General features: G+C 41.3%; 9 protein-coding genes and 2 long non-coding RNA genes across 27 annotated transcripts in view; 7 read left to right on the top strand and 4 right to left on the bottom strand.

Annotated features, from left to right (window-relative positions):
• The window catches only part of kcnh2b (potassium voltage-gated channel, subfamily H (eag-related), member 2b), a 221,154-nt gene extending 93,436 nt beyond the window's left edge, over window positions 1-127,718 (bottom strand). For 3 of the 6 annotated variants that reach the window (XM_040126771.1, XM_040126773.1, XM_040126772.1), the window contains exons 1-6: window positions 127,643-127,718; window positions 99,092-99,322; window positions 9,606-9,761; window positions 8,347-8,560; window positions 6,689-7,026; window positions 6,389-6,600 (exon numbers count right to left, since the gene is read on the bottom strand). In XM_040126771.1, the coding sequence (XP_039982705.1) occupies window positions 6,389-6,600; window positions 6,689-7,026; window positions 8,347-8,560; window positions 9,606-9,761; window positions 99,092-99,322; window positions 127,643-127,718 (1,227 nt within the window). The other 3 variants (XM_040126774.1, XM_040126775.1, XM_040126776.1) reach the window with 3 other exon arrangements.
• Window positions 127,719-131,710: 3,992 nt separating this feature from the next.
• Window positions 131,711-204,903, bottom strand: sspo (SCO-spondin). Its single transcript, XM_040127522.1, has 107 exons — window positions 204,879-204,903; window positions 204,422-204,674; window positions 204,182-204,323; window positions 203,942-204,077; window positions 202,658-202,830; window positions 201,880-202,045; window positions 200,811-201,069; window positions 198,810-199,065; window positions 197,585-197,679; window positions 197,249-197,505; window positions 196,991-197,125; window positions 196,580-196,782; window positions 196,285-196,412; window positions 195,332-195,441; window positions 195,039-195,188; window positions 194,647-194,740; window positions 194,305-194,514; window positions 193,527-193,732; window positions 193,065-193,179; window positions 192,535-192,656; window positions 192,212-192,385; window positions 191,899-192,132; window positions 191,630-191,752; window positions 191,222-191,319; window positions 190,661-190,892; window positions 190,381-190,533; window positions 189,879-190,016; window positions 189,577-189,759; window positions 189,289-189,439; window positions 188,426-188,585; window positions 188,113-188,161; window positions 187,432-187,536; window positions 187,191-187,318; window positions 186,144-186,264; window positions 185,867-185,994; window positions 185,624-185,765; window positions 185,365-185,535; window positions 185,014-185,194; window positions 184,736-184,811; window positions 184,300-184,321; window positions 183,999-184,119; window positions 183,605-183,818; window positions 183,285-183,426; window positions 182,926-183,102; window positions 182,548-182,742; window positions 182,213-182,323; window positions 181,948-182,103; window positions 181,057-181,215; window positions 180,798-180,962; window positions 180,501-180,692; window positions 180,181-180,303; window positions 179,542-179,671; window positions 179,090-179,215; window positions 178,800-178,891; window positions 177,905-178,102; window positions 177,590-177,760; window positions 177,124-177,379; window positions 176,973-177,019; window positions 176,645-176,815; window positions 176,309-176,443; window positions 175,667-175,803; window positions 175,485-175,579; window positions 175,348-175,397; window positions 174,785-174,955; window positions 174,139-174,309; window positions 173,921-174,000; window positions 173,625-173,794; window positions 173,452-173,498; window positions 172,989-173,189; window positions 172,372-172,542; window positions 171,449-171,649; window positions 171,194-171,293; window positions 170,842-171,062; window positions 170,273-170,425; window positions 169,956-170,122; window positions 169,641-169,786; window positions 169,087-169,307; window positions 168,764-168,799; window positions 168,325-168,489; window positions 166,877-167,089; window positions 165,896-166,063; window positions 165,515-165,649; window positions 163,743-163,980; window positions 163,411-163,563; window positions 163,233-163,279; window positions 162,872-163,042; window positions 162,437-162,613; window positions 159,384-159,539; window positions 158,835-158,959; window positions 157,541-157,680; window positions 157,143-157,189; window positions 156,810-157,049; window positions 154,580-154,741; window positions 154,165-154,281; window positions 153,900-154,038; window positions 153,442-153,638; window positions 153,061-153,231; window positions 152,600-152,727; window positions 152,254-152,408; window positions 148,726-148,772; window positions 146,778-146,942; window positions 145,104-145,315; window positions 143,920-144,015; window positions 137,666-137,726; window positions 136,665-136,795; window positions 133,787-133,937; window positions 131,711-132,230 (listed from the first exon to the last, which is right to left on the bottom strand). The coding sequence occupies exons 1-107, from the start codon at window positions 204,901-204,903 to the stop codon at window positions 132,208-132,210; spliced, it is 15,753 nt and encodes a 5,250-aa protein (XP_039983456.1). The 3' UTR covers window positions 131,711-132,207.
• A 14,724-nt stretch (window positions 204,904-219,627) lies between these two features.
• aoc1 (amine oxidase copper containing 1) lies at window positions 219,628-226,523 on the top strand. The gene is made up of 5 exons (XM_040126747.1): window positions 219,628-219,696; window positions 220,317-221,855; window positions 224,204-224,492; window positions 225,520-225,652; window positions 226,225-226,523. The coding sequence occupies exons 2-5, from the start codon at window positions 220,319-220,321 to the stop codon at window positions 226,492-226,494; spliced, it is 2,229 nt and encodes a 742-aa protein (XP_039982681.1). The 5' UTR covers window positions 219,628-219,696; window positions 220,317-220,318; the 3' UTR covers window positions 226,495-226,523.
• On the bottom strand, window positions 226,483-232,497 carry LOC120789769. Of its 2 annotated transcripts, XR_005707454.1 has the most exons (4): window positions 232,386-232,495; window positions 230,271-230,326; window positions 229,002-229,049; window positions 226,483-227,261 (listed from the first exon to the last, which is right to left on the bottom strand). It is a non-coding gene; the product is annotated as an uncharacterized LOC120789769 (long non-coding RNA). The 2 variants fall into 2 exon arrangements; XR_005707453.1 differs by lacking the exon at window positions 230,271-230,326 and having other exon boundaries at window positions 226,616-227,261; window positions 232,386-232,497.
• A 10-nt stretch (window positions 232,498-232,507) lies between these two features.
• LOC120789768 lies at window positions 232,508-236,942 on the top strand. The gene is made up of 2 exons (XR_005707452.1): window positions 232,508-232,619; window positions 234,766-236,942. It is a non-coding gene; the product is annotated as an uncharacterized LOC120789768 (long non-coding RNA).
• A 19,776-nt stretch (window positions 236,943-256,718) lies between these two features.
• Window positions 256,719-313,574, top strand: slc12a7b (solute carrier family 12 member 7b). 4 transcript variants are annotated; one of them, XM_040127298.1, is made up of 26 exons: window positions 256,719-257,158; window positions 291,231-291,325; window positions 292,178-292,309; window positions 294,865-295,011; window positions 298,096-298,150; window positions 298,598-298,728; window positions 299,118-299,359; window positions 299,636-299,847; window positions 300,910-301,077; window positions 301,230-301,328; window positions 301,606-301,663; window positions 302,487-302,661; window positions 302,769-302,887; window positions 303,066-303,164; window positions 303,660-303,779; window positions 304,241-304,345; window positions 305,113-305,281; window positions 305,988-306,183; window positions 306,444-306,613; window positions 306,901-307,032; window positions 307,331-307,438; window positions 307,861-307,977; window positions 310,554-310,729; window positions 311,587-311,601; window positions 313,115-313,248; window positions 313,460-313,574. In XM_040127298.1, exons 1-26 carry the CDS (start codon window positions 256,909-256,911, stop codon window positions 313,549-313,551), a joined length of 3,516 nt encoding a protein of 1,171 aa, XP_039983232.1. In that variant the 5' UTR covers window positions 256,719-256,908; the 3' UTR covers window positions 313,552-313,574. The 4 variants fall into 4 exon arrangements, with proteins under 4 accessions (XP_039983232.1, XP_039983228.1, XP_039983230.1 ...); XM_040127294.1 differs by lacking the exon at window positions 307,861-307,977; XM_040127297.1 differs by lacking the exons at window positions 256,719-257,158; window positions 307,861-307,977 and adding an exon at window positions 271,114-271,464.
• Window positions 313,575-322,277: 8,703 nt separating this feature from the next.
• Window positions 322,278-358,484, top strand: gfod1 (glucose-fructose oxidoreductase domain containing 1). Of its 2 annotated transcripts, none has more exons than XM_040127162.1 (3): window positions 322,278-322,530; window positions 351,295-351,488; window positions 351,714-358,484. In XM_040127162.1, exons 1-3 carry the CDS (start codon window positions 322,278-322,280, stop codon window positions 352,452-352,454), a joined length of 1,188 nt encoding a protein of 395 aa, XP_039983096.1. In that variant the 3' UTR covers window positions 352,455-358,484. The 2 variants fall into 2 exon arrangements, with proteins under 2 accessions (XP_039983096.1, XP_039983097.1); XM_040127163.1 differs by lacking the exon at window positions 322,278-322,530 and adding an exon at window positions 322,682-322,722 and having other exon boundaries at window positions 351,714-352,454.
• Window positions 358,485-364,313: 5,829 nt separating this feature from the next.
• Window positions 364,314-386,387, top strand: LOC120789847 (kinesin-1 heavy chain-like). Its single transcript, XM_040126915.1, has 25 exons — window positions 364,314-364,439; window positions 371,522-371,609; window positions 371,727-371,800; window positions 371,899-372,003; window positions 372,104-372,152; window positions 372,249-372,304; window positions 372,811-372,898; window positions 373,376-373,500; window positions 374,063-374,167; window positions 374,469-374,614; window positions 376,072-376,220; window positions 377,018-377,217; window positions 378,025-378,093; window positions 378,400-378,606; window positions 378,707-378,850; window positions 380,006-380,194; window positions 380,448-380,565; window positions 381,646-381,701; window positions 381,821-381,930; window positions 382,016-382,117; window positions 382,218-382,278; window positions 383,328-383,399; window positions 384,839-384,943; window positions 385,090-385,303; window positions 386,302-386,387. Exons 1-25 carry the CDS (start codon window positions 364,314-364,316, stop codon window positions 386,385-386,387), a joined length of 2,844 nt encoding a protein of 947 aa, XP_039982849.1.
• Window positions 386,388-388,935: 2,548 nt separating this feature from the next.
• Window positions 388,936-447,483, top strand: arhgap12b (Rho GTPase activating protein 12b). 4 transcript variants are annotated; one of them, XM_040126939.1, is made up of 18 exons: window positions 388,936-389,611; window positions 393,098-393,867; window positions 432,809-433,081; window positions 435,100-435,240; window positions 435,404-435,484; window positions 436,031-436,153; window positions 438,243-438,317; window positions 438,694-438,755; window positions 438,850-438,931; window positions 440,715-440,816; window positions 440,932-441,030; window positions 441,454-441,556; window positions 441,661-441,780; window positions 441,917-442,015; window positions 443,613-443,690; window positions 443,875-444,009; window positions 444,211-444,316; window positions 445,813-447,483. In XM_040126939.1, the coding sequence occupies exons 2-18, from the start codon at window positions 393,190-393,192 to the stop codon at window positions 445,985-445,987; spliced, it is 2,532 nt and encodes an 843-aa protein (XP_039982873.1). In that variant the 5' UTR covers window positions 388,936-389,611; window positions 393,098-393,189; the 3' UTR covers window positions 445,988-447,483. The 4 variants fall into 4 exon arrangements, with proteins under 4 accessions (XP_039982873.1, XP_039982870.1, XP_039982871.1 ...); XM_040126936.1 differs by having other exon boundaries at window positions 440,712-440,816; XM_040126937.1 differs by having other exon boundaries at window positions 388,936-389,615; window positions 440,712-440,816.
• Window positions 447,484-463,494: 16,011 nt separating this feature from the next.
• On the bottom strand, window positions 463,495-512,146 carry zeb1b (zinc finger E-box binding homeobox 1b). The gene is made up of 8 exons (XM_040126923.1): window positions 512,067-512,146; window positions 478,594-478,749; window positions 473,038-473,199; window positions 471,701-471,903; window positions 470,998-471,103; window positions 468,837-470,539; window positions 467,410-467,590; window positions 463,495-466,667 (listed from the first exon to the last, which is right to left on the bottom strand). The coding sequence occupies exons 1-8, from the start codon at window positions 512,122-512,124 to the stop codon at window positions 465,928-465,930; spliced, it is 3,309 nt and encodes a 1,102-aa protein (XP_039982857.1). The 5' UTR covers window positions 512,125-512,146; the 3' UTR covers window positions 463,495-465,927.
• Window positions 512,147-526,463: 14,317 nt separating this feature from the next.
• On the top strand, window positions 526,464-571,158 carry znf438 (zinc finger protein 438). 4 transcript variants are annotated; one of them, XM_040127281.1, is made up of 6 exons: window positions 526,506-526,614; window positions 551,129-551,208; window positions 553,815-553,910; window positions 561,825-562,003; window positions 566,239-568,023; window positions 568,221-571,158. In XM_040127281.1, the coding sequence occupies exons 5-6, from the start codon at window positions 566,267-566,269 to the stop codon at window positions 568,807-568,809; spliced, it is 2,346 nt and encodes a 781-aa protein (XP_039983215.1). In that variant the 5' UTR covers window positions 526,506-526,614; window positions 551,129-551,208; window positions 553,815-553,910; window positions 561,825-562,003; window positions 566,239-566,266; the 3' UTR covers window positions 568,810-571,158. The 4 variants fall into 4 exon arrangements, with proteins under 4 accessions (XP_039983213.1, XP_039983215.1, XP_039983212.1 ...); XM_040127278.1 differs by lacking the exon at window positions 561,825-562,003; XM_040127279.1 differs by lacking the exons at window positions 551,129-551,208; window positions 561,825-562,003 and having other exon boundaries at window positions 526,464-526,549.
• Window positions 571,159-576,716: the final 5,558 nt, after the last annotated feature.

Raw genomic sequence — 576,716 nt, 5'->3', positions numbered from 1 at the left:
ATCCTGTTTCTTTTGTCTTCTTGGTATTTTTTCTTTGGTGATGCATAAAGTTCATAACATCTATGCGAATGAACAGAAATAGAAGTTTAAAATATCCACTATTCTATGCATATACATAGAAGACTGTACAATTTGGAAGCAGTAACACAAAGAAGGGTAAGGAATCAAATAATTAACACCTGCAGATGTCTTTGAAACCATCCACAGCCTGAAACAGACTCACAGGGCTGGATAAAGCACTCTCCTCTAGGCAAAATGAGTAATACTTCATTTTGGAGATGATAAAACCACATTTCTATTAATTTCTGTTCTATTTAATGGACACTGTCCTGCTACGCGACAGTGCCAGAGGTACATCTTTCGTCATAACAACCACAGTGACACATTAGAGCCCCGCACCCTGGTACTTTCTCAGCAAAAACAAATATGTGGCACTTCTAAAAATACCTGCTTTTAAATCATTCTTGTCATATACTGTACTATTTAGAGAGCTCATGCATACTCATGACCCTATTGAAACATTAGACTTTGACTAGTAGGGAATTCAATCACTGTAATAACAGTAGCAACAGTCACTAACAAACATGAGTGAAGCAGTGGCATATGCAGGGATAATGAATTCTGATCAAAGTCTTATTTTTAATCCTCTAATAAAACATGGGTTTAAGTTTACTTTTTTTTCCCCCGATGCACGATTAAGGTTTTATTGTAAGATTGTTCTAGTTTTAACTGTACAAGCTTCCAACTCATTGAAGAATCTGAACTTAACTAAGTGGGTTGACACAAAGTTCAAGTGGCCATCACTTTACTGAAAATATTTATCCCCGCAACAGCAACCCCTACGTATGCACCCACATGAGACACGTAATGACGTGAGTACAACTTATTGGATGCAGTGCACATGGAAACTAGGCTCTCTGAACTGGCAGGTGGACATTAGAGGTAGGAACATAGGGAACAGTCATGTACCACGTACTGTGTGTACTATTTACAATGCCAGTTCTAATGAAGATACTATATTAAGAAATATATATCTGGTCATAGCTGTTGTCAAAATTGTCCAGCTGTCTTGAGCTCAAAACATATTGCTGTCTAATGCCACTGACGAGAAAAATCAGGCTTCTATTTGTGCCAAGAGAAAAGCAAATACGTTTACAAAACCAATATAACAAACAGGAAACAATTTCTGTATGTCAAAAAGGATAAAAAATATCCCTCTAAACTAGATAAAACATACAAAGATTACCATGAAATATGAGCAGTTTGCACTGGCACTAATTAAATTTATTAAAGTTTACATAAAGTTTTTATCTACACATAGCTGCTTGAGTCACTGTACAGCAGAGAGAAAGAAAAATGGGCAACCACTCTGAAAGGCACTAAGTTTTCGAGTATACACACACAAACTTATATATTATGCACTTTCACATCACAGAAGAGGATTCATACAGTACACACACACACACACACACACACACGTACAGTAAAGATGTGAGACAATCCTCCTGCGATCTCCACAGGGATCTGCTCCTCTCATTTCCTGTAAAGCCATCTTATTAAAGAAATATATACAACTTACATTTCATTTAACATTTAATGTAATGTAAGTCGATAATGATGTAACCAGTGTTCTTTCATAATTGGCTCATTTACCTTGTACGAATACCCTGTGTGCTCCATATTCACGAAGTAGCAGCAGTTTCAAATGGTGACAAATGGAACATATAACAGATTTTTTTTTTTAACTTTTTGATAATTTATGTGGATGTTTGCTTTGATGAAATATACTGAAGTAAAACAGTTTGCATCTAATTTGAAGTGTCTTAGCAGGGAGAGGAAAGGAATGGACTGGCTCAGAGAAACTTACCAAATAAATCATTGTAATTAAGACTGATTTTTCCATCCCATTTATAATTTCTCCACCAGCACACTCAGCTTTAAACTTGTGAGATTATCATCTAATTTTTCCATTTGTCATCTCAAACGTATTGTGTCAGTAAAACACATATTTTTGGACTTTTTATATGCTGCTTAGTTGTAGCTGAATCTTGTCAAAGTACCACAATGAATGTCTCTCCAGTAGGGCTCCTGTTCTGTTTCTAATTCGGAAAATGGACCTTGGTCTCGTCGCTCAGCCCCCAAAAGCAAATCGGATCAACAAGACTAAAGCATATAAAACTGTAATCGTTGTGGTGTCTGTGTTTAATGATTACCAAAAATTTGTAATATGCAGTATAATTCAGTGAATAACCCAGATTTGGTACTGTAACCTTATTTTTAGATTACTTAACCTGAAAAATAAAGGTAACGTGAAGAAGAAAATCAAATCATAGACAGTGTTTTGTATCCAATACAACCTACAGTAATAAGGATTAATTATTACTGGATCTCAAGATATGTAAAATAGTTGTATTTATAATTCCCCTACCAGCATCTAAAGTTGTTCACATGGTAAAGCTTTTAAGGCTTGAACACCTTCTAAGGTGATTTTGGTATGATTATTAGACAAACATAGTAAATATACTCTTGTAACACCCTTAGAATGTGCAATAGACATCTAAAAAATATCTCCAGCAATTGCTCCATTGCTCCATTGGATTTTACTGCGGGGTTGGATGCGACAGGCTGCTTGAGTGGAGAGGCAGCGTGTGGGTGTGCGACTAAGTATAAGAGAGCATCAGGGTGTTGTGAGCTTGCTTTACTGTGTGTGTATGTATGGGTGCTTATAGCAGCTGTTCACGTGGAATGCCAGGTATGGAGCTGGGTCTGTGTCAGGAATATTGTATGAGAACTATGACGAGTAGGTAAGTAGCTAATCAAGTGTCCCCTATAGGACATGACCATAGTCACAGAAGCTGTGAGTGTCACTAAAGTGTGTATGTGTATGTCCAAGTGTGCAGCGACGCATGATCCCAGTTTTTCTCTACACTGTTCAGTGGTCTACTCAGCCCTTCATGCCTTTCACTAAAGGCCTTCCTCTTTCTGGGCATCCTTTCAGCCTATCCTCACTTTCTATCCCTCTATCCAGGCTTCTGTATTAGACTGGGTAATGTGTAAATCAAAGGTCACCTGCTCTCGGGTCTACATAAAAGCTCACACAGAGGCAAAGACTGTTGCCATGTCAAAATTAGCAGATAATGCTAATCTAATGCTAACGTGGAAAAGACATTTACATTTAAAGGCAACCAGAACATGTACATTTCAGCCATTTATTTCTGCACAAAGCAACATGAGTTAACATTCAAGAGCCGGCGTGAATGGAATCAGCTCGGTCATGAAGCAGTGCAAGAAGCGAAAACCTACATGTTCAGAGCAGGAAAAGGGGACAGTGCCAGAGGTCATTCCGAATGAGTGAGAAAATCTGCATGTGTTCTTGTTCAGATATTTTATGGAACACTTCAATTATTCAGCCGTTTGCCTTTCAACATTTTCTTTTCTGCTCCTCTGAGGAATTGCTGAGGCCTGCCACCACACTACCTAATATGGTGCTGCCATCTTCAGGCCATAGCTGATAATACTGCTCTTCCAATAACATACTGTGATATCCACTGAGCAGTTGTTCTCGTGTATGTGCCACAAGGATCAAAGAGTATGAAGGCTTTAAGTTGAACCACAGAGCTCAGTTGGAGGTGCAACCGATTATTTCTTTCTCTGTAGTTCAAGGGGCAGTTATCAGTGAAATCAGCTGCTGTGGTCGACTGAAAACCAGCACACTCTTGAACTCCACAGGACAGGCAGAGGGCAGGTTGAAGCAGTTCTTTAGGGAACGTATGGGACTTAAAATCAGAAATGCTGCACTTTTTGTTCCCTCTGTCTTTCCCATTACTACCTACTGATTTCTACCTTAAAAAGAAAAAAGAAATGTATAGTATATTGTTTAAAAAGAGTGGTTACACATTAAATGAATGGGAGACATGTGCATTGAAAACACAGCTCATTTAGTAATTTTCCATTCTTCCAACAGCTCTCTAAAAATAGCAGTCCATAGCATGTGGAGACACAGCTGGTGCTGTTTCCTCCATCTGCACTATAGCCTAACTGCAGTAGGCAGTATGGGTTAAAGAACATACACACACACACACACACACACATACAGACTCACACTAACTGAGGGTTATGTTTTCACCTTGCCAGCTGCACCTCACATACGGTGTAGCCTGATTGCATTAAGTTTGTATTGTGATACATCATCAATTTTGGATTATTCTCTGGTGATGTACCTGTTCTTACTCAGAGAGAAAGGACAGCCTGGTGTCGCACTGAAGACAATATGAAAGAAAAGATCATTCATATTCCTCTGCAGTAACGCCATGTAGTCTACAGTCCTAAAAGAGCTTAATCCTAATCTTTTCTGCTCTTTGTTCATCTTTCACCAAATGCAAACAAAATAATTTTTTATTGCATGGCAGATGTTCCACTAAGAGACAAATTAATAAATAAAATTACATTCTATACAATCATTTGAAATTATTCATTGTTGTAACCTGGGTGTTGCGCCATGCAGAATTTTAAACATGTTTTTTTTCGTTAGGGTCAAAACACAAACTTAATAGCGTGTAACAAAGGTCACTTAAATAAATATACTGTAGATCCATGAGAGAGCTGAATTTGTAAGGACATTAGGTGGAACATTTTCACAATATCCTGTCTTTATATTGTGACATGCGTGCATACTATGTATTTTTTTGTTTAATACGAACCATCTGACAGCACACAGTGACATAAAAAAGGGACAATTAAACAACAGTTAAATAGGGGAAACAGACAAGACAGAAATTTCATATCCTCAGACTGTTAAAAAATAGTTTTTCCAAACTCTAATAAACCCTTAATAAGTAAAAGTACCTAGGTACTCAAAAATCAGAAACTCAAATTTTTTCCTTTAACAATATCAAGACCCTTTCTGATAATAAAGAGACATTTAAGAAAAAATATAAGAGAGAAGTTTAAGAATATCTAATCCTCATCAATTTTGAAATATGGCATCAAAGTTATATGTTGTCACTTTTTTCAGGATGTGAGCTGTCATCTCTGTCAGATGGCTGTAAGTTTTTAAGTTTATGTTTCTCATTATAACTGTTTCCCCTGCTAAGTCATATGAAACGCATAGGAGATTTGGGCTTTAATAAAAAACTGGTTAATATACATGGACCAGAGTGATGAGATGTCAAATTGGCACTCGATCTGAACACACAGACAGAAAAGGTAAAGTACTTAAGTAACTTCAGAAAGTAAGAGAGAGGAAATGTAAAAGTTTAGAGTGAACATGAGTGTCATTCACCTCTAACACAACATTTAACAAAATAAGAGCCTGCTTATACAGACTAAAGACATTTCTTTTTGCTCTGCTCATCAAATGAAGACTGCTCAAAAACTCTGATCACACTCTGAAACAAGGCAGAGTAATGCTTTGTGATGGAACATCCTAATTAACCTGCTGCTATGGAAGACGTCTTCCGTTGATTAAAAAAGGCTGGATACTCAGTTAAAGTTTCTGCAAAAGTACACAAGAAAATGTTCCTCATAAAACCACCTTGCTTGTGTGACCATTTCCCTCTATAAAGCTTTCCTCTGACAACAATGACATCCAAAATAGAATTTATAATCTGAGGTTTCTTCTTTACCTGACTGCTAAATGTGACTGCTTTTTGTGCAACAGAAAAAGCCCCTCGGTAAAACATTGAAGTCAAAGCAGACCTTCCTTCTCTCCAGAAATCCCATTGGTCGCCTATTCTGTGTCCCCTCAATTGAATTACTTTGACAAAAGCTTTTTTAGCAGATGTGGTGAAAAGACACAGGTGGTGGATACAGACAAGAATCATTTTTCAATGTGAAATTCCAGCCAGAGACAACGCACAGCTTATCTGTCTTCAAATGCATGGAATCATAGTTCATGTTTATCATTTTTGTCAATTAAAGATATCCAGTGTTCCCAAATCTTTTGCACCACTGTATATTTGATTTCACACAACCCAATAGCAAGCAGCTACAGGAAGTGGCAGTGTACATAGTGTACCTTGTAACCAGGAGTTGAATATACATTCACTACAGCTGGTACTACAAACATTATCTCCCTAGGAAGACTTGTCAGATTATAGCAAATGAAAGTATCTTGTAGGAGCAAAGTAAATCATGTTCACACATGAATATTCTTTGCATGCAAAAGTGTATACATGAGCACAAACACATTTCAAGTACTTAATCTGCCAAGTTCAGTATGGGCTAAAGTGCAGAAGGGGAGTAGAAAACGCACAAAGTCTGACCGAAAAATATATCAACAGCCCAGGTTGGTTCAGATAGGCCGAAATCCTCACAAATAACACAGGCGCAGCCTCTCTCCCTGCATTGTACACCACACACGCCACTCCACACATGAACTGTGCCCTACCTGCGTGACCTTCTCTGTCACATTGTGCGTCCGGTCAATGAGTTTGCAGGGAGCTATGATGTCCATCTCCCCGGTGGGCAGGGCGATGAGTGGGTCAGGTTTGAAATCCACAAAGTTGAGGGTGATCTGCGGGATTTTGGAGATGGTTCGGTACCGCATGAGGTCCGAGTCTGATGTAGAATTCAGTATGTTGGATTTACTGTTTACTGCACCTGCAAACATACACAAGGTAAAATGTAAGGTACAAATCAAAGCAGAGAATAGACAGGGTCCTCTGTTTTTCTGCATCCTCTTTCTCACCAGTGCTGCTGCTACCCGGCCGGATACTCGCTCTCCGGTTCTTTCTGTCCCAGTCAGGCCTCATGGCCTCAATCTCGTCTACAGAGGACGCTCGGCGCATGCTGTGAAAGCTTTCTCGTGAGCGGCTGTGTGATATGGAGCAGTTAGAGCCTGAGGCTTCCGGGTTGAGGCTGAGGCGGTGGTGGGGTGCTACACAAGGTGATGACTGGGTGAGTTGACCCACCAGGTGGGCTCCGTACAGAAGAGGCGGAGGTGGAGGAGGGGGAAGAGGAGGCCCAGAGACCAGTAAGGTGCACTGGTCCTGCTGCCGGTCTTCTGGCCAAGTCTGTAGAGCTGATCTAGGAACAGTAAAGAATGTAATGAGTATTAACAGGATGTCTTCCCAAACTAAAAAACAGAATACCGCTATTTTTAGCCAACAGTGACCTTTGACGTCGCTGTACGATGAAAAGGGACAAGAGGATTTACTTGCAGGGAACATTTAAGATTAATTTCCTACAAGGAGCTTTACATGTGATGAAGAAATTAAAACAAGATACAATAGAGTGAAAACAATCCACATGTTATAGTGGCAATCTCGTAGATTTTCATTTAAATAAATGTCTTTTCAGTCACTATCAATCGCCAAACGAAGCAACACAATGGTGACTGAGCTAGTGGCCCACTGGTGAAAGTATTACAATGCTTACATATTTGCAGTATTATGAAGTGGGTGTTTGTGGCAACATTCCCAGAAAAATGCTGTATTAAGTTGATGCTAATGCAAAACGATTATTTCCCAGTGCTGCAGCTTCACATTAAAAGCATTTAACTGGCAAAACACGAGTTGACTTTTATTATTACGTAATCAGAGGAAATGCTGTGTTTGTCGCACATGTTTGTAGACATATAAAAAATATGTCTACAAAACAAGACAACGTTCATTTTCAGCATTTTTGGACAGCGGATCAGTTTGTATATATCGCAGGGGGTAATGGAACAAGAATGAGCAGCCACGGTGAGCTGTTAGATGAAGAACTGCAGAGGCTGCACACCTCCACACCTCAATCAAGTAACCAGCTCCTTTCACTGTGCCCTGCAGTTTACAGACTCATGCCTTGTGTAGTATTAAATCAGATCACGGATGCTCACAGAATGATGGAAAAAGGCCAGTTATTGCCTGACTTCTTTATTAATACAAAAATAGTTTAGTTTGCTGCCCCAGAATTCTGTGACCTGTAGTATAAAACCGCATTTGCTGTTACCACCAGTAACTACAGGTGTCGCCAAATCAGCCAGGACTGAAATCCTCGAGATTGCCACTTTAAGTAATTACACTAAAATAAAAGCAGTGTGCGACGGTGTGGTGTAATCTTATTTTTATTTTTATTACTTTAGTACAATTCTCAAATTTGGAAGTTGAAAGTTTATGATCCTGGGAGAGTGTCTTAACAAAAAGATTCCACACCAATGCCAGACAAATATTAATTAGACTTGGAGTCAGCAGAACGGTTTTCAGTAAGGATCCCTACAGAAAATTGCTGTATCACTAAGCTCAAATGGCTGGATACACACTTTATAGGACTGATGAGAATCATTCAAGAGTGCAAGAAATGTTCCACATCAACAGTAACTGTAATGACCCATCTCCAAATGTACCAAACATGTCTCTGGCTTACCTGCTTCCACTGATTTGCTCTTGGTGGTCTGATGGTAAGGGGGGAAGGGGCACAAACTCCCCCAAGCCTAAGGACTCGTGACTATGGTGGTCTGGGTGCAGCGGCAGGGGTGTAGCAGTGGGGATGTGACCAGCCTCTGTGTCGTCGAGAGATGCTTTACTGTTGGACAGGGAGCGCAGCAGGGGAAGACGCAGCTTGAAGCCTCGTGGACGACCTGGTGTAGAGAAGCAGGACGGAAGATGGAGGGAAAAGACTCATTGCCTGCAGTCATAGGTGGAGTTCTAATATTAAAGTGTGGCAGGAATGAGAAGTGAAAGAAAAGTGTGAAAGAGAGAAACAAGAAGAGATACGATAGGAAAGGATATTCTAGGTAGTGGAAGTCATGCTAGGAGAGGGAGAACCGTATCATGCTGAGCCTAATAGACCTTCAAAATACAGATTCAAAAACAATCTACTGGAATCTGGGACAGTAACATTGATTAGAATTTGGTTTTAACCACAAAGGTAAAAAAAAGGCATTTTGGCTGAGAGAGAGACTTACAAATCATTGCCCTACTTCAGACACTGTTGCCCTGGTTTATCCCTCTGGAACATTAAGTGCACAGACAGTTCATGAAAAACAGCATTTTGTCGAACCTGATCCCACACAAATACCCAGGATTCACAGGAATAAAATTACTATATAGGAGCCACCTGGCCTTTCTGCAAATAAAATGAACAAATAAAGTAATGATTGTCACCTCTCACTGACTCAATAATAAAAAAAAAAAAACTCAATAATCAGTCCTCTTCAGTTAATGACAAAGAAATGTAACCGAGCAGAAAATCAAGTTGGACAAGGATTTTAAGCACTGAACAAGTCAAATGATTAATTTCCCAAAACACTGTCGATCAGCGGGGTGATGTTTAATTCTTTTATTTTTTTCTGTACAGACTATGCTCCTACTGTACTCATAACTACTTATTTATTAATAGTTACTGCTGTTTGTAGTCTTATTAATGATTTTCTGAGCTTTTCATTACAAAAAAATGTCAAAAAAAACAAAAACAACCTGAAAACATGCTTGAGTAAAATTATAAATGGTTCAATAGTGAGTGTTGGGCAACAGGGCTGAATGAGAATGTGGGAAAAAACCTCAAGTCTCAGGCAAAAAGTGTCAGCGAGTGTCTCTTCTATCTATACAAAGTTGCTCAAACCTTACTTGATAAGTGTAGAGCAGAAAGTAACAAACAAATAAACAAAGTTAGATAGTAGCTACCGGTGACAAGCCAGGTGGGCAGACGGTGGTTAAACTCCTGTTTGTGGTCTCGAAGTGCCTCCTCTGTCATGACCTCAAAGTTGAGGATGAACATGATCACCACACCATCCTCGTTCTTCACTGGCACCACATCCACCATACACAGGAAGCACTGACCTGCGTTGGCAGAGGGATAGATAAAGCTCAGTTAGACTGATTGTATTTGATGGGGGCTTTTATCCTGGGCCCTTATGGTGCTAAAGTGTATATGGTTTTAGGGTTGGGATTAGAACATCCAACCCTGGTTAGGTTATTGGAGGTAACAGCATAAGCATGGACAGCAGCAGAGTGGACTCTTTATATACAACACACAAGTTCAATCATTGCTTTAAAGTCTATGTGAAATTCTAGGTACTAAATATGTGCGCATAAACAGTCATGTGCATTATGAGTGGTCACAGATGCACCCAGGCATGTCACACTGTGACTGTAAACACAGTACGGATATGCACTAATTACACAGACCCACTTTCATGCACACCGTGCCATTCTCTCTCCTTATTTAATGTGCATCTGCACTAAATCAGCTCTCACACACTCTTCCATATGAGGCGGGGCACGTTCACTAATCTGCCACGAGAGCTAAAACAGCTAAGTAAGCGTGAAATTAGACTACATATGACAGTAAGTGGCTGGGAGCTTTCTACCAGGTCTACAGGCCTTAATACACTGTATTTACCAGCCCGCTGGAAGACAGAATGAGCTGCTATTCTGGTTTTGACAATAGGAATGTATTCTTTAGGATGATCAAAATCCATTCTTACACACACACACACACACACACACACACACACACACACACACACACACACACACACACACACACGAAAAATGAGAAACGACAAAGACATTGTTATCTTAATTTAAAATACTGGCTACACTGGGAAAATCCCACAGGAGTGGAAAAAAAATTGATGCTAGTATAGAGACACAATCTGAAAACAGCTCAACAAAGCCATGTATTTGCTACATTTTTTACATTCAACACAGATTATTTTGAAAACATACCAAAAGTGGGAAGTCTATGGCTTAAGAGTTTATATCCCTACTGTTTTGCATTATACAGCAGGAGATATAATGGATACCGACACCTCCAGCAAATGAATTCTCGTCCCTTTTTCAGGCAAGCCTGTCACCTGCATACTGTAAACACGTCAACAGCTACAATATATCCAGAAATTTGCAAAAGCAGTCTTAAAATAAGTACACTATCATTAATGGTAAACTGCCAACACTTGGGTTTCAACATACAGAGAGTCAACATGCAGATCCAGGTCATATTGATAGTAAACTAAACGGGATTTTGTTCCACGTGGAAAGTCCTATTTCTTTATGACATATTTAAATAGAGCTCCATCTATGTCACATAAAAATGAACAAACAGCAATAAAATGACTGTAATTGGACTTTCAATATAAGAAATGCATTTAAAATTATCTATTTATAATATTATATTAAGTGTCTGGCAGCCATATTGTCATGTTACACATCATTTCAATCCAATTTAATGCGTCCCTCTAGACCCTACGGCTCCTTGTCCACCTTGTCCTAAAACAACAACTTTATAAAACCAAGCTACAATAAAATACACCCAGTTTGCAATGTAATAAAAAGGCTCATGCTGTGCATCAGCTTTCTGAAAATTTAAGAAAGCTATTGAGTTAGCCATAGTAATCCTTGTGTTAATATTTGTTTCCTCTAAACATAGATGCGTTGGCCGCTGTTGAAAGTGGCTGTTGAACGTTAAATTGATCCTCTCGTATTTCCCAACGTACCTGGCTTTGGTCCGTCCTGTCTCTTACCTGGACAGTGATTGCCAGTGACCAGCTGGCCAACAAAAGGCAGCCAGAGCAGTTGTGGCAGTGTGGAGCGCTTACAGCCAGCATGGTATGTTGTACATGCAACGTACAGTATGTCTACTGCATGCCTGCCCTACTCAACCACCCACCCACCCGGCTGTCATTCATCTCACATCACCACTGGAGAGTGGGCTGAAATCCGATTGGACAACAGCATAATCCCAACACAGGAGGGGAAAAAATATGAAACACGGGGAAAACTAAAGGATTACACCATCTGGCCATATCGAGCAGCATGTGTGTGTATGCGTGTCTGTCTATGAGTATGTTCATGTGTACATTTGTAGATATAAGCCTAGTCTAATGCTCGTTCATAGGCTCTTGGGTCATGTCCATTCATGCCTGTTTTCATTAACAGCCATGACATTGCATTTGCAGTCTTTTTAACTGTTGAAGGTGTTGATGCATCATGTCTGAAAATCCTTAACAAAGCTCTGCAGCACATTTCCCAGGCAGGGAAAATTTGCAGACAATTTTTCATAAGTTTTTTGTTTGTTTGTATGCCAAGATTTAGTCACAAAGACAAGTGAGATGACGGAAGCTAAAATGACTTCAAAAACTATGAGGAAAAAAAAAAAATCTTCTAAAATACTGCAATTTATATTCAGCTAATGTGTGGGTTGATTTTTTTGGTTGATATTTTTGTCATCATCAACACAAACATGAAATCATATTAATGCGTAATGTAGAGCAGGTTTGTGCTCAAGGAAAAGTCAAACCACTGTGTTTTTGGAAATATATGTTTTGTCTTATCAACTTGTTCCATGTAAACAGGTAGATATTTTATGTGAAAAACTTGAAATAATAAAATACCTCATATTACTCTGTTAAATAGATTAACCTGGATTAATGGATTGCCTCACTGATTCTAATTACTGTCACATAACAGTTATCAGAGACAGATTTCAAGCACTAGCCCTCCCTCTAGACGGCTTTTTTTTTCGATCCCACGTTGCTACATGAAGCATATTCTCAGAAGTAGTGTACTGGTGTGCGTATTTCATAGGATACATAGCGACCAAACTGTAAAAGCAGAAGGCTGTGCGTCTTTGTGTTTCTGTTGAAGCCCGAAGCACAGTCGTGCATGGTTTTGGATGACAGATGTGATTCGTACAAATACACACGTGTGCATGCAGGCACACATGCGCGTGCATATACACACCCCACAATGTAAGATTAAATATCAACAAAAGAGGATCTAACTCTAGTTCATTGTTATTAATACATCACAATTATTTATTGTCAATTCTTCTTATGAGTCTGGAACATTTACTCTCTAATGTTTACCTGTGATTTTGTGTCTGTGTGTGAGCAAGTGAGATCTGAGTGCTTGAGTGTTTGTGTCCCGAATTAGGCGGAGTGCCGAAGATCAAGCATTAAGCCTACATATTTTAGGCACATCAGACATATTTGTTGTTGACCATCATACCGTCTCTGCCTACTGTAGAAGATTTCCTCAGAGAGCATCTGAAATTAACTGAGCTCTATGGTTCACAGGACAAATGCCATTTAATCTAAATGCTCTGCCTGGATGTATTCCAAATCAGCATGTACCAGTTGATAATCTGATTCATAGTTGCTGATTTACAAAGCTCCAGGAGATTATCACGATGCGCTAAAACGAGTCCAAAAAAAGCACAGAGTGCAAACTGCTCATGGCAGACCCGGGATGGTCCAGTGACAACAGTGTGTTCAACTACATTGCCAAACAGTCTACCAAATTTAAATTTAAATGACTATGACTTCAATTTACATGACTTCAGATTCTTTAAGAGTTTGATCACTAGTTAATACATGATGAAATATGCACCAAAAAAAATGGCTGCCTGGTGTGGATGCAGTTGGGGAAGTGAGAAACTAAGGCCTTGAATTGGTTGTCAGGCTGGATTATTTGGGGGAGTGGTATATTAAATGTACGAATTTGACAAAAATATTGGGCTGTCTCTAACAAATGATTCTCTGCCAGTAAGACTTTGTGGGTAACTTCTTATGTTAACACAGAATTGAGCCAAATCATCAAGGGTTTTGCTTTGACACAAGTTAGAAATGTATTTGTCATTTCTAAAGATGAATTATAATAGAACATTTTATTTTGTAATGTATATCCACTGTCAAGAAGGATTACAATGTTTTAGATCTATGGTATCACAAACCTGGTTTAATATTATCTTTGGCTTCCCAGAAAAAGATTAGGAGCCACCTTTAATCACAACAGCTATGGCCTAAAAACATTTGCTTTCACAATTCTCAAATTTAAAAAAATAACTAAATTATATAGCAAATGCCCCTAATAAGGTATGGGTCATTCTGGGTCAATTGAAAGAAACAGAAAGGAGGCAAGCAAGGAGTGATGGAAGTATGGAAAAAAGGTAAGGTTAGTAAAAAGTTGGGTTAGATGGAAGGATTAAGAAGAGCAGGATGGCAAAGAATGAAAGACTCAAAAAATAAGGGGGAGAAGGGAAGAGAGGATTTAAAGATAGAAGGTAGGAAAGAAAGATAACACAAAACAAAAACTTGGATGAAATGAGAAGTGGAAGCACTAAAGGAGGAAGGGAAGAGGAAAATGACTTCGGATGAAATGATCCAGTAGCTGGTTCAAACAGTGTGAAGGAAACTGACTGAAACCCACAGCAGGCTGTATAGAACATGATGCCTGGTGGGTGTAGAGGCCTGAGGTGGGAGGGATTAGCTGCTCAAGAATATTTTTCTTCCAGTTTAGCAGGAGATGAGAGAGGATTAGAGAACAGTAAACAGAGATTCGGCTGCCCCCAAGTTACCTGATGTCAGACTACTCTCAACTCTGAAGCTGAACACTTCTACCAATGTTAGAACTTCAAAAGAGGTCAAGGAGATTTTAGCATCTATCTTATCTTTTTAACCCTTTCAATCTGAGAAAGATGATCAAGTGAACCAACACCTCTCTTTCTAATGTCTTCCCTTTGCACCACAGGGCATCATGCACTGTGTTGGATTAGAAATTGGCATCATAATCTCCGCTAGGGAAAAAAATGGATTAAAGGAAAACAGATTAAGGTTGATCAACCAGGTCCTCATTTCTGTACTGAGGTGAAGTAATCAAAGGGGTGTGAGTTGTATATATGCACTACACAGGAATGTAGGAATTTCTGTTATGGCATTCATAGTTGTTATTAATGAATGTCTTTAGAAAAAACAAAATTATGTTTTAGATTTTCATAAATAACTATCATGATCTTCTGCACATTTTAAATTAGACTTTATTGTTGTGATCATCAAGGTATTTCTGTTTGTCTCTTTAATTATCTCCTTCTAAATTATATTAACTAGACAGCCAAAGGCGAAGGCGAAATGTTTCCATGGAGATCTGGAATCAGTCTAAAGAATGCACATTCGCGCTGAACCAAGTCACACTGGAAATAACAAATGTCCAAACAGCTTGACAGGAAGCAACAAACCAAATTATTTTCAGTTTGTTCACACACAGCATAGAGGCACTTGGTGAGTGACTGATGTCAGCTCAACGCTCAATTTTTCTTTGACATGAAATTTTTGGAAGTCAGAAGTATCATGGTCCATCATCACATCTAGACTTCTCTTGTACTATTGCTGAATGCCAATGGAAACAAAGGACTATTTTCAAAAGGTTTTACCTTGAGACATAAATTCAGCATAAGAACCAATATTCTATATCAATGCCATCTGGAGGATGGGGACTTCTCTGTAAAGCCATGCATCCACTCCTCCTAGTGGACATAAGCTGTCTTTAAACACTTGTAGATAGATCACTAGCAAGGTATTTATTGACAATGATGCAACAACACGAAAATCAAAATTGTTCATGATCACTGTAGTGATTGAATTATGTAGGATTAAAGGTTTAAATTCTGTAAGTATATATATTTTTTTAGAATCTCAACAATCTCACTGTTGTGTAAGAAGCTTTACAAAGAAAAAAAAATGTATATGCCAGAGAATATCATAGCAGCTACAATTTACTTTTTGTCAACAACTTCAAAAGCAGTTTATTTTTCAGTGATAATCACCAACTCATTTGTCTCCAGAAAAAAAATTACCTCACAGTTGAAAAAGGGAGCATGGCAAAAAAGGGAGCATGGCAACTTTTATTTTTACTTGTATTTCCAGTGGTTAGATCTCAAATTGTTGTCAGGGAGAGTGTCAGTTACATAACCCACAGCTGTTCCTAGTTGCGAACAATGTGGATGGATTTATTCATTTATTCTGAAAGTGTGCTGGTACAGTACACATAATTTCCCATCAGGACAGGGATATCATATCTGAAAACCATTAGCTCATGATTAGTGTCCATCACAGACAGAGAACATGTGTGAGAGAGAGCTACAGAGATGTAAGAGGATAAGGATGTGAGCTGTCTTTTCTCTCGGTTGTTCTGTTCTGTATCTCACACAGAGGGCCCCCCCACCACACACACACACACACACACACACACACACACACACACACACACACACACACACACACACACACACACACACACACACACACACACACACACACAGGGACAAAGTGACAGAGGCGTATGGAAGAGGCAGAGTGTCTCATTCATAGACACACTCATCCACTGCATCACTTTGGCATACTTTTTTTTTTTAAACTAAAAAAGGAAAAGGTTCATATCTTCATTTCCACAGATCCACTGAGAGGCCAGTTCTACAGGATGGCTGGCTGCAGGCCAGCTGACAGAGCTTGTTATGTTCCTGCCCATAATCGGAGGCAAGGAAATTTCAATCCAAAACACTCAGGTCAAGCTGACAACCACACTTGCATAATTGCCTGAAAGTGTCTTTCATCAAAAGGAAAATACAGTACATAGTTTAATTAATTACAAATGACAATGGACGAGGAACACAAGATCTTTACTACTTTATACCTGGTGTGACTTCCTCATATACAACAAATCTTAAAAATCAAGATTTTTAGAAAAGAGTTTAGAAAATATATGTATTTGTAAAAAAAAAAAAAACTGTGCATGTGTAGAAATGATTTCTATTTGTACAAAAAAAAAAGACTATGTGAATACAATCTGTGAACATATAGCGGTGACGTTACTCAAAGACACTGAACATCTGTGTACAAAGCAGAAAACCGTGTGTAAAATCCGGTGTTGAAAGTTCCCACAATGTGTGTAATGCTAAAGTTACAAGTACGAATTTTGACCCTCTCTTTACACCTGAATCTGATTGGAGAATGACAATCACAAAGCAGAGTCCAATCAAAGGGCAGGTGGCCCCTACGCCTTCATGTCCACCGCAGGTCCTGAAAGGTGTGGGACATTTTCAAGATGGACAACGGCGCGGGCTCATCTGCAACCAAGGTGGGTTTAATTATCTTTGATGATGCTGTAGAAAATAATGGTAAACATTTAATGTGCTGCACATGTAAGCAAACCCATTCAGCCACTAATTTGAGCTCATAGAAGGATCCTAAGGGTTTATGATCTTATCAAGCTTTTAATCTGCATGCTGCAATCTTCTTAAATCTCTTTGTAACAAGAACAGCATTGAAAACTAGTCCTGGTACACCACTAGATGGCAGGGTACTACAACATTTTCCTTGTTTTTCTTTTCAGGTACATACACTGACACGCTGTGAGTATTACCCTCAGAGACAGAGAAACATGGAATTAATCCAGGTATACTACACCACAGTACCAAGCCTCATACAAGTGTGTTCTGAGAGGCCTGGGCAGGTTTCTTGATGAAAATGAATTAAAAAATAAATTGGTGCATGTGTGCTTATGTACACGTGGTACTTGCCTCTGTGTTCGAATGTCATACAGACTGTTAATATTGGTGTTGCAACCCCCTCGTTGCTCTGATCTTGGCCACCAGCTATCATCTGATAAGTGATGTAACATTACTCCATCTTCAACACTGATAACACACACATGCACAAAGGCACGACAATGCCTTTTGATTGACCCCTGCACCTTTCTCTAGATTGTTTTGGGATGAGAAGCAGTGGAACGACAAACTGTTCCAGACAACAATTCATCAGCCTCCCTCACCTGTAATAAAGACAAATAGCCAATTGGTGAACCGTGTGCTGCGTGGCAAAGTGGTAGCTGGATTGTGATAGATTGTCCTGGTGTGTCTGTCTGTTTGTATGTGTATGCCTGTATGTTTTGAACATGTACATGATATATAGTGAATGTGTGCGTAGCTATGTGTGTGTATATTTCTGATCCGTAGGGGCACTGGGTGACTCATTCAGCCCCGTTGGCAGGAAATAAAAAAAAAATGGTGATGCAATCGAGCTGAGTTTATGATTTCTTCAGCCGGGCTGATGGGAATGGGGTGGCTGGGAAGTTGACAAAGCTCCAGAATGCACAAAGGATCCATTAAGCCAGCTGTCTGTCCCAGAGGGCACCGTTTGTTCTGTGGTGTCTGTCCAGGTCTGGAAACCTTTTAGGTGGAGGATTGGATTGGAAAAAAACTATGAATTTTGAGGTTGTTATGCCCATTAACCAGCATCAATTTTCCAGCCATTTAGCCATTTTTCCTGCCAGATAGGTTGTTGTGTTTGCAACCGAGAGAATGAAAATTAATGAGTGAGCAGGAATAGGAGACAGGTTTTTAAATATTTCAACTGCAATCTGATGAGGTGAGGTGCTGATTAAAGAAATGTCACTTTTGTGATGGGTAACTGCAATACTACCATTGACTGTCAATTAGTTTCTAGGAAATGCTGAGAAGCATACTAATATCATATAGCTCAATTGTTTTTCTATTAATTTTATGGCAAAAAGAATAAAGAAAATGGTTACATATAACATGAAAATGCCAGGATCCATCTAATGTAACTCTGTCTCTCTGGAACCCTCCCCTTCCTTCCATATCCCCTCCCTACCACTTACTATTGGTGAAAAGTTAATCAGAAAAGCATGTTTCCAATCAGGAGCCCTCGTTTCCGCAGCCTTCAGTAGATCTTCCCCTCTACAACTGCTTCTAATGAAGGGATAAGAGAATGAGGTAATGTAGGGATGGAAAGATCAAATGACTGATCACAGATTGAGGTCTTACATCAACACTCACACTTGCTTACCACATATCAATAAAAAGAGAAGATGTGTAATCAGGTGGTCGGAAGCTCACACAGCACTCTGTCCCCCACCCCCACACATACAGAAAATCTTACACATTAACATTGAGAACTGGCTTATTTCCTCCAAATGTGCTGTGTATATTGTAAAGACATATTACTGTTTGCATGTTTTACAGTGCTGTAAACTGTCCAAAATGGTAGCAGATGTTATTTGATTAACACCTGAGCTTGTTTTTTGGAGATATGTTATACAACACAAAATGTGATGCTACATGTGTCTTGTAAGGAAAGGGGCTCTGGGTACATGAGTTACAGCACCCAGCACCCAGCTACAGCACTTGGAACTGCTTTCAAGAACCCTCTTTTCAAATTAGGCCAAGACGGGACAGGTTCACAGAAACATTGATTAAGTAAACACAGAGGCTCATCTGTCATGTTACATTACATTCCACTGCAGTGTCTATGACCAGTGCCCCATAAAGTATCAAACTGCCTTTCACATCCTCTATCCATATTTTTGGATGGGGGCCAGCCCTATAAACGCAAATGTCCGTGACTAAGTGAGCGAGTGAGTGAGTGACTGAGTGAGTGATAAAGTTACACCACTGGTCAGCTGAACTCCTCATGAATGACTGCTGATGTTACAACATTGGTCAGCCAACCGCCGAGTGTTGGAATTTACCCATTGGCCGTTGCTCTTTCAAAATGATTTTGTGCGAAAAGTTTCTATTGCATCATCAGGGGGGTGTTTACAGGCAGTGCTGCCAATTTATCGCCTTGTTGCTAGATCTACAGACTTTTCACACCCCTTTAGCAAATTTTCCTCACAAAAGCAACTAGAAGCAAATCTATTGACTTTTTGGACAAAACTTAGCCACTTTCCAAAGAAGAGAGTCGCCAGTATTGCCCTGCAAGCACACGGTTGGACTTTCCTTCTGCAGGCACACCTTTCTATGTGTCTCATTAAATTGACTGCAGGGCATCTAACACAGACGTGAATGAGCCTCTAACATTCTCTCTGAGTGATCGTTTTACAAGTAAATATAGCTGAAATCAAAGCACAGCTGTTGTCTTTAACTTATGTGTATGGTGATTTTGTCAGACGAAATCATGGTTATAAAATCAGGATTTTAAAAATGCAGAGCTGCAGCTTGGAAATGGCTTGGAACTGACTGCTGGTTAACATGTCTTAATGAGCCGTCTTTCACTCATTATGTCGTAATTGTCATACTCTATTGTCTGACAGCAGAAACAGAAAAACGTAAATAAGAACAGCTTTAGAGCGAAGGGGTCAAACAGGGCCCTGGAGCCTCTCTTACTAGTGACATAACAACAACAACAGAGAGACACGAAATGCTGACAAAAACACAAATCGACCACAAAGTGACACAAAACAACCACAAGGAGACACAAAATGACCACACAGGGACAGAAAACAATCACTAAGAGAAACAAAATGACCAATAAAGGCCATGTCATTTGCAGTTGTTTTATGTCTCATTCAGTCTGGGTGTCTTGCTCCTAATCCTTTCATAATCCATCCAACAAATCCAACACACGACATACAACAACTGCAAATATTTCAGAGCTAGACGATATGTTAGATGGACAGGCTAAGATCCTATTCAAGGAAAAATGTTAAGTGGTTTCAGACTTTTGGACCCCAATGTATACTTATACATACATATATATACACTTACACATACGCATACACACACACGTGTATGTATACACACGTATATACACATACATGTATACACACGTACACATATATACATACACATATATACATACACGTATGCATACACACGTATACACATACATACATACACGTATGTATACACACGTACACATATACCCACATATACAGATACATACATACAGGTATATACACACATGTATATACATGTATACACGTATATACACGTATATACATGTATACATACATATATACACATGTATACACATATATACATGTATTGGTCAGGCTATAAGGTACATCGAGGCACATTAATCATGTTGATAAGTTTATAAACCAAACACAAAATATAAACATATAAAAGATGAGACTACAAACACTGACCCACATATATTGCACAAAAGTGTGTAACTGTGACCCCACAGGATGGTGTCTGAGTGCCTTCAGGTTCCTTTACTGCATGAGACAGAATGATAAGCCACCTGTAAAGGGTCAATGGCCAAGCTGTCTAAATTTCTCTACAAGTGACACTGTGTCGGACTGTGGTGTCAAACACACACAGCATAGTAGGCTGGATGTCTTGTTCACCCCACTCTGCTCATGTCACACACAGTGCTATTTACAAATTACATGTCACTACTGGAGCAAAGGCACACAAACCTCGTCAAATGGAGTCCCGCATGCCCGTTATGTGAAAAAGCACACGTGTCACTTCCTGATACCCACACATTTAGAGGTATGGCTCACACACCGCAAACATGTACACATGTACACAGGTAGACACAGAGGTTCATACAGATTACATGTCAGGAGGGTTTTCAAAGTACCAGCACTGCATACTATGAAGCCAAAAAAGGTCAGGAGAAATCGATATGCTAAGGTCCATCCAGGTAAGGCTCACAAGAATTCAATTACATTTACTTTCTGCCGGCAAGACACAAAATGCAAACAGAAGAGAAAATAAAATGAGAGGGCATTTTCAACACACTTCACTTCTAATTTTTATTTCATGCCACAGTTGGCTGATTTTAGTAAGTGTGATGAAATTCAAACCAAGTTGTTACATGTTTTGGAAGTGCTATGCCTGGTTTTCAGGTGTTCATCATTCGAGAAAGGAAATTTACATATCACAGGGTCTGCCTGGAGGTTTGAGGATTTCATTCTGTTATGTTCTTTATAATTACATCATTGAACATGGGAGCATCAATGTGACTCTTCTGAAACCACAATCATTTCACACACATGCACATTCTGAAGCCCATGAGATGTTTTAAACTGTTTACTGATACGAGGGTCAGCTTACCAATGGACACTAAGCCAAAGTAATCTAAGTACTGTCTTCATCCTCACGTAGAAACCTAGTGAAGCTTAACTTCCAGGAAAATGCAGAACACATAGAAATAAATCAATTATAAACATCTAGAAACGTTCCCTGGACAGGATTTACTTCGACATGTTGTCAGTGGGTTAGCTGAATCTCCATCCATCTCTATCAGCTTTGTAAATGTGGATTTGCTTGGGAAGCGCTCATTGGCAGAGAAATACTTGTTACTATTCTCTGGGTGAACCTCTTCAATTAAAGAGATTCTGGAAATGAAAAGGACCTATTTCACAATGGCTGCATGCAATTTTCCCTTTTCTTTTCTTTTTATAGTATTAGCAGCAGGGAGTGTTTGTGTATGTATGTTGTAATGTGTTTGCATACAATGAGCATTTTGAGGAGAAAAAGTAGCACAACATCTTTACAGCATAAATTATTTAACACATTGACCTGAAAGTAAAAATTTTAGACCCAAGATGTAGTTGGAGTCTCTTTCAAGTTAAGAGGCTGTCAGTAATAAACCACCCAACATTCACTTTAAGCTCCTATGTCTAGGATTTAAAAAATGTATCAAGAAACCACTGTAGTATTTCAATGCACACCACTAATAGTCAATGTTGAACAGCAAAAATGTTAGAAACAACAAAATTCACATTAAAGACACTAATTAACAACAATTTTATCTAGGACAGAATGATTTTTTTAAGTAAAATAAAGAATTAGACTGCACAAAATTGTTAATTTGTATATTAATAATGTGAATGGTAAGCAATTTGACTACCCTTTCTGCACAAGTAAATGCCCTGTCATTAACACACTTTCCTTTTTAAGGTTGTGCCAGAATGAACTAAAGGTGCCAAGAAAATATTTAAATATGTTTGATATAACAGATGTCAGTGCTTAATGGATTTAGAATGGCCAAGTTGGCCACAGAATTGCAAAGATGTACAATCAAGGACGGACCCAAACCCTTCAGTCATGAACATTACACATCACACGTTACCACAGCCAAGAATAAATTTACTTATATGGGTAACTACCATATTCAGTACAGTACTAAAACATACCATAATTCTGTGTGAAATCTGTTTGAAATTACACAAGACACAATACAAACTATGTTCACATTACACACCCCATGACCTGTCCTCAAATGCCACCCTCATGACAAACATGTCATATATGGCCATTCTCACCAACACTTTCATACTGTGGTTAAATGAACATTTTGACCTCCATGGCCTTCTTGTTTTTGATATGGGAATTTGTAGAGTGAGGCAGAAGGGGAAAAAAGTGTGAGAAGACAAATGTTTCATTTCCTGTCCAGGCTTGGTTATTTAACATGTTGATGATTCCCATCCTCCTCTGTCCCTGTCTGCCGTACATTCCTGCACTCTCATATTTTTTCAGACAGACGGGAATGCACACTTAAGCTGGACAGGTATGTACATTAAAAATTCCAGGGGATGAACCTCAAAGCGTCCAATAGAGATAAAGATGTCTTTCTGTGTATTTCTACTTGACCAAAACATTTCACCGCTCACAGTTGGAGTTGTTATTCAACATCGAATTTTCACAAATCAGAGGAACAAGGTAACAGAACTTACAGGGAAAAACAAAAATCCAGAGCAGAAAAAACCACACAGTAAAATCAAGATCATACAGACATGCTGTATACACAGGCAGAAGAGTGTGTGGAAGTGTGTGTGAGAGAGAACTTCAGCAGGGCCCTGGTGGTCAGAATAGTGCCCTTTGGAGATCAGTTGAGGTTACTTGAAGAAAGAGTGAAGAAGAGTTTACTTTAATGGAAAATTCTGTGGTTGCATGTCATTTTAATGGTCCTTGACAAAGGCCAGAACTCACAATGAGTCAAGGGATTTGCAGTAAATTAAGCAAACAATTGAATATATATTTACTGTATTGTATGGATTATCTACAGCTAACTATATGCTGTACAGTATTTAAGAATTAATATATAGATCAACCTCTCCATTTTCTTTGCTGTTATTTCTTTGTGTCCGCAGTGTTGCTCTCTCCATGTCTCTCCCACTCCATCCCAACCTCTCACTTTAATGTGGTTACGTTAGATCTCAAGACTTCTGAGTAGTATAGGCTGCTGGAGAGAGACAGGGACATGGGAGGAGCAGACACTTTCAGAGATATACTCTGATGTATGTTTCCACATTTCCAAACCTTTCCTCACCCTCAGCAGAGTAGGACAACTTTGTCACCCCTCCAACCACTTGCAAAAGCTGTGATAATTTCCAGAAGGAGGTCTTCAAAACACAATCTGTAATTGTCTCCTCTGTATAGAGCTAAGCCACTTTGAAACGCAGTTTGTAATTGTCGGGCTAATGCTCTGCTGTTTGCCTAAGCAGCAAGATAAGGGTTTTTGGCAAATGGGCAACAAAGCTTGTTAACTGTAATGAGCCAATCGTCCGCATTAGAGAGAGAGGAGAAAGAGGAAAGAGAAGAAGACAGTAACCTGAAGATAAAGTAAACCTGAAGGAGAGTGTGTGTAGAGAAAAGGGGCAGAATTTGGCAAAGGGTGATAAATCAGCTGTGCTAATAAGGTGAAGGTTTTAAAAAAGCTGGTGACAACAGAAAAGCAAGGCAGTGGCCATGACATCATCTTATCTTTATTTAATTTAGGATGATGGGGCAGTGGAACAAATACCGTCCACCACCTCATCCCTCATAATTTAAAGGGACAGCTTCATAAACTGTGGGAAATTGTTGCCTTGGTAACAAAGGCTGAAAGACTTTCTAAAAGATAGAGACAGTGAAACAGAAAAATTAGGGAATGGAGACTACTATCAAAGTTTGAGGAGTAAGGGAACGGTGGAACGTAGTGTAACAGTGCTGCTGACATGCAAGTGCAGTGTGTGTGTTTGTGTGTGTGTGATACTTTATTGCTGACTGTCATCAGCTGTCAGTTTATAAACTGTGGTAGAAACCAGAGTGTAAAAGAGAGCCTGTGACTCATCTGTTGCAGCTGTTACCTTCTGCAGGCGGACAGACTCTGTCCCAGTCAGACACAAATACACACATCACATCAACATTATTCCTCTCAGTCTTTGTATCTTTTTCATCTTATTCTTTCTCTTACTGTGGCTTCTCCATCTATTCTTCTTCTCCCCTTCCCTTCCCTTCCCTTCCCTTATCTCCTCCTCCTCCTCTGTCTGTCGCCAGAGGCCAAGGCTAGCATTAATGATTTGTAAACCGCCACATCTATCCAGCTCTGCTCACATTCACACGGACATAATCGCACATGCACAAAATAGTGATTTACAAGACCTGCTGTGTCTCCCAGTGTGGGGAACAGGGGAACTTTAATTTGGAGGACCTTGATCCAGTGTTGAGGCCATACATCAAAGCCAAGCCTGATGAAAGCCCAGCAACAAAGACTTGTCTTAGTTTATACAGTATGTAAAGTGTGCACACAAACACACACACACACAAACACCCACACACACACCCACACACACACACACACACACACACACACACACACACACACACACACACACACACGCACAAAGAACTGTGAAATACTGTATCTTACCTATATATATTTTAGAAAAATAAATAATATAATTTAATTTATATAGCAGTGCAAAGTACTTTATAGAGAAACAAACAAACAAAAAATTAGCCTGTATTAAATGATTTTTCGGCCAGTTAAGCGGCAACCTTGTGCATGTGTGTGATAATTGTCAGTGGGTTCAGCAATACGAACGATCTCTTTTCACATACTAGAGATGAAAAAAAAAGCAGGAAAATATACCGCTGATGCACGAGCACGAGAGTTGTTTTTGTTTTTTCTTTTTCTTTTTTTAAAAGGATCCGCATGATTCACGTGGGTCACATTTGCAGGTTGGAGAATCTAGATTTCCTGATTAATCCAGAAAAAAATTAAATTTCAAAAAAGACAGAAAACTGTGTAAAAAAGAATAAAAAGATTGGCAGATGGGCAGTAATTCAGAAATACTATCTAGGAACAGGCCATGAAGGATTTTTAAAGCACTGAATAAAATCTTAAAATCAATCCTGCAGTATTAACAAACCACGATTCTCTGTAAAGACATTCAAAGGGGAGTGTTATCTATATCTATATCTTTTTCCATTTCTGTTTTTAGCTTTCTCCTACCCTCCTTTGTGTCTGTGTCTTGTTGCTTTATGTGGACAAGAGAGTATGATCTTTCTCTTTCACATGCACATCTGTTTTCCTGCATCTGCGTATTAAGAAAATGTACCTGCACATGGTTTATGTATATGTGTAATGAACTAACTGATTCATAATTGGCCTCAGTCATTCACAAACCATATCCTCTGTGTGGCTTGTTAGTTTGATGAACATGGTCGTTATTCTAATCAATAACTAACCAGCTAATGAGCCAGCCAACCAAGCAAGGGAACACACAGACATGAACACATTAAGTACAATGCAAGAATACAGCTGGACCTTTGCTACACACAGCTATATAGAGTTATTTACGTCCTTTTGCTGCTCTGTAAAAACTAATCACGTAGTGCCTGTCTCAAGGTGAAAAGTTATTTTCATTTTAGTATACTTCACCCAGCCTTAGCAATAACCTTGGACTGTAAGTGATGCTACGACATGACAAACCATGACTCTACAGTAAAGCTTTAGAACTGCTAACAGAGAGAGAGATAATCCATATGAGTCAGGATGAGACCATACTGTCTTTAACAAGGGAGAAACTGCACAATCATAATATCAGATGATCTGAAAGTAGCAACAATCTAAAAAGTACAAAATGCTCTTGCATTTATGGAATAGAATTATCTGCAGGAAATCCTGCAGTGCCTCTACATACATATCTAGATATCTCACTAGCTTCCTCTTCAAATTCCCCAACAGGCTCAAGGTCTTAAAGCACAGAGTCTGTGTTTATGTTGTGGTTAATATCATCTTTCTATTCTCAGGGCCTCTAAAGCAGCCATCAGCTGAGGCAGATCACAGTTGAGCACATATGTTATTTAACTTGATTTTCTGCAAGCTCAACCAGCAGCCAGAAAAAGCCACAGACCTATGTTTGTGTACAGTAAGTGTGTGTCTGTGAGAGGAAGTGCTAATGAGGAAGAGACAGAGAGCTGGAGGAGAGCTTCTGAGTGAGTTTGGAGGTGAGTGGATGGGTGACTGAGTGTGTGAGTAACTGTGTGTGTATGTGTGACAGGGAGAGTGAATGGACTTGTCAGTGAACTAGCTATTTGATGTGTACGTGTGAGGGAGAGAGAGAGAAGAGGAGAGCCCGCTTTTGAGTGTTTGTGAGAGTGAGTGAGTGATTGGCTCAGTAGGTGAGTGAAAGATCGAGGCAGAGGACCAGAGAGGACCAGACAGGACCAGAAAAAGAGGGAGAAGCGAGTGTGTGTGTGTGTGTGTGTGTGTGTGTGTGTGTGTGTGTGTGTTTACATGTGTGTGTGTTTACATGTGTGTGTGTGTGTGTGTGTGTGTTTACATGTGTGTGTGCAGTCAAGGGTTCTATAAAACATTCATCTGTGTAGGTCATTCATCAGTCGACAGACAGGACACTGACTAACAACATGCTAGATAATGTGCTTTGTATAACGGCTACTAACAGTAAAGCACATCACTGCACGCCAGGCTGACACACAACCACACACACAGCAACACAATACAGCAAGGCTCACGTATTAAAGAGGAGCTCATGCTGGCCTGTTTGGACAGGGGGACTCAGTACGTGTGTGTATGTTGTATTTATGTGTTTTTTTGTGTGTGACACAAATGTTTCCACCCCAGGCCATGTGGAAAATTGCTTCCCCTCACTCCAGTTTCACACAAAAAAATTGTTCTCCTAGTTTGCTGTCGCCATCTCTGTCTACAGAATGGCGTGAAGCTTCAAAGTGCTGTACAAGAACAAATTACTGACTGGTTTAGGATGTGTGTGTATATGTGAAAATATGCCACAAACACAAGCTAATTTATCATCACTGGACATCCATTCAAGTTCAGAAAACTGCACCAGAAGATCCCATAATCAGTAGAGTAATTCAAACTTTAATATATTGACTACTAATGTAATATTACATCTCAAATGCAAATAACATCTGCCATGTTGAGCTAGTACGAGCCTGCCTGCTAGAGATGAACTTATGAATTATGACAGCGCATACTGAAGTGGATCACTACAATTAATATGCTATCCAGTCACGGGTTTGATGTGGTAATGCCAGCAGTGACATTTTCATGTACAAGATTACCTTCTGCGTGGAACTGTGACTAGCTTTTCATAACATTCTTCAAATCCTATTCCTGCTGATGTTAAAAGAGAGAAGCATTCAAAATCATATGCCCACAAATGAAAAGTGACATCCCACAATTAGAATTGCACTCTCCATCTAATCAAATGCTACAGCTGTGGTACAAGGGGTGATCCAGTATGTGTAGGAATAGAGTGAAGGACGAGCAAAGGGAGGAAAAATAGATTGGCACGGGATAGGTCATAGAGCAAGGGAGAGGGACTAGGGGAGGAAATAAGAGTTGGAGAGGGGACAGCTAGTTCATGATTTTGTAGAGGAGGGCAGAAGTGACCTTTCCTTACTGTTGCTAACTTTAGTCTCAAAATACTTCTTTCACACAATGACACAGGGGTAAGCAAAAACAAAAAATTTTACAAGGGTTTTTTGATTAGAGCAGGGGTTCTACATAAAAGAACAAGGGCTCAGATAGACATGTGATTGAAGGTCAATCAATTTGTGATATAGCTGATTTGGGACATTTTAAGGAGCTCTTTGTATACTAACAATGGACAGATCCTTTTTAGGAACGCAGAAGCTTTCTGAAATGCTTGTATAGAGCACCAATATAGCCCCTTCAGTGGAAAATCAGGAATTTCCTAGTAGTACATAGAAAATTTTGAATTGAGAATAGAGGCTTTAGAAAAAAACATGTTACAATATTAACACTATTACATTGACAAATATTACAAATATTTACACAACTGCTTATGCAAATGAGCTTTGGTCATCCATCATATCAAGAAAGGAGAGGTTACATTTATTTTGCTCCATCCACCGTCGGTTCAAGTTAATTTGCACATTTACACCACGACTGAGAAACCAGATAACGAATGTAGTTAGCAGCATCACTGTCCTGTATTTTCTTATATGTATAATTATTAATGAGTAACTCTAGTTAAACTAAGAAAGCAACTGCACTATTTTAAAAAGTCACTGTAGTCATACTGATGTACTTCAAAATGTAAGGCATTGTATGACTCAGCTGCTCACTAAAGTGACATGATATAACTCCCAGTTATATAACAAAGTTTTCCCAAAAAGTGCTGATGGCACTGAGGGGGATGATGAATAAAAGAGTTAAGCAGGGCGACTTGCAGTGGCTCGGTAGAAAAAATGATATAGTCCAGAAGAGAAGAGAAGATGCACAAATGCATTTTTTGTAAATGCATTCGTGTTATTTTTTCATTGTTTTCAGTGTTGCTCATGACTGATGTACAGTACTTCTGAGTTACTCAGCTCACTTTTGAACATGACATGTTTTGTGGTGCTTTCCTCTACTCCAAAATGAACATGAGTCGCTTGATAGCATGATGTCAAACAGAATGAATGCTGCAATAGGCTTTATTGAAGCAGCCCTCTTATACATTGATCTTAAATAGGAGGATCTACATACATTTCATCTTCACAGCAAGAACAGAGGAAATGTCTCTTATCCGTGTTTATTTTCATCACTGTTATCCCCCTCACTTCAGGTTAGCCTGCTAGCACTAATTACAGAGCTGGTAAGTTACTGTTAAAGTGTGTTTCAAAGCAACAAGAGTGACACTCGCTCTGCCCTTTGAGCATTTACTTTCTCTGTTGCAAGCACCACTCACAGTTAAGCTTTTTGATCAGGTGAAAAAAAGCTTTTGAACACATAATGACCTTGAAAAGTTTCAATACACCATCAGCTTCTGCTGGGCATGGGAGCTCTGTTATTTGTATTAAGCAGTTTTTCAAAGTTTACGGTAATAAATATGGGCTCTGTTTGCGAGCGGACTGGAGTGAGACATCACTGCACCGTGTGTGTGTGTGTACGTGATGAGAGCACTGTTGTGATTGAACCCACACAAGGAAACAAAACAAACACACACAGTATTTGGGATCCATCATCACATAGAAACTGCACTATCCGTACTAGTAGTACTGGTAGTAATGGAATACATTTTTTTTTCAAAAAAAGCTCTACTAAAATTTATAAAACATACACTTTTAGACTTTCCAGCAAATTCCAAAATGCCCACATTATGTGGGAATGCATATATAGATAAAGTACATATGCAGGATCAAAATTTATATGAGCATTTATGTCTGCACATATATGGATGTATGCAGAAGTTTGGGCAATCATGGGCAAATCCCATATCTTGTTGTGTATTAACATACATTTAAAGTGAGTTAATAAGTAGTTAATACAGCCCGTGGCAAACACACATCAAAAATGAACTTTTCTTCCCACGTTAAACCGCTTTACATTCACTTTTTATTTCATGAACTTGAAAAAAGAAAAGTAATTGTGGCATTGCCCCACTGGTAGATATCACAGCTTGAAATGCTTTTTGGAGCCCATGTTTGTTGAGCCTTACCACAAAGTTTGAAGAGTCAGAGAATTTATAAAGTTCTGGTATTGTCATCAGCTGACAGCTGCTAGTGGCCTTTCTTGACCTGCCCTAAAGGTCCTAACAAGTCAATGAGGGGCGAAGAAGTTAATGAAGGTCTGAGTTCTGGTCTGTTGAAAGCAAAAAGCTGCCCAGACTTCGGCACATGCCACAATTACTGTTCAAATAAGAATAAATAAATACATTCATGAAATAAAAAATAACTGTGCATGAACATTTGAAGAAAAGGTCATTTTAATGTCTGTTTGTAGCAGGGTTTGTATTTACAACTATAGTATATAAATATGTACATGACTAATGTACATGTATTGATGTTTGTATAAGATATGCCCACCAAACACAGGCAGAGATGCAAGAAAGTCCCAGAAGAAAAGTGACCTGCAAACACAGTGAAGGTACATGTAATGTTGCTCAGCAGTTTTAGCAGGGATAATTAATGATTCTGCCAGTTAATTCATATCTCTGAGGAGAACACAGTACAAACAGTGCACAGTGAAATACCCTGGGAGTACACACACACACCGCAACGTGGGCTCACACACACAAACACACACAGTCAGTCTAGGTAAGAAGGCTTTTGGATTATAATAATCTTCTGAATACTTATGAAAAGAAATCAAAGTAATGAAATAAAAGTCTGGCTGAAAAATTAATGATTTTAATCATTTATCACCTTAACATTCCCTTTTCAATTGTTTTGCAGTGTGATTGTTTTTTGACCAAAACAAAAAAAAAAAAAAAAATCACAGTATCATGAGTAGCATAATTTGCACATGAACTAGCAGGTGATTATGAACAAACAACAGGTGTTTGAAGTTCAACAGAAAGCAGCAGGCAGTGATACGTTTGTAGCACAATGCCATATTAGAGACAACATGATGAGAAGACTATGAATAAGCACTGTTCTCCATTTTTTCTTCCCCCCCCACCCATTCTGCTTCTTTCTCATCTAGTAAGAGTTATGGTGTCTCGTTAGCGCTAACGAGTCCATAGCTGGCTGCTTTCAGAAGCTTAATGAGGATAGGGGTGGAGATGGGTAACTTGACCCTCACCTCTCCAGGCTGTTCTCCATAGCTTCTCCATTCTACTGTGCCCAAATGTACCCAGCCAGGAATTATCCAGTACCACTTAATGTCCCCTTAAAGCATTTATTTTCAGTTATTTCTTTGCCAGTGGAGATGTTTAGTTCACTGGCCTGTAGTCAAAAAAAAACTTACTGCTACTACTGCGTGGTTTAAAATTTCAACCCAGGCCCTGAACCTTTTACAACACAGTGAGCCGTCAAAAAAGATATCAGTATTCTGATGTTTGACGGGGTCATGATTAAACTACTGGAGAGGAGGAGATGATGATGCCAGTGGGAGGGCATCTATATCATGCTGCTATGGGGAAGGGGTTTAAACCCAACAAAAGAAGAGGCCATTAGGAGGTGAACAACTTGACGTCTTCATGAAGCTCGGGCCCATAGCAATTATTACCAGTTATTACAGTGTAAATGATGTGCTACAGGCTATCACACTCACTGTCCCTAGATATATGCTGAGACAGCAATTTGATCTGAGCAATTAGAGGCTGATAGCAGTGCTAAGATGAAGTGAGCCTGAAATCCTGCTCCTCTTGTCCGATTTTTATTCTGCTCAGCCCCTCCCTCTCCAGGGCATTGCCATCAGTTTCACTTCTCTTCCTGTTTAGTATCGTATCTTTCTCTCTCACCCGAGTCTTGTCTATTTGTCTCTCTCTGTCTTTGTCTGTGATTCTCTCTCTCTGAAGTGTATTTGCTTGAGACACTTTTCAAGTGATATTACATCTGCTATGCCTCCAACAGTCTGATTTTCTCTCATTCAGTGCCTATCTTCTCCTCTGCACAGCTCTCCATTTCTCATTCACTCACTTTGACAAACTTGAGTAATGTGGCTGTTGTGTGCTTAGGGCCGGAGCAATCTTGTGGAGAACAGACAGTGCAAGAATTGTTTCAAGCATTAGGTGTGGACAAAATAATGGAGACACCTAAGATTATATATGACTGTAACCTGCTGAATAAGGCATGGGACTCATTTTTGTCCTCAAAACAATATTAGGACTACTTGGATTACAAACTAACTCATCATGCTTAAAACCTAATACAACTATACAAAAGACCCTGTAGAGTCATTTCTAGCTATTCCGTATGCAATGAACACAGGGGCATCAATGTTAGAACTTATTTTGATTATTGATCTGGAGATCAGTGGAAATGTGCAGATTTTCTTATCAATTAGCTATGGCAACAGGGTGAATCAAGATGGGCCTATGTTGCTTGTGTGATCCCAAAAGTGCCAGAAACCTACTAAGTCTTAAACAGTACACAACACCCTTTCTGACATGCCTCAAAAACCTCAAACCTGGCAATTTCTACAAATTTAAAAACCCATCCTATTTCTCTTCCCCACACTTATTCTGGTTTTTGAAATAAAACACACTGTGCATCCTTCAGAAAACCTTTATGGCAGAATAGAAAGCCTTGCATTAAAAACAGCAGTGAGGGTGGGGACAATGGTGGTAAAAGGCTCACTCACATAACTTGATGTGTTTCCAGCTCCAGTCCTTATGCTTGATGCTTTGCTCGACCTAGTCTGGTCCAGTCAGGACTACCCCTGACCTCTAAGGCCTCGGTTACTCAGATTAGAAAAGATGGAGCTCATCGGCCTGCTTGACTGGGCTGATCTCATTCTGTCAGGCGGCCTGTCTCTTACCAGGAACCTGATACATGGTGGGAGATAGAGTGACAAATGGGGGAGCTGCCATCCCCCCATCAATCCTTTCTTCTCTCTCTTTCCTCCTCCTACTATTCCTACTACTTCTTCCTTTTCTATTCCTTACCCATCAACTTCTTGTCTCTTCTTTATTGGAAGATTGTAATAGATTGTAATGATTGTAATAGTCATATTCTTGCCAAACTTCGATGCTTCTGCTGTAAAAGACCAGCTGAGAAGAAAACATTTTCATGACATCTGAACAAGATGTGATGACCTGGAATTTAAAAGATGTGAAATTTTCAATTGTTTCCCTGCATCCTATACCGTACCAGATGTTGTTTCAAAGGAGACAATAAAGAAATAGCCTCCTAATCCCAGTTTTCTGCTTCCTGAAAAGCTGCTTTACAATGTCAAACGCACCCTTTTCTTACAGGTTACTCAGGCTTGTTGAAAGCAAAGGGTCTTTTGAAAAAGCTCAAGTGCTGAGGTCCCAGTTACTGTCTAAGTCCTACAAGCTCTACAATACTTTATGTAAGATACTGAGACGTCAAGCACAATAAACCAGTCTGACATGTCGTCAGAAAAGAAGTTACCTTCCCACTTAATATAGACTACAAGAGATCTTAGTGAACATACAGACCCATTGTCACAACATTATAGATACTGTTGACGCAGTAACAAAACTGATTTTTCTGGGTAGATTTCTGTATGTGCAAGCAGCTGACTTGTGTTAGAATGTTGAAATAATACATTTAATACATTTTAAAGACTTCAAAAAATTTTAGTATTTTAGTGTTTTAAATTTTAAAGTACCGGTCCCTTTCATTTAAATGCTTAAAAATATATATATATATTTTAGCTTTTATTATGTCCTGTATATAAAACTTATATTTTATGGAATCACTTAGCTGCCAGTAGTGACTGGGAATCTCTATCCCCACCTTAATTCATTTTACAAGAGCCATGTTGTTATTTCCAGGGATAGGATACATCTGTAAAGGGGAAAGGCATGCACTAAAACCTTGGTGAGAATGTACTTGATATTTATTTTGCTAGAGGGTTTGTCCACTTTCCCTTCCTTATAACATCACTGAGTGCAACAAGAGAGAGGTTGTGATTTATCTAAATGTGCTATAGATGATCCTGCCAGTGAATGAAAACGAACTGTGGTCCTGTATGTGGGCCAGTAAAGATCATAGGTCAGGCCTGTCAGTGTGAAAATGGCACTGATAATGGTGACTCCAGTTTCAAAGCAGCGATTTGACCCTCTTGTCTATGCTTGATGAGTCAGGGAACTTTTAAGACTATCTCATCTCACGGCCTACGCTCCTCACTGAGTGACAGGCTCAGAAGGGTGTGCATGCATCATGTGTGTCAGCATTACCCGAGTGAGTGATCTCTGTGTCATCATCCTCCACAGCCATAAGCGAGCTGGCACGCTGACTTGGTGCCTGCTTGACGAAGGCCTCAGTTGGCACCTGTCAGTCAGTGGGCACCCTAGTGTGGCGCCCTCCATTAGCCTGGCTGACAGCCGTGAACCCAGGGCATCACTCATTCCCTCGCGTCATCAGCTTTACGCCACCCTGCCAGCACTTGCTCAAGGCCTTAAAGCAACACATGCACGAGCTTATTGATGCAAACACAACCACACAAATCCTTGCCGAGAGCCATTCACCTTGGACTTTGCCATGAAGCGGTGACCTGAAGTCATGGCTAGGGCAATGCAACACCATGACAACTTAGACTGACTCTGACATCTGCTCCCTACTGTCACTCCATCGTCCTCTTCGTCCTTCTTTCCTCTCTCTTCAGTCCTCCTTCTTTTTCTTCCAGGACATCTTTTTTCTCCACTGCTCCTCCACTTCCTCCATCTTGTCCCCTGAGGTCCATGGTTAATTCATGTAGTACTTGGCTTTGGGACTGGTAGCCAGCACCCAGTCATTTCACTGATTCAACTTGGCCAGGCTTCAAGGTTGAACAGGGCACACATTTATCTAAGACCTTCTGGATGCTCAAAGCTTGCCAAAGAGCCAACTGTTCCTTTTCAACCTCCATTAGTCCCCATCACCCGTTCCTAAAAGCATTTTTTGGAAAGACTGTCTTTATTGCTTTGGCTTATAAAGGATTAAAAATGAAAAGATCCTTGATCTTCAGTGAAAAATAATGTGGTGTCCCAATTAGGTCAAAACCAATGTGTCTGAACAGCAACAGAGCCTTGCCCCTGTATGCCTGATCTGTCCTTTATCTAGTCAGCTGCTCAGGGCTGAAGAGGTAGTTTGCCTGATCAATATTCACCTTATCAAAATTCACAGCGCCACTCAGCAGAGGGCAAATACCTTTGTTGTGCTGCCACAAGTCCAATCCCACCTCTCTCAGTGAATCGATGAATGTCATCAGCCAGTAAACACCTCTGACAAGCAGGATCTTACAACACACGCTGAGGCTCTCTGTGTGAATATATGACTTAAATGGCTATGTTTGTGTCAGAGCACTTAAACACTCTAGAGCAGTGTGACAATCCTGAGGGTTAATTTATGAGGAAAGGAGAGGTAGTGAGGTAACTCTGAAAAGATCGAACTCTAGGTATTTTGACAGCTGCTGTTTACACATGAGAGGAATAAATGAATAAAAGAAGCATACATAGCAAATGGGTTAATGGATCATGTCAAGGAGTTTCTAATATTTTCTCATTTCTAAGCATGTATTCATTGGAAACGTATCTTTAAAAATACCTGTTTTTGTAATATTACACTAACCTGTACTCCAGACTGCAGTGACAGGATAAACTCACTTAAAAATTATTAAAAAATATAGAGGCTGAAACAGAGGGACAAAACAAACCTTAGAACTTTGATCTTTTAAGTTCATGTTTTTCAGAGACTTACGATTCTTACTGTAGCGTCTTATGAAATCATATATAGCCTTATTTCAGCTATTTTCTGAGTAATTTTGGAATATACAATGACTTAATGACAGCAAAAGAACAGTGTGTATATATAAGTAATACAACAAAGACTTCTTCTCATAGAAACTAATAAGAGTACTTGAAGTGTGTATTTGTATGTGTATTTGAGAGAGAGAGAGAGAGCGCCCCATGTCCTTCTGTCTGATCAATGGGAACACGCGTTAATGAGTCTTTACTCCATAGCTGACTGAACCATCAGGGTCCAGTGCTAACCTCCTCTGTCTGCTACAGTTACTGATGCAATACATTCTGCTGGCCTGCCGCAGACACACACACACACACAGTAATAGAAAGAAATACCGTCTTTTTACATCCCATCAACCCACCGAAGACTGTAATGATAAGCTTTTTGTTTTTCATAGTGATTAAACATCTGATCTTAGAATCAGCTGATAAGACTACCAAGGACTCTCACTAGTGACAGACATACATACAATCTCACATACACAACCCAAACACATACAATGATTTTCATAGTTTGTACAAACTATTGTAGGTGGAACAATTTTTCATACCATGACTGAAGCAGAAAAACTCATTCAGGTGATCCAAGTAATTATGGCAAATAAAGCAAAAAATAACAGAGAAGGTGCATTAACTATAGGTTTTCACTATACTTTGTGTGTGTGTGTATACAAAAAATTTTAAGCACATCCCCCAAGTCACATAACACATACAGACACTTAGCTGTAATGGTGCTAAAGTACGATAAAATAAAAAATGATCTTTTTTTTTTTGTGCAAAAACACAAAATGTTAAGACGTCAGTATTTTATTTCAATTTATCTGTCTGTCCTGCAACCACCCCTGTGTGTGTGTAACCCTTAACCCCCTTTAGAATCATTCAACTCAGCTTTGGGTGTAGTCTCCTTTCAGTGTGTGTGTGTGTGTGTGTGTGTGTGTGTGTGTGCATTGACATTTCTCTGCAGTGTGCATGTATGTCCATTTTGATGCTGGTGATAGAGACAAGAAGAAGAAAGGAGAGGGATAACAAAGCAAAGTGTTACAGAAAACATGAGATGACTCATCAAAAAAACATCAGAGAAAAGTGTGTGTGTGATTTCTCCATGCAAATACAAGGATCTCTCAGCAAAAAAAAAAAAAAAAAAAATGTAAGTACAGATCTGTCAACTTAACCTGTGGGTTAAAGCAGAGCCAGGTACAATCCACATCTGTGTTTACTGTATCAAATAGACTGAAAAGTAACATATAGGTGTGGAATTACTAAAGATAGAGATAATGAAAGCTGGCTCTTTATATTTACCAGCTCTCTATCCAAAAGGTTATCGCTTGCCATTACCATTTAGCCCCGCTGAGGTCTGTCCATGGAAACCCAACAGCACATTGTAAATGTCAAAATATGGATGGCTGATTGGCTGTGCTGGCCATAAAAATAAGGAGCTGCTCAAACATTCCTGCTGGGGGTTACAACCATCTCCACAGGGTTTATAATAAACTCTGCTACAAAATAACCTACTTACAGGGAAATTGCAGTACAGTGTGATAGAATCACAGAGTTAAAAATACTGTTTAGTCCATCTCAGAATAAATATTCTGCGTTAAAGACGCACTGCCATACATTGTTCATGATCTGAATTTAAACAAAACTTCAATTATTTAGAATATTCAATATTTTCATTTAATATGAGGAAATAGATTAATTCTGGGTTCAAGGGCTGTAGGAGGAAATGACTAAAGAGCTGTAATTGTACATGCATCTTAACATGCTACAAATGCATCTATTAACCAGGAAAAACAGGGCATTGGCCTTCTAATCAAAGCAGAAGGCCCGGACTTTTAAAAGTACAGATTTCCCATGAGAGATAGCACTGGTCGAATCCAATTTCCCTCTAGATTAACCGACCGTTCATGCAAATTGTAATTCAAGGAGACAGTGATGTGATTAGAGCGAGTTTATCCTCTCTCATATAGCAGTTTAACCTAGACAATCAACAAGTAAGGACAGAAGTGCGGCATGTTGACAATTGTTTGTCGAGCTTTTAACTGTACATTTTTATTAGACCATGATACCTCCACTAGAGGGATGAGAACACTTAAGATATTCAACAGACACTAAAATACATACAGTATTAGTAATTAAAATGTGATCTGAATCTGAGCATCAAATGGAATAGCATATGTGACGTGTGAACCAACAGAACATGTATTGCAAGCAGAAAGGGACTGGCTCTGACAACTGAAAATATGGCCCATATAGTGTCTTTGTGAAGCCACAGGTAAGAAACTTAACAGATCATCATGCAGGTTTGGATTCTAGTATGATTTCATCGTATGTCATTTCTTCCCGGCATCAGAAGACGGATTGACCGTAACCGACTGCAAGCACTACTGAGGCAAAATCCTCCTGTCATGGTGTAAATTACAATCTGCCAAAGAGTCATAAAATATGTCGATGGATATAAAGGAAGAGGCAAAATAAACCAGTTGGAACAGCATCACATATACTATATATACTAGTATTTGGACAGTGACACAACTTTCAGCTTTAATTCAAACTGTTACCAAAAATATTGCATTAACTGTTTAGGGATTACAGCCATTTTTATACATAGTCCTTCATTTAGATAGACTCAAAAGCTATTGGACGTTTGACTGACAGTCACTTTCATGGCCAGGTGTGGCCTGTTCCTTCATTATTTCATGACAAATTAAGCAAATAAAATTCTGGAGTTGACCTCAAGTGTTGAATTTGTTTTTGCTAGCTGTTCATGGGAACTCTCAATATATCCAAAGAGGTGTCAATGCAAATGAAGGAGGCCATATTTAGGCTGAAAAAAATCTGACAGATCGCAGAAACTATAGGAGTGGCCAAATCGACAATTTGGTGCATTCTTGGAGAGAAGGAGTGCACTAGTGACCTCAGCAACACCAGAAGGCCTGGAAGACCACGGAAGAAAACTAAACTGGATGATCGCAGAATCCTCTTACACACACTCATGTCTCACAAGGATTTTACAAGTCCCTCTCCTCAACTTGTTTCTTTCTGCATCCCTCCCTCATCTTTATTTTTATTTGTCCTCCTGTTCAATGTGCTCATGAAGTTATGAAAATAAGTCACGCTCCTAATTACTATGCAATTTATTTACAACACAGCAAGATAGTGTGGAATACTGCAATTTGCATAATAATGACAAAGGGGGTCTCAGAAGAGTTTGTTGAGGGGAGAAGACACTGAATAAATTAATAAACAAGTCAGAGATGCTATATGACCACAGTGTGTCTACATGCTTTGATCAGCATAAACTGAAATTTGTTAAAACTACTGGGATGCTCTGCCCCTCTACCTCTTCTATTGTGTTGATCAAACTAGACTTCACTTATAGCGTGCATCTTCTGTGTCTGCTGCCATGGCAAGCCTTACTCTTGAAATTTGTCAAGCACCGTAAATGTACTATATACCAGGGAAATCTTCCCAATGAGTTGCAGCTCATTTTACACAAACTATTTCACTTACGTTATGTTTGTTTTCTGCATATACTCCCTGATCTTCTGTAATATATTTGAGCTTTTGGGTGTCAATGTTCCACTGAGGCATACTACGACATTTTGGGAAATTCAGTTTTAACGTGTGCAAGACTCTGGTATTCCAGCCATGCATGTGCAGGGTTCTAACTGAGGATTACCCATGGCTTGACTGGAGGTTCACTGATGCGTTTAGAGTACAAAACCTAAAACATGAAGAACATTGATTTAAGTATAAAACGAATAATAATAAAAATACTAATCAAAATAGCCTTCACATTTACACTAATCCCCAGTACAGATACAAGTCCAAAACAGTGAAGAAACAACAACAGTGTTTTGGCTGGAAATTGTAAGATGGTAACATATATATAGCACTTCTCAAGTCTTATCGACCACTGAAAGTGCTTTACACTACATGCTACATTCACCCATTCACACACATACTGATGGCACAGCCACCAGTGGCAATTTGGGGCTCATTATCTTGCCCAAGGACACCTCAACATACGGACTGGCTGAGCTGGGGATCGAATCACCGAGTTTCCAGTTAGTGGACTACCGGCTCTTCCTCCTGAGCCACAGCCCAGCCTCAGCCATAACCTAAATTATGCCAAAGTGAAAAACAAACTGCAATGACTAAAAGTTGTTTTGTTTTTGTTTAGATTGGTGACACAGACAGTTGTGTGTGTGGTGAGTGGGGATTACCTACCTTGTTGCAAATGATGGTTTTCTGGTCGTTGACTCTGAAAATTTGCAGGTTCTGCACCCTTCCATTGGTAAACTGAAGGTAGTCCCCAAGAAAGTTATAATTTTGAACCATGTAAGCGCTCATATCACAAATGAGGTAGGACGGTGTGTCCTAAAATATGGCAACCACTACCCAGATTGCAAATGCATTCTCTATACCGTGTAATTACGAACATTTGCTGAAGCACTTGTATTTAAGTTCAGTTTTCAGATACTTAAGTGTGAGTATTTCAAATTGATACTACTTTCTAATAATACTCCACTACATTTTTGAGGAAAATATTGCCCTTTCTACTCCACTTCATTTGTCAGGTATAGTTAGTAATTACTTTGCAGAAACTTTAAATTTAGCACTTCAACTTGTAATAGAGTGCAGTGCAGTATAGTTTTATTAATCATTTATGTAAAGTATCTGAATACTTCTTCATTTAAAGTTAGTTAAGTTTAGAGTGTTAAATGCGCAAACATGTCAACTTCACAGAATTTGGACAGAATTTCTGAGATGCTGTATTCAGTTACTGGTCCAGCTGTTACTGGTCAGTAAACACCTGCAGTCCCCGTTAAACAACAATATCATGAAAAGCAAACATGCTCCTAACATCTCAATCTTTCAGTATAGGTACACTGAAAGGAAACATATGATAAGTGTTTATGAGAATGTTTCATAACCCAACCTGACCTCTTCATGTGTTAACCTCTTCTCATTTTTAACACTGATATTTTAACTACTTTAAGTTCAAAGAGGTAAATAAGCCACACTTTGAAAAGTTTCCAAGGTGGAAGACAGAAGCTGGGTGGGCAACCTCTCAGTGGTTGTGATATGGAGAAAAATCTCAATTGGTGTCATGTTTGGGATAATTAGATCAGACCCGTGAGTGGTTTAGGGCCTGACTTTCTGTGAGCCAGCAGGACGTTTTGGTGAGCAATTAAGCAGCTACAAGGCACTCTGCAAGAAAAGACTTGTCACTATTCCCACCATTTCTTGTGTCTTTTTCAGCACTTACAGACATTTGGACAAAAAGATAAATAATGAGCTTTTTGAAAGAAGAGTATTCTCACATTTTCTCTGTCTCCGTTTCACTTGGTGATCCCCATTTTATATTTACCTTTAACATACAGTACTGGGCAAAGCTTTTATTCACTAAAAGTAAAGTGAGGATCCTTTCAAAATCTATTAACTTTGTACAAAGTGAGGTAAACAGAAAACATCAAAATCAAATATATTTGGTGTGGCGACCCTTTGCCTTTGAATAGCACCAATTCTGCAAATTTTTCAACGTACTTGAAAGCTAGGTTCTACCAAGCACCTTGGAAACCTTGCCACAGTTATACTGTGGATTTAGGATGTTGAGATCATGGCTATGTGGGGGCCACAGCATCTGTTTCAGGATTCTTTGTTCTTGTTTCATTGAAGACAGTTCTTTATGACTCCGGCTGTATGTTTAGGGTTGTTGTAATGTCTTAGAATTAGAATTTGCTACTGATTGGAAGCCTCCCTGATGATACTGCATGATCGATAAGAATCTAAACATTTAAAGTGCCTAACATGTTTGCACGGTACTGTATATACAAGTTTCCATTCTTGAATATATATTGCCACAGTGTTTATGTTAAGCTGTTTTTTTTTTTAGAAATTTCAAGGTGTCACCTTTTTATCTTTTATTGTAGCATGTTTTCAAGACACCAAATAAATCTTACTCTTATATGTCCCCTGTTCTACTAACCATTCTTCTTCATTTTTGCCTTCTAATTCTCTTTCACTTGTTATCCATCTCTCATTTCTCAGTTTACCTCCTTTCTAACCTCCTCTTTCCCTCACATCTCTTTTTTTGTCTGCATCTCGCTGTTTATTTCTCACACTCTCCCAATCAATCACTTCCTTTTTCAACTTAGCTGAAGTCAACAGATTTCATTGGTACAAAAGTCAAAGAGCAATATTGCCTAGGCAGGAACATCAGAGCTGTACATCTTTCTACAGCCTACCTCTCTCTCCATATTCCAGGTAAAGGAGTGGACTGTAGGGGGATGAGATGTGCTGAGCATGGTGGAAGCTGAAGGTTAAAACCAGTCATCCTGAACTCTCTACAGTTAAATCAGAGTGTGGCAGCATGAATGGGCTGCTCCCCTGGAGGGCACCAGATAAAGCAGAGTGGCCGCTGCACTGGGGAAAAGACTTAATGAGGAGGTCCTACTAAAACATAGAGAACAGAGAGACAGAGTGTGCTGTTGTCTGACAGGCCTGCCCTACCCACACCACACGGTTCCTCTGTACCTTTATCTGTCACACACACGCAGATTGCTCCCAAATATAATTCAACATAAGCATTAGCAGTCCATCAACAATATCAGTTTGTCTTTAAGTTTACTATTTCTGAATTGTTACTGAGAGACAAAACAGTCTAATCAGCTTTATGTTTAGATTTTTTCCATAGTTTATCAGAATAAAAGTTTAGTTACAAATTAATATACAGTATAACAGTAAAATTGATATTTGAGGCCAAACTAATTGAGCTGTTGTGTTTGTTCGTGCCAATGGCTGCTGCAAATGTAAATTATGACCTGTTCACAAATCTTTTATACAAAGAACCAGAGACATTTCTCCTCCGCAATCAATTACACAGCTAATGTTTATGGACTGAAGGTATTAATAGCTTATATTTTAAGTCTATGTAACTGCATTTGAAGTACTGCATATTTAAGACCACCATTGAAATCTACAGTATATTAACAAAGTGTGTGCTTATTGGTGTAGAATCTGGTGAAAATAAAACATTTGAATCAGGTCAGATTGAGAATACAAATTACAAGAGTGGTCTCATACGTATTATAAATGTAATCCAACAAACTTCCTATAACTTCAGACAACACATATATTTGGGGATGTTTTTTCATTTACTTTCACTCATCTTAGGCGTATTAGGTCTCTTATTTATTACTGCTTAATCACTCTCACTGTCTTATTCCCTTTCTCCCCTCATCTTTTTGTCATTCTTTCTCCTCTAACACTTCTCTCTCAGCCAGACCAAGCTTGAAGGAAACTAGTGTGGTCTCTCAGTATACAGAGTCAAATCCATCCAATTCAAATGGCTGTGAAACTGGATTGGAAATGAGCTTGCGTGCTGAATGAGGTGAAAAAAAAAATTGAGGAGGCGTTGAACAGCGGGCTTAACGATAGGCTGATCTTATGGAACCCAGCACTTTAGAGAGCGTTGCTTATAGTGTGTCTAATAACTGAAGAAAAAAAGGGGAAAGGGAAAGGCCATGCATTAATGCATATTCATCCTTAACATGAAAGTTTCCCCACTCTGCAATAGGTAACTAGTTCTACATTCATACAAGAAGTTATTGTGAAAGAGTCCCATTTTTTCAGATGGAAACTCATGTGTGGATTATGCTATGTGATCCGTGAAAGCCATTTGAAAAAAGTATGATTTATGACTCTTTGTTGTAAATTTATGAGGATCAGACTGACAGGCACATCATAAGTTTAAGCAACAATCTTAATCTGCATCTTCATTTTGTCCACTCTCTTCCTCTGTTTTTCAACAATTAAATGAATCTTTTAAAAAAATAATAAAAATAATAATAACCTTAAACCCTGTATTGTGCAGCCCTATCAGCCATCACTGTTTCCCCTTCTCAGTTGAATTGCTTTTAAGTTCCAATCATTCCCAGCATGCACTAGGTGGTTTCCATTACCCCATTAAGCCTTGTTCGAGAGATATGGCTGTGAGTGAGTTCTCCTGAGCTCCGTAACATACACACACACACACACACACACACACACACACACGTTACATGCTCTCCCCACAGAGCCCTTGCTGTTGTCAGGAAGAGCATAAACATACACATTTGGACTCCCCTGGCTGGTTCTGTCATTGTGTGTGTGTGTGTGTGTGTGTGTGTGTGTGTGTGTGTGTGTGTGTGTGTGTGTGTGTGTGTGTGTGTGTGTGTGTGTTTGTGTGTGTCTCTAAATACACTTATTAAAATACATTTTAATAACTAAAAACTAACAAAAAAAACCAAACTGTTATTGTAGGTTAAAGAGGAGTATGTTGGGAGGGTCTTTTCTTGAAAAAAAGATGGTAGCCAGTGAAACATCCTATCTCTGGGTTTCCACACCAAACTTAGATTTGGTGGTTGGCCAAGTAAATGGCCAAGTATATTAGCTGATAAAAATGCTATGGTGTGCTGTGGAAGTAGTGTGAAGGAGAAGGACACTAAGCGGTCAGACAGGTTGGTTAGGGGAGCAGGCTTGGTGGTTGGCATGGAGCCAGAGTCTCTGGTGTCAGTTGTAGAGAGAGTGGGACCCTAAACAAACTGCTGCCTATCATTGGCACACATTGGTCAGCCAGAGAAGCACATTGAGTGGCACGCTGCTCTAACGGATCTGCTCAACAAACAAACTAAGGAAATCCTTTATCCCAACTGGGGATCCTCTATCCACTCCTCCCAACAGGGTTGGAGAAGATTGAGCCTTCAGAACCTAGGCTGCTGTGCTGGACTTTCCTCAGTTTAAACCTGACGCTTTTATTTTTTGCACCTTATTGGCTACATCATCCCTACTTTAACCTTTACAAATGGTTACTACACATTTGCACTCCACCTCTATTTGCACAACCTCCACTTGAACATCCATATAAAGTTCCCATTTAAGTGTTACAATGGTTAGTTTATGGATTCATTCGATCAATCCCTCTCTCTATCTATCTACACTCATACCATTCCATTCACGTCCAACACTCTTTTCTGAAACTGGGAAATGATGCATAAATGTAGAGCCATTTTTTCTTACCAATGTTCTATGATATGCATGATATCAGCAGACTGGGAAAATGAGACAAAGATGGCTGTATGGAAAAATGGCATGGAGTTAAAATTTTAGATTGAGGGTTTAAACATTCACAAGTTAACTATGTTGTACATTCAAAATCTTTTTTGTTTAATATTGAGGCATTCATTATGTACAAATATGTTCAATAGATGTACAGTACAATGCAAAATTTTTAGGCACTTTAGATGTTTAGATTCTCATCCTTCACACAACACCATCAGGGAGGCATCTGATCTGCAGCATGACAATGACACCAAGCATACAACTCAGAGACTTGCAATAAATGTTATTGCCCCTACAGAACCATGATCTCAACATCATGGATACAGTCTGGGATTACATGAAGAGACAGAAGCAACTGAGACAGGCAACTGAGACAGGCCGACAACTGTGGCAAGTTCTCCAAGATGTTTTAAACAACCTACCTGCCAAGTACCTTGAAAAACTGTGCAAAGGTGTACATAAGAGAATTGGTTTTAAAGGTAAACAGTGGTCACACCAAATATTGATTTGATTAAGTTTTGTTCTGTTTACTGCACTTTGCATGAAGTAAACTGATATATTAAAAGAACATGGCATTTAAATTTTGAATGGATCCTCTACTTTTAGTACCCAAAACTTTTGCATAGTACTGTAAATGGATACTGAATCCATTTCTTATCCGTGTAATTTAATGAGCCTAATTAAACCTAGGGGGAAAACAAAGCAGGCGACTTATGCATATTGTTGGGATAATGCAGAATGCACAGAATTAGCTTTACAAAAGATTGCCCTCACTTATGTATCTTTGAGCAGAAGAGGACAGGCAATCAAGTTAGCATAAACAGTTAAATGAATTTAAATAAAATAAAATCACACAGCATGACAAATAAGTTTGTTGTGGGAGAGCAGGATGTGGCTGGTAGAAAGACACAGAACTTAACAGCATGACATTCCTTCAGATAATTTGCTTGTGTTTGTGTGTGTGTCAGTGTGTGTATGTTTGAGCTGGGTATGTTTGTGGCTGCCCATTGGTGACTCATGGGAATAAGTGGCAACGGGCAACTGAAGGGCCACTGAGAAATGGACAGTAAGATATGCTCATTGACGGGATGAGTCAAGGACACAGGGTGGTAATTGCCAGTGTGCTGAGGAAGATGGACATTAATAAGAAGAAGGCCTCGTCATTAAGGCTTTGAATGTGTGCTGGAGTTTAAGAAAAGGAGGGAGAAGGATAAACTGGCAAAACAGGATGGGGGGCTAGGAGAGGTTATAAAATGTGACAAAAACTCTCTATATATGAGTTTAAGTGTCAGAGAAAAACAATTTTCTCCCTGGTCATGATGATAAAAATTCACAGAGGACTGTTATTAAGGAGAAGAACATTGGAGAGAGAGTACTAGCCATGGGGAAATGAGGAGGGACTTGATAAGCACTGTTGGTGAGGGACCCAAAGGAGTCAATATATACAGCAATTCAGACAGTACCCAACTGATTCAATTATAGGGTACCATTACTCGGAGTAGTCAGGCCTGAGGTGAGCAACGTAAATTTCAGAGGAAGCCAAACCTCAAAGTGAGAGGCGATGGGACTGAAGGTGCCCTTAGGTTGGCAGCTAAGATTTATAGCAGGGTAGGTGAAGTTGAATTTAAAGGTAGGTGAGGAAATATAGCATCCTAACCAACACATTTCCTCTTCCTGTCTGCATTGTGTCCCTGTGTAAATCACTGAGAGGTGTACCATTGCTGTCAAGGTTGAGGACTGAAATCCAACTGGGACATCATATAGTAGATATATTTGATATAATTATATTTAAAACTTTTTATCAGTGCTCATGCATTTTAGATGCATCGCCAAATAGAAAAGCATTCAGGAAGTGTTTTTTCCCAAAACATGCACAATGAGTCCATGTCGAGGAAGAAGCCACTGACAGCAGCTTTCCAGGCTAAAATGCATAATGTCTGAAATGATATTTCAGCATGCTCACATCACACCACTCCTACATCCCTGGAAACTTTACAAAAAGACAAGGAGGCCTCTTAAGCAGGAAATGTTATAGCTGATCAGAAGGGCTGCGAAGAGTAGGTCTGGCTGGAGGAAATTTTGAAAAGTGAGCTGGCTTGTAGGTTCAGATCCCCAAATGGGTGTGTAAGATCAAGGCCATAAAGTTTGTTAGTAGTATTAAACTGAAACCCCAGTTGAACTGTTTCATTCAACAAGCGCCCCCTAGTGAGTATTATTCCAAGGTAAGGACTGTTTATACAACCCAGCTTCTCTCCTAGCAGATTTACTTTCAAGTAACTGTTGTAAATGGATGTGTCTAATTTTTCTAATGGTTAAAAAAAGGGCTAAAAATATACACTCTTAGATATATACACCCAAGATTCTCTTCAATCCATTGTACAGTTTAAGGAAATTACAAATGTTTAAAAATCATTCAAAAGAAAAAATGAGAAATTTAATATTGCTACATCATTTCTCTTCAGCATTTCCTTAAAAGTAAAAATGGTCAAAATGCCACCTGTCAGATATGATTGAACTGATTTTTCAGTAGGTTTCTATGATTGTGGTTGGCTAACCAGGGCAGAAGTGAGGCAACTGTGCTCGGTGACACTTTAACGGCACACTGATTAACTGGCGGATGACTGAGGAGATGGAGCTGACTGATACAGATGAGAGTTGTAATGGGTCTGACAAAGAGCCCAGGAAGCCAGCTACCAAAGAAAACACAAGCTCCTGGTGGCTGCTGTTCACAAGATTATGGTCGCAAACAGTTAATATCTCTCTTTTCTTTATTGTGCCACCACATACTTCAAGAAGCATGACCTGCTGACCAGTGAAACAGAAAAACACAACGTTTTAAAGCATTCAGGCTCCATTTTAAAGCAATCAGTTCCCCACCAGTCACAGATTCTCTTAAGAGTGGCAGCTAATGATGCACAGTCACTTCTATACTTTTCAGGAAGGGTCAATCTACCTATTTGAAGGGAAATGCAGTGTCAGATAGAAGCAGTTGTATGCAGACTCCATTAACTTAGAGAAACATGTAGCTAGAGTGGGATTTCAGTGGAAGCTGTTCACCTTGACCGTACAGTACTTTGTATTCCCAAAGGAGCTGGAATGCTGAATCCACAGACTAAAAATTTCTACCTCTGCCTTGTCTGCAAATATTACCTGTCATATATTCCCATATGCTCCTTACAGCTACAGATTTAATACAAGAGAGACAAGGTTAGGAGGTAAGTCAAATTTTAATTATGGTGTGCCTAAGCCATTCTCCACAGTTGCATTGGTAAGAAGAAAAAAGTCTGTTTCCTAAATTAACTGGGAGGAGGACAGCAGTACAACGTACAAACAATTTAACAATGCACAGTCAATCAAAATGAACCATAAAGGAAGACTCCACTGAAAATCTTTTTTTTAGATATTATATACTCACCCCCTTCAGGTCTGTTATGTGATTCTGAAAAGTTTGTAGCTTGCAAAGTTTTCATAACAGTTACAATGGATTCAATGACAAAAAAAATGTTCACATCCATAGAAACTTCTCCACAATCAAACCTCTCCACAATTAATCAATATGTTCAGAATGTTTCAAATAATCATCTTTTAACCAATAAATAAACGTGATACTTCCTGTCGAGCTCTGGGGGTATGAGGAGCTGCCATGAAACAGTAGAAGTGTATTTAGCTATAAGTGTTTGGAATATACTGAACATACTGATCAACAGCTAAGAAGTGGATTATGCTGGTTTGTATAAACATTTTGATACTTTTCTTCTTTCTTACTTCTGCAGTGACTTTTTCCCACTTACTAAAGCTGCTGTCCTTTGAATGACCAAGCTACAAACCATTGAGAGCCACCTTTCATGGTTATAGGTGGTGAGTCTTTGTTTATTTTGTTTGAGCATCCTCTAACATTAAGACAACGAGAGGTGGAGAGTGAAAGAAAAAGAGCAAGATAACATAAAGCCTATTTGAATGTTACTATTTACTTACACACTAAAGACTAATGTTACCTGAATATCTAGTTGTTTTGTTTTGCAAATTAATGAAGTGACAAATTTCAAAAATCTGACCTTGTTCTCTTCTCAGATAATCTCACTATTCTGTGCTTGTGTATTTACTGAACTGCAGAGGTTGGGGGGTAATTCATTAATTACACGATGTCCACACACTCCTAATCCCATGCGATTAAGACTAAAGACGCAGGATAAAGAACAAATTCAAAGTAAGGTTCTTTACATAATGAGTTGCAAATAGGAAAGCTTTCCTGTTGCCTCTAGACACCAACATACTCAAGCTATGGTTGATCTGTGCTGTTTGCAAAAATAAACCAAAGAGAATCAGATTTTTCATTAGTAGATGCAATACATCCAACACCTGAAGATGTGGGTGGTACATAATCAAACAAGAATCTCCAGACAATACACCTGATTTTGGCTGTAATGGCTGCCAGAAAGAAAAAGAAAAAATCACAACAGTAACAAGCAAGGCTGTCTGCTGTTGGAGCAGCAGTGGCCTTGAGAGGCATGAAGAGGAAAGTTGTGCAGGAGTATGGTATTACAGTGCTGTGTGAAATTTTGAACATAAGTACGTACTGTACATGCCTACAACTGTGCTTGTGTGAATTTGTGTGTGTGTGTGTGTGTGTGTGTGTGTGTGTGTGTGTGTGTGTGTGTGTGTGTGTGTGTGTGTAAGAGTGCAAGAGACCAAAAAAGAGCATTGATCCAACTCCAGATGAGAGACTGTGAGTGGTAGGTGGGAGAGCGTGAGCTATGGAGCATGGTGCTACACCACCAACCCCCCACCAGCTTTAACTGGCCTGACATCAAATCTGCACCACCACAGTGTATGTGTGAGAAAAACAGAACAGAACAGGGGAGTGTCATCTTTGTGAGTAACTGCACATAAAATTGACACTGCTTGGGACTCATTAATTTCAGGATCTGCAACAGTCAAGGTGTTTTATCAGCAATGGCTGGTTGTGTGGTTCAGCTTTGAGGCCTGTTACCCAGACGCTCCCTATGAAACACCGCTATAGTGGCCAATTGGAAAATGATGACATATTTTTGAAATAATTTCTGAAAGAACCAAACTAGACTGTTCACTGGAAGTCATGTGTGAACCAAACTAATGGACTGCACTTAGATAGCGCTTTTCTAGTCTTATCGACCACTCAAAGCACTTTACACTACATGCTCCATTCCACCAAGAACCTTCCGGTTAGTGGACAACCCGCTCTACCTCCTGAGCCACAGCGCCCCCCCCCCCCAAAAAGTGACTAGGGTGGAAATTTACAAAGTTGTATTTATGTCAGAGATGCTTTATGTAACTTCATGGATTTTTATGAAAGTTAAAGGAGCATTGTACCTTTGTCACAGTTGTCAAGGATGAAGGGGCGTCTTCCTCATGATCGACAGAGAAATAACTGACATAAATGAAGATATCCACAAATCCCCACAGTGTTCTTATATATGGGGAAAACCGGCTCCTGCCAGCAGATAATACCTTTGTGTCCTTGCAACTCTTGCAGTCTCCATATAAGAACTCTCTGTAGCTTCAAATTAAGTCTGATATAAACATATCACTGTGTGCATATAAGGCTCCCCTGGCATCAGAATAAACAACATATTCAATAGGTCAGTGGACTGGAGATCCCTTGATTTTTACTCATCAGTGACTCTCCAATAAAAAGACATATTTCTGTGCGGAGATACACTCCAGCAGAAAAATCTGCTTTTCCATTTATGGCACTTTTTTTCAATGTCTTATCCAGTCTTGGTTTAAATTATCTTAAAGCTATACATGTACAGTCTCCCATTGTCATATTAACCAGTGACAGCAGTCGGTTCACTTCGAATCAGTGTTATTTTTAAAACATTTTGTGAAATGTCATACAAACTACCCAACTCCGCTAAAACATTCACTGTAAAAACTGTTTCTTATAACTAACTAAGAAAATAGAAGCAACATTTACTGACTATTTTTCTAAGTTTAGTGAACTTCCTTGTATTTCGAGTTGAGAGAAACTCAATAGTGTAAAGCAGCTAACAATAAAACTGAGGTGAGTCTACATGAAAAAGCTAAGAAAATTAATTAAACCAACTTGATTAAGGTCAGTACATGAATTAAATGACACTCAGTACATGAATTACTGAGACTGAGGAAAAAACACTGAGTTGCAGAAATTTCAACAGTCAATTTTTAAAAATGTTTCAACTCTTCTTTTTGTGTATTGCATCAAATCTGCATTGAATAATTAGTTAGCATTAACACAATTCACATTTTAACAATAAAATGAAAGACTCTTCACTATCAGTTTCCAACATACTTGACCTTTACCAATACTTTTAGTTAGAGAATACAATACATTTAAAAACCTTCGCAGCTCTACATAACATCCTGGAACATTCATACCTAAGCTGTAAATACAGACACTAAATACAGTGTTTCCCATTAATTACCTAGACAGTGGCGGCCCGGTATAATTTGTCCCACCACAGTTGCATAATGAACTGAAAATATTTTTATGCGTCTCAGTTTTTCCCGTACATTGATTTATTTGTGGCATCCCGCAACAATATCGATTTTCTATTTCTTATGACTAATTCAAGTGGTAAAATGTTATTTCATTGCAGAGCCGTGCGCAGCGCTTCAATTCACTCAGCCCCATTCCCATGCTCTCTCTCCCCCTCTAAAACACACTGACAATGGACCCGTCTGTCCTAGTTAGACTGGCCATCACTGCGTGTGTGGACTGGGTTCACTGGCAAATCACAGTATGTAATCATCCCTCACCAATCCAATCTATTCGGGCTTTATTCGTTTGACACAATATTCAGTCACTTTAATCAACCAAAAGCTTATGTGCCAATTTATACAACACCAAACACACTACCAATACAGGGTAACATTGGCTGCTACCACACTGAGAGATATGCTAATGTGCTAGCATACTGAGAGATATGCTAATGTGCTAGCATAATAATATGCTAATCACGATTAGCACCACAACTTTTACAGAACTGCATCAAATTGGTACACGTTAAAAGTACACACATTCTGAAGACTGCAGACCCCTACCAATGAGTCCTCAACTATTCCATTGACTTAAGTTATAGACATACTTATTTAAACAGCAGTCAAAGAGATTAAATGTCTTTGTTCTGACAGGAAATCAATATCTCAAGGCCCATTTTGTAAGGAGGAGAAACCCAGCTGCAAAGAATGAACAGAAGCAGATACAGATATCATAGGCAGCTGCCTTAGAGAGTGAATTTTTTTTCCTTTAGTTTTCATCCTATCCAGCCTAGGTTTAAGACATTTAGAATTTAATAAATAGCCATGCTTCTACATGAGAAAACAAACTATTCAAGGAAGGTTTTGTGCCCCTCTAGCCTTTTCGTAGCTGCTGCTATTTAGCAGTGCCTGCAGACACAGTCACCTGAATATAAAAAAAGGCAACATGAGGAAAGATACAAATGAAAAGTAATAAAACCATCCAGGCTGCTGATCAAAATGCTACAAGTAAAAATAACTGCAAAGGACAACATACATTTGTTTTTTCTCTCTTAATTTCACCAAAGGTGGGTGATGCTGTGTATAAATGCTTTTTGCCACTTTTGTGCTTCACATTTACCAAAACAACTAAGCGCATTACACAATGAGAAGAAACAAGCCTTTCTTTGGCAATATAAGGATCATGGCCATAGACCACGGAGACAACCTCTTAAACTGGTTTCTTGTGATGCAACTTCATGTAAAATACTTAAATATAGGCTACAAATAAAACACACACATTACTTGAAAGAGACAAAGCTGAGATAACATAATTACAGTAAGGCATAAATTTCAGCATCGAGTGTTCTCTACATATTGTTTTTAAAATGCCTATTTACTGCTCCCAAGTCAGCCTCATCCTAATGCAGACTGTTTGGGCCAATTATGGAAGAGAATAACAAAAGGGTCATCTCTCTGGGCATTGGCATGGTGACTGTTGCCATGCCAGCAATGAGCTGCTCCCTTGCCAAGCTCAGCATTGCCTATGGTCCTTGCTTTGATGGTGTGGTGAGTATGTGTTTGTGTATGTGTGTGTCAGTCATCCCTATACACCAACATATGAGTTTTTTGGCGTGAAAGTCTGTGTCGGTTGTTATGTGGGTGTCTCAGTTTATTCATGCAAACTACAGTATACCATGCATCTAAAATAAGCGGTATTAGAATAGGTGTGTCCATGTGTATGTGCAGATGTCTTCCAGTTCAGAGTCCATTAGAAATGAGCTGAAAGGGCATGAAGAGTTCCCACTATTGCTGAATGTCACTGGGTTAAGGCAGCAAGTCTCCTCTTCCTCCTTTTCTTCCTCACTCATTCCTGTTAGCAGTGACTCCATCCAACCCTGTCTCCTAAAAATTATCTTTCTATATAATTAAACTGCGACAGCAAATACAATTTGTAGGAAATGTAATTGCTGGCTGGATTATGTTCAGAGGCAATGTATTTGTTGAATGAATGAAGCACTATATTTAACAGCAGCAAAGTCGCTAAGAGGTGGTTTGGATGGATGGCGGGCGTAAAAACGCGACTGTAACATAGAGTCCCGTCTGTGGTTAGATTTAGGCAGAAAAGGCACCTTGGTTAAGGTTAGGGAAGGATGATGTTTTTTTGTTTTTTTTATGTAAACAAAAACATGTCTGAAGTCACTGTGGCCTTTTTCTGTATTAAAGCAGACCACGATCTCTCCCTAACCTTAACCAAGTGTTATTGGTGCTTAAACATAACCATAAAAAAGCGTAAAAATGCTGTAGTCAGAACAAATGTATATTGTACTGCAAGATCAAATATTTGGCAGAAAACAAATACATGTGTGAATATTTTACTGATATGTTCAGTATGAAAGTATTTGTGACTTGCACAATATGTAAATTAACAAAACTAGTGCAGTGCCCGTTCAAAACGTGCTTGTTATCAGTTAAATGTTCTATTAAGTCATGTAATCATCATTTAATTTCAATGTCACTGCTGTGTTATGATATTAATAATGATAATAGATCCTATTTATCAGATACCAGATCTGAAAATACTGGACCACAAATTCAAAAGGATTGCTGTGACACATACACTCACACTTGCCAATTTATTAGGTACGCCTAGATAAAACTAATGCAGTATAATAGAAGAGGCCTGCAATAAATCCTCCCTTCATGAGGATTATAATGTTCATTTTTTTATCGAATCTGTTTGAAAGAAGTCATTGTGGTGCTGTTGAACCACAATGGTGCAAAGGCATACTGAGAGGTGTTCCTAATATTTTGTCCATCCCATTTATATGAATTAAGGTTGACGAAATATTAGAAACTTTTGGTGACCGGAGTAACCTGGGCTCCAGTTCCTTTCTTAATAACACCCTGGCTGTCACTGTGTTACTGAAGTAATTCATTTTCACAGTATCAATGTCATTCACAGTTTTGATCAATAGGCAATCACAAGTAGCTTCTGAAACCTCAAAGTTAATGAAACATTCATTTCCAGTGGGAAAAAAAAAAAACACTGCATGGTCCATTTGTATAAACAGTTTGTTAAATGACCCATAGTTGCAATAAAAAACAACAAAGTAATAGGGAGTAAGTTAGGGTGGATGGATGATGTTTGAATGGAATCCTATAGAAACCAACTATGAATGTGGTGTTACACGTCAAATAAAAATACAAGGGCTTCTTTTCAAGGGGAACAGTTGTGAGGCTAAGCAGAGCTACGACACAATTCCAGCCTAAACAATCAGCACCTTCTGTCCTCTTTATTTGCCGGGAGGGAAAGGGGGAAAAAAAAAAAAATCACAAAAACCAAGAACACCATCACCCTGCAGGAGGGAGGGAGGGCAATGATGGAGAAAGAGAGAAGACTGAGGGGGAGAGGAAGATGGGAGGGAGAAAATTAGATTAACAGAGAAAGGCTTGAGATGAAAGGAATAGAGAAAGGAGAGTGCTAGTGAGGGCCAATATGTGAAGGCTGGCCTTTACCCAATGGGTAGTGACAGCTATCCAAATGTGTCAGTGTGTGAGTGTGTGTGCGCGCAGACGAGAATGTATGAGTAGCGTATAACATGCCATTAAAAAGATTTGTTTTAGAACACATAGAAAGCCACATACTGCACTGTACTGCATCCACATTTAAGTGTTTGATTGCATTCTCATACAGATGGTGGGTGTCACATAGTATCATTCCTCCACTGTTATTCTGTTTTAATGTAGGATCCCCTGGGAGATAATTAAAAATAGTTTCAATTACCGAAAGAGTTTGAGGAGGCGCAGGCTTCACACTAGGTTACTCTCAAAATCAGATAAATAAACTGGACTTCACGCCTTTTTTTGGTCTCCACATGGTGTTTTTTTCTAAATCCTATTTCAGAGAATTCATTAGTATTGGATAAAGTGTGGAGGGTGAATGGCCCACGTCTGGATGTTGTTTGAGACACTTCTCCATCCCACAAAGAAAATGCAATACTCAATTCATACATTAGATGTTCACTCAGAGAACTGACTTCTTACCCGCTTTCTTCTGTGTTCACTGTAAAATGTTATGCTATTTGATGTTGTTTTGAGGGTAATCTTCGCTCTCAGCAACAGCTTCAACTCTGGCCCATTTGAACATTAGTCAGGAAATAGCTGTTCCAATTTGGATACTTTTGTAATGACATAGCACTTAGGTCCTTGTGGTAATTGTAAGGTAGTATTTTTCCATCTTTAGGAGACCAGCATGTGTTCAATGGGCTTAAAGGAAACACCAGATTTAGTTTTCCACACACACACACACACACACACACACACACACACACACACACACACACACACACACACACACACACACACACACACACACACACACACACACACACACACACACACACACACACACACGTTGACCTTGGTCACATCTGGGGACATTACATAGACTTGCAATAATTTCCTGGAGACATACAATAACTATAACCACTACTCACCTACCTGTGACCCCTGCCCTTAGTTTAACCTTACCCTAACATTAACCACAGACCCAAAAATAAGCTTTTTCCCAAGTGGGGACAAAGCTTTTTTCCCCCGATCGGATGAGGCATCCGCAATTTAGTCTGAAATTTATCTCCAAAATTAGCCTATGACAGAGACACCTACACACACACATACAACTCCAGGGTATGACTGGTGGATGGCTCTGGTAATTTGTGGTGCTTTTGAACTGTATTGGGTTATACTGAGAGGTGTTTCTAATATTTTGTCCATCCCATTTATATGAATTTATGTTGACAGGGAATGGGTTACTACCCATTCCTTGAACTGGAAAATATGTAATTTTACTGAAGAACTTGAAATAAAAGTGGGTATGATATGAATTTATTTCATCACTGGAGTTTAAGCCATTTACTCACTCATACATGGCCATTATAGGAAACAGAAAATATACAACGGCAGAATAACAACATCAGATGACACATGGTGTAACATTACGTTATCATAACAGTAGTTGTGCATAAATTACTTGTTAAGCATGTCAGTAATCTTAATATATCATGCTTGGGTGGGGATAAAAAGTAAACAAAACGTTGCTGTCTTAATGATGCTGTGTCTTAAACAAATACAGGATGCTTTCCCTTCAAGTGACCGTGCGTAGCAGTTGTACTGCTGTGATAAGTCATTTCCAATTTGCAGAGCTTGGGTCTCTATCTAAAATACTCCCACACTTTAGGTGATCCTACGTGAGGTTTTTCAGTTGCAGCTTGTTTTCCGGGGCACCCATGCTTTGACTGGGCGCAGCCATCTTTGCAACGAGCCATTTTCCTCATCGATACTGTTGCCTGAATGGATGCGTTGCCCGAGCTCTAACCAACTGTCATTTAATATTTCTCTTTTTATGTTTCTTGAGAACCACTCATCCAAAAACTTTCACAGTCCACACTGTCCCTTGGATCCTCAATAATGTACACGTGAACTTTGAAGTCAATCGGATGAGTGGTTTCAAGAAAATCAAAGGACAGACAGATAGACAGACATTTCTCCATTTATTAGTAGGATAACTCTTGATAAGAAGTGCAAGTCCTCATAAGATCTTTGCCAAGAACAGCTCCAGGGGTATTAGGGAATTTATTTATTTGATACCTAAGCATACACTGCCTGAACATTGTTTTCTTTCCCAAGGTTTTATTTATTTTGTTTTCTAATATAGAATAAATAAAAGGTATAGCATCTACCCAGGGCAGGGCCAATGATTAAGTAGATTACTATTTACCACAAGTTCATGTGCTTCCCAATTAAGTGTACTGCGTATAATGATTAATAGCTGCTTAACTCATATTTTAAAAGCTTAAACATGAATTTTTCTTGCTATTTTCACAGGGGAAACAGCTTTCTTTGTGGCATGATGTATAATTCAGAGAAACTCTGAAATCTGGTGACATGACAAATATGGGCATGGTCATTAAAAGACCCTAGCTAGCATAAAATTTTTGTGCAATGGTTTGTGCACTTCACTACAATTGACACATTTAAAAGTACCATTCCCACTGGGGTAAACTTATTCAGAAGCAACACTAAAAGGAGTTTTTTGTTTATAAAGTTTTCAACTAAATGGCATACTGTATGTTGTTCTCTCAAGAGAGAAGCTTATGTGACTGGCAGAGATTAACTCTGATGCTCTGATATGATCAACATGAAAGACGGCAGGATACCACAAGTCCTTGACTCAAAATTGATGTCACAAGAAATGGAATACACATCAGGTACAGCACACAGAGATTGTGGCAAAGCCAAATACAAAATTGGCTCTTTCAAAGAATAAGATGTATTCAACAGCACCCTGCCTCTCATGGGAACTGGTTGTATTTCTTTTAATAAACCTAACTAAAAATAACAAAAAAATAGTAGCAAGAAAAATGTGAATACAATTTTGCACAATAAGAATCTTTTATGAACTCTGAGCTCTAATGATAAATCACAGGACAGTATCATTTTTCTCCAGCTGCCTCCACGTCTCCTCATTGGCCACAGTCAGCTGTACTGAGCCAGCTGTTTACCTTCGACCTTCAGGACTCTCCTCTCTCCCACCACAGTCACTCCCAGAGCACTTTGATCATGTGCCAACCTGCCATTTGCCAAGCATACTGCCAGAGGCACACCATTACCATGTGCCCTTGGGTCATGGAGTGATGCAGAGACACAAGCCCCTGACGGGTGTCCTGTTACTGGAGTGAATTCATGAGGAAAGCTTGGAGGCTCAGTGGAGCTCTGGTCCATTAGGAAGGTCCCAGGCCAGGGATGCATCTGGGCCATCAGTATCATATAATCAGCACCTTTCTTCAAGGTCCTCAACACACACCAAAAAATGCACATCAAGACAAACTCACAAATTTGAAATAACACATCTGTCTCATTGTGAATAGACCTCGAATGTGACTGAGGTGAAAGGTGATCAGATGCAGAGGAGAGAACATTAATGATGACATGATATTATAATGACGGTGTAAATGAAGCTAGAAGGAAGACAGAGATTGTCAGTTGCTGACTTCCATCAAAGATCCAGGACAGATTATCTGACAGACTTTTGAGCATTCAGGGATGCATTTTAGTCTTTGGATCGTGATATTGTTTCTCTGCAATATTACCCCAAACTCTGCTGACTGGCTTAAACTGCAGAACATGTGTTGCCTAGCAACCTCTGCTTATTTAACACAGTGTGTTCCACTCAGGAGCACAAATAACAAGAAACAATATTAAGGCAGACAGCTGGCAGCTACGGCACTCTGGACCAATACTACATGCTGTTATTTGATGTTTTATCAGAACCCAAATTGCTTTTATCCACTTTTTAATTTCAACAGGCTATAGTGGGAATTTACCATGCTGTCATTAATGTGACTACGAAGGATTATGCTGAGCGAGCATCCCCATGTATTTTCTCATCATATATTTAATTATGAATATAGTTAGTTTTTCCAAACATATTAAAAAATGACTGTCGTGTTTTGGAAATATAAAAAATATTCTTTTGAAATGGCATTTCACAAGTAACCAAGAAATACCTGCATCATTTTAGACCAAAACATTTCCAAACTGTCCAAATTGCACTATGAACAAATCCAATTAACAAGCAAGATATATGTTCTATGCATTTTAACAACTCTAATATTCTGCATTCGGATTGGACATCACATATTTCACAGTTAAAGTCAACGGAAGAAAATTCAAGTCAAGTTGAACACTGAGTGTTAGAAGAAGGTAAACCTAGATTGGCTTCTCTCTTACTCTCCCCAAACCTGAATCTTCTAAGAATTCCATGACATTTTCAATTTGTTGAATTATTCTCTTCAAACATGGGTCACAACTTCTTGCATTCATCTTTGACCTTCTCTCTGAGAGTGTTGTTTGCTTAATTAGAATTCAACATTTTAACAATGGGTAATGAGTGAGCTTAAGCAGAGCAGTTAAAATTCAAACTGTGACCCAGTATGGAAATAACAGGCACACTGTGGGAGAGTTTGTTTGTCTTGCATGATTAGATCTTTCTGCTGCCAACATTAAAGATTTTTTACAAGTTGTTTTTACAGTAAACAGAGTAACGCAATTAGCATGCGTCTTCCTAGCACCTGTCTGATCACTGGAAAGATCCAACAGATGGAAACATTGCAGAGAACGTGTGAGTTTGCGATTATAGCTAACAAACAGTGAACACGTAGTGATAAACTGGTATCTTACAGATACATGGTAACACACGCACACACATGCAGTTTAGCTCAAAGTCCACAGCCAGGCAGAAGAAGCCAAATGCTGTCTTAATAAACCCTCATACTGTATAACACAGGCACTGTGGGGTTGAATACTGAGCAGCACTTGCTCTGCCTGTGGTGGAAGTTTTTTAAAAGGCTAAAAAAGACAGCAAAGGGAATAGGGAACGGGGCAGAAGCAAAATGACAGAGACAGACGGGAAGATGCAAAGAGAGGAGCCGTAGTAATACACATGACAGAGTCAAGGAGAGAGATGGGGCAAGATGAGGAGGGACGGGGCTGATAAAAATGAGGTAAATGTTACATCTGTTCCAGGGGAGACAAGGGCTAGGGGGGAGTGAAAGTCACACAGGCACAGACAGAAAGAGGTGGGGGGAATAGGTAAAGATGGGAGTATTCCATTAGGGGAAGCCAGATATGGAAGCGTAACAGCTTTTAAATTCATAATATTTGCTCTGCATAATTGTGCATTACCACTGCCTACAGCATACTCAACAGAGTGATGAAAGCCTCAGCCTGTCTCAGCCTGATCTGCTTAGCTGGGAAATGTATTCAACGTGACAATTTTGTCTGTTTCTGTGAGAGGATACATAAACACGTTACCATGAATGCAAAAAAAAATGTATCATTGTATTCTCATTAGAAAATCAATTTGAATAATCATAATGTTAAGGTTTTTAGTTTTTCCATAAAACAAATGATGATTTTTAAACTAATTTAAAAGAGATATTGGAGGTGGTTTAAAGTAGTACAGCACAACAAAAACAACTTTTACACTTTTTAAACAGATCTATTTCTCCAAATATTCAAGATGAAAAATGTTTGCTATAAACTTCTTTGTCATGACAAAATTGAAAATGAACATTGAATGAGCAACAGCTTGAAATGGGTCATTTGAAAGTGAACTAGCCTAGACCTTTGAAAACACAAGAATGGTCTTTCGTGTGTGAATTCAGCACCAAGGACAGAGGCTGAGGGAGAGAATGATGAACTGGATGCAATGATCCCTTCAGCCTGAAAAGAGAAAGTTTACACCAAATCACCACAAAGCCAGTGAGGCAAAAGCTAAATCTCAACTGACGGCATGTCCACAAAATAACACTTTACCTGGAAAGGGTCAATTCAATCACCAGTTCCACCACTTGTTGTAAAGACTGAGCTCTACTGCATACATTTGTATGCAAAAATTTGGGCACTGCTAGGCAATAAATATTTTGTAGATTCTTGAAGTTTCGTAAATAGAACCTTTACAGCAAATAGACATTAAAATGTATTTTTCAAATATGAATGTACTATTACTTTTTATTCAATGAGTTTTTAAAAAATTAAACAGTTAATCTGGCACAAAAACCCACAACAAGTTGAGAAGATAAAAGTGAGCAACTGGGAGGAGAGTCAGGCGGCCACATAGGACGATGAAACTGTGGCCAGGAGAGGTCACACACCGTCGGTCATTTGAAAATGGTTTGGATTTTCAAAAACTGGATGAATAGTGAAGTAATATCCATTTAAAAATAATTATACAAAAAAGCCAAAAACTGCGCTCCCAAACTGCCATCACTAGCACCCAAATACTCTTAGGGTAACGTAAGTTCAAGCCCAAGCAGCAGGGCTTTTTGAGCTATTTTGAAAAGAGCTCAAAAATAGCAGGTACATGGCAAGTACAATTTCATATTTTATAGTGAAATACATGATACCAATCCAAAACAGTGGAAAAATCAGGTTTTAAAAACTAAGGAAAGTGGTTGACGAAAACATTTTTACGCTCAGTAGAGCGCAGACCTCCACCAAGCCTAATACTAAGTAACTTCAGAGGTAAAAAAAACAATTCTTAGTAAATGATCCGAATCTGCCCCAAAATTTAATGGGTTCTTCCAATTAAAGAACCGATTAAATGAACCAATATACACCGAACTCAACCAAGTTCAGTGTATATTGGTTCAGTAGTTCAGTAACAGATATGGGTAATCACATAACCTCCTTGGTGGAGGTAATAAGCAAAAATGTTGTACCAAGTTGGCTGCAGAGAATATCAAATTGTTGATTAAAAAAATAAATTGTTTAAACCACAACAAACCTTGCTATTTATGTAGGATTCAATCTTAATGTGAATATGCCTCTTGAAATTCAAATTAAAAAGGTAAGGTGTTTTCTTGTAAACAAAGAATGTTTATATCCAGTTACTCACTATAACACATTGCATGTATCCTTGAGGTCTAACATACATGTTTAAAGTTTTTACTTCCTAATTAATGGTACTAAATGTATATATTGATTATCAATATCAATCAATATGAAAAAAATAGTGTGATAATATTTTTGGCCATATCGCACCCAGCTCTACCTTGAATGACTCATAGGACTTGTAAGACTCATTGAGAATTATCATTAGGAATAATCAGCTGATAACAATTCCAGAGCTAATACATTTTCTTTCTCTTCAACCTTTGCAGTAACACTCAACAATCATGGGCTTCTCTAAGCAAATGACTGAAGATCTGAAAATGAAGAAAATTTTGAGATAAAACTGCAGATCTGGGCAGGAAGGCGGAGCAAAACCCCCATTTGACTGCAAAGGACCTGCAGGAAGGTTTAGCTGACACAGGAGTGGTGGTTCACCCTTCCACTGTGCAGCGTTGATGTATAAACAGGGTAAACATGGAAGAGTCATTAGAAGGAAACCTTACCTGTGACCTCAACACAAGAGTATGAAGTCTGCAAATCAACAACTGGATAAGCCAGTAATTTTGGAAACAAGTGCTATGGACAGATGAAGTTAAAATTGAACTCTTTAGCCACAATCACCAAAGGTCTGTTTGGAGAAAAAATGGCGCAGCATTTATTGAGAAGATACCTTGCCAACTGTTAATAATTGGTGTGGAAAATTCGTCTTGTTTTTATCAGTCGAGCAGTATCTCTAAAATCTAAGTTTTTCTGTCTGCTTCTGAACTGGAGAAATTTTTTCGTGAACTGATGTCATTCCGTCTGGATTGCTGCAACTCTCTATATTCTGAACTAAACAAAAGAGCACAAAATGATCTGCAATTAATCCAAAATACTGCTGCTAGACTTTTAAACTGGAACTACGGGAAGAGACCACATTAGCCATATTCTGGATGCAAATGTCATGCAGTCAAGAAAGACAACACAAGGACTATGATCCAAAGCAGACCTCAAAATCCACAATGAACTTCATCAAGAAATGCAATCTGAAGCTGCTGGAATGGCCATCACAGTCCCCCAACTTGAACATCATTGGAAATTTGTAGGTAGATCTTAAACATGCTGTGTGTGTAAAACAAGCTAAAAATACTTCCGAACTTGAAGTCATCTGCAGGAAGAATGTATTAAAAATCCTAAATCAAGAATCAAAAGATAAGCTGTGATATCTACCAAAGTGGGTGTTACTAAGTACTGACTTAACAGGGCACCGAAACTTTTGCACATGCCCCACTTACAGTTTAATTTTGTCCTATTTTTTAAGTTCATGAAATAAAAAGCAGCAGTACATTAAAATTTGAAAAAAGGGCAAATTTTTAATGTGTCCTACAGGGTTATGGCATTTACTTCTTTTCACTTCCAAAATCAAGTCCTTGTGTTTTACACAACAAACCAATCACAGTAAAAGTAGGTTTGAGTTTAATTTTGGCATTTAATCACTTGAAGAATCAAAAGCATTTCCACAACCCATTGGAGTTATAAAGACTTCGCCGGACAGACAAGTCATGCAGTAATGGCATAGGATCCACAAGCATCAATAACTCAATGTTTCCCCTTACACTATGTAATAAATGATCACCCTGTCTCTGGATGGGAGCCATCTCAGCATATTGGTTGAGATACTAATATGAGCCCACAGTTCATTCAATTACCTGTCTCTGTCCAAACACACTCACCAGAGCTGCTATGTCAGCCGAGATTTATTTGCACAGATGCTATGTATTGAGCCAGATTCTATTACATGCACTCACAACAAATGGTGCTTAAGCAATGATGTCATATAGTCTCCAACAAAAACAGGGCTTAGGTTCACAGGCGCAGAAGTACCAGCAAAACATACGAGTCCATTTCATGTAAATACCTTCTGTTTGCCAAAGATCTTTGAACAAATCCACTGTATCATTTATTAAACTTGGATCTCAGAGGAATGATTTCCATGACAGTGGGTGGAGCAGGTATACTGATTTGGTTAAATATATTAATAATGTACAGTACACACATGACTGAATGGCTTATTCAGTAACAATAGATGGGTGGATATTGACACCATGATGCTTGCTGCATTTAGTGTTAATTAAACCATAGAACAAACACTCCATTATCACACCCTCTTTTTCCTTTTGCTATTTGTCATGAAAAACAGAAGACACCACCAACGCTGATCACCTAAAAACAGAAGTTTAAATTAGCTGGTGACTCAGTGAGCCTATACGATCGCTCTGTGGTTTTGGTGGCAGTCCTGTGTGGAGCTGCTGGCAATGACACACGTCTCATTATCAGGAAAATCACACCGGTACAGCCAATGTCACACCAGGCAATAAGACAGTCATGTCATCTATCAATGCAATTTAAACATCTACGACACAATTGGAAACAACAGTGGCACTTCAAAGATACCAAAAGGAGTAGAGCAAATTGGAGAGCAGGCTTTTCAAGTTTGTATCGAAAGCTCTGTAAAGTTTTAATGTGTCCATGGAGGAGAGGGAAGAGGCAATTCAGAAAAACACATCATAACACACATGCTGGCTACCTTCTTGTCTACATACTCATAATTCCCTCATGCAGACATAAAATCATGAAAATAAAAGCTGTATATACACACTGTACACATTTTTCTGTTCATTAAAATATTCCTTCTATTAACTAACTCAATCTTGGTAACACTTTTTGTTGGATTAAAGTGAGAGAATGGGTGGCAAAACAGCTTTTCAAATTCCCAGTTATTAAAACCAAAGAGCAAACTTTATCCCCATACTTAATGCCAATGGAAAACCTTCATCAAAGGATGCGGCCATCCTGCAAATAGAGCTCGCATCACCTAGTTTGCCAACCCAAAATTGTATCCTAACCAAGGTCAGAGCGACAAAAAACCAACAGGAGATTCACTAACGCCTGAAAGATTCATTAGCTGTTAAATTTTAAGGAGCTGTAAATCAGGGTTAGGACAGGGAAGAGTAGACCTGTAACCGAAACTGAGCTGACGAGCCCTCAGCTAATAAGAACAGAAGGAGAGAGAGGGGAGAGGAAAGAGGCTGTGATAGGGAGGGAGAATGTGGGGAGAGAGAGAGACTGGCTGACAGAAGGACAGACTATGAAGAGGAAGAGCAAGAGAGAAGAGGCTGACATTTAAGTCAAGAATAATGAGGTGGAGAAGAGAATAAGGAAAAGCACTGAGAAAGAAAAAATGTATAGAAATAAAGGTAAATTATGATGCACTAAAAAACTGAAGGTACTCATAGTTAGTTTAGGGTAAACACTGAAGTAAGAAGCTGAGCAGGAAGTATATCATACATCCATCCTCATTTTGTCATGGACATAGTGTATTTGAATGGCTTCTTGATATATGGAATGGATGGTTATGTGACAAGACAGCATGAGTTGCCTTAGCCATTACATGTACTGTATCACCACGCCTCGTTCCATTGTTGATCTCAATGTGATTTATTAATGAGAATAATATCTGTGAAGACTTTACAATAGGTTTTCTCATATACTGCTATGTGCACAGCATAAAGTGTTAATACCTGAATTAATTATTTTTGCAGCATCTCTGGTGTTTTCACGCCTGTCTTCTTACAGATCACATTTCAATGAAACATTCAAACTAACTTGCTCTGTCTATTATATCATCTGGAAAGAGCAAGCAGGAATAACAAAATAAATTCATTTGTAAGCTCTTAATTGCACTATAAAAGCTGGTAAAACTTTGAAACTGAGCCATTCCCCATTCCTGTTGCACTCTCCCTCCTACCCACCTTCCCTGCCTCCAGAGAGGTCAGAGCCACAGTTTTCATTTAAGAAGGCAGAAAGATCCTACAGGAGAGTCCACTTTGCACAGTGACAGTGTGCCAATAGCCAGATGCAGCCCATTGGCCCTGGAGCAATACCAATAAATCCACAACCAAAACCACAACCTCAATCAGATCCAGAGGAAACAGCCCGCTGGTCGGCCACTAATGGGGTGGGACATAAGAGCTACTGGACCAGAAAAGAGCTGGGAATTTAGCAGAGAGTACAGCTCATCTCTAGTGATTAGATCACTCACAAGATAATAGCTGAGAGCTGATGAGAAAAAGAAGAGAAGGCTCAAGCTGTCTTCAGCATTGAACACACCAGCTCATCAGGGCAGTTATAATGAGGCCCTTTACTGCTGTGACACATCACTTTCTATATCAACTCCATCAACAAACAATCAAAAACCCTGTCAATGCACCACACCCAGGGCCAGAGGTGCTCAAGGGCTTCAGAGCCATATTATAATCAATTACTCCTTGCCTGCTGCACTGGTGTACAGTTGAAGTTTCAGCCTGTTCAATTTGTTCATCCCATTTTGCTAGATCATTCTGTGTACAGAAAGTCCGGTCAGGTTGGAAGGATACTTGTCAGCAAAACTGTCTATCTGACTGTTTTTTAAACACTATTCAACAGGTTTTTTGGAATACATTTGGCCTGTTCATAAAAGATTGTCTCATTTTGGGGATTCGCATTTAATAAATTTTCTGTGGTGCAATATTCAAGATTTTGTCTTCAATTGGAAAAGCTGGGAGAACAGACTGTAGGCTGCATTTATTCCCGTTGCCGAAAGTTTACATTGAGATGTAAATTAACATGTTTATTGACTGTTTATTCACCTATTTGATACTGATGAAATAGTCATGACATGAAGAATAGATCACAACTGGACCCAGTTTTAATATGGAAAAACGTTTTCAACAACTATCAAATATGTGTCATTTCTAAGCTTTCCAACAAAGAATCAGTTCTGGATTGTGAGCTGTCTGGTACAATTCTGTGCAATTTTTGAGGACTTTATTTGTATTTAATAAATCTTAGTCAGATAAATAAAGGATTAATGTAGAAACAATAACTTAATGTCTTGGTCATCACTCTTACATATATTAAGCCGCTGACTAACATAAAATAGATCAAATGAAAGATTTGTTCTTTCTGTTGAGCAACTTTAAGACAGCTCCAACAACTCTGAATCACACTTTCCATCACTTTGACATTTTTATTTTCCACTCTTTGCTTAAAATAGACATAGATTAATGTCTGTTTCTCCTTCTTAAGATACACTGTTTGTGTTTCTGTGCCTGCAAGCCTATCTGCATTTGTCTGGGTCTGTTTAGTCTTTTAGCCATTATCAGTGTATCCGCAAAGCACAGAATTGTAAATAGTCCCAAGATGAATCTGAGCTAAGAAAACACCCATATATGGATAATGAACTGTATCATAAAGACTTTCAAAGCAATTGTTGTCTGACAATAAATGCAGCGGCAGCTACCTCTTCATGCATACCCCAAATCAGCACCAATATAATCTACAAACCAGCACATATTTCAGGAGAACTTCAACCAATATCAACTAAATCACAGATTGGACTCAATACGTGTGTGTGTGTGTGTGTGTGTGTGTGTGTGTGTGTGTGTGTGTGTGTGTGTGTGTGTGTGTGTGTGTGTGTGAGCCAAAGGGAAAGGGATAATGAAAGGTTTGATCACTAAAACGATAAGGGTAATACTGTAACTTTACACATTACACAAAAAGAACAATGGTAATGGCAAACACTAACAAACACACTTGTAAAAAATTTACACAACATTTCTTTTCTACAGACCATATTTTCTTCCTTTGTTTCAGTCATTGCTTTTGTTCCCTCTGGATCTTATTAAAGTTTTCACAAGTCCAGCAAAAACATCACAACAGCTGAAGAAGCCAACAGGGAGAATGGGTGGAGTGAAATCCAAAAAATGACTAAACAGTGTTACCACCTAAAGGAAAACAAAACTTTGCTGTTTGTGTTCACACTATTTGATTGAATAAACTGAGTTTCTGGAATTCAATAGGTTATCAACATTGCTGGAGTATTATCGTTTAAAGCACATCTTAATTAAAACTGACTAGTGGAAGAGATGAATAAAAATCAATCATTTCACCCAATATTGTCCTAACTTGTGCAGGGCAGTACAGTCTAGATTCTCCATCCTCTAAGCCAACAGTCAGCCTCCAAGATAGCAGTTAAATAACAAGCAGATAATGCACACATAATATATACCTATATAACTACGATGTCAGATCTTATTTATATAGACAAACAACACTTGCTACGTCGTATGTTTGTCTGCTGTCACCTGCTGCTGATTGATTCTGTATCCATGGATTAAAAAGGGCCAGATTTAGAGTTGGTCAAGGTATCAGTCTATGTTTATTACAAAGGTATTAACATCACAGCAGGCTGCTGGTGAGAGAAAGGTTGACAGACAGTTAGACTGAATGGCAGACTGGACGGCTGAGGCCTCTGTCATTCTGATCTATTAATTTGTGTGAGTATGAGCATCCAGTGCATACACTCACGACATGCTATCACACACAGAGTGCATGAGTGCGATAGCATGCAGTGAGTGTGAAGGACAGGCGGTTAGAAAGAGAATAATCTTGTATGTATTTAAAACATGAGGTGTGTTTGTGTGTGTGTGCATATTTGGGATACAAAATTCCCATGGTAGTGGGCCAGGAAGCATGAGAGATGGAGAGAGAGGAGTGAGGGGGAAAACAAAATAAATGGCACATTAAAACAAACAAGAGGGAGACGTGACAACTCGCTGCAACCGAATCAAACGTTATTCCTGTTGCCGAGTGAGGCTGTCCAGTGTCTTTGATGGATGACCTCTGGCACACAAACCCCTACCCTCTGGGCTGCACTATGGAACCATTGCACTGAGATGTATTGGAAAGCTGGCATGAAGAATGAATGAAATGGCTCTGCATCCTATGAATTAAGCAGGGTGTCTATTGAGCCCTGGTGAGAGCCATATTAAATGCAAGCCAATCAGAAAGTCAGTCTCATGTCTGTGTGTACATGTATACACACCAGTATACTAGCACAGTTACAAGATGAAACACACCAATCACACAAACACAAACTTCCTATCTGTCTTTCACTGACCTGAATCTAAACCTACACAGCCCAACCCAGTTCACAGCCGTGATGAGCCAAGCCACACTCAATTTAAAAAGATATTGTCCAGAGGAAGTTGTGTTTTTGTTATGCACTGCAGAAATAGAGACGATATAATGATTTATATTGTGTATAAATCTTTTTATGAATGGAGGACACAACAGTTGTACGTTAACCAGTGGTGCTCAACATGGGAGTTAGAACACTCTTGGATCCGTAAAATGATTTCTAGCATAGGTAAGAAAACATTTCCGCAGATAAACTTTTAATCGTGTTTTTTTAGCATGAAATACAGAGATTTTAGAAACCCATAGGCTTGCCCAAACAAAATTAACTAGCACTTACTGCGCACTTTTGGTGCACTTCTTTACCTGATCTCCTTGCACTTTGTCTTTTCAATAGATCTAGATCTCCTACTGTAGTGAAGCTTTAGTGTTGTCCCTCACTAAGTCGCTTTGGACAGCAGCGTCTGCCAAATGAGTAAATGTATATGTAGAAAATGTGACTGTAAAAAATCATTCATCTGGGGTTTCCACATAGCTATCACTTTCTTACAGGGGTTCCTAAAAAGTTTAAAAATGAAAAGATAAATTTACTAGCAGTTATGTTTTTAACTAGTAAACCAAGTGGCCTAATGTTGCTGTATTCTCTTTAAAAGAGATACAATGTACAGATCAAGTAGACAGCCGATAAGATAGTATTCTAAGCTGTTATGTAATCAGGTCTATATAGTACTAAGTGGCTAAGGAATCTGTGCTTGCCCTGGATAATCTCTGATCAAGGTCTGCAGATACAGCTTTTAACAATGTCCCACATGCAATGAACAAATCAGCTCGTCAGCACCAGGGAACCTATCCAGTATCCAGCACACATTATCTGGTTGTAACCATGTAAAACAAGGCTACGGTGTAAACACACAATTAGTCCAACCTATACCGTGTTAGAAATACAGCTGTGAGTCTGTTCAGGACCGATCCAAGCCAAACGGTGCCCCACAAGAGGCCTCTGAATAAAACAGTGAGATTAAACCTTTCCCATCTTGCCATCCACAATGCAATCTCATTTCTTCTGTTCCAACATACATCAGATAACATTATGAACATTCCTGTAACTGTGAATTAAAAATTGTCCTAATTAACACTGTACATATAGGGACTCTCAGTGCAGCAACCAGGCACTAAATTGGCACATCATCTAGTGTTTCTGTTGACACGACCTATTGTGTTGACCCTTCTGCCAGCAACTGCTTTGATTGAGGATTACCAGGCTTCAAAGGGGATACTTAGAAACGCCCATCAATTGTTTAAATCTAACCTCACTTGCTTTTGCTGGGGCAGCTTGGCAGGTTCAACCTGGTCATGTAGATGCAAGAAATGCAACTGGTAAGAGTCCTAAGCATAATGTTTTGTATGATTTGACATAATGTCAGACCCATAGTACAGGTACAACAACAAAAATGAAAAAAAAAGATCAACCTACTTGATTAGAGAAGCGGAAGTGGGAATTATCTTAAATGTATCATGCATTTTAGTTTTGGCAACATTTTAAACAGAGAGGCCTTCATAAACACTAAACAAATATTTGTGGTTATTTTGTGCAGTTTCTTTTGTTACTTTTCTTCTATTTTTATATGATTTAGTCTTAAAAAGGTGGACATGGAAAAGATAGCAACATAACCACTTAAGTAACGGGGAAAAAAGGAAGGCAGACAAAGATAATAATATAATAATTATTGATTTGGCCAGAATTAAAGTGGAGAAATATGAAATATGAAAGTTCAGAAGAAGAGGGAGACTGAGTGAAAGGGTAGATAGATAACCTACTGTCAGCAGCAGGAAGGTGCAATACAATTTAGCCTTTCAGCTGCTTGTTGCTTCATTTGCAACATAACAGCATCCATTATCATCAATTAAACTGGTGGCCTCGAGGCTCGCGCACACACACTGCATTGTTAAATAAATGAATCATTCCAGGCAAAACAATAAACTAAGTGGAACCAGTCAGGGGTTTACATTAGGAGATGGAAGTCAGAAGAAATGGAAGAGAACAAGAAAGGCTCTGAAAGAAAAAGTGGGAAAGAGAGAGTAAAAGAGAAACAGATGCAAATGAGAAAAAATATAAGCAAGACACACTGATAATCAGGGAGAGAGGAGGAGACCAATGAAGAAAGAACTGAGAAAAGAGTGGAAAAGAGGTAGGGCAGGCGGGTGTGACAGAAGGGATGGAGGAGAAAACAGCTTTCTATGAAGGACAGGAGGCAGAAACCAGGACTATAAAAAGGAGAGAAAGGATGTAGAAATCAAGGCAGAGTGAGAACAAGGTAGAAGGCTGTAGGAAAGTGGTAGAGTCAAGGAGAAGCAGAACCACAGGAACAGCAAATAAGACCTGCACAAAAGGTAAAGAGATAAAGAGTTAGGAAGGACAGCATGAAAAATTAGAAGGAGGATTTTACAATGTCCACCTCCCATCAAGCTCCTCAGTGAGGATGAGACACCCAAAGGCTCCCAATTAAATCCAAGAAAACCCAGAGCAGATGGAGTATTTCATTCATTTTAACCTTTGTTGATCCAGACAAGGGTGTCTTAACATGCCTGCTCCTTTCCAGCAGCAACCTGCTTCACATGCACACTATCACACATTCACATCTGCCTGTTGTGATGCACAAACACAGTATTCCATTGTTGGCCACTGAGCAGACACTGGAACAGTTGTGTGTTAAAAATGCAAACGAGAAAGAAAGCGAGCAAGAAAGATTAGGCTAGACTGCAACAGAGATACGGGGGGGGGGGTCACAGGAAGGAACATAAATTCAGATAGACTGAATAATGAAGGAGTGTTAATGGCCTTCCTAATTATAACCAGGCCTGCCGTTAGCAGATGCCGGCTGACGATCTGCCACAGTTGGATAAATGCAGGCTCTACAGGACCTGAGGGCTGACAGTGGCTTTACGAACACATGCACATGTACACAGATATATCAAACATACAGGAACATCTGGCTGCTATAATGTACACACACACACACACACACACACACACACACACACACACACACACACACACACACACACACACACACACACACACACACACACACACACACACACACACACACACACACACAGATACCTGATACCGCCTCTGCATGGGCTGCCATCAGCAATGTCTGTGATTAGGAGTGACACAAGGCACTCTCTCTCACGCCATCTCTTATGTTAGTTGCATGCACAAATGTGAATTCATGTCTCTGCAAGTGTGCATACTTTGATTACATTTCAACAAGATCCCCAGTGTGCATGGGGCCTCAGGTGCCCTGATCTTAACGTCATTACCACCATGTGAACATAGTGCCTCATCATTAAACTGCTTAACCAGACAACAGTAGGCCAACCTAAGGTCAATAGTCACATACACAATGTATGTGTGTGTCTTTTGATCCTCCTTTTTCTAATGGGACATCTCCCACAGGAGGAGCACTGATGGTCACATTAACCTCTTCCTCTGAGGAAGTTGAAGGTGTCCTGCTCCTTGGACTTTTCTGGTTTCACACTCTTTGTAGAGTAAAGCTTGGCAGACCGCCAGCCTTTATTTGAGAAGAGTAAAAGATTAGTGAGAAGGAAGAAAAAGGTGTTGGAGTGTTTAATTGTGGGTACTGGAGCACATGGAGGGGCATGACCATGAAACCAAAACACATGTCTTCAATACATTTAAAATTCTGATAAAAGTTGCATCCTTGACATGGGTTTCATTCACTGCTATTGTAATGAAACAGAAGATTTAAGTGCAGGAACAAAGGCTGCAGAAAGTTTTTATTAAGGGCTTGATTCATTGCTATTAGATGAACTGATCATATTAGATGGACCGCTTAAAGGAATGAGGGTGTAATGCAGTGTGTGTGTCCTCTGTCTAAGTTTGCATAGAAGTGGGCGCATGCTTGTGTGTGAATGTACATGGTATTCTTGCACTTTGGTATGCACTCAGTGTTCCTCAAGTGTATATTTGTGTTTATATGTGATTATTTATGCTCCAGGCACCTTGACATGTGACATGGCTGACCTCTCACGTGGTCTAGCAGGCAGAGGGATCGATCAAGTGTTTCCCCTCTGCTCCCCAAAGCCTGATACTATCTGAGCAAGAGCATGAGAGCCGGATTAGCACACTGCCAGACATTCTCCCGTCAGCTGCAAACTCAGGAGGGCAAGACTCACACACACTCACACACACATACACAGAAACAGCAGCTCCATGAAAATCTTGGGAGTCCATAAGAAGTCTGAGTGCCTCTCCTGCCATCTGTAGAACTCAAAATAAGTACATGAAGACCAGCCTTATGAATACATACTGAACATTATCTCAGGTCTTGAGGGACTCCGAAGCAGAAATGAACATCATAGGGAATTTTCATGAATAAGTTTGGCCATAAATGTGTATCTTTTATATTCACAATGCAGATAACGACTGCAGATAACAGCTAACGAGCGAGCAAGCACTGAGGTTACACCATTGGTAAGCCGGCCAAGTTTTGGAGTTTCCCCAATGGCCGTTGCTCCTTCAAAATGAATTGGCACAAAGAATTTCTATTGTGTCATCAAGGGGGGATATACATGCAGTGTTGCCATCTTAGCAACTTTGTTCCTAGATTTATTTACTTTTCACATCCCCTTTAGTGACTTTTCTTCACAAAAGCACCTAGCAACAAATCTAAAATCCGGGTTGAAATTATAGGCACCCCTGAATTTTAAGTAAAGAATTTGGAATATCTTCAGAAATAAATGCAAATTAACCTATTTTGTATGATTAAAATATTTTAATAAATTGTCCAAAGTTACTTAACAAAATAAAATAAAAAAACAACACTTGCATAATAGTGAAGATTTCAGCTCTCTCCAAAGGTTTTCAATGGGATTTAAATCAGTAGTCATTACTGGCCAGTTTAAAACACCCTCTGCACTCTTTTGTGCAGCTGGATGTTTTCTTTGGGATGCTGTCCTGCTGAAAGAACCAAGACCTTCAATTCAAACCTAGTTTTCTGACACTGGGTAACACATTTCACTCTAAAATGCTTTGGTAATCTTCTGATTTCATCATTCCTTTGATAAATACAATGCCTCCAGTACCAGAAGCAGCAAAGCAGCCCCACAGAATGATAGAACCTCCTCCATGTTTTACCATAGGTAGGCTTATCTTTTCCTTATAGGCTTCATTTCATTGAGTTGCTGCTAAGCACTGTGTCCTGGAAGCCTCTGAACAGTTTTGTGACTGTGAAACTTCTTGATAACATTACGAACTGATGATACAGGGATCTCAAGATCTTTGGCGACTGCATTGTAGCCTTTGGAATTGTTACGTTTTTTGATAATAGCATTTCTGATGCTCTCAGACAGCTCTGTGGTCATCACTATTGCAAAAAAAGAGACTGGAAACAATCAACCCCTTTTTATCCAGTAAAACCATCATTCATTGGTTAATTCAGGTCATGTGAACACTGAAAATTAAGCACAGGTGAGGATTTTTTTTTTTATTATGTTTGAGGAACTAATTTAAATTCATCAAAAGCGTGCCAATAATTGTGTCGAGCGTACAGTATATGACTTTATTTTTTATTTCACTATATGACAGCATTTTTTTTGGTGTTGTTGTTCAGTAACTTTGGACATTTTACTAAATATTCGCAAGCGCAAGGCTGGGCTTTACCTCCACAGGCACACCTCTCTATGTGTCTCATTCAATTGACCACATGGCAGTTGACATAGACTTGAATGATCTTCTAACTTTCTCTCTGATTGATAATTTTACAAGTAGATATATCCAAAATCACAGCACACCCGTTGTCCTTATTTTATGTGTGCTGTGATTTTGTAAGATGACATCACGGTTATAAAATCAGAATTTTAGCAGCGCAGAGAGAAGGAGAGAAGCAAACAGTTAAAGGGTGGTTCATCCATATACTAGGTTTTGACCTAGCTTTTTTGGGGTTTGGGGGTGAATAACATAAATTCTGAAGAGCACATTTTCTGAAAGAATCCTGTACTGGATTTCCTTCATTGCTGTTAACATTACGTTACTGTGTCTCCAGACTGTAAAACATATATTCAGGTAGTTACTTTCTTACTTAATCATCATTTTCTATTGCTAATGTGACCCATTATTCTGTGGTAAATTATATTAGTGCAGAATGTGTTTTTACCGTCAAACAGACTAATTGAACATACCAATTGAAGCTCATATATAGATTGATTTGACTTTTCTCTATGTAGCAGATTAGACAGCAACAAATGATTACATACAACTCTGCTACACTACTGCTCCAAAACAAATTCAGTTGTTTGGGAAAGCCAGGCTTAATGACTGCCATGGGACACAGTGGCCAGGGATGGAATTATCTGTCAAAGTGTGTTCATTCCAAATGAGGTGTGTGAGATGATGTGTGTGAGAGACAGAATAAACATCATCACTCTAGACTGGGGCTCAGTGACATGTAGCCAGTGTGTGTATAATTTCTCCTACTAGAGTGAGGAGCGTGTGTGTGAACGTGTGTGTACATGTGTATGTTAGGTTAAAGTCTGGTCCTAATCTAAAATAGTCGTAATCTAAAATAGATTAAGGAGTGGCCAGGGGACAGTGTGTGACAAACAGATGGAGAAAGTGCAAGCAGCCGGCAGTGTCTGTGTGTGTGTCCGTGTGTGTGTGTGTCTGTCTTTGTATCTATGTGTGTGTGTGCATATGTGAGTGAGACAAAAAGAGAGGGACAGAGCAAGACAGTTGATTCACCATCATCATTCAATTCATGTTTGAGTTATTGTTTTCCATTAAATAAGACACTTGTCTTTAGATGGAGGACAAAAAACATCTTAATAACATTACACTAGAGAAGCAGTTACAACATTTTTCCCTTAATAGAAAACATTTTTCCTTGATGGAAAGCACATGGCATTCACTGAAGATATTTTTTCATAATTATGACTTCTATACCTCATAATTAAGACCTAATATTCCACAATTATCTGTAAATTATATCATAATTAGTTGTTATAATTTTGAGATCTGTAACTTCCTACTGATTAATTTAATTGCATTTTCTTCAGTGAATGAAAAAAAAAGATATACAGAGAAAAGAGAAAGGAGACAGGAATTGGTGTAATCCAACAACAACAATTAAAAGAGAAACATCTTAAGAAATAGTACTTATAAAGGTTCTCTTAATTACAGGGTCTGAGAGCCACAGAAAGAGTGTGTCATGGAGCACTTCACAGAGAGACAGAGGGAGAGGGAGAGAGAGAGAGTGCGAGTGAGAAAGTGTTAACTAATTAACTAAAATTAAAGTTCCACCTTGCTACACAGCCCACCCCCCTAGCACACACACACACACGCACACTCCATTATTGTGACTGTTTATAGAAAAAACAGGTACTGTAGGTGTGATGGTGACAGAAAGCTGGAGAGAGAGTTAGAGAGAGAGAGAGAAGACAGAGAGACCAGTCAGTCATGTACTCAAGGAGGCAGCAGGAATAGCCAGTCAAGAAAGGAGTGAGCCAAGTTCATTAACGGGACTATATACACACACACACACACACACACACACACACACACACACACACACACACACACACACACACACACACTCACAATCACACTCACACTCACACACACAAAATGTAATACAGCAACCTATGACACCAGCTGTACTGTGCTGACAACCAGCATTAACTAAAATAATGTTAGCACCTACAAATGTGTAATAATGTACTTTTCTCGTTATTTACAGCAGGGAATCTAGGTGTGCATGTATACACTTTGTTTGCTTCAGTTTGCACAAAATGCACTGTATGTAGACGGATGTATGTGGACTGAATCTCATAAGTTAAACAAGCATCACAGTACTAAACATTTAATTTCCAAAGATAAAAAGATCTCTCACATGATATATTGACCTCAGAAGCTCTTTGGTGAAAAACTGTTTGTTTGGTGTGAATAATAAACCATGAGGCCTTTGCTTTTATATTACATCATGCAGAGAAATCGGTTTGCTTTCATCTTCTATCCAGCACACAGCTCTGTGCCAGCTGCTCCTGGCACCTTTTTCCCTGTATGGTTTATTTGACTGGCTCTATTCACGATGGATTAGATAGTCTGTCCAGGTCCATTCATCATCCGAGGGTTGTGACACAGCTCTCAGGTACATGGTAAGTAAGCATCAGTGCTAATGCTGTATTCAAAACTTTGTTGTGTATTATCAAATGTGAGATGCCAATCAATACTCTGTCAGTCCAACAGCACAAAATGCCAGCAGTCTATTTGTCATGTATTTAGCAGAGGAGAAATAAAAGAGGAGCAGATGTATAAATGTGACAATGACTACACCTCCGAATCTCACTTTCTGTTGTGTTATATGACAGTTAATGATCAGTTAAGCTCCATTATGTTTGTTACCATTCAAGAGAGAGAGTTAGAGATTGGCTAATTAGCACGAAACACAAAGTGCAGCTGAGGCTGATACGCATGCCATTAGCTTTGCAGATATAAATATTACTACTTTTCAAGGTATGTAACTTAAAACCAAAAATGTCAAAAAAAAACATTAAAAGGCAATAGGACATATCCTCTGGGGACCATGAATGTACAAATTTTTCATAATTCATCCAGTTGTTGTTCAGATATTTAAGTCTTAACAGAAGTGGTAGAGTGACTGACTAACTGACCAAAATCGCCACTAGTATGGCTAAAAATTTAAAATACTGCCATTTTAGCTCCAAAAGAGTCTTGGATTGGAATATTTCACGAATCATAATGATCATTAATACTTTTCATTATTTATCTATATGTATGTGGCACAATTTTAAGAGGCAAACTTTCATTTATCCTTCATGAAGGAATATCCTGGCTAAAAAGATTGCCCAAACTACTGCAGCGGCATTTCAATCATCTAATAAAAACTGACTGAAAATCAACTTTCTACACGGGTTAAGATTCCAATACTAAACTTGACACGTTTCCAATAATAAAACATGTCAAGCATGAAGTAGACAACAGAAAGATAAGTGTTTTTTCCTTTGCTTTTTTCCTGGTATTTTTTGTGAACTATCCCTTCAGTCAGGCATGGCCAATGTGAAGAACTATGGAGATGGGGACAAGGAGGGAAAACAGAGTAGGAGGAACAAAAAGGTGCGTGTGTGTGGAAAGATGAAGCAAAAAAAGAGAGGAGAGGTGAGAGGAGGAGTGCAGAGGCTGGGAAGGGAGGGAAGACAAGAGAAGAATAAAACGGGGGATCTGAGGATTATAAATGGATGGGGAAGGGCAGCCTTGTGTAACGGTGAGACACACTAAAGTGGGCAGGGGGGTTGGTTGGGGGGAATTAAGAGGAACCATAGCTCTCATCCTCATTAGACTAGTTGATGGGGGACGTTTAAGGGTGGAAGCAGAGAAACAAAGGAGGGAAGTCGGAATGACAGGAAAGGAGAAGTGCGGAGAGGCACAGGAGCTGAAGTGGAGTTTCACCCTGACCAGTGTCCCTACTGCTTACACTATCATATGGTTTCTGACTGTCGTAGGTCAGCTTTTATTTTTCCCTTCCTCTCCTTCTGTCATTACCACAGACTTGTCTCAGTTAACCTTATTTAACTAATTTCTTCTATCCTTATTCCTCATTTCCTGCTTTCCTCCCATCTCTACTAATCTGTGCTCTTCACTTCACCCTCTAACCCCTCCTTAATTGTCTCTGCTTTAAAAAAAATACAGTGGCTTCAGAAAGTATTCAGACTCCTTCCCTTTTTCCACACTTTTTTTGTGTTGTAGAATAATTTTTAGATGGACTAAATTGCCATTTTTGCCAATCAATTTACACTCAATAACCCATAATGAAAGTGAAGACGTGTTTTTAGAAACTTCTGCAAATTTATTAAAAATCAAAAACTAAAATCTCTCATTCTCAGAAGTATTAAGATCCTTCAAAGTGCACTAAAAAATTGGTGTCAGGTTCATCCTGTTTGTTTAAATTTTCCTTGAGATGTATCTAGAATTTGACTTGAGTCCACCTTTGGCAAACTGAATTGATTGGTCTTCATTTAGAAAGGCACACACTTGTGTATATAAGATCCCACTATTCTCAGCATGTCAGGACAAAAACCAAGCCATGAAATCCAAGGAACTCTCTGTAGATCTCCACAGTATAAATGTGGCAAGGCATAGATCAGTACAAGGTTATAAAACCATTTATAAAGCTTTGATTGATCACAAAAGCACAGTGGCGTCAATACTTCTGGAATGGAAGAAGCTTGGAACCACCAGGACTCTTTGTGGAGTTGGACATCCAGCCAAACTGAGTGACAGGGCAAGAATGCCCTTGGTCAGGGAGATGACCAAGGACCCAACAGTCACTCTAACAGGGTTTCAGAAGTCCTCTGCAAAGAGGGGGGAACTTAACAGAAGGAAGACCGTCTCAGCAACACTCCATCAATCAGGTCTTTATGGTAGAGTAGTTAGACAGAAGCCACCTTGAGTAAATGGCATATGACAGCCAACTTGGAGTTTGCCAAACAGCATTTCTCTGTTCTCATGAGACAAAATTAAACTGTATGGGCAGAGCTTCAAACACTATGTCTGGCCAACACTAATCACTGCTTATCACCTTGCTAATACATACCTATGGTAAAGCATGGAGGTGTTGGTTTTAAAATCCCTTTATTAAACCATTACCAGGAGAAACCAGATCATTGTCACATCGTCACCCAAAAGCATGGATGTAGTAGCATCATGCTATGGGGGTGGCTCTCAGCAGCAGGGAGACTGGTCAGAATTGAGGGAAGATAAATGCAGCCAAATACAGAGAGGTCCTTGAAGAAACCTGCTGTGAAAACTGTGAATAAAACCTGAGACTGGGATGACAGTTCACCTTTAGCACAACAATGACCTGAGGCATACAGCCAAGACAATACTGGAGCAGCTTCAGGACAAGTCTCTGATTGTCCTTGAGTGGCTCAGCCCAAGGCCAGACTTAAACCCCATTGAAACATCTGTGGAGAGACCTGAAGATGGCAGTTCACAGCCTTGAACAACTTTTAGCTTTTACTAATTTACTCTTTTCTCCTGTACTGGAAGACAGTTCTTGGTCTGCACCCATGTTGCATTACCTCCTGACGGTACAGGAATCCAATGGGGACTTAGAAGGAACCATAACACTGACTAGAAAAGACAGGGTTTCTGATTAAACCATGCAGAGGTTTTGCTCTAACCTATTTAGTTTTATAAGTACCTTCGCATATGGATGATTGTAACTGTTCATAAAATGTCCAAATATTTATTTTCTCACTGTGTCTAATAGGTTCAATACTTCAGTGGTCCCAATGGCAAACGGCTGTATTATATTCACAAATGAATTACACAAAAGTGACCTTGTTTCTAGTGTCAAACAACACGAGGAAAAAAACTACAAAGTGGGGCAGACTAAGTGTGAAGGAGGGGAAGGACAGTAAAGCAATTAAGGAGATAGGGTCATTTGAGACAAGCTGACGTACTTTTTACAGTATGCACACAAAAGGCAGGCATGGCCTAGCTTACAATAACAGAATAATACATGGGGCAGAGGTATCGAGGTATAACCTATAGCCAGCTTACGTAGACTCTGACACATGACTCAGCAGTGGTGGTAGTGTTTACTGTAACAGCACGACAGGAAAAATGGAAATGATACAATCAAACGCAGACATTCTCCAAAATTATCACACATGGTACCAATATAATGTCCTCTAATTCCTGTTCTATACTGCAGGTCTCCATTTCATTATAGTTTGAAACTAAAAACATTCTTGATTTACTGTAATTACACAAATCAGTCACAAATTTAAAACTGTTAACTGGTTTTAATGTTCTGGCTGATCGGTGTGAACCTCATTTAACTAGAATCAATCTTTTATTTCATTAACTGAAATAAAAGTAGATGAGGTCAGCTGAGGAAGGGTACACAAAAATCAAGTAATTCTTAAAATTCCTGACATTTCACAGATGGATAATATTAGTCTCTGAGTTTTTGAAGACTATTTTCCTTTAATATTTCTGCCTGCCAACCTTAGATCATATCCCCTGCGTTTGCTGCTCTGCAGTCCTCAAAGGCCTCCTTACGGTCTTAATAGAGAAGAAATATTTAGAAGACTTCAGTGTCTGCCCTCCAAACTGAAACCGGAGGGCAAAGATTGAGTGCCAGATCTTCCTCAGCCCCTGTGTAATATGAGACAGAAATTGCAGAGGCCATGGCTTAGCTACAAGTAGCTCTCTGGGGTGAATAATGCATGTGGATGGGGCCCAAGCCAAGCTGTGGTTCTCATGTGTGGTCACTGCACTGGGGCGAGAGGCTTAGTAGCACGCAGTGCTAGGATTTCATCTGGCTTGAGGGTTATCTGTTGATCTGAAGTCAATGGGTGAGCTGACTAGCACTAAGGTTTCACCTGGTGCCAGGGGGTTATCTCACTGACATGGAGTCAGATTCAAGCATGACGGTGTGGAGTGTCCCTGGATTTAGGATTAGTAGTTTTGAATGCAGGTGGAATCCCCTTAGGAAATCAATAGGGAAGCCCAGAATGAGAAAAGCAGGCGAGAAGAGGCTAATAAAGACGCCCACCATTTCTTTTTTGACCTCTCTGTCACACTGTGAATCCTGTTTGCAGTGATGCAGCTAAGGCTACTGGAGATGACAACTGAGAAACTTTGCTTAATAGTTATGGTGATGGTAATTGTGGTATTCATGGCAGCAGTAATAGCAATAGCAATAGTCCTGAAAATGGTAATAGAAATGATCATGGTGATGATAATATGAGTGATTAAAACATGTATAAATCTGAATACATGTATTCAGATCAACGGCCACATCAATGTTTCTCTTTTTGTTTGCTACCTAGATTGTAGGTTACTGTTTTAATAATTGCAAGGCATCTCTAGTCATGTGACCTGTCTGCCTCATTAGCCGCGCATCCATGTTGCATGTATAATTCTGTAGATAAGTCAGTAAAAAATAATGAATGATACCACATCAGCTGTATAACTAATACTTCACTTCAATTAATTTTTTACTTCCAAAGACAGATGGGTAAAATATAATTCAATGAGAAGCCTACTGGATATAATAATATATGTGTATTAGAGTAGATTAGAGTGGACATATTCAATGCCAGTGTTTTGCCAGGGTTTGACAGTTTTTTTCGGCCACAAACACAAAACTGTCAATATTTATGATATCTCAAAAACTAGAGCAAATTGTGTACAACAAAAATGTACTGTAGTTGTGTTTTTTTCTTTTTACCACTGCACAGAAGTCACACTTTCTCCTCCTTTCTAGTACCTTCTACACTGTCCATCAACTGCTCTTTCCATTCCTTCCCTCCTCGCTCTGAATAGCACTACATTAAGTCCTAATAGCCTTGGAAAAGACATACTACCCAATAACTTCGGTCTATGCAAGTGCCATTTATCCTTCCCCTGCCTTTTAAGTGCTCAAATAAATATCACTGCAACAACATTAAACGTGATTGGCTTGGTATTCACAGTCTAAGCAAGGGTGGAAGAAGCAGTCCGCATTTCATCATCGTTGACAGTTGTTTTTGTCATGGTTTTGTGCATTCAAAGTATCTTCCCAACCTAATATTTGACAGTGTTTTGCGGCAACCAATCTGAGTGAGTAATACTATCACTGTCAACTGATGAGCTTATGTATGCAAACATGGCCATTTCAGCAGATGACATTGAAAATGAGTTAGTAATGTATACACAGAAACACACAAATACACACCCATAAACACAAAAGTACTGATATGAAAAGGCAAAAAACTACTGACAGACTGTAAACACACATGCACCGACATATGCACACTCTGTCTCATGCACACACACAATCACATACAGAAAGACAAGTACAGACATACAGCTTAATGTTTCACACACTTGTGCACACACACATACACACAGGTACAGATTCATGCACACAAATACTCTACAACACATACAAAATTGAGGTTGCTGAAGCATGATAATACCATACGTGTTCAACATCATTAGTCGCGCTGGGTTATTAAACATCTCCCTAACAGACTTTCAAAACAATATGTCAACACCATCAATCAGCACTGCAAACAGTGGGGTTCAGAGCAACACCAGCCAACCAGCAGTTTAAGTTAATTGTTTCTACTTGTAGTCCCAAATGATCTGATGGACTGAAGGGAAAGAAAAAAATGTGTGTTTTTACCGGTACAGGTACTTTTATTGGTATAGTAGAAATGGTTGCAATAAACCATACACAGCACCACACATACATTGGAAGAAAAGATCAAATCATGAGAAGTAATATAGTGATCAGTCATTTCTTTAGGGAGTAGTTCAAGCAAGTGTTCTTGTAAATATGTGTACTGTAAGTATTATTTACTGAAGACTCTAAACCTGAAAAGCGTCTGCTAAGAAAACATGAAAGCTGTATCATCGGTGACAATTTAACCTCTCACTTACTTTATTTTTCTTTTAAATCAAAATTTGCCGTTCCAAGCCAAGTGAGTATCAAGTTTGTAGCCATAATATAATTGCAAAAAAAAGAATTAATCTATCTGAAGAAGTCTTTTTTTTTCCCTAAAGAGCTCCAGTATTTGTTGATAAGGTAAGGTAAAACTGATGATACAAAAGCAGGTACATCTAAAACTCTACACATCTCCTCAGAACTTCAGAGAGAACAGAGCTGGTGCTCCAGGGTCAGCATAAACTTTGAACTCGCCAAACCTGGATGTTCAAAGGCCCTTTTGAAAAGACACTTCTTTTTTTGATCTTTTTTTTTTTCAGATCAGTTTTTATTCTTATTCCGTGATATAAAAAATTGATCACCAATGCACCTCCTGCTTCACAAACACTCAGCTCAAAAACATCAACTTTAAGCTCCTTTAATTTAACATCCTGCAACATGATAAAATGTACTCACAGCAATTTGAGGAGCTTAAACTTCAAATGTATTCCTCTTTGAGGAGAATAGCGCCCTCGTAAGGAATTGACACAAGCGCGAGCCATATTTTCTGGAGAAACAGCTAACATAAACACTTATAGGACAACGCCATGTTTGACCCTCATTGGACTTAACAACAGAAAGCAAGCTAAAGAGTTAGAATTGAAGTCAGGATTGCTACAAATAACCATAATCATGTTGATGAAACTCATGTGATCCATAACAAAGAAAAACTGCAGGTAATTTTTAAACAACTACAGGTGCAAAAAAGAAAAGGTTTCCTTCTGATGACTCTTCCATGTAGATCCTGTTTGTTCATTGATGCTGCGCAGTGGAAGGTTGGACCACCAGCCCTGTGTCAGTTTGCGGAAGTAAAATCACTTTTAACAGCTACATTAAAAAATAATTCTGTCAGGGAGAACAGCTGAGGTGGCCTGGTGAGTAAGGCCGACTGATAATGATACACTGCTCAATGTGGAAGCCATGAACATACTGGTTTGAAAACTCTGCTTAAACAGTGCTGTAGTGACCTCTCTGCTTATCTGAAAGTTACAGGGAGCATTCACCGTCTGTCCTGTAGGTCTGTAGCAAGAGACAGGGTCATCTTAACTTGCTGCTATTTTTGCATTTTAATGTTTCTGAGGGCAGAAAGCTGGGTTGTTGCTGGATTTCAGACTTTTTTGGCCCACCTCACTAATTCCCCAGTGAGACAAAATGGAGAGAGTTAAAAACTGAGTTTTATCTAAGAGGATGCAAGCAAAAAGAGACCATAAAGGGATAGGAAAACAAGAAGGAACAGAAAGAAAGAGAGAGAACAAAGGATAAGGGAAATCGATAGGAAATAGACAAAAAATGGAGAAGAGATAGTGTAACACTGCAGCACAGCACACACCCCTGTGTACTGCTGCCCAAATGAGTGAATGCAAAAATATTTGAGCGAGCAAGCCTCCAAAAACACAAGAGAGCCAGTGAGAAAGCAAGTGAGAGTGAGAGTGAATGAGTGAATAATGAGGGGAAGGATAGCGAGGCGTGTTTCTGATCGGGCTGGTTAAAAAGAAAGAGGGAATTATTAACAGTGTCGAGTTAATGTTTCCGAATATTTCCCTGGACTGTGCCATGCCAGCAAATAAGCCAGGCCCACAATATTAATGGACATGTAGTGTATGAAGCAACAAACAACATTAGTGCTCTCCAGAAGAGAAACAGCAGAGAGAGAGAGTACAGTAAATGTTTAATGCATTAGCGTTCACTATGAAGACTAATGGCAAGCGAGAAATGAGAGCAGTGCATATGAATGATACTTTGATGAGTGTCTTCGATTTTACATTCAGAGTGAAGGCAATGGGGACAGTTGGGTTAGTCAAACCGATGCACTGCTGTGTTTCTCTGTGCATTACATACAATTGTGTTTGTGGTGTTTGGCACTGTCTAAGCAACAGAGACTCCTCCCATTGCTCGGAATTTACCCCTAAAAGAGGAAAAATAAGAGATAATGACAATTCATCATCTGGCAGACAAAAATATGAATATTTACAACACAATTAGTTCTTACATAATAAAAATATGCACAACATGTATCCCCCATATTTTAAGGATACTTAGCACAAGATCAGAACTGAATAAATATTTTATTTTAGAATTTAGATTATAGGCATTAGATAATAGAGCAGGTCTAGCTGTAGCCATGACATTCTACTCGACAACCTGATAATGCTTACTGTTTGAATGGGCGCTGTAGAATAAATGCTGAATCATATTTACAATATATTCTGTTTTTTGTTCATCTATGAGCAACTTTAGGAAACAAAGGTCAAGAAGAGCATTTCTGGTACACTAAACAGTAGAGATCTATAATAAAACCACTACTAAAATTACCTCCACCACCCTTCCTTTTACAACCTGGAAAAGTATAAAAAAATAAACATTCTGCATACAGTCCTTGTACTGAAAGGTCTCTCAGCTTATCTGGGACTAAAAAATACAGTCTTCAATAATCCAAATCAAAAGATAAGAGAAGTTAGTGCTGCTTTGATCTTTAAACAGTTTCAGAGAAATGCAAAACAGCATACTATGGTCAGAACAAGTCTGCATACACAGGAATGTACATGTACGTTTCCTCCTTTCTTTTCTGTGTATTTGTGAATGTTTCAATGAGAAAGAGACAGAGACCAGAAAAACAGAGGGAGACAGACAGAAGGGAATCCTTGGTCTGTGAATCAGGCCTCTGCTTTATATCAGCCAATGGCTTGTCATCCACACCACACACACAATCATCAAGGAGTTCTCAAATAAACAATGATGTAGGCATGCTGTCAAAATTGCAGGATGAGAATGTATTTAGCCACAAACACACACCAAGGAGCGAACAAGTCCTCACAGAAGCCATTTCTGCAGTCAGAAGGAGATCACATTATCGTCATGGTCAGTGAAAATTCTTGGCTATAGTGGAGTAGTGCAGGACTACATCTACTTTAAACACAAAATACTTTCAATATAGCTTTAGATGCACATAACACAGATACTGCATGCTGTACATAAGAAGAAAAACTTTTGTCTGTCTGTGCATAGGAACAGAAACAATGCACAAAAGGATAAATATTCTTTGAATTCACATAATACTCACATGGAAGCAAACACAACACATACATTATAATTTACATAGCCTATTCCAAATTGCATCTTTTTTTTAATATAACATATTCTATCTACTCTATCTACCATTCTTATTCTGCCTCAATGCCATTTCCTCTCTGCACTCAGCACTGTAAGAAGCAATAGCAAATGAGAAAGCAAGGCCATTTGAGCGTCTGCACCCTGAAGGAGAATGAAACACATCTGACAGATATTAGGGCTGGCACTCCATGTTGGGGGTTGATTGACAGGCCCTGATGGACTGATGCCACGCAGGCAAATGGAATAATAAAGCTCTAAGAATGGACCCGCTCTACCTAGTCACCCTATTACTAGTATAATATGGCTCTGTGTGTCTATCACTCTTGATGATCGTGTGTTAGGTGAGTCCACCTGGCACCATGGCAGGACCCATAAGTCTCCTCAGATTTTATAGAACAATTGCTAAAGCAAAGCCTAAAGCCATGTACTAGAGACAGGCTACTGTCTGCACTGTCCTGCCAGTACGTCATCATACAGAATGCATTTATCTAAACAAGGGCAAAGCTAATACTCACTTCTGTTGGATTCAATAACCCACTCCTGATGCGTTTGTCCTATAATTCCACCTGATCCAATAGATAACCAGTGGTGTTTCATGCCAGTCAATACTTACACTAGTGCTGAAGTGATTAGCTGAGATTAGTTAGATTATTTTAGTCAATACACAGAAAATTAAACAACTAAAGAAGGGTGACAAATTAAAGGAAAAACCTGAATAATGAGTGTAGAAACAGGATGATGAGGCCCCCATCCATAGGGCACAAGGGGTCACTGAAGGGTTTGATGAGTATGTAAATGACGTGACTCATATTACTATGGCCGTCACAGTCACCAGATCTCAACCCAACTGAACACCTATGGGAGATTTAAGACCAACATGGTACACATCGCTCTAGACCACCATCCCTCCAGTAGAGTTCTAGAGAGTTGTAGAATCGGTGTCAAGGCACATTGAAGCTGTTCTGGCAGCTCGAGGTGGCCCAACACCTTACTTAACACACTGTATGATGGTTTTTCCTTCATTTTTTCATCCCTCTGTATTTAACCTCAACTGGCTACAAGGAAATCAAAAATAAGTATTTTCCACGGCCATTATATAGCAGGGTTAGGTTGTACATCATCAAACGTTTCAGGGTGGGGTTAGGTGTTGTTACATTATACACCATTCAGCCACAACACTGAAACCGGTTTCAATGTTTGGCTGTTCGGTGTATTAGGTTATTGTGGTGTTGCAGTTTTGATGAGATATTGGGACACAGGATGTAGGTTTTCTTGTATCCAGGTGAGCAGGTAACAAATATGTACAGTATCACTGATAAATAAAGGATATCTGTAATCATTACATGTACACTAAGATAACATACATTACAGTTAAAGCTGATTTGACCAGTTTTATGACTTGTTGGATCCACTGGTTGTGTAACAGTCTTTCACTTTGGCACAGATATTTACCAGCAAGCAAGATGGAAGAGTGCTGTGTAGGCTAACAAGACCATAAGGGAAGGAGGCAGACACACTGCACCTATTTACACAGTATAACACCATCCATTTATCAATTTGTCATTTATGCTGTCTGGCATGCTATCAATCACAAATTGGACAAATTTCCTTTATGTATCTAGCTGTGTGACAAGGAGTCTCAGTGAATAATCTGATGTGTGACATCAAAAATTATTATTTTATGTCATTACCTATTCTATAAACCTTATTAGCATACCTGCACTGCAAACCACCTCTAGTACATCTAGCAATAATGTACTACTATATTACTATGTTGAATATTTACAATGATTTGGAGTTGTAATATTATTTTATGGCATGCATGATGTACTTTTTAAGAACTTATTACTATTAAGTATGACAAAAACACCAGTAAGGATGACATGACCTATAATTATTTATTATTATATCAAATTTTTTTCAGTACTTCCCATCAATATATAACAATAACTGCTGATATTATAATTAATTAAGATAAGTGGCAGAAAATGGATGGAAGGATTCTTAAATTTAAAAAAAAGTTAATTCATTCAGGTTAATTTAAGTTTTTAATAAAATCTTCTCGTGTCCATAATGAGCCAGTGAGCTTCCTAGCTGGCTGTTTCCTACATGTTTGATTATGCTGCCTGAAACCCCCCAAAAAAAAGGACTGAACTGTCTCCAGCAGCACAACCCTATGTCACAACAATCCCACTTTTATTTTATAGGTGTATAGCATCTCCAGTCCACAATAACATACAGAAACATTTTAGAACTACCATTACAGCCTACAGCAGCCAAAAGACAAGATTTAAAACTTTTGTTAATCAAATTTTAGACTTTCTAATACCTTTGACTGTGTTTTCTTGAGGAAATTAAATTAATTGTTCTTTAATACTTTTCAAGACTTGCAAATATCCACTTATTTAATTATTGGATCACTGTAAAGATGTATAGGCTGGTGAGGACAGGGTAAAACAATAAACCGTGAAAGCATGTCAACAAATAAAGGCAATGCCGCATTTAAAACTATGGACATCAAAGAAAAAATTATGGGATGGAAGACCAAAGAAAGATTACAGGAACTTGTTCAAGAGAAAAAAAAATTTACTTTCTATGGTGGATGGCATTTTGGTGACTATGTGTCAACCATCATATCTGTATTCTGCAGCTGTCAATTTGTTTGCATTTCTTCTCAATAAAACTCAGCTGATTGAACATTATCAGTCTGGCTGCTATAAAGGCAGAGAGGCAGAGAGACCTGTCCCGAAGCCACTTCAGCATTTTCCCGGCTGTATCCTTGGGGTCATTGTTGTGCTGAAAGGTGAACCATCTCAGTTCAGATGCACTCTGGCTCATATTTTCTTCAACAACCTCTCTGTATTTGGCTGCATTCATCCTTCCCTCAATTCTGACTAACTGTCCCTGCCACTGAGAAGCACCCGCATAGCATGATGCTGTCACCATGTCATGGTATTAGCCAAGTGATGAAGAGTGTTCTCTCTCTGTTAGAGTGACCACTGGGTTCTTGGTCACTTCCCTGACCAAGAACATTCTTTCCCGGTTACTCCATTTGGCCAGAAAGCCAACTCCAGGAAGAGTCCTGTCGGTTCCCAACTGCTTCCATTTCACAATTATTGAGGCTACCATGCTCCTGGGAACACTCAAATCTTTAGAAATGTTTTTATACCCTTGTTCTGATCTATGCCTAGCCACAATTTTATCACAGAGGTCTGCAGAGAATTCCTTTGACTTAATGGCTCGGACTTCATGGCATGCCAGGTTTTTGTCCTGACATGCAGTGTGAATTGTGAGACCTTATACTGTATAAACAGGAGTGTCCCTTTCTATGTCCAATTATTTCAGTTTGCCAAAGGTGGACTCCAATCAAGTTCTAGATGCATCGCAAAGATAATTAAAGCAAACAGGAGGCACCTGACCACAATTTGGAGTGCCAGAGCAAAGGATCTGAATATCTTTATACAGATTTAAGTATTAGATTTTTAATAAACTAATAAGCAAAAAATTCTAAAAACATGCTTTTAATTTGTAATAGATTGATGGGCGAAAATGGAAATTTTATCCATTTACAATTAAGTCTATAACACAGTAAAGTGTGCAAAAAGTGAAGGGGTCTGAACACTTTCAAAAGCTACTGTAAGTTTTGGGTCTATTTTTCATGATTAGGTAAATCTATTTAGGTAGAAGTTAGGATAAGGTTTTAGTCGTTTTTTTTGTGTAATAATTGATCCTGGTTCAGTCCACACCATCAATACATACAGTATCTAATATTAAGATTTATACTTCAAATACCCTACAAGCTCTTAAGAAAAGCCTGGTCTTATAGCATTTGATTTGAAATAAATGTGTCAGCTCGCAATATTAAAAAATGATATAGAACTGATGTTGGTTCTAATGCCAAACCTCAAAACATTGTTGCTGCAGTTGTAATATCAGGGGTAACATTAAAAACTCCAATTACAAATACATTGCTTTATTTTGAACTTGAGAAAACCAAACTGTACCCTTCAAATCTGGTACATGTACAGTTGTGTGTGTGTGCAGGTGTGCCTGTTCCCATGTGTGTTAGAGAGCATACTGAGGTATACACGTAAGTGGACAGGATACCACTATTTGTATTGCTGTTGTTTCCACATACATACTGTACAGTATACACACATTCCACTGAGACTTTTCCACAACAGTCCCCCTCTTCCTCTCTCGCTCTCCTACACACACACACACACACACACACACACACACACACACACACACACACAGTGAACTTAGAGAGGAAGAGACAGAGAGAAACATTTACATACTGTACCCATGCATATTCAGATTAGCCTGGAACAGCAAGAAATAGACTAAGAATAATAGAAGCGCAAGAAGAGCTGCTTTGAACCTCCATACTGATATTTCTCAGGAAAAAGCCATGACCCCAATTGGGAAAAAGCTGATTTTTGGGTCTGTGTTTAAGGTTAGGGTTAAGTTAAGGTTAGGGTCAGGGTCAGGCTAAGGTTTGGGTAAGGGTTAGGGTTAGGCAAGTACTGACACAACATATCCTGCATGCTTTATACTTGGGTAGATGGTGTGGAAGCGAGTTGAATTCCAAATTCAGTGATAATTTTTTCTCATTCGGTCCCTAGAAAGCATTTTCAGTCTAACATGATGCTCACATGTGAAGAGGGGCACTGCACTAAAGGTGTAATCTGCTCTTCAATTTCACACATGTACATTTCTCTTATTTATGGATACATAAAAATAAAATTTAAAAAATTTAAATATATAAGTGAATATACTTGTATGTCTCTCATCCAGCACAACAACAAGATTACTAAAACATTTTTTTAGTTTTACAATTGGTGATATTATGCACATGCACAGACACACACAAGCACGCACACGCACAAACAAGCGTCCACGCGCACATGCATGCACACACACACACACACACACACACACACACACACACACACACACACACACACACACACACACACACAGCAGCTTTGATGATACCTTTCCTGCAGTTGGAACCTGTCATTACTGAATGAAATGAGGGAAGCCATTGTACTGGAATGAATGAGGCTCGGCTTAAACAAGTCTCAGATGTGTCTGTGTATATACACTATATTGAACTTTTACATTCATGGTATATTTTTGTATATAATTGAAGACGATGGAAAAATAAGCTGTTTATTAGATAACTGATTTTAAATGAAATTTTAGGCCTGTTGTACAGCTGTGTTTATATCACTGATTATAGTCACTGTTAAACATAATCAGTAATAATAATTAGTAATATTAATAATCCAAATTAATGTATTTTTGATTATTGAAGACAAATCTTAAAAATTATTAGAAAAGAATATTATGTTGTATGATGATGTTAAAGGTCTGTTAGGGTAAACTAGTCTTTAGTCAGAGATTTTCCTCTTCACAGTTGTAAAAGATAACACATGTAATAATATCCTTGCTTCAGACAAATTGGAAGCAGGCATCAGTGTGTGTGTACATCTACGGTATGTGTCCATCAATATGTGCACGTATGTGTTGCTCCTATAATTAGAAAGTGTTGATCTTGATGGCATATTGAGTTGCCCAGAAGGGAGAGTGGATAGATACTGGAGCCCTCGTCACTGATGACCCAAGACCCCCAGGCTAAAAAACACACACACACACAGACACAGACACACACACACACACACTTTCTAATTATAGGAGCAACACATACATGCACATATTGATGGACACATACCCTAGATGTACACACACATACATGAAAACAAACACATACACACAGAGGCAAAGACAGACCAAGGCATACAGTGCACATAAATAAGTATACATAAATGCATGACTACAGGTGTTCAAGAGCTTCAAAACTGCGTACTACAACTTGGGATGGAAGAAAGAGAGACTTAAACCCAAGTGGACACAAAGATAATGGGTCCTGAATTGATCTGATGATGGAAAAATTGGCAACACTTGATTTCTGTTGCTCTGCTTCCAATTTGTCTTAAGCAAGGATATTTTTACATGTGTTATCTTTTACAACTGTGAAGCAGAAAATCTCTGATTAAAGACCAGCATATACTCTATTAGAGTTTGACATTTAACATCAAATCAGGTCACCTTAGCCGGATTTCTCACATAACAGCTCTGGTGAGAGTCAAACTCGAGTGTAAAACTAATCATGAAAACACAGTGTTTAGGAAGTCATTGCTGAGATTAACGACTAGTAGATTAGGCCACACCAAAACCAATTCACTCCATGATGTTCACACATATTGTGTAAGGGTTTGGGGAAGGCCCACGGAGTCACAGTGTGTATCCAAAGACCCAAAGTGGCGACCAGAACATTGCTGAATTTATAAACTAAGTTAGAAATTTGTAACTGCTGATTTCCACCATAACAGGATTACCAGTATTTTCAAATAAACCACTTCCCTGAGCAAGATTAAAGTGACTGCCTAAATTGAATTAAATTTGGTTCCCCAGACTTGACTTAACACTGCTGTGTTATCAACTGTCATTTCACTACAAGAAATGCACACAGACACACACACACACACACACACACACACACACACACACAATTACATCACCTAGGACATGCATTATTGTAGATGCCCACATTGATTTGAATGGTGCGATGGTTCTGCTGAGTCTTTGGCCCTTTACTATCAGGCATGCAGAGCAGCCTGATACAGCACATTGAGTGACTAATGAGGTGAACACACAATGGGGCACTATCACACTTCAACGTGTCATGATTCATTATTTAGGTGTCATCAAAAAAAGGAGGGAAATACAAACACTAACACAGATACACACGAACGTCCCTACTGTGAGCTGCGTACTGAAAGAGCACTGAAAGAGTAGAATTGAAGTGAGTGAGTGACCACATACATCCCAGTCCCAGTGAATTTGTAGAGAAGGTTTTAGATTACATGGTAATACAGAGCGTATTAAGGTACATATCATATACTGGTGATGCTGCTGGTCTGAATCCTGCTTCCTATCTGTCACCTTAACCCTCTCTCTCTTTCTCTCTCTTCTGTCCTTCCTATCTCCCCTGTCCTCTATCCTGTTACACCAAGTACCAAAGTGCAAGTGCATGTCATTATCTTGTTCTTTTGTGCTGAAAGAAAACAAAAAACTCTCCATCTCTGTTTTGAAAATGGATGCCTCTCCCTTCAGTTCAAAAACATAATGCAACTTCTTGTTGTGTGGGCGACAGCTGATAGCATTAGTAGCGTTTGCGTCTGTGTGTGTTTTTTGCTCTTAGCTAGAGCTGGGATCATCCACGGTAGTCATTGGCATAGAGTGCTAACCTCTTCACAGAGGCTGCAGGTCTGTAAGTTGCTTAGCTACTGCTACTAGGCAATCAAGAGTCCCCCTAGACGCACAGGACAGCCTGCTCTCCTCTGGGATCACTGCCTTATCAGCTGGGGTGGTGATTTCCCAGACCTTTCCTCACGATTTCAAGGTTTGTGTTTTAATGTTTCGTTTGTTATGCCTGTGCAACAGTTCCCTTGTAACCAGTTGGTCTATAATGTAATTCGTGGGCATAAAGGAACGTTTTAGGGCACAGACTTTCAAATATCTTGCATTCACCTGCGGATCCTCTTGAGAGTGTTAAGAGTAGAACCTGTGATTAAAGTAGTCTTCGTGTCATTCCCAAAATCATATATCATAGAATTAATTTATGTGCAACTTTTCTGTATTAGAGACTTAGTGTATGTTCAAAGCCAAATTCCACTGCCATTGCATGACATATTTTGACATTAAGACGGTGTAAAGAGAAGTAAAGAATGAGCCATTGTTGACGCAGCTGCCTCTGTCTCTGTGCTTTATAGTTATATGGTCATATACTGTATGTTAATTTTTGGATTGGGGCTATTTTATATATTCGAGTTGTTTGTACATTCCAATTTTCATAAATTTGAACCAATCTTTGCTTATATGAGGTAGCTCTGATAGCTTAGGCGGTTCACAGGTAAGCTATGATTGAAGCCAATGTAACTGTCATCTAATCTTTATCTCCTTCAAATGAAGCTACAAAATTTCCTCCTGCACTGATTATTAAAACTAAGTGGTCCCTTTTCATCCAAGGGAACAAACACATAGACTGCTTTGTAGTGCATGGTCCAATAAGAGGTAGGTGCTCTGGGCATTCAGAGCTTCTATAACAGTTAGCAGGTAAACATGGGAAATGAGATGGGGGGTATGTAGGCCACCTGGCTCCCTGTACTGACATAAGACATAACTGCTCATTGATGTGTACAGAATCAAGCATGATGTCCTGACCATTGAAAAGTTAGCTTTCACACATCTTTAATGTGGCATTTCCTTTTAAAGGCTGCATCTGGCTGTCCTTTCCTCTGATTTCTGTCTGCCTATTTGCCAAACAACTTAATGCTGACCAAATTATTAAGATTTTGCACACCAGCATCATGTTTGATTGTATGCAACTGCTAAAACATCGCAGTTGATTGTCTTGCCTTGTGAATGTCATTTCTCCATTTCCTTTTCAGTTATTGTAAGTATTCCACCTGTCTGAGAGTGTTTTCTCTAAAGTACATTAAGTTCTGTTTTGTCAGGGTGTTTTTTTACTTAGGAGAGCTGAGTCTGATAATGTTCGCCTTAGTGTCTAGCTAAATACTCAATATTGAAAATATTTTTAAAGGCTGAAATAATTTCAAATCAGCTCTTTCACACCCCTAAGTCTTAGTGACAGTACATATGATCATAAACTCTAAACCAAAGAATCCCACACACTTGTCCATCAGTTGAACTCACTGTTTAATAAAGTGAGTTCATGTGATGGTAACTGTGCATTATTCTTTTTTTTTTTTTCCAAATGAAGGCAGGAGTAAAATATACTTTTGTTTGAAAGAAAAAAAATTTTTTTTAAGTACTTGGCAAAAAAAGAAAATTACTACTAAAAGAAAGCAATGGAATTGAATCAAAGGGTTGTATGAAGAAATTACCAAACATTGCCAAAATTAATTAATAGACCATCTTTGGTCTGTAATAAATGCTGCTTTGGTTACAAGTATTAGTTACGTCTCTCGCAAGACTTTCTAATATAATTGACTCAGTTTATGTATTTATACCTGTCATTTCAGTCTGCCCTGTGCTATATACAAAAATGTCCTCTCTGTGGACTTAAGGAACAGTTTGACAAGCTGACATTATCCTGAAAAGAAAACACATGGAATCTTTTGTATTAAAAGAATTCTGTCACATGTCTTAACTCTGCTGTTACAGAAAGAAACTGTTAAGCAACCATCACTTGTATTAGGATTTAAACTCCAGCAGCTTAACACTCAAAACAGTGACATTCTTGAATTGATCTAGCTCATGATGGTTGTCAACATTCTCCCTGGATGCAGACAATTTGTATTAGAACAGAATCTGTCATACTGTTACAGGCTGATGGCGTTCTGTCTTTCCAACAGAACAAAGACACCTATGCTCTGTTTTAATCCCTCCCCAGTCACAGCCATATTTCCCTGTGAACCAAAGGCCACCATAAAACTACATAGCTGCGAAAGGAAGGAGATTCAAAGTCTTAAAGGTAACACCCAACTAGGGCAGTAGCCCCTTCTGTACCAAAAATCTCTACATCGTGAGTGTAGGTGTGCAAGTGTACACGTTTCCTATCGTAGTTTACCTGGAGAGTATGATTGATTACGCTGGTGAGCAATCAGCGAAAGCTCATGCCTAAGCTTGGTACTAGATAAATGGGCTCAGATGAAGCCCGTGTGTGGACGTAGTGTGTGTGTGCATGTGTTCATGCATGTGTGCGCATTCTCTGTATGCATGTATGTGTGGGTCATGGCTAGACAGTCCCATCATTCTGATTAAAACACACACACCTGCACACTCATTGCTTAGTTTTCTTTTCGAGATCAAAGGAAAGGCTATTCTTTCTTTTTACTCTTTGCCTTTGCTAGAGGAGGGAGAAGAGAGGGAAGGAGGCAAAGGGGACAAGAGGAGGGGGCATAATGTTTCCTGCCTGTGTGCATTATGGATGAGGAGTGTCATCACTGTTCCACCCGTGGCTCTCCGATGGCTTTAAGGTGGCCCGGTGGGGTTACCTAAGACTGTGTTTGTGTCTTTGTATGCTTGAGTGTTTGTGACTATGACTGAGAGAGAAGAGGCACCAGGTCACAACCAACAACACACACATAGATAACAAACACCCTCCCTGGGCATAATTTTTCATTCATTCACAATCTTTAATTGAGTACAAATCCATGAGGATTTTACTTGTGACAAAAAGCTTTGGGTCAGCACAAAGACAGCAAAGTTTTGATCACCATAAGGTATCACTTCAGTCAATAAAGTCATAATCTGCAGTAACAACTCAAAATCATTTACTTTTACTCACAAGTTACCATATATCCATAGTTTAATGCACTAGACTACAATATAAACCACTGAAGAGGAGTTGTGAAATGGACATTCGTCTAGCCAATCAAAAGAGTGTCCATTGGTTACTGTGACAGCATTATGAGGGCCTCTCTAACCCCTTGGGAAACAAGTCAATCACAAATCATCAGTCATAGAGAAGGTTATGCTTAGTGCATAAGTGCAGTGTATGTATGCGTTTGTTGATTTATCCTTGAGTATTGCCAGCTGAGCTCCATCACTCATGACTTCCCTACTTGCAAGCTGTCGAACATTTACAGTGCTTGCTTACAGGGACCTACATATTGTCTGCTCGTAGAAGAAACAATCCTGTAGGATTTTCGTGAGCATTCTATAGTCAATTTGTGTTCTGTTACTTTAGTCACTGCTTTGAGATTGGGTCCTTACATGAGTCACTTTGCTATTAAAATGACAAACAGTGGTAAGAATTTTTTGTTAATATGATCATTTCTCTTTTGTCTAGAATGGGAGGGCTTAATCAAGCTACTGCACTGTGTATGCCAACAGGAGCTTTACAGCTACCAGCCCAAACTGGCTCAAGAGCTTTGCAGGCCTTAAATGTTGATGCTTCCAAAGCCTTTAAATACTATATGTGTTGTTAGCATGGTGGACTCTCGTTAACATTGCCAGCAGGACAAAAATGACAACACCTCAGTAATTCTATATACAGGGTTCAAGCTTTTTACAAGGTACTTTTGTATAGCAGATTGCTGGTGTGTGCGTGTGTCCGCATCCCCACTATAAACAGTGGAAAGTGAAATGTGCAGAGTGGGGGGCTGGATTGGCAAAGCGCTCCTCACAAGCTTCAGAGAGAAAAGACAGCTGGCGCCATCTCCGTGTTTCTCTCTTTCTCTTTTACTTGTCTTTCTCTCACCACCAGCAACACTTTCAGATTACATGAGAAACTCACTTTCTGACCGTCACTGTCTCCCTCTATCTCTCATTCTCTCACTTTGTTTCTCCCATGTCTCACTCACTGATTTTTCTTCATATTTCAGAGCTGTGCTGTTTTCCTGCCTCTTAGTCATTTTTGCCCTCTTTTTTCCCCTCAGTATGTTTCAAGCCCTGTTTCAAGCCCTTTCCTCCTCCCTTCTTTTGTGAGGGAGGAGGGAATGTCTCTTTCTCTCTCTCCCCATTGTTCCCTCCTCCTGCTGTTCTGGTGTCTGTCTACAGGTGGAAAATGTCCAGCAGATGCTTGGGCCAGAGCCCAGGGAGTTGCTGACTTTATTACCTTGGCAGCTCTTTATCGCCATGGAAGCTATCTATCGTTGCAGAGACCAGTGTCTTGTTACCTGGTCCTGGTAAAGAAGGCATGTGTGTAGACACTCTTGCCATTGGAGAGAATTCTACAAGGGTTTCCCCAATGTACTTTCCTCTAAAGTACATCTTACTGTAAATGTTATTTTGGGTAAGTTCTGTTGAAAATGTTATACCATACTGCATTTTCTTCAATTTCATTTTCATCACAACAAGAAATCTGGTACTAACAAGTTGCAAGAGACACAAGATACAAAATGGACTTATCAGTAAACAGTAGTAAGGTCACCGACACATAATACCTCAAAAATTATCATGAGCTGGTGGATGCCAAATGTTCTGTACACACTACACAAACAGATACTGAGAACAACTGAAAAAACAAGTCCATTTCATAGTGACAAAACCATTCAAAGCCCTTAAAATTTTCACATATAACTACAGTCAAATACATTCACACATGAATACACAAGTACTTTCCATATTACTCTTACCATCCCAATATAGGAAAAACCTCACATAACAGAGAAAGTAGAATGGCATATACTCTCCCCAGATCTTTCTTAAATAACACAAAAACCAAACACAAGATACACACATTGACTTCCTCTTTGGTACAATCTATTTCTATGAATACATCACTGTCAGCCCTCACTTTTATGTAAATAAAACACTTGCTTGCCTTCCCAAACATGCACAGACACTGTACTGTCTTCACATTCTAGAGGTTAATGTCCTGTACAAGTCAACAGGCTAAAAACAGGTGTGTGCACACCCTCTCCCACATCCACACAACCACCTCTCAAATCACTCTAACACTCTTTTTCCTACCATCCTTGCGGTAAAGGTTGATCTCCACTTTCCTCTCCTCTGACCCCAGCAGGGCCTGCGCCATCTGAGCTATAGCCAGTCTCTTGGTGTCAGGTCCGTACAGGAAGTTACACGTGCATGGCTTCTGCATGATCTCAGCACGCGAGTAACCACACATGTGGCAGAAGCCATCGTTGCAGAAGATGATGGCACAGTTCTCCACTCTTGCATTGGCGATGACAAACTTACGACCTGTGGGTGGAGTGAGAAAAGTTTATTTTTACTTCAGTTTTCTCTTTGACATTAGTACTACCATCCAATCAATGGTACTGAAGTGTAGGTGACAGATGATCAAATGAACAAATAAATGCATGTGGAAAAATTTGAGAGAAGTCAAAATACAGTATAATGAGTCTCAGTCTAACCCTAACCCTTGAACAAAACCGGGTGTAACTGCATAAAACCCAATATCTCTCAAATGCTAAACATTATAAGTAATAAAACACTGTTCTCTTTCATGTTGATTTTGCATAAGGCTAATGCTGTGATACCAAGGGAACATTTTACAGTCATCTGACACCAACAATATTTTCCTGAAACAAACAACAGACATCCCTGGTCAGACAGTTTTGTTTTATTTGTGTACCCTCACTGCATCCAAATGTTAATAAATGTAGTTATGTGAGATATGCAGTATATAGGTTGCTGTCTATGTTATGTCTTTTAGTTTCCCTTTGCACTATAAATACGAGCAGGGAATATGGAAGAGACTACACAAATTTCTACATGACTGTTAATCATTTGCATTTTTTTAGCTTCCCTAACTGTAAATCGTGTATGCATATGAAATTCAGAGCACAGTTATGAGAAAAAGATTTAAAGAGGAAAGTCATTAAATTTTGAGAGGAAAGTTGAAATGTCATACCAATAAAGCTGTGAATTAGAGGGGGGAAAAGTCGTGACACTAAAAGGACAGACTGCACAGGTGAAATCAATAACATTTACAATGGCTGCATTTCAATTAGTTTCACCAGGTTCAGTGTCTGCATGCTGCCTAACTGTATGGCTTACTGGGACATCTTAACGTAACAGAGCCATCATTTATTAACGTTATTAATAACACTTGCTTTGCCTGCTATGACAAGTCAAAATGTCTGCTATGCAAAAGGTCTATAAAGGCGAAATGTCTTAGGGAAAAGAGTCACAAAATTTGTTAAGAAATTGGTTTTATGAGGAAAAACTAAATTAAATTGTACTCTCCAAACGTTTTTGTCTAATTCGCTCATATTAACCCACGTAATTCGAGCGTGCATAGAATTTTTTTCAGAAAATTTTCATGGCTATTTCCTCGACTAGCGAAGTCCAGCTAACACAAGGGGTATGACTCAACAGGGACATCGAAAATCACCTGCGCACTTAGCTAATATAGCAGGCTTTTGCTAACAAATGCTCACTTTCAAACCTAATAAAACTATGTATAGGAGCTGCAAAGTTACTCACTCTCAATCACAATGTAAAATTGAAACTTTAACAGACCCTGTGCCTTTTTTTATCAGGTGCTAAACAATAAAAAATACAATAGTTCCCATTTGAAAGACACATTATCCACCTGCTCACCCCTTTTTTGGACTTTTCACTCATTTTGAGACTCCTGGTGATATGTCACCTTCAAACTAAGAGGCCCCCTTTCAAAATAAAATTGAGGTAACGCACAATAAACCTTAGAAAATAAGTATGGAGTCAATGAAAACATTTAAAAAACAACACAGTCTTTAGTATACGAGAGCAAAAATAGAGGGGCATTCACATTTGTACCCATTGTAGTGTTATGAAGAAATTTTATTGTTGATGGTATAGAACTGTATAATATTACGGCTAGAAATGTATAATTTCTTCTCTTCTTTTCCTTCTCGCCATTGATCTTGATGCCAGCGCAAAGGTGTCTGTGGGCCCATTGCTTTGCATATGTGTGTTTATAATTGTGGTCAAAAGTGTAAACCACAGCTGCAACCTTGGTAGCTCCAACTCCAACAAAGCTCTGATGTATGTCTGGCTCTCAACCACTTACTGTAGAAGGAACCATTTAGTTTCAGGGCCTCTGCTCAGTGTCAACGGATGATCTTAATGCACTCAAAGAGCTGCTGTTATGCCTGAACACACACACACACACACACACACACACACACACACACACACACACACAGACATACTTGCACATACTCCATTACCCTGCCCTCTGCCTCTTTACTTTCAATGAATTGTGAATAAACTCCAAGTCTCCAGTTTGTGAGAGATGAATCTCACAAAAAAAAAATAAATGTGTGCGTGTGTATAAGGCCTGACTGTCTGTCAGGCTGATAGATGACCTACACTAAAGAGTTTTCAGCTTCTGAAGAGCTCCTGTTACTTTCGGTACTGGGCCACACTGTAAGGAATACTGCACTCATAAATAGCCATATGGATGGTTAGAGGGCCGGAAGAAAGGTTTGTGACATAAAAGGGTGGATGAGGCAAGATACAGCTTGAGGGCTGGATGAGGATGCATAAATTGATGGAAATGGGTTGAAGAGTGTGGGAAGGAAGAATTACAGAAAAACGACAGATAAAGGAATGAAGTCAAACTTAAGCAATATAATGAATGGAGGGAGATTTGGAGAAAATGATAAGGTGAAGTGGGGATAGAGGAGAGTTGATCTGTCCAGGGATGGAAAAATCTGACCAAATTTCTCAGCAATTTTACATCAGATAAATGGACTGGAGACTGTTGCTAAAAAACAGTCACTTTTTTTCCCAGGCGTTGCCAGAACATTTCACTCTGTGGCTGTGAAATTAGTTCAATTCAATTCAGTGAAAAAGAACTTTATTTACCCCTGTGAGGGCAAATGTATGAAGCAGCTTGCCAACCATATCAACAGATTCACAAAAAATAGATCTGCTGTAAATCACAGCTAACAATTTTACAAAAGGAAGATATATGCTTAAAATGTGGAATTGGTAAAAAGTACATAAAAAATTAATATAAATATATTTGAAATTATTAAACAAAAATACACAAATTAATAAAGCCATACAAAGGTATAAAAATTACCTATGAGGAACTAAGAGAACGGAGAGCAGAGGGGATAAAGGACTCAGATTATCACCTTTACAGGCCATTTATTCAAAGTTTGCAGTCTAAGATGTTAAAAAGAACAATGTTGGCTCTCATTAAGTATTACTAGTATCTCCACGTTTCTGGGTTTATTTTCCACTCCAACAGGATGCTAATCTCTGCTGTTTAAAGTAAAGACCATCCTCCTGCAATGACAACAGTTTAGAAAATGTCCCTGGAGAAAAACACACATAAACTACTAATTATCCTTCACTGTAATTAGTTAGACAAAAAACTGTTGAACTACTAAATATAATGCCATTTTAAAGTCAAATTTAAAAAAAATTTTTGTCGTGGATTTACTTTGTCCACGTTTTACTTAGTTTTCATACTCATATTAAGCGCAGAAAAACTCTTTTTTGTATCAATGAAAACCAGTAATAGTGAACCCCACCCATGTTTTATAATATGTACTGTTGTGGCTACTGTAAGAAACCCCCAATACTCTGTCTTCCTACATTTGTTTACTTTACCCCAAAGAGAGTGATAATTTGGTGATTCACATATAATAATGTCTAGATTGTCTGTTATAACTAATACATAGAATTTGAAAAAAGCTGTACCTTCATCTTTCCCTATCAGAGTATTGGAGGATCAATATTGAATTTTGTTCCAGGATAATAAAAACATTCACAACACAGCTACTCTGAATGCTCAGTTCCTAAAAATCCAATCAATATGGGCTATAGGCTATTGCTTTATGATATTATTTTGTGCCTCCTATATACAGTATCTGCAGATTTTGATGCTGAAAAAGTAAACAGTGGTTGGAAAGCTACAATCAGATGGGAGCAATCATATTTAATAATTTCTCCTATTTTGGAAACGCAGGAGAGCTTATTAATAGTATATGCAGCAGCATATATTACTAATAAGCTCTCCTGCGTTTCCAAAATAGGAGAAATTTAATGCTATCCAGCATTAAATGTCTAACCCTACTATGCAACAATAAATGTAAAAGTACTGCATAAGATGTGATTTCAAGTGCAAAGTGAATGCAAACTTCAGGCATAATTACACATAAGAATCATTGCCTATAAACTATCCCTTACTGTTACCATAATTGCAAACCTCAACCATGTTTAGAGCGAAGTTACATGACAAACTCCATCCTATGTGTAGTCACATCAGCCTCCAGCCGGCATTCAAGAGTGCTTTGCCACTTATATGGTTCAGAAAAGGCAAATTCTGTGCCATCACACCCCAATCGTAAAGTTTTCTGAAGTTGCAACACCACTCAGTCAACATTTTCTGCAGCATGGACGATGGATGGATCATAAGGGTGAGAGTGTGGACATTTAAACAGATTCAGGATTCTCGCTCAAATTGTTTGTCTGCTAAAGTTTTCAACTAACATAACAGTCACTCAGAGAGTCTCCAAGCACATTAGAAAGCCACTAACATGGCCACATTTCAAGCAAGATGTCCATTATAATGAGAACAAACTTTGTAAGACAAAGGTAACTATTTTCCAGTAAAAGACTGCTATGTATGGGACAAGGTCATAAGAGGAGTTTTTGTTAGAATCTTGGAAAAAGGACATAGTCATGAACATTTTTAACTTTAATTCAGCAACAGGAATATTGTTGCAGTGAACAAGCCAAGCAGGTCTTTAATGCACCCTGGGTCTCAAAAATACAGCCTGACACTTTTTGTAATTTCCATTCCATGTTAGGAGGAGGGCTACAGGTGATAAATCTTCTCAAAGGACTCCAGCTATGAAAACGGAATAACACCTTATTGCTATAGTGAACTCTGAGTAATTGCTCCTTGTTTATTATGTTTATTTCACTTAAGACTTTGATCAAAGTGTATCTAAAACATAGGGCCAGCTCCTGGGAAAGTGGATTGAAAATGTTGGTGAAAAGGTAAAGGATGTTCACTGCATTTTTTCAACATGTTTGGACTGTTAAGATTGTTCCTGGCATCAAAAATTGAAGAACCAGATGATGCTGGAATGACTGAATTAACTGTCCAAAAATGAGAATACTGACACAATTAAGCTTGATTTGATAAAGATTTGTAATTGATCACAGCTGATTTGAAATGGGGTGCATTTACTTGTTAAATGATCTGTGGTGCTTTGTACATTCATTCAATGAATCTAGACTGCACTACTAATCTAGCTGCTGGATGAAAATATAATATACACAATACATATGCAATAACTCAGCGTGAGACCTCTTATAAAGGCCCACATCAGAATCAAATTGAATGATGCTAACATTCCAATGAGTATCATGTGTACTACGCAATACAGCAGGCTGTGCCATCAAAAATCTACAGGACCGGTAGGAATAAATAGTATTGATGAGGCAGTTTGAATCACCAACAATCCAGTCTCTACAATCTGTCAAAAACTGTTAAAATACAGTAGACACACGGATGAGGGGTGGCCAACCATGAGCCATGGAGGGCCAGTAGTCTGCAGGTTTTCATTCCAAATAAAGACTTACCACTCTTTCAAGCAGAGGGAAACAATTCATCTGTGAAATCAACTGCTAAGGTGACTGGTTGGAGATTAGAACCTGCTGACTGTTGACGCTCCATGCCACATAGGTGGTCACCACTGCGCTACAGCAAGGCTGTTGCCGAAATTACTCCCTTATTCATTCATTCATTCACTATTCCATATATAAAAGAAACTACTTTACTCTTAATTTACTTGATTATTAGCTGTAAATTGAGATTTCCAACACTTAAAAATCATCATCATTTTGTATCTTCATTGCCAGATGTTGTGTTGCCTAACTGTAATTTTCACGTCTTTAAAATGTGATGTACTGTATTGTGGGATTGTTGGTGCAAAGCTGTGTACACGCCATGGACTCCAATTTCTTTCTTTTTTTTTTGTTATATTGTGGAAATTTTCGAGGGCACTATATAGAGTATAAACTTACTCACTCAGAATTCTGACACTCAAATAAAATGGTTGTGGGTAAATATAGTGCACAATATAGTAAATGGGGAGTGATTTTGGGCACAGCTATGCTGTAAATTTAGTAGATATGATTTAGAACCAGGGGACCTTTGTTGCATGTCATTCCCCACGTCTGTCCCATTATGTCCTGTGAACCAAAAGTAAGTCATCAATATTCTACCAAGCTGATGGTAGCAAAGGCTGGCTATGGCTGAACAAAAGCCTAAATTGCAAGCTCCAGAACGGCCTTAACAACATGCCTTAAGCTCTGTCCACTGATAGTTAACTCTCCCAAGAGGGTTGATGTTGTACCTACAAATCCTGGGCCAGCGACTCCACCAGTTTGAGCAAGACTCTCCAACCTCTCTCCTCTACCTCTGTGAACCCAGCAGAACTGAGCATAGCCCTCATTAGAGAGATCATCTCTGAAATTTCAGGTTGCTCTCTGGTGCAGTCAGACCCAAATTAGTTCTTAAATCATTTCAGTGAGAAAGGAAGTCAGACTATGAATGCTGACTGAAGTACTATATATCTAGCAGTATTCACAAACTGGGTCTTCCTCTACCAATTGCCAGGCTTTATGGGAATAGGTAATACATCATACATTGCCCCTATGATTAATAATTGAATGAAACTAAAACAAAGTTCACACACTGAGGCAATTTTTCTTGCTAAGTGTTCTTCATTAGACTTCATTATGAAACAGTCCCTGAACAGGAATTATCCTTTAACAAGGGAAGAGAGTAGACAGTCATTATTCCCTGTTTCAGAGGTGATTGTAGCATTGTCCTCTGAACCAGTTATTTGTAAGTTATTTTTATAAACGCTGGGAAGTGGCTAGTCCGAAGTTTTCAGACATTTGTGCACACTTCATTTCTGTTCAAAATCACCTATTGGCCAATGATTTTTAAGACTCCTGCATCTGTGCCAAACTCTTTGTGCACCACATTGTTTTGGAGGATTCGTTCCACTGCTGCAGTTATTATTATGTTGGAATGAGTTTGGAGGCTGCAGCTAAATGATTTATGGATGTTGGAAAGATTTGTTGCTGTATCAATTGTCGAGCCACAACTTGGATATGTGGGTTAATACTGTATTGATTGAGTACATTTTTGTGTGTGTGTGTGGCTGTGGGTGTTGTGTTTACTTTCTCAGCAGCACACAATTTCTAAGGGAACATATGATGATGAATCAAACACAAATTTGGAGGTGAGAGAATAAGGAAGGAGTGGTATAAGAGAGATTGGGGCAAAGACACAACACAATGTGAGCCTGTGTCAAAAATACAGAGACACAGCATGTACCTCACAGGCTGATAAATAAAAGGCTTCTAATCTAGAGAGCAGTCGAGGAAAACAGACAAAATAAACTCACCCAGCATGCTACTAAGGATCAGTGCTTATGGACTGGCCTACTTATATACACAACACTATATCTGTTTCCATACATCACCAAATTATGAATAAATAGACACATAAAGGCTGAATAAAAAACATAAATATGTAAAAGTTACATTTTAGTATCTAAGTTTGTCATTTTCTTTATCTAAAAAAAGTGTAGAAAAACTGAAACTGTCTTCATCAGGGTGGAGAGTTGAGGTCAGCAAAGCATCTGACTTTCTTATACTTTCCCTAGCCTTCACTTTCTCTATTTCTCTGCCAGACAGCATCCAATAATGCAATCTAGAGTAAAGACTTACCTCCTAATGCATGCAAACTTGACAGAACTCCACAGAACTCCACATGACATTGATTAAGTCCAACTGGTCTACCTTTAACAACAGTTACGCTCTCAAAGGGTCCCCAAACACCCATCAATCAAAAACATCCTACAAGAATCAAAACTGACTTCACCCATTTCCTCAACAGAAAGTGAACATCCATCAATGCAGTGCTCAATAATGAAAACGTCTGTGCCCGTTTCTCCCCGCATTAAACACACAATTATCACAGCCTTTTCCCCCTTCCTTCAAGAGACATATCATTTATCAAAGCTGCCCATCCTGGATTCAACAGGCTGTTGTCATGGGAGACATAAACCAGTGGAAGGGGCTGTTCAGGTATTCATGGAAACAGTGGAGATCGGTGGTGTGGATGCACTTGATAGCCTCCCTCCATGAATTAGCGGCAGCAGCATCCCCTCAGAGGCTCATAAAGCTTGATGGGTTTGTCTGGCTGCAATGAGCACTGGGTAATACAAAGGCAGAGATGTGTGTGCAGACTGTATGTGTGTATGTTGTGCATTTTTTTTTCCAGCTTTTGAATAAGTGCTTTTCAGTCACCGATAATGGCCAAAAGAATCAAGTAGATGTTTTTTCCCCTAGCTGTTTAAGTATTTTAAAGAGCCCGAGTTTTTTAGAGTGCTTGAAAGTTTACAGCAAATGATGGGGCATGTTTGAATAAATGCAATCAATCTTCAGACAGACACACAAGCACACCCATAAACTTGAGATAAAAAGCAATCTTGATACATAAATATAGTATATTCCAAATGGAAACATTTTAACTCAACTAAGAAAAAACCACTGGGTGAGAGAGGGTTAAGGGTATAAAACAGGAAAGTAAAAAAGAGAGAAAATAAGGATTAGAGAGGATGTTGCTAGTCTAAAAATCTAAAGACATCGCATTCAAAGAGGAATGGCAGTGTACAAGTGTTAAGATACTGATGTAAAAAAGAAGACAGACAAATAGAGCAACAGGAGAGAGGCAAAAGCGTTTGAAAACCAGCTGGCTCAGGGTTTGTGCTGCCCAGTGTTTAGGCTGGACATTTAGGCTGGAGGGAAATCTGGCCTTATTCTGCCAGGGAGGTTGTCAGGTACTGTGTTATTGCACTGCAGGCATTCCCAGAGGAAAATGCAAGAGATGGCAATATTTGGAACCAGCAGGCAATGTTTTCAAATTAAACAAGAGAAATGGTGGGCAGCTATTCACAGCAAGTGAACTGTGTATATTTCCATTTTTCTTGGTGCAGACCTCTCTCAAAAGTGCTTTATAATGTCAGTTCACGAGTGGAGATATTAAGCTTTCTTGACTTTTTGACCCTCTATCTATAACCTGCAGGTCTCTAGGCTGTTATCTTACTCACAAGGAGTAGTATGGTAGAGTAAAACAGCGGGTGTAAATAATTAAAAGGTGTATGGAGAGCCAAAGTAGTCAACATTAAACAAATAATTAAGACACAGTAACATAAATTATACAAATAAATACAAATAAATACATAGATGAAATTATGAATTAATATTTTTAAAATAAATTCATTGAGCAAAAATTATTCCATCCTGATTCTTAAAAAATAAAATAGTTTATTGCAGGTAATTTTTACTATATTCCAGTGGTTTATATTTGAAGATGTCCTTTTGACAGTGTCACTGTCTTCAAACAAGACAGAATAAGGCAGTTTAATACGCCGCATTCTGGGAAATAGCACTTGAGTCAAATACAAAATTGAAGCAAATTTGGATTGGAAAAGGCGGAATTATCTGATGCCACTAACAAATTTGTTTAACTTGTTTTAAGAGACTATTTTTCAGTTATTTCTTTCAGCAATATATGCCTATTACAACTATGATATTGTTAAGGTATTGTGGTTAAAGTTGAAAGGAAGCAAACAGTAACTGTTGGATAGTGATGAGATGCAAATTGTAGTTTCTCTCCATCAACCCCAACCAAGAGGGTCTCCCTCTTGTAATTACAAACTGGGATGTGACAAAGGGTAATCAGCACTACAGAGGGGAGGATTTATTTGGGCTACTCTTCAATGGGTGCTAGTTAATTTCATTATCAGAGATAATTTCAATGCAACTCCAGACGGTGCTCTGTCACTGTTGAGAACAATAGATTGCATCGTGATAAACATTAGTCCACACACCACAGTGTGCAGTGGTCATAGTTTACGTCCTGTAATCCAAGATCCCCCATCCATCTTTGGTTTGGGTGACACGACTGACCACTCCTTGCTTTCTCTCTGCAATTTCCCTCTAATGAGTTTTTCAAGGGATTGAGCTGATGGAGAGGCTGATTAAAGACAAACTGCTACTGCTCAAGAGGAAAACACCATTTCGTATTCCCACTGACACACACACAAACACACACATAGACACAAACACACACACACACACACAGATTGATGAGACGTGCATACGACCAAATGCGTGCGCGCGCACACCCACACACACGCACACACACACACGCGCACACACACACACACACACACAAACACACTCACACACACACACACACACACACACACACACACACACACACACACACACACACACACACACACACACACACGTAAGATTTCTCATAAACCCACCAACACACACTGAATAATTCACTAAGATCAGACCTTGGGGGCTTTGCAGTCTGAAGGTTTTTGTGTGTGCATATTGTGTGTTTGCATGTGCGTGAGTCAGTGTGTATCTTCGAGTGTGCGTATGTGCTTGGAATCTCCCCGAGTACACTGCGTAGGCAGATGAGGAGGGAAGCCCATGCATTAGAAGCACAAGTCAACATATCAGCTCTGTGGCTGCTAGCTACAGAGACATGAGAGATAAAAGGAGAGAGTGAGAGTAAGGAAAAAGGAGAGAGAGAAATGAATGGAGAAATAAACAGTAACAGAGGATGAGAAGAAAAAAGTGTGAGAGAAAGAGAAAAAGAAAAAATAGAGAAAGAAGGAGACACATTTGATTGGTTGGTTTACCATTGTAGACGAATACAGAGACAGGCTGAAGATTTTTTTTTGTCTCTACCCATTTATAACTTTGCAATTGCCATGGAAACTGAAGATTTGACTCATGCCAAATTCTCTAACACAGAGAGCTGACACTCACAATGAATTCAGACCAAATGTAGGACCTTTTATATGCAGTGTCTCTTATACCAGCTGGCTCATCGGCACCCAGAAACGTCATCACTACAGCTTGTACTCAGATTTCTGCAGTACTCACAAATCAATACCAGTCTACAGATTCAGTGCTGTTGTACTAAACATCAGCGAAGCTGTGATTCTGTCATACGCACCATGCCGCAGGCCAAGTGCTGAAGATAATCCAAAACAAACCTTGAGTGTGATATTACTTTCATACAACAGTTCTACAAGCACCATTTATTAGTTAACAGTAATAGGCAACAAGATGTTATGATTTGTTTGTTTATTTAATCATTTATTTGGCTACACCTAAACAAATAGCTCCACAACTGGACTGTTGCCAAACAACACATAAACATTTTCCCATACACTAGCTTGCTGGCTACTTTGTGTAGATCTACACGTTGCCGCAGACCAGCTACTTTGTATCATGTACATTTATCTGTATGTTTCCAATTATTGTGCAACCAGTGAAATGAGAGTCTATCGACAGTTGCTTCGATGGCATGTGTGATTCCGATGGGTTAACCGCTTGGTCAGACAGTACATTGCTCCATCCTTTACTGCTCTCCATGGATGGTTTAAAGCAACTTTTTAGCAAGTTTTCAGACCTGCAGGACAAACAATTTAAAAAAAAATATTTTTTATGTTCCGCGACATCATAGTCTCTGTATGTTTATATAAAGTATCTCACCTGTGCCCACTCACTGCCATTATCTCCCTCGCCTTGAGGCCCGCATCAGACAGCTCCTGTATGGCAGTGGCTCTCAGGCTGTGGTTGGTGTAAGACATAAGTGTCCCTGCCTCTTTGCACATCGTGGGTAACATCTGTGACAGCTGGTATACTCCCAGTGGAACAGTGCTATACCTGAAGCTGTCTGTCACAACTGTTACCCTCCTGGGCTGCAGTTAGAGGGCTTTTGCACCAGGCAGAATATTGCTTCGAGAGATGCTACCAGGTAGAGGAGATTTCCTGGTTCCTCAATCATGGCACCCCTCTGATTTTGTCTGTCTCTCTCCAGTGGGTCTTTGTTTCTTTGTTGAATGTCATGGTGAAATACTTCTCATCATGTTTTAGGATGAATGAACCAGGTTTGAGACCCCGATTCTCCTCTTCACCCCTGCGTATAAAGTGCTGTTAAATATCGTACCAGACCCTGTTCACTAAAACTTAGTGTTACAGAGTATTTCAAGATGTGCATGTCTTCAGGTGAAATCAGGGGGTGGTGTGTTATTTTGTCTTTCCCTGTCCTTCTAATCTCTTTTACAACACTTTTGAAGAAATTATTAGCTGATATGAATTCTGGGTCCTGCATTAAATTCCATGGATTGCTAACCGCAGGCTCATTGATATAATGGTTTAAACCAGCCAGAAGCCCAAGGTAGCTGCTGATGCTCTAGAGCTCCCCTGAAGTTGTCCGGATGGGTCCATAAAACTGCCTCAAGACTGTTTTCAGCTTGGTCTTCTTAACAGAATGAAAGAAGACTGATGTTTGTATTTCTGAGACTTAGCCGATTTTGAAAGCAGTTCAAAGCCCACGTTGTTTGCCTTACAGTGTTACCTTCATTTTTGCTCTTCTCTAATTTGTCTAGGTCAGCTGATGAAGCCCCGTTTCTTTCCTTCCCTTCTCCCCCTTTTACGACCATTCATAATTTTAATTCAAATGTTAATTGTGGAAATATGTTCATCTTTGCAGTACAAAGTTACAATCTAAGATCGACAGGCTAATGACTGTTAATGCAATTAACGGTTATTAGATACATTTAGTTATAAGTCCAAGTGATGTTATACTCTAGATCAGCACTCATGGAAATCCTCTTGTCCAGTCAAATTACTTGGTCAAAACTAACTGTTTTGTAATAGTAAATGAGATGAGCATGATAAGAATTTATTTCAGTGAATGGATTATCTCAATGAGGCATAGCCACTCAGGCTGTTTGATTCTCTCTGATTTGTTTGTTTTTGCTACGTAATCCGTCTTTAGCTAGTTTACATTGTACGCTGGTGCGAATAAAAACATTTCTGACTTGTTTGCCAGTGTTAGGACACATAAGTCATTATTCACTTAGAAACTCCAAGACAAGCTAAAATGAACTCCAATGTAGAGGTGATGGGCTCAAAGATCTGAGATCTTAAGGTCTTAGAGGTGTTGTGGTTAGTGCTGACTCCTTATGACTCAACAGCGGTTAGAGGATCTGACAGTCCAGCCACGTAAGGGAGTCTCACTAGGATGTTTCTAGTGGTCGCTGTTGACTGAGTAGTGTCTATCTGTCTGGTCCTAAGTCCGGATGGGATTCTCATCATCCACTCTTTGTACCCCTTGGCCCAGAATACCCGCCGGAGATAAATTAAGTAACTCAATTTTCTGATGCAGACCATGAGATGTGGTTGCAAGCTCGAGAAATTCTAAATGGACCTTGAGTTAATATTAGTTTTTCAAACTACTATTCCCAGGGTCAAAACATATCTCTCACAATCACATTTTTATCCATTTGTTATATCAGTGCACATATTTTATTGTATTATGTTGTAAAACATAATTTTAGTCATTTCTTCACCTTGCTCTCCACTGCCTTAGACTGCAGTTGGATTTTTGCAGGCAACATTGGTCCAAGCTATAGAGAGTTCCAGAGAAATATTGACCAGGAATAACACAGACCATTAAGTCATATTAATTGTAACTGTTGGTTTCCAGCTCAATTCTAATATTTTCTTAGCAGCTGTCAAAACTAAAAATTGAATTCCTCTGACAGAAAGTGATGAGTCATCAATTGAAAGTAAAGCCTTTGGGATAATAAAAATAAAAACAATACGAGTTCAAATTACAAGTTGAAACATATTTGCCATTAGGTATCAAAAAGGATTCCCAAAATGCGTGTAAGTAAATTTCCACTTCTTTGTTAGCGTGTGGAAGATTGCTTGAGTTGAAAATGCTTCGGAGGGGCAAAGTAGGATCTATTTGTGAATTTTATATTTATCAGTACCTACTTTATGGAGTACGTTGGTATGTGTGCACGGGCCATGTGCCAGTGATAGCGTGCACCTCACAGCTCTGCTCACACCAATCCAGCTTCCAGCTGTCAGTTCACAGATGAGACACATTCCTGTTTGAGTCAGGATCCTCCTGATGACTCAGTCAGCCAAAACCAACTCCCAGCTCTCTCACACTGGCAGAAAAATAATTACATCTAACCCTCATCTGGTGTTCTCAGCTTGGCAAAAGCATTACAGTATTTCCCCACAAAATTAAAATGCTGCCACAGCACAATATGTCTTTCCAAAATTTACTCATATTTTCATCCGTTAGAGATGCTGGCCGGACATTCTGTTGGCAAGACAGAAGTGTACACTGCTGGAGAAGTGCTGATGTCATCGGTGTGAGACAGCTGACGGGATGATGGGGGGTCCTGTCAGGTTTTGACAGCCCAAGCATTTATTTTAGGCCACTTACTGATGTATTTTGGAACAGTTTCTAAACGCAGTGTATAAATAATAAATTACCACCAATACGCTTTAATTTATTTACTGAACAGAAAAGATTTGACTATCAAAACCCGCTGGCGCTTATGGGAGATACACAACACATACAGTGGCTTCAGAGAGTATTCAAGAACCCTTCACTTTTTGCACACTTAATTGTGCTGTAGATTTAATTGTAAATGGATAAAATTGGCATTTTTGCTCAATAACCCATAATGACAAAGTAAAAACATGTTTGTTTTTTTAATTTATTGAAAATTTATTAAAATAAAAAACTGAAATCTTTCATTTGCAAATTTCATCCATTTAAAATTAAATCTACAACACAAGAAAGTGCAAAAAGTGAAGGGGTCTGAATGCTTTGTGAAGCCACTGTGTTCTGGAGAGACGTGGATTCAGTACAACAAATATGACATCAACTTAATAGTTTAGCCCACAATTGCCATTGGTCAGACAAACAACCGTGCTGTGTGAAAAAAAACACTACCCCCTAATTCATTCCGGTCATACCACTACATTGGCACAGTGGAGAGTCAATACTCCTGCTACTGCGAAAAAGCTGAACTTGGATCAACTTTTCATGCAACACAATACAAGTCACCTGACGAGGTGCTCCATTGGCCAAAGAAATGCGTGCATGTGCACGTGACTGAAAAAGCCCCTAATGGCAGATGACTAGATAGATACATTTGAAATCTGACTGGTGTATTTCTACTATATCGCATTTGTATCTCGCAATTGTCACAATGAAAGATAAAATGATTTTCACCATGATTATTTTCCAGAATTGTAAATTACTATCTCGGAGGTTTACAAACAGCTGTGCAGTGTTTTGGCCCCCGATAATCCTTCAAACCTGTGGACCTGTCGCTCAAACCAGCCTTGCAGAATCCTAAGGCTGTTCACATTGTGAAAATGTGAGAAGAGTCAAGACTTTAGCTTTAGGTCCAAGTTGCAATCACAGTCAGTAAGTATCTTTGTTATTGTTAGATTGTTCTGATGCCTACCTTTGCCAAGCTGTGGAAACTATTGAATATGAAATCTCTCTCTTAAAATTATGTACCTTAGCGTTTAACATTACCCCTTTTTGTTTCTTTTGAAGCACCAGTTCCTGTTTTGTGCCATAAAGCAACTGGGCTCTTTCCAATGATTTTACTCTATGTTTGGAATTGTAAACCCTCTTCTTTAATATTAAAAGGCATACATGTGGCCTGGTAGAAATACTCCTTAGTAAAGTTGACTGGTATCTGGCAATTTTGGCAAAATTGGTTAAATTTGAAACAGCAACTCACATGAGACCCCTACATTCAATAGAAAAGAAAATTTCCTAAGTGACACAGTTATTCAAAGCAGGAAGTGGGAGAAACCTTTTCAATAAATGTGCTGACAGAGCAGCTTTCATTTGACCACCATGTTTGTATTCCTAACCCAGTGTTAGATTCATCCATGTGATATATACTATAGCTTACTTGAAATAATTTTAATGGCAAGAAAAACAAGGCCAGGAACAAATCCCATGCAAATGCAATCTGAAGGTCACCTGACTCAAAGCTTTGATTCCCTCCTTCCACACGGCTTTGGATTCAGTCATACAATGTGGCACTTTTCAGAGAGTACACATCGGTCCAGTCACCCAATAGTGGTTAAGAGTGATAATCCTATAATCACTGCAATCCTTAATGGGCTGTTTCGCTCTGAAGTCTCTCAGGCTACATTGTGTACAGCATCTCCCCCTGCTTTAACGAGGTTATGCAGATTTATGCAAATGAGGTCTAATCCTTGGGACACTGAGGACTCCAGGGTCTTTAAGTCGGTTAGTTGGCCTTTTCTGTGCTACCGCTCTTGGGGTGGCACAGGAGTCACTGTGAATGAGAGAGGGAGCCTGAACAGGTGAGAGGGAGACAAAGAAAGAGTGGCTGAGAGAGGTGTGATGAAGTTTTAGAAGAACGCAGAGGAGGGAGACTTGATGAATGGGAGGACGAGAGTGAAAGGGCAGCTGCCAGGAGATAAAGCCGTGACAAATGGAGGTACAGGCAAAGGGCTGAGAGGAGAAGGATAGGAAAATGCTGGGAGCTGCCAGAGCACTTGTGCTGTCCTACTTGGCTATGTTTTGCTTTTATACTCTCACTTCTTTGGATTTCAAAATATTGGAGAAGATAAACAGTCACTCCTGTGTACTTTAAATGCTGGTCCCCAAATAACTAGAGCACTTATTGATCACAAAATTCTTATTTAAAGATGATAAATAAATTTTGACTGAGTGAGATTATTGATTATCACAACGGTTATTATTTCCAGTATGCTGTAACATAGAACTTTTTGGCGTCTGTTTCTAGAGCCACTGAGTGAAGTCTTCTCTCAAGCCCTGTATGCATTAGTTATTATATACTTGCATCAGCTATAGATACCTGTTTTAGATTGCTGCAGCACTGTATGGAACAACACAATCCTGCAATGGATTGTTCCATATGAAAAGATAAATGAGTCTGTAAAACCCAAGATTGTGTTTTGTGACTTTTTTTCAATCAAACCCGTTTTTAATATGATTCATCTCTAAACTATCTGTGCCTGGCTATCACAGTTAGATCATGGTCATAACAAATTAACTATGGCTATGGTTGGTTAAGTTTTGGCGAGTAAAACCCTTAGAAGACTGAAAGATTGTTGTTACAGCTAAAAGGAAAAAAGGAAACTTTAATTGCTGGTCATCAACAGGATTATGAGCTATATCATCTTCCCTGAACCCAACACCCTTAAAGTAGCTTAAAACTTGCTTTCAAATCTGAAGTATCTCTCTATATTCATGGCTCAGTATGCAACAATCGAGGTATGAAAAGAGTGAGAGTTTAACACCACAAAACTCAGCTAAGCTCCTTCGTCAGGACTTTGTGGGTGTTCTTTGACCAGATTTGATTGACAGTGGCCTGGCAACATGAGCAAACCCACAAACCAAATGTCACCGCATTTAATTTCAAATATTGCTAAATCCTGATTAGTGCTCAAACCTCTGCTACATGTTTGTTTAACTGAAACTTATTGTAAGATGGTGAGCATCATAGCAAGACATTGACTTAGAAAATAGGTTTCCAGGGCCCTTAAAACAAATTGCTTGTGGAAATGTTAAACAGCATCTGAAATCCCCCCCCTATCTTTTTAATATCAGAACTGGAGGTGGGGTCTGCGTCCGACAGTTTTTGTAGTAGTCCTAAACAAAAAATCTTCAATTCAGACAGCGATTGGCTAGGTGTGGGAAGGTGAAAAAGTAGGCAGGGTTTGAACCTCTCTCACCTTCAATCCTCTTTTCTGTCACTTTGTCATGTGTAAGCTTGAGTGCAAAATCAGGAATGCCTTTGAGGAAAGACAACGCTATCCCCATTTATACCATTCATTACATCTAGCCCCTTTGCATGACGGCAAGCTTTTTGCCCCATTTTACATCATGGCCATTCTAAGCAGGTATAAACAGTCTTTAGATGTGTTCAGATAACAACAGTTCAGCAGACTGAACCATTTACCTTCCACCTTGCAACACAAGAGCACACTACGTGCTGCACTGGCAATGACTGTACCTGTATTGGTCTCACACCCGCTTGATGGTTTGTGGTTACTTGAAATGCTGTACCATGGGAAAATCAAAGCATGCATGCGTTAGCTTTTTTGTTTTTCATATCTAATTCATGTCAGATTTATAATCTACAATGACTTCTGAATGAAAAAATCGCAGGATGACAGGTTTAACATTCAAAGGTACAAACCTATTTAGGCATCTAAATTATCATTATGAGTATTTACTGCAAAACTAGACACAATTGGCCTACTGTGTCTACTGTGAAACAGTTAACATTGCATTTTCATTGTGTAACATTTTCCTCTTTATTCTTCTTTGATTTATTTCAGGAAAGAAGTTACTACTGTTTTCCCAGTTTTACATCAAGGTACAGAATAAAGATTCTGATTGTCTATGAGTCCCTGAGCATTACCTGACAAGGTGCTGTTGATGCATTCAAGCTTGTCTCATCTTTTTATTGTGGCAGGAACCAAACATGGCAAAAATGTGTTTGATTTTTCTGTCTTTGGGGCACACTTTTTTTTATAAAAGCACAGCCAATTAGAAGCTGATGATGTGGAGGAAGATATAACCCTCTCAGAGAAGCTTCTAACGAGCGTGTCATGATCTGAGAAAACAGATTGGGAGCTCATCTTCCCCTCAATCGCTGTGCTGCCACAAACATACAGCTCTGATGTTGAAAATAAATCTTTTTTCAGTGTTTGGTAACACTTTTGATGCCCTGACTTCAAGGCATCGGCAACTTTTCATAAGTTCAGCTTTCTCAAAGTGGGACCAGTATGCTCTCTGCTTTACTAAATCCCTAAATCTCCCAACTGCATTGACTGGTAAACTTGCTCATGATGAAATTACCATGCAATCAAACATAGCTATTGAATAAAAGAAATAAAAACCATTAATGAAGCTGCATTTGGTCTCCATTTTCCCCAGATGGCCACTAAGCTACATTTTTCCGGTTTGATCTTTATTAACCATGTGACATTAGATTAATCTGATATCATACATATTATATACTATACTCAACTCACATGTATATTTTTGGACAATAGCAATTAATAAATACAACATGTCAAACACCATTTATACAGCACTCCATGGTTCCATGTCAAAACTACAGCAATCATTTAACTTCTTGATGGCTTCTTTAGCCAAGGTGTCAAAAAGGGTATCACATCTGTAAATCAACAATTTATGTATGAATTATGCTTCATACCAGTCATTTAATGAATAACATTTCTTTTCATTTTGAAGTTGTATTTACAGCTGTAATAATCAGAATCAGGTTTTGGACCACGTGTTCTTGCTAGGTTCACGATGGCTAAAGCAAACTCAATAAAGAGTGAATTATTGCCAAGGTTTATGTGTTTATGTGTGAGTTTTTGACCAGGGGGTCACTAGTTCAAATCCTTGGAGCTGCTGGGACGACGAGAGTGGTCCTAGTGAATGAAACACCCTCTCGGTTTCTTTAACAACTGCTTTCAGTGTGCTCTTGAGCAAGTCTTCAAACCTCCAACTTTTCCATTATAAAGACTGTAGGAATACTGGGCAGCATGATGATTCATTGGGTTATGGACTCCGATCAACTAAACCCTGCCCTGCTGTATATACACAGTACACCTCCATTGAAGGTTTAAGAATTACTTTTTCAAGGTTTCTCCTATCGCCACTAAGGGTTGTGCATTGAATTAGGAAGATTTGAACGCACCTACCCATGAGTGCGCCTGTGGCACTGGCATTAAAAATCAACAACATTCATTATTATGTCCTCAAAATAATTTGACAATGACTAAAATGACCATAAGTCATGAATTATAGGCACCGACATGGAAGTGAGGTATTTAATCTAATTTTTGGCTAGAGTTGAATCACACCAACATCCTAAACAGTTATTAAGACAAAACTAGATAGCTTTGCTTATCAGAATCCGAACAATCTTAAAAAATATGCAAGAATGAAACAAAACAACAAATATCTTTTTTCTATCTTTTTTACTTTGTTGAATTGCTTAAGCATATAATTGACTGTAAAAATGACATATGTATGTCAGCGCGATCTACTTAGACCTAAAATCTGGCTGGACTTCAGGTAGATCACTGCAGTAGTATTAAAACAAGTTGAGTGAGGCTTATTTTAGGAGGGTGGGGCTTCAATTGTAATGGAATCTATCCAGGCTTAGTGTTAAATTGCATGTCACGGCATACACCAGGGTACTTGTGTGATGAGTGGACTGGGGATAGTGTAATCCAGGTGAAGCTGCTAATCATCAGGTGTAAAGAAGCAGAAGAAGTCTTAAGACTTTATAGTAACTCCACCACACTGAATTAAATACAGGACAAATAATCTGGTTTTAAGCACATTTATCTTTTATTTGTTAAGTTTCGTGGCTTATAAGTAAGTGAGTATAAGTAATTTTTAATAGTTTTATGGACATGGTGTTTTGTAGGGGGTTTGAGAAAGGTCATTTTTGCTTCCCCTGGATCTTTTTTTTATAGATTTTTCTAGATCACAAATTTTTTTTTCACTGTTGATTTTTATTTTTGCAATGCAACATCCAAGATGAACATACAGCAGGGCCTGTACTTTACTCGGAAATGGAAAGCTGGAAGTAAAAAACACAGAAAGTCAGCGTACAACCGCTTCCCCCTCAGCACCTGCAGCTGGTGCCATGTCACCCATTTGGATGCATACCCATTTTAGATCAGACGGCAGTTAGGCATGCCAGCAGCGCAGTCACCTGCTGGACAACAGAGAGATGGAGAGAGGGCACGCGGGAGGGAGGGACAGAGAGAAAACAGGTTGTCAAATGAGACAAAGAGCAGAAAGATGGAAGGAGCAAGGTGCAGAGGGAGGGCAGTGAGACAAAAGAGTGTATACAAGATCTGACAGTTTACAAGTGTGTGCTTGGTAATGTGTGGGTGTATGTGTATGAACGAGAGAAGGGGAAGAAGACTGAGAGAGGGAGAGCGCGTCTGAGCAAGAAAAGAGGGATTTCACACCAAAAAAGTGCAAATCTTGAGGCACTGACTCACTCCTGACTGGAGTGTGGCAGTGCTACTGTGTTTACACCCTCCGATTGAAACAGATGGACCAGAGAAATAAAGCTAACCACTGGGGAGGACCCTCAGTCCTGTATTTATTCTGTATGGGTACAGTTTAGCAACCACAGAGGCCTTTATGTTGAAAAATATCGATAAATAAAGGATTCAGTTTCTAAACATCTGGAGGATGACCATGAAGCTGTGGCAACGTACAGCAGGGAAAAAGTAAAACGATGGCTACATTTTTCTGTTTCACTGCAAAAGAGGGAGTAAAATTAGACAAATCCAACAAGAAAGCCTGCAGATGGAACCGCTGAATGTCTCCTCACAGTGTAATCCATGTACGCAAGGCACATGCTGCTCTGTGTCTAACATCTGCATGCACTCGACAGCAGCTACATGTCTTTTCACAGAGGCATCTCTTCCTCCCTGCACTGGGAATATCAAGGCTCTGTGCTTTATGCAACTCTCAGCCTAAGTCATCAAAGCATGAGGAAGCACAGAAGCAATGATCTCTAAAAGCTCGGGTGGACAACCTGCTGTTGTAGGCAACAGACCAAGCCTGTTTCACTGACTCAAGCTAAAGAGGGAAATTATGGAATGGGAACTTTTCAAGTTATTACAATTTACATTTCTTTGCAAAAATGTATACATGCTAAATTTTGCTAAAAAACAAGGCTGGTGGTATATTCTGTTTCTTCAACCAGAATGTCATTCTGTATTCCTAGTACTTGCTTTGCATTGAGTTGTTACCTGTAGATCTTGCTTAGATATTGTAGTTCTGTCCCCATATTGTAATTCTTCTGTCCTTCCTGAATAGGGCTACCCCACTGTTGCTAATCCTGACGTTTCCTCAGTCACGCCAGCATCTAAAATTGGCAAAATTTTGTAGCAAAATCAATTCATTTCTGTGAAAGTAAATCCAGGCATATTTTATGTATCCAGTTCTATTTTGGTTAAACCTGGACACGTGAATTTGAGGTAAGGAAGGAGGGTCCAAAATGAAGGAAGCTATTTTATAATCTGTGTTGCTACTTCCGACTTTTATTTAACCCTCCTCTGCTGGAGTATAAACTGTTACTCAGTTATAAGACAGGAATTCATGGTACAAATACGTCTTTTGAATAAACTGTGAACGTATTGTCCCTTTAGCAACCGAGCTAACAAGCCTGCTGACACTTGAGACTTAATACAGGTTAACTGACAGTTAGCAAGCTAGCTATCTTGGAGAGCTCTTTCCCTCTCTTCAACAATTCTTTACTGAACAAAAAGAGGAAAGCTATTGTTACTGACTAGGACTGACATTTTCCAGCCTTGCTATCATGTTGGCGACCTGTCCTGTCACCAGGCCTCCAGCTTGCTTCCTGGCGTGACCAGGACTTTTACGTGTTTCTCGTAGAGCTTTAATTGTATTGTAAAAATGGTCCTGGGATAAATTCTATATGTTAAACGACAAACTTGCGATTTTTGATGTGCCGTATAAATAAACTTGACCTGATTTAGGTCACACACCTGATAATCCCAAATAATAATCTCCTTTTTTTATATATTTGATGACCATTTTTACCATCTTTCAATTTCAGAAGTGAAAAGAAGAGCTCACTCTTATACAAAGAACATTAGAGGATTGGGCTGGCGTTGCTCTATATTTTGTCAATAAGTGAAAATACCAAAACCAACAATGTGTTAGTCTACCTATTTCTGATTTCCCTTCCCTCAACCCCAAGCCCATTATTCAGGCCCAATCCCATTAGTTCCCAGTGAAAGGAAAATGGGTCACAAATATATAGTCAAAGTCATTTTCTAAAATAGGTAATCACTGTAGTTCTTAGTAAACTTTAATCAAACAGGAGAGAATACTGCCTTTGTCTGAAACTACTTTCAGCTGTGGATTATTACACATTTGGTGCATTAGTGAGTATTTCCTGCAGCAGAACAGTATATGACCAATTGCGTCAAAATAAATACTACTGTATGTCCATGTGAAAATTTGACTATAGGATAATGTGTGTGTTATGAAGGAACATGTTACGCATGTTCCTTCATGCAGCAGCGTGGCTCATTCATTTGTTGTTAATAGTTTTTGGACAACAGTGGAGCTCTATGGCAGAAAGGAATTAGCTATATCAGGCCTTGGATACACACACTATACTTGTTAGTAGCATATTTTCCCTCCTCCACATTTATTAACCATCCTCCAATATTTTCATAAATGTCTAATGTCTTAAGTGCAAATGGCAATTCCCACCTGGTTCACTCTAACCAATCAGTTAGCCTAAAACTGGAGCCAATCTGGAGCTTGTATACTATCAGATTTAACTGCAGTTAGTGCTGTTTTGTAATAGTTAACGGTCATTAATTGTTTAATATATTGAAAAATATTTCTAAAAGCTGAACATAAAACATACAATTACTAGGAGTGTGTTACTAGAAACAGCATACCTTTTCCTACTGTGTGTGTGTGTGTGTGTGTGTGTGTGTGCGTGTGAGGGTGGGTGGTTGTGTGGGTGGGAGAGTCGGGGGGGGGGGCAGTTGCCATGGTGATAAAGTGTTTGAACTTCAGCTGTGGTATGATAGCAGCCTCCCCAGAGGAAAGTGGCTTCAAGGCTTGTAATCGGACCAAGTCTTCTCTAAGGAGCTCCAAGACAACAACGCGTTACCCAAAAGGTTGCCGTGACTTCATATTGAGGTCAAATGTATTGTTGGTTGTTGCCAGGGAAGCACACTATTTTTCTGTACAGTCTAATCTGTGTGGAACAGCATGGACATCGAACGTGGAGAATCAAAGTACAGTAAACAGAGAGGGTTACAGACCATCAATGGACAGTAGGCAGAGAAGATCTGAAGTCAGAGGGTAACGGTGGATGAAATACCTGAGCATGAGGGCTAGATTTCCCACACATGTTGAGGACTGGTTCCTATACATTCTGTATCTGCTAATTAGTTTATGATTCAAGAAGGTGAACTCTAATTACATTTATTTATTTTTTTCTCCAAATGGAAGAATTCAGAACAGACAGAAAACAAGACAACGCTAAACATGACGTTCTCCATTAATTATGCGTCTCTGTCGAGGCCAATTGCAAAGGTCTCCAAACACAGTCGGTGAGTTTTCAGAACGTGCCGGCACGGCAAAATGAGAAGCAAGTTTTGTTTCAATCTTATTGTCTGATGTCGCAGATGTAATTTTGGATACAGATTCCCTGAAATCTGGTCAAAATCTGATCCGTGGTGTCTACAGCATTTTGGGTAAAAAGCAGAAGGCTGGGGAAGAGAGGAGAGACAGGAGAAATTTGTGAAGAGACTTTCGGAGGGATTCAAGCTCTAAATGTCCATTAATTATATACTTTACAGAAGTAAATGAGTGTCATATTACAATGGATATTTGATTATTTTCAGTTAAAATCATGATGTTTACAAAAGTCTGTGTCTACAGTGGATTTCATAATGCCTTCCCACTAATTGGCCATATTTCCATATAAGCAAAGATCACACTCCCCATTGATTTCCCTCCAGTGGAAACATCATTAATCTCTATGCAAAACAGCTTTGACCTCTTCTTCATTTCTTTCCAATGATTCAAGAAAACATCTGTATTCTAGAAATCAATTTTTAACAGCTACTGTACATTACTGTCCAGGTAGCCTCTTTGATTTGTATGCATTCCCTGGTTGGAAGCACTTTATAGTTGCTGCTACCATGTGCGTGATGATGTCTGGTGAATGAAAACACACAAACACAAGAGTGGGTTAGTACTATACATACTTTGTTAAAAAAAAAAGTTGTTGTAGTACCAGTTGTATAACGCCTTTTGTGTCTCCGGAGGAAGCTGCGTGGGTAAAGTCACTTGAGCCTTGGCTGGGGCTGGGGCTGCAAGTGACAAGTTTGACAAAAAAAAAAAATGGATGTGGAGTTAGAAAGAAATGAACTTACCACACCTCTGCGGCCCGCTCCTCATCTGTGCTTGAGGCCAGAGGTTAGAAGCTACATTAGCTGCAACTACCATTCCAGCATTTTTTTCGATTTTTTTTTTTTTTTTAAACTGTCCATTGAGAGTCCGATGAATGTTATAGAGTGGTGCAATAAATCAGCAGCTCTTTCTTTAAAAAAAAAAAAAAAATGTGTTTATCCGACATGAGATTTAAGCTCCTCTGTATTCGCTTTGTTTTGTTAAAAAATGTAAAAATATGTAGTCTTCTCTTTAATTTACAATTTAATTTAGTCTAGTTAAAGAAACAGAGGAACAGATCTGTCCTCACCATAAGGGGATTCTAATTTACAAACCTGCAGTACCACAATATAACCAGCAGATATACAGTGTGCTCAAGTCTACAGCTGTGTTCACAAAAAGACATATCCGCCAGTAAAGTCATCAAATCTGAGTCTTAGATCTCTGAGCCTGGAGGGCTTACCAGAAACCAAAACACTGCAACACTGCAAATGATACTTGGATTTTTTTTGAATGTAAAGCACGTACCCACTTATTTGCTGGAATCTGCTTACGTCACTCAGCCGAAACGTGACTGCAAAACTGCAGTGCGTTTATTCCCACAAAACAAGTTTAGGAAATAGGTGGCACTCCATAAAAAAGTGAAAGAATCACCTCATGTCTTGGTCATTTTGGTGAATCTTATTTCAAACTAATAGACTGACAAAACTGCTAACACATTTCACAGTACATAAACTTTTACATATGCACTGTAATACATAATATAATATACTTCGTGTCCATTAGCTGAAAATAGACACGAGGTGATTTTTTTCCACCTTTTTTTGACGATTTGTTTTGTGCTGCCAAACACGCTGTGGTTCTTTTTAAAGGCAGAGCACCCGACTTAAATTAAGTGCAGGAGAAGTACACCTCTTTCCCCGTTCTGAACTCAATTATTAGAGTATTTAATAAGCGAGAGCCCAGAGCTGGTGGATCAAACTGTAACCGTCTCAAGTACAAACGGGATCTCTCACACAACATGCTAGGTGGAAACAGTCTCCATGTGATGTGTGGTGACAACAGATGCCCAGACTTTGCTCAGTCTCCTCCAAGGCTTAGCATCAAGTATCCATAGCTTGTAGTTATCGTACATTATTTTCAAAACCAGTCCCATCCTGGAAGAGCATCGGGTTTACCATGCCAATTCTACCATGAAGGCTGCTTTTTCCTCCCCTGCGTTTAGTTTCGAGATAGTTTCCATCCCATACTCTACAACAGAACCAATGGATGGGCCCACTTTTGAGCGCTGCTCAGATTAGGTTCACCCAGTCTCCATTACAACGAAACAACGGCAAAGGATCTGGTGAATTAGTATGCGGTGCACTACTGTGTGGAAGCCCACACCAGGCTCGGCCTTTCGTAAACACTAGATTAAGCAGCTAAGGATAACTTGAGAGGGGTGGGCTCACGTTACGGCGACGTGGAGCAGTGGGGTCAGAGTGACTTCGAAGACAAGTCACGGGAAGGCTGAAATGGGGCCTTCGAGTTATTTGGAAGAAAGACTGAGCAGTTTTGCCAAATCCTTTCACTGTCCTGCAGTTAAAAGTTCAATAAACAGAAGAATTAGCTGTATAAAAATGGATTTAAATTTCCTTTGCCTTTCACTTCAACAACTCTGAAATGAAGAAGGGTGTCTAAACGGCGAATAGTGATGCTCCTTGTCCGTGTCCGCCAGTTCATTGCCCACAGCCATTGGACACCATATTGTCGCTGCCATCAGCATGCTTGGTTACCCCGACCGAAAGCCTGGGATCAATCAATAGAAAATGATTCCGAAGATATGAGTCGCTGGGAAAACATTTGGAAAGCACTGATGTGACAATGTCTGCCCGTCGGTTGTAGGTTATGCCCCCCCCCAACGCTGAAGGGCTCCTCTCTCTAAATAATCATGCACCGGACGGAGAAGCTTCCCGCCACACAAATCTCCTGCAAAGAAATATTAAAGACACGAACAGAGAGTGGAATGAGTTGGCCGCGCTCCGGTGAGCAGCCGAGTATGCTCACCCTTGCAGAGTTACCCACGTTTATCGGGGTGGGAAAACAAGTACGGCCGCATTACTGCCAATTACCCAACTCTGGCATCGGCTTTTTCAACGTGACCGCACCTCTGTGTCCGGGGGGGCGTCCGTGCACCAAACCCACGCCGCACAGCGCCTTGCCCGCGGCCCTGATGCCGCCGTGGCTCTCGGGTGTTACGCACGCGGCAGGACATCGCTTGCCATTCCACAGCTGCCCTGTGAGCTGCGCAGCCCGGGAGCATATGGTGAATGGTGGAAGGCGAGCGGTGTGTTTCCCCCCCCCCCCAGCATTTAGAAAAGAGATATCGCATGAGTGCAGCTCTTCGGAAAGGGTCTGTATTTTTTTTTTTTTGTCACTCTAGCTCACATCTACATCTTTTCTTATCCTCTCTGGATGGGAGCAATTGACATGTAGACCCCCCCCGAAAGCTGCATTTAAATCTACATCTAATGTCTCTTGCACCAGCTGAACCGATGAAACGCTAACGATACGCACCCCCCCCCCTCATCTTCTTCGTCGGCCCCGAGCTGATTTGTTCCCTGCAGGAGAAGTGCTTACTGTGGCGGCCGAGGCGCGCTTGACGTCCGGTGCCGCTTCCCGCGGATGGAAAACACACGCAGGATTTGCATCCAAGGCAAGTGGGGACGGATGAAAGGCCGTGTATTTTTCGAAATATTGACAGCTTCAAATTCCACGCCCCTGGGCTTTATGAAAAATTTAGCGGCTCAGATAGATTGTTTCTGTGCCTTATATTTTACTGGGGATTACTTGATAGGGTATTGATTTCTTCTTTCGGGGCAAACAAAACAAAGCACATCATTTATTATGTGCCAAAACCGTATGTATGAGTTAATGGGTTTATTGAGGTGTCCAATAGTTTCTGCGTAAAAACTATTGTTCATATCCATACTAACTGAGCCAAATCCAACAGACAGCCTGCCCCCACAAAGCCCCCGAGCCGGTGATTGTTTGGAGATTGCTTTACTCTCCCAAAATCAGTCAAGACGGCGGCGGCGTGGGGCACCCGAGGACGGAAGTGTTAGCATTGAACGACAGATGTCTGTTGCAGCTGGAGGGTTCAGATCACCAAAAAAAACAAAACAAAAAAACAAAACAAAAAACACGGACTTCCGCACTTTGAATGTACACAAACGGCCCATGTGGTGGAGAGGAAACGGCTCTGAAGCCGGCGTAAGTGTCACACCGGTGTAAGTTATTACGATGTGGTCTTCGAAGTGAAAAAAGAAGGGGAAATCTGTGGGGTTTTTTTTTTTTTCTTTTTCTGAGGTTTTATCATACATGTCCCCACCTCATTGGGTAATAACCTCATCAGAGCCACCGACCGTGCATCAGCAAACACAATTTCTCCGGGTACTTCTGCGAGACAAGTGTCAGCTGAAAGCCCACATCACCAGGGTGCCATTTTCAAAACCACCTTCGAATCAGCAAATCAATTATTAACCCTGGAGCTCCATGCAAGGAGCTGCACGGTTATATCAATGATCTATGTGAGGGAAATAAAACAATGATCTTACTCTGGCTGTCGAATTTCCTGATGATGGTATCCAGGAAGGTGTTTTGCGGAGCCACGTGGCCCCTCCGGACCGGCATCTCGGCGGCACTGGGCCCCTGGACTTTGAGAGACTTTGCGGGACTTTGAATAATATCACACCGAGGCTGCGTTTCCCTTCCCCGCAGCCGAGCGCAAGATGCTCACTGCGCTCCCCGCATGAAGGCTGAACACTGACAGGCGGGCTCGGTGGCAGTAATCCGCGGGTCCAAAGTTTCCCCCCCAAGTTGGTCGGAGAGACGCGGGCTTCTGGTGGATCTCCGGGGAGAGAGTGAGGATGCGAGAGTTCTGGAAGCGGGGTGGGAGGGCGCGCTGCACGCACGGCAGATCCGAGTCGTTTCCAGTCTCCAGTTTCCAGGCTGAGAGGTGCGAGGGTGTCCTTCTGCTCCCAGAGGGGAGGGCCGCCGGTCAGGTGATATTTCTTTCTGCTCTCACACTCGGTGGAGCACGGCAGACCTCTCATCCTGCACTACAGTCCGCTCCTGTGAAGCGGACTGGGCGAGCGTCGTTGGAGCCATAGTTGGGGCGCTGAGCTGCGCGTTTTTTTTTTGTTTGGTTTTTTGTTGTTTTTTTTTTTATTTGTTGCTCACTCCACCCCCTCGCTCTACCTCTGAAGGTCTGTGCGTTGATCTGGGGAGAAAAACAGCACAGCAACAATTACAAGAAAGCAGCGGAGCGCAGAACCGCAGCTAGATTCGTCCCTGGTCGGTATTTTTGAAGGGGTTCTCTGTGCCTCTCTTCCTCCTTGCTGTGCGCTCTGCCGGATGACTGCAGCTCCACCGGCGTCTGGCTGCGCCTCTTTTAACCCTTTGCTCATCAGGAGAAAAAACCGCTCACACTTTTCATGATGGAGAGAGAAGTAGGAGCACTCTCGAGCCCAAATCCCCCTCGTCTTCGAAAAATAAACCGTTTAAATCACACCCGAGGTTCCCAAACCTGGGCCTCTCGGCTGCTCCTAAAACCGGACCCAGTATCAGTAGTGTACAAATGATTCATTTGACAAAGCGGATCATTTATTAGGCCTCCAACCGGAGGAAACGGCCATAAAACGGTGCCTGCGGGATGAGTCCAATCACGGTTCACACATTTGTGGGGCAGCCGGTGTCAGATGAGAGAGGGACGTGCTTTTTTTTGTGTGTTGCCCCCCACAGCTTGATCACACGCCTGCTCTCAAGGGCCGCGGCCGAGCGGGCTGGTGCGAGGCTAACAGGTGTTAGGCTACATCATCATTTTCATTTGAGACATACACACACACACACACACACACACACACACACACACACACACACACACACACACACACACACACACACACATTTTTCTACCCTGTGCAAAAAAAAAAAAAATTATATATGCTACCCCCGTGCCTCACAAATTAACATTTACCTGCGCTGAAGAGAAGCGTGGGCGGCACCTGAATCTATGACCTGCGTGCCGCGAGATGAAGTGCGCTGGCGACGCTGCCTTGCAGTGTTTCGGGGTCGGACGGGGATTCACCACTCGGGCTGCTCAGCTACGTCACACCGCCGGGGTTCCCCCCCTTCCGTCATGCCGGGGGAATGACGCCTTCAGGGGCCGTCGGACATTTTTGACCAGGGGGCGCAGCGCGCGCGGATGATGTCACGTTTCCACATGCGATCTTTACGCGCGACTGCTCCCCGGACAGTGACCACACGGTAAAAATGAACTCTCTGTGTGAGGGATTTACCGGCTGAGAGTGTGGTTTCTGAAGTCTGAAACCCAGCCCACCAAATTAGTGATTGATCAAATATCATCAGCTGTATGATTGGACAACCTTTTTCCAACTGTTAAAAACCCCTCAGATTACAGGCCTCTTTTGACTTCAAATTCTTTTTCTTGATGCTGCCAACAGCAGAGACCTCGAAATTCGTGTCACCTCTCGATGATTACAATCATGTATTTTATCCGCTGACTTCTACGCGCCCCATCTTGGAAATCAAGCCAAAATTGTTAAAACGGATAACGTAGCCAGCTTCCACATTATGTAGAAGTGCGTAGCTCTTTTCATTTTTATTCAGGAAATCAAGCCACTGAATTTGCCGGACCATGCTCTAGGTATTATTTGCTTTCAAAAGTCGTTGTGGTGTTTTGGGGTTTTTCTTTGCACTAAGGAGGCAGCGGCAGACCGCTCTCCAACAACCTCGCACTTTTCTTCAGTCCCTTTAAATCCATTTTGAACAAGATTTTTATTTCCATCTCGGGGATGTAACAGGCCTTGACCGCGTACAAGTCCCTTGTTTTCAGTTGTCAGATACAGGCCTAAAGCAACGCTGCTGCTCCGTGGAGGCATTTATCAAAAATGACCCGCGCAGCACCATGAATGCATTCATCCCCCCCCCCCCCAGCGGTCAGTATTTTAACGATCGGTTAGACGTGATGAATCGCAGCCTTGCGGTTTGGATGAGGCCTGAGGAACTATCCGTCAGAGGGCGACGTTTTGGTGTGGATTAAAAATGTATCAGCTCCTGCTCTTACTAGACCCAGCATTTTGTTACTGGAGCAGCTATAAGCCAGAGGGGGCGTGCTGGTCAGCCTTCCCCTCTCAACTCCCTTATTTAGTCAGGTGAAGAGAGAGGGAGGAGGGGAGGAAGGAGGAGATGAGAGGGCGAAGAGGAAGGAGGAAAAGAAAAAGGCTGAGTTTTTATTGTTATAGATGACACAGATCCCAGCCTGTCACACTCTTTTTGTATTTACTAGTACACATACACACTGCATGCAAAGATGGATAGAAAGTTGACTATAGTCATTTAAGGAGTTCTTCATGCACTTTATCTCGCACATTAATGAATAAATGTCTGAATAATGGAAGTGACAAAGCTCCGGGCGTCACTTTGACACATCCATTAAAAGCTATATCTACTTATAACGAATGAAAGTTCAGCAGCAAATTAAACACTTGTCATCAGCAATATCACTTTCCTGACAAATACCCTGTTTTCAATTGTGCCATCTTTACTAAGCGAGGCACGGCGGCAGTAACTGGCCGCAGGTTGTACTGAGCTTGAATTAGTGTGTTCTGACAAAAATGCGTGTGTACTAAAAAAAAAAAAAAAAAACACAGGATTCATGCTCAGAAAAGGCAGATAGACCATCAGACAGAACAGGCATATATGATGTAGTCTTTCAATTTTGCTCAGGAAAGGGCTTGAAAAAGTTTATGATCCACTGAATAAAGAGATGAGACACTTATGGGCTTCAAGGAAAACATATGGTAGCAAAGTATAACACATTTTTTATGAATATTTGCAGCTTTTTTTGAAATGTTCACACCTTCTTTCCAAGAATATATCACAGAAAAATGCACACCATTAATCTACAACTGAACCCTGGTTCCACCGAAACCTCAGGGCCTAATTTTGAAACATCGGAAGTTGGGACTAAAGGAGGGAAGCTCGTGTTAAGGCCAAGAGACACAAACAAGTAACACTAAGTTGTGGAGACCTGCGTACAACTGGATGATGCAAACCTACAGCATGTAACTCCTGTGATATGTAACCAATATAGTTGTAATGTTCCTAGTATTTGTTTTGCATGTTGAAATAAAGGCATTTTGGAAGGAGGTTACATGGAATATGTATATATGTATATGTATACACAGTTTGAGGCAAACTGAGTGTTTAAGAGTAAAACCTGGAACCAATTATTTTTTATTTAGCATACAGGGATGTTGGTGGTCTCATGAAAGATGTGCATGACTGAGTGGTATAATATAAATGCAATGCAGTATAAATGTAATGGTATACCTTACAAGAGGTTAAAGATGGGCTCTTTTATTTCGTACAAGTTGTGTTGATAGCCTACTTTTTTCCATTTTTGATAAAGCGTTTGTATGTAACAGGAGAAAAAAGTTGGGAGAAAATAAGGGAAATTGGAAGGGACATTCTGCTGGAGACTACGTAGTGTCCAAAGATATACGATGGGAAAAGGCACTGATATTATTGGAAAAACTGATTTAAAAAAAAGATTCTTAAAAAGAGACAGCCAACATCGTTTTTCATGTGTGGAGAGGGTTTATTGACCAGTAATGCACTATAAACTGTAACAATGTAAATCCTCTAACCAGTTACTGTAAAGTCCAACTTTAAGGAGACTGCTGGTACATATACACTTTCTTTAAACATACAAATGAAACATATAAATGCATAATAGGTCTTACGTGGATTGTATCATAGGTCCTTTAATCTATAAATATAAAGTAGAAAAAGGCTGTACAGGCTTAAGAATAAACACAGTTTTAGAACAGGAACTCTAAGATCAGCAGTAGCATCCAGTCATATGATGACTAAGGATTACAGGACAATGTGTGCATCAACAGGGACTTTTTCCAGACTTTTCACCACATTTTCCCACTCTTTCATCCATCCATCTATCTATCCATCCCAAACTCCTCCATGTATCACCCGGCTGGCTCTCGGTGTAGTGCTCTCGCTTGGCTGGGCGTTCATACTGCTCTCACTCTCTCTAGTGCATACACACATTCACACAAACACTCCCGCTCGAGATACTCCCTCAGCGTCTGGACAGGTCACCTCCTGTGAAAAAGAGGAACAGTGAGACCGATGGTGTCATTAGTTCACTTGTTTTTCTGTTATAACCTAACACATGCATCAGAAAGAAAACTGCTTCCACTGCAGGATAAAAGACAGAGATTAAATGTTCTCGAAAGCATTTTATCTTAATTCTGAAATTTGTCACAATGGCACGACTTGATCTATTTTGGAACATGTGAGTTTCCATGTTTGAGCTGTATTCTAAGAACCTATTAAGTGAAATCTACTGCAAATACATAGCAAATTATTTGAAATGCATTTGTAACATGAAATGCATGTAACAAAACCCCAAGAGCAGTTGAAAAATGGATCCATGTAAGTCATCTCCAGTCTTGTGTCTGTTATAAGTGTGTGTAAGGCAAGAGAAGGAGCATCAGATGAGAGATGAGAAAACTTGTAGTGACGGTGAATATGTGTAAGTGTGTGAGAGAGCACACATTACAGACAAGATTGATCGCTGTAACAAGCAAATCCGTCAGATGTGATGTACGCGGGAGAGTAGCACTGGGAGGGGAATATGAGCTGGGGGGGGGGTGTTCTGTGTTGTATGTGGCTACATCCAATTAACTAATGCAATCAGCCATGTTGATGAATGGATTAGCACATAATTGCTTTAGAGGTGGGATCCTTAATTGAAATATTCATGGTGGGAAAAGGCAAATGTATGCTTCGCTAAGATTAGAGCCTATATGCACGTGTGTGAGAATCTGTGGAAAGGTACGTACGGGTCAGTGACCATGTATGTGTGCGTATGTTTGTTTAGCACTAATTGAACGTGACTGAAAAATTAGCTAAAGGTTACAGATTAATGGTTCAGCTTTAAATGGTGGTAGTGTGAATGCAAACTTGATCAAACCTACTGAAAAAAAAAAAAACAACCTAACACTGACAGCTCCAGGATCACTATCTCTTTTATGGAAAAAAAAAAAAAAAAAAAAATCACCGTAGCGATATCCACTTTTATATAATTAGTAGTGTTATATAACAACAAATGAATACATCTGGAACGTGATGGGTGGAGTTGCTGAATAGCTGCTATATCTTATAGGGCTACGGGGGGATGCCTGACAGAAAAGGTTGGGAACCACCGAGATACTGTAAGATCCTAGATGGACCGACTGCCTCATTCACCACCTGCATTCAGTTTCGGTGGCTTTCAGCAAGCACAAAAGTTGCTACTAAGAAAGAGCTGGGTCCCGTTCCCGTAGTTTGTCAGTACAACAAATTATAGGTCAATTGTTTAAGACCGACTGCCTTTAATCGGATTCACCCGAGGTTTTGGCAGGTTTCATAGTAAGAGCATGTTTAATGTTATTTGCTCAGCTTTAAATTAGCCACAGAGCTGCACCAGCCATCATGTGATGTGAGTCATCTAAAATGGTTTTAATTCCTTTTCCCTGCCATTCTTCTGCTAGGAGCCTGTGTGTAAACATGTCTCACGTGCAAACATTTTTACGTGTATTTAAATGCTCGACTCTCACACTGACATGATAGATTAGTACATTCAAATCCATTCTGCCCCATTGATTACTCCCCACCTTGGCAGCTGGTGCACTCGCAGCTGTGTATGACAGGCAGGACAACCGGCTCGCTCTCTCCGTTCTCACACTGTAGGCTGAGGAAACGGACGGGGTTGTCGGGATCCAAACGGTAACTGCAGCACTCACAAACTGACCGGAGATACGGCTCCTGTATGGAAACAGGGAGGAGACGAGGGGATGAAATTACTGGAGAAGATGAGAGACGCGAAAGGTGGAGAGAAGGTGAAAACAGAAACCAGAGGGGTAAGGTGGAGGAAACCAATTAGGAGTTGGAACATGATAAGGAAAGGTGAAATTAGAGCAGGGGGGAGGTTATTAGACAATATCAGAAGATGGGAGAGAAGAGGAAAGTAGAGAATGGAGAGATGATGGGTGAAAGAGGAGGAAAAGGTGAGTTAATGCCAGGGTGAGGAAATCAAGAAAGAGAGGAAAATAGGAGATTTTGTTTAAAGGAGGTGAAACGGTAGTAGCACGACTGATACAGGAGGAGCACTGAGGAAAGAGAAGATGAGACATGGTGAACTACAGTATAATGAGGACAGTAACAAACTCAAAACGGCTGGTGGTGGTGGTGGTGGGGGGTATACTGTACAGTATCTACAGTCACATCAGTGTAGAGTAAAATATACAAATTTCCCGTGGTGCATCTGAAAATATGAAATGAAATCAGACAGAGGATTGGACCTTCCCTAAGAAGTATTTTCTGTATTAACAACTAATCAAATGACTCCATGTAAGGGGCTGTTCACAGTTGTGAATCCATAGAGAATTACCTTCCAACCCTGCGGCTCTACTCAGCTTCTTAGCCTTTTTTAGCTCATTGTTTGGGATTTGTGACCAGCGAACTCGGCTCTCCTCTACCTCGCAAGCTCTAAGAAACCTCCTGGACACTAGGAGAAACGAGCTGTAAACGCAACGGTGACATTTTACCAACTCATATGATAATATGTACACCTTATATTATCACCTTAACTTATAACCAAAGTTATAAAGTCATTTGGTGACAAGCTCACAAATGTTTGCATATTTACACATACAGCCAACACAGAGCAGCACTGGATAAGATTTATATCCATCTGATGAATCTAAGTCCAATATTAACTCTTCTGTTAGCTCTGGTTTGGTCTCCACCAACTCCTGAGGGAAATATCTGTTTCTTCAGCTGCTGTAACAGCTGCACTCTGTTCACCAGCTCGTTGCTGACTTTGTCAGTCTTTTGTTTGGTGCTGGGTGGCCTGCAGTCGGTTCATTAGTGCCTTTTCACTAAACGCAGCAGCCCTCTGTGGCTGGAAATAACACTGCTGGGAGCAGTGAAAGTGAACCAAAACATTAAAGCAGGTACAGGTTGTGAAATTAAAAACAATGAGCAACGTGCTAAAAGAATCTGGGAAATCAGGTGATAATTGAGGATTTTTTCGTAACTCTTGAAATACAAAAAACCCAGCCCTGCTGCTTTGCATGAAAGAAGGCGGCTAGAGATAGAAGCTGTGCTCATGTGCTCAATTAGTGCAGGTGAAGACCCAAGGAGGAGAGAGACCGCAGAAAGAACAATGCATTGTAGCAAAGACTGGTCGATAATAGGAGGAGGAGGAGGTGAGAGGAGGGAGGGGGTCCAATATCACAAACTCAAAAAGACCTTCAACTTCTCTGAAAAATAGCAGTTGTTGGTGCTTCAGACACTTTGAAAAGTCAACAGTCTGTGTATATGCGTGTGTGCCTTAACACATTAGCTGGTGGTGAAAAGAGCAGTTGATTTGTGTGAACGCATTCAAGCTTTTTCCAGTCCTGCTGATCAGTGATAAGGTAACTTCTTCGTGCTGCCTATTCACCGATTACCATCCCTGGTTGCCACAGTAACAGGAGGTAATGACACATTTGGCCGAGCTGATGTTTATTTTTACTATTCTCCCAGCATGGCTGCCTCTATTTTTACAGTGGAGGTGTATGGATGCCAAAGAAGAAGAATGTCGCCATGGTTGAGAGGTGAGGAGCTCGCTGTCTTACTAGGATGAACAAGCCAAGGTAGGAAATAAAAAAGAAGCCGAATCACTCACAGACTCTACGCGTGACCCCTTCACAAAACACCTATCCAAAACATCTATATTTAGATCACTGATGGCTGAATCACGGACTGTTGTTTACCTGTCTTCATGTCATCCATGTGAACATCGAGGACATGAAGTCCGGTTACCCTCTGTTAACAGGGATTACGGCATGTTCAGAGACCGCTACCTGCGCCCCCCAATGTCCTGATGGCCTGTGCTTATTCAGGACGTTGTGAGATTACAGAGGGTGTGACTTGCTGCACGGGTCCAACTGTTTGACTGGATTTTGTTTTGCAAAAAACACACATAACACCCTGATGTCGGGTCACGCTTCAGGGGCAAAACAGATGGGATATCTGGCTGCGCAGTTTGAGCTAAAGCATTAATTCTGTTTATTTTCTTGCATATCGTGAGCACTGTTATTAATAATGGTTAGTGGCTTTGTGATGATTTAAAAGGAAAAAAATCGTTTTGCTATTTTGTTTGGCACTTTGTGTCCATATGTTGGTCATTTGAGTCTGACAGAAATTCTTAAATGAATATTTTACAAATTCCTAACTGTAGGGACTTAACTTGCACTATATGATTAAACACAATTAACTGTGCAGCCCTGGTGGGCATTTTGCAAACAATTGCAACCGACAGCTTTTTTTTTTTTTTTCAAACAGTTCCTTTTAGTCCACTTTGCTGCCTGTATTGATCTTCATTGTGCTACCAGTTGTCACTCATGTTGAAGTCAATACTTGTCAGTGTTGCCACAACATGTTGGAGTAATAAAATCTGAGTAATATCTTCTCCTCCGTGTGCGTCTGGACGTCTCTTCTCCGTACCTCCAGGATGACATCGGTCCTCGACAGACAGCGTCCCCTGCAGAAGCTGACCTCCACGTTGTCAAGCCGACAGTCCCCCTTGGTGATGTTCCTGACCTGCATGTAGCGACGACACTCTGGCAGGGGCTTGTCTGAGGGAAACATAGAGGAGGAAGAGGAGGGAGGAAAAGAGGTAAAATGAGATCGAAGGACAAAGCAAAGGGAGAATACAGATACCGCAGGCTTTTTTTTTTTTTTTGTATTTGCATGAAAAAGAAGGAGGAAAACAACAAAGGGGGAGACAGAGCCAGAGAGTTCCATCCAGACAGCACTGTGACATTGTCATTGCCCCCTTGCAGCATATGACATTTCCTCCACTGGGAGAGAGATTAAAGCCCCAATATAGGTTAAGTAATGTAATCTCTCACTAATTGAACACTGCGGCACTTGGGTTTTAGCCTCCTAGAAAATGAACTATGGAACATTCAAATCAAATGAGGTGCTTTGCAAGTCGTGAAAGGGGAAAAAGGGAAGCATAATGGTTTTGTTTTGTTTTTTTGCGATTTGTATATTTTACAACAAGCAGTATTTCAACTTTCCAGTTTGTTTTACATTATAATAGATGAAAAAGCATTACTCGATGGCATTTGAGCATCCCCGGTGAATATAGAGATGAAAGGCAATATCTAACAGAGTCATGAGCACGGGTTTAGATGACTATTGAAACAGCCACAGAATGAAAGCGTAGCTTTTGTGTTTTATTAACTGTATTGATCACATTTTTTTAATTAAAAGTCATTCAACTGTTACCCATTCCGATACTAACGTTAGTGCATAAAAATGTTCCCAGGTTCATTAATTAATGAATTGTTCAGGGAATTGAATGCAAATGGCTTCATTTATATAGCACTTTCTTACAAATGTCTCCTTGTTGCACCCTAAATATACATTTCGTATCTAGGCAGAAAATCAATTTCTGGGTTTTGTGATGAGTTTTTTTACATTCTGTATGTTGTACTAACCTGGAAACTGCTTTCTACAGACTGGACAGCAGCTGCCTGGTTCCTTCACCTTGACCTCCCCCTGAGATAGAGAAGACATGACAGGTGCATATTTTACGACAAAAAAATCAAAAAGAACCACACCGCCACAATGGATTTGAAACAAAGCCATCAAGATGTGATTGAAGTGTAGAGTTTCGGCTTAACTCAAGGGGTTCAACAAAAATATTGCATTAACCATTTAGGAATTAAAGCCGTTGTTATACATAGTCCCTCACTTTCAGTGGCTCAAAAGTAATTGGACAATTGACTGACAATCAGTTTCATGGCCAGGTGTGGCCTGTTGCCTCATTATTTCATGATTGATTAAACTGATAAAAGGGCTGAAGTTGATTCCAAGTGTAGATTCTGCATCTGCTAGCTGTTCATGGGAACTCTCAGTATCTGATCCAAAGTGGTGTCGATGCAAACGAAGGAGGTCATAATTAGGCTGAAAAAACAAAACAAACCGATCTGACAGATGGCAGAAACTTAAGGAGTAGCCAAATCAACAATGTGGTACATTCTTAAAAGGAAGGAAGGAACTGGCGAGCTCAGCAACACCAAAAGGCCTGGAAGTACACGGAAGACAACTAAAGTGGATTATGGCAGAATTCTTTCCTTGGTGAAGAAAAACCTTTCACAACATCTATCTAGGTCAAGAACGTTCTCGAGTGGATAGGCGTGCCGTTGTCAAAGTCTACAATCAAGAGGCGCCTTCATGATGTAAATACAGAGGATTTACCACAAGGTGCAAACCACCAGTAACATTCAAAAACAGAAAAGCCAGATCAGACTTCTGCTCAGAAATCTGCCCAGTTCTGGAACAAGATTCTTTGGTCAGATGAAACCAAGATGAAATTGTACCAGAATGATGGGAAGAGAAGAGTATGGAGAAGGAAAGGAACAGTTCATGATCCAAAGTATGCCGCATCTTCTGACAAACATGGTGGAGGAAGTGTTATGGCATGGGTATGTATGGCTGCCAGTGGAAGTGGGTCACTGTTGTTTATTAATAATGTGACTGCTGATAGAGGTAGCAGGATGGATTCTGAAGTGTAAAGGGCTGTAATATTTTCTCAGATTCATTCAAATGCTGTAAAAAAGATAGGACAGTGCTTGACAGTACAGATGGATCATGACCCAAAACCTACTGCGAAAGCAACACAAGAGCCTCTCAAGGCAAATAAATGGAATATTTTTCAAAGCCTGAGTCAGTTCCCTGACCTCAACCCATCTGAGCATGCTTTTCACTTACTGAAGACAGAACTGAGGGCAGAAAGACCCACAGAAAGGCAGCAAATGAGGCCGGCTGCAGTAAAGGTCTGGCAAAGCATCTCAAGGGAGGAAACTCAGCATTTGGTGGTGTCCATGGGTTCCAGACTTCAGACAGCCATTGACTGTAAAGGTTATGGCTGTAATTCCTAAACAGTTAATTCGATATTTTTGTTATCAATGAGAGCCCGGTTGGTTTTCATTCTAGCCAGGTTAAGACTGATTTTGACCTGGGACACCATTGATCATGTGGACCAGGTTTGAGATCCAGCATAGAGGAGAGGAGAGAATAATGAGGTATAAGTACATATATCCTGGTGCCATTATTTTGACAGAACAAGTGACAGTGTGAACAGAGGATGAGAGAAGGATGGAGGAGGAGTAACTGAATATCAGACAGACAGGCTGCAACATAGAGGGACCAGCCGAACAGAAAGGAAAAAGAACAACAATATGAAGCCAAAAATGAGACACAGAAACCAAAAATAGCGAGAGAGAGACACAGGACATACACAGAAGGAAGAGAGATCCAGAACAATCCAGAGAAAAGCAGGGTGTCCTGTGCTGTCCCTGTCTGAGAATAGCTGCTGTTACCCTGCAGAGTCACACACACAGTCTAACAGCAAGCCTCAGGTCACCCCTGAAACCTCACCCAACTATGCCATTTCTCTAAAATACACACACACACACATACACACACACACAAACACCCTGCTCCTAACTGTTCACCCTGAGGTCTTCTCCTCCTACTCTGCACTGCCGCCAGCCTTCCCTCAGGGATGGAGGAGCCCACTCAATTAAAGGGTGGGAGGTCACAAAGAGGAACACCTCAAGTCCTTTACGTTAAGAGGCTGTATGTGTGTGTGTATATCTCGGTGTGTGCGTCTGATGTTGCTGGGGGGTAGAAATGGTGTGAAATGTGGATTCTGGTTATTTCAAAGAAAAGGTTACTTGGCATTTTAAGTAAAGGGTAGTCAAAGTTGTGTCATCCACAGGCTGTGACAGGGAAATCAGATCCCCTGCTAATGTGTCTGGTACAGAAAAAAAGAAGAGGATTCAGTGTTTGAGAGGAAAACACCCTGATAGTTTTTATCACCAGATATGATTACAGAAGCTTCAATACATTACCTTGAAAAGGGGCCCCCAGCAGAGCAGTGGAGTCATGTTGAGAGATTTCAATTTTAAACAAGCAATACCATTAACTGTAAGCTGTGTCATAAATAACAGACTGCACTGACAGTAAGCAATTCTCAGCCTGTCAGGAGAAGGAACACACTGCATTAAATGACCTTTTCATACTGGCCAGGATAAGGAGCGCTTTCACTGAGGCATAACTTATAGCAGCTTGGGGGGCGAGGGATTTGAGAACGCGAGCACAAATAGTTACAGAAGTCTGAGCCCCTCCAGAGACACAGTGCAGACCTTTGTACACCACAGGTGGAACACTTGGTAGACAGTGTACTTCGTTGAGATCACTGTGCAATCAACCTCTCCTTAAAGTTCTGGATGTCTGCAGAATTTATTTTTACCCCAGCTTGTCTTCAGCGCTGGTGTGCTAAAGATATAAATTCAGCTTACTGTGTCAAAGAGGAGACAGTTGACTTTTCTACTGTGACTATGACTTTCTCCACTTCATCAATATGGAGAAAAAATTGTTTTCCATAAACTAAGTCTGTTCGTTCACCTAAATTGCACAAGACACATTTTCTTGCTTACCCGTTGTGGAATCTAGCCATGCAGATCGTTTTGCTTTTATTTACCCAGGAGATAAAAAAATACACATAAAATATCAATTAATTCGTGTCGTCCTTTAGAGAAGTGGAGCTTTCAGTGCCAATCAAACATAGATTTTACCCAATTTTGACAGAAATATCTTAACTATTGAATGGATCGCAATGAATTTTTGTATAAACATTCATGTCTCTCATTAGGAGGAATTGTCATTTGGTCATCCCCACTTTTTCTCTAGCATCATTATTAGGTCTAATTTTTTTTATTTGTCCAGCACTTTGGTTTATTACCAAATACCTGCAAAACTAATGACATTTCCATTAGTCCCTGCTACTTTGTGTTTTGTGCTAATCAGCAAATGTTAGCATGCTAACATGCTTGACCGATGGTCACTATTGTGATAAACAACATATGAACTATACCTGCTAAAAATCAGTTAGCATTGTCACTTTTAGCACGTTACTACGCTGAGCATTTAACACAAAGCACTACTGCGCCTGAATACAGCCTAACAGAGAGGTGAGCAAGGCTGTAGACTCTGTCTTGTTCATTTGCAATTGAAATTGCAACAAAATGTTTTCTAACTTAGCTCTGCTGGTATTGAGCCAAACAAGTCATTTTATTTACTGAATGTTGGCTCTATCTGTGTGTTTTTGTCTCTACCCCAGCACAACTGAGTTGAATGGAATTTCATCTGATTTCTACAGACCACAGTGTTAATAGCTTTCATTACTATAGAAACAATCTCTTGACTGTGTGTTCAGTGGATTATCCAGAGAAACAGGGACACTAGCTCTGGTAGGAAACATCCCAGATCTGTGATGTGAGCATCACAGATTAAATTACATTTACTTTGATTGTGCACGGTGACATAAATCTTGCAGAAGGGTAAGTCAAAACCTGCAAAAACCAGACCAAAATTCTCTGCATGGCTAGATACTGTAGAGAGTGAGTAGTTAAATACGCTATAGTCTTGCAGCCATGGAACAAGGAGACGTTTGAGAGAAAACAGTTTCAATTCTTGTCCATAAACAACGTGATGGCAGCCTCAGTGGGATGCCACAAACAGCATTTACTTTAACACTGTCATACCCTTCTCCTCCTCTATTTCTGTCTGAAGCAGGACTGGACAGAATCTGTATTTATGCAGTAAGTTCCACCTTCGTCAAGGACTACAAAAATGAATTCATATTTTATGGGGAGTTTATCTTTTTTCCTCATCTGCCTCTAAGTTGCACAGAGTGCATCTATAACTGACTGCTCAGCTCACTGTCTCCTGCGAGATCACTGGCCATCGGCCACCCATATGTGTATGACTGAGCACTGTCTATGTGATAAAGGCAAAGGCATTTTTTTCTGTGAAGTGGCTGTCATCAGCAACGACAAGCACGCACTTGCACCCGTAATCTGTCATGTCTGACAATACGGTTACCCAAACCATATGCCAAATATTATATATATATATGCAAAAAGTTGATTGTTGCAGATTTAAAAACTATAGAGGATACTACACTTGATATATAATTTGCTTAGAAATGACTCAAAATTTCAGCTGTTACTACCATTGTGCCTTAGAATATATACTGCACGGGGTGCCGTTCAGTTTGCCTAACATCTTTCAGCTTTGTCAAATAGTGGAAATGTTGATTGGAAAGAAACTCGGTTATGTTTAACGATGAAACCAGGAGTCAGTGTTTTGCGGGAGGTAGGAGGGCATGGTAAAGGAAAAAGTGCAGGCGTGTGGGAGGATCGGACAGTCAGGTATTGATCTACTTCAGCCAGAAATTTGTAGAGAACATCCCACACAATCTTGAGGGAGCAGAGCGTTTTCTCCCTCACTCAGAGTAATTGAGATGTTTTTGACCACCAGAGATGCTTATGAACTGTATCACCCCAGGGAAGCAGCGGCAGTTGAATGAACTGATGAGCTTGTCTGGGAGACTGATTGTACCTCTATATGAGAGTCTTTATGTCTGGCTGTGAGAGCAATCTAATTTGCAAAGATGACCACACAGAGAGAGTTATTATAGTTCATAAAATCTGGTAAATGACTGCATCTGCCTTGCAGACAAGGCACAGATGTGGTACAATACATTGCCTTAATCTAGTACCTTTATTTTTCAGGTATTTCAGATATTTAGGATTGGAAAAAAAACAGACATTCCCATTTTTACTTATTCAATCTATGAACAGTTTACAGTTACAGTAAGCAGTATAAAAATGGCATATTCTGTGAATTTATCACAGAATATCCATATTTAACAGCTTTTAAGCAAATCACCCTCCCTTAGTGCCTCTGAATATAGGATCTTGGACAAAAGTGTTCAGAAACATACAGTGGCATGAAAAAGTTTGGGCAGTTCCAAAAGGAAGAAAAATAAATATGACACGTTTCTTTAATATTTGAAGCAAGATAACTTTTTTAATTTCCTTTCCTTCCTTCTTTTTCTTTTCCTTCAAAATAACAGCAAAGGAAAAGGGCGCGGAACAAAAGTTTGGGCACCCTGCATGGTCAGTGCTTAGCAACACCCCCTTTTGCAAGTATCACAGCTTATAAATGCTAAGAGTCTTTCAGTTCTTGTTTGGGGGAATTTCCAATTTCTTAACTACATTATGTACTGAAGAAACAGCGACCTGAAAACACTTAGCTATCTTCTTATAGCCTCCTGCTGCCTGGGGGGCATCAGTTATTTTAATTTTCAGAGTGCTGGGAAGCTGCTGATTGTCGGGACGAGGCTTGAGGAGTCAGAGTATTTCTAAAGCTCTGAAATTTGCATCACCTGGCCTTTCCTAACGATAACTGTGAACAAGCCACAGCCCTAACAAGCTGATTAAGGCCTGACACCTTGGTAAAAGTTATCTGAGAGATCAAATCTCTTGGGGTGCCCAAAATCTTTGTATGGGGCTCCATTCCTCTCCTTTCACTCTAAACCTGTACAACACAAAAATAATACACTAATCTTGCTTAAGATGTTGAAGAGAATGTTTCATCTTTAACTTCATGAGTTATGGGATCAGTTCATCTTCTACTCACTTAACTATTCACAGTAACAGAGATTTTGGCTAAAGGTTCCCAGACTTTTTCATGCCACTGTACAGAGTAATCGACTATTGCCTCCCCCTGAAGTTGCTTATCAATAATCATCACTTTCTTAAAAGCACATACACACAGAATACAAAATCAGACGAATATCGATTCAGTATGGAGTGTTACTGCGTGTGTGGCTTACCTCATCACAGTGGAGTGGAGGACATCTCAACTGGCACAGTTTTTTCCCGTTTACACAGCGGCATGATGTGCAGCCCTCCTCCCACTCTGATCCTGCCTGGCTCACACAAACAATATTTATATTCACCTTCCAGACTCTGGAAATTCAGGTAGTATGATTCTGCCTCAGCAGCCCGTTACTCTTCCCTTCATGCACATTCACATTACTGTCTGTCAGAGCAGGTTTGATGAAGTACTGTGAAACTGTTCATAGCTCAGGATCCTTTTTTTCCTTTTTTTTTGAATTCAGTGAATCCATTAAAGCTCTGGCTGCTTTATGGAGGCACGTTACGATGCAGTGGTTACAACAACACATAATACAGACTATATTATATATTCTGTGAGTGTGTTAGCTATGGGAGTGATTAACAAAGCTGCACAGTTTTACCCACACAAAAGCACCCACTAGGGAGTGCCTTAGTTGCTCACATTGAACCACTTGGCATAATAATCATGAGGTGGATGATTAGGAAACCATAGCGGGTCTTTATATGGACATTAGTCATTACCACCTGACGGACAGAGAGAGAGAGAGAGAGAGAGAGACACAGAAACAGAGAAGATGGACAGAAAGAATGACAGGGAGGGGTTGACAAAGGGGGAGAAAGAAAGAGAGAGAGAGGAAGACAGAGAGAATGGGGATAAAGAGAAAAGGGGATGGAAAGACCAAACAAAAATCCTGTAAAGGAAGCAGAACAGACGTGGTAAGAAATAAAGCAGAAGTATGAGAGGGGAACGAAAATAACGAGAGAAAGAGAAAACACTGAAGAAGGAGGATCAAGAGGTGGAGCTCTGACCTCTTGTCAGTGTATGATTAATTCTTATAATCCTATAATATCCCCTCCTTCATAAATAATTCCTGGCAGGCTTGCCCAGATGCGGTGCGAGTGCTGGCTTTCTACGGCACTTCCTACATAATTAATGAGGCTGAGGGCCGGAGAGGCATTGTGTCGTAATGTGGCCCGCAGGGCATGTCACTCATCTTCTAATAGGCCATTCTTTATGAGTAAGTAACACAATGGGAGTAAATGAGAGGGAACGTAAACACCACGGTAATGGTAAGGATGAGGCGGGCACACTGGTTACAAGCTGCCAAGTTAACTTGGGTATAAGCCAGTGTGTGCGTGTGTGTGTGTTTGTGTATACCTCTCGCAGAATGCCCTGGTCATGGCAGGGGCAGAGGGCGGGGATGACACACACACCCTCGGTTGTTCGATAAAGCCCCTCCTGACACACGCAGCCCTCGGCAGAGTGACTGCAGTTGACAGGAAAGGAGGAGTAGATGTCCTGGCAGCTCCTCTCACACAGCGGGACCTCCTCTGACACGCTCCTCTTCCAATGCTCCCTGTCAGGACAGACTGCAGAGGAGGAGGAGAGGGACAGGAGTGAGATGAGTGAAAAGAAAAGGTGCCAGGGAAGAGAGGATAAAATAGAAAGAGTAGGGAAGATGAGACAAGATAGTAGGGTGGAGAGGGGAAATTGAAAAAATGGACAAAATTTAATGTTGAATTGCAAGAAAGGAGGAATCAAAAGGGGGTGTGGACAGAAAATGAGTGAATTAGAAGGTATAGTATTATTCATTGTGAAACTTTAAATTTTTTTTCAAAGTGACATACAAATTATTTTTAACATTTTAAAATGTACATCTAATGTCAACTTCTTGTGGTCTAAATCCCTACCCTTGACAGTCATTGTTCAGCAAGCGTAATCAAATGCAGCAGGCCTGTCAGGCTTTGGATCTGGAAGTGGCATGAGGCTGTAGTAAGGCCGCAGAGCACTGCATTAAAAGAGTAACTACACCCAATCTAATAATGCCACTTACACTGCCAACTTCTGATGACAATATGCTTTTCCCACACCCTGTAATGTAAGCTGCAATCATTCCGATGTCTAGCCTAGTACTTATTGTTTTAATAACTGAGCTTTTTCTTAAAGGCAAAGGAGCAAACCATTAGCTAAGTCGATTATTAAGGGGTTTACAGGTTATGGTAGAAAAGCCCCATTCACATCTAGCATGTCCACTGTGTAGTATTTCCCTGCTTGACGTCCGAGGCACTTTCAGACAGTAGGCTAACATTAGTAGCTCTCTATGGGATTTGGAGAAGTTTACACTCCAGCATCCCCCGCCAAAGTTACTCAAGATGTCTTCACATTTGACCAACGCATTGGGTAATCTTATTAGTAAAAAGCTTTGTCTCACATGAAGTTGAAGCATACTGTATGAAAGGACAAACAAGAATCTAAGCTAATATTAAGCTAAGAATGACATAACAGTCTGATCTTACATTTTTACGTACCACACTTACATATAATACTATGACTAAAGAGCTCCAGACTGCAATAAAAGAACGATGCTATCTCTTTTTTCCGTGTCGTAGGTGGTAAGGATGCTGCCTTCTGTCCTTAGACATGCAGCTTAGTCTCCGTCTTTTAGCATTATATGTAGCCATCAAGTACATATGTAAGACCTTTTTACAGCCTTCTCATTCCAAAATGAGTCAGCAGGGAACAATTACATAAAAAGTCTTCCACCAACACATAAGGTTAACGGCCTATTTAGCTAGCTATAGCTAATAAAATCTACCAGCAGCATCTTCAGCTGACCAAATCTACAGTCACCAGTCACCCTGCTTTTACCTACCTCTTTCTGAAATCAAGATCCAATTTCCATCTTCAAAAATTATTAGGAATTTTTAGACGTAAAACTGCTACTGTGTGAGCACACTGCCATAAATACTGTTGTTATTGTTCATATTATTGTTCATGACGATCAATAAATTGTTCAATAAAACATGCCCCATTTCCCCTCTTCTCACTCACCACAGTCAGGGGCCGTGCAGGTCGTGGTACGGTGGCCAGGTCCCTCGCATGGGGCCCCTCCATACTGGCTGTGCTGCAGGATGATTCTGGTGGAGCTCTGTTGCCCCGTACCACAGCTGGCTGAGCAGGGACTCCACTGGGACCAGCTGGACCACGCACAGTCCACTTGAGGAGGAGAAGAGAGGATGGCAGAAGAATATAAAGCAACAATTTCAGGTCAGTGTTACTTTTACTTTCATTTACCTACAGGAGTAAAGCAGCATATGGAAAAAACTGTCATCTGAACACTTTTGCTCTGCTCGACCAGGAAAATAAAATTACAATTTCACCAGCCATGCGTCCGTTTGTATTTAAGCCATTCTTTAACTGCAACACCCACAGGAAGTGATCCCTGAAACAGGCAATACTGCAAAACCCCCCAAATCAATAAAGATAATACTGTAGAAAAAATACTGTAATTTGTCTTTTTAAAAAAGATTTTAATCAGACTTAGATTTGGTTTTAGAGGTTGAAAAATAAGTTAGAAAGGTAAAGGCTGGAAGTGTGAGGAGGAAAAGACAATAAAAAGGGCACACGAATAAAAAAACCTGTTTATATTATTCCTTCTCTTTGAAAGTAGCAGTCTATGTCAGGGGTTAAAGTAATTTCTGTATTCTGTCAACCTGGGTCTTATTCTCATATTTTTATTCTTTATGAGTATTGATCATGGAAACCCTTCACCAGTCACCAACTGCTCTGTATAGATGTGGGATACGCAGACTCAGTGTGGATTGAGGCAAAGAGTATGACCCTCTTACTTTTTCCTAAGCTCTCCTAAAAACCTACCCGGAATAACAAAAAACGCTTCCCGATCAGTCTTCAGGCTGACTTACCTATTGTATCCACTGATGCATGGCGATTTCCATTATGTAAGTGGGTAGAACGTGGCTCATTTTTGATTCCGCTTATGTGCTTAATTGCTCCACAGCTGCTACACTGTTCACTGCATCACCCACGACTGATACTGGACTACTTCACTTTCAGCTCCAAGTGTTTGAGTTGATTTTTCTTAAGAGAGAATTTTGATTTGATTACATTTTTATTATTTCATTAATCATTTACTATTAATTACTTCTACTGTCTTTTACTCCGGGTTATTGTGTCATTAGGTTTTTAAAGACATTTACTCTGATCACTATTGGCTGTTAGAAGTCAAGATTGTTTTATACACCTGTTTGCCATCACTACCCTGATGAAGCAATGAGCAAAACACCTCAAATCAGTGTGAATAAAAGATCCCTGATCATACTGAAAATATGATTCTGTTAAAACGAGGTTCTACTGAAAGATGTAGGAGGAATACACTCCTTAAACACTCCAAACCATATTGTTCTTGCCAGAGTCTGTGTTTTCCCAAATATCCACTATGGAGGTGTTGAGTAAAATGTTATCATGATCAGTAGTTGTGGACAAAGATATGAAAAAAACACCCAGGTAGACAAATATCCGAATTTCCCTTTAAATTTTGTTAAACACTGAACTCTGGAATTTCCAAATCCAGAGGAGGCAGGACGAGGATAAACGGCACTGCTGATCAGATGATGACAGGTAAAACAAGCTTGTCAAATCACAGAGCTATTTACATATTTAAGTCTGTTATGAAGATGCGAGTGGTTGCGCTTCATGACAGTCTACTCCCCTCTACCATTCAGCTCTTTCTCCCCCTGCTGGTTTAAGATGTTACCACATGTTTACGAAACAAAAACCAGTAACAGCTTTTGTAGGGCAGTGATTGATGTGACTGTCACTCAGTTATTTGAGCCAACTGTTTCAGCAGCTGTTACTAACTACAGATAGGGTGACATATCTATCATAGTCCTGACAGCTCAACCAAAGATCATTGTTGGTGCTGCCTGCATTGCTAGAAGAGAGAAGCCCAGAAATGCAGCTGTGACAGAGCATCACTCACCATCACAGAGCTCAGAGGTGCAGTTGAACCCTCCACCTTGGCACACACTGTAGAAAGTTAGAAAAAAAGTCAAGAGAGTGAAGTAGGATGGTGGTAAAATACTTATATTACTGAACACTGAGATACCAAAGCTATCATCAGACTATATAAGATGAGTATCAAACCGGAATTCAACTCTGCTGGTGCTTCACAACACCTTCAAAAATGAACTCATAGGAGATCTGAGCAGCGTTTTTAATTTCAAAATATCAATGTCAAATTAATTTGTGGTACAAATCAGACCAGGATCAACCTGACAGTGGTACTGGTTGTCGTCATGTTTCTTAAAGTTAAAACCACAGTTCCCATAAACCCCTGTGCATATTGTTGCCATAGACAGTTTGTTACTTCTATTGTTCTGCTCAAAGGTTTTCACGTTTATTTCAGTGAAACTGAATAAACATGTTGTTTTCATCTGACTTTAATTTGTTCTACCATCTCCTAAGAGACATTTTATGTTGTTTGCTGTTAAACTCTTTTTATTCAATAAAGTAAAAAGAAAAGCTTCTTGTGAAATCCAGGCCCCTCTAAGGAGTAAAAAAAATAATGCGGCATTGATACAGTAGAGCAAAACATTTTAGATAGGAGGTTGGGGTAGATGGGTGCACAAAGTGTCTGATTTGAAGGCTGCAAAATTTGCATCCCCTCTACTAACAAGGCAGTGTTGATTTTTCTTAAGCATGACCACGATTGTCCCATAACCTTAACCTAGCCATTTTAGTTACTTAAACTTAAATAAACTTGAACTGTATTGGTAGCAGAGCAGAAAACGCTCATGCCAATTGTTTTAACGGTAATACAAGCTGTTCTGGAAGGCCTTTACAAACGACTGGTTTAGGTATGAGGACTTTTTAGGTCGTACATAATGTACTAATGACACTCCTGTCTCACCAATGATGATTATCATTATACAATTTTTATTCAGAATAAAATGTTGCATGTGGGACTTTTATTGTTTTTCATTGACTGAGAGAACTAGAGACTGAGCATATTAATAGAAGTATTAAAGTAACTGTAAAGTGACCTGTGTGTTTTATCAATGATGCATGTTGCATCTTTAATTCAGAAAGTTAAGCTAAAAGAAATGAATGATTGTACAGTATAAAAGATGGACAGATATAGGAAATTAAAAAAATCATATAGTCACATACTGTACTAAAATGATATAAATAAAAGAACCAGATCAAGGGTGAACTCAAATAAAGAGGAACAAACAGGATATATTACTCAGAATTTCTTTCAGAAAATGTATTGTAAGGTGTTTAAGCTATTGCATGAGGCACAGACCCAAGTTAAGCTGGATGCTATCAGCGTGAAACCTGTGAAAACCGAATGAATGAATCAACGCAGGAGAGAACGCTCTCACTGCAAGACAGACTACGCATTACAATACAGACCTAAAAAATTATTCACAAGGTAAATTATTGTGTGTTTCACGTGGACATTCAATCTAATTTCAATAATAGAACTGGGCACCTGGGAGGACAGCTTGAAGGACTGATGAAGCACAGCCACCGTTCAAATGCCAAGATGTTCTTCATACATCAGTTTGCCCTTTCCATAAAGTAAAGGACAAACTTCTGAGGGAATAAAAACGGAGGCATTGCTGAAGAAAAACTTCGAAACACCTCACTGTAAATGCTTCCAGAAAAAAACATTTAAATTGGCGCATTAGTCTTGCACTGAAAGTCAAGTTCAAGTTCACTGACCACACTCAGCCATAACTCCCCATCTACTCTGTTTGTTTAAAAGAAAAACATTTTTTTTATTTTGCAATCGCGTTTGTCTCCTGCCAGTAAGATATTTATGGAATACAGTTTCATTTCAGTTTCTCTTCCCCACCACCACCTTCCTTTTAATACGCCTTACAGATATTATTTGAAGGTACAGTCAGCGATTCTAATCCAATAGATTTTTTGTCAAATTCAGTGAATATCTCCTGGTTCTGTGCGAGCGCTGAAAAAAAAAAAAAAAAGCTGGTGCTCCTACACAGCCCTGGCTCTGTAAATGGGAATCAAGCAAAGTGGCTCAGACCGACAGGACACACAACACTACTCCGGCTAGTCAGCAACAGGGGGCGTTCAAGCTTGTGCACAGAACAAGGGAAGGAGGAAGAGAAGAGATGGGGGTTATTTAGCAAGCAGGTACCTTAGTCACGTTTGTGTGTCAGGTAAAGTTATATTACTTGCCCGCAGACATTCTTCCTAATTTTTAGTTTGCCCAGATATGCAGTCGGTGTGATGTGAGCTATAGTAGCAGGAGAGTTGTAAGGATCGCTGTCTGCAAGTGGGGTGCTGGCCGTCTCGTCCTCTCTGCGTGTTAGCTTTGCAGCAGCAACTGTAGGCCACAACCTCGCTAACATTAGTCACATTACTTGCTGTCTCGTTGTTTGCGACGAATGTGCGCACAACGAGGTAACGTTACCTTCCTTGTTAGCTTAGCTGCGAACCTTCTGTCAGTGTAAAAAACTGTTTTGTGGAAACAATTAAACAACTAAGTCTCACTAGTTTTCACTCTGTTTTGGATGCTGTGTTTGTGTGGTTGTTGTTTGTTTGATGACGTTTTCTATTATAATGTTTGTTTTGCTTCAGCTACACTGTAAGAGACTGGATTCCATCATATTTCTCTTTTTGTCAGTTAGCCCAACTGTTTGTCTCGTTGCCTTGGCAATGCATGTCCATGAATCCTGGGGGACGGAGCTTCTAAAGGAGCACTGAAGGGGGGGGGGGTGTAGCTCAACAATAATCCTTTAAGAGGCAAAGAATTTTTTAGACAAAACTCCCACACACTCACAAATTGTATGAACCTTAGCAAATCCAGTAAAACGCATGGTCAACCATGCTTATCCTATCCCCGCCTGTACTTTGTGCTCTCCCCTCTTCAATGCATAAAGGATTAGAGACGTACTCTGGGAATCAGTTACTGTGCATCAATTCAGAGACTGTATTTTCTGAAGTCTGGATAAAACTTTTCCCTTACAACAGGCTCCTACAAATACAGCCAAGAAATACAGCCTTCTAATAACTGAATCTAGACAACAAAAGCAGTCTCCCTCAGTGTTTACAATACACTGTTTTGCTGTCAGTTGTTTATCATTTCCTAAGCTCATTAAGCAGAGAAATATCATGAGGCTGTGTCATATTTACCAGCTATTTGCACTGAGGTTGTCTTTGATCAGCTCCTATTTAAAGGAAACACGCTCATACACTTCGCAAACTGATGAGGGCCACCAAAATGCTAAGTACTCTTGGTCTGTGTGAGGCTAGACTCTTATATTGGGAGGAGGCACAGATTCAGCCTGGCTTTTAAGTCCCCTAAGGACCCTCCTTAATAGACCAAATCCATGATCCAGCCTCTGAGTTATGACAGTCAAAGCTACTTCAACAGGCCATATCCAGATCCTATATGTGAAAGCTGGTGCAGCTGCTCACAACGTGACCCTGTTGGTTAAATCTGAATGAATGGATGAAACTGTGTGTAGTGTACTACCATGTGTTGCAGAGGTGCTGAATGGCTGTTCCAGGTGGCAGCAGAGCTTCTGTGATGCCCACAGTGCTGACATTCAAGCTTTGGTAACCAGTCGGCAGGGAGAGTGCTGAACAGGGACAGTCAGCGTGGGACACACATGAGCCTCTATACAATACCTATGAGGGACACAGTGAAACTGTTAATAATCAGAGCTGCTATCATACCCCACACACACACACACACACACACACACACACACACACACACACACACACACACACACACACACACACACACACACACACACACACACACACACACACACACACACACACACACACACACCAACAAACAGAGATGTCCAGACCTGTCCAGGAGGGCAGGTACACCCAGGGGTGCAGTTTCCAAGTAAACACTGAGTGTGTGGCCACAGGTCCTCGCAGGTATATGGACAGGAACCTGAACAGTCACTGAATACCTGCCCGCTGGGACACTCTGCAACACGCATACACAAATGAACATACAATGAATTACATCATGTCTTATATATATTTCACTGCAAAGACACAAGTGTGTTTTTTTCCCTCTGTGTATACTTTACAATCTATGTCTTCAGAACAGATTTGCTCTGTCACTCATGAGGTCACACCTTTGACTACATAAAACTATAAATACAGTCACTGATAATACAGCTTATTAAGAATCTTATGAGTTGCTTGGCAGCCACTTTATTTAACAATAACTCAGGAATTATATTGCTCTGTGGATAGATACTATGTAAATGTGCTAAATTTACAGCTTTCAGTGGTACATGTGCGTTTGTGTTACCAGGCAGGCAGCTGTTGGTGTTACAGACAGTGTGCTGCTCAAGTGGTCCAACACAGGCCATCCCACCAGGTTCTGGCTCTCTAAGGACTGTCTTGTTCCGCATCGACAACCCGCCACCACATGTAGCACTGCACTCACTCCAGCGTGACCACTTGCTCAACAAGCAACCCACTGGAGAGAGAGAGAGGGAGGACGAAGATGGGAATTGACGGGTGATAACAAAAAAAAACAAAAACAAAAAAACAAACAAACAAAAAAAAAACGGTCTGTAGGGTTAAATATCGGATCAATATCAAGTTACGATTTAATTCTATGTGACTGCGTCAGCCTAAATAATGAGATGCATTTTGTCTGCATTTCAGCTTGTGCTCCATCTCAGACCTGGACATGTTGGCAGGTCACAGCTCTCTGTCTGCATGGTGGCAGCACAGGAAGGGCCGCCCTCTGTTTCCTGGCAGAGGCGTGTTCTTGTCCTCTGGCCATGCCCACAGGAAGCTGAGCAGGCGCTCCATGGGCTCCAGGGCTCATAAACCGGGCAGGGAAGCTTGGTGCACACCAGAGTGCCATTCACGCACACACTGCACATAGAGAGATGAGATAAAAAAACTGGATCTCATGCTTAGAGGAAAAGTAAGGTATCTGATTTGTAGAGGCAAGTATAACAGACCTGAACAGGCCATAAATTCTGAAAGTCTGCACTATGGTTGTCTCAGGTTGCCAGGCATCCTGTACTAATGTTGCAGATCAATTTGAACAAACTTTTTTTCTACAAACTCAAATTATTGTAATTTTCACCTTTCACTTTCAAAAAATTACAATTCACACAAAGCTTTTCTCACCAGTTGTTACAATCCATAGTAAGCTCCTCTTTGGGTCTGAACTCCAGCGTCCCATTGCCTGATGGGATACCACAGCGACACTCTGTCACTGGCACACAGTGACCGTCCTGCAACAACTGTCCCTCTGGACACCGACAACCTGAGAAAAAAGAAAGCAAACAAGAGAAACAGAAAAATAGAGAAACAGGTATAATGTTAGATGATCTAGAAATCAAAGTCTTTTAGTTAAAAGAATCTGCTGTTTGTGTTCAAGGTTAAAGATTACCAGCGTGACAGGCTCCTTGAAGACACTGAACATGCTCCCATAAGTCAGCGCAGCTGCGAGGGCACTGATTGGCACAGCGCTCTTGGTAGGTCCGTCCCCTATCCTCACAACGCTCACCTAGGAAACAAGGAAAAATCCTTCTTTCCAACTCTTTATAACTAAAGAGATCAGCAAACTCACCTTGTGTGCTACAAAACTTGTTTTACATTTTCTGGATACCGGAAATCCAGATACTGGAAAGATTGGGCAAAAAGTTGGATAGTAGCATAGGTCTGTGCAACAAATGATTTGAACACATTTTAGTGAACCACAAACAGCTGATAAGATTCTAATCGCCTTACTTTTGCCTTTTTTGAGTTGGCATGGAAATACTGTATTTAAGTCTACGTGAGTTTAAAATAAAAGATAGTTGTACCTAGGCAGACTCCCGTGTTGCAGCTCTGGCTCTGGGTCTGTTGGCTCCTACAGCGGGGTCCCAGAGGAGATGCTAAGGGCCGTCTGTAGCGCTGCCTGACTCCACCGCTGCATGGCTCTGCACAGGCTGTCCAGGCACTCCACACACTCCACTGACACAGATCTGGAAGAGCGGAATGATTATCCTAACCACCCTCAACTCTGCTGTCATCCTAATTATGACGATTGTAACTGTAACTGTAACTGTAATGATGACTGCCGTGATAGCTGTAATTGTTGTGATACTCATCATCACCACTAATAACAAAAGCGTGTTTACTGTTTATGGACTAGTGTACAAGCATAATTGAGCTGTTGAGATTTCTGATTTATGTTAGAGATGAGAGTGTATACTATTTATTCAGAGTAAATAAAACCTTTGTTCATCGACGTTGAGCAGGTTTTAGATACCTGGATCAGCTATGATTAAGTACAAAACTTCAAATATTTTACATGCAAATTAAACCTAAGGGTCGATCGGTACAGTATTAATTCTGATCCATTCCCATTCATATCCAAAGAGGAAGCATTGAGAAGAATGGAGGGCCGATAGGATTGAGATGAATGATTTTTGCATAAACGAAAGCAAAACCAATCAATTTCATGTGTCCCCACAGATACATGGACATATAACTCTTACTTTCTTCAAATCCCTTTTCCATTCTCATTCCTTTGGTGAATAATGAGAAAAGGCCTGTGGGGATGGACTGTAGCATTTCTCACTCTGGATACTGATTGCAAGCACTTCAACTATTTACTGATGGTAAATATTAATCTACAGTGGCAGCAGTGAACTGACACACAATAAATATCCACACAAAAACCAATGGAAGCCTGCAACCACACTTTTTAGATTTTAATTAGAGATTCGACAGGCTCAAAAACTTGGTTGTTCTTTTCTGTTTAAAATGCATCCCAAACTATACAGTATATTCTAAGTTAAAATGATCCAATTGTACTGCAACTAGATACACTTAAAAGCATGGGATGAGTTCAGGGCTCCAAACTGCGATTTTTTGAGAGTCTGCAAAGTTAAATTTCATGTGGTCACATTTGTGCAAGTGCAAATGGATCATTAGGCTGTTTTGGTGACCCTCCGGCACGGGTACTGCATTAGCCATTGTGGTTGAAAGTAGCACTTTTTCTTCTTCACTGGCTTAGTCCCCCCCACCCCCCCATCTGCACCCTCACTTCGTGCACTTTCATCATCCGCGCGTGAAACAATCCACTTAGCTCCAACCGTCTTCCTCAGATGAGGCGGCCTATAGCTGATTTTTTTTAAGAACAAAATGAGGAGAGAGGGGAGGCTGGTGGCCAGGGAGAGTCAGTAAGGGGTCCCGACTCAGACACAACTGATGATGAGAGTGCAGGCTGCGGGGAGGGAGAGACTGAGCAAGTGTTCGGTTCTCGGGTCTTTGAACTGGCTTCCTGTGTGTCAAATTACTGACTTAAAATACTACTGTTGATTAGGACCAAAATACATTTCTCATCTGCTGCTAGATGCAGACCTCTCAGATCGTCTGGAACAGTTTTGCTCACTGTTCCCAGAGTAAACACTAAACAAAGAGAAGCAGCATTCAGTTTGTAGGCACCACAGCTCTGCTCCACCTCTGTTTTTCAATATTAGGTTCACGACATTTTTGTTTGCCTATGCTTTTTATTAAATTAAATTTGGAGATATTTACTCATATCTGTCACCGCTGCTTATTCTGCTTTTTCAATTTTTCCTTATATTAATCTTGTATTTTATTCTATTCTTTAAAATCTAGATATGTCTGTTTATATCAACTTGCATCTAATACAACTTAACCCCTTTTTACATTTTATGTAAAGCACTTTTGAATTCTGTTGTTAAAAGGTGCTATACAAATAAATTTGACTTGCATTCTAGTCACATTCACTCCGACCTAATCTTAAATTCAATTTTTTTTCCAAGGCACCATGCTTGTCTAGGTCTGACAAGTTCCCTGCATTGTGTGCTTCAAATCTTTTGTTGGGAGCAAAGTGTGATATCGTTGCAACATGCTGAAGGGGAACTCAGATGGAGCCAAACTGTCCCCTTTATTACCTTCCCTCACTGTGGACTTAAAGAAGGAAGTGGAGCTTGACGATGGCAGACTGAGGAACTGAGTATATTTTTGGACTAAGATAAGAGTTAACCTCTTTTTCTCCTCTAGGACACACACCATTACCTCTGCAGATGTTAGCATCTGGACAGAGCCTCTCTTCTACCAGCAGTCCTGGACATTGGCTCTCCTCCTCTCTAGAGACTGGAAGACCAGAATCGAGATCCAAACAGGCCCGGAAACGCCTCTGGATTGAGACCATTTTAGTGCCACTGATATCCCCTGCTTGGGAAGTGCTGTGCTGCAGGGAGGAAGAGAGTACACAGGGGGAACAGGGAGTCCACTCTGACCACTCGCTGATGATGACTGAAAGAGGCAAAGAAAGAGGCAGGGTAACAGGATGAAGGAGTTATTCAAGAAGAAACTCCTTTCATTCTTCTCATTATTCTGCCTTCTTACCTTCACACTCTCTCATGTCACACTGCAAAATCCCACCATGGCAAAGGCTGGATGACAGAACAGCCAAGAAACAGATATTAAGAATGTGCCAAACTGAGTCATAGATCAACAGATCCCAGACGATGTAAAACAGATAAACAGATAAGTTGAGAACAAGCAAATAGTCGATAAAAACAGAAAAAGCAGAGAACGATTAAGATACAGCACAGATGCACAGACACCGGATAAGCAATGGCAAAATTCCCTTATATTGCATTTATCCTATATTCATGCAGTGGTTGGCAGAGTTGCTCAGAATTGCTGTGTTGTAAAAGCTGAAAATCAAACAAGAGGACTGGTACAGACAATATTAGGCCCTCTGCCATAGCTTTATTTGTTTTTAACAGCTAGGGTCTGACCAGGTACTGCAGCCTATGGTGACCGTGGCGCCCTGAGGGACAGTAACAGGTGTAGGTGGTTGTCCTGAAGCTTGGGGCTGCAGGTGGACACAGCCACATTCCTTTGGAGTAACACAGCTACCATTCTGCTGCAGCAGACCCTAAAAGGGAAAAAGCACCATTCATGAAAAAGAAGAACAGTTTTTTTGTTTGTTTGTTTCATTTGGTTTTAAGAAAAATGGCCCAAAACGGTTCTTCTCTCTGTGAACAGTATAATTTTTAATGAATATATATATACATATATTGCTAACTGTATACACGAGGCAAAAAAGTCCAACTGTAAAACATATATTTAAATGCATTGAACATTTAAATGTTCAGTCACATACAGTGTAATTTAAGAGTAATCCATAGTTGTTAAATGAATGATGGTAACTGGTGTGTCCTACACTTCTGGTAAACTGCTTTCTTTTCCATATTTCATTATCTCCCCTCCCTTCTGCTGTATGGGTGCATCATCAGTCTATTACAGAGGATTTCTCAGGTTTTTGCAATAAATCAAAGCTGGAAGCTCCCAAACTGGGCCAAACAACATTATAAAATTGTCATCACAACTCAAATCAATGTAATATATTAACAACAACATGTAGCACAGCATATTACAGTTTCTAAATTCATTCATACCAGTATATCTTTGCTCTGGTCTCGTACAGACACACTGGACTAGATAAACATAGCTTTGATGTGACATTACAGCTACTGCTGACGACTTGTACAACCAAGGCCCTGTTTTACGATGATTAAAGTAATAGGCAACTGTTTTCCCACACAGATTTCAATGCTTTTAGAATTATTTTTCAAAAATGATTGTCACTCCCCAATTTCAATTATATTTTAAAGCTCCTCATTGCAAATTTAGAGTTTTATAACAAACGTTAGCAGAAGCACCTTTTCCTTGGCCAGACAATGTTATACAAAAATAGAAGAGATACATACAACATATCCCAAATATCAGCTTGTTTAGCATACACAAATTTTATCAAATTGGTTAAAACTCTCTAATTCACATTTGCCCTAAATGACCAGAAATCAAGAATGTGCCTTTACCTTTACAGCATCAAGATCAGGCACAACTGCCGTCTTAGTTTTCAGAAACCACAACCATGAGCACAAAGACAATTTTGCTGGTTTTGACATTGATCCAATTCACTTTATTGTGAGTAAAAAAAGCGTTGCTTCTTTAAATACTGATTTGAAAAATACTGCATCCTTTATATACTATAAGGTAGACTAGGGTTAATGAAAAAAAAATTACCTGTGGGCAGTAGCAGCCAGGTGTACACTCCCTGACACCTAAACACAGATCTCCCTGGCCCTGCAGCGCACACTGCTTCTCGCAGGGCGCACCACAGTCTGAGTACACAAATGGGGCTTCACAGTCTACAAAGAGGAGAAAAAAAACAAAACAATAAATACTGTAGTTCCTGGACAGTACCAAAATGTAGAAAGTTTCACTCACACACTCGCATACACAATCATATGCATGTAATCAATGAAACACAGGTTTTGACAAAATGAAAAAACACTTGAAAGGTGCTTGATTTTTTGTGGCTTAATTTGGGTGCCAATCTAGTTATTTAAGGGCACGGAAAGAAACCTTGAGCGTAAGAACAATGAAAGGATCACAAACAGGCCTCTTTGTTGGACAACCATCCAAACACACACACACACACACACACACACACACACACACACACACACACACACACACACACACACACACACACACACACACACACACACACACACACACACACACACACACACACACACACACACACTTTTACCATGGTCATTAACTCACCATCACATTCACTGAGGCTGCATGTCCTGCTCTGTGTCTCAACAGGAGTGCACTGTTGTCCCCTGGTGGCTGGGGAGAGCGCTACGCGGTAGCGCTGCTGCCTCTGAGACACACAAGAGCACTGAGACCAAACGCTCCACTCGGACATGGGACAGCCTGCAGAAACAAAATAAATCAACCAATCTGGTGCAACACGCAGGTTGAAACAAACGCCCGATGTTATTTGTGATTCACTTAGAATCTGAGGAGCTGTACTTGAACTTGTACTTATGTGATCTAGTGTTTGCACACCGGTCCTGGTGAGGAAATTGCGATGTTAATCAATCTATAACGGATCTATTTATACACCAAACATTAGGTTATTCTCTTTTACAATCAATAGAAGGGTGGCATCAACAACTAAATTACAGTTGAAGCAGTAACACAAATAATTTAACAACCATAATGATCTGAGACTAACAACAACAAATAGACCATTAGTATCAAATCAGTCACGGTCAGTCATAATCAATTGACCACTTCAGCCGATACGAAGACTATACCTGATCCAGGTGGGAATTACCTACATTGACCTATATGCATCAGATCATTTACCATATTTACAACATGAAACTCAGATGTGCACCACTTCACAATGGCAGGACACAACATCAGTTCAGTGACATACATACAGTTAGGTATATAAGTATTTGGGCAGTGACACAAATTTCTTAATTTTGCCTCTGTACACCACTACGATGAATTTGAAACAAAGTCATCAAGATGTAATTGAAGTGTAGACTTTCAGCTTTAACAAGGGGTTTAATAAAAATAAAAATATCACATTAACCGTTTACGAATTACAGCCATTGTTATACATAGTCCCTCATTTTCAGAGGCTGAAAAGTAATTGGACAAACTGATATAATTATAAATTTAAGGATTAGTTTTTATACTTGGATGAAAATACTTCACAGTCAATGACTGCGTGAAGTCTGGAACCCATGGACATAGCCAAATGCTGAGCTTCCTGCCTTGAGATGCTTTGCCAGACCTTTACTGCAGCCGCCCTCAGTTGCTGCCTTTCTGTGGGTCTTTCTGCCCTCAGTTCTGTCTTCAGTAAGGGAAAAGCGTGCTCAGATGGGTTGAGGTCAGGGAACTGACTTGGCCGTTGAAGGATATTCCATTTCTTTGCCTTGAGAAGCTCATGGGGTGCTTTCACCTCCACCATGTTTGTCAGAAGATGCGGTATACTTTGGATCATGAGCCATTCCTTTCCTTCTCCATACTCTTCTCTTCCCATCATTCTGGTACAAATTCATCTTGGTTTCATCTGACCAAAGCATCTTGTTCCAGAACTGGGCAGATTTTTTTAGATGTTTTCTGGCAAAGTCTGATCTGGCCTTTCTGTTCTTGAATGTTACCGGTGGTTTGCACTTTGTGGTAAATCCTCTGTATTTACATCATGAAGGCGCCTCTTGATTGTAATCTTTGACAATGACCTACCTCCTCAAGGGTGTTCTTTACCTGGCTATGCGATCATCCGCTTTAGTTTATTTCTGTCGCTAAGCTCGCAAGTTCTTTCCTTCTTTTTAAGAATGCCCCAAGTTGTTGATTTTGCCACTCCTAACGTTTCTGCCATCTGTCTGATCGGTTTGTTTTGTTGACACCTTTTTGGACCGCATATTGAGAGTTCCAACAAACAGCAACCAAATGTCAGTTCAACAATTGGAATCAACTTCAACTTGCTTAATTCGTCATGAAGAAATGAGGAAACAGGTCACACCTGGCCATGAAACTGATTGTCAGTCATTTGTCGAATTACTTTTGAGCCTCTGAAATGAGGGACTACGTATAAAAATAGCTGTAATTCGTACACAATTAATGCAATGTTTTTGTTAAATCCCTTGAGTTAAAGCTGAAAGTCTACACTTCAATCACATCTTGATGGCTTTGTTTCAAATCCATTGTGGTAATGTACTGTCCAAATACTTATGGACCTAACTGTATGCATTGAGACAGCTGTCATTCCCTCCAGTGTCAGAGACTGTGAACGCAAACTTTTCAAAGGGAGAAGTATTGAATTTATACCAAAATACGGAATCTCCTCATGGACTTAAAAAGGATTTCTTTGTCCTCTTCTAGCTGAGCTCTTTCCCCTGAATACTGATTATTATCTAGTATGTTGGGTTACTCATGTGTACCTCTGGTTGTTCTTTGATGGGTTCTCTCTTTGTGTGAACAGCTTTATTCCTATCACATGTTTTCAAATTATCTTAGTAGGATGTATCCTGCTATATTAATTATATTTACTAGCTACATCAATATATTCAGATGATCTTTCTTTCAGTGCATAAAGCATTTGATTGCACCCTGTGGTTTGTATTGAATTTCCTGTTGTAAATATTGGAAATAACTTAATTAATGTGGGCTTGACTTTGGATTAAGACCTGGGTTGATTTAGGTGTATTCTTGGTCAAATGTTGAATATTACCTGATGAGGATGAAATGTCAAAACATTATAATCATACTTAATAAAGCATTTTTTTTGGGAGCCTCTATTTTGTGCAAGCACCTTTTTCATGAGATTACTTTTTGCCTTTTTGCCTGTGCACCTGATATCATATTGGATATGAATACACTACGTTTTCAAGCACTCACTTTATTGTATTCATTAATAACTAACACACTGACTATATCTAGTTGTTTAATGCAGCAATAATCCATATACCAGTAAGGCACCAGTTAGACCCACCTAATTATCGTGATTTCTCATGCGCAGAAATATTTCATATCATCAGACAAAAGTCAGAGAAAAGATTCACACACTGCACTGATAGCTCCCGGCAGTTATAACAGGGCAACGTTTTGATCTAACAGAGATCCTAATCAGGCACTGTCTTACAGACCCATCACAAAAATGAAAAGAAACATAAAAATGAATTGTACAGCACACACGCTGACTTCCGCTATTTGACTCTGTCCGGCTTCAGTCTACCAAGCTTACCACTGCCAAATCTAATAAAATGACAGCCAAACTCCTAGATCCTTTGTTCAGTATTGTGTGAATGTACCTGGGCAGGGCCGTTTGTAGCACAGCTGGGTCTCCTCTCGGTTCCTCTCAGCCTCAATCTCAGTGGGACATGCTGAATCACCTCCCTCCTCACACTCACACACCCTGCGCCGCGACACGGACCCTGCACCACAGCTCCGGGAACATGGTGACCATGGGGACCAGGGGCAAAGGTCATCTGGAGAGAAGGAGTTAATACAACCGGAGCAAATATGAACTGCATTTTCCTTCATAGCCGTGGTTTACAGACATTTTTTCTTTTCCAAGATTATGCATTCAGTCCGAAAGAAATATTATAACACTGATCAGTCACAACATTAAAACCATTACCGGTTTTAATGTTGTGACTCATCGGTGTAGAAAGGATGTGTGTCTGTTTTTTGGTGATAGTCAAATGAATTTTGTATAACTCTGGCATTTCTGAGCGCATACAAACCCAGACAGGGAGGGGTATGACATTCCTGGCTTTCTCTCTCTGGCCCACTACAGTAAGATCCATTGTTTCGTGGTGGGGGGTTGATGCAGGCACGGGTTCGAACCTGTGTCCCCTGTCCACAGGTCACTGAGCAGTCGGCCCAAACTGACCAGGGGGTCCAACCACCATCCACTGACAACAACACACAAAACTTGGTCATTTGAAAATTAATTTTTGTCCAGGCAATTTAGCTGCATGCCAGTCAAAATTTGTCTGAGAAAACCAGTATATTCTCTGTACGTTCTCTTTCTTTAAACCAAATGAGTATATTTAGGCCTACTTCATTTATTCTTTGTCTTTTAAAATAAAGATGGTGACCCACCTCTGCAGTCAATATCTTGGCAGTAATCTCCCTCTGGGGTACATGTGCTAGGAGGAAAAATAAATAAGAAAATGCTTGGAACACAAAGTGAAATCCCTTAATTTCTCATTTCCTTTTCAGTGCAAACACTTTCCAGCCAAATATTCTTTTCCTCTCCATTTGTATTGATCTGTTTCACCATTGTTTACACTCTCCCTGCAGCCAGGTGTCTCCCACACTGAGTTCCTGGTTGTCATGGAGACAGAGGGGCGGGCAGGGTCCTGGGTCACAGGATTTATGCTGGACTTCCTCGAACTGGCAATCTGTTCCTTCAGTCTCTGGGATCAGAGACCTGACACAAAGCAGTAACACAAAAAGTATGTTTATATTGCTACTTAACTCTATATATCAATTTACAATGAAACATGTTTCACGGAAAGGTGGGTCTTTAATAATGAAAATTAACAAAAATGTATTAATATGCGATAAAGTACAAGTATAAACAAGTATTTGTGAATTTTCTTTCCTCACCTGTATCTGGTTCTCTGGCCCTGCCCACAGGAAACGCTGCAGGACGCCCAACTGGACCAGGAGCTCCAAACACACATTGCCTGGCAGCTGTGATTGGTGCAGAGGAGCTGTCCATTAGTGCAGCTGCAGTTGTTACAGTCCAGCTGATGCCAGCTGCCCGCTGCCCAGATCTGTCCCAGGGAGTCCACACAGTCACACTGCCAAAGCTGTACACACGTCCCGTCCTGCTGCAACTGGCCTGGACTCACACAAACATTAGTCACTTAAACTATGTGCTATGTTAATGAAAACATGGGTTTCATTCTTTTCATTACAGTGCAGCAGCTGGTTTACATCAGTCCGCTGAAACATCAAACATATTTTCTCGATTACCTCTAGCGGTATCTATCCATGCAGAGAGTTTAGGTTTTATTTGTCCAGGTTTTATTCGCTGCCTCCATTGTTTTACGTAGGGTGGGAATGTAACTTAATATATTCTGCTCACAGAACTGAAAAAGACATTTAAAAATGGTACAGCAATATCTCTTTCCAGAATCACTTTTCCCCTTAGGCCTTAGGAAAATCTACAGACCTCACGGTGAAAAGTTTTCATTTGGACTATTTCTTAGTGAGAATGTAGCCCCAGTAAAAAAGGCTGACAGTGAGGTTTGTCCAAAGTAACCAGGACATTATTTCTGGAAAACTATCTTGCTGTTCAATTTTTATCTTTGCCAAGGAGGATATGTTTTCACCCTGTCTATTAACTGGTTTCTGAGTTAGTTTGTTTATTTGTCAGCAGAGTTACACAAAATCTACGGAACCGATTTGCATCAAACTTGTCGGAGGGATGGGTCATGGGCCAGGGAAGAACCCATTAAATTTTGGTGAGGATCTGGTTAAAGGGGAGGGGGATCCAGGAAGTTTTTATCACTTTCCTCAACATTGTGAGATAGGGCATTTTTCGCCTTGGCAGAGATATGCGCCCTACTGTGAGCCATTCTAGTTTTTAATGTAATTTTCCAGTGATGAGAAGAAATGACACATATATCTAAGTTTTTGGCCACTTTGGGGAATTGGAAACAAGTTGTAAACACAGACATATTATCACCTTTTACGTGAAAACACCTAAGGGCCACACCTAATGTGTGGGAACCCTGGCAGAAACCTGATTTTTCAAATTTTGAGAGGCACACGATTGTTAGGGCTAAAAGCATCTGCTCTGTAGTTTCTGAAAGCGAGGTTGATGAGAGTGGTGCGACTAAACCAAAACAGTACAGCTGTGGGCTGAAAAACCAAAATAATGAGCAGAAAGATGCTAAAAAGCTCCGTAGAGCTGTGCGGAATTGCAGATTTCAGGCTATAATTCTATGCGGGCTCGTCAATATGAGCCACACCTTTCACAGAAAAGCTGTCGTCAATGCAAAAATATTTATTATTGCTGCTTCATGTTGTATTCACCTCCATTTGTATCAGAGCAGAGGCAGACATCCCAGAGCTTGATATCTCAACATATGCCAATATCATATATTGAGTGCACATGACACTTAAAAGCCTACTCAAAGCAGGTCAAAGCTACTTTTGGGTCAATGGCACGCAGGCTGTTTCAGCAACCTGTCTGTGTAGCCCTGAATACAAATGCACAAACAGATAAATGGTGATTTTCTGTTCATTACCAGCAGGCCCAGGATCTTTAGGGAAGAGTCACTCAGATATGCAGACAAACACACAAACACGCAAACACAGACACACACACAGCGGCTTATCTGTTAATAAAATGATAGCAGCCTCAGTACCTTTAGGGCAGCGACAGCCAGGCTGACATTCGGTGTTGCCCTGGCACTCTATGCCCTGCTGGAGGTCTAAGCAACGCTGTGGACACTGGTTGGCACACGACACAAACTCCTGGCCCGGCGGGCAACCTTTCTCTTCTGACAATACACAAATGAAGGTCATGAATTTTCGTGCGATGCTACAGGAATTTTCTTCACATACAATGCCTTATGAAGAAAGTGGATCACAGGCTGTGCTGATTTTTTGAACAAAAAGACATACCTGAGAAAAAAGCCACATGTTGTAACAATGAGCATTTGTCCATGCACAGGATGAACTAACCCTAAGGTCATAGTAATCTACACTCAACTAATGTGTGTGTGGACATGTTGGGTCTGTCTCACCGCAGGGTTTAGTGTTGCAGGGTTTGACCTGGTTCTTCTCTCCCTCACACTTTTTCCCACCGTTCTTGGGTGGTGGGCTGGAGCAGGAGCGAGTGCGTATAGAGCGCCCGCCACCACAGCGCTTATCACAGTGGGACCAGGGACTCCACCGGGACCAACCTCCATCCACTACATCGTCCAGACACATACACAAACATGACGACAAACACAGACCAGTGAATCCCAGCCTTCTGGCATCTGGCTCTTTGACAGGAGTCAACTTGTGACCTTTCATCACAGATTATAACCTTAGTTTGGACATGTGGTGTGAGCAATTCAACCCAAGAGACTTTTCCTTGACTGTTTCATTTGAGGGATTTATAGAGGCCTGAACAGGTAAAAGCATCCAGCCTTCAGAAATTTGAGAAAATTCAGAAAAAAATGAATGAAATATTTGTCTTTCTTATCACTTCAAGCATCGGATGACCCCTAAGATTTATGTACCTCTCGGGGGGGTCAAACCCCCCATGTTGGTAAATACTGACACTGACAGACAAAATACCATGCAAGTTTTTTTTCACGTTTTATATCATGTACTAAAAATCACATATACTGTCTTTTCATGGATTTTCACAGCGTGGTTTAATGTTTTATGGTTCTGAGTTGTGGTTCTCAAATTTTCCAGGCAGGCGGCAGTTCCCATCACTTCACTATACGAACCTCATTTCTGCTTTCATTGCTGTCAAAGTTTTCTTATTTCATGGTAATGCAGTTGTTAGTGTAGACTAATTTTAAATGTCTGTGTTGCATTACTACACAGCGGTAATGCAACTTTGATAACATTAACTGTAAAGATGATGCTGACTGTAAATGTTTTCCGATCTCAAGCAGTTTTAAAGTCTACAGTTTGATTTTCATACCATGCTGAAATGAGTGGAAATCACTGAATGGGTTGAACTGAAAATCACAGCTTAACTCTACATGCTGCTCTGGTTGACTGACCTCTGCAGGGCCTGATGTTACAGAAGCGCTGTTCCTGATTCCCTCCAAGGATGTCCTCACACCATGAGCCATTGGCCCCGGGGCTGAGGAAGGTTCGGATCCTCTGCTGCTGACCCACTCCACAGGATCGTGAACAGAAGCCCCACTCCCCCCACTCCGTCCAGGAACAGTTCCTCCTCGCACAATCGGCTCCCACACATATCTCATCTCCATCTGGGAATACATCACAAAAGACATAAGTGGCTTGATATACAGTACAGTACATGTAGTAGCTGAATATCAGTGTCGCTTAGTCAAAGTAAACTTGATGAAATTCTCACACTTATAGTTACTGTTTACTATAATTACATTGAACCAGTTGTTTGCAGTATTTATAGCAATGTCCACATTTTTTTTATTAAAAGGGAAAACCGTAAACAGAACTACTGCTAGACTTATGAATGAATCACGAGAAGGAGAATTTCACACATAAGCTACACTTTCCTTTGCTTTCAGCTTCAGCCGTTTTTGTTATTTTGCCTCACTACTCTGTCTCTGAATAAACAGCTCTGTTGCCTAGCTTCTGGTTAGATTTGAATTAATTAGCTCTTGTACACACATACTGTAAAACTTCACTATAGTCGACAAACAAAGTCAGAGTCGCTAAAAAATACAGCTTGCCAACACTAATCTCTTCCGATGTCTGTGCTGATCAGTAAATAATACAAATCCACTACAAGATCTCTTCTGTCATCTGTGAGATAAGCATGTTAAAAATTATAAAACCAAGCCACTGCACCAAACAGCAAACCAACAGTTGCAATATAATGCATTTTCTGAGGAAATGTTTTACTGTGGGAATGCATATCATTACATGCAGCATGTGCTCTCTCTCTCTCACACATAGGCTCTAAAAATCTGTATAATTCATCCTCTGTTGTATGATATAGTCAGTTGAATGGGAAATTTCGCAGTAGTTTTTTTAAAAAACCGTTAATGTGCTTAATGTGCATGCAGTCACTTTCATTCACAATCTGGATATGCCCGATACAACTAGTGTGTTCTACTATTAGCTACTGTACTGTGGCATATTTAACAGACCGACAAAGGTTCCTTTGCTTCGGTTCTCCCATACATACAGAACTACATTTGAACCTGTGGCCTGGTGCTTATACGTACATACCTTCCAGGCTCCCACTAACTCTTGTAACCTCACTACTTACTTGTTGCTATTGGAAATGTTGCATTGGTGCAAAATACCAAGCCTGCTTAATTTGCAGGAGATAGACTGTTAATGGATTGATGAGAGAAAAATCTGAGAGACTTAGCTCACAGCATGAGCAAGCAGATGGTGTGAGAGAGTCACATTTACTGTATATGGACTGGTACAAGGAAAGATTTGGTAACAGTCATAGAGAAAAGAGAGAGAGAGAGAGAGAGAGTTGATGTAATGTTAATGCAGGTCGTACCTGAACACTGGGGCAGGTTACAGGCCTTCTCTTGGTGAGAGCTTCCAGAGCAGGGAGGTTTTATACATATTCGATGACGGGACTTCATGGCCGGCCTAAGAGCATCGGTGCAGGTCTTAGTGCAGGGACTCCACAATGACCACGGAGTGAAGCCAGCATCCTCATCTAAAAAACGCGAGTGAGGGAAGAGGATGAAAAGTGGAGAAGACATTCGAACAAAATCTTTGTTGTTTCATGAGGGATAATGTGTTAGCAGACAGAGTTTAAAATAAAAATAGCATATCACAACAACGATCATCATACAGACAATAAAACTGCTCAGAACAGTCGGGGAGAAGGAAGCAAGAAAGAAGTGAAAAACGTAATTAAGAAGAATTACTGAGGAGGAGATATACAATACACTATCGGCCATTAAACTGTGTATGAAAGGTTAATTTACCCGGTAAAACTGGTTCTTCTGTAGGACCAACAGTCACTGTCGAAAACATGAAAAAACTGATTATCAGTACAAGTTCCAGTATTTAGTATTGTGCCCCATCAAGCACTTGGCTGTATGTACTATCTTTGTTATGACTATTTATAATTCAGCATACTAAAGATAAAGAAAAGCCTTTATGATTAAAGAAGAGTTACGATTACAGTCAGTGTATTCACACTCACAAATCACAGTCCCAAACCAATCTCCCTCTCTGTGACTTTTGACATTGTAGCTGTTGCACCCATTACATACAGTACCTACACTGCCTAAACTAACCCTTGTACCTGGGCAGTCAGGGGCCTGGCAGTAGGTGGTTTCCTGGCGTGGCCCCTGGCAATCTCTCCCTCCATGGGCTGGGGCAGGCTGAGTGCAGCCCCTGGACCGAGTTTTCAGTCCCAGACCGCCACAGGACAGTGAGCATTGGCTCCAGGGGCCCCAGGGCGACAGGCCACCATTGACTGGGCAATGCTTCAAGGAACAATTCCACTTGCCATGTTCACATCCGCTGCAGGGAGCAGGAGGGAAGAAGGGTCAAGTTGTGATTTGGTGTGAAAGGTTTGTTGACAGCAGAGATGAGGACAAGAAGGTGACTGCCCAGACGTTAGACGAGGACTTGAGGGAACAATTTTGCAACTATGCATATATGAACAGTATAACTGTTAAGCATTTAAATTGAGATACCTCATTTTTAAATACTTCTGGATGTTCTGATGTAATTCTGAAGGAAATTCAGACGCCGTCTACTGGTCCAGCAGTAGAGGACAGTTGTTGTAGTAGGTGTTAAAGAACTGTATGAAATTTAGTTTAGCTGCAAATATTCCCAAGATTTACTGCTCACCATGTGCTGCAGTCATGGACCAGTGTGTCACCAGACTGAAGTTCCATCCCCTCAGAGATGTTGTAGAGGAGCAGAGATGAGACCGGTGTGACAGAGACACTCTCCAAGGATGCCAGAAACTCTTTGGCGACCAGACACGGACACTCCTGACACACACACGTTCAAGAATCACCTTATATGAAAAACTCTTTTCTCATCTTTGAATTGCAACTTCAGAAAGGTGTTAAATATTTCTTTTCGTCCTTTGTGTTTTGAGTTCTGGTGTAAGCATTCTTAAGACTGAACTATCATGAATCTATCAGAGTGCTAACCCACCTGCAGGCAGACTCCGTGGTGTTGGTAGGTGTGCGGAGGGCAGTGGCAGCCTTCCTCGCAGCCATCGGAGTAGCAGCCCTCTCTGCCGCTGACCTGAATGCAGCTGAACGGACAGCCTTCACCTCGTTCACACTCCCTGTATAGCTTGCCAGGAGGGCAGCCCACGTCTGCACAACAAGGTGATAACCGCACAGTGACACGGATATAAAGACACAAAAACTTTTCTACAAGGTCAACGTGGATCATCCGATTAAAAATAACTTAAAATAACTAAAATACCTTTCGCTGCAGATAATCTAGAGGCAACAGGGACTCACCGAGGCAGACCTGGGTGTTGCACTTCTTGCTCTGGCGACTGAGGCCGCTGCAGGGTGGAGAGCTGCAGAGACGAGAGCGGGACTGCTGCCCTCCACCACAGCTGACCGAACACACAGACCACTGAGACCAGGGCAGCCACTGGCCCACTGAGTCTGGAGACAAAAACACACGGAGATGTGAAGACAAAACTGCATAAAGAAAGACGGTGAAAGACTTTGATTTTATTCCATTTTGTTCCAAAGACTGTATATCTAATTAGAACTTGCTCATTTCCCATACTTTTATCTGTAGCTCCAATAAAGAAATAACAAGATTCTCTATAAATGAAACAAGGAATAAACATCTTCTCCATAATTTTAAGGAAGAAACTTATAGTTTCATCATACATGTGTCACTGCATTGTTGGATATCTCACTTTGCAATATAGTACATTTCACCACATCAATGGTGAAATGTAGTAAACAGTAGGTCAGGACTCCAAGGGGAATAAAAGCTTTTTTTGTTTTCAAAGGGTCATGTGAGATATCGACTCATCAAGTTTTAAGGTGGATTGGCCAGACAGCACTACCTGTACACGGGTGTATGTTGCAGTCTTTCTGCTGCTCAGTGACTCCCAGGCAGCCTCTTCCACCACTCTGAGGAGACGGATTGTCACACTGGCGTCTCCTGAACTTGACTCCTCCTCCACAAGGAAGCGAGCACTCGGTCCAGGCTCCCCATTGGCTCCAGCCACCATCAACATGGCAACCAGGGACTGATTGACACTGCAGAACCCCAGCCTCGCATGAACTGAGATGAAGTGAGATAGACAACAAAATACCAAAGTAAAGGAAAATGAAGATATTAAATTTAAATCATTGTATATAATATAAACTGATTTTAATAACAAGAATCAAAATGTTGTAGAGCTTGTGTTGTACCAGTTTTTGCAGTCACTGATGATGCTGTCTCCTGGATTTGCAAACTGCCAGTCAGACCCACCGGGCCATACCCATGATGCATTGCTGGAATCTAGACCACCTGCCCAGAGCGCAAACAAAAGAGACAGAACAAATCAATGACCACAGACAAAAATCTATGGATTCAACTAATCTCTGCTTAGTCTAACACACTTTACCCCTACAATGTAACCACTTCTGGTGGCAGTTTGCAAGTAAACAGATTGTGGATCTAACCAGTAGCAGAGCTGTTGTGGTATTTGCAGCGACACTCCTCCCTGGCCACACAAACTCCATCCTGCAGAACCATGTCACCTGGACAACCGCAAGTCCGGCTGCACCCAGGGGAGTCCAAGCACACTGTGTCGCCATGGAGATCCGAACAGGAGCGAGGACAGGGCTTCCCACAAGGCCATTCTTCCTGGCCTCCACGACAGTCTTCAGTAGACAGGAGGAATTACAATTTGAAGAGAATTAATACATGGAGTGGATTACCGGGTGGTACTCACTAGTATGCTTTCACAGTGTTCGAGGCCATACAAAAGCAAAATTGAAACTAGCTAGACTGGAAAGGGGAAAAAAATGTAATCCTCCAAGGGGTGAGGCCAAGTACTGGTCCCCAGATGGACCGAGGTGTGGGTCAAGCTAATGAAATGAGTGGCTACTGGAGAATAGAAGCTTTCAAAGCTGGAATGAAAAACCGAGAAGCCTCTTATTGTGTCAATACATGAAATGCATTCTTGAAGTGGACTGATTGATGAACAGTGTTTGGATGCATTATCCCTGACACTTTTGTTTCTGCGCGCAGACCTCTTGGTGTATCGCAGAAGTGCTGAACCCTGTCACCTTGGCGTTCATCAGTAAGCCCTGTTTTCATTCGGTGGGGGTTGGACATGTACAGGAATATGGGAGGGCAAAGAGAGTTCAACCAAAGCACAGTGTTCATTACTCTTCCCTTTCAGACAGCCGTTTCATCTCAAGAGGCCTTTTGGCGTTTTTTTTAATTCAAGTAAGACAGTCTCTTTTCTCTCTCCCAGCCGTCACCAGCAGGGACAGATTTCCTTAACCTATCCTCATTTTAATCCACTCCCTTTGAAGTGGGACACGAGTGCTTCTCTACATACATCCACACTTAATTTACAATCCCTTATTACGCTGACCTGAGCAGACGGTGACGTTGTCATGGCAACTGCGGCTCTGCCTGCTCTCTCCAAGACAGGGCAGGCCACCAAACCTGGCAGGAGGACTGTTACATTCCCTGGTGCGAGCGGACGATCCGGCGCACCCATCACAGTCCGACCACGCTGACCAGGGACTCCATGAACCGTGGACTAGAGAGAGAGAGTGAGGAAAAGAAAGAAAGAAAGCAGTGAGGTTTGTGAGAGCTGGGAACTGAAAGGGAAAACAGGGAGAAGTTGATATATCCGTCTACCTGAAGAGAAAGATAAGTTAGACACAAAGAAAGAAGTGAGAAAGAATAAAAGAAGGAGAGAAAAAAATGGAGGAGATACAAAGGACAAACATGACAAAAACAGGAATAAAAGACATAAAAATACAGAGGAAGAACTTCTATCTAAAAGGATAAGTGGCTGAGCTACCTGGGAGTCTCCTGTCAAATCAACAACAGTATAAACTTCTGACTGTAAATAATTTCAGCCAAAAGTGTCTTAAATTGTCTATGTGTTATCTAATCAGTAAGCTCACTTTGGACCAAGATCTTTACGAACTAATAAAAGTTCTAAAGAATCTTCTCTGTCACTAAGTGGTGGTGTCTTACCTGGACAGAAGGTGATGACAGGGCAGGGCTGTCTCTGGATTTGAACTCCGACCCCACTGTGTATTTCCTGTTCTCCAGAACAGGCTGCTCCTCCAGCCTTGGGCTCAGGACAGCCACAGCTCCTGTAGCGGGAAACCAACTCTGCCCCACAGGTCCTGGAGCAAGGAGTCCACTCTGACCACTCACACCAGTCACCTGACACTGGAAACACAAATCTAACTTAACAGCCATTCTCCCAATATAATTCTCCCATGGATGTTTTCCATTAATCATGCAGTCAACACTAAAGACAGTCATTATTTTTTATATTTTTGAGTGGGTGAATTCAAACACTTATCAAAAAAGAAAGGAAAACTGCACACCAGCGAATGAATAACATCTTGTTTTATAAGTTGTTCGTTGATCGTGCATAACTTCCATTGTTTTTCAACACCTACAGAGACTTACAGCAGGTCTTACTCACCTGGGCAGGCGTATCCAGTGCAGTTGAGCCTCCCACCCTCACAGGTGCTGAAACACAGGAAATACAACATAATACATTTTCCCGTCCTTTTTTTCTCAGTGTTTCTCTGTGAAATGTAAATGTAGTGTAAATGCATATACTATAAGTGATCTTTCTATGTGTGTTATTCTGACCAGTTGTTACACCCATCATTGGCTTTGGTGGTCTCTCCTGGTTCCAACCAGTGTCCAGTGCTGAGGTCAAGGCAGGGGCAGTCTTCTCGCTCTACACAGACCGTCCCATTAGCAGACAGGACCTTTCCCTCCGTACAGTAGCACCCTGGCTCACATCGCCACTCACAGTGCTGAGGGACAGGGATAAAATCCCTTTAACATCGCCACAGTCTATCATTTTTATCCATAGGCATGACTTCATCTTAAAACCTGTGGTAATGGGTGAAAACAGGAGTCGTGTTTGGTGTGATACTCACTGCCAGGTCATCACAGGAGCGAGGGCAGGAGGGACCACAGCTACTGAACACTGTGCCTGGAACCTGAGAACATGGAGCAACTGAAAACACATACATAGTTATATGTTGTCATAAAACTGACATAGAACCAACTTTACTCATCTTTGGAGAAAACACAGTATGGCTGCACAGACAACACACACACAGCCACATCTACAGTTTAAACACTGTAAACATACCTGGACAATGGTCAGTGTTACAGGCTATGACCTCAGTTCCCAGGCCCTCACAGTAATTTCCCTCCCCCTGTGGAGTGGGACTGTCACACTCTCTCCTCCTGCTCCGAATCCCCCCACCACATGACTTGGTACACTCCGTCCAATTACTCCACTGATCCCATCCACCGTCACCTGGAAAGAGCCCACGCGTCATGGTGAACTGTACAAAAATTAAAGCAGCTTCACAGCAAACGAAGATTAGTCAGCTGCATGCATCATTTCAACATTAGCTGGTAAATACATGAATCAACCAGGAAGTTGAAGTCATTTTAAAAAAAATGTGGTGACATTAATGATATACTGGGTGAACAGTATGTATCTTTCTAACAAAAACAAGCAAAGACAGGTAGGAGTTGACATGGCAATGTGAATAAAAACCAACCAATCAACTACAAGCCATAATTTTGTTTACACTGTGAGACAAGAGTTTAACTTTTTACCTTTTTAGTTGGTTTTTTTTTGTAGTATATCAGTCTCAATATTGATTTTTTTTTTCATGAAAGAACAACAAGAAACACCAAAGTAAAAAGATGAGTGTGAAAATGTAATGCCAACATATTTAAATATCAACGGAGTGTCAATACAGATTAACGCAAAATAAACTCACGGTTGCATGGGGTGTTCATGCAGACTTGGTCCTCTCTACGAGGTCCCAGACACGGCAGTCCCCTTCCAGAGCGCTGGGGACTAGAACAGAACCGGTACCGAGACTGGAGACCTGCTCCACACGACACCGAACACTGACCCCAAGGAGTCCACATGGACCACTGGCCATCAACTGCAAAGTATGGGTGTGTGTGTGTGTGTGTGTGTGTGTGTGTGTGTTTGGAGGAGCAGAACAAGAATGATAGAGGGAGGTACAATGAGGTAAAAGAAGAAAGGGGGAAAAATGCATGTGATTCATATTAATTTCTCATGCTGTTTTGCATCACTACAGCTTTACTGTCAATCAAATTGACGTTATTTTCATTGGCTGTGACTACAGCCAATTTATCAAACTTGAAAAGTTAAATCTTAGAGATATATTACTGTTGAAGGGATTTGGATTAGGGATTATTGACATGCAAACTACTCTTATGCAAACTATGACATGACAACAGGTAACAGACAAAGTACAGAAAAAAGCGCCAGTGGCTGTATTAAAGATAAATTCAATGAGGTTTTGCCTACCATTGCAGCTGTCTTGAGAGCAGTTTACCAGCCTCCCTGCTTCACAAGTACTGAGATATAAAAACACACATTCTTTATATACTGATGAACAGAAACACATGCTGGTGGAGTCAAACTGGCCATTCAGTTTTACTTACCAGTTGTTGCAGTCTGTGGGGACAATGTCTCCTGGTTTGTACTGCTCCCCATCCACATCACAGCGGCAGTCAGACTCTTGCACACACGCACCATCCTGGGAAGATGGAGGATAATGAACAATAAGGGTGCGATTTCTGTATATGTGTGTTTATATACGTTTGTGTATAGCCTCTCCACCCACCTGTTGGAAAGTCCCTTGTGGACACTGGCAGCCAGGTGTGCAGTTCCGGCTGAGGTCCACTGCAAGCTCTGTACACGACACTGCCCCCCTCACACACTGTGTCCAATCCTGGCCTGGAGGACACACTCGGCCATCACCTGACAAAGCAAGTTGGCAAGCAGAGATCACTGAAAACCTCAGTGTGTTTAAAATCAAAAACATGAAAATCCTGGTTATCCACTGCTGATCTGAGAAAAGCCCTTTACTTCACCAACATAACATATTTTGGCAAGCACATGCTTGAATTCAAAACATGTATGTGCAGTATGATCCATCAATCAATTTTTAAATGCCATTTAAATTGCATAAACATCTACAGTACTCCTACTACTCTACTACTGTTTGTTTGTTTTTGCATTTTTCAGATGTATCATTTGATAAATTAAAACCATTTTTTGTTTTGTTGTCCCCTACTACTTAGCCTTGACTTTCTGTGACCCAGTTTGAGAACATAAAATTGTTAACCTTACCGGCTTCTTAATGTTGTTTTCTGGTACAAAAACACCATCTTACTTCATAAATATGAGATGGCAGTACAATACTCTCTGCCGTCTTCTTGGCAACACAATAGCAGTGTTAAATGAGTGTGTTGTTTTGCTGTACCACAGGGCTGCAGATTACAGGCGCTGAACTGCTGAGCGGTGCCGTGGATTCGAATCGGCCCGCGGGTTCGGGTCCTGTAACCTCCTCCACATGTCGCTGAGCACTCTGACCATGTACTCCAAGGCTCCTTCACACCTGGCAAATGGCAGGATAAACTTCTTTTATATTTTAATCTGTGGTTGGTTTTCAATATATAATAATGCATACAGGAATAAAATGAAAACAGCAAAACCTCCAAAAGTCCAGCTTTCAGTTACAATACATCTAGAAGTTTATACATTTCAGAAAGCGGATTTCACGTTAAGACAACATTACCAACCGAGTAATTTTACTAACCAAAGCAAGGTTCGATGCTGCAGGTATCGATCCCAACTCTGTCTCCTTTGCAGGGACGACCCCCGAACGCTGGTGGAGGATTAGTTCCGGAACGATACCTCCTTCTCACACCAACATCACATGTTCGACTACAGGCGCTCCATTGGGTCCAGCTGCTCCAGCCACAGTCCACTGAGAGACACACATATACGCAGGTTAAAGAAAGAAAGAGCCAGTAAGAAAGAGATGGGTAAACAAGACAAAGCAGAAAGGGACATGGATGGATAGAAAGCAAAGTTAGAGACAGAATGTGTACATTAAAAATTGAAATTGATAGTAAAGCGCTAACCTGAGCAAGGAGCTCTTCCACACTCCATTTCTCCATTAGTGCAGGTACTGTTAGAGACAAAAGAACAAGTGACTGCATTTATGGACGTTTTTAGACAAAATTTGATCCATCCCATGAGTAAACAGAGGTATCATTTTTGTAATAACAGTACCAGTTATTGCAAGCATCGACAAGCAGGGTGGCACCAGCTGGGTACATTTCCCCCTGATGGTAACACGGGCACTGTGCCAAGGGCACACAGCTGCCATTCAGCAGGTAGAAGCCCGGGGCGCAGTAGCAGCCGTCATAACAGGCAGTGGCGCACTGCACGTCTGTGGAGGTCATGTCCAAACAGACCCGCGGACAGGCACCACCGTGAGCCTCGCACTCAGCTGCTGTCATGTACGCCATGCCCTCCGGACACTCACCTGAAAGGAGCGGGAGTGGAAAGAAGTGCACAGGCACACACAGGCACACACTATTGAAGTGGTGTATAAAATAACAGGAAAAACTGAAAAATACAGCGCAGTCCAATAAAACACCACCACCAACACATTTTTATTATAAAGTTACATTATTCACAATTATTATTCCATGGCCCTGCATATCTTGAGTAATAAGAAAACATGATGCAGCACCTGAGCAGGGGTGGGAGTTGCAGTCTCTTGTCTGCATGTGTGGCCCAGGGCAGCTGTAGCCCCCATGCTGTGGTGACGGTGAACTGCAGAATCGCTCTCTTGTTTGAACACCAGAGTCACACTCAGATGAACACTGAGACCACGGTGACCAGGCTGACCAGCCGCCATTCACTTGAAGTACAAAACTAAAATCAGCTTTTTCATCTTACAGGGTTTTTTAATCCAATAAAAAAAACACATTTTATGTTGTTGCGAAGGTGAGTGTGTGTATGTGTGTGTAAGGGGGGGGTCGTTGTGCAACAATATTTGTCATACCTGGACAGTGTATAGTGTTGCAGGGCTCTTGCTCCTCACCGTCCCCATCACAGCCAGAGTGCGTGTAGTTGAATGGTGTATGTGTGTGGTTGCAGCTGCGGAACCGTCGTCTGATTCCCACCTCATTCACGAGGTTGAAACATGTCTTACTGCACTCTGACCAGCCAGTCCATTTACTCCAAACACCGTCTGGCAGCACTGCACAAGAGAACGGCAAAGTCATCATACCACTACAAGAGAGGACTGTGAAAATGCCCATCATTATATCCTATAGCACAGGGTGATGTCCTTAAATATCTTGTTTTGTCCAACCTGCAAAACAAAACCCCAAAATATTCAATTTACTATAATGTAAGACCAAGAAAAGCATTTGAGAACCTGGAACCATTAAACATTTGACATTTTTGCTCAATTTCAAATTAAATTAAATTGATGATAATATTTTTAGTATTATCAGTAATTATTTTTTTTTTTTTTTTCAAATCACTAAATTTTTGTTTTGTTTTTATTTGTTATTGTTGTATTTTTTACTCATTAAATAGTTCTTCACACTTCACACTTTTTTTCAAATTATTATACTGTAAAGCCCAGTGCAATATCTACAGTAAGTGGAGAGAGAGAAGCCCCCAATTGAAAAAAAATGGATGATGAGGTTTTTTTTTTATAATACATTCATTTTTTTTGCAAATGTAGTGCAGCAAACATTTTGGTGGCTTACATACAGAATGTGTTAGATAATAAACCTAATGTTACAAATGAATAATGCCTTGAAAAACTTCTGTGTAAAAGAAATCCCTGACCTCAGTTGAACTTACCTTGGAAAAACAAAAATAAAAACATTCAGTGTGACAGCATTAGTGTTACTGTTGCGTGCATGGAGTCTGAGCAGTTATACCAGGGAGGCAGGGGCTGGAGCAGCTGCGGGTCTCAGCGGAGTCTCCTGGACAGGGCTGGACTCTGACAGCTCCTGTCCGGTTCACTGGGGACCTGAGGAGACAGGGTCAGGGCATAAGAACTGCTGATCCAAATTTAACTGGTAGTGTGTGAGCAGTAAAAAGAAAGCAAGAATTTGAAAACTTCAATTCGATGTAAGCACACTTCTGTTGTGAAAAGGGGTCTAACTGTTTGCGTTTCATCCACCAAGAGTAAGGTGCTGTACAGATTTATTGAATTAAACAGGTCCACCTGTAGCGTTGCTGTAGCCCCAGACCACAGGTAACATCACATGGTGACCACGACGACCAGGCTGACCACTGACAGCTCACCACACAGCTGGAGGTTTCACAGGTGACTTTTCCATCCCTGCACACACTGGGGAAGCATTTCTGACAGTTAGATTTTTTTTTTTACTTATTAAGAAATCAGTAGCAATAGCCAAGGAAGTATCCCAGTGTTCCAGCACAGTGCTCGGAAGACTTTAGGTGTACTTTATAAATTAAATATGAAGAATGAGACTCCTCAGACGAGACAAAACAGTTTTATGAGATGATGATTAAATTTCACACAACTGAAGTTATGTGTGATTTAAGAAGGTAAAATTTTAGTCAGTTAGCGTTTTGGAAATGCCACCAGTTCTGAAAGCCAGACTCGCTTCCAGAGTAAAAAAAATTAAAAATAGATATGTCTGTGTCTCTCACCATGTGGTACACTGGTCCCTGCTGACTGTCTGTCCTGGCTGCAGTATTTGGCTGTCCCAGTGACAGACACATTGGCTGGCATTTACACATCGCCCCTCCTGAAGGTACAGACCATTGGGACAGCGACACCCTGGAGAAAGACATCATTTATGTCTTAATAAGTGTTTTAGCTACCACTGAATGAGCCTTTGTAAGCTACTATCCATCTAGCACAAATATCACTGGGGTTGTTTCAGTGCAGGCTCATTGCTCAATTAACAGACAATGGACCATGGACAATTTAATTTGACCTGTACTCCAGTGCACTATTTTGTCCTCATATTTGCTAGACTCAGTCGAAGTGGAAAAACAGGAGACCAATTTGATTTTGGCAGCACTAACCCAAAAGAAAGTTAGATGCATCTCTAAAATATGACTTTGTTTATCTTGACAATTATCACAGTGACAATTTACTCAATTTCTACTCTGGAGGCATTATTATGTACTTGATTGCTTGATATGCAATTTGGATTCTGAATGAGCACAAGCTTTGTACTTCAAGGTAAGAGACCATTTAAATTTTTGTGCATGGCACGTCCCACTCAAGTGCAATACACGCACAAACATAATCTAAAACTCCAAATACACTGTGCATCCTACCCAGTACACATGCTGCAGTGCAGTTGTTGGTCAAGCTGAGATGTGAGCAGGTCGGAGGACAAGGCTCAACTCTTCCAGCCTGGCAGTCTGCCTCAGTCACCAGGACCATGCCGTTGACACAACCTGAACAGACCAGTCAGTTTGTAGGTATACTTACACAGAACAGAGGTGTAACTCTGACAGTTTACAGATTTAATTTTGCAACAATTAAATAAGCAAGGTGATTACGTAAAGCGTATTGAACAACTGTCGTCAGGCTGGAATAAAATACTTTAGGACTTTAAACACCATCAACAGAATTTACTGTTTGACAGATTCACCTGTCTGTGTGCCGATGTCTTTGGTGCAGGACTGGCTGTTGCAGCTCTGGCTCTGCAGGGTCATGCCCTCGCAGTCTTTCCCACCATTTTTAGGGGGGGGGGCAGAGCATGTTCTGTTCCTCCACCTGACTCCACCTCCACACTGAGCATCACACTCTGACCACTCTGTCCACTCTGACCAGTGGCCATCGACTACAAGAAGAGACAGGAGAGAACGAGATTAGGATAAGCATCAGATTAGACACAGGGGATTTACGAAAGATGCATTCTATCTGACATCAGGTTTAAAGAACAGACCTGGACATGCTCGAGGGAAGCAGGCTCGACTGTCGAACTGGGCTCCGCCGCAGGCCCCTCCAGGCAGAGCTTCCCTCAGTATGTCCCTCTGCCGAAACAAGGAGCCCAGACCACAGGAAACACTACATGCACTCCAAGCTGTCCACGGGGACATGATGCAGTCCACTAGACGAGAGGAGAGGAAAAAAGATGTAATAAAATATATGAATATTTTCCTGTCTGGTCTCATCACCAATTTCGAGGTGGAAGTATGACGTACCACAGTCTTTCTCATCTGACCAATCCACGCAGTCCTTCTGTAGGTCACACCTGCGGTCCAGGTGAACACACTCCCCACTGACACAGGGGAATTGCTTGGGAGAGCATGGGCTCGGCACCAGGGGGCGCGGCGGAGTCACCACTGGTCTGGTGGTGGTGCCTGATGAGACATGGCAATACAATAACAAAACTTTATACAAATGACACATGATATTAGACCCCAAAAAACATTTGAAAGGACATTTAAAAAAATTTCGTATTTCACTTCATATTTTACATCTGTTTATAGTCCATACTAAAATTATACAGCACCGTGTAAAAGTTTCAGGCACTTTAGATGTTTAGATTCTTATCCTTCATGCGGTACCATCAGGGAGGCGTGTGATCGGTCTCAAATTCATACTGCAGCATGAAAACAAGCCCAAAGATACATCCAGAGGTATAAAAAACTATCATCAGCAACAAGAAGTCCTGTAATAGATACTATGGCTGTACAGGGTCCTGATCTTAACAGCCTAAATCCACAGAACAACTGTGGCAAGTTTCCCCAAGATTATGGGAGGAACCTACCTGTCAAGTACCTGAAAAAATGCATGCCAGATTACCAAGGCAAAGGGTGGTCACATCCGATACTGATTTGATTCAGATTTTTTTCTCTTTACTGCGCTAATTGATAAATAAAAAACTATTTGTGGCATTATTTTTGAAACCCTCCTGACTTTACTTTTAGTGCCTAAAACTTTTGAATAGTGCTAAATAACTCCACTGTGTTACCAGTATCATCAATACCAACTTTTCTAAATTTACAGCGTTTGTGAAATTTAAGTAAATCTAATTCCTCTCCACTGTACTGCCATTCCCCCCTGCCCTCTGACAAGGTGTTGATGCGTACCACAGTGTTCCTCGTCTGACCCATCCAAACAGTCACGTCTGCCGTCGCACACCAGCGCAGAGTCCACGCAGCCAAATGACTGGCATGCAAACTGGCCCTCCACACAAAGCACTCTGGGAAGGCCACCATCATCAGGGGCTGAGGTGATCCACGGGGCTGTAAATTAATAGAAATTGAGGCAGCAAACAATGTCTATTATGCACCGTAAAGGGTGTTGACCCACGGGTCCTGTCTAATTGTAGGATAACTAGCAAGGCCTCCGCACCTTTTGTGGTTTGTAGACCAGGTCTTCCAGAGTGAAGGGTTGTGGTTAGGTGCAGTCCAGGCTGACCTGTGGTGACCCCTGGGTAGATGGAAGATTTGGTGGTCCAATGGCCTGATCATTTAGGACCAAAAAACAAAAACAAAACTAATCAACAGTGTATTGCAAACAGACACAAACCTGACTAAACTGGCTGAATGAAATACTAGCCAAACTTTATAGTAAAAAGTTTTAAAACTCATTATGAAAACTAAAAGATTTAAAGCTTTCAAATCGTTACAGTAAAGCCACCAACAATGGGTTGAAATTAGATATGATCAACGGCTAATCATACTTACCAGTACTTGGAATTGTGGTCTTCTGAAGTCCAGGTTGACCTGTGACACCTGATGTAGCCACACCAGGAATGCCACCCTGGGAGCTGGTGGTATGGAGGCCTGGGGCACCCGTTGTGCTGTCACCATGGAAGCCTGGTCTCCCTGAGGAGCTGGTCTGGTTCTGCAGCACAGGAGAGCTTCTGGTTGGAGCGGTACCTGAAGATGAAGATGAGGAGAAATGTACATTTCAACTGCCAAACTGTTAAATAGTCTGTCAAATGTAAGTTGTTTCAATCACTCAATCCTATAAGGAGACTAGAAATTGGTAAAAGTGGTGTAGCATGACGCAAAACAAGAAGAATGAAAAATGCGTATGACCCAATATCCATCAGTGCTCACCACAGCTGATCTCGTCAGAGTGGTCCTTGCAGTCCGGTTGACCATCACAAAGCATAGAGACAGAGACGCACTGTTCACTGTGCTGGCATGCAAACTGGCCTGGCTCACAGTGCTGCACCGTCACTTTCCCACCACCAGAGGGAGATGAGGTCACACTGCTGGGGGTCACTAGCTCATCTACAGCAGCAGGAGGAAGAGTTGATTCATATTATCGTTTATGTGAAGTCAGCTTTGCAGCTCAACGCAAATTCTGGAAGACAAGACTCAGCATTCAAAAACTTACAGATTAGTTAGACATTTGGAAGTCCTGAGAATTTTAATCATTATCATGTACTTGTGTATTTAGTTGAATTCCTCACCACCTCTGCACCCAAGGATCTCAACACGCAAATAGAAGGTGTGTCTGAACTCCACAGGGATGATGCGCAAGTAACGAGCTCTGACCAGCCGATCGAGCCAGCGGATCACAGGGGTCCTGCCCACCATCCGAACCTCAAACACCTATACCACAGACAGGAGGATATTTACGCATGTAATGGGGCTTTTTTCCCCAAGAATAATGCAATGGATTTTTCTTTTATTCCTCCATGGCGAAACATGTTCACCGTATGCGGATATACACAAATACAGAAATCACCTGATGTGAGATATGACTCCAAGTCCAAATGACTAAAAATACCTTAGCAGGGTCACCAGGCCTCCCATTCTCCTTGTAATCTGTGAAGAGGCTGCTGTGCAGTGCGAAGGCCAGGCGGTATTTAGTGAGGTAACCCCACATGCGTTCACTGCCCTGTGTCACCACCCCTGATACCCACATGGGTTCCAGGAAGTCCACCTGGAAATATGGCTGGGCATCTGTAGGCAAGGGACTCCATCCAGGCTCCATAACCTGACTACACAGAAGATGATACGGTTTGTTATTTTTCTCTATGCCTTACATTCTCCTTTTCAAAAAAATGAACACCAACAAATTTAAAAAGTTTGTAAGTGCATGCAGGGAAGCACATCCAATGTTCAGGCTATTACTGTAGATGCTTTAGAGGCAATAGCGACACAAATACCAGACCACTCACACGTTAGGGACGATGTTTAGTCGTCCAGCATCAGCAGGGTTGTTCTCACGATGCGAGGATGAGGTCAGCTGACCATATCGAATTCTCCCGTCCTCCAGTCCAAGGGGAGAGGAGCAGATGCCTGAAGAATATGACGAATTTAGATACCATCTAAGAGAAGCCGTTTGGCACACTGAATACAAGCAGAAAACATTTAAACATTTGGTCTGCAGCAATACTTGACTTTTTAGAACAGAGGATTCTGTTCTAAAAACACAAAGGCCACAAAAATAAATTCATCTAAACTGCATTTAACACTCACCACGATATCCTGGGCCACCACCCTGTAAATACATTCGAAATAAATGAAGTGATTATTGATATGTACCTATATTAACACCTGTAATCTTCGATATAAATTTTAAAATCCTGACTCGAAAATGTACGTGTTCTAATACAAACAATACATTTAAACAAATAAGGCCTTTTTTCAGCAAACATAGCCATCACTGGTGAATTGTTCTCTGTAACTATGCTTTTTCTGTGTTATATATTGCTGTTCTTGTATTTATAGATATTTATTTTTTAATTAACTCTTTGTCTTATATGTATCATAAGTGGTAGAACCTTTTCCAATTTATTAGTTTTAAGTTTAGATTACATTAGAAAGAAAAGCATAAAAAATAAGGTAATCTACACCAGGGACATAAAAAGACAGATTATCGAGGAACAGATGTTTCATTTAAATGTTTCCTTACTTCTGGTGTTACTGCAGGATGAGTGACAGCAGCCATGGATGGAGTCCTGAGGGGAGCAGGGGTGGGTGTGTATGGTCTGTAAATTGCCACAGCAATGAAGAGAAGTAAATTCAAAACCTGAAACCATATTTGACAACTTTACAACACAAAGAATTAAAGAAGAGCTGCAGAAAAACAGACATAAGAGAAAAAGATTAGGAAAGTGTTTCAAAGTGGTAAAAATAAAGTTACTGCTACCAACGTTATGACTACTAGAAACAATAAAAATTCCCCTCCACCTGTCTGACTGGGTAGTGATGTTGTCATGGGGGTGGCACCCAGCTTCATCCTCTCCTTTGGGACAGTGGAGGATACCATCACAACGTTGCCCTGCTTCGATGCAGCCCCCTGGTGGGGGACAGGAGAACTGACCAGCAGGGCAGCTGCGTGGGCTGGTGGCGGTAGGGGATGGCTGTGTACCTGCAGGTGTGGAGTAGTTACTAAGGGAAAATGATTTCGATATTCATATTTGGTGAATATAGAAATCTGTATAGAACGTGAGTAGAGTGTATGTAAATGCACGTAGCTAAGTTAAGTAAGGGTGTAAGAAGAATAACTGAATTAAAGGTGCGTTAGGGTGGAAAGCTCACCACAGTACATCTCATCTGATCCATCCCCACAGTCATTGACTCCATCACAGACAACTCCCAGTGGACCTGCTGGCACACAGCGACCGTTTTTGCACTGGAACTCCTTCACTCTGCAGCCACCCACTGGGGAGACTGGCAAAGGAGGGGTGGGGGTAGTTAACCAGTGATAACCTAAAGGAAAGGAGAGGAGAGCTTTTTAGAAAGGGAATTTGTGCAACAACAAAACACCAACATAGTAGCATTACAACTATCTACTAACCGTCTCCACAGCCCATAATCTCGAGGCGAAGGTAGATGCCATTCTGAAAGTCATGTGGCAGCAGGCGAACAAACTGAGCTGACACCATCCTGTCCAGTCTGGTCTCAGCCACCCCACGATCATCATGGTTACCGAGAAAAACCTGGAGGGAGAAAGGTAACACAATGACCTCAAGATCTGAAAAAGCAATGTTAAGTGGCCTTCAACGTTGGACAGTTGCTTGAACTTGCTTTGATGTCTGACCTTGGCTCTGGGCCGGGAATCAGTGACAAGTTCTTTGTAAGTGTGCCACTGTCTGCCGTCCTGGCTGAACTGGATGTAAAAGCTGGACACGAATGTGCCAAACACACTACCACCCTGGGTTAACACACCTGCAGAAAGGTAGAGAGATAGAATTCTTTTTTTTTTAAATTTCACTGATATACAGTACATAATTTAACATAGGAATTCACCTATACACAGCACACTAAACCAGAATTTCAGTCTGTAGTTGTTCTAAGGTGCAGGCATGAATGTTTACCAGTGATGTTGTATGGTTTCAGCAGGTCTATCTGTAGATAGGGGCTTTGTGTGTTGCTAGTGTGTCCCTCAGGGCTCCGCTGTGGTAGGTCCTTATATTCCTCAGGTTCTGGACTCCAGCCCTGCAGATAAAGGTTTTGCGGAATACACCTGGTGTTCATTCTGCTCAATATTACACTGATAATCTACAGACATCCAAGCAGTGGTGTGAGGTTGTAACCAGACACAGCGATGCTTTGCGTTAAATGTGATCTTCACCTTGCTAACATAATTGCAGTGGCTATGCTAATATGCAGATATTTAGCAGGTAATGTTAGACATTTACAATCTTAGATCAGCAGTGTTAATTTTGCTAAGTAACACTATGCACAAAGTAGAGCTGAGGCGGATTGGAAGGTCTTTAGTTTTGCAGGAATTTGGCCATAAACCAAAGTATTTAACACATTAAAATTTTGTATGTGTAACATGTATTTCACAGGAATCCATCCCACTGATGTCAAGACATTTCACCCAAAACCAAAAACTCAACCTGCTGGTGACACCTAAGGGAATGTCAGAGGATCACCACAGTTTTTCAGAATTATCGGCAGGAGATCATGAATGTCTGCACATATTCCATGGCAACCCATCCAATAGTTTTGGAGATATTTCTGTCTTGATTAAAGTGGTGGAGGGGCCGAATGATCAACCAACTGACATTGCATCCCTAGATTAGGCTGCTGGTATGGCTAAAAAATGACAGTACAATAACAGACCGTGTAACAAAAGTAAGTGTTTGGGATACCAAAGGAGCAGTGTGAAGAGCCTTAAGGGCCAGGTGTTCATGTCAACTATTCAGTAGACAGAAACAGAGGATTCATTTCAAAAAGCATTTATTTAAATCTTTTATATTTCTCATGTCACCAAATTGTTGCTCGCTTCATTTTAAATAACTAACTTGGAGTGGATGAGGATTTAAAAACTTGCTCAAGGACATTTCATCGGGATGAACATGTACCAGTACAAAGGCTGGTTGAATATTATAAACCTATTATTGGGCCTGGTATACCTGGAGGTCTATGTGGGGGTCCCATCCATGGAGGCGAGCTGCCTCAGGGGGGTGACCAGTCTGCTGTGATGAGGCGCTGAAACTTGAGACCGGCAAAGACTGGACACCCAGAGGAGACCAACACTCATCTGACGAGAGAAGGAGACGAGGTGAGATTCCATAAAAATTACAATCGATCAAATGCTCTACCTCTACCTGTAAAACTGCACGACCAACTGATCATATGAAAAAAGACACTAACCTCCAGGAGGAAATGGATATGTGGGGACCGGGGGTGTAGTAACCTCTGCTGGCTTAGAAGTAATAGTGGCAGGGCTAATTGTCACAAGAATGGTGTTATTTCCTCCTACATGCAGAAGTGTTGTAGAACAGAAAGATGAATGTCAGAGAACACTGTCACTTTATTATCGCAAAGTTTGCAACAATGAATGGGAACTCATAATTGTATTGCTGCAATTTTGCTGTTGAATTAAATGAGCAGGACCTTTATATAACTTTTATTTTACTTGTCCTCTTTTCATCGAATTTTTTTTTCACCCTCAAACGTTTTCTCTGCATCTTCAAGTTTATACAAAAGTTAAAATAAACTACTGCAGGTACGTTTTCCATATTCTGGTGTAAAACGCTGTGCAATATCTCTAAAGTTTGAGACACCTATGGTAGTGTTGATAAATGTTTTGGTGTCCTGTTAATGACCATTCTCTTGTTCTGAGCTTTCTTCAACAGTTACAGTAAATGGTCTTTTGAACATGTGAGAAATGTCAGATCAGAAGACGAGTGGAGCAACAGTTCGCCTCTATGGAAGATCTGTGAGCTCCCATCAATAAAAAAAACTTCATAATAACAAGGAAAATAAAATACTCCCGCCAAAGGGGGACAAATATGCTGAGTCTGTTGTGTATGGCTAGAGTCAGGACTCTACCTTGGCAGTAACAACACCTGTCTCCCTCTCCAGGCACCAGACTTTGGCCCTGTATAAACAAAGGAACTTTCAACATCTCTCAGTCCACAGTGTAGTAGAAGACACAGGGCAGGCACTTTAAAGGAAAAAGCAAAGGAGGCACTATCTACACCATGGATACCTATTACACACACACACACACACACGCGCACACACACACACACACACACACACACACACACACACACACACACACACACACACACACACACGCACACACACACACACACACACACACACACACACACGCACAAACACACAATTCGCCTCCTACCTCTGGGCATCCAGTGACAGCGTATGGACAATAGGGGGAACACTGCACTGTAAGGCTTGGCAGACAGTGGCATAACTGGCAGTGTTTTGACCTCCATCTGTCTCCCACAGCATGGGACTGACCCTGGTACTCGCACTCATCACAGGGGTCTGTCTGACACCTATACACACACAGACATGTATGCAGGAGCTGAGAGAATGCATGTTCGCTCATAAATGCTTCGTATCAGGCACTAAGACAAATAGCTATTTTTTTAATGGGAACCTTACAGGGTTGTTTCTGAAAGGTAGATGATCACCATGGACACAGTTTGTCATCTTCAGTAACTTTGCAAAATATGGTTCAAAACTTTTTGGGTTCAACAGGTTTTATTCTCAAGGGATCATGAAAATCCACAGCAAACATGGCAGTTTGATCATCGATTATCATGTGTACAGAACCGATAAGATTTCATATCAAAAGCATGAAAGTTATTAGTAAATTCTTACTTAAATTGTTCATTCATTGTCATGTTATGTACACGAGAAAATGTTTGCCTTAGGGTGGTAATGGGTGACAAAAAGGTCAAGGGGTCATCAAAACCAGTAGGGTTCATCTTCTGTGGACGACAAATATCCACACCAAACTTGAGAGGTTGGCTGGGTCACCAACAGCATTAGCATTCATCTTTGGGAACCATAAATATCCACAGCAGATTGGAAAGTATCCCATTACGTTCAAGAAAACTTTGCCAAGTGGTAGAGAAGGGGTCGTTTTTTGGAAATATCTGAGGATATCCATGACTAGAAGTGTAGTAGTGTTGAAGTGGCGCAGTAGAAAATGTAAGTAGCTAACAGTCTCTGGGGAAGGGGGAGACTACTTACCGGCGAGCTTTCCTGTAAATTCCTCTGCACAATTGCCCACCTCCGTGCTTGGTGGGGTTATTTGGGCTGCGGAAAGACCACTGAACACTCTGGACGCCACAGGGCCCTAAACACTCTCCCCACTCAGACCATGTTGACCAGCCGCAATGCACTACAGTGGGACAAAACTGACTGTGTATGAATGCTCAGACTTTATGGGAGATGAAGAAAAATAACCAATATGTGGACAAAAATCAGCAATGGATTTGATATTGATTCCACTAGAGTTTGTGTATTGAACAGACTCACCTGAGCAGTCTGGGTTGGGCTGACATCTCTGAGGCCTTCCTCTCTCACAAACACAAATTTCACAGTCCACTTTTATCTGCTGGCCCGGCCAGTAGCGCACACCTGCCACCTCACATGCACACTCCTCTGGTAACACACACTGTTGTGTATGGCTCATCACCTGGCCGTCTGGACACCAGCAGCCTAAAGGTAGAGACATGTTAGTGAGAAAAGAGGCTCTCTTGCCAATTTGTCAAAATGGCAAAAAAAACCCCAACAATTTATTGTAGGGCACAAGATATTCCAAATTCTTCCTGACTGACCTGAGAAGCAGGGTGTTGTGGGATCACAGGTTGTCCCACTCCTGATGTGGGCACAGGACACTGGGCAGGGAGCACAGCTGTGTCTCACCAGCCCAGTGGGACAGCTAGTGTTGACACATCCATCGTCAGGACAAGGCTCTGGGGTGGAACAGGGAAGGATAGAATGGAAGTTCTTTTTCTACATCATATTACCTTGCTTAACATTGCACCTCTCATTTAATTGCATTACTATTTGCGTTTTATTATTTGTGACCGAGCTTGTTTTTATTGACTTTGTTTAGTAAGTACATAAGTGTCTTTACTTGTAAAAAAAAAAAAAAAAAAAGACTACAGGCAGAATGTTGTCTTTTTTGAACCAATCCTTAAAAGTGAACACTTTCTTCCTCAATGATTGCACAAGACTTAAGCATTTCTTTCTATATTTCCAACCAGTGATTTTAAGCAAATAACACCTTTAGTATCATTGATTACAGTTCAATCTCAGTTTACACACAGCTCTTACTGATTTCCATGGTTAGGTTGGATGGTCCAGGGAGCTGAGAACAGTCTCGGCCTCCGTAGCGAGGAGGGATGCAGCCTCTGTGTCGGACCTGCACTCCACCACAACCACTGGAACAGTTTGACCAGCTCACCCAGGACAGCCACTGACCATCCACTGGAGGTGGGAGGAGAAAGCATCACATTTTAGTAACAAATACATACTTATTTGATTTTCAACTACGCATCAAGACTTTGAGACTATTCATTCTGAAACATATTTATTTTCTGTCCACCTTCCTTACCTGGGCAGGTGGTGTTGAAGCACTGCTGCCTCTGAACATCCTGTCCCCGACAATGGCGCAGAGGGTCTCCTGGAGGGCAGGTTCTCTGCCGGCTCATGGAGCCCGTCCCACAAGAGGTGCTGCAGGGGCTCCAGGGACCCCAGGAACTCCAAGTTCTACAGCCCTGCTCATCTGTGGGGCTTCCGAGTGGTGCTAGTGAAGAGTCTGGGCAGTCTGCCACACCGTTACAAACCTGGTAATGGCATGTGGTTGGTGAGCAGGATTGGCCAAATATAATTGAGAGGGATTCTTTTTTTCTGCATTGTGTAATTTTTCATGTGGGGAATATATTGTCTATAATCAATATCTACAACCAGGATATGAATTATGTCAACATTTATAAACCCTTTTCCAGACATTTGTTTCATAATTTCTCATTTGTGTTTTAATAAGTAGCATGATGATAATGACTTTTCCGAAGGCCATATAATTAAATGAACCAAAAAACGCTGGCTTGCCATTTGTGGAAGTAATGCCTGCCTTACTTGTATATAAGAAGTACATAAGAAACCCAGCACCTACCATGTTGATGGGGATACAGAATCCATCCATACAGGTGAATTCAGGGCAGGGGACAGTGGTGTTCCGTCTGCCAGGGGGCACTGGTGAGACGGTCTTATCTGGACAGAACAAGATGTCAAAAGTATTATCAAACATACCATAAATTACAAAGATTGATCACCATCAATCCTGTGAATATGTGCGACTGGGGAGTACACTGACTTTATGTTTCCCTCATTCATTCATTTCTCCCTGAGTCTCTCGTCCATTAGCCCATTTTTCTCCATTTGGTCCTTTCTTTCTCTATCCTTCCTTCCTTCCTTCCTATTTATTTCCTGTTTTCAATTCCTAAAACCTTCTTCAAGCCTTCCTCCCTATAGTCCCTTATTTAGAGTACTTACTTACTCTACTTATCTCATGAGAACTCACCACACACCAACTCATCATCGCCCCGTGGACAGTCTGGGATGCCATTGCAGACTTGTGTCATGTTCACACAGGTGCGGTTGTCGCATGAGAAGCTGCCTGGACAGGGAGGTATCTTGGTAGAGCCTAAAAAGACAAGCAGAATTATTGTCAATGTCCAATAGCCCGTCTTTAGACAGAACCTGCTTCTGTGAACAGATTTCTAGGAATCTTGTGATGCTCAAAACATGTGGTTTTACAATTTTAAGATTTTACATTTGTATTTAACCCACCACAGTTGTCTATGCTCTCATCTGATGCATCCCTGCAATGTGGAGTCCCGTCACAGAGATGGTGGTAGTCAACACACTGGTCCCCACTGAGGCACGGAATCTGGCCAGGGCCACAGGGGGCGGTACACTGCTTCTCATCACTCCCATCCATACAGTCTGTTTCCCCATCACACAGCCAGGCCTGCGGCACACACTGCCCGTGAGTGGCACAGCCGAACTCATAGGACCTACAAGCTGGGAAAACAGAGAGTTGTAAGAAAACAGTGAACTCTGAAAAAAATCTTCCCCTTAAGCTCTAAAACATGACATTTACCTGAAGTGGGCACAGTCGGAGTGACATATGGGGGTGACGGTGTCACGATAACAGTGTAGCAAATGGTTCTGTTCTCATCCTCTCCACCTGGACATTCTGCTGTCCCATCACACAGCTTAGTTGTGGCAACACATGTGCCATCTCTACAGGCAAACTGGTCAGGAGCACAAGTCACTGCCAAAAAAAAAGAGGATAACACAAGTTTATTGTGTGCTTTCAAAATTGTATTAACTTACTCAAATCAAGCATGATGGGTTAGATTTAGGCATAAATGTATTTAACTGATCACTGACACAGTTTTATTGTGTTCTTATTATTTGTACCTTTACTTGGACAGACAGCTTCATCTGTTCCAGAGGGGCAGTCACTGTGTCCATCACATACCCTGTCTGCAGGGACACACTGGTCCCCTGGGCACTGAAACTCCCCTGGTGCACAAACACAACTAAAACCAGCCAAAATATTGAAATATTAATAATGATGACATCATATAGTGTAATTCATCGTTCAGTGGATGAGTGCTGCGAAGAAACAAAACAAAAAGAAATACAATGTACTGTATATATGTTGTATATTGTGCAACAACATTGACTGAAGAATATTTTCAAATAATTCTAATATTTATGGTTGAGCGTCCACAATATGGATGGCATTCAGGCCACATCAAGTAGAGTTTCAGATGAAGACAGTGTCAAAATCTTGTGTTGCATAAATGCATTACAAGGTGCTACCATCTCACCTCCTAAGCAGGACAAAAAAAAAAACTCTGCAAAGCATATTTATACATGTCAGTCCATTTAACCACTGAGTAGCCCAAATAAAACCCCATAATTCAGCAGAACTGTACACACACCCCCTCTCATCACTGAGGTCCCCACAGTCATCATGTCCATCACAATGGTGCAGGTAAAGAATGCAACGTCCTCCAGCACACAAGAACTCCCCTTCGTCACACACCACGCCACAGTCTGGGCCGACAAAAGTACAGTCAGTCAAACAGTCACAGACATACAGAAGAGTAATCGCTCAAGTATGACTGCATTTTAAAACACAGAACAAACACAGAAAACAACACCCAACAGCATACAAAATTGTCAGAATACTGTGATTGACACAAGTTTTCGAACAAGAACAGGTATCTCGTGTTATAAATATTGATAAAAACACTATCTTGCTCATTAGAATATCATTTCTTGATAAAGCAATGTTGACAGTAATGTTGAGCACATTTATAATAGTCTGTCAGCAGAGTATCTTGCACAGTTAAGTTTGTAAATGGAGCATACTGATGCATGAAGTCTAAGTGACAGATCACCTTGCTCATCGGAGCCGTCAGCAAAGCCACAGTCCAGCCGTCCATCACACACACGACTGGCTGTCAGACACTTTCCGTTAGCGCACTGAAACTCCCCCGGTGGGCACAGGGGCACGGGGGTGGCAGGTCCACAAAACTCCTCATCTGAATGGTCAGCACAGTCTGGGTGGCCATCACAACGCAGAGCCAGGTTCAAACATGGTCCACTGCAGGGTTGGGGTTAATTCACTTTATTCATTCCATAAATTGTATTATAGCTGTGAGGAACGACTCTTTCAAATGAAAAAACGTGACTAAATTTCTACAGTCATGCTACCAAAGCCGTCAGGACGGTAATGCTCGTTACAAAACCATTGGATGGATGAAAAAATGTGGATACAATTTTGGAAGAGTTCCATCCTTATCACAAGTGGACCAAAATTTACACATTTACACATTTTAAACATTTTTACATACGTACATGTTAACACAGAGCATATGTCACGTTAACATACATACATTGTAACATTTAGCATGTTACAGTAACATACTAACACCATGGTTTTGGACTGACAGACCAAGCAATCAACACTGCCATCTTTGGAGCTACTCCATGACATTAGCATGGTTAAAAATTAAGTCTGTCTTGCTCAAAAATGCTTCTACTGATGCTTCTGCTTCTTACTGACAAACACCGGAGGTTATACCCTAATACTTGACTTAACCCTTCAGTTTTGAGCCTTCTTATTCTCTATACACAGAAATGACGCTTGTTAAACTAAAGTGAGTTTGGATTCACCTTGGTGTGCTGGTACAGCGGAATTGGTTTGGAGAGCAGGTGGATGGACAGAGCTCATCTGAACCATCGCCACAATCATCATCATTGTCACACACCCACTGAGAGGGGATGCAACGCCCCCGAGCACAGGTAAACTCTGATTCTAGACAGGGAGGGGAGGGAGGAGGGCAGGCCAAACCCTCACACTGCCACACACCATCCTCACAGGAACTGCACACACACAGGCAAAGAAATGACTCATACTTAAATTTTAATGATGAACTTCTTAAAAAAAACAAACCAACTTGATTATTTTGAAAACAAAAGTGCAATATGCTTTCATAAGCATTTAGATTGACTGACCAGTTTTGGCAGTTTCGAGAGATGGTGGTTCCAGGAGGAAACATAGAGCCCTCCCACTCACATGCACACTCAGTGGGAACAACACAGCTGTCTCCTATAGAATAGACAAAATGCTGAAAATTCTGCTATTCTTACAGCTTTTCAAGTTGTAAGCCAAAATAAGGTAAAGTTTGTCCTGAGTGCAGCAAAAGAAGGAACACAGTGTTGTTGAAATGAAAAAAGCCTTCTTCTTGGGCCAGTCTGTGAGCAAATTTGACATTATGTCCTGGGGAAAGTATTACAGCTCTTGAGGTGTCAAAAGCTGAGTTGACAGAAATATGACCGCTAAAATGTTCCACCAAAGCATTCTGCCACTCTCATAGAATAGGACTAGGGTGGTAAATCTGTCTTACCATGTTGGACAGTGCCAGCAGGGCAGAAGCAGCCTTCCACACAGGAGAGGGCGCCACATTGGGAGTGTGGACTCTGCTGAAAGCTGGGACAAGAGGGAGAACAAGCTGGACCACAGGGATCGTACACCAGCCCATTCTCACACTGTAGAGCTGAAGGGAAGGATGGAAGCAGAAAATTAAAAACTAAAACTGAACTTAAAAAATGAAAGACACAAAAGACGGCCAACAAAAGTTACAGTAAGACAATAAGACAAGACTTATGGTGCATGTGTCTAAGATTCAGTGCAACATACGACAGAGTTCCTGTGACCTCCAGCGGATGTACACCCCTTGGCGGTTACACTCCTCAGCATAGGCAGCAATGGCTGTGCAAAGACATTCGCAGTCCCCACCTGAGTCACAGCTAAAACACAAACACACAAACACTAGTAAAATACTATCAACAGTACACGTCTACAGTATTCCTGTGAGAGCAGGAGTCTCAAGAAAAAAACAACATTAAAGGAAACTTGTACAGTCTTTTATCACTAGTGGAGCTGTTAAGCTATGTTTTGATAAGGAGCTGTTGTCACTGTTTGTGTACCAGCATGTATAGAAAGACGCACACTACGCACAAGGATGAAGAAAAACCCATTTCTGCTGATTGAAGGGCTGTCTTACAGTGGCATTGGTCTGACTTGCATATTCCTACTTGGTGGCAGTGATGGACTCAATATACCAATAAAAGAGGAATATGAGTATGATTATAGCCAACAAACACATTTGTAGGGGAACGAAAGAATATCTCTAACATCAGTGCATTTATGTAAGTGGGTTTCTTTGTTTTGCATAATTCATGGATATAGTCCTTTTCAGATGTATGTCACTGAAAAGACAACAGTGGGACAGACGCCTCATTTTTCCAATATGTGCTCCCCAGTGTTCTGTTATATGTTATGTTATCTTGCTCTCAGAGGTGAAATGGAAAATGGAAGGTGAAAAGGTCGTTACTGGCACGCTGTTGTGTTTGTTGTGGTTAGATGTGAGAGCACATCTGCATGAGCAACCACGAGCAACAAGCTGCTTGAGCACCCTGGAACTTGTCTCAAAGTCATGCGGAGCACAGCGGAAACAAAAGTATAACCCAGGTACAAATTCAGTTACAGGTCAGTACGTTTCTGTAGTGGAAATATTCTTCATAGTACATTACACATTTAAAAAAAAAATGATTTCGAGATACTCTGTGTAGATTACTGCTGTCACTCACCCACAAGCATCAAAGACACACCAGTCATAATACTGCTGGAAGGGCACCTCAGGGTGGCACTGGGAGAAGAGATCCTGGGTCAGGACTGCACACCTTTTCCTGGCCCACGTCACTCTATGGGGGTTCAGCTGAACAAACCAAAAACAGAGATGTTAGTTTGCTTTTGCTGCGTATGAGAAAGAGAAACCAAGGACTGGTTATCATCAAAACGTAGGTAAGTAAGTAGATCAAAGTCAATTGTTCCTGCCAGTGTCAGCCTGAAGTGTGCATGTGCACATGTCTGTACTGAACTTACGCTACAGGGGTCTCGGAGATCCTGATCTGCCACGTCAGGGCAGGAGGGGCTGACCTTCCAGGAGTTTCCAAATAGCTCAGCTGTAGACTCCACGATGCCCTGCCGTGTTGTGAAGTCATTCTCTGTATCCCCATCAAAGTTACCGCACAGGCCCCCGACCCGACCCCGGAGGTGAGCAGCCAGACGCACATACACACGCATACCTGGAAATAATGTGGAATGGCAACAACATACCACTGGTTTGTTATTTAACCTATATCTACAGCCACAGACGTAAGCAATACCCTGAGAACTATTTCTGTCAACTGTAAAATTTCTACAATAACAATGGATAATGTTTGGTGCGAAAATGTAAAATGTAAATATATTTGTGGCAATAATAAAAATAAAAACTGATGTATGTTGTCATACCCCCATCCCATAGCAGAGTGACTCCAAGTCGGGAGGAGAGGGACACAAACAGGCCAACTCTTTCCAGAGTCAGACCACTGCCACTGTAGGACTTTGGTAGAGCCACTGGCATCCCGTTCACTGTCACAGCTTTACCTACATGACAGAAAAGACAGCTTATCTCAACTCTATCCCAAAGCATAGTTCCATAGTGCTTATGAACACCAAGTTGAAATCACCCGGCCTTTGCTTCCTGTATTACCCGCCTATCCCTCATACCTCTCAGCAGGTGTATGATGGTATGTCCCAGGATGAGGGTGACTGACTTTGTGCAGGTGACCCCGGTGCTCCCACAGGGCACATTCTCCGCTGTGACACTGAACAAACCACTGGTCTCCCTTGCTAACACGTACTGGCAGTCACCCAGGAAAGAGTAACAGCGGCCATCGAATGTCACATAGTGTGGATCCCCAGTTGCCACGCACACACCAGCACAAGCAGACTGGCTGCAGTGCCAGCGGCGCTCCTTACACACACTGCAGCAAAAAATGAAATGTAGTTGAGGCAATTAAACACTAAAGTGATGTGATGCAACGAGACAAGTGGATACATTACCATGTGTTGCAGTCCTTAGTGATTGTGTCATTGCTATAGTAAAGTCGACCATTATGGCGACATGGACACTCATCTGGCAGAACGCAGCGATCACCCTGGAGTAAACCAGAAGACATAATGTACAGTAGTCAAAACTCCATTTCTTATCTGAAGACAACCTTTAGCTGAAGATGAGATAAAGAAGATGACTATCAGGCAGAATTTCAACGATTCCACTTTTTAAAAACTTTTTTGTTCCAGATTTTTAATCACTGTTTTCTTGTCAGTAACTCAAATTTATAGGAAGGGGACCCCAAGTCAAAAATGGCAACACTACGGAGTCTCACCTCAGTGGATTTGCTCCCTCCTGAGCACACTTAGGGGCAATGGTTTTACCTGACTTGACAGTTGCTTTGATGGGAGCAAAGTGGTTGAAGAAGGAAGATTAGACTTTACCTTTAAAACCTAACTTTTTATTAAAATTTAATCTTTTTAACTGTGTGACATTCTAGATTTGCATGATTGTCACATCTTATTTCTTGCTAGCCAGGACGACAAAGGCACCATTGACACTGAAGGTATAACAGTGTTTTCTTTTGATGGAACACGTGTAACAGGCTACACGAACAGATTGTGCCTTAACAGCTAGCTAGTTAAGTATGAGGATAGTTCTGAACAATGCTACACCTATAGCACAGGCTAACAGGAGGAAACTGCTATCCTAGCTCCATCAAAAGTAAAATAAATAAATAAATAAAATACACTTTCTTCCCAAATACACCTGTTGGTTATCACCTCCTTTCACTGTTTATCTTTATATTGTATTTATTATTACGGTGTCATTCGTAGTGACAAACCAACAGAGTATTATCACCACTTCTGTAGTTCGGCTCCAGCGTTAGCATCTAAAGCATCTAAGCTAGCACCTCAGTATTGCGTCTTTTGGTTTATTTCGTTTTGGTGGTTCTGTGGTTTTCCACCCGCAAATTTGCTAGTTGGTGCAGTCTCCCTGCTCCATAAACCTCATTTCCAGCCAGAGCTGCGTATTTTGCATGTGTGGGCTAACTATATGGCTTACTAGACCAGTGCAATGCAAAAAAAGGCTAATGACATTATCTACACCTGCGCTTTACCTGCGATGTCAAGTCAAAAGTCTGCTGCAAAAAAAGGTCAGTTGTCTCAACATCTTACATTTCAAAAACATATCCTAGATCCATTCAGAAAACTAAATTTAGCTTTCACCCACTAGTAGCACAGTTCCCTGGGGACAGACACAGCCAGACAGGGGCTCTTTGCAGCTCGACTGTCCAACACTGGGCTTCTGCTGCTGGCCAGAAGCGTCCAGGCTGGAGCAGGTGAGGAGGCAGGAGCGTGGAGAGTAGACCAGAGAGCCTGGACACGGGTTCACCTCCTCACAGCGCTCCCGTGTGCAGTTAAAGTGCCCCTGCTCGCACACACTGCGAAGCGAAGAGGAGAGGGAACAGAAACAGTACTGAGATCGACTGGAAGGTGTTATTGTAATTAATGACCATGTTTCTGCAAAAATCGAGTCTTGTAATGAAATATCAGTAGCCAATAAGTAACACAGAGGGAAATAAAATGCAGTCAATTATAGGCAGGTTGGCCCAGAAGTTATAGAAATCTAGAGCTCTAATGTGCAAAAGTGACCTTGAGCATGAGACTAAATCTCTGCTGGCTCAAATGAGTTTACTATGGATCAGTTAATAAATAATTTTCACTGTACCGTTGCTAAACTCTAAACAGTTGCTGTAAAATGTCATGAGGCAACAACAAAATGTGCTAAGAGGTGTGATGGAAATCATTTAACTGTAATCACCGGCCAAGGCTTGTCATTCAAGGTGAATGGGTGTACTGTATGTCATACTTTATATCAGTGTAATATACTATATATAACTATGCAGTTCAAAATTTCACATTGCATCATAGCAATTATTCAGGTCAATGGTTAGTGCAGGGACAGAACTCAGCAATTACAGCACAAAAAAAATGAATCAGGTACAAAAAGGGCAATGCACAGCCACAGACATACACGGACACAGTAAAATCGGACTGACACAAATTCATTCAGCTGTCTAGTGCTACTGTAATGGAGCAGTTGACTCAGATCCATAGAGTGATGACCATTGATGTTATGTGGCGAAGACATGCAATGAAATCAACCTATCCTGTAGCAGGGAGCAGGAACATAGAATGATTTCATTAGAGCTCTAACACCACCAGGGGACTCACTGGTAATAACATGCTTTCGTACACATGGTTTCACTCATTCAAACAAACATTACACTCTTTGCAAGGCAGCATCATTCAAATTGTTCTGAATGCTACCACTGGGAGGTGGACACAGTGATTTTAAGTTTATTTAAAAAAAAAACCACCTAGAAAATACATTCCCATACTAACAGGGTAATGCAATGAAATCAAAAAATTCATAATCAAACAAATGAACATTTACCTATGTTAGCACACAAACACATTGTGTCACAGAGACCATTGCACTTTAGTATTGTCCTTAAAGTCAAACAGTGGCTGAATTTTTAGTGTTTTGAAGACTATAGTGTAGATTCAACAAAACTGTCTAAGACCTCGGAATTTTATCAGACATGAACCTGAGTCTGAATCACCCCATGCGATCTAGACTCATTCAAACTTACCAAAACCACACTCTTAAAATTGTGCCACTAATCTATTGAAGTTGCATCACAGCTTTGTTCTTCTGAAAATGGAGAAATAAATGCTTACTCCCTCTGATTTGTTATCACAACTACAGCATGATAAAAGCCGCATGCTGATAACCATAAAAGGAAGGTCCTGTTTTTATGATATGCTGTAAAATACCATCCACACAACCGTGCCTGTACGAGCTTGTACTGAATCAACCTCCACCACAATATTTCCTTTTGGCAGGTTTAGTGTGTCTGCTGTCCTTACTTGCAAGAGTACTTTATCTGTGCAATGATGTTAATATATAACCTAAATAAAATTCAGCCACCAAGAGTCAAAGAAGGTTCTGTGATATGGGCTTATTTAAGTAGCAACTACAAATCTTGCACAACCTGCAGCACAACCTGATTCAACAAATATTTTAAACCTAATACATACTGTGTCAGTGAAAATATTTACAATAATGTGTAGTAAAAATGTGGCAGTAAGAAGTATTTCAGCCAGGGAGAAGCTGTTTTGAACAAGAATGTGAAATCACAGCCACAAGTTCTTCCATACAACATACCAGGTATTACAATTGTTCTGTAAAACAGCCCCAGGCTGGTACGTCTTGTCTTCTTGCACACAGGGGCACATGGTGATGGGCACACATTGGCTCTGGTGGTCCTGCACTAGTCCTGGTGGGCACTGGCAACCTGGAACACACATCCTGAGGCCCATTCCACCACTATCATCACAGCTCAAGCCCTGCCTCAGGTCTGAACAGGAGCCCCCACATGCATGTCCACACTCCTGGTACACTTGACCCCCTGGACACTGGACAGCTAGGGAAAAGGAGAGGAGGAAAGGTTTTGAAAATGGTAAATAAGCTTGGTATAGTTTGTGATTGTTGCTTTAAAGGTTAAAACATAAAGTTCACTAAATTCTATCAAAGGTTTCTCAGTTTTTGCTAATGCAAAATGTTTCCATTGTTGGGCATATGTTTTTTTAGTTCCTACATGAGAGGGTGCATATGGACGTTCCTGATTGAAGCTATGCAGCTTTTAAAGTACTGCTCTCAACATTGTTAAAACAGCTAAACAACACAGAGCTTAGCTTTAAGCCTCCTTTCCTTTACATATTTGTGAGATCAGTTCCCGCTTGGCCTTCAAGTAGGCCAACAAACTGAACACTGGCATGGATGTCTTAGCTGTCTCTGTATATACTGCTGGTGCCACCAAAGACTTGTGATGGTGATCGAATCTTTCAAGTCATAAGTCTCAAGTCCAAGTGAAGTCCATAGTTAGTGATGTTAGAAAAGTCAAAGACATTTTATACTGCAAGTGTTTCTAGAGTCTGATGTTAAAGTCTAACTTGGCTCCAGGTAATGTCATACTACACCTTAGGAAAATTTCACAGTTGTGTACTGTACTTTCTGTGTCCTCGACCATTCACAATCTTATCAGTGATGTCTGAAATTACTCATCTTGTAGATTACTCAGCAAACAAATAAAATTAATGCAATGATGAACAGTGGATGGCCAATCTTCCCCCGACCTCACGAAGAAAGACATGCAATTACTTTGGACATTTCTATGGACTCCACGTTAATGGACATTCTCAATCACCACTTAGCCAAAGGCCTTCCTACTCACGGCAGAAGGTGTGGTTGCGCCATTGGACTGCAACACCCTCCTGAACGCAGTGTCGGGCATAGGCAGTGAGGACAGTGCAGTGACAGACCTTCTGTGGAGCGCACCCACAAACCTCTGACAGACAGAGACGGAAATAGGGCTCCCGCTCCACCACATCATGACACGCCTACAAGATTACGGAGGAAGGTACAAGTGCGATTAAAAGAGAGGGCAGGACAGATGAAGATGAAGTCACTTCTGAGATAGCAGAAGATAGCAGAAGAGATTTAACACGCTCTATGTACACTACCTGAAAGACATGGCTGTGAATAACGGCGCACACTGTCTCTGCATAGTATCTCCTCTGGGTGTATGTGGTGCAGGGGTCAGGTGCAGCTCCTCCCGGTAGAGTACAGTGCTCTGATGTGAATTTTGCTACAAAGGATGACACACTGTTCTCTACATCTCCTTCTGGGGTGGTAAAATCATCATGCTGGTTCCAGGTCAGTGTTCCACACAGGCCTCGCACCTTGATTACAAATTAAATATAAACTGTGTGATTTTTTTGTTTGATCATAAAGTTTCAGTTTATATCCACTTGAATCCCTCCCTTGTAGTTAAATGTAGTGCAGCATGACTGACAATTTAAAATGGCACAAGTGCATCTCCTATAATAAAAATTTGGTTTGAACTACTTTTGAACTCAAAATGGGAATGTACACACCGTGTACCTAAGTTTGTTTCAATTGGGGACCCCAAATGCCGCTGTTGAATGAACCATATGTAATGTGAAAGTCACCTTGTTTGCAAACCCAGGTTGCAAGGTGATGAGGGCTAAGGGACCATCTAGGTACCAGAGTAGCTGGGCTCCAAAAGTCTGGATTAGGAGAAATGAAGAGGAGGCCCTACGCACAACCAAGTCCCCTGTCACCACAGGCAATGCCTCTCTCTGGCCATTCAATGTCACTGTACCTGGAAGTAACAATACCATCCATAACCAATCAGAAGGCGATGAACACATTCAAAGTGAAGAATTCTGAAACTAGAAAGGATAGTTTTAGGACCCTGAGCCAGTAACTTAGAGACATTTATTAAAGTAAATGTTTGGTGTTTTTATCAAAAGATCTTAATGTGTGTGCGTGTGTGTGTGTGTGTGTGTGTGTGTGTGTGTGTGTGTGTGTGTGTGTGTGTGTGTGTGTGTGTGTGTGTGTGTGTGTGTGTGTGTGTGTGTGTGTGTGAAATTTGAAAAGTTTCTTGGCCTGAATGCAACACTCCACCACTAAAATTCTCAATTTTACTACAAACAAAAATTCAATCAATTTTAAAAATGCTATATTTACATAAAAAATCTAGACATAGCTTTTAATAATAAGAAAATATTTTTTCTCCAGCAAAAAAATCTGTCACTTAATCATTTTAAAGTTTAGTTGAGAATTTTTAAATGTAAATGCTATACATTCACCTTTCGATTAGGTGTAAATCAGCATCCATTTTTTTCTTCCTTTTTTTCAGCCAGTTGGTGGCAATGGAACAAGTTGGAAATACAACCTTGTTGTATTATCAGCTTTTGAAGTTGCTGGTGAACAAACAGTTGCCTATTTACAAATTCAACAGACATGGAGCAATGTTAGCATTCATTTGGAGTTGTATTTGTGTCCACCTGGTAAATGTAAGTTCAATATTCACTCCCGTCTTAGCAACTAGCTGCTAAAAACTACAGTATGTTCACCAGCTAGTCTCTAACTGTGAGTGTCTGTCATTTACAGTGGGTTTATCAGAGTTGTTTTTTTGTTTTTTTTTTTGCTGAAAACAGCTGCCTGCTTCTGCTGGAAACAAGGTTGATGAGTTGATGAAAAAGTTGTTGGGCATAAAATCAAAACAATGAGCTGAAAGACACCAAAACGTCATTTGACCCATTGTTAATCCAAAAAAAATACTGATTAGTATGGTGAAAACATACACACTTTCATCTGATCCAGTCAAACCAAGGATACTTAAACCCCCAGAGTGTAAAATGATTACTTAATAACTCTGCAGTACTAAAAGGAATGACTGGTCAGGTCAGAGTGTTTAACTAACTCACCAGTGTCTGTGATGGTGACTGTGGTACGGAGTGCTGTCACTGACATCTCCCTTAGACAACCCCGGCCACCTGCTCCTCCTCCTGCAGTACACTCCCCAAAGTGCACATTCACCACAAGCTTCCCGTCAACAAAGTCCTGAACACACACAGAGCTTAAACAAATGGAGAAGTGGCCACCACACACACAAATGCACCTCATACTTCATGTAATTGTGTGCATGGTTGCCTTTTATGTCTCACCTCCACAGCAGTGAATGGACAGTCTCCACCCTTTACTGAATACCTCTTTTTGTCAAAGGTGGTCACCTGTAATGCCCCAATCAGGCTGCACTGGGCCGCACACTTCTCCCCAGTACAATGCCACTGGCCTGCCTGGCACACACTGGAAGGATTAAGGGTGAATAAGAAGAACAGTGTTAAAGGAAAAATAGAGATAAGAGACATATAGGAGACAACCAAACACACACTTTTCACCCTCACCAGGTGTTGCATCTCTGCTGTATCCTGTCCCCTGACGGGTAGGTGCGCCTGCGATGGAAACAAGGACAATCGTCTCTTTTTAGACAGAGTCCCTGGTGAAGGTAGAGGCCCAGCGGACACTCACAGCCACTCACACACTCCTCCCTGCACTGGCCAACAGCTACAACAGGCCCTGGGGGTTGGGGAGATGCACAGCTGGGGGGACAGGAGGACACACAGTCCGAAAACACCTGACCTCTGGGACAAACACGACCTGGAGAGACAGAGAAAATAGGAGGAAAAGGAGTTAAAGGACCATACTAGTTTTGCACGTTTTAGCATCATGTGCACTTTACATTCCTGCTGACATTCTCTTGAAGAAGACTGTGATTGCTTACAGTTCATCGATAGATAAGCCTTTATTGTCCTAAAGGAGATTTGTTTCCATAACCTGTACACATTCCACACAGAAACATACAGATATCCACAGCATAGACACCCATATACCCATATATACACACACAGATAGGTCTGGATCTGCACAAAAGTGTCAATGATGCAGTTTGTTAAGGCTGTGAGGTCAGTCATTGTGGGATAATTGTCTTGATTTATATCCAGCCAGTGCTTTACTTTAATTAAAGGCTTGTTTAGTGTTCATGCTGATAAATTAATTATCCAATCCAATCTGTCCTTATATTTCAGTCTGGCATTGATAATATCATTCTTAATCTTCCTGTTGATAGTTTTTACGGGAAGCCCAGAGTACGCTTAATATGGCAGGTGATCCACTTTTTGGAGTTTGGGTATTTTTTAAAAGTTCTTGTGGGTATGGTGGTGGTTATACAGAACTTGATATAGCCTAGTCAGTAATAACAGAAACCCTTTCCCAAATTGCCTTGAAAAATGTCAGAGTCTGTGCATGTCTTTGAGCCCTGTAGTTGCGTAACGACGGCCGACTATTGGGTTGTGCAGTGGATTTAAAGACTTAACATGTTTTTTGAACTGTAAATTAAATGATATGCCTGTATTGTGATGAAAGACATCAATGCTGGTGTTAATATTGACATTTCTGACCAACATTATGAAGATCAGCACTTTGTGGGTTGATAAATCACCCTGAACCTTGCAAGGACAATGCTGAGATAGTCAACCATTTGTGACTTATCTACTTTTAAAAAAAATGTTAACACCTGCTAATCAGACGTGCGCAGCCCACCTCCCCCCACAACTGTCCTTGAGTGGGAGTCTGTTAAACCGTTTTCAAATATATACTGATTGAGACTCATCATTCACAGCAGTTTACACTATTTTTTGCTAGCACTCTACTTAGTATTTTTCAATTTTGGTGCAATGGTGCGGACTTGTGCTTTTGACGGCTGTAGAAGCACCAACATACTGCATTCTTTTCCTTCAAACTCCCATATGGCTCGGAAATGGTTGCTAATGGCAGCAGGTCCCTCGATAGCAACACAATGCAATGTACATTTGCAATGGGCATTTTTCACGGGATTGCTATTCTAACTCTGAAAGCGCCAGCTTAGGGCATTACTCCGGCTGGAGCCAACGTCTCAAATTGATACGACTTGGGACTATCATGGCCCTACACAAGCAATGTCCACTTCAGGGGATTCTGGAGTTGAAAAGTCCTTCCCCTCTAGCAAAGGTGCCTTGTGGTCACTGAGTAACTCCTGCCTTTTTAGCATTTTTCAGAATAATGGGTTTGGTGGAGTTAGACTCAGAGCTGGGGTTGAAGTTACACATTAAGTCTTGGTGCATTTCAGTTCCGCTTTTTAGTGTGGGAGCAGGAAAACATTGTGGCCTGAAAAGCCGAGTTGAGGATGTACCCAAGCGCCGATTGCATCGGTAATGTTGCCATGACACAAGTCCAGAATGTTGCCTTTCCTTGTGGGAGCATCCACAAACTCCTGAAAGAGGGCAGGACACCATTGAATCTGCAGTTGTTGAAGTCACCCACAGTTAGTCTCTCATAGGCAGACGTATCTCAACAGTGCTGAGTCATCGCAGGAGAATCCGCTGGCTGCACCCATTATCACTTCGCTACAGGGGGAAAAAATGCTCTGACTTGTTTGTATTTCTTTAAACATATCAGTTGTGTTGGGCCGTGCTAGGCCCAGGATGCAGCGATGGTGCCACTGCAAAATACTGTCGGGGGGAACTTGTTTTGGTGGAACACTTGCATGTGGGGAGCGGATCACTGTCAGTAAAATGGCTAAATCCCTGCAAAGAAAACACCACAAAAAACGGTTAAAGACGTATGTCGACTGTGTGATTGCACGATCCAAATCTTCATCAAACCTTACCTTTTTTCCAGTGTGTAGGTTGCTAACTCAGAGGTTGCTGTTGTTCACATAGAGATTTTAAAAATGGTAACAGGCTGGAGAGGAAGATGAGGAGATTGCCGTGTGAGATGCACAGCCAATGACAGGCTAATACCTGCAGCCTAGATCCAGTGAGTCAGACTACCCACAATAAACACCAAGGCTTTGGGATATTAAGTCACATGGAGTGTGCTCTCGACTACTACCTCCAAGGCTTTTTTGGTGTTGGCTCTGGATGGGATGTAAACACGGCTGAAGACAACAGTGGGGAATTCCCTCGGGAAGGAGAAGGGGCTTATGACAGGGGCAGCATCTCCATGTCTGGTGTATAGGCTTTGTAGTAGAATTTGATGTTATTATACCACCTGTTGCTGATTTAGATGCAGAAACCCCCACTCTTCTCCTTGCCCGACTTAAGAGTTCAGTCAGCCCTTATGATGGAGAAATGACTTGAGACTGACCTTAGTATCTGGGACCGCCTTGTCAAGCCAGGTTTCAGACAGGGGTATCATACAAGCGTCTCTGAATGCCTTCTCCACCAGGCACTTTGTGTACAGTAAATCAATTTCATTCTGAAGGGAACATACATTTGCCTTTATTTTGGAGGGAAGATTTTCCGGTGTCGTGAAACTGGCTCACTTTTACTCGGGGTAGATCACCATGGTAACCTATGCTGCATGGCTAACCTGTTCTGGAGCAGGTTAACTTCATTGGATCAGATTAAAACCTGCCAGTGGCCTGACTACTGACCAATTAGGTCACTGGAAACATGGAGTCACCACTCCTAAAGGATCCATGGACAGAAGAGTTTACAACAAAGTGACATTTATAGATCAGTCAAACTGTTTTGCTCTTCAAAGCTTTCCATGTTTTACAGTGGTTTTAAAACAGAGCCTCTGAGTTTATGACTCAGCTCTACTTATGGTAGTGTTATACTACATTTTAGCATTTACTATCAGCGAAAAATGCAGAAGCTTGCTTTAAACTGATATTTTTGGGGGAAGGAATAGACAGTGAGTACCGTTTACCATAAATGCCATGTGTCTACTTTAAAATCTAAGCCAGTTAAGCCAACATGTTGCCCAAACGATCATATTTCATTACCACAAAGGGTGGCTGTCCTCCACATTATGATGACATGTTGTTGGGCACACTCTCGGGCGTAGCTGGCCAGAGTGTCACAGACTGCCCCTTCCCTCTCTTTAGGTGCCAGGCTGCAGTACAGGTAGAGACAGGTGTCAATGTACGCTGCTGGGTCCAACTGAAAGAAAGAAACAAACAAACATAAGACTTTTAACAGTGAACCTGCATCAAACAGCATGCAAACATGATTCTGATACAATCACTAGAGACTACAAAGTCAGAAATGTACAAATGTATTGTGCATAGTGGCTATATCAGCAGAGATGCACAGTATTGATTATGTGGTGTTACTGAGAGGCAGTGTTTATGTATGAATTGTCTGTGAAGATTCTCAGTTATCCATACCACGATATTCTGTAAGTGCTATGCAAAGGCAACTGAACAGCTGATATCTGGGAAATTATTTACTTTTGATTTATAGTTCATTACAATCATGACAGGCTTGGCTTACTAGGAAAGAATCTCTTTATATCTTAACAAAAACAACAAAGAGTTAGCCAACAGGGGTAACGCCCTGTGACTGTGGTAAGCATCAGGTCTTTCCTACCCGGGGGTGGCAGTGTGCGAAGGGGTTTTCCAGCAGTTGTTGACACACAGATTCTGCCTGCCTACGTAGGGCGGGGTCTCCCGAGACATCACAACTGTGACCAAGCTCAGCGGCATCGTTGCAGCCCTGAGGGAAGAATGGGAAAGAAGAGACTCAATTACAGATGGTCCATCTTAAAAATGCTTTTTGCCATTTATTTTAAATACAGTTAAGTGTCACAGAGGTCTGCCTTCATAATGAAAACAAATACTGAAACCATTAATCTCCTACCACCTACTGGGTTGTTATTTTTGTATTTTTGTTGTTGTTGTTGTAGTTGGCAGCTGAATTTTTGGATCATAGCAGAAGCATTACAATGATGTGGTTGCTTTCAGCGTGTTGTCAGACATCAAAAACATCTCATATAAGTGTCTCATAAATTAAGAGAAAAATATAGTGTTGCAAAAAAGGGGAATACTCAATCAATATATTCAGTGCATTACTTGATTCTGCTGGTCAGGAACTTTCCATGAGTTGCCGAAGCTGGCAGCATACTGGGACACAGTTCCATCCACTGTGGTAAAGTCATCTATGATAGAAGAAACACATACAGTGTTACATTGGCACAGCAGTGACTATGGGATATTTACTAAACCTGTCACAAATTACTGTCAGGGGTGCAAAATGTTAGGTCACTGCTATTTACTCAGACAACAGCTGTCAATTTACCCAGCTTGTCTGATTTGCATAAAGTGCCACTAAATAAGTCTAAATCAGGTTTGAAAAGTAATGGAGCACAAAGGCCAATGTTTTCTGCTGCTGAAGTTGACTGACTAATTGTTGAAGACACATTTTGCAACTTTTGCATTTTTTGCTGCATTAATCCTGAAAGAAAAGGCCTATGGGTGAGGAAATACAGCCTAATATGTCCTAAAAATAGTTTGATGTTGTCAACTCATGAAATATCAGTGACTTAAAAGTGAAAATCTTTAAAACAAATAAAAACGATTATAATGGCTTGTTTTGTGGCACTGAGCCGCTCTGGTAAAGTAACTTTATCATCTCTCTCTCTCTCTCTCTCTCTCTCTCTCTCTCTCTCTCCTCCTCCCCATCTCTCTCACTTACTCACAGATTTTACACCTGCTTTTATATTATACATTACACATAATACACTAAATTTCAAACACAGTTTCTTCTGCTGCACTGATCATTCTGTGGTGATAAATCAGGTGTAGCAAATATTTGTATTAATTTTCATTTCCTCCTCCCATATTTTTCACCTCTGAAGAGCAATGCCTTAAAATACATATTGCGTGAAACCAAACATGCAGTTTTCACCAGTGCCTCTTTTGTCTCGTGCAAAACCTCAGTGTAGTTCTTAGTAAATGAGGACAAACACAATTTGACTGATTAGTCCCTTAAAAGTCTGCAAATCGCTAGCAAATACCCCCCGTCTGTGATTGTCATGGTCGAGCTGGTGTTTAATGCGGTACTCTCACCATCAGCATTGTTATTGTAGACTCCACAGAGCCCCCTGGTGACTGCCAGGTGCTCAGCGGTCACTGTCAAGTAGACGGTATTGGCTAGGTCAAACTTCACTCTCACACCCAGACCGCTCTCCACAAACACAAAGTCCCCCAACCAATGGACACTCACTCCTAAAAGAAGAAGGAAAAAAATATGGTTGTGTTGTTTCTGCTTTGCTCCACAGTGTTGTTGATCAACAGCATTTCATTTTTGTAAGGTCAGTGAGTAATATTTCTAGTGAAGGCTTAAAATTGCAACGAAAGCTATCACCTAGTATGTACAAGTCAAGCAATATGAGGAGATAATGTATAAATGCAGCTAATTATTTCAAGTAAATGTACACCCGACAATGCTTAAATTGGAAGCAAATAGGGAATTGTTTCACAATTGTTTGTTACTTTTTAGATAAGACTTTGAGATAAGACAAGAACTTAAGTGCTGTGTGAAATATATTTTTTTATTTAGGGACACTTTGTTCAATTGGTTTAGTACAGATACCGATCTGTGTCATGATGTAACAAGAGCACAAGGGGGATTTTCTCTTACTTTGACCTATACTGATATTGCAGACTAGAAATGAAACAAAGTGCTGACAGCTGGAAACAGTTTACCATTTTGGAAAAGAGGTTCTCCATTTGGAACAGGAAGGTTATTCAGTGTTAAGTTCCTGTGATGAACTGAAACCAAATTTAGACCCAGCATCATCCTCAAAGCCTGAAAAGAACAACCAAAGATACATAAACATACAACACACATATACATCAAGTTATCAGCAAATACAGTTAGGTACATAAGTATTTGGACAGTGACACAATTTTGCCTCTGTACGCCACCACAATTGGATTGAAACAAAGCCGTTAAGATGTGACTGAAGTGTAGATTTTCAGCTTTAATTCAAGGGATTTAACAAAAATGTCGAATTAACCGTTTAGGAATTACAATTTTTATTCATAGTCCCAAAAGAGGCTTAAATGTAACTGGATAAACCAACATAATTATAATGTTATAATTATAAATATAAGGATTATTTTTAATATTTGGATGAAAAACCACTTGCAGTTTCCTCCCTTGAGATGCTTTGCCAGACCTTTATGGCAGCCGCCCTCAGTTGCTGCTTGTTTGTTGGTCTTTCTGCCCTCAGTACTGTCATCAGTAAGTGAAAAGCATGCTCAGTTGGGTTGAGGTCAGTTGATTGACTTGAAGAAAAAATTGCATTTCTTTGCCTTGAGAGGCTCTTGTGTTTCTTTCACAGTATGTTTTGGGTCGTTATCCATCTGTACTGTCAGTTCTAAAGCATTTGAGTGAATCTGAGAAGATATTAAAGCCTTTTACACTTCAGAATTCATCCTGCTACTTCTATCAGCAGTCACATCATCAATAAACACCAGTGACCCAGTTCCATTGGCAGACATAAATGCCCATGCAATAACACTGCCTCAACCATGTTTGTCAGATGATGCGGTATACTTTGGATCATGAGCTGTTCCTTTCCTTCTCCATACTCTTCTCTTCCCATCATTCTGGTACTATTTCATTTGGTTTCATCTGTCCAAAGAATCTTGTTGGCAAAGTCTAATCTGGCCTTTCTGTTCTTGCGTCTTACCAGTGGTTTGCACCTTGTGGTAAACCCTCTGTAGTTACATTCATGAATGCACCTCTTGATTGTAGACTTTGACAATGATACGCCTACCTTTTCGAGAGTGTTCTTGACATGGCTATATGTTGTGAAGAGGCATTTCTTCACCAAGGAAAGTATTCTGCAATTATCCACTTTAGTTTTCTTCCGTGGTCTTCCACGCCTTTTGGTTCTGCTGAGCTCTCTAGTTACTTCCTTCTTTTTAAGAATGCACAAAATTGTTGATTTGGCTACTCTTTAAGTTTCTGCCATCTGTCAGATAGGTTTGCATTATTTCTTCAGCCTAATGATGGTCTCCTTCACTTGCATCGAGACCTTTTTCAGCCGCATATTGAGAGTTCCCATGAACAGCTACAAAATGCAAATTCATCACTTGGAAGGAACTCCAGACCTTTTATCTGCATAATTTGTCATGAAATAATGAGGAAATAGGAGACACCTGGCCATGAAACAGATCAATTGTCAGTTCCAGTCCAATTACTTTTGAGCCTCTGTAAATGAAAACTTCAGTTTGACTGCACCTTCAGGCAGATTTAGCAGACCCTGGACTGGTGGTGCACTATTCTACTGTGCAGTGACACCTGCACAAATATGACCTTCATGGAGGAGTCATCAGAAGAAAACCTTTCCTGGATCCTCACCACAAAGTTCAGCATCAGAAGTTTGCTAAGGAACATCTAAACAAGCCTGATGCATTTTGGAAACAAGTCCTGTGGACTGATGAAGTTAAAATGGAACTTTCTGGCCGCAATGAGCAAAGGTATGTTTGGAGAAAAAATGGTGCAGAATTTCATGAAAAGAGCACTTCTCCTACTGTTAAGCACGGCGGTGAACTGATCATGCTTTGGGCTTTTGTTGCAGCCAGTGGCACAGGGAATATTTCACTAGTAGAGTGAAGGTTTTCGTATGGCCCTTACAATCCCCTGACCTAAACATCATCAAAAATCTGTGGTTAGACCTCAAAAAAGCAGTGCATGCAAGACAACCCAAGAATCTCACAGAACTAGAACCCTTCTGCAAAGAAGAATGGCCAAAAATTCCTCAAACAAGAACTGAAGGACTCCTAGCTGGCTACAAAAAGCATTTACAAGCTGTGGTACTTGCCAAAGGGGATGTTACTAAGTATTGACCATTCAGGGTGCCCAAACCTTTGTTTAAGGCCCGTTTCCTTTTTTTGTCCTTTTGAAACTGTAAAAGATGGAAATAAAAGAGTAATGTTGTTTGCGATACATCTTTCATGTGCTTAGCTATTGACAGTAACAAAAATTTTGACCAGGGCTGTCCAAACTTTTTCTGTATTTATAAAAATGAATGTGATTCCTACACAGTTGATGTGATATTTTGTTAAACCCCTTGAATTAAAGCTGAAAGTGTACACTTCAATCACATCCTGATGGCTTTGTTTCAAATCGACTTTGGTGTACAAAGGCAAAAATATGGAAATTGTGTCATTTTCCAAATACTTATGTCCCTAACTGTACTTCCATCATACTGTTTTGTCCACATTGTGACTAACAATATGCTACTAATAATACTGCTTTAACAGCTCCATCACTGTTGGAATCTGCCATATCTCAGACCTTACTGCACTCTCCTCTCCCATCGCAGGCTGTACTGATGTAGACTGCCCATGTCCCATCAGTAGAGGAGGCTAGCAGGTAAGTGCAGCTGCCTTGGAAGTGAAAGTGCTTCTTGTCAAAAGTGCGGTAGTGGGCTCCACCCCAGGACATGCAGGTGGCCGAGCCCTGATTCACCCTGGCACTTCGCAGCAGACTGCTACGCACCAGTGGGGAGGACTGGGAGTCTGAAGACAAAGGAGAGAGGAGGGAGAAGTAGTATATGTGATTCATATAGTACTTTATTGGATGTAGTAATATGAAAAACAAACACTGATGTCTTGATGAAGATAAAGAGTATCAAGAGAGAAATTCAAAGGGATTTGGGGAACGAGAACTAAATCAAGGACAAGTCAGAAACTACTGCATGTTAATCTTTCCAAAAAATGCAGTTAGGTCTTCTGAGTGTACATATATGCATGTTATATTTTCTGACCAGGAAGGAGCGTGGAGGTGCAAGACAAGCAGGTCTGGTCAGAGGAATTTCTCCAGGTCAGTCCCCACAGGCTGCTGCAGCACTGCTCCATGGGCATAAGGGAGGAGTTATGAATTCCAGGGAACTCCTCACAACTCCAAGTAGAGTAACACTGACCACGCACACCCACACCTCAAGACAACAGAAAGATAAGGTTTGAAAAAGATAATGGAAGTAAATTGAGAGGAAAAGGTCAGAGAGGAGAAGAATTAAAAAAAACAGGACATGCAAAGGGAATTTCTAGCATAGACACGGTCTTTAGATCTTTGAACTAAATAAGAAATAGTGAGAGGTTTATTTTTCTGAAATCCATAATAGCTGCTGAATTCTTAACTGTTAAGTGATTTAAGTGATTTATCATATTCATTTGCAGAGCTGCTGTCTGCAACTTAGGAGTGGTAAATCACTGTTAAGTTGTTTTTATTCTATTACGATTAATTTAAAGTAGTTATAGTGATTTGTAATCTTTCTTATGAGCAATAAAATAAAAATAAGCCTGACAACGCCAACAACCAATCTTTGGAAAATATACATGCAATAGAAGTATTAAAGCATAAAAGAAATAAACAATAAAATAATATTTAGTTTTCTTAGTTTAAACATATAATACACTTTACAAAAGTTCGGATTGGTTATTTTTTATATTTTTACTGATTTGTAGATAATGATTTATTATTTTGTCAATTACAGTACACTTACATATACAGTATTTCCAACTTATCAGCAAATCTGTATATTGTATTTTAAATAATGATGCATTGCTTGTAAAGTGTATCATTGCTGTTGGTTTCTTGTCCTCACCGTCTGAGCAGCGTTGGCCACCCCAGCCCTCACAGCATGCCCTCACTGTCTTGTTCACCATCTGGCTCTCCGTCTCTGGGGGTCTTAGGTCGACAGACACATCAGGTGAAAAGCCAGCATGTTCATAATACTGAATGAATTCATTCAACCGTCACAGTAGTCACTGTGATCTAAGTGGATTTCCCTCACATCCTCCTTTTGGAGTACAAAAGCTTGACTGTGGGTATACAACATGTTAGCCTCTAATGCATGTTAACTGGATACTGTTGTACCCTAAAAAGTACAATATGTACCCCAGGTGACAAAATTTACCTTCTAGAGAAAAACATGTCACATTAAGCATTGTTTTGACTGCACTCCTTGTCCGTTTATTTCATCAGGGAAGTGTAACATACACATGGGTTGCTTCTACTCCCACTTGATCAGACCCAGCTGCACAAGCATCCTTACCAATCAGCACGAGCCACTGTTGGAGCGACAAGGATATAATCCCTCACCACATTCCCACCGAAACACACTTTCGAACATTCCTTCTGGGCCCATTAGAGATTAAGAGAGAAGTCAAAAGACTGACAATTACTCAATTACTTTTCACTTACTTGTACAAGAAGCAGGATGCCTTTGGCCCCTGTTGTTTGTAGTATTGTGCGATGCCGTCATCACCTCCATGCTTGAAACGCATCCTGTCCACATCCAGCCTCCAGCCCTGGGTGTTATACTGATATGCCTCAGAACAGCTCACTTCAAGCTGTAGACGCGGGGACAGGACTCGGTCCACTCTCTCCTGCACCATACGTTCACACCAGTGTCTAGAATATGATACATAGATTTAATTTTCTCTCTAAGATTTCATGTTCAAATTTACAGGTTTGCACAAAGGTATTTTTGTACTTGACTCAAAGTCCTGAATTCCAAAGTTAAAAATTAACTTCTTACATGCATCACTTAGGTTCCTTTTAAATCCACATTGGAATTAGTATTAAAATACCATCAGTAACCATGTCCTAATGTAATAGTATGGCATACAACAGATATTCAGAGGGGTCCAGTGAATGGGAAAGTCTCAGACTTTTGGAGCCCACTGTATAGGTCTCTTATTGATACAAAGAAACCACCGCCGGTGGAAGCTTATAAATTTCATTCAAAGGTACTTGCACTTGACTCAAGGTCCCAGAATTCAGGACTTCAGTTCAAACTAAATCCTGAGCACTACTAGAACATGAACCTAAACCACTTTACCTCCAATACAAGTTCTGAAGTTTTTTACGTTAAATATCTACTGTAGTGAGTAGTTCTAATGAAATTGATTTGGTCAGTGGGTTAGTGACATCAACGAGCACTTGTGCTTGGAGAAACATTATTTTAATATGAATTTTAATATGAATTCACCATGGCTATAACCGTAGTTGTTTTGTTTCAGTGGTTTACACTTTGATCTATAAAGTATGCACCAAGATAGGTGAATCATGCTCAAGACCTTTGCCACACTTTATCTCTCCACACTGTCTTTCTCACCTTCCTTGTCTTCCCCGCCCTCTACCCTATACTATCTATAAAATATGCTTAATCCTGCTTTGGTCTTAATCATACTCACCCCATTCCAATCACCGTCTGAAGTCCAAGCAGTGTCAGTAGTAGTGTCTCCATGGTCCTCTACTGAATATTTGTGCTTAAAATTCCTGTAAAAAAAAGTCCATATGCAAGTCCATATCCAATCCATATATATTTGAATTTATACACATTCTTATAATCTAATTTTCTGTCTATAATTAAAGATGCTCTTACCTTTGAAGTGCTTTTGGGAACTCTTTGGATTTTTTTCCACAAAAAGTCCTTGGCTTGTTAATTAATATTCATGTTTTTAATGGTTAATGTCATTTTTTTTTCTGTCACTATTTTTCTTTTTTGTTCTGACCAGCAGTATTGCTATACAGTCCTCAGTGAAGTGATGCTTTGCCTTATGGCAGAGCAGAGCCCCAGATCCAGGGTTTTAAATGTGGGGGGTGACTCATGGGATGTACAGTAGCATCTGAACCTGCTACTATTGGACATAAGTGGCAATGTCACAGCTGGGAGGGCAAGCATTGGTCACCAGACCTGTGACGGACACAACCTCTGATCTCATCCCTTCAAACATTACAGGACACTGTTGGTGACTGCGGGGGTTGTGGAACCTCAGCCACAGAATAAAGAGATGTTTGTCAGAGCCTAATCCTGTAAAGAGACACATTTCGGGAAGGATGATAGGGGCATTTATTCAATGAAGTGTGTCAACAGACATGGCGACTGAAGGCTTTTAAACTCACCACTATCCCAAGTCTGACTTCCTGACCCCAGGGCGAGGATGGACAAACACAGCTGTCACCAGAGTACACTTTAGCTTGAACTGAGAGGAGAGAAAGAAGAAGCTACTGTTGTAAGACGAATTCTGCTTTGATGGTATAAGCAAAACAGTATGTCAATTAACTTCTTTACTTTTCCTTCATTTAGGCCAAAGCTAACTTTCCATTGCAGCCTTGGAGCCATTGTGTATCTTGATAGAGATAAAAATAAGATGAGTCACTGTGTTAGTTCTTCATCATCTTTATGGGAAGAAGGGTGTGAGGAAAGGTTATTTCACCAAAGTCTGTAGGATTCATCCTTTGGACACTGTACAAAACTTAATGGAAATCTAGCAGAGTTTTTTTCAGCAAAATGCATATGGAAATTCACTCATTGCATTACATTTGAGATGCAGGGATAAATTAACTAGAAAATTCTACCTAAACCTGTAAATTTAAAGCCAAGAAGCTTCAAGCAGGACTTGTTGAAAACTAGTGAGACAGACATCTGCACACACATTTATTTACCTAAACAGCTTGCCTAAATTTTAGACAGAGGCCATTAGTAAGCAAGTTTTTGGAAAAAAGTATAAGGTTGAAATATGGTTTAGAGTAATCTACAATAGATTGTATCCTAGATTACCTGGATTACATTACTGACAGTGAACTGCCTTCTAACATGCCCACAGTGTCATCAGGCTCCTCAAACAGTTGATTCAGGTATAAATGTGTGTAACTGTGAGAAAAACACATATACAAAAAAATGATCATTCAAGAAGCACTATATCTAGATGAATACTGACACTGATGCCAAACAAGTCTTACATACTATGTAAAAAGAGTATAATATTCAGTTGGATGAAAAGGATAGCTTTCACCTGGGCCTCATACAGTAATCAAATGGAGCAAATGATAGGGCAAAGTTCAACCATGCCACAATAAATGTATTCTAAATTGTAAAACATCAATCAAAATCAATGTCATTCTATAATTTTATAAAGAATGATGACAAAAATCTCAATTGTACAGTTTACAGTTCTCTTGGTGATGCAACAGTCATTCACTGTATTCTGCTGTTATGTAGCATCTGAGCAACTCTTCTAGAGAACTGGGGACTTGTGGCTAATAGCACCTTAATGGTATCTGACAAATTAATCTTTATTGCTGTTAGTAGTTAGTAAAGAAGTTGCTATGACCAAATTTGAACAAAGGCCATTTCGACGGGCAACTGAAGATATTCATCACCTTGTTTGAATCCTATTTGAAGGATATGGAATAATTACACATCTGAGCATTTATAAATAACACATACACCGATGAGCCACATCTCTAAAACCACTGACAAGAGAAGTGAACAACATTGATTATCTTGTTACAATGGCACCTGTCAAGGGGTGGGATATATTAGGCAGCAAGTAAACATTCAGTTCTTGAAGTTTATGCAGGAAAAATGGGCAAGCATAAGGATCTGAGCGACTTTGACAAGGACCAAATCATGAGGGCTAGACAACTGGGTCAGAGCATCTCAAAATCAGCATTCCCAGTATGCAATACCTACAAAAAGTGGCGCAAGGAACTAGAGTGATCTGACAGCAGGGTCATCGGTGTCCAAGGCTCATTGATGCACATGGCAATCTGAGCGCGCAGTTTACAAATCTTGGGCACGGATTGCAAAACCATGTGCAGGGAATATGAATCCGAGAGCAGGGTTTATAAACCATACGTACGGATTTCTAAACGATCTAAGAGTTCAGATTTACACATGGCTCTTTATTTTCTCAGCTTACCCTGGGAGGGCTCCATAGGACTCAAGGGATGTGATGCTAACATCTTGGTGCCTGATACCATAGGACACCTTCAGAGGTGTTCTGGAGTCCATGCCTTGACAGGTCAGACCTGTTTTGGCGGCATGAGGGGGACCTACACAATATTAGGCAAGAGGTTTTAATGTCGGGGCTGATCGCTGTAGAATTTCCCAAGGCTCCATTCTCCGGCTTCTTCTTTTCAACATCTACATGTTCAACATCTACAGGCAGAATTTTTGGTGTAGTTATGGACTCAGACCTAAAAGCACCCAGATTAAGATAAAATTACAAAATTAGCCTACCATCACCATAAGAATATAGAATTAAAGGACTTATGTCTCAGAAGGATTTAGAAAAACTTTGCCATATATTCATCTTCAGTAGGCGCAAATACAATGTAATGGTGTCTTTACAGGTCTTTCTAAAAAGTGGATCAAACAACTGCATCTGATTCAGAACTCAGCTGCTAGAGTCCTCACTAAGACCAGTAAGGTGGATAACATCACTCCACTTCTCAGATCATTAAACTAGCTTCCTGAGTGTCAAAGAGCTGACTTTAAAATACTACTACTGGTTTATAAAGCAGTGAAGAGTTTAGGGCAAAAATACACATATGCTGCTACATTATGAACCCCTGAGACCTCTCAGAGTTAAAACTAAACATAGAGAGTCAGCATTCAATTTTTAGGATCCGCATATCTGAATAAACTTCCAGAAAACTTGGGATCTGCTCTAAGTCCTTTTAAATAAGGGTTTAAAACATTTCTGTTTGCCTTTTTCTTTCTTTTTACATTGCCATATTTTTTTTTCATAATTCCTTTTAGTCTCATTTAAAGTACTTTTTTGTACCTTTTTTGTGAAAGGCGCTAGACAAATAAATTTGTCTTGCCTTGAGCAGGATTAATTATCTAAAAACATGGCCTGTTATTTCATCATATTTACAACCCACTGTTGGCTAATCAGCCTCCGTCACTGCAAAGTAGGAGGTTAAATATAACCAGCGGAGCATTGAACAGTGCATTAAGGGAGTTTTCCATTGCTGAAGCAGGAGGACTGGAATGATCAAACTTATATTACAAAGCACCTGAAGCAAGAGGACAACTACAGGTACAGCAGTTTGGTCTATTTCTTCATTTCTAATACAGAGCTCTAAAGTAAGAATTGAACTCCTCCAAAGTCAGTACATCATGTATCACAACATTATTACATATAGGCAATATTAGAATGTGTAATGTTATAAAATAAAATTAATTCTGGAGAATGTGAAAAATAGGATTTTTTAAAATTTACACAAGAATTAAGTTTAGCTTGTAGGTTTGTAGCATAAACAGTGCAGGAAGGTAAACAATAAACAGAGAGAGGGACAATGTCGACAAGAATGTGTTGTAGCAGTAGCTGATAGGTGTTACTGTGGAGATGTAAAAGAGAGAGTGATACAAAAATAGCAAATAGAATAAGAGGAACAAGGAAGGATTTTTATCAAGCTTTGAAAAGGAGGACGAAATAAAATATATGACTGACTATAAAAAAGTTTGGAGAAAAGAGTCTGAAATATATCTGAATAAGCAGAAACAAAGCTCTTCTTTCTGAAACTCCCTCCTTCAAACAATCGAATACAAGATTTTCTCTTTTCAAGAAAGAAAAATTATTAAGTGATTTCCCTCAACGTATCCAGTTTTCCTCCTTCATTTACTTAATTCATGCTGGATATTTTTTTCTCATTACAGCCATGAGGCTTCTCTATCTACTGCAGTTGGTCTGTTTGGCTGTTTGTAGTGCTTCCGGTTCAAGGGACTGGGCTCATCATGGTGCCCCCATGTTTGCCGACCTCACAGTTCGTGAGATGAAAGCCGTCCGAGCCTACCTGCATGGTATTCCAGAACTGGGGCTTACTGATGCTCGAAGCAAGACACTGAAGAAGAACAGCATCCTCCTGATAGAACTCCATTTGCCAAGGAAGCATGAAGCCCTGAGAGCTCTGGACCGTGGACACGCCAAACCTCCACGTCAAGCCCGTGTGATCATCCAGTTTGGGAGCCAGACCAAACCCAACATCACTGAGTACATTGTTGGTCCTCTGCCGTCCCCAAATTCTCACCAAGTCAAGAACTTCAAAGGGGATAAGCCTGTCCGGTTTGAGTCTAGGCCTATAACTGCTGTAGAGTATGACCATATCAATGACATCCTCGAGAAGATCACAACTAAAGCTCACAAGCTTCTGTTTGAGACCACTGGAGGGTTTTCCTTCACTAACTGCTCTGACCGCTGCTTGACATTCTCTGACATAGCCCCCCGTGGGCTGGGTCCAGGTGAGAGGAGAACCTGGATGATGTTACAGAAGTTTGTGGAGGGTTATTTCATCCACCCAGTTGGGTTTGAAGTACTGATTAACCACCAAGACTTGGATCCAGAAAAGTGGACTGTTGAAAAGGTGTGGTACAACAGCATGTACTTTGACAGTGTTGAGGAACTGGTAGATAAATATGAATCAGGAGGTTTGGAGAAGGTCAAACTGCCTGATCATGACGACAATGACTTGTACTCCACTTACATCCCCCGGGGTCACAGCAACACTCCCACTAATATCCATGGGCCAAAGCTTGTGGAACCTCAGGGGCCTCGCTATCACACTGACCGCAACTTTGTAGAATACGCTGGATGGTCTTTCGCCTATCGAGTCCGCTCATCAGCTGGGCTCCAAGTCTTTGACCTCCGTTTCAATGGAGAAAGGATTGCTTATGAGATCAGCCTCCAAGAAGCAATTGCCTTCTATGCTGGTGATACTCCCGCTGCCATGCAAACAAAGTATATTGATGCTGGCTGGGCGATGGGCAGCTCAACCTATGAGCTGGCGCCTGGAATTGACTGTCCAGAAATTGCCACCTTTATTGACCTTTACCACTACTTTGACACAGACACACCTGTGCACCACAAAAATGCACTCTGTATTTTTGAGATGACCACTGCTATGCCCCTTAGAAGGCATTTCAACTCCAACTTCCATGGGGGATACAACTTCTATGGGGGGCTCGAAAACACTGTGCTGGTGTTGCGAACAACCTCGACGGTTTACAACTATGATTACATCTGGGACTTCCTCTTCTACCAGAATGGGGTGGTGGAGGTAAAGGTCAGCGCCACTGGATATATCCACGCCACTTTCTTTACACCTAATGGACTTCAGTATGGTAACAAGGTGTACAACTATGTGCTGGGTAACCTGCACACACACCTTATCCATTACAAAGTGGACCTGGACATTGCTGGTGAGTATTCCAGGACAGTCACCTAGTGTTTTGTGTCCTTTTTAAAGCAGTAACTCTTTATTTACCACTGACGGTCTGTACTTCAAAAAAATGCTAAATTCAATATCAGTGGAAAATCCTGCCCAGTTTCTATGAATTACAAACACATTGGATGATTCTGTTCCTCACACTTTTTGTCCACCAGACACATGTTCTTTATGTAGCAAGGTGGATGGTAAGGGTATAAGGGCCATTCCGCAGAATTGGTTCAAAGTCAGAGCTGGAAACATTTTGAAGTAAATTGTTCTTTTCCCCAAACTTTGTATCTATGTAAATTGTATAATATCCAAGGCACACATTTCTAGTAATTGTACAGTTAATTCTCATATTGTATTTTCATACAGTTTTGGAGCACTTTTCCTCTCTAAAAATGTTTCTCTACCGAAACACAACAATATATATACATATATTTATATATATGTGTGTAAATCAATAACAGTTGATTTTTTAATAGTTTATTTTTTAACATCCCCTTGAAAACTGTTTCTGTTATGACTGCACATTAATGGTGGTGAAAGTAAAGTTTTGGTAGTGACCACAGTATTTTGTTTGCCACGAATGAATCAGACTGTCAGCATTTTATGTTAATAAAAATAACTAATAACTCATAAATGTTGCACATATGCCGCCAGCACAACTGAAAAGAACACATAACAGTACTTGGATAGTTTGGGCCTCGAGGAGAGTGCAAGTGAGAAGAAGTGTGCACACTGTAAGGGTGTCTTATCACCCTTACTAGAAGTGCTAGGTGGTGTGGAAACCATGAAAAATGGCGCCCCCTCTCTTTGACAGTTCACCATCATCCTGTGTTTTTGCTTTCTTGTCATCCATTTTTATTCTGACATGTACTTACTCTCTAACAGATAATTCACTGATACTCTTCAACTTTCCTTTTTCCCTTTGTTTCTTATTTCTCTCTCTTTCCTTTCTTAAATATTTTTCATACTACACTGGGTCATCCCTCAACTTTTGCCTGTGGCCCCTCAGTCTCTCTGCTCTTATTTTTTGCATGTTGGTGTTTTTTCTTTCTCCCTGTATAAGTTAACCATGAAAATGAACATTACTCACACATATTAGAAAGTCATGAGTACTAATTAGAAAACAGTGGCAAAAACAGTGCTAGTCTGAGCCTGACTACACCTGCTCAAAACCTTTTTTTAAAATAACATTGACAATGCCGTCTAAATGAAGATTGTCTTTCCTGTATATTTTTATTCATCTGTGTTTGTACTAGCTGCACCAATGTAACATACTGACTTAAAGGTTCAGCCCATGATTGTAATCCAATATACTTATTGTTAAATTCAGCGAATTCAGCGACCTCATGGTCTTCCAGCTAACCGTAATTGTGTTTATTTCCCCCAAATACAGGATTAAATGTTCTCTTTTGTCACTACCAGACAATCATGTCCCAACCAAAACTTCACCACGTTTCTGTTGTGTCTGTTTCAGTAGAGACAGTTTTATATCATTTTGAGCCTATCAACAAACAGCATGAGAGAGAGGGACGCAGGAACCCTGATCCTGATCGTCCTGATCAAAAATGTAGGGGTGCGGTTAAAATCAGTCTCAGCCCATGGACTGAAACTTAAATTGTCTCCCCTGTGACATGAAAATGCTGGACAACATTTTTTACATGAAGCTTTATGATTTTAAAAAAAAATTTCAAAAATGTATTTTTTAACATCACTTTCAAAAAATCAAAAAGATCTTTTTAAAAACAACAATGCAAAAAATGTTTTCAGTATCCTTTTCATAAGTGCTATCTCAAATATTATTTTGAGTTTCAATAGATAACGGAAGGAAGATTTGCATACCGAAATGCTTTTTAAATTTGTTTTCTGGTTGTGGGACAGTAATTTGCGCCAGTTCGGTAGAATGGCCCATAATGGGTCAGACTGTAACACAGGAGACTGGAGGTCACATCCTGGAAGCTGTAAAGACAGTGAAATGACTTGAAAGAAAGGCCTCACAGGAACTTAGCTTTCACCCAGTCTTTTATTGATTCCAGTCTAGATAAAATGGCTTTCTGGACTTTACCCTGTCATAAAAGAGACCTGACCTATCAAGCGTGTACGACTGTTCAGTTGTCAAAATGTGTGATCAAGGCTATTTGCTATGCTGAAGTCTGTCACTTAATCTTGTAAAACCTGTCTGTCACTTCTACTACTTTTAAAGTGTATTCAGAATAACTGCTGAAAGAATTAGCGAACTTCTGAACCAAAAGTAAATGTATTGTGTTTAAACAGATTGCTAACACCTTGACATCTAACTTCTCCTGGCAATTCTTTGCCTTCACTGTGACACAGGTCGAGAAAACAGCTTTGAGACGATGGATCTGAAATTTGTCAACTTCACAAATCCCTGGAGCCCAAAGAATTTCATCGTCCAGTCCAAACTCCACAGGACAGAGCACGAGACTGAGCGATCTGCTGCTTTCCGCTTTGGCAAAAGGTTCCCCCGCTATGTGCACTTTTACAACCCCAATGAGAAAAATAAATGGGGGCACCAGAAGGGTTACCGAATTCAGTTTAACTCACATGCACACAGTGTCCTTCCAAGAGGCTGGAGAGAGGAAAATGGCATCAGTTGGTCAAGGTAATAAAATATTTTCCTACTATGTTGTTAGAAAAAAAAAATGATTTAGGTAGTACTCAGGTAAAGTATTCAAACCCAGTGTTCTATGTTTTTATGGTTGCCACCCTTAGAAATGTCTTGTCTTCATCTTCATCTTATACACATTTCCCCCTAATACAGTCATATTTTGTATCTTTGGATACATTGGGATCTTCAGTAGAATTTAGTTTCTGTCCATTTGAGCAAAGTTTCCACACTTAACATAATTTATTTGCAGTGATGGACCGCTACCCCACAGGGGATCAGTGGGGTTTGACAAGCTTAATCTCTAAATTAGGATGTTTGGTTAGAAATCAGGCCAGTAGAGGTGCATTAAATGTACATTATTAGAATTAAATATTTCAAATGAGGAAATTAATGTTCTTTTTTCTTTTTAAGCATTTTAATATTAATTTAAGTTGAATTAAACTATATGAAATTAACTGCAAAATTAGGCTATTTCGTATTCTCTTTCCTAAGGGGCACCATCCCAGCTATGCCATATACACTAATTTAACAATAGGGTCCTCCTGAATAATAGAGGTAAAAAATAGGTTTAAAAATGGCACAGAAGACAGTACCTTAAAACCAATAAAACAACAGGATTCATGAGTGATTTACTGAGTAACCAATCAAGAACTCACACAATGGAGGCTGTCCCAATGCTATCAATAACTTTAGCTTATCATTTGAGAAGAGAAAATTTTAGCTAATCTATTCCACTCTTTTAAAAGGTCAAGTATTAAATTAGGTCTAAAATATGTGTTATAAACACAAAGACACACTACGTTATTTTGAGCTCTCGTAGGACATACTTATCCATTGCCACGTTAGCCATTGCCAGCTCTACTGGTCCAGTCCAGCAGAGGGCAAAAACGTTGACTGCACAAGAAAAAAAAACTGTTTGAACTGACTATTTGACAGACTAGCTGAAGTGTTGTTTCTCTGCATGAATTCTTCGTCTCTCGGCTGTAAAAAGCCGATTCACCGGTTTGCTGTTTCTTTGCAGGTATCCTCTGGCTGTTACTCGTCATAAAGATAGTGAAGCCACCAGCAGCAGCATTTACACCCAGAATGACCCCTGGGAACCTGTTGTGGTCTTTGAGGACTACATCCGCAACAATGAAAACATAGTCAACCAGGTACAGTAGTGAACATTAATGCAGACATATCTACATTCCCTGTTCATGTATATGACACATTTCCACAGTGTGCATATAGGAGTGAAGCCAGGGGACAGTAGTTTTGTCCACAATGCTCATGAAAGTCAAGACAAACATGAGATTGGCATTGATGTTCTAGTTTAGTGGTTCTACTTTAAATCTTTGAATAACACAATTTTCATTTTTGCAACTAACAACTAATGATAATTTGAAAATAAGTGAGAAGAGTTTTCCCAGAACCTTACTGGATCACTGCAATCATCTTACAATCATCAACAGTGGCAACACTTTAATTAGCATTTTTGTTACCTGGGTTTTAAGATTTGGTGTGTTAGTGACTTTTTAGACAAAATTACATGCACAAGCCGTTTTTCACTGGAGTCACGATTCATTAATAGACCGCATCTTTTCTTCAGTTCTAGTCCCTCACCGTCATGCCAACTCATGAATGCTGACATTTTCTTCTGTTCGCACTTAGAAATGTATAAAAATCATCTTTTCTGTGTCCTATTCTAAAAAGTCTAATGTAATATTTGCTTTCCTGTGTGCAGGACCTGGTTGCCTGGGTGACAGTAGGCTTCCTGCATGTGCCTCACTCAGAAGACATCCCCAACACGGCGACACCCGGCAATGCAGTGGGCTTCTTCCTCCGGCCCTTTAATTTTTTCGACGAAGACCCTTCACTTGCATCCAGAAGCACCGTCATTGTCCGGCCAGGCCCGGATGGAAAACCCAAGGTCCAGAGATGGACACCTGAGGTCGTAGGTCACTGTGTGACAAACAAGCCATTCTTTTACAATGGTACTTACGCAGGAGTCTAGAGGTGTTTTCGGGTTTTCCAAAAAGCATTTTAGCACAAATAAAATTTTTGCTGCATTTAAGTAAATTGCACAATGAAGATCTCAGATTAATAGCAATCACTGGAAGACCATGTAGTCCGATTTATTCTCAGTAACTTTTGCAATATTTAAATTTTAAAAACAACAAAATCCATGTGAAAAAAAAGAAAATTGTAAATATTGCGTGAACGTTTTTTCTTAAAGGATGCTTGTCATAGTTGGTCATATATAACTTAAAACCCTATTTTGAAATAAAATTATTTAGCTGCAGAATCTACACATTGCACTAACATTCTAAATTGCCCATTTTTCATGAATGTCTGACCTATTCCCTGTCTCTCTCAAATCCGGCTGCATCAAATTAAGAAAAATGTGGACTTAAAACCCAAATCATACACGTGCAAAGTTAATCTTAATGTTAAAGTTAACGTACAACAACAAAGCAAACCACACGTGGAACCTGGTAGAGTGAAGGGGAGGTTATGTGGGGCAAGGAGGGGGCCCTGAGAGCTCCAGTAATCCCATGTTGGGTCTCCTAGGCTGAGGTTTAGCAGCAGCAAGCATCCAGGATGCAGGATGCTTTGTATCCGCCCCACTGGGTGTAAACTTCTGTCCCTCAGCATTCCGTGGAGGGAATGTTTTTGCTGGACAGACAACGGGCCTTACAGAGTAAACAGGCTGATTCCGGATGCTTCCCCGCAAACAGTCCAGGATACCACCTGGCGGCGCCGTCGCCCCTGGAAACCTGTCTGTACATACAATGTGACAGAATGTCCAGAATATCAATAGCACATGTAACTGCTTTGTCCTTTACACACACATTCCTAACATAGCCATGTAACTCACACCAAAGGATAGTTTTGACCACACACTGTATATTTTTGATTTGATTTTGAGACTTTTTTGTATTAAACAATGATTGATAAACACAGGTCGATATTTGCTAGCAAACTAAATATAATTTCAAAGGCAACTGGTGGATTTTGCAGAGCTAAAGTGTGAAAGTGTGTGAAGGGTAAATACGTGTTTTTGGAGTGGAGAAAATGAATCTGGCCAACACCTGTCGTCACAGTCTAAGAACTCTTTTTATAGGTGTGTGCCGATGTTTTACAGTGCACATTATAAAAGAGGGATAGTATGAGAGCTATGCACGCATTAGTGAATGGACAATGTTAGAGGAGGGGACAAAAAGACAATGTGAATTGGCTAACAAGCATTCCTATAGCTTTTCCCATAGCAATGACGGTTTTGACATCACAACTATAGGACAGTACTAAACAATTTATTCATTCTATACCGACATAGAGAAGTTTAACAGGTAAAAAAACAACCTGTAAACAGTGTGAAACTTTATCATGCTCCTGCTGCGATGCCCTTAAATCGTTTAGCCTCTCTCTTAAAATCTTTCTGTAACCTTCTGTGCATTCTGAAATTGCTGAAGACATATTTTTATAAGTTAGTAATAACACACACTTCTGGTTTGCATTTACACAAAGCCATATTATGCACAACATGCGTAAAATTTCTACATGTGTTTAGCAGGACACATGTAGAAAAGTTTCCATTGTAATACCGTACATAATGTACATGTATCATGTTGATATTTCTACTTTACTCCAACGAATATTTCTAAGTAAAGTTTGTAGCAGATGAGATTATTGGGCCTGAATAAAAAGCCTGGGAATTTAGATGGTGAGTTGTTGCCACATAGTCGTTTCTTGAATAATTGTTCGGTCTATTCAGATTATCAGCTGATGCTGCCTATGAATGTGCTTTGAAATAATGTATTAGTAGTTTTCTACTTTTATTTAGTCATAAAAACCAGTGTGCTTGTTTCAGCAGTGATGATTCATAATGATTCATAATCATCAACACATGTCCAAGATTCTTTGGATCAGATACTCCACTCAACTGCATAGAGAGATCGAAATTGGTCAAGTAAAACATGGAGCCCAGGGCTCTTCATTTCCAAGTAGAAACATACTGGATTAAAAGGACACCACCAATTTTACACGACCATCAGTTTACTCATTATGGGGTTTCCTACTCAGCTCCTAAAAAGAGTACAATATCGTCTGTGGCTCTGGAGAGGCTTTCTCCAGTCTGAGAAAATGGCCCTGACAGTGTCATCGGAGTTAAGTCTTCTTGTGCATGAAGATGACACACAGAACTGAAAGAGAAATGGAGCCTGAAAGATATAGGGGTTTACCAATCGCGGAGGGTCTTATCGAGGTGCATTATGGGAAGTTTAGGATCCAGCATTTTTGGGGCTTGATCTGTATGAGGTACTAAAAGTCACCTCGGCCTGTGCTGCAGTGAGATGAGGTGATGGATTTAGACATTTGAAAATAAGACCCGATTGTCTGAAATATTTGCTTCACTCTTACAATGTTTGCAGTGTAATGTTCTTAATATTACAAATATGTGTCTTCAAAATTTTGAATCTTGCTTTGCAGACATTCAACACTCCTTTTAGAAATTCCACTCACTTTTCAGAGATTCAGCACTCTCTTCTGTTTTCTGTCTTCTAGGTAGACCTGGAAAACACAAACACAAAAGTCCCAACACTTCATCTACTCCAGTAAATCCACTTACTATTATACTGAATTTACTTTAAACACATACATAAACATAAATTATACATAAATACATTAAATAGTTGAGGAATTATAGCCTTTTTTATAAACAGTGCTACAATTTAAGGTGGCCAGAGGTAATTTGACACATTAGGACAAACTTTAATATGGTATAGTGTAGATCTAGGATCCAGTGTCATAAGGCACTGATACTCTACCGTCTGCTTTTCAGTCATTTAAAGACCTGCTCCAGGTGCTGGACTGAGGTCAGGTGACCGACGTTGCATTATAATGCTACCCGTTTCACATAAAAAGAGCCCTAAAACCATGTCTGCATAGAAGGCGTAGGGTGAGCAGCGGGTTAGCAGAGTGCTCTGTGTGTGGGCTCCGTGAATGGTTGGGGAATGTCGCCAGGGCAGGAGAATGGCGGGCACACTGTTTGAAGCAAGGTCATAAAACATATATATATATATATATATATATATATGTCACATTTGTGTGGATATACTACACAACCTTGCTGCACCTACAGTTAGGTTCGTAAGTATTTGGACAGTAACACAAGTTTTGTAATTTTGCCTCTCTACACCGTCACAATGGATCTGAAACAAAGCCATCAAGATGTGATTGAAGTGTAGACTTTCAGCTTTAATTCAAGGAGTTTAACAAAAATATCGCATCAGCCGTTTAGGAATTACAGCCATTTTTATACAAAGTCCCTAAATGTATAAAACGTGTATCTTTTAAGGATGTAGTAAAAGCAATCAAAAATTGATCACAAAAAATTTTAAAACAACGGAGAAAGTCCCGCATTAGCATCCTTCCTTCCTTCCCTCCTTGCCACCTTACTATCTTTGTTTATTTTTCCCTTTTTGTCCAGTTGTGACTTTGCTCTAATCATCCCTCTGTCATTATCAATAGATGATTAACCCCATTCATAAAGCCTTTGTGTGAATCCCTAGGTGTGACTTGGGTATGGAAATGTCACGTATGTTTGCATGATGAATCAGAGAAACAGCACAGTTTTTTTTCCCGGTGGTTTATGATAGAAAAATGACACAGTAAACACATTTGCACTGAGGGAGTGTATAATTAAAACCAGATGTCGTAGAAAATGCTTGTTGTAAAAGTATACTCTAATTCTTCCAATTGTGTCAGAACATACAATTACAGTTACATTACATGAAAATGGCTCTCCACTGGTGGTTCCCATCCAACCTGACAGAGCTCGAGAGGATCTGCCGAGAAGAACAGCAGAAAATCCCTAAATCCAGATGTGCAAAGCTTGAGGTAACTTACCAAGCAAGATTTGAGGCTGTAATCACTGCCGAAGGTGCCTCAACTAAGTACTGAGTAAAGGGTTTGAATACGTATGTCAGTGCGATATTTCATTTCATTTAATACATTTGCAAAACTTTCTAGAGTTATGTTTTTGCTTTGTCACTATCTGGTACTGAGTGTAGATTGATGAGAGGAAAAAATGAAGGGGTCTGAATATTTTCTGAACTCACTGTGGCGTAATGCACAAGTCAATATTTTTATGTTAATAACAGATCGAATGACTTTGTTTAACGAGAAAGCAGTAGGTTATAGTGATAAAAATCCACAGATAATCATCACCAGTTCCCCTCAGCTCTACAGTATTTGGTGTCTCAGCTGACAGATTTGGTTTTATGGCCTACGACTCTACTGTTTTGGTTCAGTCATGTTCCATATGCCTTCGCACTGCTCACAGGGCCTCGCCCCATTTTTCTTGCTAGATTCTGCTCAGTATTTTCTTTAACAAAAAAAAAAAAATTGGATTCATATGCTGAATGTTGAGCTTGATTGAAGATAAATATTTGCTTTTAAAAAAGCCTTTGGCTGTTTCTGTTTATCCCATGATCCTTGTCTTCTAGGCATGAATGTGTTATAAAGAACTGGATGCTATGCTGTAGAATTGCTGGCAGGTCATATCAAAACATCAGACATTGTCAAATTTAAGGGTTTTCAATGAGCAGATGGTAATTACTCAACTGGCCAATGATGCAGCAATTTTTGGGGAAAAAAACCTTTAGTCTTATACCATATAAAAGTTTTTTTTTCCATAGCGTAGGGCTTGAAATTTTTAAAATCTTAAATTTAAGAAATTTGAATTAATGTCGATCCATGGCTGTCCCCTTTGGAGCTACCTCAGAATCCATAGTAACTCAACAGTTAAGTATCAGGGCCTACAGCCACCCAAAAAGGAGAAAGAAATGGAGCGCTAAAATATTCTACACAAACTTAGAGTAACTAAAATGGAATATTTATCCAGATGTACTTGTAACCCTTATTCAGCTGCTTTTAAACTAAAATTCAAACTAAAAGGATGATTATCATATCAATGGAAAAAGAAATCACACTATTTAAAAAAAGGGTATCTCGGTCAAAAACACTTAAGATGACAAAGGGCAAAGTTCTCTCTTTTGAGAAAAAAATAAATAAAAACAAAAATAAACAATCTACCACTGTTTTAAAAGCAATTCCAACTGAACTCATAATGTTGGGGAGGGATATTTTTTGCTGGCACACCCTTTCCTTTCGCCCCCCCCCCCCCCTTTTAACAAACCTTAACTTCAAGCTAAGACTTTCAAATAAATTTTTTTTTTAAAAAACTCTCTTCTCTTGAAATTGACTAAATCCACCATCAAGAAGTTGCATACAAACAATATTTGATCCCCGTTTCCTCCAAAAGTGAAAGACGAGCATTCACACACTGATCAGTGCTATTTACCCTTTCCAATGCATTTCTTCATATTAAATTGAATTTTGACAATAATGTTTCCGCTTTTTCTAAAAGGGATATAGAAACGCCAGACCCCCTTTATCCTTCTCCTACGCATACCGCAAAGCATTTTGGGATAAAATAACGAAGAAATATTTGGTTTAGCGACCTTTGCAATGTGGTGGTATGATTTTCTGGCCCAGTACTCTCAGTGACAAAGACGCTGAACTTTTAAGTGACTGTGTTCTTCTGCTTTGGAAATTCGCGAAAAACGAGGTTCCACAGGACAAGTCCAAACCTCAAAGTACAAAGAAGACTCTTCACACTTCGTTAACGAGAGGGAAAACTGCAGTATTTCTCTTACAGTCGGCATATGAGCTCGGACTTGTTGGAGCGATAACTGTTTTGCATTTATTGTAATGAATAAGCAAATTGTTTCTGAAGTTCAAACGGACGGCACCAACTACAACATCAACAACAAAGACCTGGATACAGCGTTCAAAAATGGCGCCGCTTCCAGCCTTATGACTGCTGCTCACAGGGTGCGTTACCTATCGATGTCTTCTCCAGTCGAGCCGGTTAAGAACACACGCGCATATGACACTTCCGCTGGCCCAGCCGGTTGCCCTCATCTTGACCCGGGATTGGGGCGAAAAATAATTTCATGTTATGACTCTTCTCTACTTTCCCCAATATGACTGGACGCTCAGCGACATGTTTTTCCCCGCTTTGGAGCCGCCGCGACCCCCCGCGGGAGAACTTCCGGACGAGGGAAGCGCGAAAAGGTGACATTAGCTGCTGCTCTGTGTTCGTGCTAGTCTCAACTGGTGCCGCTAAATAGCACAGTGGCTTTAAAGCTGTTTCAGTCCCACTGTGTGAATGCAGCGTTTTTCTTCTTCGTGTTGCGTTAGCTTGGACCTGTTACTTAGTGCCAGCCCCCTAAAAAACAAAAGTAAAACTTTCTTTTTTTTTTTTTTTTATTTTAGCCAGTTTGATACAAATCGAGTTTACACCGGTACGTACTGCCTCCGGCAAGTTCGACGCTTGCAACAGCTTCCGCCTTCTCCTGCCTATTTAGCTTTAATATGTAAGGTAACTATACGGCGGCCACACAAGGGGAATCGGCTACAACCTTAGACAGTGTCGAACTGAAGCCCGTACACCGAAGAATGCCGACAGGTCCGTGAACGAGCTTCGGGGCTCGCCGGATTTGTTGCTCTACCAAAATCAGACAGTGGACTAAGCCTGTTAGCCTGTGGGTGTTATTCCGGATTATTTCTGCCGGCAGTCTTCAATTTGGTCAAGTTAAACAACTGTTGGTGTGAATAACCGTTTTGCCTTTCGATTTAGGCAAATGCTTCTACTGTTTCCAGGTTATTTTTTTCTATTTCTGCCACTGTCATCATACAACATATGAGTCGGTAGAGTTTAGTTTATCTAGTGGAAATATAAACACACAGCATTAACATAATTACCACAGTAAGTAAAGTAAACGGGACTTTTAAAGGGGCCTTACTCCACGGTTACCTGTTTCCTGAATACATTCAGCATAATGTTCATTTATACAACACTCATTCCGTTAGTACAACCATTTTACTATCAGATATTATCATTCATTTACTAACTTTGGCATCTTTTGATTGGTGCTTAGAAAATTTATGAAAATATCAGCCCGCCCTGCACAAGTGCTTCAAGTTAATAACCTTGAAGTCGCTCACATGCATAACCCTTTCCATTTCATAGTAAGCTTTTAATTTGAAATACCTTGCAGGAAGGGTTGAGTGTGATTGGAAGTGCATCCACATTAAAATTGGCAATCTCGAGGATTTCAGTCCTGGCTGATTTGGCGACACCTGTAGTTACTGGTGGTAACAGCAAATGCGGTTTAATACTACAGGTCACAGAATTCGAGGGGCAGCAAATTAAACTATTTTCTTATTAATAAAGGAGTAAGGCAATAATTTGCCTTTTTCCATCATTCTGTGAGCATCCGTGATCTGATTTAATACTGCACAAGGCATGAGTCTGCAAACAGCAGGGCACAGTGAAAGGAGCTGGTTACTTGACTGAGAAGTTGGAGGTGTGCAGCCTCTGCAGCTCTTTGTCTAACAGCTCACTGTGGCTGCTCCTTCTTGTTCCATTACCCCCTGCGATATATACAAACTGATCCGCTGTCCAGAAATGCTGAAAATGACCGTTGTCTTGTTTTATCAACGCATTTTTGATGAACGACTGCATTTCCTGTCCCTACTTCATTATGAAAATCAACTCATGTTTCTCCAGTTTAATGCTTTTAATGTGAAGCTGCAGCAGCAGTAGGAAATGTTCGGTCTGCATTAGCAGTAACTTCATGCAGCATTTTTTCCAGGTAGGTCTCCACAGACACCCAGTTCGTAATACTACAAGTATATAAGTATTGCAATGTTTTCATCAGTGGGGCCTGGGCTCAGTCACTTTTTGTGTTAACTGATTCGGCGATAGATAGTGACTTAATAGACATTTACTTAATTGAAAATCTTCAAGATTGCCACTTAAAGCCAATTAAGGGCATGAACAGTTCTTTTTGCTTTGGTCCTCCACCCAGGCTAAAATGGTGTCTTTCTCCCGACAAAATGGAGCTTTTCCAAAACAGCCTCCAAAGTGTGTAAAGAAGGTGAAGAGATTTAGCAGTTTTTCATGTTGTTCAGGTGTTTCACTATGGACAAAGGTTCCACGAAAAACAACCTGGAAATGCATTTGTATATAAACAGCATTTTAAAACTATGACTAGAATTAGTTTGACCATCCAACAAACATTTGTTATGGAGTATACTGGCTTGTTTTACAAACATGCCAGCAATTAGCCAGTGTCGTCCTAATGTGCTACATTAGCAGCACTTTCTCAGGTCTTACGATCTGACCTAAATTTCTCTGATTTCATGTTTTTCTCAGGTAAAACAGAGAGATGCAGACAGGATCAGTGTCAAAAGTGTGGGAAATCTTCCAGGTGGTGTGGTCGTCTAAGAAGACATGGACTCACACTGCAGAGAAACCACCAGTGTGAACAATGTGGCTGCAGTTTCCGCCAACTAAATGCTTACAAGCTACACCTGCAAACCCACGCAGAACGAAGACCAAACAGCTGCGGCCGGTGTGGGAGACATTTCAGCAACCAGAGTTTACACAGAAAACACCTGTGTAATCATACTGGAGATTACCGATTGGGACCAATGGGGAAAGAGGTTCAACAGCCCAGATGTTTACATGACACGCTTGCGTGTCCACACTGGAGAGAAACCATACCAGTGTGACCAATGTGACAAGTGTTTCAGTTACTTATCTCATTACAAGAGACGCAAGCGTGTCCACGCCGGAGAGAAGCCGTAGCAGTGTGAACAATGCGGAAAAGGTTTCAGTCGCTTAGGCAAATACAAGACACATACCTGCGTGTCCACACAGCGGAGAGAAACCATATGAATGTGAACAGTGGGGAAAGAGAGACACTCATTTAAGTAGTTACAACCAACACCTGGGCTGCCACACTGGAGAAGAAACCATTCTGCTGTTCTCAGTGTAAAAGACTATTTGCTCGGCCATAATCCTTAAGGCACATCACTGTGTTCATTTAGATGAACAGGTCTATAGACCTCCTCAGAGCCTGGCGGTGGAGTCTGCCACTCCCGTGCCTAACCAAGGTTGCCTAACTAAGGTCTCTGTATGTCAGTGTTGTACAGCACGTGCGCTGGATTCTACTCACTCTAATGTCCATCTGGTCTTAACAAATACATTTGGTCATCTGATTATGAGTGTGCTTTGGAAGGAGGTGGAAAAAAAAAAAGTGATTGGGTTGGGGTTCCAGTTGACCAGCGATCTAATCATCAGTGCGGTTGGCATGTCTGCAGACCTCGATGTTTCAGAGTTCGAGAGGCCCGCACTGGGCCCGTGTGCTGGCTGCGACTATGTAACTGCAGCGGTATGGTTAGTTGCAGGACAAGATGTGCGTTCGTGTTAAGCAGGCTGTGTGCTTCTTCCAGCACGCCTCCACAGGCGTGCACGCACACAGCACGAAGCACGTAGCCTGCTTAACATGAACACAAGTCAAGCTTCCACCGGGGGAAAAGGGCACTGCTGACATCGGACAGTTAATTAGCTTCTCAGCTGCACCACATCAAACTGCAGGCAAATGTACCTGCAGATTTCACTCGGCCCTGTTAGAAGCTGGCGTGGTCCTTAGCCTTTAATAATGCAGACAACAAGCTCTTTGCCCATGACCTGTAGCTCTAGTGCAAGTTCATTACTCTGTCTCATTCCCTACCATGAACACTGGCAATTAGCAGCCTGCCAGCTTCTGCCCATCAAACAGACTCACAACTCCAGCCGGCTCTGACGTAATGGAGCGTTTCTGATATTTCCCCGAATACCTTTTTATTTTTTTCATTTTTAATAATAAGAGACTATTAACGACACATTTAAAAGCCATATTGTGTGATGTGATTTCAGTTGGACTTCAGTACTGTGTCACTTATTGTGCGCTGAGTTGCTGTTAATGGGACGACCCACTGCTGCCCGTTCATATTAACACCGTTCAACTAGCGTGAAGCATGTGAAGCAGCCACAGGATATGCAAAGTTTTTAACCTGGTTAGCACTGAATGGGATTGTTGATTTAAAAATGCATCTGCAAAACAAGACGGGCCAATGTCTGCATCTTTTCATCATCTGGATGGTTTTCAACTTTCGCAGCTGAACAGTGAGCCGTTAGGTGAAGGGCTGCAGGCTATGGGCTGGACATCTCAGCAAGGTCACCAACTGTACTGCTCCCCCGCTGTCGTGTGGAAAACTACTGGCGCCATGTGTAGTATGAAATTTAGAAGGCTGTTGCTGTCATCATCAACAGTTACTAGTGATCGGTTTCTTTGTGTCGGTGCGGCTGTGGCAAGATCCCCAGCTCCTCCTGTCAAAGTATCCTTGGGCAAGACTCTTAAGACAGCACCTTGCATGGTGGCTCACTGCCATCAGTGAGTGTGTGTGCGTATGACTGGGTGAATGGGAGCGCGCTGGATTAAAGTGCGATTATAAATGCAGCAATATGTCCATTATTAAAACAATACAAATTTGCGTTATTGTGCTGTAAAAAGATCCAGCATGTTGCCATTTTGTTGTATTTCTGACAAAGTGCTGACAAGGGAGTGTTGGCTGTAGTATGAACCACACTGGGTAACCGTGGATGTAGTCAAATCAACCAGGGCTGAAATCTTAAGGAATACAGCTTTAACGAGTTAAATGTATATGAAAAGTATTCATCCAAAACATAAAAATCTAGTAGATCTACTTCCATGTATACATTACATCCGTTTAGAAAAATAAGGTGTTTCTCAAAAACTCTAAGAGGTTTATGACCTCCATGTGCCATTCATTCCATTTCAACCCTAATGGGAATAGTGTTGACATACTTTCCCAACCACAGATATCCAGCAGGGGGGCTCTCTTCAAAGCAGCATACATAAATGGTCTTTACTCAGAATTCCTGTAGCAACTGTCACTTGAACTCGTACAACAGACCGGGACACTAGACTGACACGGGATTTATATTTAACGCGAGGCGATGACAGCAGTCCTGACAGGCGTGTAGGTTTTCGTTTCTGCTGTAGCGTTAACCTCCTCATTTGACTCTCATAGAAGCCCTGCGATACCAGAGGGCCGTTTCGCGCAGTCAAGTTCTGCAGTCATTACGTGCTAGCTGTGGGGCATCCAGGAAAGGGATGGAAATGTGTCAACATAATCAAAGAGTATAACTTTTTATATTATTACTTAGGCACAACAGACGTCGGCGTTAGAGGAGGAGGAGGTGTTATGTGAGACCACTGAACATCTCAGGATCAGAATCAAAAAGTTTATTGATCACTGCAGGGAAATTGCTTTGTTACAGCCGCTCAAGAAACAGTTAGGGAAGAGGGAGTAAAGAAGTATAAAAGTAAAAATGACTATAAACAAGTAAAAAAGAATAAATACATAGTAAGTGAATAGAAAAATGTACAATTGCAAATGTGCAAAACTTAACGTGTCCAGAGTCAGGTGATTGAAGTCCCCGGAGATCATGAACAAGCGCTGGGGTGCAAAGTCTGGATCTGTGTGTGTGTGTGTGTGTGTGTGTGTGTGTGTGTGTGTGTGTGTGTGTGTGTGTGTGTGTGTGTGTGTGTGTGTGTGTGTGTGTGTGTGTGTGATGACAGACAGGATGTTCTTCAGGACAACAAACTGTCTATGATGCTGCCACAGATGAGGAGACATCTGGAGCTGCTCGTCCTCACTGCGAATGGGTAAGGACGGACAAGAAGGAATAACGAGTAATAACCTCAGCAATCGATGAAGTATTGATAAGTAAATGCATTCGGATGATAACATCAAATAAATATATGAGAGAGTGCACGCTGAACGGCCTTCGTCTCGTCTGATAAGGGAGGTCAGCGGTGAAGACAGATGTTTGGAATATTCTGGGGCATAATTTTAGAAACACCTGTCACTACTCTCTGACCCAGACTGTCCATTAGAAACCTCACTAAGTGGATGTAACAAAATACACGTGTCCTCATCTACTGTATTCATCCATCAGTTTCGTTGGCCACTGCGCGTTTCCTTCATGAGATAATAAATCGACACTTTTTTGTGGGTCTGAATATGAACTGAACAGAAGCATCACAATGAGAACTTGTCTGGTTACTGGATTATATTACAGCTACTGACACGTTTTCACTGAGTGGTGACAATAATAGTAACATTAGCTACATTTCACATTCATGTCATTATTGATCCATACTGTGGTAATTAGACAATAGGTCTCTGTAAAAAAGTCTCTGTAAAGGACTACGTACCCATCTGTTCGTTCTTGCTGATGTTTCAGGATAAAACTGGTCTTCATTTCAAAAGTAAACACATCTTGGCTCCCAAGAGGAGGATTCAGCAACATTAAATAAAGTTGTGTGTGTGTTTCTTTCTCAAAAAACACAATCTACCTTATCCGTTGCTGTAAGGAAGAATGAATAAATCCATCTAACACACTTCTGCGGTTCACGGCTGCTTCTTTCAAGAGAGCTCGTGTCTCGGGGACAGAGTTCGCCGTGGCGCCGCTGTAGCTTCCACCCTGTCAGACGCACAAACCAGCTCTAAGAAATAAAGAAAGGAGCCAGAAGCACCAGTGCAAGACGCACCGACAGCACTGACCTGTGTCCCACAACCAGGATGAACAAACTCTATGCAAATATACAATATTTACTACTCCAACTATATGTTTGCTATGGTGCAAAATGTCTACAGGGGCCTCGGTGCAAAAGGCATGAAAATAATCCCTTTTGTTAACCTGCCAGACGCAGGACGCAAACATGGTCAGTCACATTTACTGCCATCAAACTCCATGTGTGGGCCACAGTTTTTGGAGTCGGCCCTCAGTCCTCCCGGCTCTGTCCTCTCAGGAAGAACTGGAGTCAGTATAGTTGAAGGAGCAGAGCTGGAGCCTGCGGCAGGCACCATCATACCTGCTGGTCCTTCCATTATGGGAGACGGTTTGGTCTTCTCCTTCTGCTCCTGCTCGGCACGGAAGAAAGGGGTGGTGGTGGTCTGAAGCGAGCGGAAGGGATCGTCTGTGTGGTATAATGGAGGTCCTTCGAGCCTGTGATGAGGCCTCTGATACAGGCTAAGGATGGACGCCCTCATGGAGTCGACGACTGTGCTGCTTGGAGGACGGTTCCTCAGGTTGGTTACTATCAGCTGCAGCACGATGTCATTTCCATGTGATTTCATGACGGTATTATTATTATGCATGATAACTATTTATTGTTAAAAACGATGAAGCTCTGTTGAGATGTGAGGTATAGCTAAACAGAACTGCCTGTGTCATTACCAACTTTTTCACACCGACCCACTGCGTGTACCTTCATTACAACAAACCCCAAACACAAATATCTGGACTTCTGCGCACATCACCCGCACATCCGTCTTCGCAGCTCTTACAGCCGATGACTGATCCCGCTCCTCTTTCCATCAGGCTAAGAGCATTAAATACCAGACGGACGGCCCAAGTGCATCACTACACGGACCCCGAAGTCAAGAAAGATGATATTTTTATCTTGCTGATTAGAATCCTCCAGGACTCTGTACACTTCAAAGTTATGAAGGATAGCTTGTCTATCTCTTCTGATAAACCTACCTCTAACTTCAACGCCTCTGACCTACCGATGCCTCTCTGAGGAAATGTAAATCCAGATCCGAAAGTTAATTCACACATGCTTCAAAGGGCCGAACGTGATCCCACTGTGGTTTGAACAGGTCTGAACTTATGGACTTGGTGCTTTACCAGCTCCGAATATCAAGAGTGACAACGCGCTGACGCAGTCGTTCACAGACGAAGACGGGGCCCAGGTCGACCAAGCTGACGTCAGACATCTGTCCCTGGCTCATTCCTACACCTTCAATGTTAAACCCGACGACCATGCCCCCCCCCGAAAAACAAGTTTTTCTCAATCACTGCATGACAATTCCTACTTTTTTCACCTGTCACGTGCAAAACTCAGTGTTAAATCAAGCAACCGTAACAGTTTTACACTGAAATAACAAGTTTAATGCAGGTGTAATATTTTGATGCTGTTCTAGGGAAACATTTTAAACCAAGCAAAATAAAAAATAACCAAGCAAAATAACCCTGAACGTGTTCATAAATGTTATATTTATTCATTATTTCATCTATAATGAAATAGTTTGTGACGCTCCAGTTAATAGTGCCATAGAGCATCCGGCAGATGGAGGATTCAGGTGTTTCTCACAGAGTAAACCAGTAGAGGCCATGCTCTCCTCACTGCAGCAGCTGCTTTCTCACTTCCACATTTTTATCACAGATTTTTTCACTGTTTAACAAATCAGCACAGTGGAAGAGTTTCACTTGTCGTCAAGAGTTCAGCTCCTGTCAGTCAGCGCTCAGGTGCAGAACGAAATGAGAACTGCGGGATCTGCTTTGATAGGAGCATCTGAACACGTCAATCCTCACCACCATGACTACCTGTGACAGCGTACTGATACCACCTCGAATTAAGAAAATAATATTAGTTTATTATTATTGTTAGCTTATTACATATCCTAATACTACTACTACTACTACTCATAATAAAGATTTAAATTGAGATTTCAAATCAAAGCAGGATTATATTAGACTTGGAACCATTAGTCATTTCTAGGTTATTGATTGATATAAAAATAGTCAGACAACTGTTGATCATTTATCAAGCAGAAAAGCGAAATATTCGCTAAGTGCTGCTTCTCAAATGTGTGGGTTTGTTTGTCTTTGTCAGGTACATATAGGTGAAGTCAACAGGTAATTTGGTCTTTTGTTGGACAAAAACAAACAATTTGTAAAATGTAATCTCAGCATCTGCAATGACAATTGTTCACTAATGTTTGGACATTTCATCGATGAAACGACTAATCAAAAAAAGACAAAGAAAAAAATATTGGCATAGTAACCAAAAATGACAATAATTGTTAGTTGCAGCCTAATATACGGCACCTTGATCATGACATCTATTATTACCACTCTGTTTGAAATAGAAGGCTATTTATTTATTTAAAGCATTTTTTTTAAATTTAATGTTGTCTTTTTGAATAGCTGTCCATTTTTTAAAGTAAAAAACATTTACCATTATTATTTAATTATTTTAAACTATTCTTTCTGCTATCATTATTCAGGGCTACCCAAGCACTCCTGTTCAAGTTGTGCAGCAGGGCTTTAGGCAAAGGACACCGTAAGTCAAAGGCATCTGCTATTTTCCACTGACAACACCACTCTTGATCTAGCAGCATATGCCTTTTAAAATTCTAACATTGGCTTCGGTCTGTGGGAAGGGTTAGCTCCTACACCCGCCAGGAGGGGCCACCATAGACCTTCACAATTTACCAGCCACGAAACCCTGAACTGTTGACATTTTTCACACAATTTTAAGGTTAAAAAACAAAACAAAAACAAAAAAAACTGACATTATAGGAGCCTAACACACAGCCCAACACTCACATACTGAGGTACAGTAATTATACATTAATTTCCCATACCTGAAAATCATTGAAATTTCTGAAGGGACCTGTTGTATCTAATAATTCTTCCTTTCTCCTTTATGTGTGTGTGTGGTATGTGTGTATAAAACAAAGCACTAACTCATGCTTCTTTCATATGGTTTTTATTAATTTATAAAAAATGTCATCTGTTTCCATTGTTGGCTGCAGAAAACCTGGATGGGGTGGACTGCTGTCTCTTCCCTTTTTCAGACACATCTTGGAAAAATGATAGAGATAGTGTAGGATGACATTTGTAACGCAACTTCAGTGAGAGCAATGGTATAAAGTCCTCACCAAACAGTATGTGAAGGGTCTCAAGGGTTACATCTTTTTGTAAGGGTACAGAAGTTATAGTTTCCTCCTACACAGTGAAAAAGCCCCCAGGCAAAAGCAGTAGAATGTCTGTGGAAAAAGTTATAGGCTGCCTGTATCAATGTAAAATGAGTAATCTGGGCTGCGGATGAAACATCGATACACGACTCAAATATTGTGGCTTATGGCCTCAGAGTCACTCATAAGAGCCACTCGAGGAAAGGCCACAGTCTCCAACCTCCAAATACTGACCTATGGATTAAAAAGGTAAAGGTGGTAGGAGAAATCAGTTGAACACTGGAGTGTGGTTTGATAGACCTTCAGTTCTTCCCCTTTCTTAAAGTTTGGTACATACTGTGTATGAGTAACGCATATTCCAGCGTGTTGCAATGACTTGACTGGATAGTTTCATAGTGAGGACATCTCTGAAAGTGTTTTATACCAACAAATATGAGTCAAGTCCTTTGCCCAAGGACATTTTCACAAGTACTTACTTAAAACCTAAAAGCTGCAACATTTTTAATGTGCAATCAGTATTTTTAAAGTAACAGAAAATTAAAATATATAACGTGAAAGGGGTTATTTTTACTTATAAACCCACAGAGAATTATCACCCGATTTTATGTTTCCCAGGAGCGAAGACCAAAGGCAGAGGTGGAGACCAAAACAGGAAAAAATATGAATAATAATATGAAAGCTGTGATAAGCATAAATTACTCTTGTTGTGTTTCCTTTGCCAATATAGAATTGCATGAAGCTTAAGAAGAAAATTATTATATTTCTATACAGGGAACATTGTTGCACAGTTAGGAGACTGTAGCTAGTGACCAGTAATTCATGTCAATCCCAGCACTTAGCACTTAGCAAGTTCATTTATCAAGCAGGAGCGCACATATGAGATAAAGTGAACATAGCATAATAATAAACCTTCCCCTCACGTGTGTGCAAGGGCACGTTTGTGTGTGCATGTCATACATCCATAGCCGGATGGGTGCATAGTAGTGTGTGTCCCCGCTGGGATGCCAACCATCCCATTCCTCTTTGTCTACTTCCCAAAAAAAACTCCCCTGCCCCAGCAGCAGCTGAGACCAAACTTCACACCGTGAGACCCGGCAAAACCCAGAGATAGAACAGGGACAGGGAGAGACAGCGGCAAGAGATGGGGATTACCGGGCAAACGCCGGAGAGAAATTTGAATCACCTAGCACATCTCCAGGGAGGATATTAGCCGGTCTCATATTATCTGCTAACCAGTACCTTACTACTACAAGTTATTGTGGCATCTAAAATGTGCCGATAATATCTATGCTGGTTCCCTGAGACCACGCAGCACATTAGATTTTGCTTTTAATGCAAGTGCAAAAAGTAAAAAGGAGAGAGAGAAAAGTTTTTCCTTTCCATGATGCTTTTAGGAAAAGCTCTCAACCCCAAAGAACTGCTCAGAGGCCAACATTAGAAGAAACTGAGTAGTTTTCCTGGTTTATTTTCCCTCTTAATAAGCCAGATTGCACATATTTCTAAGGAGGAAGTGGAAATAATGAAATAGCCCAAAAATAGTTTGTTTTATCTTAGTTAGATTAGGTGGCGTAAAAATACCCTGTCACTGACATAGGTATGCCGCTGTCATTGCTGTGAATATGCTAGTGAGTCATCAGTCATCTGACAAAGCAGCCGTAACATGTATCTGGCTAGTGCAGGCTGGTGTAGAGGGAAAGGGTGGGGGCACAGGGGGAGGACAAGAGGTCAACAGGAGGACGGGCTGCAGAGAATCTGGAAACACAGAGGTTTGTGTAATTCCAATCCCCTGCTACCCATTCAAGGCTCCTTAAATGGTTGTTTAGATCCACTTCCGGTCTCCTTTAACAGTAACTCTCTCTCAAAACCTACTGTTGTAAGCATGAGGACCATATGTTTTCAGGGCACTAAAATTGGAAAAGGGTTTTCTATCGAGAGACAGATTTATATCCCCAGAGACTGGAAATGTCTTATGTTCACAGGTGGGACTGGCATACTGTCTAAACATTGCTGAGTTGATTGAGGAGGTCAAATGATCAAGATGACGTCCAGGCCCACTGGAGCTCCATCAATTAATTTAAAGCAATGAAAGCCTCTATAGACGGTAGATGTCAAAGACACAGGAAGACATCTTTATAATACACAAAAACATGTTGGTACTGGAAGGAAGCGTGGTAGTAACTGAAGGGAAGAAACAGTCATTCCTATCTCAGGATAGGACACACAGGACGTAATCAAAGACTTCATGAAAAAGGTAAACACCCAATTTGATCATGCATACACTGTGTTTCAGGAGAAGCATCATGGGAAATAGGCTCCGATCAGCCTCGCCATGAAAACCAGGTACCGGTTCTACTGCCAGCCTATTGCCCCCAAGCTCAACTCCAGTAGGCGGCCGTAGTGCAACTCTGAGCCGGTTTGCTAACCGGCAATCAACTCAAAAGAAGAAGAAGTAGCAGTCACCGACGGAGGTTGAGTAACTTTTTGTTCCGCCATCGGTTTTTCTTAAAAACACCTCCAGCTGTTTGGAATGTATTCCCAGACTCCCCAAACACTCATAAGAGTGATTCTGGGAACACCACCTATTTCGCTTTCACACGTAGTATATAGCCATGTAGTTGTAAGCAGATAACTGTTTATTTAAGTATTTGTCAACAACTACAACTCTTCCTAACCATAAGGGGAGGCTGGGGTATAAACAGATAATGAACGGTAATATAGGAAAAGTCTTCATAGAAGAAGATATAATTGTTGGCAAATAGTATGCATTAATAAACACTTAAATGTCTTTATTTTGCATAAACTACATTATAGTATATAATAAACGATTCATTTCATGTTTTTATATTGCTTATACACTCACCAAGCATTATGTTGGGAACACCTGTACACCTGCTTATTCATGCAATTATCCAGTCAGCTTATCATTAGGCAGCAGTGCATAAAATCCTGCAGATACAGTCCTGGAGCATCCGCTAATGTTCACATCAAACACCAGAATGGGGAAAAATGTTTGACTGTGACTTTGGCATGATTGTTGGTGGCAGATGGGCTGGTTGGAGTATTTCTGAAACTGCTGATCGCCTGGGATTTTCACCTCGGACACAGCAGTCCCTAGAGTTTACTCAGGATGGTGCGAAAAAAAAAAAAGAAACATCCAGTGAGTGGCGGTTCTGCAGACAGAAACGCTTTTTCGATGAGAGAGGTCAGAAGAGAATATCCAGACTGGTTGGAGCTGACAGAAAGGCTACAGTACCTCCTATAACCACTCTTCACAACTGTGGTGAGCAGAAAAGCGTCACCACATCGAGTTCCACCCCTGTCAGCCAAGAAACAGAAACAGAAATCTGAGGCTGCAGTGCCTTTGGGCCCCTGAATACCAATCAATCATGGACTGAATGCCACACCACCCTATCTGAGTATCATTGCTGACAATGTGCAGCCCTCTGTGGCCAAAATTTACCCATCCGCCGATGTCTACTTCTAGCATGATAATGCATCATGTCACAAAGAAAATGTTGAACCCAGTAGAAACATGGCGGTTTAACCAGCTTAGACCCAGCAGACTACAGTCATGATCGTAGGTCCATGTACGTTTGAACTGTTTTCCCGCACTGGAATGGAGAAATAAAAAACAAACAAACAAACAAAAACCACTGTTTCTTTCAAGAAGAAAATAACTTAATGACTCCTTTTTTTTTTAAACTGGATTATTTGATTTACCAACCCCTTGTTATACAGTCGGTATTTCATCCCAGCAAAACGTTTCAAAAACATTTCAAAATGTATCTTAACGTAGTCATGTATATAAGCTTTGGTATGGTAATAACTTTATGTGACAGATGGAACAGAAACTGCCTCATTTCTAGTTGTCTGGTCTTCCTTTCTGTTATAGCTACAAGCTTCGACCCTTCATCAACAGAGCCCCAGGGCAGCGTGTGGTCAGCCCCCTCACCCCGTTATCTGTTGTTGATCAAATCTAACGGTCAGATCAAACAGACCATCGTACCCCAGGACAGACGCGGAAGCTGCAGACTTGCAGAAAGACAGCCGATTCGCACATATTTCTCTACATATGGGGATGTGTGCTCGTGGACACATTCTATACTTGCGTGCCTGAAAACGCAATGGTGACCTGGCACCGAGAAGAAGAGCTCCAGTTTTTCGTATTTGACTGAACAACCGCAGAACGTCCAAAAATGAAAACAGCGCGTGCAAGCTCCTAACGGGAAAAGAAGACCGTACAAACATATAGCGCACAAAACAAGCGCACAGTTTACTTGTCTAGCGCACGCACAATCGGTGTCTATGTGTCTGTGCGCATGCAGGTATCCACAGTGGTCTGTGGACCTGGGTAGGTGGCGAAATTTATGTCATGCGGATCCTTGTGGCCACGTGGACGCTGACCATGAAGTGGCCTTAACCGCACTGACTGTCCCACTACTGACCACACGTTAGCGATGATGCACAACACTTCCCTCCATGTTGAGCAGTTTTCTGAATATAGTCAGGATAATGTTCATCTGTACAGCACGAATTCCATCAGTACAACCCTTTCACTTATCAGATATTAAAATTCATTAAAATTCAGCAAAGTACCGCATAAACCTCCTTTGAGAACAGTCCACTGCGGGCCACATCAGACCTGTTGGGTACAGGTCTGTGGGGAGCCAAATCCTTGCTGAACACCACTGAGAGTGATGGCCAGGAGCGTGACTTAGTCTCCCATAACTTGGCCTTCACTGAGCTGAAGGTTTTGCCGGCTCACTGACGTAAAGCGCCACGTGGCAGTGAGCAATAACAACTGAGGAGAAGTTGTCAGCGCGGGAAATCTCTGGAATAATTTCCCTCTTAATAGGGCCGGAGCCCTCGATACCCTCTTGAATGCCATTAAACCTTGATTGGCCAGTTTGCTTCAGCAGAGGTGCTCGTTGAAGGGTTGAACAGTTAATAAAAACTGCTATATAAATAAAATTGCCCAGCTTTGTCCTACCGGCCCTTTTTCACTCTTTACCAATCTATTTCTGTCACATTTTGTGTATGCGAACAAATGCAACGCTAGATATCTTCCAGGAGAGACAGTGCGCTGTTATCCTCATATTTAACAAGCGTTGCACTGGCCCCTCTCTGTGACAGCTGACCAACAGAGTCAAGTCATACTCACCAGCTGCTGCTGGTTCTTGATTCCAAGCCCCCATCAATGAAATCAGGACTTCCTGCAGATGTTTCACAATAAAATACTGCAGAGAAGGGAGGGATAACCACTGGAATCTTCTATTTATATGCCTGCGCAGGACGTGCTGATCTGCACTGGAATTAATTACTGAATGAAAACAGTTTTTCTTTTAACCCCATTTCAGACATGCACCCATTATTCTGAAGGCAATTTAACATGTCAGTCTAATGTCTGAGTAAGCACCCTAGTCAATTGTACCTAAAAATCACGAGGGCAATGTTAGTAGTTCTGACCCAGTAACATTTCTGTATCACTGTCAACATGGCACAAGTGTGAATTGAGTGTTATCAGATTAATGTGAAGGCTGCAGCAGCACAAGGTTAAACATGAAGAGACGGAGAGAGAGAGAGAGAAATCCATGTCATCGCCTTCTAACATCACTCTAATAAATGTATTATTTCAATTCTCATCTCTTAAACACAAAGAAATTAAAAGCATCGGTTTAATAAACCACCAACTTTAAGTAGTTTAGGAGATCCATCTCATGTTAGATCAGACAAAAACGTATCGCCCCTTACACGGTGACCCGGGCAAAAGAGGCCCTGGAATAAAAGTAGTAATAACAAACATATTCAGTTTGAAAAGAGGGGTGAATGTCACTCACACTCACGATGGTCATTAATTAAGGCTTCAATGAGGACATAAGTTTGGAAATCGAGAATTTGAGAATTCTCTTTGAGAATTATGAATAAAGTGTTCAGAAGTTTAAGGGGTTACAGTTGTGGGCTTCGACAGTATGGCTGCTTAATGATTAGCAGTATTTTTTTAAGTACTAAATTTATCTGTTTTTCTCTCATTTGAAACAGACAGATGCAGACGGGATCAGTTTCAGGATTGTGGGAAATCTTTCAGTTGGTAATAATAATAATCATTTGGCAACGAAATGAATGCAACGGTAAAATTATTACTTTTTTAGCATGTGCTTTTTGTATTCCTTTGTTTCAGTGTTTTGTTTTTTACAGTTATTTCACATGTGATATTTGTGCTTGCGATTAATATTGTTTTGGACTCAAAAGTTATAATGCTTAAGATTTTCATGAAATCAAATCCCACTATGACTTACTTTTTGACATTTCTTCTGCAGTAGCCATTAAATGTTTCAGTGGCGGCGTCAGCCATTCCCATGCTAGAGATTGCCTCCCTAAACATGAGCGATTGACAGGAAAACAATGCATATACGTAATCCAGCGCAAAAGTTTATCTACTTGATAACAGCCTCACTGTTCACTCTTGTTACATTTTGTCCCAGATGTATTAATTCATTGGCAATGCAATGCAAAAAAAACACTGTTTCTGTTTCATTATGAAGGCTTTTAATATGAATCAAATTAAAACCGTTCTTATTGTGGCGTTCAGAATGTGGCTGCTTCACAATAAAAGCCATCCCGTTCAACACAGTTCGGCTTGCACTGTTTAGCAGGCCGCGCTGCCCGAGATTGTTCAGAGCATTTTTGGCACGTTTCCATCACCAATCATTTGTAACTTTTGCAAGGAGGTATTTGAACGAGAATTAGCAGCCATGGTGAGCTCTTAGATGGAGAGCAGCATGAAATCCGAACGCAGGTGCAGCTGCCACTGACAGTTCTTGTTGAGCGATTTCTTAATGTAGGGGAGTCATTGACTCATTAGTTAGAGCAACGAGCAGGTTTTCCACTAATCGTAGAGTTTGTGGTTCCATGCCCAGCTCCTCCCATCCACATGTTGAAGTGTCCCTCGGCCAAGACAAGACTAGCTAATCGCAGCCATCGTATAGAACGACACTTGACCGTAAACTAGTGGGTGGCTAGCAGGGCAGTATCAATTTAGGTGGTGTGTGTTTGGATTTCAGCTGGTAAAACTGTGTCAGCAGAGAATGGGATTGATTTATAAATTTAATCGTAATCCTCCCCCTCCCGGTCTAACAACGCCGGTGAGGGAGGTTTGCCTGGATGCTAACAGCTTGTCTTCGGCGGCTCCTTACAGCTTCGACATAACCACAGATATGCAGCCGGGAGCTCTCTCAAAAGCAGCATAGGTTAATCGTCATTAGTCAGAATTCTCTCAGATTTTACACCGATCAGCCGCAACATTAAAACCAGTTACTGGATTTAATGTTGTGCCGGAAGCTCTTCAAATGTCTAACGTGGTGTTTTTTCCACAATCCATATTAACCCTCGCCGACTTCTCTCATTGAGTTGCTGCTTAGCACCACTTCCTGGAAGTGTCTTAACAGTTTTGTGACTGTGAAACTTCTTGATAACGTTACGAACTGATGATACAGGGAATTCAAGATCTTTGGCGACCGCATTGTAGCCTTTGGAATTTTTTTTTTTTTTGATAACGGCATTTCTGATGTTCTCAAACATGCCTACTAAATTCGGTGCTGTTTGGAAGTGTGTGGGAGTGGGAGTGGGAGTGTTTTAATCTAAAAAAATGACACCGTACAAACACAAAACCAGCTCATGTGGCTGGCAAACAAACGAAATCGAGAACGTTTTTGCATATTTCAGGAATTTGTGGTGAAAACAGTTATAGACGGAATTATATCAGGAGATGCAGCTGAATATAAGGACTAGAGTATTTGAATGTGGGACGAGTTATGAACAAAAACCAGTTTGTCTTAACGGTGCCCCCCTATGGTTAACCTGGGTAATTTCTTTTATGCATTGAGTTTGCACAATCGCACACCTACCCTGAAAATTTGACTTTTCCACCTTTGACATTTAGACCAAACAATCGGTTTTGTAAGCAGAAAAAGAGAAATATGAATAAAAACCAAAACAATAGGGTATCAACAGGGATGGTGCTGGACCCCTAACAATGAGAATATGTCCCAACAACAGAATTATCAAACGTCCAGTAATAACTTCATAAATCAATCAATTATCAGGGCTGTAAAAATAAATCCAAGGAATGCATCCAGAGAAATGAGTAAGGAGCAGGAGTCCAAACCAAATCGTATTGTTGGTCGCTGATTAATCAAGTCTATATTTATTTTGTGTTTTTGTCTGCATCATGGTGGGTCAGTCATCTTCTATAATTTTAGCTGCCAGGCTAAGTCACCAGCTTTGATTCATGTGCACACATTGTACAGATGGTTACAGTCACACACAGCGTGACTCTCTGAAACGAGTCCACACCTAAAGTGTACTCGTATTCTCTGTGCCTCTCTGTCACACACATGCACACACACACATCTGTCCCTTCTGAATTGTACAGCCTTTGGGATCTCATTACACATAGCGTGCCATCTGCAGACAAAAACAAGTCCCATTAACGTCTTCCGACCTCCCAGCTTCAGTCTTTCATCCCCTGTGGGCAATTTTCTCCGCCAAACCTTTGATTCGCGATCATGCATATCACACATTCACAGTAATAGTTTTGCAGGCTTTAACTACTTCTACAACCCGAGAGAAATAAGCTATATACCAGTGATCATATCATTCCATGTAGGTTGAAAAGGTTTCTCCCAAATGTCAACTTTTCATGAGCAAAGAAAACAAAAAAGCTTTGCTGTGTTCTTTTTGGTTTCACTTAATGTTAAACATTCAGAAGCCGTTTTTACATACTTAATAAATGGTTTATAACACATTAAGTTGTAGTTGTAAGCAGATATAAGGGCATGTTACATGTTTATTAATGTATTTGTAACTTCTCCCGAAAATACCTGTAACTGGCAATTAATGTTTTGTAACACATACCTTAACATAGAAGTATTCACATTTAATGATAAATTCTTGCTCACATGAGCAAAGCTCCACAGTGAGTAATAAAAGAATTATCAACTGGTTATACATATGTAGAGGGCTGCAACTAGGTATTATTTTCATTACTGATTAATTTGACAATTATTTTTCAATTAATAGTTCAGTCTGTGAAATTGTCAAAAACCAGTGAAAAACGCCTATCACAACCTGGCAGAGCCGGAGGGGATGTCGTCAGATGTCTTGTTCTGCTTCACCAAGAGTCCAAAACCGAGAGATATTAAATTTCTAACGATATATAACAAAACAAGTAGAAAACGTCCTCATTTAAGTGGCTGGAATCAGGGAATATTCGATCATTTTTCACTATTTTTGCTCCAAAAATGACTGGGACAATTAATTGATTATAAGCATAGGCGCCAATTATTTATCTGTCAGCCGACTCATCGAATAATCAACTAATTAATTCAGCTCTATGTTCTTCTACTTAATGTCCAAAGACTAGATTTGTACAGGAGCTTACAGCTGCGTCTCATGGTCTTCATCAGCGAGTAGCGATTGCTCAGTTGTCAATAAGAGCGAAGGACAAGTATTCATAGATAAATATCTAATCAATAAACATAATAAATAGAACTAAAAATACAAATACCTCATATTTCACAGTGAAAAATTACATTTTATATTATAACAGTAGTGTTATTATCTGTTTAACAGTTTGTTACACAACCCTCACAAATTGTTCACAAACACATTAATAAACAATTTAAAATGTCCTGATATATGCTCACAACTACTTTGCAGTTTTGGTAACCCTTTTTGTTTATATACTGCTTATAAATGTTAAATAGTTGGGGCCAGAATAAAGTGTTGCTGTTTTTGTATCAATGCATATTTGGTTCATCGTTTCAGATTTGAAAAGGCTGAATAAATGAAGGAGCCGCTGAATTTCCTCATCGCGCTCAAGCAGGTTATTCCACTAAATTAACATGAAAATTATTACATTGGAGTTTTCACCTGACGGAAAAAATACATCTGTTCTTGATTTTATGGTACACAATAAAAGCAGAGTTTATGCAGCCTGTGTGCAGTGGTAGCTGGTATGACTTCATAAATCTCGCACAGACTTTATGTGGAGGCAGGGATATTTGAATTATGAAACTTAAAACAACAATGTTGAATTCTGGGCAGAAGCTGTTTTAGTCTCGGGTAGAGAGGTTTTAAAAACATGTAGGTGGGGCAGCTGGGCCTCTGCTCCGCACAGCCTCTCTGTACACTCTTACATCATGTCCCCCTATGAGTTCTGTTCAGATTAGGGAGCTGAGGATGTGCTGCTGTTGAGCCACCGCTGTCTGTTGTGAGAGGGAGAGCACAATGACACAGCAGTGGGGGACCCATTTCAGAATAAAAGCTTCCTTTCATGCTATAGTGCTGACCCACATACACTCCAGGCATGCATCGCTGGCTCCAGTAATTTCACCGATACAGCTGAAGCAGTCTTCAGGGGGGCCCGTCAGTGGCTGCATTACAGTAAATGACTGCGATTGCTTCCATGGAGAAAACTTTATCAAGGAGAGCTCAGTATAACTGCCTACCTGCTAGATGTAGAGATCTCAAGGAAAGCACTGAGGAAATACGTGATATTAACATGAGCAGTTTGTGTGAGACAGTATTTTCTGATTATCGTTTTAGTTGTTATTTTCTGAACTCTGCACTCTTAGAGAGAGCAATGCTGAGAGTAGACTCAGTTGAAAATTGTCCATAAAGTAAAGAAACTATACAGAAAACAACACAGAAATGAACATTTTGCAAAGAACTGCAAAGATAAGTTCTAGTTCTGTTAAATGTTGTTAAATGACTGTATTCTCATTTGGGATTACAGGGCCGCTAAAGTGAGAAGGACCACCCAGTCGACTGTGTCACAATCTTGATTTTTCCCTCTTGTCAACTGAAACAAAAAACTCAGGTCCAAAGGACACATCTCACTCAAGCACCCTGACAACAGCTCCACATCAGCAGCCAGTTTGTTCAGTTCCCTCCCAGAGGACAATGTCTATGACTACAGAGTGGGCTGCGACGAGACTGTTTGTAGACTGCTGATCCATATTTCTAATGAGTCGAGACTAATCATGCGTATTACAGTCAGCCGCACAAACCTGCTCTTTTCTGTCACGCTGTTTGTCAGGGAAGAGTGTAATGACACAAATCTAAATAATAACCAGGCGAGAGTTGAGTGTTTTTAAATCAAATGCCAGCGTGACCACAGTATTCCTGTTCTTTTCATAGCATTTGGAAAAAGGAAGAAATAGAGAAATGCTATCTTGCTCTATGAATGCAATGATATTGACCAGTTGCTATACAGGATTCTATTGAAACCCATTTCTGCCGGGAAAAGACAAAAAATTAGGCTGAAAGTTAGATGTGAAAAAAAAATTAATATTCATGATAGGTTTTGCCTTATTGAGTCAAAACTATGAGATAATCAGCCAAGATTATTAGATGATAGGTCAGAGTTTATTTACAAAGTCAACTTTATGAGATCGTAAGTTAAATTGCAATAGAGTTTTTTTTTTTTCCAGAAGTTTTCATCATTTTATTTCTATTCCTGACAGAAATGGGCATCCACAGTATTAATTAAGTAAGGATAACCTTCAAAGTTATTTTTCCCCTTTACACATTCACACCATATAAAAGAATCATACATTTAAAAAAAGACTTTGATCCCCTCAGCAAAGTCTTTCATTTACTGTAAGAAATCAGTTTAATGTCACAGTGCTTTTCAAGAGCCTTACCACACATAAAAGTCAGCTGCAATGACAGAACAAACATGTCATATCCTTATTTTCATTGAGGAATTGAATGTCCGTTATCCATTTTACTAAAGACAGAGCTCGGGATGGCACAAAGATGAAGGCTGACATTTGTCACTCCGAACACTTGCAGCTGTGGTTGTGCTGTAAAGGTCACATCTGTTCGCACGCAGCTTAAAAAAGTAATCTGCTTTTTATTTTTTTGTCCAGCCTGCAAGTCATTCTGAACTGTGGTGATGAGTTTAGCTGCGGATGAGGAAAACACCATGGACATGAAGGATTACAAGCTACTCTATCAGCCCTGTATTTTAGTCTCACACCCACTTGTGCTGCATCCACCCTTTATGCTTCCACCCGGTCAGACTGAAAAAGGAAAGAATATCCACACAAAGAGGCATAAAGATAGGTTATACACATAAACACAGTGCATAGACCTTGATTTGTAACAACATCTGTAAACTGAACTTTGTGTAGTAAAACACTTTCTGGTGACTTTTCTCTCATTTCAATCAGAAACTGAACTGAACTGAGTTTAACTACTTATAAAACTAAAAAAACCCACCCCCAACCCCACTCCACTCAGACTTACCCTCCCAACCCTCAGTCGTTCAACTCTCCGGCCCGCTGTCTATTTTAGATGTCCACGTAACACCCCTTCGAGTAATTGCTGTCTGAGAGGTCTCTTGGAGCCCATCCAAAATATTCTCTCCCAAGGAATTTGGGATGTCTGAAAAGTAAATGGAATTTTAATGACTATTTGACATGATTTATGTCATGGTTTAGAAACTTTTGATGAGAAGGGCCAAACGGCGGGGGGCACAGTGGGTGGCCCCATTGACAAATGGATTAAAATGAGTTAAAACCCAAGTTTAAAGCCTTAGTGCTTGTCAATAATAAAACTATACATTACATATGCTATATTATTCTATCCACTATAATAAATGAGCGCCAAATAAAAAAATATCAAACTATATCAAGAAATAGCATCTGTTTGTAACTCCAAATAGCTAACATTCATGTTGGGATTATGAAACAACGGGCACCTGGACAGAGATATGAAAAACAACCCAACCCCTCCTACATAGGAGCAAGACCACCAGAAACTAAGACTCACAAAACAACTACAGACAACAGGGCTGTGTAGTTTGTCATCGTTTCGTGTCTCTTTGCGGTTGTTTTGCACCTTTCTGTGGTTCGCCTCTGTGGTTGTGTCGTGTATCTTTGTGATTGTTTGATTAACTTTCCAACAAGATACGTTAACAGTCCCTTTATTCAGAGGTTATGGGTGCTGGGCATGTACCCGGTAGGCCCCTTCAGTGATCCATCCACGATACACCTTCTGACGCTGATAGGATAGGATGGGCCTGTGCCACCCTTGGCCACCCCTCTGGCCCTGCCCCCGACACCAACGTGAGTCCATTCTTTGTGAGCACGGTCTGGGAATCTAGGAATCTTTTCAGTGTATGACTCTTCCCTTCAACAATATTCATTCCATCATTTATTAACGAATCACATGTGAGTAAGTTAGGTTTGTGTGGGGGCTTTTTTACTGCCTCAAAAACAATTTAAGTTTTGTCTAAAAAAAACTAACAGGCTTCATGCAAAACCATATTTGTATTTACCATGACATCATTGCAAGGTGCATGTCACAACTGCGAACGGTCTGCAGTCTGACCTACTTCCCCTTAGATTCTGTGGAAATTTTCCATGATTCAAAAACTATTTTGTTAAGATGCATTCCAGTTGTTCAGTGAAGCAACCTGTTGCTTTTTACAAGGTTGCTGCTTATGTAATCTCCGTGAATGGGTTGAGTGCGCAACCAATGTCTGAGAAACGTGAGAATGGATTCCTCTTGAATTTGGCAGGCAGATGGGTCTTTGCCAGGGCAACAATTAATTCATTAATTCAAAGCTTTCGGATTCAAAGCGTTTATTTTGCTTAGGGAAAAAAAAAAGAAAAAAGAAAAAGGCTTAAATGCAAAAGATAACCTATTGTGGCGCGTTCTGATATTTCAGAGAGTGTTTGTAGGAATGCCCTATACTTCCAAGTGTGCTCAAATACGATCCTTTTGTTAGCACTTAACAGGGAGATTGAAGACCTGTCACAGCAGACTACATTTGTCAAAAACTGCCTGGAAAAATGAGAGGTCATTCTATCCTGGGTCACCGATGAACCATTGATTCTAACCTGTAACATGCCAAAGTTATTATGCTAGGGGGTGTTGGCGAATGGCTAAATCATCACAGCTCTTTAAATTACAACGATGCATTGTGTTTCTTTGGCAGGCCATTGGTGGTGCAGGATGTAGACAGTGGGTGTTATTTACCCCATCATTTGGAGACAATTAAAGAAGCTTGTATGACCTTGGGAGTTAGTGCTCTGCTGGCACCGTCTCACACGGTCTATTGCAAGGAGTACTCTGTTTAGCTGCATTGTTTTTGCTATAATAAATAATAAATTGATAAACCTATTTATGAACATTCTTTGAATTAAATGTAGTTTTCTATATGACGTTTTTGAGTGCTCAGTAAGCGGAAAAATGGTTTTGGGATTGATAGCTAAAATTTGGGGGGTTTGAACTATATGAACCAAGTTATATTGTCATAAATGACATAATTTTTTAATTATGGAGAGGATAGGATTTGTTGGTCCAACCCAGAAGTTGGTCCAAATAATAGACATCGCTCATTCCGCAATTAACAAATTTCAACCACTCTGATTTGCTTCCAGGGGTGACTGACAGCGCTCCTTGGCCCTCTCAACCAATGAGCGAAGGAAGAGGGCGGGCACATCTGCACTGTAATCAATCCCCTGATCACCGCTTGAGCTTGTCTGTCGAGTCGTACGCTGTGCGCGTTTGCTGTCATCGAACGTGAGCCGCGGGGTTTAAGCCGGTCGATGAGTTTTTTACTCCACTAAAAGTGCGACAAGACAGGAGAAGAAGGAGGGACATGGGGGAAAGATTTGTAGTAGTCCCGGTTGACGGAGGAGGGGGGGTCGCCGGGGAGAGGGAGCACTCAGACGCGGTTGTCGCTGACCCGGCACCGGACACCGGCAGCAGCAGCAGCAGCAGCAGCAGCGCCGGCGGCGTTGATGGCACAGTGGGGGCAGAGGAGGCGCGGGAGGACTCTGTGTTCGAGCCGCAGGACCCCAACGCTGTGGTGCCGATCCTGGAGTACAACAGGGAGCCCAACAAGTACGGTAAGACGACTAGCAGTTACAAACTCCCTGTCCCAGTTCTTATCTCATCTATCTAGCAGAGGATTAGCCGTCGCATTTTACTTCGGCTCTGCTTGTGCTCCCTGAAATAATGTGATATAGACGACGCTTCAGTACCCCAAAACCTGTGGCAAGGTATACACCTAGCGTTAATACGAGTCACAAAAAGTTCCGAACACGGCTGGAAAACATTCATGCTCGCGAAGCCGTTGCTAGCTTAAACTGTTTCTTTGGATAACAAGGGGAAATTAAAACGAGCATCAACGCTAAATCTTAATTTACCGCACCTAACTGAATACGATATAACGAGCAGTCTAGGTTGAACTTCCTGTACATTTCCTCTCCTCTAACTTGCAAGAGCTACAGTTTATTTCTTTTATCACGAGTCAAGCGTTTGTGCGAGTGTTTTTAACCACCGCACTGGGTAGCGCCGACTGATGTGGCCAGGGTTGTGGCACTTTTACCCCCCTTTTTTTTTTTTTTTTTCAAATGATGGGCAGGAGCCAGTTACATGGCATTGAACAACGGGGAAGACACAAGAACGAAAGTTGAGGGAGATTAAACAAGTCTTGTTCTGTCATTTAGACTCACTGTAAAGTTCAAATAATAGTCCTGCAGAATCACATCTGACTAGATGTGCAACCATTTCTGATGGAAATTCTAATTTTACATTTGATATGATGTAATTAGACAGGATATGATATGATATATGATATTTCCATGGCATCCTCTTAAATTCCACGGCACTGTGGGGTCACTGTTGCTCTTTTATCATGTTCAATATGTCTCATGCCATGAGCCATAATTTTGGCTGCAGTCTCGATTCTCAAGCCTTGTTCAACCAGTTGCTCACAAACAAGGTGCTTCTATAGCAACGAGTTGAGGGTAAGAAGGTGCTAGAATAAATTGCCTGGCACACTGGCCACTGGCTGATGGCTCACTGTGTGCACAGGCAGTCTGTTGTTTGTATTAATTGGTGAACATTAGAGCACAAACTGTTTTGTTGAACTGTGCTGAGCTTTCTTTTGAATAAAGTATCTTTTAATTTAGCAGGGTCTTGCAGTGAGTTTAGACAGTAAGTTATTTAGCTTAAGACGGATGCCGCTTTCCACTCGTACCACTGACTGAGCTTACGTTTTGGTTTAATACAGGCTATGTCATATGTCACGGTGAAACACAAAAAAGAGAACAAAACAAAAACAAAACAAAAACCTGAAAAATATGGATGAAAAAGATGAAAAGATCACATTGGTGATTATTGTTGTACTGGTGATTAATCATGGTGACAGAGCAGAGTGCCACTATTGACTTAGTGTGTCGGTCTGTTATGTTAGGTCGAACAAAAATATTTCCCTCTGGCCCAGGGTCAAGACAAGATGCTGGGAGTTCCAGTGTGTTCCATTTCTTTTTTTTGTAGAGTTGAAACAAGAGTTTGACGAAATTAGATGAAATGAAAAATTCTAATTTAACGATTCTGTTTATTTGACATGTAAAGTACTTCTGATTGTGTAAAAAGGTGCAGATGTTTCTAACCTTCATGGCATGTGTTTGTGGGTTTCAGGAGGAAATAATTCAGACACTGCTTGTATATACAGTACATTATACAGCACGGGTATAAAAACTGGTGTATTCTCGATTTATACGAAGTATTGTTTTAAATCAATTGCGTTGTATTTTGGACGGGATAAACCTCTACCTTATACTGTAAGGGTAAAAGGTGTGTTTAACTGGAAGCTTAGCCAACACAGAGGTGCAGAGCCATGGAAATGTCTTCCACACGATTTCCTCTTCTTTGGTACAAGGACAGGTTGGCACCTGTCTATTCAGTTTTAATGCACAGATTGAATTTCATTCTTAATCAGATTAAGTTAAGTTAAATTAAGAAGATGGGTGTGCACTTTGTGATTTGGTTGTGTGTGTGTGCATTGCTTGTGCTGGTCCTTTTGTCATGCATTTCTCTCAGCTAGATATTGCTAAAGTATATTGTGTGTGAGCTTTCATCAGAAAACATTTTAATCTCCCTGAGCATTTGATACATGACTCCAGAGAAGACTGCGTCCCCTCTGTGTACACACACACACAACTCGGCTGTGGCACAATGACAGAATATGGCTTTGTCGTATGATTAGAATTATGGTGTTTCTACCATTTCTGTTTGTTAACAGTTAAGATTAAGTTAAGTTAATTACGTTTTTCATCAGAAATAAATCTTCTTCATTTGATCTAATTATCTGGGAGCAGACGATGTTCATGTTCCTTTCAAAGGTTGAGAATTTGCTATTTTTGCTGTTTTACTTCACTGTAAATTGAAATCTTTTGGATTTTAGACTGTTGAAGATATAGTTTTGGACTCTGCAAAGTTGTGATGGGTATTAACTACTTTTTGAAGTTTTTACAGACTAAACAGTTAACTGAAAAAAAATCAATAGATTAATTCACAAAAAGAGAAAATTAAACCATCCTATACTTGCATTTGAATTAATTTAAACTTCTTAAATGGCTGACTAAACGGGATAATGTAAACAAGATTTGGCCATTTGGTCAGTGGATTTGATACTTAGCAGATAGATTTTGGGTAGGGTATTGCTTCAAGCCTGTATCAGCGATTCTTGCTGTCATGGGAAGTGTGTTTTATTTAAAAAATCCAGGGCTGTATGGTAATGAAAACTGGGCATCAGGAATCATGCATCGTTTAAGTATTTTATTATTAAACATTGACCTTTTGTTTTATTACTTATTTGCCTTGGATTCAGTTTCCTCATTTCCTGCTTCTAAAGCAGTTATGGCATTACAATCAGTACATGACTGTTAGCAGGGATATCTATTTCTTTTGTTGTAATCTATTTTCTGATGCTCCTGCTAAATTGAATTCCTCAATGATAAGGTTGATAGCCATAGCAGATAATGGGTTTAGATGATGTTTAGATAATGGATGGTCAGGCATTTTCCACAGCAGAGGGAATGTCTTTTAGTATTTTCACTAACACAGAGCAGCTTGTGCGTACCAGCAGGCTCTTGAAAGAGATTTTCTTTTTTTTTCTTTTTTTCTTTTTTTTAACTTGCTGATCATGCCAACTTTTGGCAAGTATGTTGTCTCCAATAGACAGCACCTAAATGATCTGAATAAAGCAATTTTGCCAGTTACCATATCAACAGAGGCCTCCCAACTGACCATCATGGATTTACGTCATACTTTATGTAAATAAATAATGTCATTGTACCCAACAAAACGTATGCAAATTTTTCAGCTTGTGTCTTTCTTAGTTTCTGAGATATGGACGCTTTAAAGAAGAGATGGTGGCCCTATTAAATGAGTGTTGCTAAAAAATTGCAAAATTCCCTAATTCCTCACTTTTGAATTATTCATGCTACATTCATGCTACATGCTTGATTGTTAAGATCACTAGACTATATGTGACTTATAAGTAGCTGCTAATGGAGGCTTTATTGGGTCTTAAGAAAACTGTGTGACATGATCAAACACACTGTTAATGTATTTGAACGTGTTGCGGAACTGTGTCATCAAGGTTGCAAAATACAATGTTAAGTGGTAGATTGAGTAACAAATATTGTATAGAGAAAGCAGCAGTTATGACGATGTGGAAATTATAGACAAGGATACTGTTGTCTGAATGATTCTGGCTGTTTGTTTCACTGGCTTGCCCTACAAAGACTTTTAGGCGATCTATAAATGTGCTGTTTGCTTTTTCCTTGTTCAGACTGAGAGAGGCAAAGGCCAAGCTGTGAGGAAAGTCAAGTAAAGTGAATGTCAACATGATAATTGTAAGCTAACAATGTATAACATACATTGTGTATATATTCTGACAATGTATTGTTTAAGAATGTATAAAGTATATGCACTGAAAACGCAGTGTCTTAACAAGAGATGTAATGAATATATTAATAGTTAATAAAAATCACATGAAGAGGATGCACCCTACTGCTGGCCTCAGATGCTGAGGATGACTAAGATTACATTCGGATCTATGGGAGATTAAGTACGAAGTGAAAGATAAATGAGGTTCTACGGGGATAAGGGTCAGATTTAAACTTGATGAAACAGTATGCAGACAGAGACTGTCAATCTCTCACCTCTGACAGTTCATACACTTTGGGGTTGGGAAACACTATTGAGTGAACAGTAGCGCGGGTATTTGTACTTTCATACTACCTGTTGAAGCCTAGAGACCTAGGCAGTAAGTAAATGTTCTTCTTTCAATGGAACCACTCAAAAATTCACTCTCATAAGCATGTTTGCTTTTTGTAATTTTCTTTCTACTATTGTTTTTTTTTTTTTTTTCTTTCATCATCTTGGTGGGAAGATTATTTGTAAAGAATCAGAGAAAGTGATATGTATATGAAATCATTATTACTAAGAACAGAGTGATGCAGTTACCATTAGTACCATTAAATTAGTTTCAGACAAAGAAAGTGAGTCTTCAGAATGTCTCCACTACACAGTAGTATGTTGGCATTCATGTGTGTATTCATGTTTAAAAAGGCATGCACCTTGGGTATCATGTAGTGCCCTCTGCTTTATTTGGAGCCCAGCCGTCAGTACATGGACACCAACTGGGCCCTGGTGTCCACTATATATGCTCCTAGTGCTGTCTGGCCTCCCAGTCTGCTGCCTTCCCTGCCAGTCCTGCGTGGGATGTTTGTTCCAGTTGCTCGTTATTTACATGCAACACTTAGGAGGAGGAGTGTGTGCCTCGCTGGTCAGACAGAAGGGTTTTAAGAGAACTTTCCTCCTCTCTTGGGGAATGCACACGGGCAAAGTTTAGCCCAATGCTTAAAATGGCCTTTTTATCAAGTAATTTTTTTGAACTGGGTCATTTGTTTACAAAGGTCAAAAGGGATGTCATGCCCTTCGTCCAAGGACATTATACAATTTTACAGTATACTTACAATCATAATGGTAGTTTAACCTTTCTGTTGTGCACATTTTTTAATTAACTTGGGGTAAATAGTCAGTGGGGGCCTGTCAAGTGTCAATTTCAGATGGAAATAGACTCATACTCAGTCATGACCAGAAGGCATGCAGGGACAATTCTTTCTTGTTTTATCTTCGCCAAACTTTGTGGTTTGTCATTATAATTCCCTGCTCTGACATCACTAAGTTTCAGTGGATAGAGCTGCAGAAGATTTGAATCTTTCAATATGTTGACCTGTGTTATTTCAATATATACCCAATTATATTTTTTAATTGGCCTTTTTGGGCCTGCATGTCATAAGACATTTGACCATATGTTTGGCTCCATCATGAATTTTATTTCAGTTTTTCTCACATTTATTACATTTGGCACAAAAAAATTACATATTAGTTTTACATATCAATTACAGAATTCATAAACTAGTAGAGAACAGTACTGAATCTGTATTGCGAACTTCTCTTATGGCTCGTCAGAGACTGTTTTCTGTGGCTATCAGTTACCTTTAAAAATAACCCTGTGATGTCCTCTTGGACTCCTGAAACACTACACAATGCATACGTATATCATCATCTGAGATCCAGGGGAGGTCTTATTCTGTTTTTCACAGAGCTTTACTGTGCTGCTTCTGTTATATTTTTCCCCACCCTGACAGAAATTGACCGTTGGGATTGACACAATGCTGCAGCTGTCAACAAGATATGGTTGGCGTGTGTGCAGTCCAAAAGTTTTACGTTGTGGGAGCCTTGTATTAATGGTGAGTAGCAACATTAAAGTATAGGCCGACCGATACAGGATTTTGAGGCTGATACTGATATGTATATTTGGGAGTTTAATAAAATCTAAAAACAATATGATGACCGAGATTAATTTTTTTTTTTTTTACCAAGATATATACTTTGTGTAAGATTTTATGGTATAAAAATCAACTTGTCAGTGCTCTCTGGTGGACAAACTATGAAACGGCAGAACCTCAAACCTAGTTTTGCATTTTTGTTCTGCAGTTACCTGTTACGTATTGTCCAGCATATGCACAGATGCAGTATATCTACAATAAGCTAATAACGACTGATTCATTGGTCTAGCTCTAGCTTGACATATCTATGTTATCTCCTTTTTGAGCACTGGCTGGATCTAAACATAGGGGCTGATACTGTACGTACAGCAGACAAATTACAAAACGTGTCCTGATGACAACAACTACCTAAAGAGTGAATTTGATGTACTACTGTAATGTACTAATCATGATATAAACACAAAATACAGTACAAATGGAAGACTGCTTCTGATTAAGATGACCCTATACAGTTTAGCAGACTGTTGAAAAGGTTGTTTGGGATCCTTCTCTTGTGCTGTTTTTAGTGGCAGTTGTGTGAATAGTAATATTTACAGAATATTATGACAATGATGATGAATAATAATAGAGATGTCTTATAAATAAATAAATAATGCAGGTCCTGATTCAAGTTTGTCAGGTTAATATGCTCAAAATATTGAATTGATATGCATAAAAAGATTAACTGGGACTTGCCTGTATTTAATGTGCTGCAATCAGCAGATCATTTGTCTGGAGAAAAGTCTCCACTCTGTTGAACTACAAAAACGCAGTTCACTGGCGGTAGTAGAGTGATCTTACAGAGTGTTGTCCCTTTATTCGCAAAAAATCTTTAGATTACATGATCAGTCAGCGGCTTGGAGACTCAAATTTCAGTGGAGCTGAAAGTGTCATTAAGTAGCTACAGAGGATATAATCTGCAAGCGTCATTTTAATCGGCGAATGCAACGGTAAGTCCCGGCTCTAAATGAGAAGCTGTTAATACCTTTTTCGTTTTCAACATTTTCAAAAGTAATGTGCGTCAGTAGACCATAGTTGTTATTTCAATGTGTCAGATACATATTTAATCAGTAGTTAGGTCAATATAAGTATCAGATTGGAATGGGTATCAGCAGATAGCCAATAGTACTTATTAATATTACAATATTAACAAGTACTCAATCGGGACCTAAAAAAACGTGATCGGAAGATCCCTAAATATTATTATACATAATATCTGCTAATCAGTGCACTGGACTCACTGGATATGGAAACACTAATATAATCCAACTCTCTTCTAATGCTCTGTACATAACACCTAATGCTTGTGGTCAGATTCAGAACAGTAGCACCTGAAAGCCATTGCTACTGAATGGACAGTGAAAAGACAAGGGAAAAACTATATAACCTGTTTTTCCCTGGGAGGTTCTTTACATTTGGTCTGGGTAGTCATGGGGTTTTCCAGCTGGTCGCAGAAGGATGTGAAAGGCTAAGTAAGGCGTTTACTGTGAGTCATTTTGACCTTTATTGCCTTTTGCTATTGCAATACATACACCAAATAAATACTGTTGTAGAACGAAATAAAGCCAAATGAGGTCTGTGGAGGGCAAAATGTACTTTTTAAATTACATCAGGAGCTGGCAAAGAATTGTTATGTAGACTCAAATCAACAAGTACATACAGGGAGTGGGCACATAAACACAAACAGATAATGTTATGCCTCCTTTCAATAGCCCTGCAATCAATTCTACCGCTGTGAATATTATGTTAAATTTTTGTTGATGCCAAAAGATGTTGATTCAACTCTATGGCAAATTATTTTATTCTGTTGCAAAAGGCAATCACATAAAACAATTGAAAATCACCTGCAGAGTTGCAGCAACATCTTTCTCTAAGGTTTGTTTTTAATATCTGCATTATCTTGTTCAAGTGGTCACATTATTGTGTCCACCCAAGATATATACAAGGAGAAAAGGACCTCTAGGTATAGTAGGAGCTCCTTGGTGGTGGCGTTGGTGGATATCAGATGTCAGAAATGTGTAGAGAGACGCATCCTGTGAGTATCATGTTCTGCTTGTCTCTGAAGAGCCTAAGGATAACCTTCGTCACCCCACCCCTCGCACAAGCAGCCTTAAATGACTGCAACACAGTCAAATGCCGCAGATGTCTGCCCAAAAAGGAACTGAGCTGACAAAACACTTGAGTCAACTTCTGTTTTTGCTGAACTTACTGATTGGCTGACCTGAATGTCCACTTACCTGTCATTTAGAGAGAGAAAAGACAAAACTGTTCTTACATAACAACTGGCAACAGTTTGCCATATGCCTGACTTAATTTTCAAGCTCAGTTAAGGGTTCCTGTAAGTGTAACCACAAAAATGTATCTTTGTGCAGTTATCAGTTTTGAAATGAGGTTTCCAAAGATTTTTATCATGAGCATTGCTTTCTTTCATTGACGTACTATAAAAGACATATGCACTGGATTGTTTGTTTATTTTAGATTGCATTGTCCACTCTCCTGTGAACTCTGTCAGTTGTCTGTGCCATTTAGTGAAAATTGAAAAGTGAAATTCCACAGAAACAGTTTGCAGCTGGAGCCAGTAGGTGAAATGTGTACCTTATGTGGAGGTAACACGAAAAGTGGAAATGGAGTGCTTGTTTGAGATGTAACCTCAAATCCAGAAAAAAGAGATTACAGAGCAGAAAGGATCACAGAAGAAAAGGGTAAAAAGAAGATACTGAATACTGTATATAAAGGAAAAACGTCTCCAAAAGAGAGCAAAGTGTCACCTGTGCCTGTTGTGTCAAATACAGTGTTTTAATGGGTGACTAACAGTCAGGTGCGCTATTACCTGAGATGTCTGAAGTGTCGCTGTCCATGTGTACAGTTAAGTCATTATAGACTTAATTTTGCCTGAAATCATGCAGAGAGTGGCATTTACCTATACTTAGCTAAAACTATATATGGTGGTTTTCCTTGACTATGATAGCAGGTTGTGACTTATGGAGTTTTCTCATCATTATCCACACCTACCTCAAGTCTTCATCATATAGGTTTTCCATAGAATCTATGTCTCGCTGCAGACCTTATTTCACCTGGCTAAGGTCTCCTTCACCAATAAACACCACCAAACAAATGTCATGGAAATGTTTCAGAAAGGAAACTAAAAGGTTCAGTCACCATTTAACAATCAGACATTAGGAAAATCTGACTGATCATGATCATTGTTTCCCTTTAGTTTTATTTGAGTCAGTGCTTGTTTAAAAAAAAAAAAACCCTTCCCATTTGCTAGATTACACCTGATTACATGGGATGACTTAATGTTTATTTCGCTGGTTGTTTTTCAACCTATTGGTCTACATTTGCACAAAAATATAAAACAAATAGTTTTTCCATATTTTGTCATCATGGTGGTGTAACTGGTGTATTTCAAGCTGTGATCAAATGGGGGCAACAGAGTGTCATTTTTAGTCCTCAGCTCTCTTCTGCATGAAGAGAGGAGACTAGTCAAATTCAAAAGCAGACCACCAGACGCCGGTAGGAGTTAAAATACTGCAGAATGTTGTTTTTGCATTCAACAATTGACATGAAAAATAATTCCAGTTTGATGCCCTTGTTGCTGCATTTCTGCTGGATATACAAGTGATGTTAGGTGATTTTCTGTTCACATTTGAGCCATAAGAGCTCATAGTGTAGTACAAAATAATATATCAGAGGTTTTCTTTTGTCTACCCACTGGCCTCTCTTAGTCAAAACTCATGCAATGCAGTTTTAAGAGCAGGAGGAAGTAATAGAGAGAAGGAAAGACGCCATTTGACAAAGGCCATGACCAAAACTCACATGACATGGTAAAGAGATGATATTCTAGACATTTGAAGTGACGTTCTCTGACTTTGCAACTTTGCTGCTGTAAGAATGTAGAGGTAGTTTTAACATTTGCCTCGTCCAGGTCCTGCAGAAATATATATACTTATTTAGAAATTTTCAGTCAGTATTTATTGCAATAAAAAGGCTCTAATATAATTTTAAATAAAACAAATGGTCTGTTTTGAGCTGTATTGTAATAGTTTTTCTTATAACACTAATAAGGTAAAATTGCAAATTTAAACAATCCTATTAATTCCTGACTTTTTGAGTGCCCTATCCATGATGGGGCCCTGGGTACTTATTGGGTACTATACTGTTCCCCTCACTACTATGCCCCTAGAAAAGAGAACCTGGCTCCTTTCACACTCTTACTGGAGTCCTTGGGCTCTACTTGATGTATCTGTTGTGTAGCCAGTCTCCTCCCATCTTCTCTTGTTGAATCAATCAATATACTGTACCTATTTTGGTATTAGATATCTGAGTTTATGGAGAAGGAGTTCAATTTAGCTAAACTGTTTTTCTGGGCAGATGAATTCACTGTGTGATAGACTATACAGTGGCTTCAGAAAGTATTCAGACCCCTTCACTTTTTGCACTTTATTGTTTTGTGGATTTCATTTTAAATGAATAAAATTGCCATTTTCCCCATTACAATCTACACTCAATAAGGTATAATGATAAGTGAAAACTTGTTTCAAAAATTTTTGCAAATCTATTAAAAATCAAATACAGAAAACTGTAATTTAAAAAAGTATTCAAGGAAGCCGCGGCTCAGGGGGTAGAGCGGGTCATCTGCCGTGGTTCAATCCCCGGCTCCTCCAGTCCGCATGTCGAACTGTCCTTAGCAAGATACTGAACCCCAAAAATTGCCCCCAATGGCATGTAGAGTAAACTGCTTTGAGTGGTCAATAAGACTAGAAAAGGGCTATATAAGTGCAGTCCATACTATATTCAGGCCCTTCACTATGTCACTCCAAATTATGGTCAGGTGTCTACTTGTGGCAAACTGAATTGATTGGACATAGTTTAGGAAAGCACACTCGTGTGTATACAAGGTCCCACAATTCACACTGCATGTCAGGACAAAACCCAAACCATGAAGTCCAAGGAACTCACTGTAGACCTCCGCAATAAAATTGTGGTGGGGCATAGTTCAGGGCAAGGGTTTAAAACAAGGGTAAGGGTATAAAACCATTTCTAAAGCCTTCCCAGGTGCAAAGTGGCCTCAATTATTGTGAAATGGAAGAAGTTCCTTCCTGGAACTGTTGTTATCTGTGTTTTGGATCAACAAATTAACTTGTTCATTAGATTGTCGTTTTTTTTTTTTTTTTTTCCAACTGCAGCATAGACGATTGTGATGTTAATTGCAACTTCAGCAACCTCTACTGTCTTAAGGCTCAGACATACCTTTGACACACAGCTCCGCTCACTCACCAGAGCTTCTCCAGTCTGCAAACGCGTTTCTCTGTGACAGTCTGTTCCCATAGCATTCAGTGTTGATAGGCTATTACACGTGACGTAACAAATCAGAGAGTGCTTTGGGCAGGACATTGCTCAAGACCACAGAATGGTGACAACACAGAGAGAGGTGGCTGCATCAGAGCAAATTTTTAAATTAATCTATTTTTTCGGCATACGGATTAAAAAAAAAAAAAACAAAAAAAACGATTCTGATAATCTGTAAAATACAGAATATCGGATCTAATAATCGGCTAAACCGATAATGGGAATTTAATTCTGGTGTAGTTTGTTCATTGTGAAAATGTTATATCATATTGTGTCAATGATTTCTGTCTATTTTAAATGCGTTGTAGAAAGTAGTGCCCGTGCAAAGACTTTTATTTTTTAGTCTTTTTTTTTTTCACTTCCTAACATTCTTTTGGAGCAACAGCTGAGTCTAGACGGAAGTAATGCAATAAATACCCTTGTGCTCCTGTGTTTTCATATTGTCCTTCGGCTGTGAAAAATTGCATCCAAGAGAACATGGTAAAAAACTGTCTGAGAACTGCTTATGGTACTGCATTTAGCCATAAGCAGTTTTAGTTTTCAGTCTCCAGTGTGTATTGTTGGAGCCTCTCTCATAAATGGGACATTGTCCTCCTGGTCTGGATGCTCTGACTGTCCATGAGAAGCAGTCAGACTGTCTAGCCACTTAATCAGTGGATACCAGTTACATCACTGCTTATCCATTGAGCAGGGAGTAGATAAGTGCTCTCTTTGTTACCGTAGCAGGGCCACAATAACTTTGTGAATATTCAGTTGTCAGATCACTGTATTGATTGTCCACTGTCCTTGCACAGAAACCCTGGGATTCCAGAAATGGTAGTTGCTTTAGACAAGGCAATAGCTATCATTTGCATTGACTAAAGTTTTCATTTGCATGTGGACTGGATCCAGTACCGTATTTTCAACCACACCCACTTACTGGAATTATTGCATCTCATCAAACCTGATCTGCCTGATTTCTAAAATAGCTGATTGGATGGTTTACAAATTTTGCCGATTGTGCTATTAAAGTCTGTGATGAGACAGTGTTCTGGTGAATGGATTTATAGTATAGTATAGTATATATAACTATAGTTATAAAGGGAAGTACAGATTTCAGATGTGTCCCTGAAAATCCCCCAAAAAGTTCCTTCTTGTGCTTAGTTTGAAATTAGACTTTTTCATAGGCAGAAAAAACTAGTTGATAGTATTTATCAGTGTAGAAACAGTTAAGCAAAGTGTTTAGAATTTACTATGGGACCACTATGTTTTCCCTGACAGTTCATAAGTAGTATATGGAAACACAGGGACCAGAAACTGGCAGTGGCATGAGTATGAGGGTTCTTATTTAAGTGACAGCAAGCTACATTTGGTAATTTAAGTTCTGAGAAATGTAACTGAAAGGCTGCTACTTATCTATAAGTGGAATTTTGTGGCAGATCGGGATAAATAAATAGTAAATTACAGTTGCAAGTCGAAACCTTCTGTCTCTGAAGACTAAAAGTACAAATGTAAACTGCTATATAATGGAATGGTGATGTAATTTTTTTTATATCACTACCCCAAACCAATCACTGTAGTTGGCCCATTGAGATAAAGCCTATTTATGAAAAACATAGCAATCTAACTAACCCAGTACCTAAATACTGTATTTCTAAGTTCCAAGATGTTTCTGTAGTCAAGGACTGGATCCCTCTGTACTGAATAAAACTCAGAATGTTCATGAATTCTCTCAGCCTTAGTAGTGCTAGGTGAAATTATTCTTACTCTGGCTCAAGTCTTCAGAAATGAACTCTCTTAAGCCTGGCATAAGTTGCAATGCTAAAAAATATATTCCTGTATCTTATTCCCCCGCCTGCCGGTCTCTGTCTCTTTGATTCTCCTGCCTTCGGTTCCACCTCCTCCCTTTCTTATTTCCTGCAGCCAACACCCTTCCGTTGACTTGTATGTCGTCATGTTGGGGAACTAAAGGGGGGAGAGGTTAACTTGTTCTGGGTGGGACTCCAGATATTTAGCATCCATATGAGGCTTTATGGCTGCAGCATTATGAAAGAACTGGACATCTGCCTCTCATGCTATGGCTTTTTCCTCCAGCAGGGTTTCTTTTAGCACTTACCATCACATAGTGGTGTGGGTTACTTGTTGTGAGTCCTAATGCCTTGTATCACTTTCAATGCACTTTTTACCCTGAGGAAATGACTCATTGTTTTGGATTAGTGATAAGGTCAGTTGATGGATTTGGATATAAGCAGCAATACACTGCTGCTGCTGAATAATGTTGATACACAAGATACACAGCTTGATGGAAGAGAACACAGTGGGGTGGGAGAAATAACAAGTGAGATTTGATAATGTGAACGTGTGTGTGTAAGCATGTGCATTCGCGTGTGCTAACCCCCATAGGGGTGTGTTTAGAGGGCCAGAATATGTCTATAAATCAGCCCTGCCCACTACGACTTTCCACATGGGATCAAATAACGGTGCATAGGAAGTGAGGAGACGTTTATGTGTGTATTTGTGTGTGTGTGTGAACACTTCCCTCAGTGGCCCAGCTCTGGGCTTCCTCTTCTCATTGAACAAGGGCTCATACTGCCGGCTTTTGTTGTGTGTGAGACAGAGCGACATTCCAGGGCAGAAGATCTGGCCTCAGGCACAGAAAAAGCCATGTGTATGCGCTTACACACTCGTGAGCACAAATGCATGTCATGTTTTCTGCCAGTAAGTGTTTGTGTGTACTGCCCCCATTGGGCGGGGCAGTTCTGCTCTTCCTTATTTGGATAGTCAGTGCGGGGAGGAGGAGGGAGGGCGTCACATGCGTGTACAGTAGGATCCTAGCGATAGGAACAAAAACTCAGAAGTAAGACCCGACGTCTGTCCAAGAGAGTTTAGCGCATCAGGGCAGTAAGTCGGAAAAAAAAAGCAAACAGCTGAGAACAAGAGCAAGAAAGGAGAGTGATAGCTATTAGACGGAGGGAGAGAGGGAGAGGAGCAACAGAACAGAGAGGGAGGAGAAAAGAGAGATAAGAGTGTGACAAACAGGAGACATTGAGAGACAGCACATGGTGTAAAAATGCCCACCAACTTCACTGTGGTCCCGGTGAAGGACAACACGACAAAGGCAAAAGAGGGAAATGAGGAAGATGATGTGGATGAAAACAATGTGCTGAAAGAGGAAGAGGAGGACACCACAGGTGAGATCAGATGTTGTTTTTTTTAGCTCCATCAGTTGGGTGATTAACACAAATGAGATATACCGTATAATGCTAACCTAAAGTTTATAACATTTTATGTGAAACAAATTTACAGATTTCTATTCTCAAGTGAGACTCAGCCAATATTTGCACCTTTTTAAAGGTGGAACACATCTTAGTTAAAGAGGTATTAGTGGAAAGATCCAGACTTCACTTACAGCATCCAATGCAAGCTGATAATTTGGCTTTACTGCAAGGGTTACCGTTGCCTATATTTTTCAGAAAAACTGTTTATGGGCTGTGTGTGGGTGGATAATGTGTAGTGAAGACAGTGAATTTTAGGCAAGGCTTATTCATTTTCCAGCAACTGCATGAGATGAGGGGTTTCCCTCACACGCTACTGCCACTCAAGGGAGTATGACATGAATGTTGTTTTTTTCCATGCCAGTGTTTCCCTTTTGGCTTGAATCTTTCTCCTATTTCCCATTGTCCCCCTCCACACCACCAATTGCCTTTTTTTTTTTTTTTTTTTTTATTCTTTCAGTGTAGTTTGCCTTGCCCCTTTCTCAACAAACCACTTTTATTCTGTTCTGTTTTTCTGTTCTTTATTCTGCAACATTTCCTAGTGTTGTAGATACACAGGACCAACACATATGGTCTGTTGGGACACCCATGGTCCATCTCTTCGTGTTGATTACCAGTGAAATGCAACCTCTGAGATGACTCACCCTCTGAAGACCCAACAGCGAACTTAAGTGTTTAACAAATAACAGGATAACAGAACTTTTGCACAATGCCTTGGCTCAGGCATGGCACACAATTCCATGTGAACCCTGTTGGATGAAGACAAAATACATACATGAACTTAAATAGTACTTGTATGTGTATTATATGTGAAGTTCAACAAATCCGACCAAATTAAAAATTTCGAGAACCACAATGTTCTTTGTGAAGCCTGTTATGTAGCCTGTATTTATTGAGCTGACAGTTGGTAGAAGGCCAACTTTGTGTACTTAACGGTTGGCTTAACTTTGCCCTGCTATCTGAATAACTTTTTCCGGACACTCAGGATATTCTACCCGGCTTTCCATCTTGCACTATTCATTCTAACTGTGCACTTACATGAATGTAAAATCAGAGATTTGGTGTTGGAAGAAAACGTCCCCCCTCTCTGGCCTCTGCCGACCTGATATCAACCTGTTTGATATCCAACCACACAGCCAGGGCAACATTTTAAAAGCTCAGATTATTTTTATTTTTTTATCTTTTTTATTATTTTTTTAAATATTCAACAAGGAAAGGTCATGGAGTGCATATTTAACAAACTCCTCGCTAATATTCCATGTTTTGCCAGACTGCTGTTGGTGTAGTTGCTGCTTTTACAGCACTTCATGAGGCGCTGAGCGAATCAGTTCCCACTATTTAATTCCTGCTCTAGAGCTGCAATTACGGCTGCATGCTGGGTAAGATTTTACAGACTGTGGAAGATAGAATGGCATTTTATTTTGATGGTTATGCAGGATATCATACTTGGGCATGCTTTGGATTCCCCTGTGCATGTTTGTACACATGCAACCATTTCTCTCTGACAAAGGCTGTTGTAACAACAATAGTGGGAGATCAAGGGATGACATATCACAAAGGCCATGCACTGGATCTAAAGCCATAAAATTACATGCTGTACCTTGGCTTGTTGAAGCACTAATACAGTTATAAGGGAGGCAACACTATTGTCTGTATAAATCCACAGGTAATTACAGTGGATTCAATCTTATCTTCACCAGTCAGAACAGATGACACAAAGTGTATCCTACTTGGATGTTTTTGTCTAATTAGGTAAAAACTTGATGGCTAGGCTTGAAGGCTAGATGGACTGGGAAGGGAGAATGGTTGAAGCAGTCAGTTTTGTGTGATTTACTAGGGAGAGTCATTGATAGCATAAATGTTGTTGGCTCATGAGCATGTTGTGCAGGACTGAGTCAAATAGCAGTCACTGTTATTGATTATTCTGGTGGCTTGCTTGCCGTTGGCTGAGTCGGGGGAGGTGAGACTCCACCCCCATGCTGTAATGGACTCTATTTCTTCTCATTCACACTGAATTCCCTCTTTGTCCTCCTCTCCCTTTCTGGTTTGTTATATTTCCATTGCTTATTCCCTCCTGAAACTGATGTTGGTGACCCAGGTAACTCTGCATCTCATAAACAACCAATTTGGAGGTCCAGTTTAACTTCTGGCACATTTATTAAATACCCCAGTGGTGCAGCATCAGGTCAGTGAAAACAGAGCAGATGATGTTTTTTTTTTTTTTTCTTTTTTTTTTTTTCTGTGGTGTTTTAGTGTCAGTGTTTTCTACTTCAAAACAGAGCCTGTTTTACTCCTCCCAAGTCAAATGCAAACTTAACCAGAGGTCAACAACTCAAGTTTCCTGGCCTGAACCTTTGCTGTTTTTATCAGCTGACATCTACATTTTCCTTTTCCTTACACAATTTAAAGACAAGCCACTATATTTTTAGAAAGCCATCAGCTTATTGGGTGAAATTTATTTATTTTAACAGTGGCAAGCTTGTCCTAATTTGTCTTCTTTAGAATGACAGAAGAAGTCAATTGAAAAAGAAATTGAGAGAAAGTAACAAGTGTTCAAGCAACAAAGCAGGACTGCACATGCCATGCTATGCCTTGGCCAAGTTAATGGTATTTGTTTTGCCCTTCAATGTGTATCTAGATTAACAAACATCAACATAATGAAACACATTAAAAGAGCTTCACTTGTTTTGCGCCATTGAAACACTTTCATATTAAACCATGCGTTTGACCGAAGCTGCACTTTTTAATAAATGTTAAACTTCAGTGTTGTTATAGAAATGTGATAGTGCCAGTGCACTGTATGAGGCACTGTGTGTTGCTGGACTGGAAGTCTCTATTTGACTATGTGCTGCTGAGTACTGTAACTAATCTTTGTTAGTTTCTCTGGAAATTACAACATTGTGGTGATCTGTCATGAGAGTATGATGTTTCTATGTTTCAAGAATTCTTTGGCTGTTTCTGTTTGGTTTTTAAGTATTTTTGTTCATGTCATCTACAGCTTACTCATTAAAAAACCTTATTAGAAATTGTTTAGATTAATAAAATCTGTGAGGGATATATATGTCTTATTTTCCCTACTGGATAGGCATACAGATTTTCAATATGTCACAATAGTGTGAATGGAGTGATCAGAATCTCTATAGGAGTGGGTAGAGTGGGATGGTAAAACATTGTGTGGGAGTGGACCAATGCAGGATTGAGAAAACAGCGCTGAGCAGACCTTTTACTATAAATTCCCCAAGATTGCATGTAAGCCCTAGCTTTGGCCATGTGCCTCGCTCTTTTCATTGTGGTACACATGGAATCTTACTCAGTGCTCAGGACAAAGCCACACCTTGTTAATAAATGACCGAGAGTAGGTATGATTTGGAGCTTATGGCTCTAGTAGCAGTACTATAAGTGTTAGTAATGGTTGGCTGTGACCCAGTAATTTATTCACTTGTTTACAAACCTGGTACAGTAAAATACAACCTTATTTCAGTGTTGTTTAAGCTGAAACTAAGCAGGTGATCTGACCAAGTGCCTAGAGTGCTGTTGCCTCTGTCCGTTGGTCTGTATGCACATCTGTTCTAGACATGTGTTTCCTGTTTATTTCTCAGGCAGGTTTGGTTTCGTTTAAGGCTTTTTTTTTTGTATGCGGCTGGCTGTATTTTCGTTTCTTCTTCTCTCCCTATTATGTCTGCAACTCTGTAACCTCTCATGCTTTTGCATATTGCCTATATTGCTAGTTGTATTTCATAAGCAGCATGTAATATGCTTTCAGCAAACTGTCATATAAGGCATAATGGCTGTCTGATGTTCTGGTTGAAATTACACTTTTAAAAAAGTTTCTCACAATCTAGGTGAGTAACACGTAACGTGTAAATGAATGGTGAACCTAAAACCATTTTATTTTTGCTTTATTTAGTCTAAAAAGAATAGTTAGTTAGTTTTAATAGTTTTCAACAGCACTGCTTTTCTGTTGATTGAATACTCAATCAACTAATTGTTTAATCTTTATTGTCATTTGTGCTGCAACTAAAGATCAATTTCAAAATCAGTTAATCTGCCAATTAAACTCCTGATTAATCAGTTAATTGTTTTGTCTATAAAATACCCCCATTTTCCCAGAGCCCATCAAATATCTTGTTTTGTTCGACCAACAGTCCAAAACCCAAATATATTCAGTTTACTATAATTTGGGACAAGTAAAAGCAGTAAATCTTCACATTTAAGCAACTGGAGTTAGAGAAAGAAAAGTCATTAAAATAGTTGCAGATTCATTTTCTGTCGATCAACTAATCGATTAATCAACTATTCATTGCAGCTCTAAACATAATCAAACTTCATGTTTTTTCCTCCAAGAAAAACGTTTTTTCCTCTATCTGTCTAAATTACACTGTACCCCTGTGCACATACTGTTCCTATGCATTGTTTTAGCCTGCCAAACTACCATCAGCTAAGATGTAATAAAGAAAAATTTGCCAAAGGGGAGCTTCTCAAATTCTCCAGTGATTCAGGGAAGGCTCCTTCAGTTTGGGAGCATAATGACCTGTGATTATGCTTCTACATAATTCTGTTTGGTTATGACTGTTTGAAATGTAAAATTTAGAAAGGAAAGGAGCTCTGAGTTTACCAGCCAGGTTCATCTGACCAGTATTTGGAAAAAGTCAAACATGAGCATGGTATTGACAGCTTACATAATTTATTAAGAGATGTAGGAGGAATGGCTTATTAGCTATTATAATTTACTTGTACCTTATTCTGTATTTATTATTATAGTCCCCTGGTTGTTTTGGGATGTGAGTGAAGTCTCTCTGCCTCTTTATGTGTCCTAAGCAAGCATACTGTATCTTTTTCTTTTTGAATAAGGAATACCTAAAATATAATGTTGGTCAGGTCATAATTTGGTAGTATGATTCTGCCTCATTTTGGATAGGCCTTGAGGACACAGGCACAGACCTGGTTCTGGTCTCCATTTCCTCTAGGAGCACTTTGGAAACTCTTTTTTTTCTTTAGGTTATTTATACTGTAGCATTTGTCCAGCCTGACCCTGCAATGTTGCTCCACTCTGTGTTTTTACATTGGCCACATTACTTAGTTTTCCTTGTTCCATCTGCAACACAGCAACACAATCAAAAACTGTTGTTGATCGTCGGTACTTGCACCCTATACATGGGTCATGGATTCATTATTAAAATAAAATAATGAAAATAATGTTAGTTGAGACATGTAGGGAGTGAGTGAAGCAATGGGACATGACATAAAATGATGTATAAATCCCACAGAATATTTGGTTTATCAAGGCCAGCACTAAGAATTGAACATTTGTACCTGATAATTAATGAGCCTAATGGTTTAAAAGGAAAAACACATACATCCACAGCATGAAGTACCTCCCCCCTAAAGCCTTAAACATTTTCTAAACAATTAAGATGAAATGTAAACTTCACTGAGATTTGGCCAGACATGGCAGGTTGGGGAAACCAACGTAAGAACAGAGGTCCCACGCTCACATGCTGAAGACAGCTTTGAGGCTTGCCAAGATCACACATCAAATTATCATCAGAGGAGATGCCCAGCAACTGTCCAAACGTGGTTATTTTCATTCTTGCACACTGGATGCTTTAGACAGACATTCTTACCTTCTCTGACTGCTGCTTGCTATTTCCTGTTCAACGATCTCCCCCTCACCAGTTCCCTGCTCTAAATATGGTGTCTCTGATAAGCCCTCAACCAATAAGCACATACATTTCTGTGGCTTTTTCTGTGCTCTGTCTATCTATTCTTTCACTATCAGCTGTAGTTTGTGTGAGGTCCTCAGGGTTCACCCACAGTGACATCTTTACATAATGCTTAAGACAGAATAGAACCTGGTGTTTAGCCTTTTTATGTTCACCAGTGTGTTTGTAAGGTGTTCTACTCACGGAGCTCTTACTGTATGTTTGAGCTTTGGAACTTGTTAACTGGTAAACCATTTTTCATTACTTTAAATTATTCACATTGTGGATGTGACCCATATATTTCAGCAGACATGTTGTGACCTTGCTTTTCCAATCATAAGCAAACCAATAAACAAGATTAAAGTAGGGCTTTGGTAAAAGCCTGGTTAGAATCAGGCTACATTTAATAGCTATTTAAATGTTCCTGCTGTTGGATGTGGTCACCATCAATAGCTACTAGCAGTCTTACTCACTACAGGTAAGTATTAGTTATCAATGCTATTGATGTACCTACATTTCTATTATCAAATGCGAGGCGCTTTCAGGCATCACACAAACACGCACACACACCACACAAACACAGCAGTGGTTTTGGGCATTAAACAGCTGTTTAGAAGTGGTGCTGAGTATTCAGGAAGGAAGACAATAAATCTTCACTTACAAGGAAATTATTGTTTCTTTACTAATTGTTTACCAGCTCCATCATTTGGTGAGAAGCCCCGATATATGTAATGTGCAGAGTGCAGGCTATGATGATCTCATAATAGTTCAAAACATAGTCATGAAGCTGGAAAGCCATGTATTAACCAGATGCACGCTCTATGGTGGAAAATATAATTTCTGCTGAAGTATGTGTTTGACATTAAATCACTGTCAGCTTAGGAGTTACTGTTCTCGCAACTGACCTCTGACCTAAAATGTAGGTAAAATAAGACAGTTTCCATGTGCTGACCATTAGTAATCTAAAATCATCACTCAGCTGAGTTTCGGCATTTATGGCTGCACACGTTGTTTTAGTTCTCTAACTGGTTTGGCCTCCTAAAGAAAATTCTTTGGACAGTGTACAGTTATATTTCTTGAAATAAAATCTAAATAAAAAGCACTTTTTGGGGAGTTCTAAAATAGTGATCAGACATTCCTCTCTTCTTTTCTAAATACCTCCCTCATATCAAACAACAGACAACAATATCAAACCCATTCTCTGGGTTCTTAGAACCCTTCATATCCCTCTAAATTGCCTTGGCTACATTTAAGGTGGACACTGGGAAATATTGTAGAAGGGTTAGAGGTGGGTCTGGTGTGATTCAGGATGTAATCCAAGAATTCAGCTTGCCAACTATAGCTACAGTTCATAGTAAATCAAAAGGCTTGTATGTATGTGCACAGTTTCTTTCAAATTGTGAGATAGTGACACCATCTGGAGAAGGGTGGACTTACCTGCGTAAGGTCTCTCTCTCTCTCTCTCTCTCTCTCTCTCTCTCGCTCTCTCTCTCTCTCTGTGTCTCTGTGTCTCTCTCTCTCTCTCGCTCTCTCTCTCTGTGTCTCTCTCTCTCTCTCTGTCTCTCTCTCTCTCTCTGTCAATTTGATTCTGGCTTGGTTTGAGTGGATTTAACTTAATTTTAGGGAAGAAGGTTTGCCTGCTTGCGAGAAGTCAGATGATGTCATTGTGAATCTCACATGACAATGATTAATTTGCACTTTTGGTCAGAACAAAAGGGAAGGACTGGGTGAAATAACCAAATACTGTTTCACTGTATTTACTGGTGATAACATTTGATTTTACAATTTGAAGTACAGATGGATTTCTGCATATCTAGAATTACATTACTCTTGTATACTAGCAAATACATTTTCAGTGGTTTCTGTTCCATTGATAATTCTCACTATTTTTAATTAATATGTGCTGACTAAAAATGCTTTTAAAGTTCTTGATTGTGTGTGAAATCATAGCAGGGTACCTTGAATTGTCGTAGATTCGTTTCCACTTAATGTAACTTTGGATCGTGCCATTAACTAGCTATAGATATGCACCTGAACAGCAGACATAAAAAATGAAATGTTAGGAGCAGAATATACTGTTCTGTTCATTGCACTGGAGGTATAGATCAAACTGGCTAAAAAGCAAAGGCAAAGTACAAGTTTCAAGGAAAAAAGTTCCCAGGACTTCTGAGACATGCCAGCAACACACCAGTGTGTTTTGTCTGTGTTAAATTTGTCTGTATTAAATTCCGTTACAGTGTTTATCAATTAGTTTCCTCGATTCTTAATTGCATGGTGACAGTATGATATATAGTTGAATTTCACAGTTTTTTAGCCAAGTGGCAGTGGAGTGAGTGTTTTGAAAGCACATAATCTAAGCCAGCAATCAATAACGTAATATTTTTTTTTTCTCATCCGTCTCTCCCTTTTTTACTTCTGACACATATGTATATGTGTGTGTAAGTGTTTATATATAATAAACACATACACAACCTCAATTAAAATTGGATTTGGCTAGTTACATTTTAAAGTCACCACATTATCAAAAATCCATTCCTTGCCCTGTTTCCAAAGCATCTCGACACATAATTACTTGAACGTGGTTCTGATACGTTCTCACTCATCAGTCATTTAACTCATTTCAGAAAGATCAATTTTGTGATCACAATTCCCCTCATCGTAGCATGGGTGTTTTTTAATTTATCCAATAAGTCCTAAATGCTATATAGACACTATTACACAGTGACTGTGAAACCCTTGTCTCTCTGTCCTTTCTCTCCTGCCCATGCTGTCTGTTGCATAACTGAAAGTGTTGTTTACCTGAAGGGTTTAAAGGCTTAGGACATCATTAAGTGCAACACAGAGATACTTATGTGTGCATGCACACATACACACAAAGCACACGGCAGCCATCTGACATCAAACCAAGAGAAGCTTGATACTACTAAATCCTTCTTACTGTGTGATTTGATAGCCCCTCTTTAAGCTCTGCCTTGACGCATCTGTCAATTTAATGATGCTGGCAGCGGATGTTCAGTTTTGTCTTCAAATGTGTTTGTGACATTTGTGAAGTGAAGTAAGATGCAAGTTTTTCTTTCTTTCTTGCAGTCAAAACTCTGTGTACATAGCCCAGGGTAATGAGTCTACCAACAGACAATATTTTTCAGCCTGTTTTAGGTCACTCACCTGACTGATAGGCAGCCAGAGGAATGCTGCAGAAGTTGGGCGGCAATTTGTCTGTTGCTTTAAAGTCACATCTTCCTCAACCCTGGAGCCTCGACATAGCTTCTGTGTTTTATAAAAAGTTCAGGATTAGTTTAATCTGGTTAAGTGATTAGTGTCCACTTCACATGCTCTTAGAAGAACAGATTAATGGGCAGCCAATACAAAGGTAGGCAGCAGAATACTAGATTCATGAAGTATTTGGTGGAAAGGCTGGAGCAGAGCTTGATCTGCCATTATGCATACTGTTTGTGTAGCACATATATGGCTCTTTCTAGCTAACATCTAGCTCAGTCTCACTCAAATGAGCTCAGATTAGGGGTGCATGTACTGGTAATGATGAAGCTGATGCTTAAGAAGGGATTTTAATGCTTGGACAATTTTTAAAAGATGACAATTTTTTTATTTTTTGTTTTCGGATGATATTGAACAAAGGTTGTTTTACAAACAGAAATTAAACATAGGGTTAACCTGATGTTGTATTTCTTGCCATGTTAATCAAACCAAGAATGAGTATTTAAATGGTACTCAATTAATTTTAATAATAGGAGTTGTTAAAAATAACAATAAAGATAATATTCAAGAGTGTTTTAAAAACCAATTTGCCACGTATACAGTATATATATGTATTGTGTGTGTGTGTGTGTGTGTGTATGTCTCTCTCTCTCTCTCTCTCTCTCTCTCTTAAGTGAAGTTTACTATAAAGGTGTTAAAACAGCAGTCTGATAACATGAAAACTGTTCACATTAATATTCTAATAGCACAAATTGCATTGCGAGAATACATTTATTTTGTTTTAGTAACTCCCAGGTCTGTTGTCCTGTCTGCTCCCTGTACTTTGCTGATCAGTTGACCACCTTCCAGCTATGTCACCCTAGAGGTCAGTCAGGACGTCAGATTGTAAATGAAACTGCTCACTCATGTAGCATCTGCAGTTTAAAATAGTAAACAGTTATTGATTCAAAAGAATATACTGCACAGTTTTTACTTTGGATGGCAAGTGTGTGCCTTTGTCAGTGCTACAAGTTCACAAATGTGATTTCAGTGAAAAAGAAGTCAGTTTGTTTGACTTTTTTGACTTTGCTCAGTTTTTTTTTTAGCTTCACCTTGGTGTCTCATCTCTCCTGTTTCTCCTACATGTGGGTGTATCCATCCATCCTTCTCTCTCTACTGCTTTTTGCTTCCTCCGCTTTCTTTGCTCCACCCCCTTAGTGTGTATTTTCAAACATGTATGCGCTCAAGTGTTTCTGTGTCTGTAGAAGGGATCAGAAGCTCTGGGAGGTTGAGGGAAGGGAGGTGTGTGTGTGTGTGTGTGCGCGTGCAGGTCTGTTGGTGGGAGGGTGAGGGTGCTCTGTGATGCATGGCTGATGTCGCTGACATCGTCGTCACAGGGCACTTTTCACACACACACAAACACAAACACCCACAGACACTGTCACAGAAATAGCTGATCCTCGCATTATCTACACAGCACAGGCAGCATTCCTCACTTCTGCACCTCACTAGCTCTATACTTTGAACCCCCATTTCTGGAGCTCCCCAGGAACCACTACTAGGACCCAATCCCTTGCACCCCACTTTACAGCCCTGCTCCTCAGAATGGAGCATAGGGGAGGCTCTCGACGGAAGGGTAAGTTTTTCTTAACTAGAGCTGCTTCAGTTGCCCTTTACTAGCAAAACTATATTTGAGCTCATAAATTATGACTACATTGAGTACATTTGTTCAAGTATGTAATATTTATATTCTGTTTTGTAGCTTTTTCTTTTTTATAGTGCAGGTTTATAAGAATAGTTGTTTTATGGATGGGCTTTCTATAGCACACCTGCATTAGAGCTAGTTGTTTGTCTTGTGTAATGATTCTCCTCAAGATAAATTGTTCCATCCAAGAAAAAACTGCCTTAAAGGAGGCATGAGCATTGTTGTGTCCTTGTACTACATTTACTGTGAATTGTATAAGTGATGGAGAAGTATTATTCAGCAAAGGGCTCAGAGTCAGAAATCATGATATTTGCATGACTAGTGGTCCTATATGAAATAATGGACAAAGCCTGGCAAGGACTCTGCCAATTACAGTTTTGAAATTCATCCTAAAAATATATGCACTGATGGATTAGACTAAATTAAGACTTAGTTAGACTAAGTGCTTTTTTGTAATTGAGGCTTGTTAAATTTTAAACTGATAATTTTATTTTTTATTTTTATTTTTTGTTTTTTTACATTAATCTTGAGCTAAAGGAACTGATTTTGACTTGCAATGTCTAGAATCGCTATGTTTCCTCCAGCTCTATCTTTTTTTACCTCCCGCTTTCTTTTTTTGCTTGGTACAGCGAGCCATGGGCTAACCCTGGCAGTGTTAGGCAGCTTACAGTGTCGTCACAGTGTGCAGCTTAGTGGTTATAAATAGGATACATGGGCATTTATTACCACAGTCCAGAGGGGCTGAGTCTAACCATTAGCACATCCTGAACGTACCTGTACCTATTGGTGAATCTGATGGGGAAGTTGATGAAGTCTGACTTTAGCCCAAAATTCTCCACAGATTCTTTTAGCCACGGATGTGATCACAAACACAAAACACTGAAAAGAATTCAGCAAATAAATGTTGGCAGAAGAGGGTGGCATTCATCTTTCAGTAATGACAAATGACTAACTACTGTCCTGACTCATTATCTTCTATTGTGTAGTGGGCTGTGGCAGAATCAGGCAATCCCTCTCCCTTATGTAACATAAGTCACTGATGTAAAAGAATGCTCTTTATCTTAGATGTTGAAGCAGTCTACCATACACCAAAAGTCAGCATTCTCAAAACCATCCACACTCGTAACTTACAAAGTAAATTGCAATGGTGGTGAATTGTTTACTCTTGCATATATACCGTGTGTACCTATTTCAAGCAATTTTAGGTACTGACAAGTTGATTTGATTTAATTTCCTGACAATGCTCATAAAATTGTCCTGGCCAAAAGCTGTCGTCAGCAGCAGGTTCTTTCATTAATAATTGTTTATTAAGTATGTAATCGGTTAGAAGTAGAAATCTAAAATCTGCTTGAATCCAAGGCAACTGGTTTTAACTTTCTCTGGCAGTTTACATTGTTGTCATATTTTTCATCATACCAAGGTGATTTGCCACACTAGCTTTGGGAATTAGAGGGTTTATTTGATCATCTCATACATAGTATATAGAGACTGAGTGCAACGCGTCATACTCTGAAAACAGTTTCCGCCACAATATGCAACCAAGGGCTAAAACGCTAACAAAATGCTTGTAGCTAGCTAGAAACATTCGATTTCACTATGTCAAGGGATTATTTTAGCAGCCTATGCCTACCAGATAGGTTTTACAAACTCAATATTGTCAGATTACATCAGTGCCATTTCTCCTTACCTTGCTTTTCTTGGAGAAATTATACCACTGAATGGCCAGAGTTGAAATACTTTGATATTTACATCTATTTGATCAAATCACCAGGTAAGATCATCATTTAACATAACAAAGATTAAAACCAGGCCTCGCATAGCTTAGTTAGCTTCAACCTCAAAGTTATATATTAATTATCCAGGCACATACCATCAGTTTTATGAAAGTTATATCCCCCATATTATAAAAGATCTAATAAAAGCTTGGCATGAGAAGAGTATCCAGTGAAAGCTGATTGCTTGTTATTTGCCTCCCCTTTGTTAGGTAGCTACACTCATTTAACAATGAAAATTATTGTTCTTCGGATGCCCACGACTGTTTTGTTAATGTATGGGTGCAAGTTGTGTACCGTCATAAACCAGCCAACTCAGGCGGCACCTTCACGTAATACAAAGTCAATTGAGAGCGATGGATTGTTTTCCCCTCTAGTGTGGGCAGCATTTAATTGCACTCAATCTCTATACCCTGTGGCAATGTCACATTTTTCGGGGTCACCTATTGTGCTATAGCGCAGGGAGACTCCTCGCCATCTGCAGAAGTGAAACATTTGCACACATAAACAGCTCTCGCCATCAAAAACACCTGCATTCATTCATAAAGAATTACACAAGAGGTTTCACTCTTTTCTCTTTCTTCTTTTTTATTACACCCAGATCAGTGGGTTGATACGATTCCGTATTCAGTCTGGTTTAAACCCATTAAAGCTAAAAAAAAAAAAAAAAAAATGACAGAATTGCACAAATCAACAAATCATCTCAAAGAACAGATCATGTGTACCTTGGGCACCAGCAGGCTCAATATAATGATACAGTAAGTAGTTGCATACAAAGACATAGGTCAAATAAGGTCACACAAGGCAGTTTTAAGACACACATCCTGTTTACAGTACATTTACACTATTTGATAGAAACTTGGGCATCATAAGCATTCATCTGGAATTGTGATTTTGGCCACTTCACGAATGTGACTTTCTTGAACTCTCATTCTGTCTTCAGCAACTCCTGAGAGAATTATCTGGCTCATTGCCAGTTGTTTGACGCTGGGCAGGTAGTGTACATTTGATTTAGCAGAGCTTGTCTGCTGAAAATAGATGTCTGCCGCAGCTTGAAATGGGTTTCATAAGAGCGGTGACAGTAAACAATGCAATAAATTAGCAAACCATGAAAGCATTGTAGAGCTGCAGTGTTGGGTGATAATTCGGGATGGGTTCATTATGGCAAGCGACCTCTTGCTGATACAGCTCTTGTGGTTCTTTATATCTTTTGTGTGATAAATTATTTTTACATAATGATAATAATAATGGCTGGAGGTTTAGGCAGTTACACTGTTCAGCTTACCATTTGCAACGAAAGGATCAGATTTAATCTGGTCTATTCTTAGTTATTTGAAATAACCGCCGTCAAAATAGTAGATATTCTTAGTAAATAAAGCACTCAATCTAGGTTTATTTCTAGGTTTATATTATATTTAATTTTAGAGGCTATAGTTGGCTTTATTCAAACACTGTGTCCTAAAAATCAGGTTCATTGCTTCAGTGTGGTTTTAGGTTTGATGGGATTCAGCCTTTGCATTTGTTTGAATACTGACGTAAGCTTCCCTACAATGCCGCACCAGTTATTTATGTGCAAGTGTTCACATGACTCTACTATAAAAACATGCCATATCAGGGTACATACATTATAGTGCACATATAACAGAATCACTGGAAAAGTCTGATGAGATAAAGATCCGTTTCGCTGGAGGGATTGTTGTGCTTTGAAGACTGGACACCCATGATCAGTTTCATCATATGAGACACACATACGCCCCTAGCAACTTTTTTATATATATATATAAAAATCTCATTTGCTCCTTCTGAACGAGTTTGTTCAGCATTCTGGAACTGGCGGGACAAGAGCTGTTGTTAGGACTTTGGGCAAAGCAGGATGGGTAATAATGTCACAGAGCAGGCTTCCATCTTTGCAGTGTTTACTTAGTCAGTCATCATAACTGGGCTGGCTTTCTGGTGGGGTTGTAGAAATTATTTTGGCTCAGCATACTAACCTTTTCTCCCCCAAATTACAACCTAAAGGGAGGGCCATCTTAGTGCTGTTGATAGCCTAAACCAGACTACTAATCATTCACTTTTTTATTTGGTGATGCTGTAACACTATCCAAGTGGTTAAACCCGTGTTGTTCAGTTGAAGGTCAGTCTTCCTCCACCGTTTGTTGTGAAATAATGATAACATTTTGATGTTTTAAGTCCTTTTTAGTGAGAAACTGCCGTCCAACTGGATCTGATCATGTTTGGACATAAACATGAATATTCAGGAACCTGAGTATATTAGTTCAAGGTAAATGGCAACATGTATAATGTGCAAAGAGGCTAACATCTGTTAACTAGGCCAGAGTCTTGTCCCTGCAACTGTATAAATCTGGACCATGTCCCGCAGGACTTTTCACTACAGCGAACCAAAGGACACGTACACACATGTTGACATTTAAACACCAACAATCAGGATTTTATGTAGACAGACTGAAAGACATGGATAGATTGATCATCTACATCTTCCATTGCATTGCCCTGTTATTTGCTATGCTATTTTTTCGTTGCAATCTACAACAACATGTAGTGCAGAAACTGCAGTATTTGATATCTACTGGGTGGATTTGTGGCAGCTGGAACCTTTTGCCTAGTTTGGAATGGTGATGTGCAAGAGAAACTTGAGGTCACTAGAGGACATGGAGGTGGGATAAAATTTGCAACACATCAGCGACTTTAGGTATTTTTAGCTCAAAGGGGCATAAGATCAAAGCATTCACTCACTGTAAGTGTGTTAATATTGAATGACATTTTTATTCCACATTAGCCAAAAAAGAAAAACAGTTAGGATTCAGAGAAGCAAGTAGTGAAGCACAGAAAAATGTAAAATCATAATACCACTATTTTTCAGATGCCATTAATGCCCATAAAAAGTCTCAGTTTGTCACTGTATTTGCAACAGTTAGAAACTACTGCTATCTTTTCTATTTTTGCTGTGGCTTATAGTAAATGATCTTGTGTGTTCTTAAAAATAAGTGGGTATTCCCAGGTAGAAGTTGCCTCCCACTGTCTGTATATGTGTATATATCTGTGTGTGTGTGTGTGTGTGTGTGTGTGTGTGTGTGTGTGTGTGTGTGTGTGTGTGTGTGTGTGTGTGTGTGTGTGTGTGTGTGTGTGTGTGTTGACCTTGAGTTATTGTAAACAATTATCACTTCCTGTTTTATGTCTGAAACACCTTACATATGGACACATTCTAAAGGGGGAAATTTCACTTGATTTGGAAACAGTACTCCAGTTTTAGCCTGCTACCGGCCTCCAAAGTGGATTTAGCTAGTGCAATTTAAGACAATGATTACCTGTGGTGTAAGCAATGACCGACTCACCCTTGGCTGCATCCTGACAGTACCATGCAGAATGGTCGTTATCTTAAATTCATTTCTCGTTATCCCAGCTTATTATAACACTGTGCCGTAACCTAATATGTTTTGCTACCCCACTCAGACTGCGTTTTCAAGAGCCACACAGTACAAGGACATAGTGTCTTTCCCTGTGATTACCAGCACGCTAAGCTATGCTGCAAGCCTCTTATTCCCCCTGCAGCTGGATCAGACAGTAAAAGTTACCCATGAAATCCCCAATGCAGTCAGAGTTAACAACAGGCAGAGCTGTGGTTGGTTTGACTCAGCAATGTAAAGGGGTGGAAAATGAACCAAAAAAAAAAAAAGCCCCATATCTATAGTGTCATAAATGTCTTGGATTTTTAACAGCACATTTTCATGTGCCTGCATGACAGTTCTTGAGAGGCCCAGTCTCACTTTCACTGTTTAAAGCAGATTTTTAGGATGTTCACAACAGTTTCTTCCGCCACAGTCTACAGAGTAACATTTTTGTCAGCAGTGAGGATAAATACATGTTCTTTAGAGACTGTTTTAGAGCTAAAAGAATTATTCGATTATTGATTAGTTAATTGACAGAAAATGAACTGGTCTCTATGCTGATTGCCTTAATTTTTTTTTTTTTTTTTTTTTCCAAGCAGTTTTGCCCTACATTTATTTGTTTTATGTCATTGTTAACTGAATATCTTTGGTTTTGCACTGTTGGCAGGACAGAAAGAGATTTGAAGACATCACCTTGAGCTCCTGGAAATTATACCCAGGATTTTTCACTATTTTTGCCAGATTACAGACAAAACATTTAAGTGATTAGTCAAGAAAATTATTTGAAAATAAATCAATAATAAAACAAATCTTTAGTTGCAGCCCTAGACTGAAAAATAAACTCACCAGTATTGATTCAACATTGTTTAAGTAAAAATCAAAGAGCTGAAGAACGTGCACAGATAATTGGCATTGGTCACTTGGTTTAGTCAGAAGCCTTGTTAGACTTTTTGCCTATAAATACAGAAATGTACTGAGTGTCAGATAGGATTTGCAAAGAAGCTTGGACTTAACATTCCCTGAGGGTCTGGAAGGTTTTGAGTCAATAAAAGCAGTGGAATCTGTTATCAGTTCAATGGTTGTGGGCTATTTCTGCAAAAACTTGCTGAAGAATTGCTGCCTTTGTTGAGTCTACATGATATAGGTTTTCTATCCTCCATTATCCCAGTGTTAGGTTGTTGTGGGTGCTCTGGTGTGGACTTCATTGCTCCTCAGTCTGAGAGGTTTATAGTCACCAACCCTGTTTTGTCTCCTGTTGTATTTTTTCCTCTTTTATTGCTTTTGAACCTCATGTTTATTGTTTTACTGTTTGTCTTACTGGCTTTTATATATAATATTTTATTGTCTATAAAGCACAGTGTGACATTTTTGTTTGTGTGTTTGTTTTGCTAAGGCTTAGGCCAGCAGAGTTTTATTACCCGTGTTGCATGGCAGAACTGGGATCTACTTCAACTGCTGACACTTTTTGTCACTCCTTCTCATTCCAAGTCATAGCTTTAAGACAACAGCAGCCTGAAGGATATAGTGTTTTTTACTTTTTTTGTTTTTGTTTTGTTTTTAATCCTCAGAAAATCTGGTAATTCTCAATATGGGAAATAATGAGATGAAATAAATCATAAATCTGCGTATTATTTTTCTTCCTCTGCGTTTGCATCATGGTTATTTGTATGTGTGAGTACATTTGTGCTTTAAGTGCTGGAAACTTCACATGGTTATGTGAATGAAACTAAGGGAAGCTTCCATCATTCTTATGATGACATAAAGGGAAGCACAATCACTCAAACAGATCATCTTAGCTAACATAACATTTTGTCTGAAAATAAGATCCCTCGCGGTTTTATTCTTGGATTTGACTGCAGCATGTTGGGTATCTTAGCCCCTGCACTCTGACTTGTCTGTAAATTCAAACCATTTGCTCAGTGCATTGCTGTGTAGGTTGCTGGCCCCAGAAGCAGAGGCACAACGTGGTTCACAGTTTGGTGCTAGAATGTCCTCTCGGAAGACGGCTCGTTGCTGTGTGTGATATGGACTGACTGCCTGAGTTCTGTTGTGGTCGGCAAAGTGGAGATGCAGAGAAGATGTGTGTTTACTTCTCAAAATTACTATCAATATGGCATAACAGAACGTGTTTTGCTGAAACATAGGACTTTAAGAGTTGCGGCATCTATTGTCCTTTAAGCATAAAATGAAATCCAGTTGTATTCTGTTAAAGCATATTATCCATGTGTCCCCAAACATAACAAGTAAGTGAGTGTAAATTCTTGAAGGATTAGGTTAGATGACTATGCAAAATTACATCTGTAAAACCCTCATTTTGCTTTGCCAAAAAGTTATGTCTTCCAAGCAAAATACATTCAATCATTTTTATTGTGTAAATTTTTAGTTACTTCAATGGCATGCAAATGAGTTAAATTAGTCTTAAAAATCATCTGTATTTTTTCAGACCCACTTGATTTTGTACTGTTGTTGCTGTGTCATGCTCAAATTTTGCCTTCTCATTTGCATTATTTTTCTCGACATGCTGTGTGATTGTCTTTGAGATCACTCTTCCACAACCACCACATTGCTAGCTGTTCTGCCAACAGGCAATACCTATTTTTTTTATTCTGCAGTTGTGAGAGGAAAATTGCATTAAGCACAAAGGTTTATCATTTATTCTTTTTGTGTCTGTTTTTGCCACTCTGTATGCCTGTGTAACTGTCTCTAAAAATACCGCACGCTGGCTGTGCATACATTCTTAGCCCATTCATGGAAAGGGGTTCCCAGAGTCGGATATTGTCCTAGTGACCTGATGCTTGAAATCTTTTCTTAGGGCGAAGTAGCCCTAAAGGCTGCTGTCAATGTCCACCTTAACTCTTATTAAGGCTTGGCAATTGGCCATTGGATGATTATCTTATGTAAGCAGCAGGTGGCCAATCATGTGTAATTTTGTCTTTGCTGGAATACTATAAATGCTGAAATCTGTTGACCTTTTGGAGAGGCATATCTAACTTCTGACCCCTGTGAGGTATTTTCTCCTGTTTATATATATATTGCAATATATGTATTTATTCTTCAACCCGTCAGTGCTTTTCGCATTATTTCCAGAGTGATAAGTCTTTAATAACGTAATTTCTGCCACACAATTCTAATAGGTTTGACAATTTAGTTATAGCACATTAACTTCTCATTGTCAAATTGTTCAAATAATCTGCAGCTTCATTTGCTGGATAATGTACAAGTTTTAATGGCACAGTTGGTTGTTCCTATGTTTCTATTTAAATGTGCCGTGTGTACATTTTAATGATTATTTTGATGAAGTCCAAAACATGGCTTCCTTTTGTTGCTGTCCTCCACAGTGCTTCAAGTGAACAATGGATCATGTTGTTTAATTTATTTATCAAGTGGGTTATAAGCCTACGAAATGTATGTTTAGTATAATCTGAATAATCATAAAATAATTTAGTAAGTTTTTATTCATTTGCCAAAAAGCCTAATTTTGTTTCTCTGTGTGTGTGTGTGTGTGTGTGTGTGTGTGTGTGTGTGTGTGTGTGTGTGTGTGTGTGTGTGTGTGTGTGTCTTCTTAGCTCAGTCACAGAGTGAAAGTCTATTTACCTTTTTTAGTTTAGATGTAATTTCTTAATGTACATTATGAGAAGTGCACATTATGGTCTGGATAATTAAAACTTTGAATAAAATTTAAAAAGTTAAAAAAATATGAAACTCAGACGCACATGAGGCAGAGACTCCAAATGGTTTTGAGGCATTTAGTCTCTAAAAATGAAAATACTTTCAACAAAATAAAGTTTGGAATTCTTAGAAGTTACTTGCCAGCGGCCACCCATATTTTGCTTTGGTTAAATAACATGTTAAACCTACACTGCATTTCTTCCAAAGAAACAACTGTATTGTGGTTCCACAGGTGATGGTGTTCCAAAAGAAAACAGTCCCTTTATCAACAACATAGACAATGACAAAGGCAACAGCTATGATGGCACCAACATGGCTCTGTTTGAGGTAAGTGTCCAACAGTTTTCATCTTCAACTTGATATAGCCCATTTACACAGTGCAGCGGGATGTTATACTGAACAAGGAAACATAGCAGTCTGATTTATTTTTGCAAGATGTTGTAAACCATGATGAGAAACCCCAAACTGTGGTGTAGAAGCTGCAAACAACGTCAATACCCTTTTTTAAGTTCGCATTCACTGCAAGAACTCCATCTACTGTTTAAATTAGATCTAGCCTATGAAGTTCAAACCATTCATTAATGCACAGTATGCTAAAGCACCAGGGTAAGTTGTGTTGAACTAAATAAATAGTACATAATGAGGTGAAAGCATCAATCTTCTCTTAGTTCAAAAATGCATCAGGCAAACAGTTTATTCGCCATGAAAGCCAGTGCATTCCTTTTAAGTTCATTCGGCTGACCCTTTGCCAGGTGCTTTTCTCTGCCATTTGGCAGACCTTTCCACTCTGTGGTCACTGGCCCTTGTATAGAATCAATTGGGCTTCTGTTTTCACCACTCTGCATGCAGCTGATCCAGCCATGCTATTCTAAGATGCTTTGAACAGTTAGCAAACTAAATATTGCACTTTTCATTTTGATACTGGAAGAGTTTGCCCTTCTAAGAATGTGGTAACTAACCACCTGAAGGCCAAATTAAAGCTAAATAAAGTATTATCAAAAATCTAATATTATTTTACTCGGTGATGTATACATTTTGTTACTATAACAATGGAATAAAGGAAGCCTGAGTGACGTTTATAAAAAAAAAAAAAAAAAAAAAAAAAAAAATACACCAGAAAAATAAAGTGTCTGATGCCACTGTGGTTCAGCATATTAAAAAATCATTTCTGTACTGCAGGAGGAGATGGACAGCAACCCCATGGTGTCATCTCTCCTCAATAAACTGGCAAACTACACCAATCTCACCCAGGGGGCCCAGGAACATGAGGAAGCTGACGATGATGAGGGGCCCAAGAAGAAAGCTGTTAAGGTACAGTGTAAAGAGCCTTGTTTCATATGATGTGTGTATCACAGCTTTAAATGGGACCTATTATGCTCATTTCCAGCTCTGTATTTTTATTCTGGGAGTTCACTAGAGTAGGTGTGCGTGAATTACAGTTCAAAAAAAGTCTGTATTTATCTCAAACTGCCTGTTATGCAGCCCCTCAGTTGAGCCTCTGACTGAAACAAGCAATTTTAGCTCAAGCCTCCTTAAAAGCTCACTTTCTTCTGACTGGCTGAATATCCATGAGCCTCCTGCGGGGCAGCACACCCCGCACTTATGAGCACTGTCTCATTCTCTTATCGGTCTGTAGGTTCTGAAAGCAAGCTTTAAAACTAAGTAACCAGTAACTTAAACTAAGTAGTATCAGAGCGTAATTGATTCGAAAAGGCTACTTCTCAAATCCATCTGTACATGTTCGAGCCCAAATCCTATCTGGAATATGAGTGGACAGCACAAACATCCGCAGCAACAAAGATTACAGCAGGACGTCTCTGTTCAGTAACTATTATGTCCATTACTTTGGAAAACCTAGTGTTGGAAACCTAGTGTTCAGAGCAGTCTGATGCCTGAGCTTTTGTCTTACAGGGATAACTTTTACATACATTTACCTCAGTATTTGAAACTTTGGCCACGTTTAATATGGACATCCGACACTGTAACATTGGGTGTGTGTGTGTGGGTGTAGGTGTGTGTGTTTGTTTGTGTGTGACAGAAAGCAATAAAAAGCATAATAGTTCCCCTTTAAGGTTGGTGTTATCTTCATGCATCAAACTTACTGTGGATACTGTACAGTAGGATATTATCAGTTGCTCTTTTGGACCTTTTCAACTATCACTACATATCAGGGTCTTTGAGCAATGAAGCCCTGCTGTTTGTGTTACTGGGGGTATGCAAACTAACCATCTTGTGTCTGCACCCTTTATGCTTTCAGTGAAACTTATCAGTGTTTGACAAAAAATCAAAAGGTCAAACCACTGTAGAGACAGCAATATTAAAATGTTATTACATGTTTTATTTTTGTTTTTTTTTCACTTTGAAATGTTGTTGCTTTTTCCTGTTTACAGGAAGCGTACAATAAATATTCATGCAGTCACTTCCTCATACAAAAAGATTCAGTTTTGCAAGTTAACTCTTGCAACTGAGTTATTACAAATCCAGTAAATAAGCCTGTATTCCTTTAACAACCCTTTTTGTGCTTGAAAGTACAAACTGAGTAATTGGAGCTTAAGTCAGTTTTATCTAGAAACAATGCTTATATTACCTGTGTACAAATGGAATCTGTACTTCTAAAACAACAAGCTTCCTTCACTGCAAAAGTACTTACTTTAAAGGCAATAATTTTCTATAGAGCACAGCACGGTATGTTTTACAAAATACATGTATGACCTGCTGACCCTGTTGGTTGGATCAGAGGACAGGGGTAAAAGTTCATAACAGAGATGAAGTAAGAATTATAACACTGGCGGTCCAGCATCTGCAATTTCCTATTTATCAGTCAACACGTCAAGTTTTTTGTGTTTCCAATGTCCCACAGACTATTTCTGCTGTCTTTCCTCGAGGGTCTTTGGAAACTCGTGTTTCGGTTTTTCTTAGAAAAACAAAATTAAAAGTAGCCACAGTGCTACCGTGCAGCACTTAGATGCTTTTGTAACCACAGTTTCAGTTGCATGCCAGTTGCCCCATCATGTCCCCTGAATGGAGACAGGCCTCAGGTGCCTCCCATTGGCTTGCAGGAAACTCTTGGTAAAGAAATAAGTGGGTGAAGCTGACATCATGCCCCCCCCCCCCCTTTGTCTGAACTATAGGGACTAGTGCTGTACATTTGGAGATAAATGGCTGTAAAGGTAGCTGCTCGTCCATCCAAGGTGATCAATTTGACTTTTTTTTTTTTTTTTTTTTTGTTGTCTGTCAGAAAAGCTTAATATATTCCTGTTGCCTGTGCCTGTTTACATGCTGTTGCGAAACTAAAGTTTCTTGCAAGGAATGATGTCTTTTGGGGTAGAAGGATTGAAGGATTTTTCAACAACTTTTGTTACCGGTTTACTGGATGGTGTAGAATGGTTGATATAAATGATGCCCTTTGTCACTGAGATGTAGGCCTTACATCCGTTTCTAATGTTAGCTCATTTTTATCAAACATGTTTTGAAGCGTGATCTTCTCATTGATAATAGCAGCAGCTTTTGCTTTGCAAACAGTTTCCCTGTGCATTTATGATGAAGCCCTATCAAAAAGATGGTTAGAACAAGAGTTTGCCGGGGTAAAACCACAGCTTCTAAGTCATTATTAAGCATGGGGAATGTAATCAGGAACTTCACCACTTCCTCTGATAAAAATACTGATATTGTGTATGCATGTAGATCAGCTAAATTATTAGCTGCTTTATATTTTGTGATTATTTATTTAATCCTAAATAACAGCAAAAATGAACCTGTATAGTCATGTTTTATCCATGCACTACTACACATGCATTAACACACATTAATTATCTTTTCTCTCCCATCTCATCCCCTCCACCCACTCCCCCTGTCCCCCACTATAGAGCCCACAGATGGGGACCTTCATGGGTGTCTACCTACCCTGCCTCCAGAATATTCTCGGGGTCATCCTGTTTCTGCGCCTTACCTGGATTGTCGGCACTTCCGGCATCTTGGAGTCCCTGGCTATCGTTGGCTTGTGCTGTTCTTGCGTGAGTACTCATCAATTGTGACCAGCGTGACTCAACATTTTATCCATCTTAGCTTTAAAGTGGAAATTAAAGGAAGGTTTAACAATGTGTGCCAGTCCTTTACTATTCCACAAACTAAAAGGAGCTGGTCTGAATCTTTACATGGATATTATTTGTCCTTTATCAAGAGCTTTAGAGTTCAAGTCAGTAGAGCAATGACGTGCAAGATTATGTAAGAGTGAACTTAATGTACATACCCAGCCCTTTAGTGCATTGTGAATACATTAGCACATGAGAGTGGAACATGTCTGTGTGCTTGACTTTTTTTGTTGACACTGGGGGCAGAAGCTACTTCAACTTATTATGACAGATGGATGCAAATGTCGGATTGACAGCAGTAATGAATGACCGGGAAGTTGAATCCAGCCTCCTATATTTAGCCACTGTGACTCTCCATTTCCCATACACTCCTAGTTTCTAATGGTGCCCGGCAGCTTGATGTGTAATCGCTCCATCTGCAGAGTGTCAGAAACATAGCAACGTGCACACCCACGCAGCGGCTAGATTTGTCAATCGCACAGCAGACAAGGGATTACCTCATCTTAATCAGGGAAAGTACAAACAAAAACCTTTCAGTACTATCTCAGATGAACGCTTTTTGCCTCATGATAGAATGCTCTTGGAGCATAACATTATCCGTTTCACTTACAATATGGCCAAGACTGACAAAGTGACCACATTCCAGACTATGCAAAATCAAGAATTAAACCTGAAATGTATTTCCTACTGAAAGAACTGAAAGAAACAATTGATGGCATGAATCCCAGACATTCATTTATATTTTTGCTTTTTAAAATTACCAGTTTTTAAATATGCATTGTATATGATCAGAATAAAAATGTAAACCAGTACACTGTCTGTAATGCTATGAATTAATATCAGATTTCACAGCTACATGAACTGTTTGCTTAGATGGAAAGATGGAAACTCCATTTCATATATTACAATCTAGCTAAAATGCGTTAGCAGGGTTTACCCTCCACTGCATCACAGCTGTTACATAATAAGAGAGAAAAGCTTAGTCAAACAGATTAATGTTCACTTTCACTGCCCTGACCTCGTTTCACTCTGCACTGATGGTACCACATCAGCCACCTGCTTATACTGTGGGTCATATTTTGTGCGCTCTAGACCCAACACCAGAAAATGTCTAAAAATAACCTAAAGGGAATTTATTCAACTTTATTTTAGAGCGTTTATGGTTTATTCTGTAAAGTACAAAGCAGTATACTGTATTTTCTCTTTTCATATTCTCTCATGATCCACCACGCATTGAGTAATTTTCCTACATTTACTGTTTACGCATAGAAAGCTGTTGCAAACAGTTGCTGGCTTGGTCTGAAATCCTTCCTTTGTTCACTCATTCACTACTCCCTATATAAGAGTTTACTAAATAGTGAGCAGTGAATTACGATTTGGGATTGTTAGCAGAAAGTAGTTTACATGCCATGGACATTTACTTTTTTTATTCCAGTGTGGAATTTTTGGGGCACACTAAATATAGTTCACTATACTGTAAATAGGTAGTGATTTGGACACAGTCTCTTTCTTTTTTGCAACCCAAAGAGCTACAAATGGAGAGACGTGTTCATTTGTATTTCAAAATGAAAACAAAGAGGCTCAGTCAGTCAGAAATGCTCAAATGAGACCAGGTGTCACGTTAACATTGAGAGTATAAACACACAGATTTAAGAAAACACACACACAGTGACTTCCTCTTTCATTGGCACAATACACAGCACAGTACACAGAACATTTTCGATCATGTCATGTTAGTCTGCTCTTTGGGCTTTTTATTGCCCAACAACATGTGTACAGTAGGTGCATTGTGTTTATAGGGAACTGGCAGCACCTGTTTTTTTTTTTTTCTAAAATCTGTCCTCATCAGCACTATATTCACTGTGTAAACACAAAAATACAAATTTGGTTTAAATGAATAGAGAGAGGAATTGTATGATCATAATTTGATTTAAAAATTGATATGATTCTCGATCAGTGCTACCAGTTTATTGTTCAGTTTTTTTTGTTTTTTTGTGTAGAAGACTGCGTTGTTGCCTCTTATATATTTTTTAAATTATTGCAGTTACCTTACTATTCCTTACTCTTTTTTTAAATTATATCACTATACTGTAATGTTTATAATGTGATATATGACATCATGATACCAGGGATTTTTTTTTTTGCTGTAAATGCTTTGATTGATTTGCGGTCACGTCCAAGCTGCCATTTACAGTAGCTACTTAGGGTTTCATTTGAAGCAGGAAGTAAAACTGTCCGGTAATTGGCTTTAATCCAGCTTGTCTGCCACGTTAAACTTTACACCCAGCAAAGAGCACAAGGTTTATCTGGGATGTCTCCTTGTCCCTGCTCCCCTCTTCCACTTCCTCCTCTTTACTTTGTCCTCTGTTCTTTCACCTTCATGCTTTTTTCTCACCCTCTTTCGTTCAACCCTCAAGTTTGAACTTTTATGTCCTTCTCTTTTATGTCCTTTTCTTTTCTTTGTACTTCTTATCTTGTGATTCCTTGCCCTTCTCTCTGCCCTGTCCTTTCTCTTATCCGGCAGCACTGTTAGGTAACAGGCTGATGTAAATATCCGCAGCCACAATGACTGATTTCACGGAAGAGCTTCTATCCATTACCAATCCGAAAGATTTAGAGCATAAGCCCCTAAGTATTTTAACAGGCTAAATGCTAGATTGACCCTCCTTCAGGATCCTAATTCATGGAAATAAAGAATTTTTAGGTGGGTAAGGAGGCTTGTGTTAATTGTCAGTTCCGTTCCGCTCTTTATTGTCCCATAACTGTTTTTGTCATTCTTGGGTTTGAATGGGTGATAATGACGTCGCAAAAAACCAATAAAAAATACCTGTAAGGAATAAAAAATGAACTTACATTCAATACTGACCATAGAAACAACTCACATTTCAAAGGAATATCATTGAATCTCCTAAACCGTATCTATTGATCACAAGAGTATGAGTTAAGGGCTTTAGCTTTGGGAGTTTTAAACTGATGTTTTCGTTCCATACTTCCCTCTCTCCACAGACCATGCTGACAGCCATATCCATGAGTGCAATCGCTACTAATGGCGTCGTTCCAGGTGGGATGCTTTGGTGCTTAGACGTACACTGACTTTAACCAGGAATGTGTTATGAACAGAGAAGAAAAATGATGCAATAAGATGTTGATTTGTCTTAGCATTCTTTTTGTTTTAGTTTTTTGTGAGGATAAAATTAATGAAATAATAATATTGGCTGTGCTTTAGCTTCAGCCAGAGTCTTACCATTTGATTGATTGCTGATAAAAATACATTTCCCAGCTTTAAATACTGGTATCACATAGAATCCTCATTTTCCAACCCTGTTTGTTGGTACTATGTTAATTGATAACAACCGTTGTTATATAAGGATTTCAGCAATGTAGAAAATTTTTACGTGTCAGGGTTTGACCAAAACATTAAAAACAATGTTGTGTGTATGTATAACAAAAACCACATCCTTTCTCTCATAAAACTCATTCCCACTGTTTTTTTTCCCCTCCCCCCCAGCTGGAGGTTCCTACTATATGATTTCCAGATCTCTTGGCCCAGAGTTTGGGGGAGCCGTAGGCCTCTGTTTCTACTTGGGGACAACTTTTGCTGGCTCCATGTACATCCTGGGTACTATAGAGATTCTTCTGGTAAGTGAACCCTGTTTGTGCTTGGATTACCTCTATATAGGGGTTACCCTCTGCCTCAACTTACAATGCAGTAAGGTTGTCATTTCTTCTCACCCACCACTGTTCATGCTATTTACCCAGACTCACATTGTCACTGAGGCAAAAAAATTAAGGAAACTAAATAATAACTCGTATTTTGCCCGACTTTTTTGTAATTTGTTTTTTAAATGTATTGCCACAATGCGAACATTTTCTTTAAATGCAGCAGTAAAACGATTGTAAACAAAGCTTAACTAATATGAACAGGATTATATTCTTGTTTCTGTCTTCTTACTGAAGGTGACAAATGTGTATTTTTTTTGCCGCCTTCTCTTATGCTTTTTTTTCTCATCTGTCCCCTGGAATTTCAGACCTACATCGTGCCTAAAGCAGCCATCTTTGTGGCAGAGAAAAAGGAGGATGAGGTGGAGGCCCTGCTGAATAATATGCGTGTTTATGGCACATGCTGCCTAGCACTGATGGCTGTGGTCGTCTTTGTCGGGGTTAAATATGTCAACAAGCTAGCTTTAGTCTTCCTGGCCTGTGTCATTCTCTCCATCCTCGCCATCTATGCTGGAGTCATTAAGACCGTCTTTGAGCCACCAGACTTTCCGTGAGTCCAGTTTACAGTATATATCCATCAGTTTATTTCAGTGTTGTATTGAACCATATTGTGCCATGATAGCATCAGACTAGCTTTGTCAGCCAGACATGGTGGCTCATGAAGATAGCATATTAGCACCGAGTCGTATTTTCATCAGTTTAAATTGTTTTCAAACCACAAATGGTGTGGTATTTTAGGTTTATTAAATAGCAACTGCAACACTTTAAACACTAAGTAGTGTCTCATTTGAAGATTTCCTTCTGTTATCTGTTTTCCTCCACACAGTGTTTGCATGTTGGGAAATCGCACTCTGAAGAACCGCAACTTTGACAAGTGCCTTAAGACAGAGGTTATAGACAACGTGACAGTCACTACCAAGCTGTGGAAGCTGTTCTGTGACGGGCCTGAGCTCAATGCCACCTGCAATGATTATTTTTTATACAACAATGTTACGGTGGTGCAGGGCATCCCCGGGCTGACGAGCGGAGTCATTTCAGGTTGGAACAAAGTGTTGCCTCTGCAAGGTTTGGTATCAGTGTGCAAATTCAGTGGGAATGAAAAAATGCCTCCCCGACCTATTTCCCATGAAATATTCAGTTATCGAGGTTCAAGCTAAAACATGCAGATATCTACACTATTTTAAGTGTGTTCCAATTCAGTTCAACTATGCTTTATTGCCAAGAATTTACTTTTTTTCTCTTAACCTCATCCAGGTAGCCTACTGAACCTGGCAGAATGAAATTTCAAATTGCAACAAAAGATAACTGAACAAGCTTGGAAAATATTTGTTAAATACTGACCTCTGATTGGGAATTTACACGATCAAAGATTGCAATATTTTATGAAAGACAGTGCAAACTCAGAATATTCCTCCTGTTTGCCATGACAAACTAGTTTTACTTCGAACCATCAAAGCAAATGCATTCCTGTCATATTTCTAGTGAAGCAACTGGGATGCGTCTGCAGGCGCTACTCCCTCTGCTTTCTCCCATCTCCATTTGCTTCAATTTTTTTTTTTTCCTTTTGCTTCTATCTAGTCTCCCTCAAATAACTTATCCTTAACCATATTTTTATTGTCTTTCTCAGAAAAATATTTCCTCCCCTTTTGATTCTGACAGGTTCTAATGTTTTTGTGTTTGGAAGTCTCTGGACAGATGACATCAGCTGTAATTTGCGTCCCAGGACCATCTTTCCTGTTTTTAATTACCAATATTCTCTTAGCACAAGCCATACATTTGCTGTTTTACTTAGCTCCAATGTTTGTACTTAAGGATTAGGATGTTAACTTCTCTCTAATATTATGATTTGTCCGGCCAGAGGGTGAATTATACAGTTTTTGACAATACTGTTTCACAATACTGGTGTTTCCAGACTCATGGCCAGCTTACTCCCTTTGACTGATTAGTTGAGTGGTTATTTCTTGATCTTTCAGTCTCTCTAAAGACAGCACATTATGTTGTCATTTGGGTGAATTACAAACTGCTTGACAGCACTCCTTTGTACAGTTTGTGGCGTATGCTGTTTGCAGTCTAATTGCTCTGTTTCCATCTCTCTTGTAGAAAATATGTGGTCAGAGTATGGTCCTCTGGGTATGTTGGTAGAAAACAAGAAGTTGTCATCTCTTGGGGGAAATGAACCTGCCCAGGACATCTACATGCCATATGTAGTCAATGATATAACCACGTTCTTCACACTGCTGGTCGGGATCTATTTCCCATCTGTCACGGGTGAGACTGATAAAAGCAACTGATGCACCCACATAGACTATAATGTGGGATTTATTTTGTGAGCTTATGTATGATTGTTATGGTCAAAATTGCTCAGCATTGAGCCTTATTTCATTTCTAAATATTTTTTCACGTTTGATTTTCTGTTCCAGGTATCATGGCTGGTTCAAACCGGTCAGGCGACTTGAGGGATGCCCAGAAGTCCATCCCCATTGGGACCATCCTGGCTATTGTTACCACCTCCATCATCTGTATCCTTAAACCTTTTATGTGACACTGATACCAGCAAATCTAGTGAAATGGCTAGGACTGTAATTTAAGAATGCTGCCAGATATCAATGCAAGGTTATGTTTGAGTCAAATCAAACATAAATTATTATTATTACATTGAAATTATCAAACTAAAATTAAAGCCTGGCGAAGGGTACCACCTGATAGTTTGTAGGTAGTGCGTGCAGTTTGTTTAAAGCTTCACAGTAATGTGAAAGAAAAAGACTCGAGTTTACTCTCCTAAACAGTGCTTCCAAGACATCAGCTGCGTGGTTTTATTTGGTGCCTGCATTGAGGGCGTTGTTCTTCGAGACAAGTAAGAGTTTCAGTTTTTTTAAAATAAAAGTATGGAGAAGAAAAATAGTGTGCATTGTGTAGGTTTTGATCTTTATGTTTCCTCTTTTCTCGTTTAGTATCATCTCTTGAGGTTAGATGGATAAAATGATCGTCTTAAGTGCCCTCATCCCAAGAGGGTCAGATTCAGTTTGTGTTTAGACTCAAATCCTAGCTTACGTGATTCGACCACCGTACCCTCTTAACCTGACAATGAATCAGGAGAACTACTATAGATCCTTTTTATATTTTTATTTGTAATGTGTATAAGGTCGGTGTAAAAGCAGCTTTTACATCACCTTTGTACTCACAGCTTTTTTATATTTTAAAATACATCAACCATACTGTATACTATATTTTAAATGCTGGCACTACTTAAAATGTTAAAAGTATAGATGCTTTGTAAAAACAAATCACAAGTATATATGTTGATTTTTAAACACCAGCTTTTACCAAACAATTAATAGTGCATTTCTTTCGAGACTATTTTCAGCCCCAGATTAATCCGCATATGGTACTCTAGTAGGTATTTATGGCAACAGGACATAGTTTACATGTGTGGGAGTCAAAATAAACTACAGTGTGTGTGTTCATGGTAAGGAAGGAACTGGCTACTCAATGTGGCTCAGTGATGTGTTTTTAATAGTTTTTGGACAACAATGGAGCTGTATGGCACAAAGGAATAAGATATCATTTAACTTAACTGAAATTAACTATTTGAAATTGTATTAACTAATCACTACACTTCATATAGCTGAATACAAGTTTGGTCCAATGAACGTGTATGATTGTTTTTTGTATTGCAGATTTGGTGATTCAGTGAAAGGGAACCTTGTTATAGGCACATTATCATGGCCCTCGCCCTGGGTCATCGTGATTGGCTCATTCTTTTCCTGCTGTGGGGCTGGTCTGCAGAGTTTGACTGGTGCCCCGCGCCTGCTGCAGGCCATCGCACGAGACGGCATTGTACCTTTCTTACAGGTTGGACATAGTCAACTCAAATAATGTCCAAGCAGTCTTCATCCTCATATGCTCATCTTCAGTTTTTCACACTTGACTGTGTGTGTGTGTGTGTGCGTGTTTGTTAGGTGTTTGGTCATGGGAAAGCTAACGGAGAACCTACCTGGGCCCTGTTGCTGACTGCTGGGATCTGTGAGATCGGCATCCTCATCGCCTCACTGGACTCTGTGGCTCCTATCCTCTCCATGTCAGTACCTGTCTGCATAGTAATATTACATGCTTTCTTTCCATAAAAACAGATTACCAGATAAAGTCTGTGATCCCCTATGTATTTCACATCCTAAAACCACTTACAGTAGGTCATAACGTGGAGATTTAGATTAGTGGTGAGTAGTCATTTTTGGCTTATTGTCTTCCTCGCACAGGTTTTTCCTCATGTGCTACCTCTTTGTGAACCTGGCCTGTGCTGTTCAGACCCTGCTGCGAACGCCCAACTGGAGACCACGCTTCAAATACTACCACTGGTGGGTGACAAATTAGACAGTCTTGCAAGTATATTGTCTCTCTGCATTTACTTCCAGACAATGAAAGAAGAGGATATTAAAAGTCTCGGGGATTAATTTGTGGGTTTAAAAAACTTCAAAACGTTTTAACAGCGTCAGGGATCCTACCACTTCGATGGCTGAGGCTTTCCTGAGGAAAATTTTAGGACAGAAGCCAATAATCAAACAAGGACCTTCACAACCACAGACATAAACTGTTTAACGTGGTTTGTGACTTGATGACCTTTACTGAGATTAGCTCCATGACAAAGGTTAAGAACAATACAGGACAGTCCTATTGTTAGCGGTGGATTTCATAATTTTACTTCAGTTCTAAGCCTCTCAGCTGTCCATTCTGAATTAATTTGATTTCATTAAGACATTTCCATGAATGTGCAGACAAACTGAAACACTTATTTTAAAAAATGCATGGGTATGCAGTTAATGAACTGATGTTGTAAGTGTTTTCTCCTACAGGGCTCTGTCCTTCCTGGGAATGAGCTTGTGCCTTGCGCTCATGTTCATCTCCTCCTGGTATTATGCTATTGTTGCCATGGCCATCGCTGGGTGCATCTACAAATACATTGAATACAGAGGGTAAGAATGACTTTTAACACATTATTTTCTTTGGTTCAAAAGTGTTCAAGGGTAAACAGAAAATCTTTGGCAAGGAAAAGCTGAAATGTGCAAGTAGACAAGAAAACTGTATTGACAGAGAGAGAAAACTGAGAACCCTCAAAGGGGAGCAAAGGCAAATATACAAAGAACCAGTATGTGTTTTATACAGGCTATAAAATATGCTGCAACATGTTGCAACAGTGTATGTTGCCCAGAACTAGAGGCGTAAGGCTGTAGTACAGCTATAGTTTGGTTTTACATGAGTGGGACCTTATGTGCAAACACACACGTGTTGTTGAAACTTCACCCAAACAGTTCAGGTGTGGACACAACATAAGAATGGGCTGTTAAAACTCACTGCCATAGTTTTGTATCATTCTGTGTGTGTTCTCATTTTTTGCTTCTTGTTTATTTCATTGTCAATCATTTGTTTGCTTTAGGGCGGAGAAAGAATGGGGCGATGGCATCCGTGGTCTCTCTCTTAATGCAGCCCGCTATGCCCTCATTCGCCTTGAGGAGGCTCCACCACACACCAAGAACTGGCGGTACAGTATATTTTGTGTGTGTGTGTGTGTGTGTGTGTGTGTGTGTGTGTGTGTGTGTGTGTGTGTGTGTGTTACTGTGTCTCATATGGATGTGGTTCCATTTGACACAGTGCCACCCGTCACTGTTGGGGTGGACACAAGAGAGGGTGTATAGAAACAGAGGGTGAATTAGATTCATCTCTTGGTCCTCTACCTAATCTGACAGAAAAGGCTGATAAGGCTTCATTCTGTATAGAGGCCCACGCTGACTGACCTTGCAGACTTCCTGTCCAAAAACCAAACCCACCATTCCAGAATCGTTTACTTTCCTGGCATGTTCAGTATAATTTACTCTTTTGGGGATGTGATGTTTCCAGGCGTACAGATGTTTCTCATTAAAGATAACTGTTTCTGTTCCTCTTCTGTTTGAAAGCTGCTCTTTCTAACACTATCGGCCTTGTGTTAAACACATGTGGGACCATAAAGTCTAATTAAGCTCCACTTTAAGTCTCTACCTAGGTTTAGGTGAGATCCAGTCATACTGTAATAATGATTCTATACCTTATTACACTACTTGAAATAAATTTTTCGTTAGCAAACTGTTATTTTTACTTGCAATTTAGTTTGAATAAACTAAACGGAATTTGTTTACATCATAATTTTGTCATATTTTCTAGTTTCTGTGTAAGACTTTGGGACCAAACAGCCACTCCTGTCCCTCACCACTTTCCGAAGAAATTATATCTGACGTTGTCTCCCCCGTCTCCTTTTTCTGTTGTTGTGTCCAGGCCTCAGTTGTTGGTGCTGCTGAACCTGGACTCAGATCAAGGAGTCAAACACCCTCGTCTGCTCTCTCTCACCACTCAGCTGAAGGCAGGGAAAGGCCTGACGATAGTGGGAAATGTTTTAGAGGGAACTTATCTCACTAAAGAGGCAGAGGCCAAGAGGGCTGAGCAGGTATATTGGAAATTCCCACACTAGCAGGCAACCTATGGCCAAATGCAAATGCAGACACAAGTATATTGACACTTATGTTGATTTTGCCTGCAACTTTGCACTCCTCATGCAATACCCTGTTCTACCAAAAGTGTGCATTCGTGTTCACAGATAAAATACTAAATGTGATTTATACTGCCTCTTTTATTATCTGACCATCAATGGCTAAGCATTTCAGTAACGATCAGCTAAACGATATGTTGTTTTTGAGCTAGTGTTAAAAGTTCACTGCTGGCCCCACAGGCAAATCTATTGTGTGAATTAAGATTTCTAGTTGTATATAGATTCTAAATACATAGAGTGAGAGTGAGTTTTGGACAATCATTTTACAATAACTCTGCCATCTACTGGCCAAATTGAGCAAGTCATCTTTTTTTTTCCTTTTTTGACAACCTGATTTTTTTTTTTTAGTGTCCGCAAAAGCATTTTTAATCAGTGAAATACTTTTCCTGCGAAAGTAATCCGGTGCAAAAGCTGAATTCGAGATTATACAGGCTGCTGTATTCATGGGCATTGTTCAGACCCATCAGTGTGAATTAATCATGAGAGTGCTTAATGTTAATTTTGAGGAAGGAGTAAAGTTCACTTTCTTTTTTAAAAGGCCAATAATCCATTTTTTTCTTCACTTCTATTGTCTTATATGGGTTCTCTCCCATGCTTTGTCCAGAACATCAAGTCTGCCATGTCAGCAGAGCGGACCAAGGGATTCTGTCATGTTGTGATGTCTTCAAACCTCCGAGACGGCGTCTCCCACCTCATCCAGTCTGCGGGGCTGGGAGGGATGAAGCACAACACGGTCTTAATGGCCTGGCCTGGGACCTGGAAGCAGTCCAATGACCGGCAGTCGTGGAAGAATTTCATAGGTAGAGACAGTTCCAAATTAATAGGAGCACATATAGGTATAGAAATGGGAAATCAGAAGGATGGAAAGTTTAATGGACGCTACATCAGAATTGATCTAAAAATGTGAAAGTAATTATAATACATCTTATACTGCATATTTGCACATCTGCTTATGAAGTCATTCCACTGAGATGCCAGTAACTTCAGTTCTCATAAACAACACACAGGGATTAACAGGCAATGTCTCATAGACACACTCACCCTCCCTCTATCCATCCAGAGACAGTGCGGGAGACCACAGCCGCCCATCAGGCCTTACTTGTGGCTAAGAATGTGGACAGTTTCCCTACCAACCAGGAGCGCCTGGGGGAGGGAACCATTGATGTGTGGTGGGTGGTCCATGATGGAGGCATGTTGATGCTGCTGCCCTTCCTGCTGCGACAGCACAAGGTTGGTGTGTGTGTGTGTGTGTGTGTGTGTGTGTGTGTGTGTGTGTGTGTTGGGTTGTAATTATCTCTGAAACATCCTTAAACCCTACAAATCATTGTTAATATTTTTCATTCCTCTGCTAATATTCAGAATCGCTCTCTGATACACTTTCCCTCTCTTACACTGTTGTCCTGTCCCCCTCCCTGTCCTGCTGCTAATCATGAATCCATCCATCTACCCCTGATCTACCCCCTGCTACTTTTCCATCTTACCTCCTTCTATAATAACTGTGTCTGTCCTCCTACTAGGTGTGGAGGAAATGCAAGATGCGTATCTTCACTGTGGCCCAGATGGATGACAACAGCATCCAAATGAAGAAAGATCTCCAGATGTTCCTCTACCACCTTCGATTGAATGCAGAGGTGGAAGTGGTGGAGATGGTGAGACTCTGGTTGATAGAATAAATGCACTGGCCATCTTGCCATCCAGTTTAAGAAATGTCAAGAGCAGCTGTAAATTGCCCCCATGTTTCTTTCTGTAATCTAATTTTTTTCATTTTTATTTTCTGGATCAGATGCTGAAGGTTAAACAGTTACAAAGTGATTTGCCACAGACAGAAGAATGTCCAAAAAAATGAACTTCCTTGGAATCACTTTGATGTGATTTGATTTGAGAACTGTATTGATTGATTGATTGATTGATTGATTGATCTTGATGTTTCTGTTCCCGTCTTTGCAGCATGATAATGACATCTCAGCCTTCACTTATGAGAAGACACTGATGATGGAGCAAAGGTCTCAGATGCTGAAACAGATGCATCTGTCCAGGACTGAGAGGGAAAGAGAGGTAATTCACACTTTATCCAGCTAAATACAACCCTGCACTCACAGTCCTTTTCTCCCCAACTATCTGTAGTTCCATTCCAATTCCACACAAGTGGATGTTTTTTTCATGCAATAGTCTCAGATTAGATACTAATAAGATACATTTATAAACATCTTCAAGAAGATGGTATTTATTGTTACTTAATGCTGTTTGCATTTTGCTCAACGTAAGTGTATGTGTACCTCTACAGTGATGACTAGCATACTGTATGTCTAACTTTATGTCAGACATATCACATTATACAGTATGTAAAACAAACTATTCGGGTTGCTTCCATAAATAATAGACTACGTACTTAAACGGCAACAGCTGCGTAATATGACAACTGGCCACTTTCCCTCTTCGTCTGCCGCCGCCTTTCTGGGCCATTCCATACTGCTCAGATTCAGAGTATCACTGATGAATCGCGTAATTCAATCCGGAGGAAGAACCAGGGCGCTGCCCAGAGTACGAACCCCAGCCAGCAGTCCTCACCGATGGAGGACACTCAGGAGGATGAGGTAGCCGATTTTGTCAACCCACTGTCCCTCACTGCTAGACCCACCGGCCCATCTTCACAAAGCTGGATCATTGTCTAAAGTTGTCGCTTATCATTTGACTTTTCATAACTTTCATAATCATCATATAATCTGGACTCAGAAAATCTAATCATACTCCCATTTTTACCAGATGTCCAAAATTGATGTGCAATTTGTCAGTGTCACATTGTCATCCCATTATACTCTATTGTGGACATAAGACTGTAATGGATATACAGTATAATGAATACACAGATGGGCAGGATGGAGGAGTAGTAATACTGCTAGTGTTTAAAATTTGTAGTGCCACAGGAGATGTACAAAGACCGACACTTGAAATGAGAAGGGTAACCATACCCAGAGAGTATGGATGCTAATCAAGAATCAGTTGTGTTTCAGTTTTCTGATTGTGAATGTTGACTCTGATTTTTTTTTTTTTTTTTTTTTTTTTTACAAATCTTCTCTGGAAAAGCATTTAAGCTAGTGTAGGTACTCCATACCATGCGTCTCTTAAAACAAATGTCCACAACATGTCCTTAGCGTCACATTAAGGACTTTCCCTAAAGTCAGTGTGGAACTAGAAATAGAAGAAATTGTGATGTTTTCCGAATAATCTGTTGTGCTTTTGTACCTTATCAGTGTGGGCTTATCCATCGCATAAGCTCATGGCTATCTTACCATGTTTGTTCAATGTACTGGTACTACACCCGGGTTTTAGCACTAGCTCAGAAACAGAATTACATTTAGCATCCATCTTGTACATCTGAGTATTAAACCACAAGTCCAGATTGGCCCAAAATAAGTGCTCCTTACTGTATAGTCATTGAGAGCTGCTTTGTGAATATCAGCCCGTTGCAACTGCAGTCCAAGATCCCAATACCTTCTCGATCCTAGCTCATCCCCAATCCCCCAGAAAATATGAGTGGACAGTATTCTCTAAGAAAAGTGAAATGTGTATGACTTTTGAACAGTGACAAAATATTCAGAACTCTCTCGATGCTGTAAAACTCGCACGTCAGGTACTTAAAGCAAGTTAAAACATTTTTGAACGTGAGGTGTCCAAAAATGGCCCCTGTGCAGAGAATAAACTTTTTTTAATGAGGTAACAACATTTCCTTTCCTCTGGTGCCGTCCTCGGCAGAAACATTACATTTTGATGCCATTAGTCATAATGTTTTTCTATCCCTCCAAAAATTGCGTTTCTGGTGTGTAATGACCATTACAGCCTCACTGGGCTATTCATGCTTTTAGTTTTAATGAGCTTCCCAATAATTCACACGTATATTTTAACCCAGTAGTGGTTCATACTCTTAATTGTGACGTGACAATACTGTCTTGTCTCTTTTTTTTTTTTTTTTTTTTTTTTTTTTCCATTTTTAGCTTAAGGGTAGTTATCACCCCATTCATTACCATGTTGACATCCCCCACCCTTCTGCCACTCAGATCTTTAACAAGTGTCCATAGTGTACAAACAGTCACAGCTAGTGGTCAACAAGCTAAGAGAAATATCTTCCAGAAACAAACCTTCCTTCATAAAATGAATGTGCATGCTATTTACCACATAGTCTCCCATCTACAAGTTTATTGACAATGGGGACTTTGAAAATTAAATAGTTTAAAGCTGCTGTTTTACTAGCACAACTTTTGTTTTAGAAAGATCTTGTGCTTTTATAAAATATGAACCAGTACCAGTGAACGCAGAGACCTTTATCTATATCTTTACAAAGACAGATGATTATAAAACTATAATTTATTCTTATCATTTTTCATAGGCAATGGATATATAATTGTGGACATTGTACTCAGACACAGGGGCACAGGTGAAAAAGGTTGTCGTCAAATGTGTTGAAACATTTTATTCTAATAATGATGTTTGTTGGCCCTGCTCTGCTTTGCTATGCTGTGCTGTAGTATTCCTGCACTACCTCTGCATTATAGGCATGTAGACCTACTTTATACATTGTTTAGGTAGCACAACTCTTGGTTGACATCATACTGTACCTTCACCATCGTCACTCTCTCTTTGTCAGTCACCAAGAGATATATTGTCTTGTGATGCCCGAGGTACATTTGTTCTCTTAAAGTCCATGTGCATTGTTGTGATTGCTGGACAGGTTTGTTTTGTTTCAACTATTCTGTAGCATGGTTTTGCCCAACTTGTAGAAGGAAAGTTGCTCGATTCCCATCTTCTTTGGTCCCAGCTTGTAATTGACCGTGATGTTTCCTTTCTCACTGGCCGATCTGGCCCTTTCTTCGCCATTTATTCACCTCTGTTTGTGATTCCTTATTGTTCTTCCACCTTCCCCAATTTTTATTCCTATTTCTCTCCAGTAATTACTTTCTTTTGCCTCTGTGGTATTATCTTGAACTCTCAAGTCTCATCACCTGCTTGTCATCCTCTTGCTAATCACCACCAGTTACACCACTTTTCCTTCCTTTTCTCATTCTTTCTTCCATTCTGTTTATTTGTTTTATCACTTCTGTCCCCAAAAATGTCTCCTGGTTAATCCGCCAACCCCCTATTGATTTTCTCATCCTTCTCTCTCCCGCCTTTCCAGGCCCAGCTCATCCATGACAGGAACACAGCATCTCACGCCACGATAAATGATAAGGCCGACACCGGGCCTGAGCGGGTTCACATGACTTGGACCAAGGATAAGCTGTTCACGGAGCGTAATCGTAACCGCGAGTGCAACGCCAACGTGGCTGTGCGCGACCTGTTTAACATGAAACCGTAAGTATACATTTGTTTACTCTGAACAAGAAGCCAAAAAACGACGTCTGTGCATATGTAGCCGACGGGCTAAAAATAAGGGAAAGTGGAAGTTTTGCCCTGTAGATGTGTAACTTTAAGATACATTCCCATATTAGAGGAGTGTCAACTCTACTGTATATGTTACTGAAGAATACTGTAAAGGTGGTGATGTAAAACATGAAGTAATTGCATGTGCCTTATGAGAGACGTTTGCACCATTTTGAATTTGTTTTTTTAATTGTCATGATGTATAAAGTATTACAAGGATCTGAAGCTTAAACCACATCACATAGAGTACTCACAAGACTTCAGGATGGTGCCAAGGCCTCAGTCCAGGAGGACAGCATGTGTTGTAGTAGTAGTAGTAATAATGAGCCTGACAGGGTGAAATGGGATACCTGTGTGCATGGCGTGTGCATTCAGGCTGCATTTGGTATGTGTGCGCATGTGTGTACACTTTCAGCCATTTCAGTCTTAGTGCATGGCCAGAGCACACAGACCACATGTACACTAACACTTTTCCATCCCATAATGTCTATACTATCAGTGTGTGGACTTCCAACAGGTGTGTCCCAGTCCATTTATATTGGCGGAAAATGTTTGTAATTCAAATTTGTACATTGTGAAGCAGGACAGGAAGAACTGGAGGCCACTTTTTCACAAAGCCTCACCACACTCAAAGAGCTCCATGTCACTTTCTTGGGTTTACTTCAGTCACCTGTGGGTGTCACGACAAACTGTTTGGGAAAGTTGGAAGCATGCAGTGTAGTGGAGAGAGCTGACGTAGAAGCATCTAAGTCTGTTTCTGTTGTTCTGTCCCATTTTCCTCCTTCTAGAGAGTGGGAGAGTCTGTAAGTCGCATTCTCTTTGCCCTAGGCCGTACGTGTGTATACTGCTGCTGTGGTGACTGTAGCTTTGTTCAGTGTCCTCCAGTTGTGTGTGTGTGTATGTGTGTGTGTGTGTGCATGGACTTCCTGTTTTCAACATCAAACACCATGTTGGTGGTAAAGCTTCCATTTAATTTGCATGTAATATGTATGACATTGAATGCATGAACAAATTTGTGCTTTCCCTCCAACCTTTATCAATAGTGATTAACAAGTACAAAATGTGTTCATTTGGCCTGACATCAAAAATATAAACATTTTTCTTCTTTGGTAGAATGGAAAGCAAAATTTTGTGCTGCCTTGTATTTGCCTTGTATTTCCGCTTAATAATTTAGCTTCTGGCAGTTGATGTCATGTGCTTTATCACTTCATGATCTAACATTTGTGAAGATGATGATAGAGAGGCGACATTTAAAGAGATTTTTTTTTTTTTTTTTTGACAGCGTTAACTGTTAATAAACAGTGTGTGCAATTGGTTATGACAAACTAAACTAATAAAATTACGTCATGTCGGACTTAGGATATGATACTGCATGTCCCTTTTGTCTTTAAATGCTGCCTCTTTATTTGAAGTTCAATATGCTTCAGTCCTTTAACCGTGCCTTTGCTTATTCATTTGAGTTTGAGACTAACACACAGTATGCTTTAATTAAAATGCAAATTTTTTCCTTGACAGAATTTTATTGAAGTGATTGTGTGTTAAACTGGTGAAGGTGTTTCCTCCAGAAGCACACAGTGTATTAGTGACGTTGTACAACCATGTAAACACGAGACTCCTGTAGAAGAGTGCTTGTTGTCAGTGAGTTTACAATCTATACCGTAAATGGAGGTTTTAATCATTCAAAGAGGAAGGCAAAAGCAAGCGCTGCCTCAAAAATGGACATTTTTTAAAAAGGATTTTCCAGTGTGCAGCTCCTGTGTTACCCAGGAGTGCTACCATATTGCCACAGTAGGCCTTTTTTAACAAAAACACTTCGCCATGTCAAAGTAGGAAGAGCACAGGTGGAAATTATGAAATGAAAGATGGCTGAATTCCATTGAGCTGCTTCAGTTTTATCGTCACACTGTCATGATTTACTTGGACATTTGAATAGAACATTGCCGTCATCATTGTTATTAATAACAGCTGTGCTTCTTCTGCTATGACAAGTCAAAATGTCTGCTGTCAAAAAAGGTCCTTTGTAGTCTTGGAGATTCTTGGCATTACAATGATCAAGATTTCTTCAGCCCCCCGGTATACAGAGAGAAAATGTCTTAATTGCCCAGTGCAAGTCTGGTTTTACATTTGATGAAGTTTCGATGGCTACAGTACAGTTATCACACGCGTTTTATAAGCACAGAGGAAGGCAGAGAAACAAGCTAATATCATGACTGTTTTGCTCTTAATCGCTAATTAAATTTAGGGTTTAGTTTCGTTTGGTTAGCAATGTGTTCTTCAGTGCTCTCTTTTCTTAAGGTGAACTTCTTGTCGAATTAGGAACCAGTCTAATGTTCGTCGGATGCACACAGCTGTCAAGCTGAACGAGGTGGTGGTCAACAAGTCGCAGGGAGCTCACCTGGTTCTCCTCAACATGCCTGGACCACCTAGGAACAGAGGAGGAGATGAAAACTGTATCCTGAATTACTTATCATTCCAGTTCATTCCAATGTTCAGTGTAATGCATTTTGATGTGACTGATGGGAGAGTGTCACAACTGTTTGGAATGAGCGCTGAGAGGTGGGATATCATGCGTTGTGTACACTAATGTGATGTACTGTTTTGTGGTCCTGTAATGCCCTTGCTGTGTCTGTATGTGGTATACCTTGACTGCTGTCGTCTCAGACATGGAGTTCCTGGAGGTTCTCCTCGAGGGCCTGAACCGAGTCCTTCTGGTGCGCGGCGGTGGCCGTGAAGTCATCACCATCTACTCTTAAAAGAAACTCTTACGCCCCACACTGCACATATGGGTTGCCATGGATATCGGTCACCGGACATTTTTTTGGGGGAGGAATCCATACTGGGTTTATATGAAGGGCGGGGGTTGTTGGAAGGCAGGACCGCTTGTGATTGACATATGGTCTGAAGGACCTGAGGATGAAGGAAACAGTGTTGAATCAGCTGACTGGCTAAGAGAGCAAGCACAGTGTGAGTCCATGCTGGGCCACAGAACCCTTGCACATGGAAGATAGAGCATAGAGACACTTTATATTTTCCATTTAATTCTGAAAACGTGCTGTTCTGTTACATTTTCATATTCTTTCCCTCTTGTATTGATGTTGTCAAGTTACTGGCACTCACTGTGTAAAGATAAGCAAAAAGGACGTGAACGTGTGCTGTTGATATGAACCTCGTAGTCTTTCATTGTGCACCTGAATCTGTGAGGTGCAGAGATGTTTGCTGAAACTGGGAAAAGATGACGTTATACAGTGGATTTGAACTCAGTTTCAAGTAAGTAGATATACGCAGAGAGGCAGAAAACCATCCTTTAACGGTCTGCCGCAGAAAGCTCACTCATAACAGCACGCGTGGAATTTTTAATATCAAATACAATTTGCCGATCTACAGTATGTGGTCTGCATCACCATTTGTACTTCCGTGTTTTCATTTAAAATAGCTTCTCAGAAACTCTTTTTCAGTCTGCACTACAGAAAAGACATACAGTCTGTTTAGCTGCTAAAACATCCTGGTTAGGTTGTAGACTCTTCAATGTTGCAGAACAAGGGTGGACTCATGTCTGTATTTGAAAGATCTTCCCTAAAGCTGTAGTGTTGTTGCTCTTTGGTTGTTAGCCTTGTCAGTGATTTTTAGTGAAGGACCAGCCATGAGGATGCTGAACATAACCAGATGTTGGATCATCTCCTGTTAGTTGGGTGGGAGCCTTTTAGATATCAGGTACTGATACTTGGATCATTAGTCATCATTTCTCACTCTCCAATAATGCTGTTTTTAATAGGGAAAATAGCCATAGTTAATATTCTCTGACTTTTTATTAGCTTTATTGTATAACATATTACATGCACATGTGTATTTAAGGGGTCTGTAGTAGTGCTCATTTGGGAATGACTATAGATTTTTCTTTTAAATTGAAGGGCTGTTTGACAGCATTCAGTAGCTCAGTAAATTGGTAGATTGGCTAGTTGGTTCACACATTATATCTTAAATTGGCCTTCAGAAATGTTGGCTTACTGTTTAAAATGTATAAGCACAAACTGACACATGCAAATTAGTGTAATTCAAATTTCTTTTGTGGTTTCATCCCATATCGAACTAATAATGACTTAGTTACAGCGCTGTTGACTTTGCACTACCCATCTTTGAGCACTTAAATAGTTGTCTACTCTCACCTGGTTCTGTTGCGTAGAGTGACATTTTCTACTAGTTGATACACCACTACATTCAAGAAAAAAGGCAGACAGCAAGCAATTCCATACATTTTACTGGTCGTTTCAATGTTGTTTCAATGTTTTTATAGTATTTTAACAAACAAAAATCTTCAGGCTTTGAGTTCCAGACAAAACAGGTAAATTGTTATGAGCATGTGTAGGAGAAAAAGTGCCAAAATGACTACAAAAGAAACTGTGGAAGTATAACTAATGCTTCTTCCCACATCGACAATTTCTAATCTTTGGATTAAAATGGAGCACAGTCATTTTATATGATAAAGTTCATAATTTCTGCCATAATTCTTTTCAAATTCGTCAAATAAATGATTGAAGGAATGGAGCAGATGGTGTGGTTTCCAGCTCGTATCAAACCTTCCAGCCGGGGCTAAATGCTGCAAAGTGAATCCACTTTTGTTCAGAGGAAAGAGAGAAAAACCGATTCAATCCTTTCACACGAGTACCTCCACAGTTTCTTTTCAAAGGTAGCTGTGCAGTATTTTGTAAAGCAGAAAGTCATATTTTCCTGCAGTTCTTTGTGGGGAAATGTGAACTTCTGATTGTCAGTTATGCAACATCTGTGTTTTGTTGTGTTTTGTTCAGTTGTTGATGTACGCTTGTGCAACTCTATAGTTATGGTCCCTGTAGTGTTTTGTTACATTATAACTGATCTTCTGTTACTTTAAGTGTTAATTTTTGTGTGTGAATTTTATGGAAGGAGGCAGAGAGAGGAGGTATGCGTGAAGACGGCAGCAGTTGTCAAGTTTTTGTGTTTTGTTCCAACCTACCAGAAACACAATATGCACAACACACAGGACTGAGGACCCCTCATGAAACAGTGGCACCCTGGACTGAAAGTGTTGAGAAACATGAGTGAAGCAACCAGGGTAAAAGTGAATGGTTTCAATAATATATGAAGTACAAACTATTTCATTGTCTTTCTTCTGTTTTCTATATTAGCCACCAAAAGCAAATACACAATTCTGCATTAATAAACACGAATTTGTCTAGTTTTAGGAAGTTTGAAACATTGAAAGTTGTAAACATAAGTTATTAAAGAAGCTTCTTTTTGTTTTTAATTTGGTTACTGAGCTGAATAGCAGTAGCTGTGCATAAAGGAAACTTAAAACTACATAAACTGTTTAAACAGAAGATGCTAAATAAAAAAGTGTGTTTCTGGAGGTAAATAAGATTGTCAGCAGTGTGTGTTTCACAGCTCTGATGTTTGAGGTGACTGGAGAATGTTATCTACCTCAAGTTGTCACTGAGGCTCGGCTGAAGAAATAAAAACTTGTTCAATCACATCTCTCTTTCAGAAATGACGTTATACATAGATGTATGAAAGGAAGAATAAGGCCTCTTGTGTGGGAGGACCAGCAGGGTTGTGTGTGTGTGTGTGTGAGAGTGAGTGAGAGAGAGAGAGAGAGAGGAGGAGGAGGAGAGTGTGTGTTCCTGTGATTACCATTCTGAGGTGAAGCTGTGTGCATGTTTCTGCTGCTGTTGGGCTCATCTGGCAGGCCTCACGGGCCGGAAGACACTTGTGGGTGCACATATAGAGGAAGGTAGACCTGTAAACTGTAATTGTGCCTCTGAGTAATTATTAAAAGTGCTGAAATAATCCAAAGCATGTCTGTGTCCTGATTGTAGTCACTCTCTAGTTGGAAAAACAGTAGCTGAAGCCTTGTGAATAACGAAGCAAGTTGATTTCATTAGGAATTACATAAAACATGTTTTTCTTCTTTTAAATTTGATCATCATAGCTCTCATTCTAGGCCGTCAGTGCCTCGTGGCCTTGTGGTCTCTGCTCCCCATCAATTCTGAGGGGATGTCCACACTTTATATCACATTGCAGTGATGGCAAGACATTTTGCTCTATTGTATGCCTCTGTGGCCAAAGCGTCACGCATTCCGGTATGTTTCCTGTAAAGAAAAGAGTAGTGACTGCATATTGCAGGTATTTATTAAACGAATAGCTTGGCATTTCTTTATTGGAGATGTTTAGATGAGAAGTCCGATACCGCTCTCTCGTCTGTACGGTAAATACGAAGCTAGAGCTAACAGGTGATTAGCTTAGCCTAGCATAAGGACTGGACACAGGGACACGGCGGTATATGTGTGGGGTCTTGTTGTCGCTGCGAGGTCGCCGGGCAGAAAGGGCCAGGAAATACTTAGCTGCCGAAAAAAAAAAAAAAAACAGTACGGCAACTTCTAGTTTTTATACTTAAGTTTTTGTACATATCAAGCAAACAAGATAATTAGTGAGCTTAAGTGGTGCTTGTAGGAAGATGTGTTTACCTTCAGACTGAGCCAGGCTAGCTGTTTCCTGTATTTCTGCTAAGCTAATTGTTTTGTTTTTGCCGTACAGACGAGAGCTGGATGAAGATTCTCGCCTGAATCTTGGCCAGCAGGCAATTAATCATATTTACCAACTATTCCTTTAATCTTGTCTCTCGGGCACATTTGAAGCCTGGTTGGCAGCCGGTTTTGGTATCTTACTCAGTGGTGTTGTTTTACCAGTTTCCATACTTGGCTCATTTATTTTTATACTAGTTACCACCTGCTTGGACTTACTGAAAATAATGCATGTTTGTGTGTGTGTGTTCTTTCCGTACATACTGTAAAAGGGCCTGAAAGCTCAGAACCACCACTTTACCGATTATTTTGCAGTATGATAAGCTGCTGAGACCAAGGTACCAACCAGGCAAAGACGGCAACAACCCCGGGCCTCCAGACCTTCTGGGGCCCTGAGATGTGGCTCTTGCATTTTTAACGTAATCACGAGGCACCATTCTTGGAAAGTCTCGTCTTTCAGTAGCTCAGTTGGTATTAAACTTACATGCAGCGTATTTCTAAACAAATTTGAGTTTAAACAACTATGCAAGGCAACTGATTTGCAGGGAACCCAGGGAAGGGTAGTACTCCAGTGACAATGTTTGGTCCTGGTGGGCTCCGGGCAAAATAGGGCCCATAGCTCATTTTTGCCCTGGGACTCCCCAACAGATGAATCCAGCCCTGATCGTTGGATAACTTCTTTGAAAAAGGTTCGCGTAAATTGTTTAGACTGACTCGCAGATTTTTAAGATTTATAAAATCTACCTGTAACTGCTCTTTTGCCTCACTCCAACTTGTGGCAAACCTTATTGCCAGAGTTAGATTAGACTGTTAATACAGCTGCAGACATACAGTAGAGGTTTCTGTTTTTCTGAAATTTTTCTCATCTCTGCTGCTTTCATGTGAGATGCTGCAGCTGTACCCTTTCATGTCTCTAAAAATGAATCACATGAAACCGTTTCTGAAGGGGAAAAACACTTCTTCATTGCTCATAACTTAGACATGCAACAGATGATGAAAAGTCACAGGGAGGGCTTCCTGTGAGTGGGTGGCCTTTCAGAAAAGGTTGGGAAACTGCCGTTGAGCCTCACAGTAAACACTAGAGGCTTGCGGAGACTACAAATCTTTCAGAAAGGCAATTAGCAAAGGTGCATTGCTTGTGTTCTGAACAGAGATTAAAGTACTGGACTGGTAGCCACGCTGATGGGACAACACTCATCCACTAGAGGGCAGCCTTCTTGCTGCAGCTTGATGGCAGCCAGTGATAGAGAGATTATCTCTGAGCCAAATCAGGCGTGTCCACATTTTTGTATCAGATGACTTTCCAGAGATACAGTTCCAAACGCATGATGGCACAGTGTCGTGATTCCTGGCCTGTCTTAGTCCACCCGCATCGTGGCCCCCGCTCCTGCCCGGGGGCTGCCGGGCCATCATCCGGCCCCTCTGCCGTGGGAGTTGTCAGCCTCCCCTCTGCCCCATCTGCACCTCCCCTGCTATCTAGCTGGACAATCAGCTTCCCGGCACTGACGGGCCTGACCCTGACTAGTCACATGGTGCCTGTCTCACACAAACAAACCACACCAACATCTGATTCAATTAGAGCGTGACCATGACAGAGGAAAAGAGGGCGAGCATACCAGAGACAGTGTAGGAACACGGTGCTGACAAAAAAGTATAGTTCATCCTAGCGCAGCTGTAAGAGACATTGCTATCAGCCTCCGTGGCCATGCATTCATTATCCGTGGTGCAGAGAAAAGTATTGCCTTTTTTTTAGAAGCTAAAAGTTTCCGCCAAGTTTTCGTCGCTGCAACTTCAGGAGGAAATGTGTAGCTGATTGCAACAACACCCTGAACATGAAACCCTGTTACCCAATAATCCAGTGTTCGAAAAGGCGGCTCAGCGGCTGGTCTCTTTGACTTCAGCAAGAAACCACTTTTTTTTTTTTTTTAAATTCAGTTTACGTTCAACTTTCCTATCCAACATCCTTGAGCTCTGGCCCCTTGAATGGCCTATGACTTTTTTATGGCCCGTGGTTGCTCTTCACCACGTTCTCTGCTCAGTCTGCCAGTCCAAAGTTGGGTCTGTCTCTCTCTCCTGTTTGCTCTGTACGTTGTTGACCAAACAGATAGGAGAGTCCTGATGTCGACGGCGTGGCCCGAGTCGAAACGCTGGAAAAGCTCTGAAGGGCACAAAGAAATCTCGTTGACTTCTCACTACCGCTGCGGACAAAAATAACTGTCAAGTGATGTACGCACTCAAGCGTAATATTGTTAGGTTTAGATTTGGGCCACCAAAGACGACCGACTGCATCTATCATGCCTTTTGCAGGTTTTGTAGCAACTCACAAACAAAACAGTGACATCCGTGCAACTCCAAGATAACAAAACATTTTGACAGACTAAGAGTCTAGAGCCATGCTGGAAATACTAAAATATTGCACTGCGTAAGTGAAAACTTTGACCTGCTGGTGGCACCAGAGGAAAGGCCATGGGAGCACCAGGTGACCGCGAAGGCTCAAACTAAATTTCGTGTAATGGCCGGAAAACCAAAGGTGTGTGTCACGCATTCTGAGCATAAGGCATGTCGAACATGCGGATCTGAAACTGTGCTGGCTGTTTAAATGAGGGCACAGAAAATAAAGAAGGGTGAGCGGCCACGATATCATCAGGGTTTTCAGCCCTACTGGGTGCAGCCAGCACCCCTCGCGAGGCACTGCAGGTCACTGTCCAGGCGATTTTCCAAACGCCGGAATAAAGATGATCTCAAAAAAAAAAAAAAAAAAAAATCTTTAAGGTTAAGTTCACAACAGCACACATTCTTCGGTTCGAGCCACAGCAGCTCTAATCGACCGCAAAACGCAGCCAGAGTCACTTCGGGTGGCAGGTTCGGCAAATGCAGACGTTCTAACGCTTATTATTGAACGTATTCATGGATTTAAACGATTCTACTGCAGAGTCAGTAGCTACCAAGTCAACTGCCGTGTTACAATCCTTGGCGAGGCCGCAGCGTACGAGGTGTCTAATCCGTTCAACCCAGAGGAAGATGATGCATGGAGGAGCGCGGCGCCCGGGACTCAAGTCCCCTTCTCACCTCAAAGGTTGAGCGAAGAAGCCCGGCCCTGTCGTAGCTCCAACGCCGTCGTCTTCCCCGCTGACAGCGCCCGCCGCCGTGTTGCCGCCTTACGTGGCTCTGTGGAGGGTAGAGACTGCAGCGCGCCGCGGGGGGTGGGGGGGGGTCACCTGTGGGCCGAAGGGGCAACATCCGGCAGCTCGAAACGGAGGATTACAGCCAGTAGATTAAAACACAGTAACACTGAAGTTTCCCCGACGAAGAAGTTCGCAGAAAATCGGTGTCATTGGTTTTGTTTTGCTTTTGTTTTTCCCTTTGACTTCTGGAACCGCTGTTGACCACAAACAGCCGCTTTGAAACAAATGGCTCCAATGTACGTAGCACATGAATGATGAGGTAAAGATAAGGGTCAAGGTCACGGTCGTCACTTCCGTCGTTGACCTGAACCCGCGACACGAGCTCGGGTTTCGTGTTTCGTTTATTTTAATTTAATTTAGTTTAATTTTAGAACAACCCCGCCACACAGAGCAGCTCCATCGGCGCAGGGCGCCAGCCTCCCCCTCTCGGTGGGCCGAGCTGCTTAATTCCGTCCAGGGGCTGAAGGGTTAAAGTGGGGAGGAGAGCGCGGTGCGAGCTGCGTCAAGCCACAGCGAGAGAGGCAGAAAGGGACCGGAAATTGCCCAAGGTCTCCCTCAAAAGTGTATTACATGTTGTACTACTACTACTACCACCACTTCCACCACTTGTACTTCTACGACTGCTACTATTACTGGCCTACTGCTAATAATAACAATAATAATAATAATATTGATAATAGATCGATAGACTTTTTGTCCAAGAGGGAAATTTGTTGTGGTGCCCACACAGCAACATACTGAATTATACACACAATACGTGAAATATACATGTGGTCACATCCACACATATACATCCTTTTCCTTTTTAAAGTCCTGTATCTAGGCCAGAGGGCGGAATTTATTTACTTGTCATTTATTTTATTTCAGAATATATTCAAAACAGTACTATATGTTACATGTACCTGTATTTTTGACTTACCTATAATTCTTTTTTTTTTTTTTTTTTTTTTTTACTTGTGAGATTCTATGAGACGCCATAAATAAATGTAACATCGGTGAGATACTGGCGCCGAAGTTACTTCAAGCTCTGCACTTTACTCGTCGTAGACATAGCCAAGCAAAAATGCGGTAAGGCTCTTACTTTGAAACCCCCCTACCAGCGGCGCTTCCTGTGGCGCTGTCTAACTTGACGGCGCAGGTCCGAGCAGCAACATCAATAGCCGCCTTCAGCGTAACATCGCTGCACCCGCTGCGGGATCCTCCGGGGAGGCGGACAGAAGGTGACGGCGGTGTTTCTTTCAGCCTCCCGTCAGATGAGGCTCATTTTCTGGGTCCCGTTTATTCTAGCCGGCTTCATCTGAAGGGAGGGTCCTGCTGGAAAAGCAGTAGCGACCCGTGGAGGGAGGCGCGGGGACATGCCCTTCACAGCTTGGCGCAGTCAGTGCGCTGACCGCTGTCAGACGTGAACGAGGTAAAGACCGGAATGGTGCATGTACATTTCTTTTTTTAACGCTGAGGGAGCCTGGCTGCCTTTTCCATCTGTTTCTGGATAAAATTCCGGGGGGGGGGGGGGATAACAACAATACATGCCCGGTCGCCGAGCCGGAGCAACGGGAGAATGCAGCACAGCGGGTGTTTGGCTGCAGGTGGATGGCCAACCTGACGGTCCGAGGCGCCGCTTCCCTCCCGTTCAGCCGCCGCCGCCGCCGCCGTCGCTGCAGCAGCGGGTCTGGCTTCACCCGGAGCTCTGAAAACAAAGTGAAAACCACCAGGAAGAGCAAACCAGACGAATAAACCCGAGCCATGCTTCCAGGGGTCGGCGTGTTCGGCACCAGCCTGACCGCCAGGGTGATCATCCCGTTGCTGAAGAATGAGGGCTTCGCCGTCAAAGCGCTGTGGGGCCGGACGCAGGAGGAGGCGGAGGAGCTGGCAAAGGAGATGAACGTACCGTTTTACACCAACCGGATCGACGACGTGCTGCTGCATCAGGATGTGGATCTGGTCTGCATCAACCTGCCGCCGCCTCTGACGCGACAGATCGCGGTCAAAACGCTGGGTGAGTCCGCTGCTGCTGCTGCTGCTGGGCGGGATGGATGCTTCGTTCCTGGTTTAGTGGGGATTGATGCTGGGTGGAGAGCTGACAGACAGGCCACTGGGCAACTGATGCCTCCACATGCCAACTTTGCGGGGTTATTGTCCAGGAATGAAGCACACTTAGAATCCTGCGAGGACGGTCTTTAGTTCATAGGTAAGGCTGAGGATAGAGGCTGACTTATATCATAAACAGCATCATCTGTCTTTCTTGTCAACAGCCCTCTTTTACTGCCCAAAGCTTCCCTCTTGCCTGACTCATGTGAGGCTGACCTCAAGGTGGAATCCGGATTGCAACCGAGGTGCTCTTGAGCAGGGCTCTAGCCTTGGGTGTGGGACTGCGTGGAGTAGGAGAGGAGGTATATGATTCGGTGTAGGAGCACAGAATTTGAGGTTTGGCCCTTGTGACATTTAGTGACAGGATGCAGGAGGGATGTGATGTCCCTAGCATTTGTCTTGCATTACCATGGCACTTCCACCTTCCTGGTGGTGACGTACTGTTTAATAGAGACCTGATTGTCAAATCTTACAGTGATACTGGATGCGGGTAAAATCCGAGTATGGGGACTCCCCTAAAACAAAGCCCTCGGTCAAACACCCAACTTAACCCGTGTTTGTGAAACTGACAGATAAGAGGTCTGGGAGCAGAAAAAGAGAGGCACACAAAAAGAGGCTGTTCCAGTTTAAATCTGGAGCAATGCAGCTTATTTTGGAGCTCCCGTTTGGGAGCCGTGGAGCGGCTGGGAAAGAATGGTAGCAAGGACTTCTGAGCTCTACTCCGCACAGGCTTTATTTACCCCCACAGTTTGGCAGCAGAGCTCAGCTGGCAGTGTGCTCCGATAGGTCAGGTTTGTGACTGCAGAACAAATAGGTCCAAAGGTGCAAAACATCCACGCAGGAAATGGGTTTTATCTGGAAACACATATTTCATTTTAGCTACAAAACATTTGGCAGTGTGAGTACAGTGGGACTGTAACTAGATTAATATATTTGTTATTCTTGCAATTAATGGATTATTCGTCCATAAAATGTCAGAAAACGGTTCCACTTTCAAGGTAACATCTTCAAATTTTTTGTGTTGTTTGACCAACAGTCCAAAACCGGATTATTTTCAATTTACATTGATTTTAAAAAAAAACAGAGAAAAGCAGCAATTCATCACATGTGGGAAGCTGGAACCGGTGAGTTCGGCATTTTTCCTTGATAAACGCCTTATGACTATTAGATTCACATTGCACCTGCAACGTCTGTAGCGCTTAGCACTGGTCATTTTACTGAGATTTATCTTCCAAATTGTAAAAACTTAAAAAATTCCAAATATCTGCTGAATATTGAAAAAAAAACATCTCCCAACACTGGCCATTGACGGTGCACGGACCAGTACATGTTTTTACACTTTCTTAAAAATGTGTTTTGTGGCATTTTGTGAGTGGAGAGTAGAAAGATGAGTAAGGGGAGGAGAGAGCGATGTAGAACGACATCGAACGTTCCCAACTGGACTCGAACACCAGATGTTGTAATGCATCACGATCAGTACCTTAACCTCCCGGCAACCCACTTCATTCACTTTACAAAAAAGCTAAAACATTAACCTTTCTATAGTTTAAGAATCTGGTTATTGTTTAGGCTGTCGTTCTATCAGGATCAAATGTTACCATCTCTGTTAAAAGGGTCAAAACTCCAGCGACGGTTGTAGTATGAAAAATTACTCAATTCTCGTGTTTCTACTCGAAAGGCCACAAGCCAGAACATGCTGGTACGATGACGGCTTGTAGCCTCCATCAGGTAGGCTTTATACTACAGGTCTAGCCGGAGGTTTGACCCTTTTTCCCCTCCCCACGCAACTTGGAAAAGGGTGACGTGAACAATTTCTTGCGGTAAACCATGATTTTGTAGCTGTTCTGAGGCTTTGGTCATGGACCTTGGACCATGGAGTGTTTTCTTCATATGTTACTATACTACAGAGGCTATGATCCAAACAAATGAATATGTAAGTGACAGTGTGGTTCTAATGAGCAGGGCTGCCATGACTGTAGAAAGGATTCTCCTCTTGTCAGTCATCTTCACGTCATTCGTCACACTCGTGGGGAGCAGCAGGACTGCCTGCATTTGCACCAGCCATAAGTGTGTGTTTCGAGGTCAGAGACAGAGGAGGAGCTGTGTGAGTGTGAAATGCAGGGGGGGGCCCATATGGAACAGGTCTTGTGCCTGGACTCGGCCGACGTGGATTTCATAGGTTTTTTATTGCCAAGTTCCGTTTGATTTTAGCTGAATGTCATGATGTGTGACTTTTTGACACGGTGCGTATGGTGTTTTTTTTTTAAATTTGTTTGGATTGAAAAAATAGGCTAGTAAGGTTTGAATTAAAAGGGTCACACACATCCGCCGGCTATAACCTGACTTAAATGGGTGTATTAACTTTAAGTGTCCGTAAAGTGGCCCGCGACACCCAATGTAAAGAGCGATATTGCCACTGTGGCACCATGCATTCTCACACTGCTTCCTTATTTGCTTATTGGCTTCAGTAAATTCTGTGGAGTGGCAGTGGCCTGAGCTAACAAGGGGGACCGGCATGAAATACAATAGATTGTGTTTGTCTATACCATGACTATACTAATGTCAATATAAAGCTACTGTACATGCACAGGATAAATCACAGGCTACACTAACATGTGCACATGCAAACAAACACCGAATCCCTTTACTGCTGGTTAAGAAGTCAATTCTTTTTCCCCCCCCTTGTCTACATTCATGCACACAGCAATGTTTGTGACGTCCAAATGCAGCCATGTATTAAGGTTGCACAAGCCTGCTGATCCTGAACCAGATTCGCTGATCATGTCCCAGTGAACTTGACTCAACCTGCACACCGGCCGCCACAAACTTGTCAATGGCCATTATTCCTCTCTTTCCTCTCGGCTCATTTCCTCACAGCTTCATTGTGTGAGTTGCTGCACTTTCCTTCCCAACCGACAGCCAAGTCTGGGTCCAGTTCCTATTTGCATTCTGTTGGACGACAAACATAAAACACTGTTTGCAAATTCCGCTGAACTGGCGGTCGATAATTAGACCAAGTCATAATACGTGCTTTTGAGAGCGTGCTGTTTTGGAGTTCACTGACGTATCCGTCAGGCTAATTTATTGGCAGATAATCACTCAGTTGATTTATCAGTTAAATGAATTAACTGATAAATCAACCACCATAATGAATCACATGTTGATACGCTTTACATGGAAGCATTTTAAGAATCCAAGATACTGTAGAGCAGCCTGAGGGTGCATTGGAAAGGTGACTCAAGTAGCTCAAAAGTAAATTGGTATAAAATATATAGATCCATAAATTTACAATATGCTACAGTCAAGGGTGAGCGAAAACTAGTTAGTGCACAAGCAAATAAGTTTAAATAGATGGCTTAAGGTTGTGTGAAATGTCCAGCTTCCGCCGTGTATTTATTTTAAATGGAAGAATGATTAATTATTCGTATAAAAATTGGATGTTTTGGAGACACATGGTTTTCAAAGGATAGTGACAATGTCACATATTTTGTGTGAATGCCTTTGAGGAGACACTGACAAAGGAGTGTGTTTTTTTTTCAATTTCTGTGTCTGTCCCAAACCTCTTAGTTTCAGTGTAATACAGCCCAAACTCCAGGATATAGAAATAAGACACCTGCTGGTGGTGTTGTGAAATAAAATGTGTCTGTATTGCTATCAGCTTACCATTGAAATGATCCCTATTATGCGTCAGTATTACTGCCTCACCGTAACGCATGGCAGCTCTGGGAAAGTGTTACGCAGTCAGTGACTAGTCATTGACCAGAGCGACCTGCTGTGTGACACTGCAAAGCTGACTTCCTCTTCTGTCAGGTTGCGTGAGCTGATAGTAATGTGCCTTTGGCTGGCTTGTTACTTGCTCATGAACCAAGGTGATAAGAGCGGTCAGACCTCTTTAGCATACTGCACTTTAGTTTTAGAGACATTCGCCAGCAGTTTGTATCTCGTATTTGCTGTCTTTGTTTGTGTTGTAGCCCATATCGACTTTAAATAGAGCTCCCTGCAGGGTTAGGCTGAATATATTGACTGCCTTGATGCCAATGCTGTTTATACTTTTCAAGTGAAATACAACTGCCTCGCCTGATTTGAAATGTCCTTGTATTGTACTAGCAAGTAGGTAACAGCTAACCTCAAAAAATGATTGCACATTGTATTATTAAATCAAAATTAAGTGTTATTGGGCTTGTTTCCACCATATGATGCCTTTTACTTAACAAGCACCTCCGGATAGATTGGATGTTGTTGGATGCAGGGGCCGGGCCAGAGGGGTAGCCAGGGGTGGCACAGGCCCCCTTCTGGAATCTGGTTGGCCACCCGTGGTGCTCCGCTACCAGAGTCAGAAGGTGATAGTTAGTTGACTTGGGGTTTGGGTTCCTATCTAGAAAGGGTGGGGGGCCTTTTATATGTCTGTGTCTAGGGGCCCATTGTCTCATAATCTGTCCATGGTCGTGGGCTATTTGGAGTTACTAAATGCAGCCGCTTATTGATATTATTTCATATTAAAATATTTTAAGTTATTTATTTGGCATTAATTTATTACACCAAATAAACAATGCGGCTATTGATAATGTACTGTGTAAGTTGTAATGTGTATGTGTTATTGCCAAGAAACAGGGTTTTAAACTTGACACAGTCGTACTCATTTTACAAATGTGTCCCCCTTCTTTGAATTTTGCGCCCTGGTCTAAACCTGCCCCCGGTTGGATGAGTATGGATCTAGAGTTACGAGACAAATGGAAAAATACTGGTACAGATCAACGAAACTCTCCACATGTTGTTCAGGTTTTACCTGAGCAAGCCTGTTCGCTCAGTCCATCACACTTGGTCTCATTGCAGGAAACCAGTCGGTCTTGTCGAGCAGCATCTCTCCTTCCATATGGATTTCTTTTTTTTTCTCCTTTCTCTTTCTTACTACTATGGCATTCCTGAGGCGTCTGATGTCACTCAGGCTTTCTCAGTGTGCTGAGAGGCAGTGGCAGCAGAGGCAGCCTCACACAGAAAAACACTCATGTGATCCCGAAGCATTTCTCGGCCACTAGCCTGTGAAACTGTGATCTTTTAAACTACGGCAGACTGAGGCTTTTGTCTGTTTCTTCAGATCCATTCGAATACATTTGCATTTCCAATGTACTGCAGCCTGAGAAATTCAGACTGGCTGCTGTGAAGTACATTTTGGTATGGTAGATGGTAAGCTTCTCAGCGATAAAGTGTTGCAGTAGAATTAGTTATGATATATATTTTACCGTCTCTCAAAGCAGAATCTCGTTAATGTTTTCAGAGCTGGAGTTTCTTCTTGGGATATAAGGCTTGTGAAAATATAAACACGCTCATACGAAAAACAGAAAAATATGAAGAATAAGAAGGCTGGTGCCCCTGTTTATTTTTTTTTCATGTTGGTTTACAGTATTGTTCCAGTTTCCGGGAGTCATTCAAATGGCTGTGAAAAGGTGTCTCAGGTGTCACCATATAAAGACAAAAAACTGTATTCAGGTTCCGTGCTTGAGTAAGTGGATGAGAGTCAAGGACTTACGTCACGATACATAAAATATACTTAGAGAAAAAGGGTGAAAGTCAATTTGTGACATCGTAAACAGTGGCTTGATCACTTAATTAGTGAATTAATAAAAAAAAAAAAAAAACAAAAGAAACATTGCAACTCAATTGTGAGATGTGTCTGAAAGCTCTGGAAAAGGCTTTTAAGTTGATCTGTAGTTATTTATTCATTTTTTGTCAAGATACTGAAAAATATGTTACTCTTGCTGGATGTGTTTAAACTGTGCATTTGATCTATTAAATGTCAAAAAAATAGTGAAATTTGCTCTTTATAATTTCCTGCACCCCAACGTGAGGTCTTCGAATTCACATAAGACAAAGAACAGCAGAAAACCTTCACAATCAACTGAGAAGCTGGAGTAAGACAGTGTTTAGTGTTCTTTTCGTGAAATATACGAATCATTTCAACTTCATCTTTACTTACATCACATTCTAAGCTTGTGCGCTTGTTTTGGTAAGTTTTCATGTTACTGGGGCAGCAGGTTGTGTGCGTATGTCGGCCGGACGCTGAGAGGGAATCGGAGTGCTGAGCTGAGACTCAACACACGCACATGAGATTTCCACGTTCTGTCCATTTGTGCAGTTTTGTTTGCACCTTGGCTCGGTGAGACCCGTAGACTTCTGTGATGAGCAACGGACATGGGAGGGGAATCTTTTTATATGAGTTAACTGGACTTTGTGATTTTCGTGTGAAATCCCCCTTCCATAACTTATGAGATTGTGAAATGAAACAAATTCTGTTATTACAGGAAAATTGCTGTATAACGCAAACCACAAGGGAGTTGAAAAGGTCAAGCAGCACTGCACACTGCAGTAATGATTAATTATGACATGACTACTGAATACGAAACTGACTACATTTTAGTGTGTTTCCTGCATCAACATCATCACTCATAATGAGCTAATTTTGATTAGTAACATATCAGGTTGGTCTATCTATCTAGATCAGGTACGTACACACTCACGTACACACACACAGTGAAAGGTTCCCCCAAATCTTTTTGAAGTAGATCTGAAATGAATCTAATCTGATGCTGTGAAAGATGCTGCTCGCAGTGACGAACCCACGGAAAATTAGCTCCTGACTCTGCAGTTCCCCTCTGCAGTTGGAAGCGTTTTAGCATCTTTCAGCGCATTGTTTTGGTCTTGCGGGCTACAACTTTAATGCTCACTCTCGCCGCTCACATTGACCTTGTTTCCAGCCACAGCCAGCAGCTGTTTTCAGACAGAAAGCTCTGATAAACCATCTGGGTGATTCTGCCCGGCAGGATCAAACACCAATCAGAGAAAAGTGAGCAGCTGGCTGGTAAACATAGTGGAGCTTTTAGCAGCTAGTGATTCAGATATTTTTCTCAGGAGTTGGTAGAAATTAAAAAAGAGCTCAAAGGAGAGTGAATATTGGACATACACTCACCATGTAGCCAGAAACATGACCTCAAATGAATGCTCTGTATTTGCTGGATATATAAATGCACAAATATTTGCTAACACCTTTACCATAACAGCCTTATGAGGTCATTGTATGTCATAGGTTGTGTTTTCAGCTTGTTGAGCTGCCCCCAAATGGCAAATAAATAAATAAATAAATAAAATGAATCAATGCAAATTTAAAGCTAGACTACCTGGTTTTCTTACATTGCCTCAAAATAGCATTGTAAGAGAGAAAAGAGAAAATGGATTAAGATGTCAGATGCTATGAGGTTGATCAGCGGCTGGCTTTATCAGTAAGTTCACCTTGACAGGGCAGTTGTCATGGAAACTGGAAATTAGGTTGTGAAAGCCAATTGTTTACCTCCGCCCGCATGAAAACCTCCTGTGGTGAACTGTTACAGGACACCACATGACAAAGTCAAACCATGCAGACTGTAAAATGAATGATTTAGTAACTCCATAGGTGGGGATATACACCACGTATTAGTGATTTATTAAGGTTTTTCATTTGAATTGCCGCAGTGGTTCGACAGCACTCTGATTAGCTCCCAGACACCTGCTCTGAAGGGCCACCCAACGGCAAAGTGCTATTTATAACCTGACTGCAAAGGGCAAGCAGGCGTCATCATAAATACGTGCTCCCACCACTGATGCTGTTATGCAACGACATTTCCGAGTAGTGATGAACTCTTTGGCAGCGCCCTCAACTGTTATAAAGGGCTAGCGGACCCAAAATGTACGGTCTGTTTGATGATACTAGGTAGAGATTACAAAGTTATATTGTAATCAGCTGCTTTTTAACATCAGATATTCAGATATTGAGGGTTTTGTTTTTTTGATTTGAAATGTAATACTGAATACTTAATAAATAAGAGTTGAATTTTCCTCCCTTTTTCAATTGGAAAAGCTGAACTAAAATAAATGGCATAAAACCGTTTTTGGAATAATTTATGGAAACAGTGGCCAAGCATCAAGCCTCTGGGGAGGTCATTTCCTTTTTTAGCTTGAGCTGTCTACAGATGTTGATGCGAGATGTTTCTTCTTCCCCTTTTTCAAAAAACCCATATAGTGTTGGTTATGTACCGTTAGCAACTAAACCATCCTTCAACTCCCACACACTCACTGTTGCGTATATCTCACATTATAGAATACAACTGTCTGTGTTTCATTGGCCCAACTGTTGTGATGGCAAAAGTTTGATGAGATTCAGGCAGAAACAGCTTGGCTTGCCTGCCGTTTTCCTCACTACTTCATTTGAATTCATTCATCTGGCGGATTAGGGCCTTTGGGTTCAGCTGTGTTTCAGAGCGGGCTTGGTTCAAGCACATCAACAACCTTCAGATGGCATCAGCCCGGAGAATGCCTCAGATAGAGAGGTCTGCTGCCATTCCCAGGCTTTCTACCTCAGTGTCTGCTTGTTCTTTTTCACCACAAGTTTCCCAGTGGTTCACGTTCATGTTCTCCTGGCCGTCCATTGACATGCTAATGACGGCCTGGGAGCGTGTGTGTCCGTGAATGAGCGTGCAAGAGAGTGGAAGGGACGGAAAGATGCTGAAGACTAGTGAGGAAGAATAGCAGAGAGAAAGCTTGTCTTCCTGTGAAATTGCCTTTGTGTGTGATGAATGGCTGGACGGGGAAGGCTCTCTCAGCTGGCCGCCATGCTGCGCTGACAAGTGTGCATTCCTGAGGAAAACAGGGAAGTACAAGTCCTCCTCATCCCTAGCCCCTTAAAGTACCGTCTTTCTTCTGTGTGGACTCATAAGTAGCTGTCTTGTGGCAGCGAAGGCTTTGGATGAGGAATCACATTGTGTTATTAGATTCAGGGGCAAGAGAGGAGGCAAGCTTCGATTATGGAATTATTTCTAATCAATTTAAAGGATGGGATTGGAAGCAGGCTTTCAATAAGTATATATGTGTATGTATACACACACGCACATATATATGTATGCACATATACGGTATGAGTCAAATTGCATTTAAGAAAAACAGAAAGCAAAACATACCTTACAGATGAATAATTAAAATGGTTTAAAACAAATAGATAAAAAAAATACTGGTGTAAAATTTCTCCATAAACGGTCCCGACATAATTTCAGAGCCTTTGGATTTTCCCTCAATTTCCAATAATCATTTTTCCAAAGTCCTTTTAGCCCCCGACTAAGGAATTCACATTCAATGCACTGGTCTGGGATGTTTGGATTGGACTTGTGCAACTTAAATTGAGTAACATAGGTTCTCATTCACTGCACTTTAAACGTTTGACCCTGGTATTAAAAGTTAAAACTTGTGACTTTAAAGAAATATGTTTCCACTCTGCCTGTGCTGTTTCTTCTCCAATATCATTATTCCAGGCTGGTCCTCTACTTCCTGCCGAGTGCTGTGGGTATGAAAGAAGCGATGAATATAGGACAGATATTTGGTGATTGACAGAAAAATGGTCCTTTGTTGTTTTTTCCACAGGGGAGAGAGAGGGTTTGGCTCAAGAATTAAGATGTGTTTTAGCAAAAAAAAATTCCTTATTTGTGGTTGGGAATTTTGTATTTTGTATTTTTGTTTGAATTCCTGAAATTTGAAGAGCATGTCACTGTTCTGTAGATCAGTCATTTTAGAAAACCTCCTTTCAGCCCATTTTTTTAAAATCCAGGGTCAGAAGTGCCAGGTTTAAAGTAGCCATTTCCCCAAACTGGTGAGAATGGCGACAGTGGTGGCGTGACTCCTAAAACCTTTGTACTTTAATCCAATCTCGATAGTGTTTGTTACCAAGTGGTTTTGTGTACCTTTTTTATTTTTGAAAAGTTGTTTGGTGTAAAAATGCATATATAAAGGCAGAGTGGATTTAGTATTCTGTTTAATTATCACCCAGGGAATTAGACTGGAGTCTTGATGAGGATTTTATTTCTATTCTTTGAGTTGAGTGGAGAAACGGAGGGCATGCTTTAAGCCATTAACTGCTTTGTGTCGTTGGGTTATGGGTTATCAATATGACGTAGAGGGCTTTTACTGAGTTGGGGTTTGTTTTAATTTTTTTTTTTGCATTTTTGCCTTTACATTGATAGTGGACATTTGAGAGGAGACAGGTCCCCGGCCGGACATGGACCAGGAGTACTACGATTACACGGTTGGTGTCTTAAACCCCTGGGTCAACAGGGTGTCCTAAGATGTGGAGCGCTCTAAGTAAGCAGTCATTTTGAAACCTCCACCACTTCCGAACCACTTGACAGAAACAGAGCTCTTAACTGGCGCTTATCTGGCAGTGATGCCTGTGTCATTTTACACATTTAGGGCTGGTCAAAATGGTTGAAATGATCAATAGGGATATTTCCTGGTATCAGGAAAACGGTGACAAATGAACAGGAAGGTCTATCTTAAAGTGTTTTGGTGAGGTGTTTGACCACCAAGAGCCTCTAGAGCAGCTTCGGTGCTATTTGGCACAGATTCTCCAAGTGTATGGAACTGTGCAACCCTGTCAACTGGCACAGAATCTTGGATGACAGTCACAAAACCACCAGCAAGTCATATATATATATTTTTTTTAACCTTCTCTCGCCTAATAATTCTACCACATGTCCTGTGATGTTGAGGAATAGCACTGCTCCGCCACACACAATTGTAAACAAACACAACTGTCATGTTTTGTGTTTGTTTTTTCTCATCCTATGGTCAGGAGCCTTATACCGGATCAATCACTCTTACACTTTTGGGTGCTGTGTACACACATATAGTTACGTATACTCTGTGTATGCTGTATGCTATGGATAAGGGAAGCACCGGCATTTGCCATGTTTTTACACTCATTTATTCAGTCTTTTCTGTTCATTTGTCACCCCTGCTCCGTATATAATCGTATGACAAAATCCCATATGAATTAATCAAACTGTTATGTATTTCATGGGACCAAACCTTTGGTATGTGTAAAACAGGAGTGTATAATCAGTTGAAGTCTACAGGGAAAACACGGCACGATGCGGCTGAAAATTGATAAATAACAATACTCAGTTAATGCTCAGGCCTACCGGCACTAATAAATAATTGATGTAGTATTTTATGGGTGATTTATTGCTTATAATGAGCTAAAACAAACTTTTTAGTTGAATGTTTTGTTGCTGTAGTAGTCTTTGTTTTGGTCAACCCTAATGCTGTTTTTCATCAGTGCAGCTACTATACCATGTTATGACATGCAGCTGTATTAACTTGTGTGAGTAATGCTTTTCCACCTGAAATACCTCACTGATGAGACTCCTAAAACACACCCACTTACTGTTTCTCTCTATGTGTGTGTGTGTTTGTGTGTGTGTGTGTGTGTGTGTGTGTGGCTGAGTCTACTCACTGTGGCATGTCAAAACAGAGATACCTGCTCTATCAGCTTTTGGACTCATCTTGGAAAAAACGCGTGTCTACCAGCATTTGCTGCATTTTCCTCCTCCGCCACACTCCTGATCATTCTGTATGACGTGTTGCTGACTGCTGCACTGTGCCATGAACTTGATCCGGCGCTTTATGTTTTTTGTCCCCAGCGTATCCTGTGTATTCCCGCAGTGAGGCTCTTCCAGTATAGGATGGCTCAGATTTCCTTTATGTGTCAGTGTTCAGGAATAGGCCTGTCTGTGTTTCTTAATTGGTCATTAGGGAGCGAGGACAAGGGGCAGCTGCACATATTAGAGCGGTGGAGGCAGCAGTACAGTCAGTCAGGGCCTCTGATCCAGCGAACTTGGTCCTCTGGGACTCACACTTTTAGTACAGCATGTTTTAGGCTTAATTTTAAGGTTTTTCGCGCTTTTTCAGGCTCGACTCGGATAGTAAGAAAGATGGAAATTTAGCATTCATTAAAAAACTCTCAAACTGCAGAGAAAAGTGTTATGCAGCTTTATAGTCAAATAGCTGCAACAGGAAGTGATATTTTGGTACACCGCAGTGAAGTGTCTCTCGCTTCCTGCTGTGCATGTGTGTGTGCCCGTGTGACATTGAAGATTCTTCTCGATCACTTCCTGCTAACAACGGGCAGAAATGTAATCTTTCAGCATTATCGTTCTCTCTCAGCTTCATGTGCAACAGAAATGGAACGTAATCTCCCGTCAAAGATGGACGGATGGAAAGCTGGATGAACGCTGAGCAGGTCTTGTGCCCCAAAGAAAGATACACCCACCCTTCTCTACTGTATCTTCCCATTTTTAAAACATCATCTCAGTTTGAGGTTCATGTTACTGAGTGATTCGTATCTCTTTCCATCCTTCTAATTTTTCCACAAAGAACGTCCGGCTTGTTCTCATGCGTGACTTAGTCATAGCACAGGGCTAAATATGTATTCCTGCAGTCTTCCATTGACTCAACTAGCCACGCAGATATTATCAGCAATATAAAAATCAGAGAAAATGTGTGCTGCAACTATTTCTTGGCTAAACGACGCCCAGGCGCGGTAACGGTGCACAGCTTCTCGAAGTGTTGTGGTCGCTGTGAGGTACCCTTGTCCCTGAACAGAGATCTGTTAAAACCTGTTCCCACCAAAAAGTATCCGGCATCCCTGGAGACATGGCGCTGGATTACTGGGCGGATGGCTAAACTGTGTTTCATCAAGAAGTAGTTCCAGCAACTCCCGCTAAAACCACAACTTAACCTTTTTATTTCTTATGTCGTTATTATTTGAGTTTGAGTTCGAATTAAACACAAAAAATACAAGACGTGAGTTGGTCAGCTTCAGAAGTGTTCATAGGTGTAGCTCTGAGCTTTAGAGTCCGGCTACCTGTTTTCCCCCTGTTTCCAGCCCACATGCTCAACTATATTTACCACGTTCAGCCCTCAGCTCTGTACTGAACCCACAGATATGAGATCGATATCAGTCTTCCTCTCTCACTTTTCGAAAGAAAGTGACTAGGCATATTCCCCAAATTGCTGCACTATTTCTATTAACAGTCGGTCAGTAAGCCAGCCAACTATTCCTGGCAGGGATCTGCGGTCCTCTGTCGCAGTATGATAATGAGCAGCCAGATCAGATCAACATGGAAAGATGCAAAGAGGGGATTTTTGCATATAGTAGCAGACAAGGTTTACTGTATCTGCTCAGCTATTCAAATCCACACAGGCCACTACAACCCCAGGGGATTTCTCGCGTACGCTTCAGTGACGGCTACATACGACATGACACCTGGATCTGTGAGGAGACTTTGAGTTCATAATGAAGCAGGTCGGATTCTATCTGACAATCTTTTCTGAGTATTATTTCTACCAACTGTAGAATGTCACACTTTCTTGCAGAGAAAAAAAACCCTGACACTGACTGTACACTGCCTAACTAGGGTGTAGCTCTTTTTCCCTCTTGTATTTGATTGTTTGTTGTCTGCGCAGTCATTGCAGAAGTGCTTTGCATTTTTCACCTTGTTTATCTCACACCCCAGAAGAGCCGCACATACATGAATCATTGTATCGGCGCCCTGTCTGCTGTAACCAAGCCAAAGTGAGCTATGTCCTGCAAAGCAGCCAGGAACCAGCTGGCCAATTGTGGCAGGAACAAATGGCCAGGAAAAAAAAAAAAAAAAAGGTATGATAGGCAGTATTTCAACTTGTCGTGCTGTCTAAAAGGGCAGGAATGTGTCAACAGTTGGCGGAGGTCATCTCAGTTGATTTATGTCACATCATTGTTGATCACCGTCTCATGTTAGTGATTCAGATCATCGGACTGCTGGCCCTTCAGACTTTTATGGGTCATATCTCAGTGGTCACATTGTAATCGGGCGGTGTTTCCAGCAAAGATTTATTATAGAGACAGGAAAATCTATTTTCCCTTGGCTATGATATCAGTGGCCCCAAAGAAATTTCACATTTCAGGTGATATCTTGTCAGAGGGACAAGATATTGAAATTGTGGAACTGTGTCTTTTGTAAAACGACCAGGAGCCACTTGCACAAGCTCTTTGTACCTATGTTCAAATTTCGCTTGATTATAATGTTAAGACTAAGACCAGGTACCAGTTCTAATGTTGTGGCTGACTGGTGTATTTAATAACGTCCAGTAACTGCCAGGTGTAAGAGTCACAAAGCTAACAGAGCCAGCTGCTTATATATGACCTGTTTAGATTAACGAGTAAAAGAGGTGATGTTAATACGAAATGTAGTCACAATATATGACTTGACATTTGATCAAAATGTGTAATAATGATGAGAGGTTTTTAATTCCATTTGATGAAAACAGCAAAATACCTCAAATTATTCGCTTTCTCATGCTATGCTAAAACGTCAGACTACATGACTGAGCTAAGCAGTGTCAGTTAGATTAGCATAAGCTCCTCAACTGTATTAATACAACTAACTCTGAGACAATCATATATCTCCATGTATGCAGATATAGATAAAACAAAGTAATAGCTAGATTTACAAAGGATTAGCTGCTGGTTCTAACGTAAGGGCTTACGTTTAGTTGTAGTAGACAACGGCTGTGCTGTGATTTTGACCATATTTACTTGTAAAATGATCACTCAGACATTCCGTCAGTGTTGTTAACTTACCGTACATGATCAAATAGTTTCTGATGGGACAAAAACTTTACACATTTCTAAAGTTTTAACGATTCTGCTTTAGAAAGTCACCAGTTTGAAAGTAATTTAAAATGGACTTTACACACAGAAAGTAATTGCTTTTATGAATAGCTGGTGCAACCCAATCCAGCGGTCTTCAGTATGCGGGCTTTCCTCCGCCATACTGATTTTTATCATTAAACATCCTGTCACCAAACTCAATCTGTCCTCCATTTACCCTCAATCTTCTCCCTTTCTTCTGCTCCTCTCTTCCTATCTCGACCCTGGTGGCAGACTGAGAGTGAGGGATGTCTCTCCTCCTCTCCTCTTCTCTTTTGACTGAATTAAAGAGGGGAGTTCGTCTACCGCTGTCCCTCCCCAGAGCGGACCTGACAGAGAGGCGGATAATAGCCGAGCCTCAGTGGCACACAGCTGTTCGAGGGGAAAGTCCTCGCCCTGCGGTGGGTGCGATTCAGTGAAGATGTCTCCATCCATTGGTTTGCGCCTGAAGTCACTCGGCTGCCCGTGCGCCTCAGGACATTAATGATTATTAATGAGCACTTGCTGACTTTTATTACAGTGTCAGCTCATGGTACAAGAGCTTTTTTTCTCCCTTGTTTCATGTCAGTGGGGGAAGGGGAGGGGTAAAAAATGTTACATGGTGATGGTGGTAATATTATATGATAAAACTTTCAAATTAAAGAACATCTTTAGGCTACCAGATGCATGTGCATTGGTATTTCAATGAGAACCACACCGAAAGCAACCAATAAATTCCAGTCAGTTACTTCGCAGCCTGTGCAAACTACTGATAATTACAAATATACACTCAGTTGGCAGCTCATTAGGAACACCTAGCTAAACCTAATGCAGTGTAATACAGCAGTCCTGCAACAAAGTCTGCCTTCATGAAGGTTATAGGGAATTGTTGGGTCTCTGTAAATAATAGTATAAAGAGTGTGGTTTAGACCTGCTGTATATGAAAAGTGCCAAGAGATTACAACTGTTATGATTCGGCGCTATATAAATAAAAGTGGCTTGACTTGACTTATGGTATCTTGCTCAGTTGTTATTAAAATTGTTGTAGAGAGCTGTTGATTCAACTGTGTGATCATTTTGGAGGACGTAGTGTGTGCTGCTGTCGAGCTGTATTGCGTTATAAAGTGTTTCTGTTATTTAGCCTGTCCTCACTGATATAAATGGGGGGTGACAAAATATGAAACTAGTATGGACAATATTAAGCTACAAAAGTCCAGTAGACTCCCACCTCTTATAGAATTAACAGCAGAATAAAGCAGCAGAAACAGAAGAGATGTATAAACAACTTAAACTCCGCAGAGGCTGCAGCCGACAGACACGGACAAAAATGCTGCGTTACCAGGCAACGCAGTAACGTGCGCAGTGAGTTCCAACGATCAGTCGTTCGTTGCACTGTCAGTATTTTCGCATTTGGCGTTTAGCCAGACCCAGCGTGCACCTGTCGGTCATGCAACATGGCGGGTGTGTTTGATTTGGGGCACTGGCCGCGGTCGCCGGCTGGTGCATGAAATCGGTGAATCAAGGTGGATGCAACCTCTTTTTATGTAGGTCGAGGTAATGCCAATCTCAACCACGGCCGCATAATGACAGCTTCCTTAATGATATTTCATATTTGGACCAGGCTGAGGTTCAAACGCACCCCGGGTGTAAACATTTAGAACATGTATGCAGTCCACGAGCTGAGTGCGGCTGCAGCAGCCACGGACCATGACACTGCAGACTCACCAGCAGCTTCTTCTCTGCTGCAGCTGCTGATTTGGCTCTTTTCATTTTTTGCAGTCTCACGCAATTGATCATAACTTCATTATCCAACTTTCGTTTTTACTCTGTAACGTTTGCGTCTTTAAATGTAGCAAAGTAAAGTACTTGGTTTTAAAAAAAAGTCGTGTGGCGCACATGGCCGTGTGTAAGGAAAAAGTGCATTCGTTTTGAGTGACCAGGAACTGTTGGCTCTTCTCGGCCCATTAACATTCGGAGCTTCCGCCCGTCACCTCCTTCATTCACTCCCTTAGCAGTCTTGTCTGACACAAAGATGCCCTTCATGGCTCTGACAGAAGCTGCCGGAGAAGAAAGGGACGAGCTCGCCGCATGTTTGTCGAAGCCAGACTTCTCCCAAATGTCCCGAAAGTCTTCACCTCTTCTTGAGATCATTTACCACGGTTTTCCTTTGTCGCCTCTGCATTCAGATCCATGGAGGAGATTATGAAGGTAGAGGAGTAAGAAGGTGCAGGTGGGACAGTGAAGTACTGGGCATGGAGTTTCAGTGTGATTCCATGTGGATCTAATGACGAGATTATGTTACAGTTCCACATGTGGAAACGTTTGTGTAAAAACTCAACACACCTTGTGAGCCTGGAGGATACAGTAGAGTTCCCAAAGGGAAAAAAGTGTCGACTGAATTACTAAGGAAGAGAGAAGGTAATTATCTTCGCTCAAAGTCAAAGTTTTACCCTCATCGATTTCAGCTGGGTTCATAAAGATCCAAATTTCTTAGCTCCTCTCAACAGTGCGCTTGCGTCAGTGCAACAACACCATGGGCTTGATGTGTTTCCTGTTCGGCTTTTTGGTCGGAAGCGGCAGGATATGTGTCACACCTTTCTCCTCAGGATTCTTTAAGTGGTTTGTCTCCTCTGGTGTAATGAATGTGACAAGAGGGTCTAATCAGCCTCTTTTGTGTGTCTTCCTTGTCTCTTTTTCATCCCTTTGTTTAAAGCTTCACACACCTGCTACCTGCTTACTAAAGTGCAGCTGTATACTTTTCTTTAAATAGGTTGACACCAACACGTATACTCATCATGTTTATTTACCAGCCTCCCTCACAGCTACTTTTGAAATAACTTACTGTGGCTAAACTCCGTCACCAGAGCGTTAGGAGCAGTCACGGCACCATTTCTATGGGTAATGAATCACTTACCTATATATTATTGATGACCGCCGGCAGTCTCAGTAGGTGTTGAGCAGTCTTGTGGCAAATTGCCCTCTCTTTGCAGGGCTGTATTCATTTTTCCCCTCTTTAAAGCTGCTTATAATGGTCTGACATTCATTTCTCCCCTGCTACTGTAATTAATGAACTGGGACACATGCACATGGGTAAGCATGGGTAATTTTTTTGCAAAGCAATTTTGGCCCACCCCAGCCATTCATTAGTACGTAAACGAGCTCAACTGCTCTTTGAATCCCCTTTATTTGGCAATTGCAGGAAGAAAAACAAGAAGTGTGACTGGACATCATTTTCAGCTTGACCTATACCTTTCGGGTATGGGTCAAAGGCAAATGGAAGCTGTTCTGATTGAGATGAGTCTTTGTGAGGAGGCAGACAGCTCAGCCTTTGACGGCCATGTTTTTATTTGTCTCAGTTGTGTTTGTTACCATAAGGGCTGTGAGGGGAAGTGTGCTGATTAGGTTGCTGTGTGTGTGTGTGTGTCAGAGTGATTACAAAGGCGGCGGAGCAGGTCAGCCCAGTCGGTTAATTAGACCCTGGAGGACCACATGGGGTGGAGGTGGAGGCCTGACATACACACTCCCATTTGCCTTAACATGAGGTGTATTTAAGCAGCAGCAGCAGCAGGCCAGTTTTTCCTCAGACAAGAAAGCCGTTGTGGTAGTTTCCATTTGTGATATAGGGTGTTTGATGTAGTGTGTTCAAAGTTAATAAATGATCACCAGTCCAGCCTGTGATCACTCTTGATCACCTTGCATGTTTGAATAGTCAGTTCACCCAAATTACAAAAAGAAAATATATTTTATCAACACACCCACCGGTATCTAGCTGTACAGAGTCTTTGTCCGCCAAACACTGAACAATTACATTTGACAGCTTTGGTGAGGACTATGCTTTTTTTTGATCGATCAATCGAAAACTAGCAACTCTGTGTTCTATGGAAAGCGATGTTACAGTTGAGTTTCACCACTTTTTTTAATGCTGTCTACACTACAAACAGATTCCTTTTCGCCCCATGTGTTTGGGTGGTGGCAGAAATCTCAAGACAGATCTCGAAACCTGAGTATCTGTATCTGCATGGCTAGATACCACTAGAAGTAAGTGAATAAGATGTTGTTGTTTTTTTCTAATTTGGATGAACTGGCCTTTGAAAATGCTTTCTTCTCATAGTCTATATGACATTATAATAAACATTACTGTAACCTGTCCATAGCACTGTTACTAATATTAGAAGAGTCCGTGGATTTTTGGCAGTTTAATATACCTCAGCTTCCTAAAATGATCACGCCCTAGAATCTAACAGCAGTTTGTTTAGAAAGTGGATCTGAGGAAATTGATAGATGAATCTAGCCTTAATGTGCAGTGTGTCTGTGCTGGTGTGCAGCAGCCTGGTAAGTGCCCACCCGTCATTAACACGTGCTTTTAGTGCTTGCATTAGGAACCTCGTGGCTAAAATCCACTCCTTTGGTGACGATTCATCTCCACAGTAGCCGGCGCGCCGCTGTGGTGCAGGGGTTAATGGCAGCACTTAAACACATTTAGGAATGCTAAAATTCCTTGGAACTCGAGGGCATTAGCTGAAGGGGAAAAGCCGGCTGACTGAGACTAATGCTCGTCATCATTCATAGCTCTGCTGGGCACTAATGGACCTGAAGCTGCAATACAGGCAATACAGGCAATACAGACCCCAAATGCAACCTGCTGCTGTTTTATCATTCCGACCAGTGTGTTAGATGTAGAGCGTGTGATTGCTGTTTTTGCCAAACTCTGAAGACTGTATTGCACGATTAAAGCTATATCTGAGCGGGAGGAAACAGCCACCAAAACCGTCTTCCAAACGTCTCAGGGTATAGCGCTCGAGCAGGGCTTAAAGGTGTGAGGAAAACACAAGACAGCGATTGTTCTGACCAATACTGCGCTTGAGATTTCGATTGCAGGGATTTTCTGGAAAACCCTGTGTTTGTGGTTTGCATTATATTACAGCATCAGTCGGAGAAAAATTTTGGCAAAACTGACCAATTTAGCCATGTTCCTGTTTATTTTTTGACAAAAGCTATTGTTTTTCACTTGTGTTGATAATGACAAACTACTCCAAATGTATATCTTACCACGTTTTGCTGACCCTACCCGTTACTAACCCTTTACATTAATGATACTGCTGGCAACTCAGCACTGGAGCTGGCAGCTACATAGAGACTCTTTAAGCTGTTTGAGAGTTTCTCTTTTCACACAGAATTAGCATGAATTACCTGCAGCCGAGTCATACGCCAGAGAAATGTTGACACCTTACCTGAGTTTTGTTGGACTCAAACTGCCCCTTAAACCTTTCAGTACGGACGCGTGTCACAGTGACCACTGAACAGTCGGTGGCTTAGTTCATCTAAAAAAAAGGTCTTAGTAAATTATTGATACCCGGCTCATGGCCTCTCCACGCTACTGTCCCCACTTTGTCTTCAGGATTAAAGACTGACCAGAGTGACTGTCCCCCCTCACGACTCTAATCTTATCCATTCTGTGTTCCTGCATGACAGCAGTGGGTTGTGCCTCTGCCCTCGCCTCAGCTGCGGGAGAAAGGCAAAGACGGTTGCGTTCATACATCACTGCTATCAAGGTGGCTATTTACATGCTAATTTCAGACTGGGAACGCATGCCAGTCGCACAATAAGAGCAAATTAGTCAGCAGGAAGCTTGTATTCTCTGATTTACATCCATCAAGAGAGCTATAAACTGATGAGAATGTATAGTTCTCAGTGCCTGTGTCTCTTTTCCACCCCCTCCCTGCTTTGTAATTGTTTTAAGCTAAATTCAATTTGGGATAATCAGCAGAAAGACAAGCCTGGCCTGTCTCTTCACGTGTCCGCTCTCTGTCCTGCAGCCAGTGCATACACAGCTTTGTTATACATTTTTATAACCCAGTTATCTATTATAATATGTACAAAACATATTCCTTGGGTAGCCCATTGGTCGGGAGAATATTAAAGATTCATCGATGGTGTTTAGTGTTACATCGAGCAGTCCACATAAAGAAGGTCTAGTCTGCAAGGATGAGTCAGTAGACTCTCTTTGCCACGGCCTCGCTTGATTACACCCGTGCTGTGTTTGTGTTTTCTTGTGTGACCCTGTGGATCTCAGTTTTTCCACCTCCCCGGGCCTAACAGACAAAGCTAATTACTTTGCCAGTACTTCAGGGGTGGAGGATGCTTTATGATCTTTCAGGGCCACTCTCTTCCCTTTGTCTGGTCACAATACTGCCACGCTGAGTATTTTATACACTTGTACACATCTCATCATACACCCGTTCGACAGAGCGCCACGGACTGTTTCCAAAGCGGGCAAGCGCACAGCCGAGAGGGTAGACACTGTTTGGCTCTTCGCTTCGCATGTAGTGGGACGTCCATAACACTGTGAACCTGTATGGAAATGTATTTGCAGATCTGATACAAACGTGCATTTGTCTACAGTGGCTAACAGAGCTCAGTGCGCTGCGACTTGCTGTCAGGGGGGGAAAAAAAGCACAGATTTACCAACGCATACCGTACACTGCATTTAGAATATGTTCTACGTAGCTTTCTACAGTGTAGAACACTCGCAACAAATCTGAACGGAAATGCCCGCAGTATTAATAGTCTCGCTTAAAGGTCCCACTAACTATCTCATCTCTTCATTCAGCGAATGGCGCTGGCGCATATTTAAGTAAATCATCAGAAACTAGGTCTTTTTGTCCCATCCCGGACCTATTGCTCAAAACTCATAACTCCCGATCTACGATGTCATTTTTTGTTTTTAATTGACTAGTTATTCAATTAGTCTAAAATTTAAAAAAAAAAAAAAAAAAAATGACAAGAGCCCATTCCAGAGGGATGTCTTCGGATCGCTATTTTGTCTCTCCATGTAAGCCAACACTCTGAAAGACTCCAGTTTACTGCGATATGAAACAACAAAAGAGATGCACAATTTGGCCTTTAAGAAGCTGGTACCAGAAGATGTTTGTTATTTATATCTAAAAATGGCAAACTGTTAATTCATTCACAAAACTGTCGACATATGTTGAATTTAATTCTAGATTTCACAACGGTTTTCTGCTTAGAATTGAAAGATGCTCTGAGCGTAAAAATACGCAAGTGGGGTTCCCCGAGTGTTTGTGAACACAAGATAAGACAATTCAATACTGCAAATTGTGAATGTTCTGTGGACAGTCTCAATGTCATCATGGTGACAACATGATACTGCTATAGATACTATGCTTTCATTTTCATCGGTATGTAGGAATCTAAGCAGTTCCTCGTGTCGTGTCTCCTCCTCCTGACCCTCGCCCTGCAGGAGTACTCGCACGGCACAGAACAGCAGATGGCTATCACTCCCGACCAGTTTCCCTGGCTTTTCTATTCCTGGCATCCTCAAGCAGAGGGCCTATTGTCTAGGCTGTCACGCCAAAGCGTTCAGCATCCTTCTTAATCCAACTCCTCTTCCTCTGTGGTTTCTTCCAGCTGTTGCCCTGGGCCACATTTAAGATGGATTACACTTAATTTTAGCATGGAAACATGTGGACTTTTATGCAGGTGTGAATATTTGTGATTTGTTTCCTAACGAAAAAAGAACGGGAGAGGCGTTTGTATGTATTCTTATTCTCGGAAATTTGAAGTTTAGATTCTTTTAGGCCGGGGGAGACGGTCAGAACTACCGTTGCTTCTTTAATGTATGAGTCAAGTCAGGTGAAGTGTATTACAGTTGCCATGGCATGTTTCCATAAGTAACCAGTGAGCAATTACACACTACCTGACTTAACTGTACTGTCAAGAACAAATCTGCCAGCCCCGCCCTCAATGAGACCCAACCTGACCGTCCTGCAGAGTCACCGCTTGCTGCCTTCCCTTCCTCCGCAGCGCTCCTGTCAGCAATCTCATGCACCGATGGCGCTCCCTCTGCCACGCACAAACACACATAAAGCCTTATCATCGTTCCTTTCAGTGCCCTCTGTGTGCGTGTGCGTGTGGGATACACTGGAGCCATGCAGAGAGGCCCAGATGATGAGCGTGGCAGCGAGCCGAGAGGAGCGCTGGACTGGAGAGAGCAGGCCTTCACTTTTAATGATGCAGCTGCTTTTCTCTCTCGGCCTTTCTTTGTCCCTGCACGCCTCTTGCTTTCTCTGGTCTTTGTAGCTGTGTGTGCTTTTCCAAAAAAGAAGGGTAACCTGTTCCTCCTGCTGCTGTCTTTGCAAGATAGTACATATTTTAAATATAGACACGTTTTACAATGGGCCTTAAAGTAATCCGAAATCCTAAAGTATTAGCATATAGATAGGTTGTTCAGTTATGTTCATTTCGCAATAATTATCAGTAATGATATGCGTTAATTAAAGGCACACAGTGTATGCCTTTTTTTTTAAAATTTTAATATATTGTCATATAACATGTAACACGCGAGATAGCACGGTAGTACACAGTACATATAGTAGTCTCTTTCACACTAGCCAGGGCTTTGTGTAGGTTTACGACTAAAAGGCTGTATATGCATGAAGAAAAATACGCGTCAGATTTCCTTTTGGTCAGACGCACAAATCCGCGTACAAGCTGGGGCTTTCAAACGGCCACGTTCAAAGGATGTCAAACTAGCGCAGACTCCGCTCAAATTCATCTCAACGCAACCCAAATATCGTCAATAGGGCGTGCATTAGGTCCAGCTGACAGCGAACCTTAAGGACTCCCCCCCCAGCTGGACAGCAAGGCACACACTGTTTCGCCAGTGGACTGCAAGACGAACCGGTCTTTACAGTTCAAGTACCAACATTTTTCCCCCATCCCGACTAAAGTTCAAATTTTAAATCCAAAGTGACAGCTCTAGTACACACATTTTTTAGGAATCTCAATCATGGTGAAAATACGAGCGTGATTTCCACACCCATGGTTGATCATAAATCCAGACAGGGCCTTAATCATCTGTTTGCCAATCAATACTTCAACGAAAAGAACAGCACGGAAGTAGAGCAGTTTTACCTGTTTGTCTTGCATCTGCAAGCCTCTCCAAACAGCACCAGAGCTGCCACAATTACACTTGACCATTACTGTGGCTATTTATTGGGCCTACATTGTCATTAATTCATCATACGTACCCGTAAACCCTCAGCAGCACCGGTAGCTTAATCAACATCTAGATGATAAAAGATAAATATACATGGTATAAATGTGCCTTTGATAGTCACTTTACAGATTGCAAACACTTTTAGATTACAAAAATCTCACAGTCAATTTAAACAAAGTTATTATTATGAGATTATGTCTCTCATCTTATTTTTAATCTCCACTTTACCTCTATAAGACCAAGTGTATGCCTTCTCCGCAGTATACAAGGCTCTTGCCCATAGGTGGGGGTTGCTTTTGCTATTCTTTTTTTTAATTTTTATGTAATTCTTCCATTTGGCCAGCATTGCAAACAAAATCCAGTTCACTTCATTTTTATAGTCCTGAGGTGGTGTCAGAAACATCAGAGACAGATATCACCACTAGAGGTAGGGGGGAAAAAATTTGTTATTGGTTGAAAAATGAATTAAGAAAATTAAAATAATGAATAATTTGGTTAAACAGACCCTTTAAAGCCCCAATGATAGTTATAACAATAACTTAACATAAACTCACCTGCCTCCGGACTTAAACAGAATATCCCTACTTGTCCCCAAAGCAGAGATGTGTTTGTTCTAAAGAACGGGAAGAAAAGTAAGAGCTTATCACTGATAATGTGATTTTTCATAGATTTCCCTCCTTGCACCCTCTGCTTTTGTCGGAGTCCCTTTTCACTGGGAGAACAGTGCAGTCCGCGTGTCTGGTGTCGTAAAACTTCCATCTTATTTCCTAATAAATCGTACCTTGCACCAAAATGCTGCTAATCCTGGCAGTGGTCTCAAGACTATTTAAAGTTATTGTGCAGTGGCTGATACACCGCAACTGTAATGAAGATTCATTGAGTCATCTGCTCCATCCAATTAAATATTAAGCCTCTCCCTGCCTTGCATTTTCCTCTCTCTCTTTTCCTCTCTCATTAATCAGATTAAGGAATTAATTCATGTTTTTCAGAAGGTGACCTTGAGCAGAATATGTGTTAGCGAAGTATCAAACACTAGTCATGTGAAATGGGGAAAAAAAAGAACTGTGCCCCTTCCACCGATTGTGTGTGTCTGCGTCTTCATCTCGCTGGTAGTGACAACACTTTTCTAGGTTAAGCACTTGGACTTGGATTTGCTCGGAGAGTTTTAGGCCCCCGGGCCCGTCAGACGGCAGGATGCGATTTCAGCATGTGAGGGGAGCTTGTTCTCTCTGACAGGATGTCAGCTCTCTGCACATCAAAGGCACCTGAAGGCACGTGAGGCCACCTGAAGGCGAGCAGGCCGCCACCGCTCACTGCTGCTGAGGGAAGCACTTCCTTCACTGTATGAAAGTAGAGTATTTCCACAACATTCCTTCTTTAAAGTGAGCTTTTTTGTGACTCCCACAGAACCAAACTATGCTAAGTTTATAATGAGCGGATTTATTTGGAATTCACGGTGGTATCACCATCATTTTCTCCTCGTAACCTATAGTTTAGCTGTTATATCTATAGGATTGCTGTTGTCCTGTTGCTGTCATCTGCAGGATTGTTCTCTCTTTTGCTCTGTCTTTAGAGTCTCATGCTTGGCTGCGGTATGTCCTGTGCATGAATTATTAATGTAGAGGTGCTGAGCTGTGGTGCTGGAGTTTCTCTTTCCTCTCCATTACTGCTCTCCCACCGGGCCAGGAGCTTTACCTGTGAGTTAAGCTCCACTTCACCCCGGTTATCACAGAGTTGCAGCTATTTCACTAACCCCGGCCCCCAGTGTCAGAATCTTACGGCATAGGTACATATATCTGATGACACTGTTCTTAATAACATGGGCTGTACTATCGTTGTAGTTGTTGTGTGTCAATTTATGCTTTCATCTTATTGTTTAGATGCTATCGTCGAACTGGGACTATTCCCATGTTTTCTGTGGTTTTGTTACATTTTATGGAGCACATAAAGAAATCAGGGTTAGGCACCCTGCATAGGAAACTCATTTCAGCGCGTGTCCCCAGCGTCAGTCTTTCGGTCACTACTAAAATCTCATGGCCGTAGGTAAGGGTTGAAACGCAGGTGCACATTATTGCCGATGTCGCAGCAATCCACCTGTTGGTCCCACATTCCATCGTAACCTCAATCATTGACCAAACGTGGGGCGGCGACTCACTCCCAACTCCGTCCAGGAGTACCACGGCTTCAGACTTGTTCCGATTCACGTCTTAGATGTAGCGATAATGACCCGCAGCCAGTAGACTTTTGTTCTTGTGGTAACTGGGATGTTGTCATATCCCTCCCTTGCCTCCCAAGATACAACATCCTTCATTTTTTATTGATGAGAACTTTGGCTTTTTGGAGCTTTGGGCGCATCAGTTCTGCATTTGTGTCAAGCAGTTATCTTGCGGGAGAAGCAGTAGGGGCGTAGGGAAGTAAAGGTTACGGGAGCGTCACTTAACACACATAGATTGTCTCTCTTTAGGGCTGTCTCTCAAAGCATTTTCCGCATGAAATGTTAGAGTGGCCTGCTCTTGCTCGCCTTCTCTCTTCCTTTTATGATCGCTCTGCTTACTTTTTCACCCTTGTTTCTCTGTTCACACTCCTCTAATCTCCCTTTTCTCTGCATCTCCTCTCTGCTGTGCTCTACCAAATGTCACTTTCGTGCGATGTCACTGTATCTCTTGGGCATCGGTTCGCCGCGGTAGCCGTTGTGATCTTACATTGTGCTCAGGTGCATCCATAATCTACTTGACAGACAGACACACATAATACATCCTCTCACTCTCTGGGGTAGGCTGTGGCTGAGTAGCTGAGATGACTCAGCAGGCTGACCTGTCTAAGCCAGCCCCGACCTTTTCAGAGCTTTGTACATAGGGAACGAAAGGTCATTGTTAATCTGAAGAGGAGCTGCTTTTATCTCTGAGAAGGTCACACTCAGTTTGATATGACATGTCAGTACAGTTATGAGCTGTAATGCCACTGCATAAAAGGCCTTGAATTCAGTTATCTCTGGCTTCACTGTTACATAGCTTCAGTAACTTTGATCCAGGAATTTACATAAGAGATTTATAGGTATTTTGGCTAAATCAAGACGAGAATAGCTGTGGGAGCGTGAACTCTGCCTTTGGGGATTTTATATGTTAGCCAAGCTATTGTGAAGACACTGAGCTCAATGCGAGTGCCAAAAAAGTCAGTCAAGAGCATTTAGCAGTGACCCAGAAGGGCTTTACCCAGGGCTATGTATCTTTCCAGTATCTGTTTGTATGTGTTGCTGCCAAAAAGAAAGGGACGGGGGATGCACTGTCGTTGCTTGGTTTTGTGTATCTGCAGGGGCTGGGTGGTGGGTGGGGGCTCCCACTGCGCTCCTCAGAACTGGGTCAGAGGGATTAATTTCCTGGCCTGGCCGAATGGAGCTAATGGCAGATTAGCATGGTAAGTTTCACTTCCAAAACAGCCCCTCCACCCAAAATCCCCTCACCCAGAGAGAGGCCGCATGCTGCCTTTCACACGCTTGGGGCTCAAGGAAACGTGTGTAGAGTGATGCCCCCACACTGTGTGTACATACACCGATCAGCCACGGCATTAAAACCAGTTGCCTGTTTTTAATGTCGTGGCTGATCAATGTGTGTCCTACAGTGTGTTTGCACTACAAAGGAATCGCTTCATGGCCGGCATGGGCCGGATGAATATTTACAGTGACCGAAAACTCTTTCAATGTTCAGTACATATGGCATGTGAGCAAAAAGATCTGAAAAAATCAGGGCCTCTCTCTTAAATCAGTCTTTAACAACTTTGATGGGACTTTGCGGTACGCAGTAATGAACTTGTTCGGGGATATAAATATTCCTGTGGGCTATTAGTACCTCTGCCATAACGGGTTGGTCAGTCTCATTTCGGAACCAGAAAAAGGCTTAATTTCTCTGGCAATCCTGTTGGTGTCAGCACCTAAACTGTGAGGATTTGCTGCTTTTTTCTATTTCATGTCATGGTAAATTGAATGGAAAGCAATTTGAAGATGTCCCCTTGGGCTCTGGAAGGCTTTGACATTTTACTGTGCATTCAGACAATCCAGAGCCAGAATGATTATTCATCAACAGATTAATCAATAATGAAAACATTCGCTAATTGCAGACCCAGTCCTAACGAACAGACCGCGTTCCTGTAACATTAGAGGGTCAGGTTTGAATCCGGTTAATGATCTATTTTTCATACCATTCACTGGCTCCCGCCTGTCTCCTTCCAGTCGACTGTCCTGTAAAAAGAGAATGCCATAACAGAAAAGGCTCCTCTCTCTGGTGTGTTTGGGTGTTGCTGGCACCAGTGCACCGTTTGATGTGCTGGAAGTGGTTTTAATTAGGTTTCACACAGTGTCTACAGGCTTTTTCTCTCCTCCCTTTCCCATCTCTCCTGCGCCTTCTGTATTCATCTTTTTATCATCCTTTCATCGGGCTTCCGGTAATACCAGTGAGGCCTGTCTAAAGCGCGACGAGCTGTGCAGTCTTACACCACATACACCGCACAGTTATCACTGCAACATCTAGCATGCCTGCCAACATTAAAGCCCTTCCAAACTGCATTCAGGGATTCAGACTTTGTCATGATTTAATACTCTGGTTATTGTCTTATGGCTCTGTATTAGAATTGTGGAAATCAGTTTGAATGTTAGCATTGATATATAATTCTTAGCAGTAAGGAGTCTCTGTAATATTTTATTACTCTAAAGGTTTTTGAACAGCGTCTTTCCTGTTAGCCTTCGTCTGTGGACGATACTACATACAGCGCGTATACTGTATGTTGTGTGTTTTTGCAAGAACCCTTTTTTCATAAAGTTCCCATGAATTAGAGGAGAAAGTTCAAAAAGTTTAGGAATACTTGAGTCAGCTATTTTGGGAATTACCAAATTTTGCAGTACTGCATTGTTTCTTCAGGGGATGTTTTCAAGCTCAATAGGATATTATGTCTGGGATGGTTGCTAGGGCTTACCACATTACTTCCCTCTCTCTCTTCCTCTCTTGTTTCCTACTTTCTCTCTTCATCTTAACATTGTCAGGTTAGAGAGAAATAGCACTGTCAAAGCAATGATATTCTACGGCAAACAGTAAAGCTCACGTGGCTCATTGCCCATTGCCTCTCCTCTCTTTTCTAAGGAATTGGAAAGAACGTCATCTGCGACAGGACTGCGACGCCTCTGGATGCCTTCCGAATGATGTCAGCAGCCCAGTACTACCCCAAGTTGCTGAGCATTATGGGAAATGTGTTACGTTTCTTGCCGGCCTTCGTTCGAATGAAGGAGCTCTTAGAGGAAGGGTACATTGGGGAGCTTCTGGTCTGTGAGGCCCAGGTGAGATGAAAACAATGTGACACCTTCTCTTGATCTAGGCTGAGTCAGAGCAGGACCCACAGAGCTGGCAAGGAGTCAGTATATTGCTCAAAGGCACTTTAGCAGCTTGGGTAGTTTCACCACCCAAACTGTTGCATGTTTTTTTTCTAAGCTGTCCCGATCACATTTAAGACCTGATAATGTACCAAAAAAATGTTGTCACGACTTCTCCTCTTTCCCCTAAAGGTTCACAGCGGTAGTCTCCTGGGGAAGAAGTACAACTGGAGCTGCGATGATCTGATGGGAGGTGGCGGCCTGCACTCGGTGGGCAGTTACATCATCGACCTGCTCACATTTCTGACGGGCCAGCGTGCAGCAAAAGTCCACGGCTTCCTAAAGACCTTCGTCAAACAGACGGACCACATCCGGGGCATCCGTCAAATTACCAGCGACGACTTCTGCACGTTCCAGATGGTACTGGAGGGAGGCGCCTGCTGCACCGTCACGCTCAACTTTAACGTGCCTGGAGAGTTTCGTCAGGAGGTAATCGTTGTGGGGACTGTCGGGCGGTTAACGGTCATAGGGACGGACCTGTACGGACAGAAGAACAGCGGGGGCGGAGGAGGCAGTGGTGGCCCTGAACTACTGCTCAAAGACGCCACGCCTCTTGAGAAGGCTTCTTTACCGGAGAAGGCCTACAGTGACATTCCGTCCCCTTATCTCACCGGGACGATCCGCATGATCCAGGCTGTGCGGCAGGCCTTTCAGGACCAAGATGACCGGCGGACATGGGATGGGAGGCCTCTCACAATGGCTGCCACCTTTGAGGATTGCCTTTATGCTCTTTGTGTGGTGGATACCATCAAGAAATCCAACCAGTGTGGAGAATGGCAGAACATTGTGGTGATGACGGAAGAACCGGAGGTCAGCCCGGCCTATTTAATCAGCGAGGCCATGCGACGGAGTAGGATGTCGCTCTACTGTTAGCATCTGGCTGATATGCTAATCTCATCAGGATGGCTGAACACCTGTGTTACCTTAAAAACTGGAGGTGGAAGGGACTTGGTATTGTTGGAACTTTTTTCATACAGCTACCGGATGCAGTTCTTAAATTCATCGCCGTTTGTTTATATACTGTCAAGTCTGTATTGTTACTTTTACAGACAGAGATGTTACACCGCTATAATACCGAGAGTGATGGTTTCCTGACATCCTGCCTCCACCGTAGAGGAAAAGCAATGTGATTAATAATCAAACTTTTATTTATGAGGAAGTCTCTCTTTTTTTCCCCCTTTTGACAGAGGACTTGAGCCCTTTTTGGGAGATGCACTTGTAAATCAAGCGGATTCATGCAACCGAAAGACTTGATGCAGTCCTACAGCGGAGGCAGAACTGGGAGTGAAACTAATGCCACTGTGTCCTGCTTGACCATAAGGGTATTTCGCCTCTCACCTCTGATCCCCCTCTACATGACTGGGTCTGGTAGTCAACACCTTACACTGTGGGTCCAAATGAGGACAGCCAAGGAAGAACGACAGTCCTCTCAGTTAACTGTGACACTCTATTGTTGCTATGATCTGAAGAACTAGTTTTACCAAGTGAATGTTTTTTTTAAAAAAAAGTCTGTGTGCTTGATAGCTTCAGTCTCTGTCCGCTCTGTATGTGTGAAACAAGGGAGAAAAAAATCAATAGTTTGGCTGGTGGGATTTCAGAGGGGTTTACCTTCTGGTTTATGTATGCAATATATTCAGGCTGTAGTCTTTATCTTCCAGCCTGGAGCCAAGGGTGAAGATGCACTATGGGTATACCTTTATGCAGTTCCAGTAGTCTGTGACTGTATGAGTGGCCAAAGCAGTGATACTTTGTGTTTACTTCATGCTCCTTCTGTCATCATAAAGCATAGCCATGAAATATACTGAATTCTATCGACGTGTTGATACATATCTGTACTGAGCCTTAATTGTGGATATTGAAGCAGTCTTGTGCTAAGCTATGTGGGGTTCTTGATCCATATATTGCAATACAATGGGTCACCACTGCTGTGCGACGTGCTTTTTTAAGCCTCTTTAACATGCGGAGTGACAGGCAGCCTTGTCAGTATGCACTGCCCGCAGGTTCAGTTTGCACCCAGACTTACAGTAAGACTGGAAATTTGCATTGAATTAACAGTGGTAGGTGGAATTGATTAGTATTTCTTTCACTTTCTGTCAGAGGTGTTAAATGTCAAGGCCGGTAGTATAGGATCAACTAATTGTTGCTTTTGTCTTTGACACTAAGACAAATATAGAATATCAACAGACTTATACCTCTAAAGCATCATTTGCATGTGTCCTGAGTGCAGCTACCCTTCAGAGCTTCAGAAGTGCAGCAGGATTTATCCAGACGAGTATGTTAGTAAAGAAAAGCACTAAAAAGGAAGTAAAAAAAGCAAAATTTAGGACAAAACATGTCCAAGTAATATATATCAGGATATCATTTTTGCCTCATCATAATAACTGAAAAGTAGGTAATTTATCACTTACAGAAAACCTAACTTCTCATTTTGTTTCACTACCTGTCCATTACATAGGACGGCCTACAAGAACCATCAGAAAGTATTAGTATATACAGTTTGACTTAGGGTTTGGTAACACTCAATACAGGTGAAAGAACAACACTGACCTACAAGCCAAAAGATTGATTTTTTTTTTTATGCATCTCTGTCCCCCCCGTTTGGTTTCAAGTTCTTAAGCTGTGCTGAAATACTATCTATGTAACGCCTACTGAAAATGAACATATGAAAATATTATAAAAGAATATGTGTTTATTTAAAGAAATAAACAAGTACTGTATGTATTTTATTTGTAAAAACCAACGAGCTGGAACAGGTTTCGGTGAGCGTTAAGGTATTTATTCTTTGTTTTTGCTGTTGAAGTTTTTTGGACTGACCTGCAGTGTTTTTGGGGAGATTAACAGCAGACTGAGGCCTCGGAGCATTCAGCTTCTTAGTTCCCCATTTATGAAATATTTACCAAAATAGTCTTCTCGTAGACACACTGTTGTGAAAGAAAGCTTTTTGTTTGACTTTAAGATCGAAATTGTGTCGTAAATCATCACAGTCGTAAACCACTGTAACTACACTGTCATCCAGTGCAAACTCTGTGTAACTGAACCTAGGTCATAGTATCTAACAGTAATGTCGGACCCTTTTTTATTGTTCAGTGTTTTCATTTGCTGAGGTCAGGGCACATTACAGCCCTCGCTGTGGGGCGCTCAGCTACACAGAGCTCTGTCAAAACTTTTTCAGGAAAAAAAAAAGAAAAAAAGAAACACCATTGCTAACCAGTCTGCAGAGTGCAACACTGATAAGTTATCTCTCTCTCTAAGATAACTCAAGTTAGGCTATATTATTGCCCCCTGTGTGCCCAGCGCCTTATCAAATCTGCATATAGACTTTTCCCTGTTGTCTGATAACAATTCTGAAAATATAAATGCCTGATTTAAACTTAGAAAAATGTTTACTGGAATTTAAGCTACTATGGACTAAGCCGACGCTGTATAGTTGGATAGTGTGCAGGAATTGGGGGAGGGGGGTCCGAATCATGGTTCCTACATTCAGTCATCATGAGGTTTTTCTCTGCCCCACCAAATCTGTCAACAGACCTTATTACTGTCCGGTTTATTGTTCTATGCTGAAGCAGCCGTGGATGTTTGGCCCTGTTGGGTCCAATTTGGAGGCGAATTATTTCCTTCTCCCCTTCGCTAACTGATAGATATGCACAGGGAATCTAAGCTGGAAGACAAGAGACTACACCTACAACAAACACAGATGGCTTCTGTATACTTTAAATGCAATTGAATGCAGAAGGGTTTTTCTTCAAAATTTTTAAACCGAGTAACTTAAATCGTTTGTGTGGTCTCGCTTTATGTTTTGAACTAAAACTGAATGGGTACCAGTGATTGATAGCAATTAAATTAAGCCGACTGGAAATCCCAGACAAGGACATAGAAGTCTGTGGCCTGTATCCCCCTTAAAACTCTTGGAATGGTTTAGTCCAGTGGTCTTCTTCCACAGGAGAAAGGTCATACTATTCTTATTTGCAGGGTTACACAAAACAAACTGAGGGTTAATCATTTGTTTTCAGTAGCATCACCACAAGGATGCATCTCATGCCATTGTTACTGATATTAATTTATTTTATTTGTATGTGCACTTCACTTTTTAATAACTTCTTTACATAGTTCTTTCCTGTCCTGGAAAGAACTATATCATTTGGTGCTAATTACAGTTAAAAGACAAACTTGTGAACATTTCATTTTAGTTTTAGTTAGATTAGTTTTTAGAATTAATTGTAAATGTTCCTACCGATCACTTTCCCCGTAATTAGCACCAGATTACATGGTCCTTTCCAGGAAATTTCTTAGACAATTGGAAATTATTAGGTATTGACAGACCCGTAAAATAAAAGTGTCACTTAGGTTTAGCTAAATAGTGATGCAGCCATGACACAAGTCTCTATTCCACACACTTGTCGCAGCAGTGCTACTATCAAGCTCCGCAAAGGAAATATCTGGAAAAATTCTGTGGAGGAGTGTGCTTGATGGTCTCCAATAGCTTTCCAGTGGTAAGACCCTTCATTTCCACTGAGCAGCAGATATTCATTCACCTCCAAAGAAACATAACTGTAGTGAAACTCAAAAGTTTAGGGAAGTTACACTCAGCCAGGCTAGGCTTGTATTTTCCAATATTACCTGCTCCTAGTTCTTCCCGTTTGTCTCTTAATTCGTCGCCCGTTTTTAGGCCATAGCAACTTGGCTTAAATTCATTCATTACCCAGAACTGCACAGCTTTTGGCACCTGTGTGTTGAAAAAACATCGCACCATAGACCCGGTGTGTTAAAATCAGCTTGGGTTTCATGTTGACGTGACAATAAGTATATTCATTGTCCCGGGTTGAGAAGAACCCACTGTAACTCATAACTTTAGCTTAATCAGACGTTCTCGAGTTCTTTCAAGGGCTTGAAACGTGGATTTACTCTCAGCTTGTGCTAAGCGGAGGTTCACCCATGTCGCCTCAAACCCACCCTCCTCCATGGAGACTCAATCAAACAGCTCAGCGGACACATCCTCAGCCAGTTCCCCGTGCTCTGTGGTCAGTGTATCATTAGCACCTGCTTCCGACTCAGAATATCACGACACCAGAAGGCTTCTCATTTCAGCCAGTGCAGATGCAAAATACTGAAACAGAAAAGCGAAGGAATTTAAGTGGCCCTTTCCTTGGTGTCATTGTGATGGTGACGTCGATTGTGACGCAGGTGAAACCTGTTCTCTCATCACATGGTTAATACTACTGAATATTTAATGAGAGGAATCTTAATGGGCTGTTTCAGTAGAGCATGAGGACCTGATGCATTTTAAATAGCAGCGTCAAATCTTTGTTTGTGTTAAGTATCTCTTGATTTTCTTATGTTTTCTTTCAAATGTTGAATCACTGAATATGTTTTATGCCCATGGAAAAGTTATCACATGACATAGCTGATGTTCAGATGTCAGATTGGTGGTGAAGTGATATTATGCTGTGGCATTGTTGAAGTACAGGACTGCAAAAGAGGACTCGTGTTTCCAAAAATACAAATACTGTTCTTTACTTCTGGATTTCTGCTGCCAAGAACTGTTTTGTTTACCGTTGAGCTTGCTGCTTTGTGGCCTGTTAAGGATGAGCCGACTCTGTGCTTCGGAAAAAGTTCCAGCTTTGCACTTTGACTGCCTCCTCTGCTGACAGTCATGACGATGAATTGCTTTTTCTTGCGTTGCCAGCATTCACAAACTGTTCAGGAAGGGCCTTCGCTCATTGAGGGAGAGCGGGATGGAGGTGGAGGTGGGATTGGGCGAAAATTGTTCATTTTGGAGACGGACAACCTCAAAGAGGCGCTTCTACTGCACTCCGAGGCCGTTACTTAGCGACCGGAAGCCAAGTTGCCAAAACTAGATCCAGTCTTGTTTTTTTTTTCTCTTTCATTTTCACTCATGCAGTAACACACTGCCCTCACTCTTCCTTTTCTCTACACGCCATTTTCTTTCACACAAACCCTCCCCCCTCCCTATCTTCCCCCCTCTTTCTCTGACTGACTGGTTAGAGCATGATCTCCCAGTGGGGGGGGGTAAAGTCAGTGCTGAGAGGCAACCGTTTTTGATTTGCTGCTCACCGATCGTTGATTCACTGATTTCACATTATAAACAGGGTGCCGCGATTTCAGTTTCTTTTTCCTCACCATCTCCCTCTCTCTTTCTCTCTATTGTGAGTCAGGTTGAAGCCTGGAGGACTAACTCACTGGTGCTTCTCCAAACCTTCCCCCCTGACACATTTCCTTCTCTTCTCTCCTCTTCTCTTATCTTCTCTTCACATCTTTCGGAGACAGGGCAGGAGTAACCAAGGTAACTCCCTTTAATAACAGCGAATAACTGACAGATACAGAATCCGAACACCATTCCTCAGCTGGTTTATGAATGCTGACTCTTGCCCCGTCTTGCTGTATCCTCTACTTGTTTAAAGAAAACGATCCATCTTGATGCTGTATTGTGACTATATCCAATATTTATTGTTATGTGTGTATATTGTGGACGCATGGACCTCTGTACATACTGTAATTTGAGCTGTGAAACGCATATATATGGGTCTTAATCTAGAGAATGTACTTACTGTAGGAATAATTTATATTTCCCATCCTTTCAGGATGACAGGCCCTTTTTAGGAGGTCCGTGGGTGTTACAGAAATAAAAGCCCCCCTCCCCCGAGTTAGCCGTAAAGTATGATGGTGCACTTCTGTCAAATGACCCCCACCCTCCCCCGCCCCCCTTTCTTTTTTGATTGACTGTGTGACTCCCGTCTTAGAGGTTTACTGCCCCATCTCCCTGCACCAGTGCTCGGTATTGACTGAATGTGTGTGGATGAGGGTATGTGTGTGCAAAAGTGGGGACAAAAGCGTGACTTTGTGTGTCTGCTACATGGTTTACTACTTCAGCAATTGTCTAATGCTGCAGTTTCTATGGAATAAAAAATATGTACGTCCATAATGACTCTAGTTTCTTTTTTTTTTTAAATGCAATATATATTGGAGACAGGTTAAAGAATTGACACCACAATTGAACAAATTTAAATGTCCCGTTCTCTCTGTGTGCGTGTGATTTTTCTCTATAATCAAGTGTGTAAGGTAAAGAAAACAGAAAAAACAAAACAAAGAAAAATCAATACCTGCTATGGCTGTGATTATTTTGTTTCCTGTCATAATAGTAATATTTTTTGTTGGCAAATAATGCAGAAGTCCTTCATCTCCTCCAAAGCTGCACAGCATACTGGGAACGTCTGCTGACCCCTGCTGGATGCTGTAGATGTTGCACATTGAGGTCTAACCCTCACCTGTACAGTACATTGTTGCCCTAAATCAGCTCATTCTCTCTCTTAATTCGTCGTCCGTTTTTAGGCCATAGCAACTTGGCTTCATTCATTACCCAGAACTGCACAGCTTTTGGCACCTGTGTGTTAGAAAAACAACGCACCATAGACCCGGTGTGTTAAAATCAGCTTGGATTTCATGTTGACGTGACATGAAGTATATTCATTGTCCCGGGTTGAGAAGAACCCACTGTAACTCATAACTTTAGCTTAATCAGACGTTCTCGAGTTCCTTTCAAGGGCTTGAAACGTGGATTTACTCTCAGCTTGTGCTAAGCGGAGGTTCACCCATGTCGCCTCAAACCCACCCTCCTCCATGGAGACTCAATCAAACAGCTCAGCGGACACATCCTCAGCCAGTTCCCCGTGCTCTGTGGTCAGTGTATCATTAGCACCTGCTTCCGACTCAGAATATCACGACACCAGAAGGCTTCTCATTTCAGCCAGTGCAGATGCAAAATACTGAAACAGACAAGCGAAGGAATTTAAGTGGCCCTTTCCTTGGTGTCATTGTGATGGTGACGTCGATTGTGACGCAGGTGAAACCTGTTCTCCCATCACATGGTTAATACTACTGAATATTTAATGAGAGGAATCTTAATGGGCTGTTTCAGTACGGCATGAGGACCTGATGCATTTTAAATAGCAGCGTCAAATCTTTGTTTGTGTTAAATATCTCTTGATTTTTTTATGTTTTCTTTCGAATGTTGAATCACTGAATATGTTTTATGCCCACGGAAAAGTTATTACATGTCATAGCTGATGTTCAGACGTCAGATTGGTGGTGAAGTGATATTATACACTGTCACCAGTCCACTTGTCCACTCATGTTTTCCACAACAAGAATTCTGCTCTTCAGAGACTCCACGGTCTGGATGTTCATTGCGAAGAACTGTTTAACACCTAGCTTGCTGCTTGTGACCTGTTAAAGAAGGGCCAAGCCTGTGCTTCAGAAAAAGAATAAAAACAGAAAGTTGATTCTTTTTGACCATCACACCCTCCCAATTATAAATATTTCAGTTTTTATACGGTGTAATGTCTACTAACATGCGTCTGGTGAACCAAGCGAAGTGCTGAAGTGAATATACTGTTGCATTTTGTTGTGGGAACATCCTCCCAGGACGCAGATACAGGTGGCACAATACCAAAGGTAAGATACATTTGACTATTCAACACTTTACATCACATAACTTGATGGAAAAAGCATAGCCTATGCATTAAGCATCAGTAATAGTTTAAAGACATGTTTTATTTTCTACATACAGCACATTCTTAAACTGTGATTTTCCTTTTTTTGGCTCAGGGTAACATGGTGCAGTTACTTGTTAGGACAAAGCCGTGCTTAATGATGGAGCTGTATTATGATGCAAGCTGATGACCCTGGTAAATGTTCTGCTACTATAGACACAGGGACCACTTTGTGTCAAGGGGCAAAAGGAAAACTTGGGAGTGAGGACAGGGACCTTGGGGACAGTATCGGCGAGGAAGAAGGAATCCCCTTACATCTGTCAGATATAAAATGCAACAAAGAGACAAACGCAAAACATACAAAACTAGTTTTGTTCTGTTAGTGCTGCTTGATTAGGAACTTGAATATTATAGTAAGCAACTCTTACCATGATTATTTTTTTCATATAATTCTTACAGTACGATAGTAGAAAAGTCCATATGTTTAGCTGGATTTGTTCACCCCCAGACTACAACTTATAGTTTAAAAATAAATCAGAGATGCAGATGGTTAAATTTGGGGGTTGGCATAAATTGAATTGGAAGGGTGCTTACTGAATAACTGGTGACTTACTACAAGCATAAGGAAGATATAATACAGCTCTCCTGAATGTTGATAAAGCGACAAAGTTTCTGCTCTAACCTCTGTGGGAAGTGGTCCACGCACCTCATAAGCCCGGTTTGGTTCAAATTCAACGGCGCGACTGACATCGTCATGAGTTAACCGCTACTGCTACTAATCTTTGTCCCTCGCCATTTTCTTTCCTCCCCGAGATTAAGACTCGTGCAGTTCCGGCAGCCCACGGAAAAGTAGTGGTAATACAGTGACAGTAGTGATCCAATGACAGGAGCAACAGGGGGCATCCAAAGTAGCTGAAATCCAAACGGACTATTCACACAGTTGAGGTGGTTGGGGCTAAACAAGCCACGCTGTGTTGCTCTGAATTTGTTTCCACTGGTGACGGCTTTAGTGCTGGATACTGTTGCTGTGAACATTACAGCTCCTAGCCTCGCCTAGAAGGGAATACCAATGCGACCATACCGATTAAAACCTTGCACGCCTTCAGTCTCATCATCCGGTTCACAGCCGTTCACTCTCTGGAAAAAATGAACGGCGGGGAGAGACAGACAGACAGAAAAAGAGACTTAACCGTTAGATTCCAACACCAATTACCAGCAGTTAATCCCACATATATTTCGACAGACTCAGTGGGCTCCGATTTGCTGGCGGTGCATGCCGAACTGGCATTTTCAAGGCTCCACTGAGTTTATTTCCCGCCTGCCCCTGTTTGGTACCTTGGTGATGCGGTGTGACTCGCCGTGACTCGCCATCTAAACACACATATATAGACTTGTGACTGTAATGACCAACCTCATGTGATAAGAGGTTGCCGGCGGCGGAATTTCATCGTGGTGTTCATAGAAGCGCTTGACTGCGACCGGTGCCATGACCGGTGACTCACAAGAAATAGAACCCAGTGGTCAACAGACGCCAAAACATTGGACTGGCACCTCCAGCCGCGGAGAATCAATGACCGCTCGCAAAATAGAGCGAGTGAGTCTACACGATGCGTTGAGTCTGTGTTTTAGCCGTGAATGGACAAAAGCCGTCACATCAAACTGTTAAATCTGTGAGAATTGCCCTCGGAGAGAAAATAGCTGTAAACAATGAAGCATGCTCATACCTTCGCTTTGGTTTAAGAATTGCTTCAAACTGTCAATGGTGATTTTAACGAATTGCTAAGAGGTGAAACCCTTCAGGTTGTTGAACTCCATGTTTTGCTTCCTTGGACCCACCTGAACTTCACCAGCCGACACAACAGCCACACACTCTGGGAGGTTGGGGACTCCAGGGGGTCCAGTGAGGAAATATGGCAGGAAGTGTTTGGCTGTAGAACAAGGAAGTTGTCAGGTTTTTGAATTGTATTTCAAACACGTTTATTTTTGTTTTTGGATGCATAAGTTGCTTTCAGCAACACAAATCCATAGATTTTTTTTAATTATTAGGAAAGTTTGAATGCTATCTGTACGGTCACCTACAATTTTTGCTGTTCAACGGATGTGTGCACATCTCCGGGATACAGATGTGCACATGTAAGCGTCTTTTTGTCCTTCCATGGAAAGTTATATTTGGTCCAGTTTTGGCTGTGAAATGGTTGGAAACAGGCAGTCACATGCCGTGGTGTATTGTTAAAATACCAATCAGAATTTCGCCGTGCAATACATCCACGTAACCTCTAAAGCTGACAAATTGATCCACGAAATGAAAGGCAAAGCTCAGTGTAAATATGTCAATGTCAGAAATGACAAAAAAGTTTCCATGACGAAGGCGACTTGATGTACAGTCACACGTTTTAGGCGTGCACTACATTGATGGTTAGATTTAAAGTTGATAAAGCCGCTGGAGCCTCACTAAACCGGCGATAACTTTGTGTATAATTCTCTTCAAGTCTTTCCACCCTATCATTTTGCAGCTCTGGTGTTTGCATTTTTTTTTTATTCAAGACACTTACAAACGGAAATATGAATGCCCGTGACAGCACGTTCAAGTGGACCCTACTCTTTATGACTCTAACTCCAGTAGCTTACACGACCATACTACTGGGCTGCATCACGTCACAGAACTCGCCGTTGCCAGGCTCTCTTAGCCTGCGGCTCTACAGTCTGACCAGACACGGGAAGCTGCGTCATCTCTGTGGTCACAACTCTTTCCTTTCCTGGCACTGCAAAGCGGTGTTTCAGGGAAGAAAACATCAAGATGGAAATCCAACGCTTCACCTGTCCATATGCTTCGTCCCTAACGATTGTAATAGCTCTCACATTCAGTGAAATAGGTCATATACACAGTCTATAGTGGTGACCTTTGTGATATATATCATTATGGCCTGTAAATGCGACTGTTGCGCTGTGTATCACACACTGTGAATACATTAAATGTGCTTTACTTTCGCTCTAACTCTAAGATTCACAAACGGACACCCCATATAGATGAGACAGATGATAAGACAAAGATGTGATTTATATTTGCATCTCTTTACCAGAGTGGTAAACTACATTATTGGGTTTTTTTTTTTAGCAATGAGCCAAAGAAGAAGAAGAAGAAGAAAAACAAACCATGATGTCTCAGTGTTCTACTAAAGCTTTCTGTTACAGTGCAAAAGAGAGGTTCTGTAAGAGCATCGCTGTCGATGGGCAGCATGGTTTCTCACAAATGTCAGGTCAGACTCTTGTGTGTCTTTTACCCGACGGGTGCAAATGATTCAGATGTGACTGAACCCCCTTCAAAGGCAGGGGGAGGCAATGCGAAGTAATGGAAAAACATTAAGATTTCAACCGTTCCTCTTCCACTACCTGATTTACCCGACGAATGGAACACGCCACTGAGTGGCCGGGGGACACTCGACTCTGTCCATGAGGTCGAGCAACCAAGAAAATCCAGGTCAAACTCTGATCCGTTTTCTATTCGAAGCACCCATGACGTCTGTAGCTGACCTTGAGCTCTGACTTTCTCTGGACAGGACAACAGAAGAGAGCTTTGCCTACGCTGATGAATAGTTTCTCAGATCTGGATGTGACTGTACTGTTCATATGACATGCACTTTGACTATAGTCCCGCCCTGCTCACAGCTGGACTTTTTATCCACTCTGAGTATGAAACACAACGTCTCGCAACTTTCTTTACTTTTCCTCTCATAGAGTCAAGGGTTGTTTTTTTTTTTAATTCTACCTCATCCCTTATTTTCTCTGCAGCGGAACATGAGAGTCCGTTTTTATGGACAGGTTACGTGGGTTTTCAATAAAATCGAGGGGAAATGATGTGAAAATGCAAATGATTACTTTCAGCATCTGTTTTATGGGTTTATTTTCAACTTAATTTTGAAGACGAGGCGCCTCACGTCCGCTTTTCTTCTCTCCACCTTTACCCGGCAGGAGGCCCGATGTGCTACCAGCTTCAAGTGCGTCAATGTCAACATTTTAGTGGAAATGACCACTGATTTTACTGGTGTGAGTATCTTTTGAGGACTACTCCAACGCAGGTCCCTAAGTCAGCTGAACCGAGCGAGAGAAACCAGCAGCTTGTGCACCATCTCCGTCGGGGGCGCAGCCTCCCTGTGGGTCCCCGCTGGTTTCGTGTGTGCAGCCGCGGCGGGAGGACGGGGCGCTCCGTCCGGACACAGCGGCGGAGATGGCGGACCCGGCGGAGTGTACCATCAAGGTGGTGTGCCGCTTCAGGCCGCTCAACAGCTCGGAGGTGGCCCGGGGAGACAAGTACATCCCGAAGTTCAAGGGAGAAGACTGTGTGCAGATCGCGGTGAGTGTGTGGCACCTTTGGCGAACTGGGGGGGTCAGAGGATGAACTGAGCTCCGCGCCCCGCTTGTTCCGCTTTCCATTCAGTTAAACCCACTATTGCGGACAATTATCAGTCGAAGGGCAAGTAACCTTAGCTGTATTCATTCTCGCGTGGATGTACAGTACGTCGCTGTCCTCCGCTCTGGTTTCAGACGGTTTCTCTTGTAGACACAAATAACGAGGACAGCTGTCACAAAACGTTTCTTTAAATCTCAGCGCTTTGAACCGCGGTTACGTACGTGGGGCACCGCACCGGACCGATGCAAGGGTCTGGCATTTTAATGTGACTCTGCTGAACAACAATACCCACCGGGAATCACGGTAAAGAGTGAAAGTTGTGTGCAAAAGTAGCGAGTTGGTGACACAGACAGTCCCTCCCCGGTGCTCTCGTGGCTTCCTACGATGTTCATTAGCGTTGCATCTGTATTTCGGGACTCCAGCGCCTCCGTTGAGATGCAGCTCGCGCTTAGGAGGTTTCCGAGGGGGTTGTGGGAGCCGTGCGTAACGGCGCTCGCCGGGATGTCTATCGCGCTTTTACGCTCAGACGTCCCCTGAGTGTCCGCGCTACGGTGTGCTGCTCGCCCGAGCGCGGCCTCAGCTCGCCTGGACCTGGCTCAGGAGTTGGCTGAACTTGATCCGTCCCCCCGGGCTCCCCGGCATCATTCAGATTATCAAATCTCTCTTGTTTCACCGGGAGGTTTCACAACAGTAGAGAGAGTTATATCCACCAGGCTTTTCAGGTTTTCATTATAACCAGGGCATACGACAAAGGAGGAAAGCCATCGTGCTCTGATCCCTACGCTGAGAAAAGAATCGCCGTTTTACGGTATTTCGTCATGAAAGACGACTGACCGAGACTTCCCCTGGAGTCGTGTTTCGTTTGCGGAATCGAGGCGAATTAGTTTCCAACAAGTGCCAGCCCACCCTGCCGCAACATCGAGGTAGCAAAGTAAAACCTAAAGGCACACCCGTACACACAGCACGGTCGCCCCGATATTAAAACTGAAAACGCAGGATTAGACGCTGCCACCCCTCTTGAACTGGCCGACCTGTGGTAATACAGAGAGCAATGTTAATTAACAGCTCAGTCTAAGTTGTTACCCATCTGATGCTGCTGAAGGTTTTATTTGCATCAGTAATGTCTGATAGGACACAGTAAATACAGATGAGAAACAACGAGGTAAACTGATCCGACTTTCACAAGATATAGGCTGACAAACTATTTATTCAGCCTACACAGTTCGAGGGCATTCCCCACTTTGGGCGCGCCTGGTAGAGCCACTTGGTCCCATCAGAGAAGCATCTCTTAGTAGGAACAGAGCAGCAACTGCTGCAACTACGATGCGGCTACAGCCCGAATCTTCCGCAGGACTTCCACCAGGACAATGCAGCAAAAAAAAAAGAAAAAAAAGAAAAAAGAAGCGTATAATACTCCACTACCACTACAGAAACTTTGTTCGGCCAACATGGAGACAAGCAACCTCTCAAGAAACCAGGTACGGAAAAGTTTGTTTCCGTTTTGTCAGCATTACTCTCATCTAGACAAGACTCCTTCATTTGTTTTTTAATCTTTTGTGTGAAGCTTCCAAAAAAAACCTCTCAACTTCTAGAGAGGGGATTGATTTCCAATAACTCGCACAAGATTAATAGCCCGATAATTAGACTGAAATGCCATTTTCTTTTATTATTGTACAATGACAATTACAATGATTTAACAGGTTTTACTTTTAGTTCATGTTTTCATTACAGTTGCTTTAATGTGCTTACTTTTAATGTATATACATAAAATAATGTACATACAGTAGAAGGTGAAATAGACTCCTTGTATTTCTGTTTGTATAACATTAGAATACTATGATAGATTAAAGATAGATAGATGTGATTATGAAAAAGTTGCTTCACAGTTCTCTTTAAAAAATGATGTAATTAACTGCAGTACATTCAATTGTGTGAATAAGTATAAAAAGTGATAGACCTCCTGTCTTTTTTTTTGTGTATCTAAAGTTAGGATGGGACTGTATTTTCACCTATTGCATGTAAATTTGTGTCTTAAAGTCACTTGGACAAGAGGCTGCTCACCATGGTTCAAAACAGGACAGTCCAGCCGGAGTCCTGCACACCATGAGAAAAGCCCTTCTGGACTCCTAAAAGACAAAAAACAAGGAGTCGGCCTCAGAAAATGCTGCCATGAAGGACCGGCGGCAAGGAGCTTAGTTTGGAGCAGAAGAAGTAGAAAAAACTGATGAAGCCTCTAGAGTCAGCAAGAGCCCGGCGTCGGAAACAAGCAGAGATGGACAGAAAAGTAAAAGGAGGAAGAGAAGATCAAACCCTACTGGAAGATAGAGTTCGACTGGGTCACTGCAATCTGGAAAGAGGAGGATCGCAGAGATCTGGGAGAAGGAGACTAAGGATCTCAAAACTGACTTTGACAAGACACTGATCGCCTCCAACGCAGAGTGGGAGAGCCGGTGGATTGGGAGGCGGGAGGAGGTGGCTGCCGACCTGAAAACTCTGCAGTCATGCTGGAAAAGGATAATCTGATCACCAAAATAATAACAGAAAAGAAGAGTCTTGAGGCAGAGGTGCTGGAGAGCTTGGCCGAGCTGATCATCCAGAGTGAGGCAGAGGGGGGAAAAAGAAAGCCCAAGGCTCTGGACGATCAGTTGAGGTGTGACCTGGCGGCAAAGGAGAGTGCAGGGGAGAGGGCAGGAGCTGCGAAGAGGAAGGAGTGGCTCAATAAAGTGAGCCAAATGCAGGAAGAAATCAAGCTCCTGACAAGGCACAACACTGAGCTTCAGGTCAGCCCATCACTTTGAAGTGGAAGAATGATTTGTTGGATTAACAGTTTGTTTTGTTTCAGATCTAGCCTTTAATGGAGAAGATACCGAATGTATGTGTGGTGTCTCTATTTCCGGGATCTCAACCGAAAAAAACTGAAAAAGGAGAAAGTGAAGACAAAAAAGGTCGAAATGAGTCCAATGAAGGAGGCAGAAAACAGACAGAAGAAGGAGAGGAGAGAGAAGAAAGAGACAGAGGGAAGTGAGAGTAAGGAGGAGAACCCTAACCCTCCTCACCCGTCCTACCAACCCAACTGTTCAATGAAAAGATATGAGCTTCAAGAATAATGTATTAGACAATAAATCTTGAGTCGAGATAGTACCACTGAATGGTTCTGATGAGGATGACGATGTGAACCATATGCTGCGACCTTCGCAGTCGCCCGATCTCAACCCAGTTGAACACCCACGGGGGACTTTGGACCGACGTGGCAGACAGCGCTCTCCAGCACCATCATCGAAACACCAGATGATAGACGTGAAAAAGTTAAATAATGTTTAGTCACTAGAAGTGGATACTGTCCTGCAAGATGAGATATTCTGGTGGAAAAAAATACCTTGTCTGTGAACATTTTACTGATACGTTCAGTATGAACATATTTGCGAATTTCCAAACACGTAAATTAACAAAATGTCCTCATTATGTTAACAGAAAACGTAATCCTGTCGCAAATACGTTTCCCACAAAATTTGTAGTTTTTGCTGTATTCGCTGTTGCAAAACAAGTTGTATGTATGAACGCAATTTCTAGCAGACGGGGCTGAGCACTGAAGCATTTTTCACCCATTTTTGTTCTGACGTTTACGTAGACCAGGTCAGCTTTTTTTGATAGAACATATGGCGAGTGTTCCATAATCCTTTTCCCCGGTGATTATTCTGGCTGTAGCTTCCGATTTTAAAACAAAATTATACCGCTCTCGGCAAAATAGTACCCCTGATGTTCATGACCATTGAAAATGAAAAGAATGAATGGCTGCTTTGTTCAAAAGGTGTTGACTCCAAGTCATAGGCCTACTGATAACCAGTTGCCTCACGAGTAATGCAGATGGTGCAGTGCTCTGTTCTGTCAGTGCAAATCACATCTACGACGGCATTAGATGAGGCCTCATTTATATGTTTTTTTCTCCTCCGCACGATTAATAATGGAAACTCAATGAACGTGCACGCAGAGAATATTGAATCTGTAACTCAACATTAATAAGCATCCCTCTCGGCAGGTAGCTGTTATTTAGCCCGTGTGTTATTATGTATTGTTTAATTGGCTTAGCCCATAAATCAAATGGATTTTGACAATTAACTCAAGACTTACTTGCTAGCGTTTCCCAGAGCTTTCAGTCAGGTTTTTCCTGAGTGGATGAGGTTTTTCAGTTGCCATGGGGATTGCTTTATCATCACAATCATGCAAATTGAAATTTACTTTTTCCAAAGGCGAGTAAAACTCTCTGTACTCAACCGTTTTATTATTCTATTTTGCATTTGAAATTCAAAATAACAGTAGTTTATGAAATATTCGTGCCTTGCCCATGTGCCAAACCAAGACCTAAGGTAATTGGGTATAGTGACAGTCTCTTTTCTCAGTGTGATTCATTTTGTAGTGATTCCTCATAATATCACATGCGGCAATAAACTCTAGCTCCCTCAACTGTCAAAAAGACTGTACAGAGACAGCCTGAAGAGTTTATCTCACACTAACAGTGACCTGCAGACCGCTGCTGCTCTGTTACTGGCGTGGACATTTTGCCGGAGTGGCTGGCAGCAGGGACCGGAGATTGTTGCACGCCGACTTTTTTTCAAGTGACGCTTGAGCGAGTTTATTTTGCTATACAACATTTGTGTCTTGTCTCTTATTTTGGTAACTATTTGGATTTGGATTTAACAGCTCATATCTATGAAACAGTGGACATTGCAGTTTGTAAATTAAACTGCTTTACTATACTCGGCAGTCGATAGAGCGCTGCACCAATGAGATGACTCATTTATTAAAGATAGGCCTGGCAGTCACAGTCTATTCCTGTGTTGTTCAGTGTCATTGACTAGCAGTTCAATTTCTTTGGCTCAAGGCCATGTAGCTGCATGTGAAGGACCTCGGTCACAACGCAAATATCATCCACTATGAAACAGCTGTACCTGTTGTGGCCCTTAAGTACAGTTTCTTACAACTTTTGCCCTCTTCAACATCTCTTGGTTTGGGTCTTATGCCGTCTTCTGAATCAGCTTGTGCTGTCTAACACAGGATAGGATGATACAGTGTGATAATTGCATCCCTGAACTCCAGACATAGGAAATCCAAATCAGACGGATTGTCTACTCTACCAGGGGGGTTATTTTAATCTGTTCTGCTCAGATTGACCTGCATAGAGACACTATTTACCATGGGTTTCAGAAATCATGTCATACCCAGTCTGCATCGAGATATGATTGAGCAAAAAAAAAAAAAAATCATTTTCACATTGCAATAAAACACATCCATCATATGCTTATTGCAGTTGGATCTTTGTTTCCCTTGCTATATCAAATATAAAACTGAACAAGCAAGGGGTATGCTGACAATCCATTTGATATGAATCTTGGTTTGATTTACCTGTATTCTCTGAGTTCGAGTTTCATATGTAGATTGGAGGCGCACTGATTTTACACTTGTGTGTTTCCATATCATTCAATAACTGGAGTAAAGCTGTATATTGAAGTGTGCCCTGGACAGTGTTGTACCAGTAGGCAGCTGAGGGTACAGCCACGAGATGTTTGGAGAGTCCAAAACATGTGATGGAGGGACAAAGTGAACCAGTGTTTCATTTTAAGAAGCTGAAATGTGTGTTTCCTTCAACAGTTTAACCGTATTCTTGGTTTTGCAGTTATCAATAAACCATCTTGTGTGATTTTTTCAAAACGTGAGAACTGTTTTTCGCGTTCAACTGGTAGTGAGTGATATTGTCTTCTCAGTGATTGAATGGTCTGAAGTTTTTCATCATGGGCTTGTTAGATACAGACGCCATGACTGGGGTACACTTACAGTGCAGTCAGAAACAGGGGGACACTTCTTCTTGTTTCAACTCTTTGCTCGAGGACTTCAGCGTTAAAATCACACCGTGTAAGGTGCTGAATCTGAAGACGTTTATCTCAAGCTCTCAATGGTAGAGAAAATCATTGCTGCTGAACATTCAAATAAACTGTGTGCAGGATGAATTGAATGAAGACTTTTGAAATCAAAAATAAAAGCGAAGAATTATAATTCTGTATTAAGAGCTTTTAAGTTAACTATAATATCCTATATGCTTTACTTACTGTGATGCAATGCTACGTAACTTTAGCTAAATTGCAGCCTGTGTGCCTATTAGTGTCAGTTATGGAATCATGGTAAATGATAAAACATAGAGAAGCATAAAGCAGCACAAGTAGGGAAGGGTCACGAAGTCAGTGCCAGTGACAGAGCAATATCTATCTTAACAGCTAATGTTAGCTAACACTCCCCCCCATAACCTGCTGGTAATACCAGAACAAGTGAGGCTGCAGCAGCAGAATGTCTCAGTATATCGAATTGGACAAAGCAGTACAAAACTTTATTGCCAATGAATTCAGCTTTTCATTTGTGAGAAGCATGTGTCATTTGTTCTTTTAAAGTTTCGTGGTCTTTGGTTTTATAAACCAAAATAAGCAAAGCATAGCATGTTGCTCCTTTTACACGACACTGATAAAGCACAAGTTACAACTCAAAGTATATCTCCTGGCCTGTATTTTATCTTCGCAGATGAATTAAGCATTAACAATCAATGAGGACTCAGACAGTGTATATACGTAAATCCAGTATACAGAGTTATACGTATTCTCACCATTATTCTGACACCAGTTATTAATCCGTGCTTTCATTTTGTGGCTATAACCAGTTCTATTACCAACGCAGTACCTAGCCCAACACTTCTTTTATTCTGAAGGGCAGAGGTTCGTGTAGGGAGCCTTACTGTTCCCATGAACGCATCTCCAAACATTTTCTCCCAATGGCAGGTTATGAATGTGTGTGCATGGATTCCCAAACTGAGCTCTTGGTTACATCCCAGTTTCAGGGCGTAACTGTACAAGTCGACAAAAACTGAACGTCCCACCTGCCTGGTTGAATTGGTGACATGCAGTGGAGTTATGTGGGCCTTTTGCTGCGCGGCAATGTGGAAATTCTTGAAACCGCCGTTTATTACTGTGTCCCCTTCTTCGCAGGGTAAACCGTACTACTTTGACCGTGTTTTCCAGTCCAACACAACTCAGGTGCAGTTCTACAACGCTGTGGCCCAGAAGATTGTCAAGGGTAAGCTGCACAGTAGAATACAGATGTAAGTCCCAGTGGCTGACACACCACAGCCCTGGAAATACATGCCCAGCCCTCAATACTAAATGTGTTGTTTCTTTGTCTTGATGTATACAGATGTTCTGGAGGGATACAACGGGACAATATTTGCATATGGGCAGACATCCTCTGGAAAAACACACACAATGGAGGTAATATAATGCTGCCGTATTTTCCACTGTAAAAAAACTACATTGCTTGAAATTCTTTGCTGTTTTATTAATACTTTTTTCATAATTGTCTCCTAAAGGGGAAACTCCATGACCCCGATATGATGGGAATCATTCCCAGAATCGTTCAAGACATCTTCAACTACATCTATTCCATGGACGAGAACCTGGAGTTTCATATCAAGGTATTTTGCCCCTCTTAATCTGGTACTCAGATGCTTTTAAATGACAGCGAGCACAAGTCATAATGTTGGTAAAGTCTCATTAGGGGCTTTTCCTTCACAGGTTTCATATTTTGAAATTTATTTGGACAAAATCAGGGACCTGTTGGATGGTATGTAACCTTTTCTTCCGGCTTGTTATTACTCCGACCCTGATACAAACATGATTAATTCAGACATGATCTTTACTTTCCTTTTTCCCCCCACAGTAACAAAGACCAACCTTTCTGTACATGAGGATAAAAACAGGGTGCCCTTTGTCAAGGTGAGACATGTGGAGATTTCATTTCATGATAAGCAGTTTTATTTTACGGTGCAACATTGTCTCTCTTCCATAATCCCACAGTCACAAGTTTGTCCCAGCAAGTTGTAATGCGTTAGCTACGAATGCCATAAGAGAACACAGATCAGAACAATGACACAAAGTGATCTGCAGGATGAGATGAAGGTACACAGTATGTACTTAACGGTCTCTGTGTTACAGAATCTTCTCCAGACAGACTTTTGCAATTATTGTTTAATGGAACGTAATTTGTTTTACTGTCATATTGCATTATATATAGGTTCGTAATTAGATGGAGGAATGAAGAGCGATATTAAAAATACTAAGTGAAGTAATAAGAGACTGCCACTTTCATAACTTTCCCTCTGAGCATCAGCCTGATACAGTATGTCATGGTCTCCTCTGCCAATAATCGTCTCTCTGTGAAGCTTCTCCTGCTGTGGGGCTGTTGAACACAGTGTTTTCTTGTGATGCGCATTTGTCCCCAGGGGTGTACTGAGCGTTTCGTGTGCAGTCCTCAGGAGGTCATGGACGCCATAGACGAAGGCAAAAATACCAGACATGTGGCTGTCACAAGTGAGTTCATACACTGAGCGCCTCCAGTGCTGGAGCCTCTCATGGGTTCAGCCTCACTGGGTCACCTGACTGAAGCCGAACTCCCATCAGCTGGAGAGAAATCTGTGCTCAACACATAACCAAAGAAAAAGAAAGGAGAAGGGAAATTAGACATTGTTCATTATACACACTATGTAAGGTCAATAAATGTTCCCACTTTTTAAGAACATACGGTTTTTTAGGATTGAAGTATACATTGAAATGAATTGATTACTTGGAGTTTATTGCAGTATAGAAATCAGATTGCATATTGCCATGGTTCTTATGAAAACTGTTTTCTTAAGTAGGCCGATGGACCTTTTACAATCATTGAAAATAATAATTGTTAATGCAAATTTGTTTTATACTCATTTTTATGATAAGCGCAATTGCTAATTGTGTTTCCCTCTGTGTGTGTGTGTGTGTGTGCGCGCGCGCGCGTTCACACGTGTATCTCAGACATGAATGAGCACAGTTCCAGAAGTCACAGCATCTTCCTCATCAACATCAAGCAGGAACACACGCAGAATGAACAGAAACTTACTGGCAAACTCTACCTCGTTGATCTGGCTGGGAGTGAAAAAGTACAACTCTCTTTCTCTCCCCCTCTCTTTCTCTCTCACACAAACACACACACACACACACACACACACACACACACACACACACACTCCTCCTCCACCTTCATAGTTTACTTTCTAGATATGAACGACCCTTTTTACTCTTATCTTTTTGCTTGAATGCCCCTAGTGGCACTGTGTGTTTGCCTGTGTTGATTGTATTTACTCTGCATAATGAAACTTTAATGACACGCTCCTGCTGTTGCTTCTTCCTTTCAGCAGGGGGCAGAACAGTATTTTTTCCATCAGTATATGATGTTAAGAAGCCAAGGATAACACTAAGCTCCAGTTTAAGCCATTAACATGCATTTTATAGCTTTCCTTTATCAGTCTCCTTTTTTTTTGGAGTTACACCCCCCCATCCTCTTTGTTACTATATTAGTTGGCTGTTCAGAGAATCATGACCAGGTTTGGATAGGTTGCACTAGGTGTATAGAAGATGAATCCTGTAAAATAGCACACAGGTTTGCGAAGGTCTGGTTCCGGCATCATTATGAGGACTCTCCTGTGTTTTTCTGTTTCAAAGGTGGGTAAAACTGGAGCAGAGGGCACAGTGCTGGACGAAGCCAAGATGATCAACAAGTCCCTGTCTTCACTGGGAATTGTCATCTCAGCTCTGGCAGAGGGCTCGGTGAGGCAGTCATCACTGTCCTCTTTTTGGAGGGGAAAGATTTAAACACTGACTAAAACCAATTTGAAAATTTCCATTTCTTATATATATATAGTAGTATATATATATATATATACTTAATACAATGATGAAGTGTTAATGAAGTGAATCTAAGATTATGCTTTGGCTTTGGAAATTATACAATCCTGTGAAAAAACATTGTAACTAAAATGAAACATTGAAAAATTCAAGGCTGTTAATAAATGATCTCAGTAGATATGTGGGCCCAGTGGATTGTAACTTAGGGTATGTCCTCTGTCAGAGCTATATACCATACAGAGACAGTAAGATGACTAGGATTCTTCAGGACTCCTTAGGAGGGAACTGTCGGACCACCATGGTCATCTGCTGCTCACCCTCCTCTTTCAATGATGCAGAGACCAAAACTACACTTCAGTTTGGACAAAGGTACACACACACACACACACACACACACACACACACACACGGGTGACACCATATTTGGTCCTTAAACAGGAGAAGTGCATCTAAGGGGGCCAGTACTCAAGCTTCTATAGAGGTCTTTACCCAAAATGTGCATATTTAATGTGACCTACTCCATTTATTGTAAATCCCTCCCATCATGTCGGATACATGATCCACTTATTGAGGTCCGTATCCGTGCCGATAACAAGAAATTACACAAAGAGCACGAATGACAGTTAATTAAAAAGCCCACAATGTTAACCACTCAAAATCCCAACAACATGAATATTGCAACAGTTCATCCACAATTCCAAAATAATAAGGTAGAAAAAGGAAACAGAAGGTGAATAAGGGCATATTGCCTGTTCCTTATGAATCTTACAATACTAAGAGGCATTAAACATAACAACAGCCATATGATTTAGAAAATATGAATGAGTATAGAGAATACCCCCTACACTTAATATTTCGTTAGCATATACTTTTTTTTTTCATCATTTCATTCTTTTTAAAATATATTTAAAAAAAGAGATTGATACGGGCATAATACTGCAGGCATGCTTTCTAAGAGATTTTTCTGGTCCTTTTTATTTTTCAATTCCCAAATCCCGGCGGCCCTAGAGTGAGTAATAATCTAACAAAATAAATAAAAATGACACAGATGTGTGTGGGGAATTTGCATGGACTTAATGATCTCTTAAATTTTGTTCAGATTTACAGACAAACAAAGGTAGATCATTAAACATTTGGGATAATTCAGGGTCCCATTTTAAAATGTGCCAGTGTTTTGTGAAGACAGACCTTACACAGAGAAGAATAGATAGAGATACATGTCATGGAGAAAATAATAATAATAATAATAATAATAATAATAAAATATAGAATTGAGAATATGGGATGAGAATTGTAGCAGTTCCTTGACAAAAAAACAACACTATTGAGTTTTCCACAATTTGCCTGGTGATGCATGGGGAAGCCAGTGAGGGATTATGTTTGTGTTGCTTTACCAGTGAGTCCCAGAGACTGGTTACAGAGCCTGTACAGAGGAAGATGAACCACTTAGCTTTATTAAAGGCTCTTTTTTTTTTTTTTTTTTTAAAGGCTAAGCTAACTGCTGGATGCGGCTTCATATTTAGTGTACAGATATGAGAGTGACATCGATCTTCCCTTTTAACTCAATGAAGGAAGAAAGCAAATAAGCATATTTCCCAAAATGTCAAAGTGTTCAGTACTAGTCAGAGTACCTCTAAATAAGAACTGATGAACAAATTTGACAGACTTATTGTATCCTATGATAAAGAGGCCATAATGAGGACAAACAAAGACTGTGAAACCACAGCCTGTCAGTTGGCCCCTGCAGTGAAACCAACCTTAAGGTGGCTGGGCTGTTAATATACAAAACAGATTGCTGTCTGTTTCTCACCTCTGTGTTTCGCCAGGGCAAAGACCATAAAGAACACAGTGACTCTCAATGTGGAGCTGACTGCCGAGCAATGGAAGAGCAAGTGGGAGAAAGAGAAGGAGAAGAACAAGACGCTGAAAAACAGTGTCACCTGGCTGGAGAATGAGCTCAACCGCTGGAGGAAGGGTGAGGACTATGCACTCCAATACACATCTGGAAAAAGAATATCCATTGTTTGTTTTTCAAATTTTAGCCATAGCACAAAATGTCTTCATCCTGATACATATTTACTGAGATTTTGGATGTATTTTAAGAATAATTGAAGATAATTTAGTCCACTTATTCATAGCACATATTTCTCACCTTTGTCCCTGCCCCAGCTTTTTCCCTTAGAGTATTTTTTAAGACCCGACGAGAAATTTCCAACCAAGGCAGCGAAATATGTCCTGAATTACAGATTTTTTAGATGGAATACAGTGTGTGAATCTTCCATATATTAATGTTAATGAAATGGGGTTTGACAGATGATCATATCTTTGGTTTGTAATGGTTTGGCTTTGATGAAAAAAAGCTTAAAAAACAAAACAAAACAAGCAAAAAAGAAAAAAAGAAAAAAAGTCCATCTTCGTCCATGTCCTTGTCTTAGTTTGTTAGAGCTGAATAACACAATAGTCCCTATCTGGGCTTGAAAAGGACATGCCTAAAAAAAGATTTCTTTGTTAGCAGTGCCGTGAAGAATATTGCTGTAGTTCTCTTCAAAAAATGTGCATGGTCATACCTGCCTCAAACTAATTTAGGCATGAGAGCTTGTGATTTCTATTAACATGTTTATTTTGTACTATTGACACCTTCAACAAATGAGTTAATATGGAAACCAGAGTTGTCACACGTCTCTCAAACAAAGAGTTGGACTCTAGAAGTAACAGAGGAGCGATCAGAGAGGGAGGGAACTGACGTCCTCCCTTTTCCCCCACCCCTCGCAGGAGAGACTGTGCCGGTGGAGGAACAGTTTGATAAAGAGAAGGCCAAAGCAGAGGTACAGGCCCTGGACAGTGCTCTCAACAATGATAAGACAGCACCCGCACCTGCCCTCAGCACCCTGCCTGGGGTCAAACTCACAGACGCTGAGAAGGAGAAGTACGAGGCTGAAATGGCCAAACTCTACAAAGAGATGGATGACAAGGTGAGGAAGGAGCCCCGGTTTGGAGAGTGTCCCTGTCACATTTCTATCACACATCTTACAGCCTCTTAGCAAGCGTTTTTGCGCACACTGTTATCGGCACAACAAGATTGCTTGTAGCAGTGTATCGACACACTGGGGTGTTCATGCCTGAGGTGTGGTTTGATTGGTCGGATCAGAACAATGTCATTGATCTTAGGCGATAGTAAATAATTACACTGAGTCCATCAGAGAATGTGAAAGCGAGGCCTCCTGAACTGCCCGCAACATGAAATACATGTCAGGTCTGCTATACTAATACATTAATACATTTGAATAACAAAACTCCTAGAAATATGAAATGTCACTGAACAAAACAAACAATGAATTTGGGACATACAAAATGAATTCCTCTCTGCCCACTGAATATTTCAGGTATTTGTACCTTTATTGACGGTGGACGGCAGAGAGATGACAGTAATACCTTTTGTGTTTTGTGTTACGGGATTAAAAATTCTCAATAGCATATGATATAAATTATATATTAATGTTAAAATATGATATTATCTTTCTAATATTGTTCATAGAATATTGGTATTTTTCTAATCTTGCCATTATTATTATTAGCTACTTCTGTAACATTTGTACATCACATCTTCACTTGATGTGATGCTGCGAGTGGTCCCTCTGTCTTTCTTTTGGCCAGCAGATGGCATAGATTTCCGCTGACAGAGATTGCTTTTTCTTGCAGTGAAAGAAAGTGAAATAAATGACTGATGTATTATATTTCTCTTTCCCCCACTTCTCCCTCCCATCCTTCCCTCCCTCCAGGACGATGAGATCAACCAGCAGTCTCAGTTGGTGGAGAAGCTGAACCAACAGATGTTGGACCAGGAGGAGGTGACTGTACACCGCCTTTCCCCCTTCCTCTCCCATTGTGCCTCTGCCCTCCAGTCGTACCTGTTAGCTAAAATCCAGTCTGGCAGCTGATAGCAGATACCATTAGTAGCCCTGCAAGAGAGATCAAACCGTAACTCACTTGTAGTGCGCAGAGGAACCTTACCAGATTGAACACGAGGATTTTTTTAGCCATAGAGAAATGTATTTTTTTGGATGCTGTTATCATGAATTTCTGTTACCTACCTTTTTATCATTTTATCTTTAACTTGAACAGACTAGTCTGAACATCACTGTCCTCACCCGCAGCTCTTAGCCTCCTCCCGCCACGACCACGACACCCTGCAGACGGAGCTAAGCCGGCTGCTATCGGAGAATGAAGCCTCTAAGGAAGAGGTGAAGGAGGTGCTGCAGGCCCTGGAGGAGCTGGCCGTCAACTATGACCAGAAGAGTCAGGAAGTCGAGGACAAAACAAAAGAGTTTGAGGCTCTCAGTGAGGAGCTGAACCAGAAATCGGTACTTTTTTAGCTTATCTGGATCCATCGGAAAAGATGACGCTGAATACGCGCATAGTCAATTTGTAATGCGTGGTTTTTATGTTACCGTCCCCCGCCAGAGCTCCTTGGCCTCCATCGACTCTGAACTGCAGAAGCTGAAAGAGATGACCAACCACCAGAGGAAGAGGGTCACTGAGATGATGTCATCACTACTCAAAGACCTGGCTGAGATAGGCATTGCCGTGGGAAGCAATGACATTAAGGTTACCAGTCCTGGCGATGACTTGCTGCTTAAAATATAAAGAAATATATAGAAATATGCTTGAAATGAGAATTGAACTGACATTTTGGAACAAGCATTAATTTCACTCACAGACACCGACTTGTGTGCCAAAGTAGGTAAAACATCGGCTGCCTGCATCACATGAGTCCCTTGGGCCACATGCTTCCATTTAACCTTTCATTTAGTTCTTTTAGTACATTCACTGACTTCATAAAATGAATGCTTTAGTGGTAAATGCCTCTTTACATTTTTCCAGAGACCAAAGTGTCATCTTCATATCGCTTGTTTTGTCTGGCCAACAGTCCAAAAATGTTCAAATGTTTATTATTACAAAAGACAAAGAAAGGCCAAGAGTCCTCACAATTCATAAGCTGAAACCAGGTAATGTTTTGCATTCTTACCTAAAAATGACTTAAAGGATTAATCAATTGTCAAAATAGTTGCCAATTAATTTTCTGTCGATCAACTAATTGATTCAGTGATTTCAGCTCCACAATCAATCGATTCCTTTGTTTATTGATTCTAAGTCTCACAGACAGTTCTGAGTCTATTAAACGTCAGTAAGTTGTGAAAAATGCCCCTCACAATTCCCCAGAACTCAAATGGGTGTTTGTCTCAAATTGACTCTTTTGTCCAACGATCTGTGCAATTCAGAGATATTCAACTTACCCTGATATATAACGGACAAAAGCAGCAAATCCTTACATTTGAGAAACTGGAACCAGTGAATGTTTGACATTTTTGCTTGAAGAATGAAAAATGATGAATCAATTATTAAAATTGTTGGTGATTACAATGATTACACTTTACAGACTAAAAACCAATTCGTCAAAACCAATATCCTCAGACGAACTAATAATGAAAAAATTTGCTGGCCTAGCTTCCAATACTCTGATGTCCTTTCCCTTGAAATTTCGGTTGAATTAGTTGGGGTGTTTTTTAGGTGGGATTTTCTGTATGTTAAACCGTCAAATCCTTCAGTGGTTATTAATCATTGGCAGCGATGCAAACCAGACATTCATTTGAAAGGAAATGTTACTGCCACGTACGGTGACACTGGACAAAAAAGACAAAAAGTCAAAGTCATGGAGTACAACTTCAGGGGCCTAACCAGTGTGTTTTTCTGACCCCTCAGCAACAGGAGAGCACCGGTCTCATTGACGAAGAGTTCACTATGGCCCGTCTCTACATCAGTAAGATGAAGTCTGAGGTGAAGACAGTGGTGAAGCGCAGCAAACAGCTGGAGAGCTCCCAGGCCGAGAGCACCCAGAAGATGGTGGAGACAGAGAGGGAGCTGAATGCCTGCCAGCTCCGTATCTCCCAGGTAACTGCTGCTTACTGATGCCTCTGCCATCATGGATACTGTCACCATGGTGACAAATGTGGCAGTTGACTAAAATGCCAGATCATGTGGTGATCAATCAAACTGCGGCTTAACAACCTCGTGGGTTTCTGCAGGTCTAACAGTGTTCATCCTGGATTTAAAAAGGAAACTGTCGTGGAGTTTGTGAGTTTTAATCGCACGTGACTGTTTACGACCATTTCCACGTCTTTCTCTTTTACCTGTTGGTGTCCAGCATGAAGCTAAAATCAAGTCCCTGACAGACTGCCTGCAGAATGTGGAGCAGAAGAAAAGACAGCTGGAGGAAAATGTGGACACTCTCAGTGAGGAAATAGTTAGGATCAAAACCCAAGGTGAGCACAACTCACTATGTTGCTATGGTATCTAGCTGGTACATTATTGCAACTACTGCACCTGGGTACAATTTAGAGTTACTTTATTTCAGTATTTCCATTTTGTGCAACTTTATACATCTAATTCAATAGTTTTAGAAGGAAATATTATACTTTATACTCCCCCTACATTTATTTGAAAGGAATAGTTTCTTGTCAGATTTTAGATTTTTAACATACTAAACATATGCTACATTCAGATAATATGATGCATTGGCAAATATTGAATTTCCAAAAATTTATGTTAGCATTAGTACAGATGCTTGTAGTATGGTAATTTGATGTAGCACCATCTAGAAAGGGCCATAGCTACCACCGAGGGCGCTCATACTGTATCTGCTTTATTTTGAAGGGTGTGGGAAGTTTAGAAATCAGTTACTATGTGAAATTGGAACTTTTGGCGAAAATCAGCTATTGAAATTATCTGCCAGATACTAATAAAGATCAGTGACTACATAAACTTATATTTTCAAATTTAGGCCCAGGCTCGAGTAGGTTATATCCTGTGGTGTTTATGGTCGTAAGTAGTTTTTTTTGTTACGTCCGAACATAGACACTTGGCTACAGATGCCATGCGTAATTACATGAAAACCTCTCTTTACACACATATGTGCCACGATATTTTTGGTGACATACAATTAAAGCAATACCTTTAGGAAAATGTGTCTAGAAAAGATCAAATAGTATTAACATAAGCCTGCTGGTTCGCCACTTTTCCGACTAAAATCGGGAGAAAAAGTTTTTAAAAAAACAAAACTTCTTATCCAAAAATTTGTATGTATCAATCATTTATAACACTTTAAAAGACGACATTTTGCATAACTTGTACTTTACCTTTTGTTGCATACAGTAAGGAGGTTTATTTGTAATGGATTACTTTTGCAATGTGGTCTTTTTTACTTCCTTACTGACTTAAGTAGGGGATTCAATGACTTCTTCAACCACTGCTACGCTGTTGTAACATAGGCCTGTAATCCATCATTAAGATAATGAACCAGCACTCATGGAATGTCATGTTTATAATTTTTTGTCTCCTTCCAGAGAAAGTTAACACCATGGAGAAGGTCAGTGAGATCCAGTCTGCCAATGAAGTCAAGGTACAACTAGGCTGTCCCATCAGTTTTGAACATGCCTCAAAACAAAACGATGATTATAAAGTGTGGTTTAAGGTGCCGACTTCGAATTGGTGACCAGCTGTATGCTTGTGTTTCTACAGGATGCCGTGGAGAAGCAGATCCAGTCTCACAGGGAGGCCCATCAGAGGCAGATCAGCAGCCTGAGAGACGAGCTGGACCACAAGGAGAAATTTATCACGGAGCTGCAGGAGTAAGATACCGCATCACTAAACCCTTTTCTCTCTCTAAATGTGACGAACGGCTCAGTACTGACACTGTCACTGACATCCTTGCAGTCTGAACCAGCAGATTATATTGGAGCAGGAGAGGCTGAGAGTGGAGCATGAGAAGCTCAAAACTGCTGACCAGGAGAAGAGCCGCCAGCTGCAAGAGCTCACGTAATACCCCCATGTTTATTCTTTTTTCATTACAATCTACAGCCTGTTTCCCAATGCATATCGTATATGCATTAAGTAACATCCATTTTACATTCTACAGGGTGTCGCAGGACAGACAGGAGCAGGCCAAACAGGATCTCAAAGGACTAGAGGAGACCGTGGTCAGTTATTGGCATGTTCATTTAGAGCTGTATTCCATTAAAGGATAAATTCCCCCAAATTACACAAAAGTAAAATTCGATTTTATTTTAAATACAATTGAGGTGAATGGAATTTCATTTCATTTTAATTTTTCAATTTTTGAATTGAAAAATTCAGCTGCAACATCTCGATCCAGAACCAGTGCCCTATTTACTCTCCTTATTCCCATTTTTCAATGCTTTGAGCACCAGCAAGTACAGAAAAAAAATGGCCTCCTCACTTTTAAAAATCTTATTTTTGTCACCCTCATTTTTATAGTTTCCGGTGGATTTTCCTACGAAATCTCACACAACATCGACCTCTTAAGCCCTTTTCTATATGAACTCAATACTCAATACTATAAACATTAGTATGTGCTGTATACAGTTAGTAAGTAGTATAGATTTGGGTTCATCACTAACAGCTGTGTCATTTGGCTCTTTCTGTTAAGATAGGTGTCTTCCGTATCGACATCCTGAAAATCTCCTGACACTTCCAGACACTTAATTCCAAAAGTACATCAATCAAAGAATTTTATACATTATTACATATACTGTATTAGTTAGCTGAATAGGCAATTGTAAAACAATTCCAAAAATGATTATTAATAACCAAGACCAGTGCAACCATCATGAGTCATTGTAGAATAATTACAAAAATCACAGTATAGAGTAACTGCAAATAATCTACAAATTATTACAGGAAATGAGACAGGTTGAATTCTTAATTTAAATGAACTGTAGACTTGACATTTCATTATGCACCAACATGCTGGAGTTGGATAACTAAATGATTGCTTCCTATGAAATGGTGAGCCAAAGGGAATGCAATATCATCTCATCTGATGGCTAAATCACGTTCTGAGATTCTTGTTCCTAATTTACTTCGATGGATCTGTGAGCGCTATGAATGGAATTCTATTCACTGTCAATGTATTGGGTTGGTTGGCAGAAACCTCAGAAGAATATATCTCAAAACCTGGACAAAATTCTTTGTTTTCTGTGAGCTGGGTTTCCTTATCATCACATAGGCCCGGGAGCTGCAGACACTCCACAACCTGAGGAGGCTTTTTGTCCAAGACTTGTCCACTAGAATCAGAAAGGTAAAATGTCCTCGCAGCATGCGCATGTCCTCCTTTTCTCTGAAAGTTACCATGGCACATTATTACTGCAATCGTCGTCCTGTGATCTGGTTCTGGGTGTGATTTAATTTCCTCTCTGGTATAATATCACATGAGCTCTGACTGCCCCAACGACGCCATTTACCTGGAATGAGACGAGCAGCCCCGCATTTCTCTCATGCACAGACTGCACTCCATTTAATTTGCACCATGATGAAAGTTTAATGAATCCAGGGAACACAACAGAAAGTGTCTGCAGTAAGTAGGCCATCTGATTCTTCAAAGGTAGCAGCTGTAAATTAGGGACCCGGGCCCTCGGCGTGCCGCTCAAATCCAGCCCTCAGGCTAGGGCCTGATGCGATAAACAAAGTCAGACCATGCTTTCCTGGAAGAGTATATGTTGTGGTGTTGGACCCATCCAAAATCTGCTATTTATCATCTCATTTAGACATAAATGAGATCCTTTGGATTCAAAGCTTTTTGGTTACATCCTGTTTAGACGCTGTGTTGGACGTTCTTTTAGATACAGACTAAATGCAGCAAATGGGTTGTGTCCACAAAATTGATGAATGGATGCAGAGGTAACACATGGACTGAAATAAATGTATACATTTGAAATCACACAAAGTACCACAAAGTGCAGCCTCCATATCCATTTCACCTTTTATAGCACAATCCTTTAACCATATTTGAACTGTGGACCAGAAACGTGCCACCGCAGCTGGTATCAAAATATGTGAGTGAATGATTCAGTGTCATCATGACAAAATCTGCCCAAAGGAGACTGTTCAAGACCATCTATATGAAGTAATTATTTTGTGTCGAAAATTGTGTATTGCAATTTACATAGAAATGCTGGCATACTGAATGTGAGTTTGTAGTTGCTATTGTCCTGTACAGTATATTGACACCTGAGGCAGACGTCTGTCCAAAAACCTTTCCAACAGACATTTATTCTTCTGAAAAAACATACATGTATTTATTGTTTTTCAAATAATATTTGTATCGCGGGTATCTTTAGATTTATTTGGTCAGTTTTGGAGTGTGGAGGGTGATGTTGATCATTTAACCAGCTTTGTATGGCTTTGCATAGGAAAGGAGATAGTTCAAGCATCATTTCTTTCTTAAACCACTTAAAAAAGGGTAGTTTTGAGATGTAAGAAAGCAAGAAGGCCACCTTTAAACAGGGGGTGGACACGTATGACCAACAAATGCAATTTTCCAATACGTGTTGACTTATTATATTAAGGGTGATATTTAATACCTGACTGTTTAGCAGTTGTAAACCTCCAAACTCATATTTATTATACAAATATGTTTATTTTATTTTATCTGGTTTTCCATTACATGTGAAACGAAACATTTTCTGTTTTAGAAGTTTGAAAATGCTAAAGATACAGTCGTTTGTTGTACTTGGGCAGAATGCTCAGATGAACTCAGATGACACAGAAGCAAGCGCTGCCCAGAAACAGAGGATCGGTTTCCTGGAGAACAACCTTGAGCAGCTAACCAAAGTTCACAAGCAGGTAGAGATATGTGCAAACACGCAACTGCCACAGTGCTTCCTCTCTAAATGAATCCTAGAATGACTTTCACCAGCTTTTGTATCTCAAGGCTCTGTGCCTTCATCCTCTCCTCTCATTCTCTCTGGCGTCTGTGTGCCTTTCTGAAGCTGGTGCGGGACAACGCCGACCTTCGCTGCGAGATTCCTAAAATGGAGAAGCGCCTGCGAGCCACCGCTGAGCGTGTCAAAGCCCTGGAGGCTGCGCTGAAGGAGGCCAAGGAGAACGCAGCCCGCGACCAGAAGCGCCACCATGAGGAGGTTGAGCGCATTAAGGATGCCGTCAAGCCCAAAAACATGGGCAGGAGACCCTCGGCACAGATAGGTAGGTGGACCTACATACACACAAATATATGTAATTATATCTTGCACATGACTAAAAAAACCTGAAAAAGTGTTCAGTAGTAATGTGAAAAAAAAAATGCCTCCAAAATGTCAGGTTTGCAGGAACTATAAAATGAAGCCTTTAGCTCCGCTACCTGGCGCTTTGAGACCGAAGAGGTTTTTGTAATGAGTCAAAGCGGAATTGTATTCTGAGCACACAGACAAACATCAAATCTTAAATTAAAGCGAGATCATTACTCAGTAGTTGGAAATTTTGGGAAATATGCTTATTCGCTTCCTTGCCAAGAGTTAGAGGAGAACAGGTCTCAGATATGGGTCCGAGTTGGAGTCAGGAAGCAGTTAGCTTAGCTTAGCACACAAGCTGGAAACTGGGGAAACAGCTGGGATGCCTCTGTCCAAATTTCAAATATACATCTATCAACAGCTCTAAGGCTGATTAATTAACATGTTCTACATCATTTGTTTGTACACAAACAGATATGTAAAAAGGACAATTTGTGCTTTTCAGCAAGCTATGTAATGTAACTATGTCTCGGCGAACAACAGACAGGCCAGTGACTTTCCAGGGGCAATGGATACATAAATGTTGTTGGTCAGGAAACAGTTCCAGCGCGTAACTCCCACTAAAATCACATGCCATGCTGTCCTTCACCACTACACCAAATGTGTCTATGGTCAGTGCACATGGGAAGAGCCAGGCTAACTGTTTCCCTCTCATTCCAGACTAAGCTAGGCCAACCGCCTCCTGCATCTAGCTCCTAACGTAATACACAGGTCTGAGAGGGGTTTAAGTTTCTCATCTAGCTCCCATAAAGAAGACAAATAAGACTATTTCCCAAAATTTTGATCTATATCTTTCACCTGAAGAAATGAAAATTGCATAAATACTCTGAATTACGTAGGTGCCTTTGACCAGGTAGCAATATCTCAACCTTTGCTCCGTATGTGACCAATATTGCCTCTCTGTGTCTAACCCAGCCAAGCCCATCAGACCAGGCCAGCTGCCGGGTGCTTCTCCCTTGAACCCCAGTGTGAACAGGTCCAACCTCATCCAGAATAACTAGCCTGACAGCATCAAAGGTGGAGGCAACGACTGGCTAGAGAAGAATACACCATGTCCCATGATTACCCAGTTCTTATTTGCATCCTGAGACATTTATAACGGCTGATATTTTTCTTCTTTTTTCTTTTGTGACTAGCTGTACACCCTCTGTTTTCCCATTCCAGAGACGACATCCAACCTTTTTTCTTCTGTTTTCAACTACAGCTGCTCAGGATAATGTCAGACCCCCTCAAACATGAAGACAAAGCCAAAGACCAAAACACTGAATTTCAATCTGGAATCACTGCACTATTCTTCCAACATCAATCAGTATATATATAGTGTAAATACAAAGGGCCTGTTCTTTGTAGTTTTGTAGTTTGTAGCCTCTGGCTGTAAGAGCAACTAAAACACATTACATAGGAAGACGCTACCAACGTGCTTTGGAGTAGAGAGCACTGATCTATTTCTCTAATCTTTGTTTTTAATATTTCTCTGGGATTCCCTCGGTTTTAGCACCGATTCTGGCTTATGAACTGCTTGACCGTGACAAAACAAAATTACAAGTTTCCGATATTAAAAAAAACAAACAAAAAAAAAAACCACGAAAATCTCTGTGAGTGACACTGTTCTGCCTGTGCAACATCGTCATTATGTGCAGATGATTGTAATGATGTGCCTCAACCACCGAGTAGTGTACGCCCTTTTTTCGGTGTCTGCATTCTCTGCCTTATTTTGGGTCTGTCTTGTTTTTACTCGACTTTTTCTGTGTTTGCAACAATTTCAAAGAGCCCCTAACTCATCAGCTTCCCAAATATTATTTGACACTGGAAAAACACTCACGTCTTTGGCTGAGGGCACGGACGGCGCAGGGAGTCGGTAGATACAAGTGTTATTTATGCCCGAGGGCGGCAGACAAGAGTTAAGAGTCCCATTATGTTTATTTTGTTTGGTAAAATATTAATTATGTTTTATTCTAAATATATCCAGACTGAGATGGAAATGCTTACATTTATAGTAGTAAAGTGGATGATTCATTTTGATCTGTAACACTCTGAAAATCTGTCAGCTCTGTTGTTGTATCCTCAGAAGCACTCATTGGCCTGAGTGCAATGGCCTCCTATGGTTGTGTAGCATGTAAAGTTACAGAAAAACCTAAGAAAAGTAAGGACATTTTACATGACTGAAACTTCTCCTCTGAACCAGTTGTCTAAAGGAAAAAACCCTTTCGACCAAAAACAGTTTTTAAACGTTTTGCTAAAAAATAACCTTTTTGAATGCTTATTATGCTATACCACTGAAAGTATCATTGATGCCTGAATGCTGAGAGGTAATTGATTGCGCAAGTGCCTGTGCAGTTTGTCCGGGTTACAACAGCACTGTACGTGAGTGTTTCAAATACTATTAGGGGACCTAAAACAATGCACACTGAGTTTTCTGTAGCCTTGTTTCTCAATTTTTTATCTTAGACATAATAAATTGAAACTTTCACAGCTAATTGTGGTGCATTTATTCCCTATCATGAGAGCATATGAATAGTCTAATCTTTTTTTTCCTTTATTGTTATAAAGATTGTTAATGTTTGGAAACTGGCTAAAGGTTTTTGAAAATAAATATAAAAAGCCTCAAAACTACCTATTAAAAGCTGCTTTTTTTAAATTTTTTATTAAATTGAATGAATGCGTCATGGTTTCCTGGAAAACGCACGGGTTAATAATGAGCTCTGTAGGGTGCTTACTTTCGATCATTTTCATATCCCAAAACATGCACATTATCTGTGCTTCAGTTTAACCAAAGAAGACAACAGGTCACTGAAACCAACACGCTCATGCCTGTCACTTGCCCCCTTCTACCAACAGGGTGTGACTGCACACAGATGGTCTCCTCTTACGCACGATGAGAAGTGATGTGATTAAATTACGGCGTAGACATTATTCTGAAATAATGTAGACTTGCAGTCTTATTGTCTGAGGCTAATGCCCGGGCTCCTGCGGTCTGAGCGCTCCCCACTGAAGACTTGCCGTGTTCCTGGATCACCCGAGCGCTAAATCATTCATGATCCAGCTTGGATGGTGAAACTCCCCGCTGTAATTGCCAGACAGAGCTCAGCTGAGGAGGAGGAGGAGGAGGAGCAGGAGGAGGAAGAGGGGGTGCGTCCATACATCTTTATCCTACAAAATTCATTTATGTTCTATGGCTTTAACAGTTTGAAAATGAAAATCCTGCCAAATAATGAGAAATAATGGCGCTCATATAAGAGGGGGAACTTAACCATGAAGTGAAATTTAAAAGATTTCCAGGTGATCTTCTGGACTCCGTCACAGAGCCCGGGGTGTGTGCGGGCCCTGGGTGGCAAGTGGCAAGCCGGGACGTGGGGCTCTGGACGCCGTCTCTCAGCGCCTGACATAGGTGCGGGGTGGGAGCGACAGACCAGCGTCTGCGGCGCTAAAGACCACAACTGCGACAAGCCGAACGGAAACACGCAGACCAGAAGCGGAATTTGATAGATTTCACCTTCACAATAAAAGCCCAGACTGACAACTTGCTTCTGTACACAAGTTTATTAAATTTAAAGTGTCATTAGATTTCATACGAGACAAAAACTGGACAGACCTTAAAGATGCATTATATAGCCCTTTGTGTATGCTTGTACTGACAAAATGTGTTAATTGGTTTTTGATCAAAGTTGTAGACGTGCTTTTATTCGCCATGCATATGTTGCTGATTGAGTTTATGCGTGACAGCTGCTGAAACTGTTCTCCTTCAGGGAAAGGGGTCATTCCAATAGCTGGCAACGAGCAAACATACAACGGGATCTGGCAACGGAGATCATACATGTATAAATGAACAGTATGGGGGAAATGATGCATTAAATTATCACCAGAATAATGGGGTAATAAAAAAAATTGTGTTAAGAAAATAACAAAAGAGGAAATTATTAACTACACCGGTCTAATTCTGGACTGTTCTTTTGGTTATTCTCACTTTGTTAGACTGTTTTTTTAAAAAAAACATAACCCCAAATAATCCAGGCAGGTTACAGGCTTTACCTTGACAGTTGCGACCGGATGCGCATCGTTTTACCGCACCGAACTTGACAAGGTGCAGAGAGGCGGGGGATTGCGAACAACCCGACCGACCGGAGGGTCTGCCGCGGACTCAGCCGGAGCAGCAGACGCCGAGAAATAGCTGGGGAAAGTTCCCCTCAACCGCCTCTCCGGAGAGACGCCGCTGGAGTTTCCAGAGGTTGGTACGTTTCATTTTTTTTGTGTGCGGCTTTTCCCCCGTCGCCTGGCCAGCGAGAGGCTATTGGCTTCCGTCGGAGTTACTTTGTTGCTATGCACGCCGTTGCAGATCCGAGGGTCGGTATCCGAGTGAACCTGCGGTGTTTTTGTCCAAGCACGAAGCCTCTGGACATTTTCATAGAAAACACTCCCACCGGTAAATTTACCGAGATTTGAACATCATTTTTTTTTTTTTGCTCGTGCTTGTTTTAGATATGTTCTCACCTGGGTAATTAAACATTCCACGTGATAGCATCGGTGTGTGTGTCACGCACCCACAGATTTGTTGAGCTTATTTTCTCGCGGTGTGTTAGGCTATTTGCCCCCGTTGGTGGAGGTGGGGGGTCTTTCTTAGGCAGGCACGTCCCTGCCCTTCCCTCGCTCCTGGGGATCCTTGGTGATGTCGAGTCGGAGCCCTTTGTTGCAAATGCACACGGATTAAACTCCTTTGTGTTGTATTTTTCTGCAGCCTGTGTGGGGCTGGAAGGGACCCTGCCCCCCATCTATGCCCCCCCCCTTCACCACCGCCATCCGCCCCAGGCATGCTCTGGCCGCACAGACCCCGAAATTTACACACTCAATCTGCTTGCTTTCAGGGCTTCTACAGTGCGCTATGAGAAAGGGAAAGTGTTTTCATGCAGTGCTCGTCCACATATGTGGCGAATACCAGGCACGGATGGACTGAAATGCAGCAGCACACGTTGGAGTGGATGCTGCTCGGCCACATCTGTTTTGAATGAAGCCCAGGGACAAAGGCGGTCCGAGTCTCAGGGTGTTTTGCTGCTAGAGAGGCTGGTCTGCAGATGTACGCAGACAAACGCATAGGTCGTGATGTCCGTGCTGATGCGTACCTTGGTTTCCTGCCAGCTACAGCCCGGATTTGAAACAAGGGTGCTATATCATAGTGCTTCGCTATAACGTCAATTATGCAAGTATATATTTTTAACTTAATGGCACTGATTTCTATACGTTGCTGAAATACAACAGCAGCATTTCACTACAGAGCCATGTGGGCAAGGGGCTCAACCATTTTATTTATTAACATTGAACATGTGTTGTGAGTGCATACATTCAAAATCTTTCATTAAAAAAGGGGCATCCTCTTCAAGGACCCCTGAAAGTCCCGCTTTGGGAAGCTCTGATAGATTCCCAAACAGCAAGGCGGGACATCAGAGCTGTGACATGCATGAATGCAGACAGACATGCAGTGTGGTCGTTCAGTCACTGCGGTGCTGAACTGTGGCAACCTGTTTCTAAACATGAGCGGCATCCTTTGAGTCTCTACAGAGCAACAAGTTGGCTCCCGCACTCCTCTGAGGTGTCGTTTCACTCAGACACCATGCGCTGCCGGGGATCCGTTTGCAGCAAAATTTAATCTCTCCGGACCCCACAGCTGATGTAATAGAGAGGGGGAGAGAGTGGAGTTGTGGGCTTGTACTATATTGGCTACTGCAGTCCTCTGAGACGGAGTCCGTTGTAATTTATGGTCAACAGTCATTTTTACTGTTGTGACTCAGTTATGGGCCATTGCCAAGGTGAGTGATGTCATGCTTCATTTCCAGAGAGATCTGTCTGGTTTCTGAGGTTTTCTTTGGGTTTTGATATGCCTCCAAAAAGACGATTAAAGTTACGCCACACTTGATCATTTAATTTCATATGCTTGGTTTTTTTGACTTGTCAGTTTAGTAAACAGGTCTTTGAAACCTTCTTTGAATTGTTTCGGGTTACACTGGTGTATATTCTGGAGTCGTAATCTTTTGGACGAGTGTCTCCAATTTAAGATGCTAATGTTATGAAGAGAATATGAGAAGCTGGTAATCCAACAGATAAAGTTATCTTTGTACAGATGAACAGTGTGACATGCTCATATTACGCCACAGCAGTATCACTTGTTACAGGTTTTATCCTTTTATCAGCGAAAACATTACACGCAGCTAAAATCAAACCAGAAACGCAGTCTGTTTTTAGTGTATGCAGGATGCAGTGACGCTGTGAACTTGCTGTGACGAGGTCGGGACGGTTTCTGTCATGCAACTTCATCGATAGTGCCGTTATCATGTACGTGACTTAAAGCTCTGACAGGCTCCTGACGACATCTCTGGATATCAATTCCTAGTACAAACACAAATTAAAACAGAAAGTGACTGTTTCTTGAGAGACGGTCATTCATGAAGGCTGGCACATGTGTTTGTTGACATCATGTCTGAAGCTTGTACTGGGACTGTCCCAGACTGGACTGCTGTTGGGCACACACACTAAAAGCCATGGCATGATGTAACACTGTGTGTGTGTGTGTGTGTGTGTGTGTGTGTGTGTGTGTGTGTGTGTGTGTGTGTGTGTGTTTTCATGGTGGTGAAACGGATAAAACAGAAACTATTTAAGCCCATTATGAACATGCAGCCCATCTCTCATGGGCTCCCACTCTTTCAGAGACTGGTGTCACCACCATAAGTCTATTCTTGGTGCATAGCTTTCAGTCTGAGCTTCAGAGTGTACGTACATATTTCTTTACATAAGGATGGACCCCTTATAGATTCAGCGGCATGTTCTCACGCCTCACTAAAATCACCTGCTTTTACTTCCTGCGCTTCCAGGATGTCGTCCATGGCGGCTGCTATTCCAGGGAGGAGGAAGCAGAATTCGATATGTAGGGAGTCGCGACTCAGTAGCAGCTCCTCTCTGTGGAAGCGTTCTGGTATTTATTGGTATTTAGGGATACTCTCTGACAGACGGATCAATGACAGGCCTCATCCCAAAACAAACCCTGCAGGAATGGCAAGGGCTCAGCTGTCCTCTGACTAACACACGCTGACTGTTTAATGAAATATCAAGAACATCACCCTTGGCTTTTTAAAGCTTTCTGAGTGTGTCTTGTAACTGCATTAATGAGTAATAATGTTGCAGAGCAGGACTCTATGAAACGACGCATACTTTATTTTTGGATGCAGTCTCCGGGGGGATGTAAGCTCCAGGGAGTCATCGCAGTCACTGGATTGCATGCAGGATCAGTGTGTGGGGTCATGTTGTCATCACCTTTAGCTCCGCAAAGGGTGATCAGGTTACCAGGCTGGATATCCTCAGTAGTCGTAGAGGTTGTCAGAACAATCAGTGCTGACTATCTGATGTGGTTTTTGATGATCAGAGGGAGGAGTTGTGGTTTTCTCCACTCAACTCATCAATAGAGTGTGTCTGTCTGGGGTAGATCATGTCATAATGTGGATGTATCACAGCAAAAGCACTTTGTGGTTGTGGTAATTATATGAGTAATAATGTGAAGTGTGACAGGTTGGGCAGTTTGTACCATGAAATGGGAGCATGTTTGCTTGGTTTGAAAGGAGTATGTTCATGTGTAATGAGTTTGCTAAGGGCCCTGTGCCCTAAAAAATATAGGTTGTGACATTTAGCTGAAAGAAAAAAAAAACTGTCTTATCTGTCTTATCTCCTGCAGCCCAGCAGTTCCCCCAGTCGGACATGAGGAGCCTTCCTGAACTGGGTTGCTGAAAAGTTGAGGTCAGAGTTCGAGCACTTTTTCCGGCAGTCATGGCTGACAGAGAGGGGCTGCCTATCGGCCCGGGCCAGGTCTACATCGAGGTGGAGTACGACTACGAGTACAAGGCCAAAGACAAGATGGTGGCTATCCGCCAGGGAGAGTGCTACATGCTGGTGAAGAAGACCAATGAGGACTGGTGGCAGGTGAAAAAGGAGGAGGGCACAAAGGCCTTTTACGTGCCGGCACAGTATGTCAGGGAGGTGCGCCGGGCGCTCATGCCTCCCCAGAAACCCAACTTGAGGGCCAAGCCCACTGTTTTGGATATTTGCCGGGCATCCAATGAAAACCTTAACAGACCCCAGCCGGAAATGTCCAGCTTTGGACGTCCATCGCCTTCCTCCACCCCGTCGCCATCCTCTGACCGTGTCACACCACCAGTTCTACCCAAGGATGCTAACCAAAACATGGGGAGTCCCCATCACTGCAAGGTTGTAGCTGAACTGGTACTTCTTCACAACAACAACAACCATCACCACGCCAACAATTCCACATTGCCACGGACACGGGCAGACTCGCCTCCGCTCAAAGTGGGGAACAACCATAACAGAAGTCCAGACAGTGACAGGACCTCCCCACCAAGCGAACTGCCAGGAGAAGGGCTGAACAAGCTTCGCAAGGATTCTGAGTCTGGGGACGAGCTGAGCAGTAGCTCAACAGAACACGTGCAGGTAAGTGTTTACTTTAGTCTGTTTAGAAATTGTGTCCTTCCAGATATGTTTCATTTGATGCGTTTGTGAATTTGCGAGTTCTTGCCTAGTTTAAGGGAATAATCTATGCAAAACTCAGTCATTACTAAAGTTTGTAGGGGCAGCGAACACAATGTAAGTTAGCTCCTGTAGTTCTTTCTTTAGAGTACTGATTCTCATGACGCCACTACTTTTGGCCCTTTCTTGTACTCTCAGTTATACCCACGGTTCCTTTCCTTTTCTTCCATTGTACATGGTTTATTTCCCACCCTCTGCTCATTTTTTTCTTTTCTCCTGGGCCAGCTGCAGATAACCGCCCTTTTCCCAGTCAGATTCTTTCATATGGGGATGTTAGAGGTTGCATGTTCTTTGCTCACAGTTTCATGCAAAGCTGCATTCATTCATCAGCTCCTACAGAAGTCTGCCTAAAACAATTCTGTGCCTCATTTACGAGATTTGACGAAAGCAGCAAAAATTGCAGGTGTTTATTAACATTTTCTACTGATGCCCTTGAAGCCTGATTTGTCTGGCTTGTACAGATGTGCAATTTTGTGGGGCGGCTGTTGCAGTTGGGTCATTAAAGACTAAATGGTCTGTTCACAGCTCCACTGTTAAATGAAGGGTTTTGTAAATGAGAGCCTTCAGGTACATTTAATACAAGCAAATTCCAAACACAACTGCTTGGTTGTGCAGATTTGTAGCTTTTGCTTCTGCTTTTTAAACTTGCTGACGTTCTTGTACTCAAGGAGTTTTTGCAAAGGTATTATGACACCCAAAGGTAATGATTTGAGCCAGATTATATTATTGATTATCTGTATTAACTGACTATGCCTTATTTGGGGTCCTGATGTAAGAATCCAGACTTCCTGATGAAAACATACAATTAATCCCCTTCCTCCCCCTGTTCCTCCAGTCCCCAGACTGATAACTCAGGCCCCCTCCCACATCCATGATATCTGTCTCCTCACCCTGAGAAAGAGAGAATGGGTGAAGACTGCAGGAACTGGGGCTTATCCTTCCTTGTCTGCAGCGGAGGTAGATCCAAGTAGAGATAGGAGATTTCCAGACAGTGGGAGTCCAAGCAGCGTTGCCTTCATGAGCCATTTTTTCAAGAGGATGTATTTAGGCAGGGTCAGCTTGTTTGAAGGCTCCAAATGCTGCTTGTGTTCTTTGTTCCACTGACTGCAACAGCCTCCTCCACCATGGAGCGAACAAAGACAGACTGGCTTGAATAGAAACTAGGTCATATCTGCTGAGGATCAGCCTGTAGCCCCCAGTCGCGCCGCTGTGGGGACCACTGTGTGAGCACGAGTGTGTGAATGCCATGTGTGATGTGCCATGTGAGGGAAAGGAAAGTGAGAATGGAAGCACACTAACAAAGTTTACAACTTCAGAGCCCCGTATGTAGGCGTATGTGACGGCTAAATGGTTTGTGGGTCAGAAGTGACATACCCCAAGAAAAGGGTTGTTCTCTTTCTTGCTGCCTGCCTTCACCACCCTTTTTGATTTAATTTCATGCTTGTCACATCACACGGGCCAAAATAAACACTCTCAGCCATTTACATTTGCATGGGCAGCTCTTTGGAGTGTTTTTTGTCAGGCTACAGTAGTGCTGGCGGGGCGGATAAAAAACAGACAGCAGACAGGATTCAGACAAAACTCCCTGTGAAGCTCAGTGCTGTCTGTGGTTGCTGGGGCAGGTGGAACCCACTCCCTTGCTCTTTGTGCCTTTGTGGTGTTGTGTTAGTTTGTCCTGTTTGGCCTGTTGCCAGGCAAGTGAATGACCCTGCAGAAAACCTAATTCTTTCAACTCCCCTACTTCCAGTGCTTCCTGTCATTGCTCGGGGAGGGAGGGAGAGAGAGGGAGAGAGAGAGAGAGAGAGAGAGAACAATGTTGCATTGTACAAGTTATTGGTGTTCTCTAAAGCCTGACCGATTTCTAGATTTTTTTTTTTTTTTTTTTTTTTTTTTTTTTTCATACTTATAAAGAGCTTAAGATTTTTAAAAACAAAAACATATTTGGTTGGTTATACTTGGTTATTAACAAATTGCGAACAAGATATGTACTGAGAAGGACATTTGTCAGGAAAAGTTGTCAAAAAAAAAAAAAATCAGCAAATGTAACAGTAAAAATTTAAACAGTAGGCATCACGGGAAATTAAATAAATATCAATAACAACTGTAAACAGCAATACAGGATAACATCATAGCAGGCTGCAAGGTTTTACAAATCTACTTTTGTCTGAAAATTAACCAACTGCAAACCTATCTCTAATGGAAACTGTGACCTTCGTTTCTGCATATTTGGCATTTTTGCTTGAAAAATAACAAATGATTAATTGATTATCAAAATATCTGTAGATTTATTTTCTGTTGATCAACTTATCGATGAATTGATTAACCATCACAGCTAAGAGTTAGGAGTCACACAGCAGAGGCAACCCGCAGTGTGAAGATTCTATTACTGAACAATGATTAGGATGTGCACGTTTTTTATTTCTTTCTTTTGCTATTTTTGGATTTTAATGTGGGGCGGCTGCTTTGCAGGCTCATTGGACTGTATAGTAATTGGACGGAGGCCGTTAATATCTATTATAATCACATCTGCCTTTTTCCTTTTTCGTTTTTATTCTTACTCCAAAACAGTTCACCTTCAGTCTCCCCCTCCAAAAAACATAGTTCCTCCTCTGCCTTACACATTAACTTTGTAGAGGAGAGCAGAAACTGCTTGGTAGATGGACAGATGGTTAGATGGATGGATTTGTTAGAAGGATTTGTTGTTGACATGCCTCCACTCGAGTGCCAGCTGGCCACCTCTAATTGATTAGATTTGATTTCTGGGTGATGATTAATGTCTCTGTGTCTCTTGATGCTTTCCATATGTAATTTGCTTATCTCTGGACCTCTGACAGTAGCAGAGGCTGAGGGTCCACTCCCTGTCTCCTCAGCACCATGAGGGGTCTCTGTGGTTTGTGGTCACACAGCTGTCCTCCTGAATTGTATTTAGTCACCAAGTCCTACCCCCTCCCTGCTCCTCTAAAAGCACAGCTCCTGTACTCTCAAGGGACTGGCAAAATAAACCTACTTTCCTCACTTCTCAAAAGCCTGGCTAAGGGATAGTGTTTATTTTCTTAGAAAGAATGTGGCAAACCATATGATTTAAAGCCTGTTTTTTATGTAAACACATTGGGTTTTTCTACAGCTGTTCTGTTTTTAAGAATCTGTTGTCTTGCCTATTTTAAATTCAACAGAAAAACTGGACAACAGAATCGCTATCACCACAAAGAATGTTATTTTTAGTTGGGTTACTCTGGAATACTTTTACTGATATCTTCTTAAGAAATTGGGACAGCTGAGACTCGTCCGTTTGACGGGAAAAAGCTCCTTTTCTTTCCAAACCACGGTGACTTAATGAGCTGATGAAGGCTACTATGTGGAATTGTGTGAGAGGCCAGATTGTTGTTTTCTTTCTCTCAGATGTGTCCCAGAGGGGAAGATGTTGAGGCCCTGGATGTGTTTGCGTCTGTGGCTTTGCACCGTGGAGCCAGTGTGATGCCCTGCTCTCACTCACTGTCTGATTAGAAAGACGCTGACGGGCCCTCCGTGTCCAAGCCATTATACTGTTTCACACAATCGCACTCCAAAAACAAGGTATCAACCACTCCCTTTCATTCACAGTTCTAGCACATTTAGCTGTTAAGTACCTCCTCATACTCTGTAACATGCAGTGCTCCATGTCAGTAATAAAACCAGTTATTCCCTGAGATTACAAGCTGGATCAGTCACTCTCCTAAAATAAGACGTCTTCCAGCATCACATGTCTTGTTTCATGGAAATCTCCTCGAGGTCCGCTTTAAGGATGCATATAGCCACAATGACATAACTGGCTTGTATATATATTTGGACAGATTCTCGAAGGGGTTTAAAAACAAAAGGAAGCAGCTGAGTGGAGGGCAGAGTCTGTCTGCCTTCAGCCTGCTGTTTGGTCTTCTTGCTAGCTGGCAGTGCCTGAGGGAGGAGGAGGTGGAGGGGAGGGTGTAGGGAGACGGGGACAAAGTGCGAGGTCCCTGGGCCTGACAGAGCCACTGTAGCTCCCATCGGATGACAAAGACCCGGGGACAGGAGGCCAGACAGATATGTTTTCATGTTTGGGTGAATCTGGGGATTAGTTGTAGCCAGTGAGCCATAAACCTCTGAATGGCTGCAATGGCAAGATGAATGACTTGAAAGAGCAACATTTCAAGGTCACCATTAAAGATGGAGGAGAGCATTAAAACTGGATGTCATGAATGTCTGAACATGTGTTGAGACGTAGATGGATTGTTCATGCACTCTGACTTGTTTCTGCTATTTTGTATGTTTGCTGACTTGTGCAACAGAGCAAAGGCTGAAAATGTGTATCAGTGGCTTAGCAGTGTATTGAAATAGACTGTGTTGGGGTGGTTGGGACTCCCAAGGCGGGACTCCCAAGTGCCCTTTAAAAATGTATTCACTCCAAGAAGAGTTTGATCTTAGAAAGGTTGGATCAATTTATTGCTTTAGTGCCTGCTATTTTGGTGCAGCGAATTGGATCATGATTTTCCAGTTAAGTGAATTTTGTCCCACGTGAAACAGAACGTGTGTATTGTTCATATAAAGGACAGTGGCTGGTGAGAGAGCCTTTCTGTCCCACTTGAGGGTCCTGGGAAACTTCAGTTTACTGCACAGAAGCCAGTTTACCAATAAACTGAAATCTTTTGAGATAAGTACAAGAAAGTGCATCGTCTCATTACATGATGATCTTGTAAATGAATCCAAATATGAGTACAAGGCGGTGATGCAAAGTGTAACCATCTCCTGTATGTCGTGCCCCGTAATCTGGAGCTGTGCCGAGAGTCTTACTCCCGGACCAGCTGAAAAGGAGGCCCCTGCTTGTTTTCCAGTGCATACTTGACATTCCTGCCTCAGTGCCTACACACACACACTCATACAGTCAGGCAACAGGCAAGCTAAGTCAATGAGGGTCTGCTTGACCCTCAGAAGTGAAGCACTGGACTTTTCAGTATTCTAATATTAAACTTGAGCAAATAGTGCGTCTGCTGTGTTCATGTGAGATGGATGTGAGAGTCTGCCACTCTGTTTGTCTGTCTGCTTATCTACCCCCCTGCATTCTTTCTACTTCTCTTCTCCTTCCTCTGTCTGGGCCTTTTAGTTTCTCTTCCACTTTTTGCACTTGCACTGTCTCTGTTACTTCCTCTTGTGCTGTCAGCCTCGTATTTGCCTCTGCACACCCCTCTCTCCCTTCAACCTTTCCACTGACTGATGTTGTAAGAGGTGGTCTCAGTGAAGGGCAGGACGACAGCAAAGAAACCAAGAACTCCTGGTCTGCACTTCAACCTGTGACCGCAATTTTGTTTTTTCTTCCCCATATCCATCCTGATCCGCGCCGCTGTGATACAACAAGCGGATTAAACCTACAAGCCCCCAAGGGCTGAGCCTTCAAGACGACTACAAGAGCTGATGTTGACAAATCAGGTTCAGAGTTAAAGGAAATCATGTCTGTTGTGTAAGGTGCAGGATAGAATCTTCTTTAATTCTCTTGATTTTAGTATGTTCTAAGGGTGAGACAGATAGAATGGTTTACTTAAATTCCGTTTTTCTCAATTTTTTATGTCTAGGTTTAAGGTGTAGATTTCTAAGACCAATAATTTTGGATTTAAGCAGCCAGTGATGCCTACAGAATTTAATAAAATATTGGGTCTTTACCTCAGCATTTTATTCTTGGAACACAGTGGGAAACCCTTTTGAAACAGCTCGTCATTTGACGCTCCCATGCCAATAAAATATTTGAAGCTGGGGTAGCAGCTACTTAATGCTGCATCAGGCAGGTCACATTGCACATTGTCACTGATGATTAAATCCCCTCCTAACTCCCACTCCAATCTACAATAATTACTCTGGCCATGTGAGATGAAAATAAATAATGCTTTTAAGTTGTCGATAACATTATTGTCTTAACTTTAGATAGAAGGAAAATAGCTGCCAGATTCCTGTGTTTAAGGCTTGGTCACACCAGCATTTATAAGAGAAAATTTTAAAATCAGCTGATTTCAATGTAATCACTGGAATGACTGGATTAGCTTGCCGAGATTAAATAAATTCACATGGCACTTTCATGAAGTGTCAGCTTTGAACTTTTGACAGTGAAATTCGCACCATTGGCCAGCTGCAAACCATCCTGACGATGCTGATCTTTGAGGGGATGGGGAGAACCAGAGAGCCCAAACTAGAGGAAGCTATCATATAAACTGCTGCACTATCCAGGTTGATACAACTCTGCTCCATAGTTCTTTCCTCCTTGTATCCATTTCTTCATGAACAAAACAAGCCAAAACCAACACTTCGCTATAACCTGGCTCCAGACCTGTGAATAACTGCGGACATCTCCTGTTTGTTCAGTGATTCACATAGGTCTGTTGTACTTTTTTATGGGTGTTTCCCAACAAATCAAAGCTTTGCATGTGGGAACGGGAGCATCAATCATGCTTTGCAAGTAGTTAAATCCATGGAAAAACAGGGACAGAAAAATACTTGAGAAAAATGACGACAAGCATGGATGTGATCGGTGCAGCTGTATAGTTGATGTAAGTCTTACTGTTTCTTTGATTGTTGTTAAAAAAGGTTAACTGTTCCTAGCATCCACTATTGCAGCTTCCGTTTCAACTGAGAATGACGTAAACAGGATGGACATGTAGCTTGCTGCAGATTTGCTAGTTTTTGCAAACAAATCTGTTAACATGAACACAAAACCAGGCTGAAGGAAAAAAGTGAAATTAAAGGGCAATTCAGCCTGGTTATCAGGCCAGGCACAAGTAGTCACCAGGTCTTCCAGCACTGCCCATTTTGCAACTATAAAAATTTTATTACTCACCAACTGGTCTATAATAGACCAAACGGCTGGAACATTTATGTACGTAAAGAACACAGTTGACAGAGGAGATACTTTTTGTAATTCAAGTCTTATTCTCTCTCTGTCTACACGGTTGGTTGTAGTTCTTTCCACTCCAGTGTCCATGAAGGGGCTCTGCCTGTCAGCCTGTGAAGCAGTGTGGCGTTTATTAACAGAGTGGATGACAGGGGTACATCACCTATTTAATTTGCTCACTCCCACTCTCTCCCTCTTCTCCTCACTCCACTGCTCACTGTGGTTTATTCAGTCCCTCCCCAGTCGTTCACTGACCCTCTCTCTGGGCTGGGCTCACTACTGTAGCTCGGTGGACTGGGACAGCATGTACCCAGAGAAGGTAAGAATCCCTAGCTGGTCTGCGTTTGAAAGCACAGTGATTGATTTTCCTTCTGCTTCCTCCCTCTGCATCCCTCTCCAGCTCTGGCTCTTTCCCTGCCCTGGCTGTTTGGGACATTTTTGGTTCCAGTGTTGTTTCTCGAACTACCCCCCCCCCCCCCTTGCCTCAAAACGTTCAAACTGACAGCACTAACTGTTTTGCGCACTACTATGTATTTCGTATGGTGTTGGGAACGTGTGGGTGTTCTTACGTGGGATTTAATTAGCAAGTAACCTCACCATCCCCTGCTGTGTTATCCACAGAGGTCTGTGTTTGCATACAAGTGATGATGCTCAGGGCACTGGGCTCAGTGCATGGTTACATAACTCATGATGGCTGTGTCTAGAGCCTTTTAAACAGCTGCTGGTCACTTTCCCTCCAGGGGCAAGAAGCTATGCTTACACTCAACTCTCTGAGGACAGCGAACACAGTCTGGGGAACTATTTCCCTTAGTATCTCTTAAAAAGCTGTCTGCGTTAGATTTATGTGGCTATTAGCTGGGTGACGGTAAAGTCATTCACATATCGCTTTCTGGGTATAAAATCATTTTTGGGCTCAGCTGCATCATGCAATGCTTTCTTTGTAATGTGCCCTGTTTCCGATTTCTCTTACCTCTGAATCCACCTTGAGGTATCGGAGTCAGCAGAGCGCTAAAGTGGATCACTGCTGCTCCACATGGTGTTTGGCTTTGCGTTTATTTCCTTCATCTTCTTTTCAACCACAATGCTCTTTTGCCTGCAAAGGGACTGCCTGAAACTTGAAAGTTGCAACAACTGAACACTAGTGATGTGATTAAAGATGTTGCGTGTGAAGTCAGAGATTATCCTGGTGCAGCTTGTTCTTTGAAATCAGTCTCCTTTCCTAAGAAATGAAACTGTAACTTAGTTCAGCATGGGGACAAATCTGATCTGTTGGGTAATGAAGGTGTATCTGTTCTAGTCTTTCACCTTCTTGTCAAACTCTTTCTAGCGTTTGTTGTGCTCTGTCTTTATGTACAAAAGTTTTGTATGTCTCAGTGATTGAGTGTAACAATTAATCACTAACCTGCAGACCAAAGGCAGTATTTGCGAGCCATCCAGTATTTCTCTGCTCTCACTGCTTTCCTCAGGAGAGGTACAGCTGCTGCTGCTGGTTGCCAGCGTTTGGGAGGACTGGGGGAAGCATCGGAACGTAGGCGTCTTCGAGCCTCAAGGGGCACGTATTGTCTCTGTCATGTGCTATTGCTATCGTTAATTATTTGCGTGGCTGCCGAAGAGACAGGATGAGCTGTGCATCAATCAGAGCTGAAATAGATCTGCTAGTGGCCGTCTCACGAGAGGTCATTTACTATGAAGGGAAGATTGGAATTTGTTTGTCACCAACATTTAGCAACTGCTGGTTTCTGCTTAGAGTGTACAGGGTTGTTGAAAGGTTTAGATGAGTTTGCGAGATGATGAGTGTTTCACCTGCAATCTGTTGGTCACATTGTGCTGCCCAGTTTATTGATATTCCATCAGTGGAGTGATGGATATTTGTTTTACCAATGGTTGTGTCATTGTGTTATATTTTATGGTTTTGTAGATCATTTGTATCCTAGTGGTTAAGGATGTGCTGTTCCTACAGTCCTGTAACAGCCCCGTGATTTTTGTCACTGAATTGACTTTCCAGAAACTGTGTTTTTGTCCTCAGAACTTTCCACTAGCAGCTGTCACTGAACAGAGATGCTACAGAGAAAGACAAAGGGGATACACAGAGAGTACACAATATACCACTGTGGATCAGTCTGGACTCTTCTGCCAGCTTTACAGCTCTGTACCCAAACAGTCATTTCAAACAGCAAATCTAATTTTAACACAGTATCAACACACATCCTATAGCTTTCAGCTCAATAGGGAGTCTGCCAACCAAAATGTGCCTCTTGGGGATACAGTACATGTCTCTGTACATTTCCACAAGGCTGGCCAGAAATATCTCAACGATATAACAGAGACACATGGAGCCTGATCAGTGTTCTCTCGAGTAACACGGAAGAGACTTCCAAGGCCAGTAGCTCTCAGTGCCCTTGTGTTTGATTGGCAGAGAGGCACTCCCAGTGTCCATTAATGAAATGGAAATGCCAGCGGTAACGGATGTCTCAGTGTTCATGCTCTGGTAGCTCTGCAACACCATTGGCTGGTGTGATTGCCTCTTTGTATAGTTGAGTGACGGCTTGCTGATTATTCTATCAGGGAGGGATTAAAGAGCTTCAGTAATAAATGTATAGACCAGCTAGTGTCTAAAGGAGAGGAGCAGGGAGAAACTTCAGGGAACAGGGAAAAAATCTTCTGTGAAGCTGTATATAGGGAACCATTCTTCAGGAGACTTTTATATTTCTCTCTACCATTGCCTTTTGAAGAATATCCTTATCATATCTAAAACGGACCTTGGTCAGACCAGCATGATCTAGACTGAACAGAAGCAAAACAAGCGTGTGTTTGGGAGTTCGAGTGCCATTGCTGTCCTTCAGCCTTGTGCATCACTTTCTGTTGATGTAGCTCATGAGTTCCCTTTGCCTTTTTCAAAGCATTAACACACCAGTTCTTCAAACTGTGAAATCATAAAATGGACCAAATTATATGCAATGCAAATCATATGGAGTTCAATGGTGACACACATGTATTGACATAAATTAAAGTGTGTCATCACAGCTAAATTAACAGAGGTGTATTAATGAAGAAAAATTGGAACTGGTATACTTTTAAGCATGTAGCTGGTCTAAAGACATCTAGTCCTAGATATGCCCAGTTTTTACCTAACCTGCTTACAGAAAGACAAACATGGTAATTTGAGCTCCATGAATATGAAAAAAGTACTTGGAATTTAAAGATGTTACATGTATTAATACAGCACAATTCATTAATAAAGAGATAATAATATAATTGGCTAAGCTTCCTGCAATTTGTCTCTGTTTTGGCTACGTGGGAGACAAAGGCAGAGATTGTTTAATGCTAATAGAGGTTACATAGACTAAATCTATTCTGCATGTTTTCATAATAAAAGCATTTCAGATAGCTCATTTGACCCCAGTCCTGCAAACCATCTGCTTAAACAGGCATACCCTATTTATGCCTGCTGGCAGCTTTTCACTTTGTTTCCTTATTATAAGTACACAGATCCTGCTCTCAGTTGGTGCAGTATTACTATCCTGAGTGGCCAATGACCTCATTCCCACAATGGCCATGTAAATTCATTCAGTATGTAAGACTGTGGTAGCAAACATTATTTTTAAAGTGTGGCATAAGACAAAGGTCAATTGTCTGAGTTTCAGTGGATTTGACTTCCTCCTGTTGTACTTTCTCTATTAGAGTGTGTTATTTTGGTGCATCAGCAAATAAGCATGGGCTCAATATGTATGGTACACTTAAGTGTGTATCTGCTTTTTGGTTGTTGTTTTTTTTTCGGGTCAAAGACTGCTACTAGAAAACATTGTTTCTATGGATTAAAGCAAAGAGACAGACCAAGCCAGAGTGCCATAATCATCTAAAAAGTGTTAGAGGCTTCACTTGATAAGCTTCATGCACCAGCAACTGTGGGACAGAGGGGCTTACAGGTCAGGCCAAGCCTAGACAGACCGACCCCCCCCTCTCTCTCCCTCCTTACACACATACACACACTAGAATGCAATCTTCTTACATATCTGGATTAAGGGGTTGTGTACAGTACATTCCTGGGTTAAACCCCCTTCCATTTCCCCTCAAACTCCTGTTCATCCAAAACAAACAAGTTCAAACATTTTTCATCTTTTTGAACAATGTGATTATTTGGTCTGTGCTATTGGTCTTGACCCTGATTGTGGTGGGGGGAAAAAACAAAACCTGTCCTGTCCAGCACCAAGTGTGTCATACTCTTGGTTCCCTAATACTGTTAAAGGAGATCGAGGGGGAATTTGCTGTTTAGTTCCATGTCTTCATTGTTGCTTAATTCACAAATTCCTTCTCCTGACTTGTGTCTCCCTGTCCAAACCCTTGATGGCGAGTAATCTGTCTTTCTTAGAGTTGGGGGGTTATATGGCAGCTCTGTGGCCTGGGCCACAGTTTCTAACTTCATCTAACTTCATCCAAAGGTGACCTACAATTTGAACGTGAATTAATTTAAGCTGCAGGACCTTTTTATGCACTTTTTTAAAATTTTTTTATTTTTATGCACATCTAACTTTTTTGTCCAAAAAACAAATATTTTCTAAAGCAGTTAATCATCTTTTTTATTGTTGATACAAGAATTCGAAGCACTTCAGTTTTCAGTCATTCATAAACATTGTTTATGAAGAAACTTGTTTTAGATAACAGATTCTTGTTTTGGCCGTAACCAGAGCTACATTTTAAAATCCTGAGCTCATTAACTGGCTGCACTTCCACATCCCTGTCCTGAACAAGAAATGGGACAAGGTCTCATCCCAGTCCATCTGAACCCTCTCTCTGCCCATTTGGGCCCTGATCCAATATCCCTTTGTCACCCCGAAGCAAACTCAGTGACCCTGTTTGCTACTCCCACCCAACCCAATTGGCACCATTGCTCCAGATCCCTGTAAGCACCACTCAGCAGGAGAGGACCACCTCATGGCTCAAGGTTACCGAGTGTCCCAGTTGCTGCCCTGCCCGGTATACATTCTGTCAATGGACCACGGACAATTTGGCGGACAGAGTTGCCTTTATGTGCCATTGCTGGCTTGACAAAACAATAGCACCATTCTCGCTAATGTGGCAAGACATGCCTAGTGGAAATTGAATTGCTTACTACAGAAGCAGCTCAGTGACCATCAATTACCCAGCCAAGACTCTTTTATGGGTCACCCAGAGGACGAAAGAGAACAAGGCTGTCAACTTGGAGATATTACAGCCTTGTAAAGTATGGCTGCATGTGACAGAGTTGGTTCTGTGATGGTACTTACCTGGTTCTAATGTGTTTTTTTTCCAGAAAAATTAATGCATATAATGTTTTGCTTTTTATTTTTCAAGCCAATAAGTTCTTATTTCTCAACCCAAATGAAGGCAGTGGGATTCTGTCAAGTCTGAAATGAATAAGTGCTTCTAGAAAGAGGTATTAAACAGCAGCGGGTGGTTAATATTTTGACGTGTAAGTCAGAAGGTGGCTGGCAGTCCAGAGTTCAGTATGTGGTCATGTTGTCAGTGTGACATACAGCCCAGTGGCCAGCTGATGATGCAGTTCATTTTTCTAAAGACCCCAAACATGTGACTGGGCAGTATAGATGACAAGGCAGCCCTCTCTCTGACAGGGACTGTACACAACAAAGGCTTTACAGTGGCTGGTCTGCTGCTGGAACTTTTCTCTGGATGGATATAGCGAGGGATGGAGGCATGGAGAGGGGAGGGCTGGCTGGCTTGGCAGTCTCTGGGCAGTAGGTTGAGTGACCCATGACCCGTATGAACGGAACACAATGCATCTTTCTGTCACTGCTTCTCCACCCACAACACGCACACACCCAGTCAAACACCCTTAGTCATGGTATGTGGGCCAATGGATAGATGGGCTTGATATTTAAATATGCCCTTTTAATTGTGTGTAGCCCAATAGCCCACATTCTCATGTTTCTTGGCCTTGTCACCACAAGATGTAGTAATCATTATTCATTAATCTACAGTTATCTAATGACAAATGCCCATCACAAGTAACCCGAGGCCAAAGCAATGCCTACTACTTATTTGATCAGACTAACCGCCAGTTAAACCAACATACTCAGTTTATGATGATGAAAGAGGGAAAGCAAGCGAATACTCACATTTGAGAAGCTGTAACCACTAAATGATTGGTGTTCTTGCTCAATACAGGACTAAAAGGTTCATATTATCAGTTCCTTTTCAATAATTGATGACCAATCAATGAACTGCCTAACTGTTTCATCGCAGACACAAACAAGGTCGCAGACTTTAACAAATGATTTCTACTTAGACTTTGCAATGCAGGGACAATTTAACCACAAAAAATGTCTGTTTTGCTTTATTTATTAAAGATAGCAAATGTGTGCAGTTGCAGTTTATTTACATCATCAGTTAATAGGTAGATTATTGTTAGAGCTGAAATGATTAGTTGATTAATCAGTTAGTTGATCGACAGATATTGAATCAACTACTTAGATAATTAATTTTCAAGCAAAAATGCTAAACATTCCCTGATTCCAGTCTCTCAGATATTTCATCGCTATCCAATAAAACCATGTATTTACAGTTGTGCTGTTTTTTTTTTTATTTTTAGGATGAATTGAAGGATTACGTTCCTTTTTATGGGTTGAAAAAAAATTATAAAAAAATATTTTAATTCCTACGTTGTTTACATCCATGTTTTGCAGCCTTCTCCTTCCTTACCTTTGTTGAAGCACCACTATGTTTCTTTGTGCATTACTGCAGTCAACTGTCAATCAATGGAGCAGCTTGAAACCTGCGGCAGGAATGTGTATCGCATCGTATCGCCTGCATGATCATACATGTCATCGTCCATATGCACAATATGAACAAAACAGGGACCCACATGTAAAATCATTGCTACATAGGGACCACTTGTGATTTAAAAAAAAAACCCCACAATTTTAATACCATTGGATTATCTGACAAAATGCATTACCACAAAGACAGGGTTGTTCCTCTTAGCTCATGAAAAATAAACGTTGTGGAAATACACACTCTTCATAGAATTGCTAAAATTTCCTACTTTTCTTTGTCATCTATGACAGTAAACTAAAATTCTTTAGGGCTCGAACTGATCATCAGATAAAACAAGCAATTTGAAGACATCACTTTGGACTTTGGGGAACTACAAGAGTCATTTTTCAAAATTTATAGACAAAACGAATAATCAAGAAAGAAAACCAATTGATAATGATTTTTTTAGATTAGTTCATTAGAATATCAGAGAATACTGAAAAATGCTTATCACAATTTGTCACAGCCCAAAGAGACCCCTTCAGATTGCTTTTTTTATCCAACCAGCAATCCAAAACCCATTTGGGTGTGGGTTTTTTTTATATCTTGTGAAAGAACTTTAGTTTAACAATCTCAATTGGAGTTTTTCGAGAAAGGCGATTTTATTTTGCGGTTTGAGCACAAGGATAATAACAGTATGTTTACAGTATGCCAATAGTGTCTCTACGCTGAGGTATCATATCAGTCAATTTCTACTGGCAAAAAATAGCATTTAAACAGGCTGTTTTGCTATTGATTTACAGTTGTTGGTGCTGAAATAATCAGTCAGATTGATATATTGGAATGTAGATCCCAAAAACAGCCCTTATCCCACTGTATTACTACTGCTGCATACCCTGTACCAACACTAACTGCATCCCATCTACATATTTTTTTCTGCTCGGCTTCAATCAAAAATAATTTGTAATAATAAATTAACACTTGTGCTTAGGTGTTCAATTATTTATATCAGGATTACCAGAATAGAAATCAGTTTTGTGAATATACAGCTCTGGAAAAAATTAAGAGACCACTGCAAAATTATCAGTTTCTCTGATTTTACTATTTATAGTATGTGTTTGAGTAAAATTAACATTCTTGTTTTATTCTATAAACTACTCACAACATTTCTCCCAAATTCCAAATAAAAATATTGTCCTTTTAGAGCATTTATTTGCAGAAAATGACAAATGGTCAAAATAACAAAAAAGATGCAGTGTTTTCAGACCTCAAATAATGCAAAGAAAACAAATTCATATTTATTAATCCAACACAATACTAATGTTTTAACTAAGGAAGAGTTCAGATATCAATATTTGGTGGAATAACCCTGATTTTCAATCACATCTTTCATGCGTCTTGGGATGCTCTCCACCAGTCTTTCACATTGCTGTTGGGTGACTTTATGCCACTCCTGGTGCAAAAATTCAAGCAGCTCAGCTTTGTTTGATGGCCTGTGACATCCGTCTTCCTCTTGATCACATTCCAGGGGTTTTCAATGGGGTCCATGTGTGGAGATTGGGCTGGCCACGACAGGGTCTCGATCTGGTGGTCCTTCATCCACACTTTAATTGACCTAGCTGTGTGGCATGGAGCATTGTCCTGTTGGAAAAACCAATTCTCAGAGTTGGGGAACATTGTCAGAGCCGAAGGAAGCAAGTTTTCTTCCAGGATAACCGTGTAAGTGGCTTGATTCATGCGTCCTTCGCACAGAGGCATCTGCCCGATTCCGGCCTTGCTGAAGCACCCCCAGATCATCACTGATCCTCCATCACATTTCCCAGTGGGTGCGAGACACCGTGGCTTGTAGGCCTCTCCAAGTCTCCGTCTAACCATTAGACGTCCAGGTATTGGGCAAAGCTGAAAATTGGACTCATCAGAGAAGATGACCTTACTCCAGTCCTCTATGGTCAAACCCTTATGGTCTTTTGCAAACCTCAGCCTGGCTCTTCTTTGCTTCTCATTGATGAAGGGCTTTTTTCTAGCTTTACACTACTTGAGCCCTGTTCCTAGGAGCCTGTTTCCAACCGTTCTCGCCGGGCACTTCACCCCAGCTGCCCTTTTTCATTCTTTTTGTAGGTCAATTGATGTCATCCTACGGTTGCTGAGTGACATACGAATGAGTTGATGGTCATCCCGGTCAGTGAAGAGTCGTTTTGTTGTCCCCAATGTCTGCTGCTGGACCTTGTTCTAATGAACCGCTGTCTTAGAAATTTTAAGGATGAAAGCAACCTGATGCTCACTCTATCCCTCTGCCAATAAAGCCAGAATTGAACCCTTCTTTTCCTCACTCAAAACATAGTGATGACCACAGCAGTGGTTTTTATACTTTTCCTCGTCAAATAAGATTTGGTTCAGGTGATCACCTAATCAGTACCTCATTGAGTAGAATGAGGTGTGCTAGTGCTGGAATTCAACAGACCCTGGAATGGAATGGCAGCCATACATGTAGAGATGCTGATTTCAGAAAAATTTGAAGTGGTCTCTTAATTTTTTCCAGAGCTGTATATACGTTTCTTGTTATTTTCCTTCTGGAAGTCTCCTCCCTTGCTGTGCCTGAGGCGGAGGATTAGAACCGGTTGTCCAAACCACCTGCTGTTTTCTCTCTCTGCTCAGGTAATTCCATTTCCTCATTGTAGATGAGCTGTGAATGCAGCAAACCCCTCTGTGGGGGGGTCCCTGCTGTCAGTCTCTCCCAGCCCAGATGTGATGTTGCAGTGTGCTGGCCCCCAAAACAACCCACTCCCTCCATCCTACCTCCACCACCTCTCTCTCTGTTTTCTCCCTGACACCCACAGGCTTCCTCTTCCCTGACTCTGACTCTTACGTGTCATATTCTTACCTAATTAAAAAAAGACATTTATTGCTTCTTCTCTTAGAGTATTGTGATCAGTTAAACCAGGGTATGCTACGAATCCTATTTTATCCTATAAGGCAAAGGTGCTTTCCTTAACAACAACAAAAAACACACAGCAACCAGCCATTTTCATTCTCTTGATGTTTTTTTTTTTTAAAAAAAAACATATCTTAACCTACCTTAAGTATCCTGCTCAAATTGTTTATAAAAAATTTGACAACCGTACCGCCCAGTTTCCAGGAAACCTGTCTTTCACCTCAAGCTGAAGCACACTTAATACTTCCTCTGTCTGTCTGTGTTTGTAGGGTGGTTGTGTGTGTGTGTGTGTGTGTGTGTGTGTGTGTGTGTGTGTGTGTGTGTGTGTGTGTGTGTGTGTGTGTGTGTTTACTACAGCCTGTTGGATTGAGGGTTTAATCTGGGCGGAAGTTTCCATTTCCCTTGTGGGTGGCTGTCGTCTATTGAAGTGATACATGCCACCCCTTAGCTCTCAGCTCCATCACAGATTCAATCAGCATTATAGAGAGTATGATACCGACCGGTGGCCTGAATAATTCAGCCTGTGATCACATGCTAACATGCCCGCCTGCACACACAAACTCTTACACCCTCTTGTAGAGGCACCCTATAGCACTCAAGAGAGGGTTAAAGGGTGACGTTGGAGTGTTACAGAAGGGGAGGAGGGATGGAGAGATGTGTGGAATTATGCCACTTGAACCTCCGGGGCGGGAGGGTGGCGCTTATCTGGGTCACACTCTGGAGAAAAGGATCATTAAATTTGGAGCATTACAAATCAGTTTAATGAGTGCAAACACAGCCTAATGCATATGCATGGTGCAAACATAACGCACACAGTGACACAAAGTGTACGTGACACTGACTCAGACCACCATTTTCCATCCTATTCCTTATTTTGCCGCTGGACCTAAAGCTGAAATGGCACTGTGAGATAAAAACACTCCTCGCTGCCTGTTTGATATTCAATTAACCTGATTCAGTGGGGTTAATACCCCGATGTGCCGCAATTGGCGTGCTCAGCGGCTCCAAGATGCTCCCACTCTGTTCTTACCGTAATGAGTCATCATCTGTTGATGCGCACACACAGACACACTCATGCTTATCTCTGCCATGGGCCCTCTGTGCAAAAATAAAGCAGAAACTAATGCACAGACAAGAAGATAATAAAAACTCAAGTCATCCTGAAAGTAGACTTTGCTTTACCAGGTTTGGTATTCTTGTACTAAATGATAACCAGCTCGTCTCTGTCCAGGCAATATCAGTCTTTTGCAGATACAGTGCTGTGGAAAAGTTTTAGCACTATAGATGTATATATTCTTAATCATCACGCAGTGTCCCAAATTCATACAGTCAGTCTTAAAGAACTGTCATCAGCAAGTCCTGCAACAGATGGTCTGGCCCCCACAGAGCCCTGGTCTCACCATCATGGAGTCAGTCTGGGATCACATGAAGAGACATAAGACACTGAGACAACTTAAATCCACAGAAGAACTGTGACAAGATGCTTGGAACAACCTACCCACCATGTACCAAGGAGCATTGGTGCTGTCTTAAAGGCAAATGGTGGTCACACCAAATACTCATGGTTTTTTTCTTTTTCCCTGTTTACTGCACTTTGTTTGAAGTTACCTGATAAATTAAAACTATTCATAACTTTATTTTTGAAAGCATCCTGACTTTACTTTTAGTGCGTAAAATTTTTGCACAGCACTGTAATATTTGAATGGGCACATATGGTGCCTGATAAATAACAGAAAAAACTGCAGAACCGAAAAGCCAAAGTTATGTGTGATGTAATTTAAAAAGTCTCTCCATTCTATAGTTCCTCCACTAGAGAGCAGTGACAATTCTACACACCTTTTAAATCTTTCAAATAATAAATAGTAAAATGTCCCACTGTTTATAATTTGGTCAAATGAAAAAAAATTGTGTCGACAGGTGAACTGTTACCAGATTTAAAGAACGTCTTTCACAGTATCCCAGGACCCAATGCGATGTCTTCAGTTTTCTTGTTTTGTCCGATTTTAAAAAGTTCAAAAACCAAAGGTATTCAACTATTATAGAAGACAAAAAAACAGCAAATTCTCGCATTTGAAAGGAACCAGTAAAAGTTTAGCATAACTTGAATTTCAACATAGTTTCCGATTAATTTTTCTACTGATTGACTAATCGACAGATATATTATATTTCCTCAGAGTAATTTTTTTAGTTGGTCTTTGTAGGTTTCATATCAGTAAAAATAGAACACCTTTGAGGTTTGGACTGCGTTGGGTAAAACACACAATTTTGGATGGGTATGTTGGTGTTGTTGTTATCTCTTGTCATCTTATTTATTAAATCCCAAAGTTCCGAAATTAAATTTGATATATTAATTAATAATGAAAATGGGTATGGTGCGAATTTTTAATGCCAGTATGATACCTAGTTTCCCCTGCTGACTCCAGAAGAAACACCCTTTTTACTATATGCCAGAATAAGACAAATTTCTCAAGTGCACCAGAGTTAATTTTTTTCTTAACACAAAAAACTTTTTAAAAACATTTCCAAAATAAAATGTAATAATTAACCAAGTTATAATTCAAAAATAAAAGACATTTATGGCCATTGGTGCAGATTTTCTGAATTTGACCATTTTTAAAACATAACTATGATGTTACTCAACCTACAGCCCTAGTCTACGAACTACCTCTTATCCTGCACAGCGTATACATTTGCATGTGACCAGCACTTGTTGCAGCAGTGTCTGGGTGTCAGTTTCACACCATTTATGACTTTAGCCACATTAAACACTACAGACAGTCACTCTCTTATTGAGCCTGTCTCTCACCTGGCTCATCACAACAAAATCATTACGTTCACTTGACAGATAACTCAATCTGCCATCTGACTAATGAAGTAGATAATGGCTCCAATCTGTCATCATCCTCATCTCTTTGCCTGAACTTTCTATTGGTAGACTGGGAGGAAGCATTGAAAAGGACGTCAGGATCAGCTGTGATCAACGTGTTTTCACACAAAGCTGGTAGCAGACTCACCCCAACTCCAACTGAATCTTGATAATCTTCTTCCAACACTCGCAAAAAACACAGTGGATTTTGGCAGTTTGATGGCTGCAGCTTGTTGGATGCTATTTACTGTGTAGAGCTGGGTTTCAAATGTACTTTGTTGCGCTGTTTTTGCGTTGCTCAGATGCTGCTGAGATCAGGCCGTCAGAGTCGTTTTTTGGTTTATTTCTCGGCTTCATTCAGAACAGTTTTCAGTGCAGATTTCACTACAGCGTCTGCTGGGTAACTGGAGCGTGTGAACCACAGACTTTATGACCTCAGGATCGCAAACTCTGACCTTTTTATTCCTGTTGGGTGAACTTTGAGCATGGCCACCCGTCAAGCAATCCAATCTCTCTCTTTCTCTTTCGCACGCCATCACTTTCATTCATTTGGCTTTGTATTTTCTGTCACTCTTCTCCCTTCATTTCTCTCTCTTTCCCTGTGTTTCTGAGAGGCTCAGGTCATTCAGCTAATGAGTACTCCTATTTAAGGCGAGCACCAGGGCCCTAAATAGATCTCTTAAGATCCTTTAATCAGCTGCTGAGGCCTCTTCTGTTCTGTGTGACGATAGTCTGGATGCAGTGAGGCTGTTACTTTAGCCACCACCTGCCCCGTCCGCATACCTGCCTGGGACTGCTCAGCCCCGTCCGGACTCATCTCTAGTTTTTGGACCATGTTTTCATACCTGAGGACCCCACATTACATTGTGAGTAGTTGTCGTTCTGCACTGTCCGAAAGCAGGCTTAATGAATGTGACTTCATGTGTCATGGCTTAGACTACTTGGCTGAGGGAAAAGTAGAGCAGGTGTAAGTGGGTTTTGGTTGTTGTCATGGTCTCCGTCAAAGACTGCAGAGCTGCACTGACAAACTGTTTCTCTGATTTAAACTTGTGCTTTACATGTGATTATTATTCTGTTATTGTCATTGGAGAAAATTTTTCCAGTAAATGTTCAAGTTACTGTATTGGATGTAATTTTGAAAGTGTTGTACTTTACTTGAGTATTTCCATTTTATGCTAATTTATACTTACATTTCACTACATTTCAGAGGGAAATATCGTACTTTTTACTTCACTACATGTATTTTACAGCTTACTAGTTACATTTTAGATCACAGTTTTACAAAATGTATGATCATCTAACAAAATACGATGCATTTTAGAGTTTAAACTATCCAATTCTATAGATGGGTTTCCATTCATAAACAACTGGAGATACAGGCTCCAAGTTTTGACATAGAAGATAAATGCATGGAGGATATCTCTGGTTCCACTGCATGAATTTTTATCCTGTTTTAAAAATGTCCACCCTGAATTTGGCAATATTATAGAAGTGGAATGCTAAATCAGCAGAGTACTTTTTCAAATAAAGGATCCAAATGCTTTTGCTCTCCAGGTGTTAAAATTATGCTGTAACAATGCTGTTTCAGCCTCTGCTAAGGCCCCACAATTTTATAGAAACTCTTAGATGGGATCCAATGAAATATATCAAATTTATATGATTTTTCAAGTAGCTTTGTTAAACAATGCTTGTTGTATGTACTGTATTTTGAAGGGCTAAGAGTAGATTGCAGTCATGAGTACTGGCAAACCTCAGCCATCTGGTGGCAAGGTTTTGGGTTACATAAGAGGCAAGAGGTTGATGATTGTTTTCGGTGTCCTCTTTCGGCGTTAAAAGAGTCTATAACTCTTTTGTCTATAACTGATTCAGTGAGAGAGAGTATAAAGAGGATATGACCTTCACTTAACTGCAGGGCAAATTCAGTTCAACCTGAATGGCCCACTGACGAAGATAGATTCTGTCAGTGAACAGAGCTGATATTGTGAGATGTGACAGTGCCTTCAGGTTGCATGTGTGCGCAGACAGGTGACTGTATTTATGACTAAAGCTTTTCTTCAACATAGAATAGGTTAAAGATCTTTTCTCCTCAGCCCTGTCACTGACACACCTGCCCTTCTCAGAGGACAATAAAAAGAGAAAAGCTTGAGACACGAAAATGCAGAGACATTTCCCTCATTCTCCAATAATAACAGCCACGTTGGCTTAACCCCCTCTACCCCCATTTCGCCACGGTAACCACAACTGTCAAGTCTACCTACTGTGGTTTCATTGTTCTCTATTGTCCTGGTCCTTTCTGTCTTTCTTTGTGTCACAGTGTTTCTATCCACTCTCGCCTATTGGAGCTAAATAACCCACGTGACACATCACACCTCTCTTAACCCCCTACCCCCAGCCCGTCCTTTCTTTATTCTCCACAGCTCTTGTCTTAGTCAGCTGCTCAGCTGTAGTGACTGAAGGCTGACTGACCATTGTTTTCCTCTGTACCAAGAGCCATTGTGTCCCGCGCTGTCTCTGCACTTAATGTGGCACAACATCAATAGACCTCGGGCCTACTGCCACCATGCCTCCTGGTCTGGCCTGTCATGCCCGTCAGACCCCCCATTCTGCAGAGCAGTCGGGATTCAAATCAATCACTTCACCCAAAATACAATTAAAATGTCTTCTTATCTGGACTGCTATGGAATCACCATGCATGCTGTCTATTATCTATGGTATACAAATGCCAATGTCCTATCTTAATAGGAGCCTTGCAATTGGGACAACAGGGATGTTGATGTAAACACACTGTTGTTACAACAGGGTGTCATATCTTGTCCAGTTAATATGGCGATATTGTATGATGCATACTCATGTGATAGTGGTACGATGGTACCATGACATGGTACCATGGTGTTTTCCACTCTCTGGCTGTTTAGCCTCATGCAAGACTCTTTGCATCTAGTGTTAACCACTTGTTCATCTTAGTTACCTGTAAAATTAATTTATTGTTTGTTTACTTGTTGACTTATACTGTATAAACTACTCTAGTGTTAGGTTATCTATATTACAGGAATACCCTCATAATAATCTGGATAAAATGAGTCATGTGATGTTACAAATCAAAAATGCCAGATGTTTGTCCTTTTTAACATATAGGTAAATATTACACTTCTCAAATATAAGGCATCAGTATCATAGACCTGTCCAAGAGACATTGCATGCCAACGATAACCCCTGCTGAAGCACCCCATGCTGAAGCATCCTTGAGCAACACACAGAGTCTCTACCAGCTCCAGGGCATGTTTTCTTCAACTGACCCGGCACTTTGACTTTGGATATCAAGACATTTCTCCAGTGGGGATCAATAAGAGTGTATTAATCCTCTAGTGTCTCAAAACTGATTGACGGAGTCTGTTTTATGTAAAAGGAACACGTGTAATCAGTGTGGTGTCTGCAAATGTGAAGGCTTTAGTAATCTGTAAAATAGTTATCAGCATCAATATGTTAAGGGGTATTCTCTGTTATCTAACATTTTTATATCTCAGATCTGCCGCGGTCGGCTCTATTTCGGTGTTTGGTGCTGTGAAGACAGTAACTTGATGTGTTTTTGTCGCAGTCACAGCTTGATTCTGCTGACCTGTGGGTGATGGCAATATTTTTTGGTCCTGAGATGTTGATGGAGAAAGCAAGTGTGCATGCACTTTCCTCGCATCAGTCGACAATAAAATCCCTTTGTTTCAGTTTTATTATTGATTTAAGTTTTCAAACTCATACCAGCTTGAAATGTAACTTAAGTGTAGTTACGGTTGGGTTCAAAATCGTCATGTAATCATCCTGCCTGTGAAAAAAATCACACATGCTGTTATTTTCTTCTCAGCTGCTCAGGATTCATAGGAACTTGACTAATTTGATTTTATGGTGCCGCTGATGATAAAAACCCACATACACATGCTGGAAGTACAGCAAGAGATGTAGTAATAATAATATCGGCATGTTTACAGCAGGCATTAATTCATTTATCAAATACAGAAACTCTATGTCAGCCTGTAATCTGCTTCTTATGTTTCTTCTGAAATTTAAGCCACTAAAATAGTATACAGTAAGCGATATTTTCCTTTACATGACGAGGCTTATGTACTTATGGTGGTTACTTTGAAAACATGAAGAATGTGTGTGAGTGTGTTAAACGTGTAAAAAGGACAACGTGCATTCTTGTACACTCTCCTTGTAGAGAGTAGATGCTCCTTGCAGTGTTGACGTGACTTCTGGTTTATGCTCCAATCAGGTTTATTAGAAATCAAACATGCTTGTTGACATACATGGAGACACGCACAGTTAGACATACTGATGTTACTGCAATTAATACATGTAAGCTGCTTGTGTTGGCACAATTAATTAAATGTACTGGTTATATGGCAATACACAGAGCTTTAGGATGAAAGGGGACCTCATGGTGATGGGGAGCACTACTGCATATGTGAGAACAAGAGTTGTATGGAGCCGTTTGTCTTCAGAGGGAGCTGCGTGAAGTCTGATAATGTCCTCAGGCGATGTCCCTTGAGTCAGCGCACCTTAAATGTTCATATGCATTTTTACGTCAAAGATGGAACGAACTGATTCAATCATCAATTCATCTGTATTTAAACATGGTTTTAATGTTCTGTAATTTCACTTATGATAAATATTTTTGCTCATAATAGTTCTAGATGCTATCATCCTATTTAAAAGGAGTTGGGGAGTTTCTGTTCGAGCAGAGGGAAATCAGGGTTCCCCCCTCCTCCTCTCTCCTCCTGCTTGCTCCAGCCTTTAGGAACCCTCGGAGTATCTCTGTCTGTTTCCACATAAACACAGCAGATTAGCAGGAAGATTTGAGGGAATATTAATAACCTGCTATAAACCACAGCCAGCTGCCTTCGAGACCAGTGCTTAAGACAGAGACAGAGCTACTGGAGCTTTAGCTTATATTAGCTGTTTCCAAAGTATCATGAGCCAGAACTGTCTGCTCTGTTGTTATTCCAGTGTGGCTTTTGAGAACTGATATGGGATGCTAATAGTCCTTTCACAACGAATTAGTAACCAGCAAAATACTGGATGTGGGTTGACCCATGTAGGCTTCAGGTGAAAATCCAGTGCCACTCTGCTCTGTGCAGTGTTGCTGCATACACCTTACCAACACCATACCAACCATCATGGCGTGTACTGCACTCAAGTGAAGACTTGTCTGCTTTTGATGAATTTATCCAAAATTACTTGTAATTTTTTCTCAAATCTAATCTGAACGAATGACAACTAACCCTAATTTGTTCAAATGCTGCCCATGTAGCCCAATTGTAAGATATGCTAAGGCCTTAACATCGTTATTATCATTTGCGGTGCCCTCACTTTGTTGCCTCAGTGAAGTACAAGGTAACAGATAACATCACATTTGTTACTGCGATAATGCTGGAAGTTGTTTTGAAAAGGCAGCAAACAGCTGCTTTTTTTAGCCATGATTTTCTTTTCATTCTATGATGGAATAGTCAGAGACAGATCATTATAAATCAAATATTGAATTTTTACTCATGCGTGTGGCTGCAACTAACGATTATTTCCATTATTGATTAATCTAGCAATTATTCTTTTAGATTAATCGGTTTAGTCTATAAGATGTCAGATAATAGTGAAAAATGTGCATCACAAGTTTCCAGAGCCCGAGGTAATCAGTTATCAAAATAGTTGCAAATTAGTTTTCTGACGGTCATTTAACTGACTAATCATTTCAGCTCTAGCATCAAGACCTTCACTGTACAGGTCCACGGTGCTTTTAGCTCTGCCCCGCCCCGTCCAGCCAGCCCCTTAGCGCCCAGGGAAGGTAGCTAGTGTAGTTAGTTTGGACCAATCACGCTGAAGGCATTAGGGCAGGATTAGTCATTAACTGGGGGTTTAGCTGTCAGCTGTCAGCCACGGACGAATGCTGCTAAGTCTCTGCTTCGGCCCTGTGCACCAGGCAACCAAGAAATGGAGAAAAATGAAAATTTTGGAAGCAAAATAGTTCTTAAAATACAGTGGCACTGCCTGCTGCTGGTGGATGGATCATACACCAGCTGTAAATGTCTCTGTCGCATATGTAGCCTGGGTGTTGCTCTTCCACAATGTAAGTGCTATAGTACAAGTTGTGAGCGTGCATAAAGGGACGTAGAAATACCTGACCTGAAAAAGTCTGCATAGGCACCAAGTTTAATTCGTTCCAAGTGTCAGAATGAAAAGTGTAATGTTTAGTGGTGTCAGTATAGAAGACCCTCTGTTTGTTTTGGCTTTGCAGTGGGAGAAAATCTGATGGCAGCGAGTTTGAACATAGAAACTCTTTTGTACAGCAAAGACCTCTTGAAATAAGTAATAAAAGAGAGGGATTTGGCAGTGCCGCTTCCATAAAAGAAATTGAATTTTCTTACGGTGTGTCGTCGATATTTTTCCCCCCAAACCTGTCCGTGACTAAACAGAACAGATTGATGCTGTCAGGGAACTGGCAGGTGATTTGACTTTTGCAGCCAGAATTCATTTATTTGACCCCTTCCCATTCTGTCTCCTCTCTTAGGAGTATACGCAGAATCCATCACATCCTGTTCTTCCTTTTTATTGGATGGTTGTCTGGGTAACAGATTGCAGCGTAGCTCTTTCATCCTGTCCCACAAGTCTGACTGTTAAGTCTCACACTCTGATCATAGAACACAGAAGCTGGCCGACTGTTGTGGAGCTTTTCGAGAAAGTTGTGTATCTGAGTCCAGGTTGGGCACAGAATGAAAAGGAGGAGGAGGTCAAGAGGAGGAGTGTTGGGAGCACAGCACCCAGGGTGGACAGACTGCTGGGGGTCTTGGAGTCGTTCCTGCTGTGTGGATCTGTGGCCTTTGACCCACCCCAGAGGGGAGAACATAGGAGCCTCTACATGGTGCACATGTCCTCTTGCATTCTCTTTGTCTGTCTTTCACCCACACACTCCTTCTCTCTCAGTGTTTCTCAGAGTGAACTCCTGGCCACACCAGCCTTTAAAACTGGGGAATTTGTTGGCACATTCAGTTTATTCCAATGGAATTGCCGTGATCAGTGGATTCACTTGTAGGGGCAAAGAAAATACACAAAGATTTTGCGTCAGGTTCAACTTACTTGCGCTCTTGACCATTAGCAAGCAGTCTAGACAGTGCTGACAGTGCTGTTGAAGGGATGGAGAGCCGGAGAGTCCAAAACAGAGGAAGCTATTGAAGCTTATTAGCTGTTTTGCTCCCTTCGCTTTTATTTAACCTCATCTGTCGGAGTAAAAACTGCTTCACAAAGGAGCAGTGGTTTAGAGACAGTTATGGGACAGATGTTAATGGTAGAAACACTGTATGTCTTTTGAATAAACTATTTGAAGTTGTTGTCCCATTTTATGAACGCTGAACAAAATGGCGCCTTCGGGAACTATTGTTACTGGAGCGCTTGCCTGGCCAGCTGGTAAGTTAGCAGTTAGCTTACCAGGGACAGTGGTTCAGCAGCTAGCTATTCCAGTGAGTAGGTCATCAGGCTTCTGCAGCCAAGTATTTTGAAAAGGGATGCCTGTTAATTTCACTGTACCACTTTGTGGTGTGACCAGGCCATTAGAAGCTATGTGTGCCCCAGCTGAACAGATCTGATGAGAAAAATAAAAAAGCAAAGAAACACACACCAGGGGACATGGAGACAAAGCAGGCTCATGTGGTGCAGGGACAGAGGTGGCATCTGCCTCAGGCAGCTTGTTACACAAATCATATCATGCACGCTGACAGTAAACAGCATTGGCAGAAACACCTTCTCTGATTCTGTCTCCTGCAAGTGTCTATCCTCACATACACACTCCAGCAGCTGCATGCTCCTCTACTATATAAAGCTGGTGATATTTGAGATACACACACACACACACACACACACACACACACACACACACACACACACACACACACACACATTCACACATAACACTCCAGGAATGTGTCCATAGGCTTTAAAGAGCGAACAGGATGAAAAAGGAGATGTCTGGTTGATTTTGGCTTCTCAGTGTTTGCTTTCACACTCCAACTCCAGTTTAGCCCCAAATAGAAGCCAAAGCCTGTGATCTATTGGGTGCCTGTAAAATACCCACGGATGTGTTGTCCCAGAAATGAATTGTTTTATTCCCTTGCTCTAGTTAAGCTCACTTACTGGAACACTTGTACTGCAGAATCTGCAACCCAGTACTGCAGACTGGTTTTTGGCCAACGACCGCGTCTCCCCATATGCACATGAGACTGAACATGGCTGTAGGCTTCCCCCGTCCTCAAAATTCAACCTCTCCTTCTGCTCATTAACATTTCAAGAGGAAAATCTGATTGGGGAGGCAGTGTGCGGCACAGTAAATCCCTTCTGTTACTTAGAAGACATGAATACAGCAGAGATGTTGAATGAACAATCCTCTGCGCTTGTAAAAGCATTTGAAATATTGTATTGTAAAACAGATGATTTTGATTCAAGAACTCGAAATTGTCTATTGTTTGCAGTTTTGTTTTTTTTCCCCTGCTCTGATCTGGTAAAATGCCCTTTTTCTAAACGCTGATTCTGTAGCTTTGTAGCATCTTTGTCTGCTGTATCCAAGCAGCAGCAGTTTCTTCTAGACCAGTTATTCTTCCCCAAGCTACTAGAGGTTGATCAGAAACGGGGTGTATTTCCACAGTCACAAACTGACATTTTGGCCGAGCACTATCAGCTCAGCACCAAAAGGTTAATTGCTCACATCTCTGTCAGCTTGTGAGCACCACCAAATTCTCTGATCCATGAAATGAAAGTAGCTGTCGTCAACCCAACGAGTGAAAAGATGCCGACTCACTTTCATCCCAAGGTTTCTTGGATTTTTTGTGCTTTCACTCACAAACCCCGGCCATGTTTTGCTGACTTGTGTATTTGTATGTATTTGCATCAGTGAGTGATGTCAATATTTGAAAGTAATTAACATTTTTTCTACCTACACTTTCTAGTTGATCTGAATATCAGGCCTTTTTAACGCCATTCATTTCTGCACTGCGATGCAAAGCTGGAACAGGTTGCTAAGGGAAGTGAGGAGCATTTGGTGTGTGATTGTAAGCATCTTTTTTGTGTGTCTGTGCATGTTTTCTAATGTTTGACAGTCTCAGCTTGTGAAGGGGGGGTTGGCTTTTGAAATGCCTCAAATGTGATGATGGGGGAGTGGGCGAATGTGGTCTGACTAAACGCCCAGTGAGGTGGAAATGTAGGTTAATCTGGTCATATGGACACAACCATCATCAGCAGCACCATATCTCCTGGAGCAGAGACGGAGTGGGTGATGGAAGGGGGCAGCGTGGCACTGGCTGAGCCTGAGAGGGGGCAGAGAGACCGGACGGAATGGCCAAAGAGGTTTGGTACATGATTATCAGATGCAGCTGCGGAAAAGGGCAGGGAGTGTTTGCTGTCTGCATGCAGAGAACGGACGGTTGGAGTGGGGGAAAAGAAGTGGGAGACAAAGGAGGTGGGGAAAGATGAGAGGGCTGAGGACAAAAGAACAGAGGGAGGGGCAGTGGATTGATGCATTGGCTCGGAAGTGGTGTGCTCCTCCCTACACCTTTACCCCCACCTCTTACCTCGCGTCCTATCTTCAAACACTCCTCTGCATGACTGCCTGACTTGGCTGGGTGTCGCCATGGTCACGGATGCAGCTCCCTCAGTCACCATGCCACCTTTTCCTGCCATGTTTCCTTTTCTAATTCAATTACACAATCACATTATGAAACGTAGTCATTGGGGAAATGTACACGCGTTCTTAGGTGTGACATTGATACAGGCACCACCTGCGACGACAGATAGAAAGACCTTTTAAACTTAACACTGTGTAATAATTTTAGCATTACAGCTGTGATAATGCTACCAAGGGAGTTGTACATTTCTCCTTGTTCTTATGTCTGTAGCCTTTAACATGAAATGTGCTCTCCTTCAGATTCGATCTTTAGATGAAATTCAGGTATTCAGGTCTTACTCGTGTTTCCACATGTATTTGACAAGCTATTCATTTTGCAGAGCTCACACTGAGGCAGTTTCAAAATGCCGTACAAATATTTTAACTTAAAAAAGGAATCAAAAACAAATTAATCTAATGCAGATTGAGATCAAGGAGGCTGTCAAAGTCATATTGACTAAAGAAAATATAAGCAGACATATAGACATACACTTTAGTTGCCAGTTTATTAGGCACACCTTATATACCCTCACTGAAATACTAGTGGACTGGTGGACTAGTTTATTAAAATATGAGAAACACCTGTCAATATACATGCGTTACAATTCAACAGCAAAATAAACGATGATCATAAAGTGGAATCAACACATCTCAATTAGTTTTAACAAAACCGTAGTACTATGGTACTAGTTTTGGCGAGGTGTTCATAATCGTCAGGCAACTGAGTGTATGTACAAATATAGAGGTGAGTCTGATTTATAAAAATAACACTTGATAACAAGTGTCAAATTGAAGGCCACAAGTGTGGCACTTAATATCTAAATGAGGCCTGACCAACTGTAGGAAATGTAAGAAACAAACCAGTTTCTTAAGATCTATAGTAAGGTCCTGACTCTGTGTAGTGGGCGTTTGGACCAAAACACTATAGCATTGAGGCATATTTAACTTTTTTTTTCTGCCGGTCCCTCTGCATTGGCACCCCTGCTGCATCAACAAGTAGCTTAATTTAGATGACAGTTCAGGCTGTGTGTGTTTTTTTTATTACAGCAGTAATGCTGGTCTCAACAGGACCTAATAGCTTCTGAAACCCTTATCCAGCATTGGAATTCCAGGCTGCATTCAACACTGTCCACTTTACCTTATGGAAGCAGACAGCCGGAGAATTGCACCCTCTTTACGCAGTGATTGTCCAGGTGTTCGGAGGTGTGACAGTAGGCAGGGTTTGAACTTTTCTTTAAGGCTCTCATCTGTCACTTTTGATGTGTAAAATTTAATGTAATACCATGAATTCCTTGAGGGGAGACTCTCCAGAGTGTACACCCATATTCCTAATTTCACAATTCACTGAGAATGACACACTGAACCCTCAGGAGGTCTGGAAGTTCAATATTCTACAAGCAGGTCAGCAACATATATCTTTGTGCTAAGGCGTTTACTGATTGATATACTAGCATAATATTATCTATTCAGTAACACACTAGAGGCCAGAGTAAGGTGACCTGATGTACTGTGTTCTACTTTCTTTATCCTGACAGCAGCAGCATTGTGAATCATGTGCAGTTTCTGACACAGTTGCAGCAAGGTGACTGAATTACATTACAGCGCTGACCAAAATAGACCAAGATAAGAAACAAAATAAGGATTTGAATCCAGTGTATGGAGTGTGGCTTTGTGGAATCTGCTGCACACATACTAATGGTGTGTTAAAAGGCAGCATGGAGATGCTGCAGAGTGGGTTGCCATGTGTGCGCCAGTCGAAACCCCTCCCCCTCACGCTACTTCACTCATGGCCAGATACATTCGATGGAGACTCCCACCCACTCAGCATCGCCCCTGCTCCCCATCCTCCCTACCAACCCAAGGGAGACACCTAGTGGGCATAGGGTGCGACTATAGCCAAACGTCCCTGCTGCACTCACCGTGACCTGCACGTCTTCAAACGTAGAATAATGCATGGTTTCATTTACAGCGCACTGCAGGGCACAGGCACTTTCTAGGGACCATACAAGCACTGCGGGACAGGAGGCCAGATAGACTGAAGCAGGGGGAGGAGAGTATTATTCTCAACACGGTGATAAATACAAGGGCTACAGTATCTGTGTTCCATGCAGCAGAGCATAATCTCATTGGGCTCCATTAGCAAACCAGTTCTCATCAGGTCTTTTGATTTTGCTGTGTGAGTCTGCCCCCCCCCCCTTGTCTGCACATACTCCGTTAGACTCCTGAGTTGAATTAATCTCCCATTCCTATGCTGGGTGTGCCTACACACTCTCCAGGCTGCATAATGCATTATAATGCAGTTTGAAGGGATTCTGTGCTGTACTGGCCTGCAGTCTGACACTCATTTATCATGGCCAAAGGACACACTGCTACTGTTGCGAAGAAGACTGTTTTTCTTTCCGCAGCACATCTCTCACTTCACTGCTGTCCTCTATCTCTCATTCTCTCCATCCGTCCCTCATTTATACCTCTCTATCCCCCAGCTGTACGAGTGATCCCCTCCCACCCCTTCAGGTCCTTTGTATTTTTAATTACCTGTCAGAGACCCCAGGTCTTGAACCCCTGCGTCCGGGCTCTCTGGACATCTCATTCATTTCAAACTAGCCAAGATTCGGCCTATGAAAATGCAGTGAGGAGAGATTTACAATCAAGCACTCATTGAGATCACAAGTGCATTGTGGGAAGAGTAATCTTCAGAGACCACGGAAGTAAATGTGTAGCTCTTCAGTGAAGTTTTTCACCGTTGCTACTATTATTGACCAATTGTCGGTAAATACACATAAACCCATATCTGCTGGTAATAGTCGATAATTTACAATAAAATGGAGGGGAAGAATGTCAAAGATATTTTGACAAGGGTTTTTGAACTGGAGGTCAAATTGTCGTTGACATAGTACCAGTACCAGGACATTAAGGATAAATTATTAGGGTGAGTTTGAGTTAGCCATCAGTGATATGTTATTGTAAATTTAAAAATTTGTTTTTAATAAAGTGTTGACCACACAATAACTAAATTAATGCTTATTACAGTTCAATATAGTTCAGAACTTTTTTTGTTACTTTAATTGAATTTTTTTTTGTCCACTTGGGGACAATTTCCACATCCAGTCACCTGGAAAAACATTAGCATGTTGCACTGTGAGTTGTGAATATGCTGTCCAGACCGCAAATATTTGGACAGTTAAACATTTTTTTGTGGTTCAGCACATTCAGATTGAAATAAAGTAAGCGCTATTATATTAAAGTACCAAGTCTCAGATTTAATCTGAGTAGGTTTATGGCAGCTAAACTAGAAAATGGCAAACGACCAAAAAAGACTGATGAGCACGAATCTTGTGGATGAGCAGAAAATGATTTGTATGGTGAAGAAGAACCCCTTTATGACTATGCAGCAAGTCAAGAAGGCTCTCCAGGATTTAGGTTGTGCCTGTTTCCTAATCAACAACATATAGGGGAGAAGATTTCATGACCATAATGTCAGGAGATTCACCCCAAGATGCAAACTCCTTGTAAACCTTATAAACAGAGAGGCCAGGCTGCAATTCAAAAAAACACAGACACAAAAGAAACTGGTAGAGTTCAGGAAAAAAGTTCTATAGACTGATGGAAAGAAAAAATCCCCCTTAAACTGATATAGAGTATCAGAAAAAAGGAACAGCTCATGACCCAAAGCCATCACCTGTCTAACATGGTGTTGTTCTGTTATGGCTTTGGGCATGTATGGCTGCCCGTGGAACTGGCACACTGGCATTTATTGATGATTTCACCGCTGACGCAAGCAGCAGGATGAATGCAGAGGTACACAGGAGCATTGTGTGTGCTCAGATTAAGTTCATTGGGCGACATTTCATCATTCAACAGGACAGTGACCATAGAAATACGGCCAAAGCAACCACAGAGCTTGTCAGTGTTAAGAGGTGGAATAGCCTCAACTGGCCGAGTCAATCACCAGATCTCAATCCGACTGAGCAGCTTTCCACTTGCTGAAGACCAGACTAAAGGTAGAAAGACCCTACAACAAGCAAGAACTGAAGGAGGCTGCAGTGAGGCTCTGGGAGGGCATCACCAGTGAAGATACAAAGCCTACGATGATGTCTTTGTGTCACAGATCTCTCCAATTACTTTTGAATCCCTAAACTTTGGGCACTTTGTTTTTAAAAAGCTACATATATTCCACACAGTTCTTTCTTTATTCATGTAAACCCACTCAAATTAAAATCCAGACTTGGCATATTAAGGCAGTATCTATTATTTAATTTCAAATTGACTGTGCTGAAGCACAGAGCCTGAAGGACAAAAAATTTTTAACTGTCCAGTCTGCACTGTAAGTGCAATATTCAATCTCCTGTTATTAGTTCTGGTCTCCCTCACACATTGCACATTGTTATTTGATCCATTGTTAATATGAAAATATTGACTAATGAAGCTTTAAGTTTTATAGGCCCTTATCTCTATATATGAGTCTTACTTTTCTTACATTTAATGTTTTTATTGTTTGTTTTAGTAATGATATTTTAATTTGATTTTCAGGGAAGTTTACTTTTTAAATCTCAATGGTATGTTTGCTGTTAGTGTTGTGTTTTTTGCAGGTTCACTATAAAACATCTTGCTCTCTATGTATTTTGGTCACCATTTTGTAATAAACAGATTTAAGGAATTTCTATCAAAATATCATCATGGGTATGTGGGGTAGACATCAAAGAAAGTAGGGACCTTCTCTATAATAAAAATAAAATGAAAATAAAAACCTCTTAAACTTCCTGTCAGTGAATATCGTAAGAAAATGATGAACATAACCAAAAAGTCAGATATATTGTTTGTAAAGCCTTTAAAACCAAAACCAAGTATGTTGAAAGAACATTTGTTGCAAAATGCCTCAGTGAAAGGCTGAAGTAGACATTGTAATGTCTACTTCCCAACCCAGCTGGTCGGGGCAGGCGGCCGCCCACCATGAGCTGGGCTCTTTTCAAGGTCTCTACCTGTTAAAAAGGGAGTTTGTCCTCGCTTCTGTCGCAAAGTGCCTGCTCATGTGGGAATGTTGGGTCTCTGTAAATATAACTATGAAGAGTCCGGTCACTTATGTGAAAAGTGCCCTGAGATAACTTCTGTTATGATTTGGTGCTATATAAATAGAATAGAATATGATTGAATTGAATTGAAAATATGTGACTGACTGCTACTTTATGTCAACCTTAGGAGGTAGGTTATCTTTTTTTTTTTTTTTTTCATTGTGAAGATTGTTAAACTCTGTCAATGTGCTTTTATTTTCCACTACATCCCTTCTTGGGCTTCTTGCTTTTTCTTCCTGCAGCTCTGTCTCCATGTCTTTTCTTGACCTTCCAAATAGGCAACTTTGCTAATACACTGTTGGTCATCTCCTCAGCACTTATTGTTCAGGTGGCAGAGGAGTGCAGGACAAAGCAGTTGCACCACTGTGACCAGTGATATTATCTTTCCTCGACACATTCAGCCTGATTGCAACAGTCAGTTTAAATATAAAGCTTAGCCTGTGGTGAAACAGCCCGCTGCCAGTTTGTCTGTCAACACGTCTGTCGGTGCGCAGTTTGACTCGAACAGACAGAAACACAGAGGAAACTCCAAGTTTTTCTGTACCATTTCCTGTTGTGCTAGGTGATTTTGTGTACTGTGTGTTTGCGAGGTAGAAAGATCTTGTTCCCCTTTGCCTTTGTCACAGTCAGTAGCAAATTACCTCCCACCTTCAACTGGACTGTTTCACAATTAGAAGGGCAGAGAGAAAAAAGAAGTTAGTGTGTGAGTGTGTGTTTTGGAGGTGAAGCCTGCGTGTATCCTGTCACACTCGATGGCCGCAGTGCATCGCCATGCGTCGTGCATTCAGTATATTCAGAGGCTACAGGAGGGCCGGGGAGGATGACGACGAGGTGTTTGTGTGCAGCCCCGAAATCAAGGTGACACAACAGATACGAAGTCAGACAGGATGGATGTGAAAATATGTGGATTGTGCTTAGTTTGTCTAAAGATGTCTTACTTTTACCATGTCTGGAAGCTTTGCACTGTGTCCACTCTTGGATTAGTATAGCACAGGGTGTCTGCTTTGCCAGCACAGATGGATTTCATGTCCTGTAACCATTATTTTTCCTCAGACTGTCCATTTATAGTTTGACAACTTTCCATCAGTCACTGGCAGCCATCACCAGCTTTGTTCTCTTAAAACTGTTAAATTGGATTCCAGGTAGCATTGATAAGGTCCTAACAAAAAACTTTGCCTGTTTGAAACAAGCAGATACCATGTGACTGCAGTGTGCCAGTAAAACACTTGATGTAGAGTTCAATTAAACATTTAGAAAAGTTCCTCTGCTGTCTCCTGCTATTCCAGGCATGTGTTCGACTTCTGTCTCCACATATGGTGCACATTGTATGAGGTCTATCTTTCTGATTGATAACAGTCCAATTTCGCAAAAGATGGCACTCATTGTCTGGTGATATCTCTTCTATTTTGAGTTTTGTTCTTAGTTTCAAGGGAGCAGTTAGTCCTTTCTTTTTTTCTTCTGAAAAGATTTTTAAAGGTACTGTATAGAGCTAGAGCCCAACTGATATATTAACTGCGTCAATGATCCCCTATTACATGATGATTACAGCTGGTTTTAGTTTATCACTGATATATCAGTATCAGCATGTTTTTCGGTTGATAATGTTTGAAGTAATTTAGAAACAGTGTCTTCGTGACATACAATACTTTGTCCACCAGATGACACCGACAAGTATGTTTTTCAGCTGTAGTTGCACACTATACAGAATTGTGACCGAGATATAATTACAAAATTTAAAGGATTCCAAAAAGGATCCTTGGAAAATCCATGGAACCAGCTGTGTAATGTCTTCTGTGGATCTGGAGGTAGTTTTTTCTCAAGTCTGAGATAATAAACCCTGTGACCATATTGAAAAACTACACTGGGTTGCACAATGGGAGGTGTTCGATCTAGGGTTTTTGGAGCATGAGCCGTAAAAAGTCCGGATATCTCAGCCTCTGCTGCTTCAGTTTTGACCGGTCCTTTTTTAAAATCTGTCTCTTGCAGTCCCATGTGCCACACTAAATAGCCAAAGTACTACTTTAAATACACTTCAAATCTTACTCTTTGTAAAGACAGCATGAACAATTTGAGGTTATTGTTACATATGCAGTATGGGGCCTGTGTTCTCCTGCCCAGTAATAGTCTGCGTACACACTCCACTCTGTCCAAAATGTTTCTTAAATTACTGTCTGAACAGAAGTGCAGACGGCAGAAAAAGGTCAACCTCTGTCAGAAAATTTACGTTAGATCTTAATTACTTTTATACCAGATGCAGTTTGGTTTGTCTGGACTAAGTAGAATCTAAATGGATTTAACTCCAGCCTCACTCTCAGGCCACACTCAATCATCTGCACGTGGACCACATCATTAACACATTATTCCTTAAAAACCTAATTAAAACTGCAGCACAGTGGCTCTATTCTGGTTGTGATTGATGAGTCTGCACCCCGAGCTCACCATCGTATCTCAGTGGTTCGCCTCCACGCTCGAGCACTCGCTATGTGTTGGACTGCAACTGAAAAACAGCGGGTAAACCTAACTGAAAACAGCAGGATGCTACTGAAACCTCTCCTCTGCTATTGCATGTGTGCAGGATATTAAATAATAATTTATGTGAAAAATATTCCTGTTATTCCAAGACCGGCAGGAAGTCCCATCTGTGTCCTGAAACAGTCCAAACCTCTAACTGAAGTGCATCTCCCCCCACATTCCTCACCTGTAACAAACAGAGAGGAAGGGTGTGGTGCTGGCACAGGCACTGATATCTAATTCTTTTCTGTTTGGGCATTTATCTGCTCTTGGTTTTACAAAATGTTTTGGTGCTGGATCTTCTCTAGAGCGACACAAGGCTGGCACTTAGCTTTAGAGACTCAGCACTGTTCCAAAACCCAAAAATATTTTTCAGAAGCCTTCAGAACAGCGTTAAATGCTCTGAGTCGTAGCCATGGAAACAGTTTTCTGGCTTTTGTGCAGTGACCTTCAGATGCTGCCAGGTTTTCAAAGACTTTAAAAAACTGTCTTTCAAGTGTGTCTACATTGACACTGTGGGACCACATTTGTGACTAAGATTATTGAATTGACCGGGGTTAGTTGCTGTTCCTTACAAAACAGCTCTGCAGTAAGTCCAGTCAGGAATATAAAGAAATTGCCACTCCGAAGTACTGTTGATTTTGATCCATTATCTCAACACAAAGTAGTTTACTGCTACCGTTTGAATTTTTCTTGTACATCTAATCAATACTTCACACAAGCCCTTTGCTCAGAAAGTAGGGTCTTATCTCCCTTCCATTTCCTTTTAACTTGTCTTTGCTTTGCATCATGCAGAGTTTTTTGTTTCGCCATTCTTATCTTGATTATTCTAACCAAAAAAATTTTTTTTTTTTTTACAGTTTTAATGTTTACAGCAACATGGTTGCTAAGGAGATTGCTTGTTCTGTCTCAGAAAAGTGACAGTTTCAATCGTTGCAACATGCAACCTGTCATAATTTTCTTGAGCAAATACTGGATCTATCTGTTCACTCTTTGCTGGTCTCTGTGTCAGCATGTTGGTGAACATTCGGTCACAATTTAGAAGCATTATTACAGAGAATTTTACTCCACATAATGTACTGTATGGATGTCATACAGTTCAGTGTTAAATTCTATATAAAAAAAATAAATATAATGTAATAATTTTGTGAAATTATTCACTCAGTCCAACTTTCTCCAACTCAAGAACATAGCAAAAGTCAGATCCTTCCCTCTACCTAAAGATTTGAGGTTCAACTTCAGGTGGTCTGGTCCTCAAGACTGGCTGTTCTCAGAGAAGCCAGGTCAATGGATATCTTTTTAAAAAGCATTTTAAAACCCACTTTTTTTTTTTGCCTTTCTCTTGATTTTATACCTTTTTATTTGTGGGTTTTACACTGAATTATTTTTCATATAGTGTCATCTGTCTTTTCTATAGTCTTGTCCTTTTCTCTTCTTCTTGTGAAGCCGGTCTTAACTTAAGTTTTGAAGTGCTATAAAAGTAAAGCTTGCGTGCTAATACCGGTAGCCCTTTAAGTTCATAGCAGTTCTGTCTGGTCTTTTATTGGACAGATAAATGATTATGTAACTATGCTCCATCTGGTTTAAGGACTTGATTAGAATTGGACTGATACGGATTGAAAAGTGACTGCAAGCCAAATGGGCATCTGATTTGATCAGCAGCTGCATCCTGCTGTACAGATTATCAGAGATACTCATAACTTACTGCATCACCCACATACTTAAAAGGAGAAGCTGGATTTATGTACATTAGGTCTGCGTCTTTGCAGCTAAATGTGCATGTTTGTGATTTTAACTTTTAACAGCTCAGGTTGTTAGATTCCGTGGTCCAAACCAAGATGCGATAGCTGCTGGTTTCTTTGCTGAATTAGACCAGCATTCTAATGGATACTTAGATTTCATCAGACTGTGGAATGTTTTCAGGGCTCCTTCTGGTTATGGAATTCCTGGAATATCTTTGGATTGTCAGAAGAAAATCAGGACGTTCATGAAGTCTCTGGAAGGGTCAGAGAATATCAGCTGAAAAACAGGAAAAAGTAGAATGTTTCGATCGTACATAAAATCCTGAACGAATGCACAGAATTGTACATCAAAGTTGCTTATCTGACCAACTCTCTCCCTTCGTCTCTTTCTCCTACAGACAACATCACCTACAGGTCAGGGCCGGTCCGACTCTCCGGTCTACACCAACCTCCAGGAGCTGAAGATCTCACAGTCCAACCTGCCGCCCATCCCCTCCGGCTCACCTCTCCACATTCTGGGCGACTGGGAGACCCACAAAGACCTAAGCGGCAGGCATTTCTACTATAACCGCGCCAGCGGAGAACGGACCTGGAAGCCTCCGCGCACCAGGGACACCAGCGGCAGCACCAGCAGTATCCGTGGAGACAGCCAGGGTACAGTGGAGGGTGAGGTGAGGGATGTTTAAGCCAATTTCTCTTTGTGGTCTTGCAAGTTATGAACACCATAGGAAGTTCAAATAATTATGAGACCTGAGCCTGGTTGACTTCCAAACTGACCTCTAAACATGAACAAAGCATGCACAAAACCAAAACAACTTCTCCAGTCCTGTTTGGCCCAAAGGAAACAGCAGGTGTGATCACATGCTGGAACACAGGATTCAGGTATTAAGTTTGCATGTGAAGAAAGATCTGAGATGAAGCCTCAGTCATAAAGGATATAAATAGTCTATTAAATGGTTTCTCTAGCGGTCTGTGTTAAATAAACAGGCTGTGGTGAAGGTTTGGTGGACATCAAAGGACTATAAAAATGGTGTTGTGCTAACTGAAGGTGGGGAAACAAGAGTGCCTTTGATATGGGGAAGTCATGGTTTCCTGTCAGGTTGTCATTTCCTGCCTAACTACCTGACACTGCCCTCATGTGGTCTTTTAGTGTATTGCAGTGTGAGGGAGAAGGCTAATTATATACACTATTATTGGAATATAATCAGTGGTGAATTGATAAGTCATCAGTCAAAAGAAAATTACTCAACATATCAGTCTGATTTATAATTGGGTTCTCAAAGCAGATGGACACAACACAGTTAAATAAATAATCCTTCATCTGTCCACTAAAAGACCACAGAGGAACACCATGAACATAAAGGGCTACTGCTATTAGCATGCTAGCTTTACTTATATAGCACTTTTCAAAATGGAAGTTACAAAGTGATTTACAGGAAGAACAACAGGAGAAAGAGGATAGAAAAGACAGAGAAGAAAATATTTACATTTTATTCGCCTTAATATGCTCCTTTACCACATTTCCGAGGCAAATATTGTACTTGTCACTCCACTACATTTATTTTAAAGCTATAGCTACTAGCTACTGTGCAGGTTAAGATTTTAAACATAAAAACCTACAATTAGTTTTTAAAATGCAATGCTTTCTTTTAAAGTACAGTTGGACATTTTGGGAAATGCTCTTATGTATTTTCTTGCAGTTAATTGGGAAGAGAGAAGTTAGACACCACTCATGTCTGTATGCGAAATATTATATTATAGCCAGCAACCAGTTAGCTTAGGTTAGCAGGACTGTAAACAGGAAGAAACAGCTAGCCTGGCTCTGTTCAGAGGTAACACAATGTACCTAACAGCACCTCTAAAGATCACAAATTACTCTAACACATTATGTCGTAATCTTCTTTGTTTAATCCACAAAAAAACCAAGGTGTAAAAAAACAAAACATTGGCAGAACAAGGCTAGCTGTTTCCAGTCTTTGTACTAAGATAAGCTAACGGGCTGCTGGCTGTAAGCTTTGTATTTTTAACTCTCAGCAAAAAACTTAATAAGGGTGTTTTCACAAAATATAAAACTATTCTTTAATCATTTGTATAACAATGCATGGAATTTTAAAAGCTAATTGAAGGTTTTGTATGATTATGTACAATCTTAATCTGCAGAGGAGCTCGCTAGCAGCTAGAGCTGTCAAATAAATGTGTAGTTAGTTGAGTAACAAGTACAGTATTTGACCCTGAAATGTTCAATACAATACGTAATACAGTTCAACGGCACCACAAACTGCAGCCTTCAGAATGATCACAACTTTGAACCAACACCTCTCCAAAAGAGTTTGAACAAAAACTAGACATCATAACCTTCAAGAAGGTAGGTTTTACTGCAGGACTGTTGTATTAGACTGCATTAGTTTATTATAGGTGTACCTAATAAATTGACAACTGAGTGTATATTACCATGTTATCGTGACTGGTACCACGGGAGAACAAAAAATAACAGAGAATGCAGGAATGTCACAGAAATCCCTACTGAGTACCAGCGGGAGTGATATTCATGTTACAGTGAATCTTTTTTATCAGGGTTATGATGTCTTCTCATGTATTGTTTGTGATGTATTGTAAAGCAATGCTTCATTTAAAACCTGTACCATTAAGGCTTTTGTCTCCGTTCGTTGTCCTTGTCCATCCTCCACAGCTGCTGTCCTCAGAGGAAAACTACCACAGCACCTACTCCAGCCAGTCTGATAGCCAGTATGGGTCTCCCCCTAGAGGCTGGTCTGAGGAGCTGGATGAACATGGACACACACTTTACGTGTCTGAATACACACAGGAGAAGGTGCAGTCTTTTGGTTTTACTTTTGAGAGTTTGGGTGATTTCACTGTCTATATTTCCAGGTTTTTCTTAAGTCACCACTGCTGATTTTATGCATGTCAAATGTGATTGGTTTTGCTTGTGTGTATGGGTGTTTGTGTTTGCTGACTTGTGTTTATTTTTACAGTGGATAAAGCATGTGGATGAACAAGGCCGGCCCTACTACTACAGCGCTGATGGATCCAGGTCAGAATGGGAACTGCCCAAGGTAAGATTACCCTATGAAAATTAGCTGTCCACACTTTTGTCTCCCCTATTACATAATTAGTATCCGCTGTAAAGTAATCTCCTACTCTTTTTAAAAAGGAAAATCTTATCATTTTACATCACCTAACACCAGTACCCAGTAACACACTTGTATGTGACTCCTCCTCCCATTGGCACATAATCTTAAGACTGGTCCTGTTAATGTAAGTGGATGAGTGTCTGAGGAGCTCACACAGGAGCCAAGTTTGTGCTGAACTCTGAGTGACGGACTATTACTGGCTCTTTACCCCTTAATCTGGAGGCTTTAGATCAGGTCAGAATAGATTGCTCCATTCTCAGAGTGAATGGACAGTAGTGTGGACATGGATACATTCAGAAAACCTAACTGTTGACTTTGGAAGACAATGCTGTCGTCGTAAGAGAAGCCTCTCTGTCCAATGGTGCTGTGGACAGTAAAAGGAGAGGTAGGGGAGAGAAAGGACACTGAAGACTCTGCTGGGATAACTCTGCGATGTCTAAGTTCTAGCTCTCCCCTCTTTCTCTGCAGTACAATATCTCCCCTCAGTCCGGCGAGGTTCCCAAGAGTCGCAGTCTGGAGAGGAAGCAGCAGGATCCCATTGTCCTCACCAAGTGGAGACACAGCACTTATGTGTTAGACCTCAACGACAAGGTAAAGACCCCCACACAGGTTTTAACAAATAATCCAAATCCAAGAAGTAACTTGGTCACACGGACTTTTGGGTATTTTTGGTCTGGAAACAGGCACCCCTGCTCCTGCTGGTTTTCTGGCAGGCTTTTTGTGTGGTCTTTCCATTACCTGTCTTATTGGCAGTGAGTTTAATCCCTGAGGACTAAATGCATTTCCAGCTCAACAGAAGAAAATCTTTCAACGTTGAAGGGCTCACAAGAGACATAATAATAATAAAAAAAGAAAAGTCAAAGTCAAAGCAGCGGAGCCTTGAGATACCCTGAAGTTTTTTAGTTTCCAGTATGGGTCAAGCCAAACACTTTCCAATGCAACCTGTCACATATGTTTTTCTTTCTGCCTCAAAGAGCACAGCAAGTGTCATGGAAGAGAAACAACTCATTTGCTCTTTTGAATTAATAATTTGTGCAAACAAATGAATACATTTTGCACAAATTAGTAATGTGTGCCTTCATATTACAACTGTATGCAAACTACTTCACGTTTCAACATTTTAACATGTCTGTGTTATCAAAGATAAATTTTTGTTGTTCAGCAATATAAGTAAATATAAGTAAATCCGTACATCTCCATCGAAAATCAAAACAAAACGGGCTCATTTAGATTAGAGTTTTCATTTTTCATTTTGTTTTATTTTGCATTGCATTTGGTTGTAAAGTAGTATGTACAGCTACCTAACAGCAGCCAAAGCTTCCCAGCATTTATGAAATCGTTTCCAATCAGTACTGTATAAAAAGAGACTGTATAGGAAAAGGCTGATTTTTAGTGATATGAAGGAAAAAATTCAGTATTTGTAGGCATTTCATTACCAAAGCCTCTACTGTGCTGCTATTACTCTGGTCCTAACTGACCAAATAAGCTGTAAATGAGACATTAAAACAGCATCGTGCTCTCTTTGACATCCCTCAAACCCATGTGAAAATGTCAACAATCTAATGTTACGCTGTGTTAATTTGTGCACAAAAAATAATATTTTGAGACCACAGTTGTTCTCTCTCTCTGTCTCTCTCTCTGACACCTGCCAGGCTCCATACTGCATGGGAAACGTCCACATCTTTTAATCGCACACAGGCACAGAAGATGTCATAAAACTGTTGCGATACTGTCCTGTGCGTGAAGTACTAAATAGAGTTGACATGTAAAATCAAATAGAGTGCCCCTTTAATTTGTTTAAATTATTTATACTTTTACCTTATATAACTTAAATTTAAACTTGGATGGATGGTTTGAATAATACTTGTTCAAGCAAGTCATGTTCCCTACACCCATACAATTGTTTATTCTTAAAAAAATGAATTCCATAGAAACAAACAAACAAAAAGACAAGTACGTGTCAATACGCTCTGTGGCTTTAGAATGTAAAATGATTGGGAGATAATTATAACTGCTAAAAAGGTTGATACCCCTCAGTGACAACAAAATGTCACACTTGCTAGTTTGTAAGATGGTATAAAATATATCGGAGGCTAACTCTGTGGTGGTTTTGTTGCAGTTCTCATTCAAACTCTGGCGGTTCGCTTCAGATCCGCACAAGAGGAGATTTCGCCTCTCTCTTTACCAAGATAAAGTCGGTACCACAAAGAGCCTCTGCGGTCTCTTCTCTAACCAGCAGATGATCCGTTTTCATTCATTGTCAGCTTGTCCAGCAAAAAGTCGTGTTAAATTGATGTGTAAGAGGTAATCAGGAAATATGATAATCAAAAATCTTGTGTTGACTTAATCAAAGATGTCTGATTTCTTTGTAAAGTGGATTGTACTTTTAAGGCTGCAGTAGAAAGGAGGAAAGCAGAATCTTGGAATGAATCTCCTCTGAATTAAGACATTTTTCTATAACGTTCAAAAGCATGTTTGCCACCCAAATCCTAACTTGCTTTTACCTTAATCTGTATCTTTCAAATGACCTGAATTTAACGTTGAGCTATATCTTGTGATTCCACTCCAGTATCCTGAGCCACTCTCTTCTCCTCACTATCATCAGACTGAATGTCTTCATGTGTCTTGTAGTTAGCTGGTAGTTATTAGAAACTCATCATCTTGTGCCTCTTATCGGTAGGAGTGTGCTCCGGTGCCCAAGCAGAGCTCTCCAGACTCTGACTCCTGCCCCTCATCCCCTAAGCACCCTTCGACCGTTAGTATCCCAGCTTGCACTGCACCGCACTCATCATCTTCCTGCCTTCTCCTGCATGCAAATACAGCAGTTCTTATTCCTCATCTTCTTAACTTTCCATTTGCATGCCACATCCCACACCTAACTGCATCACATCTAACACTGTGCCAAAAAAAAACATATTTCCACCACAAGTGCAGCAATTTCAGCACTTTTCTGCGTTTGCAGGGTGCCCTCTGCTGGTGAAATTTGGATATAACATCAAGCAGCACAGCTACTTCCATCTCCAACACTGCCCATTTGCTTCTCAAGCTTCTCAGCGTGTGCTGGGATATGTTTGTGTTTTAATGAATGTGTACTAGCAGGTGCTTATCTGCGTCTGTGTCCTCCTCCTCAGCCTTCAGAGAAGTGTGGAGTCCTCAATGTCACCAAAATCACAGAAAATGGAAAGAAAATTAGGTAGGAATTTCCTTTTTCAAAGGCCTGTTAAACTTGTAACAGTCTTTTCTAATATCTGAGACACATACTATCTTTGTTTTATTGTCACCAACAGGAAGAACTGGACCTCATCGTGGACAGTGCTGCAGGGTTCCTCTCTGCTCTTTGCGAAGGGTCAGGGGGGCAGCACTAGCTGGGTAGGCATATCATCAGCCCCAAGAGGCTCGTGTTTCTGCAAATTTTCAGGATTCCATTCATCTCTATGCTATTTCTCTCCTCCTTATTTCTGCATAGTCACCTGTCTTCATCGCCAACTGTGCTGTGAAGTTTGTCATCCTCTGTTTATTGCTCCTCTCCCTCCTCTCCTCTCCTCCTTTCCTCCCTGAAGTCTTACTACCACAGCGGCTCCATCCCAGAGCTGCTCCTCACTCTCCTTAGCAACTGGAAGCGCTCAGTCAAGCCCCGTCCTGCTGTCTCCTATGTGAACTATAGGCCTGTGCAGGCTGCCGCTGTATGTCCCCTCTCTCTGCATGTGTTGCTGCTTCTGCCTGTCTTTCATTCTTTCATTCAAGCCTTCTTTGACTGACCCGGAGACTGATGTTTATGTGTGTATGTGAAGCTCGATTTTAGCTGACACTACTGGAAAAACGCTTAAAGCTGCACTAATCAATATTTTAAATTACTATGTACAGTGTGACTAGGGTTGTAATAATGACTCTCAGACAATTATCACCGGACCCTGCTGTTCCCTTCAGCTCTACCCCTAAGCGTCTTTCAGCCCATTGTTTTTGGTTTTACTGATTTGTTTCGCTCTCATAGACATTGTTACCAGCCACAACAGGCAGCTGTTTTCCGCAAAATAGTGCTAATAAACCCGCTGTACGCCTCCTGCCCGGCACCAAACAGCAGACAGACACAATTAGAGACTAGCTGGTGAACATAGTGAAGCATTTAGCCGCTAGAGAGCCAATATTGTCCTCAGGAGCTGGTAGAGACCAAAAACAGAGAAAAACACAACTTTTAATGTTGTTCTGTGTCTGCTGGATGTACAAACAGGCAACTGTTTGCCATCATGTTTGCCATATCAACTTTAAACGGTGATAATATTTCAGTGTTGTGTTCACACTAAACTGAATTCCTTCCTCCAAGTGGCATATAAATCAGTTAATGTAGGTTTAAGTTGGATGGAAAGATGAAGATGAAGAATCTCATACGATTTATTTCTTTAATTTGGTAAGAAAACGCAAACTAGGAAGTTTCTATGTTTTTTGCCTTTATTAGATATTAGAGAGATGATAGGAAATATGGGGAGAAAATGGGTAATGACATTCAACAAAGATCCCCAGCCAAACTCAAACCTGGGACAGTGTGGTCCATGGTCAGCATTTTAACTCCACGGTCACCAGCACACTCCTCTGTGTCGTATTCTTACCCATCTCTTACTACTAAACATGACCGTTTCGATTTCATTCATTTATTTTAAGTTCTGTTTGATAACTTAGAAGAATAGCATACAATTCAAGCTATTCAATGACCTTGAAACTCAGTGAATAGCTTGGATTTTATGTCCAAGAATCTAAAAAGAGTAACCAAAAGCATTGTCGGTTTATTAATATGCATGTGACATTAACAACAAGAACTAACAGTATTTTTGCTTTTCTTGTAGCACAATGCTAAAGATTAGTTTGTATCAATGAAGAGTTTGAAATTGAGATCCACAGTGTTTTAGAATGTGACCCCTGCTCCAACAAGCATTACAACAGATTTAGTGTTAGTGCTTCTAAAGATGCTGAGGATGTTCGGCAGAACTTCAAGTACCAAACAGTTACAGAACATTTTGAAAATAAACTCTTCATCTGATTTCCTGTGTTGAGCGTGAACACGTCCTCTTGATTCCTGAAAGTCTTCCTAAAAAACATCTCCTTGCTATATCGTCTGTGTCAGACGTGGACTCTCATACTGTTTCCTTGATTTCAGAAGTTTGGCAGCAACCAATCGAAGCCCGAGTTCACCGTTGATCTGCGGGGGGGGTCTGTGGATTGGGCCTCCAAGGACAAGTCCAGCAAGAAACATGTCATCGAGGTATCTGCTGTCAAGTTTCACTGTAGATCAGCCTTTACTTTGATCAACTTTAACATGATCGTTTTGATCAGAACACCTTAAAGAGGTCAAGTAATGCTGACTTTTCCTCCCCCAGCTGAAGACCCGTCAGGGGACAGAGCTGCTGATCCAGTCAGAGATTGACAGCGTGATCAACGACTGGTACCGGGCCCTCACAGAGACCATCAACACACATGTGAGGAGACATTTTCTGGTTCATTTTCACTTTCATGTTGACTGTCGTTAGCAAAATCTTGAGATGACATACGTTTTATCTTTGAGTAGATGTCTTTTATCTGCACTCCTTCAGTTTCATTTCTTTGGCAATGGAATAAAAAATTATTCCATTGCAGAAATAGGTGAAATGACTCAGCTACAGTCCAGTCTAGGATGTTCCCACCATTTAATACAGATGTCTTTCTCTATCTAGTGCTACCAGACCAAACAAGCCAGAGTAAAAGGGTAACTCAGGGGTGTGAATAGGTCTGATGAAGGAACACAGGCAGAATATACTGCAAACTTGGATGGAGTGAATGAGAGCCCCAAGAGTAAATAGAGTCTGAGCTGAACTAAATCTCACTGTATCTAACAGTACATATATGCGTCTCATCCTGTCCAGGCCTGGGAGTCAGATGAGGCCATTGAGGAGGACATGCCTGAGTCCCCTGGAGCTGAGAAACAGGACAAGGAGAAAGACCACCGGGACTCCAAGAAGAACAGAGGTGAGAGTCTCTGACACTGCTACAACATAAATGTCCCTACAGCATAAATCTGTTTATTGTTAGTACGTTGTTAATACACTCATACTCTGCCTGTGTTCCTTCAGTGATGAAGACCTCTGTGAGTATGGATTCATCAGACCAGAAGAAAACCAGGATGAAACTCAAGAAGTTCCTCACACGTCGACCCACATATCAGGCTGTCAGAGACAAAGGATACATCAAAGGTATTCAGAAAGAATACAGTACAGGCACTAGCTTCATTTTTTCAACAGTTTTCTACATGTGAATATTCTTGCTGTTTGAATATTTAAGAGCAGATAGTGTGGACTGTGGGATTAATGCATTTTTGCCAATTCACAGATCAGGTGTTTGGCTGCAGTCTGACCAGTCTGTGCCAACGGGAGAACACATCAGTGCCCAACTTTGTCAAGATGTGTATTGACCATGTGGAGAACACAGGTATGAACAGCAGCCATCCGATTGTATCCCAGACCCCATTTCATTTCTTATCCCATCGTCATTCAAAAACCATGTTAGTAATGATTGGCGATGTAAAGAGAGCCTGAAATATCATGGATACAGTAATTCAAAACGAATGAAAACTATTCAGCCAGACATTTGTCTGTTTAAGACCTGAATTTGACAGCAAAGGTATTTAACAACAGTCAATTAAGTATACAGTGCAAAAAATCATTTGTCCAGCTTAATTTACTGTTTGCAGATAGGATTTCCGCTGCGGTCTCAGAAATGGCAATTACTTTGCTGATTCTAATTATTTCATTCGATGCATCATCATTTAAACGTACATCTGTAAGCAATCCTGTCACCCTCATAGTGCTGTGACATTACAGCACTGATTCAGACTATCTTCACTAAGTAAGCTCTACTTCAGTGGTAAGTTTAGTCTGTAGCTGGTTGTTCATTTCAGTGCAAATCTGAACCACTAAGCAGTGTATTTAAGGTTAATATCTCAGCAAACATCAACCTTAAACAGATACCTCACATCATTATAGTTTCTGTGGATTTTGTGATCTTTCATTGAGCTTTAAAACGTTAAATAACACACTGTATATCACAGCTGAATTGACAGTGTCACTCTCAGCACCAGTAGGGGGAGCTCCACTGGTAAGAGCAACTGTCTCGGTGATTTGTTTATATGCTGTACATATGTACTAAACACCTCTGCTGTATCTTATATAGATGCCAGGTGACACCATCCAGCTCTGTTTGATAGTTGAGCTAAATTTATGTCAGTTTAAATCAAAGGTAGAATATAAGAAACACTTGAAATGTTGAGGTTTCAAACCCCTGAAAAATCTATGATGGTCTTAGCTCAAGGTCCCTTTACTGGCTTTTTCTGAATTTTTCAACTGTTATTCATGGTCTTCTTCATCAGAGAAAATTAACTCTTACACACCAAACCCCCGAAACACCGAGCTGACAATTTGCCACCAGACACTGTTTGGTTAGCGTTATCTGGGGCTGACCTTTGCCCGTATTTTTTGCAGTGTTCAAGTTGTGTTGGCTCATGTCAGCCCTTATCAGTGGCTGTTTTGGCCCCTTCAGCATGTTAAATCGTTGAGGACACAGTTAATAATATCGAGCTGTCTGACTGGCTGCTCAGCCTGATGAATCATGATTTCACAATTTAGTTTGGTGTCGCCTTATGTTTTGATTCCATGTATTTATTTTTTACAGCGCTTTTTGCAATTCTTATCAGGCATATCTTCAATACAGGATATATAATGAAACATTTACACAGTGTCTTTATATACAGTATGCTAGATTGAAATTTCTGGCTAATTTGCTTAGTCTTTGCACATTTCCATATTTTTCACTTTTAAATTCTAAATATAGACCAGTGGTGCAGAACTCTGGTCCTTGCAGTGTGTTCAGTCTCCACCTTTTGACAGAAGACATGAGATGATGCAAGGCGACGCAAAGTGTCATTCACTTCAAAAATCATTCACCTTTTGTTGGTACTGTTTCTTTCATCGGAATGGCACGCCCTCTCATTTCCACTCACCACTTTTGTCCCTGAATCCATCTCCTGCAGGTCTCAATATTGACGGTTTGTACAGAGTGAGCGGGAACCTGGCAGTGATACAGAAGCTCCGCTTTGCTGTGAATCATGGTAGGACTCCAGCCTCCCTCTGTTCCAGTCCTGTCTGACCACCGCCAACCCAAAAAACTGTACAACCTCTAAACAGTATGTGATAAGATGGGCCAGCTGTCAGGGATGAGTTTTGTTGAGTTAAAACCTTGTCGTCTCTCTCTCTCTATCACCTCCTGTTGTTTGGCTTCTCTGCCTCCATCAGATGAGAAGGTGGAGCTGAATGACAGTAAGTGGGAAGACATCCACGTCACCACGGGCGCTCTCAAGATGTTCTTCAGGGAGCTTCCTGAGCCACTCTTCACATACGGGTCCTTCAATGACTTTGTTAATGCCATCAGTGAGTAACTCGATTCCCCGCTCTTCACTATGACGACGCATGACACAATTGAAATACTCATGGACCAATAAAGTGTTGAGCTCACTGCTTAAGTTAAAATCCCTTTTCACTGGGTGCATGTTTTTCCTCCCTATTTTGGCCACAAGATGGTGCTCTTCACATGCGTGTTCACTGACCCTGCTGCCTGTTTCTCTGCCTCAGAATGCTCAGACTACAAACAGCGAGTGAATTCAATCAAAGACATAATCAAGAAGTTGCCAAAACCCAACCACGATACAATGCAGAACCTCTTCAAGCACCTGCGGAGGTAAGAAGAGCGCAGGAGCCGCTCATCTCCTTAATTTACGCAATAATATCTTCTAGATATTAATAATATCTTCTAGATATTATATACATAAATGACTACTACTCAATAATGTCATTATTATGTCTGGTTACGTAATTTCTTTGGAAGTAATAAAGGCATGAGAAGACTTTCACTGAGACCGATATTCCTGTTAATTTTGAAATTTAAAACCTGTAGTCATACTGTGCGACTTCCTGTCGTGTATCGAACCTCGATACTTTTGAGCACAGACTCACAAGTGTACGTAGCATCAAATTGTAAATTGTAAATTCAAGGACCAAAACAGTAATGCAACGGTCCATACAGCAGATTTGATCCAGACACTTAATACATTTTTACATTTAACATCATTATGGACTCGCTCACCACACACTGTTGCTGCAGGCCGGTTACTACAAGTCCCTACAGCTTTTACCTGTGTCCATGTTACATTTGATTAAAAACGTATCCGTTTTGTAAAGGGTCTGGACAGGATGCTGTGCATAATCATTGTTTGCGATGCAAAATGACGCACTTTACATCCCCGTATAGAACAACTGAGTAGTCAAAACCTACAGATGACTGAGAATGGACACAGTTTAGCTCACAGTTAAAACTTTGCTTTGACATTGTGCAAACGCCTTTATTTACCTACAAAGTGACTAATCTGATTTGATAAGCTCACATTTGGATTTGCCTATGGGTGCCCCAGCTCCTAAGCACTTTCCCTGAGCACCCACGGAAATGGTGCCTCTTGCACTGCCTCTGGCTGCTCTTCCTCAACCACATGCCTGGCTGTTCAGGTTAACTCTTTAACCCTACAGTCACTTAAGTGAGTTTCATGTGCACTGATCACAAGTGGCACTGAGGATATCTTATTTATACTAACTCCTGTTTGACTCTCATGCCTAGCTTTCCCTCTTTGCGTTTACCTTTCCTCAGACTGATCAGCCTGTGGGCAGTCACAAACTACAGCCAGGTTTAACATGTATTCTTAGCCCACTGGAACCACTGGCAATATCATATGTTCTCAATGACATTTGCTAGGTTTCCAATTTGCATTTATATGGCACTGTGTTTGTTGTAATTCAGTACCTATGAAGTGGTGTTTCTTGAGGAAATTTATAGTGTGACATTCAGTGTATGGAGGTCTACGTATATCAGCAGGCGGATTTAATCTCCTTTTTTCTCCCTTCTATGAATACGGTATTGTTTTGTGCATCTGCATGCAAGGATGTAGATTCTATTTAAAAAGCCTATTATGCTCTTGCCTGGAGCGTTCAGTAGTGTTACAGAGTGTGTGTCGTGAGGCTTGCCTCAGCGCTCGATCGCAAGCCCTAAAGACGTGTTTAAATGGTGTAATGTTGTTTTTCTAGATGAAACCCTGAAGCTGCGCTGAAACCAAAGAGCTGTCAAACACATACACTCTCAGCTAAAGCCAATTATGACACGTTCCATCTCTAAATCTCCCCACCCAGGGTTATTGACCACGGAGAGGCCAACCGAATGACCACCCAGAGCGTGGCCATCGTGTTCGGACCCACGCTGCTCCGGCCGGAGACCGAGACGGGCAACATCGCGGTCCACATGGTCTACCAGAACCAGATAGTGGAGCTTATACTGCTCGAGTACGAGAGCATCTTCGGGAGGTAGAGCTGCCCGCTCAGAAGAGGATGCCAGGCTTTTCAAACACAGACTTCTTTTCCTTTATCCCCCTTTTCTTTGGCTGAACTGAAAAAATGCTGTGGACCAAGCAGTTGGAAGAAAATAATCAAATTTACATTCATTGACAGGAAAGGTTACGAAAGTGTTGCACTTACAGAAGTTTTGGAGATGAATTTAAAAGAGGTGTACAGATTTCACCCGCTTTTTCAGTTGCCAGTTCTGCTGCAAGTAGCGGTTTGGATGATGGACAGTTTTTTTTAAAGTGATGCCGTGGTGAAGTGTGGACGTCCGTGTGATTTGGTGGATTAGAATATTCAGGTGTTTGCATATACACTGGATTCCTGTGGCCAGTAAGTCAAACCGGAGCCGCGGGCAGCCGTAACATCTTGGTGGAATCCGGTGGGACTCGAGTGGCTCATGGCAGCAACATGCTGCTTCTGCGACCATTAAAAGCCGAATGGGCAGCCTCCTCACCTTGTTGAAGGAATGAGCTGAATCTGAACCGCATAAGTTTTCTGTGTCGTCGAGCTTTGTCTGTGATGTGTAAGCCCTCCGTGGTTTCGGGATCAGGTGGAAAATTAATCAGTATTATGTTAACGGACTGTTTTTTGGCACTTGGAATAACTGGAGTCACAGACTGTGGCCCCACAATCCTTACTTTGGTGACACCATCAACCCCGTCCCCTCACCCACCTCCTCCCCCTCTCGACCAGTGTTAACCATTAACCCCGTGACATGAGTGTCCCATGACTTGAATGACGGAGGACAAACCCTCCGTCTGTGTGTGTGAGTGAATTAACCTAAATGGAATAAAACCTGAGCAGAAGCATCCTCGTCTTGCCACTTTGTACAAACTGTGTGTCGTGCAGTCTAACTTGCTTTGGTAAAGTTTCCATTAAGCTGCCAGGGGTTGTTGTCTGTGCTCTTTTATGAACTACAGTGTTAGTGTCTACAGTGGCAGGAACCATAACCGAGATCATGGTGTTGCTGGAAAACAACAGAGGGGATTTCTGGGAACTGCTATGTTACCATTTCACATGAATTGTGTCTGACTCTCTTGGTGACCCCTCTCCTCACCTTTGCTAGTATTAAAGAGTATTTAGAGAAGGGAAATGGTAGTGAGAACATTTCAAAGATTGACGTCTGGGAGTGTATGGGTGTTAAAATGAAAAGAAGAACCTCTAAAAACCTTTCAGAGCATATGTACAGTGACAGAAAACTAGTTGTTAAAATGTGTTTTAGTGACTGAGGTGTGTATGATTTGGTGATGGTGAACCAGTGAAAGATGATTTTGATTTTGTAAATTTGAATTAAAACATGAGAATACACACATTGTGAAAAACAAAACACATGATCGACTGTTACTTTTGTTTGAAAGTGTATCTGGAGTGTTTGCGCATGGTCAGCTGCACATTTTGAATGTAATTTTCAGGCTAACTGCTGTTTGTGAAATTGCTATGTCTAATAAAAAAGACAAAAATAAATGTGAGACTCCTACACGTGTTCTCTTGGTGAATGTAAAGCTGAATGTTCCTGGTGACTGAGACGACAGAATGAACCCTGAGTCTGCTGCTTAACCTTCAATCTACTCTAAAGCTTCACCTTTCTCTCAGCGTTAATTACATAATTGAATCAAACTACTCAACGCTGATATCCTGGCTATTGAATTGTGTGATTAAGCTTTTCACATCTCAATCAAATATATTCCTACCTGTTAATCATGAAATGTATTGCAATATATTTCTGGAGATTTCTCAAATGCAGCACGTCTCCCACTCAGCTCCCATTAATCTGATTTTCTCTCTTCTTTGAAGGCGTTTTTGTCATTACGCCGCAGGTCAAACGTGGCTGCAGACCTGAGGGGTGTGGATTAATTGATGTCTAATTAGGTAATTGCCAAAGTGCCAGTTTTGATTAAGAAGCAGGAGGTGGAGCGAATGCTGAGAGGTTGCTTGCTGCAGGGCCACACTGTGCGAAAGATTACCTTCAGCTTCCGCTTTGTTTTCCTGCAGGTTGTGTGTGTGTGTGTGTGTGTGTGTGTGTGTGTGTGTGTGTGTGTGTGTGTGTGTGTGTGTGTGTGTGTGTGTGTGTGTGTGTGTGTGTGTGTGTGTGTGTGTGTGTGTGTGTGTGTGTGTGTGTGTGTGTGTTTCTATCTTTGTGGGGACCAGTTTGAGTTTTAAACCTTGGCAGCGAGGACATTTTAGGAAACTGAGGACATTTTGGTCGACCCTCACTTTCGGACACGGCTTCAAATGGCTGTTTGAGGTTTAAGACCTGGTTTCAGGGTTCAGGTTAGAATTAGGTTTAGGTCAGGGTTTTGCATAAGGGTTGGGGTTAGGTGTTTAGTTGGGGTGGTTGAGGAGAGGATAAGTGGCTAGGGAATGCATTTTGTCAATGAGTGTCACAATGGTAGAAGTACAAATACAGGTGTGTGTGTGTGTGTGTGTGTGTTTGTTTGTTTGTTTGTTTGTTTGTTTGTTCGGTGGTATCTAATGCGTCCTCTGCTTTTCGTCTCCCCTGAATCTGGCATCTATGTGGATGCCTGGAAGGGAAAAAAATAAGGGAGAAGTTAAGAATCATAACAATCAAAACATGATAAGCAAAAATTGAGACAAGTCAAAAAATCTAAGATGCCGATTTATGAGATACTAAGACATAATCAGATGGTGAACTAAAAGTTTACTTTTAAGTTCAAAATCATGATATTCAACATTTTGACTAAGTCAAAGTTTTGGCTTATCATGATTTCAGTATCCCATAATTTTGGTTTAAAAGAATTATAATTTTGATTCAGACCTAGTTTCTCAGAATTCTGACTTCTCATATTTTGTACTTTTAATTATTTGAACCTGAAAAGTCATATATATATTTTACCAAATGAAGGTCTCAGGACTGAAATGTCAGCAATAAAATGGGTAGAAACGATGAACATTGTGTGGGATTCATTTCTCTGCAGTTGAGTTTTTGACACTACGCGTCTGAAGTCCACAAGACTTTAATAACTTCTGCGCAAACCGGTTCTATTTGCCGTGAGTGTGTCATGGTTGCTGTCAGCTTGTGTCATCAATACGCTCTGACAAAGAAAAGAGAGAGCTCTCCTGCTGCAACACCTCAGGAAACTGATTAAAAACCAATAATTCATGTCACAATGAAAACCTATTCATTCAATAATTAAACCCTTAAAGCCAAATAATTGTCCAAAATACTTCATTTCTTTGTCTGATTTGTTTTAATGTAGGCATTTTAACTCTTCCACAGATTTTAAGATTTCCATCTCCCTAATATGTGAAGGTAAATGGAATTTTGTTTTTGGTGCTCACAGCAAAAAATGAACCGCAGAAACAATGTCCCTGTTACTCTGGATAATGCACAAAATCGTTTTCGTTCGAACTGCAAATTGAAGTTTCTAATCGGAGATGTAGTCTGTTCAGTTAGAACTAACTGATATCAAACCTGGCACAGTTTATTGACCATGTTAATGTAATGGTTTAATTTAGGAATGAAGCTATTTCAGTGAACACGTGGAGCCCTGCACACGTCCTGCGCTCCCTCTTTCCGCATGATCAATCTCTATCTGAGCAACTGGAAGATCTCGTCAAAGGAAGCCATGGTTTTGTCTTGACCTGCCTGATGCAGGTCTGGGGACATTAATAAAGAGGGAACTGTACTGTACAAGGTTTGGATGATTCTTTGGTTTCTCTACTTTCTACAAGAGGTTTTGATCATACGCACCTGTCAATAACACTTTATCGTGGGGGTTTTGCACATTAAAACACCAAATTTGGACCTAGTAACTCGTAAATCACTCGCCCATGACTATTTACTTTTGTCATCCTACTTTAACTTTTTTTTTTTTCCCTCTTTCAAGCAATAATGGGCTTCCAAAGAAGTACGTTGTCTGAGAAGTCAAAGTGGATTCACCAGGTTTGTTTTATGTGTATTTACAAAACCACTCCTCTTTTAAGTCCAGTTTAACCCCCTCCTCTCTCTTGCTTACGTGTTAATCTATTGTAACAGGTTGGACTTCTACCTCAGCCCTGGCTCTGTTTTGATTGGACGGACCACCTTGGATTCAAGAAATGTGTTGGGGGTAGGCAGTACTGAATCATGTACCCTGTTGGAAACCACAGGCCGTTAAAACTGAGACGCGGAGCGGAGGGCCCCCAGAATTTCCAAATGAGAAAACAATTAGATCATTTCTATAATTCATGGGTGCGACCGCAGCACAGGCCCGGAGAGGTTTGAGTGTTTGAAGTGCACCATATGCTCGCAGTGGTTTTCAGGCCCGATCTGCTCAGCGCTGGCCCAGCCCGCTCCGTGGAGGCTGAGGTGTGGGCAGGTAATGTGAACAAGCCATTATGGAGCATAAAAGATTTATGGATCTTCAGTGCTTCCCCCCACTTCATTTGCAGGTGGGCTGTTGGCAAAGTGGCTGGATGAGGACCAGAAATGTTGGGAGGTTTTGCAGCTCTGTTGTAAAGACCTCTGTACTTTATCCACTGCTTTTTACTCATAGCTCAGTGAGCAAATGGCTGCTAAAGCAAAGGCTGCTGTTAGTTTGACATTATAAAAGGAATTATAATGCAGAACAGCATTTTATAAGACACTTTGAAAAGATCAAAACTTAGGCATCAGATCCCATGATGGCAAAAGTGTCAGCAAACAGTCGCTGATTTACACATTCAGCAGTTACACAGCAACATTGGTATCAACTTTAGCTGCTAAAATGCTCCGCTATGTTTACATGTGCTTTCCGCTTTTATCTTTCACAATACACACGGTCATTTGATTGAGCCTTGGTGCCGCTTTTAAATGGAATCAACTCTGATTTCTATTTAGTTGAAATTTGAATTAGAGTATATACAACCTGATATTTCTTCACCCCTGAATTGTCTTGCGTTTGTCTGAGATGCTGATACGGCTACACGCGATATTTCATTCGACATATTAACCGCTTTTACAGCCTAATACACAGCAACAGCAGCAACAGCCCCACCCAACCTCCCATGTAACCAGCTGGCCTGCGTCTAGCCCACCGACATTAGCCCGTCTGCTGGCCAACGATGTCGGGGCCGTAGCAGAGCACTGACCCTCCGTTGTTGGTCTCCAATGGCAACTGGGCCCCACCGCTGGCCCTCAATCCCTTAGCAGGGCTGATGTGCCAATATCATATTGGGGTGGCTACAGAAATCTTGGAAACACGCATCTCAAAACGTGGACAAATAAAACCAAAACAATCTGCATCTCTACCTACCACAAGGCTTAAGTGAGAAAACTTTTTTTTTCTTTTTTGTCATTTGGGGGGAACTGCCTCTTTAAAACTGAATCTAACAACATCAGATATTTTACAGGCTTCCATGTGTTTCAGCAAACACATGGAAGCCTGCTAGCGTCCTGCACTCCTCCGTCTGCATGATCAAAGACCGCGTGAACACTTACAAGCATAACGTCATGTGCAAGAAGACGAACTGGTTCCTGTTGCAGAAATAACGAATTTTCCCGCGCGCTTCGATTCAAAGCCATCCTTTTCTCCAAACGTGCTGTCAGAGCTGCGGCGCACGGCAGACGGGCTGCGTGACAGGCTGTGTTCGCACATGCATGGCAATGCTAAGTAAGCGTGTAAGTATTCCAAATGTCAGCCCAGCTCGTCGTTGCTATTAATGAGCTTCAGGCGGCAGGAGTGGATCGTTTTCCATGGAAATTCAATGCATTTTAAATAGCAGTGGATCAACATTCCAGGCCAGGATTTACATAAGGTAATTGCAGGATGCTGAAAGTACCTTCTAGCTGGCAGTGGATTTTTTTTTTTTTTTTTACCTCCTTACCTTCAGTAATACAATCAAGTCCATTAAGTAGGCAATAAATACAAGACAGGACTGTATCAGTGCCCCATGACAGATAAAGGCCCCTCTCCAGAATAGCTATTTATTTACCCTTGGACACACACACCTCTATAGCCTGAGCCAGCGTCCTTTCCCTCTTCACCTGCTACAGAGGAATTGACATCCTCACACACATATATATATTTATGTATTTTCTCCTGCTGTGATCGAGTGTTGAAATGATTTGGATGTTGGAGAGGGAGAATTGAGATGAGGCCCCTCGTTACACCTCTCCGAGGTCTACCTGCAGCAGCTGCTATGGGGGTCTTGGGAAATTAACTGTAGATGGAGAGTGAGAAAAACCAAGACAATAGTGCCATGCTGTACCTATGCAGTGGTGGAGTGGGACTTCTATCAACTGAACACTCTTACTGTTGCTAGAAAAAAAAGCAAAAGAAAACATCAACATAAAGAACTTTGGCTTTGTTAACTGGTGGTTATAACATCTCCCCCCCCGGCTGGAATATTAACATCAAATAAACTTTTCTGTGAAGGGAGTACCATGTGCCATAGGTGGTAGTTAGCCTCTGTAGGTCTCTGACACAGCGTATTCAGCAGCTCATTGGTTGACTGCCCCCCCCCGAGACACTATGATTGGTTAGTGGCGTCTATGGGGTTTTTTTTGTTTTTTTTCCCGGGCCTTTACAGTGATGATCGCACTAAGAAAGTGAATCTCTTTTACTTCAGACTGATGGAGGAATAAACGGCAAAAAGAGAGAATTCTTGTTTGGAAATAAGAGCAGCAGCAAAGTGATCTTCCAACCTGGATGGAGATGTGAGGCTGAGGTTGGCCATGATACGAAATGACAGTAAGACAGGAAGAACTAGGTGCTCTGATTAATATGAAAAGGGGGGTGTCTGTGTTTTTTTTTCTCTCTGTCTCATTAACACTGTTGGCTCCAGAATCTGTTAGCTGACAGTACATGTATTCCCCCGGTGGAGCCCTTCTCCACTGAGGCTGTAATTAGGACATTTCATCCGCAGCCTTTTCACAGCTGTCTGATTGGAGGAAAGGCCCTGCGTAATTACAGAGGCCCTGGGTCCCGATGCTGCCAAGAGGGATCCTAAACAAATCACAAACAAGAAATTTAATTACAGGATCAACAGCCACACATGCGGACGTCTACACTTGATCAGAAAATTCCTGATCGGGAGCACTTCGGCTACTGATTTGAAATCCAGTGGAAGTTTTCTTTCTCTCACCGCAGGTAAACCTTTCAGAGGGAGGGCCGGACTACTTTGCCAGCTCTCTCATAAGCTCATTTGATTTGCTCCCGTGCCAACGTCTTACTTAATTAGCCTGCACATTTTTACGGGCATAAATCGCTTTTACATCACTGCCAACGGAGCGCACCGCAAAGTGGGTCGATCATATATTATGTTGATCCTCCTTGGAGCAGTTAAAGCCATACATTACATTTGAATTTGTCGAAGAGCTGAGGGCCCCTGGCATAATTCTTCTTTGTTGTGCTGTCAGCGTTAATCTCTCCCCAGGGGTCTCGGCATCAGCTCTTGCTTTCTCTCTCGTCGCTGCCCCCAGATTGGATGAGTAAAGGGACGCAGGGACTGAGCCGAGCCAGGAGGGCACCCACACATCTCCCGATCACCCCACCGCCCCTCCCAACATGTGAACCTGCCTCCCGCCTCAACTCGGAGCGTTTTGTGACGTAGATGACACATACTGGAAAGATTGGGAAAATTTGCCGGCACTGTCAGAATCACGTCTTTTTCTTGCTGCTTTTAAAACCTTTTACCTCAAAGACTCTTCACAAGCTTGTGTACATGCAGGATACAAGATCGAAAAAACTTTAGAGCTGCACTGATCAATATTTTTACATATACACCATAGATCAAATTACTATGTGTTATGTGAAAGGTGTCGCTTGCAGTGACAAACCCACAGTTCCTCTCAGCTCTATGGCTCTTTCAGCTCATGGTTTGTTTTTTTTTAACGGTCCTCAACTGTTCTCAGCAAAAACAGCTCAGATAAACTTACGCGTACATGACCTGCTGAGCACCGAAAGCAGAGAGACACACTAAGTGACAAGCTGTTAAAAAAAAAATGCAACATTTAGCAGCTAGAGAGCCTGATATTTTTCTTAGTAGTTAGTGGAGACCAAAACAGAGCTAAAAGGAGAGTGAGTCATTCATCACGCGGCCATAAACCCCAACTCCAAATGAATGCTAACGTTGCTCTGGATGGGTGCAGCTTTTGCTGGGTGTGTAAACAGGCAACCGTTAACATGTTCAGTAAATTAGGTCGTTGTGCTGCCCCCAAGTGGCCTGAAAACAAAAAAAGAATGCAGGTTAATAACTGCTACAAAAGGGCCATTAGAAGCTCTCAATTTGAAGGATGTACAGGTGTCCATGCAGTCTCCTCCTTCCTCCCAAATCCACACCATACACTCTAGGAATGCACCTTGCCGTACCAGGAAATGGCACAAGAACTTCGGAAGGCTGCTGCTCTTGTCAAATTTGGACAGTACACAGAGAGAAAGCAAGATTTAATGGCTCATTGAATACTTCGTTTTCATTTTCTTGGAGCTGGAGTATCACTCACTCACAGTTTTAATTTATTTATTTATTTTTCATTGTGCGCATTGCATTGTGGAACAATAGTGGCCATCGACAGCATATTAAAATGCCAGGCGAGTTTTCTTCAGTGTTTGTGTATACCTGAGGCTCTGCCTGAAGGTTTCTGGAACTGACACAAATCTTCTTTTTGACATAGCTTTTCCTACAAGTGCTCATAGTGTGTTGTGTTTTAAGAAATGATTGTCATTATTTTTTATATGTAGCAGTTTGTGTTGCATTTTATGCTTTAATTGTGATATAATAAAGTTTATTATTATTATTATTGATAACAATAATAATAAGTCACTTTTCCATTACTCAAAACCCAAACTCAAGGTCCACTTGAAAGCTTTTTCAGAGCTTTTAACAGCGTCACACAGTCAACGATGGGGGTCAAGGTTGGCCTTTGACCTTTTCCTCAGCTCTCGTTTTTATAAATCTTTCGAAACTTTGATCCGCTTTTGTTTCAGATTACACATTCGTGTCTCCATGCAAACCTCCCCATGGCACTGAATCATCAGGATTTCCTGCAGAAGAGGAACCTTCCAGTGTAGTTTTACATGTCCATCCTTCTCTTTGCTGTGTCTCTTCTCTCCCACTAGGGTGTAGTGAAAAACATGGATTCCCGGACGCATACCTGCTCCAGGCTGCGCTGTTCATTCTCCTTGGATTAGCTTCCCCAAAACGCCCCCCCTCCCAATCTTCCTCCCCCTCTCTCACCTCCGCACAGAGAAGGAAAAACAACTAGAGACACTTGGCTCTTTGGCACATGGCAAATCTGCTCTGAGTGAGTTTGTAAACAGACACAGACACACACACACACACACACACACACACACACACACACACACACACACACACACACACACACACACACACACACAAAATCAAGCTTTTGCCACTGTTCCTCTCTAGCATGGATGTCATCCATATTGATGCTAGGTGATTCATGTGCTGCCAGCCTCTTTGTTTTATCTTTTTTTTTTCTCGCCTCCTTGCCCTCTTTTACCCAGGCAAAGCTTTCTGGGGATCGGGGGGGTGATTAAGGCGAGGAGAGAGGGAGGAGTGGTCGACCGAGGACCCCAGGGTGGTGGGGGTGGAGGCGGGCAGGTTTGTAGCCCCGGTCCCCTTGGTGATGAGGTGGAGCCTAATTGATTTGTCAATGTGGAGCCATCTGGCACAGAGAGATGGGGCTCCAACCTGCCCTCCTTCCTGAGTTGTGGGGGGGGGAATAGGGGAGACAGGTTGGATTACAGACTCGTGACACACGGGCACTCCGTGGGATTTTATATCTCTTTCTTAATTTCTTCACTCACTCACTCACCTTTGTTAAGGACAAAGTGTGTCTTCCTCTGCTTCTTACGCTGGATGTGTGGATCACTTCCATACCGTCCCCCGAGGTGCACAGTGCCTCCCAGCACACACCCAGTAAACGATGACGGTGACAGAAGGCACGACAGAGCGCGGAGGCGTGGACCGCCAGCCAGGCTGGAAACACACACATCTCTTAGCCGGCACACGGGGGCTCTGGCAGGGATCAAGAGGTCAGGGGTGCTGATGGACGCCAGCAGAGAAACGAGGCCGTCGGTGTCTTAATGAAAAGAGCTTGAGGAAATGGGGACAGACAGAGACAGAAGGAGAGAATGGATACTGCCCGGACTGATTAGGAATCCTCCTCATCATCTTGTTTTACCCCCCCCCCCTTCATTTCCCTCTATCGCTCTTCCTCTGACAGGGAGCCTCATTTTTAGGGTCATTTTAAAGGTTATGATAAGCACAGCAAATGAAAGCGTGTCTGTATGATCGATAATGATAGGAATTAGCTTTTGTTTTTATATCGACCGAACATATCTCTACTGACGTGAAAACCTCAGAACTGACACTTTTTACTTCAGTTTAAGGAGCAATAGTGAGACGAGCCACTGCGGCATCCCTGGAGCAAGGCGATGATTTCCTCCAAGTAAGATTTGAACGGGTTTTTCAGGATGTTACGCATTACTGGGAACTGTCACATTGTTTCTAAAATAAACACTATAAAAATGCAATGACTCAAGTTGCCCGGGATGAGGGAGCCAGTGTAGCCAAAGCTGAAATTGCTTGAAAGCACTGACTGACGTGCCACCTACAGAACAGGCACTGAAAGCTTGATGTAGATTGAAAATACAATCTCTTTAATCTGAAAAATGGAGCTTTAAGCTGCACAAATCTATAATTTTATATTAACATTGGGTCAAATGACTATATCTAATGTGCGTGAGATCACACCGAGTGATGAACCAACATCCTTATGACTAAACTCTGAAGTTCCCCTAAACTCTGTGGAGAATTTTAGCATCTTTTAGCTCTTTGGAAAGCTCTGATAAAACCACCATACACTACCTGCCCGACACCAAACGACAGACAGACAAAGTTAGCAGTTTGTATATATTGATATAAGTCATATTATTTTGCCTGCCAAGGAGTCTCAGTGTGATTTGGCGAGATAGCATCGGTCTTACATCCTGCGCGGGATAAAATTCACAATGTGGAATAAGAGGAAAATAGTTAGTTCCAACAAGTAATAATTATTCTGAACTATAATCATGAAAATATTATTTCATTATCATCATCTTAGGAGCGAATTGCTCCAGGCCATCCAGCAATTCAGTGCAAAATTCATGCCAAAAACTCTGATTCTTTGCGTGTTCTCCCTCAGACGCAAGAATCATGGCACCCTCGACGTGTAAGAAATCGCTTGGGAAGAAAGAAATTACCACTCAGACCTTGTGCTCTCCTGCATCACTGTGTGAATACAATGAATGACACACAACCAATTACGTCTGTAGTTTATAAGGGGTGTTTCGACCTCCCCGCTGGCTCCAACCACCAGTCACTCTATTTAGTTCATCTATTATGTGAAAAAATTCCACCATCTTTCAGCGAGAGATTATCACCAAACTAAAAACCTACTGTGGCTTGTGCTTTGTTGCAGGGCATTCATCCAGAAGTGATGATATAAAATTAGCACAAACAAGACTTCCTTTCTTAGTTTCTGTCTCCATTCGGCAAATAGAGACTCCTTTCATTGTTTGCACTTTTCACACTGTTATGTAAAATGCTCTGGAGCCTCTAGGGCTTGTGTCTTAGACACAACAGCAGCTCGGTCGGGCCGTGAGTCTCTGCTGTTAGCAGAGGGGAGGAAGACCAAAACTGTTCATAATCGCTGGATTCAAAACAACAGGTGCTGTCCAAGTCTCTAAGCCCAATTAACTGGTGGAGAAGCCCGGAAACCACAGAACTGAGGGTGAAATGTGTGTGAGGACGGGGAGAGGAGTGAATGGACAAAGGCTGTGAGGGAGTGATCCGGCTGTGTGATGAGTAAATGGAGGAGAGAAGCTCAGGTGTTGGTGGAAAAGAGATGTGACGACCAAGGCTGCTAAAGCACAGAACACCTCTTCTAACCTGTTCACAATCCCATGAAACACGCACACGCACAAGCTCACCGACATCTCCCAGCGGAGTCACACACAGGCCAAGGTTAAAGGTCATCGCTACCGAGGCATGTACAGCTGGGTAGGAGCCAGAGGTCGAGCACAGTGGGACGGAAACACTGGACACGTTCCTTATAAGAACAATGAATGAGGGGTGAAGAAATGGAGGAAAGAGAGAGCCAGAAAGAGAACCTCTCTGCGGCGCGGCAACCTGACATCAGGGGGGGTCAGAGCTGGTTTATCTGAGTGAATCACAGCCCTGAACCACATCTGTACTTTTTCTCTCCTGCTGCTGTACATTGTCAAACATGCCACCGCAGCAAGGATTTACTGAGGCCGTAAGTCTGCGTGGCCAAGACCTGAACATTTTCCGAAAATGTATCCTTTGTCATTCAGCAATGGTTTGTCCTGGAGTTTTTGATCTGATCGTCTAAAAGCTGGTTTTCGAAATGTGCGCTCTGCTGGAGGAAAAAAAGCCTGGCGGTCGTTCACGACAATCCATCCAGTAGTTACTGTAAGATATTTCCGTCCAGAGTGAAGTAGTGGCCCAAACGAATGACCAACACTGAGAGCTCTGCCGCTAGCGTTGTTAAAACAGTTGGATGGAAGGTTTAAAGCCCATTATTAGAACAACCGCCAGCCCGTCCAACCACACTTACCGGAGCTTGAAAACGAAGCTTCAGAAACCTGCAGCTGACGTCAGCGTGTTTTTCCCACCACAGGAATTATCCCTCTGCTAGGATACATGTAAAGAGGCCTATCAAAATACTTAGTTTGGTGGCATCCTTAACGCTGACAAGCTGTTGCTGTTGTGTTGTTTCTGTTCTGCCATGGCAACCATGGCTGCTGCTCCTCCTACAATCCAGCTGCTGCTGCAGGAGACATGAAACACGTCATATCCTGTGTGTCGGAGCGTTTTTCCTAAGAATGACCTGTCCGACCCTGGCGGCTTAAGATGTGTCACTCGCTTCCAAAGACATTGGTTAGTGTACGTCACCAAGGCAGTGAGATATACAGTGCTCCTTGTAGCATACAGACCCTGTAAGGACAAAAAGGTGAACATTTAAGGGAGTGTAAAGAGATGTCACGCCTTTTTATGGGCTTATCCACTGACCTCCGCCAGCCAATCAGGTGGCTACTTCGGAGACGACACTTGAAGGCCCAGGCCTCTCCGAGGAGGACAGGACAATGGGATTACACAGCACACACGCACAAACACACACGCGCGCTTTCCTGAGTGTGTGGGAGGACCAAAGCACGCCAGAGTAGGTAGTCAGGTGGAGGTATGTTACTTACAGTGTAGTGCAGTGTGTGCGTGTGTGTGTGTGTGTGTGTGTGTGTGTGTGTGTGTGTGTGTGTGTGTGTGTACAGGCAGGTGGGTGGTAGCTTTTCAAAGAGCAGACGATTTTAATTGAATTTTGTGCAGCTCCTTGTTATTCCAGTCATGACTGAGAGCTGCTCGATGTTGTCCCAGCAGTGTGGGAGGGCCGGCCATACCTGCAAACACTGGCTGGCTGGCTGGCACTTTGTGCGAGTATATTTGTGTGTGTGTGTGTGTGTGTGTGTGTGTGTGTGTGTGTGTGTGTGTGTGTGTGTGTGTGTGTGTGTGTGTGTTTGAGAGAGAGTGTAGAGTCAGGGGTTGTGAAGTGATTGCGGTTGAGCTGGTGTTTTTCCAGCGCAACTTGAGTTCTAATGTGGTAATGAGGAAGGGAAGTGGTGAAAGTCAGCCCTGAACCTTACCCTGAAAAGAAAGCATGAGACTGCCAGAACATTAATACTAAATATATGTCAGTGTTTGTGTGTGTGTGTGAGCGAGAGAGAGAACATGAGACATCTGAGAATCGGTGAATGTAAAGCTATTACCTCATTGTCCTTATTACAAAGCAACACAAACTGCACAAAAGACAAGAAAATAACACAGTTACTAACACACATTCAGTTCAGTAATAGAGAAGATATGCTGTCTAATAAAATGAATAGAGTCTCTAAGCAATTACAGGCTTAAATGATGATGCATAAATTTAATTTATAGATAGATTTCACCAGGGCTTATCTCTGAGAAACACTGTAATAGGATTCAGGTTGAAGTCAAGAAAACAAAGATGCGTGGACAGGGCTGTGCGTGTATGTGTGTGTGTGTGTGTGTGTGTGTGTGTGTGTGTGTGTGTGTGTGTAGGAACAGTGAAGCTTTATTTCGTGATTAAGGTGATTGGTAAAAGGTGACTAGGATTCAGGATAATCACTCCCCGCTGAACAAGGACACCTAGAACCTTGTTGGATCTCCACACGGTTAACGATTGGTCTCATACTGTAGCTGAAGGGTAATTCCCCGGGGAGATGGTTAAGGTACAAGCTAAATACAGCACAATGACAATCCAATCAACCCTTTGCTCCACGCACACAGATGTTCTCACTGCCCTACTCTATTAGTGACCCCGTCGTCCTTTGACCGCTGCCAGTAGACACACACTTGTGTTTTGTGCACATGTGCACGTGTTGCAGATTGTCTCTTAAAATCAAGGGGAAACGGGATGAGGAAAGGCAAGAAGACACCGTTCATAAGTGACAGAAGCCTACGGATCTGAAAAGGCATGACTGGGTGAAATTTTAGTGGAAATACCCTAAAGCAAGCCACATGGGTAATAGATGCATACTTGAACGCCGGACATAGAGAGAAATAGGATTGATTTCAAAACGGACTAAAGTCCGCTGCTTCCCCAGGACTTACAGACTCATTCTTATTTCTTCTCATATACAAATGATAGTGCTGAACATATTGTAAGCCGTGTGTCATCATTTTTACGGTCGCTTCAGCTCACGTCTCACAACCGAGTTGAAATCACTTGCCCTTTGGTTGCCGTGCAGATGTTGCAATGTGTTGAATATCTGTCGCTATGGCCTGAGCTGGTGTTTACAGCAAGGCTGCAGAATGTGGTCCCGCACGCCAGCTTACTGTATTTTTACACAACCACATCATCTGTATTTACAGGAAAACAGCATATTCAATAAATTGCATTGGACGTTTTCAAAAGTCATTCTTATTCTACGTTATTTCAAACACCGACTTCTGCATTAATTGCAATGTTTTTCCTCGTTGCTATTTGTGTCGTCTAGAGGGACTGATGTTTTGATGAGGACCGGTGATTGTTACATCATTTTATATTATTGTACACACTTTGATGAAGCCAAATGTATTGCTCTGAGTGTCCGACCAGTATGTGGACTTTGCTATAATACACTCAGATTATTGAATGCTCATGAGAAGCGTAGGCCCAAGTCACACTACGCATGGTGTTTAAACATCCATGTAAAACAAACAGACACTGGAAGTTTTGATTGCGAATTGAATGTGTAATTGTCTCTTTGACAGGTGTATTGGTCTGTATAGACCACAAATATATTTAGAGCGTTTTTCTGTGTCTCATAGTTCATATACTGCAGGTGCATAAATTGATTTTCAGTTATGTGTGAGCTTGTGCTGACCGGTGTGTTAAAAATGGAGCTCTGAAACACCAATTTTTCACATGAAGTGGCATATTAACCTGCCCCTTCACACATATGCGCACAGTGACACACACACGCGCACACTGTCTCAGTGTGGGTTCTGCTATTTAGCGGCTGAGTAAATGAACATGATATTTAAGTGACTGCTATTTCCTGAGCACAAGCTTTTCTTTCCTCCTCCTCCTCCTCCTCCTGCCGGCTTTTCTCTAAATTTCCCCGGGGAGCTTCAGCCCCCTGGGTTTGGCTTGGTGTCAGAGTCCCAGCAGCCATGATACTTCATCAGGCTTTTGCACAATTATTGGCAAGAGCACTCCATATCCTCTTAGCAGTTATAGCTTTTCAATTTTCCTTTGAAATGCTGAGCCCAGCAGAACATATGGCAATATCTTGGCTTTAAGTCCCGGATTGGACCAAAAGCCTGTAAAACAGCTCTGCATCCTGAACAGGCAGCCACAGGCTACACACTGTTTGACCTTTCTACAGTTTCAGAGTGTGCCTCGGCGCTGCCGCGACCACTGCTAAAGACATTTATAACAGGCACGGTTGGATGCAGTAATGTTACGGTGTGAGCCGTCCCGCGCAGCATTATTCCAACACCTACACATCCCCCCCCCCCCCCCCCGCTCTGGTAAGCAGAGTGAATCATCTGGGAAGACAAGAACAAAAAAAGAGATGGGGAGACTATCAAATACATTCCCCAAGTATTGTATCATTTTCAGCTCCTCAACAGACTATGGATTTTTAGTCCATTCCATTACTAATTCATGCTGGTGGAGGGGCCGGGGCTGGGGAGGCAGGTGGAGGGTCGACCCTTCCAGAAACCTAAGCTGGATCAATAGGGTTGACCTTGGACTGGGCTGCTACCAGGCAGCTCGGACAGAAAGGGGTGTTCAGACTGATCACTGAGGGGTATATGCACGTCTTTTGTTCATATATCCATGTGATGCAGTTCAGTTTTAAGGAGCAGCGTGACATTTTGGGAAAATACGCTTCCATGCTTTCTTAACGAGAAATAGAAGAGAAGGTGAGCCCTCTCAGAATGCGAGAATATGCTAAACAAGAAGCCGCAGCCAGCAGCTGGTCAGCTCCCTGCCCGAATCTCCAGTTTCTGATGACACTGATGGAAATGTGTGCGAGCTTATAATCAGAGGTGGAGTTGTACTTGGGCCACATTATATTGAGAGGGGTTTCTAAGTTCTCGTTTCTAATATTCTATTTACAAACATGCAGGGGGCCAGAATATTAGAAACACCTCCGAATATGATGCACTCCTGTCCAGCACCACCATGACCTGCTAGAGCCTACCGTTGAAATAACAACTCTATGACAGCCTCAACAAAACAAACCAAAACGAAAAAAGAAGTGCCCTGAACATTATAGATAGAGAGACTTAGAAAAGTCAACTTTATGGCACAACAGTACTGGATTGCATGAGACTGTACAGGTGCACCTAATAAAGGCCACTGAATGTATGTGTTATATGGGCTATGCACCAACACATATCTATTCCTAGTTCTTCGTACGTCAAAGACATCTAGAGCATGTTCTAGCAGCGGCATTGCTTATGTTTCGAGTCAGTTACAGACCCTTTGGAGGTCTTGACTATCACTGCCACTGTTAACGCCAATCACAGAGTAGTGTAAAGTAAAATGTAAATGATATTTTCTGTAGCAGACTTCTAGGACATGTCATCATTTCAGAATCATGTTTCTGAGCAATTCTCTTCAAATGAGGACAAGTCATGGAGTATCAAGTTGATTAAACGATCTTTAGTATGTATTTTGAGTTGGTTTTAAAAAAAACCCTCAGCTCCGCAGGACCCCAAAGAGGATATTAGGTTAAATATTTAAATTAAGTTCTGAACACGTTGTTCGTTGTTGTTGTTTTTTTTTTTTACATTTTTTAAAGTGGTCCCTTCTGAGATTTTTTTTTTTAATTGTAATATTTACTTGAATATTGCAGTGCAAGCAACAGTTTTTGGTATTGTGCGATTTTAAAACACTCAATGACAATATCATCGCAAACTGAGCAGCTTGTAATTGATGTATTTTATTGTGAGATGGGGAGTCATAAAAAATGAACAAAAAGAAAAAGAAAAACAATCACTATAAAAAAAAAAGATGAGGGTGTTAAAAGGGAGGGGCATATAAAAGTGGGTTTGGGCTTGACACTGACATATAAAGTAACAAATTGGCACAAATAAAAACATACGAAAACATACGTCAATATTATTTTGGCTTGGCAAAAAGGACAGTTTGTGTGGTTAAGCATCATCCTTCAATACAACAGCACACACTCATGCTATTAGACATATAATTAGTTTTCAAAAGTTCAGTAGCTTTATATTAGAGAGGGGAAAGAAAACTAAACTAACATGAAAATGGATGCCGAGAGGTCACAGGTTCCAATCTTCAGGCTTGCAGGGTGCGAGTTTTCTTTTTTTTGTTTGTCCGAAAAACATACTTCAGTATGCCAGAGTCTCATTTTCCAGGCTTGTAGTTATTTGCCTTTGAATCTTTTTTTCATACTAAAATATATTATCGTATTAATACAAACTACAGTATTGTACACTACATAGTGTAATAAATAACCATAAAGAAATATAAAAAATAAGACACATAAATATAAAAGTTCTCTATGACTAAACAGACATACCCATCTCGTTGGGGGTGGGAATAATACTGCCATTGCTGAAAACGTACAGTACACACACTGAAACACAACATAAAACAACAGAAGAGACTAAAATAATACTGACAGGTAAAAACTTTGTTGAATTAAACTCCTGGGATTCATATTTGCCTACATCTTGTTACCTGAAGAGACGTCTGAGCGTTTCATGGTTTGTTAAACAAGTGCAGTGAATAAGCTTTGAAAAAGACAGGACGTAGGTAAAAAATTAGAAATCATATTTCATCATCATCCATTTGAAAACGTGTGCACTGTAATTCTATTAGTCCCTCAGAGTAGAAACAAAAGCAAGTCATCTTAAGTCTATGATACATGGATATGTCGTAGATAGGCTAAAATCTACTCTCTCAGGTGTGGTGGCGAGCTAGGGTCAACAGTATTCCGGTATATTGGTTGATCTGGGACCCGGCAATACCTGATCATAGCTGCTAAACTTCAACAGCAATATTCTGTGGCACTTTTGATATATATGTTTTCTTTTGTTTCAGTTTCATTTTTTGCATAAGGCTCACTCTGAACATTTACATTTTTAAATGAATAGTCTGACATTTTGGGAAGTAGGCTTATTTGCTTTCGTGCCAAGACTTAGAAGAGGAAGACAGATACCACACCTCATATTTGCACAGTAAATACAAAGCTTCAGCCAGGAGATGGTTAGCTTACTTTAGCATAAATACTACACTCAGGGGGAAAACAGCTGGCCTGGCTCTGTCCAGAAGTCAAAAATAGTCTGGCACGTAACCCCCCATTCGTATGACTTAAACACACAAGCTATAACTAGCTAGCTTCTTCTTCCTTGTTTTTGTTTTTTATTGGCATTTGGCAGACCAGCTTACAAGTGAATCACTGCCACGTACTGGACTGGAGTGTGGAGCAGTAGCTAGGCAGGAAATAACATGGTTCCCCACATTCTAAGCTAAGCTAGGCAACTGCTGGCTATAGCCATATATTCACCATAAAGGCAGAGATTAGTGTCAGGCTTCTCATACAACTCTCACAAGGAAAGCAAATAAGCGTATTTCCAAAGATGTCAAACCAGTCCTGTAAAATACTGATTTGTAAAAGATACTTTGACAACAATGTGTCTCAAAGTCTAAAAGGAACTTAACAGCTAAAAAGACCCATCTGCCCTCAATTGTTTTTTTTCTCTTAAGGCTCAGAAACCAATCAAAAGAACACCATAAAAAAAAAAAAAAAAAAAAAAAAAAGGTAATGCTAACATCTGCTAGCGTGATGGCGTGGTATATCTAGTGCGGTAATACTGAAGGGTAGACAACACAACTCAACTGCTTAATCCATAGGTAAACCAAGCCACTTGTAGTGCACAGGATTTTTCTTCTTTTCCTTCCAACTTAATAAAATACTGACTTTTTTGTTCATTGGCAATAAAAAGGTATAGAAATATCTCCCAACTGTACAGCTTTTAAAGGTTAAAATATGAATGATAAAATTAGTAACACTGATAAAAAGAAATGACCCAAGGTGTTTTAGTAATAAAACATTATCTAAAACATGTCGGCTCTAGCTTCCAAAGTCTGTATAATGCATTTCCTTTGTTAAAATTCATGTTCGTCTTCATCTTTTCTTTACAAATGGATTTTTCTAACAGTGAGAAATTGATCTCCTGTGGAAAAGTCACTAGTATTTTTTCAGGCACACCTGGATTTCTACACAGTAGTGAACTGAAGCGAACTGTCAGAGTGACCAGACATCATCTCCTGCATTCTTCCTCTGCACCTGAGAGGAGGAATCTGATTGTGTCTCATGGAGGAGTCTGGTTCCTCTTTTAGTCAGTATCTCCTTTCTCCTACGGCGTCTGGGTCTCGTCCTCGGAAGCCGTGTTCCTGTTTGTTTCGCATCCACTCTCCCCTATGACCTCCCCCTCTGCTTTCCCCTCTTGCGTCACCCCTCCCTCTGTATCCATCGCCCCCTCTTCCTCCATCTTGACTTCCCCCTCTTCCTGAATGCTCCTGAGCACCTCGTCCTGCCTTGTGTCAGTCTCCTCTTCCTCCCGTTTTATTTCTATCTCTGTTTTCTCCTCTTCTCCTCCCCCTTCCACCATTACTCTCTCCATCTCCTCCTCATTCCTTACCCCTTGCTCTTCCTCTTCCTCTTCATCCCCTCCTTCGTCCCCTATCTGCACCACCTGGATGTCGTCCATGTCCAACACACCTTCCTCCTCCTCCTCCTCCTCCTCCTCTTCCTCGCTCTCCTCGTCCTCTCTTGCGCTGCTTCCTCGCTCATCCAAATTCAGCCGGGAGGGGGCCAGGTGCTGCCTTTCCGCCTTGCTCAGAGCCTCTGTCTCAGCCTGGGCCTCGCCATCCTCCTCTGGGCTTTCCCGGCCTCCTCCTTGGTTCTGTGTCTCCTTCTTGCAGTAGGAGTAGCGGTGGTTCATGTGCTGGGAGTAGGAACCAGAGTGGGAGAAACGCTTGCCGCACTTGTCACACTGGTATGGCTTCTCCCCCGAGTGGAGCCGCATGTGTTCAATTAAGTGGTGTTTGTGTTTGAAGGCCTTGCTGCAGATGCCACACTCGTGAGGTCGCTTCCCTGCAGAGAAAGATAAAATGAATATACTTCGATATATTCAAGAAAAATAGAAATCATAGACATGAGAGGAGAACAATAACTAACACTAACACTAAAGTGCAATCACAATGAATCCCCCATACTGTCGCATGAAAGGTGCCAAAGCTTGAGAAGGCCATAATGGTATCTATCATCAACGTATCCACGGAAAACATTTCAAAACAATACAACAAAATCACAACAACTGTTCCTAAAACCTTCAAGGAAACTTTATCCAGTCGGAGAGCAGCTAGTTGCAGCTAGGATGAGGTCATTTGGAGCTGAAAACAGTGGTTTGAAGCCAGGTATCAGAGTAATAAAGAAAAAAAACTAAAACGCCTCTGAGAGCATTGACCTGAGCTTGGCCACAGAACCATCATCTTAGTGGATCCAAATCAATACCAGAGCTCGCCTCTTGCAACATTTGGTGCTTCACATGAGAAGCTGGCAGTGCAGAGGTGGGGAGTTGGCGGAAAGAAATTCTCAGACCTCTTCTGTGCATGTTGAGTAATACCTGCTGGAATGGAGCTGTCCACCCTTCTTTACACTGTAGCTCAAAATCCCCGTTTGCTTGCACTCTGACTCATCTTTCCCAGGACCCAAAAGTGAGTGATGGTGAAACAAATTCCAGTTGTTTTTTTTTTTAATCTTTTATTCAAGGCTCATCTGTGATCGTTGACTGGGTTTGTGTGTAGGCCTGAGAAACAATGAGAGTTTGTTTTACCAGTGTGTTCGTATTTGTGTCTCAGCAGCGAGCTGCTCTTCTGGAAGATCTTGTCGCACAGGTCGCAGGCGTACATGCCGCTGTCCGTCTTCTTCATCTTCTTCCTCGGAGGGCCTGAGTCTGAGTCATTCTGCTCCTCCACAGTAGACACGCCCTCTGAGCCTGTGTCCTGTTTCTCCTCCTGGAGAATATGAGAAATCATATTAAAACACTGGTAGGAATTCACAGTGAGGTTTTTCTGCTTGTTTTACAGAAAAAAGACAATGAATGACTCAAAATACCAGAATGAATCAGAATACTAGTACAAAGTGTTTGTGCGCTTTGCAGGAAATGATGCCGTGTGTCATACTCTACTCATAGCTCTCTCTGGACACTTTACCAATCTTTTCCCTGGCCTGAAACATAACCATACTGTTCACTTCTGAGCATACCTGCAACTTTCTCCTGTCCCTGGGCTGGTAAAACACATCCACTGATGCAGTGAAAGAGGATGTGAGGCGTTATTAAGGAGCAGATATATACACAGGGCTCTTTTTACAAGGCAGGTCTATGCCAATCCACTTAACACGAAAGTATAATACAACAACAATAAATCAATGAGGCAGGCGGAGGTGTGGCGTTTAAACAGATTCCAGCAGATCAATAGGGGCTCTGCAGTAAAGTGCAGCCTCATGTCCTCTGGGCGACAGCCCAGGAAGATCACTCACACACCCAGTGAGATCTACATCCATCATTAGGGGTCCATTAGGTGTCTGCACAATGAAGAACTATTAAGGGCTATCATTTTTTCAAAGAGCTGAAATCTGACATTTCTATATATGACTTATTGATTCAGGTTTGGGTGCTTTCAGACTGTTTATCATGTTCTAGTGGTTTTGAACAATGAGAAGTAATGATCTGGACTGAAGAGTTTGACTGATTACTCCAAAAAGAGAAAAGACAACTTGACTCCAATCCACTCACTTCTCAAAATGGCTACTGGGTCCACACTGAAGGGACAGTGAAGCAGCTAACATGGTTCTTGCCAAAGGTAACAAAATCTGCCCACCAGCACTAATTTTACTAATTAACAAGTTATATCTTGTTACATAACCACCCATAAAACCATGTGTTGTTTTTACTCCACGATTTTGGTATATCTTAAATAAGTTAATTATAACAACTTTAGAGGTGCTGGAAGGTGGATTTTGTTACCTTTGGTAAAAGCCTGGCTAGCTGTTCTCCCTGTTTCCAGTCTTTGTGCTGGATTATGCTAAGTGGCTGGCAGTAGCTTTATATTTAGCATACACGAGAGTGGTATCAATCTTCTCATCCAATTCTTTTCAAGAAAGCAAAGAAGTGTTATTTCCCAAAATGTCAACCTCTAACTTTTGACAAAGACAAGGAAGCTAAACTGTTGCTAAATTGGGACATAAACGGTTGCAAACCTTCACTCCGTTGAGGTGGATGGTTTCGTGCATCTCGGTCCCCGCAGGGCTGCTTGCTGTAGTGGTATAGGTGTAAGCCAGCTGGGGAATCAGGATAGTCTGTTTGTTGTTGGTGGCTAGAGCCCTTAGGCATTGCATTGTGGTCACAATGTCGAGGGGTTTGGCACTTGGCTGGCTGGTGTACAGTGCGATGGGGCTGGTGCCCATGGCTGAGAGTGGCGATGCCTCTTTCTTTGTGCAAGTTAAGTTTAGGGGTTCATCCTCATTGGTAGAGCAAGAGGATGGGGAGGGGTAAACACTGGCTTTAGCCACAACTTTCTCTGCTTCCTCTCTGGAGGGCTTTGGCAGCGACAGGTCTAGGGGTCCCTCGGTGCTCTGGGGGGGCTGGGCTGGTACCGGACCGCCAGCTGTCAGGTTTAATGGTGAGGGGGAGGTCGGCGAGCTGTGAGCACCATTGATCTCTGCTGGGGTGGCTTCTGTAGGGCTGTCCTGGGTCGTAGAAGGGATCACAGTGGATGTGTCCTTCCCTGGGACCAGAGACACCACACTGTTAACTTCACAGGTGTCCTCTTCCTCTGAGGGAGGTGTTGGGGCACCCAGTGATATCTGACCCTCCTGCATTTTGTCAAACCACTTCTTAACCACGTGTATTGGCAGGCTCACTGAGTCGGAGATCTTTGCCAGCTCTTCCTTGGTGGGCTCTGCATTTAAGGCAAAGTAGGCCTTGAGCAGGGACAAAAGGTTCTTGGGCTGGTTGCAGAGTCCTCCCTCTGACAGTAGGGCAGCAACAGCAGACTCAGACTTATCCAGGCCTGTTCCGTTCAGCCTGAGACCATCCTTCTTGCAGTGCTTGAGGGCATGGAGTGATTCCAGCCCACCGGGACAGTTATCACACAGGAGACATGTTTTAGTGGTCTTTTCCTCTTTTTCTTTAGTCTCATTGGACCTGGTGCCTCTGATGGTAAGATCTTCTGGGAGTTTCTGGGACTTGAAGTTGTCAGTGGTGGTCTGAGCTGGTGAGACTGGCTCAGGCTCTTTCTTCAGGTTTTGGGCTGTGAGCTGGCCCTGGTCCAAACTGTAGTTTATAATGATTTTTGCATTTCCATCTTGACCCACAATAGGCAGACTGATGGCTGAGATGAGTTGCTGCTGTGGGGGGTGGAGCATTCCAGTGTTTAACCCAGAGTTCACCTGCCCCTGGCCTTTGGCATTATTTTCCAGCACCTGACGAATGACGTTACCATCCACTGCTACTTTGAGAGCATTTTGCAGGTCTGCCAGGTTGATGCTGATGGGTGACACCAGCCCAACAGTGGGCAGGACTACAGCCTGCACTGTGCCCTGCAGAGGAGCCGCAGCACCTCCGTTGAAAACCCCACCATTCATGGCAGTCACAGCTGGGGACGTTATCACAGTTGGCTTGTACTCGTAGTCCACAGGCTCAGTTTTTATCTGGTTAAGGGGCAGCTGCTCCTGCAGGGGCTTGCTGTGCTCCAGCTTCTCCCTTATCTGGGTGCGGAGGACTGAGGGTGGTGTGGGCATCACTGGTGATGGACCCTGGGTCTGGGTTTTGGTGTTCCCCAGCCGTGGTCTGCCGTTAACTGAGATGACGCTGATGCACTTCTTACTGCTGATGTGGGAGCTGTATGAACCTGAGTGGGAGAACCGCTTCTTGCAGTTGGAGCACTCATATGGTTTCTCTCCTGAATAAAACCACATTGTGTATAACAGACAGATGAATAAAAAAAAAAGGGGGGGGGGGGGTAGATTTCCATTAGTGACTGAAGCTAAATGAACAGGCTAGGCTATGAGCACTACGTCAGGAAAAAGCTCTGATGCGTTTCAATGATGCTTAAACGCTGATGTAATGGCACCATTTGAAACTGCCCTTCTCTAATTGCTGCCCCATAATGCAAAAAGAAACACAATTATGGCATATTAAGGAAGAGCACACAATGGACTGACACCCAATGAAGGATATTGAAATACAGGGAATTAGCTAAAACATAAATAAAACATAAATATTAGTCCAGTGGCGATTGAAACATCTGTGGCCAACAGACAATCATGGCAAAGATGTGTACACTAGACCTGCTCAAGTCCATGCATACACGCATATACTCACAGAATGCTACCCTGGTGACAGGGGTTGTCCACTCACCGCTGTGGATGCGCAGGTGCTCCTTCAGATGGTGCTTGTATTTAAATGCTTTGCCACATTCAGTGCACTTGAATTTACGATTGCCACCCGACTGTGTGATGTGTCTCTGTCAGACGAGGGGAGAGGGGTCATTCGGTGAGATACACAATGAAAACACAACCTTTAAACGGCTACTAATTCATGTCACAATGTCATTAATCAATTGAGGGCAAAAGTTCATGTTTATTTATCATGTTTGGAAGCAAGCTGCTAAAGAAACACGACTAAGCTTCCATGTAGCGTTGCATGATTTAGAATCACTTTGTCAGGATATAATTAAGATAATTAAGTTGCATACTACACAAGTATTATGCAACTTAATTATCTTAAACTGAAACAAAACACAAGTAAGATTGATCCATATAAATAATAACATACAAATCTTAAACCACTGCTTGGTTTCAGTTAGCCTTGTCAAATATTTATGTTCATTATTATTATTGTACAAGAGTAGTAAAATGCTCTTATAGATGTTTCAAGGATTCACAAATCATCTAGATGCATTAAGTATTTAAATCCATTAAAGGGAAGTTTGTTAAGAACCAGATTTTCAGCAGAAAAAACATCACATCATTAAACATTATAAGATACCAGAATGGGAGATTTTTCGGTGAATGTATTTTATCAGTATCCAGTCCTGACTAGTTTGTCAGTCAGTTTTTACCTGATCACGTCCGCCCTTGTGAACTGTCATATGCCTCTCCAGTTGAGCACGGTATGCAAAGCTGTAGCTGCACTCGGGGCAGCTGAAGCTCTCTTCGGTCTTCTCGTGCCGATACTTGATGTGCTCCTTCAGGGAGCTGTAACGCTTGTAGCCACGAGCGCAGTACGGGCAGGTGAGAAGCTGAGAGAACGAATCAGGAGTTCCTGGATGAAAAAATAAACACACAGATGGAGAAATTTTAATGACATATGTGAGAATGAGGTGGAGAGGACAGGAAAGGGTTAAAAACACATGGTCAATGGGAAGAGCTTTTTGATGTTCCACATGGCCTGTCGGAGTTACACTCCTCTGCTATGTCACCAATCACTGAGAGATCCTCCCCCACAGGTAAACAGCAGCCAGGTAACCAAAGGGACAAAAGCTGATTACTGATTTGTAGTAATATCTTCCTGTCTCTGTAAAAACAGTACACTGGGTTGCCAAAGCTGGACTGCATGTTATTTTTGGCTTTGCACACACAAAGCCCAGCAATTACAGCTTTCAGACCTGAAATTCCATCATCCGATTGCCTATTGTGCTTTAGAAGTGTCTCAGAAACACCCACGCATGATAGGAAAAGTGAGCTTGGTAAACAACTGCCACCTGCCTGGTTCCAAGCAGGTGAACAGAAGGTCTCAGTTGCCTGGCTCCCACACAGGTAAAGCATTACTTCGTTAACAGGTGATGTATTAAGTTCCCCTGTGGGACAGGTGAGGGCCTCGGGATGGGAATGCACACACATTACCGCCCAGGTAGCCGTGAGTCAGAGCTTGCACAGACGTGACAAATTTACTTGGGTATTGCTGCTTCTCTTTCTCCCCTTCCCTCCTCCCTCTCTTTTTTCCCCTCTGTGGTAGGAGGTAAAAGGCAAAAGCCCAGGAGCAATAAAGCGCCCAGTGTGCTGCACTTAACAAGTCACGGTGTGTGTAACGATGTTGGAGAGTGGCATTAATAGGGTGGAGTTAACACCTGAGGTGAGCCAGGGAACAGGTAGAACCATCCCCAGGGGGTGAGTAATTACTGGGTAGGTGCAGTAATAGTGTGACAGTTCACTGACTATGAGCTCACAGGTGGAAATACTGGTGTGTATTTTAGTGTAAGTGTGATTTAGGGACACTACACCTTGCTTGTGTGCACCAGTATTAAATATATGAGAGACATTTGAAGCAATTAATTTGAAAAGCAGATAACAGTAGTTCAGGAAAGGGCTGTACACAGAAAAATGATCTTGGTAAGAATGTTTTTTGTAGTTTATGTATAAGATGAATGCGTTGTGAATGCTGTTGGTTGTCCTTTACCGTTCTCGTCATGGACGCTGGCATCAGGTGTGCCCTGTCTTTGTGGCTCATCCTCTGGGGCCTCTGGGTAGATGACGGCTGTGTCTCCTTGCTGGAGCATCTCCTCCACCAGGACATCTGTGCTCACATCATCCTCACCATCAGACACACAATCCTCCTTCACTGTGATGGGTAAAAAAAAACCACACTGATTAGAGTCATGCCTGTAAAAAGCTGTTATTGATTACCCTGTTATTTCAAGACTTATATGCTTTTCTATTGTTGTAGGCTATCCATTTGAAACCTTAACCTTTGTATATGAAATTAGATAATCCAATAATGTCACGGTGAGTGTCATTATAGCTGAACCGGATCTCACAGTCCAATCCCTTGATCATGACATATTCACCAGCAAGGAATGAGGCATGTGGCGCCGTGGAGAACAAAAACACTCTGAATGCTGTTGTTCATAACAGCCTGAGAAAACTAATTAGCATCAAAGGCCACCGGCTACTGTATGAGCACTAAGCTCTTTGTAACAGCTGAATGGCATAACTCTATTCACAATGTTAGGTAAGGTACTTGTTGAGACTGGGGCTGATAATTAGATGATGAATCTTGTCCTGATCTATTGTAGAACAGATGAACGGATGCACACACACAAACACACACAAACACACACACACACACACACACACACACACACACACACACACACACACACACACACACACACACACACACACACACACACACACAAGCCTCTCTGGAGAGGCTTGGCCTTCAGACTGTGTTTAATATCCAAGCAAATGAGAACCTGCATGTGGGAGCTGAGCATGTTCTTCCTCCACATCACATGAGCCTGGCTAGCTACGCTAACGAGCACTAATTACCAAGCAGCGGCTTATAGGAAGTGTAACCTGAGGATGGAGTTTAGGATGAACGAAAGCTTCCTTCCCTCTCTACAGAGACTGCACACTCTGCGCTTCCTGAGGTTGATGCCGGAACCAAGTATAGTGTGTCGATGATTAAACTGAGCTTTATCCCTCCATGGATGTGTTATTGTGCCTATGCGTATCATTACAGAGAATAATTACATGGGTGTGCTATCAGCTAAAAGCAAAGTTAGGCTACTGTGGATAATGTAGCAGTTTTTACAAGGCAGATGTTTTATGGATTGATCTAAGTACCCCCCCTGCTTAGTGGAGATTTGAGAATTGTGTTTTGTGAATTGTGTGTGTTGAAAGACTGGGCCAGCTGTGTTCTCCTTGGGGATGGGAACAGGTGTAGCACTTCATGACTCACAGACACTTAGTGAATACCAGTTCTCTTACGTATAGCCCTGCTCTGGCTTCCTCTGGTGCACTTTAACAAAGCCATGAAACAATATGAGCGCGGTAATTTGTTGCTATGGTCATTAAAGACCATTCGAAGAAACCTCCTGCCCTGTAACAAACCCGTGAGAGATAATACAGAGAAAGAGGTTGTCTGCTGGTGAACATGTGGGTGTGTGTGTAAAGCAGGAGCCTACAGCAGGTGCTGAGAAAGTCAGATTCTCAACCCACAGTGGAAGCTCAGGAACACATTAAGAGCTGCTCACCCCAACATGTCAAACAGCTTTTCTGCCATGACCTTACCAGCATAAATAAAACTTCCTAGACATGTTTGGCACATTTTTTAGCATCCTAAAAGAAATAGCTCAAGTCGGATTTTACCATGGATACAACTCTCATGTCTGTCTGTTAAAAATGAAGCTAAAGCTAGTGGCCGGTTAGCTTAGCTTAGACTAAAGATTGGAAACCAGGGGAAACCTCTAATCTGTAAAAAAAAAATAAACCTACCAGCTAGTTGTTTCCCCTTATTTACAGTCCATATGCTAAGCTAAGCAAAACACCTGCTGGCTATAGCTTCATATTTACCAGACAGATATGAGAGTGATATTTTCGAAGAAAGCAACTGAAGAAAAGCAAACAAGCACATTTCCCAAAGTGTCAAACCATTCCTTTAAAATAATTGCTTTATATTTTTCACAATTACATATGTAGACTGTGGAACAAGACACTGTAAAATATGTATTGCATGAGGAAAAGTGCTGATCTGACTGTGTTTATCTCCCATCCCCTGGTCAAAGGCAGCATCGAAACACACCTCCAGGCTACTAAATGTTGAGCATGTGTGTGAAGAAGTGTCCCAGTTGGGGGTCTGTGGTGCAAAGGTATGACAAGCTGTTGTTTTCTGTGTGTGTGTGTGTGTGTGTGTGTGTGTGTATGTGTTTGTCTCTCTTGTTCTTTGTTAAGTACAGAGCTAGGCCAGAAGGGTTCACAGCATCTCTGAGGCAGGTCCGTGTTATCAGGCTGCTCCCCTGACATGAAACACCACATAGGCCATTTATGTGCTGACGCAGGGATGTGAATGCACCACTGCACAAGTTTAAAGCAGCCCCAGAACTCAGGCTCCATGAGGTTGTATCAAGATATTCTAAAAAAGTAGCGTAACCTAACTACAGTACATCTTAGAAAAAAATCACCAGTCCACCCCCCCTTTCCTCTTCTCTTTCCCACACTCCTTTCTCATTCTTCTCTGCTGCTGTCCCATGATGCATTTCCTGGCCTGGTTGACCTTTGCCCTCACTGCTTCCGGTGGTCGTACACCCAGACCCAGTCGTAGATTCCATCTTGAATGGGAGAGGTATACCACCAATAAGGATTTCAACTAACAGCTCAAAAATTCCATTATCTCCCATCAAAAGCAGGTAAGTCAGAAAATAGGCGTGAGTTATTTCCAAATCAAGGATGATCTGCATAGCATTGGCTGTGCTAACAAACATTTGTGCTGTTTATCTTCCCAGCTCTCTGGAGATTCCTCCTTTCCTGTGCAGAAGGGTGGCTCAGATTTAACATTACATCATGACATATAGCACACAGGAATGTAGGTGTTCCTGTGTGTCTGAAGAGTCCCTGCTGCACATATGGTCCAAATGGATTTGAGACCAATTCTAAGGAACATTAAAAATCATCACAGCATGTTCGGCCAACAGTGAGGAAATAGTAACTGTCATTGCGCCTGAGAGCCTTGCACCATCACTCCGAGTAGGAATAATGCAGTACAGCATGAGTGCCCATGGAACACACTCAGCACACAACCAGCTCATCTTCTTGCAGCCTTAGGCTATGCTTCCATGCAGTTAAACTCAGTCTTTGGCTGTCAGAAACTGCCACTGCAGTCTCATGATATCAAAGCTCTCCAACTTCAGCCTGCCTGTTCTCTGAGATGTAATCATGCTCTACAACTCATCAAATATAAAGGAGAAGCCCTCCCAGGTCAACTATCTCTTTCTACCTCTTCCTCACTGGACTTAGTCAGCCTGTTCTTAGAGGAGAGCACGCTGCAGTTTACTGCACCGACACTGGGCTGCTCCACTACTACATATCATTTAGGAGTGAATGAGTAATGACAGCAAGCAGGGGGCCCATGATACCATATAATCAAGAGGAATGATTCAGAACAAGAGACACAGTGAGAGAGAATGGGATTGTAAAAAAAGAAAATGAGTGGAGGAAAGGGGAGATGGCAAAGTGCTGAAAAACCGCTGTTTGGTTTTGGAGTGCAGCAGTCTCAGGAGAAGGGGTGTCAAGGCTTTAATTTGAAGCAAACTGGCCTACAATGAGGAGAAGATTAGTGGGTGGTGGTCATTTTTCAAGGCTGCATCAGAGACTTCTCTGTTCTCAGGAGTGAAACCAACAGAGGGAGGGATGAAGGGATGAAGGGATGAGAGGCGAAAGAAGCGTGTTTGTTTAAAGGACCGTGGCTTTCCCTGTATTTCATCAGTCCGATGCAGAGTGACAGCAAAGATGTTGATGATGTATGAGATGAGGGCTAGAGAGAGTACGAAAGAGAGGTGTGTATGTGCGTGTGTGTGCACATTAGTGAAGGCAAATGAAAATACGCCTGATCAGGCATGGCTGTGGAGCACCGCCAGCTCGTTGAGCTGTTGCAGTGTAACTTATGCTTTTGAAGTGTTTAATGTTCACGAACCCTGGCCAAAACCGATGACATTATTCTTCCTCCAACTTTCCCTTTATACACGGAGGTACAGCTGGAGAGCAGTGATGAAAATGACGGCATATTCTGGGGAAGACGTTGCTACACTGTGCACAGGTCTGCAGTTTAAGTGCAGCGTATGCAACTGAAACCGTGCAACTGAAACTGAGGTAAACTCATTACAGAGGAATTTCCAAAAATCCCTCCCTAAATTACATTGGTAGGTCCCTGGACATTTTCACATGGGCTAACTTGACCTCTTGCTACATCATAGCTCCCCCTCAGTCTCAGACATCTGTCACCCATGAAAAATTCTGCCATAATCTGCAAAAAGCAACATCGTTAAATAAATATTCTTGTGATTGAATTTCATATCAAAAATGATGACATTACATATGGGCCTGTCACAATGTTGCACATGCTATACTTGTCACAGACCCAAAACTAACAGTGTCACAAGTGCACTGACACAGATTTAAATGCACGTACAGTATCAGGTCAGGAGCACAGCGTTGAAGCCTTGGGCCCAGCTTGAAACAGCAACATCCTTCAGCACCTGCAATTGTTGTTTTGAAAGGGGCGTGTATGTGTGCATGATGTCAGCCCTTCCTGTGGAAGTGAGCTGCCTCTGATGTCACTTCCACATGGTTTGAGGTAAAAAAAAGTTCACTGCGGACCCTCCATTGCCCACCACTGCCATAAAGCTCTCCACTGGCTCATTGGTCGCAAGGCTATTTTGTACTTGAAGGTCTCTCCCTCTGTTTGCATTGTCTTTGTTTTATATCGTGCTTCCTGCTTTAGTTGGAAATCCACTGTGTGTAGTACCTGTTTCCTTACACCCTGTGCTTCACAATGAGACAAAGCCTGGTCCTTAACTGTGTACAGATGTCAACGAGACATTTCTTAACTTAGCCTGCATCACGTCAGCTGAGGCCAGAACGAGACAGCAAAAATCAAACATTGATGTAACAAAAAATCAATAGGCTGCTTGACATATTTGCTTTTATGTGCTTGAGGTACTTGTAACTATTGCTCTTGTTTTGAATAGATAGGAGTAAGTATCATGTTCAAAGACGCTTTGTCTGCCTAAAGTTGGCAGGACTGCAACTGAAGGGAGACACTTGCCATAAAAATATACTGTACATCTTAAGATGTCATTTATTCCGTCTCATGGAATGAAATAAGACTAAAACTTGCCAGAGTAGTTTTGATGATACTCGTGGCGTGACAGACCTTACTTTGCCCTGTCTCACTAAACTGGATCAACTCTCAATAAAAGATAATTCTGACAAATACTGAATCAGGTGCTCTTATCCCGTACTGGCATATTTTTCTCATTCAAAGAAAGTAAGATTTCAAAGCAGAAAATAAGGTTAAATGAGCACTTGTGCTGAACTTTTCCTCAATGCAGTAAAGTGGAGCATGTTTCACAACATTGCGGAAATGGTGGGTAGGAAAATGGGGCGTGTTTTTGCATGATTCAGTGTGGATGTGTGAAAATAATAATGTGCCCTATTAGTGTCCTTCTGGTCTCACCTCGGTCCCAGCAGTGCTCCCTGGGGTGCTCGTCGTCTGGCAGGGTGCTGTCGCAGTCGGCCCCATCCGCCAGGCTGCCTTCCTCCTCCACAATGTGCAGCTTGTCCTCGTCATCTGAGTCTGAGCCGGCCTCCAATACATTATTGTAGTTAGTCACTGCGCAAGGGGACACGGGGGGTAGAGGTCAGAATGACCTGTGTGATTATGTCAACTCTTTAATTAGTCTTAAAAGGAGAGTGAACAGGCTACACACATTTAGTATTTTTATCCTTAATAAAGATAATGGGATGTGTACTGTATGTGCTTCTTGATTATGAGTACTGAATGTGAAAGGCCATGAGTCACTCAGGTTAAATGTACTGCAAATGTCAAAACTATTAAAGGGAATGGTTGAAGGAGGAGGTGGTAGTTATCTGGAAACAATAATTAAATATATCATGGCCCAAGTGGAGTAGATTAGATGAATCTTAAATGATCCCCATGGGAAAAGTGGGTTTTTCAATTTGACGAGAATGAGACAGGTAGGGCATTAACAACAGAGTGAATGGGGGCTGTTAAAAATAATGCAACTGGCGATTTTGATGCCAAAATGTATATTATTATGTATAATATAAAATTCACACCTAGACACTTGCAGACATGCAGACAGTACCAGTGTGTGAGATCATTAGATTGCAGGCTGGAGTTGTGTGTGTGCTGCATGGGAGTTGGTGTGACCTGGTTGGTTGCGTTATGGGCTAAAGGAGCCAGGAGACACAGACACTGCCAACCTACAGAGAGGGTTATTACGAGGAGTAAATTTTCCTGACTGACTGTCTTCTTTGGATGTGTGTGTGTGTGTGTGTGGGAGTGTGTGTTCCTGTGTCTTTCTCTCATTTCCACCCTGCTCCTCCATCTCTCAATTTCACCTGTGTTACTTCAACCCACTAACATCCCCCCCTCCCAACACACACACACACACACACACATACACGCACACACACGCACACACACACACACACACACACACACACACACACACACACACACACACACACACACACACACACACACACACACACACACACACACACACACACAATTCCTCTGTTCCACTGAGAGAGCTACAGATCCTCTCGGAGGCCAAATCAATTCTCCAGTGAGAGCAGCCCAGTCAGCAGTGGGCCTGGGCTGCAGCACTGAAACTACCTCTCCGGCTACTTCATCTCACATCACAACCACTACACAGCACTTGCTCATAAACACACCACCCGCATTCACTCGCTGAATATGTACTGCTAGTACAAAGCACCTGAACATTTTTTTTCTATCTTCTCCTAACCCCAACCCCACTCGCCCACCTCTTTCTGAAGTGGCTGCTAACGTTTTTTGTCGGGAGGAGGCGTATCTGGAAGAATCATGATCCTCTGTTTCAATCAATGAGAATTGTTTCGCTGAGGTCTCTCCCTTTTTCTCTGCATTGTGCAGGTCATTACAACTGGTTGGTATTCACACAGACTCCGTAGAAGTGCATGGTTCAGGCTGAGGGGGAGGTGGGAGGAGGGACGTGTGGGGGCGGAGGGATGAAAGGTGGTGGAGAGGCAGTGTTATTTGGCGAGTCGTTCACAGGGTCATCACCGCTGTGCTGCAGCTGTGAAATCCTATCGGGGTTCATCAGGAGAACTATCTCATTCTCAACCTCTTTCCTCTCTCCACACTATTTCTCACTCCACAATATTTTTTTCTTAACCACTATGTGATTGCCACCACATTTTATTTTTTCAAGATGACGCACATCCTCTGTACCTGGATAACACTCCACGCTACATGCTACAGTCTATTTAACGTTCTTAACAGGCAAGCCAACGGAACAATTGAAGCCCTGGGAGCCACAAAGCTGGGATCCCATTCAAATAAAAGGATAATTCATTCGATTTATATAACATTGTGAGACTGTATAAACTTATCTGTACTTGTTCCTCTCTCCCCTCTCGCTTGTATCTCTCATACCACCTCTCTCTCCCTATTCCTATCTCTCTTTTCTGTCAGAGCAACTGTGCCAGGTGATGAATTGTCTGTTCAGTAGCCCAAACAAGGAGCAACACTTAATTCTAAAACAGAAGGTACTTTAGGACAAGTCTGAGAGGCTGTTTAGGGCCACAGCCACTCAGTCGGGGAGCTGAGCTAAGCGATTACAAAGGCAACAATCTCCACTGGCAGTGTCAAGAGAAAATGATCAACTATATAGCTGTACAGAGAAAATCAATGTGCTGGTGTGTGCAGACATTAGGCGGCAGCGGTGAGCAGGATAATATGAGCGGGAGCTGTGAAGTATTGCAGAGGGGGTGAGAGAAATAGTAAAGGATGGAGGGTAGTGTGAGGAGTGAACAGAGATGGTCTTCCTGTGCCAAATGGTTGGCGGTGTTGAAACAAAAGTGTGTGTTCCAACAGGAGATGTAACACCTAGCATCAACAAAGGCTGTAGTCCCTTCTGGCTGACCGGCTGAGCATTTGGACAGCTGGCCTCATTAGCACTAGCATGATAGAACACAACAGGAGGACGTCTCCTACGCATCTGAGAGGGAAAGCATTGGAGCTTACTTCTGAAAGTTTACTTTCCTACATAGGTTGTAGTGTGCTGATCACCTGAGGCTTTGGCTTTGGCTTTAAGTTAGTCCATAATCCCTGGCCATAGATCACACATTCACACAGAAATATTCACTGGATCTGGGTAATTGCGCTATTGAGTTTGCATTGCATTGATTGCAAGCTCAATAACCTCAACATATCATGTCTTGATTATAGCTATCCACGTCACATGATAGGGAGGCTTTACCAGGGAAGACCTAAAGCACCTTGGTTCCAATTCAAGCTGTTTCTATTCCTGACAGAATTACTGATGCTTGCAGAGAAACTGATGTGAAAGGGAAACCTCTCAATATTTACTCTTAACCTACACATCTTTCCAAAATGCTACAGATACAAGCTGTACTTGGCAATGGCTAGAGTTGCCCAGTGATACCTTAGTAAATAACTGAAGCAAAAGCTGCTTGAATTTTCCACCCTCACCATCACTCATCATCCTCTTTCCCCTTGCAAAAAAGAGCGCTGAGTCTATTGAAAGGCAGTGCCAGACAATCCATGTCAGCCACACTTAACTATGCCTGCCGGGGACAGGGTTTTGTTATTATGACACCTGTCATTTTGAAGCAATTACTAGCAAAGGAATGGGTTACTGGGTGGGTTACTCCCAAAACAGGCCCGTCGTTATCCTGTTGGAGAGAATCATCTTGGCAGACGAGTTGTCATTCATCTGAACTTGAAACGCCATATGTCCCTTGACACAGGTTTATTTTGTAGATTCTGTCCTGTAATTGTGCCAACTTGTTGACACTTATTTTAAACTCATACTTTTTGATCTTGGCCTGATTGATGAATGAGAGACATTTCAGGAACTTAATATCCATGTTGCTGTGTACTTGTACAACACTAGATTGCTTGATTTGTGCTTTCATACTCTGAGGCATGCCAGATAGGAATGGCAGTATCTCAACCTCTGTGGGAGTGAGCTATCTCTGTACTTGGAGGCCCTCAAGGTGTGAATGACTGGCTTAATAACTGATCTTTGGATGGGGACACAGAGAAACATATATAGCCTGTGAACAAACACATTACCGTCTGAAGTAAGCTTTTATCTTGATTCATTAACTATGAGGACATCTGTAAGGAACCCAAGTCCTATATGTCTTAGGTGCAGGCTGAGAGCCCCATACCAGAACATGTAGTTGGTATGTCTGGAATGTCCAACCAAAACACTTTTCTCTGAGTTTCGCTCTTAAAGAGACAGATCAAAGGATGTGCTCTCTTCCCTGCTACTAATTTTAGTCAACTGATTGACTTGTATTCTATGGTCTGCTGTTATTCTGTTTGCGATTAGACATATTGTCTCGTCATGAGTAGCAGCAACCCCTTGTCTGCCCTTCTACCTCTCTTGTGTCTCTATATTTAGCCTTGGCACAGGCTCCCTCATTGAGGTACGCCGCTTATCTCACTCGGAGCTCAGGGTCAGGCAGGCAGTGGTGAAACTACCACAGGCATCCTCAAAGAGTACAGACCCTGCCGTCACAGAGTCTGCCCTTGCGGCTCTGCAATGCCATTTTCTCAGGGAAGCCAACCACTACAAAAGAACCCAGCTCAAACCGAAGTAAAACAAAGCCATGCCATTCAAAACCTCAAGTATGCCGTCTCAAGGTGAGGCGCCTCATTCAACTCTGAGGTAAATGCTGCTGGTTTTATTAAAATAACGGCCTTCCTCCCAAAGTAAGGAAGGTCAACTCAAGTACCAAAACAAAAGACTTGGGGACTTTTTATGGTTAGCTTTTTTGAAGGCTGCTTCGAACTTGCTAACCCATTTAGATCAGGCAACTGCTGTTTGGTTCTAGCAGTTTAGAAATTTAACTGTGAACACATAATAGTATCCCCTCACATACTCAAATAACCGCTGAGGGTACCAGGGGTCCCAAGAGACTGTCCTTGCAAATTTAGTCTTGCCTAGGAGCTAATGCCAAGTCTCTCCAACACAAGTGTCTGTCAACCATACCAGAGCAGGGTAGTCACATCTGGGACATATCCAGGGTAGTATTTCTCCATAGATACAGAGAATAGCATTCAGCTCCAAAAACTCCCCAAACGACATCAAATGACTCTTACACATTGTTCTAAGTTAGGATATAAGGGCAAAAAAGCAGATGCACTATTATGGACTTGAAGTAAATATAGGACCTAGCAGTCCTGAGAATTAGACCCTTTGATGCAGTTCTGCATTTACTTCTGCCACAACTACTAGAGATATAAAATGTTCCATTGATAGAGTCAGGAAGCCAGTTCAACTAGGAAAATAACTATACAGGGCTAACACAGTAAATTGATTAAGCTTATTTCATCAAAGGGAAAGCACTTAAACAACCTGTGGAAGCACAGCTCTTCATAGGAATCATTTCAGAGGGGAGCTAGAAGACAATGGGCTTTTGTCTTCCTAATGATGCTGATCAAGGTTTTAGCACGTGAGCTAATAGGCCTCCGTTGGTCACTCATCTCCAATCTGATGAGCACATTTCATGATAACACTAATGCTAATGGGGGGTATTGTTCTCTTAATCTGCATGATGAACTCGGTGGGTGTTAATGAGTGTTAAGAAAGCAAAAAAGACATGACTGCATCTCAGAGATTGTGGAATGTTTTTCAAAAAAGAAAACGATTAAACCTTGCCTTTTGAAATGCTTTTTTTATTAGACCATATGCTTTTATTACTCGCTGTTAGTCCTAATAGTGATGCTGTACCGAAATCACTCCCAGATAATAGATTGTATTTCTAGTCACAGGCTGTTCTAGGCACAAATCATAGTGGCAGGCCATGGTATTTCTCTCTGGGGCTAATGAGCCACACACATTCTGTTACACCAGGCGTCCTCGGAGAGTTGCTTCTTCTGGCTCCTCTCAGATCTTCTAAATAAGGCCAGGTGGGCTGGTAGGGACCGGAGGGTGTGATCACACTTCACACACGCTCATAGACACAAGCACAATCCACAGCATTGCCCTGGCCACCAAGTTTACACTAGTCTCCCAACTCATGTTTATGTTGGAGGTGAGACAGCCCCATCCAAGGTAATAACTCTGGTACACGGAAGTGAGAGTGAAGACTGCGTGTGTGTTCTATATGTTAAGCCGTTAAAAGGCATGCTTGGCATGTATAAGGCTTTCAATCGTTATGGGTGGTCACATGACCTTGGCTGCATATCCATCACAGAAGGCCACGATGAACTATGAGATAAGTAACACTTTCACCTAACATAAAAAAGTCTGGATGCTTCCCAGCACAGCTCCGACCAACCCACGTTACCCACTTACAGTATCTCTGGAGCATCACTCTCTCGCCATCAGCGAAGAGGCCTGCTGCAGTTCTCAAACACTCAGTAGGTTTCTGGTGAGAGAATGCCCACCCAGCAAACTAGTCTGGCTATGTACAATATAAGCAGGTGACTGAGAAAGTAGTGACACAGAAGGTGGGTAAGAGCTGGGTGAGCAGGGGGAGAAAAAACAGAGGTGAGGAGAGGAAACATCTGCTGTTGATTCTGGTAAGCCCAGAAAAACCTGCAGTCACGCTTCTGGCAACCACCTTCCTTCTGCGCTCTCTTTTACCTCACTGCTCCAATTTTCTGGTTTTTACGGTTAATCTGTCACTGTTTTATCCCCCTTGTCTCAGTTAGTGGAATATCAGTTATCAGGCCTATAAAACAAGCAATAACAGACTATGTTACCCGAGCTCTACCATGTATTTGGCTTGATATTATTCACTGATGACTGCACTAGAAATCACCTCGAACATAGAAACAACACCAAAACAACAACACAAATATTTAGCTGACACAGGAAGGCACCAGCACACACCTGGGTAAACAGTTGTTTTCCTTCAGTTAGGAGCTGTCTCAAGTTTTGTGCAACACCTCTGTGCAACACCAGGCAGGCAACCAAACACAAACCTGGCAAATGTTACATTAGCCTCCGTCAAGTCTCATTGGATTGTCACAGGCAAAGTGAAATGCCCCTGCCACCTCTGCTGTCAGACTCCATTCAGGCTGTAGTTACAGACTGATAGGTTTTGAAAGCTGCACACCAGTATACTGGTCTTCCTCCCTTTGATTTTTTCAGTTGGTGTCTAGGGCTGACATTTTGAGTGGAGGCTCTATGAGGATATTATTACAGCAACTGCCTAAAGGTATTCAGCCCGTTTAAATGTAGTCAGTTACATCAGTAGCATCAAACTTCATTACATACCTTGTTTCCTTTTTATCCAACCTCTTCAACACTGACAGCAACACAACTCGGTTAGGAGATACTGTTTGACCCCGTGTGAAAATCATCCACTCATGTATTAAGGCTGTATAACAGGCAAATGCATCTAGAGGTGTGATAATCGTTTATCATCATCAAGAGGCAGGCCAAACTGTTGAGCCTGTTCTATGTGTCGTCAGATAACAGAATCCAATTTCACAGCTTGATCCAAGCTCTGTCATAGATACACATGGGTCAGACGGCTGAGGGCTTCGAAGTTATGGCTAACATGCTTGGAATGCTACCAGTTCTTCTTTATGCCTGTTAGTACTGAACAGTTTTCGCTGCACAGGCTCTTGCATTCATTTAAACCTAAATTTTAGGATCATAAATACTTACTCATTTGTACACTCTTTATGAACAAACATGGGTACAACAAACATCTAATAAATCGGCGTTTGATATCCTGACATATTTTAAAAAATCATATAATTATCTGATATGATATAATATAATCGTATCATATAATTGAACAGAATGATTTTAGTTTCCACACTGTAGGAGCGTGGCCTAACAGCTGAGCTGGGGCACACTGAGGTGTGTGTTTAAATATATGCAATGAGCAATAACGGTGTTATCCAACCTGCTTGTGTACTGCAGGTCTATATTAGGTTAGTGTAGCGCAGGGCTGTTGCATTTTAGGAGCAGGTGACTAGACATTCCTGCCTGTATTAGGCTTGACAGTTTACTGTGGGGGAGTACAGTGCAGGGAAAATTACACTAGCCTATGAAGAGGGAGGGAGGTACACTGCCAAACAATTCTTCAACTGGAAAATCTCATTAAATCTTGCTTACCTGTAAGTATACCTTACAACACATACTTATCACTTGCATCAGTAAATCAAACGTCAGTACATTAAGGAGACTTAACATGACTGTCATCAGCACTGTCACATATTTACACTCATCAATTCCTCACTCTAGTCGAGACTGTGTTGTTATGTAGATTAATACAAAGGTTGCCAGTCAGCAGCAAAAGATGTGTGCACACAAACACAAACGATTGCAGAAAAAGTAAATGGAGGGGTATGAGGCAAGGTGGGAGGAGAGGAACTGCTAATGGCTTAAAAAGACAAAGCTGGCCTGTCACATACATTGCTCATCTGAACTGATGGCTGCCCCAGGGAGGGAGTGTCACAAACTGTCAAAGAGACTGAGAGAAAGAAAGACGGGGAGAACATAGAGGAGACGTAAAAGGTTGAAACGAGGGTGGCTGTTGAAAGAGGAACAAGTGAAAAATAATAAAATGAAGGTGACAGGAGGAAAGAAAGACATAAACTACAACGTTGAGGGCAATGGACAACATTTATGTTGGTGTGTATGCATTCTGTGGTTGCCTGCACTTCAGTAAAGGTCAGGTGTTGACACTGTGGCTCTGCCTGACAGATGTTTCATTGAGGGGACAGGCCGTAGGGCAACAGGCAGCACGCAAACACACATTTGTGCATCTTTTACGCAGATACACAGACAGGTGGAAGTGCGGAAATAACCCAGAAGTGTTTCTCTCTTTTTTTTTTGGTTACATCTAATTTTACAACAGTTGCAAGTTCCCCATTTACAGCAATCAGCAGGTCAGCACACCTCAGTGTAGCCATGGCCAAGACCCATGTTGACAACCTGCTGTGGCTTCACTAATTCTGACACTAACATGCAATTGTGCAGTGAGAGGTCTTCCTTTTTGTAGAAAATATTTCTCGTTTTGGCATTTTGACAACAGCTGACCACTCTTTCATTTCTCCAGAATGTCAGCTCTGTCACAAACCTCCCGAGGACAAATGTCCTGGACAACCCCTGACACACACTCACACACACACAATGCATAATCAAACACACTGCCTCGGGCTATTGCTCAGTTGTCACAGTGGTTTCTTGTTATTCATGTGAAGTGGGGAGGAGAAAGGGGTTAATGCCATAAACTTACATCTACAAAAGCTCTTTTGTCACCCCCCCCCACGTCCTTTCCTTTCTCCCCAGGCAAAGTGGCCTTTCCCCATGTGATCAGGAAGGGATAGCCCCCTCTCCCAACAACACCGGCCTCCAGGGCAACCAGAACTGAAGAGCAGTCAACCAGTACCGCTCACACTATTACCTCTGTTAAATGACCATGAGGGTGGACTACAGACGGCCTGTCGAATGAACAGTTACGGAATTCTGTCCGGCTAAACCAGGCGAAAGAGACTGGGTCAATGTGTGTGTATATATGTTGCAAGACCTCACCTGAACTGTGTATAAGGGGGTCTAATTAATTAGCTACACGTCCGTTGTGTCCGCAGCGTTCCCTGTATGTGTCTTCACAGGACCTCAATACTTTGACTGTACTTGCTATAACTAATACCTAAACTTCAAATTGTAGAACAGGGGCGGACAAATGGAAAAATCCCAGGCTGAGTGAGCAGCACCATTGTTATTACACCCTCTTAGCATGGTGCTGATTGGTGAAATGGCTGAGGCAGCAGGTAAATGCAGGCCTTCATGTATTGATGTATTGATTGGCCCTTTTTTGTCCATTACACCCAGAGGTGCTGGGATGGTGCGTGGGCGTGTGTCTGGTTGCCGCTGACCCCAGGGAGCATTAGTTCGCTGTGTCAGTATTCGAAGAGGAGTATCGACACTCCAGCTGGGGCAATCAATAGACGCAGATCTCTCACTCCCCTATGCCATCTATGGTAACGGGCCCACAGTGAGCCAAACAGTGCTGCTGTGGGAATCTTATGTACTCTTTAAATCACCTCACTTAGTGTATTCCTGCATTTTAAACAGGAGAAAAAGGAACTGCTGCTTTTGATCGTGGAAATGAACACATTAAGTCAACCAGACTCTGATGTGGAACTGAGTATGCTGGAATGGTGGGACTGATGCAACTGACAAACAAACAGTGCTGTTACTTTCTGAGGGTGTGCAAGTTACATACAGCTGTTTTATCCTTCATTCAGCTTAGTCATGTTTTTTCCTGCTCTGGTCAGATTTTGGTTGCTACCCCCTGAGGCTGAAGGATGGAGCCAGACCAAGGTTTCACGTATGCGAGGGTGGGACCCCGATTATCCAAGCACGCTCCAATCATTGGACTGGACTCTTGGGACCATCTCATGTGATGTCAGCCATAATGTGAAGTCATTCAACAAGGAACAGCCAGATGTTTTCTGGGCTAGGGCCTCCTCTCTTTTTCATGTCAAGTACTCCCGAGTAGAAACACTTCAGACTCCTATCTGATAACATTTATGTTCCTAGGGGCAAAAGCTACATCTATAAAGATGAAAGCTGCACAGCCTTTCTCGTACTGTCCTACTAATATTTTCTGGTGAACAAGTAACCTGTGCTTGTGACTCCAGTTTTGTAATGAGTTAAAGCACATAACACTATTCCTCGTGGGAGATCCTGGAGATTTGTCTTCCTTCAGGAAGGCCACATTCATAGCGATCTGCTAAAGGGCACATGGGCAGAGTTTAACCAAGGACACCCAATAGGTCTAACCCCTGCTTTAGGGCAGCAAACATCAGTGCTGATATCACATTAGTCACACTACTGATGTTCACTTCTTGGCACATTTTGTGTCCTGTCCATATAACAACAAATCAGAGCTTTACAGTTGTAAGGATATATTTCTGCTAGAGCTAAGACAGTTTACGGGTAAACCAGTGTGGACAGAAGAGGAGCTTGTTCTTTGTTTCTCTGATACTATGGTATCTGAACTGGGTCAAGCAGAGATATGTTTTGCCCTTGTGAGCTCCATGCAGTTCAGGGGGAATTCCACTGGGCAGTCTGTGACCCTGTACACCAAACCTTCCTGTTCAACTGTGGAGATGTGCTCTGTGAAGGAGAGGAAGAGGAAAGAAAGACAGGTCTGTCCGAGGACTAGCTTTTCTTGTCACACCACCAACATGTGTGTGACTTGTTAGAGCTGACTGTGTGTGTGTGTGTTTGTGTGTGTGTTTGTGTGCACCGGTGTACAGCTGTTGTCAGACAGATCAGTGATAACACACTGGCTTTTAATAAACTCAGCAGGAATGTGTATGTGTTAGTGTCTTAGTGTGTGTGTGTAGCTTGCTGAAAGGTCCTGGGCGTGTGATTGATGGGAGCTTTAGCACAGTAAACACATGCACACACAGTTGAACACACACACACACACACACACACACACACACACACACACACACACACACACACACACACACACACACACACACTAGATGTGGGTGGAGAGAGGGGTGGTCATATGCAGCAGTGCTCAGCAAACATTATTCATCCTGTGTTCATCTGTATGAGCTGAGCCCACCGTTCCTCATGTTGATGAGACAGTCGGTCTGTATCACTCACTTTATTTACATGGCTAAACACACACAGAAACACATATTAATGAAGCTGCCTGTAAGACTAAGGGTAGAGAATTGAGGTAATTTAGAGCATTTTGGCTCTTTTTCTTTTGTACTTCTTAATCCTGAACTTCTGACATTTGTTATTTGAGTGATGGGGTGATTCAGAGAAAAGAAGGCAGGGAGAGGGTGGCTGAGAAGGAGAGAATGGAGGGAGAGAGCAAGCAGAGAGGAGGAGAGGTTATTTTGGAGTCTCTGAACTGTAATCACCACCTACAGCTGCTTCCTCCCAGGTGCCCCAGATGGACATCAACAGAGAGAGCGAGGGAGAAAGCAAAGAAAAGAGAACAGAGAGAACCTGGCTCTCCTAAGGAACATGAAATACTCATGTAGTTGAGGTACTAGCATTTGTCCTGTTTATAATTTCCATTTATCACTACACACCCAACCTTAACCACATTCTAATGTCTTTTCCAAAGCAGGCAGATTGCAGTGTATTTCCACACATCTTCTCTTGCTGAGCCCCTGCAAACAAGAGGAAGTTCTATCTTAGGAGTAGGAGGAAGTTGAAGGGGCTATCACAGAGCTGACACGACACTTCCAGTACCTGCCAGAAGAGACAGGATGGTGACTACTTTCAGAGGAAGCTAGACTGGCTGTGAATTATGCCAGACAGCATGTGACTCACACAAAAGCAGCTGATGACCAACAGGTGAGACCAAATAAACAGCTGAGTTTGATCTGCCTAGTAACCTGGTCTGCACATTATTGTAGTCATTTACTCTCAATACCTTTATTTCACTGAAAATACATGAATTACTGTTAGTTGATGTATAAATAAATGTCACACACAGTGTAACACAGGTACAGTTTAAAAATGCACTTTATTTCACAGGGCAGTAATGCCATGGAGGTGCCGGACTAGGTTAATCGGATAACCTAACACTGTTAACTCATTAGCTGGCTCTCTTAGTCCCATGACTACGTAATGAGCTGACGAGGGCTGACTTCTTCAGTGGCTGCCTTACTGTTCAACTGAAAGAAGTTCAACATGTAGGACACAGCAATAACCTGACATCCTGTTCCGATACAGTGGAGCTAACATCATCAGCACCAGCTCATCGTAACATGTGATCTACAAGTCAACCCAGTTCATCCAAGTGACTGTATGACACTCAAGATATACAAGAACTGGGACTTTCAAAGCATCATTAAGGCTTACAGGGTGTGACTGACTAGCACATGAACATAAACACACTCACAACCACAAGAAGATGTATGTACAGTACATGAAAACGTCGAAAGTACTACAAATGTATTACCACTAATGTTTCACAATGTTTCACCTATGATGCAAGTTTTAGAAATCATGAGGCACAAACAAAATCATTCGAACACCAAAAAGCCGCACCCACACACAGTTGTAGGTGCTGTGTGAAGCCTTTGAGGCCAGAAAATACATCATACAGTGGTATACATGTCTTTTGTTCAAATAAAACCCCTCCATATGGAAGGTTGTGGCTGCGTCCCTGTAAGTCATCCATGGCAGCCTCCCATTATTGTCCAATAAAAGCACTTGGCGCCATGTGAGCTGTACATGTCACCACCAACAGCTCCACTGTCTGCTGCATTTCCAGCCAGCACACAATGCCATGGTCAAATCACCAACAAATTTGGACTAATAATACCACTGTAGAGAATACACAATCTCTCTAGCACAGATTAGATCACAGGAAAAATAAAGACAGATGATGGAGAATGCCTAAAGAGACAACAGTACAGTACAAACAATACATTCTCATGTATAATGTGCAAAGGCAGTCTCCTTTAGTGTTTAACACGGAATTACCAGCACTGACTGGTCATCCCTACTAAAGACAAAACAAACAGCAGAGGAAAAGATTTAAGGTAGCCATGATTTTAGGCCTCAAATTGAGCCTAAATTAGTCATTACAATACACTTTTTTTTTTTTTTAGTATGACAGCATTTTACCATTCTACACACACTGAAATGCCTGTGCACAGACACACATCCCATAAAACCGTCAAACCATTCACGAGTAAATAAAAACAGCAGCAATGACAAAAAGAGTAGCACTGAAAAACCACCAAAGGTTAATCATGCAATGTTGTCAACCCGTTAAAACCAGCGCTCTGAGCCTGGCCAAACAAAACTGTCTGATAAGCATGGCGATGGCATCCAAACCGTACAGATTAAAGATAACCATCGAATCAGTCTGTGCACTGCTGCGATGGATAGGGACATGATACTTCACTGTAGTGCCCCTTATCCATGGGGCTGGTGATAAGGGCATTGTCTGAACCTCTATACACAATAACTTTTCAATAACGGGACGGGTCTCCATAAAACAGTGGGATGGTGGGTGATGGTGGTGATATCTGGACTGTTTTTCAAGCCCACATGGCCGTGTGCAAGTGTGTGCCAACATGTTTCTGCAATGCCAGTTTTTATAACCATCACAGGGTAAATATACATTTAGTCTGTGGTTATCTATGTGCATGTGTCTATATCTGTGCAGCCATGTATGCCATGTAACCTCAGCGCCATGCTAATTAGTGTCCTATGTATTATTAATATATAGTGTTACACTGGCACAGTGTCAACCTCCCCCCTCCCCAAACATACTGTAACTGTAGTGCAGTTTGCTGCCTCTCTGCCAGCAGCAGTGTAAGGATTAAAGGAAAATCCTGACCTCCCCATCCACCTCTCTTTAATTCCTCCGCTCATTTTAAATGGCTCCTTCAAAACTAACTGGCTGGATTACTGCTCAGGTGCTTGCCCATTACCCCGCCGACCTCTGCTAACCATAACTCCAATTTTGCGTACACACACTCAAACACAAGTAAACTACATGCACAATGCCAAACTACACTATAACAGGAAATAATCTCTCAGTTTCTTTAAGGCATCAGTGCTCTTTGTTTCAGAGGTCTCCAGCCAATTGTACCATTTGCGTTATTTGATTGAGATGCAGCCTGTACAATGCAGTGAGGGTTTAGAGAGAAGGAGAGAGGGGGAAGATGACACTCCACAGGATATGCTGATATTCAATTAACCTGCCCAACACAACACACACACACCTCCCTACACCCTCAAAATTCCACTGGCGGGCAGAAATGCTCGCTCCTGTCTGTCTCCCTGCTGGAGTCGCTGGCGTAGCACTTTTCTCCATTATCGTTGCCGTTCTTGACCTTTATCTCACTGCTCTCCTCCCATCGTCTGCTGTCCTCCCCTTTTTATCTCTCCTTTTTTTCAAAACCAGGCTCCTCACAGGGTAACAAGGTTGTAAAGGTGGGAGATGCTGATATTGTTTTTATGTGTGTGTGAGTGTGTGTGTGTGTGTGTGTGTGTGTGTGTGTGTGTGTGGTGTGTGTGTATGTATATGTGTCTATTCTACTTGAAGTACTACATAAGAGAGCCTAGGGGCTTACATCCTGAGGAAGATTTTGGCACAGTTCCAGCTAAATGGCACTGGTGGTGGCATTTGTGTGCATGTGTGCTCTATGTGAGTGTGTGTAGTATTGTTTCTTGTGTTTTTATTCCTCTATCTTACAGTATAAATATTTGAGGATGATTGAAAGCTTTCTTTAAAGGAGGATTTAAAGAATTTTAACACCTTTTTATGCCAATTTGAAAGTAGAATGAGATTAAATTTAATAAAAAAGAAAACAATTACAAGTGTAGACTTATCACTTATCATTCTTTCTGATCTACCAAGAAACCCACACTGCTAAAAATCAAAGCATTAAGGACTTTACAAAAAGACTACTCAGGATAGTTTTGTATGCAACAACACCTATACTGCTACACTGTAATTTCATCTTCATACAGCACCGCCATATGGTCTGTTTTGTCACAAACTGGACTAACAGGTATCAGGAGAGACCCAACATGCATTTTTCATTCACGCCCACCCATTAGTTATGTATGGAAGACTTGGTAGATACACTTGCACTGCAGCAGTTTGTGTTTCTAATGGAGGGGGAAACAGCAGCGACTACAGGGAGAGAACAACTCTCATGCTTCTTTAATGGGAATGAATAAAGGATGAGTCGAGGCTCAGACACCAGGTTAAGATGCTGTTTAGCACCTCTGGCCCAGCGCCCAGTGTTGAAGGCAGGGATGGAAGGGAGAGAATGATGGTCAAGGGAGGACAAAGGGAAGAATGCGAAGAAGACATCAGGTAGAATGGATTGTTGAGCTAGCAAATGATAGAACAGATATATTGTTGGCTTAAGTATAATATGGTGTAAGAAGAGGACACTCTACCAAAGTGACCAACAATACAGCATTCAGAAGCTGTTGGGGGATTTTTTCCACATTAAACTTCAGCAAACTAAAAAGCAGGAAAGCAGAGACAGCTACATGTTGACACTGAGTCTGGTTCCGTACGCCTCCATAGATCTCTTCTCTTTGATCCACCTTGGGAGAAAATGAAAGGCGCTAGAAGAGAGAAAAAAGCAAAACAGGGAAGAAAAGGGACCTGGGAGGAGGGATGTAAAGCGGTGCCTTTGAGAAAGTGCTGGTAATTTTGGGGAGAAGTTTGGTAGCTTGGTAGGTGGTAGTGGGACACTGTGCCAGAGTAGCTCAGCTTAGTCAACTATTCTGGCAACAGGTATCCTTTGGTAGCCATTGTGGAATTGGAGAGCAGAACACGTTGTGGGATGGCAATAGTGCTAGTCTGCTACCTCAGACGGAGCCGTAATGGCTGCCACCTTCCCTGGGTTACAGCAACCAGAAAGACCTCGTGGCAGCCCGCAGCACTCGTGCTCAACAGTCAGATCACCACATCAAAACAAGCTTGAAGGATTAAATGTCTACTGAGGGTGGAGCTGAAGGTCGCCTCAAGAAGCTACAGATGGAGAGGTGCTTTTCAAGATGCTTTTCTCCCTGCATTAGGTGCAGTGCAGCCGCACCCTTTCATAAACTTGAAAAGCTGATTATCTTTAGCAGTGTACCATCAGTATAGACTGCTTTCAAGAGCTTACCAATCACATCAAAGATGAGGCAAGGCATCACAATACATACAAAAGCTGACACTTTAAAATACAATACTGAAAATGGAGATATGTTGCGTTACAATAGTAGAGCTTCTCCTAATGTAACAAAAAAGCGCTAAGAAAAGTGTTATATAAGCGTTTGTTGATAAGGACAGTTACTCCAACTGCGCAGCACTTTTCCACAAAAAAAAAGAAAAGAAAAAATACATAACAGTGTGAACACAGCCTCCTGCACTTTCAAGCTTTCAAAGTCCAGGGAGTATTTAAGGAGCTGTGGGTGATGGCTGGTGCCATGTGACATGGTGTGAGTGCATCTTATTTTAGAGTGAGAGGTTGAGATAAGGTGTTAAAGGAGGGGAGGGAGAGGAATGCTAAGCTGTCCTTGTAAGCCTCAATGCATGGTGGATGTCATCTCCCCTCCCAGGTTAAATTCTTTGATTACAACCACTGCCAGCTAATGGTCAAAGAAAATCCCCTTTATTGCATTTGTCCTGATCCAGACCATTTAGTCTTAAATATATGCACTTCAAACTGCAAAGATCTACACTGTAATGGTCAATCCTTTTCCTTGAGTGATCCTGACACCTCCAAAAGCATTTTCTCTCTTTCTGTCTCCTCTCTCTGTCTTCTCCGTGTGTCCCTCTCTCTCTCTCGCTCTCCATGTGCCCCACGCAGCAGTTTATTTTGCTGCCATGTTTACATTCCTGTTCAGTCTGCCTCTCCCAGGGGAGGATGACTGGATCTGAGGACTGTGGCTGAGCCTCTCTCTCTCTCTCAACGCTCAGGTCAGTTACACGACAGTTACTACGGATACATACAAGCATACTGCCAAGGCTTTGGGTATTTTTCTCTGGCTAACAAAAGAATATGCACATATAAATGTGAATAAAGGGGGTTTTAAAGAAACGCTAGCATGCAAGATGAGAAACGTATGAAATGAACAGCACAACATCAATCAGAAACCTTTCACTCTGCTATAGAAGGGAAGCACTTATTTAATAATAGGGAATAAAGCTAAATGGGGACTCCACCCTCAGCTGTCCTACATGGTGTAAGTAACAGTGACTATGGGTGGGGCCAAAGGAGGCTAACTGGATGGAGCTATGGGACGTCCTGAGCGCTCAGGACCCGGCACTTCACTGGCCTCATCATTAGACTGACTGGCTCCTTTGGCAGAGTGCTGTCTGCACACCCTAATGACTGCTGACTCACTCAGTACGCAGCACTGCCGCCACATTAGTCCACCCCAGAATAGCCCCAAATAAAGAGAGATGAGAGGGGATTGGGGATCTTAGGCGCCCCTACAGTCTTGTAAGACATCACTCTAGGCTACATACAAGTTTGTTGTGTTCAGTTCCATTCTATACTGCTCTCATCCGTTTATGTGTTCAATTTTAATTTATTTTAGTATAAACTCAGACACTGTTGCAAAAACTTTGTTGGTTAACTCACAGAATTCAGCCAGAATAGAATTTTTTTGATACTTGAAACTATTGGTTTTTACAGGGAAAAATTATTTTATAGGTATATAAGTATCAACATAGATAAATTAATAGTCACTCAACTTGATTTTTGTTATACATTTGTTTTGGTAGCCATTATCAAAGGCTGTAAGTGTGTTAGTTAACTATGACAACGACAGTGCTCATTTTCCAATGCGAATAAGTAAATAAGCGATTTTTCAGTGATAGTTATTCAGAGATGAAAAGTGTTGACTATAGAGTTGTTTACCTACTTGATATGTCGCTGGATCGGCAGTTCTAAATTATTCAGAATATGAATGAACTCTAATGGGGTTAGTCATAATTCTGTCTGTTAGCAAACTTCCCTAGTAGTCCCTAACAGAAAAATAACCAGTAACAAGTTGTGATAAAGACTTTAAAGGTAAAACAGTTTGACATTTTGGGCAATATATTTATTTACTTTCTTGTCAAGAGTTAGATGAGAACATTGAGACCACTCTCACGTCTGTAGATTAAGTATGAAGGTACAACCAGCGGCCAGTTAGCTTAGCTTAGCATAAAGACTAGAAACAGGGATAAACATACTATGTCCAAAGCTAACAAAATCCACCTACTAGCACTTCTAAAACTCACTAATGAATATGTCACTGGCAGGGTGTACTGACTTCCTGGGGTCTTATCCCCTGGAATTGTAACTGTGAGTCTGTCAGGCAACCAATGGAGAAATCACTGCACCCAAAAAAGAAACAGTACCGCACACAACCCCCCATAGTAACTGCAAATTGTTGTACAATCTTTACGCATTTTGTGTACCTTTGGATAGAACCAATCTAACTGTTTTCCCAGATTTCCGGTCTTTATGCTAAGTTAAGTGGCTGCTTGTAGCTTCATATTTTGTGTACAGACATGAGAGTGATATTGACCCTCTCATCGAGCTCTCAGCAAAAAAGCAGACAAGCATTTTTCTCAGAACCACTCTTTTAAGTGCCTGAGCAAAATTGAGATACTGAGCACACCAAATAAAACAACGTGTGGAACAATATAGAGCCTGGCTCACCAGAAAGCTATGGGTTAAATAGGCTGTAAAACCCACATGGTGGCAGGACAGAGGACTTCTCTGTGTTCAGCTGATCATGGGGGGTAGGAGGAAGCGAGAGGGAGGGATGGAAGCAGGGAGAATTTTGTACTGTTGTCCTTCCAAACAGAAGATAGTGGTAAATCTCCTCCAGCAACACACCTTCCCACTCAAACCAGTGTTCAGTTCATACTGTAGGTGGGAAAACAAAATTCATTTGGATGATGGACAGGACAGTCTTCACAGAAAAAGTAATATAAAATAAAAAGGCAATTGATAATAAAAGAGGAGCAACAGTTTATTTTTCTGAATGTTCACCTGTGTCTGAATGTGTGTATGACAGAGAGAGAGACAGACAGACAGACAGACAGACAGAGAGAGAGAGAGACAGAGAGAGAGAGGACACATCTGCTAGGGATTTGGGACTGGGTGATTTCACCTTCTGTCAGGAGAGAGAAACAAAGAAAGAGAGGGGGAGCAAGTGTGAAACAGACATGGCCTGTCTAAAATACACCAACTGAGTGCAGTATCGGCCAAAAATACTCCTGCTTACAAGTCAATACTGTGTATCGATTACTTATGTGCAGGGCTTATGCAACATCACCATCTCAGTGTATAATTATGGTGAAATCACTGTGTGCAGGCCAGGGTTTGCACAACAACCTGCTTGTCCTGTAAAGATGGAAAAGTAAACTCTTCATGTGTGCCACAGGGTCCTTAAATCAAACTGCACAATGTGAACTAATGGCCTGGAAACACTGAGAGAACTGTGCTCGCGTAAACCCATATATAGAGACAGACGCAGGGAGAGAGTACAAAGGAGACAGGAGGAGACGGAGGGACACAGGCGTATTAACGTTTGCAGGGTTCTGAGAAGGCCTCAACCATGGAAATGAGTTAGTGATGAGAAGTATTTTGCATTCATTAATCTAGGAGAGATTCAGACCACCATGGAGCTGAGTTGGATGTCCAGTGAAGGAGGAAAGGGGTGGAGTAGAGCCAAAGTGTTGGTGAGACACTTCTGAGCCAGATGCAATCACCTATAGTCATTGTTGTCCAACCTTCCTCTCCTCACCTACTACTTCTTTTCCTCCTGCTCTTGATCCACCATCAACACCTCCTCCTCCTCCCCTTCCCTCTTCTTCTATCCTGAAACCCAACGCAACACCATTTCCACTGGGACTCTGATATTAGCCCGGGGACAGCCACGCTTAATCGATAGTGCCAGGTTGCCAAGACAACCTTGATTTCCTGTCGCTGTTTTTGCCGAGCACCGGTGATTGTGCCGGGTGTCCGTTGCACCTGCCGCTCTCTCCCCCTGCCCCTCCTCTTCTACTGTCTCATCAAGCGCTGCTTACCCATTGCCTCCCTCCCTCCCTCCCGGTATGGTGGTATAGCCACCATAGACAAAAAAGGGAGACAGATATACAAAGGCAAAATGGATTAGACCCAAGAGGATGGGTTTGTACAATCAAAACACACTACTGAATGTGAGGCCACATGTACGAATACAAGTGAACGCTAACACACTTTGAAAAACCACTACACACCCTGTCGTCCCTAACAAAAGCAGGCTGTGACAGATATCATATCTACCTTGGAGGGTGATGTCATTGCATCTGGGGAGAATTTACCATCGGACCCCCTCCCACACACATGCCCCCCCCCCCCCCCGCCTACCTCTCCTATAGGAGGGGTTGGCACCTCCTTTTTTTTTTTTTTTTTTTTCATTAATGGAGAGCTCATTAATCGTGGCTGATAACGAGGACATGGGACAGAAACATGATTAAGGGGTTCTCTCTCCTTTAGCCGGGCGCCCTTGGGGATAAACAGCCTAGGGTGTGCGTGTGTGTTTCTGTGTGGGCCGCATGTTAAAACAGGTAAAGGACATACACCCAGTGCTATCTCTAGGACATCTGTGGTACACGTTTTTACTTTATTCATTTTAGTCACTTGTATCCCACGGAGAATTTTACCTATGCCTGGGCATTAACCCATCTTCCCTTAAAGATGTAAATGTGTCTTTATCAAGGATTCCCTTAAGGCTATACTTTAATCCTGAGTGAGTTGGACTGGAGATTCAGAGAGGAAGTTGAGACTTAAAACAAACCTCTGCAGTTTTTCCCTTACTTTTGCAGCAGGCGAAGATGCTGAGTCCCGAGCTCCAAGCACATACTTTTGAGGGAAAGCCTTCCTTCTGAAAGAGAGATACTCTGAGAGAAATATGAATATTCTCTGCTTTTGAAGGAACTGTATTTCTTTGCGTTATCTAGTAATTTGTCAATTCAATAGTGTGTCAGACTGAAATAGAGTCACATTAATTGCTAGAGTGAACAATATGTATGCCAGACTGGGACCAATTTCTCAGTGTCAAATGTGCTGTAAACTATGAAATTGTCGATTGAAAGTTAAGAGAGTAATATGATGTTCTGTTTGCTAGCCTGTGCTTTGTGTGTTTTTGCGCGGATGTTTGCCTGAATTTTCCTGTTTTTTTTTTGGGTCAAGATTGATCTGTATCAGACTTAAATGTCTGGTAATGTTCGTCCATAAAGAGTTTCTCTTTCACTGATGGAGAGGTAATGGTATCCTCACTAGTAAAGGGTCGTACAGGTAAAAGGCACAGGCACAGGCACATTGTGAGAGACCAGTTTTTTGCTTTCATAAAGGCTGTGCGGCATTTTGGTGCAGAGGTACTGTTCTAGGTCAAACTTGACCAAGTATTGCAGAGTACAAAAACTGGTATAGTTGAGGTTCAAAACTATTTACAATTCTTTGGAAACAGACACATTCATGCACATTTATGAAAGTTACAGTAGAGCAGCATAAGGGGATTGCCTCCCATCCACAACATGTGCTTTTTCATTAAACAATGCTGACAGGTAGCCATGCTTGTTAGTGAGTTGTAATTTGATGACAAGTGCTCGCTTTGATACTATTTGTGATAATCATCTGGCTATCAGCCCAAGTTCTCTTGCATGGTAAATTATATATACTATACATATATGTAGATTGTATACAACAATACACATACTATTTTGGTTTTTGAAACATGTATTTTGATCTAGTACATACAGAAAACGTGTAACTGTCTATTTTGTTGAGTTGCCAAAACAAAACATCCGTAAAGTACACAACTGCTAGAAAGAGGCCGTCGAATTCATTTGGTCAAGCAAACAAGTGTTATATAATACAGAGAAAAAGATTAGTACGAGCTTATGAAACACAAAAATGTATAATTATAGAATGACTAACAAGGTGGTATGGTACAAAAAAAATGAGGATAAAATAATAATGCGTTGTTTCTGTCTTAACAGGTCAGACCTGACCCACAACTGAAATGGAGGTGACTGATCCACAAACATAACAGGATATGACATCTCAGCCAAGAGATCAGTCTGTACATACATAGGGGCTTTGTAATTTAGTTTTACACACACATTAAATCCAATCTGTCTGGACCAGGACCCTAATCCCCTCTCCACGACCATAGAGACAAACAGACAGTAATCCTCTGTATTTGTATATTAATAGCCAGTAGTCTCAGAGGGGGCCCCTCCATATATCGTGATGTATGTTTTATTAGTTGGTTAATCTGCTTGTTAATCAGAGGACCTGGTCCATTTAAACCTGGGTTTTAATAAAAATACAGTCGACCCTGCCTGAGGGATAAGCTCCCCAAGGACAAGGGGAGGAGCATGCGTGGGTTCAATAGACTCATCATAATCAAGAAACAGCTTTACATCAATATTATCTGTCACAGGGCAATACAATTATTAGAATTCCGCCCTGGGCCTCTGCCCTTTCCTGCCTGACCCAAATGTAAGCCTGCTAGCTTGTTACTATAATGCACTCTTCAGTCAACTGTAGTGTTATTTCTGGGTGTATTTCAAAATCATTGTTTGTGTCTAAAGTAATCCACATTGCCCTGTTCTCCCGCGGAGTTGACTCTCAGACACTTATAAGGAACAGATTTGGTTAAAATGCCAGTCCATGTCAGCAGACAAAACTAGCAGAGTAAAAGAGAGCACAGAGGTGAGATTCCTTTGGATCTGAATCACGTTGGAGTCATCTGCTCAACTCTCAGCCAGTCTAGACGCTGTGTCACTGCCACACCCCAGCGGACATCTGTCCTGATTCAACAGATTTATCAGACAGCCATTCGATTAGAAGGGCACTGCTTTAAATTAGCTGGCCAGTCGGGGAGTGATGGAGGTAGGCTGAACAGGAGGGTCATTACAGCGTACAGGACATTGTCCCTCTTGCTTACCAATGATCTTCAGTCACCAGGAACACAATGACATCTGTAATCATTTCAGCTACAACAGCTATGGACAACTACTGATGCAATTAAACTGGTCGATTGGTATGATTCTCACTTTAAATAATTGCACTGTAATACAGAGCTATGTGGCATCAGTGTGCAGGCACAGTTTTATGGTAGGCATCAATCAAAGTGACTTCCACTGGGTAAACAAACGGCTTTTAAACATCTGGTTAGGAGAGACAGAGAGAACAAGAGAGGAACCCAAGGGAGATGTGTGGGTTCCCTGTGAGATCTGTTGATTAGGAGGAAGGATGGAGGGAAGGGCAAAAAAATTAAACAAAAAAGAAGAGGAAGAGCTTCAGAGACAGTTCACACTCAGGTCAGAATTCAGGTGGAGGTCAGGAATGCACTCGCCGACCACGCTTAACACACGGAGCCACAGAGACACACACAGAGACAAACACAAAGACACAAATAACATGGCTTTTCAATGCATTGCAGCCAGACCATATGACTCTCACGGGGTAATCTCATGGGAGCATCCCCCACCCCTGATCTCCCTGATGGACTATAACAACAGGAAGTCAGCTTGGCCTGCAACATCACACCAAACCACACCTACAGATAACTGCTCTCTCTCTTTCTCTTTCTCTCTCTCACACACAGTACATATTAATATAGAAACATTCACACCCACCAGAGAGACACATATGCACCACTTCCTTGCAACACTCCAGCCTTCCTCCTCATTCGTACGTTACATTAACGGCAGCCATTTATCAGTCATCACATTTAAGTTAAGTTTAATCCCTCTCATAGTGTGCTGTGCGTTGCTAAAGAATTGATGGCATAGTGCCCACTGCTGCTGGCGTTGGTGGCGAGCGAGACGTGCTGCAGCCTGGCACTGAAACAAGGACTGCCCAAGGCTGGCAGGGGGTGAGCTTTTCAGTGACTGAATAGCCCTTGTTTATCTAGGTCCCTTTGGGAAGTCAGGACACTGCAGTTAGCAGCGATGGCATAATAAGACTGTGTGTGTGTGTGTGTGTGTGTGTGTGTGTGTTTGTGTGTGTATGTGTATGTGTGTGTGTGGGTGGGTCATTGAAATTCAACGCAGACCACCATCAAGACAAACCGCCCTTGCCAGCTGTGGCAGAAACTCAAAGGAGCCAGTGGTGATTTCTAAGGTTTTGGGTTAACAACACATTAGGTGACCAACAAGCTTTAATGTAGCATTGCTTGATGAGAGGCCAAATCTTATCTTGAAAAGGGGAGGAGGGATCTTTCACTTTCAGAAGATCGGGTAACTGTTTCACTAAAACTGAACAAAAGAAACACACAAATGTGTCTAATTTAAATCAAAAACTTCCTCAAATGAATGACAGTGACATGACAGGCAAACAGGACCTTGTCTATATGCTCTATGCTCTGTAAGGGCTAGTCAGAGGTGACTGGAAGCACTAGAAGTCACTGGTTAGACACAGCTTGCAGTGTTCCTCAGCCCTACTTCCAAGTCTCAGCTGGCTAGCGAGGTGCAATGCACAAAAAAAAACAGACAAAACGGTTTCGTTCCTGGGCTAACCTTTCAATTTACAGAGTGAAATCTTTTTGATGTGTCTGAAAAGAGACGCTGTTTTTCTTTGCCCTCTGTGTGGAGTGAAATAGCAGGGCCTACATCTTAGCAATAGTACTGATTCTTTTTCCAGCCTTTCATGTTTTCTGCCCTGGTTTGTGGTCACTGCAACCCCTGATGAGGAGCCTTAAATAGGCTGCCACAGGTGCTGGGGGCTGGGTGGGTGAAGGAGGGGGAGATGGCCTGGATGGGAGCAGGGCCGCAGGAAGCCTCTTGTTTTCACAGAGATAAAGGGCTTTCAGGTTGCATCCTGGGCCGTAATCTCTCACACACTTCCTGGTTTTGTTCACGGTGAGGCAAGAGAAAATGACAAACTAACCTTCACCCTGAGAAGCTGATCGATAGCTTCTGATGAGACAGGATGTGTGCCTCGGATTGGTGGATTTGAAGAGCATAAAATGACAAAGAGACAGCCTGGATTTGATTTTGAGCCATGTTCATTAAAGGTCATTGATTTATTGGTTCATATATTGCAAGTGCTGCTTCATTACTCATGATGATTATAAAAGTGTGCATATAATTTCTTTCCTGACCTCTTCATTTGCTTTTAGAGCACAATTAACATTGTTCCAAGCTCAAACATCATAATTATAGAAAAGATAACGCTGCCTTTCTTCAAATTCAAGTTCCTCCTTAACCAGTCACTTAGTGCCGGCCTTGTGTTTAAAAAGATCCATTTACCAGAATTTGCATGAAAGGGGTTTATTGAAAAGTTGGCATTGAGGAGGCACATCAACATCAGAAGAACAGGCAATACATTAAATTCACAGTAAAAAAGGCTCACATTCCTACTCTTTTCTCTGCTCTCACATTTTCTCTTTTAATTCTGAACATGTCCTTCTTGAGAAGGCCAGCATTTGACCGTGAGCCACACCCTGTTCTCCTGCCAGAGGAAACTTTCAATCTCTGCCTCCCTCCCTCACTCTGGCTGTAGCACTGGCTCTCTCATACTTTTGTCAGGCGTTATTTATGAGTGCTGTATAGCCCAGTTGCTGCATGCCTACAGCACCTGCTGGTGTTGGAGAATCAGAGGCAAAACAGCTGCCAGAGAGAGGAATGAGAGAAAGAAAGACAGAGGAAAAAGGGAAGAATTCATAGGGCTCAAGAAGGGGCCAAAGAGTGAGACAATTTATGAGAAAGAGAGAATTAAAGGGTCAGAGAAGGAAAGTGGACGTCTTTGTTGATGTTGTAAGTGCATGCAGCTAATACATCACACAACTAATGACGGGTGTTATGATGGAAACAGTAGGACAAAACAAACAAACAAGTGATAAGCAAGCACTAATTAATGGTGTTGTTCAACTCCAAACATGATCAATTAAAGGCCATGCTTCATTGACTTGCAGGCAAAAGCTCCGGCGCCAGTGTAACAAGAGAGGGGGGGGGGGCTGTCACCGTGAGTAAGAAGACAGATGTAGGATCGCCTGATTATGGAGATCCGAGGGTATCAACCCCCTTCCCTTCACCATACACTACACACACCTTACACCTACACACCTATTCATGGAACCTGGTCGGGGAGGCCCCAATATTTTTTCACTATAAACACCTGAATGTTGGTGGAGGTGTCCAGAGCCAGGACAGGTGGGCTGAGACAGGTGAAAAGTCAACGGCTTAATTCCAGTTCCAAAAGTCATAGAGACGAGTTAAAAAAACACAACCAAAAAAAAACTGCACTACATACTTTGTACTTTGCTCTAGAAGGTCTTTTATTGTATATTACAGGCGGATTGGGGGAGAAAGCCTAAATTTACAGGTTAATCAACAAAAACAAGAACACAATCCTAACCCTAACTCTGTTGCACAGAACATCATATGCAAAAGGTTAAATGTAATGTCAACTATGTGTTAAAGCAATACTTTGAAATAGTAGAAATAACAGTGACACAGGTGGCAGAAGTAAGAAACATATGTAGTGAGGTAACAAGGGAATAAACTGTTTGTGAATCACCGATGTAGATGCATTCTTCATTCAGTGACAGGTATTTCTCAATAAGTGGACAGGCCTGTTGAGTCTCTTTAATGAGGAACTTGATGAAACCACAAGGTTAGCCCAGATAGAACAGTAGGAAAATAAAACACTAACATAGTTAGGAAATACAGTAAAATTCTACACTGTAATTACCCTGAGTATAGAATTGAAAAAAAAGCTTTTATCTGTCTTTGTTTACTGCTCTAAAGACAGTTTCAGTTCAGTCCAGGCTACATATAATGCTATTCTTATGTCCTTTACCTTTTGCTCATTCGCTTTTTGTATTTTTCATTCACAAAGACTTAATGTAGCTCCTTTCATATAACAGTCAATGAGTTTGTCTAGGCTTGGCTGCCTCCTTAGTTTAGGTCACACCACCTGGGTCATGGGGAGCTGAACCAAAATGTTCATGGGTTAAATGGGGCGATGCAGATGCTCTATGCCTCCCTCTCTTCTGTCCTCCCTCTGTTTTCAGCCTGGCCATTCTCCTCTCATTAATCCGGTGTGGATGTTTATCCATGTTGACATTCAGCATAGCAGCCGGCCTTCTCTCTGACTAACAAACAGGGTGACTAAGGGCTTTTTTTTGCAGGAGCTGTCACTGGGCTAGCCTAGCCTAGCTAGCTCAATGCACAGGCTTGGGGGACAGAGGGGCACTCGATTTGTTAGTCACTGTGGCCCTTGAGACAACTGGAATCAGTATATGAATATGAATGCGTACCCCCTCAGGAGGGCCATTATCAGTTCTGTGTGCTACGGAGAGGAAAATCAATATGATCATCATAATGGTCTGGCAAAAAGCCAGCCACTAGGCTGCGTTCAAAGCACAATACATGGCAGCAGATTACTCCTCAGTTGAAGTCATCTCATTTCAACCCCTGTAGAGAGAAACACTGTGGGACTGTAATATGGTCAAGCACATTTTACATCCAAAATTTGTGTAAAAAAAAAAAGAACAAAAAAAAAAGATGACAAACTGACAGTCAGGTGATCTGAAGTGACACTAGAGCAGAGGTTTTAGTTTATGCCAAAAACACAAGCTAGCGTAATTGCCCCTCACTGGGCCCACCTTCTGCTTATTGTGTCAGTCCAGTCTTTTTCATTAACCGCTCCGCTGAGGACCACAAGGCAGGGAGGGGATAGATGGGCAGGAAGGGAAAGAAGGAGGTAGTGCTGATGATGGGGGAGTAAGGAGGGGTCAACAAACAGAACCAAAGGGACTCACTGTGTGCCCGAAAAGCAGCAACCCAATACATGATTAAAAACACACATCAACAGACAGCATTGGCCACACTATACACAATATTTACCCCCACCCTGATGGCAATTTAGAGGTAATATCTCCCTCGAGTATACACATAACTAGAGAATATTATCTCTAACGTCCACACCTGTGGGGAGAGCCTGAGAAGGACTGAGAGACCAAGAAGGAACAATAAGAAAAGAGAAGGAAAAAAAAGGTGGAGAGTTCGTGAAGTTGAAGTCATCTTACAAATGCACCTGTCTGCCCATGACTCAGTGCTATGGAGTCAGGAGAGGAGAGGAGGGCAGAGGAGGCTTTTCTGCTCAGTAAGCTTACATGATTCACTTAACTGAGCTCTCCTCCCTACACTGCACCGCAACAAATACCTGCCTACAGCACTTTCTGTATCAGTACCAATGTTTAGATTGAAGGCTGTCAGAGCCGTTGCAGACCAACACAACTCACTCAGAAACAATAAGCATGTCAGTATGGATGCTGTTCCACATGTTGTGTCATATGAAGGCATCAGCTCTGGTTATTACAGTACGTAAATGATCTTTCATGTGGGCGAGAAGCAGCACAGGCTGCTATTCTGGGGGCCCACATTTTGCTCCAGAGCAACGGGTGTGTTTTTGTTCAGCTCACTGAGCTGAAGCGTCGCTACACGCTCCCACCGCCTCATCCTTGTATTACCCCCTACCCCTTTTACCCCACCCCACAAACTCAGCAACTCCAGATATTTTTGTCCTTTCAGGGACGGTGCTGGCAATCTGTGGATGGCTGCGTCATCATTGGTTTGGGAGCCTCCAAGGCACGCGGTCCCCATCACATTGTCCTGTCATGCAGATGGACCCCTCCTGGCCCATACTGGGGATTCAGGGAAACTCCTGCCTCCTGTGCCAAATTAAGCCTTCACCCTGACATAAAAAACAGCACACTGGGTAACACACATTGCCAGATTAAAATACACAGGTCAGAAATGCCATGGGGATGCGTTGGTGTTAATGTTATGGCGAGCAAGCGTGACGCAGACGTAAGCTACATTTCCAAGACAAAAATGTCACACAGAGTGCTGCAATGCAGGTCCTTGAGAGCCCGAGGGCCGCGTGAGAGAGGGATTTGATGAATTCTGTGAACGTTCCACAGATTCCTCCCTCGCAGGGACCTTTGGGGAAAGAATGGGTCATATGCAAATGGCATGCACAGTATGGAGGAGAAGTTTCCCACAAGCCGAGTGTGAAAAGGGCTCTCCCTCCCCATGCCGGGCCCACTGAATGGACCTTTTCTTCTGCCACTGAAAGTGTATGAGGTAGAGCAGGCAAACTGCAAAGGTAACTAGGCTCTTTCTCCTCAGGCTTTCTCACTAAAGCCTGCACACACAATGGTTCATTTAAGCATTCAGCCACACAAACCCTAATAAAGCACATCCAAGCACAGTTAAGGGGGTAACTGAAACTGACTCTGGGTTTAAAACCCTTCTTTACCTTTTTATAGGCTAATTCTCTAAGCATCCATGGGAGCAGCTAATTATTAAGCTGCCTAAACAGAGGTGGGAGTGTGGTTGTACATCACGTAATTTTAATTCTGCCTAATGGTCAGATGAGGACAGGTCTTTTCCCACCCTGACGGACATGTTGAAGGATGAAGCTTAGCCGGAAGCAAAATTTTTTTCCACATGGGAAAAAAAACCAAACAAGTAAAACGTTGTAAACTTTACGTGAGCAGGGTCTAAAATTCTTTATGGGCTATTTTTGGTGATGTATACCCGAATCATAAGACACCTAGTTTTGACCCTAAAATCCATACAGATCTGCAAGATGGCTGTATTGTTCTTTTCATCCGCCAGCACCAGTCTCACAGTTGTCACCTGTTGTAAAATTCTTTAGTCACCTCAGCCATTTCTCACCAGCTCTCTCCATCCCCCCTTTCGACTCCACAGGGAACATGGAGCCCGCAGTTTAAGGGGTCAGAGAGGAATGGATGAAGAGAAGGAGGGAGCAGAGAAAAAGCAACAACCCCCAGCTCCTCTCTTCCCCCTTCATTGAACAGACTTAAACACAAACACAATTGGACATGCTGGAAGCCTAACAATGGCACAGGGGGGGAAAGTGAAGTCATACTCTAGGCACGCATGGGTGCCTAGGTCAGGGGGCAATCAACAGCACCCCTGGCTACTGTGTCTTAACCCCCTGAAATAAAGGACAGGCTCTGGAAGGAGGAGTGAGAGGGAAGAGACAGAGAGAGACAGAGAGAGCGGAGGCGGGGGGATTTTCTCCTTACTTGGCACTTTCAAATGAAGCTGCTGAGGAAGTTGGTGAAAAGCAGTGAGATAAATGAAAAATTTCCTCCTCTGCTAAACTCTTCACACAACAGGGGTAGACCTTTTAAATGTAAACAGATGTCTTTTAAAGAACTGAAGTGGCATGTGGACCTACAGAGCCAATCCCCACCTACTCTGAAGCCTTCACTATAGCCCAAAACATTGCTTGTTTCAAAAAACAACCTGCAGCTATAGCTAAACCAGTATTTTTATTATTCTCCCAAAAACCTACAGTGCGCGGTTGTATTCGATAGTTTGTAGACAGGGTGAATGAGTCCAGGTCACTAAGTATAGTTTAAGTATAGTTTTACCAGGCCAATAAACATGCGCTCCAACATTACATGAGTTGTTGCCAAGTTCCAAGCCCACAACCTCATTTGCCTTATTTGATGCATGATTCATCAAGGTGCAAGTGTGAATTTGAGTGTGCCTCAGAAAGACCGCGAGCGAAAGGAATGGAGGGCGAAAGAAAAGAGAAAGACAGATTAGGGGATGAGACAAATGGCCCTTGTGATATTGTCAAATATAGAAATCCTAGCTACCTGTATGCACACTCGTTTCAAAGTGTCTCCATAACACTTTTCGGAAAACACTGACTCCAGCTCGTGTGCATGGGTACAAAGCTGTCCCGGCACAGCCCTGTTTATTTTTGCAAAGAATGTTAATACCGGGTGCATTCCTCTATTCCCAAATTGCTGTGTTAAATTACCATTGCAGGGAACGACTGCTATTCCTAAGGGGAGCTGACTGGGGAGACAAAGGAAGCTGTAGTATCCCACCGATTGCAAACACCTGTCATCCTGCAGGCTGTTAACACCTCTCTGTTTACAGCAGGGAATGGAGCTCACCTTGATCTCAGCTCCCCCTGCTAGCCAGGGACCTGGCAAAGCCACTGACCATAATAAGATGGGCACAATCTGGGGGCTTGCATAGTTATTAGAGTCCAGGCAAGTTTTTTCACCATACACAAATAGCCAATAGGCTGGGGTAGGTTCCTACGAAAACAGTAGACCTTATTCAAATGCCAACTTGTTACACGACTGTAACAAAACCAAGGCTATGAGGACATGCAACCCCAGCCTTCAATCTAACTTTACAGAGGAATTCTCTTCAAAAACACAGGGAGTTGATTTACATGACAGATCACCAGCCTCGTCAGAAGCGAGGACTTCAAAGCAAACTCATCTGTTTGGTAACGGATGTGACTTTAAATATCAACGGGGTCTCGTCATTACTCAGAAAAGTTTAATAAAACCCTGTGAAGTTAAAGAGAGAAAACGGCAACAATTTGCAAGCGGACATCCTGAAGTGTCTCCAGAGTAAGCAAGACTCCCTTTCTCTCACAGGGCAGAGAAATATCCACACCTTGACAGTGGGACAGTTATCTGAGGTGTGTCCACTCCTTGTATACAGCTAGTTGCACACAACGCTCCAGGGACGAAGCGCATAGCTGGACAAACCACATAAAAGACGAAATGAGGGTGGAAATCATCGATGGCACCAAACAAAAACAAAAAAACACGCCACTCTTCACATCACTCATCGGGTATCCACAGGAAAATTCACAGGACAGCCAACTCGCACCCGAAAGCACATTTGCTCGCATTTTGCCTCCAACGGTTTACTGTTTTTAGCGCCGCAGAGACCGTCGGCTCTTGCTAAGCGAGCCCGTCCTCGATTTTGATGCTGCGGGCTCGTTTCGACAAAAGAGAGGCAGAATTTCCAGCATTAGCCCAGTTCCTTTAAGCTACGCTGGGTGGCAAAAGGCATGAGCATGACCGGCTGATAAACACGAGCTGTCAGACCCGCGGAGGTTCGTCAGTAGGAACAATTGTAATTAGCAAAAGCCGCGGTAAACTGTCGCACTACGCACTCACAACGAGCCACGAGGTAAATACAGTGGGATTTGTACCAGGAAAACACAAGTTAACAACTCGCAAAAGTCCGTTCGATTTTCCCTAAAAAAAAAAAATTTAAGCCAAAATAACGTTTACATGTATCACACAAACAGGGGAGAAACGGGGCAACAAAGTGTCCAGTCTCGAAGAGGATCCTACAGGCTACTTGGTAACCGTCTGAACAATATTTTCACGCCACCATAAGGCGGGTGAAACCCCGCACACGGAACCCAGAAAACGCAGATAACGTAGCCACTCGTATTGCTGACACGCAGGCTGATTTAAAATAAGAAATAACAGGAGCGGACAGAAAAACTGAGTGTGTGTGTGTGTGTGTGTGTGTGCGGGTAAAGGTTCGCCCGCGTCCACGCTCCTACAAGAATCAGGATTTTCCAGCGCCCGACTGGAGAGGATCCGCTGTCCTTATATGGGCTGCGCTCGCCCTGCTCGCGCGCACACAGCGCGTGAGATAGCCCTCGTTCGCCGGAACCTCGGTTACCCCATCCTTGCCTCCGCGGAGCCTTTTCGGACGTTACTTAATCAAACGGTCCCCGTTAAAAGCACCAGACGCGAACGGCGTGAGCCGCGCGGAGCAGAGCCGCTGCGATAAGTTGGTGGATGAAGAGGCGAGGGCTGCCCAGGGCGGGATTCAACGCAACAACGCGCATTTCTTCGCCTCCCTGCCTTAGAACATTATACTGGTGTCGTAGCTGATATGAACCCAATGTGAAGCACATAACACAGACCGGGATTACATCGGGATAAATGCGTTTGGTCGGCTCTCGTAGTGCAGCAACAGTGTCCTGCCGCTACCTGCTACGAGTGAGTGAAAGAGAGACAGTAGTTTTCCGTCTGTTTAAAAAAACAAAAACAAAACACACACAAATGATGTCCCCGACATTTCCGACGAAAGCACAGCCAGATCTCATGTATTTTTTCAACTCGGATTTTTAAAAGTCAGCCAGTCTGTCGAGGTCCGCAAAAACAATCAGGTAGCCTGTTTCCTCACAAAACAGGTCCCGAGTTTGGCGGTGGGCTTAAAAACTTGAAAGAATGTGGCCAAATCAATGGATACAGAGTCTGTAAAGACGTACGGAGTGTACTAATAATTAATAAAGAGCTCCGAAGTGGAGACAAAAGCTGGTCCACTTATAACGGGGTGAGGTGCGTATAACGGTCTCCGGCGCAGCGGACCGCTAGGCGGAGGGAGAGAAGCGACCCAGGTATAACGGTACACCACATAGGGCTGTATTACAGCGCTCACTTGCTACTTCCCAGCACTTTGTATTACTAAAAACTGGACTTCTGGGCTGCCAAAGTTTTCGCTGAAATTACCGGGGGACAGAGCAGCCTCTAGACCGTTTCCCCAGAAGAAAAGCTCCTCGTCGGAAGTGTTTTTACTCACCGTTGTTCCTCCTCGGGTTCGCCTGCTTTCTGCGCTTACACCTGGGGCCATCCGCCATGATCCTTTCGTTGTGTCTAAATGCTGCCGGAGAGTCACCTCCTCTCTCACCCCCCTCTCCCCCTCCTCCTCCTCCCTCCCCCTTCACCTCCCCTTCTACGCACCTGGTTTACGACACTCAGCTTTACGACATCACCTTCCCGCACCTCCCCGACACACGCTGCCAGTACCACTCATTCGAAATACTGGAAGTGAGAGGGATGACCGAGTGTGCGCTGTACCTGCCCAGCTCAATGTGTGTCCATTGTTTAAACCACAAGATGCAGCTGTTTTAATCAGAGTTTTTATAGTAATAAGTAAAAGTTATAGACCTAGGTGTTAGTGGCTAGAGGTTGACATAGTTTGCATCCTTTATTAACATTGTAAACTACCTACTGCACGTCTTGCAGTCTGCTCACCTGAAAACAGTGTAAATTGCGAATTTCATTAATTCGTTGTTTAATGGTTTTTTGTCCAAAAAAAACCGTTTTTTGAGAAGGTAATAGTGGGCTGTATTTGGCAATTTATCAATTTTATCACTTTTTTCTCTTAAGCACAACCATAGGTGATTGGTTGAAAATTATTCTTTGACATCGTCAGTGCACATTATGATATGATAAACACCTTCAAATATGACATTTTGCTACCCAATTTTGACCAACCGACCTGTTGTTTATGTGTCCTGTGTGTGTGTTTGTGTGTGTGCGTGTGTGTGCGTGTGTGTGTGCGTGTGTGTGTGAAGAACAGTAGGATAGCAGCGCAGCAGACAGAGCGAGTGTGTGTGTGTATTAGAGAGGAGGAGAGGTCATGAGACTGTCATCACTGATTCAATCCTCCACCGAAAGAAAGACCCCGCTGTTCTCCTGAGTCGAGCTCACTGCAGCGGTGATGAAGAGGATGCACACATGCCAGTACAATCAGCAGGTTCAGACTGCCTCCAATCAGACCTAAAACTCAGCAGGCACACACACACACACACACACACACACACACACACACACATACACCACTTATCACAGTGGGCTCTGTGTAAATAGAAAAGAAAAGGCCAGGATCACATGTTTGAGGTGAATTCTTCTGGAAAGTTGTAGTGACAAGAAAGATGAAATTTATAAACTCAGCACAGGATAAACTATTGCTTGAGGTCCCATGACATGCAATTATAGGTCAGAGGAGCAGCAGATGCTGCAAGGCTGTGGCTATTCTTGAAGCAGATGACTATAAGGTTTCTGGTGCCTGGACCTCTGGCATCTGAGCCGTTGTCATCATTCAGCCTATTGTGGCAGCTAGAATGTGTAACCCAGTTTTGCCTCAAGTTGGGTGTCCTGCACTGTCAAGAAAGACTCATTAATGGGGCCGTGGCATTTTGTAATCCCTGGAAGTGATTCAAAGAGCAGCAGACGTTACCATTTGGACTTCTGTCTTTCTAAGATATGTTTGGATTACACTTCCAAGATTTCATCATTTAATCATACACAACATTTTATGTCCCAAACATATAACTTTGATATAAATATGCCTGTAAAGTATTTACAGACTCAAGGTAAAAAAAAAAAAAAAAGAACTCCTCATTGCTGGACAATCAGCTTATCATTCAACTACATGTGACAGCTTGTATACATAGGATGGCAGATCGCTGGGGTGAATAATTCAGTAGCAGCAAAGCAGTCCAGCTCTCAGGGCAGGTTGCCCAGACAGAGAATAATGGCTTTAGCATAAACAACACCTCCAAACTTGCTCCAGGTGGCCTCTTCTACCAATAGACAGCCTGTCTGAGAGGGACATGGCAAGGGGAGGGTGCCCAGGCTCCCTTCTCTCTCTCTGCCTTCCCTGATGAACAGGGCCCCAGAAACAGTCTGCATCAGCAAAGATCAATGATGAGCGGCTCAGCTCACTGTGCGGTTGTAGCGCTGTTCCCTACACACTGAGCCTGGAAAAATAGGATGCTTGTTATCCAATGGAAAGTCCAATCTTTCCCATTTTCCTTGGATCACACCACTATTAGCATGAAGTCATTTTTCAGCGTCTGTGGAAAAAAAAGACCAACAATTATACGACCGCTACTAATACAAAATCGCCTGAAGACATCTCTGATGTGTTTCAAAGCAACTGGACTAAAACAGGGTGATTTATTTTCTCTGGCAAAGCTCTGTGTATTCTGTACTGAAGCAAATTCATACACCGGTAAATGTGAAATACACAATTACACATACACAGCTGGTTATGTTGTTATGTAAGCTTCCTGACGACCCCTCTATAATTTGAACGAAAAGCAGGTTCAGAGGTCAATTACAAGGCATTCATCTAATTTCGTAAAAACAGCCACCTCATATTAAAACTAATACATCAGCTAATAAAGACAGAGCCACTTTTATCTTAGAGGCCCCCTGAAGACAAGATATAGGTGCTATTTACCGGAATAATGATATCAGCAATAAAACCGAGATATTGTCCTAACTAAAATAGGCCATTGACTGAAAGGCTGACTCCCACTCTTCCTATGGGGAGTTGAAACTGGGGATTGTGGGGGGGGTAAGCAGCCATCCTGCACTACATTAAGGGATCATGGTGCTCCCTGAAAATGAGTATTGATCCTCTTAGGTCCAGGATCGTTTAGGAGATTAATGGTTGAGCTTCATGGTGCCCCATGCAGGACCAGGGATCAGCTCAGTGGGACAGTTGAGTCAAAGCGGCCTATCGGTGAGAGGGGAAAGAGGGGCTGGATTGCAGTGGGGGGGGCTCTGTCCCATACATCCAACCACAGCCTCACAAGCTCTGTGACATCTGGGCTGTCGGCTAAGAGAATCAGCTAAATGTCTATGGGTCAGAGGACTGAAAAAGGGAGAAGGCAAGAGGGTGTAAAATAGAAACTGCTTGTGTAATGTGAAAAGGCTCAGTTTTAGAAGCAGGCAGGATGGATGGAAAGAAATCAAGCAAGCAGGGGAACAGGGGAAATGAGAGTAAAAGAGAGGAACAGAAAGTGCAAAAGGAGGATGAAAAAAAAGGTACACCCTGCCCTGTTCCAAACACAGAGGAGAAGCAAGAGGCAGTGGAAGTGATAGAGAGAGACAGCAAAGACTAAACTGCTTAATCTTCCCCAAGAGACGGCAGCTAAATGTGAGGTCCTCCTCCTCCTCCCCTTTTCCACAGACCACCAACCCCCACACAACACTATCACCACCATTGCATTTTGCTCAGCTGCAGTCAAGGCTGATATCCAGCCAGCTAAAAGACACACACACACACACACACACACACACACACACACACACACACACACACACACACACACACACACACACACCTACACACGCACACTGTAAAAGTGCTCAGGTGGAGCCTACAGTGCAACTGATAGTGTGAGAAAAGAAAAGATCAATTTCAGCCTTGAAGTGAAGCGCCACACTGCACACAAGAAAAGCTGTGAGAATATGCAGAGCTTGAAGGGGAAACTAGTTTTTGATTTATAAATTCTGCTTCTTTTAACAATCTGGCTAGTAACAAATAAGCAGATGTTTTTGCAAGTCTGAGAATTTTCTCATGTCTCTCCGTTAGGGTCAAGATGGCCCCTTGGGGAATATCTCAAAACAAATATCAGCTGAAGTATTTATAGGTAGTTGAATGCATTCTGTCAGAGTGTGAAACCCAACAATACAATGTTTGGAGGACTAGATGTCAATCTCTTGGTTTTCCTCCACCAAGACGGAGTATTCTCACCTCACTTCCGTCTTCCTCTATGGACTTCGAGACAGGAAGTAGCTGACATGCTGGTCGGCGTGGGCTACACCCCAAACATTTTAGTTAGGGGGAAAGGTGAGCATGATAGAACCGAAACACTTATCAGACATCCCAAAGTGTTTTAATACTCTTCTTTTTAAAGGGGGACTCCACAGATTTTAAGCATCGCATTCAGTTTTGCTTGTCATGAGTTAAACTCTTATCAGGGCTTGTTATAAAAGTTTTTAACAGAGAGCCTGCATTACAAGCTGTAGGCATGGGGTTTGAAAGGCATTAGCATTTAGTGGTCAAATGCAACTAAGTACATTTATTCAAGTAGTGTACCTAAGAGCACTTTTGAGGTACTTTTACTTTACTTAAATATTCCTATTTCATGCTGCTTTATACTTTTGCTCCACTACAATTCAGAGAAATTCTGTACTATTTACTCTACTGAAATTATTTAATATCTATAGTTACTAGTTACTTTAAAGATTAAGATTTTACACACAAAACATATGATGAGTTTATTTAATATGATGCATTGATATAAATTAAGCTACCCATGAATATATAAAATAGTTAAGAATTAACTCTGCTATAACCAACTACAACAGTAAAATGCTGCTTACACATTAATGCATCAGTAAAAATGGTCTGATGATATGATCTAATGAGGATCATGACATAATGCTATAACAGTAGCATGGTCAATTATTCTGCACTGAGTACTTTTACTTTTGAGACTTTAGTAAATTTTTCTAAAATTGTGCACACTGTTACTTAAGTAACATTTTCAATGCAGTTGAATAAACTTGAATAAACTTCAAGCTTGAACAAACTTGAACAAATAAACTAATTGAATATAGGATCAATAAACTACTTGAATAAAGGCTCTAAATACTTCCCCCACCACTGTAATTACCAGGCAGACGACAATGTTTCAGCATTTGAGAAGCACATGCAATTACATAACTTCAGCTGGCTCACAGACACAGAAGGCCTTGGAATATCCCTAGTCAACACCTGTGTCTTTCAAACATATTTTATAAAGTAGGCTTTTTGTTACATTACCATTGTATGACCCTGACGACTAGTACGGTGTGTCATCATAAAAACTCTAAAGCTAAATCCAAGATAACCCCAATGTCATCGTCAGGGTTACTTTGCCAGACTTTACAAACATTATAACTGTTTTCAAAGGTCCAATAGGACTCCTCATGACAAGTAAACAGATCGTCATTTGTCAGTGTAGCGCCCCTGTAATCTGAGGCAAAACTGGAGGGAAGTGAGAAATACGATTTTCCTTTATTTTATTTTATTAGTCTCTTTCTTTTTTCAGTGGATGAATCAAAAATCAGGATTAGATAATAATTCTCAGGGAGGATTTGGCATACAATGGGTTTGAAGAAGCTCCTTCTGACGCTCAGAGTTACACAAACAAACACAAACTCCCCCACTCCCATGATTCCACAGGGGTGGGTGGCCACAGGGCTGAGAGCCCCTGACCTGTGGGTGAACGTAACGTTGCCTGTCTACACCGCTGGCCAAGATATATACTTGTTTTGGCTAAGGAGACTTGTGTGTGGACTTATCCTCGCACATGCATGCACATAGAAATGAATACACCCACATAACCTCAGTGCTCCAGTCAGGCTTGCCCCAGTCTTCTCCCTCCTCTTGTGACTGTCAAAAGGAGACAGACATCCTCTGGAAAAGCCCAGTTTAAATTTATACTGTATTTATTGGAGCGCCTGTTGCATTTTACTGTTCATTTGTCCTTGCTGCTGGAACAGCGTTTGTGTGCTCTGCAAGGACGTCAGACTAGGTCTATCAAGGCGTTATTTTTGGAGGCGTCTTCTTTCGCGGTTGATCCCACTCTGTGGTGAAATAATGCGTGTGAACTGAATTGCACTGCAGTGACAAGACGATGTTTTTAATCAGGTGATGCAGCAAAGACTGCACAGAGAGTTTTTCAGACTCTTTTCCGCTTCTATCTTGAAAAGTTTGCCCAATTTCTATCTGTGAGGAATTTAAATTGGACGCGGAAGTTACTTTTTGTATAGTCTGCATTGTCAAAGGGCTGTTTCGCCCAGATTTTTAAAAATGCATCTTTTTTCCCTTACAGAAAGTAAGATTTACCCATGCAGATAGCTTCTGCCAGTGTGCCCAGGGTTTAAGATATCTGTCTCTGAGGAGGAATTGAATGGAATTTCATGTTTGGCGCTGAAGACAGTAAAAAAAGGACCTCACTGTTGAACAGTTCGATGGCACTAACTTTTACTGAAAAAAGCAAAACTGTTCACAGCATGCCGTGACCAGTTTTTGTAATAGTGTATTTACGCATCAGTCAGGCAAGGAGCAACGTTAGTCAAGTATTCACTCTCCTTTTAACTCGATTTGGTCTCCACCAATTCCTGTGGAATTCCGTGGTTGCTAAATGCTCCATTATGTTCACTAGCTAATTACTAACTTTATCCATCGGCTGTTTGTTGCTGGGCAGGTGGTGTACAGTGGGTTTATCAGAGCCGCTACACTGAAAACAGTTGCCTGCCGTGGTCGAAAATGAACAAGAGCAGAGTTTTCGGGGTCAGAAAACCAAAACTGAGCAAAAAAGAAGTAAAAGAGTTCTGCAGGGCCGGGGAAACTGCAGATTTGGTGATAATTCTTCGCAGGACTGTCATCAAGAGTGACTCCTTTGACTATTACACGTAGTTATTTAAGTATAAAGTTATTGAGTAGTGTAGTTTTAAATGTAATTTAATTTTTTAGTCCTTTAATGACCACAAAGTTTTTTTCAACTCCATTTTATTGGAGTGGAGGCAGAAGTGTGAATACATTTTTTAGACTAATGGCTGAGATGTTTATATTTAATTTACTTTTCATTGATGAATTTAATTAATATGTGCCATTCCCATGTGTGAGGACATGAATGTATACATCTCATTTCCATAACAAGGAGACACATCTGAAACTGGTTATATAGGTACAATGGTGAAGCTCTATCAGTGAATAGTGTGTGGGTGGTATATGTTTGTGTATGTGCTTATGATTCAGCCTGTGATAGGCCACTGCTGCTTTCACTGGATGAATATGAATACCACACACCTACTCTTTTCCCACACACACTCACAGAACATCAGAACATTTTTCTTTGCACATGAATAGCGATGGAGCACTATAAATGAACATCCAAAATGCCAGCCAATTACTATGGTGTCCCTTTACTCAACCTCTCCATATTAAGCCCTGGTTGTCAAACAGATTGTCTCCGGTGCACCGAGCAGCCAGCGCTGTGAAACAGTTTTCATTAAGGGAGGATTGCCATGGGCCTTAGGCTGGCGGCTTAATGTAATTTCACAGCTCAGTGTCCGTGTGGCAACTTCAGGGTCCAACCATGGCCACCCAAACCTTTACAAGAGCCAGTGAGAGGTGCTGAAAGGGTGACGGGCCACTAGGAAATTTTAGGAGCGAAAAGGGAGCCCTAAAATGAATTTCCAGCACAGGAAATGACTGCAATAATACAGCCAATAAGGCTTCGGAAATAAACAGGTACTCATTGATGATAGTCCTCATTTAGTGTTTGTAATGAAGTGTTCAGGAAGGGGGGAACTCACTCAGTACTGGATACATTCAGTAATCTTATGTAGTATTTTTGTATTTATATTATGGAAATTATCAGTGATGCATTACAAGATCTGGTTAAACACTGAGTTCTCCTAAAGCCTTTCCTGGCAGTATTTAAAAAGACAGGATTATGTATATTATATGGCATTAATCTCACACTCTAGGCCTAAAAAACCCATTCACTCAAACCCGCATCTCTGTTGAGGAAAATTTTATACAGATGATTAGAAAGATGTTTGTCTAGTACAGAACTTAGTTTACATCACCAAATCACTAGGTATGATCTAACTTAGTAGGTGTAATGTATGCTTATGTGTGGGCATTTTCTTGTCTCTGGTGTGCATACATATGAGCAGATATTCACACGTTTACTGTAGCCTAACTGTTTGACCTCGACCAACTCCTGAGTATGAACCCCAGAGGCGTAAGCAAACATGTAGCGAGCATCGCAAATCAAGACTCAGTGTGACACCTGGATAAAACTGAAAGTGAGATAGACTAGTGTGTCATATTCGTGTTTTACAACTTGGAGAGTGCACGAGGGCCTTGACTTCATGGCTTGGAAGGGAGAAGAGGTCCAAGGAGCAACAAAGCCAGGAGGAGGTTAGGCTGTTGGAAATCTTACATACAAATCGACTACATGTGCACAAAAGCTGGGATGCATACATTGAACACAACCAGAAAATCCAACGAGAAGAAAAAAAAGTGTAATTTGTACCTTTAGTTTGCAGTCAGCTCTGTTTTTCCATATTTCTCCTTCTTCATCTTTCTTACCATGGGATAAGTTGTTTAAAGGAATCATTCAATATTTTGGGATTTAAAGATTTAAAAAACTATATAATGTGTTAATTAGTGAGCTTTAGGCATCTTGGAAGGCGGATTTTCATTTTTATTTTTTTTAACCTTTGGACAGAGCCAGGCTAGCTGTCCCCCCCTGTCTTTATGTTAAGCTAAGTGAACAGGCTGTTGGCTGTAGATTTATATTCAACGCACAGACATGAGGCTGGTAATGATCTTCTCATTTAACTCTCAGAAAATAAGCACAATGTATTTCGCAAAATGTCTACCATTGTAGCACTATTACAACCATTCCTTTGAGTATGGAGCTGGAGTCAGGACGTGTTTAATGTAGCTAAGCATGAATGCTGGAAATGGAGGAAATATCTACCCTACCAGCATCTCTAAAGCTCACCAATTAACGCCCTGTATTTTGTTTGTTTGATCCCTACACAAACAGAAGTTTGAAAATGGTCTTTAGTTATTTAGGTATGAATTGTGTGTAGCATCTTAATGTTAAAGAATAACGGTTTAGTTATTTGCCCAGAATATTTGACTGGCATGGTTTGCCACGTATAGTTGGTGATGTTTCACGTTTGCTCTCTAACCGGGCACATTCAACGTGACAACAACACTCAGGAATTCTACGCAATGTCACTGTGCCCAGTGGTTGTTCGATAAAAAACTGCTTCTTCACCTACCTCCCTCCCTCCAAAACAACTTAACTTGTTTTAGATTTCTCTGTATATGGTTTATAAAAACAAAATTAATTAGGGAGCTTTAGCAAAGTTGTAGGCACTTTTTCACTTTTTTCAAATATGCTTTTTTGTTATTTTGCCAAGCGTTAAATGAAAAGGTCAATAACACTCTTATATCTTATATCTTTCCCTTCAATATGAAGCTGGAATTAGCAGGTAGTTAGCTTAGCCTAACATAAAGACTGGAAACAGGGGGAAATAGCTAGCGTGGCTCTGTCTGGGGGGTAACAAAAGCCACCGTCCAGAACCTCTTAAGCTCACTAATTGAAATAGTATGTCTTGTTTATATAATCGGTACAAAAACCAGAATAAAAAAAGCAGCAGAACAGCAGAAAATGTTCCACCTTCTCCAGTCTTAATGGCTAGCTAAAATAAACTGGTAGCTGATAAGTGTAGCTTCCTATTTACTGTACAGATATGAGTGTGGTGTCAGTGATCTTATCTCCCTCTCATTTTGAGCATTTGCCAAAATGTTGATCTATTCCTTTGACATGGCCCCTTTGAAAATACCCCCATTTTGACCCACTGATTCATAACAGGACCACAAGGCCACACATGCACAGGGTTGCGATTTCCATGACGTCAGGCAAATTACACTGTAGGCACCTTTACCATCTGCTCATAATCCAGAGCACTGACTCATTGTATCGCTGTTGGAATAAGGTTATTTTAAATAAAAGAACAAACAATACAAGTAACCTCTTTGTCTATACAGTATGACAAGAAGCCTTAATTAAAACATTGGATGGGGCAGTAACTGAGTCAAAAATGACAATCAGCCCAACCCTCACATTATGAGTCACAAACAAGAGACGCTAGTGCTTATTTAGTGTGTCCACTGAGCTGTGCAGCCTCTTCATTTAATATTTCCATAAGGTTGCATATGACTGTATGCCAGGCAATCCCGGTAATAAGGAGGTAATGTATTCTATGCCAATGGCAAAAAGGTACGCTTGAAACATCCCTCACAGGAGCAGCAGTTTTCAACTTGACAGTGGACACATACATAATTAAGCCAACTAAAAAAATGAATATTTCATCTTAAAGCATTTTCATCTCCAAACATCAAAACACCTCAACATCTCACACAATGAACAAAGTAAATTACTTTTATTCACAGAGGGAATACGCAAGAAGGAATGCTCACTCAAAGTACTTTGCTTAAAAAATATATCAGCACTGAGATGAGAAGCGACTAGAGGTAACAATTTATACCATTTTTCTTTTTGTATTTTGCCATAATTCTTTGTGTCCTCGGAGGAACTGGTTGTTTTAACATGCAAAAGAGCTACTTTTTTCTAACAATTGTTTGCCTAACCTTTTATTCTAAACTGTAATTGGGCTGTTATGTTATATTACAGTGTCACCCTTAATGCTTTGTAGCCTGATCTTGCTATAACTCATACCGACGTGTAAGTCATGACATGTCATCCGTGAGTTGCCTCAGGACTTTTGGGTTTTCAGATATGTAGGAATATGCCAATAGAGAGGATAAATTATTCCATAACCTTGCAGTAGTTGAATTTTACTACTGTGGTCTATGTTAGTGTGTCTTTTGCCAACATTTCCCCATTTCTATAATGGAACAGAGACTCTCAAATGTCTTAGTTTCCAATGAATATGTCATAAATTATATTGCAGGAGCTGTCTGTGTGGTACAGGGGGGAAAGTAGTTGCACGCTTGAGAGAATTACTTTGACCATCAAACCTGACTCAGACTGGCTCCCTGTACACCTTCATAGATGGGAATTAACCTGCCACAGCTTGAAACGCTTTACTGAGCGCTGGTCGATACTGTCATTATCCTAAAGCAATTCTTAATTCTATTTGGCCCTGAGCTAAAGATCCTTGAATCGATCACAAAGTAGGGATGCCACAACGACTTTTTTCTATAGTTAAGACCTCGATGTGTTGTTAAAAAAAAGCCCGTATAGTCCAGAACTCAATACACAGCCACACACGTGCTACTGAAGAAGCGAATATCACTGTAAATGTTTAAACATGCAGGCTTTCTGAGGGTGATACCTGGAGATTTTATCAAGTGTTGCAGTCATGAAATACAAATGCTAGTGAATGCTACCTCAATGTTTCAACAAGGGTTACAGAAAAAAGGAGCTCTCTTTCATATCCTGTTTTGGGAGATGAGAAATATTGATATTACTCGCTGAGCACTATCAGCATGAAACAGAGCCTTTCAGAAAAGCAGCAGTGACAACACCTGTACAGAAGTTCCTGATTGCACGTCTTTGTTCTCAAGGGTTCTGTTAATGCCGACACCTCTCAGTATGTGTGTGTGAAACAAAGAGACAGAAGAAGACACAGAGAAATCCTAAGTAGCATGCAACTGAATGCATCTTTTTCCATCTCTGTATGTCTGTCATCGTCAAAAAGGAACAAACACACAGGCTGAGAGCATTGCCACCTGCCACAAACTATACACTGTGGCCTGTGACAGTGGTTAACAGAACAGGACATGTGTAGCCCCAGGTGACTCAAACTGCAAAACTAACAACACCATGCTTCATTGCACCAAGAGAGCAGTGTGAAACACCAGCAGAAAGAACGTGTGTGGATGTGTGTGTCAGCTTATATGTGTAGGGGTATGCGTTTTGTGTCATGGCTGAGTCATCCTATACTGTATTGCAATAATTAATACGGACATCATTATGATTCCTAACGCTGCCTGAAGCATGAAAAAAAACAAAACAATAAGAAAAAATGTAATAGTTTTTGGTATAATTCTCTTTATTTAATTACATGCCGTCCACCCTGGGGTTTTTGGTTACAATTTCTTATTAACTAAGATAAATACTAATACCATAATATAATGATGGTATGTATATATCCTAGGATAATACAGGATAACATGAAATGTAAGTACAAATACAGACACAAGACATAAAGTGGGTTTTAGCTTCATTTATTGGACTTCTGACGGAAACCAACTGATTTTACACAAGGACTCATGAACTGTATTTGAGTACAGTTCTGAGGTAACTGGCTTTACTTAAGTATTTCAATTACACGCTACTTTATACTTTTACTTTAACTACATTTCTATGAAAAATATCGTACTACTCCAAAACTTTTACTGTAATGTATACAGTTAGGTTCATAAGTATTTGGACAGTACATCACCATAATGGATTTGAAAAGAAGTCATCAAGATGTAATTGAAGTGTAGACGCTCAGCTCTAACTCAAGGGGTTTAACAAAAAATTGCATTAACCATTTAGGAATTAAAGCCATTGTTATACATAGTCACTCATTTACAGAGGCTCAAAAGTAATCAGTACAATTGATCAGTTTCATGGCCGCGTGTGGCCTGTTGCCTCATTATTTCATGACAAATTAAGCTGATAAAAGGTCTGGAGTTGATTCTCAGTGTTGAACTGACATTTGCTAGCTGTTCATGGGAACTCTCAATATCTGATCCAAAGAGGCGTCGATGCAAGTTAAGGAGGCCATCATTAGGTTGAAAGAACAAAACAAACCGATCAGACAGATGGCAGAAACTTTAGGAGTGGCCAAATCAACAACGTGGTGCATTCTTAAAAAGAAGGAAAGAACTGGCCAGCTCAGCAACAAAAATAAACTAAAGTGGATGATCGCATAGCCAGGTAAAGAACACCCTTGAGGAGGTAGGTCATTCTCAAAGTTTACAATCAAGAGCTGCCTTCATGATGTAAATACAGAGGATTTACCACAAAGTGCGAACCACCGGTAACATTCAAGAACAGAAAGGCCAGATCAGACTTTGCCAGAAAACATCTAAAAAAATCTGCCCAGTTCTGGAACAAGATTCTTTGGACAGATGAAACCAAGATGAACTTGTACCAGAATGATGGGAAGAGAAGAGTAAGGAGAAGGAAAGGAACAGTTCATGATCCAAAGTATGCCGCATCTTCTGACAAACATGTTGGAGGAAGTGTTATGGCATGGGTATGTATGGCTGCCAGTGGAAGTGGGTCACTGTTGTTTATTAATAATGTGACTGCTGATAGAAGTAGCAGGATGGATTCTGAAGTGTAAAGGGCTGTAATATCTTCTCAGATTCATTAAAATGCTGTAAAAATTATAGGACGGTGCTTCACAGTACAGATGGATAATGACCCAAAACATACTACTTAAAGCTGAAAGTCTACACTTCAATCACATCATGACGGCTTTGCTTCAAATCCATCATAGTGGTGTACAGAGGCAAAATTAAGAAAATCGTGTCACTGTCCAAATACTTATGTACCTAACTGTATGTACCCATTTGCTTCCAAGTTCATTCCAGTGAACAGTGAATTATAGTGGACATTAGTGGTGCAAATACCCAAACAAGTTTACAATCAGTTAAATTATTATAACTAATTGACATGGGCTTTTGGTGCCTGCTGGGATTTGGGGCCCTGGGCACTTGCCCGTTTTGTATGGATCTAATACACTGGACTGGTATCAATGCCAAAAATGAGCCTATTAAGGGGGATCAGGTATCAGCCTTGACATAATCAGTTGCAGTATTTGAATCAGTATCAGGTGAGGAAAAAGTTTGATTGTGCACCCCCAGTTAAAGTCAGCTCTACACCAACTAGCAACAACAATTAAAAGCTGCTTATATGGTAGTGCTCAGTAATAATAATCAAATTGTGTAACATAAAATAACACTGACAGAGGCCCTTCCGCCTGCAAAATGAGTATTTTTCACTTTTGATACATTCTGTACTTTATTAAAAGCGATCCCCAGTTATTTAGTGGCCTATTAAACAAATTCAATTAAAGAATGGTCAAAATCTGTGCAGCAGAAGCAAAAATGCTGTGTCCTGACTTTTACTCCCTAGTATAAGTGAAGCTCTACTTTCCCCAAAATGCAACATAATGGCATCTTTTATTAGAGCCTCCCTGTCCCTTAATTATCTTCATGTTTAAAAGTCCATGTCCCCAGTTTATAACGCAGTTTTTCTGTCAAACACTTAGAACTGTAAAACTGACGGTCTTATATAATATCGGCGGAGTGTCCCTGTAATTTAAATTTTGACTGCATGGCATTCGTCTGTCACTAGGTCATTTTCACGTTGTCGCCTCATTTAGATGGACGCCTTTTCTCTCACCGCTTGTCCGCATCATTCTAACGTTGTACGACATTATTGTTACGAAGTCCCTGAGTGGCACTTCACCAAACTGCTTGGCTTTCCTTTCGACACCGCTCAGCTGTCTTGACAGTGACAGCTCCGCTACAGGTTACCAGGCGGCCTCACATCTCATTGGCTGCACTGACCGAGCAGAGCTACGCTAGTCCCCGGAATTTGACGAGCCCTACCACTTCTGCCTTAACGGGGGGTTTCGGGAAAGCAGTGACTGCAGGATTTTGCTTCCTCACGCATTTGAAGCCCATATTGTTTACCGAAACATAAACTTGAAACCCACGTGACTCTTTTTACTTCCCTTGGTACGCACACCCCGACAAATGTGATTGATAAATAACTCGGTCATATTTTCGCCCCCCCCTCGCCGGATCAAGTTGACGGTTTGGCTCAAAATGGCTGGGGAGAAACAGTTGTGAGGATCGACGGTTTTTACCAGGTATTTACGAAAAATGAGCCTTTCTGTAGTTTGAAGGCGCTCCCTCCAAACAACTGGGGATCCAGGTGAGACATGCTTAAAGTTACTCCAACGTTTCCGCCCAGTTCGCTGCTTTTAGACAGAGAAAACGAAGCCAAACGGGGCTCGTTTGCAATATTATCACGGTAGCCTTTACATGCAGTGGCACGGATCTCTGGCTTTGCTCTGTATTTACAGTGTGAACAACGGCCTCCAAGTCAAATAGCAGTCTCCGCAAAGTGTGGACTTTTGAGTGAAAGTGCGAACGCAGCGCAAAGCGAACGGATAGATGCGACCGCGGTGTCGCACGGTGTGTGCGCAGCTGGTGCAGAGCAGGCCCGTGGCTAACCCTGCAGCTGTGCATCGCAGAAATACGTCATCAGTCTAGGATTCCCCGCAGCGAGGTCCACGCACAGACACAAACAAGACCCGAGCGATGTGCACGCACGCACGCACACACACACACACACACACACACACACACACACACACACACAGCTCCTCTCCTGTACGGAAGGAGTGCTGGACGTGCACCTGTGCAGGTATACGTTGTGCAGATGTGGACATCAGAGGAGGGGGGAGTTTTTTGTCAAGTTGGGCGGGTTTTGGTTTACTGTTCATTTGACAGTCGCTGTATAGTGTAGACTTGGACGGAGCACCTATCTTTTACCTTTAAACCTGGTTTGGATCAGGATCAGGTCCATTCAAATTTGTCTGGTTTGCTGTGGATGTAGTAACGTCAGCTAAATGCAGCGAAGAAGCTGTTGCCCAGTTAGAGCCCAAGTGTGAATGTTTGGATGAGTAAACGCATGACGCTGTTGAATAACAGAAGACATAGTCCCGCTGCCATCGGCTGACCCGTATGTAAGTGCACTCTGTATAGTTCAATTTACGACGAAGTTTGTGCAGGTCAGGCCAAGGTTTGGCCAGTTTTATGACACACACTGTGAGATGCCAGTAGGTGTTTATACCATGGTGCATATAATACTTGTGGCTGTTTTAGGCCATTGCAACCAGTGCCACAAACTATTCAGCAGGACTGGACTGAGAGGTTTGTTTTTTTTTTGTTGTTGTTTTTTTTTTGTGTTCATACGATTAAAGTACTTTTTCAAGCAATTAATTCACCAGAGTAGCCAAAAAGTTTTCATCAAAATATGATTTCTTAATTGAAATTTCAGAATTTGGACTTTATTATGTTATATATTAAAATATATTTATTTATATGAGGAGATAGATTTTATTCATATCCGCCACACTAATGGGCCCTTTTTATTTGAATAACTCTGCTCAGGGTTATTTTCTCGGAGTTTGTCATCTTCAAATTGTACTGGATTTTGCACAGCATAATATGCAGCACTCCACGTTTTTTTTTTTTTTTTTTCCCCCTTTATTTTTTTGGTAAATTACAAAAGATGTTGCCACTTGCAGCAACATAAACTGCACCCGTTTTAGGGCATTGGTAGCCCAGACCTGCAGGTGCTTAGGTTTTATCCTTTTGACACAATTACAGAAAGCATTCTCAGCATCACTACTCAAGCACCAGTCTGATGTACTGGATTGTTATCAGTGGACTATTAAATGGATTAACAGCCAGACAAAGTATGACTTTCTTACTTAATATACTGTTAGTCACTGGACTGTTTCTTACAACTAAATTTGTAACATTGCAATTTTACAAACCTGAAACTTTTCTACACCTGAAAGTTACAGTTTATTGTTACTTTATATATAGAAGAATCATTCTAATTATGCCTTTACAGTGAAATGTGAAGACTTTGCCTTTAAAAGACATATGTGGTTGGCACATAGTGTCAGCTAATATTTCAGGTATCACAATCAGTAGCGGTTGAAAAAGACAAGAAGAATCGGTGCACTCCCCTCCAGTCTATCTTTATGATAGATTACTTAGGCTGTAATCAGGCTACGGTCTATGATACAGAGCATAATCCTGTGATAATCCCAGTAAGAATAGTTTTTATTCTTTGTTTCTGTATTTCTTTTTATTTTTCTTACACTTCTCGACGGGAAGGTAAGAGGTCGGGGTCTGCTTCAGGACAGCACTCCAAGAGCATTGCAGAAAGCATACAAAGTCCGTGTTGCATTTTTCAAGCCTGCTGCTCCATAGGAAAGCTTGTACAACATAATTTGGTCATCTCTGACAACGTGATTTCATTGGGCTTTCAGAATTTGGGGTACTGATCTAGTCTCAGTGAACAGGCTGTGTGTCAAGTATTACTGCCTGTCTGAGACATTTCATTGGCCTTGAGGGGTTGTATCTATGATCAGAGTGAAAGAGAAAATTCCCCTCCGGGCAGAGCCATCTTACTGGAACTGGAAATCTCTTTCACTGTGGTATAGAGTGTTCCTGGTTTTCCTTTTCAGATACAACAGTTTATTATTTTCCCTATCTGCAGCTGCCCAGTTTTTGTCACATAAAAAGTTTAGAAGCTCGCAAACCCTGCACATCTTAGATCTTTATGTGGGTAAAGCTAGTTGAAAACAGTACTTTTTTTTTTTTTTTTTTCATTAACGGCTGCACTTTTAGTGGGCGGTTGCGGCACAAACACGGTTTTCTATTTTTTGAGCTATTAAGGCTTCAGTGCCTTGCTCAATGTGTTTGATGTTAATCTGATGTAATTCAGCTTTGTGTGTGTCAGACTCTGCATGTGTCAGATCAGTCAGACAGAGTTCTGAGATACTGAGATACTTTGGCTCTGCTTTGTGGTGCTCTCAGCATTAGGGTTGCAACTACCAATTATTTTCCATTTACGTGTAATCTACCGATTATTTTGTCCTGGCCAAGGCCATAGATACTAATTGAGGACTCTAAGGTTATGTGCGGCTTCGGTGGAGTGTACATTCTGCATTACAGAAATGTTGAACTGGGTTTGAGGTAATTTTAAAAAACATTGTCATCATAGTTACATAAATTGTTACATAGTTTGTCCACCAAAGCGCAGTGACAAGTTGATTTTTGCGTCCTAAAATGTGCAGCTTAGTATGTGTGTTGGTGACAAGTCTTGACCAAAAACAAATCTAAATGATCCGTATCAAGATTGTTTGTTTATGTTTAAAAGATAACCATTGGACTATATGTGGTTATTGAATTTATAAAATCCCAAGTATCGATATCTGTATCAGCCTCAAAGATCAAGTATTTGTCAGGCTAAGTTTGTGGTCCAGCTTTTCTGAGGGTGAAGGATTGAATGGGGGGGGTCTCATGGCCTCAGTGTTTCTAAAATCCTGGCTACAGATCTGGGCTCGGTCACTTTAGGTAATCCGCAGGACACACCGTCAACAATACTTATTACGGCAGAAATAGTCCCTATGAAAATTAAATCATTTAGTAAATTAATCGATTTCTTGATTGATCTGACCCTTCAATGTGCTCCGCTTCACAAAATGCCCCACTATACCTTAAGTGAATGTTTTCTCTTTGCCTTCCTATATAAGTGCAGGTCATTTCAGTTAAGCACAATAGTGTAAAGGACCATATGGTTCATTTAGGGTTATTTGCTAGTATATGTGACACAGTCAGTTATAAATGTAATCACGTACACATAAATCCACATCAATTCTGGCTCTACTTCATCTGGTATATTACATTGCATTTACATTTACTGTTCTTTCAGAGCGTCCCACTGCTCACTTGGAAAATTGGTAAGCCAAAATGTTTTGTCAACATTTTCTGCAGACTAAGAAACAACTCTTTGTCCTATAGGTGAGTCAGCATGAGGAACACCCTCTCCTCCTACACACACACACGCATAGCACATACAGCAGAGTTTCACTTTGAAGGCCTCCTGCATCTGACTGCTCACTGTGGGAAATACCTCGAACTTTAAGGTTCATCGCATACAGTGATTATGAAAGAAGAAATACACTGTGTGATATAATATATCACCAGAACATGAGTAAGGGGCTGGCATTTAAACCTGGCATTCCAGGGTAAACACATGCCATGCAAATGACTGGAGCGTTTACTTTGGCTGACGAGCAGTTCCAGTGTGGTTTCACATGTGGCTAGATGAGGCGGGTGGAAGCAGGCAGAGGAAACTTAGATGCTTGTCTAACATTTCCGCTTAATCATGACCAAGATCATGTTACCATAACACACTCACACACACACCCTCACTCTGTCTCTTTCTCTGTCTCTGTCTCTCTCTCTCACAAACACAAACACACACACACACACACACACACACACACACACACACACAACCAAGATTTTTGCACTCAGGTGCCACTCATGGCCAGACTTTGAAGTACCAGTCTAAAGTGTAAAGAAAGCTTAAAGCGTTCCCAAACCTTGATGACATTTTACATGAAGGGTATGATAATACAGACAAACATTCAGCCAGTCATTCTGCATGAACTATCTTGCAAATTGGACGCTGTGTAGCTGCTACTGATTGTCCTTTTCTGAGTTAAATCTTGCTTTAAGGCTTGGCCTACTTTTTCGATTATGGCTACGAAACTGCATTAAAATACAGCTCTACCCTAAAAACATTAGTATGGTGGCTAATTCAGTGATGCATTCAAATGAAGAATCCTCTTGTGTAAATTCGGCTAAAACATGAAGTTCTAGTCGATCAACCTATTTAGCCTAATTGATTAAAACCATTTGAAGTTGTCGTTTCTCATTTAAAGTTTTTTTTTAATTTTTTTATTTATTTTTTTAGTTAAACCTGAATTATAAGTAGCTGATACATATCCCATCTGTTAAGTGCTGCCCAAAGATATCAAGAGTGGAGAGTTGAAGAACAAGGAAAGTGCATCTCTGTTCTGAATAATGAATGGAGACCATATTGTGGATGGAAAAAGGAGGATGTGGTCCAGTAATAGTCTGGTGAATATTTCTTTCTCTGCTAAATTGTTGGTCTTGCTAGACTCTTGTTTCCAAGAAAAGTTAATGAAAATTACATGTGAAGCGTAATGACTGACTTTTACAGGATTCGTAGGCTGCAGGCTGCTAAGGCATATTATTATATTAGGCTGCTCCTTGGAGCATTAGCATAGTTCCTGGCTATGTTCCACTTCTAGAAAACCATGTACTTGGTAAAAATTTGTCGTCATGTGGTAACATCATAAGAACATGATGAGGGAAGACTGTAGCTTTGGACCTTTATGTTCATTGTTACTGGCTGGTAGTTTTTAGATCTGTCACTTCGCCGAGTGTAATGATCCATTTATGATACATCATAAGTCGCTTCTAAAAAAAAAAATATATCAGACAATTTTTTTAGGTGGAGTTCAGCAAAGGCCAGCTTTTATAAATCACTGTGTGAACGGAGGAGCACTTGCCCCTCCCTGTTGAACTGCCCTTGAGCAAGACCCCTAACCCCAAAGTACTCCAGTGGCCAACAACAGATAAGACTGTGGTTTCACAGGTGGGTTTGAAGGAACTGGAAAGTATAAAGCAGGATCTTCCTGCAAAACCCCATTTGTGCTCTGTGAATAAATGCTAAATTAAAAAAAAGGAAGTTGTGTTCTACCACTGTCAAAAGAAAAGTGAAAAAGTGGCCTAGTGGCTTAGCTCTCGGGGGTTTGCTATCACTTTCTATTTTTCTGTAGGTACTTATGTGAAGCGGTAATTGGAATTTTTGTGTTTTTTGGCAGGGTATTTCTTTAAAGATGTATTTTTCTCTACAGGGAAATTTACTGTGCATGATTTGTGTTACAAAGAGTAATGGCTGCTCGAAGAAAGAAATTAAAATAATCAGAAATTCCCTGCCACTAATTTATTCTCTGACTCTTTTTAGTAGAGCTGAAACAGTTAGTCAAACAACATACAATTAATCAATTTTGACAATTGATTAATCATTAAATTTATTTCTCTGGAAAAAATGAATTAAATGATTCTCAAATGGGAAGATTGTTTTTTTTTTTTCCTTTGGCTTAAATGATAAACTGAATATCTTTGAGTTTTGGTCAGACAAAATAAGCAAAATTGAAGATGATACTCTGGGCTGTGAGAACTTGTTACGAGCATTTTTCAGTGTGAGATTTTTTTATCAAACTATTAATTGATTATTTATGAAAATGATAAGCAGATTAACTGATAATTAAGATAATTTACATTTTATAATAATACATTTTACGTATATATATTACGTTTGTATTTTAGGCCCAGGGCAAAAATAATCCTTCCACTAGTTCCACTTTCTGTTTCTCTCCTGCTTTTTTCTGCAATGAAATACGTTGTAGCTCTAGATTTTCTATTTTTTAAATTTATTTATTTATTCATTTTGATTTAGTGTAATATTGGATCCTAACAACTTATAAGCACAAAACTGAAATAATGAAGGTATTAAAACCAGATTTGGACAAAGGGAACCTCTTCAAGTCCTTAAGATCATGTAGTAAAATTGGAAACAACCTTGGGCCCTAATCGTCCCAGTAATATAGTGCCTACCCTGGATCCTTGGAATTCTGGGGCCCCGGCGCAGTCGCCCACTTTATTTCAGCTTTTCAGTTTAACGTTCTTTGTATTGAAATATCTATCAGTTTCAGTATCAAAACTCAACTGTGGTGTAATAGATGGGGTGATTGGGGTGAATAATTGTTTATTTATTTTTTTTGCAGACTTAGTTTTATTTAAGTTTACCATGGCTAAGTTTCATTGATTTAGGTTTAGTCTACAATATTAAGCTTTGCTTGGCATAATCTGGAGACCAAAATAGCAAAAGGGGAAATGGAAACAATATATATAGATAAATAAAATAAAATGTAGGCTATAGATGTAATAGTGATTCTCTGTTAGGCTATGTGAAGAGAGATACATTTATTTATTTCTACCGGCCTAATTTCTCAATTAGCTTCAGACATTAGGGAAAATATAAGTCATTTTGGGCCTACGCATGTTTATTCTGTCTGAGACAGTCTTGTGAATTTGAAACCCAAACCCACGTCTTGTCAGTCCTCTGAGGTCCCTCCCACCCCAGCGGTGGGTGCGGCACGTGCATGAAAGGCATCAGAGAAGCGTTCACTTTCATCCCCTGTCATTTGGCTGTTTCCCAAATATACTGTCTCACCCCCCTGCTGCTCATTTCTCTGCTTGTCCCACCCACTGTCTCTTCAGCCTCTCAAATCCCTGCCTATCTTTCCTCCAAACACATTTGTGTGTCTCCCTCTCTCCATCCCACAGCTATGATTTAGGCGTCAGGGTTGCTCCCACTCCCTCCCAGCCCTGGATCAAGTTACCCTGCCATTACTCAGTCGTTCCCCCCTGTGAGAGTGCTCCATGTCAGGCATAGCGGAGCCTGCCTGCCTGCTCGCTGCCTGCCTCTCCGGACCTGCGGACTAGTGCAGTTCAACCACAGACGCCCCTGGTCAGTGGAGTCACTCCAACTATGGCACAGACTCCCTGGAAAATTATGCAGATGAGTGAGCGGCAGGCAGCAGGCTTAGCTGCACTTTTAGAGCTGTATTTTCAATTTCATGGGGGGTGACGAAAAATCCAGCATTTAGGCTGCTTTCATCTGACTGGAGGACAAACAGTTTATATTAGAAGTCTTTTTTTGTTGTTTTTACCCTTACCCTTACACCCACAAACACAAGACTCTTTCCTGGCCACACAAAAAGCCCCGCCCTTCCCTGCGTCACAACTTGACTGGTGATTTGTGGACCTCATCGTTTTATGGTTATGTAATGTCAGTTCGCTTGACGAGTAAAACGTCTTGTTAAACCCCACACCACCCTACTCCCATAAAAGTGAGTGATGCAGGCAGTGGTATGAGGACCTTGCTATCCTTCCTATAGTGCATCTCATTGGACGGGATGGGATCTGTCCAGTTGGCTTAACCAAAGCATGACACTGCAGAAATTTCACTCACTGGCTTTATCACTTGATTAATGCTTGCTCAGTAAAACATCTTGGGCCCCTATTGTGGGCCCCTATAGGTCTAACTTATGAGAGCCAGTGAAGGAAGGTGTATACCTGTGTCTCTGCCTATGTCCTTTTTCATAGGGTGTAAAGTTTTATGGAAGCAACAGCATCCTCCTCCTATTAAGCCTGTTGTGCACTCAAATTGGAGTCATAACTCCCCTTCTGCTATCACCAAGCTCTCAGCTCCTCTTTAATTTATTTAGGTCTGACATATGGCTGTCCTGTGCGATGCAAGGTAGCGTATCGCAGCACAGGAAGGCCCACTCAGGCTAGGCTAATCCTGTCTAATTGAAAGGGAGGCAATGTTGTGGGCCAGTGGCTTGTATGTCGCTCATCTCTGCTTGTTTTACAGTGATGAGACATCTGGGGCCTGAGAACAGAGCTGTTTGTAAAGGGAGAAATGGCTTCCAAACCCGAGGGCCTGTAGGGCTGTCATAGACAAAACAAGCGAGCTGACTGCTTGTTTTCTCCTGTCTGTATGTGCACATTTTATTTTGCCCTAACTCTGTCTTGGCACAGTCTCATTTACCATACTAATGTTGCGTTAGATTTATATCATTGGAAACAATAATAAATTTGGGATTTTAAGGACAAGGGTAAGGCTATTTAAGGGAAATACAGGACATTTCTTTGCCCAGAAGAGAGTCTGCTAATAGTAGGTCAACGTTCCCTACATCTCCTGTCTTGGCCCGTGGTGTTGTTCTCTGAATATAAACTTGTTAGTCATGCTGTCACTGAAAGTATTGTGAGACTGTAGGCTATCTGTATTATTATTATTACTACATTATAAAGTTCTGTTTCAGTTTCCATAATTACAAGGATTGTTTTCATTTTTATTTAGTCTTAATTGGAGTGTCTTTGTAGTTTGAACTAATATATTTAGAGTTCATTTTGGCACACGTATTAGATGCTCAGGAATACCTGAGCACACTCATTTCCAAATAAATGTTCTGCAAATACAGTGTGCACTCACACACTAGGCAGCAGAGACCACCCAGTTGGTTTTGGTTATTCACAGACTTTGTTGAAGTGAACATATTTTTATTGGGGACTATTTCTACCAAGGTACACCTGGCTGGCAGCTGACCATCTCCATGTAGACTGAAATACTCTTCACAACTAGGTCTGTGGATTATCATTCTTTATGGAGAGAGATGGTGCCACTGAGTTTTTCAGATGTAATCTTTTGGTGATATGAGCACATTTGTCCATGACCTTCATTGTACTGGGATGAGCTACAACTGCTCTTCAAAACTAAGTAAGTCACATCAAAATACTGTATCTGGATGGATATGGCAGAACCTTGGTAAGAGGAAAAACAAAGTTAAATGTGTTTGGGGTCCCCCTGATATGTTAAATTAACCAATTCAATTTTTGAGCACTTTACTGTATTAATTCCCCAATTACTGAGGAAAAATGTTTTCTTCGAACAACTAATAATCCTTAATGCACTACTTCCTCTGTACTTTTATGCAGCTCTGATTATAATTCTTACTAGGGCTGCAACAAACAATAATTTTCATTATTGTTTAATCTGCCAATTATTTTCTCAAATAATTTGTTTTTGCTAGAAAAACAATTGATATTCTCAGTCGGATTGACTAATCATTGCAACCTTAATTCCTACTTTTTGCCATAACTGTCGCAGTTTTGTTTTGACTTATATTTCAAGTTGATGTTAGGGTTTTCCGGGTCAGCCTGGAGCAGGTAGACAGTATGTTGCTCGGCAATACTTTGGCAGAATTGGATACTGTTGGCTGTCTGGACTGTGGGATTACCTCACTAATCACAAGACCATTATGTTACCCCTAAATTGTGCCAGAACCTATCCTTCAGTGTGTCTTCAATGCTAATTCTTTCTCGCACAGTCACACAGTTTGGCACAGTACCACAGCAACATTTGTCTTAAAGGTAGGACAGACTGAATTATATTCAAAGGCAACAATGAAGTTAAGTTAGGCTACTTGGCCTGATGATTAATATTAGCTACTGAATCAGTATCAAATAATAGTGCATTATTTTTGGCCTGACATAGTTTTATAGTACTCAGGTGTAGATGTCCTGAACATACTGCTCGAGTGGTAGAAATAGTAAGGGCAATGGCACTAAGCTTGCAGTGAATTTTCATAGCTTTTTGCTATTGCCATTTTCAAACGGTAATGATGACCTGGCAGTGCATTAAGGCAGGTCTGCAGCTACACTCTAGATCCAGCTGGACGTGCAAAGCCCTCTACAGCCCACAAGAGACCTCTAAATGACTTCTTTTCACAACCAGAAAAGCACCTCTAGTTTGAAGAGGATTTGAGGGGAGATGTTTCTTTGTTTGCTGCTATGTTTTTCTGTCTCTGCAGGCAGAAATCATTTGTAAATCTGATATCTTTGCTTGTGCAAGCCGATAGTCTCTTTGCTGTGAAAAGTAGAAGTTAAATCTCTCTCTCACACACTCACGTGTACGCTGCACACCAGTATTAACTCAGGAAAATATACGCTCACACTCTGAAGGGTATGAAACTGACTAGCCTTGGCAAAGACACTTTAGAGGCTACAGGTTAATACTAAACGGCTGTAATCCATTATTTGGTTGGTTTGAGAGCAGAGATAGCAATGGTTCAGCATGTAGCTGTCAGTACTAAATGATGCTTATTTCCTGCCATGGGGGGGGGGGTTTAATAGCAAGCAGCTGCCTCAGCTGAACCTTACCTTTCCTTTCTGTCACCCTGCTGTTCTCTCAAGCTAGCCAAAATGCCTGTTCTGCACTGCCTGTTCAAGACACCAACTGCTATAGGTGGCGTGTAATCAGGATGAAGTACAAGAAAAAGCTCCTTCCACCTTTATGACTGATAACTACCTGTGAGGCATTGTTTGAGTAAGCATTATAAGCAAATGAAAAGCATCATTGTTTTTCCAGTGAGTTCACTCAATGCCTACTGCTTATGATGATCCTTTTTATTTTTCCTACTCTGTGCTTCCTTCTGTGATTAGCTAAATGCTCCATCGATCGGCCAAGTTGAGGCACCCGGAGCGAGGGAGCCATATTTATCACATAGTGAGAGGAGCATGCAGGATGTTGCACCGGCTGTCCCTCTTTCATTGGAAAACGATAAACATAAATCTGTGGAATGCATCCGTGGGATATAAGTCTATGATGGACAGGGGGGGGTGTCTGATCTGCTCTGCTTTCCTCAGGCAGTAGTCTTGGAGAGCCGGAGCTCTATGGGGTTTTGCTAACATTTGAAGAAAAAAACCCATCTCCAGCAAAGGCAGACTTGTAAATCAATGTCACAAGTGTAGGATTTGATTTTTTTCTTTTTTTTTTTTTTCTTCTTCTTCTCTTTAATGGGAGTGAGGATGTGAGCTTCTGAGGAGCCCCCTCAGCCATGCAAAGGGACTTTGGATAGGGCAAGGCTTCTCCATGTGAATCACAGCTAATTAACGAAGTAATTAAGATCAGAATCTCTGCTCGGAGAAGGACTCTAAATTGTCTATACATTCAAATAGGCCATCAAAGGAAATCCCTCCCATTCACGAAAAGGGTAAAATTAAAGCATTCAGACCCTTTCCTCTCTATTATCCCTGCCGTGTGTCACACAAGGGACATCTGTTGAAAAGAGCAAGCCAATGTTACACTGAGTTAAAGCCCTCTCTGCTCCATCAGAAGCACTGTTCATAATGCATTTGCTATACATATTTCAGCTTGAGTGAATTTATTTCAATAAATAATGTCACTCCAAGGACACGCTTCGATCTTTCCCTGGCGGCCACGCTGGCTGTTAGCCACACCATATTGTTATCTCATTCCTTTTGTGGCAAATGATAGATTAACAAACAGTTTATAAACAGGGGACTGAGCATGTCCTCACTTTTATCATCACTTCACACTGCCAAAATAACCTCTTTATGATGGATGTATATTCCGGTTTTACTCTGCTGCTATAAGCTGCAAAGATATCCATGGGTATGGCCATAATGTTAAGGCTTAAAGGGAATTTCATATAGTGGGCACACATTGGATGTGATTTATGGCTGGGATTAAGTCCAGTTGGCTTTTTCTGGTTGGAACTATTTAGGTGGTGCTTTCATCTACTGTTTTGACTTTTTAAATGCTCCATCTTTTCTCTGAACTACATTTTGTAGTACAATGCTTCATGGGACTTTGGGAAGTACTGCAGTGCTCTCTCTCATCATAAACAGTGAGTGTCTCGGTCAGTGGTTGATTTGCACAAAGTAGACACCACATTTTTGTCTCCAGTCACTGTTGAAGACACTTTTTTAGTCTTTTTCTATTTTTCAGTCCTTTTAGCCAGCAGTGTGGCTCTAGGGATAGCAATGCCTGTTGGTCAGTTAGTCCATCATCTGGGTCTAGCACTGGGAGTACTCTCTCCTGTTGACGATCATTGAATGGATTACTGTGAAATTTTTCACAGACATTCCGATGGTCCCCAGAGAATGAATTCTAATGATGCTCTGACCTTTCCTCTAATGCCACCATCAGGTCAAATGTTTCACTTATTTAGTGAAACGTGTTCACTATCTACGAAATGGATAGGCACAGAATTTTGTACATTCGTGGTTCCGCAGGGTGAATCCGAACGACATTGGTGGTGTTTGCCTGACTTTTCCTCAAGAATGACCAGCAGGTTGCTGTTTTAGTGTCAGTGTGAAATATCTCAACAGCTATTGAATGGATTAATATGATATTTGAAACAGATATATGTGGTCCCTGCAGGATTAATTCTAACTTTAGTGATGATGTCATAAAATCTTACAAGTGACTTAACATGCAGTACATTTACATGCACACCAGGAAATTGGTTAGTGGAGGTGAAACTAAACTCTAGCCTGGTGTCTGACCTGCAGCACTGCAGTGAGGATTGTCTTTTTTTTCACTTTTCCCATGCATCAGTACCTGATTGGGACTGATTGGGCTCCTTTTTCCGACATGCTGCTCTGATCAGTTACTGTGAAGAAAATGTATGATATTTCCCCAAAAATTATATTTTCTTTTAACATTATGTTGGACACTCTTTTTTTCAGGTTAGGTGGTGCACCTCCTCTATAAAGTTCTGAGACACTGATTCTTTGAATGACATTTATTGAAGCTTATAGAAGTTACTTTGTATAAGTTTAGGGCTGCAAGTAAGGGATTATTTTCATTTTTGATTAATGGGACAGTTATTTTGTCAATTAATTGATTATTCATTTTGTCTATAAAATGTCAAAAAATTGTGCAAAATTTGCAATATAACTTTGTAGAGCTAGATGTAACGTCTTCACGTCTTGTTTTGTCCAATCAACAGTCCAAAACCCAAAGATATTCAGTTCACTGACAAAGAGAAACATCAAATCCTCACCTTTTTAGAAGCTGGAACCATCACATTTTGTGGCATTTTTGCCTGAAAATGAAAATGAAATTGAAAATGATTTAATATTCTGAATAACTGGGGTAAAAATTTCTATGTTGATCGACAAATCATTGTCGCTCTGAGTTTGAATTTTAGTTGGACTTTAGATGGAATTTTTTTGAATACATAATGAGAGGAAGTTAACCTGTTTATTTAAGGGCACAACATTCAAAACCCTTCTGATATTCATTTACATTACAGTGACTGCCAAGGATCTAAATAAACTCTGAACCCCAGCTTTTATCTACAGAATCTTACAGTGTGGCTTATTTTACAATGAGCCTACTGTCACTGGGTCCATGGTGTGGCTGTAGATTCTTAGTTTTCTGTGGTGCTGCTCTTGTGTATACGTGTTTGTATATAACTCTCTTTGCTGAGGTAAGTGACAGGACAGGGCAGGAATAGGCCTCTTAAAGTAGGTTTTACTGGCTGATAAGTGTTCTGTCTCTCAGGGTACAAAGCAAACCCCTGTTTTCTGAGCTGTCTTGTGCAATTTGTTCTAAACCCAGTGTAGTGCCAGACCATTTCCACTTACGTTTCACCTCAGTCTACATACTGTGCCGAAAGACAAACAGGGTCAAGTCAGTGATGGAGAAATTGAAGCAGAGTCTATGTTAAGTTAGAGGTGCCTACCTTTTTGCAGTGCTTTTCTTGAATCTCATTTGAGCCGTGAGTCTTCACACATCACCTTTCTGAACAGTGCTGTAGGTAAAGATCAGGTTCAGAGAGCCAAAAAGGTGCTACTTGGTGGAGAAGTGAAACTGGTTCTTTTCAGGGTCTTAAAAAGACTTGATGTGAATTGGCTAAATTTAGCATTTGTAAAAATCTAGTTTACCTATAAATCCCCCCAGGCTTCCTTTCAGGTTACAGTAAAAATTAATCACAAAACCTAAATCACTTCCTCCTCTCTTGCCTTTCCAGGCAGGAAGGGGTTACTCTCCATGTTTCCTGTCCAATTCCCAGAGCCCCAGCTATGTTCTGATTGCTTTCATGATGTTAAACATTCCCAGGCTCCTATAACCTTCTAGCTTGCCTCCGCCGTCCAAGAGCTGTCCCAGGTGAATGAGTGGGCGAACCTCCTGTTTTTAAGGATAAAATCTCTACAGTTTTTTTTCTCACATGGGGTGAGAGATACAGGGACTGGAGGGGCAGGCAGCCGTGCGATGGGAAAGCATTCTTTCTTTGCATTCCGTTTTTTTGGTGTAAGGCTGTGGGAAAGCATGTTTTTCCCAACCATGGTTCATTTCAAACAGTGTTTCTTGTGGAATAAGGCTGAATTCAAGCCAAAGGTTTGATTGGGAAAAAGCAGGGCACAGTGTGTAAACCCATTTAGAGTGCAACAGAATAAATAAATATGAGTCACTCAACTTCAGGAACATGCTTCTCCAACTCATACTTTCTGGTTATCAAGGTTAACATGTGCTTCCCTGTCAAACGTCATCCCTTTATTTTTCCTTCCACGACTCCTTCCCACTCACTTCCTTCCCTCCCGAGACAACTGATTGACGGCTGAGTTATGTTATCTCATTTGAGTCAGCGTAGCCTTTGCATCAGTTATAAAACAAACGGGATCCAGATTGAGCTAACATGCTTGCGTGGAGGCTGCAATGTGGATATGACCCAGGAGCAGAGCTAGGCCAAACTGGACTATATTTAGCCCAGCGATGCTCAGGCTAATTGCCCTCCCAGGCCTAATAATTTCCAGGCTCTGCAGCTCACAAACGACTAGAGGGGAGGCCAAACACCCACTAACCTCATGTTAAAGAGATGTCAGCATCAATGGGGCTGTCAGAGTGCTGCACAGACAAGACAAATTAGCACAATGTGCTTCCTCCTCATGTGCTATTAGATGTTCTATAAGCGGATTGGATTGGAGAGTCCAGTATTGCAGTCTGCTTTAGTGTATTAATTGAAGATGTTTTCCTGCTACTGTATCAGTATTGTGAAGAGTCTTGGCAATATCCCCTACAGGCGACATTGCGAGGTTGTCTTCAGTTCATCCTTGCTTACAGTATTGAGGCTTGATTGAGAAATCCCTCATGAATGGTAAATCCCTCCACTACTGCCTCCTACAGCCAGCTTAGTTCCTCTATGTGGGCCCAGCCTGGTGCAAAAAAAATGCACCAGTGCCTCAGGCGTAGTAGACTCGCCTTAGCTGTAATGGGGCATTGATAGAAAAGTTTAGCTTGTGGTACTTTGTTTTCACCACCCCCTGCGTGAGTTCCTCTTCGTGTTGACTTGCACAGTTTCCTGTGTTGTTCCTGTCCCGGAGACTTGTCCCAGTTAAACAGCGGGCACATGATGGCCTGGGTCAGGGATTGAGGTGAGGGGATGGTAGGATGAACAGGTTGGGTCGCCTCTCTGCCCTGTAATCAGCCCCAAGCTTCCTTCCTGGTCTAGCTCCCAAAGGCATGCTGAGAGACCTGGTTTTTCCAGAGCTTTTCCATTACACACACCTGGAGAGAGATCAAGTGAACTGCCAATAATGAAAATGATAACATAAAACACTTTAAAAAAAGGCTATTACTGAAAGAGAGCACATTTGCAGCAGATGGGTGACAAGTTAAAGGACCAACCTGATCGGAGTGGACTTCCAGGATGACGATGACCCCATACACAGCTGGCACAGGGCTCACTAAGTGAGCTTGAAAATGATGTTGATCATATCTTATGGCCCTCACAGTTACCAGAACTGTGGGCATTTAGGAGGCAGGTAGGGTCTAATGAGATATTTAGTGACATCATGGAAATTGTACGATGAACTATTATAGAGAGTAAAAGGCAGGATATCTGGGCCTCTGCTGCTGCAAATTTGGCCATTTTTTTATTATGTCTCTAATGAGTCCCCCAGCTGCATGAACGTGCAATACTAATATCACTCATAATACAACCCATTTAAAAGAATTCGGCACAGGATGTTGTTGTGATCCAAACGTTTATCATCTGTCCTTAGAAAACATTTGAAGTTGTTTTGTTGATAGGACAGTGTTGTCACCTTCACCATTCCAACATTTTTCCTGCCTAACAGATTGAGTGTGCTGGCTCTCTACACTAACACCGTCTCGTGTAATATCTGTGTAAAATCTGAGTGCAGTATTGGGCACTCTTAAATTTGGAAACAGTGGATCATTTCACCAAGATTTATTGGCGGTGATGATAGGCTCGCTAGGATTATCTGCCTGTGTGGGATCGTCGGTTTTTCAGGCTGAAATTATTGGCACACCTGAATTTTAAGTACAGAATTTAGATTATCTTTGGAAATAAATGCAAATTAATCAATTTCGTATAATGAGAATATTTTAACAAAATTTCCAAGGTTACTGAACAAAAGAAAGTAACAAACAAAACTTGAATAATAGTGAAATGATGAAAACACAAAATATACCCTAGACATAATTATTAGCACCCTTCAACAATATTTGGTTGCAGAACCTTTGGCAACAGTGACAGACTCCAAACATTTCTTGGTGAAATCTAGAAGCTTCTTGCACCTGTCTGCTGGTAGTCTCTGCCATTACTGTGCGTTCAAGCTCTTCTAAGTTTGCAGGAATCCTTTTTGCAATGGCAGATTTCAGCTCATTCCAAAGGTTTTTAATGGTATTTAGGTCAGGAATCAATGCTGGCCAGTTTAAAACACCTCATCTCTTCCTTTTCAACCGCTCTTTTGTGCTGTTGGATGTGCTGTTGGATGTGTGCTTTGGGTTGTTGTCCTGCTGAAAATCCCAAGAACTTTGCCAAAAAAACCTAGCTTTCTGACACTGGGTAACACACTTTTCTCTGAATTGCCTTGGTAATCTTCTGATTTCATCATTCCTTTGAATACCATGTTTTACTGTAGGTAGGATATTCTTTTCCTTATGGTTTTCATTTTGTTGCCTGTAAACCAACTGAAGCACTGCATTCCCAAAGAGCTCTACTTTGGTTTCATCTGTCCATAGAACATTATCTCAGAAAGACTGTGGCTTATCTATGAAAATTTTTGCAAACATTAGTCATGCATTTTTGTGCCTTTCTTTCAATAGTGGCGTCTCCTTGGCCTTCACCCATCGAGCCCTGCTTGGTTTAGTGTGCAGCTTATAGTACAGACTGAAACCACCAATCCAGATCGGTCCAGGTCAGCCTGAAGCTCTTTAGATGTCTTACATGGTGTTTTTTTACACAGTCCAAATCAACCTTCGCAGACTTCTTTCATTGAGTTGCTTCTTAGCACCACATCCTGGAAGCATCTGAACAGTTTTATGAATGTTAAACTTCTTGATAACATTATGAACTATTGAAACAGGGATTTCAAGATCTTTGGCGATTGCCTTGTAGACTGGGAGTTATGTGTTTTTGATAATAACATTTCTGATGCTCGCAGACAGCTCTCTTGTCTTTGCCACTGTGAAAAAGAAAATGGAAACAATCAGTCCCTTTTCATGCAGTAAAACCATCATTCATTGGTTACTTTACGTTATGTGAACACTGAAAATTAAGTACGTTTTATTTCACTATGTGAAATAATTTTTTTGTTAAATTTAGACATCTTATTAAATATTCTGATTATACAAAGTTGGTTAATTTGCATCTATTTCTGAAGATATTCTAAATTCTGTACTTAGAATTAAGGGGAGCCAATAATTTCAACCAGTACTGTATTGACTAATGTACATGGAGACAGTTCAGACACTCTGTTCTGAAGAATAACTGGACATCAGTACTATTTGTTACTCACATAGTTTAATCCAGAGGGAGTAAACTGATAACAAAGCTTTTCTAATGTCAAAGTGAGTAATATGAAATTTTTTAAGAACTATTACCAGCCTTTGCTGGCATGAGGATAATCCACTATCATATTCAAACTTTTGAGTGGTTGAATAGATCCTAATTAGGTTAGACATAGAAGAGTTGTCTTGAAGGTTGAAATCCAAGCTTGCCTCCTCAAAAAACGCACCTCCATATCTTGTAGGTCGTATGCTGTTGAGTCAAAAGGTGAGCTCAGAGCCGGAGCCAGAGCCATAGACAGAGAGGGAGGGAGAGAAAGAATAAGTGAACTGTGCTTGTCAGCTTTTTAAACCCTGAAATTGATTCTTCTACTGCGCTCTTTATTCTAATGACAAGCTAATCCCCCTCTCCTGTTTCCATCTGTTATAAGTAGAGCCTCTTATTTCCCTGCTCCACTGTGCTTCTAAAAATTAGCACTCATGATGAGTCTGCGCTCTCAGCAATCAATTTGCCACACCAAGTCCCTCAAAAAGGTTACCTGTGGCAACTGAGTCACAGTCACGTAACTTTGAATTCGCCTCTCCTGCCAATTTTCATCCAGCTAATTAAATAAATGGCTCCATCTGGAAAGTCAGCTGAATGAAATGTCAAAATATTGATGTTGAATATTTACGTGATTTCTTCATCGGAAGAGGAAGGGGGCGTGTCTGCCCCAGGGCTAGTTTAATGATATTAGTAGAGATCTGCTTATTTATGAGGCTGTAAGTTATTCTTGTTCAGCTCAGACTATCCATCACAGCCAGGCTGGTTTACTGTAGCTTGCAAGCTCAGTAGCGCTGCTACCAGAGTATCTGATAATCAAATACTTTGTTCTTAACTACTTTAACATCATGTCATATGGATCATAAAGCAGGTTTAAAATGCTGTTGATTAGTCGGCTGTAATAAAAAGAGAATGTAATTTTTTTTTTTTTTAAGTCTTCCTCCTATCACCTTACCTTTGACTTGTCCTCTGTATCTAAGGTTTGGAGGAATGCTGCCCGCTGTTTTTTGATGCAGCAGCTCGCTCTAACTTAACCTCCTATCTGCCTCCTCCTCCTGTCCCACCATGTCTGAAGGCAAAATTGTTTATGCCTGCTCCAAATGTCCACCCTAAAAGGCGGGCCAAAAAGCCTGCTGTCATAGCTTCGTGCTGGCTGCATCCCAATGCTTCCTCAATCTCTCTCCAAGAGCGCTGTGTCTTTTGTGTGTCTTTGTATTCATGATGCAATATATCTTTCAAATTGGGAATAAGATGTAAGGACAGAAGTGCTTGTTGCATGGTTGAACAGCTTCTGAAACCCACACTCCCCGACACCTTTGTAATATCAGAATTAGGGGTGGTGCTGTGTCCTACATTTTTTGTAACTTGTCAACCAACTGACAATCTGACATTCACACCCACTTCACATAGCGATGGTGTGGAGGAGAAACGGGAGCCAGAGAGTGAACTTCTCTCTCCACCTTTCACGTTTGGTGGGTACAACTGAGTGAAACACTATGAAAGCTGTCCAGGGGAAACTGTCTTTGTTTTCTAAATGTTCTCTTGTTTTTCCTCACAATTGTTGAGACAGATAATAAAAAAAGAATTGCCACAATGATAACCTTTCAGAGTTGAAAGGTCCAGTCTCATAGTGTTCTATCTGAGAAGCCTTCAAACTTATGGTTCTATCACTCAAACGTGGACTGTATTTCATGGTTTCACCAGTACCTGTAGCAATACACCCCCACTTCTTGCGTTGAATTAATGCTATGCTGTTTTCAGTGCCCACTAGGGAGATCCAGCTTATCAAGATTAAGTTTATCATACTGTCCCAGCCTGTGAAGAGACCTCACTTTTTTACTAGCAAGGCCTTGCAGTGACATACCTGTCAAGGACTGTCATGACAGAAGGAGGACAAAAAGTGGCATTGGACCTTTGCCCTTCTAAGCTCTCTGTATGAAAAATATAAATGCTTGATGTTTCTCTGTCGGAAAAACATAAGTCCCTTTTTGTACTTGAATTGCTGAAATATAATGCCATATTTAAAAGTGTATTTCAGTCAGGAAATAATACAAAATGTTGTGAATTTCTGGGATTCTTATTGTATAGAGGTCCCTTTTTACTGAAATACAAGAATGTACGTAAGGTGCAACGTGCTCTGCACATTAATTTAATTAGTTCAACCGTGTTATGAAAAGTCATGGGAAAGTTGTGGAATTTGTAATGTTAAGGCCACAGTAGGATCCCTAGTAAAAGTGACTGAAAGGAAATGAATGTATTTTCAGATGCCACTCAATCAATAAATCTGATCTGCGGTGAATTATTTTCTTATCTGGCTGTGGTCATGACATTTGACGGCAAAGGAGTGAATTTGTTGTTGAATTTTTCTGCTTTGATGATTGTCAAACGCTGGTGATAATGACTTCATATTGTACCGTAAAATACATCCATGGAATCGGAGAGGATATACACACACCACCTTACTGTGTGTGTTTGTGTGCCTGGCGGCTGGGGAGGTCTGCGGTGTGTCTGGCAGGCTATGGGGTCTCTGGGTTGCTCTGATAGCGCTTGTTCCTTTTGAGGCCCAAACATGCTGTGGATAAGGACACCGGCCTTGTCCAGAGTCTGATCTCAGGCCAGTGCGAAACGATCCAGCGTTTCAGCTGCCAAGACCAGGGAGAATAAAGATACACCCGTGGCTGATTGGTTGAGCACATCATCAGACATATAACACAGGTTTGATAGCTGATAGCACCAGTCTTCCATGCTCTGGCTCTTTGCTGGCACACAACGATGCCTGGATGCACCCTCAGAGAATGAGCCCACCGTTCTTCTCTCCCTCATCTCCCCTTGATCTGCCTCAACTGGCTCCTCTCCCCCCACAGTTCCTCTCTGTTCTTTCTGTGTCTCTCCCTCCGAAACATGTCTTTCTTCTTCGCCTTCTCCCCTCCCAGTTCCTCGTCTGATCCACAGGGCCAGATTTTTATCGCTTTTCTGTGAGTCCTGCGAGGGGAACCTTGAGGGTCTCAGTGGGATCAATTTAAAAGGGAAGCGCTTGTCTCTCCTCCTCTCCTTGGCCCTCTCGGCTGATTGGGTCCGCTCGCCAGGAACTTGCAGGCTTTTGATCTCAACCACCTCTCTCACCGCCCCACCCCCACTCAAAGTTTTTGTCAGAGCTTGGCTCTACGAAAAATATCTGTTCCACTTTCTGAGAAATGTGGGCCCCATCCTCTTTTCTCTGCACCTGTGAGAGACTGGGTAAAAGTTTTGTAAACCCACTGGGTGGTACTAACAATCTATGGTGTAATTGACTTCTCTTTGAAGATGTGGGAGCGAGCCATCTCTTCAGGTGGAGGTACACCGAGGAGGACTCATGGTCTTTGGGCGGCTCGCTTGAACAACCGGTGAGAAGTCGCCTGGAGCTGCAATGCATAATTCACACAGTGCGGGGAATGGCTTTTTTGTTACAAAGAGGAGAAAGGTACGAGGTGTTGCCCGCGAGCATTCCCATGCTGAGCTGTGTTGAAGTCGCGCCCTCCTTTGTATGACATTAAGGAAGCATCATAATGCAGAAAGAGGGACTACATTGGACTACAATAACCAACCAGGAAAGGCTGAATCCAGGGTTTTATTTATTTTTTACTGGAAACCAAGAGCACTGTTAAAGGATAATTCCAGTTTATACAACTTGGGTCTTATTTTAGTGGTTTTGGCCATCACTGTCGCGAGAAACATGAGCAGTCATATAGTGAGGCAGGTTGTAAGCAAGTCAAAATATTAACTTGGAGTTCAGTACCGTTTCTTAACAATACTTCTTTTCTATAGGGTTTTTTTTTTTTTTTCTTTTATTGCTTTATACCACTATAAAAGGGTTGGGTACAATTACAAGTTTTCTCTATTCTTTCTGTTAACTGTGCAAGAAAAAGAAAATAAGGGAGTATTAACATAAATGTGACAGGATTTACTGCTAAAAATGGGGAGGGGCTGGTTGTTCTCAGCCTCAAAGTCTACAAGAGTTTGCCACATTTTAAGATGCATGGCTAATTAGGCTAAACTCTTAAGCCGGATTGGTAACAGCACTATCTGGTGTATCCGCTATCGCTTACAATTGTTCCGTTATGGCTGGGCACTGATTCAACTTTTATTACCACAGCAATCCCTGGTATCATGTTGCCTTACATAAGAAAGTATTTCAATGACCTGAGTGTAATACACAGATTTTAAGTTTGGGAAAAATGGGGGACTGGAATCAGATTGGTTGTGAATTAAGATGGGACTGGGACATCACAATTCTGGAGATTTATTTTGTATTTATTCAACAGGTGTTCTGATATGTTGCTCAAAATGTTGTTTGCTCATACTACCTTATTGAGTTCTTTTATTCTGATGGCAATGAGCATTGTCACTGACTGACTTGAATAATCCTCATTACCGATAGATGACCGTGAAAATGGGTTATGAGTACAAGATTACCTTCCTTAGTGTTGAATGACAGTCCATTATTTGATATTTAGTAGTGCCTTAGTCTGTCCCATAACGATACCATACATAATACCCTAATGTTATCTCTAATGGAAATGATGCCCAAATTTATGAAAAGAAAGAAAGGAGTTGTAATAAAACACAGTTATCCATGCATGCATGTAAGTATTAGAGTTTGTTCAGTAATATAAGTGGTTTGCTGAGGAATGAACAGTAGAAACACTCTGTGAGTGAGTGTTTGGACAGGAGCCAGGGCCCGTCACCCTCCTCCTCCTCCTCCTCCTCCTCCTTCTCCCTTCTCCTCTGTCTCCTGCCAGGCCACTGGAGGTCAAACAGGAGTTTTTCTTGTCTTACCTCACTGACCTCTCTACTCTCAGGAAAACTCTAGTCACGACTCAGGATTAAAATTCCTGGTAAATTTAGCCAAACCAGGCCACAGGTTCTTGTGGTTTTGTTTTTTCAGGCCATATCAAAAGAACATCACCTTAATTCTTCCTTGTTAGATGCAATCAAAAACTTTTCTCAGCCGCTGAGCATCTCAGTGAGGAACTGTAAGGTCTGAGATGGCTTGGATTTGAGTGTCTTTTGCTGTAAAGCAAACCACCCCTCATTTCCAGGGCTTTTGGGTCCCTCTGTGATGACATCATCAGTGTAGCTGTGCACTAATTGAGGTTTAATGCTAGAGTAGAGAGAGCAGGGCTGTAATTTTCCCGCTCCGTTCTGGAATAAAGACGACAGCTTTTCATGTGGTCTGGGCTAATTTAGGTAGCAGTGCTGCAGCTGTGGGACACCTCACACTCTTGTCCTTCTCATTCTGCTCAGAGATTTAAAAAAATGTGGAAAAGCAGTCTGTTTATAGAGTAAAATAAAGAACTTTGGCCATGCCCAGATTTAGACATACGGTAGAACTGACAGAATGTAGCATAAGTCAAACTGTTGATGAGACATTAAACGACTTGGCACTTTTTGACCAACAAAACATTGACATGGAAGTTGGACTTTAAAAAGGTTTTGGTAATATTTTTTCCAGTGCCTGTTGCAAAACCACCAAAGCTCTTAAATAATCCTTGAAGAAATGAAAAGATTCTCCCCACCACCTCTGCCTATGAACTATACTCATTCAGAATGCAAAACAGCATATGTCAGGGCAACACAGTGTGGTTTATATAGGCTTACATAGGAGTAAGAGGAATAAGATAGATTTGGGACGATGTTTCCAGAGGGTTGGCGCTAAAACAGCAAAGGTGAGATCACCTTTTGTTATGCAGTTGGAGAGGGGATGGATAAAAGGATGATATTTGAGGGTGGAGTGGTCGAAAAGTTGAATGAGGAACAAGGAGATCTTAAATCTAAAGGTCAAGTTCATGCAGTGTCTTATGTTATCAACAGGATCTTCTAATTTATTCTAAATTTTAGAGGAAGCCATTGGAGGGAGGAGAGAACGGGTAATGTGGGACCGTCTGATTGTGAGGAACAAGCAGCTATAATATGCAGAATGGCATTCAATGTGTAATGACATTGAATGGTGTAATGACATTCATCCTCCCATCCAGGCAAACTCATACACACCGGCACAAACACAGAGCTCTACCTGCTTTTTATCCCATCTTCCATTTCAGGGCCTGTATACACATCGGGCCCGTCTGAAGTGGAGAGCCTTAATCACAAGTGTGATCACTGACGTTGCTAGGTGGTCACTGGCCTGAGAGAGGAGGGTCAGAAGAGGCTGGGGATACCATCACCAGCAGCAGGAGACTAGTCAGGCAACGAAAAACCGTAGGAAGACTATGCAGCATCATGTACCTGCTAATACCAAAACCAGTCTCTGTCAATAAATTGTCAAATATTGTATGTAAAGTGGCCGTCGTGCGTCTGTCTCATAGACCACGTACAGTATGCTGTATGCAAATGTAACAATCCTCACCTATTCTGAAAGATTCTAACATCTTTTTTTTTTTTTTTTTTTTAACGCAGTGCTATTTTTGCCTTGGCTCACATGTTAAAATCATCATATCTAAATCTGCAGGTCTTGACTGCTGCTATTACTTTTTTTCTACTTTTTAGGTGGTGCAGGTTGACCAGGTGTAGAACTGGTCCAATAAAGCCCTTCTTGTGGTGAATGTGCAGCCTGTAAATATAAACATGTAAGTTTGTGAACAAGTTACGAACCAGTTCCATGAGATGTCTCCCGAAAAAAAGTAATTATTTCTATACAAATGTGTTGTGACAAATGATAATATGCAAAAAATAAAATGAAAATTATATTGATCACATTGCTGCTTAATGTGATGTTATGTTTTAATGAAACTTAAGTATCTGCATTTTTATCATTTAGGTCACACTGCTGTCTAATGTGCTGACTCTTATGTCTCTATCCAAATATCATTCTACTTAGAAATGCCCATTTTAAATTAGAAATACTGTATGGCAGCAGGGGTACATGGACAGACCCAAACAGAAGCTTTTTAGCAGCAAGATGCTGTGATGAGCCCTCATATCAGGGAGTTTGTGAGTTACAATGAAAATAAGCAGTACATGTCATTCTACATTGTTTATCAGCGGTACTGTAATATACATTGATGTAAAAATGATTGATGTTTTATGATTAACTCTCAACACGTGCGTGCGCACGCGCACACACACACACACACCCACCCACCCACCCACCCACCCAACCACCCCATTGTACCAGTCGGGTCTAGCCAGTCTCTGCCTTGGCCAAAGCCTGTTAACTCCAATTCAGAGCATAGAGGCTGGTAATTAGCACTGTCAGAGTTAACATAACAACCTCCCGCTCAGGGGCTGAACACTGGACTCACACAGAGAGATTGAACAGGCAGGTTCCGCCTTTGCTGACATGCAGTGTGACTTGTGAGATTTTTATATACACAAGTGTTTGCCTTTTGAAACTATGTCCAATCAATTCAATTTGCCACAGGTGCCACACTCCAATCAAGTTCTAGACACTTTTCAAGGATAATTAAAGCAATCAGGAGGCACCTGACCAAAGTTTGGAGTGCCACAGCAAAGGGTCTAAATACTTACTGAGAGATTTTAGTTTTTGATTTTTAAGAAACTTGCAAAAGTTTCTAAAACATGTTTTCATTGTGTCATTATGGGTTACTGAGCGTAGACTGATGGGTAAAAATGTTAATTATATCTATAAATATGTCTACAACATTAGAATTGAGCAAAAAGTGAAGGGGTCTCAATACTTTCTGAAGCCAGGGTAAATGTTTTCTTAGTCTTGTCATGAATACAGTATACCAATGTTAGGTGCTCTGTTCATTTGTCCTCAAGGTTAATATTCAGAGCAGTGGTTTTGTTCACGATAAGCTTTTTTCTATCTGTCCCCATCCTGGCTTATTAGAATCAGCTTGTTAAGAGAGCATGACTTGCTGTGTTGTCTGATTTGAGTTCAGGCAGGACAAAAAACAGCTCCCGCATTCCAGCATCGCGTGTCCTGGTCTCTCATTTCTCAATAATTTATCCAGACAACTAGAATGATTATTCTATGAATATGCACTAAAAATTCCTTTCTTTTCCTCTTTCTCTCTAAGTTTGTACATGTCAGTGTGTGCTCAAGTGTGTGTGCATGTGAGCAAAAGCGTTGCTGTGTGTACGCAGCTCTTTTCCGCCTGAAACAAAGGAGGTGTCAGGGCGAATTAGCCCCCCTACGACTGAACGCCCAGAGAGCTTAGAGATGCACCACAGGTTCTGCTGAGTCGCACATGAGCCGCGGTGTCTGCCTCTTCCCCTCTGCTTCCCCTCCTTTTGCCCCCCCCCCCACACTCGCCCCCTCTCCACTCCTGAGCTGCTCTAACAAGGTTGTTGGAGGAGGATAAGGCATGTTAAATGAATAATTTACACAGAAGGGCGCTCCTTATTTATTTAAAACGGCTGGATCTTACTGAGTGGGCAACCTGCGTCCCCAACCGCCGAGACACTGTTGGCTAAACGAGCGCTCGCGCGGCTTAATGGAAGGCCAAAGCGACAGGCATTTAGAGAGAGCAAAGGGGTGCATGAGAGAGAGTTTGTAGATAGTGTGTGCGAAACAGGCCTTGCAGAACTGTGCTAGTGTGCAAATAATGTTGCTACTATACGTACTTTGCTGTTGCACCATGTTATTCTTTATACTTTGAGGCAGACAGATCCCATGAGAGACCCTTCCATTTTGAAAATGCTTCCAGGAATTTATGGAATAAATGATTGGTCATCCTCTGATTTAATATATCTGGAAAAAGATACAAAAAATCTTTTTGGTGCTAATTTATGGAGTCCCAAATTGGTCAATATTAAATAGATAAGAATCATACAAAAAATTTAATATATTGAAAAACCAATAGATTATGAAAGAATTTAATAAATCGTTAAAACTTTGTAATGAAACATCAATCATGAAATGTTATTTTATCTTTTTCATCATAATGTCTTCTGTTCTTCTTTACGTGCCCCTTTTCAGAAGCCTGTTTTTATTTCATAATGGCATTTTTCACCATGACATTCTTATATCATAATGTCACTTTTCATGACAGTGGCGTCACCATTGCCCACCCACTCACTTTTCAGCCTATTTACTCATGATTATTTTTGTTGCACATCATGTCTTATTTATTTATTTAATATTGAACGCCCCATACTCCACACTAATTGCACATCAAAACTGTTGTAGGGTTTGCCCTCGGGATTGTTGTCTTTTGAATTTTTCCACAATTGGTTAACAAAGGGTTAATGTTTGATGTCTTTACAGGGGGAGTGTGGAGAGGGGGGGGCAGGACCACAACCTGGGCACCACCCAGGAAGAGGAGGAGCGAGGGAGCAGCTGAGTAGGAAGCACTCCAGTTGGGTAAGACTTTTTAGTTGGTCATCAGTTTTTTTGAGCTATATGATGAAATACATTTTATTGAACTGATGCAGGGCAATTCATGTGTTACAGCAGCTGAAGTACAAGAACAGATAACTTATAAAATAATAGAATACTATATACATGATGAACACACCATATTCAAGTGAAGCATGAAAATCACTAAATAAATATGAGGTACCAAATGCTATAGCAATATAAATAGTAACTATGAAGTGTATTGAGACAGAATAAGTGAGGAGACAAAAGTCAAAAAAAAACTTTAGCAGTGTTTTCACTGTCACTGCAAATGTTACACGATTAAAGACAGTGGGAGTCATGAGAGTATTCTTCCTGTGGACAGAGGCAGTCCCACTCAGCAGGAGCAATACATCGCCACAGTTCCTCTCTCTCTGCGTGCGTGCGTGCGTGCGTGCATGCGTGCGTGTGTGTGTGTGTCCCGGGAGAATGAAGTCCCACAGCTCACGCTGACCTCATTATAAAAATAGCTCATCTATCCAGCCATCACATTTCCCTCCATTTCCCCCACTCCTCCACAATCTCTTAGAATACTGTATATCGTGATCCTCTCCACCTTCCACTCTCCCCTCTCTGTCTCTCCATCAGTGTTTGTGCTGGACTTAACATGAGATTAAAATCTTATGCCAGGCCTTGTAATGGCAAGGTTTCCCCTGCACCTGTCATGACCAATTTGGCCATAATCTGGGATCACACGATGTATTTTAATCATGAAACGTTTCTGAGTAACACTACAGGCAGTGTTTACATGATCTGCTAGCACTGTGTCTTGGTTAGTTAGTTGCTACAAGCCATTTCAGCATTTGTCCTTGGGCTTCCTCTCCTCTTGTACCTGATCCACTGCCTCTCTTCACCCTTTCTCCCACTGGAGCCAAATCCCCCCATTAGAGTGAACATCGCTCACGTCTGTTTAATTTAACAGCAGCATCAGTGATCATTACAGTCCAAGACTGGCTTTGATCCTGCCAGACAGCATTTCCTATGGTTGTAATAACCCAACAGACACCTTAGCAGATGCTCAATTTATGGACTCTAGACAAAGATAGAGACAAAATGACAAATAGAATTCACCTCTCCCAAATCTTTGGGAATGAGAAGTGCTTTAAAGTGGAAAGGACTCTTTTCTTAGAGACTTTGCTTAGTGGTAAAAAGGTGACTGAGCATCATGCTGTTGCTCAGTGAAGCCGTTTTTTAGATTCACAGTTTAACACATAGTCGGCCCCGGGAGCTGTTTTTACATGTACAGCACTGTTGGCCACTCAGCCACTCCGCTGGAGCATCTCGAGGTGCTGAAGATCTGCAGCAATAATTAGTTAGAACATAAGTGATTGTAAATAACAATAACAATGTACAGTTTTCAAAAACAGTTTAAAGTCTGAAACAGTAACAGTAATTTGGGAAGTGGGTGTGTGTGTGTGTGTGTGTGTGTGTGTGTGTGTGTGTGTGTGTGTGTGTGTGTGTGTGTGTGTGTGTGTGTGTGTGTGTGTGTGGAATGTGACTTTGGCTTATAATACAGGGGGCGATTTTTTTTGTTTTTTTGTTTGTTTGTTTTTTTGAAAGAATTACTGGATTTTCTATGGAAAAAGGCAAATAATCTCTGTTGCAACTAGCACTATAGACTGGGAAAAGGAATGATAATGTAATAAAAGCGAAGTCAAGTCTCGGCAAAGCAAGTGTCAAGTCTTTGAGGGCAAGTTCAAGTCAAGTCAGAGTTTTTTATAAACAAAGCACAAGCCACTTGCAGTTTCAGATCTCTGAATGCTGACAATTAAAATGACTGTATTTTAAAAAAATGTTTTTTTTAACATAGGTGAGATCCAGGCCTTGTAAGGTTAGGAGATATAACCTCATAATCAAATATGTAAGAAATGTTGCCATGCTGCCCCTGGAGTTGAACAGGTTGACCTTTTGAATGTTTTTGCTTTCAAATCTGAAGTCAAGCCTGTAGGAAGACAAGTCTGAAAACGCTCCTAGCCCATCTTCACTGGAGGAACTTAACATTATATAACATTATGTAGCCATTGTCGAAGATTCTAATTATATTTTCACTCTTCTCCACCTGTTTTGGGGACGAGTTCCTGTGAGAAAATTTCAGCACTGCTCAGCCGATGACAATAAAAGCAAGTTCGAGGTGTTTTACAGAAGTAGCCAGCGGTTTTGCAGAATGTGCTTGGTCAAGCAGATACTCATTGTCCCGCGCTTAGATGCCCTATGCACCATGTTTGACCACTGGCCTGATTGCGCCAGCCCCAGCAGTGCCTTAGAGTCTTGCATGTTAAGTTCAATGTAAGCCTGACAAAAAAAATACAGTCACAATGTCAGCACCACCTCTTCCTTTGCTGTCTGTTCCACAACCACTTACTTTACTCTCCTGCCAAATGATACACAAACATGGTGTCTGCGCTGTCACCTTTTGTACATCCAAAACATCCCACTTTGTGAAGTACAGTTGAAAAAGAGGGAAGAATCTTGTACCAAATTTATGAAAGGTTCTTAAAGAGTCAGGTTATGGGACGTCCAGAGTTACAGGTCAAGTTATTGCAGTGTAAAAGAGCTACAGGTTTCAAGTTCTCATATTTGTAACTTAACTCTGACTTGAGTCCAAGTCGCAAATCTGTAATTCTGTTGCAATATCACATACAGTATAATGCAACTAATGCAGATTTATTTTAAGATGTAATTTAAGAGATAACTCTATTGAGGAGTTTTATTAGAGTTCATTTTTATAATGAAATTATATTTCAGCTTTGACAGTTAGGAATTACAAGAAGTTACCACCAAGAGCAAGCATACTTCTTTGTGTTCATCTCTCCTGCGTAGCATTACCTTCTCACCTGCATAACTAGCAGCTTATTCCCCCCAGAAAGGCCACCTTATGTTAAATGAAAACAAGCCTCCCTGCACTGACCTGCTTTTAGAAACCCAGGCTCACCTCAACAGGAGAACTGTTGGGTTCATCTGCATAATCTTTTGATCTCACACTGGGTCTGTAGGAGCAGCAGTCATTAAAGAAGTTTGCATGACGTTCCCTCCTCTCTCTCATCGTGGCTGTAGCTCTACCACGAGCGCCTTTCTCTGCTAGTGCCCTTCACTTCATTGCACCCCCTTCAAAGTCCTTTACCTTACTACTGCTCTTCGCTTCAAAGCTGCCCTCAGTTGGGTTGAAAGCCAAAACCACTCTTGTCTGTCCTTCACTGCTAAGATGATGTGTTTGTGTCTGTGTTGTGTTGCCCTTGAGGTGGGTTTCCTCCACCCCCACCCCCTCCATATCATCTCTTCTCCTCCCCACCTTGCTGTTTATCTGTCTCTGGGCTCGTCATGTCCCTGAACCTGCTCTAATTAGCATCCCACACAACACTGTTTATTTACTCAGGTACTGACAGAAGGGGAGGGAGGTAAGAATGAAAGAGAGAGTCGGAAAAAGGGAGAAAGAGAAACTTGGGAACGGGAAGGGGGGTTGGGAACGGGAAGAGAGGGAGAAATGATTCAGAGAATCAAAGAGCTATGAGACTCTCTCTCATAGCGGATGCAGGGGGGTAATGATAGTTGGAAAGGCATGATGCAGAAAGTTAGGAAAGGGAGACAGAGAACTTTCCCGCCTCTCCACACCTCCTCTCTGCCTTTTCTAGCGTTTCATCTGAGATGCAGAATGCCTAAAATTAGCAAACTGGCAGCTTCCTTCCTTCCCTCTTACCAGGGCCCCATTAAATTTCTCCCTGTGCGTTGAGTGATCATTAAGGTGGGACTGGGAACGCAGGTGCTTTCTTAGTGTCCCAGTTGAGGTTGCAGTGGAATCACTTTTCCTCGACAGGGCCAAAATTCTTTGCAGTCCTAATTTCTGGGAGTGTTTGCGTGCCGAATAGGTTTTTTACTTGTGAGTATACAGTATACATACCAGTCCATTACAGCAGGCACTGCACGTCTGTCAGTAAGGCTGGAGGAGCAAATCGATAAAGAGATAAATGGAGAGAGCAGGAGAATGGACCCAGATAGACATGGACAGGTCCTGTTGTTTACCTATGCAGACAGTTCAGGTTCGAACATTTTTCTCAACATTTTTCTTGATGATTGTCGGATCATCTGTTTTGGAAAGTCACAAAAATTGCCCTTATTTACTAATGGAAATGATGTTTCAGATGGCGTTAGATGATCCCACAAGCACTCTGTCTGGAGCATACCAAGGCCTTTAGGACTAATGCACGCCTTTTGTGCCAGTCTATACGTTTTTGCGGACACCACCACAAAATTCCATAATTATATAATTGCAACTTGCCACAGACCTAGTGCGTGGCTTTTGAGATTTGAAACGTTTGTGATCTGCAGTCGGAGCATCATGCATGTGGCTCCTTTTCGGTTTGGCTGCTGGTCTTTGGGACCAACAGTTGTAACTAGGTGGAGGTTGCATAGAATTTATTCTTTAAGCGTCGAGAATGGGAAGATGATCTTGATACTTGGGGTTGCGCTTCTCAGAGGGTGAGCAACTGGAAGAACACTGCCGGACAACTGCTGGTAATTTGTCTCATCTTTTCTTCTCTGGGAATGCCATTCGGTCAGGATATGTGTCATTTGTATACAGTTGAATGCAAAGACTTTGCCGAAATTTCTATTTGTCTTCCAAGAAAAAAAGGTTTGGACGACCCTGTGGTTTAGACACCAACACCAACCATGAACTGTCATGTCTCTGGTGCAAAAATGGCCGGGGACCTTCGTTGCATCTCTCTCTTGCTCATCTCTTGTCATCTCTCTACTATTGCAGTCTAATAAAAGTATAAAATCTCCACAAAATTATAAATAAATAATAAATAGAATAATAAATAAAAATACAGTTCCTGTAACTTTTCATTGGGGTGGAAACGGAAATCTCAGCACAGATATATTTGTATGCAGAAGTCTGGCCACCCCTGGGCAAATAAAGATATTTGTTGATTTTTGAAGTGAAAAGAAGTGAATCCAACCCCTTTAGCAAACAGACATTAAAAATTAGCCTTTTTTTCAAATGTTAATGCGCTGTTTCTTTTTATTTCTTGAACTTTAAAAAATCAAACAAATTGTGGCAAAAGTTTGGGCGCCCTACTAAGTCTAAGTACTTACTGACTGTTTTGCATGGGGTTGGAATTTTCTGCTTTGAGATTCTGTGGCAGCCAGTGGCACAGGAAACATTGCACGGGTAGAGGGAAGAATAGATTTCACCAAATATCAGCAAAGTCTGGATGCAAATGTCCTGCAGTCAGTCAAAAAGTGAAACTGAAAAGAGGGTAGCTTCTACAACAGGAAAATGTTGCAAATACCTACTTAAAGGTATTAAACCAATGTGTCCCAGCAGATTGGGACAAACTGTTTGTTTCCTGTTCCATCGTACTTCCTCAGTCCTTATTCATTAGTTCAACATGTTTGTATCTGCTTCTGCATTGGCACAGAAAGACAACATTGAATGTCTGGCATCCTATGTTGTACATGCACCAGTATCTTTGTTTTTGTGTCTCTAATCTGCTTTTTTAGTATCATACCAACATGTCATCATTTCCTGCCTTGTTCCTTGTTCCTGTTGGTCACTCAGCAAAATGAGTTCACAGCAACATCCTGAGCTGCATCTACTGTATGTCTACTTATATGTTCCCAAACACATTCCCTGTTACCTTCCTGTGCTGACCTCTGACAGTCCTCATCCCTCTCCTCTCTTTTTTTTCTCCTCCAATGCCCTCTCATTTTTCCACCACTCTTTAGTGCTGTTTGACCTATTAAGAAGGGTCCAAATGTCACGACAGAGGGAAAGGTCAGGTAAAGGTTTTGTGTTGAGCAAATTCTGGATGGCTAACACAGTGCTGGCTGCCTTAGGGGGGAGCATGTTAACACTTGAGACCTTGAACACACACCTGCACTCACAAACACACACTTGGACACACTGCTGTCAACTCCGCTTCACATCGACGCCACTTGGCTCTGAGCCAACAGCCATGTCATCTGTGAGCATGTGACTGTGTGTATGCGTCTATTTGTGTGAACACTCATATGCTCATTTGGTTCATCTGTGAGCATGGGTGATTGAAGGCTTTACAACTTCCCGGGGATGACACATAACCTTGTTGGACATCAGGTCAAGGGTCGGGGGTTTACAGCATCCTGCCTTCAAAGGGCAGTGCCTTGTTTTCTACTGAGGGTCCAGATGACCACTCTCTGAAATCCTTAAGCCATGGAATGAATGTTTTCTGCCTTACTTTGGAACATTTATACCTAGAAAATAGTTAAAATACAAACGAAAATGTTTATAGCATTCATTTCATTATTTCAAATATATAAGTCAGTGAAAGTAAAACATCCAGAGTCTCTGTTTAGCGTATTCTGGAAGAGGAAGGGTAGGTTAGCGGTGGGATTTCTACATCGATTAATCTACATCCACATTAAGGGCAGAGCAGCGGGATCCTAATTGGAATGGATTTCTCCCTTGCATTGATTTGCTCAGGTGACAGTGGATGACATATGGTTGTGTGTGTGTCTGTGCGCATGCCATGAATACCATATGGTGCTGTAATGTTCTCTCTTGCATCACCTTTCACTGTTTTTTTGTTTGCCGAAATGGTAGAAGGAGCAGCTGGATGATACCAAATCGCCAGTCATCCTGTGTGTGCATGCGTCTATTCCTTGGCCATCTCATTCAGTAGGGCTCTGGGAAAAAAACAAGGACCTCTGCAAACACTGATTTCATTTTCCCCATGATCGCCTTCGCTCCAGACTGTAGGTCCTTGGTGCACACACACACACACACACACACACACACACACACACACACACACACACACACACACACACACACACACACACACCTTAGACCGGAGAGCAAAGATGAGCAGTTAGCATGCATGCAGGAAGAAGCAATGGACCACAGATAACTCTTAAGTTCACTCAAGATGACATGATCTCATTTCCTCTTGAACTGAAAGATCTATGAAATGCTGCTTTTGTTTTAATTGAGAAAAATATATATATTTTTTAATTACCTCTCACATTTACTAATCCCACTTGCTGTGTATGTGTGTTTGTGTGAGAGAGACAGAGAGGGAGGATGTCGGTGAAAGATGACCGCTGGACATGGCTTCTCATAGCTGGCTGGCCCCGACCCCCTGTGATTTGCCCTCTTATCTAGCCCAGATCTTGGCCTTTCATCTGGGCAAAAACCTGGGGGAGCTTGGCTTCTGCTGTGTTTTTAGCCCTCCCTCCCACATACACACACACACACTTCATTCCAGACCCCCTCCATCTCAAGGCTCTATCTTTGAGTCCCAGATGAGCATTGCTCTCACCTACAAGGGAGATAACAAACCCTGTGCTACTCTGCTCCATGCTCTGCTTTCCTCAGACTTCAGATTAGATTTTTTAAAACTCACCACAAGAGAAAAAAAACTGCCTCCCTTTTCCTATTGTCTACTGTCAACAAACGCTGTCCAGAGGTGGCATTCTCACATGAGAATGTTTTTTAATTGTCTAACTTTAAAAAAATAAATAAAAATAAAACAAACAGGCTGGTTTGTCTTGCATTTTGGTCCTGGACACAGTCTCAATATACTCGAAGGAAAATGCTGGACTCTGCAGTTCAAACAGCAGTTGGCCAAAAGCAAGACAAAGCAGAATATAGAGAATGTATCAGGGATGCTACCAAAACACACCTCGCTCTGCGCTCTGATATTTCACAAAGCGACTCGTTCACCCTTCACAAAACTGCATTACTGGCTAACAATAGGCAGGTTGTTTGGCTGGTCAGCCCATCAGGCTTGGCTGGACCACCTCTTCATGTGACCCAGGTCCTGGTTTGAGGGTGTGAGCTGAAGTTTTTGTGTGTGTAGCTTTGTGCAATTCACTTCATACCATTTCATTCCATTCCAGGTGGATGCCTGGCCTGTCCCCACACTGCCCTCCTGCTCAACCCTGACCTGTTTCCAGCATAAACAGCAGAACCTCACCTCTCACCCCTCTGGCTTTACCTGATAATCTGTCTCTGTGGATCACCCCCACCTTTTTTTCTTCTCTTTCTCCCTCAGCCTCACGTTCTCCCCAGAAACCAGGTTTTTGCATCACACAGGCCCTGACCTGTGACCCCAGTCAGATTAGATTGGTTGGCATTTCACATCCAGCGGCAGATTGAGTAGCATCTGTGACCTCCCTGTGCATTTCTCCCCTAGCCTGCTGAGTTATCCCCCCTCTGAATCCAGAAAAGGCCAGTAAAATCTTAGTAACATCTAAAGTTAGACATGGGTTTTTAAGTTTAAGGCATTTTCAGTCACTGAAGTGGCACCTTGACTAATGCATGTCCTCTGATCTATGTACGCCAATCTGTGTAAATGGATTACAGTGGCTTTGGAAAGTATTCACCCGATCAATTTTCGCACAATTTTTGCTTTGATTATCCTTAAGGTACTATCGCTCTACAGCATGATTAGAGGCAAATCCAATGTATTTAAACACTTATGACCCAGAGTGCTTGTCAGACCAAAAACCAAGTCTTGAAGTCCAAGGAACTCTCAGTAGTGCCCATCACCTGGCTAATACCATACCAACAATGAAGCATGCTGTTGGCAGCATCGTGCTATCAGAGTGCATAAAGCAACAGTTGGGTCTGGAGTCTTAACATTTTCAGAAGCCACTGAAAATTTGAGTATTTTCAATAAATGCAGAAAATGGCATTGACCTCTCTTATATTTCCTTAGCTGAAGGACCATTTGAATTTCTTTCAGCCACTTCAGTTTTCTTTGAATTGAAATTGAGGAAATACCTTAGGTAACTTCAAACCAAACAAACATCCCTATTTTAAAAATGTCTTGAAAATAACAGTTGGAGGAAATAAATACAGTGATAAGATTGTCTTGATATAATTAGAGGCTTTGTTTTGTGTCTATCATTGACCACAGTATCCAAGGTCTTCTCCCAGCTGTGTCTAGATCATCATGACCAGATAAAGGTTTACAGGTCTGGCTCTTAAGCATCTGTGGCTCTGGGTTTTTTCCAGTCAGTTTCTTTGTTTGCTTGAATATCGTAAAAATCACCACAGGATGAATGACAAGGATGATGACAGGGCAAATGGACTGTCACAGGTACATCAATAAGTCAACAAACCCTTCCTTACTCCTCCTCCTTCCTCTCTCGTTTTCCACGTCGTCTCTGCCCACTCACAAATGGCTGAACTGGAAAAGGAAAGCATTGTTAACATGCCGATTATGCAGATGGGGGCACACAATGAGAGGAGCATCCCAGAATATGAAGCAAAGTATGAAAAGAGAGGACACACACAGAGGGTAAAAATGGAAAGAGAGGATGGACAGAGAACAGAAAGAGAGAGCTTTTTCAAATATTAATATTGCGTGGCCTACACTAGTAAAGGAGACTGTCATTCCCCCATTCTGTATAGTGAATAACTACATGTGGATTGAGGCCATGTCATCCTCACTGACACTCACCTGTTGTATCAGCGTACTTTCTGTAGTAGAGCTCAGAGTGTGAGTCTGCGTTAAACCAGTAGCCTCAGTGCCTGCAGAGATCAGTGCTAGGTTGTACTATGAAAATACCATATGTTGTAGGACCATTTACAGATACATTTGGTCTTATTGACTTTTTCTTACCATTGTCCAACTCTTTCCCGTACGGATTTGAAAATCTAGTACAACTGTGAAAACACAGTTTTGTAGTACAGAATCTCATTAACATGGTTCTAAAAAGGTTTGCATGCTTCACATTAAGCCATCCTAGGCCTGTTTGGACTGTTCTATTGATATAAAGTTTTGAGACTTAGTGTCTTCCCTCGTTATTTTTAGCCCCACTTGTGGTGTGGTTGTCGAAATGGTCGGTCCACCACTTTGGTCCAGACTAAAATATATGTGAAACTATTGTACGGATTGCCATGAAATTTCCCCCAGTTTCCTTTCAGTGCCACCAGCAAATCAAAGTTTTCACTTATCCAGTGAAATATCTCAACATGTACTAGATGGATTGGCACAGAATTTGATACAGACATTCCCAGACACTGTATCCTTGTGACTTTGGTGATTCCCTGACCCTCCTTGCATTTTGTATGCAGTTTCATGCAAAGATACATTTATTGCACAGAAGCAAGTTTATTTTTCATCATCATACAGCACTGCTGTATGTAACTGTTATATATTTTTTATATTATATTTATATTTATATTAGATTTTATTTGATATTTGTACTTCCTCCTGCCTTATGCTTGTCATGGTGGCATCTGTTTCTGTGCAAACACATCTGTGTACAGGCATTTTTAAAGACAGCAACTCGAACAGCTCATAATAGAAACATCAGAGCACATGGTCAGATGAGATGTTGGATCACCTTGTTGAAAAAATTTGCATACTAATGAGAAAAAATGTTGGGACAGGCTTGGTGTTGGATAAGTGCTTCTTGACTTATTTCACACCTTTGTAGGATGATGAAGTATTTAATGTGGATTTATTGTCTAATATCTAATGCAGTTAGATATTAGTTTCTTTGAATGTAAGATGTCTCCAAGTAATAACGTTCAAACAGGATACCCCCCTACACTAACCATGGTGCTCCAGTTCTATTCCTACTTTTCCAGGTGAAATGAGACAAACGCATATAGTAAAGCGGAAACTTGTTTTTTTTTTTTTTTTTTTTTGTGGTGTGACTTGGTGTCAGGTGACATCTGCTGAAAAATCCGTGACAAAAGGATTACAGGCCTACTGGCTGCTTCTCTAGCTGTTGATACACACCTTTTTTTTTTTTCTCCTTAATGTCAAACTATTAACTTTCACATGGTAGAATTAATCGCAAACCGTTGCCTCTACCCAATCCTCTCACTTTCTATAGCCAAATAAAATGCCCAGAGGAACACACATCCCACCGTTTTATTCCACTCTGTTTTCAGCCAAAGTCACAGTCAAACTGGAATCAACTATCCACACAGAGGAGGAATATCTCCAGTTTTATGGAGTCGTAATGCGGTAGGGGTACTGTATAAATAATCTCTCTGCACAGAAACACTTCCAGCTGTTAAACAATATGTCCTCTGCAGTTTTTCTTTTCTTCTCCTTCTTTCTGAATGTATAAAGCTTCATGCCCAGACTGCTTTGAAAATGAATAAAGGGGCTTTTTTTATATTGAGAAATTACATTTTTTAATATTTGCCTTATGTGACGCTTCCAGATTGTTGCACTTTATGCTGATTAGTATTAGAGTGGAGTTGGACCTCTGCTGTATCAAACACTGCTTTTGAAAGTCAGGTCATAATGTGAAATTCAAAGCTCAGAATCTGTTTACAATTAGATCCTTTGAAGCATTCCACTATACCCCCCCCCGCCCAATATAAAGATACAGTATCGATATAACTAAAGGGAATTTTGCCTTTGTTTTTAAAGCCATACCTGTGGCTTTTGATTGATGGATGGAAACTGTTCGGTAGATTGAGATAATAAATACTTGTTTAAAACCTCACTTTGAGGTTATAGTTTCCCCATAGAGTTCAGCAGTATTTTGTATCAACACGGGCCGAATGGCGAGACACAGTGAGGAAAAGCCTTAAAAAAGCCTTATCCCCACTGGGTAACCATGAAAAATTATTTATGAACAAGGGATGATATATAATAAATCCAGGGCTTTTTTCAGTGGCATCCTCATTGCCTTCAGCCAGGTTGCAGTGCTAGTCAGTGTAGGGGGAGATGAGAGGGAACCCCCTCTTCATCTCATAAAGATCCTGCCGTTGGGCAGCTTTCATGCTCCACTGGCTGATCCTTCCAGGAAGTGAGGGGAGGTACAAGGAGCCCCCCACAGAGCCCCAGCATGTACCATGGCTACATGCTGAGCCCAAATCAAAGGGGGCAGTTTGTCCTTAGCCTGGGGGATAGAGAGTCTGCTGTGTGTGACCAGAGACATGGGTAATAGGACAGCTTGTCACACTTGTGCAGGGTCCTGTATTTTTGACAGTATGGTTACTTCTGTCCTGCTTGGGTTTGCACAGTAATGACACCATCAAAAAAAACAAAAACAAAAAAAACCGAGGAATTTTGCAGTGAGGTCACAATTATTGAAATGACCTTGGCAGCTTTCAGACAAGACCAGGAAGTCATGTAGCCATCTCAGTTATTCCTATTAAGTATGTTAGATCAAAGAGATTTAGGACCGCAATCATACACGGTGTTGCAATGTTGGCAGTTGATGTGGAAACTTGAAGTTTGAGGGTTTGGGGCAGAAGGACAATTTAAAGCTTGAAAGGCTAGCTAGTCTCAGTGCAATAACTAATATAAATGTTTTTTGTGTGTTTGTGTTTCAGTTGGTAGCAAGTGAGTCCAGCCCCACAGATGAAGAGCCTTCAGTTCCGGAGCATAGCCCCTAAGGCTCCGGCCGTGGTGCCCTCCCCCTCCCCTGCAGTCCTGTCCTGCCAGCCTCCCTCTGCCCTCCCTGAGGCTACCACCGCCTCCAGCCCCAAGTCCATCATTGTGCCCACCCAAAACTATGCACTGATGCAAATAGCAGGTCAGGATGGTGCGTTCTCTCTGGTGGCACTGCCCCCTCCCGTCTCCTCTCAAACAACACAGCAACAAACCCAGTCAATCCAAAAGAACCTCAAACTGCCCATTCCCAGATACCAGCCAGTGAGGAGCAAGGGGACCGCAGATAAGGTCAGATCACCACCACCAGTTGCCAGGATGAAAATGGCCCCGAAGGCTGATGATACATTGCAGACCAAGTCAGTGGTGGGTGGGGGATCAACAGCTATGAAGAAAAAACAACAGGAGTCCAAGCACACAAAGGAAGCCCTAGTGCCCAAAGAGGAGCCTTCGGAGCAAGTAATTCTGATTGACCCAGGCTCCTCTGACATCTCTGTTACTGCTCTGCTGCCAGACAATGCTGTCTTGTATCCCAGCTCTCAATTGGAGCGAGCGCCAGATGGCTCTGAGCGACCCCCTACAACTGGCCTTATTCAGAACATCCAGTACCCCGCTACTGCTGTCAAAAGCTCCCCAGGCAAATCCCCAAAGGAAAGTAAGACTACAGTGAGGCTGTGCCAATCTAAGCCCAATGCAGCCCAGCCCCAGAGCAGTATCACTGTCCTGTCCCCGGCCATCTTCAGCAAAGCAGTCCAGATTATCCCGTCCCCACCCAAGGGTAAACTCCCCATTCTGCCTTACTCTAAAATGAAGAGCACCCTGATACCAGCTGCAAAGCTCAGCACTTTGTCCCCAGAGAAGAAGGGTTTCTCTTGCCAGACAGGACACACCAGCCCCATAGATTCTACATCCAAGACACTTGAGCCAGCTGAAGCCTTGAGTCACAACCAGGTTTCAAACTCAGCTCCACTGCCCCAGGCCAAAACCACACTCATGCCTGTGTTGGGGAGCCTTCAGAAACCACCTGGAAAGAAGCGAGGGAGGAAGAGAAAGACAATGGAAGACATCTTGGCATTTGAGGCCCGAAAGAAGAGGTCATTGTCCTTCTTCCGTAGAAGGGTCCCTGAGAAGCCACCATCAGTTTTTCCGGGCTGCAAGCAAAAGGAAGTTGATATTTCAAAGAAGTACCGGAGCATCCGACCCAAGCCAATGCTGGTTATGGAAACAGTTCCCAATCTGGTTAGTTTGCCTGCCATTACCTCAGATGGCCAGGAACAGGAGCTCATACTTGGTCATCAGCTCCCCACTAATACCACAACCAAGGCCCTTGACTGTCCTCCCCAACCAACCACAGTAACACTTCACCTGAGAGGTGCATCCCATCCCAGAGTGTTCATAGGCAGCCGTCCTCTCCACCGTTGTCCCACCTGCAGCCGCTGTTTCCAGTTCAAGCATCACCTCCAGAGCCACATGAACAGTCACACCAACAGTCGACCCTACGTCTGTCCAGTATGCCGCAAAGCCTATGCTCACTCCGGCAGCCTGAGCACCCATATGAAACTTCATCACTCAGAGGTACGCCCACGTCGGGCTCTGTGCTGTGAGTTCTGTGAGAAGGCCTTTGGATATGTGGGAGTGTACTTCAGTCATCTAAGAGAGGTCCACAAGGTAGTGCTGACCGTGGAGCCATCCATCAGCCAAAATGAGGATGACATGTCTGTTGAGGGGTAAGATTATGATCAGTTGTATCACAATAATTCCCTACTTAACCATGACATTTACCTTGTAGAAGGTTTTATGCACAGATTCCTACATATAGATTAAATGGGTAAATAAAATGATGGCTACCTGATAAGACAAAATTCAACAGAGATAACAAAGTGATTATAAATAAGCACTATTCATTTATTCTTTTCCTCACCAGGGCAAACTCCCCAGAGCCATCAGATGAGCAGGACCGTGAAGACCCCGTGGAGTTACAGATAAAATGTGGTCGTTGTCAGGCAATCACTCCCACCTTTGCTGACATGAAGATGCACTTGCTTTGTGTGCACAGAGAGGAGGTCCAGGTTCGACTTCATGATGGCGAACCCCTGTGGGGTGGCCGCAAGGCTGAAAATGAACTGGTAAAGCATGCTGCCCACTATTGGCGGCAACTCAACGAAAAACGCAACCTGGTCAGGTGTGGCAGCTGTGATGAGGAGTTCTTCTCCTTCTCCAAGCTTAAGAGGCACATCATGTCCCACCACCATGGAAGTGAGGTTGAGGACAGTGCGACCATCTCCTCACCAAACAGCAGTGGAGGACTTGGTGTCCTTGCAGCAGGTGCAGCCTATAACTGTGTGCTGTGCAGCGAGGTGTTGGATACTAAAGAGGGGGTTATGGAGCACTGGAGGAGTTGCCACCACTGTGAGCAACCTAGCCTTCTTTGGGACGCCCTGAGCTCATACTCGGGCCAGGAAGATTGTGAGGCAGATGGGGATCTGGATACTCCAGCTCCCAGCCCACACTAACCAGCCTAGCCCTTGGATGGTCATGGAGCCTTTCAGTGTGGCTCCCTACTCATACACACTTAAGTCCTAACAATCAGCAGCACAGGGATGGAGAGTTTGTCTTATGTCTTTTATCACCAGATTAATCTTTCACCAGTTCAGGCATTTGTCTTGGTCCAAATGAAAAGAAAGAAAAAGAAAAGAAAGAAAAAGAATATCAAGCCAGTGGTGAAAATTGATCTTTGTGTTACATTTCATAAGGGTTATCCTCTCTAAGTCAGAGAATCCAGTTTTATAAACAATATTATTTTTCATGTTATTTTGATTGCACTGTTCTGTTTTTTGACTTCATTTTATTTGGAGGTATGTATTTAATATAGTGTTGGAAATTAGATTATTTTTTTCTACTGCTTATTTAAATGTTACTAAAAGGGTAATTTATAATTCAGCTGACACAGTATAACGGTCCTTTCTCCCAAACGCTTACCTCTTGTGGCATCTAGCCATGCACATAATTGGGTTTTATGTGCTCAGTTTTTGAGATATCTGTGCTGAGATTTCTGCCCCCAATCTAATGAAAAAATACATTTCAAAACTTCAATTATAACATTGTTTTTGGCATTTTATGCCTTTATTAGATAGCGATAGTAGAGGGATGACATGAAACAAGGGAGAGAGACATGCAGCAAAGGTCCTTGGCCAGATTCAAACCAGAGTTGTTGATATCCATGACCCTAAACTAATTCTTTCTTGGAGGACAAATAACAGTTCAGTTTATAAAAAATGTTATTTGTATATGCTGTGACTTCCACAAACAAAATTCCATTGACCTCCACTGTGTTAGAGTGCAGGCAGAAATCTCAAAGATTACAAACCACTATTAGACAGCGCGAAAATACTGTATGTTTTTCGTTTATATCTTTTAATTTGGCTGAACTAATCCTCAAAAATACTGAGACACTTAAATCTCGTAAGGGCACACGGTCTAGTGTCACACAGCTTGACAATTTATCTACTGGCCTTGGATTATTACAGGTTCAAAGAAATCAGTATCTGTACAATCTTTTTATGTAAAATTGCTCTGGTAACAGAAAATCAGTATTGTCAGTTTTGACTTGAACTTTCACAGTCCGACTAAGGGCAGTATTAGGGTCCTCTGTCACCTTGGACCCATTGAAGAAACACCTTCCTAACCAGCACCCAAGTGACATCCTTGTGGCCTTTGAAAAAAAAAAAAAAGTTCAAGCCTAATGTGGCTTATCATTGGTATGGTCATCTGTAGGCCAAGTTCTGTTTCCTTGATTTGTTTATTAATGCCTATATGTGTATTCTATGATATGCCAAGGGTCTATTCACACTAGTGATTGTAGAAGTGAGTTTTGCATTTAAGCTATGTAATCACTGACGGAATACTGTTTGCTGATTTAGTGAATACGCAAAGGAAACCATCGAATTGCCTACCTGTTGTTGCCAGCTCATGTATGCACCTGTGGAATTGTGTGCACCCAGACTCTATGATTAGAGTTAATATAAAATGTTGTCAAGTCCAGAAAAATATGCTATTTTATACTATAGATTAATACAGATCTTTTAGTATATTTATGCTTGTGGTTGGTCCTCAAAGGAGCAGCACTGAGAGATTTGTTATGTTTGCTTCTCTAATTTGGGGGGTGTTTAATGTCTTGTTTCTTGGTTGGGAGGTCATTACTTCATGGCAAGTAACTCTGTTAACATTTGTCTGTGTTTATCTTTCATATAAAGAAAAAAATATCACAGGGTAAAGTGAATGTACCTGAATGTTTTAAAACCCCTACCAAAAGTATATGCTATATAGACTGATTCTATAGATAGAATATATAGATATATTGAGAAAAAAACATATATATTTACAGAGTAACTAGTGAATCAGCTGCTTTGTTCTGTGGAGGAGAGAATCGAGATGAATATATCATTGCCAAAACTGGCAATAAAAGCCATGCAGAGCTGTCCTTATGTGTCTGAGACAAAGTGTAGGACTGTGAATGAAGGGCAAAGCACTGATGTTTACATGTCGCACTGAGTGGGTAAACTGCAGTATACTGTACTACTGTTCATTGAATGCCGTGTTTGAGTGTTCATCAGTGAACTGTCCTTTGTTTTCATGCCCTCAAAACAAACCAGGAAGTGACAGCATTAAGGGTCAGACTCCTCTTTCCTCAGTTACATGGGAAACATACATAACTGCCAGCACAAGTCAGAAAGTGAAAAACCCAACATTAGGTGATGTAATGTGTTTGGCTCACTTAATATGTTGACTGTATCCAAAAAAAAAAGAGACTGAAAGTGTTTGTGCTTGTGACTGTTTGTGTATCTGAAGAACCTGATGTTTATGAGAATAAAGTTATGCTTTATTGAGGATATTGTGACTGTTTTATTAGAACGGGGTACTCAGATACAAGTCCACTTACCAAATTTTCAGTGTCAGTGGCCCATCAAGTTCAGAACCTGAAAACTACGTTGCACAAAAAGCATTTCTGTATTAATAAAAGAAGAGACTAATGGGTGACACTAGGAATCATTTTCATGATGGGCATGTTTGGTGTTGTAACTTTTATCACTCTTCACCCTAGCCACTCTTTTCACTGCATATTGAGCACATTTGTCCCCTGCTTCCCTTAGGAAAACAAACACACATTTTTCAGTCCACTTAAAAGTTCTTTCCTTCAAGGTTTGAGCATGCCTTTTACCTTTTCTGCTAACCCCGACAAAAAGACATCTTCAAAACCTTAAGATATTCCATTTACAATGATAACAAGACTATGAGTCTACAGCTGGCAACTCTGTGAAGTGCTTGGAGCTAAATGTTAACATCAGCATGCTAACATGCTGTCATTTACCAGGTATAATGTTTACCATGTTCACCATCTTAGTTTAGTGTGTTTGCATGAAAACATTTGCTAATTCGCACTGAACAAGAAGCGCAGCTACAGCTAATGGGAGTGTCATTAGTCTTGCAGATATCTGGTCATAAAACAAAGTACTGGACAAATGAAACAATTGACCTCATTAGTTATTTTTCGCTTGACCAATGAATCGGCTAGCTCTAGTAAAAAGCAGAGATACAGAATGAAGCTATTCGCATACACATAGTACCCTGCAGACGTGAATGCCTCATCTACTGTAGCCAAAATGACAGATTGAGTGTAGGGTTGAGGCAGAGAGGAGGATAGAGTCACTGTTCATTCATCAGAAGAGATTCGGAGAATGGGATTAATTGATATTTCAGACTGGAAAGGTGTGTGCATGTGTGCAGAATGTAAGGGTCAATCAAAGTGGGTTAGCCAAAGGGCTTTTAGGAGCCTACATATGTCTCACCTCTGTGCTCCTCCCCTCCCAACAGACCTTCCATCTGTCTACTAAAGCATCATAACATAATCTGACCTACAGATACAAGTGTGCAAATGTTTCTACTTTTTGGTTTTAATGGACATTGCTGTCCCCTTTATAAGATTGACCGCATCGGATCCACAGTGCAAAAACTGGTTTAAAACACACAACAAGGCAGGAAAAGACGGGCTGGAGACAATTTCTGGAAAACTGCTGAGGTTCAGAGATAGGTTTGGTTGCCATATTCTGAGACGAGCATAAAAACAATATCCGTGTGCCTAGTGATGGCTTCATATGTAATTAATGTAGATGACATTAATAATGATCTCCTTTTTTCCCCCTCTGCCTGCTCATCTTTTTTCTGCACTGCAGGATGCCTTTAGAATAAAAAGAAACACTACACCAGTCTTTTCAAATTCACAGACAAGGGAGGGGGACAGATAAGTTGTACACTCTGTAGGCCAAGGACTAGTAGTCATTGTCAGTGCAGTGTGGAATGCAGGTCTTCAGCTCTAATTGATTCGGAGGCACATGACCCTGCATCAAAGGTCGAAGGGCACTTCTAGCGTGATGTCTGCTGCTAGTCAAACAAGCAACAGACCCAACTCCCCGACAAAAAACAACCTCAGCTAGGTTTACATCAACTCCTCAACTTCTTCAAACTACTTTACCAGGACTTAAAGGTGGCAAATGAGAGTGACTCAAGTTCAGGTGGCTTTCAGCTCCGGTGGAACACAAATAAAGCTGCGACTTCAGTACATATCGGGCCCAATCTAGCGTCGCCATCGCACCATATCGCAGCCGCAGATAAAAAGGAAAGCACTATACAGTGATGCATATTTCCTTTTAATCAGAGCTAACGTGTACCACAGCCGTCACACTGCACTCCCACCTCACTGTGGCTCTCAGGGGGACAGGGGAGATCAAAGCCACCACCCCCTGCTTGTACATGATCAGTGGGAAAGAAGGAGAACTGGGGGGCTGCTCTCTTTCCTTCTCTCGTTCTTTCTTTCTTTGAGTCTTTGAGTTACACCCCACTCCACACTACCATGACCCTGGAAGTGTTAAGATTGAGCGAGGAAGATGAGGAACACACATTAGCACTGCCTTTTTAATCCTCTTCAGACAGACATGTCGGACATGCAAGAAGAAATGTGCTTACTTGGTGGGTGTACCTGTTTAATTTTTGCATGTGCTGTCTCTCTTTCATTTAAGCCTCGTGCAGACATGGCAGGCTGGAAACTAGACTAAGCAACATGCAGGGAGACTTGGAATAACAAAACTGGCGTCACTTGGAGAAAGAAGGGGGAGATTTAGGGGACAGTAAAAATGTGACCCACACTGACCAGAGATGTTCTCAAGAACAGCTTAGTTGGGGCATAATGGGAGTGCAACATGCAATCTACTGGTTAATGCAAGCTCCACTCCTGCTTTCTCCCTTCTCACTGTTGATGCATGCTCTGTTGCCAGTCTGTCTTAATACACTAACATCCGTGAAGCTTCCGTCGGCACGTGCAATATGTTGGTGATACGTGTGCACATTCATCAAAGTGATTCTATGGTTTCATCAAAGATTTATAAACCCTCCTGGATGTCAGGACTTAGATGTACAAATCGGTAATCCCACATCTATGAACTCTCCCTCCATCTCTCTCTCGATCTGGAGATGTGATCCGCCCTTCCCTCCTGTGCTGCCTCTCAGTCTCAGGTTTCAAAGCATCCCGTCTCTCCTCACCCTACTAGATTATCCATCTAATGAGCAGCAGGGCTGATCAGGTTAATAATTGATGACGGGCGGCTGGAGAAAGGCATCGATCCGAGTCAGGCTGTGGCTCTAAATGGAGCAGAGAAGGAGACACCTCAGGAGGATAAGCAGATGCAGGCACATCACTGCAACACTGTGGTGAATGGGCTGATAGGGATTCAGATGCAGTGCTTGTGTCAGTTTCATGAAGAGGAAAAAGATGAAGAGCCACCCCTGGGGAATGTGGGCTTCTCCAAAGTTTTTCCCCAAAACATGTATCAGGAGCCCCAGAACATTCCAGAGGACCACAGTTAAGGAATCATTAGGATCAAATCCTCACTGACTATACTGAGCCCAGAATATCTTCTTTGAAAGCTTCCAGTTTAGTTTGGCGTAAACGTAACTAGATTAACTTGAGGAGGTCACTATTGTAGTAATGTTGAGATCATGACATAAGCAATTGAAGCAGCAGTATTCTATCAAATTTTTTACCATTTCTTTTGTGGGTTGTTCATAGTGTGCGGCTGACATAAATTTACATCTGTCCCCAATGTTCAGGTGCTTAGTTGTGACTTGGATATGAAGCGTTAATTTCTAAGAATGCACACGGAAACATCTCTACGAATCCATGCAGAAAAGGGTGTTGTGTGAGTGACAGAAGCTGGCAGAGGAGCTGATGCACATACCTTTCTGTGTGGCCAGAGAATACATCAAATACATACTCCTCTCTTTTGCTCAATTTACAGTCTGATTCCAATAGCCCCTTGCTCTTCAGCATGAGAGATGACTGCACAGCTAATCGAGCCAAATCAAAAATATGCTTTTGATTTGTAGGAGAGACTTCATTTCTGCCAGCGGAGCAAGTTTAACCAACCACTCCAACTTCATACATTCCAGCAAGTGCATACATGGAACAATGAATGGCTCAGAGTAACAAAGAGATCTCCACCCTCCCTGCATCTATGAAAAAGGCATTTTATAGACAATTCTGTGTGAAATGTCAGAAACAGTCAGCAGTTGGAAGGTGGAAAGGGTTGACAAAAGAATCTTATTTCAGCCTCCAACCCAGCATGTACTTCATTCATTCCTGTACCAGATGAGCAACCGATTTGATCACTCTTCCCCACAGTGTGTATGTGGGACACCTTACTCTCACATGGAACTGATGGACAGTATGTTGGTGACATTGCTTCGAGTGAGTCTGTCTCTCCATTTCCATGTCTCTTCAATGGGGAATCTGTTAAGGGGATGCTGCTCATCGCTTTTGGTCCAGATGGTCAAGAGCTCCAAGTGTTCAGCGGGGTAGGCGCCGTTCGCCCAGGGGGACTCCTGCCATCTGTTCCAATCCTCTCCTCTCTTCTCATATAACTCAGAGTCTCTGAGCCTCGATATACTCACTGTAAACACTTTGGATCTGATGGGATAAAGGTCTGATTGTGTCTGGTCCTGTTTCTCCTTGACTGATGAGTAAATAAAATCAACCTTGAGTTTGAAACATCTGCACAGAACCTCCAGGAGCTGATCAAAAGCACAGAAAACATTGTCTTTATTCTGTCATGATGGGCCTACTTTACCCCTGTCCTGTCCTCATTCCTTTACTCTCAAATCAGCTTCTATTTCTGGTACCTGTGTGTGTGTGGTACTTTATGAGTGTGTGTGGGTGTCTAGCAGAATTCAAACGAGACAGAGAGCATCTTTCTGGAGTCATGTTAGCTCTAGGGAATGTGACAAGATAACTGGATGCTAATGCTTCTCTTTGCCTTTGGGGAATTACGTCTGCCTGAGCAGTAACCTACATTTACTGAGCAGTCTTACACGTAAGGTTAATGAATCAGGCCTGCTGGAGGACAAACGGACCCTTCGTGTAACCATACACACAGCTATAACAATCATCAATACAATCATTCCAGACACACAAACACACAATGGGAGGTCTCTGTTTGCTGTAGTGCAAAAGCTAACAAGGTTAGCGAGTAAGCAGGCATCTGAATTGGTAATTTATTTATTTAGTCTGGCTCCAAGGAGCCGTGGGCGTGGACTAATAAGGGGAAGAGTTCCTCTGCATAGAACTGTGAAAGTGAAAAAGAGACTGATTGAAGAGCTGAGGCCCATCTTAATCAATCTGTCTTTTATCTCTCACCTTCAATTAAGACAAAAAGAGACAGGCAGGGAAATCTCTGATTTGATAGCTTAATTAGCTCATGCATATGTAATGCTATGCTGTTAACTAAAGACTGAGTAGGCGAAGGAGGGCTGGTCTGGGTTCCATACATTTTGTCCAAACCGTGATGGGAAGAGGATGTGTTGGATTACACGACGAGCTGTGTGTGTGTGTGTGTGTGTGTGTGTGTGTGTGTGTGTGTGTGTGAACTGAGAGAAAGATATGCTCCACACTTCCACCTCTGTCTTGTCCCCTGTCCCTTCCCCCACAACGGAGACTCTGGCTGGGATCCGCTCACTGTCTGCCCCCGGTGAAGATCGCCTTCCAACTTGGGTCGTCAGAATCAATTATACTCATCCCCCTTTTTCTCCTCGGCAGCTTTTACATGAGTCACATTTTTCAGACCCCGTCTCAAGCATCCCCTTTCCTTCCTTCCTTCCCTCCTTTCTTCACAACACCTATACCCTCACCCCCTCACCCCACCCCCGCCCTTAGGCCACACTGTCAGGACGCAGGAATAATTTTCTTCCTTTTCCAATGCTTTGGGAGAAAACTGCGCAAGGTGATAAATCCGCGGCGATGTACTGTAGAAAAAAATTAAATGAAGGAGAAGAGAAGGGAAGCTGGGAGGCTCGACAGTGCTGCCTGCCTGCCTGC

This window comes from Xiphias gladius, chromosome 5, assembly GCF_016859285.1.
Source record: "Xiphias gladius isolate SHS-SW01 ecotype Sanya breed wild chromosome 5, ASM1685928v1, whole genome shotgun sequence".
NCBI lineage: Eukaryota > Metazoa > Chordata > Actinopteri > Istiophoriformes > Xiphiidae > Xiphias > Xiphias gladius.
The sequence above is the reverse complement of the archived record's forward strand: the minus strand, read 5'-3'. Positions and strand labels throughout refer to the sequence as shown.

Excerpts from the sequence above, each read along its gene's own strand:
- sspo (XM_040127522.1), bottom strand. The coding sequence starts at position 204,903 with ATGGGTGTCTATGCTGTGGATATCT. Across the intron at positions 179,672-180,180 it reads CACTGCAGCATGTGTACTGG|GGTGTCGCTGTCCCAATGGT; the intron begins GTAGGATGCACA and ends GTCTTTCTCCAG. Across the intron at positions 179,216-179,541 it reads AGGGACCAGTGTACCACATG|TGTGTGCAGGGATGGAAAAG; the intron begins GTGAGAGACACA and ends ATGCTTCCCCAG.
- aoc1 (XM_040126747.1), top strand. The coding sequence starts at position 220,319 with ATGAGGCTTCTCTATCTACTGCAGTTGGTCTGTTTGGCTGTTTGTAGT. Across the intron at positions 221,856-224,203 it reads AGTGGACCTGGACATTGCTG|GTCGAGAAAACAGCTTTGAG; the intron begins GTGAGTATTCCA and ends ACTGTGACACAG. Across the intron at positions 224,493-225,519 it reads AATGGCATCAGTTGGTCAAG|GTATCCTCTGGCTGTTACTC; the intron begins GTAATAAAATAT and ends GTTTCTTTGCAG.
- slc12a7b (XM_040127298.1), top strand. The coding sequence starts at position 256,909 with ATGGGGGAAAGATTTGTAGTAGTCCCGGTTGACGGAGGAGGGGGGGTC. Across the intron at positions 301,078-301,229 it reads CTATTTCCCATCTGTCACGG|GTATCATGGCTGGTTCAAAC; the intron begins GTGAGACTGATA and ends TTTCTGTTCCAG. Across the intron at positions 306,184-306,443 it reads GTCGTGGAAGAATTTCATAG|AGACAGTGCGGGAGACCACA; the intron begins GTAGAGACAGTT and ends CTATCCATCCAG.
- gfod1 (XM_040127162.1), top strand. The coding sequence starts at position 322,278 with ATGCTTCCAGGGGTCGGCGTGTTCGGCACCAGCCTGACCGCCAGGGTG. Across the intron at positions 322,531-351,294 it reads GATCGCGGTCAAAACGCTGG|GAATTGGAAAGAACGTCATC; the intron begins GTGAGTCCGCTG and ends CTCTTTTCTAAG. Across the intron at positions 351,489-351,713 it reads TTCTGGTCTGTGAGGCCCAG|GTTCACAGCGGTAGTCTCCT; the intron begins GTGAGATGAAAA and ends TTTCCCCTAAAG.
- LOC120789847 (XM_040126915.1), top strand. The coding sequence starts at position 364,314 with ATGGCGGACCCGGCGGAGTGTACCATCAAGGTGGTGTGCCGCTTCAGG. Across the intron at positions 371,610-371,726 it reads GGCCCAGAAGATTGTCAAGG|ATGTTCTGGAGGGATACAAC; the intron begins GTAAGCTGCACA and ends TGATGTATACAG. Across the intron at positions 384,944-385,089 it reads TAACCAAAGTTCACAAGCAG|CTGGTGCGGGACAACGCCGA; the intron begins GTAGAGATATGT and ends GCCTTTCTGAAG.
- arhgap12b (XM_040126936.1), top strand. The coding sequence starts at position 393,190 with ATGGCTGACAGAGAGGGGCTGCCTATCGGCCCGGGCCAGGTCTACATC. Across the intron at positions 435,485-436,030 it reads CAGAATGGGAACTGCCCAAG|TACAATATCTCCCCTCAGTC; the intron begins GTAAGATTACCC and ends CTTTCTCTGCAG. Across the intron at positions 436,154-438,242 it reads TGTTAGACCTCAACGACAAG|GAGTGTGCTCCGGTGCCCAA; the intron begins GTAAAGACCCCC and ends TCTTATCGGTAG.
- zeb1b (XM_040126923.1), bottom strand. The coding sequence starts at position 512,124 with ATGGCGGATGGCCCCAGGTGTAAGCGCAGAAAGCAGGCGAACCCGAGG. Across the intron at positions 478,750-512,066 it reads GAACCCGAGGAGGAACAACG|TGACTAACTACAATAATGTA; the intron begins GTGAGTAAAAAC and ends CCCCTTGCGCAG. Across the intron at positions 471,104-471,700 it reads ACAAGGGCGGACGTGATCAG|AGACACATCACACAGTCGGG; the intron begins GTAAAAACTGAC and ends CTCGTCTGACAG.
- znf438 (XM_040127279.1), top strand. The coding sequence starts at position 566,267 with ATGAAGAGCCTTCAGTTCCGGAGCATAGCCCCTAAGGCTCCGGCCGTG. Across the intron at positions 568,024-568,220 it reads GATGACATGTCTGTTGAGGG|GGCAAACTCCCCAGAGCCAT; the intron begins GTAAGATTATGA and ends TTTCCTCACCAG.